The sequence below is a fragment of the Tinamus guttatus genome, unplaced genomic scaffold (genome assembly GCF_059628265.1).
Source record: "Tinamus guttatus ecotype Peru unplaced genomic scaffold, ASM5962826v1 Tinamus_guttatus_pri_ptg000125l, whole genome shotgun sequence".
In the NCBI taxonomy this organism is placed as follows: domain Eukaryota; kingdom Metazoa; phylum Chordata; class Aves; order Tinamiformes; family Tinamidae; genus Tinamus; species Tinamus guttatus.
Window position 1 is genome coordinate 5,932,160 of NW_028288659.1, and position 479,567 is coordinate 6,411,726.

Consider the following 479,567-nt stretch of genomic DNA (forward strand, 5'->3'; position numbering starts at 1 on the left):
TGCTCTCCCCCACTTCAGAACACTTCCCTTCTCGTCTATGAAGTCAGAAAACTCCTTCAATTCCCTATCAGCTTTAAAGGGTAACACCCTCATTTGGATGGGGATAAATTGTTGAAACTTCTCCCCAAAGCTGGTGACCTAATCAGTACTATTGCAGTTTCTCTAAAACAAAGCAACTACTTACACTTACCCTCACCACTGCTTGCTTTCCTGGCTCTAAAAGAGCCTCCTTTAAGGCTCTATTTGCATGGCACTGCACCATGCAAACAAGAAGAGAGAGCTAGACAATGTCCATTAGAAAATGGCATAGATTTCTTTCCAATTTTGTTGTAAGCAGCCTATACTGTCCAAGAAATCTTTCTCTAACCAGGAATGCCCTACAAGGCACTGCAACTCTGAATTAACTTCAATCAACTTCAGAACATTTTCCATCTGAAGTTCTGTAAATTGTGCATGTTTTATTCTGGAATCCAATTTTCCTAATTCATTAGAAATAAAGTAAATACTAAACTTTTTTTCTTCTTTTTTTCCTAAGCAGTAACTCGTGTTACAGAAGTGTGTTAAACCCTTGGGAGCTTAAAAGATCACTTCATCTAATTCTCTCCTTCCCCCACTCCCCCAAGATGTAATCATGACACAGTATTGCACTGCAACAGCTGTGTGGGTGATACATGAAAATGTAATCCCTGCGACTGTTGGAAAACTAAGTAGTTCTCCTTCACAGCCTCCCTCTTCATTATAGTTCAAACAAAAGTGGGGGAGAGGGAAAACTGTTTTCTAAGGTCTTAAATCTTGAGATCCATCTCTCATTCCCCTCCATTTGCTTGCTACTCCTCCATATGGGCACCCACAGATTACTAAAAACTCAGGCTAGCTGAGATCCGCTCAATGGTATGTTCAGCTAAATGTCTAACAGTGCTACATTTCTCCATCTGCAAGGGCTCATCAGCTTTAGGACATGAGGATAAGTGTGACTTTTATCCTTTTATTAAGAGTACTTTTATTATGCTACCCTTAAGCTCATAAAGTGCTTCCAGAAGAGTCTTGCAACAAACTGAAAAAAAAAAAAAGGGCAAAAGAAAGCTTATCACAGTTAATAACATCAGAAGTATTATATAACTACAAAATTATTAAATTAAAATAATGTATCTAATTAAAATTAGATGCGGTTTTCTCTTACATAATAGATAACCTATTTCAAATTAAAGATTCTTTATATTAACTCTGTTTGAAAGACAGAAACACCTGACCAGACAGACACTTGGCTTGTCCCCACTGTATGAAAGCAGCAATGGTCTCACAAAAGATCCAGTTATGAGTCAAAAAGATGCAGTCAAAAATCTCCAGTTATGAGTGGTTCAGAGGTGGAGCAAGTACCACTGTATTTCTGGAAAATGTGCTAATTACTGCCTAGAGTGTGAACACATTTCCTTAGGAGCTCACCAAGGGAAAACTGTCTGCTTTTCTCTCCCACACAAATATTTCATGATTGCACAGTAATATTTTGATATTCACAGAGAACTTTGCTTCCACAGAGGGTCTTAATCTGAAGTTCCTGCCAGGTTCACTGTCCTGGCATGCTCCAAGCTCTTCTACGTCTGTGAAGAACTGGAGACCTCACAATGGGGATAAGGAATTGAGGAGTCTCTCCATACTGAAAACCAACAGAGGGAAAAAGAACACCACACTGAGAACTCACAAGAAGCATAGTCTATCTAATGTATTTCAGAACATGTTTTAGAGAAAAAGAATGATAAACCTGATGCTCTATTTAAATTCTACATGTAAAGTTTTTCATTTTTAAGGAGGAGTCTTTCAGTACATTAAATTTGCTTTCATCCTTTCCCCTTCATCAGCAAGGCTTTGCATAACCAGATGTTCTTAAACACTGCAGTTTACAGCTGCCCCATATGGAACTTCAACAATAAATACGTCTAACTATGGAAACCAAAGCAAAGGTCAGAAAAAAAGTCAGCAGTTAAGTAAGCTGATACCACAGCATTTTAATAGTTACTGAACCTACATCTTTCTCAAATGAACCTGATTATAAAGTGCCAAATATATTTTATACCCAAATGTTTCTCTCTACTCAATAGCTCAAGAATACTCACTTCTTACTTTGAGAAAAACTCATTTGTGTTAAGATATAATTTCTTCCTGGAAGCTGCTAACCACTGCCAACCAGAAACAAAGCGCATTAAACATCCCCTGAGCTCAGCGAGGCATCCGTGCATACCTCAAAACAGAGACTTTAGAAATTACTCCCAGTCGTATTGAGCTACTTCTTTATTATCCCACCTGTCTTCCATGATTAAACATTACCTGCATATTCTTTTTCAAACCATCTCCCCTCGGTTACAGGGTAACAATGGACATAAGTTCTAGCACTTCAGTAACTTCAGTAACCATAAGCTCTCTTACATTTAAATCATGAGGAGTATTCAACAGAATATTTATGCATGTCACTGGATTATCTTAGTGATAAAACAAAAGCAAAACAGGCCTGCCAATGGATGTTCTGCTAGCTGGAAGATTTACTACGTCCTCGAAAGTAGCCATCCATCCTAAACAAAAGCAGACCTAATTTGGATACCTAGAAATACGTACAAACTCTTTCTTGTTTCTAGCAGAAAACAAGATGACGTCAAGAGCAATTGACATGAAAATGTGTGTTATATTTGCTTCCATTCCTGCTTCCATGACCAGAAAAGGCAGTTTTAATGATTCCATTTCCTTCTCACCCCTAAATTAAGTATTCTGTTCTCCAAAATAAAATGTTTTTTTACTTGCTTTCAGGTAAGTACTCCAGCAGATGCGGCTCAAGACTTCAGAAGAACTGTCAAATATTGTATAGCTTGACATTGTGAATGATTTAGCAAAACTTAGCTGACCCAGCTCTGGTGCGCACTGTATTTTTGAACAGACAGATACTTGAGTAAGGTTTTTTATCCACAAACCTACACAGTAAGTAAAATATTTAACATAAAATACAAGTAATTCCTGAAAGATCCTGTCCTAAATAAATGACAAGCTTTCATACTGTGGAGTTGTTCTTATTACAGTAATGTTGGGACAGAACGAAGTTTTAATATTTAATTTAGAATGGGCTGCAAGTCATTAATTTTTTATTGATGTAAATCTGCAATTCAGTTAGAGCTAGGCAAATCCAGCCCATCCTGGTTGAAAACAGGGTACATTTCTCCAACAGAGAAAGGGATACAGCCCCCTTTCCACCAACATAGTTGCCAGGCTTGTGCAGAGGTTTTCAGGCCACAGCAGTGTCAGAACAACATCTGGACCTGGAAAAAGGTGCATCAGCAGCCCATGACTTTGCTCACTACTCATGAAAGACAGACTTTCCCCCATATGTGGGATATACAATTACAACGGCAAATTAAACAAACCTCCCACTCTTAAGAACTCACTGTGTTTTGAAAACGTGAGAGGCAGAGGCAGTCAGAATCTATTTCGTGTTTATTCCTTGTCAAGGGTACTGCTCATCCAAAGCCAACACACTGGGGAAGTAAAGACACTAACACTGGAGAGAAAAAAAAAAAAAAAAAAAAAGAAAACACGGAACATATCTGCACTTCTATATTCAGAAGAAGATGGCTCATCTAAGGCTGGAAGCAGCTTACCTAAAGTAGCGCAGGTTCCTTTAACCAAACACACGTGCCAAAGAGGGAAAACTCTAACCTCTTCCAAGACTAGTCAGCATTGCAGGCAAATTAATAACTTTTTTATGCTCGTATTTCCCAACTTAAATTTTAAATACACACTCACGGCAGACTGTTTAAGTCAGTCTTGCTGCAAAGCACTAGTGATTTCTGGCATTATGCACTCTCCTTCAAATTCACTTCTGCTTTTCAGGAAGTAAGAGAAAATGAGATGCATGATAACCCAAGGCTTTGTTCCAAGTTTGAAAGCTCAAAACTTTGTCAAGTTCAAGCTTCTCAAAATTTTAAGTGGAACTGGTGTGCCACTTGGTAGTGGAAAATCTGCACTGATGACATATGCTAAGCTATTGTGGTCTTTAAGACTACATACAAGCAAAATAGAATATTTTGTGACCTCATTTTGCTGTCACACAGCTGTACATAGTTAGTTTAGGACAGCACTCAAAAATATGGGGTGTTTCCAGAAAAACACAGAAGCAACAGGCTGCTACCAGAAGTCTCAAAACAGAACCGCTTCCCAGCACACATCCATTTTGGTTGCATGCCTAACTGCCCTCCTCTCCAGCTTCCTGCTCCTCACACTGTGCACATCAAGTGACACGAGTTGAGTGAGGAGCTCTACAGTGAGGGGAGGTCCTGAGTGCCTGGCACACTCAGCAGAGGCCTCCTCCATACACCTGCTCTGAGGTGGAGCGGGAGGGATTCATGCAGGACACCTCCGACCTGCGCCTGCAGCCAGGGAAGCACTCCAGCCTTCCCATCAGCAGGGCAGGAGGTCCTCGGGCTTGGTGAGGGGCAGCAGGACTGGCCACCGACTGCCCAAGGCATCGCGCTGGGGAGGCTGGAGGGCCTGCAGCTGGACAGGCCGGCCGGGGCAGTCCCGCTCACACAACAGGCCCCATCTCCCTCCTCCACAGGAGCAGCGGCCATTAGAAAGGCTTCCCCAACACTTCTCATTTTGGAGGTGCAATGAAGCTCCTCCCCAATAAAACCAGAGACCTCCTCACAGAAAAATACATGAGGATAACTAAATGATTTGAGCAGATAATATTAACAAGGGGGCTGGGGGTGTTAAGGACAATACAGGTCACCATAAGACAAGGAACTGGAGGGACAATCAAGCAGAGCAGCACCAAGAGCATACCCTGTTCCCCAAAAGGGCTCCAACCTAGCGAGGCCACTCAAACAGTTGAACAAGAGTGACAGCATCAGGGAAATCAAGTCGTCCAAGTCCCCAGAGCAAATTCCAAACTGGAATTAGCTTTAGAAACCTGCCTGCACCACTACCGATTGCTAAGATAGAAAGTGCAGACACCCTGCTGACAGCTCACTGCGCACGGCTGCAACTTGGACCCCGTTTAAACATCTGCAAAGGAAGACCAGGCAGCAGCGTTTGAAAACAGCTTCTACTGAATCATTAACTGTAAGTAAACTGACTATTAGTCAGAGTGACTTCCTGTAACACCGGTCTTCAATGAGATTTCTTTCAGTAAAGTTCAAAATCCCTGCCAAAGTTATAGCTGACAGACAGAACACTGCAAGGAGACATTCACCACGCTGCAAAATGCCACGAAACGCATCACTCCACAAAACGGCCTGTTTCTCTAGATCCTGAATTACTCTTGTTACTCTTGTCCTTACTGGACTGAGAAGTAATGTCTGGACTATGAAAGCAACAGAAAAGAGGAGGATAAATCAACACTGACATCTAAGTGATCTAGACCTAATTTAGTGAAGGTTATTTGGAAGCATTTGCTGGTATAATGGAGTTAATACAATAAATACCAGGTTTCTGACTTCTTAGGGGGAAAAGGGTAAGAGAGAGGGAGGAACAACACTGCAGAAGTGCCAAATGATACAGAGTTTAAAAAAAAAGCCCTAGCTGTAATACTTCTACACTTTTAATGCCAAAGAAAACACAGAAGTGAAGAACTTGAGCTTGGAGATTTCATCTTACAAATGTCATGTTTGGAGGCCAAGTCAGTAGATGACACTTGCTTGCAACGTTTCAGTTTTATTTATGAATGAGGAAATACAAGCGCCTATCTGGAGCATGGTACTGAGATATAGGTGACCTGATTTGTTGTCTGCTGAATGTGGGCCTGCCACCTACTGAAAGCAGGAGAAATAGGGCAGCTTTTTGAAGTTCATCTGGGTAAGCATGAACTTTCCACCTTGCAACTAGAAGCTTTACAGCTGCAATGATTTCATTCCTATATGTTTTTTAAACATGACTTTAGAAGAGCTACTTTGCCACCAAAGAACAGCAAGATTCCAAGACACCAGATTGTGAAGACTCTAAGCTTCTTTAATGTTAAAAATCATGTGGAGACATTCAAAAAAGAACAATGAATGAAAAATGATTCAGCAGCGTTTACGCCAAGAATGCCAACCATTTTCTAATCTCTTCCTGCTTACTTTCAAAGCGGAAGTTAGAGACCTCCATCATTCCCATTTATGATTTGGTGAAAGAGAAAAATTCTGAGTTTGCCACCATCAGCAGGACAACTGTCAGCCACTGAAAGCAGATACAATCATCCTTCACACACAGTTAGGGTCAGGTGGCAGGTCAGATTTTACACTATCTTTTTATAATGGCTTATAAGTACTATACAAGGATCATGACATTTTCAGTAGCTGAACCCATCACAGCATTCCCCTGCAGTGTCTTCCCATAAGACTTAAAAATCTTCTTCAAAAGAGTTCAAACAGTTGCTGTTCTTTTCTTTTATTAAGCTGAAATCAAACTTTAAGATCCAACTCATGTCACATTCATACACACATATATAAATATACATGTATGTAGCTATATACAATGGAGCTATAACTATACCTATGATGTGACAGTAACCCTTTCTGTATAAACCACAACTTTGCATGTCAGTTGACTTGGCTACAGCCTCTATTAGATGAATGATTAAAAACAATCAGCAGCTATGCAAGACTGTAGTTTGAATCTTTCAACCCTGCCCACTGAAAAAGCAAAGAAACTTCAAAAGAACAAAACTGAAATCCTCGGACACCCTAGTATGTGGTGCTAGCATTCCACAAAAGGATGGATCTCATATATGTACACTGAAAAATAAGGAAATTAATGAGCTGGGTAGTGCACCACAGTTGACTTTCAACGTTAGCCACTCAGCTTGCTCTCCAGTGTCAATGAACCCATGCACCAAGGCGATGGGAGCACGACAGCAGCAGATGCCTTGAGCTGCACTGTCCACGATACCAAGTGCTTTGGGGGAGAGAAAGGGAAAAGAGGGACAAGGCTCAGAAGGGGAGGATTAGCCTTGTCTGCTCAAGCACAGTAACATGTATTTTGTCTGCAATGGTGAAAGCCTTGCACTCCTTTTTGTCTGTTTTCAAATTGGGACACTGCTGGCTGCTGTGTCTTAGGACTTCCCAGTTTCTTGAGTGATCACTGAAGCAATCTCTGGCTTTTTTCATCTTAACTAGTTCATTATGGCATAAACCCAGATCTCATCATGGTAAATGGTCACATCAAAAAGAAAGAGGGGAAAAAAAAAAGAGCCACAAGCACTGGGAAGCTACGTACAAGGCAATCCTCTTTTCCATCAAGGCTTTAAGAAAGCTATTTTTGCCTTTAGTTTAGGGGTTTTTTTTTTTGTTTTTTTTTTCCCCTTGTGTAAGTAAAATGTATTTCCAAGCATTTAGCTCCCAACACAAGTGAACTGGCTGACAAGCAAAGATACCCAAGTGCTGCCTGCTGGCTACTAAAGCCATCCTGCCTCGTGCAGCCAGAGCTCTGGCCACGGAGCCGTCAGACACTCTGTTAACGGGGTGCTTATCTGGCCCCCTTCTCACTACCCTCACAGCACTAGCATGAACTAATAACACCAGGCATGCCCAAGGCTGCTTCTTGCAGAGCCATCTCAGCCAGAACCAGTTCCCTAAAGCACCATTAAACACAGATCTGTTGCTGAATTGAGGATATCACAGAAAGGAAGAAGTAAATAACCATAACAGGAAGACGGCAGGCATAGCCCTGGCCTCACTCTCCAAGTACTAATTCAAAGCTTGAGAAAATGGCTTGTAAAATAATTAATAGGATTGGCCTTGGAGCAAAAGGTAAATAGTATAGAGGCTGTTTCTTTCTAGTGCATTTAAAAAGTGAGAAAACATTGTGTAAACCCCTCACACTAGGCTCAAATTATACAAAAACACAACGGTATTAAAAGCTTGCATGCGCTCCCTTCTCCCTAGACTCATTCAGAGAGGTCTTTCAGTTGAATTGCTAATGGAATAATGATGAAAATAAAAAGCCTTTTTGAACAATCAATCTGCAAAAGCCATTTCTGCCTTGTTTATTAAAAGGGTGAAAGGATTTTTTTTCTCTCCTCCCTTGCTAGTACATCAAGTATCTTTTTTCATTACAGTTATTATTTATTCAACAGTTTCATCTCAGTAGATATTTTGGGAAGATCTGACTATTGATTAGAGTAATAGATATAAATCACAAGAGTACCTAGAGAGATCTGCAAAGAGAGTCTCTGTGAAGTTACTTTCAGGATCGTATGCCTGGCAAGGCATATTAATTCAGACACGTTGCTACAAAAACTTGACTATTTTTCCTCCTGACCTTCTTGTTGTAGTTGACTTGGTCACAGGCACATAGTTGTTGGCTCTAAGACAGCCCAACAGACACTATGTCAAGTGATTTTTGAAGCGTTCTTGGCCACGTTTCCTACCCTAAACCAAGCAGCTTGTCATTACCAAGCATTTACTTACATAAAGGCCTTAGCTATAACACTATCTCAGTGTATTTTTAGCACCAGCATCAGATCTACTATTTCACACGTCACTTTTGATAAAGGAAAACTCATTAGTCTACATAAATTCTCCTTCTCCCTCAGGACCTTGCAGAATTTCACTGTCCACCAGCCAGAGCTCTGAGTTACTGCCTGTGCTGCGAGAACCCTCCTCTCTATCCAAAACCGATTTTTATTCCAAACCTTACTTAAGTCTGAAAATTTTCCAAATAAATATTTTTCAGTGGGAAAATACCCATCCATAAAAATCAAAACCTTTTAATTTCAGCAGAGCAGAGAGGGGAAGAAGGGAGAGGTAATTGCAGTCAACCTGTTCTCCTATCTTCTTTGTTCCTCTGCAGCCTAGCCGAGAGCTCTGCAGAGTTCAGAGCCTCAAAAGCAGAGCAGATCCATCTCCAATGTATTCTGGACTTCCAAATAGCTCACAAAGATTTCTGCAATGATGCCTGAGCCCCTGGCACTGCTGATAATGCTCTAGTGTTTCCCATTAAAATAACTCCTTGGCGTTCAGCAATAAATATACTTACAGGCCTTTGGGGAGAAAGCCTCTCATTTTATACATAAAAAGGCATATTTATAACATTACGAATAGTTTCATACCTTAAAGTCCAATCTTCATTACCAACACGAGTGAGCCAACACTGCTGGGAACACAACAAGCCAATGTAAAACCTGGACCAATTGCCCCCTCCTCGCCGGGTTCCCCCAAGCTAGGACAGTGGCAAAACGCCCCGCTCTTCGCCGTGGTCCCTCGCGACCCCTCGCGCTTTGCAGCCGCTCCTAGCTGGGGCACATCTGCACTCTTTACTGGCAGAGGAACGGCAGGATAGCGGTGCTGGCGCTGGGCCAGCCGTCTTTGAAGACACATAGCACAGCAAACCTGCAGTGCTGCAAGGAAATGGTCTTGCCTGGAAGTCAGGGAACAATCTAAGAGATGTGGGAAGAGGAAGCTTCCCCAAGTCTCTGGCATTTGTAAACAGATGCCCTTATTAAAATCCTTGTCATTATGTGGCCCACATAACTGCGTTGCAACTTTTCGGAAAAGTGACACTTCCTGCACACAGAATAAGAGGTTTCACGAAAAGAGAAAAGGGAACCTATTTTCAAGCCTGTATAGGACCAGCTCAGTCCTTGCAGAAACTCTGGAATGAACTCCCTAAGCACTAATGAACTGACATTATAGCAATTTTTTTGTATTATGTGATTAGAAAGCCCCTCAAAAATGTTTAAAAACTCTTAGGCATCATGCCCTTGTAAAGTACAGACAGGTCCTAAATACCTGAAATAAAGTGCAAAGTTAAAAATTATCCTCTTTCCTCCCACATTTCAAAGAAAAGTTTGCAAACCTGGAGCTTTCCTAATATCTGCTGAAAAGTAAGTGTATACTGGAGAGGAGACGGCAAAGATATAAATTTAAATCAATAACTAACTAAAACACCGAAGAAGTCCAAAAGGTATAAGGTGCCTGTGCCAAGGCTGGCTGTAAAATTAAGAAAGGGACAGCCAGCAAAGAACATGCTTTTAGCACCATGTAGCTTTCAGACTTCTCACATATGGAAGTATTTGTATTTCTTTTAAGGATTTTAGCAAGTTACGGAGATATACAAGCAAAATAAGCTACCGAGACATTCATGTATCAGTTGTAACATCTGTAATATATTTCTGCATTTAAAATGTTCATAAAGGTGGTAAGGAACCCTGAACTAACAGAAGAAAGAATTAAAGAATGGGTATTTTACTGGTTTGTGTTTACCTATACAGCTGAACCAAACTTATGTAGGTTTGCTATATACTACCTTACTATACTTCAGCTGAAGTAGTTTCAGAAGCCTGCAAACAATTCCCAGCTCTTGAAATAACAAGACTAAGGATTTCCTGAAACAAATAGGCTTACCTAGTTATAACAAAAAGCCCCCAAGAGCTCTGCACAGCCACCACACTGGAAGGTGCAGAGATAAGATGTGGCTGGAATAAAAAAGGATGAGGGCAGAGAAGGAAAAACAATCAAACAGCAGGAGGAGAATCAGGTGTTTTCCCCATCCACAACTTGCATCAGGAGCCTGGACACCACAGAATGTGCTTCCCACACTCTATTTAGGAAGGAGGGAAGAAAAGCATGTGTATTTTCTGGAGGTTTCCTTAATTTAGGGAGTATAGAAATGTCCAGGGAACTAATTCCATAGCAAATAGAGGTCAAATCCACACACTATTCCCTATCTAGCTGATAGGAACCAGCTCACTGAGACAATCTGAACCCAATTTCATCAGCAACGTTATCACCGACTGCCCAAGTTTAAATGAAGAAAATCAGTCTTATGGTCTCAGAATAGACTATCGGCTCTTACAACATCCAGGGTATATGGGCAGACAACATCCACAAGAGCAAAATAACAGCTGGCTGCAACTTTTAACTGCCCGGGAGCCTTAAATCTGCAGCTGGCCTCGTTCTGCCAGAACACATCTCAAGGATACAGCACCAGCCCCTCTGCAGGAAAAGCAACAGGCATCCGAGAGGAGCTAGTCTGCCTGGAAGAAGAGCAGCCACAGCTTGGGCACACAGGGAAATTTCCTTCATAAGATGGGCATGGAAGCTTTCCCCAGAGCAGCTTGCCCTGAATCTTGATATAAATGCTCTCGGTGCTGCACAGCTAGCACTACAGGCACTACATTCTTCCAGCTAAGTGTAAGAATCTGATTTGGTGCTAAAAATTTATTTCTTCATTTTGAATTGAGCTTTTGAAGTCTTCTTGTTGATCCAGAGAAAAAAAAAAAAAAAAGCTGCCTGTTTACCACCTGAAGCACCAGGCTGTGGCTCAAGATCTTGGAAGAGCAACCGGTGAACTAGCTGTATGACAGGTAAAATGGTCCCCTAGGCAGTAGCCGCTGTTCTCAGACACTGAGCGGTCTGAGTTCAGAAGCTCTTGAAGCAGCAAGAACTTGCTGCAATTTAGGACTGCAGAGTATTTGAATTCATTTCACCTCTCAGCAGCTCTAAATAACAGCTACACATTTCACCTGGGAGGCCATCCCAGGCAAGGACCTCGGAGCCTCACACCTCCTGGCCGCTGCTCAGGATGGACAACGCTGGCCGGGGAGGGCAGAGAGCAATAGAAAAGAACAAAGACGCTACATCGGTCTCACACCTGAGACACCCCCCACAAAAAAAACACGGGAGGACTAAAGCAGTTCTTGACTCAGAAAAAAACGTATCGTAGGACACAGCTGACATTTTCTTACTCAAAAGAAAAAAAAAAAAAAAAACACATTCATGAGAGAGGGCTCTCTTCGAAGGAAGGATTCAGCGTATCTGGCTATGTGTAGAGAGGCATTTACTCATGTTAGTGATAAACATCACAGTTGTCTGATTTCCACTTGCTGACACTCTCCACTCAGCTGAAAGAAAGAAGCAGAATCAATCGCAGCTACAGGAAGCTGCAGGTCTCCAACCTGCAGGCTCCGGGAAATTCACAGGAGAACTCTACACTCAGTCCAGGGGATACAGATGAAGCCAAGGTCTAAGAGATGGACATCTGAAGGACACCTCTTGAGAAGAAACTGAAGTTATCCATGTTAGACAACTAACTACACATGAAAACTCAACAAATAAGAATGTTTTTAGCATAAAAGTGATGACACATGCTAGAGATTTACTTTAGTAAATTTACTATTGCAGATTCTTCTTTGGAGAAGGGTAGAATTTTTATTTTTAATGAGGAGCAAGCTGGTTTAACAGGACAACATTTATGAGCATCTTTAAAACACTGAAACATTTACAAAATTAACTGCTGGGCCTTACACATCATTCAAGCCTTACTCATGTAACAGTAGCATTTTTCCTCCTCACTGTTCGAGTTACCACAAATTATGAACGTGTGGTACAATTGTAAAGAGAAACTTGGGCATTACTAAATAAATAAAATAAAAAAGGACTTGATGTATTTGAGAGGTTTTAAACAACAAATTTGATCAATTTACAAAACTAAGGGTTCAAATGTAACCATATATGTATGTAGATAGCCACAAGAATGCACAGGCACGAATGCGAACTGCGGCTAAACAGAGCGCAACAGGAATCTCCTGTTTACATCTGAAATACTTGGGGTATCTCCAGCAGGATCTCAATTGCCATCTCCAGCAATAACCAGAACAGTAGCAAGTTACAGCTCCACAGTGATGGCTGCCATATAAAGCCACAAGACAATCTGCTTTCCCTTCATGTTATCATAAACTGCAATAGCCCTGCAACACCAAGAAGCTGGGAGCAAAAAGACCGTGATACATCTGGAGATAAAGCTTCCTAAATTCACATTTTACCCCATTTTAACAATCATGTCAGCTTCCAGAATGGATCCTTAGCCTCAAAATTGTTTTCTACAGCACTTTTTAAAAGGGGATGGATTCATAACCATTTTATTGTCCCCATGCTGCTACTGGAAAAGCCTTTGGCAATTGTTGCTTATAGAGGCAGGTGACAGGGCCAAAACGTGGCAAATCTCTCCACGGGGTGATAGGGTACGGCCCCCTTCAGGCATGATCTGCCAGTTGTATCTTCCAAGCTCACTCTTCACTGGACTCTATTCATGCTAAAAACAGTTTCTCTTTATTAAACTCCACTTCCTAAGTGACTAGAGCTCACTACAACTCAGGTTTCTAAATATTTCTAGGCTGCCAAGGAAATTTATTAAGAGAAAAGACAGAACAAGAGGACACAAAGATGCCAAAGCTTTTAGACGCTAGATCAAGTCAAAAGATGCTTAAGCCCTTTTCTCTTTCTCGAGCTTCCATGGCATAAGAAAGTTTAAAGAAAAAACAAACAAAAACTCTCACATGGCAAATCATTCATCGCAGCATCATAAAACCCAACATGCAGTGCTGGAGGCGCTTTGCTCACTGTTCTCCAGAGAGGTTAATTCAAAATTACTCTGATCAGATTGAAGAAAAAAAATAGTTTAAAAAAGAGAGCAGCCACATACCATGAACCGTTTCCCACTTCTAAACAAAAATGCTGTGGAAAAAAGGACACTTTCAAAAACCAAGGACTACCAGACATCTTAACGTTTCAGGACACTCTTAACTGACACGCTCCTTTGCCCGCTTACCCTGCTCCCCACAGAGGCGTCAGCCCAGCACTTGCCCCCTTCATTCACAAGTTCCAGAGGAGCAGCAGAGCCCACACATACATGCAGCATTTTGCGTATTCAAAACTCACCTGTTTTGCTTTGCCTGCTTTAGTATTCTCAGACCATGAGCTGCATGACTTTCTGTGCTGAAACCACATATTAAAAGATAGACTCTTGTTTTTAAAAAAGAAGGAACATCATTTCATGTGGCTTAGATTAGACCACATAAGGTCATTTCAAGCTTTTTAGCTTTGTTTTTAATAAGAGAGGGTACAAAGTAGAAGGATGACTCCTTGCCCCTCCTTGGGGAAGTACTACTTCAGGCTGGGCTTTTCTCCTTGGCAGCAAACATGACGAGTGCAGTGATGAGCTCTCCTCTTGGAAAGGCTCCATTTAACTGGCAGCAAACGCTCCCCTGTCCTTGTGACGGCAGAGATCTCAAAGGAGGTACCAGCCTCTGCTTTCTCTCTTTGAACAATTGAAAAATATAGTGATAAAGAGCTCAGACTGAACAAAAAACATGCGCAGTTTTAGCTTTCGTTAAATCCTAGCTTTAAAATCCTAGCGTCGTTAAATCCTAGTGAGAAAAGCTGTACCAGCACACTGGGACATCTTCCTGCACACCTACACAACATGGCATGCAGATGCTCAGTTACACAAGAAAGGGGAAGACAAGGCTAGTCACTTTTTCTGTTAACAAAATCCATGCTGTACGTACTGAACTCTTTGTGAAAGAGAAATGATTTCTAACAGATGACCTCGAAGTTACCTCTCAGCAGTCACACTGCAGTGGATCTTTATGAAAAAACATGAAGAAATAGCACAGTGTTTACCCCGAAGTAATCTTTTCCTATTGGGAAAAAGAGGAAAACGAGAACACCCTTTTGACAGATACTTTCTCAAACTCAAGTTTTCCATTAACCACATTTAACAAACCCCGGCACAAACAAGAATAAATGCTTTAAGTCTCTAGGATTCAGAGAAAGATGCCTTGTCCTATGCACACCACCAGCTCGCAGACTGTGTTTCTCCCTAGGTTACAACGAAGCTTTTATCCCCACACTTCTTATTGCTTGTTTCTTCATTGTAATTTTCTAAGCAGACTGCAGTACCACGATTAGCTCCCTCAAGGTAACTCACAGCCTAAGAGCAGCTCCCCTGCCCTCGTCCCCCCGTTCCAGCAGGCCACCAGTAGCCACACACCAAGGAAACCGTCCACAGTTTGGGGTCTGAAACTTCGCAGGACCTGCAAGTTCTTGGGTGTCGTTTAGCCAAGCCATATATGTGGGGCACTTGATCATTTTATTAAAGACAGATTAATCCCTGCAAGTCCTACAAGGAAATTATTTTTATATAGCACTCTTACGGAAGGAGTAATAGAAGCAACAAAAGCTCAAGTTCAAGAGCAACTTAGTGCTCATCTGTGACAGTTGAAGCTCTAATGGCAATTCTTACTGCAGCCAGGTCCTGAGAACAGAGCTGCTGGCACTGGAGGTGCTACCCACAGGGACCCAGGTTTCTGCACCTCAACTCCTTTCTCTGCTGCTTCCATACAAACTCACTGCAAAAGAAGAAACAGTGCAGGAACAGGATGATGCAGTGGCAGTCTTATCTGCAGAATAATCAAACATGTAAGAAAAGCCCAGGAAAACTACTTCTGTTTATAATTTGCCCAAAACTGACATATTTAATACCCTGCAGAATTACCTGTTACATAACATGTCGCTCAGTCAAATTTTCCAGAGCAGCATAATGTCTTCTTCTGAACTGCTAAATAATTTGCTTTTTGTGTACATCTCCTGTCACATTCAGTAAATCTACTTAAGGTTTCTCTCCGTGCAACAGGAAATTGCCTTTACTGACGCATTCCATTAGAGCAGACAGCCAGAGCCCAGCCCTCAATCGTGCCTTTGTAAAAAAAAAAAAAAAAAAAAAAAAAAAAAAAAAAAATTCTATGAACCTCTAAAATGAAAACTCCTACTGTATCAACAAGACCTCTGCAGACTAAAGCAAGCCAGATTTAGGCAGATGACTCACGTTAAAGTGACATAATATCAAGTTTGCACAATAAAGAAAAATGCAGTTTAATGCATTTTAATTAGGTTTTTTTTTTGTTTTTGTTTTTTTTTTTAAAAAAAAAGGGCAGGTGTTGAAGTCTTTAAGATCTTCACAGCAAGCCTATTATTCTGGTACCCATTTCTGCTCATTTTTCCCACTCAGGGACCTTAGGGACCCCAGGAAGCCGTTTTCAAAGAATAGATGGCCACAGAGTTTCTAAAGGCTTCCCCTGCACATGGAGATAATTGCTATGTGCAAAATATTCTTGTATTTAATCGGAGTGCATCTCAATTTCGCACTGTGAAATTAAAACCATACACTCTTCCTGACCATGAGAACAGCAACTTGGACATTTACACTGTTCTACCATAGTCCGGCTGCCCTTTGCATCTTTTAAACTTCTTAGCCTGGAAAGGCAGGTAGGAGAAAGTTTTAATAACTCTAATTTTCTATGCATTTAAAAGCCTTGGATTTTTTGTCCCAGATTTTGCATCACACATATCTATTTTACAGTCTACTAATGCGAAAGGTTTATTGCCTTCCCTCATCCGTGATACTTATATTTTCTCATCAGCCCAATTTGATAAATGTTGGTTTTGCAGCATAACATTTCAGCACGTCAGGCAAACCACATTTTGCCTAGAGCACAGCTTTTGTGGTTGACAAAATGTTACAAACCGAGATAACGGCACTGATCAAGATGGGCACAGGTCTATCAGCGGGCTGTACTGAATACTTCAACAAAATGGCGAGCTCCATAGCAAATATACACATTCTTTTTGAAGTTTCCCAACAGGAATATATTTCACTGCACAAAACAATAACCATCCTTAGGATTTTCCTGACCTTTCCTTGAAAAAATCAGAATATTTTGTTTCCTCAGTAAGTCTGTCAAATATTAAAAAAACAAATCTAATACAACCACTGATTTGAGGACTTACGTAGTACCATGAGAGACCACATGTGATGAGGCCAGTAACAGTCCTTAGGTTTTGGCTTAAATGCAAAGAGAGTGTTATGAAAACAGACTAAAATTATGTGGTTCACCATAAATAATTTAAGTAAATGTCAGTAAAAGAAGGATGATATATTTCACATGAATTTATGCATGCTTCCTATTTTCAAAAGCTTCAAGATAGGCCAAAAGCAAAACCGTTTCATCCCCTCTCAGTACATCTAGTTGTCATCTCTTCTGTTTTGTTTTTGGCCACACACTGTCCCCTTCTTCCTCCAAGAGTCAGAAAGCACCTTTCCAGGGGCCACAGTATGTCCCCAAGCTGATGGACTTGAAATTGCATATGCTAAGTGGCCACTCAGATAAACAGAGCACCGATCTATGCAAGAAATCAGAGTGAGCGAGTGGCCTGGCATGCTTTCAAACAGGAATGTATCGACAGCAAAATATTTTCCGGTTGAAACATCAAAGTCTTGGACTCATAACCGAGTTAGGAGCTCTTCCCGAGTTACCAAATATCTGCTGTTTTGCATAATCTCTGGGCAGACAGTTCACACCAGCTCTATACTGCATGACACACTATTGCTGCAGCTCCACTGGCACAGGGTGGCTCACTAAGCCACTGCACTTTGAAAGCTCAGCACTCCGAGACAGGATCAACCTATTGACCGCAATCCTTTAAGCTCCCATAGAAAACAGATGCATTAGAGGAAAGTAAACTCCTTGCAACATCATCTTAAACGATGGTAAGCCCAGACTGTCCCGTGTATGCCTCTGATACAAGTGGGGTAGCTATCAGGAACACTCTTGGGCAACAGGCTGCAACTTGTGCATCACCTCCAGCTGAGCCCTCACTAACACAGCCTTGGGTCCTTCAGGATTCCCATATCACGGAACCACGATAAGCTGCTCTTGCTCTGCTATTCAGCAAGTAAACCTGCAGTAGAACTTTTTCCAATTAGCATCTTGGTTCAATTCTTTAAAGAATGTAGAAATTGGTGTTCCTGATTGCACAGGCAAACAATACAGTGCACTGTCCAGTCTCTCAGAGCATCAACATCAGGTAGTTTGCCAAAAGATGAAAGAAACGGCACGCTGTAGGCAACAGTCGGGCAATCAGCCTGCAGGAGAGAGATTTTTTAGTTAGTTACAGCAGTGCAATTTAATTTTTACTGAAAGGTGGTAATTTATAATCCCAGTCTGCTCTGGAAGGGCATCTTTGTGAGCCAGGACTTATGCACAGCCTCCAGAGCTGCAAACCCCAGCAGCATCCTGCACATGCTCCCCGCAAGACCGAACCATCAACAAGGGAGCATCTGATGCCTGGGACCTGGGAGAAGCCTGTGCAGCTGCTACTTGTGATGCTAAGACAAAGGCCACTTAAGAAGCCAAGCGCACACCCTGGAACACTTTGAGCTTATGCCTTTGCTCAAGCTGACCAACGACAGCAGCTCTTGGCACTCGCAGCATTGTTATAAAGCTCATGCAACTCAAACTCAGTCTGCGGAGCTCTAACGCTGAAACATCTTCTAGGATTTCCCTCTATTTCCACGCAGGTCTCAGGTAGACCCTAGTGAAGCCAAGCAGCGCACTGCTTAGCAGCTGACTTGACCTTATCTTTCGCAGAGTCAAGTTAATTACACATCTAGACATAGTTATTGTTTCCAAAAGCAGGGAATGAGGGAAGCGTATCCCTAAGTTGCTAGTTGGGTAAAGTTTTCAGAGAATTTACAGAAGAGTACAATAAAGATCACTCATTTCAGTAGTGCATCTGCATATTAGTTTTACAAAGTAAATGAAGACAATCTGGAATGTAAGGAAAGAAAATAGGAAAAAAAAAATTCTTCAGTGACATTCCATGAGCTAACAAGGAAGCTAAGGAAACAGATTTCCATCACAAACACATAACAATTTTTTCTCACAATTTTGCAGTCTTTACATCCAGCAAATAATCCTGTCAGCCCTAATAGACGTTACTTGGCATGAGAGAGGGGGAGGTGCTGGGCAACTTCAGCACTGTTCTCAGTTACATATCTGCTATATGAGGGATAAACACAGGTATAGATACCGGTATGCAGTCTGGGAGTCTGTCTGTTGTCTTGGCTCAGAGGTTACAACAGAAAAGTGCATCAGCTCTAATGCAACGGAACATATTACGCACCCAGGGGTGGTCAGAGAGATCCAGCACATTATCTTTTTACTGGTGTGTCTTTTCAACACATGTGTATGCATGTGTGTGCGTATATATAAAAAAAAAAAAACCACACACACATTATATATGGCACTGCTTGGCTATTACCTTACTAAAGTTCATCAGACTCAAAACAAATGTTTCAATACCCATTCAAAATGAACATTTGACAAGTTTATTTTTAAACCTAATGGATGTAGCCCCAAAGTTAACTGTGGAGGAAGGAAAGGGGAAGAAAGGGGGAAGGAGGGAGAAAAATGTTCAGTTCCTTAGGAACTTAAGGTCTTCAAAAAATACAGAAGTAAAAATATCTAACAAGTATATAGATGGAAGTTTGATGGATGTTATCTGTACATTTTTATTTCTCATAAAAAAATCATATGTTGTCTGCTAACCTTGACAACTATAGCATTTGGTTTCACCTCAAGAGGGCAGGGTCAATACAGTCTTTGATTTTTTTTTCTCTCCAGAGAAATGCACATAAAACTTCTCAAAACACACCCCATTCATATCTTAAAGTATAGCAGTGCAGTTCTACACACTTTTAATATGTTGACTTTACCACTGATAACACTGCAATAATTCTGTTCTCCTTTTTATTCCTGAATCATCAGGCTGCAAGAATTCAAGACAGGCACGACATTTTTCAGTATCTACTGCTTGTGCTAACCACCTATGAAATCTTTCACTCTGCGCAAGATTTCACTTTCCAATTCAAAGAGTTCAGATATGTGGTTTAAATAGGTGCTCTACTCCAAAGCCCCTCTTACTTCAAGGAACCAGTGAGAACACACCTGAAAAACATTTTTAGGTACTGCCTTCTCACGACAGAATATGAAGGCTTCATTTGACTGCTCTGTGGTAAAAACAATGATGATGACAAGCTGTACTGCTCAATTAGTCTTTTTTCTAGTAAAAGGATGATACTCTCTGACACAATTCTCGGCTCTCTGAACAAGGTCTTGAAGACAGAACAACAGAATAGTCTTGAAAGTTTGAGGACGGTTTGTCTGGGTGATTCTGCTTTCTTTGTGAATTATGTTAAGCTCTCAGAAAAAGGAAACTTGAGCTTCATACTGACAGCTTATTTTAAACACTCAATACAAAGACACTGGAAGAAAACAAACTTATCAAAAATTGCTATAAAAACATATTCCATACACAAATTGTTTCTAAAAAAGTAAGGCAAATCAAGATTTTGAATGAAGTAAACAGGTTAAGCATTCCCCACATCATATCATCTTCTCAGCTATCTCTTAGTAGAAATAGGCAAAAAAGCATAACAGTATCACATATTTTCATGTATGTTGTATCCCTACCTAAAGCTTTGTACACCATGTTAAATTCTAAAGAAGCTGTTGGAAAAGACAAATCTTCCCACTGTCAAGGACTGAAGGGTCTGGAATCATCTTGTATTCTGAACAGTCATTTTTTTCTATAGGATTTTCACAGTTGCTCATCTTAAATCAGGAGCCTCAGATAAACTGTCATGCTTTGCAGATGTACATTATCCCATTACTGCTATCACTAAAGACCCAAACAGCATACGTGCTGCTAATACACAAACATTAAACTGTTTTTTTTGTTTTTTTTTTGGTTTGTGAAATATTTCATACTGCTAGCTGCAACAGAAACAGCAGGGAAGCCTATACATTTAAGCAGGAAGTCTCACTTGGAGACTCCCTCGAGGGGCAATGCCCAGTGAGTTAGTGCCTCTGGGCACAGAGCTATGAAGAAGTCTCCCCAGGAGGCCTCCCCTCCAGTTCAGAGGTACTTGCAGCTCTGGATTCCAAAGCACAAATTTGTAACTACCTTTGACAACCACATCTTAGTAATATGAATAAGCCAAAAAGAAGGTAAAACAAGTCATAGGAAAAGCCCATGTCTAGCATCATGAAAAAAAAAAAGGAAATCTCAGCACATGTGGCAAGAAAAACAGAAATCTCAGGAGATAGTTTCATATTTCATCAAGTCCTCCCGAAGGAAATAGCAATGCCTGTTTTCAGCTCACAATATGATATCAACCTTTTCAGCTCACAATATGATAACAACCACAAATTACACAGTCAGGCAATTTAAAAGCCCTGACTACAAATCTCTCTTAGCCAGTTACCTGGCTTAGCGGCCTCCTGTCATCTGCAAATACTGTACACACGGGTTGAGATGTAGGGCATGAAATTATACGTCCCTGTGCACAGCCTCCCTCTGGGGATTTTAAGTGAGGGGAGAGCTCTCTCAAGCTCATCCTGATCTCCCAAGCTTTCTCTTAGCAAGAGAAGGTAACCACTGTCATACACAGCCCTGTTAATGGCAACAAATGTAGTCAATCTTTCAGTCAACCAATCTGGTCCCCTAAAACAGGTTGGTTTAGAACAAGTTGGAACAGGCTGCCCAGAGAGGTTGTGGAGTCTCCTTCCCTGGAGATCTTCAAAACCCGCTTGGACACAGTCCTGTGCCACGTGCTCTAGGTGACCCTGCGTGTGCAGGGAGCTTAGACTAGATGACCTCTAAAGGTCCCTTCCAACCTTAAGCACTCTATGATTCTATGAAAAAAAAAAAGATGTTTATAAGGAATTCCACAGTTGAAAAATATTTTGCGCGCTGCCTTAATATCTGACACATTCTATAGCTTCTTGAATGCAGTTTGATGCACCCACTGTCATTCCTGTCCCTAACCTTAGGTACTTATCTTCTCTGGACTCCCATCAGCTATGCAGGAATAAACAAGCCTGCAATGCAGGGGGAGGAACCACACACAGCCAAAAGTGTTTATTGCAGTTCTGAGACAAAAAGGAGCATGTAGCTCATTCTAGAATAGACCATAAGTCACGGAGTGATCCCTTTCAGATATTTCCCCAAAAGATTTCCTCCGCAGCATTGCTCAGCAAAATTTGGATGTTACGTATGAGACTATTCTGCATATCTGAGATAAACAGATTTCCCAGATCAAGAGCACACTCAAAAGCTGCAGAAGATTACGAAAAACATTTAGAAGAATCTCAAGCTAATATCCACCATTTAGGGCAATCTGAAGAACCAGACTAGTCAACAGCTTAAGGAAACGGCAGAGAACAGTTAAAGAGTAACATGCCGTGAGCTGGATTTTAAGCTGTAATGCCAAGATTTGTTTAAAAAGATGTTAAGTAGATGTTCAGCAGATACTGCTTCTCATTTTGTGGGAACTTAAATTCAAGGGTCTCAAAACATGTTTCTAACTAACAAATTTCTTACTTACCTGGTTTTTACTGTCACACATCAGGAAACCTACATACACATATAGAATACATACACATATTCTCAGCATGAGAAATGTGACATGCCTTAGCATACTACTCTGCAATTCTTAAGTTCAGTGATACACTTATTTATATTAGAGAAACATGAGAAAACCAGCTGCAGAACACAGTGAGCACAGAAATATGCCATACCTTAAGACACAAATATCACCTTTTAAGCATTTTCATCTCGATTCCACTCAGCCTACTGTGAACTGGTGCATTACCACTGCCTCCTTACTTCCCCTTTGCTTCAAGGATGTGTACACAGAACGAGAAATCCAAATAATAATTCCAGATTGCTTAAAAACCAGAGGTGAATAGCTATAGCATAAAGCAACTCTAGGAATATAACATCTGTACACAACAGCTAATTCCTAACAAAGCCAAAATAGCAAGTAAGGCTGTACTCTACTCTCCACTGAAAGCAGCCAAAAACCTTAAAGGATTTCTATAGGTAAATCTCACAGAGCATTTGTTATAAATGTTGTTACGGCTCTCTCCTGCACACTAGGTACATATCAGATATAGCTTCTTCCTGGAGTTCTGTTTTACCAGAGACAGATCAAAACATAAATTTCCATCACAGGCCTATCCTGAAAAAACCTCCGGGGAAAAAAAAAAAAAAAAAAAAAAAAAAAAAAAAAAACCTCCTTTTCAGACACATTACTCACTTCACTTACAATATTGATGACATTCACTTATTTAAGCTTTATAGGAGAGTAGCTTCCTGAGCATACTATTTTTGAAAAGCTGAAACCACTCCCAGCTGTAGATATTAATAATCCAATATCAGTCCTGCAGCAGAATTCCCTTTGCTTTCATGCAGTCTGCTCTAGGTGCAGCTTTATCTGCACTGCCCTTTGTCACTCTGACTTCTCAGGACATAACACCGTTCAATCAAATCATCAAACATTTTTCCCAGCAACACAGCAGATCCTTACCTATTGGTCTTCACATTTAGTGTCAAGGATGAAGAAAATACAGGAGGGGAAAAAAAAAAAAAAAAAAAGAGCACAACTCTTAATTTCTCTTTGAGGAATAAATCAAATACATCTTTAAAATGTCTGAAGAGCAGCTTCAGAAACAAGCCATGAAATAACCATCTTATCTCCATTAAAGTGGTCTTTTTCCCAACCATTGTTTTTCTCAGTGAAGCACCATGCCAAGTTTGAAATGAGCTGTATGACCCTGTGCCACGTGCTCTAGGTGCCCCTGCTTGAGCAGGGAGGGTGGACTAGATGATCTCTAGAGGTCCCTTCCAACCTCAACCATTCTGTGCTTCTGTGTTGTGAACTGAGGAACATTCGAACTTCATTATAGCAAGTTTTCTTCAATCTTGGCTTCCCGTTTTCCTGAACTTAAATACTATTTGCAAATTATCTCCAAAAAAGGTAACTCTTAAGACTTAGCATCACTGCACCACCAGCTCCTAGGCTCCTAGGAGTCTATCGATTTAAAAAAAGAGAAGAATTCAGGAGCTCTGTATAGCATGTAGCTTGTAAAGCAAGGAAACCAGTAAGCATTTATGAACATGGCAGCAATACAGGAGAAAACATCTGAACCAACAGAACACTTCTCCCACACTAAACAGAAAATGGGTTCAGCCCAAAGGCTCCAGTTCGGATGACACCATCTTAACCACAGCAAGTACAAGATCTGAAGGATCTCTGGTAAGAAAGTTACTGACAAAAAACCCTATGCTGACATTTCACTCAGCAGAGATGAGACCTCAAGGGGTACAGGTGAAATTCATACAAATAGAACCACAGGGTTCTGCCCTCTCCCCCTTTCCCATTGCAGTTTTCAAAAGAACAAATAACTCCAGGTAAATGGCTGGCATAGCAAGGAAGAGAGAGGGGAACATTAAAATAATTAATACTGGTAACCACAGATACCAGTTGCTACAGTACTGTATTGAATTATTTATTATAAAGTCTGCATTGCTATAGAAGTCTCAGTTTAACCCACACCAGCTGCTCCCTCCTGTGCACATTAACAACATGCAAAGGAGGCTTGAAGGAAACCCCACCACAAGGAATGGTGGCCAGCAGCATTTCAGCTTTGGCACAACGCCCATGACAAAAGCAGTATCCAAAACACTATCCAATATTCCAAGCAAGTTAAGCCTTTGGTGTAACGGGCCCCAGGCAGAGGGAAGGGGAGACGTGGTCTCTACCACTTGTTCTCTGGGCCTTTCACTGCTTTCTCTCTAGAGCTTCCTCCTTTGCTTGCAACAGCACATGCCTCTGGGGGACCTGACAGCTGGTAAAGGACATGTGGATTTGATCACTTCTTTCCTCCGGCCTCTTTATGAAAACTTAGAATATCACCTGTGCAGAACCACGCACTTCTGAACCAAAAGACCAGTTCCTGGTATGGGCGCACAACAGGCTGCTCAACATCTATGCCCTCTGGTCCCAGGAAAAGAGAGAGACATAGGCAGCCAAGGTGCCACAGCATCAGCAGTACCAACACGGCACCCTTCCACTCCCCAGAACCAAAATCTGATTTATTAGATTGCAAGTTATGCTTTTGGTGCCATATTTTACACAGTTTACTGCAAATCATGACCATCTTCACATCCTGGTTTATATCTTGGTACAGAAGCTGTTCTTTAATAAAACTTTAGATCAATCTTCTCTATACTCCAGTCAACAGAGAAAAGTTCAAGCAGTACTGCTTCCTCTTTCTCAGAGGATATTTTACTGTTTACTCCAACAGAAGGTGAATGGAGTCCCAGAAGAGAGAACTGAATTCCATTTTAGATTCTTAGACTCCATATTATAGTACTTGAACTACATAATAATAACTTACTTTCATCATTCTTAGCTTTAAGGTTTCTTGCACAGTTGCCCCTTGGTTAATTACTGCTCACTGTTGCAAAATGACTGCATAGTTTGTAATCTGATTTTGTTCATGCTTCAACTTTCACTTACTGAAATTCGTTCCTGTTTGATGCAAGGGGCCCTTCTACCTATGTTACCTATGTGTGCAGGGAGTTGGACTAGATGATCTCTAAAGGTACCTTCCAACCTTAAGGATTCTATGATTCTATCACCAAATTTAAATTGTCCAGACAAATGGCAATCAAAACAAATCTCAATTGTTTCTTGAACATGATAAAAGACTATTTATAACATTTTCAGCTGAAAACATATTGCCCAAATTTTAACAAGAATCTTCTCTGAACACTCATCAATTAGTTTCTTTCTCAAAACACTGAAACCAGTTGCTATCATACAACCATTTAGAAAACTCCAGCTGTCACTTACATAACTGAAGATTATTCCTGGCCATTCATTGCACAGTGAGCTCTACTTCAATCACTTACCAAACTCTTCCTCACGATATATTCCCTGCTCAAAGTTACTGCTTTTCAGAATAGTTTTTGCCATCATATCAACAAAATCTCTGATGATTAAGCCTAGAAAAATCAGCTTGACCTCTACATGCTATTTATTAAAAAAAAAAAAAGCTTTGCACAAAATTTTATGTGAATAAATTAGATAAAAACTTAAGATGAGAATTGTATTATATCCCTTCAGTATGTCAGCTTCATGCAACTTCAGAAATTTGAAGCACAAAATAGATAAGCTGCTCTTTTCTGAAGTGAGCATTCCTTTAATAACCATCCAAAAGTCACCTAAGTCTGTTGCTTTATTTACTACTGAAGAGAAACCAATACATATTGGTCAACGGCATTTTCAAACAAAAGGGTTTAATTACCTTTTCAATTTAAAGCTAATACCCAATAAAAAAGATACTTTCCTGAAGTACACTCCAATGACTCCAACATTTCTCCCAATTCCCAACCCCATCCTTGTGCTTCAGAGAGCAATTTCCTCTTTCGCATTGTCAGTCAAAGCAACATCGCTGACACATTTAATACACCCTTCATCAACATGTTTCTCATGTTCTCAAAGTAGTAGCCTACTTTTAGCAGACACTGAGTTGGTATATTATGTGATAACTTATAATAGCTGTTGACAGAACTATAATATTGCCATTTAAATGACAAGTGCCTTCACAGAACAGAACCTGCAAGGTGCCTCCTGACAAGGAGCAGGGAAGCCAAGCGCCTATGCAGTATCTGATGCAGCTGCCACACTAGGTCTCCCCAGGACCACTAAACAAGAGCTTGCAGTCTCAATATTAAACCTCCGGTTTATAAATCTTCTCAAAAGCAGCTTTAATAAAAATGTAAAAGTCATTATATTTTTAAAACTGAGTATCTTCCCATACACCTAACCCCAAGGTAGAAGAGAAAAAAAAGCGGGGGGAGAACCAAACCAAATAACAGTCTCCAAAAGTATCCTTTATTTCATCAGAAATCTAGTTTTGATAAAAGTATTTAAGGAGTGTTTCATTAAAAGCACTTGCACTTTTCCCTCATGGCAAATGTGAAACACGGATAATGCCAGTATCCCAACAGCTGCACTTTTTTTTTTTTTCACCTCCCCCCACTTTCTCTTCTAGCAAAATCTGTTAAAGAAACCAATTATATGAGGATTAAAAAAAAAAACCCTTCACTTGTTATTAGAGATGTAAAATCCCCCAAACCACCACTAAATATGCTTAGTGTTCTTCACCCAACTGCAATGCCAAGACTTGATCATGGTCCACTTATTCTCTAGTATGTTAAGCCAATTGACTAAGTCTCATTTCCTCTGTTCTCCCTCCCCTCTTATCCAATGCATTTCAGACAGGTTCAAAGCCAGAATATTTTAGCAAGATTTTTCTCCTTTCGTTTCTCAATAGGCAAATTATGATATTATTTAAAAAAAAATAAAAAATTCAAGCTCATGGGAAGACAGAAGAAATTTCCAAAGGGTTTTTAAGGTGGGCAAAAGTGAAACTCAGAAGATTATGTCATTTTTAACACTTAAGAGATAAATGCGTTTGAGTGTGGCCAGACTTTTTCACTTAAAGAAGCACAAATTTGGCAATCCCAAATACTAAGAGTTTCTAAAATGTGCCACTAGTTATCAAGTGCCAGGCACGTGCCACATCTGTCCTTAGAGGTGCCATAAACTGATGGTATCAACACTGGAAACTTCTCTGCCTGCAAGACCCAACACCCAGGGATCTGCTAGAGGAACAACACAGCCAGACACAAACAAAGCAGGAGGTTCAGGAGAGCAATGACGACAGCTGACACAGGTGATAGAGGAGACGAGCAGACCTTGCTCAGCCTCGTACTAGCAAACAAAGAAAGGCTGGTTGGAGATCACAAGACTGAGGGTAGCCTTGGCTGCAGTGACCATCAGATGGTGGAGTTGAGGATCCTGCAAGAAGGAAGCAGGACAAAAAGTAGAACCACAACCCTGCACTAAGGAAAGCTAGGGAAAATGTGGTTCTGCTACCAAATGGGGAAGGGGCCCTGGTGATGATGGTACAGAGAAGGCAGAGATCCTGAAGGCCTCCCTTGCTTTGGTCTCCACTGCTACGATCAGCCCTCACACACCCTGGAGACCAGGGAGAAAGTCTAGAGAAAGGAAGATCCTTTCTTGGTGGAAGGGGATCAGGTTTGAAGATGATCATTTAAGAAAAGATGACATCCACAACTCTGTGGGACCCAATGGGATGCACTCACCAGTGCTGAGGCAGATGGTGGATGTCACTGCAAGGCCAACCTCAGTCACCTTGGAAAGGGCATGGAGAACAGGAGAGGTACCTGAGCAGTGCAAGAAAAATAATGTCCCTCCAGTCTTCAAAAATGGCAAGAAGGAGGACCCAGGGAAATACAAGCTAGTCAGCCTCACCTCCAACCCTGGAAACCTGATGGAACAGCTTGTCCTGAATGACAGTTCTAGGCATGTGAAACAGAATGTGATCCAGAGGAGCCAGCAGGGATCCACAAAGGGGAAAGCAGGATAGCATTCTATGACAGGATGACTGGTTGAGTACAGGAGGGGAGAGAATCTGCCTTGACATCACTAGGGCTTTCAACACAGTCTCCCATCACATAGGCAAGCTCAGGCAGCGCAGACTACATGAGTGCACAGTGGGGTGGATTGAGAACAGCCCCAATGGCAGAGCTCAGAGGCCTGCACTCAGTGGTGAAAAGTCTGTGGCAGCTGTGTCCCCAAGGGGTCTCAATACTAGGCTCAGCCCTGTTCAACTTGGTCATCAAGGATGAAGGGACGGAGGCACCCTCAGCAAGATACAGGACTGTGAAGAGTGGCTTATACACCAGAGGGCTGTGCTGCATTCAGCAGACTTAGACTAGAAAGATAGCCAAAGAGGAGCCCCATGCGGTTTAACTCAGGGAAGTGCCGGGCCCTGCACCTAGGAAGGAATAACCCCAGGCACCAGGACAGGATGGGAGGGACCTTCTGGAGAGCAGCTCTGCAGAGAAGCACCTAGTCTGTCTGTTGAACTGACAGACCATGAGCCAGCAATGTGCCCTGTGGCTGAGAAGGCCAAGAATGTCTTGGAGTGCATTAGGAAAAGCAGTGCCAGAAGGTGGAGGGAGGTGATCCTCCTCCTCCTCTACATAGACCTGCAGAGGCCACATCTGAAGCACTGTGGCCAGGTCTGGGCTCCAAGGGACAAGAGAGATATGGAGCTACTGGACCAAGGCCAGTAAAGGGCTACTAAGATAATTAAGAGTGTATCATCTGCCCTAAGGGGAAAGACTGAGGGAGCTCGGACTCTTCAGCTTGGAGAAGGGTAAGGGGCAATCTTATCAGTGTGTACAAGTATCTTAAGGGAGGGGATGAAGACAGTGGGTGCAGACTCTTTTCAGTGGTGCCCAGAGACACGACAGAGAGCAAAAAGGCACAAACTGAAGCAGAGGAAGTTCCTGAACATGAAGAAACACTTATTTACTGTGAGCATGAGTGACCACAGAAAGGTACTGCCCAAGGAGGTGGTGGAATCTTCTCCCTTGGAAGATATCCAAAAGCCTTCTGGACACAATCCTATGTAACATGCTCTAGGTGACTTTACTTAGCCAGGACTAGACAATATCCAGAGGTCCCTTCCAACCTCAAAGATTTTGTGATACTACATTAAACAAACACATGACTCAAGTTTGATACGGGAAGAAGAAAACACAGATCAGAGGATAAAAAGCTAATCCAGATATTAAGCCTTTCTACCACAGGGATCTATTTTCCGGTTGGAAAATCTGAAAACACCTTCATTTTCATTCCTGCTCCATTGAACTCAGAGTGACCAATGAAAAGCCCGTCACCACATGAAGTTTGTGGCCATAATTTCTGTTCAGAAAGGGAGCCAGATTCTCTATTAAGTCTTTACATCTTCCTCAAATGCAAGTCACACCAACATTCTCGCAACAAACATATGGGAACATGCAGGAGAAAAAAAAAAAAAAAAAAAAAAAAAAAAAAAAGCTGTGAAAATCTGAATGTTCAATACATCATCACTTCACAGCAAAGACTCACACTGGTATTTCCAATCAGAAAGTCTGTTCCAGCAAATACACACCTTCTTACTGATCTTTCTAGCTACAAAACCTGTTTTCAGTACTTGCAGTTTTCTTTAAAAAGCCAGTGAGTTCAGATTTGTATTGAGCTCTATTTAAAGGTTTGAGCCTCCTAAGCCTTTCTGCCCTTCTTCATCACTCCCAAAGATTAGCAAATTGAGAATTTGACAGTTCCAGACTGTTTTACATAAACCAGCCCTAATCTCAGCCTAAGTCGCAGGAAAGATCTTCACATGACCATTTCTCACTGCATCCATCTCAAAGGCCACAATGAACAGAAATGGATAAACACCTATTATTAATCTTCAAATATTTATTTTGAATATATTAAATTCTCAGTATGAAGGAAGCAATATATGACAAAGGTCATGCATTACTAACGCACATACTTGCTGCAGTATTTCCTGCATCAGTTCTTAGAGGCAATGCAAAACCTTATTATCAAAGCTGACAAAGAAAAGCAGAGCAAAAGGTCTAAAGCTTTTACTCCATTATGGAGGGACACAGCAGAAAGTCTGCTTTTCAGTGAAAATCTATTCTGCCAAAAATCTCTTCTCCATTTTAAATACTATCAAAAATTACACTACTAATTAGCTGTATTCAATTTTTTGTTTGTTTTATTTTAGTCCCAGAGATGCTTTAGAATTTTTGATACTCCCTGTCCATAATTTAGGAAGTCATAAGGGTGATTATTCTTACTCCATATAATACTGAAAAAAAAGTCTCTCAGAACTGACCTACCATATACACAGCCTCAAATGACTCACTCCTACTAGGGCTTCCATTCCTCAAATCACTGTCCCATCACTAAAACAAGAGGCTAAAAAAGGAAAGAAAAAAATAATTCATTTGTCTTTAAAGGGACATCAAGATAAAATAAATGTTTGCTTCACAATAATGTTTGCTTCCTGTTTTGCCTTTATGTTTCTCCAAAACATTTCAGTGTTTTCATCTACTCCTGGTCCCCCCAGTACCACAACACTGAGGCAGTCCTGGGTTTTCTAGCACCTGGTGCCTCTTGTTGCTCTCTTGATGAGTTTCCCCCAGTCAGCCTGAGTGAAATTGACCTCTTGTCAATTTCCGTGCTGAAAAGGCAACAAACTAGAGGCCACCTTGTTCATCCGGCTGAGCTCCTCGCAGGAAAACCGCCAGCAGCAGCACTCAAAGGATTCACCAGAACTCTATGCATTTGATGGATGTGCTTGCTACAAAACATTTTTTGTCTCTGGTGCTGACAAACACCATTTTCAAGGCCTGTCTCACACATGGCAGTGTTCAATCATGCACGGAAATACACATTTTCAGCAGCTAGTTAGTGCTAACACATACTGATTGGGATCCTGATCTCTCTCGGATTGCCACAGAAAAATATCTAAAGCAGCAGTAATTCATCAACAGGTAAATTGCATGATGTATCGCAAGATGCTTCATAACCTGACTGCAGTTAGGGGCCTGCTAAGTCACAAATTCAAACTTTAACATTTTCTCAGATAGCAGCCAGGCTTTTCACACTGTCCTGGACACTCAGCTAGTCCAGTTAAAGCCGCCGAGGGCTTTTACTTACGTTTGTGTCCTTGCTTTAGCATGCTGAAGGATGCATTTGCTGCCCCCCAGACAAACACAGACTGTTATACTGGAACCTAGTAAGAGCCTGATTTATACACTGAGAGAGACATACCTGCAAGGTGGTGGCCTATTTGATGTAAGGCACAGAAAAGCAAGGGAGGCAAAACTGCAGCACATTTGACAGAAGTATGGCCAGTGCTCTAACTAGTCCTCTGGCACTGCGAGGCACAACCAGGGAGCAGCAGCTGTCACACAAGAAGGAAGGCAGATGGAAGGGAGCCTAGTGTGTCAGCAGCACTCGGGATCTGCGGGGCAATGCGGGCAGAGAGCATGCAAAAGGTGTGTAAAGAAACAAACTGAAGTACCTGTGTAGAGGCTGAAAAGCAAGGAATTTTGAAGAAAACTTTGAAACTGATTCTAAAACAAAAAGCATTTTTTTAAAAAAAGAGTGTAATGCCCTGATGAAACTTATTAGCCAGATTACTAGTTCTCTAAACCTGTCAGAGAGGAAAAATTCTTCATCTGGAGAAACACTGGAGCGTTCTGTATCAAATGCAAAGTGACTGATATGAGTATTTCCCTACACTCTGAATTAACTCAACTACCTACAAAAGCAACAGTCTCCTTTCAGGAGATAAAACTCCCCAAAGGAGCAACACAGACATATAAAAATTACTCACAAGTAACCTACTCCAAATGGAGACAAAGTCATTGTTTAAATGAAGGCTGCTCAATACAGTTGCTTCCTAAATCAATGTCAGCAGGGTAGAAGAGAGCCGTGATGCCATTCTGTCAAGGGCAGATGTGCTTTAAAAGGTTCTCGCCCCACCCTCGTATCCCCAGGTGCTCAAAAGGAACCAATTCCATTGCCTGCATGTCTCTGCTCCAAGTAGGATTTCAAAACCTATTTAAAGCAAGGAACACAAAATAAAAGGAGGGAAAAAAAAAAGATTGTTTTGCAAATAGCAAATACAGCATATAACACAGCTTTCCAGAAAGCTGAAATGACAAGTTAAGATAAAAGTACGAGCGGCATCTTATACTGGATTTGCCCCTGCATGGAACAATAACGTGGAAACAGAAAATCATGTCTGCCAAGAGGCTGCGCTCCGGCTTTTTTCCTCCTTTTTCCTATTCCAAGTCTTCCTCTCCCCCAAAAGAAACCTCAGCCATTCCTAACGAGTTCTGCTCTCCCCCTTAAAAGCTTGGAAGAAACACACAGAGTGCAAAACCAGCCAAGTTGGAATCATGTCTTTCTCTCCTTGTCTTCAGTAGGAAGCAAGTGGGAACTTCGCTCCAGGAGAGCGACTGAGACAAAGAGAGCACAGAATATAGGAAAATAAATAAAAGGGGAAAGATGATAGAATCTTTCCCCATCTCCCCCCTCAAAAAAAAAAACTTTTAAATTTGGACAAAAGATTATGAAAGAAACCACATTACCACATCTGTGAAATTGTCTGAGTCTCCTGTCTCTACTTGAAAAGGTAAGTATGATAAGTCAACATTTAAGACACACAACAACATAAAACATTGATACAGAATGAGGCTGAGCTCCAAAGGCTCTCTCTAACTCTATCATTGTGTGGGGGTGTGTGGGTGTGTGTGTGGCAAGCGGGTGTTTAGCTCTTTGTTGCTGTTTTTGGTTTTTAAAAAGATATTGTCCCTTTCTATGATGCACAGAAACAGAAGAAAATGTGGTGTTTTTACGTGCTATTTGCTTAATGGCCCATTTATCCAAACACTTTTTATATATAGGAATACATCATTTTCCATACCCACCAACAAGGAATGCTAGATATTCTGAAATATCTTTTGAGCGGAAAACAGGCTTTTCACCCGACTGTCAGAATTAAGTTGTTAGTGACCACAGGGTAGCCTGACTTGCAAAGAGCTGTTGAAAGAGTTACAAAAAACAAACCAACCCTGATACGTACCATGATTCATTTCAACTCCTTAAACACACCGATGAAGAAAAGACATTAAAGTTCTTCCTTTCTCTCACGTACAAGAAGGTGCACTACTTACCTTGTACCAATGAGGGCTACATACCTGAGTCTGTAAGTATACTCCACAAATACCTGTTCTGCTGGGTGACTGCTTTGATTGCTTATGAAAAACTATATTTACTATACACTAATTCACTAATTAGTGCACTAATTTATTAGAAATATAACTTCTCCTTATCTACAAGAAAAGGAAGTAGGAGCTTGAAGCATTCACTCAAATTGATATACTCCTCTTTCTAAAGCAGATAATCTCTTGCTCAGGCATTGGGAAGATAATAAATTTATACATTTTTCTACCTTTTAAAACTACAGAGCTATTTAAGACTACATTCAAACAGAACAAGTTTTAAATATGACCTTTGAGGTTGATACTATTTAGGAATGAGGGAAAGCAATCTGTTACCATAGAACATTTCTGAAGTGTCATATCTGAATGATAAGGATGTTTGCACTAAATACATGACACAGGATAAAGTAAAAATGTTATTCCATTCTTCTGGGATGTATTTTATTTCCAAGTATACTGTAAACTAATACAGCCATTCTAAACTGCCAACACAGCCTCATTTGCAAATAGCATTTGTTTGGATGATGTTTTGGCTCATTCAAGAAGGAAAAACAAGTAACTGAGTGCAAGCTTGGTAAACCTGAAAGAAACTCCTTAAAATAAGACTTTTAGAACCCTCTTCATGTTAACTCAGTTTTTACATAAAATAAACAGCAGTGGTAAACACACTGCATAAGAATTCATGCTTCAGTACAGAAATGTTGAGTTCTGCTACTCTAGAAGTATGTGATGCTTGCAAGCTCTTTAAGAAGATTATACTTCCAAGTGGCACTGTCTACTAGGAATCCCATTCTAAGAGAAGCAAAATGGACTTGCATTCACTTCACATTCCTCAGTTATCCTAATCCTTCTGACAATTTTTATAGTTTAAGAAAGTAGCTGCTGTATACGCAGGAAAGTAACTACTTACAGAAGAATACAAAGTAAAACAGAAAAAAAAAACATTTTATTTAAAATTTCTCAGTTGAACTAACCCTGGATAAAGTATTTTATGACAGAAAATCTGTCGTTATATTGATAAGCATTTGTATGATTTTTTTTAAACCAAGTGACTAAGGAAAGCACATGCTCTCTGGAAAGACAAAAGAAAAACTACTCAGTTCTTTCAGAGTGGAACAAATTATGTCTTTTCAAAACTGAATGTCAATGGCTAGAAGCCCAAATCTCTTTCATCTTTCAGCATAAGGACAGGAAGTAAGGTCACTGTCAGCTCCTAATTGAAACCATCTTCAAACCAGATTTCTGATCCAGATCAGGATTTCTGTGTCTTTATGACATGTGATTTCTAATCCAATATAGCACACAAGTTTGTCCCGTTAGCATTAGTTCCAGTTTTAAGTGCAGACAGGCACTAGAGAAGTTACTTAAGCAGAATACTGTGCAGCTGAGACACAACCTTCTTCTTTCTGTCCAAAATGTAACCTGATATGAGCCCAGAGGGACCTTCTACATAAATGTTTGGAGTTTTATTTCCAAGTGATGCCAAGTTATGCTGAATTAAATCACGCAGCATGGCTTTGTGGTCGAGAGCAGTTCTTGCTAAAATGTGCATATATGATCTGGAGTCTATTTACTAGAGAATTATGAGCCCCAGACAGAAAGGTAAGATATGCTCAGCATCAAATCTAGCTCATACCAAACAAATGAGGAGCAAATAGTATCAGACAACGGCCACTAAATGAGATGTTTTACTTACAAAATATCTACAGACATCTCTATCACTTTTGACAGAAAACCAAAAAAATAATCTTCTCAGGTAAGAATACAGGTAAAAGGTTTGATTTTCTTATTTGGAAAGGAAACATGCAATAGGAAATGCAGTTGAAAACAGTAATTGCAGAAACACTGAATACGGAAAAGTATCTTTACCAGTACTGTCTACCTTTCTGAGACAACTAATTGCTTTCACATGGACCTCTTCTGCCCATCATCTCCATTCCTTACATACAAGGGCTAATCCCAATTTTTGTACTAAGGCAAACAAGTTTCCAATTTGCTTAACTGGGAATTTCATAGAAATATTAATGTGTTTGAACATTAATACTGCCTCTCTTTCCTTTCTACTTGTTACATATATAAGTAATAGTCTATTAATGAATAAAACTCACACATGTAGAATCATAATCACACCATTTACTTGTAGCTCTCCCCTCACGGATAATGTATGTAGCATTGCAAAAAGATTGGGAGACAGATTTTAACAGTCCTTCAACATACTACCTAGAATTCACTTAACCATATTATGTTGATATTGTTTCTTGTTAAATAGATTATTTTACTGCTGCTTTCATAGGAAACACACAGCACACAATATAAGCAGCACACTGAGGGTTTACTTTAGGGATTTTTTTTCTTTAGTACAAATAATAAGAGCACTGTAGCAGAGATGACAAAATAGTCTTTGTGGTACCTTCTTGAAAAGCATCCAGATATTCAGGCCCCTCTCATTATTTCTCAAGCAATCCCACCCCACCTTACTTGCTGGTAATGATTAATGGTCAGTTTTAGGCTCTTCCCTTTACTTCAGACCAGGAGACACACTTGTCTTGACCAGGTATCTGACACTGATTCAAAATTATAATCAGGGGCGCATCAAGGAAGAGAAGCCTCCCAAAATCAGAGTGGGAATATGGAAGGAGACAAAAGAGGTTAGCAGTTTATGTGCGATAGCAGACCAGTAGGGCACGTAGGCTGACACTGATAAAAAACGAAAGCGAGCAACAAACACCAGTGATCATAAAAATAAGTTGTTTTTCTGAACATACCATTAAAGACAAAAATCCCCAAACATTTGGATACAGCATAGCTACCCCCACTCCCAAGGCTTGTTAATTCAACCTAAAAGAAAGCTTATTCCTTGTTATCAATGAATGCACACTGTTATATCACCACCTGTTAGTTTCCATTTCTTTGGAAATATTATCTTTCTTCCAATATTTTTTAAGGATTCAGGTCAAGGTGGACTGATCTATCATCCATTGGATTTTACTGTTCTAAACACAAGACTTTGGTTTCCTACTGAACTTTTCTTTTGTGATCAGTTATTGCAGCTGAACATTTCAATTTTTTGTTGTTTGATATTTCAAAATACCTCTAAGAATGCAAACCTTACGGATGTGAAACTAAGAAATAAGCTTAGATTTTGTGTCCCTGATTCAAAGCATAACAAATTTTTAAAATTACACACACACACTTCTATTCAAGGATAGCTCCCTTTGCCTTCAGTTGCAGCTGTAAGCACTCAGCATTTCTGCAAAGTAGATCCCAGAGGTCTCACGTCCAGTAAATGAGGAACACACAGCTAGTGACCACCTGTGGGACGCTTGGTATAAGCAACTTGCTCACAACACACTGGAACTCTGCAACAGCAACAGAATTCAATCAGCTAGGAGAGCATTTAACTACATTAACAGTGAAACCTTAAAAAAAAAAATCCTCCTCTTGCCTCTGCCTCATTCATTTCACACCTTCAACCACCTGCCACAAAAGCAGTATAAGGCCTACAGATAATTGCTCCATTCACTATCCACCATTGATTTCTCCCCAGAGCAGAATCAATTCTGTATATTGAACGTGATGGTGGTCCTGTCTGCATGTGGGTGTGCGCATGTATACGTATTTATGTGGACATATAACTATTAATACACAACTAACATGCATGTAGATATAGACTTATGTTTGTAAATATACATAGACAAACACAAAACCACTTTGTGATCATGTTAGTACAGGCAGTAACAAAACCTAGACACACAAGAGGAAAGATCTAAAGTTGCACAGATTTTAATTTCAGTATTTACCACTTTTTGCTTTTTGTCTTTGCAATCTTTATGCTGCTACAGTTCTGTGGACAAAATTTTCTGTTTTTTAAAACAAACCATGAAAAGCAATTCTGTCACATGGCTGAATCACACACATTCACCAAAAGTCCGAGAAGCAGCCAATTGTCATGCTCCTGGCTAAGAGGAGGAAAGTAACAATATCCCAAAACTTTGGGTTCCACACCAAATTCTGGAGAAAATGTCCCAAAGCAACAGGTACAAGCTTCCCTGTTCCTAAACCTGAAACTTTATTCCTTCAATCAGATCTCTTCCAACCTTGTGCTAGTTCCACATGTTTCTTATTTCTAGCTTCTCCTTTCATCACATTCACCTCCTTTACCAAGTCAGTGTTGCCCAAGCTGCTCATCCCTTTAACAAGCTGCCCTGATTTTCCTCTGGGATGAACATCCACAGTGCAGTCTCCCTCATCCCAGACCTATTTCCCATTCTAGCCCTAATGGAGGCAGTTCCACACTGACTCCTTTTAAGAGCCATCTCTCCTTCTCTTCCCCCTCTTCCCACCCAGTGAAACTCAGCAACATCACACAACTTTGTACCACAATATAGATGCCCAAGTTTCCCCAAAGACATGAAAACCTTCCTTCGCACAACACAGATACATCCTCAAACACAAGCCAGAGGTGTGTCAGCGCTAAGTGCTGGAACAGCCTGAGTCAACTTTTACACAGCAGTCAGATTTCACATATCATTGTGGCCTGGGGGAAGCAGGTTTAGTAGTTCCGTCAAGGTACACATACACCCCAGTCAGGGGTGCATGAGAGATAAGAAGGAGGTTTTGCAAGGATAAAATACACTTAAATTTTAGAAGATTAAAAAAAAAAAGTCCCTACCAAGGGTACATACGACCATGTGCCTAAATACAGTTGTATTTTTTAAAAAAAGGAAAAAGTCACTTTCAAAGCAGCAGCAAAGAAAACATCCCTTTCATAGCAGTCACAATCTGCCAGATTTTAATTGCATGCTCCACAGCATAAGGGTATTAAAGCTGTTCAGAAGGGAAACTGAAGAACTCAAAACAAAAACTATTGTTTACTTCTTAGCCTCAACAATACAAGTAGCCGAATTTTCAAATGACTTTTTCCCCAAAACATATATCCCTTCAGCCTATAGCAAAACACATAGTATAGAAAACTGCAACTGAAACAGATGAGTTTTTTTCCCTCCCCTGCCCCTCCAAACTATGCTGCAAAGTACTACTATTTCTTAAAAGTACCTATAACATCTTAAAGCTTTAAAAGCTAGGTCTATTAGCCTAGTCTAGCTTTTTCCAGCATTTATTCTGTGCATTTTACATAAAATTAAACACACTGATGTAATCAATGATGTGATTACTAACGGTCAGTTATGTTTTCTTCTTCTCTCACAGACGAAGAAGAAAATACCACTAATCCCTTGTTCTCATGAAAGGTTTTCCTTTAGCCTTCCCAAGTAGCTGACTCAAATAACATCAACAGCTGAAAACATAGCATATATAGGGGGTGGGAATACGTATGTCAATCAAATTTGTTATTGCTCATATGTTTGGAAACTACTGAAAAAGCACAAAGATATATGACTCTTAAAGCAATAAAAATACATCAAATCATACTTCTCAGGAATACAAAAGCCACTACACTGGTAAGGACTCAGAGAAAATGTAATTCTTAGTTTCTTTTAACTCCAGCTTGTGTATAATTTTGCATGTTCACTTATTGCTACTAGGTGACAGTTTGGAGGTTTTAAGACAATTTAAAAGACTTCTTGCGCCATTTCCATATGGCTACCCCTAATTTCCCATGATACAGTCTTAGTTAATACAACCCTTATGCAGTTAGTGTTATCTGTACGGTATACCACATAAAGCTGGAGACGCACTAGTAGTCACAGCCGTAAGCATGTTTATTTTGAAAGGAAGGAAAGCCACGTCTCCCACAGCTGAAGTGAGGGTGTAGAGGAGTCTATTTCTGCTTCACTTTGCCTCTCCCAGGGAACTCTCCCTGACACACACACACACACACACACACACACTCCGAATTAAGGAATGAGAACAAGGTTGTCTGAATCTGCTACTCGCCACAATCACCTTCTCAAGAGCTCTAAATTTTGTGCTGCAGCAAGAATTATTGCTCTTTGGTATGCCTCGTTCTTGAAGTCTATTACACAAGGTAGGACAAAGCTATTACAAGCTACTTTGTTCATGGCTTTCTTTTTTAAGTAAAGTCCCATGCACGTTCGAGAAATTTAAGACTTAGCTCTGCACAGCACAAATGTTACCCTCAAAACAGACAACTGAACAAAAAGCTGCACTATCCACTTGCTTGTTTAGCATTCTAACTTCTTGAAAGAACACGCAAACAAAACCACATTTCATCTGGCAAGGCTAAGTGTAGCTTGTAGACACAAAGCTGACAAAGCGAGCATAGAAAGCAGCCTTAATGGGAGGCTTCCAACCATATGGGTCTTCTGTGAAAATTAACTGGAAGTCAGCTTGACAAGCTGAACTGGTCACAGGAGACACAATACCAGCTAAAGTGCCTTGCAACACCTTCCTGTAATTAGGCTGAATAAACAACATCCTGCCACTGTCCCATAAGGCAGTTGCATCTGATCTTCTCTCCTGACCTCAACATCTCATCTTTAGTCCTGGAGTGTCTGAGGAAACTCCGGAGAGAGTTTCTGGCCTGGCGCATAGCACTCCTCTCTCCCTTCAAAGCAGCGTAACAAGATAAATTCTCCTGCTTGTCACTGCAGGACTTGCATAGACTGTGCAACAAAACAAAATCAAAAACATAACCCTGGCCAAGCAGCAAGACATTCACAGAGCCCGACTAAAGCTCTCATTCACCAAGGTGCTCAAACACCAAATTTAGCACCAGCCGTCCATTCACATTCTGAGAGTTCAGTATTTGCTTAACTGTGGAAGTTGAAGGCCTGATTCAGCAACATGTGACTTCAGTGGGAGCTGGATCAAACATTCCAAAATCCACACTGATTTATTACTTAATTTTCTTAAGTACTGATGTTCATTTCACAGTTTCAACTGCAAGCAAATAGCTACAATAGCCATTCCCCAGTCTGTCTTACTATATGCTTCTTTTGCATAGCTTTAAGCTGTTGGAGATCACTCTAGAAATTTGCCTACCGTTAAAGACCAAACGGCATCAAAAAGCAAGTGAACAGCACCAAGGGCGCTGTTAGGGAGTCTGAAGCCTGCTGCAAAAGCTTGATTGCTCCTCAAGCAATTGAGCAAACATCAGCCAAGATTACTGCATAAGACCAGTCCACATCATTTCTTCTGTTTGGTATCACCAGCATAACATTAAAGCACTTCAAGGCTAAAGAAGAGGTCAGGATAAAGTTCTGTCCTACCTTGTTAAAAATTATGGGCCCAAAAGAGAGAAATCAGATTCCTGGTGTGCTTTTTAATAAAGCATTTCACCTTAATGAAAAGGGAACAACAACAACAACAAAGTTCTGTGCAACCTGCTTTCTTTAAAGCTCTCTAGATCAATGGACAATTTCTAAGGTGTCTCTGCAAAATATCCTGTCAAAAGCAAATCTGCCAAAGCTCAGTATACATGATTCACATGTCCAGTGCAAAAAAAGACCAAAGAGAGGGCTCACAAATCGAAAGAGTTTGAAGGCTCCTGCCCTAGTCTGAACAATCTTAAACAGGAAAGCATTGTGCCGGGTGAGATCTATTGTCTCCAAATGTTCTCTCCAAACAGCCCGAAAACTCGTTAAGTTACATAATATTTTTACTGCTGTTTGCAAGCTATACAAGAACGCACAGCATTAACACAAAAGTTTACAGAGCTGCCCAGCAACTTCAACTAAAAGCTATTAAGTAATACGCAAACAACGAAACAAAAGCTTCTGTTGACTTACCATGAAAATCTACAAAAAGACACTCAACCATGTTCCATTAACTTCGGAGGAAAAGCAAACCAAATTCCTCCAAAACTAAGTTGTCCCCTTGCCTCCTCCTTTTTGTTGCTACAACCTAGGAAAATATCTCTGAAGCTTACTAGAAATTATGAATTCTCATTGTGCCATACAATTGTTAAAAATAAACCGGAACATCTCTCATTGGCTACAAAGTGAGCTGGATCAGAGCCTAACAACTAAAAAGCTAACAGGCAGCTCCAAAACAAACTAATTTCTGGGCTGCAGATAAACTATTACTATGACTGCACAACATATAGCACATCTCAAGGCTTCCTACATTTAAGTAGGCAACAATAAACATCACAGTCCTCACAGCCGTTTCAGTTTAAAGCGAAAGGCTGACACCGGTTGGTCTACTTTGTGAAACAGGTTAACACATGATTTTACCACATCTTATCCCAACAGAGATGTTGATAAAAATGTATTACTTTATACACGGCATCTACCAGGAGAACCTATAATTGGAGAAAAAAAAAAAAAAAAACTCTTTCTTTGAAACATCAGTGGCTTTATTTAATAAAGAAAGGCAATATTAAAAACCAAGCTAGCGCCATGGGAGCAGAACCAAATGAGACATCTTTGTGATTAAACTGCATGCTTAACTACAGACTAATTTTAATATGCAGGGCTCTCAGAGAAAGGGTGAGGGGGAGAAGGATCACAGATGCCTGTGAATTTTGGACTATGTGAAGAACACGTCCACCCTCTGAAGCGCTGGCAGTTTTCTGCGCGCAGCCGGTGATCGGTTTGTGTGCGAGCAGAGCAGCACTTTGTCTTTCAAGGGGCTCCGCTGCCGCCTCATCCCAGACGCTTGATTTCTATGTTAGAAACCGCCGAAAATAAATTATATATAAATGTATTTAAGAAAGGGCAAGGCAGCGCACCCCGCAGCCGCAGGTGTTACTACCGCCTGACGCGGGGCATCACCCCCGCCAAGCCGCACACGCAGGAGGGCGCGGGGGGGGGCCTCCCGCACCGCCCTCCCCCGCGGGGAAGGGGCTCGCAGATGACATCATGCCGCCAAAGCTCACCTCCCCACACGCATATGCTACATACATTAATATACGTGTTATGTGTGCACGGCCACGGAGGAGAAGCCGTTACGCGCCCCCCCCCCCCCACCGCCCCGCGCACACACACACACCGCGCAGCGCTCGGCGGAGGCGCCCCCCCGCCCCCAACGGCCGTTACTAACGGCTGCCGCGGGCCGTTGCGCGGCCCCGCACACCTGGGGCGGGCGGCGCGGCGCCTTTGTTCGCTTACCTGGTGCGGGCGCGCCGCGCAGCGCGGGCACGGCCAGCAGCAGCGGCAGCAGCGCGGGCAGCGCCGCCCGCCAGCGCGCCGCCGAGGCGGCCCCGCAGCGGGCCATGCCCTCCCTGGCGCGGCGCGGCGCGGCCTCACGCCATCGCGGCGCCCCGCAGCCGCGGCCGAGCGGCAGGCGCTGCGCGGGCTCGCGCATCCACGCCCGGCCGCGCCGAGGCTCCCGCGGCGCGCAGGGAGGGAGCGGGGAGGCGCCGCTCCTTCTGCCGGCCCTTCACGTGGGAGGCGGCGCCGAGGCCGCCCGCCCGCCCGAGGCGGCGAGCACAGCGGGGCCGCCCGCCACCTGCGCGCGCCCCGCCGGCCGCGTCTGCGCGGGGCCGCGGCGGGCCGGGAGGAGCCGAGGCCTCGCCCCGCGCCCCGCGGAGGAGGCGCCAGCGGAGCCCGCCCCGCCTGTTGCTCGCGGGGCGGCGGCGACGCCTCCTACCGCCCAGCCGCCCTCCGTCATTCCCTTCCCCGCCTTCCTTCTCGCTCTCTTTCCCGCGCCCGCCCCCTTTTCTGTCACGGCAGAGCTCGCAGCGCCAGGAGCCCGGCAGGGCTGCGGGAGGGGGGCCCAACGGCCGCTCCCTTCGGCGTCCCCGCGTAACGGCCGCGGCGCCCGCGGGTAACGGCCGCGGCGCCCCCGCGTAACGGCCGCGGCGCCTCCGCGTAACGGCCGCGGCGACGTGGCCCGGGCTCCCCCTTCTCTTCCTTTGTCCCTCCGCACGGGAGGGACAGCCGAAGATCTAACCCAGTACGAACACAGCGAATAAGGGAAGGCCGTGAAATCTGGCGAAGAAATTAAAATTAAAAAACACCACCACTGCATTTAGATTAGGCACTTTCAGGGTCAAAAAGTCCGAGGCCAGCCTCTCTTTGGCAAGATATCAAAGGCAATCACTATGATGAGTACTTCAGAGCTCCTAGCGCCAGACCTATACTTTTATTCTGAAAATCCCCGTCGTATGATACAATTTTGTTTCTACCCTCAAGGGACGTTTCACTGAAAGTTTCATGGGTGATTACAGCCTATATCTTTAAATGAAAGTCTAGGCTATAGCATATGCAAAGATGTTAGATGTTGCAAAAATAATAATCACAGACGGACAAAAGTTTTTTGAAGCATTTAACAAAAATAATTTAAAAAGGCACTTTTTTTTTTTACCTGAACAAATCATCAAAATTTCGGAGTCTGTGAATTTTCTGTTATATTAAATTGATGATAGAATTATTTCTTTGATATTCCTTTTAATATACTAAAAAAGGGAGATTTCTGTGTTTCCCATTAGGAATCAAACAGCAGAAGCACTGTAGCCTTTTTTTGTTGTTTTTGCTGGACATAGCTCACCTCACTCTTTAGCTAAGTTTCACTGTTTGTACAGTCCATTGCCATCGTTTTGGTTTCTCTTGTCTTTTCCACCCAACTTTTGCAGGTTTACAGTGCAGTCTAAACACTAGTCACCACAAACTAGAGAATTCTCTGAATTCCCGCATGCCCTCGCCGTGAGCAGAAGTTCATACCCCTGTTCGGCATAGAGCATGCTCTTACATACTCCGTTTCCAAAATGTGCTTTTCCTTTCCACTTAATAAGCTACCTCTCAGGATACTTGGCAAGGGAACAGGAATCCATCTCTGCCTCAGATTTTGTAACAGCTTAGGCAGTTACGAGTCCTGAAATACTTAACTTCAAAACATAGTTCAGACACTGTCCATCATCTTTGCTGAAAGATATCTCATCATATGGCTGTCCTAATAGTGTCTCTAGTAGCAGAACACGTATGACTGCCCGTTGCGCGTTTCAGATTGCCTGTGGATCATGTGTTTCACTGAGGCCGAATCACGAAAGGCAGCTTCCCAGGCAGCAAAAGCATAAGATAACTTTTCTCACATCTCTGATATGTCACCCATAATTAAATCCACAGCAACCACTAACTCCACTATCTCAGCTGGCAAGTTTTCTTTCTGTAGTTCCTGAAAAACACAACGCACAAAACCGATGTTTTTACTGCGCGGTTAGGTTCACGTTTCCCTGTTCCTGTGTCCATTGAGACCAAACTTGTGCTTATGTTGTTTCTCAGCTTCCTAGGCTAATTTAAGAACTGTCACATTCAGTTGCATGTTCACTATTCCCTTGCCATTTCACACATTCTATCAGACACCTCCAAATTAAATTTCTACTGTTAAATACCCATATCCAAGCAAGAATTGTGAGGCAGCTACTGGCTACATTACATTATGCCCTTTTATTCTTGTGCCTGCTGTTTCCCAGCACATACGAAGGGCTTTCATTAGTCATACATGACAATCTTTCCTGCTTAGCCTTCTATTTACAACAAACTTTCACTGGAGCCATACTCCGCAGGGTTGTTTTTCCAATAGTTGCCTTTTACTGTTGTTTACTTTAATTTTTGTTGCAGTTTCCCTGGTCTCCCCAATGCCCTGGAAAGCCTTGTAGCATGTGGCAGGCTGACTGACTTCCTCCATTTGTCTTGGTGAACCAGGCCAGGAGTTTCATAGCCAGGTATTCATATTTATTTGTCATCTCTCAGCAACCAGCTCCAAAACATTCTGTCATTGACTGCAGGACATTTTTCCAGCCCTCCTTCATTGCCATCTTCTCTCTCCGGTCCCTCTCCACTACCTGCAGGTGCACAAAAAGGCAGTGCTGCAGGATGCCTGAAAACGCCCCCATGCAGATCTTCCTCGAAGAGGTGACGTGCTGTGCTCCATGGTGGATGTTACTATTTTCCTTTCCTTTTCATACAAAAACAACAAAACAAGTTACCTGCTTTTAACGTTCTTGCTCCATTTCTCCACAGAAATGCTGTCCTCTCACTTCTTACTGTTTTCTAGGTTTTGCTGGAAAGGAAGCTTAGAGATGTTATTACAAAAGTAAAAGTACTTTCTAACCATCTTTCTTTTTGTCATAAATAATACCTAAATCCAGACACCTTCTCTTTCTCAGAACTGCATATCAAAATGCCAGTTCAGAAACACCGGAGTGAATCACAGACTTCCAACATTATTTCTCTTGGAATCAGACAACTACTCAGTTATTTAACTTGCAGCTATTATTAATTTAGTCCTCAGTGACCCACACTACTGAAAATATTTTTCCTTTAGTGGACAGTGTTTACGTTAAAAACAATTATTTCTCCTTAGTTGCTATTGCTAAAATGTGTGAAGAAATGTGAATGTTTCCAATTTGTTGAACAACCTTTTGGGAAAAAAAAATGATGAAAGATACAACTTAGCTTTGTGAAGATCTCCAAGCACGAGTTCATAAAGACATTCGCAATGCTCTCAGACAAATGTTTCCTCATCAACATTCATGTCTAAGGGGGCAGAGGGAGTTTTCTGTCATGATAGTTCTTCTCTTACTGTCCATGAAACTGTGGGCTACGGATCATGCTAAGTGTGGACAAGTTAAGTGACATAAAACCATTCAAGCAATTCACAAACCAGTAGAACAATACAAGTTTTCTTGTGCATTTCCATGCTTGCCTTGCTGGATCCAAAGTTGCGCTCCAGGCTACTTGTGCCCTGCCCCTTTTAACTAGCTGGTGAAGTACTGCAGTAACAGCTGCTGGCCCTAGAAAAGAGCCATCCTCAGAAAACCAGCCTGACAAAACAAATTGGCTTTGCTCTGGGCAAAGAAGGTGCTGGAAAGTGCCACTTCTAGGTTACGAAATGAAAGAAAGAAAAAAAAATCATTAGGATATAGATTTTTGTACCTGCATAACTCATCAAAGCAGTCTTGGATGGTCTTATGTTGCAACTGTATAAAACTGAGATGCTGCAAACTGGCATTGTTCTTCTGAGGTAAAGGAATAAGGCAAGTGATTCACATATGCTGTGTTTTTAATCCTGTGTTTCTGCGCTGGAAAAATATGTGGAATACATACCTTGGGAAAAGCAGCCTGAGGTTATGCCTGTATGCAGAGGTATCTTAACACCTCGCAGACGTTACAACTACTACAGCATTGAGCATAGCAGCACTTAGGTCAATCTTCTGTCTCATGGAACAAGAGGCAAAGCTAGGAGAGCAAAATTTTGTCTGTAGTAACCATGGAATTTAACAGAAGTTTCAAGTACAGGAAATTTAATATAAAATATCTGCAGTAATTCTATACTAAATAGAGCGCTCACTAAAAGGGCCTCCTAGTCACTTACACATTCATTCACACTCATCCCACAAAACAGAATCACAAAACTCTCCTGCCACTCTATGCAATGTCAATAAATACTTTCAAAAACATAATGACCTTGCAAAATCCTTCCCCTCATTGGTTTCCAAAGTTTACTTCATAATTCAGGATACATCCACCACGCCGATAACCATCTGAATGCCACATAGGAAGATAAGCCTTCCACCTATCAGGCCCAGCCTGAAGTTACACTAAAGATTAATCCAGTGCTCTCTTAATTTGCATAATGGGCAAGTTGGATCAATAGGTTTTGTGTATTCAAGGATCACTGTTTTTGTAGTAATTAAACCACACTGTCAATCAGTACCAGATTTTAGCATGAGCAGCTGGAATGAACACTTTTAAAATCCAGCCCATAATGTTCACTTCTGCTGACAGACGACAGAAATACTTTTACAGCCTTCTTCCCTTTTTCCTGCTCCTTCTAGAAGTTTCAGTCCCACTCTCCCTCCCATTAATTATCTTTCACAAAATATCTGAATATCTGTTGTCTACACTTTTCTTCATTTACATTCTTTAAGAAAGAATTTCTGCCTGTATGTTGCCATGCAGACCTTCCTCCCTACACTGCTTCCCCATCTCTCAGTGAAATGTCCCAGCATAGACCTCTGTGAAGCAAAGAACTTATTTAGTATTACCGAATTTCAAGTCCCAATCACACACACTGCACAATGTTTTCTTCAATCTCCTCCGCCCCAACACGAACTACAGCGATGTGGAGCTTCCAGTTACCTTCATCACTTTTTCTTCTCCTTTTCCTTTTCTGCAAGCAGTTCTTGCAAGCCCTGCTCACAAACCAGGATCCCTTTGTATTGAACTGAACAGGCTGCGAACAAAGAAAGCCAGAAAAGACGGTCCTTGCCTCTCTGCACTAAATAGCCCAAGCACAAATTCCAGTTTTGGAGCCAGCTCATTCAGCTCTGCCTCGGGGGTATTTGTGCCATGGTGTGTCACGGTGCAGCTGTCCCCTGTGTAAACTTTAAAAGACCATTGTACAGACTTGTGACGGGCAGACATAATAAAGGGACATAAAGCACTCAAAAAGCCTTAACTGACAAGAAAAAGAGGAGCTTGTTAAGGGTAATGCTTGAAACAGAAATTAGTTAATCCCAAAAAGAAAAAAAAATGTGAATCAGAATCTTGGGGTAAAGCTTCTGGCAGTGGGATATACCAGCATGGGAATGGCCCTTTCAAGGAAAGGAACAAAAAAAAAAATCTCATCTCTCTGTATTTTAAGACTAGTGTAGACTGGGCACAAAACAGAGTGTAGGGAACAAGATGAGATACCAGGCATATTCCACTACTAAATGGAGTTCCTAAGGCACCTCCTACTTACTCAACTGTGCTTTACATTTACATTCAGTACATGATGCTCACAAGGTCTCTTCTTCTGTCCTCTGATATGGATGCTAACTTGAAAAATGCTAGTAAATGGGTTGAACTACTGAGCACAGATACATGGAATGGTTATTTGATATAATGATATTCTAAGTTCAACATAAATACAATCCAAATATTTCCCTTCCTTCAGAAATGGGAAAAAAACAGGCAAATCGGGCATTGACTGAACCCTATAGACAGCGTCCTCAACAGTCCATCTAGCCATGTGGCTGGCACGTGCTCCTAAGCATGCAAGTGTTCAGTAAGGATGAAAGCGAAACAAATTGCAGTAGTTCTTTCCAGGGGCCACAGCAGGAGACTTGGAGCATTAGAATAATTGGCCCAAGTCAGTGGTGGGCCTAAGGAAGGCACCCGTCTGCCTTGATGGCTTCAATGGGCTGAGGCTGCACGGCCAGAAGCCACTTTAATACTGTCCTTGACAGCTTCACTTTACAAATACTGAGGATGAGTCACAGGGGTGAATCCAGGGTGAGAAACAAAGAGGAAGAAATTAAGGCAAAGGGGGTCCTGGGAGATCTCTCCTGAAAACCATTCTGCTTAGCTAGGGGAAAGCTGCACAACAGAGTAATTCCATCTCATGGAGGGAGCTAGAAAGGCACCAGTTGCCACTGCTGGTCTGTTCAGCCAGGACAACTACTGGAGCAAGCAGCAGCAATTTGAGCCAAAAGTCTCTCCTTCTTCTGTTCTTTTCACTGATATTTTATGCAACATTAAATTAAGGTCAGATAAAGGACATGTTAATAATGTTCCTGCCAGTGAAAACCACAAGTTAACTATTAAATTATATTTATTTACTTACTATTTTATAAAAAAAAAAAAAAGTTTCCCTTTGAAAGTCCATTTGAGTCACTGGTGAGATTCAAATCAGTATTTGGACACAGCTCTGAATAGTTAATGAAAGTGCGCTGTGCTCTGTCTGAAACCAGTTGTGGCTCCCTTTTAGCACATTAGTTGAATATATACACTGGGAATTTTTCACGTTGTTTTATGTTATTACAATTTGCAAAAAAATTACACTAATGGTCCAATTTCATGCAATTATCTGAATGCAAAACATTGTTCAGTTGAATTCCCATAGCTTAACTCCACTAGTTTTCTTGGCTGTCTCACTTTCAATTATGCTCCAATGTCTTTAAGTCAGATGAAATGTTGCTATTTTAAAAATGGACCCCTTCTTTAAAATTATCTGCAGTGATCTTTTAACACACTTTTTTTTATTATTATTATTGTCTGCAACCAAAGGCACTTTAAGCAAACCTAGTTTATTATCATAGGCCTCCAATACATACATTTTCACTGGAGTGCTTTATTTTTACTATCATGGCAAAGACTCAGCTATAGTTGCACCATAACTGTATCTCTAAATGTCTCTCAAGATGCACACATGGGGCAAACTGGTTTTACGGGTACATGGGGGAAGTGGAAGAAGAGAGGAGTGCTGTACGGAGAACTGCCTCCTTCTTTTGCTTCCACATGCAACACAGGCAACAGTTTTGGATCAGAAGCAATGTGTGATGTTACTACTATGTTTATACCTGCTCGGTGGTTAAGTCCGAGTATTCAGAAATCATCAGCATGGTTAACAGATCAGAAATCTCTACTTTTGCAGTTGCTCCTTCTTACTTTGAGTCCTTAAAATTCACCTCTTCCAGCTTTATTTAACAATCTAGAAAAACTTTCTTTGTTTGAAGTAAAATCTGAGTTCTTAAATCGCACTACTCCAGGATCTGGGACTGAAAAATGCCAATGCTTTTGAGACTTACAAGATTTGGTGACAACGTGTTAATCTCCCCAAATCAAGCTAATGTACTAGCCTTGCCAAATGGCCTGTCTTTCTGGAAGGAAGCACATTTTGTACTGTTTGAAAAAGCTGGATAAATTCCACCCCATGAAGTATACTTCCTTGAAGCTCTGGAAGGTTGCACTCCTGCTATGGTACCTTCCTTGCTCTTTCTATTCCTCTGAAATACCTATCCTGTGTTTCCTTGTTTGGGCTTCATGTACTGCATCCTTTGCCGGCTCTAATTTTTGGCAGGATGAAACCACTCCTACTTCCACTTCAGAATAGGAAACTTGCATTCCTTACTTCAACCAGGACTTGCGTGATAGATCTTTTCTTTTTAGCTAAAGTTATATGCATTGATTTCTTTGAAATTCAGTTTCCAAACTATGTTAGTTTGTTGTGAATGGAAAGAAATAATATGCATTTCATGATAAGATAGGTCAGACAGGTCAGCCTCTGGTTCGTCTATCTCTACCCTTTGCCTATAGAGGAAGGCTTCAATAACTAGACCCTCCCTTTTAGAGGGATAAAGTTGGATGAAATGAATCCCAACCTTGCTATTTTATTTTAGTTTCTTATGAATCAAAGTAATAAAATTTTATTTCTTTTTCATTTCCTCTTCCTTAAATATCTTTCATCTTTTTTTCTTTTTTTTTTTCGCCCTACAGGAATAGCTGTCTCTCTAAGTAGTGAAATTACTGTTCCTTATAAAATGACACATTTTACTGAAGTCGTTATTCAGATCTTTCAGATCTCCAAATGTTCTTCAACAAAGGAACTGAAGATGTGCTATTTGGACATTGACAAGGTGAAAATAAGCAGAAGAGGGAAAAACCAAGTAAATCTTTAAACAGAAGAACAATAATAAAAAAAAACTTGCTCATTTTAGCTTTACTTTTTACCTTTACATCCTAATCGCACACCCAAATACATACATTTATGTATCCTGGTGCTAATTGCCTTGAGGGATTACTTCCAGCAGCCAGGCAGGATTCTCCCGTTCTGAGAACAGGATCACACTGATATTTCACTTACGTAGTATTTTACTCATGAACTTACTGCTAGCCCAGAAGAAGGCTCTCAGGGAGCATAAATATCATTTTTCATTTTTTCACTGTATTTTTCAAAATATCTTGTTTTGTGACATTCAGAAAGCCAACCTTATATCACTGACACGGTCACTAGCTCCTTGCAGAGGATCAGAAGGACACGTGAAACTGCTCTACTCACTTGTACAGGGAATCACCGCGCATAACTGGTTATCTATCATTAATCTAAGCTGAGAGGTAACTGATGATGACAGGGGTGTTGGCAACTCTTTAGTATCGTGGTCAGACAGAAATAAGTGAATTGGCTGCCCTAATGGTGCAGTGTGACTTTTCTCACATGACTACTACCAATTTTGCTACCCCAACTCTGCAGTTTCTAGGGGCCGTATAGGAATGCAAAGCAGTTTGCTTGGGGATGCCTTTCACAAGCGTGGCAAGTCTCCAACACTTCCATGCTATATGCACTAGAGTCACAAAAGTTTAACTTGAAAGTGACAAGGTCATTAATTACAATTCTGATTTCACCTTCATCTGTCTTTTATACCATGCAGGCACATACACAGTTATAAATACACAAACCATTTGATGCTCTATTTTTGGAGTGGAAATCAATACTAGCTGCCCAGTGGCACACCAGAATTCATGGTGATGAAATTTAGCATTAACAAAGACTGGTACATGAGACATAATAGGGACAAAAAAGGAAAATGTTCAAATGAAGGCATATTTCCACCTCAAACTTGCAAAGCACTGCATAAATGGAAGACTAAAATCAAAATCCACTTAGTTCCCTTAAAGTTAGATATCAAATGTTATATTTAATTATGCATTTTTAAAAAGACCCTGCCTACTCTTTGGGACTAGAAATCTTTTAATAGCATAAATTTAGTCAATCTTTCATTAATATTCATATACCTGCCCTAGTTCCTGCACATAACTATGCTCATGAAGATCTGCTGCAGTAGAGCGGTATGCAGGATTGGGACCTTTTTGTGCTGGCAACACCGTGGAGCACAGACCTACGCGCAAAGCCAAAGTGCATTCCCAAAACAGTGCCTGCTTCCCCTGCCTACCGCTTCCTTAGCGGGAAGCTGGAACATCTTCAGAGTGCCTCGGATGAGGGGGAACACGTTCCCCTTGCAGTGATGACAGTGAGAGCCTGGGACTTGCGTCTGCCCTCTGTGTTGCAAAATACATTTTAATAATCCTTGGCAAGTCATTCAATCCTTTTCATAAACTGCTCCCCATTTTATGAAAGGGCGAAAGTAGTGCTTCTCCTCTACCCAAGGGTTTCTTACTATGCAGCCATACAGAAGTTATACAGCTTCCAGGCCCCATTTAGCACTAACTCAGTCTCTTTATGCAGCATCATGCTGCCACATATGAACTTAGCCCGAGATCGAGAGCCTGAGGGCAGAAAAGACCCTAATGATCATCCAGGCTGCCTTCCTCTATCATTTCTCTTCAGTAATTTCTGCATGGAGCTCCAGAGTTTCAGTTGCCAAGGAAACAGTTATCAATCTTTCCTATCTCTCACCATCCCCATCCTTCCTTTCCCTTTGTCATCCAGTACAATAGAAAATTGTTTTCAAAGGTCCCAGTCCTCAGGTTGGAGCATCCTCATGTCTACCCTGAAGAAAGAGTGGAAAAGGGTGGAGAGATTTTTTTTTTTTTTTTGATGGGAGTTCGGGCTGGAGCTGAGCATACCTCTTAAACATGGACTTTGTGCTGCAGGTGGATGATCCTTTGAAAATGGTCCTCTCAGCTGCAGCTAATTTATCAAATGCTGCACATTGTTTGCCTAAAGCCAGACAGTAGTTTTTAAATTGCCCAACAGCGTGCCTCTTCATGTACTCTGGTATCTTTCCTCTCACCTCAGCCTTAGCTCTATTACAGGCTCATATACAAAGGCTCTGGAGTAGCACACTTCAGAGTAGCATGCAGCTCAAGAGCGAAAGCAATAATGAGAAAGGAAAATGCAAAGAAACGGGAAATGTGTAAAGGGAAGATAGAAGGCAAAAAAAATCCCAAAACCTACCAAGTAAATTAGTTGCAGAGCCAGAGATAAAATTTTGGAGTCTCAGGAGGTACCTTCGGGCAAGAAAGGAGAGACTTGCATGATTTTCTTAGGTCTAATGAGTCCTATCTTCCTAGTTCATAGCTTCTGACAACTGCGCTGACTTTATACCCTTAAATACAACTCGGATCAGGACAACCAACTGAAGGACTGAAGGTCGTTTAATCAATATAATTCCTAAATTAATCCTCTCAAAGTCAGTGTAATTAGTTAGTCGGCATATAGAGGACGGAGGAGAAGCTACAGGGGAAAGAAGCACCACACAGTCACACAAAGCTTTAGGGCAGGCTGGCTGCCACTCTGCGTGTTTTGAAAGCTCACCAGGTAGGGCCACTGTCCCATTTCAGAAGTAACTTAACACCATAGCTCACTCAAGGGTAAGTGGACCTAATGCCAACCTAAGGAACAGTAGGTGAGTGAGGAAACATCAGGGATAGATGGAAATCGAAACATTCCTCAGCGTAAGCCACCACAGACTGAGAAATGAGGTAGCCCACATTAATGAAGCACACACTGTTTAAAATCAGGGATCGATCCCTTGGATTGCCCTCCTTCAGATATGCCATTTTGGAGCTTACTGAGGTTTTGGTTGTGTGCATGTGCATGTATGACAAAACAGGATGGTTTTAAGAATGGTTGGATGATGCATATATGCACAGGAGGTCATATACATTACCTATACACCTCTGTGGGAATACTCCCGAAGGCCCGTGCCAGAGGACAAGGCTGTAGTTCACCTCAAGCACAGCAAAGTCTGGACCTTTTGACCATTGTGGTCTGTTATTTTTAAAATGCTGCACCCAGATATAATCTTGAAGTATCTTGGGACTTCTGGTAATTTTCCACAAAAATCACCTGCTGGCAGCTTGAGTTGGTTGTAAATAGTAGTAGGACAAACCTACTTTTTAAGAATGATGGGAGAACAAGTTCTTTCTTTCTTTTTTTTTTTTTTTTTTTTTTTTTAAACAAAGCTCATCAATATCTCAGTTTTCTTGTTGGCTATTTTCCCACTGGGCTGTACAGAAAGATGTTAGAGGGGAGAAAAATGGGAAGGAACAGTGACAACAGAGAAGATCCTAGCAGATTTTGAAATATCACAGAGAACATTAAAGAAGTACGTGAGGGAATACACACTCACATACCTTAGCACAAGTGTTAATTTCTCCTAAATCCAGTGAAAATCCAAAGGCACTGAACTGCAGGAAACCTCAGCTGCACAAAGCTGAGCAGCTGATTGACAGCAATGTTGGGATGAGTCCAAAAAAGCCAACCTTCTTGGAGTGATCTTGGCCAGAGCTGGTGCTCTGCACCTCCAGCAATGAGTTTATGTTAAATGGAGGTTATCCAAAACAACGGTGTTTTTTAGTAGGACACGTACAAATGCTCCTTTCTGCATTACCTCAATTTTTACCTGCTGACTTGCTTTACTCGCATTGAAAAAGCATCTTTTCTTTCAAAAACACTGTTCTTGAGTGTACTTGACTAGCTGCTGGCCAAAAGCTCGTAGGGTCAGCACCGTGTAGGGCAGGAGCTGCTGCTTTCTGAGGGCAGGAGGACAGAAAGAGAAATTTGTCACCAGGGAGCTGCTCACAAGGTTTAGTAAAAGGCACCTTGCCTCTAGGGCATACCATGCATTCAGGTCACTGGCTACAGGTAGCCTGGATGCTAGGAAAAATGATCCTTCTAATGGGGTGTTTTCACATGTTGAGTGCTTTTTCCTTTGCGACTGTCTCCAGAATCCTAGGGAAAATTGCATGGAGGAGAAACTAAAAGCCCTGGTTAGACTTTTAGACCAGGTGATGGTCTAAAAGACCAGGTGATGTGCTGGACCTGCAGCCTCGCAGGCCTGTGCTTCCTCCCATCCACTGCTCCACACAAGCGCGAGGCCTCATCATTCCCAGGGAAGAAAAGCAGTGACACCAAGAGCCATAGCAACAGCAGTGAAACCTCAGTAAACCTGAGAGCGAAGCTGTCACTTGACCCTGCTCTGTCCCTCCTGAGGGTGCGCTGAGTGGTTCCCAAGCAACTGCCTCCCTGCAGCTGCCTGCATGCCCCAGGCTCGCACCGAGGAAGGGCTATCGGTTTGCAGAAGGAGAGCGATCCCGCTCTGTGCACAAACAGCTCCAGCTTTCCTTACAGCAGGTCTAAGAATATTAATCCAGAAAATGGCACCTGGAGACAGAATCAAAAGGTTATCTGCTCTGCTCTTCACCTGGGCTTTAACCCACCCGGCTCCTGTTCACATTGGCACTGATGGCAGCGGGTGCAGGCAGCTGAGTCCCCTCCGTGCCAGCAGCTGGAAAGGCTGCTCCGTGGCTTTCTTGTGGAGGAAAAGGCTCTCTGCTGCCTAGGAAGCCCAGAAGGGAATCAGGGAATGTGCTGGTCTTACAGGGCTTGTGTCCTGGACAGCCTCTGCTGCCTGCCCCTTGATCCGAGAAAGGCCCTCAGAATGAAAGGCAACCTCCTCAGAAGATACTGGATGCTTTGAACTTGCCAGTGTCATCCACTAAGCCCAAACTTCCAACTTACTCTTACCACTTCCAAGTGTCTTTCCGAGATGAGTGAGCCCTTTGCTGTCTTTACACATCACTCTGCATGACTCTCTTGTGTTCTGGTAATCGTCCCTAACCTCATTGTTATCAATAGTGCTTTTATACCCATTTTGATCACGGATTAAATGGTTAAGCAGCTTCAGAGGTAGTTCTCATCGCAACAAGCTGCACTGGTTTCCTGAGATCTGTCATGTGGCCGATCCTCACTGCAGTTCACAAAAGCTTTATTGATGCTACTTAGTATTAATTTTTAAAATCAAAATGCAGTACTGACTCATGTGTTTAACTGTCTTAGTACATTATCATTATGCAGTTACGTTTGTCATCCAAAAATACAGTCCTATCAAAGCACAAAATCAGGTTGGTTTGACAAATCTGCTTATAGTTACCTCAAAATTGTCAGTGGCATTAGTCATATTCTTTAATTTTCTCAAGTGAACGCCATACAAACATTTTCTTTATTTTCCCTGGAAATATATAGGCTAGCCAGCCTGCAATTACTTAGCTCATTCTTTTGGGCAAAATTAGTAATAATCTTTTGCTGTGCTCTGTACTGCCTTTGTTGCCTCCTGACCCTACTCCTCTCTCAGTGACTCTGCCCTATCTCCTCCTCAGAGCAGCGCAACCTCTTCTGCTTCTTCCAGAGACTCAGGAGAAGGGATGGGACAAGCTGCAGCCCCTTCTCTGCCTAGACGAGCTTCTTTCGCCGCCTTGCAGAGCACTGCAGAACTACCACATGTACCAACCTGGTTCCTGGGAGGGCAGAGGACCAGAGAGCGAGCTGTGAGAAGCTGTCAGCCCAGAGCGGCACTTTGGTATCTCCACTGCGTGTTACCCTGTCCCACAGAGACAGATCCCGGCCCCAGGAAAGACCAGACTGTCTGAGCAGTGAAGGAGACACAGAGGTAGACGGTTCTCTTGCCCCTACTTAAAGTTCTTTTAACCTTTGTCTAAACGGCTTAACAGCATTTCCATGGCTGGGGATACCACAGTATCTTCCTCTGTGGCTAGCAGCAGCCAGGTTCAAAGAGCATCATTTGTCCTTACCTGCTGGTATGCTCCAACATCTGCTGTAGTCTTTTCATTAGCATCAATTAGCATCAGGTCAGAGTTTATGACTGCATTTCCCCAGAGGTGTAGAAGTATCACGCTCATTCTCCTCACTTCTGGGAGGAGATGCTCAGTGTGATCACAGGGTCTCCTCTGCAGGAGAGCAACAGCAGTGCACTTGTGTCTTCAGAGCAGCCACAGGGCTCCTTACAGTGTGACGGGACCCTTGGGCATGGCCTGCCGCTCCGGAGCGTTACTCCTGTTATTCTCCTGCTGCACGATTCCCAGGGAGCTGAAACAGATTTTCCAGCAAGTCATGGAAGAAACCACCGCTTGTTCACCAGCAAACAGGCACATTCAACATCATAAGGCTGTCCTGCCAGGGAACCAACCGTACGAGCCCAAGCAGAGAGCGTTTGCCACAGGGAGAGAGGGGATGTGCATGCAGCGCTCCAGAGAAGGCAGCGGCAGCAGAAGTGGTTTCAGGAGATCGTAACTGCGTTCAGCAACGTGCCTCAAGTGCCCTTTGCTGGGAGGCCTGTTAATAAATGGAGACAGGGCCCATACCAAAGGAAAGGTAAGAATAGCTTCACAGTCCAGAGAGTTAATACAGTGTCCTGGGCAAACGAATTGGGTGGCTCACATAACGGAGAGCTCAGCACAGGCCAGTTAGGGCTCTGCTTAGTTATGATGAGGAAAGTGAGGATGAGGGGAACATGAGAAGGCAGTCACAGAAAGCTGAACTTCACAGCCAACGTGCACTTTGCTCCATGACCCTGCCTGCCTGCGATGAGAGGGCAGAGAAACACGTGTCCCCCTTGACATCCCTTAAAAAACAGTCCTCACTCTGGAAGCCCCACCCTAGAGAGGTAAGGTCACAAATGACAAGGCTGGTGACAGGAAAGTTCTCTCAATGACTTTATTAAACATAAGGGGTAATAAGACTATGAAAGGATCCAAGCATCAGTTATGTTGTAAGCAGCACACTATTTCTCAGAGATTACTTATGGGTTACTCTTTCTCTGTGCAGCAGATCACTGGCTCTTTCCATGTCACACATGACTCCAAACCTTGGCATGTTTCATAGCGGAAGCCCTGACACCTTTGAAAACTTGTGGTAAGGAGGAAAGGCAGAATGGAGACCCTTCCCCACCTTGGTTTCTTCTCAGAGTTGAGTATCAGGATGCCATTTTTGCAACTGAAGTGAAATACGTTGGGGGAAACAACCAAAACCATTCCTCACCTTCCTGAGAGATGATATTCTTCATGGGCAGCCAGGAATCTCTGGGAAGCAGTGGATTTCAGGAGTCAGATGATTCCTGATTTTGTTTAAAGAATAACCCAGATGGGTGAAGGGCCTCCAAGACGTTTCACCTCTAGATTTCGTGCACCAGCAGCACCATCGGCTTGGTGGGAAGCTTGCAGTGAATGGTTGTGTCGGACACGGGGTGCATCAGACCTGTTACCCATTTGGTATCCAGCCGAGCTATTATAAAAACCTCTGGCAGCGCCGGTCCCGGTGATCAAAGGCAAGCCCTGCGATCAAAGGCGGGTTATTTTGGCACCCTTGCTTCCTCACAGAGCAAAGCACCCGCAATACCCTTCACTTGAGCACTGAGTGAATATTCCGCTGGCGCTTCCTTGACCTCCGGTGCCCGCTCGTTTGTCCTAAAGGAGCCGTCACCGCGCTGCCCCCGTCCCGGCCCTCGCCCTCCCGTTCCGGGGCCGCCTCGCGGCCTGCGCGAACCCGGGAACGGCCCTCGGCGGGCGCGGGGCGCCCTCTGCCGGCCCCGCCGCGGGGCTGCGGCCCCGCTCCGCCCGCGCCCACAGGGGCTGCGCGTTAACCCGGGCTGCGCGTTACCCGGCGTGGCGCGGCAAGGGCCGGGCAGGCAAAGCTGGGGGGCGGTAAGGAGAAAGAAAGAAAAAAAGAAAAAAAAAAAAAAGTGTTGAGCACCCACCAGTCCTCTGCTCCTCCGTTCAGTGGGAACTCAATACTGCTGAAAAATCTTTTTTTTTTTTTTTCTCTCCTCCTTCTGTCTGTACCACACACTTCATTTACTCTTCTCAAGCCAGTACGTGGTTTCTGCTTAGTTCTCTTCTATTTTCTTTCTTGTCTTGTGCTGGAACATTTCCTCCCTTCTTTATACCTTTTTTTTCCAAGCAATACCAGGACCTCTCTCATCACATACAGCCCACCCTTTGCACCAACTTTTTGCCTTTGCTTTATCTGTCCAGAGTCTACTCCTCACTTCAGTATCACATCAAGCCTCTGGCAGGCAGGGGGTGGACAGGAGGACATAGGCTGGAGCAAGGGACACAGGTTTAGGGGTCACTGCATGGATGTGGGCAAAGTGCAGGTGCTTTGGTTCGTCTCACCCACATTTTATTGTCAGTGGGACTTGGGCTCACAGAGGTTTCAAACAAATGTGGGGCAAGATGTAACTATCACCACACAGAACAGTGAGCCAGTTCTTTCAGCGTCTCCAGGTCTCACCATAATATCGTAAATGACTGTGTTTAATTATTTAAAGCCTTAAAAAGAAAAGAAAAGAAAAAGAAAAACACAAGATGATAATGGGATTTGCTTTGAGGGCATGGGACAAGGGGCATTGAAGAAAGGAGCGGGGTGTGTACTGAGACAAGGAAAGGCGGGAAGAAAGAGATACGAATAGCAAAGGAGCTAGGACTCCCTGTCACAAAGCAGGGCTCTGCAGACTCATCCTCACAGACAGTTTTTAAGAATAGATTACATCTATATTATATCTGGCATATTAGACTTGAAGGATTGTTAAAGTTTCATTAGTGCCTGATGGGATTCTTTCCAGTCTTTTATTATTATTATTCCTATGGTTACCCAAGAAAGGGCCGTTTCCTGCTGCCTGAGTTGGAGAGGCAGCACAGGAGTGTCTCCTGGATGAACAGGCTCAGAGGTCTGAGGTGAGCATATCCACGGCAGCAAAGGAGCTCCATGGTGAAGCTGTGACCAAGTCAGTAATGCGCAGGGGAGCAGCACAGTCTAAAGCAACAGAGGAGGCATCACCACAGTGTTCTGGATAAGGAGGAGCAGGGCTAGCCTTGCCTTTCCCCCCTACCCCTTCTCGTGTGTGTGTGTACGCGCACATGTGTAAGTTATTCCTTGATTTCCATACTGTGCCTATCTGGAAAGGACCTGAATTTCCATCCCAGGTTTCAGTTGCAGCTTTTTGAAGTACAGTAAGTCTTTCCTTCCAATCACTGGGTTTTTTGTTCTGTTTTTCCCCCCTCACTTTTTTTGTGAAATATTACAAACTTTGAGCTACAAGACTTTTTGCATTTCAAGGGTTTTTTTGTTTGTTTTTGTTTTTTTGTTTGTTTTTGTTTGTTTGTTTTTGTTTGTTTGTTTCTCCTCCAGCTTGGAAATAAGAAAAAGGAATAAAGTGACTTCTGGGTGCCTGGCAAGTTCATACAGCCAAGGCAGCGCGCTTACCTGAATAACGACGAGAAGGGTTCTGGATGCCTGCTGGGCTCGGCCTCTCGTACCCCAGAACACACATTTTGGCCCTTGAGCACCGGCCGGCGCGTCGCCTTGCACAAGAGGCTCCGTGCATGCCGGGATCCGCATGCCGAGCCCTGCCCACGGCCGCTTCCCTTGGGGCAGAACTGCCCAAGGGCCCAGGCTTTGATACGCAGCGCGGTGCTGGGAATAACAGTCTCCGTTGCTCGCGCTTTACACAGCAGTATCGCAGTAGAAAGCATAAAGGAAAACTGCGTCACAGGAAACGCTAACGCAGGCACGTTCACCCTGGGTGGGCTGGAATAGTAACACGGAGTGGCTTGCAAAAATAAGAGAGCAAAGGACCAAGAATCAATGAGCTTTAGACTCATGGATTCAGCACGGGTTTCCTGGGAAGCACTAATGCGGGTACGGAGGTGACCGAAAAGCAACAGCCTGGGTTTCAAGGGGCAGGATTGCGCCCCCTCGTCTCCCTGATCCCTGCTGTGACTTCACTGGGAGGGAATAGGAACTAACAGTGCCAAGGAGCTTGGGAAGTCACCTCAGTTCTCTTCGTACATTTAAATATGAAAGCCAAGCCTCAGACATTCAAGTATTAGAACACAGCCTCTTCACGGAAAGCACCATACACTAGGACAGGAGATATGGGCACATGTATGTCCTGCTCACATGCCAGTGCCCCTATTCTCCCACTCCTACTTTTGGGTGACGGCAACTACCATCTTGAGCAAACAGGTTTTGTTCAGGCAAACATTTTCAGAGTGAGAGCAACAAAGATCCCTTTTAGCCTCTAGAAAGGGCTCAACTAATGCAAAGTGACCACGCTGCAGGGCAGCAGCTACCAGAGCCCCAGCCTGTCTGTGCTCCTGCAGTCACCCCCACATTTACTGGTTTGTGCTAGCACAGTCACATACCTGATTTCAGCTTTCCTGACACATTTGCAGTTCCTGAGCGAGGTCACAGCGATGCAGGATGGGTTGTGACTAGCAGCTCTCGAGAAATCACTGCACTCACACACTGGCCCTCAGTGCTGAGATGTCTATGGGCTAGACTTGGGTCCTTGATGGTATCTAATTCTTTAAGAACATTTTCACCCTTTTATCTGCTGCCTGAAAAATCCCACTGCTTCCTCCCGGGAGTCATCAAAGGTTCCATTAGAAACAGCCCTGCTTAAATTGAGAAACAATTTTCCTCACCTGGGAAAAAGTGGTAAGAAATCACATTCTTCAACTTCAATTTATTTTTAATCTGCCTCTTTCTTGGACAACAGAAGGATAAATATTTTTTACAGTTTTATAGCTCCATTTTCAAAAAAGAAAGAAAGAAAGATAGTGTAACACAATGCAGACGTGGGGAAACTCTAGTTAATCTCGCTCTTCAGGATTTACAGCTGTTTCTGAGATGAGATCATTCATTAAAGTCTCTTCCTTGTATCATGAACTAGTAAGCTCTCCCTTTCCAGTGAAGTACTTGAGCATACATTACCTGTTAGCCTGTGTTGCAAAAGCATCATGTTTAATAGGACGCATGATTTCAAATTAAACACAAATTTAATTGGTGGGCTGCATAGGCACAGGCATTAGAGCCTTAATTGCTTTTACTGAATTCAGGTCCCAGCCAGCGTGGGCCAACCAGGAGAATGGTGTCCTGACCTCTTGTTACCAGAAATGTCAACGTCTACCTAGAGATTCACAGCAGCAACAGCTGCAGCACTCATTAGATGTTCTAGAAATTCCTGAAACAACGTTGGCAACCAAGCCCAGGGCTGCCAGCCATGGAAATGAGGGTCTTTGCTTCACTACAGACAGTCTCTGTTAAAATACGCTTCCCGTTTTATCTCAAGGTTTCCTTACCAAAGCAAGCGCACCGCGCGGCGGTGTGGTGCAGTTCCATCATGCAGCTACCACGTTTGCGTGACCCCTTCATCAGCTGTATAATGTACAGTGTAGCCCCATACCGTAGTTACTACAGTATCAATCATTAGACATCCTCCAACCATCCAGGGGAATAGAGAGCCTGAATTAAACGCAACATGAATTGTGTAGTCCAGGAAACCCAGTAGCTGGAGGCACAGCATGGAGGAAAGTCAGCAACAAAAACAGGTAGGTCTCATTCCCCTTCCATTAAGAGCCACTTGTCTTCTCCAAGGTAGGATCGTGTAAGAAGACATCCTTTACAGACCTCTGCACCTTGCTCCTGAATACACTGAGCAGCAAAAACCAAGCACAGCCTAAAGGCTACCTATGGCCATCAGCAACAAGTGGTTGTTTCAGCATTTTCATGTCCAAACTTTCCAAAGGTCAGCTGGGATTCATCAAAGAAATGAAAGGCAGCAAATGGAGTAAGGGTTCTGGCATAATAAGAAGAAATAGGTTGATATTTGCGACGGATCCCCACGCTTCAGTCAGCACAACAGGCAGCCCCAAGGAACTCTAAAGGGATCTAAACTAAAATTGCAGCTCTGAGTACCCTTCTGTATCCTTGTGAAGCTCAGATCTGAACACAGATGCTCTTCTGTATTGGAAAAAAAATACCAGGCTCAGAAATCTAAAAATGTCACCTCAAAGGAAAGCGATTTATTTATTATTAATGACCCTATTACTGGTGTTTTCCAAATAGACTCAGGAGATTAAACAATAATAATTGAAAACCGACCAAACTTTAACTAGTTAGAAGACATACTGACACACAAGCTTTGCAGTGACTTAAAACAGTTTAATGTAATTCCAAGACAAAGTGTGATTACATTTCTACACATATACAATATGCATATGTGAGTTTACAAATTCTGATTAATAACTCGTTTCACCTCAGAGACCGAAAAAATGATCAAAAAGAAACTGTGAATAACAAGCTATAACATAGTTCACCACAACGGGACCTCCTTTCTCACCCTACAGTTAGTAATATTACAATTAAAATAACTATATTCTTCTATAATGTATTTTCTGTTAAAATCATCTCATAAATTTACAATGCTATTATTAGTTTCCAAGACTAATATAAATTCACTCCATTTTTCTACAACGAAAATGATTATTAATTAGAAGCACACAACGTCATGATGAAAAACACAAGCATTTTTTTTTTAGTAGCAAGAACTTGATTGGTTAAGAATTAGTTTTCTTGTAAAACATTCTAAAGCCAAGTAAAATATCCATTCTTATAACATACCTATAATATGAGACTAAGGAATAGGTTACATATAGGTCTACAACACATCAGTTTGTTTTGTTTTTCTTTTAAAAAGAAGAAAGACATATTTACCAAATGAAAAAAAAAGAAAGAGAAAAGGAAAAAGAAAAAAAAAAAACAAAAAAAGAAAGAAAAAGAAAGGGACAAGTCACATAGGAAAAAAGCAGTACACAAGAAAATACTGTTGCACACAATAATTTTCACAAGGATTAACATGGATTAACACTCTTATTACAGAAACCGCACAGTGAAGGAACACAACGGCTCAGGGCTTTCGTGGGGTCACTGGGCTGAGATGAAGCTGTAGAGAAAGATCCGTTCAAGATACAGAGCTGGGGCAGGGGCATCGTTTCCCTTGCACGTGCAATAGCAGTTCACAGCTTGTTTCCTCCCCCTCTTCCCCTTCAGGATTTTGGTGCAGTGTTTGTTAACTTCCACTTTCCGTCCAGAGTACCCTGGGGTCGTGGGCAGTCAAAAGGCATAAAACATTCCCTCCGTTCCCCCTCTTTTGTTTCTAAAAGGATTTTGCGACTCATAAAACAAAATAAAAAATAATAATAAAAAAAAAAGTTTCACCTGTTGGTTCGTTTTTAACTACCCCGAGTCTAGACCCTTCAACTTCCCGGATGCCCCTCTTCCTTCTCCCTTTCTCGCTCCCTCTCTGACTCTCTCTCTTTCACGCACTCCTTTAATAAAGCTATTAACTCCACTTCCTCTCCTTTCAGAAATCGGATTTGGTATAAAAGATACAGGCTACATTCTGGTTCTGCCCAAGTAGAATCCAGTGCCCCAAGTGCCTTGGCTGCGTTGTTGGTGAAGCTTGGGACGAGGAGATCCTTTTTACATCTGAAACAGCTGTGCCCTGGAATACCCATGGAAGTTTCATTGCAAGGAGGGTACAGAACGGAACGAAACAAAACCAACCCGAATGCACAGGAAATAAAGGCGGGTGGGGGAAATAAAGAAAAGCCAGAAGTGTTGTATGTAACCCCGTCACGCGGAAGCACTGCAGAAGCGCCCGCCTTCCCTTCTGTGGGCGGCCGGGCTCTGGGTGACCATTGGGACGCTACGGGACATGCGTCGTGGGGCTGGGAACCCCGGCTCGCTCGGCAAGGCCCAAGCCAAAGTGCTCAGAAAGAGTCTCGTGCTTCGTCCTTGCAGCGATGGGCTGAGCGGGCGCTACGGGAGGGCGGACGCTTTGCCGGCTGCCCCAGCGCTGCCCCGCTCTCCTGTGATAGTCATCGCTTTGGTACTGTGCCTTGCTGGGCACGTTGGGCAGCCGCCAAGGCAGGACCCGGCGCATCGCCCTGGCCCAACCCGCTGCGCCGGCCGCGCTGGGAGCAGCACGGGAGCCCACTGTGGAGCGGGGCCGCTGGCCGCGCTGGGAGCAGCGCGGGAGCCCACCACAGAGCGGCAGCGAGCGCCCGCTTCCCCTCGCGGTGCGCCCGAGCGCTCTCGTGTCACGCGCCAGGCGCCACAGGGGCGCGCGAGGAGCCTTCCTGAGAGCACCCACCTCCGCAACGGGCGCTCGGCTCTTCAGACTGGGTTTTGGTTTCTTCCCTTTTGAATGCCAATTCCCGCATTTTCGTGAGCTACCATTTCGCCCAGCAGACTTTTATATCTTGTTCATTGGTTAGCCAAGTGAAAGAAAGCGAAGACAAAACCAGATGGGTACTTATGGCTAAGCGAGACTGGAGAGGGGGATAATGTAATATATCAAAACGCAAAACACACGGTAACTTATAACAGCGAGGAAATAGCATTAATGGGAATTGACATTGGCTGAGAAAACAAAGTTGACAAGGAGATGGTCACTGAACTTTGTATTTCATTTACTGGTTCAAACCACTTCTGGGGTGGTAAGCGTTGTTTGTAACAAAAGGGTGAACAGATGAAAGCCAAATTACAGCATTGCCTCTGAGTGGCTGTCACACACACACACATACACACACACACACACAAATAAAATAAACCAGGCATTCACTATCTCAGGGATCAATCAGTCAACTAATGAGTTATCAACAGTACAACACATTCCTTCCTTTGAATATCCTTCATTCTCTTTAACGGGTCTCTTCATCTAGAGGATCCTACACAGAGCAGTGGATCTAGAGGTCCTGTGCTCCCTGCTTCAGCCCAAGGAGCTCCCATAGAGGACGTCACCCAAACAAGCAAGCAAACAGCTCATCTGATGGACTACATGTGCTAAAACTTCCAAGTGGGTGCGAGTGCTTTGTTTAAACCAGATTTTAGAATATAGCCGGTTACTTGATCTGGATTAACTTTCCAACACTATGTTATATCTCAGAACAGAATATACATATTAAAGACGCACTTGTACTTTTCCATTTTAAAGGACAAAATTAAAAAGAGGCAGCTGTATTGAGTTTTTGAAGGTGTCACTTACAAACACAAGATTTCCCTAAAAAAGTACCAGTTTAAATGTAAACTATAAAACACTGTAATAACTATAAAATGTAGCCAGAAAACTGTTTAAGTAGCCACAGTCTATTATTCAGTTCATAATGGTTTAAAATGTGACTCATTAAATATCTTCTAGAAGGCCAAAGCATTTTACAGTAGCTATAAACATATATACTTACATGTGCATTTTAACATCACAATTGATTAAAATACATAAAAGAGTAATCTATTCCTTGGTTTAATTTCTTTTTTTCTTTTTCAAGATTCACTGTCTCCAGAATTCACTCAAGCAACAATGACCGGGGTGGGCATTTATCATTATTCCGCCCGTGCAGGGTTTATAGTCTTTGAATCAAAGTTCAAGCTGGCTACATGTTTTCAGAAAGGCTAAAACCAGGATGAATGCCCACGTTTGAGGTAATTATTGCCATTAGGTCACAGTTTGTGTTAATATAAGTGTATCTAAATCCTTCTTTAAAAAAAACAGAAGGTATCCCACAATATTTGGGAATACCTTTTATAGCAATCAGAATCCAGAATCCTGATCAGGAGGGTTTGCTTCCAAAGGAGTCAGCGGTTCTAGAGCAGCAGGCGAGCTCAGAACACCTACGGACTAACCTAGAACTCAGGCAAGCGAGCCTAGAACAAGCCGATACTTAAAAGAAAACAAAACGAAATGAAAACAAAAACCAGAAGTGCCATATGTAGATGAGTAACATTGCTGATCAGAATTCCAGACCAAAGCTTTCCTAGCTTTCTTATTCCTTTCCAAACAATTTCCCGAAAAAAGAAAATCAAAACACATCTGCATTAAATATTAACTCTGCCAGCACTGCAAAAACTCCTTTGCTATGTTCTGAAAGTGGGATAAGCTTTTCTTTTGCTCTGAGCATTTTGCCCATTGCTTTTTGTTTCAGAGGAAACCTTGTTTTAGAGAAAGAAAAAGAAATCCCTGGCTGTCAGAAGCACGCACAAGTATTTACAAGGTTTGTGTGAATCTGCACACAATTCCCCTTACAGCTAAAGAGTTAAGAACAGAGATGTCACAATATTTATCAGTGCAGTAAAAATATCATTTTTTGGAAAAAAATATACCTTTAGTATTGCCTTTCTTAGATTAATTATGATAAGCAAAAAATTAAAAACAAAAACTTTATCTTCAAACATACATGAATAGTCTGTTATAGCAGCACTGCTAAAAGTGGAAGGACAAAGCTAACCCGTAAATGAGGAACAGGAGTTTCAAACTACAAATGCAGAAAGCAAAACCTCATAGTATGCTTCATAAGACTTCTGAAGAACCAAGCTAAATTACCATTCAAATTTCACTCTTGATTTGTGTGAAAGGTGCCTTTCCACCAAAAGCATTTGACACGTGCAGAGCTCAGCCTGGCTTACCTGGAGCCCCGTTCTGCAAAACGCCTGCATGCCCAGCAGCCTGGCACAGGGCTCTGTTCCACTGGGGGAGGTCACTCCTGGAATGGACTTTGTCATGGGCCAAAACATGTTCCATACAGAGCCCCTGGTCCTGATGTGAAGCAGCGACATTGCTGGACTGTGGGAAGGAGGTATCACCGGGACAGGGACCAGCACAGGGAACGCAGTTTTCAAAACTACTACTCCAGCAAGGAGCCCAGATGCTACTGGGTGGTACAGGGCTATCGCTCTGAAATATTGTACTTCGCTCCGTGTTTAGAGCCCAGGTCCATGACGGGCCAGGGCCGCCCTTCGGCGAGATGCTCGTGTCTCCAAAGGCAGCTTTGCTGGAGTCCAAAGAACCCGGGAACACAGACCCATCTCCTTGGTGAGTACAGAGGGAGTAAAATGATTTGTGTGCACAGCAGCAGGCCACAGGAAGCATGCGGGGGGCAGGCCACGCGTGCCGCCCTCACAGAAGCGCCTGGAACACCTGGGGACAGGGTGACGACACGAGAGAATGTCCAGGACTGCAGACCACTGCTCCAAAGCTCCCAGGAGAGATGGGATCCTGGCAGTCACAGCCATGTCAGCGGGAAGGAAGAAATAATTCCCTTCCCAACGTTTTCCCTTAAGCGCTGCCTGCCCTGAACAAAAATGGTTTACTCAGACCTTGCAAAGAGGTATCCGGAATTTGGCCCATAGGTAGCGCTGCCAATCTCTCTGTCGGGCTAATTACCAAGGCATGGGAAAAGATGTAAGCTGCCCACTGCAGCCCTGTTCTCTGTCTAACCACAGAACGAAACCAGCACCCTAAATCCAGACAGTGTCTACATGCGCTCCAGAAGCTTATCCCCACTATGCAGCTCACCATTTCAACACTGCATTGTTGCCACTGGCACATTTTAATCAACGTGAACAATAATGAGAAGAATGAAGTTTTTGACATCCCCTAAAGTTTAGAATAGCAGCAGTATTTAGTGTGAATTTCTCTGCTCATCAAACCAGCTACTCAAAACAATGATAGAAATGTGAGAGAAAAAAGAAAAAGAAGGCAAAAGAAGGAGGGAATTCCATAGCTTTGCACTATTGCCTGACTACTGCGAGCTGTGACTTTGCTCTATACCTGACATGGTTGGGGGTCTCTTTCTCTCTTAATTTTTTTTTTCTTTGGTTAAATAAAAACATAGGTTTATCTTCCCTTCAAGTTCACTAATGGAATTGCTTTCAAGCCAAATTGTGAGACATAATCCCTTGAAAGTATAAAAAAGAAAGAACGGCAGAGATAGAAGTGTCCCTTTCCTGGAATGTTTTCTGTATTACGACAAATTTACTAGAGAAAGAGAGAGAGAGAAACAAGACAATTCACTGGGCACAAGCAGGGGCAGCTCTGCTGAGGGGAACGGAATTGCATTTGCTTTCTGAGACAGCTGGATTTGACCCACACTCCAGTGAGAAATACTTCCATTCAGTTCTCCCATTCTACTTATTTTTTTCCACTCCCTTCTACATTCTGGTTTCACAGCAGTAGTTTGAACATCCACCCCTAAGGAGTGGTGATGTCCATACATCTTTCTGCTTCCCACATGAGAGGAATGCGAGAGAAGATGATGAGGAAAGGGACCACTTCTTCACTGAGCCAGCCAAAAGCCATCCAGAAAACTTCCAGCACCTGAACATTCACCTCTTCTTTCAGGTTTCCATGCAGGTTACTCCACGCACAGGAAGAACACAAACCCAGCCCAAACACACCTATCCCGTATCTTATCCAAAAGACTTGGCAAACATCAAGCTGGCAGGTATACAGGTGGCACCAAAAGCATGTTACACTTTTACTACTTCTGCCAATATGGTCCAGTTCCCCCTGTGGCTAACAGGATCGCACTTTTCCATACTATGCCTTCGTGCAGGTGAGGGAGGAGGCAGTGTTCACGTCCCCCATGCCCACCAGAAAACACTGCTCTCAGTATTGCAGCACCAAAGCAGCTCAGTGGCTGCCTTGGCCACCTCTTGCAGCTGCAGCACCCCATTGCCACAGCCACCTGCCTTGCCCAGAGCTACCGCTGGCCCATGAGTGACTCCAGCACAGACAACACCAGCAGCTGCCTCCTCTGAGCATCCTTTCACAGTGCCAGCGCCTGCCCTTCTCGCCGCTCCACTGGCAAGCCTGCCCCAAAATCAGAATGGAGCCTTAGTGGAAGAGCAGGTCAGAGGGATACATGGAGAAAACGCAGCAAATTCAACTCAAATATTACTGTAATTGAGATTACAACCTTCCATAGTTTGATGGTCCTAAGCCAGAGAAGCATACAAACAAGTAGTTAACTTGCAGGGTTTAAATCTATTCTTCTTTACCAAACTACTGAAGTGCATGATTAACACTAAGTCACTTCTGAAGTCCTGTCGTTTTTTTAGGGAGTTTAAATTTAGTCATTGCTCCCCTCATTCTAACAGAGCAGATGATAAAAATGAAAACATAAATACCTAAATTCTAGAAACTAGCATAATAAAATTCCACAACAAATAGTAACCAAGAAAGGGAGAATCTACATCAAGGACAAAAAGATGCAAGCCGAGAAATCCAGCCCTATGGACACACTAATCCCTAGTGAGAGTGGAAGAAGAGGTACCACGCTCTTCCTGGAGCTGTATTTTAACTAGCTAGTGCTTTCCTTATGTGTCAGTGCTGATAATCCAGTGACCAGACTGTGAGTCCTTCATTGGGTTCCTCAGATAGTCCTGTCTTTGGAGAACCATCTATTCGCTTTCACCTTTAGCAAAACGGAGCCTCTAGTATTTAGTGTGCTCTTGGGTTAATCAAAAGGGTCAAACGAGCACGGCCTGGAGCACACATAGGTCTTGATCTCATGGAAATGACCTGTCAAACAAAATGGTGGTGAGCTGTAGAGTGCCAGGGTTCTTACCTGCCTTTAATTCAGCTCTCCTGAGAGAGAACTATGTTATCAGATGTTTGGTTTTGACCTCTGAGTAAATATTTCTGAATTTGTCCTGAAATGCAGATGTGACATGGAGGGTAGCTTCTGACCCCTTTCAGCTGTGACTGCTCTCACATAACAGCCCCACTTCTCCTAGGTTGTTGGCAGAATTTTCATTTTCAGGACAGTCTTGTTTTCCCTTCCTCTTCCAGATTTCACAAACACAGCAACCCTTCTGATGCCACTGATGAAGAGTAATAAAATTAACAGTAACAACAATACTAAGCGAAAAAAAATAACACAAAGATTAAGGAATGCGTGTGCAATTAAAACCCAGAGTAAAATATTATAATAATAAAATAATAATAATCATAATCATAACAACCATACAATAAAATAACATTATCTTTCCTTTTCATGACACAAGCAGCATGATGCTCTCATTCCTGAACTGATGGGACAGGAGAGGAATGCAACAGAACTTCATCAAGAAAATGGGAAATTATTTTCCTGCCTTAGCTTAAAGGGGAAGTGTTGTCTTTCCAAAGGAAGGGAGTAAGGTGCATAGACTGCTGGGAGGTCACACCCTCATCTACAGTATATTGAGCTGGAATGAAGGGCAGGCAGGAAAAGAAAACTGTGCAATGATAGCCCAGGAATCAGAGCTGGCAACCAGAGAGGTGATTTGCCAGGAGACAATAATCTTGCTGAACCATCTATCCATAGCAGAATCCCTTCCTCTCCCAGACCAGCCAAGCACTCAGCACAAGGCCATGCACTTGTGCTTATCTTTTTGTCAGGTCTTCCCACCTGAGCAATTCCCACCCTCCTCCTTACTGCTACCAGGGAATGCATCCCTCGTCTCTCTGCCAATGAACCTGCTATTTTCCAGCATCTGATAAAATACTTAAATACTTCATGCTCTAGTTACAGAGAAACGTAAAGTGGAACTGAGTAGCCATGTAGACTTCAGTTTTCACAGAAAATTTCCATCAAACTCTTTTTCTCTATTTCCTTCCAAGCCCATCCACACACATGGGTACTCCAGAGATGCTACTGAATATTGATGCAGGGGTACAAACTGCTGTTGCCACCAGAACTTTCCTCCTAACCAAACCCAATTCTAGAAGAAGGCTCCTGTCAGAAACCTGTCGAAAGCCGGAGTTTGTAGCTTTCCTTTGCCGTGGAGGAGCCACAGTACCATGGCAGGAAATCTTCTGCAAAGTAGTTGAGAAGGGAAGAGGGGAAATTGCCACAACTATGTTACAGTGCGTATGACCCGAAGTCTTAAAATATTCTCATTTCACTTAAGAAACTTGAGTTTGACTCTCTCAAGTGGATTTTCTCAATTCATCTCCGTCTCTACCCACTCCCATTGATGGAAGCAGTGAGAGATGTTGGCAATGACTAGTGTTTTCCCCTTTCATGGGCTAAATTGTTGCTCCCATTTGGGACATACAACCAGGACTACTTGACAAGTTGGATATTTCTAAAGCAAAGATGGGAGGAATCTATCCTTCAACTGCATGAAGATGTTAGGAAACAGCAGAATGAGAATTCCATTTCCCAGAAGGAAACCTGGTATTTCAATAGGAAAGAAACAGACGGAGCTTCAAGCAGATCCTGAGACCCTATGGAAGTCATGCTGGGTCTCATAACCAGCCCAGTCACTTCCAGCCCATACAGTGCTAGACACAGACATATGCACTTCCAACCCCTACCAGCCTCCCCAACACCTTGCCAAGTGAGCTAAGATTGACAATATGGGGAAAAAAAAACACCACCAGAAGAAGAAAATCAGCAATAACAACCCCAAAAGAAAATGAGCTGAGATTAAACTCTGACTAGCCTCAATCAGTTTCTAGGAGTACCAGTGGAAGTAAACCCTTAAACTGCGTCTGTAGTTCGGTAAGGCACTACGAGGGAATGATGTAAAACTAAGACTGTGACAGTTGTAATGGCTGTGCTGAGGAACACACCACAGAGAGAAGGCAGCATCTGCACACACACACACACATACATACATACCTGGACAATCACATTTGTTACATGCCTATGTTATATCACTTTTCTTTGTGCAATCACATTGAGGAATAGTCTATTGGTATCGTTGAAGTTCAACATAAAATAGTAAAAAGGGTATATGACCTGTATAGTGCTACATTCTACCGGGGGGCAGCTAAAATGTCTCCTCCTACACTAAAACGGCTAGGGATTAAAAGGAAAATTCCCAAATAAAATAAAATGAAACTGAAATCCAACATACATTTTTAGAGATCTTGTTTAGGAATAGCATTTCTCAGGGATTTATCCAGTGTATTCAAGGAAAGGGAAAACAACCCCATTGCTTCTGATCTTGACCAGTGATGTATGTCCTGTTCTGCCCACGTATGTTTAGGCGTATTAACGTTAGATCAGAATTGAGAGAGCTTGGACAACATCTTCCTCTCCTCCACCGGCCTCCCTTACCCGTTTCCTATTTCCATAAAAGACCCATAATCTCATGTATGTTTTAAGATACAGCGACCACAGCAAAGATGGGGCATAAAACCTTTGAAATTCTGGATAAATCCCTAATCCACACACCTATTGAATTAAAAACCTAAGGGATTTCATTTTAGGTGTTCTGGACAACCAGCTTCTAAATGTAGCTCACTATTGGATGAAAATAACCTTTAAAAGTCTATTGGTGAAGTTCTTCAAAACACAAGACCCCACTGGAGGGTCCTTCTGCTTCTCTCTCTCTCTCTCTCTCTAGTTTGGTGCAGAATGGTTGTTTTTTTTTTGTGGTTTTGTTTTTTTTCTGTTCTTTTTTTCCATTTTCTTTTTTTTTTTAAATAAAAAGTGTAGAATTGGTTCTCCCCCTTCTCTCCTCTTTCTCGTCTCTTCCTTAAAGTCTCCTTCGTTCAAGTTTCGCGCAAGCCTCCCATTGCATTGTTAGTTTGTCACGTCCTTCAGTACAAAAGCAGCCGCCTCACTCCCTCGTGTCGGGTGTGTCTCTTGCTCCTTATTCCAGTGTTTAGATGTAAGGGTACTGGTTGACCTTGGTGGGGCTCAGTGGGTATCCAGTGTAGACTGTGGAGGCTGGAGAAGCACTGATATAGGTCTGATGGGCAAACTGAGCCTGGTATTGACTCGGGTGGATGGTGGGCGAGGGCAACACGCGCGGGCCCATGCTGACCGGGACCTGGTGGACGATGCTGGCGGGGTAGGTGGTGTGCTGCACAGCGTGCCGCGCGGACCCTTGCGAGGCCACCAGGTGAGCAACGGTGCCCGTGGAGCCCAGCGCGGCGGGGGCCGTGTATGTGTAGAGGTGGGGTTGGGTGGGCAGGTGAGCAGCGGCCGCCGCGGCCAAGTGAGGATGAACTGTACCGTGGCTGGGACTATTGTGCGGGAAAGAGTACGGGGCCTGAGCTATCGTTGGAGTGATGTAGGCTTGCTGTCTCCGGTGACTCCCTGTGCGATCGGTCGCGATGTGCTGCTGGGCCTGGATAAAGACAGCGACAGTCAAAGGCAGTTACAAGACAAGACCTGGGAGCCACCCTCCGAAACCAAGGTGGCGGCCTCAGGAAGGTTTCCCACACTCCTCCTGACTCCCTCAGCATCACCGCGATCTTGGTGATGTTTCCCCTTGGAAATGGGGCATGGCAGAGTGTCCCTCCCACGCTTAGGGTGGTCTCACGCATCCACCAAAATGGCCCCCGGGAGGAGAGTGGAGTCTCCCACATGGAACCGTGATCTGCTGACATCGCTACCACAAAGGACCCAACCGCAGATGCCCCGAGATCGTCTTCCACAAGTCCAGGCATCACAACAACGCATGGTTTTTGTTAGTGAGCTCACTGCTGAGGAAATCCGGGGAAGGAAGTCAACTAATTGCTCCTGGGACCGGCAAAGTATTATTGATCAGTTTTGGTCTTTGCTTGTATCACCTCCTCGGTTAATAAGGTAACTTTGTTATTTTCTAGAGAACAAAACCTCAATCTGATCAGATCCTGAAGGTGCCTGGTACTCTCATGTAATGAGATCTGATTACTTGAGCAAAGGCAACTTCTTGCAGCAGGACAGGAATAATGCTATTTTCAGAGATTTTCTAAGGTTGTGGATTTTTTTTTCTTTTTGCACTGCCCTATAGTGTCAAAGAGTTTTTCCCATCATTTGTAATTACAGTGATGTCAGCATATTAAATAATCGCTAAAACAGGAATTAGAAAACAAGAAGGACAACAGTCCGTTTTATTTCCTTCTATTTTTCCAAACCTTTTCATCCTCCTCCTGGGTCACTGCAGTCTAAACTGCAGGAACACCACTATTAAAAAGAACATCTCTCACCCACTTCCTCCATTTTCACTCACTGGTATGTCAAATTACTCTTTTTTTTTTCTGTTTCAACCAAATTTTGAGGAAGAAGGGGCATCCTTTCCCCTTCCCATCACACACCAGGATTTTTATTTTTTACGAGTTCTGCTTATGTTCAGCTCTGTATTCAAACCCACGTTGTTCTCTGAGCTTTCCAGACTTTCTCCTCCTGAAATGTTGGTCGCTCTGCTGTAACTTCCTTACTCCTGTTACCTCACCTCAGAGAGAGATGGGCCCCAGGTGCGGCGTACGAAAAGGACGTTATTTACTGAAGCTCTTAGGGAGCCCCCTGGGTGTTTCAATCATGGACTAGGAAACATCTTGAGAACTGCATGCTGTCAAGCAGTGGGATTTGCCTCCATCTCAGTGCAGATTTACCATGGAATAGATCAAACTCATTACTTGACAACAGGTCATGTATATGTATGGAGACTCAGCTTCTCCTTGTCACATCTGACTGGGGACCTTTCCCTGGCTTGCAGGCAGACTGACGCGCTCCCCTCATTTTGAAGATACTCTCCCCACAGTTACCCCTAACTAGGGAGAATTCAGAGCTTCCTGCGTGGTTCTCTTCCACTCCCTTGTATCCAAGCTGTGGCATCTTTTTCATTATTCCCACTCACGCTGTTGATCGCCTAACTTCCAAATACACTGTCAGTTCACTGCCAGCCCACTCAGGAGTGGGATCAGCCCTGCCTGAGCTAGAAGACCACGATTTGCAGTGAAGTTAGCTCAACATGGGGCCCAACTATTATTAGGCTGGGACAGGACAGCCCATGCTGGTGCAGCAGTGGGTTATGTCCTGATGATGCACTGCCAGAATCTATCTAGGTTTACTTACCTGGCTTAGATTAAGAGGCTGCTGCTGCTGGAAATGTGCTCCTGGTCGCTGCTGCCTATAGGCAACGGCTCCAGACGAGCTCCCTGAAGAGTGACCGCTGGTGGAGGTCACGGTGCTGGAGGACTTGGACTTGTAGGAGGATGAGTGGTGACTGGTGGTGACTGTGCCAGGAAAGGAAACACATTTGTAGCTTACATCATTTTCTTTAATTGATCACCCTACCTTCTCACTGAATCTCCTCAAGCATGTCTTTTGGGAGGAGACATACAACAGAAGTAGGATAAGCAAATGTTCTCTCTTAATTAGCAGAATACCACAACAGTGTCTCGTAAACATGGCCCAGCCTGTTATCCTAGAAGCAGCCACACAAGCCCTACATCTGGATCCCAAACTGGGCCTGGAGAAGGCTCTACAGATCCTTCAGAAGCGCCAGGAGCCGTTCTGCCAGGAGATCTGTCAGATACAGGCACAAATCCCAAAGAGAGGCAGGAAAGTATAGTGTGCACAGCCCAAAAAGGCCCTGGCTTAGCCAACCTCACTGCGATAGGCAGGGAGGGAGCTAGCGGGGAGCTCACCGCCGGAGCCTCTGCGCTCACCAAGACTGCGTCAAATGGCAGCACTGCCAAGCAGCTGAAAGCTTACTGCGCCAGGCAAACTTTACCAGGAGCCCCTTTTCAATACAGGATACTGCCTCTAATTGTAGAGGCTCCAGAGGAGCAAACCTCATTCGCCCAGTCAGGAAGATCCTGGGGAAGGGTTCTCCCCAGAAATGAAAAAAAAAGGCTTTGGATGAAAATGCACCTGTGTTTTCAATCTTCTACCCATATTAAAGTAAACCTACGGAAAGGCATGGCAGGAAAGGTTCACACTTGCATTTGGGAGCCTTTTATGTCATATGCTGAACTACAGGCTTCATTCTGTTCCTGGATTATTACAGAAGTGACTGGGAATGACACTTGCGCCCGTGACTCCTGCGTGTACCAGAGTACATTAATAACGCAATACAGCTCCCAAGAACAGATGTGTCACTTGAGAGGAGGGCAGGAGCACGGTTTCTTTGGAAAACAAAACAAACAAACAAACAAAATGAAACCGAACAATGAGATTCTTCCAAGATAAATCATTTATTTCTTACTAATTCTCTTGACGGAAGAGGTGCAATTTACCTGGCGCCAGGCTATCGCACTCTACCAACACCTCACTGGCCTGGGTTTTCAGTGGTGGCACGATGATCGTTCGGGGGTTCCCACTGCAGTGAGTCTCTGGAACCCCTTTGGTGTCGTAGGTGTTCCCGTTGTTCTGCCCTGCGCGATGCTGCACTGAGTAAGGGCTGTTGTTGCTGGAGGAATCGGAGTAGGGGGAATCATGCACAGTGACGCAGCTGATGACGTTCTTCCTTTGCTTGGACAAGGTGCTGAAACACAAGCACACAACAGGAAAGCGTGAATGGGCAATGACCATCACAGAAGCCACTAGAAGACTCTGTTCCCGACTGGCTAGCTTTGTAAAGCAGAGCATAACGTTCAGTTCTTGGCCAGATAAAGGCTGTTTAAGCCAAATCCTGGGTTTCAAAACTCACTTGCTGCTATTCCAGGAAAGCCTTCCTGGAGGTCAAGGAGTGAGTAAGACATTGTGGATAGATTTTACATTCGCACTGCTGAGAATAGCACTGAACCAGACTGCCAGATCTATTTTCAGTCTGCTTTTTATATATGTGTGCAGTAGGGGCCCAGCAGTTATACTATGCTTTGTTGCAAGTCTCACCACCCACATAAAAATGTGACGGTTTCTCCCAACCTTCCAGCAATGGTTTAATAATAGATGCCATGAATTTTCATGATTATATCCCATGAATTTACAAAATATACTCCATTCTATTTACTAATATAGTACAATGGGCATATATTGTCAATAAGCATTTGAAACTGAGGAATGAATGAAGTAAAAATGAGCAAAGTACATATTGCCAGACAGAATCTTTTGGGTTGCTCTCTTTCCTCTGAAGAAGCAATGGGTCTCCCAACTCTAATGCGAATTATCAAGGTCCTGCTGCAGCTAATCTATCTATGACATCAAAGAAGAGATTAAAAAGGAGCATCAACACTTCCAAGATTAGTGCTAGAAGTTCATTAGACTAGACTGCATGAGCACAATTGGGATTTGCTCCACTATTGTGTCTAATTATTCCTGATGGTTTCTCCTTCCTGTTATGAGCTTGTTTGGAGAGAAAAAGAGAGAGCAAAAAAGAGGAGGGAGGAAGGGGGATGGTGGAGATTTGCTTAAATGTCTCACATCCTTGACAGTGCACAGACCTTGACTACAGAAAATAGCTGCTATGTTTCACTGATTGCATTATGTTGTTATGGCAACTGAAGTTTTTAAAATGATGAAAAGAAATGGATAGCACATAAAAAGCTAAGTAATTAGGCTTAATGGTAGAAACAGCCCCAACAGGAGCAGAAACGCCATGGAGAGGAAGGAATTCATCTCTCAACTTCTCGAGCGCCGCTTCTGCAGGAGGGAGATCCCTTTCCCGGGGAGCCTCGTCTCCATCCCCACTCTCTGGCACGGTCAGCCCCGAGGGGAGCTGGCAGCTCCCTCCCTGGACTTGGGACGGGCAAGTTACCTTTTCCACTAAATAATGCATCGGGGGCAAGTTCCCAGACTTCTCCCGGGCTAAATAACAGGATGCTGGGTACCCCAAGGAAGACACAAGCCCTCGTGGTTCTGGGCACTGTGAAAAACACACACTGAGACAGAGAAGGACCTAAGAAGTTAGGGATGAAGTTACTGCACAGGGGCCTGGAGGTTGAACGCAACCCTCGCAGGAGCAGGGACCTTTCCCACGGGGATGTGGTGTAGAGCAGTATTGGGGCATTCCACAAGCAGTCAGGGAACGCTGGACTGCAACAACGAGAACAGCAGCAGCGTATCTTCAAAAGGACAATCTATTTGCTGAAAGGTATGGTGATAAAAAAAATGTAATATTGAACCAATAAAAATGACTAATATTGTGTCAGTGTTTCTCTCTCCTTCAATAGAAATGTCTGTAATCACCCATTTATGAATATCCACATTGCTTGCCCTTTGCAACTCCCCTTGGCTGCTGGTTGGGAGGAGTTATATATTCTCTACCTCTGACAGTTATTGCATTTTGTAAGGAAAATGCAAGTCACTGAACAGTTTTCTGACAACTGATAAGGTCTAGCTGTTTCTTTTACAGCCCCTTACATAAGGGACTTAGCTGCAGAACTGGAAATACTTGATCTTGCCTGATACTTGACACAGGAAAGGCTGGATGGTTGCTTTTCTGTGAGATCTAAGCTACTTATTATTGTTTTAGAATGGGTACATTTTTCACCAATTTGGTTGAAGGATTGTCAAAGCAGGGAGAGCTCATGCAGAGCCTTGTTCAAAATGTTAGAGCTCACTGGTTGCAAAAAGAAAATCAAACAAATTTGTTAGCTTAAACAAATAAATGACTCAAGCCCCAAACCCTTCAGGAGAGGGGGATACAGGCAGGATATTAAACTCATTTTATAGATGGGAAAGGGAGAAGGGCGAGAGCTGTCCTGCTAGGCCTTATGTAAGAGCTTAGCACTACTAACAAGTGTTGTTCCACTGAAGTCAGCTGGACTACACCCAGCAACAGAGCTAAAGCACGTGGGTAAATATTTGCAGGATTAGGGCCTAAGTGATTAGCCTCTTGATTCAGCAGGCTCCATCATTTCAAGCGCATGAGCAGTCCCATTGAAAGCAGATGGGTTTTTTTTCCCCCTTTAGGAAAGGTAACAACTGCAGTTAATGTTGGAGAACACAGAGAAGTCAATGGGGACTATTCACATGCTCAGAGCGAGGCACCTGCTGTACCACAGCCTGCCCGAGAGATTAAGGGTGGGGATTTCAAAAGCATCAAAGGCCCAACTCATGCTGAAAATCAGTTGATTCAGAGGCTTGAAGTGACATGTTGTGCCGAAACGGGGGCTTTTGAAAATGTGAGCCAGAGGGGCTAGCGTTCCCCCTTCTCCCTGCTTCCTAGCCAGGCAGCAACCGTCCTCCCTCCAGCTCCCTCCAAGGCCTCAGCCGCTCTCCCCACTTTGCAGGCAGCAGAGCTGTGTGTGTGGGGGGCGTCCAGCGCGGCCTATGGGCTTCCCTGCTCACAAAACACCAGGACTGAGAGACGCACGAGGTGCCTGAGAGCTTCACCCGTTGACGTCGTGCCTGCCTCCTCCACAGGCCTGCCGTGTTCCTGCAAGCCAGCCACGGCTCCAGGGATGTTTGCGCTTCCACAGAAAAACACTATTACGAAGCCTTGCCCCCGTCCTCCTAAGCCTTCTGCAGCCCTGGTAATGGCTGTGCCTCCTGCAGGCTCCGCAGGACTGACGCGGCTGTGGGGCGAGCGGCACGCACGGCCGGGTGCCACGCGTGGGCACGTGCATCTCAACTCCCCCGGGGAGGGAAGCGGGCACGCTGCCAAAGTGGCATCGAATTCATCTACGCAAACCAAAAAGCGCTGGGTCAGGAAGGCTTTTTAACCCGCAGCGGCTGGAGCTGCGGCCTCCCTTCCAGAACAGCAGCTGGACAAATAAGCGCCGCTTTGTAAGCGTGTGATTTATTTATGAGCTGCAGCCCATTCCCACCCTGTCCTGAAGAGCTTGTTCCCAAGCTCAGACCCCAAGCAATTCGTGCCATGGCTTTGAACAAGCAGCTCTCCAAGACAGTTTTATCGGCCGTGTGAGGACTGCAAGGGAAAGAGTGCCCGTGCCCCATGGCAAGGCAAGGTTTCCAAGGGAAATCTGCAGGAGGAAAGGCACGGGAGCAAGGTAGGAAACTGAGGCGGGCATCTGAGGTACTATTAAGGGGAAGGTGTGGAAGACAGGCATGGAGGAGCACAGCAAAGACACTAATGAAAAGAAGATGCTCAGAATTAGCTGTGGAAGCAACTTTGAAACCATCTCTACAACCAAGGACAAGGACAGGGATAACAGCACTTGCAAAACAAAGCATCTTCAGAGGAGATAACTTCTACTTGCTGAAGGCCCATCCCTCAAGCTTGCGGTACGATAGCATTTCACTAAAAGGATCTTTTTCCCCCTACATATCCTTAGCTCTACCAGAGGCCCATAAAAACAAATGGAGTCAAGTGGGCACAAATCTCAGTGCACTCTTCGCCCGCAGAAATACAGACCTTGTCCAGGTGGCCTGAGCCGCAGCAACACCAGCTTTCAATGCTCAAGGTCGCTACGCCAGTCTCCTCGCACGGAGCGGGAGAGCAGCTGCCCCACAAGCGTGCGTCCCAGCCGCGCGCCACGCGAGCGTCGCGGCGCACCCCGGCACTTGTGCGAGCCAGCCCTCTCAAAGCACAACACACGCACACCTTTGAGTCTGTGGCTTCGGAATAAGCCACCTATTCCGAGAAAGCACAGAGCCAGCCGACAGCCACAACCGCAATCCCTCTCTTCACACTGAAACTCATGAAAACTCCTCGAAGGCTACGCCAGGGCCGCTCTGTTTGGCTGTATAGCACATGCTGGTGGGGCCTGAGGTACTTACAGACACCCGCTTAGCAGGTGGTAAAGGTCCTGCTGCTGAAGCTTGCTGACAGAGCTGCCTCTGTTATTTTAAGCATTGGTGGCATGCTGGTGCGTCTTTGGGAGACACGGGATGGCAATCTTACCCCTGCTATCAGCTGACCGTGGTTACTCAATGCATTGCTATGCACGGGGAGTGCATTATGTGCAGCGTAACATTGCCACAATAGGCTGATGTCAAGGGAGAATTACAAACGGTATTTTTAGCCCCTTCCCCCAAACGCCCATCTGCAAACGGGCAGACCTCCAGCAAACACCGGGTCTGTGCGAGAGGAATGTCCTCTGACGTAGCCTCCACCACCACTGCACCACGACGTGGAGGAGGTGAATAACGACCTGCATCAGCTCATGCTTTAATAAGACTCACACAGCGACTTCACTGTATATTTTATCATCTTAAATAAAAAATAAGCAAGAATTTTGTGCCATGGGGCATGACCAATGAGGCAGTTGCTCAGTATGCCCAAACTGAGCTGTGGTCAGTTTTCTTGCCCACAAAGACACCTGGAAATATCCCCCTGCTGCCAGCACACGCGTCCTCTCCCTCCCTCCCTCTTATCCATAATTTAGTCATCCTGAGATGCACTTGTGCCTCTCCAGTCTATATTTAAGTTGCTGCTTTATTTTTCCCCACTTGTTAGCTTCAGAAATATTTAATCAAGGGAAGGTTTATATTTAAACCACTGCACCATGTGAAGGTGCAGGCTGGGGAGCACTTAACTAGGTGGCCAGTTGTGGATATTTGCTCTGGCTGTTGAGACTGCAGTTGCACTGTCAGTCAGTCTGTCTATCTGCTTGACCTTCTTGCTACAGCATTTGAGTGCAAATGCTTCCACCAAATACTTACAATATTTATAAGAAAAATGGAATATATTTATAAGAAAACTGTCAGGTCTGTGCTCTGTTTTTACCCCACTAAGACCTTCAGGGATAACATTTAGGCCCAAAGCCTGCTTTGGTGAATAGATACCACTCAGGATATTACTTCATAGCACAGCAGTGAACATCTCCTTGGCCTACAGGATCTCTTTGCAAAGGGACTTGAACTGAGAGTCAAATAACCCACTGCTGATAAGCAAACAGGGTCATGAAATGGCTTCCTGTCCATTTAATGCTTTGTATACGCACATTTTTTTCTACTTTCTATAGGACAAAAAGTCAAATGGAAAACTTTGCGGGCATCAGAACCAAAGTAAGAACGGCTTCATTCAGTCAAGATGGTCCCTTTTTTTATTTTGATATATTTATATTTACTTCCCTTTTATTTTATTTAAAATGCATGTTTCTATTTTTTTTTTCATTATGAAGGAAAAAAAAATCGGAAAATACTTAAAAATACTTTCCTCCCTGAAAACAAAGAGTCAAAACAGACCTGCTTGCAATCTTGAAACTTCTTGAGATTTCACCGTGTTGGAGCTGTTACTTTCAAACCTCCACATATCCTGCAAAAACGCTGGGTTTGGACAAGCCGATGGATCTAATGGAAAATCCGGGCCCGGGAAGCACCAACCCTTCCCAGAGACAGTCCTGGCGGCTGCTCCTGCCCCGGTCCCCAGCTTGGGGCCCAGCAGGTGGCCCCCTCGGACAAGGCTCCTGTGCCCAAGGCCACCTCGCTGGGGCTCCCCGGCAGAGCGGGACCTCGGTGGGTTTTAGACAGGGACCAATTTTAAGCAAGGCCCATCTAATCCCATCCCACAGCTGTGTTTGCCATTAACTGAAGGGAAACGGCCCGAATCACATGGGATTCTTCAGATTTTTATTTCAACTGTAAAAATGTTGCACTAGAAAAGCTCTCTCTGCTGCGCTGGTATTATACAAAAAAAAAGGCTTTTCTGTCAGAGTAAATCCAAACTGTAGGGCTCCTTCACTGCCCTAGAACTATCTCCTGTATCAGTGTTACCCGTCTTTTCCAAAGTGAGATTTATGAACTCCCACTCTACCGAAGGATCAACCTCTCCAGACACAGGTAGCTCTAATCTCTCTTACCTGAGCAATCAGTGCAACAAAAAAATCCCCTCTTGCAGGTCAGAGAGAGATGCCTAGCCCTGCCGAAAGTAACAGAAGGGAGTTTTGTACCAAATTCAGAGGTTGAGCCGACTTAAGGAAGCCAACGCAAAGACACCACCGGTATCAATTGGATGGGATGAGGCAGTATGTTTTAACTGATCTGTCACCAACAATATTATTTCAGCATCTGATGTCACCAGGAGGGAGTTTCAAGTTATTCTTTATTTTTCATCTCCACACCATAGCTATTGCCCAAGAGGGCAATTCTTGCATAAGTACGGGTGAGACTGCATTCTTTGCACAGCCTCATTTTTAACCTTGGTTGCAGATCCTGAACATATGGGTACTGGTTACATTAAGCGTATACTTTACTACACTCTCATTTTTCTTGGAGGCAAAAAAATCTATGAGTAAGAAAACTATGAGGTATTTTGCTAAATGCGACACGCTTTCAATTGAAAACCCCTCTTGTTTGACAGGGGCCAAGTTTGTGACTATTAAATGCTGCTATGGCCGTTTTGGGTGAAAGCTACACTCTCTTACACCAGCTGAGAATCTGGCCTTAAGTCTGTCCAGGTCAAAAGGCTCTGAACAAATTGATTTCACTCTCTCTGAGACTTCAACCAGAAATTCTCCTGTGGGACATGCTGTTTTCCATGTGTTTCTCTCTCTCTAATGCTCCCCTCTCTCTGGTTATAAACACACAGACAATTTAACTCATTCTGGAATTCCAAAATGTGGCTTCAAACAGGCTGCGTCCATGCAAAATGTCTCTGCATTGCTTAGAAATTAAATCTAGCACTTAAGCTTTGGCCTTCCAGGAATGCTGTAGTCCTGGCACTCCGTATAGATATGCCATATGGATATAAAAAGTAGCCAGGGATCTGATCCCAGGCAGGAACGTGTCCTGAATACACTTTAGTCATAGGAAAGACAGTTTGTTTATCTAAGTTGGGCTCCTGGGACTACTTTGCTAACCCCTCTGCAAACTTTGCCCAAACATCCAAATACCCCCAACTCCCAACTTCATTTCCAGACATTTTCCAGAACTTTGCTCTGTCTGTCTCCCTGGAGAGGTGCTAAGTGAAGAAACTGGTCAGATGGCAGCAAAGTTGACTGTCAGCTAAAGTGGTTGCGGGATCACAGCTCTTCTCCCCACCCCTCTGCAGGCCAAAATGATACGCAGGCAGCAAGCAAAAGCACTCGCACGTAATTTTCCTGAAGCCTGAACTTGGCACCAGGGGTGAGTAAACACGCTTGCAAATAGCTCTCCTTACCCTTGGGATACCTGCTGTCCTCACGCTGCCTGACCTCACAACCTTTGTTTTCAATGTCTCTTTGTCCTTCTTTTCTCATAAGAACCCTGATAGTTGGGACTCCTTATTTCTAATTCACCTGACTTCCACTTGACCTTTACCTAGCCCTTCCTGGAAATAAACTTTCTGCCTCTGGGGTCTGAGGTAACATATGCCTACCAAAGGAATACTATAACATATATATATATATATACACACACACACGCACGCACACACATGTATATATACAGTATGTTACGTTGTCCTGTGATCAATGCACCTTACAATGAATGATTCCTTCCAAGGCAAGCTTGACTCTGAGGGGCACTGAGCTCTTACCACCCCAAATTTGAGGTAGGCAAAAGGGGAAAGAAAAACTGAGGTCGCTAGCAGGAGGAATTCGGATATTACAGCCATAGACACCCGAATCGTATGGCTTCTCTTTACAGACTTGTAGTTCCTTGAGGCCAAATGCATCTCATCTGTTCTGTGCACATTTTCAGTGTTCCACTTACCATCATAGTGCAGAGATACAGAGAGATATTTCTAATGATTAAAGGAAAATCTACCGTGGAACTTGTCCTAAATAGACAAAAAAGAAGCCTATTTCGCTCTTGACAGTATTAGAAGTGTAAGGTTAGAAAATTCCCAGCTCAGTTACCAACTTAAAGGTGCCATAATTCCCCAGCTATTTGCAAGGCTGCTTCTCCGGCAACTTTTAAAAGGGAGTGGCATCTTGTGACTGACATCAGATGGGAAACCTAGAGCGCACGTTATGTGATGAAAGGTTCTGAAAAGACAGTCTTGGGGAAGGAAGTCCTCCCTCATCCACAGCACCCGATCAGCAAAGGCAGCTGCCCTGTGCCTCCTCGCTCTTCACTCTGGATTGAGTGAGTTATTGCTCTGAGGAGCAATCCCAGTGCCACAGTCTTTACATCCTTTTCCATCCTCTCTGCAGAGCCAGTCAAAAGCCATCAACTGAACCTCCCTCATGACAACAGTTGACGGATGTTTTGTCAATACAATCAGAACTGAACAACCCCCTTGCAATGTATTTACTGTTACTAGGTGTTTACTGCAACCATTAACACTTTTCAGGACCTTTTCATGGAAAATGCCATATACAGAAGGTGTCATTTAATGCTCTCTGTAGCTGTTTGGATCGCTTAGAAAGAGAAAAGGCCGTTTTGAGCTACCTTCCCTCCAAGCCTGTATTTGTGTCTTTGTTTTAAGCAGCTGAGTTAAAGAGGCTCATTACCATCATTACCGTCACATCTCCAAGTCTCCTTCCAGCAGAGGCAGGGAGAGCGGCCGTTCCCTGGGAGAGGCGGGGAAGGGCGCGGGGAGGCAGCGCGCAGGCGCGGCGCTGCGGCTCACCTGGTGGGCGCGTGCTTCTGCTCCTCCTCTTCGTCCGTGTCGCTGCTGATGGTGATGACGCTCACGGCGGGGCTCGGCGTGTCGGGGATGACGATGGTCTGGCGCTGCCGCTCGCGCGCGCCGCCGCCGCCCGCCGCATCGCCCCAGCCGCACGTGACGGCGCTGCTGCACGCGGGGCTGGTGTGCAGCATGGCGCAGCGCGGCGGCGTGTTCTCCTTGACCCGCTTCGAGCGCTGAGGGGAGCTGAGCGACTGCGAGGACGACACTTCGTAGGTGGACGCGTTTCTGGAAACGGGAAAGGCCGTTAGCTGGTTAAAACCTGGGCCCCGTTGCCACGGCCTCTGCTTCTCCCACGCTGATTTACGGGCTCTGGAAAAACTGCAGAACTGGCATGGTCACCCCTTCGAAGGACAGGATGCCTCATGTGACATTATCAGAATTGACTGAATAGCTTCTTTCACGAAAAATAAATCAAGACTTGTGTTTTTTTTTTTCCCCCCCCCAGAAATTGCCAAATCGGAAATGCTGCCTCTTGGGAGCTACTTGGGATGGCTTGTGCTGGGAGGCAGAGGCTACTCGCAGAGCCCAGGCACACCAGGGACACACAGGCTGGCACAGGAAGAAACAGTACTCCAGGGATAACCCCTTTCTCACACATTGGAGGAGTCGCATGATGCACCAAGACCAGATATTAGTCTAAATACCTACTTGTTTTCTTGGACAGAAAAAGTTAAACATAGGTTTAGAATTTGTTGTGGAAATCAACAAGCACTTATGATGAAAACTGTTGTGTCTATTTTGTTGTTGTTTTTAGTTGAAAATTCAATTTCATGTTTAAGATTTTTTTTTGCAACTAACAAGCCAATGCTTCTCACTCTAGGGCAGCGGTGTCCCATGGACTACAGCAGCCAGGCAGGAAGGTAGAAACCCGGTTCCAGTCCATTCCATTTCCATGAGAGGCAGCAGACATAAATCAGAAGGAAAACAACAATCCTTATCATGCAATGGAAAGAAAGCCTTGTTTTTTTTTCCAGTTTCCCTACTTCAGTTTCTCTGCATGAAATACAAGAGGGCTCACTTGGAGCAGAGGTCTAAGCACAGAATCTATGACCCAAAGAGTGCAGCACACGCAAGTCTGCAGTGCAAATATTTATCAAGGCACACTGACTAGTCCTCCTTTCACTAATTCTCCAAGATTTCTTTTTTTCGTTCTTTATTTCTTGTATTTATTCTTCCCATTGCAAAAATGCTAGAAAAAGTAAAGTTCTGGTTTTGTTCTACAGTGGGCCCTGGGCTGCATTTCCAGTTTGGCCTGAAAGCTAACAAAAAGAATAGGTGACATCTATCAAAAGGAAGTCATTGTGGACATATCACACTATTCCAACTTACATGGGGTCTTTTGCATAACAAAAGACTGCACAGTAGCATTTGCAGTGCTCTTTGAATACCAATGAGCAGCATGCCTCAAAAGGAGCACATTCCTCATTTGGATACAAGAGCGTCATCATTAATGAAAACGTAGAACTGCAGAAACCAGTTGCTCTGAAAGTACCTGATTCCTCCTTGACACAGACACCCTGCCTAGGAAGGGCAAAGCAAGGGAAGAGACCTTGCACAGGCCCATTCATGGCAACAGACAGCCCCTTTTACTTAGCTTGCTGGGGACATGGCTGCCTCTGTTCTGCATTATGAATGGACTAAGGCAGCTGGAGCCTACTCAAAGTAATGCAACATTAGAGAGCGGATAAACGGGAAGGATTTAAACAGTGGCCTCTTAACCAGAGTCAAATTTGTTGCAAACTCAGAGCTCCTCCGGCTTCTGTCCAGTGACCCAGGAAAACCACAAGGTCTTTTGTTTTCATCACTGCACAAGTGGTGGCCCATTCTGGATCCCTCCCCTGCTCTTTATTTATTTTTTTATTTAGGGCAGCTCAGCTGAAGGCCTAGTTTCACAATTGACAGGACTCCTGCCATGTGTGCTTCTTAAACACCTGTGACAGGCCCTGTAATCATCCTACAATTTTAGTAGCGGCTCCGCCACTCACCAGCGCTGCGGTCACCCCAAACCGACAGCACCAAAACCACCCGCCACCCGCACCACCGCGCACTCTTTATGCTGCTCATCGCCGTGCTAGCAGATCAAGCGAGCCCAAGGAAGGCTCCTCCGGGCGCAGGCCCGCGCGCGGCGCTGTCCCCAGAGGTCGCCCCGACAGGAACGGGCCTTCGCGCGCACTCACCGGGGCGCCGACTGGTGCTGCTTACTCTTCCTGGCGGAGGTGGCGGTGGCGGGCGGCTGGCGCATGACGTGCGCGACACCCACGTTCACGGGTTGGGCTGCGGGGAGAGTCACATGGCTAGCTAACAGCGCGGGCTGCTGCATGATGGGGTTATAGTGGCTGCCGTGAGCGTGCGTGTTTCTGCAAAGGCGGGAGACAGGCACACGTTGGAAATGCAACCGGCGGCTTTTGCTCAGCTCCCTGACACGCTCCCACCAGCTTCGCCAAGGCGCCTCCCTCCAGGAGCCTCTGGCATCTCATCTCCAGCCCCGCCACCATCTCATGCTGACAGGGTTTTTCCCAGGAAAGAACCTGCCCCTTGGAAGTGAGTTGAGGGAGCGCTTACAGCACTATGCTCTGTTACAAGGACAGTCAACCAAGAAGCTCTGGCCACAAGAGGTGCGTGCCGGGGGCTGCCACCTCCACCCTCTCTCCCCTTGCTCCACAGCATTGGCCATTGCGAGATGCTCGCCCTCGGCCCACTTTGCCCAAAGCCCCCTCCTCTTCTCCCGTCTTCCCCAGAGCTGGGGAGTACTTCAGGGAGCCCTCGGCCCACTTTGCCCAAAGCCCCCTCCTCTTCTCCCGTCTTCCCCAGAGCTGGGGAGTACTTCAGGGAGCCCTGAAATCCCACTCGGACAATGCTACAATTGAGAAGCTGCTCATCTTTTCTTTAGGGAGAAGATTTGGGTTTACAGCGCACCCTCCTATGCCCACACAGGATATCTGGAAGTGCTTCCTGAAAAACAGCAAGCTGCTAGATCTCCATGGCCACAACCATGCTCTTGGAACGACTTCTTATAGACAAAACCTATCAGAAACTGCCCCAGTTTGGAGGCCACCTCCGAAACACACATGGGCAGATGTCTCACAGACACATAGGCGCCTTCTGAGAGCTCCCCATTTACCTCCAGTCTGCCAGGGGCTGGGTCCCAGCCATGGACTCGGGGATGACGGTCGCGTGCTGGACAGACGTGTGGGTGGCGACTCCAGTGAGCTGCTGCCAGGCGGGAGGGAGCAGGATCTGCTGCGTGCCGCTGGGCCAGGCTTGCTGCGGAGCAGAGGAAAGACTGCAGCTCAACAAGAATCCTCACATGCCAAGCCTCAGAGGTGGCCACGCTCAGGTGGCATGGCTAGTAATGATCATGATGATGAGAGCAGGAATATCTAGCTCTCAGCTAACGCTTTTCATTCCTAGATCACTAAAACTTTAAGGAAATCATAGCAAATCCAGTAAAAGTTATCAGTATGGAGAGGATAAAGGTGGGTAAAAAGTCCCTGCCTACCAAAACAGCAGCCGTGTGTTTTCAGGGAATGGGAGGCATTGAAAACGAAAATGGTCTGCATTTCAACCCAAACAACAAACATATTTGCACCTTGTAATTGGATAACTTGGGTCATCCCGTGCTGGTGGCTCCATGGAGGAGTCCGATAATCTTTTGCAACCTGAAGACTTTCTGTTTTCTTCAGAAGAAAGCCCTGGCTCCTACCTGCTGCTTGAAGTAGCCCCAGCAGCTTCTCACTACCTGGGCCAGGGAACACAGGAACATCAGTGACAACCCTCCTTAGGTCCAGTTAGCCCCACTATACTGGGTCCTTAAAAAGTTGCATAATCCCTGTAAAGAGGCTAAGTTTTAAAGAAGACTCTCCTAGGCATGCATTTGTGCCCATTTGCATCACCACATAAATTCTGGAAACCACTTCCCTAACTTGTGGGCCCTCTGCAGTCCCCCAATTAAAAAATAAACTCTTCCCAGATGGGCTCCAAGTTTTGATTGCCTTGTAATTTTCTGCATTGCTGAGTTAGATGAAAAGGCTGCTCTGGTGAGGCCTCTCAGCAACACCTGCCAAAGGAAAGCTGCAAAGGATGGACAGCCACAGGGTCCCCGAGAGCTGTTCACATCAGGAGCTATAACCACAGGCTGCTGCTGGTCAAAGCAGTGAGAAGCAGGAGGCAAAGAGATGAAAGAAAGAAAAAAGACCTTTAAAAAATAAAAATAAAAAAAAAACAAAATCCAGTTTTGATTTAAAAGAGGCAAATAAATTATTGTTGCTCTCAGCCCCAGGAGACTATTTGGATTTACTTGTGCAGAAAACTGTTTCCTCCCTTTTCAGAAAGGGTACTGAACAAACCAAAGCTCCTTTCCCTACCATAAATCTTGATTCAGTGCCAGGGTCCAGGCACAAATTCCTCACTTATTAGGTAAGGACCACTGAATCATTTAATCTGCAGATAAGACTCATCTGAGCTGATCCACTAGTACCGGGCACAGTGCTTGCACACGGGAGGCTCGTGCCTGCAGTCTCCATCTGCTCCCAGTTATTGCATTAGTGGGGAATTGCGCCGCCACGGCCGAGCGCGGGTGCCCCTGCGCTCCGTCCCCGCTGCGACAGAGCTGCCACCCCGCTGCAAAGCAAGAACAACTAACGCAATAGGTGCCTTCGTTCTGAAAACTGGTGGAAGTATTGTGGGAAAGGAGCTACAGTGAGGGCAGTTTAGGGCATTATTTGAGAAGAGGGAGCTGTTCTCGACCATGCCATAGAAGCAGGCCAGAAAAATGTAGAACTTTGAACCTTTTGAGATCTGGAGCAGCGGAGGTTTTAGGAAAGAACGGTCTCCCTTCCCCTCTCTCTGTGCATGCAGTAGGTGGATATACTTGTTTGGGAGAGTGAAAACGGATCCAGAGAAATTATTTTTGTCACTTGTTTGCATCTTGCAGGCTGCTCATTTTGTCTAAATCTCCACATCCCAGTGTGCAATATGAAGGTGACAGAGATGCTCAAAACACAAGCACAGCCTTTGCCTTGGGTACATGCCACCTGCTACCTGGAACTCCTTCGCACTCCGTGGAAGTGGGAGACCCGTATAAAATACATATAAAATACACAGGGAGAGTCAGACTGGCATCCACCTGCTTTCCACACTGGGCTGCAGTAAGACTCTGCCAGCCACAAGAGCTGTCCTGATGTGGGCAAGCACAAGGACCCACGTCATGGACTGGCTGGGGGAGAGGAGACTGATGGCACCGTGCTGGGCTGGGAGCACCACGAGCAGCATCACACCTGCCCTGGTTTGGGGACGCAAGTAAGGTGGCTGGGAGGGCAGAAGCAGGCTCTGGAAGGGCTACCCTCCTCGTCAGGGACAGTCCCTCTTGCAGTTTAGGCAATGACATAGTCCAGGCTGAGCAGTGTTAGATAAGCAGCTGTGCATGAGAGGAATAGCTCTCTACTGAAAGAGAGACACAGAGCTGTTCAGAGATCGGATGAGACTACAATGCATTACAAAGGAGCTGTGTTTTTCCATTCAGGAAACTCGAATTGGGTGCAGATTTGTTTATCGGATCAGCTGCTCAGCCCTAACCGAGGGAGGCCTGTGGGCACCAGATGCCACCGGCATCAATCAGTGCGCATTACCACCAGAGCAGAAGTCAGCGCTCCTCACTGTGCGAGACAGACTGATATATCAGCAGACAGACTGCCCTCTCTTTTATTAAATCAAATATAAAAAACCTATTCAAGTGAGGAGCATTTCTCAGAAGCAACTTAAATTCCCTCATCTAAGTGGCAATAAATAAAATGTCAATAGGAAGTACTAGAGGAGTAGCCCAGGAAACTGGAGTCCAGGTAAGAGAGATATTCAGAAAATTACAGCAAAGCTTCTCTTGAACAGCCACTCCACCCAACTCGACCAGCCTGGATAAGGCCACCTTGAGAATAAAAAAATGAATTGTAGGTTCCAAGATCTTCCAAGATCTTGCTGTCTTCAAGATACTTCTGATCCAACTCTCATCCCTTTAACCCATGTTGCACAGCATGTCAAAAATGCAAAGGCCATATTTTTATGGGCCTCAGTAGGCCTGACTTTCAAAATGGTAGGTGCGCGTCAAGATACAACACTTACTTCACCCAGCCCTGGACTGGCTTTTTGCACAAGTAGGTCCTTGCAATTTTGCCTGCACAGAGAGTTCCTTACTTTTAAATTGTTTCTGTTTCCCTTGCCTCTTAGACTCTCTTTTCTTACCAAACAAGAGAGATGGCCCCTGTAACATGTCATGACAGGCTTCAACAGAGCCTGATTTGGTGCTGCAGCAGGCTGATGTCAAGCAACAGCCCTCTAACAAAGACTCCTATTAGGAATGGGCAGGGCACATTAGCTAATGGAAATCATGCGGGCTGCAAGTTGTGTTTTGCTCTGCCTTCACTGATAAGCTGGCACAGGAAAGCAATTGCACCAACTGCCAATGGTACCTCTTACCCTGGCAATATCTCACCCTAGCAATTCAACATACATCTCTGGCATTAATGAGAGCATGGTAGATGAAAACTAACCCTGAGTTGGAGGCATGCATTTCTGACTTCCACATCACCTCTTCCTGGCTGCGCAACTTAATATTGCTCAGTTTGCTGTCAGAGACATCCCTGATACTGGCAGAACTACTAAGGCGCCAACTGTTTAAAAAGAGAAACTAAAACCCAAGAGGGGCAGATTCATTGAAGCCAGCAAAGAGGAATAAACTACTCCTCCATTCTGAGAGGCTGGAAGTCCCCTTAAGGGAGATGAGCGATTGTATCTGTTTCCTTTTTTTTTTCTCCTGAGGAAGAATCATGTGCTTCCTGTTAGGATCTTTTGTGCAACTGTGCCAAGAAGTGTGACTGCCAAGGTGAGTTCCTTGGCTGTCCGGTCCTTGCCTCTGTCCCTTTGCACCTCTCTCTCTCTCTCTCTCATATCGTCTATCTCACAACTTGCATGAGAGATGTTTTTCAGCAGCATACAATTGACTACAGTTCCTGGAGAGAAACTGCTGCAGAGATCATGAGTTCATGACGATTCAGCAAGGTTCCTGCTGATTCCTCCTCTCCTGTCCACAGAGGCTTGACACAACTTCCTCTGAGGCTTCCCGCTGATTTCAATGGAGGAGCAGGAGGAAAGAATGGGTTTCTAGACACTTTTTGAGACACTTTTTCTACTCATCCATCTACCCATCCAGACCTTGAACTCAGTGTTGAACTGGGAGAGGGCTAGACATTTTACACAAAATTGGAGACATTTATACGGCTGCTCTAATCTCCAAACTGCACCTCAACAAATCCTCATCCTCCAGATAGATAATGAAAAGCACCTGCTCTGCTTGGTCTCTTCAGAGCTTGTTACCTGTGCGAGGAGTCCTGGCTGGATCTGGAGAGGCTGGGCCCCAGGAGCCTGAGTGACGATGGGAACGGCGTTCTCCATCCGAACCGAGTACCCAGCGTGCTTCGAAGGGGAGGCTTGTAACCCTGTTCCATGAGCACAGAAAACACAGAATTAGACATCAACAACTCCTTGAAGAAAGAGGGTCTGGTTTTCAGAGGCGTCTAAGGCACTAGCTGATGTTCACTGAAACTAGAGTGTTCAGGACCTCTGAAAAATCAGGCTCTCTGAGTCCCACATATACCATTCCAACCCAAGGACATCCATCAGATGCTGGAAAACATGATGCGTGCATAAGGGTGCATAAAATACATTTTTAAAGACATTAACAGATTAACTGAGTTCATGTTTTCACCTCAAACCTGATGGATACATTTCAATACAATGTGTACTGGGAGAAAAGGAAGTGGGAAAGGGAACAGTTTCTCTTCCTGGATGTTCTTGGTTCAACAACAGAAAATGTTTCTTGTTAGCTGAAAAACACTACCTTGTGGGAACACTCTCAAGATTGTGATGAAAGTGGGACAGGAATCCAGAACTGAGTATTCACTCAGCCTTGGCTTGGACAGGTAATTTGCTCTTGAACAGCTTCTCAAGAGTCATATTTAAAGGCTCTGATTAGAAAGTGTAAGCTAATGCACTCCAAACTTAGCCACACATTAGCCTAACTGTGCTGCAGAAAGGCTACCACTCCAGCACTCAGTGCATGGCAGAGGTACACACATCCCCAGCTTTAGAGCTTTCTCAAGACATAAAGTGGAAGATGTCAGCTTACATATTCTAATAAGCCATTTCTGAACTGTTTTCATGTTAACTGTGTACAAAAAGTCTACCTAAAACTCTCCTAGCTCAAAGGGGCTTTGACAGTCCTGGAGAACATTTAATAAGTGCCTGGAGACTGCTGCACAGACAGACTTGGAGAAATAAAGAGGAGAAGTTGCACCAGCGGAACCATGGTCTATTTACAGATTTCTATTCAGAAGTCTATTTACTTCTTACAGATACCTGGCTAGATTTTGAAAACTGCTCCAGCATGGAAAGTCAAGAGAAGGACAAGTGACTAAGACAGATCATTACAGATCCGGTTGCCAGACAGGGCATCCACACACTGTCAGTTACAGGCTCACCCCAGCTAAGTTAGCCAACACTAGTGGACTAGCACTCCCAAATCCAAAGCAGGAACTAGTCCTCAGAGCTGCTCCTGATGCAGTTGCTCCTGTGCAGTTATTGGGATCACTTGCAGTACACGTGCCCAGTCCAGACAGGCACATCTGCTCTGTGAGTCCATACACAGAACCTGGGAGCCATACTCCTGGGTCCATGCCTGGGAGCGTCCATACTTCCTGCTGGTATAAACAGGCAAAGCTGCTGATGCAACCGTTGTGATAAAAGGCCACAAGTGTCTGCCGGCAGGGTAAACTCATCCCCAACAGCACCATAATCCCTGCTGCACTAACTTTCTAATTCCCCCTTTAAACACCTGAGTCATGGAGAAGTGATTAACCACTTATTTACATACTGATGTGCGGCTGCTGGGGGATAGTGTTTTCATGTTTACCGTAATGAGGCAGAAGCTCCTCAAACAGCTCCATTCAGGAAAGAAAAAGGTAGGAATCACATTCCATGCCCAACATTTTAGACCAGTCACGTCCAACCCACAGCGCGAAGGCAACATATTGCCCATGAGCTCCATCACTCGCAACACTTTATCCTGCTGAGGCCTAAGTAATCTGCAAGGACTTCTTTGCTGATACTTATTAAGCCGTTTTTATAAGTTTGTTCCAAACCAGAGTTGCATGAAAGAGCAGTGGGGAGGAGGCTGGGGGCTGGCTGAGAGCTGGCGGAGCTCTCCCCTACCTTGGAAGCCTGGTGGGCAGACGATGAGAGCTTGCTGGAAGGGGTCGGGCCGGGCACAGATCTGCGCAGTTCCCGTCTGCAAGGGCATGCTCCGCTGGGCCACCGCAGCCATGGACGCCGCTGAGGGCTGGTAGAGTGCAGATTGGTAATTTAGTATGGAGACTTCGGGGTTGGCTAAGGAAATAGTGGCACTGGAGGAGGTGGGAGCCAGGTTGGTGGTCTAAAGGAATGATGGGAATTAAACAAAAACAAAACAACAACACAAAAATGAGGGAGATGGGTAGGTTGGAAGAAGCAAAACCCCTCCCGCCAAAAAGTAAAATTGTATTAAAAAATAATAATAATAAAAATCAGCAAACCAAAAATAAAGGAGGAGCTGAACAGGACACTAAGGAGCAGAACAGGACACTAAGGAGCAGGGAAGCAAGAAGCAGGGAAGGGAGCACGTCCTCGGTGGAGAACCGCAGCGGTACCTAGGGCAGTGCCTCTGGACAATGCCACGGGCACTACCCAGACATGTGGGGCATTCTCCAAAGCAGAACCATGTCCCCCGTTTGTCCCCACGCTGGCCTTCACTTGCAGAATATGGGAAACAGGTACAGGAAGTGCTACCATCCCCAGACCAAGTTGCTCTCCCCTTGTACACCCAGCTCTAGGAGAAACTCGCGTTGCAGCATCTCCTCTACCTTCACCTATGGCAGTTCATGCCTCTCGGAGTACGTTTTGAATTTGAGGAGTCAGAAGGCATAGTATTAGGTAGTAGTAATACTTATAAAGCCCAAATTTCACTCAGCTTAATGTTAAAATCACTCAGAGCAGAAATTCTGGCACAAATTTCCAAAAAGCCACAAAATTCAGCCAAGCTTTCTGCAAAACATTTAGAAATCTTAGGGTGACTTCTATTTTACTTGGACTGAGTCTGCAACATAGCCCCTGAACAGCATTGCTGCTGCTCTGTAGAAACACTCCCTGGTGTACATGTCTGAGAGATCAGGATCCAGCACACCGGAGCCCTGCTGCCCCATCCCTGCCAGCGCTCCCCTCCAAACGCAGCACCGGCCGTGCTGGCCACGCATCGGATGACGCTCATCCCACAGTCACTGCAGGAACAAGATGGAGAGGAGGCTGCAGGAGGCAGTGGGCTCCGCATCATTCGCTGCCCTCTTCACCAGCAGGCACGCGATGGGTACCGGGGCTGCGCCGGCACCTCAGGCTACGGTGGCAAACATCTCTGCCTCCCTACTCTCTCTGTGCAACGCACCAAGTAGCCACCTCACATACTGTTAGGCTCAGGAGTCCCAGCCAGAGAGAAAGGGCAAAGCCTTGAGATTTTGCACCAGCAGGGAGCATCCAGGAGCCAGACCAGATGGCAGGGGGAAGAGGATGGCGCAAGCTTTGGAGCTTGTTCAGATTGAAACTCTCTTCCCAGACGTGTTTCTACTGCTTCTTCGAGGAACGCTGGCGATACCCGTCCCGCTCGCAGCACACGCCCCGTGGGAGGGCTCGGGGAGTACTCCCTGACCTCCCTGTCACCGCTGCTCTGCGAGCAGAGAATCGCAACAGCGCGAGCTGCGAGGAAACGAGGGCAACCGCGGCGCTAAGGCTGCCCCAGCCCCGCCAGCTGGGGCTGGGGAGCGTGTACGTAGCTCCAACCTCTTCCTCAGTCAGCATCTCGGGAACAGTCACAAACAGACAGCAGAGCTCATAACCAGCGCTCTGGTGCATTACCCTGTGCACGACCCACCTCTGTACGTAACTGCTTAATGAATTGCTCCAAAGGACCTTACGCAACGCGTGCGCTGAAGGACTGAGTCACGAAGCCTGGATTTCTAAACGGCACTGGAACACTCTGTACATCTGTGCAGTTTTAGGGACTCTGCTTCCAAAATACCAGGCGCCAGCTCCGCAGTGCCACTGGCAACCTCTACAGCGAGTCTCCCGCAGCGTTCTCTAGGAAGGCTGAAAGGACGGGAGCTACTGCTTGCGCTTCAGCCTCCTGGAGCCCTCGCCCTGGAGGCTCTCCTGTCCCTGCTGCAATACAGCGCCCCTGTTAATGGTTTGGCCTGCTGCTCATACAAGGTTTGTCAACACAATAATCTCCCAAATTAAGACCTGTAAAACTATTACAGGAGTGCAAAGTACAACTACAAAGCCAGAGCCCACCAAGGCAGAGCACAATCTGTCCAGAGTGGACATGTGTGCACACCCCGGGTCGCTTGTGGCACCTGAAGTTAAACCAGCGACAGACACTGCCACTAAACTCATCTTTCCTGATGATTTGTTACAGTCCTCTGTCTGCTATAGAACAGTTTCAGTTATTTTTACCTTAGTACTAATTTGCAGAAGTGTTGTAAGATTGCAAATACCTCTGCCTGATCCACTGAGTGCAGTGCTGCTTGTTGCATTAAGGGACTAAGGAGCTTCTCCCCATAGCAACCTCCCAGGTAAGCAGGATTTATCACCTCCAGCGACAACATAAGCAATGAGGGCAGCACCTGACAATCACACACAGTGCCTCAAAATTACCGCTTGCCTGAGGAGAATGAAGAGGCGCTGACAGCAAGAAAGCACCATCATTTTTGCAGGCAGGTAAAATGGCCTTTGTGTTTCACACCTAGGACCCACTGACAGGACCATTTCAGGCACTGGATGCTTCCAATCATGCTCTCACCTGGTTGTGGACCGTGTTCAGCTGGTTGTTGAAGGTCATGGTCAAGTTGGTGGATGTGCTCGGGGCTACGTGGGTGATGAACGGCGTCTTGCTCTGGTTCACGGTGTCATACATATTCACCCGCCGCTTGCAAATCTCCATGTTCTGGAAGCAGGACTTGACACTGTGCAAGGAAAGGGGAAACTAACCCATCAACGGAGAAAGTTAACGGTTTATCACAGTGGCCCAACATGAGGCCTCAAAAGCAGGCTTGGCACATCCTAGGCTCATAAGCACTTTGCTATTTTATGTGCCACTAATACTAACCACTATTAGTTTCAGTTAACCCTACTTGGACTGAATAAGGCCAGGAGGGTGTCAAGGAGAAGACTGACTGATGTTTCCTCCTTTGGTGTATGTCTAATATGGTTTTAGAAGGCTTTTGCAAGTGAGGTCACTGTTTTTGACCTGAAAAATCCTGTTTAGCCCTTTTGAGAAGTAACTCACTGAGAAAGACCTTGATCATGCCAAGATGGTTAAAACATTGTTGGTGTTTGACTGCGCACGTCCACAGATGCTTATCTTAAAGCACGTGAGCCGTGAGCGTGAGCCGCCCTGCTGCAGGTAACAGGACAATTCACATGCCAAAAGGTCCTGCCAAATCAGAGCCATCACCTCCCTCTGGGAACCGGGTTCTGAGGTTATCTCAGACTGAGAATCAGCTCTTGGGAACAAAAGAATACAGCCTCTCCCTCTACACAAAATTGCCTTTAAATATTATTGATGTGGCAATGGTGATTTGGGGAAGTATCGTATTTTGTATTCTCAGTAAAGCAAACGCGGAACCGCTATCAGACTTAAGGTGTCTGGTAGGTGGAACTGTCAGTATTAAAGCAGTTTAGTGGCTTAAGAGATAATACCATAGTGACCTTGTGCAAAACCACATTTTTTTATGAAATCTCTGCTCTCCAAGCTCTGAAAACTTGTACAGATATTACAACAATTTTTCCACAATTTACAACTTGGTTGTGAATGACAACTCAGTATAAATTGATTTATTTTGCTTCAGCCTTTCAAACCAAGAAAAGAAAAGTAAAAATCTGGGGTACAGTTGTATACAGAATTTCCTTTGAAATGATGCAAGCTGCTAGAGGTAGGACAAATAAAGAAATCCTCATGTCGCATGACTTTTGAGAAAAAATGCCCTTTTGTTTTGTTAGTGCAGTAATCAACCTTATTTTGATTCTACGTAACAACATATAATTCATGTTAATAAAATACTGTGTTCTCACTGTAAAAATAATGATAAGAAAAGGTACAGAGCAAAACAGGATCAAAGGCCCGAGGAGTACAAAACAGTTGAAGATCCATGCAGTCGAAGACGTGCAAAGGAGAGTTAGACTCGCTTTGCTGTTTGACAGGAACCATGCAGAACAACTCCTCATGGGCTGCTTGAACTTACAGCCTCTCTGAAGCACAACCACAGCAGAAACTGCTTCCAGAAGCTCCATCTTCCATACATTTCCCCTTCCTCTGCTGCCTGATTTGCTTTTAAGAGAGACTACAACTCCCAGCATCTCTTGAGGCTTTGAAGTTTTCTACACTGAAAACCACAGGCAATCACGGACTAAATTTCTATCAATCCACCACACAGGCTGCAGCTTATTGCTCTCCACCTCCAACGTGGAGCAGCTTCTTGGAGTTACGCACGCACCTGGCACAGCACTTAGCATTCAGGGACCTGGTGCTGAGCTTTCTTTTCTAATTTGGGCAAAATCCTTGCCTCTTGCAGTGGCATTTTCCATCTTTCTGGGGCTTCGCCTGAGCAGCAACAAGTGATAGCTCCAGAAGTGAAGACCTGCTCCAATCCGCTTCATTAGTGGAAATATTCCTGACAGCAATGGATTATGCCACAAATCTCTCAAATCTCACACCATCAACTGCTGCACATTAAGAGGGGCTGTCACAAATTAAAAGCCTTTTGTATATAGTGCTAATACTGTTAGCAAACACTGTCATTTTTTATTTATGAACGGTTTCATATGAAACTTACTTTTTCTCCATTTAGCACAGCAATCCATCTCCCTTCTCATCTGCATTACTTTTATCGCTCAGTGTCTATTTATAGGTAACAACACTCAAAGATGTCCCTGCAGGGTAAGGTTGGATCTGAACAGATCAAGCACCCACTACCACCTAGTGAGCACCTGCTCTTATCCGGTGATAGAGCTTTCCCTTTCACAGAGGGAAAACTACCTCAACAGGACCCGACATACCGCAGGTAGCAGCGCCGACACGGGCAGGAGAGCTGATGCACCAAAACCTGCTGCCGAAGCCGAAAACTGAACTTGTTTCCCTGCTGTTTTCTCCTGCAAAGTGGGCTGCCGTGGAGAAAGCGCTTCCTTTAAAAGGCAAGCAGCCCCAAATTGACCCCTGCAAGATGGAAAGGCTCAGGGAGGCAGGGTCGGCTCCCCTAGCAGCTAGGGTTGATTACTGCACCAGCAATCAGGACTATATTACTTTGAGATATACTGATACACTCAGCACTAATTGCATAATTTCCTCTGCATTTTAATGCAAACATATGTAATTATTGAATATTTACATAATGAATGTAGCACATTCTGCACTGTTTTAAATGCCAAGCACCTACAATACAATTCTTGCTGCCTTGAAGCTGGCAATCATCGCTTCTTTTTTAAAGCAGAGAAAGATTAAAAGATTAAAATTTAGGGCTTAAACTTTTTAACAGTGCCCCTCAGATACATCTGCTAGCTCTCAAGCACAACCCTCCTCCCCTTCAACCCCTGATCCAAGACCCACGGGACAGGAAGGCCACATACTGTGTGCTGTGAGGGAAATCAAGCAAGTGTGTCATGGTGACAAAAGGATGGTTCAGAGTTTCGATGGGCGTTATTCTCTTATCGGCATCTATCGTCAACATCTTCTTTAACAGATCTATGAACTCCCGCCGGTCTGCCTTTTCCACCAACATATCGCTTCCTTCCAAATCCGTTGTCATATTCACCTAGAGGAGAGAGGACAAGGATGACAGCTAAAAGGGAAAAGCAGTTGGGCCGGTCTCTGGCAATCCGCGCGTACTCCTGGCTAGCTCACATGTCCTGCACGCTCCCGTATCGGGAAGGGAAGTTGCTGGAGTCACAGGGAGGATGCCGAGGCTGCCAGTCACCCTGTCCCCTGGCTTGTGCATGTCACATCTCCAGACAGACTGGAGCTTGCTTGGGTCAATGGCTAATGAAACACTCAGTCACCCTCCAGTGAGGATGAGCAGCTTCCATGTGGTTGCAGGCAAGCTCTGGCACTTGGTATATTTACCATATAAAGGCCTGTGCAACTGAATACTTAATTATGTGTCCCGCAAGCCAAAAAAAAATGTATAAACATAAATAAAAATTTTCAGTAAGATTATAGGAAACATCTCTATTTATGTATCAGCTGCCAGGAGGAAAAAACCCTCACGTTATTTCATCCACATGTTAAAATCTCTCCTGAGCTCAACCCTCCCTTTCTGCATGCCTGCTAACAAATGCTACAGTATCTGGACTTCCCTGGCAGTTGCAGGCGTTTCACAGCCGTGAGGAATTCACACCAGGAGATGGTACACTCCTAAATAGCCACATTTCACAGACACCATGCTCTTTTAACGGGGTGTATAATTTCAATATTATCATTTTATCAGTGGAGATACTAAAGCAGAGAGAAGTTAAGCACTACGATAGGATACACTGGGAAATCATGTAGTCCCCCTTTGCTGGTGTTGTCCCAAAGCATACGAAACACTCTTGGTTACTCACCAGGGCTCTTACCTGTGCCATATCATCCAAACAGTTGAAAATATACTTCCTCGCTTCCTTCGACTTGATCCCCGTCTCTGCCTCATGGTCATCTGGCGTCTGCTCGGAACAGGAAAGAGGCACTGAGCTGAACTGCCCTGTAACCAGCTACGGGTTATGGGCCAGCTCCAGCCCGTGAGCCACCCTCTTGCCCAAACAGGCAGCCTAAGTGTCATCTCCACCACTTTTATAGGACAGCTTTTGTGCCACTGGGTGTCCCAAAGTGATTTAACTCTTCTTTTTGACTTCAGAGCATCCTCCCAGCTACAGTGGGGACGTGTTTGAGACGCGGCACCTCGTCCTTGCAGCCGGAAGCCCCCTGGCCTCTCTCCACGGGGACGTGCTGCCGAACGCAGCCCCACACGCTGCTACAAGGGACTCGAGGCGCATTTGCATTACTGGCTCTTCCCACTGTTGGGAGTAAAATGCCTGTTTATTTTTGATTTTACGATGTGGTAGATACCACAGCAAATTCTGCCCAAGGCAGGTTTCATTTAAATTACCCATCACTTCACTGATTACTTAGGGGAGACTTTCGGGATATCTCTGGACTTACATCTCCCACAGGGCAGCATCACTGCGCTGATGGGTTGCAGACTTCTGTGGCAAGCTTAGGGTTGCAGACTTGTTATAGGAGTTTTACCTCAGGATCTACCCACTCCATGGCCTGCTCTGCATTGCAAGCAGCAGCATCCAAGCTCTGAGGCAAAGTGAGTGTCTCCTGCCACCTCCAACCAACCATTGCAAGGTAAAATGAACAAGGCAACGTCTTCCTACCTTCAGCCTCCACAAGGGATATGGTGAGTCTGTATCCCTGTTGAAAAACCTTGTAGTCTTCGTCCCTGCACTCAACAAATACTCTGCTGGTAAGCCCTGCGTCTGGGAAATATAGCGGATCTGTAAGAGAAGGGGGAGAAGTCACTGCTCATCCTGGGAAGATCTCTGGGCGTCTTCCTTGAAGGAGGGCAAGCAGGCATTTAAGGCAACAGAAAGTGCATTGCATGTTCAGATCACAAAACAAACAAACAGAAAAACAACCAAACAAAAAAACCCCAAAGCACTAAAAGGAAGGACAGGAAAAAAGAATTCCCCAATGACATTCTTTCGTTTACATCTACAGAAACTTACCCTTAGCATATTCTCCCACAAAGTCTATGACTGAAAGGAGGAAAGCCCCTCGATTTTGGAGGTCAAATGGGAAGACCAACCTAGAGACTGTAACCTATTTTTCACTTGCTTGCATCTTTTTGTGTCTCACACTCTCCTCCAGGAGGTAATTTCAATAATTTGATATTATTTGTGCCTAACTTCTGTTCTTTTTCTTTCCCAGCTGAGAGCACAGGCTCTCCTAGGGGCAGTTTGAAGTTCAAAACAGAAAACTGTGAAGTGGGTGTCTTTGAACTGAGTCGAAATATATATTCAAACAAATCGGTATCCTCACAGCGTGTGAAGTACCTCATCTCCATTGCTTATACGACTTCATTTGTCGTGGAGCTACTTCCATGGATTTGACCTGGCCTGCAGTTAACTAGCATGAAGATGCCACACAATTGTTTACAAGACCTCGGACTTAAATTAACTTATTCTAAGCAGAAAAGGTATGTGATTACATAATTAAAGGCTGACATGACACACGCCTGGGGTGGCACATGGAAACTTGACAGTGGCATTACTCTGTAAAACTTAATATTCCTTTTCTGCAGGAAGTTCTACAGAAGAATGCAAAGCATCTTTGAAAGAAAAGACAGAGAAGGGTTAAAAAAAAAAAAAAAAAAAAAAAAAAAGCTGAAAAAGCCTGTGGTTTCAAAGACTTCGAAACACAACCCTGGCTCACTCCGAGTGCCTTGCTCGGCTCTGCAGCTGCCCAGGCCTAGGTCCCTCCTCCTGCCTCACATGAGGGTTGCAAAGTGACCCTGGCTGTAGTGAAGGGCCGGGTTCAACCCCCGTCTGCCTCCCTGCTCCCCAGGAGCCCTCACTGTACTTCAGCAGAGGAAACTTTGCACCGTGCAGTCTAGCTGCCTAGTACCTACGGTGATTTCTTTTTCAGCTGTGTGCTTTATGATTTTTTTTTTTTGGAGGGAGGAGAAAAGAAATCTACTCTTCATGCTTGGTATGTGATTTTCAAAGGCATGCAAGTTTTTCAGCTATGTCTGATTTCCTTTGGAATTGCTAATGGCACTGCTCCTTACTGCAAGTTATTTCCCTGCCAAATTTCACTTTTTAAGTAGTATTTTTCAGTCAGAGCTTTAAAAAGAAGAGCCAAAACAATATTTTCGTATGTGAGAAACTTATTTATTTATTACTGTGCTCTTTTTTAAATTTTCTAATATAAAAAATATCCCTTTCAGGATACATTTGCAGATAGCTAAGGAGGCTTGTAAAGATATTATTAGACTGGAAACCGTTCTGCAGTCTTGACTCTAGAAGCCGCTGTATGATCTGTTTTAGAACTACAAGTGGGGCATAAAAGTCTATAGGGAGAGAACCATGACAGCTTATATTAACTAGAACACTACACCACTGTGAACATTTGTTTTCTTGTCATTGCTTTTAATATACACCCTCATAAAAGGGACAATGAAATGCAGCAGAGTTCACGCAATCTAACAAATAAACCTTTATTTAATACTTGCTGTTACAGTGGAGAAAGGATGTCTGCTCTGTGCAGTGATTAGAGATGCATACAGAGCTCTCTAGTCAACAGGAACATTTACTCTTGATGGAGGGCTCACTTAGGCGGTCAGTTCCTAAAAGTCATCATACTAAACAACTTATTGGTTACCTAGAATACGACAGGTGGATAACAAAAGAGTTGACATAAGAGGATAGAAATCATATGCAAATACATCCCGTTAGCAAAAGATAAGGTGTTAACATCTGTTCACTCTGACACAAGAAAGAAAATCTGTGCTCTTACCAATATCTAGGGTAACATCTGTACCAACCTGATCATACTCTGAAGCTCCTGGGTATAAAGGCCAGCCCAAGAAGAGTTCTGCAATGACGCATCCCAACGACCACATATCGATTGCTTCACAGAAGGGTAAACCGAGGATGATTTCAGGGGCTCTGCAAAGGAAGAGGTCAGAGCGCGTCAGCATCAGCAACCAGAACGGCCCTGCTCGGCCTGGGCCTCGCATAGAGCTACAGCCAAGAAGAACAAAAGTTATTGCTCCTGCAGAGCCTGGGGCTCCGCTGGCTGCCAGCAAGGTGTCTGTTAACCAAGTGTTAGTCAATCAGTCCTTATCTTTGTAGGAGACTCCTCAAGCACCCTTTAGTCAAAGGGCAGTCCTGCCAGGCCCACACTGCACAGCTCCGCACAGGCCAGAGAGCTTCTGCTTTCTTCATTTGACAGATGGAAAACTGAGGCACGAAAAAGCAAAAGCACAAAAAAAGCATGCCACACATTCAACATCACCCAACAAGCACGTCCCAGGGGGAGATTTGCCCCACTTGTTTTAGGGCAGTTTGAATCTTTCTCCGTTGCTGCTGAAGAGGCCTAGAAGACTAAGTTTGGCAAGCTGACCACACTGCCATGGCCGAGATGAGATGAGATAAATCCTGCCCTTAGTGCCCCAAATACTCTGTGCTTCAAAAGTAACTTTTATCTAGAAGAACTGGGAGTTGCATTTTACATACACTGAACACCCACTATTACAACCGAGCACTACATGTTCCTTCCTTTTCTCACACCAACCCAGACTTCCATGTGCCGTTAAGAACTATAATCCCCATTTTACAAAGGGAACCCTGAGGCTTCTCTCCTGCTGTTATTACAGGTCTTGCAAAACTTTCTTCTAAAGCTGCACCTTCTGCAGTCAGAAAGAAAGAAAAACTTACTTTCTCCAAACCTCTAAGTATAAAAATGAGGGGGAAAAAAAACACCCAGAAGAAAAACGAAAGAAAGAAAACCGAATTCCTTTAAAACTTGCACCATTTTAAAAAGAGCCTTATGACTTCTGGGATTCTGATGCGTATTTTGGAAATGCCTGGGGTTGACTATTGAGCAAAGCAAGTGCCGCTGTCCAGAGTCAGAAATAGGACTCGTGGCTCCCAATTTTCCATCTGCCATCAGGATAAGATCTGACACAAGTGAGATCATCCTAAGGATTACCAATCACAGTGGAAAATGTTACGTTTTAATCACACCATTACACAGTCATGTGAAGACAAGTCTTTAGCCAAGCAAAACGCACATTTCTTTCAAAAAAAAAAAGAAAAAAAAAACAAGTAAATGCCCTGTACCAAGAATCCATATGCATCTTCAGCTCATAAATTTCCCCAAATTTGGATGGACTTGTAATGATAAAAGCCAAAAACGACCTGTTCTCAAGCTAGTAACCCAGAATGTAAAAATTAAGGGAAATGCAGGGATTTTTAACCACAGGGTGCTTTGTGCCATTCCCACACAAAACATTCCAGAAACTTAAATTAAAAAGCAGCCTCCTTGCGCTCTTCTAGTTTCATCTGGGATTGCCACATTCCTACCCCACACTTCCTTTGCTCATCATCACACACTCCTCATTCCAAAACCAATCTCTGCTTAGAAACAAGGGGTTAATTTCCCTCCTCTCCTTCCCATTCTGTCATCCCTGTACACCAGTCGACACCTAGAAAAAGAAAAAACACGCAGAGAGAAAAAGACAGCGACGGTGACCTGAATCTCATTACTATGTAAATCCGGCAGGCGAAGCCATCTGCCTCCCCGTGCCAGCCCTCCGCGCAGCGAGCGACATGGCCCTGGTCACTAATGAGCGCTCAGCCCTGCGCCCGAGATCCCTCCCCCTGGCTCGGGCGGCGGGAGCGGGAGGGTGGACTATCCGTGGGATATTCCTGACGCGACGCTGTCTGCAAACCTCCCTCTTCATCAAACCCGCCGCTCCTGCCGTCATGTGCAGCAGGGATCTCCTCCCTCCGCTCCCCGCGCTGGTGCTGGCAACACCTCCAGACCCACGCAGGAAGGGCTGACTGAGAATCTGAGACTTCAGCATTTCTCGTCGTTTAATCATGAATCTTAGGCTGTCCAGTGGGGTTTCCCATCATAAAGTCCCATCTTCTAGAGCACAGCAATTACGAAAGAACTTCTATTTCATATAAAAAGAAGCTTTGCATCTCCACCGCTGCAAAGGAAAGCATATAACCAAAGTCCACACCACTCAGACACCTCTGAGACAAAGAAGGGAATGGCTTTCATGATTTTAAATTGGACCTATTGTTGCGGGAAGGGGGAAGAGAAGTATTTTTATTTTGCTCTTCAGAAAGTCGGTATCTCCCATGCTATATGTCAAGCTTAGACATTAGCTGCATCTTTGTTCAGCCAGCCCCAACATGAGGCAGCAGAAACCCTGCCTCCCCTCGCACCTCTCTGCTAAAGGGTAACACCACGTCCTGCACAGGAAGGTGCTACTAGTTCAGCATCGAAACAACTTGTCCACTGACAAAATGACTTCCTAACCTCCTTCAGGTAGAAGTTGTTTTATATGGTAATCTGTGGATGCATATTGGGATATCTTCTTCACAGGTATCTTTATCACACAGAATACTTTTCTTAATGCATATACACGTTAACTTTTAAGGACATGGTGAGATCATGACTTCAATCATATATTGTGGCATGGAGTTCCACAGACATCCTGTTGCTCTAAATAACCATGTAAGTCCGTTGTTTAAAACCTAATTTCCCCTTACTAAATTTAAATCCAGCACCCTTCAAATCACATTCCCATGGACAGGGCAAAGGGTGAAAAGTGAGGAACTAGAATCACCTTTCCTTTTAGGACAAGTTATTTTTATCTCTGTGCCATGCTCTCTCCTGGTGGTGAGCTTTCTGAATGAAACAGCTTCTGCCTTCTCCGCTTTCTGTCCCGTGGATGTTTCAAACCATTTTCTCTGCCTGATTCTAATGCTCCTATTCTTGACACGACTATGTAGAGACATGTTGAACAGAACGAGAAACAGTGTTATGTATGAAGATATTCCCCAGACTTATTTTATAGTATTTGCAGAATGATTTTGCATTCCAGTTCTCTCCGAACCTAATATTTTGTTTGCTTTCAGAGTGATACGAGGCATTCCAGCAGATGTTTTATCTGGGAGATCCTCTGAGACGAACACTTCTTTCTCCAGAGAAGCTGTAGTTAATTTAGAATATAGAATTACATAGAAATAGTCGGTTTTGCCTCTTCCAATGTTTACTGCTTTTCACTACTGCACTGACCTGGCATAATGTTGTCTATAATCTAAATTAAGTCCCTTACATATTCCTTGTTACTTTCTATAGCCTAACCTAAACAATTCTGTGGTGTCTGCACACTTAAGCACTTCACTGCTGGTCTGCCACTTTTTAACGAATAATTAATACATTAAGCATCTCTGGTCCTTGTGGATACAGGCCATTCCACAACTGACCCCTTTCATTCCTAAAAGCACTCAGATTTAGCTCAGCCACTTTACAAATGGTATAATTTTCTTTCTCCAAAGGGAAAGAAAACATTTTCATGTCTTTGCCAGTTCTTATGTGGGATTTCTCTGTTCTTAAGCTGGCAAGGCTATATAACAGGGTAAATTACTCTATTAAACTGTGCACGTCAGCGTATTGTAATGATAAATAAATCCAAAGGACAACTCACATGGCAACAGGTAATTTCTCCTGGAATGGCACTGTGTGGTTTATGCTGCTTTCAGTAAGTATCTTCAGGGCTGCCCAGGGAGGAGCTTTATTCTGATAATATTACTTGTTTTACCACAGAGGCACCAAGCCTTCCGATTTGGGTGGTGATCGAGATGGTTTCAAGCCACGCAATAGCAGCTCACTACCAGACACCTCCGTGCATGCAGGAACATTTACATTGACCCTTCTTGGCCAGATTTTGACGGTGCCTCAGAAACGCTCTCTGAACAGTAATTCCAGCTTCCAATATCAGACACATGGAGAGAAAACAGAAAACTTCAACCTCCCAACCTTGATCTCCCACAAGCTGTCTTAGATGTCTTTCAAAGAGAGGTAGAGCTGAGCTTGCAGCTCACACAGATCTCATCCCTGGGGACTGACGATTTCAAACCCACTCACCATTAAGCTGGGGGAGACCCAACGCCCCTGCCAAAAGGGCCCCAAAAGGGGATCTCCAGGAGAGATGCAGCCAGCTCATCCCCACTTCCCACATCTCCTGCCTCTTCTCCGAGCTGAATCACCACCCTGGGCAGCCAGGGGTGACCCATGCCTTGGCTCAGCACTAGCTCCTTCTGCAAACTCCCCATTGCGCTGGATCCAAAGCCAAAGAGCTGCTGGGGCAGGCAAGGGAGCGCTTACGGTGGCAGCAGAGGGTCCTCAGGCCGTCAGCGCCCAAAAGGCACAAGTGCCATCTCCTCATTTACGTGCACCTCACATCTGACCCCGTCCTGCCTTTAAGGCCTGCTGCTGGCGCAGTATTTACTTGAGCAACCCTGCTCGGTGGCAGGGTAATTTCATTGTCTGCTGTTTCTGTCAGGAAAATTAATTACCAGTCTAGCTCCCTGGCTTTTTCACCCACACATCACAGGGCATTAAAAACAAACGCCAAGAAAGAAAAAAAAACAAAGAATCATTTCCGCAGACTTTTTTGGAGAACGCATCTCTTGCTGAATAACAAAATTCCCTTGCTAGCTGCCGCCTCCGGGGTAGCGCGCGGCCTTTGGTCGGCTCCTACAGGTTAAGCATGACTGCCTCAGCATAGTTTCTCCTTGACACATATATGTCCCAGACAAAAATGTCATTCAAAGCTTGACCAATACTGTATCATACGGCATATACTCAGCCCTGAGTTCACGGAAAAGAAGAGTGCATAGCACGCTTTTTTTTGGCCCTCTGTACATCTCAGATCCAGAGTCATTTCTCAGCGCACAGCTGGGAATGGCAACAGGTCCACATTTTGGAAGCAAAGTGCTCTTCCTGCACTACCTCCACCACCGTGCCACGCTTTCTGAACACAAGGACACCTAGAAGGGGTGCCGTTCTCCAAAACTGATGACTCCCATGAGCAAAACCTTCCTTTGCTCCAGGGTTGCACTGCTTTGGATTTCCCATGTGTAAAAACACCAACTGTCAGGGCTAGAGATTATCATCTACAAGCAGCAGCTACTTGTTCTCACTCATTCATTCACCTTCTCCAAGTGATGGCCAGGAGAACTGCTACAGGTGCCCCCTGTGCAAATCGTTGGCCAGGGCAGTTGTGCTCACCCTGCACCTCAGTCCCACTGCCAGACCACAGCATCTCCCCCTGCTTTCCAACTGCTGAAGTCTTCTCTGTCAAGGAGCCCATACGGAAGCACAGCAGGAACCCACAAAACCCTACACTCATACGGCAGGAACCCCTATCGAGGTGGTGCAGAGCACTCATTATGGCCTCACTGAACAGCAGTGGTTCCTGGGCCACCCTGGGACGCCCCAAGGCTGCAGAATCAGTGTGTCCCGGTCACACTGTCACATCCGGACCAGCAGAAAAGCTCATGCCCAGCTGCTCAGTTATGGCCTGGAAATTGGAGTGCCATAAAACAATTCAGCTGCAATGCTGGAAATTTTAATTGACACAGTTGTATTAACAAGGGAGGGAACGACCTGTTTAGCAGCACTACGATATCTATCAGAGTATACTGAGTACCCCTCAAGTGTTTTTTTTTTTTTTTTTTTTTTCCTGGTAAAGAAGGGCAGTGCCCTAAAGGGTCTATCAGCATGGGCCCTGTCTCATGGGCCAAACCTCCCTACAGCCGGTTTCTAGCAGTGCCTGGGACCGTAGCAGAGAGCCTGTCCCCGGGCAGGGTCCACCCGCACAACCACCACTAGAGGGTAGCTCCAGCACTGCATTGCTCACGTTGCCCTCATCCATCCCCGGAGACGACTGGCCTGTAATACTCAAACAAAAAACGTGTATCAGCTCAGAGGACTGGAAGCTGTATCCACTCAGCCTTCAGCGCTGGTTTATATTTCAGGACACAAATATAAACGGGAAGCTGGTAACAAGTGAGGCACCACGGGGGGTTTATCCTGGGATCTGCCTTGTTTAATGTCTTTATCAATGACCTGCAGGAGGAGGTGGAGGTTTGCCAGTGACAACGTGCCGGGGGAACCTGTCGATATGTTCAAGGGCAGGGCTGCCACCCAGAGAGATGAAAAAGCCAGGCTGGAGACCGGGGAGTGATAAGTCCCCCTAGTCGGCATGCGGGACACAGGACCCAGATGCTGCGTCCACCTCTAGCCCTTCTTCTACATGGACAAACAGCCCTTCACTACATGGACTATGTGACAGGGACACGTTGGTGGCTGGAGCAGCTTCCTGCAAGGAGAGGCCTCGGGAGCTTCTGCACCTGCGAGTGGTTCAGAGGTGGGAGCACCTGAAGCAGCCCCAGTGCCTACGAGGGGCCCGGAAGAAGAGGGTGCTTGGCTCTGTATTGGGGTGGACAGTCGGAGAACACAACGACAGACATGAGGGGAGTGTCCAGCAAGGCAAACACCCGCACTGCGTAGCATAATTATCAAACAGGCTTCAGAAAACCATCGTTACTAAGGGTATTTCATAGCAAGTAAACCATAAAAGCAGACTAGACCACTTGTGTCCCTAAAGCTCTACCAGAGCGCTGACAACTACGGGTGAAAACACTCCAGAGAAGCGTATCAGACACTCACAGGGCTAGTATGGACTCCAGGAGGCCATTTGCTCCCTCCCTACCGGGCTAGAGGAGCAGCTATACGCCGCCTGTGCCACTCCTGGCAAGCCTTCATCCAGCTTGTTCTTGCAGACCTCCCGTGACGGAGAGCCCATCAACTTTGTGGTGCCCCAAAGGACCTCACCTCTTGTTTTAAGGAATAATACAGCTGCACATGCCTGACTTTATGCCGTACTTTTAATTAAAGCTTGTTGTCAATCTGACATCAATGTAATACATGTGGAAAAACACAACATCTAGCACAACTGTGTTTATATCCAGCTTTCTGCCAGGCTTCGCTTCCTCCCCTCCTCGCCCTCCCTCTGCTCTCCAATATATATTCAGTACCTATAACCTTGTTTACTTCCCTCTCTCCTGCTGCTGCTTTTTTCTGCCTCATCCTTCCTGCTCTCTGCATGCGCCGCTCACGGACGATGAGAGCGATGAATAACATGCACAGAGCCTGGGAAAGCTAAGGTGGGTGCCCACCCTGAGGCTGCAAACGCTCGGGGGCGAGCGGGCAAACGCGGGCCCAGCGCTCGCGGCTTCGCCAGCCCGGCGTCGTATGGACATGTCCACACCGGGCACCCAAGGGGGACCGCGATGCTCCGCTGCAGGGCTCTGGAGGGAAGGAATTTGCATGGCTTCATCCTGGACCGTTTTCAAGCTACCTGCAGCAGCGCGTCCCGTGCACATGCCATTGCCACACGCCAACCTTGGGGATAAAACACCTGGATTCAGCTACAAATCTAGGAGACTGGGTATAAACAGGAGGTGGGAGGAATAGATTACAGGTCTCGTGGGTCTCCTCCTCTCCCCCTGCCCCTTCCTTTCCCTGCTGCTTTCCCTGCTCTGCTCTCACCCAGCTTCAAACTGCACTGAAGCTGGACAGGACCTGAAAGAAACCCCTCTGTTCTCCTCAGGAAGGGTGGGCAAGCAAATTACTAAGGCCCTGAGCTGCAGGAAGGCAGCACAGCTGTTTGTGGAAACAAGACAAAAGATTTAGAAACAGTTGCTTTTTTTTCCCCCTCTCCCATGTCAGGCTGTTTACAGAAGCCAAGGGATGAAATTTTGCAGACAAAAACAGTGAGAGCAGCCTGTCAGTCTTGGAGGGAGGGAGGGAAGCAGGGGAGCGTGGGCTTCTTTCAGGATTATGGATCATTGCTAAATTGCTCTATCAATTATTAAACCTATCACTCAAAGCGCAGGAACCAAAATATAGCAAATAAAGCCTTTCTCATCCTCTCTCCACCAGCTGCTCTCCTCCTCCTAAAGCCAGAGGGGAATGAAAATTCCCATAGTTTATATTTTATAAACGTCATTTTCCCTGTGCCTGGAAAATAAAGGCCCTTTCGGACAAGGTACAATAGAGTGGAGCCTGGGGCAGGAAGATATTAAAGGAGGACTTGCCCTGTCTATTAGCAGACCCTAGGAATAAAACAAAATCATCCCAATCAATGTGACTTCCTAGTGCCCACAGGTTAAAGCATTTATCTGCAGATAAATCAAGAGGCGGGCAGCAGCCATAGGTAGCTGAGAGCTCCCGCTTGCCCTTGCCACAGGGGGGCACAGGCAGCGCGATCCCACCAACGCATGGGGCACAGGCAAGAACTCGGCCTCTGGTTCGGCTAGCAGCACTGCGGAGAGAAAAGCTGCCAAGAAACACGATGGATCCGAGAGGGCATGCTATGGTTGGCAGTGCTGATACGGACCAGAAAGAAGGAAGGAGGAACACGACCTGATATCCAGGGGAAAAAGGCTGCCACGTGGCTGCCAAACGTCTGAGTGGACATAGCCGTGTCTAATACACTAATATGCAATTTCTGGAGTCTCCAGTTCAGCAAAGCCCTTTAACATATGTGAATACTTACCTGAGTTCTGGTGAAGGAGGGGGAAATGGTTAAAGTTAAGTGCACATTTCAGTGCTTTGCTGAACCCGAATCCTCTGGTAAGCCCTTCTTGCACTTCATCTTGGAATCTTAAGAGGCAAGAGAAGCTATTAAGCCCCATAAGGGGAAAGAAAGCTGGGTTTTGGTTCAGCCAAGAGACACACTAAGCTCATCCCAGCCCAGAGAGCATCTTTGAATATCCCTGGAGGAAGCCCTACCAAGCAGATCACAGCCATGCTTGCCTATTTGGACTCAAAAAATGCAGAATCTGTCAAGTTCAGCAGAGGTGCTCAAGGCTGAGTGCCACTATCACCACCCGCGGCGCCTGCTAGCTCCATGCTAACACCCCACGTACACATGGGGTGATGCACATACAGCCACAATCGACACGAGTGTGACCTCTGGTTGTTCTCTGAAACAAAGGGCACTGCACAGGGGGCCAGACATGGGTTTTCCCAAGTTACGGAAGAAATCAGAGAACAGAAAAATCTTAATTTGAAAACAAAAGCCCTGTCCCTGCCAGGCAGTGAAGGGCTTAGCCACAATATATTGGGTGCAGAGATCCCCTGAAGGAGGCATCGGATCAAGAGGGGCACAATGCCAGTTATGGGCTTGCACTCACGCCGCTGCAACGAAAGCGTAATTCTCCCTCCACTTTCCCACCCGTCCTATGCAATTTATGCAAATCCAAACTGGTCTCGTTTCCCGCAGAGCCAAATGCCAACCAATGCCAAAGCTGGCTCCAGCTTTTCGTTTTCCTTTTCAAATCTATTGTTTTCTCTGTTGAATATTTAAGTTCTTTTTTTTGTTGTTGTTGCTGCTCTTATGTTTCTTTGGAAAAGAAAGAATAATTTCAAAAATCCCGAAGCACAGAGATGCAGTCAAGAGTCTTCTTGTCACATATGGCCTCCCATTCTTCCACACTCAGCTCCATCCCAATCCCTTACCATCACTATTCAGAGGCGGGTCACATACCTGCCAAGCGAACCTCCTTGGATTTGATTTGTAACATTCCCCAAGATCCCCGTTCAGAGCAAATACTGGAAGTTGCACCATGTTGTACGCCACGGTTTATGGCATTAGCCTGAATATCAAGCCAGCTGTCAATATAAGGCTCCGAATGCTTTCTAGCCTGGCAAACATGGATACGAACCAGACTCAAGCTGTGATCCCAAGGTTGGCTTCACAGAGCAGCTTGAAGGTCTCAGGCTAAAGTGTCAAGTTACTACAGTATGCCTACAGATTTTTCTTTAATCATGTCCATTAGCCGCTTTTTAATTAAACAAGAAAAGATGGACAAAGACAAAAATAAAATACTTATCCTGCCGGCTCCTCTGGGAAAGGAACACTGCCCTTTACTTATCTCTGAAGAGCCACAGATTTAATATTATTATTAGTTAGCAACCATTTGTATTGCCGTAGCATGCAGTCCCAGTGGATACTGGAGCCCCATAATGCTAGACATTATAACACGACGTGCTAAGAGACTGTGTCTATTCCAGGGAATTTATGATCTAAAAAGACCCGTGATGACACTGGAATGGATTGGTGGTTCAATCCGCCCAAGATGATACGGAGAGATAGCAGCAAAGCCAAGAAAAGAGACAGGGTCCTTCAGAAAGTGTCATCTCTCTCAGACCACAGCGCCTTCTGTTCATGACATTCAGGAATAATAATAATGAGGATGCACAAATTCAATTTTTTTTTTCAAGGCAGATAGTTACTACTGAGGCAAGGCAGATTTTGAGGTGAAATGACCTGTAAATATCATGCAGTAAGACAGTGGTTGTGTCAGGAACACAGTCTGTGAAATCCAAGGCCCAATTTAACGCCCTGCTCAGTGGCTCAGCGTCCTACCCAGGCCACAGAGACTGCTTGCTCTAACAAGAAGTTTTATATAAGCTCCTGCAGACCAAACAACTGGGAGGTACACAGGGCTAGGAACGAACCAAGTACCCCAGAGCACACTGAAGTTGTCTTTTTTTTCTGCTCTAGAGGGTTGAAATCTTCTGAATTTAAGTCAAGTCCTACTAGAATAAAGAGGCGACGCAGCAAAGGGTCGAGCATATGATAAAAGCTCCCTGTACAAATAGCAGGACACAGCACCGAGGGGAAAACATTCTCCTTTCACAAAATTACCAAAATACAAATTCATTCTGAATGTAGCTTCTTTTTATTGATTTTTTACTAGAGATAACATCTGGAAATTTTAATTGGGGCCCTATTATGCAAGCTGCTGTAGAAAAACAACAACAACAACAAAAAAAAAACACAAGAAAAACAGTCCCTGTCCTAAAAGAAAGTCTAAGTAGAGATCCCTGGAAATGCAAACTCTGGGACTTGTTGCTAACCATCTGCTCAGGTGGCATCTGCAGCCGGACGGCACCAAGGGCAATGGCAGCCCCGCGAGCAGCCCGTGCCGCATCCGCAGCGGGGCCGCCCAGCTCCCTGCCACGCTGCACCGTCCCCCTGGGCCACGTCCCCCACGCTCTGCCCTTCCGTTCTCCCCACTTGGCAGCCCCTCGCTCCAAACATCATCCGAAGGTCCCCTCCTCTTCCATCACTCCCCTGAGATTTTCATCATACCCCGAGCCTCCTCTTGCTGCATCTCATTTGCCCACTGTCTACAGCAAGGTGACAGGGCAAGCCACCTCTAGAATGACATTTGCCATAAATACCTTCTTCTGCCTCCCCATGGCAAAAAAAAAAATGGTGAGAAACAGTTTTTTGTTTTTTATTTTCCTCTGGATTTCCTAGTCCATGAAACCAAGTGAGTCATAACCGCTCTGCAGCTCAGAGTGGGTACAGACGAGCATAACAAGCAAAGAAAATAGCAGAGGACTCCCCAAACCTTGTAGTGCCAGCACAGCAAAAGACATTTTCAGACACAACTCCACCAAACACCCTGCTCGGAAGGCACCAGCCGTGGCGCAACCAGGGCACAACCGAGCACAGCCCTGAGCTGCACAGGTCCACGGTGCTCCCAACCAGACCTTACCCTACACACAGCTGGGGCTACAACAATCCAGGACAGAAGGTGACAGGTCCCCAGATGTCGACCACCCTTTGTCCGGGTGTAGAGGAGAACCCTTGAGGTTGTACCACGGGAACAACTCTGCTTTTAGCCTTTAATGGGAAGCTCTCGACAGAAGCCTGACAGAAAAACAAAATATGAGCAAGAATGCATCTGTGCTTCAAGTGTTTAGAAGGAACAGCAATGCCTGGAGAAAGCAACGCTTCAGAAAGACTTTACAATAAATTCTTTCACAAAGTGAGTTCATTCTTCACTTAAAATAATTACATGGAAAGTTCAGTTGTTCTCCAGCACATCGCTGCACCGGAGCAGGAGACTAAATTCAATCATTAAAGTGTGAAGCAGATGAATTTAAATCCATAGTAAGTGCAAATTTCAACACAATTTTAAAGTAAGGAGTCGCTCCCAACACCTTCATAATATGTCAACACATAGTCATATATTTGTTTCTGGGACTCTTCAAATGTCTCCTTTTACAGTTTCTTTTTTTTTTTCCTTGCCAAAACAAATTCTTAAAGTTACCCTGGTGTTCTGAAAAAATATAAACATTTTTTGCATGTTAAAATCTTAGGTGGCCATGGCATAGAAATTTTGGATATACAAAACTTGCGGGGGAAAAATGTCACACAAAATAAACTTTTCCTTCACTTAGCCACAGAAGAACGGAATTTGGAATGATTCCCATCTGATTAATTTTAACTTCTAATTTGTCCTTGAATCTCACTGCAGTACGGATGTCATTTCTTAATTTGACTGTTTTACAAGTAGCCAGTACTGTCCTTGCAAAGGGTGAAGAAATCCTCATATATCAGGAATGCTTTTGGCGAAGGGGAAGTTCAGCAATTACTCCAGAGAAATAAATACAACAATCAAAAGCATTTCCTAGGACATGAATGCAAAGATCCACCCTCTCTTAAAAGAAAGGGCTCCCTTATGTATACATCCATATCTTCAATTATCACAACTGCATGTAAACCATTTAGCCTTCTTATAAGTCAACCACACAGTTCAAGAGCACTTCCTGGCATTCTTCAAATTCTTTTACATGCTGCAGTTTTATCTGAAGCACATCATGTGCTGCCCTCTGAAAGGCCTGGACCAAACCAAGTATCTTCCTCCTTCCTGGCGGAGTTCAGGGTTTACAAACGTTGCTGCCGCCCTCGGGAATTTCATTGCCCAAGGGCTACCGTAGAAATTACTGATGCACTGAGGAAATTTGGGCTTGATACGTAAAAGCCATGGTGTATTCAAGCAGCAGGGGAGGTGAAGGGAGGAACATCTCCACTTACGGAGGCTTTTTCTAGTCCCATGCCATGGACCATAGGCATATAAACGTACCACACCAACATCCCAAACATCCCAGCCCAAGCAGCCTCCTTCCCGCTACCACAAATCTTCGTGTTTACCTCAGCATTCAGGTCCTATCGCCTGGCTCACTGCACTTGCCCTCATTTCTGTCCCCAAAGCTCCACCTCTTTCTTATTTTAGTTCTTGAGATTGCTCTGTTTAACTGGAAACTCAGGAAAAGTCAGTGCCATTTTTAGTGACTCTACTTCGCGTCACCCCGGTGGATAACCCATCTCTGATGGGGAAGGGGCAGGATGGAAGGGTCTCATCACCAGGTGTATCTAATTACCTCCAATATGACTTACCACCAACACGTGGCAATACTTAGGGTGCAATAATAAGGCCATACATGAGCGCTTTGCTAACAAACAAGATGGGAAAGGGACTAACTATATCTCCTCTGTTATTCTAAGGGGAGGTTCACAAGAAGGTTAGCGAGAAAACAATGTAGGCCATCGATCACAGAGACGGCTCCCCCCCAAAGGTTAGCGCACGCTCCAGCCTCATTTTTCACATCTACAATTACCCCGCAGCCTCTTCCCGACGCCTCTCCCGAGCTCCCACCCACTGCCAGGCACCAAATGCAAGCCAGCACCACTGCTGCTTATTAATTAGGCTTTTTGTTGAAACGTGTCGTTACTGCCCTGCAGCTCGCCACGGCAGCCGAAGGATTAAGCGGCCCAGTTTCGGTGATGCCCATAGAGACGCACGGCAAGGAAAGGGAGCTGGGCGGGTTCCCCACCTTCCGAGCGTGCTGTGTGAGAAGTTCTCACCCCTCCGCAGGGTCTGCAGAGGTAGCAGTGGGATGGAGGTAGGGTGAAAGCAGGTTTGGGAGGTTGCAATGCGATACAAGGTGGAGGTATTTTAGGGAAGACTGTTTCCATTCATGGAACGTCCAGTTTTGCTTTAGGATCTTTGTCTATGGGAAACAAAACGCCACTACTGCTGAACATGATTAGCACCTCTTAATTCTATTCCAAACAGTGCATCTCTAAAACCAGCATTGCTGGGCTCCATGTTTACTGCGTCTCCCCTGTGTTGGATCTGATTTGTTCAATTTAAAAGAAAAATTATGATGATTTCTAAGCGTCAATTCTGCAAAGCCAATCAGGCTTCAGGGGACACACTGGAATCATCTCTTTCACATTTGTGCATGAGGCAACCAAATTAGAGGTGGGCAGGCGAAACACAAGGCAATGATTTGAATACAATGAATTTGCAGGGAGCTCAGTGTGCTTCTATTCAAAGTACAGCATCATGTTTCTGATGTAGGGAAGCCTGAGTTTCTCTTATTTTTTTACACTATTTTCTTGCTTTGGGGAAACCTAAAATAGCCTCCTTTGAGAACCAGTGCTCTACAATCACTATTTCCTCCTTCTGCAGTATTTCTGGTTCCAGGATTTTCAGTTGTGGAAGAGTAGTAAACACGTATATAATAAAGAAACCTTCTACTGCAGCAACAACAGTGAGAAATACTGCAAGCCTGAGATCTGAGAAGTATGGTCCATTGTTCTTTTTTTCTATCCCATCAGAAATTATAATTAAGTCATGCTCTAACAATACTAAATCATTATTTTCTAATTGTAACCATATCTGCAGCACAGCTCGATGTTGACGCAGAGGGAAATTGAAAAAAAAAAAGTTGCTGACAAAAGTGAAAAGCCTGCATGACAAATGCCATGCTGAGATACAAAGTTGTATGAATTTCCTGTTATGGACCACAAAAGTTCATACCCAGTTGAGGTTCATGAAGAAAGAATCACATTGGAAAAGCAGTCCTAGGAGTCTCAAGAGGAAGCAAAACATATGATTTCTTTCACGAAAAAGAAACACAGAACAGTGAGAGCCCTGACCATTCCACAGAGTTTGCTAAGCCCTGAGGTACCCATCTCAGGATCCTGATGAAAACCTAGATACTGGTAGGATCCAGAAAAAAAACAAAGATCGCTTATACAGACAACAAAAACTGAAAGTGAGGATCTATTCCTCTCTAAGGATAAAACACTGGATCAGACATTACCATGTGCAACTGCACCAACACAGTCAAACATGCTTCCAGATACTTGTAAAGGGATCAAAATCAGAGCATCAGCCTATCTCGAAAGCTTTATTTCTGGGTTGATCCACAACGGACAACAGAGGACACTGGAAAAAATCCACAGTGAACTACAACAGGCAGAAGCTCCCATGTCTCTGCAATCCTGTCCTAAATCTTCCCTTCTCAAGCTGCTCAGGGATCCTGGCCTTTTCTCCAACACCATCCCTTGCTTCCCAAAGCCTTCGAGCACACTCTGCCTTCTCCCAAGATTATCCTTCATCAGACATCCAAGAAAGTAGCCTCCATGTCCAGCTGCTGCCAACAGTCAGAGCTCCTTGGAAGCCACCAGAGCAAAAGTTACCTACACGTGTGAGGGCTGCTCTGCATTTCCACCTGAATGGGAGATATTTAAAGCTTCTCTTCCTGAGGATGCCCTCAAAATCCTGAGGGACAAGAGGAGAACAGAAGAGCCCTTATTGTTTCCACGGTGATTTCTAAGAAAAAGTGAGGGTCACACACAAGCTGAGCAATGGGAATTTTCTTCCCTCCCATTTAAGTCAATTTACATTTTTTCACAGGTCTGTGATTTACCCCTGAATGTGTGTTAGGGGATCCCTCTTGGTTACTTTTAAAAATTTCTATTGTTTATTTATTTGCTGCAGAAACACAGAACAAACAACAGAGCCGTACAGAGCCATGCCGTCCCAAGTGGAGCAAAAGAGGCAAAGACTCTTCAGGATTCATACAGACCCCCTGAGAATCCCTTTCACTCTATTTGTTAGAAAAATCCCTGCTTTTCCACTCTTCCTTGAAGCAGGAAACTAGATGATTAATTAGCTGATGCTTGTAAAGCACTTTGAAGATGAAAAGTCTTATTTTTATTTTCAAGTCTCTCCAAAGTGAAAAAAAAACTAAATAAATAAATAAAAGGCCACTGAAGAACTTCTGCTTTAACCAAACAATTCTGTGAGCAGCAGAACCAAAGGGGTTTGGTCTCCTATGAGCTGCAGTTCTCAGCACTGAGCTCCTGTGCAGAGAGACTGCTTTTAGTTTTTGCCCCCCGCCGCCGTTTTTATTTTTCTTTTCTGCATCCTTGGCACCTCGTGGATGCAGGCAAAGCAAGAGGCACACGGTCCTGCAGGCCACAGTCTCCCCTGTGGCTGGAGGCTACGGACAAGCTTGCAGGTGGGGGTCCTGCTCTAGGGGACAAGAACAGCAGGACGACTGATGAGGATTGCAGTGCGTTAGCCGGGCTGTGCTTAACACCGACGAGAGGGATAACACGAGCTGTGACAGGTCAGGCTTGAGCTGAGCTGGGGGACAGAAGGGGACAGACCTTCCAGTGCTGTAGATCTTCAGCTCCGCACTCCCACCACCCCCTCACGACCACCAAAACCAAACTGGATCCTAGCTGTGGGTTATCCCGTTAGATAACATCTAAATATCCATGTGAATCATGATAAGCCATGTCCAGTGCCAGATATGTTCGTTTCCCTGCTGACCCGGAGCAGCAGGACCTGTCTGGAGCCTGCTCTGACCTACTGCTCCCTCTTCCTGCTCCCAGCCCAGCGAGGCACGAGGTCCTGGGTAAAAACAGCCATCTGGAGAAGGGGCAGGAAGAGCCGGGTAAAAACAGAGTAACTCCACCATATGGGGAAAAGAATGCAGTTGGGCAGTGTGGGAAGAAGCAAACCCTATTATGATAGTTGTGTTGCCAAGTGATGCTGCAGACTTGTTTTTTTCCCCCCTTGGCGGCTTGCGCGTTGATCCAGAACAGAGCTTCCCGCATACCGGCACCGTCCCCACAGCGGGATCAACCCGTGCCCTTCGGCGCTGCGGGATCACCAGGTTACCCCCTGGGTTCCCGAGCCTGAGCTGGCAGCAAGGCGGGAGCGCTGTCCTTCCCAGGCATTTCCAGGCCGCAGTGAGGAGGTACCAGGTGGGCAAGGCACAGAAGTGCTCCTCGCTGCCGTCACCCCGCTGGGCGAAGGCCGTCCCTCCGCGGAGGCCAGGCTGACACCACCCCTGTTCCTCGGGCCCTGTAAGCAGATTGTCCTCGCTAAGAGCTAACTACGTGCAAAAGGGTGAGCCCGGCATGGTCCCGTGCCAGCCCTCCCGCTCCCAGGCCCTCTCGCCCATCTCTAGGCCTCCAAGAAGGCCTCGCGGCGAGGGATCCATCGTCACCCCACTCGCTGCGCCATCAGGTTGCCACCGTATTAGACAGCCCCCCAGATCGTGGTGCAAAATCGTGCGCTACCAGCGCTACCTCCATCAGCACGGGCTGCTGCCGAGTTCTGCACATGACACAGAACAGATGCACGGGCCAGCCTAATTCCAGGGATGAGCAAGGATCTGAATTCCAAGCACAGCCGCCGCTGTGAATTACGGCAGGTAGCTGCCATCGCCCGCCTCGGAGGGGACACGCTCTTATCGAATCATTTGTTACAGATGTGCTCTGCCAGGTGGGAGCAGCTGAGGTCCAAGTTCAAGGCTCTGGGCATTTGTTGTTGTTTCATAATGAACTTGTTTTCTTGCCCTTTTTCCTTTGTTTTCTCCCTTCTTTCCTCCCGCCTGTTTTTCTGTGTCTCCCTCTAATCCATTCCTACGCTGTGACTTTCCGTAGGGCTGCATCTCTTTCCAGGCCTGAAGGAGCTCCCTGTACGAGCAGCCTTGCGGCTCCCTGCCGAAGGGGGCCCAGCCCCTCGCTACGTACGGGGCCAGCGGAGCGGGAAGCGCCGCCGCTGCTGCCAGCACCTCTCGGAGGCGCGCGGCTTCCCGGATAACTGGGGCCGGTTAACGTATTAGTCACTAATTCTGGATAAAAGGCAATTTATTTGCACAGTGCTGCTCAGACAAGACGAACATCTCGGCTCGCCCCTCCCCCTGCCCTCCTTTAATACCTTATTAATATTGTATGGCTGCGCAAGCCCGCATGCAAATGGGGCGCTATGCAAATATGGCTCAACGCAAAGACGGCTGCACTTATTTCGGTATGTTCGTGCAACTCCAGGGGAACAGCCAGGGGAAAAATACATCATAGAGATGATAGAGAAAGCATGTCTCAGCTTCCAAATTCCAGGGAGAAAGCCGTGTGTATGTGTCTGTCAGAGCAGAGTTTACCAAGTTTCATCAAGGAGATAAGGTAGTTAATACTCTGCTAAATTACAGGCTGCAATGTTTTCTTTCTGGCATGCCAAAGGGATTGCTGTCTTAAGTGTCTAAGGCTCCATTCCGCAAAACCTACTTTTGAAGTGGTCTTAAAAGCGCAACCCAGCTCTACAAAAGCAGTTTTGTCAACTCTCCTGTTCATTGTTTCTCCGTAATCCCACATCAGCTATGCTTAGTTTCTAGACAGAAACCTTCTAACAGGATTTCCCATCAGCGCAGTACTGCAAACAGCAGCCCTGGATTTCAAAGTCAATCACTTCCCCCCTTTCCCAAGAACTGCTACCTGCATAGTGTTAATCACCGCTCATGATCAACAAGTCACCAGGTAGGACCCTGCTGAGGGTCGAAGGAATTCTTCTACTGAGAGTTTCCAAGAGATTTATAGGAGGATGAAAAACCCGCCATGATGCACATTTGCTTTACAGCCCCTTGGAGCAGAGTTTGGGCAAGGATGATCACAAAAGCTGCTGATAACTACTATATTTGCCTGCAACCAGAAATAACTTTCATTTGATCATGAGAAAGACAACAGGCCAGCTCTTGGGCATCAGAATTTCTGACACCCCAGAAGAGGTACCAGAAAGACCCAAGTATTCCTGCAATTTCTATCGAGAAAGCTGTTGGCTTTCCACAAGTTTTGACAGAAACAAGCTTAACTTTTTATGTTAATGATAAGACTACCCCTAGATAAAGTCTGTTAGTAAGACATATTGCCGCAATTTCTGACCTTGCACTCATAAGTATTTAGCTGTAGGAAGACAGCTGAGAATGCATAAGGTCACATGGAATGCTTTCTGAGAACAAGCAGTCCATGGAATGTCATTTTTATTGAAGAACTATTTGGAAGCAAGGTTCCCATCTGGGAAGCTCATGTGCTGGAAGGGACAAAGGAACCGGGGCATCTGCCTTGGCCAGTAAATACAGAAACAGCATGTCCCTGCTGCTGGCATAGGGATCATGAGTTTCCAAGAAGCTGGAGTTTGGGAAAGATTTGAAGTCCAACACTGAGAAGAAGCACCTTGAACGACTCAATGGGCCTCTTCCAGCAAAGCCTGCTTCAGAAGCAGACCTGTGGGACAGGATATCAGCAAGGAGGCAAATATGGTATGGGATATGAATCTTTGATTCAAGCCCAAGATGCATAACTTTTCTTTAAACTTTACTCTGTCCTATTATTCAATGTGTTGTTCATTATTACAGAAAACACTACAGATCCCGGGCTGCTGCCTGACACTGTTTTCATTTGGAAATAACCATGGGCAGACACCTAGCATGTAGCAACACATCAGAAAGGACCCAAATGATTTTGTTTTGTTTTTGTTTTTGTTTTTTTTTTAAGCATGGCCACTCTTTTAGCACTCTTCCTTCTTTATGTAACTGGGAAAGGGCTGAGGTGAGAAGGATCCCACACAGAAAAAGAGCTGGCATCCAGAGCAGAAGAATGAACGAACTGCTAGGAAAATAAGGAGACAGCTGGCTTCCACAAAGGGTGCCAGACCTTATGTCTAAAATTAAAGAATCTTATGTTCTGAGGAAAACACCTAGTTTTGCCCCTGAGGAGAAAATTAAAAAACAGGAACTGGAACATGTCATGTGACTATTAACACCCTATGAAAACCTCACACAGGTTACAAGCTAGATTGAACCCTACACATGTTGGTAGCACCTGAGGGTTCTATTTTTCAGTGCTTTTTTGTTTGTTTTATTTTTTTCATTATCTGCATGAAAGGAGTTCAAGAACTGTTGCCAGGAGCGAGACCCACCTTACAAAAGCAGTTGCATTTGGTACTGCAGTTACTGGCAGCCCTAGAGAGCTCAAAGGCCACAAGGGTCAAGGGGCTGAATTAGCCCTTTACCTAGATACGACCTTCGCAGGCCACACAAAATGGGAAGGAAAAAGGAAAATGGGCATTTCACCCGTTCAGCACAGGTCCTGCGCCCCACTGCCCACCCGCGCTGCCCAGCTCCCCAGACTGCGCCAACCCATGTCAGACGGGCGAGCGGAGCAGACGAGCGCGCTGGGTTCCCACCAGGCAGCTCCTGAGCAGCTTTAGGCATGGGTAAATAATAGGCCCCAACTACAGACCACGCGTTCTAGCTCCATGGGAGGCAAAGGGAAGCCAAACCGGAGTTTTATGTCACTCTTCTAGGGGGCTGTAGCTGCCAGGTGCGTTTCTTCTTGGTGGCATTGCTGGTTGAACCAGTCTGGGTCTCAAAGCCTGGTTCCCACCCCGTGCTTTCTCCTAGAACAAGTTGGTAGAGATGCTCCCTGCAGAGACACACCAAGGGGGGAACGAGAGGACAGGCAGCACCTGCTTCAGCTGCTTCCCTCGTTACAGGATAAATACGTGAGCGTGCCCCAAGAAGGCAGCCTGCAGCAGCGAGCATGAGCCCAAGCTACCAAGCGCAGATATGTAAAAATGAAGCCAGAGCAACCAGCAAAGTGACTGAGATCAACACAGGGGCAACACTGCCAGCCCACAGCTCACTCCTCCTGCCCTCCCGGTGCTGGTTTGGACATTACTCACACACCAAGGGGATTTCACTCGCGTGGAAGCAGACCCCCCCACAACACCCACCATCCTTGCCAAGAGACCTTCTACCAGGATGAGCTTTGCTTTTCTTATCAACCCATCTTAATCTCTTCCTTTTAATGAGGAAGGGGAAAATTGCACCACCTCCCCAGCTTCTCAGTATTTGAATCCTGAGCAAATTTCCCACCAACACTATCAGCCAAGCATCTCAGATCAGGAAGGCAGTAGAGGACTGCCTGGGAAAGAAAATGGAGAACTTATGACTCCCTAGGAGACAATGAATATAGGGGAAAAAAACATCCCTGGCAAACAGTTGAGAGGACTTGGGATAATTTTCTGGTGTTTCACCATCATTTTCCCTCAAGTGCTTGTGTTTAGGAAAAAAAAAAAAAAAGTCTACTGTAATTGAAGCAATTTTGAAAAGAACCATTTTTTCCCACCAATTCATTCCACTTTTTTTTTTTTTTACTGCCTATGGAGACCACCACTCCACTTCAGCACTCCTGCATTTTCATAGACATCTCCTTGCTTTTTTATGGGCCAAGTCCTGCTGTTCTTTCTACTTGGAGAAAGTCCTCAGAGAGGTCTGCCAGTCATCTAGATTTTGGTCCTTGCCTGTAAAGATTTGTCTCCTCTCATCCCCAGCTAAAGCATGAAAATACACCCCGTTCTGGTGGTCGGGACTTTCATAGAGCCGCAGAATTTTCTGGGTGCTGAAACCTTGACTACAGCAGCCTATGGAAATAACCTTCACGCTTGACAGTCAAACTATGAGAAGCCACCTGAGAATTAATGCATGTTTTTTTTCTGTATATATTAATATGAGAGTTAACCTTATTTCCCATGCTCCTGCTTTCCTGGGAAGAAGCTCCCGGGCCAAGGGCCCAGGGAGCCTCCCGCACCGGTCTGGTGGCTCAGGGTGGGAAGGTGGATGCGTCCCCCCGCTCCCCGTGCCCCTGCCCAGCCACCCCCCAGTTCAAAGTCGCTCGAGGCCTTGGTTCTTATCGCGAAATGTTCTGCCAAATCAAATGTAAACAAATGACATGCACAGTTGACATGGCAACAAAGCAGCCCGGCACGCAACGGCGGCGGCCGCGTTTAACTCTGCCGAGCTGGGCACGAATTTGCAGGAGCGACCACGGTAGCCGGGAAAGCGAAGAGGTGAAAGACGCTCTCTCATCCCCCTTTGGCCACAAAAACACCCTGCTCCGTCTTTGTGGAGAGAAACAAACTTGTGGACAAACTCTTGCAAGGAGCTTCTCTCCTGAACCTTTCACATTTCTGCCCAATGTGGGCAGGCTCTAGGACACAGAGCCTTATACATAGCAGTTTACTGGCAGGGTCAGTGCGGGATTTGCCTCCTTTGCAAATATCCCATCAAAAAAACTGCTGCCCTAGACATTGTGATATTTAATAGGAGTCAGAATAAAAGTCACAGCTGCATTGTGGCTCATCTTGGATCGCGCGGTTTCGTCAGCTCCCACGTAGTAAGTCCGATTCAGCCAAAGCTCAGAGCAGAGGTGGACACTGAGCTGCGAGCACTTTGGGCCAGAGATCGTAACTGTGTGATTCGACACTGCTTGTCCCAACAGACCTCATCACCTTCTAATTTTAGATGCCCAAGATAGTTTTCACGCTTTGACCTAATAAAATACACTGTGCACTGTCAAGGAGCATCTCCCTTTTATACTGGTGGCAGCACTGGTTAAGGGACAGGGGAAGGGATTCCTGCAAAGGTCATATATAGCGTAAATTCTTTGGGAGACTCAGCACTGGGAAGCCCCATCTTGGAGCAGAATATTTTATTTTCATCTCCCCGAGGAACATGTGCAATCTCTAAGCACCCTTTCAAGAGCGTCGAGCAAGGAACATCAAGTCTGCAAGGCAAAGTCCCTTTAAATAAAAGCGGCTGCTGATGTTAAGATAAGCATCCAAGCAGTAAAAATAATGAAGCTGGCTCTTAAATAATGAGTGCTGATGGCCCCCTCTGCTTGCATTCCTAGCCTAATTACTTACATGGTTAGCTCGGCCCCTATATGCCTTTCAAATGCTGCCATTTAAAAATGAAAGTTAAATCCACTTGGAAGTAACAGGAACTAATGGGCACTACTGTGCACGCACGTTTCTGCCAGAGGTGAGGGTCCAGCCACGGGGGCCCTTCCATTCGCTCCGCACTGTCAGCAGAAAGACGGGATTTGAAAGGAAATCATGACTTAGAAATCACATAGCCGGCTGGCAAAAGGAGCCGAGAGCTCTTCAAGATGGAGGAGGACGCAGCGAGAGCCTGCGCCGTCCTTGTCCTCGCTGGCATCCAAGCGTGGAGCGGCCGGTCCTGGGCCGGGGTGAGGAGCATCAGGCAGGAGCGGATCGCAGCAAACGGCCGGGCTGCTGCCCCAGGCACGCAAAAAAAATGCAAAAAAAAAAAAAAAAAAAAAAAAAAAGAGATGGGAATGAACGTGCTGAATGGGGACAAGAAACGATAGGAAGGAAGCTGGACATGTTCTGGTGGACGTGACAAGGACCTGAGCACAGTGCCACCAGGAGAGGGGACCCCAGAAGAAAGGCTGCAATTGCAGCCCCGAGGGGTAGCTCCCTGATGCGTTTCTCAAATCCGCTCTTCCCATTCGGTTTGGCACCAACACTTTGGCTCCAGAAGCTATCCTGGCAACAAATTCTTTCCTGAAAATTTATCACATGCCTTTATACAAAGCTGCCAGAATCATTTATAGCCACTTATCTAACAATATCTGCTTTCGCTTCAGTCATTACGGAAATAAACAGAGGCTGGAAAAGAGTCAGTATGAAAAAGGGGCCTTTCCTTTGGAGAAACAGCAGCCTAGGACTATCAGAGATTAGCAAATGCTGCCCTGCCTTAGAAATATGCTGGCATGACAATAAATGATGGATTACAGAACGGAATTGTTTCTCAAAATGACATCCAATTACTCTCCGTGCCCAATCAAATTGGTTTTAACTTTAAGTTATCCTTCAAATGCAAGGAGCACTCCTGCCCTGCAAGGGAAGCAAGAGTTCTACACGTGCACAAATAAATAGAAATAATCATAGGCTGATGCTGCAATCTGTGAGTTGTAATAGATTGCTTTCTGTCTGAGATCTGTGAGGATTTTTCCAAGATCTATAATTCATGATAGATTGTTTTTACGAACCAGTAAACAATGATTTATAACATTAATAAGCAGTGATAGGTAAGCCTCCAAGTAAGACTCCCTTGTGTACTTATCTGCGATAGGGATGGAAAAGGTTTTCCTCTAGAATATCTTCAGCGAGCCTCAGCAAAACACTGGCAACATCCAAAAATTAAAAAAAAAAAAAAGGAAAATGTCATGTGCTTGCCAGGTATACGAGCCCTTGCTGCAGGCTGCCTTTGCTCCCGGGCGCCAGGGAGCTCAGGGCTCAGCCCAGCTACGTGTACGAGTTTGCAGGACGAGGGTGCCCACATTGCAGGGTGCTCGGGGAGACCCTCTGGCTTTCGTGAGCCAAGCACCAGCCGCACGCCTGCGTCCCAGCACAAGTACTGCATTTATCACAACTACTGCACATCTCCAGCTCTGTTTTTCCTTAACAGCTCCAGAATAATGCTGACCGTTTCAAGAGAGGACACCAAGGCTGACATTGGCCAGCTTGGGAATAAATGGCTTGCTGGAAACCAAAATAACTCTCCTAATCCTTTCTCACAAGCCCTAAAAAATTGCATACCTCAGAAGAAAAAAGAAAAAAACAACAAAAACAAAAAAACTTGTGATCAAATGGAAGCTCAGACATGAAGTGTAGTCATTAATGAAGATGTGCCTCTATTTTCAGAAAGCAATTCCTTAGGAGCGGAGTGAAGGGCCAGGCAAACAGGGGGAAATCAAACACAGCTCACATAATGTTCACAATTGCTCTGCGAATCAGGAGTCCGGTTCTAGGGAATACGAGCATTAAATTGCTGAGTGGCTTTCTAATCTAATTATTTCACTTGCAATTCAAATTATTTTCCAATTAAAAACCAAGCTAATACATTCTGAAATGTAAATCAGACTCCATTACCTTTTTTTAATTGCAATGCTTATACTATTCCCCTTTTCCCTTTAATTGATAAAAAGTCAGGGGGAGATTTCCATACATTGTTCTGCTGTCCTTTAGGGTTATTTCCTGCAGGCCTTGCCTGTCTCACCTTCCTTCACCTCCACCCTTGCTCCCATCGCAGCGGATTTGGAGGTTCTCTGCTTAACGAGAGCACCGAGAAGAGGAAGATGAACTGCCCCTTCCTCCTTGAGCAACAAGCAAAGCCTTAATGACTGCAGCAGCACAAGGCACAGGCAAGAGGAGCCTGTCATGCGCCAGCTCTTGCCCTAGAAACATCTCGTCTGTCCCCACACGGTACAGATCAGCTAACCTTGGCATGGCACAGGCAAGGAGTTCCAGGGGCTTTAGTGCTCCTGTGCTCAATAATTGTATTCTACCCAGGAAAAAAAAAAAAAAAGAGGAGGAAAAAAGTACAGAACATTTTGTCCACTGAGCCAGCCCAGGTCAGATACAAATACATAAAGAACGAGCAAGGAAGCCTCTTCCGCACAGGGAAGCTGTTCCAATTTAGGCAGGGCCCTTTCCAGACTGACTACTTCTGACGAAGCTCGCAATGTCTATATTACTTCCCTTCTGTTTCTGACTGACAAAGCTCAAGGGCAGGTTTAGTCTGCAGCATTAACTTGTCTCACATCCCAAGCTCTCTTTTCTTCCTGAGCTTCGATACTCATTTCTCCACTCATTCTCTGCCTGGCTGGAGAGGGCCGAGTTCCTCATCCTCTGCAAGCAAGCTGGGAGCAGAGCTTGGCCTCACGACAGCCCCCGCCTTCCCACGAGGTGACTTTTGCTGGAGGCGGGCCCCGCACAACCGTGTCATCCACACAGAGCAGCCTTCACGCCAGCTTGGTGCAAGGAGCTGCCCGAGCCACAGCAGACTACAGTTATCCCCCTCTTGAGTCAGAAACGTGAATTGAAAAAAAGGCACAAGAATAAATAGTGGGACATGTTCTGCCTGCTGGACTGTATCTGTACGGACACCAGTCAAATAAACTCACGTATGCCAGCAGATCTGAAAAGGCCTCTTCTGAATCCAGAAGGCTCCTAATTCAAATTCTGTGTGGATTTATACTACATGCAATCACTCTGACCCTCAATAGGGTTAACAGAGATAATAAATTAGAGCGGAACTGCACTCCTTGGTGCAAACGTGCTCTGCTCTGTTGTTTAACTTTCACCATTATCTGTAACACGCTCTGGGAATTTCCAAAATTCCTCTTTGCTTCTCTTCTAGTCAGCTCGTTTTCATTTGACAAATATTAATTCTCTATTCTAGCTGTGCTCTTCCTATAGCTTGAAGTACACATTTAGACTTCTTCGTATTTCACATCACTGCAACACACCCTTAACCATTTTGCGAATACAGATTAATAATGCCCTCACACACACACAAAAAACATTTTCATGTGAAGAACTAAAATTGTCTGAATATTTGAATTATTATATATATATTTATAAAATATTTAAACTATGTTTTATACATGCAGATTCTTAAGGCAGAGAGCTAGCCAGGAAGTTAGAAGCTGAGATGCGTTTTGAGTCTGAACTACTGACACCCTTTAAAAATTTTATGTGGCGGTATCTTGAAAACCTAGCCACAATGCATAGCTTTCTAAAAAACATCTCAAAAGGCTGCTGTTGATCTTTTATTCCTACAGATAGCTTCTCAGTGTTCTATTATATCTTATTTTATTGTTTAGGGAAGGTACAGACCAGAATCATATCTTAGACGTGGAAACCCCCATAGTTTTAGACTATTTGGAGAAAACAAAAGGCAAACATGCAACTTAAAAAAGCTTCTTGAAGTGTCAAGCCCAACATCATCTTTATGTACAGATTCATCTTATTTGCATACATTCATCTCCAGCAGAGCACTAAAAATTCAAGTCACCTGCCATTCTTTAGAGACTAGCATGATTTTTAACTTTTATTACACAAATGGCAATCTCTTAATGATTCAATTGATCATGCAGTGTTTCCTTTTTATCCTGCCAGAAGATTTTCAGGGGATAGCTGCAGCTGTCTATGCAGGAAAGATGGTCCTCGAAGCACTTATATTCTATTATGTTTTTCTTTTCTTGCTTTTAAATCATGTGTTGTTTGGCACTGACCAACCTGAAGGTGAACTAAGACTGTAGATTATGCAAGTACTTCCTTTTCAGCTGACCTGCAGCCTGGGGTGCTTTTGCAGTTGCTGTCCCTATCTGGTACTGCTGTGTTTACTGTTTTATAGCTTTGATCTCTTAAACACTCTTTTACTATAAGCAAATTTATAGAAAAAACAAACTGTGTGGGTTTGTTTGCAGAGGGTTGTTTTTTTGGTACTCTGCATTTGAAAAACAGAGTTGGAGAGAAAGAGCAAAAGAAGCATGACCCTAGGTTTCCTTCCTGATCCTGGGTTTCACTTTGCATCTCACCATCCATCATGAGGAGCTCCTGGCACAGGGGCCAGCAGGGAAGGGACCGGTCTGTTCCGCACAGTAGTGCACGGAGCAAGGCTGTCCTGAGCCCCCCGGGACAAGGGCTCACGTGTAAAGCCCCGTGGGTGCTATTCCCTTGCACAGGGCATGTCCTAGCTCAAAGGAAAAGATACAGAAAAAGCACTAGCCCCAGAGAGGGAAAAATAAAATAAAATCAGAGAAATGTGGGGGGATAAGGTAATACAATCCAGACTTGTTAGGCAGTTCCTAGTGAGAATCAGGGGAAGTTTTGGAAACAGATTTCCAAGAGCTGGACCACGAACCTCAGTGTCTGAAGGCACATGGCTTTCCTCAGCTTTTTGAGGAGTCCTCTAGCTTGTTCAAGGGATGGCTGGATGGGAGGAGAGACCTAAATCTTACTTGGTCACTGACAGCGACAACAGATAAAAGAAATTTTCATAACGGGCCATTATTTGAGCAGAGAGACAATGCGCAATTCCACAGAGAAGTCCCTCCAACACGACTAGACAGCATCGCTTTCCCCTCCCTGGGCCTGGAGCTCGGCAAGACGGATCGTCACTGCACTCATCTTAAATCACTAGCTCCCTCACAGCTGGTGCACTGAGGAGGCAATGATTTAAACCAAAAGAGAGCCAGTTCCTCTGACTTTGATATCAGAGACACAGAGGTATTTTGCTCCACCAGAACCCTTTCCTGCAGGTTTTCTCTCGGGAAAGAATAACCTAAAAAGTCACCTGCCAACCTCCGAAATCACTCAAGATTAAAAAAAAAAAAAAAAAAGAACGTATTCATTCTCTTCTAAATTTACATTGCTTTCAAGGTCTTTCTTGCAATAATATTGAGGTATAGCAATGCTCCGTCCTCTCCTTTTGAATTAAAGAGCAGACTCTCCCCAAACAACAAGATTTCAGTAGCTGGAGCTTTAAAATCTAAAATTATGAGAATTGATAAAGATGTAAGGAATTAGCAACAGTGGATGCAGCTAACACCGGTGTCTAGTTTGGGTCAGGTGCATGTTTTTGAGGCTGTCATTCCCCCTGGAGCTTCGGTTTACACCGCCGAGCGGTCTGAGTGTTGAGCCATTCATTCGACCCACTGAAGAAGTGACTCTGTGGTGCACATCTCTGGACCAGCTTCTGGAGGAGGCGAAGGTCCATGCACACCTTCAATGGAGAGGACAGAAGCACAGGCCAAATTCATCACACGCGATGACCATTCCTTAAGTTCTCCTGGTGAGAACGTTAACCGGAAGGGTTAACACACATCTGTAACGGGCTATCTATCTCGGTTATGACATTTACCATCACAGCCACAAGTGAGTTATCCAGTCTCTTCTCGGGAGTAAAGATAAATGTCAAAAGAGATCAACAATCAGGTGTTATAAATATACAACATATGATTTTTTTTCCCCCTACAGCCGTGAAATATTCAGAAACCATTGGAGGAGAGCATCCCGAACCCTCCTCAGCTTTTCATAACTTGCGGCGCAGCCCGTGCAGGAAGGCTCTGCTTTCCAGCAGCCGCGTGCGTGTGAGAGTGCCCATGTTTACCAGGCCACATTGATTTTCCTTTCAGCTATGTTTCCTTCGGCGCCCGCGTCTCTTCGCGTAGGAGTGCCTCATAAATCACCAAATATTCCTCCCACGCAGCGCGCAGCCGTTGGGACGTCCCCTGCCCAGGGACGGCGCAGGAAGCACCAAGCCCACAGCGAGCCCGTGACTTGCTCCCACCCGTCCCCCTGGTGTCAGCAGCGCACTTGGGACCCAAGCTGGGATCACCCGGCCCAGCGGCGCGCTTGCAACTCAGCCTTTCCCCACAGAGGGGCCTCCCAACGCACGGATCGCTTTGCTCCTCTCCCTCCCAGCCTCCCAAGCATCCAGGGCTGCAGAAAAGCCCTGTTTTCTTGGAAAGCGGCGGATTCTCGCTGACTGTAGCGATTCCTGTCAAGGAAGCTGCTCCCGGTCAAGCCCTTCCCCTCTGCTCCCACCCCCGCCCCCGTGGAGGAAATCCACCTTCCTGGAAATGCCTTGGCCATCATCGCAGACCTAAGGGCGGCCTGTGACGCGCTCCGGGTGCCGCACAAGCTTCCCGCTCTCCGGAATCACCCACGAGCATCCCGGCACGCACCGCGCGCCTTTGCAAGAGCCTCACGCAACCTATTCCCCCTGTGGGACCCCCTGCCCACCGCCCGCCCTCCCGGCTCTCCCGCCGCGCTCGCCTCCTCCGGCGAGCACTGGCTTAACCGGAGCCGCTCGGCAGGAGTTATTGGAGCTGCTTTGGTATGGGGAAAGCCTCATTAACGTCAGCAAGAGGAGGAAGAGCTCCGATGAGCTCCCAGCTAGTTTGCTTTTTTTTCATTTTCTTGCAGTTACAGCAAGCACCACACTTGCCCCACAAAGGGTCCGTAGCCGCTCTGAGGGGGCTGCTCCCTGAAATCAGTTCGTACCCCAACTCCTGACCCTAGGAGAGGCTGCCCGAGGGGCAAGGTGACGCTGCAGGGCTCCTTCCCCGAACTAAGGGATTTCAGCCGTTTCCAGTAATTTATCCACACGGTGGGAAATCCCTGTTTTGTCTTTAATTTTCACTTTGCAGCCATCACAACGATACCACGCCGGTGTTTCCCACATCCTTTAACTGAAAGAAATTCAGTTTCTCTTACAGCAAATGTGGGTCCGAAGCTATTTTTGTAAAGCTGCAATCCAGTTTTGTTTTTTTTTTCCCTTTCTGTAAAGAAGCTTAGTGTAGCATATCAAACACACTGGCCAATTTTTAAAATTCAGTAAGTAAGTAGCCTATTCTCCCCAACTGCTTTGGAAAGCTGAGGAGCAACAATTCCATTTCATATTTCAGCTTATTATTTTTATTTCACTGGAGGAAATAATAATAATAATAATAATAAAAAGAATGTTTAAGCAGGCTGACTGGGAGTTATTATAGGACCAGGCTTTCTTTTCTTTCTGGAAAAAGAAAATACACATAAAGTAAAACAGGCTTGATTTTTTCAGCCACCAAAAATGTAATGGCAAAGCCCAGCACAAAAACGTCACAGCAGCACGTTTTCTATTAGAAGGGGAAAAAGGTTTTTCTTTACTAGCACATTTGGAGCAGGGCAATTGTGGAGGCAAATCATGTCCCAGTTAGCCTTAGATAGATCCTTTAGATCACTTAACCACATCAAAACAAGCCGGGATAGTCCAATTATCATTATTATCTGATGGCTGTTTCAGTCATTGATTAAAAAAAAATCTCAGCTCTGGATTCATGTGATGATAGAAATTTTAAAAAGGAAGGAAAATTCTTAGACTAAGCCTCTAATTAATTAAATTAAATTTCTAGTCTTTAGAATCTTTAGAATCTTTAAGGCGTCAACCAAAATCTTTACAGTATAAACTGCAACACCCCCTTGCTCCCCCTGAAAAAAAGAATCTGTTATTATTTTTTATAAACAATCTCACTGTTATGTCCTCATGACTAACTGGGGAGGCAGGGAAGGGTCGGCCCACCTGGAGTTGGCAGTACTCGTATTTAGACACTGGGATCCCCATCGAACCTCACGCAGAGGTCGAGCAGAGCTCGCTGCAGCCGCAGCAAAGCCGCGCAAGAAGCTTCCTCCCTTCGGTGTTAAACAACATCTCCCCAAGAAATGACTTTCCCATCCCCGGGAGCCCCTAAAGCAAGAGGAAAAAGCCTATCCTGGGTAAACCTGTTTTTTTTTTTTTTTTTTTTTTTTCCCTCTCTGTCTCCTCAGAACTCTAATAATCACAGCAGCACATATGAAAACATGTATTGATTAAAAATTACAGTATGCATGAAAATTACGTGGTTACTAAATGGATGTTTGACTGGACTTTTTGCTGAACTCATTTTAGCCAACAGAAGCTTCTTACACTGATTTGCAAATTGCTGAAAAACCTAGCCGTGTCAAGACTTGAAAGGAATAGAGTGGGACCATTGTTATTTGTGGAAAGTAAAGAGCCAAAAAAAAAAAAAAACCATATTCAGCTTCTCTTACAGGATATTTGACGATCACAAGTTTTTTTGCATGGATAAAACTGTGCATCCACATTGTGAGGCCACCGGTGCTGCCACCCATACAGATACTGAGCAGTGTACTAAGAAATCATTCCTGTATCCTTCATAGCTACTGTCCATAAGTACATTTGAAACTACCAAATGCAGGACTCAGAAAACACCTCATTTGTCCAGACCACTTACAAGCACAAAACTAAAAGAGCAGCTCCTGTTTTCCTCTTGGCCACTGAGGCTTGAAACCATCATAAACACAACCATTTCTGTCCGCTCATTGGCATTCCATCTTTAGAGCAGACAACATGTTAAAATTCTCCCTGTTAGGCCATGAGAAGTGTAGGACACAGAAAAAGCATCTCTCCGGGTGCAGCAGTCCCTGGAGGAGAGCTCCCCATCCTGCCACCTCTTCCCTCAAAGGCCCCAGAGCTTCTCCGCCAACTGGAACAGCAGAAAGTCTCTGAAATTTCTGCTCCCATTCGAAATACTCAACTCACTGCATTCCTAACAGCTCCGTGTTCCAAGCAAGTGTTGGCATGTGCATTTATGTGAAATGACTGAATGGCCCTGCAGGTTGATAAGAGGTTCTGGAGTCTTTCATGTAAAACTGAAGTCACTGGTTTGAGGCTGACCCACATTAGTCGCGTCTGCAACTGGCTGCGCTCGGAAGGTTGCTGGTGCCCTGTCTAGCAGGACTGATAGCATTGCCTAATTCCTAGAGGACAAATGTACACGTTGCCTTTGTGTTTAATACTGCAAAAGTCACGACTCACAAGAAATGAACTCCGAACTTCCTTTTCGTGCATGGCGTGTCCTGCCAGCACGGTCTGTGGCAGTGGCAGGCAGGCTCTTGGGACCAGTAGGTTCAAGGTTACTCATGGGGCCCCATACATACGCCTCATCTAAATCTCAACTGAAAATATTCTGCATGTTATCTTTCCCACAGCCTCGTGGCCTGGGGCTTACGGCATGTCCCCGTACCGCAGAGAGCACCCATGCCACATCTGGTGAACCTAATTGGAGGATAAGCAGAAGGCAGTGCCCACCCAGGTCTTCCACCAGGGTAAAATCCACTGAATTCAAGCGTTCTCCACTGATGACGCCAAGAGAACGTGCTGAAGAAGTCCATTCCTCCCCCACATATAGCAAGATCCTGCTCATATTAAAACTGAATAATATCCCTGAATAAGTAAGAATAATAAATAAATAAATAAGCCATCCCTCCATAGTCTGTCCTTCTCTGCTTCTCCCAAGGCCATGGACAGTTCTGCCAGTAGAGCCTCCCATGACAGCTCAGCGTTAGTAAACTCACTCCTCCACAGAAGATAAACAGAGGCGTATAAAATTCCCCCAGCCCATTTGTTTGCCCGCAAACACTTAGCCTGAACAAAGTAAAACTCATCCCTGAAGCGATACCTGCCTCTGAAACTTCCTCCTCGAGACCAAAAGTCCCCGAGCAGGGCTCAGTGAGGATGAAGGTGGGATGCAAACAGCTTTGGAGTCGCATCAGACTGAAACAGGCTTCCATGGGATCCTCAGACCTCTTATCAACACTCAAACTCTGTTTTTAGCCTATTTTCAGACCACCAAGTCAACCAGCATTAAAAAAGTAAGGAAACAACCCACTAATAAAGAGTTTTCCCTAGACTCTACTCCCTAAAAAGTAACATGATGCTCATGCACCCTTACCAAAATTACAGAGAAACAGCGAATGAACCTCTCCATGTGAGTTACTCGCTTTGCCCCTTCCTCACGGCACCGGCAAACTCTGCCCGCTCGCTCCCGTTCACAGCGCTCTGCACATGCTCAATAACACCATTGATTTTGTCTGTGCAGGCAGAGAGAATCCAATTTTTAAAAGCCACATTGATTCCCACCCATTAAAAGCAGAGCAAACTGCAGTATTTGCTAAATGGATAGAAAAAGACTGAGGTCAGGGTGGAGGGGTGGGAATAATGTCATTACTCGGAGCTCGCCCTGAAGGACGGAGAGTTAAAAAGAATAAATAAATAAAAAGACAGCAACTGTTTGACTTCACATTATTCGACGTAGCTGCCAAATTATAAAAACAGTTGCTCGAGAGCGAGAGAGCGCCCCAGCAGAGAGGCGAGAGAAGCAAACGCGAAGGCATCCAAGAGCAGAGCGCAGTGACTCGCTGCATGTGGTGCAGCAAGAAGCGCGCGCACGCGCACCGGCGAGGGCACAAATACAGGAACCGAGAGAGAAGCGCCGCGAAACATCCGCAAGGGCCCCGTCTGCCTCTCAGTTCTTTGTTTTAGTGCGTTGAACAAACACTGCACAGCAGGTCACCGAGGACCTTCCTTCTGCAACTGAGGGCCCGGCTGCGCTGCACGCCAGATCTCTCCCTGCCCTCTGATGGCTGCACCTCCAGGACAGTGATTCAGTGGTTTTTCTTTTGCGTGGGGGCACTTCGCCTTTGGCTTCACTTTATGTTTGATCTGTATGCTCTTCACATCTTCACATAGTGACTAAAATTCATGAGGAGCCTTAAGTAGGAGCCGCCCAGTCCTCCCTCTTTTCTACCCATTGCGGGCAGCAGAGCGGGTCCTGGGCATGTGGCAGGGAGCCTGGGCTATGTGCAGCACCTTGCCCAGGAGATACATGCCAGAACCACACACGCTACACTTGGTTCAGCTGCTGCAAGTAGCTGCAAAAACTCCCACCAGTGCCCAGCCACATGGTCACCAAAAGCCTCGGCGGCTGCAACCGTGATAGTGCCACAAAGTGCAACCTCGAAGGCACACGGTGGGAGGCACACGATGGGATGCAAAGCAAACACACTGGGTGCCCAACAACTTGGTTCCTTCTCTGGAGGCAAACGAGGTACCAGCCAGGAGGCAAAAACATGGGGGAAAATATGACAGAAGTGGCTATTTTGCCAGGCATTTGATATACCAAGTGCTAAGTGAGCATTTGCTATCTTCCTGGCTCCAGTGGCTCTATCCTCAGTAACCATTTGACTTACCTGTGTAAGTGAGGCAGGAGAAAGAAAAAAAAGACATATTTTCTGTAAGAAAGCCAGCGGCACCCTCTTCTTTCTGCCCTGTCACTAGACAGCTGTGACATCCCCCTTGCAAAACTTAAGGGCCACAGCTATACTCTGTACGTAGGACTCTTGCACAACTTAAAATGCCATAGGGAGGGCAGTAAGCAAATGCCTTAGCCTGGGGCTAAGGCAAAAGCTATGAATATGTCTAGGAGCCAGCGCTGCAGGGCTGCTCAGAAGCACACACCCTGAACTGGAAACGACTCTCTCCAAAGCCCTGCTACAAGCAGGCACGCTGCAGAACCGGGCTGACAGTCTGTGCAGACGGAGCAGCTCTCCGGAGCGCCCAGGCTTTGCCGTCCGTGGCTTTCATCTGAAGTGACCTCTCATTTTCTGGGCTTCTTCTCTCACACCTGTGTTTTGGCTGCCCTTGAGAGCCTGAGCAATGCCTCAAACCTGCTAGGCTAGGCTCACTGCCGGGACAGGCACCGCAGCGCTGGCTGAGCTGGTGCGGAGAAGCGGCCGCAGAGACTCTTCCCTTCACTCTCGTGAGGGGAGTGAAGGCCTGGGCTCGTTTTTTTTTGCTAGATCATAGGTACTGGAAGGTAACTGTGACTCCAACAGAATGCTTAGTTTATTCCCAGTAGGTTTATATAGACACCAAAGCACACATTAAAATAAGTTAAACTGGTGGGTGTTTATGACCTTCCGAAGTAGCCACGCACATAGGTATTTTCTCCCTTTTGTACCTCCTTTCTTCCCATTGCACGCTTCAGAGATTCATAGGGATGAGAGGCGGAGTTCTGACTATGACTGACAATTTAATTAAAAAGAAAAAACAAAAGAGACCCACGACTGTGTTTTCATACATTCTCTGCTGCTCCTTTATTGCCATTTTCAAAATGAGGAACAGACCCTATCAAAGTGCCAAGGGCTGAAAACATAACTCTAAACCCGCCTCTAAATGACAGAGAAACCAAACTTTGTGCCAGTCCAGTTTTATCATTTCTTTGTGACCGCAACAAAATTGAGAACAAGAGCTAAACAAACAGAGGGAGAAAGAATATTTCCACAGTTCCAGCCTTTTTTCTTTTCCAAAAGTAACATCAGCGACAGCAACACGAACCCATTCAAAACGCAGGACATTATCTTCCAACCCAGTTAACCCGCCTTCCTTTCTCTCGCTCATTACATACATCTTGTGCATCAAGCTGCATTCAGGCCTTGCTTACAGCGGGGCCCATGTGGAGCCAACGCATCCCTTTACAACCATCAACATCAAGAAGTCAGATCCGGCCTTTACCTTCCTTGATCACGCATCTGTGGAGAGGAGATAGGTTATCGCAGGAGCCTCCAAAGGGCCTTGCGGGAACAGCTGCCCTACGCTTCACATTATACACAAACAGAAGCCAGTCCGCTAATTTAGGTTGTTACCAAGGGCAGGAAATATATTTTTGACAACTACAGGCTTGAGGTAAACCTTTATTTTTAATACAGGCCTTCACCGCTGCTCCCTTTTTGCTTGCTGAAATCGGCTGGCAGCATTTCATCAGTTACCAGGAAATTCAGCTAACCCCAGCTGAATCTGTTTACCTTTCAGATTTCATCTGTCCCTCTTAATCTTGTTGTGATAGTCGCTGAAATACTCCATTTTCCTTTAGGATGAGTACTCCATGTTTGCTGTCTCCTATTGCCAAGTAAAGCCAAAAAAGGCAGGGGGGGAGCTTCATTTATTTTGTCTAAGCCATCAAATGCTGCTTCTTCTTCCTCCTCCCTGGACCTTCTTCCAAGCCTGCAGTTTTGAATGGAAAAGGACACCTTTGAAGGCAGTGGACACCTATAGCTAGGCTGGAGAATACTGCTGGAAAAAGACAGCATTGCTCAGCAGCATTACTGTAAATAACCTAACAGTGTGATCTCAGTTAAAACATAAGGTACCCGCTGATCACCCCGCACTGCCGCTCCTGTGGCCTGAAGCACTACTGCCTGTCTCTATACAAACAGAGGAATTAACTGCTAGAACCGATAATTCTCTTAGTTTTCCAAATGCTTTGGCTAGTAGACTTCCTGAGTTTGGGATCTGAACAACTTAGCAAAGTCACCTGAAACTGCCCCAGGCCTTCTGTAAATACAGAAGTTCAGAGATGGCCCTATGAAATTTTCAGCGCTCTGTATGTGTCACTAAGCCACTGCCCTTGAGCTTTAGCATTTCTGCTTCGAAGCAGAGTCAGGAATTGCAGTGGTTGGCAAAAGGAAAAATAACAAGAAAGAGTTAAGCAAACTCTCTGAACCATAGAGGTTTTGATTCACACTCACTTCCGTCAGATTCAGGTCAAATCCCACGTATCTACCCTGCCTCCACCGTCTGAACGGGAGTCTTTTGAGACAGAGATTAGGGCTTCCAGGGGATAAAAGTTTGCTGCTCCCTGGCCAATGCAAATCAGTGGCTCCAAGGATCTCTTGTACCCATGCAGAAACCCAGCAGAGCTGCAGCAGAGGAGAAGCACAAACTGTCAGCACAGAGTAACTTGTGTGTGCACACGTAAAGCGATGACCGCGATCACCTCCGTCCTCGTGCAAGGCGCAGGCAGAGGTCGGGCTACCTGCCAGAGACTGCCCGTGTATTTCCCAGCCTGTCGCGGGAGGCGCTTGAAGCGCATGCTGCCCTGTTTGGAAATCTGCTATCTCTGTTTCTGAAGTCTCCAGATAGTACGAAGGGTGAAATCTCATCTTCTTTCCTCCCACATCTCTCCTTACTTGGGGAATGGTGACTTCCAGGTAACCACAGCCTGTAAGAGCATTTCTGCTCTGCCATGTCCCCTTTCTAGTTCCCTAGACACTTCCCTTTTATTTATTCCTCTAAGAACTGAAAGTTTCCCAGGGCATAAACATGCACACATCTCTTGTTTTTATTTTTCTTTTTTTTTTTCTTCATTGTAAGCACTGCAGAATAACCTGTCCTGAAAAGAAAAAGAGTTTTTCTTAACCTTCCTACTTATATGGGTAACAGCTGTGGCTCTAACTCAGCTTAAGCCTGGCCGCCAGATTAGTGTTTTTCCAGCGACGCATCAGCTCTCAGCTGATTGAGGGTTACCTGTTTTCCGTGCCTTGACCTGGAGAAGGCAGCAGCTATCCTGCTCTGGCTGCAGAACGGGCTGCTGCACTAGCTCTCGTTAACTTGAAGCATGGCAGGTTCAGCAACTGGCCAGGGAAGTTAAGGCAGAAACTCGAGGCACTGAAATCGCGGTGTTCGTGAGTGTGAAGCCGGGCAATCCGTATCAATCATAGTATCTTCGCGTCATTTCTCTCTTCTCATAATGACTCACTAGTTTACGAAGCAACGTCAGTCCCTCTCCTAGCAGCGCGCCACTGCCGATCAGCCGCAGAGTGGAAGTTCCTCCCAACCAGAAAACGCTCATCCATTTAACACGCTCATCCATTTAACACAGCTTTATGTCCCACTGCGCAGGGGCCGAGCGTTTGTGCACGCGATGAAGGCACAGATGGATGCAACCAGTTTCCACCGTGTTACGGTGAAATCTCCTGCAACCTGACAGGATTTAGACACTCGGTGCGTGCGCGAAGCACCCCTGAAATCCTCTGCAAACAGCAGTGCTACTGCTGGGTGCCCGGGTGCCCGTGGGTTACCGCGCTCCCCCTGCCGCGAGCCGCGGTGGCTGGACGGGAGCGCGCGCGAGAGAGCGCCCTTCGCCACCGCCGCTTCCTCCGCACGCGGGGAAAGGGATGTGAGCTCCGAGCCGCGGAAGTCGGAGCTCGGAGCAGCCACCAGACCCCGCGTCTCCCACGTAACGGCGGGAAAGTCGCTCCTCTTGCAGAGCGTCCTTGCTCTGCCTGCCCTGTCGCGCAGGGCCGCCCCTGCGGAAGCAACCGCCACAGGACGAGCTCGTCCCAGCCCCTGGTGTGGGCACGGGTGTCTTTACCCAAAGACGGGATGTGCCTCATCTGCTGCACAGAAGGTGTCTCGAGGGCCGCGGCCGAGAGCCGCAAGAGGAGGGGGTTGATTTCTCTCAGGTAAATAACTCCTTCTGAGTAAAGCCAGCTAGTCGTGGTAGCGGCCGCAGACCTGCCCCAGCACAGTAAACAGGAGGGTGACCTTGATTCCTCACATCACTTCTTTGGGCTGCAGCCTAAAAGGGACTTACTGTGCTTATAAAAGCTTGAAGGAAGAAAAATAGAAGGCAGGAAATCCTGTGGCAGGCTTGTTTGGGTGACACTAAGAGAGGCACTAGCAGGAAAAGAAAAAATGCCCGAAAGCCCAGAACACCTGTGTTGGCTAATTTCTATGTGGGGAGACAACCTCCCGGGCCTGGCCGTGCCGTCGCGGCGCCCTCGTGGCCTGCGGGGAGGCCCCGTCTCGCAGCGTGCGGGCCGCGCGCGGGCGCGAGGGCGGCAGGAGGAGCTGCCCATGCGGGAAGGGGCTGCCTGTCCTTTCCCTTCCCGCGGCGCAGGATCCCTGGCACACATAAACAGCCGCGGCAGCTCGGGGAAAACACTCCTTTTTTTAGAAGCGAATTTGCATTTACCTTCTTTTTTGTGTGTGTTTTGCTGCTTCTTTTGTACGAGTGCCGTTTTCATAAAAGAGGAATCTTTGTTTAGAAGTTCATCTGCTCCTGATGCTTATCCCCCCACCTGAAGCCATAATCCTCCACTTGTCGCCGTCGCACTGGCAATCCTACCCCCTTCCCTATCTGCTGCTAACGGGGGATTATAACTTCAGGCAGTGAAGATAAACAGCTGGAAATTAGGAACTCTTAAGAAACAAACATTCTTTTTAATGCAAATATCCCTAACAATGATGAATAAGGGAAAAAAATGCAGGGAAGACGGGGTATGGTTAACAGATGGCCTAAAGCCATCTGTTAGGGTTAGCTCTTAGGGTCTCTGATTGTTCCAACAATTAATGGTGAGCGTGGAGGCTAAAAATCTTTTCATGTGATTTATATTTAATTTTTATTTTTCTATCTTGTGCATAATGGGACTTTGCCAACCATTCCTCCCGTATCCGTGGGGTTTTATCTCACTGAAATATTGCAGAGGGCTTGAAAAGGGCAGATGCTCCAGAAGGAAGAGCCCCCTGTCCCATGCAGGGCAATGTCAGCTGTGAGCAAGCCTGGCCCTGAGCATCTCCTTTGCTCCTGGCTGCCTTGCGCGTGCTCGTCTCGGATCAACAGCATCCCCAATGGTTTTGGGCCCTCTCTACGGACACGCAGGTTCCTTCCGTTCCAGGCACCAAGGTAAAGCCAAGGTCTGCATGAGTAATTACTGTCAGTGCCTTGCCTTTGCTCTACAGGCCAGCACTGTGGAGAGGGGAGTGGGGGCAGAAGGAGCTGCAAATAAAACAGACAAATAACTCCCCTCTCCTGTGACAGCCTTTACAGAGAGAGGGGATCGTTGTTTTCTCTGATGGATACGGAAGGAGCTGGAGGGTCCCTGCTCAGTAAAACAAACTAGGAACTTGTGAATAAGCCTTAAGAAGGAAAAAAAAAAAAAAAAAAAAAAAAGCAGTGATACTTGGTTTTGAAGAATGAGTTAGGTTTTCCCATCTCAAATTAGAGCCCCAGAAAGGGAGGCATTTTACCACGCACACTGCATGTATCTTCTGTCCGATGCACTGTGGGCACATTACCCGTTTACTACGACTGCTCTGCGTGGTTTACACCTAGAGGAACTTGGGCAGGAGCTACCTATGCTACCTATGGTCTTGTAAACTAAAACCCAACCCGGCCCGACTGCCACAGAGATGGGATGAAGTCAAGAGCTTTCAGTCAAATGTCTATTCCATTCCGAAACTTGATGGTCTGGATACAACAAAACTGAGATTCAATTAATCCTGGTACTGGCTTTGCAAAGAAAAAAAAAAAATCTGATGAATTTTGGTTCTGGAAAACCAACTGTGAACTCCAGTGTCCTTTGGAAAGAAATGGAGAGCTGCTTAAAAAAGCAGTTGGAAACTACAGTTTGGAGACTGCTCTCCTCCGCAAAGCCTTCTACACTGCGCTGCCTGTTCTGCAAGGCTGAAGCCCTAACAGGCGTGATCACCGCTCAGTGAAACTACTGTGGAAAAAGCATGAGTCTCTACGGGCTGTCAGATGCTTCTAATGCACAGCCCTGTCATGCTTCAGTCATAAATCATTGAAACTGAGTAAGAAGCTAGGAGGAAGAAGGGAACTCTCTGTTCAAGCCCTTGTCTGAACACCAGCGGGCCTGGAGGTTGGCTGGGAGAGGTCAGTCGGCGGGACTGTGCAGATGCCTATCGCGGAGGAGCACGGCACAACCGCAACTCTGTGCCTGCAGCTGCAGTTTTTTTCTGAAGCCTGTGGAACACGTTGTTCAGCCGAGACAAGGAGAGGGCAACAAGGCGAGTGTCTGCACGCAGGGGTCCCAGCGTGAGCCCAGGCTTTGGGGATGAACTCGGTGGTTTCACACCAGTCTCAAGAGGGAAATTTCCTCCTAAACCATCCAGTTACCTGTGTCTCTAAGGAAAAAGCTGCAAACGCTGCTGACTGAGCTGAAAGGGACTGGCAGAGCAGTGGGGGTCCTGCAACTGCTAAAGCAGTTAAGTGTAAGATAGAGGTGTTTTTGCAAAGAATCATGGCAGCCCAGAATGGCAAAAGCTTTAGGAATTGAATTGCATTAACACTGCTATACAAGGAGCTTAACAGATGCCAATTTACTGAGTAGACTAAGAAGCCTATCCCTGTTCCCATTACTACCACCTAAATTAAAGGGCGCTTCTGGAAAGAATGACGTGTGCTCTGAGTCACGCGACGAGGAGGACGTCAGGGTGCTGCTCGGGCATCTACCTTGCTCTGGCTCCCTGGGAGCGCTACCAGAGGACAGACACTTGCCAAGACACGATGTCCGCGGGCAGCAAGATGACATCTCCAGCTCTGGCCCCTCTGTGCTTCAGCATCAGCACTGGCTTAGCACGTACAGCCAGTTTTAAAGGAGATCTGTGCACGGCCTCCCTACCTACTGTGGAAGGGATCCTGGACAGCTGACAACGTGGACAGCACTTTATGCCTGCTTATATTCTTGCAGTATTGGAAACTAGGCCAATAAAGATAAACACCTCCCCAAAGTGATGCTCAACTTCATTCTCTCTTATGCAAACATTTCAGCAAAGACCGCTTACCTACAAAGCAGACATCTTAACCCACGGTCAGGCACTGCACATACCCGGTATTTTTGAAAAGAAGGCATCAAACTATCTTTCAGTAGTCCAGAGGTGACAGACGTTATTTTATATTTGCAGTACTTTGAAAATTCTCAAAGACTTTGTCTCATTAATAGTGAAATGCAGACATCTCTGGAGGGAAACACAGCAGCTGCCTCAGCTGAGCCGCGAAGAGAAAACAAGGGGATTAAGGCCACATAGTTGCAGTGCCCCAAAGAGGACCTCTGCACCTCTGACCATGCCGGTGCTTCAGATGCATAATATGGAACCCGTGAGGTCCTCAGAAGTGGGGACTGTGGCTCTACACGGCATCCAGAAAACCCCATCTCCCATAGAGTCCAAGCCACTCTTCCACACCAGGGTGTGAATGCTGACTCTGACGGATGGGGGCACCTGTGGTAGCCGGGTCACTGCGTTTCTCAAGATGCAGGTTTTCCCTGGAAGATGTCCACACATGGATTATAATCCCAGAAGGGATTTTTGTGGTCATTCATATGTCTGACATCCTGCCCAAAGGAGGTCACGGAGCACACCTGAATCATCTCCTTTACAAACTGCAGCACATTTTAGGGGTGGAAAATCACTTCATGAAGATACCCTGTAATGCATTTTTTTTGATCTCTTGCACTGCTAACAGGGCTCCACTTCCAGCCTAAATGTCCCTGGTTAAAAACTCAGAGCCGCTGGCTCTTTCTGCGCTGCAGGCTGCGCACAGCAGCTCCTTTAGGAAAGCCTGTTCTCCAAACAGGTACCTACAGACTGTGACCGAGTCACCACTTAGCTCTCTGAAGGGTCACTGACCACGCTAAGCAGGTGATATGTGACAAGAAGATGCTCGGTGTTGGGAAGCAGGCAGGGAACACTGTCCCTTGCACCGAGGAATGCTACTAGCACCTGGCCAGGTTTCATACACACAAGGTGAGACCACGACACAACGCAGTCCTGACCAACAGGCCCGAAACAGGCAAGTTTCTCACCACAGCACGTTTACAGACTGCAGATGTGTGGGAGGAAGGAGGCCGATCCTCTTCACAATACGCCCACTTTTTTGATGACAACCCTGACCACAGCACTGACAAAATCTCTGACTTAGCTGGAGGGGAGATGCAAGAAGCTGAAGACGAAATTAGCAGCGAGTGGGATAGTCCCTGAGTGGTCCCCCCGCAACTGGCAGGGAGGAGGAGGAGGAGAGTTACACAGGAGCGGTTGCTTCTGAGCTACCCAGCCATCAGGTGTTGGGCGTGAGGATGCTCTGCTTGGGCTGGCAAGGTAAGCAACAGGATCCTCCTACCTGTTACCCGCGTTCTCCTGTCTCTTTGCAGATCTACTGGCTTGCAGATTGCCCTTCATTGGGATTTTCTTCCAGAAGGACCTGGGAACCTCTCACACTAAGGCCCTCTGGCCCCGGGGAAGCCCAGGATCGTCCTCCTGCTGCCTCCAGCCGCAGCAGGGCAAATTATCAGTCTGCGCATGGCTCTGGGGTCCTCTGTCCCCACTTGGGTCAGTACAGGGCCGCGGTGCAGCCGGCCCCAGCCCCTCAGACGCCCCTGTGGCAGCCCTGGCTGGCGCTCCTCTGCCGGGCTCCTGCCTGCCGAGAGGACAGCGCTGCGCTCTGAGCAGGGGCCCATTCCCATCGGGTGGCAGCTCACGTCAGCCTCACATGGCCTGGCTCTCTCGGGTCCTTCTGCAGTTGGGAGAGAGGGAGAGGAGCCTCCAGAGCATCAGTTAGGGCAGCAGATCTAGCCCGGGGGAGTGCATGTCCTCTGAGAGAGAAGGCAGACAAGTTTTGCTAGACTAAAGAAGTTTTGCCAACCTTTTCCAATACCTTGTCTTTTCCCCTGCCGCCTCAACAACACTGTGATCCTTCCAGAGAGGACTGGCTTGGCCCGATAGCAGCATTCCTCATATGGCGCAAATACTCCTGATGTTGGAGCACTCAGTGCTGGCACCTGAGCTGTTCCTGCACTGTAGGGACACTGCAAGGAGCAGTGCAAGTTCTCCCTCCCCTCTGCCTAACTTCAGAGCCTGTCTGCAATGGCAAGAAATCTGCAGCAATGGCAAGAAATCTGCAAGCAAGAGACACAACATCCCTGGGACTCTTCTAGCTTGTGCAGATTCTTGTCAAGAAACAACACAGAGTTGGTTTAAAGTCACCTCTGTCTTCCACTTCGGAGAGAAGAAAAGTATGTCTACCTCCTCCAGGAACAGTAAATGTCTTATATTGCTCTGAGAATTAACAGTAGCCCATAGAACCTTCCCCACTTGAAAGGATGTGGACACCACATTCTTGAGAGTAATGTTAATAAAATATAAAGCATGGAGAGGATCTGGGTGTTTGCCCCCAAAAGGCCATCACAAAGGACCTTCAGTTGAGGAATGACCTCTACATTATATTCCCTAGTGCTCTGTGTAGCCCTTCCTTAAATGCGCAGGGGACAGGCCTTCTGTCACTTCTTCAGATGGCTCTTAGGAAGCTTTTCCTTCACGTTCAGCACAAATGTGCCATTTCTTGGAATCATCCCCTTGTCTTTCATACTCTAGCAAGCAAAGTAAGTGTAAATTAAATGGAAGACATATGAAATCTTTATAAAGTCTATGTTTCCCCTAGCGTGAAAGTTCCTTCTCTTTGGAGCAGAATACATCTTTATTCTGTGCCATATTTTTCCCCATCAGAAAATGAAGAGGAATATAAATTTTCTTCATGACTTGAATTTAGCTTCATCAGCAGCCCCCTGCTGATGTAATTCACCCCGACAAGTTTTTTCTTTTCCTTCTCTTTTCTTTTCATATTTTTTTTTCTGGTGAATGACTGCCCCTCTTTCCATCCTCCCATCAGTTCAGGCATGGTAAACAAGAGAGGAATTAAGACAGGCAGAGCTTATTACCTAAGAAGTTGCAACTTCAGATTGGGCAGGAATAAAATTTAAAATATAAAAAGCAAATGTTATCAAGCCCTTTCCTCCCCAGAGACTGCCACAAAAATATTCCTTGTTTGTCACGGAGAATGAACCATTTTTCTCTTTCATTTCTGCTTTCTGTCACATATTCCATATTGGCTGCCCCTTCTGTCTTTCAGCTTGGGACCTAGGCTGCTAATGCAGAATCACAGATAACAACAAAATGCCTGTATTTTTTTTCTTCTAGTCTGCCAGGTAATTGCAACCCTAAAAGCTTTTGCATATTTACCGCAGAAACACGTCCCTCCTGGAGGATGGGACTGTCATCAGGTAGAATATTTCATTTAATAAGCCTCTTCCGAGGTACAAACTAGGGTGTTTTTTTTTTCCCTCTGGCCTCCTTCAGAGCTAAGGGCAAACAGATAAAAATCAGCTGCTGCAGTGCTACACTCTCAGAGTTCCTGTTCCTGTGCAAATTAACTCTTCTCCTGCCCAGAGCTCTGGTGGGCTTTGCCACCGCCGTCTCTGTGCAGCAGGAAAAGGGGCTGATATCAGCTCAGGCTGTTTTTCATCTCCCTAAGACAGCTTCTTTTCTATTTACAAACAGAGCAACTAGCCTGCTTTTCTGTAACTCAGCTGATGAGCTGTGTGCGCTGCCAAGACAGATTTTCATTAAATCAGACATCAAGAAGGATCACATTTTCTCTCTTTGCTCCCATTTCACAGAATTACAACAACAAAAACATGGCCTGAAAGTTTCTAAATTCAGCTCTCATCTAAAGACAAATTCCCCCCCTTTTTTAAAAAATTTCTTCTCCCACCCCTGAGCTAGCAGCAGGATTGCTTTTCCCCATCCTCAGGATATGGAGCCTCGCTGACTGGAGCCAGCAAGAGGGACTTAGGGGAACCTCTACAGAGAGTTTGTAGCCCAGACCTGAGACACTGGCAGAGGATGACACCGCAGGGCTTACCAAAGCTTGGAACTCCTTACGAGACCCAAGTGGAACACGGCTGGTTGAAACACTTGGCTTTGGGTGGACCTACGCAGAGGTCAGAACTTCACCCTAGCACATAATACTTAAAAATACTCCCAGTGGGAATCAAGAGTCCATGATAGGTCCTCACTCCCACCCCAAATTCCTGGCAATACTCACTCATCCCAAATGACCGCTGGCAATCCCAGCTCAGCCAGGCAGCCTGGCCACCTGGAGCAGAGCTGGCAAGAGCCAGGGGGAATCTTCCCATTGACTCTTACTAATTAGCTGCACAGCCTGTGTGAAAATTACTCTTCAACAAAGCATCTGCATCCATACAGTTGTTTTCCTGTGGCCCAACCTTGTTTTCGTAAAAATCCTAGTTTCACCTATTAAAGAAGAATGGAAGACGCAACTATCACATGGAATAACAGTTCAGATCACGGCTTTTCTGAGATCAAGACCCTGCTTCCATTGACTTGGAAGGGACATGTGGACTCTCCAGATCCAGCCCTTCTTCTGGAAACAGAGAGGAAAGGAAGTGAAGACAGAGGGACAGAGAGAAAAGTCTCTTCTGAATTATTCTGTCAATAGTGACAATGACAAATTTCTTTTTTTCTACAACAGTCAACATTTTACAGATATTTACAAGTATACAATGATTTTATATGCAAGCAAACCTCAAGAGGCTATGGTAACATTTTTTACTTTCAACAGAGGCCCTCTCATTTAGTACTAAGCTCTCATTAGTTTACAAAAATGAAGGAAAAATCCTATAGGTTAAAAACCTCTTCAAGTAATGTTACTTGAGCCCAGTTTCTTACCTGTAATATCTGGATTGAAGGTAGGTAGAACACACAGCTTTAGAGACGTGGCTAGCTGAACCAAAGTCTATGACCTTGACCCTATATGGCTGTCGAGATGGGTCTACCAACATGATGTTCTCTGGCTTGAGATCAGCATGAATCAGTCCTAGGCTTTTGAGCTTCATGAGGGCGGTTGCTACCTGCTGGAGAATTGGTCGAATGTACTTAAGGGGCAAGGGACTGAATTTGTTTTGTTTTAGGAAATCATAGAGGTTCTGCTCCAACATCTCAAAGACCAAGCACGTGTGATTCTTGTGCTGGAAGCACTCGTACGCGCGGACAAAGTTGTAGTCATCTGCGCTCTCCGTGCTGAGCCGAGCCAGGATGCTTACTTCGATCTGGCCTTGCCGGGCATAGGAAGGATGGTTCTTCAGGATCTTGATGGCCACAATTTCATTAGTGCCACGTTTCCAGCATTTGACGACTTGTCCGAAGGTTCCCCGGCCAAGAAACTCTAGCACTTCGTATGTGTTGGTCATGGAACAGAGCACCTCATGTTGCACCAGCTGGTAATCCCCTTCGCTGTTGGAGCCACTGTTTTTGGACGTGGCCGTGGAGGTGGTGGCAGTGGCTACGGTGGCCCCACTGGCATTGTTCTGAATCATTGGTGGGTGCTCTTCGATGATCTGCACGCTGCTCGTGTTCTCGATCTCCTCACTCTTCCGCTTAAGTCCACATTTTTGGTAGGTGTCCAGAAGGCTCACAGTGCTGCGACGCATCAGGTTGTGTGGCCCGCCCAGTGTTTGTCCAGACACTGCAACCACACCAGAGGTGCTGTTGGCGGATGTCACCACGATGTGCCCCGTGCTGGCTGGGAAGATGATGGTCTGCTCGTACGGGATGCTCGGGTTGGGGATCTGCAGGGAGGCGTTGACGGCGGCGGCGGCGGCGGCTTGGGAGGACTGCACGTTCTTGCTCTGGCTGTAGACTTTGCTGTGTGTGCCGTACCCAGTCATATCCCAGTTAGAGCTCGGCTCCACTTTCAGTTTCTTCACGCTACAGAAGGCACTTGACTGAAGGGTGTGAGGAGAGAAAACTTGCACATGCGAGGCCATACCTGCAACACAACATCAGAGCGAAACGACAGTGTCAGGATGTCTTCCCCAGCTTTTTTTTTATGTGCTCAGTGGCGGCAAGGGAAAGTGAGATACAGACTTCTAATACACACATGAGAGTCAAGTTCTTCCAGAAATGCGTATCCAACACAAATAACACACACACGCTGAAGTAAATCATTACTCCTGACCGACCTACCCTAACAACAGCCAGTATTTCTGCTCTCTTCCTTTCCCTCTTTCCATTTTTAATAATGTTAATGTAAACGTTATTTTTACCTTCTCTGCCTAAAGAGACTCCAATTCTCCTTGTCTCCAAGAGTATATCTAATTCTCAGAGAGACGTGTTTTAAAATACTGCAAAGTATCTGCCTTTGGAGGCCAAATCTCAAATCCTCATGCTCGTCCCATATTGAACAGTTTGGCATGAGGGTGACAGAGCCCTGGAACAGGCTGCCCACAGAGGCTGTGGAGTCTCCCACTCTGGAGATCTTCTAAATCTGCCTGGATGCCACCTTGTGCCACGTGCTCTAGTTGTCCCTGCTGGAGCAGGGGGTTGGACTAGGTGATCTCTAGAGGTCCCTTCCAAGCCCATCCATTCTGGGATTCTGTGATTGTTTCTGACTTAACCCTCTGTTTATTCCCACAGGACCTTGCAGCTCATAGTCTGCAAGGACAGGGATGGGAATGGGAGGTGATACAAGGGGACAAAACAGAGACATGCTGCCCAAAGGGAGGAGCTAGCACAGAAACAGCAGACGACGTTTCAGGTGGCCTGCCAAGGCTGTGGGGACAACGGTGCGCACCGTGCACCCGCGCTCAGGGGCAGGGAAGATGGTTGTTACACAACATGAGCTTTACCGCGTGCTCCCAGCGCTCTCAGATTTGGAAAACTGCGTTCATCTATTCTTATTTGCAGTGACAATACCGTAACTGGAAACAGATCCTCTGGAAATGAGCAGGATTGCTGATGAGGCAAGATGTAAACCAGCATGTGGTGGAATCAGGTGCTAATATACCTCATTTTTTTTTAAGAAAAGACAAAAAAACTATTGCAAGTTCTTTCATCTCTAAGAGGGCTAATGATCTTCTACACCTTTATTAAAAGAAAAAAGAAACCCACAACCTTACAACCAAAGTCAAAAATTATCATTGAAACAGACTTACTAAAGGTTCTGGGTAATATCTCACTGAAACCAAAAAAGTGGTCTCATTTCGAAAAGCAGAGATGGTCAGAGAAAAGGGGCCACCTAAGCTTAATCATCCCGGGATAGGGGTGGCACTGCTGGCACCCAGCTATTTGGGAACCATGCAAATCTATGGGGGTATCTACGGTACAAGCTAGTGGCCGGCTGGAGTTAAAGGCATGGCCGCCTTCAACCCTTCTATCTGTTGTCATTGTTTCTTTTTAATAAACTGGAATGACTAGGAAGGAAAAAGACAATGTGCTGAGTTGGCATCGTTGCTGAATTATTAAGTACAAACATAACCTTGACTTGTTTTCAACTCAGGAAAGTTAAAAGCTGAATGAATGCTCCAGTGACAAAAATGCAACAAACTCGGCAATGCACATGGATGACTATTCTGTGTGGAGACGTGAGAGGACGTTTAATACTCAGCTCCCTTTCCTAAGAGAAGTCCATTCTCCATGAATCCTTGCGCTGCTCTCTTCTAAAGATCCTCTGACGATCGTATGAACATATGCATACGTGCATGCATATACACATGCCTTCATACAAATAGGGAAGTTGCTCCAAAGCTGAGGAGCAGTTAAGCCAACACACATTTTCCAGGTAATTCCCAGCAGCCCAGAGCACAGGAACCGCACATCAGGGGGCTATGGTGAGCCAAAACTCACGGTACATACGTATACCCAACCAGCCTGGAAAGCCATGCTGCAGCTTGCTTCAGCACCCCCACCTTCATGTCTGCCACAGTGATAAAGAGAGGGAGGATGCAAAAACTAAGCCAAGGACAAGGGGGAAAATCCTGCCCGCTGCTGGCAGGGGCCCCGCAGACCCCCGCTAGCCCCAGCGCGCTGCAGCGTGCGCTCCTCTACGGACACCACCTCCTGCTCGAACGCCACCTCCGAGGCCGTTCGCTGCCTCTCCTGGGCGCTTCCCACCCGGCAGCAATTCCCACAGCCCCACAACTCGGTCCGCAGCCCTCCCTCCCTGCCCTCAGCTCTGCCCCTCTGTCCTTTCCACAGGGCCACGGCGTTGCCACGCGGGGCTCAGCCCGCGGCACGCTGCAACATGCAGCACTGCACCACTATCCCTCAACTTGTCAGCCCGGGCGCAAATACCATGTGTGAGTGAGCCCAAACTGTGTTTGTTTTTCCACTGATTAAGAAGAGTCACGGTGTTCTTTCTAGCACAGCCCCGACCTTTCTGGAGAGTGGGGCTGGTTTGATGTATGCTTTCCCCCTGGACGCGAATAATAAAGCAGATGTAATTGGTAACATATTGTGGACCTAGCAGAGGGGTAATTTATAGCTTTATGGCTTTCGTTCCACGGTGTGCTTGAGCAATATCTCTTCATACAAAATGAAAAGGGGAAAAAAAAAAAAAAGAAAAAAAGGATGGACGCAGGAAAAGGAGAGACGTTCTTCTCACCCGCTCCTCTGGAAATAACTCCAGGAGACCCAGTCGTCTCCCGAATTAAAGTTGCTGACGCAGAGCGCAGCAGCCGCAACCTTCTGAGCGCCGCCGTAAGAACCAGGAGAATCGTCACCATTGAGAGAGAGACTTTCAACTGGTGCAGACTGGCAGCGCTCCAGCCCGTATCAGCTGACGCTAGAAACAAGGTCAGCAGTCACTCAACAGCGTCCACGTCAGGCGGCTGCCTGTGCCCTTTGGTGAATCGAGTTGTTGTGAGGCACCGGTTCCACATCGACAACAAGCCCCTCGCTGTCCCCGCAACAGCGGCCGCGCGGGGACGGGGACAGAGCGCGAGAGCCGGGCCCCCCGGGCGCCCCAAAACTTCACAGATGCTGGGGCTCATCGTAAAAGATTTTTTTTTCTTTTTCCCCCTGAAAAACAAAGGAAGTATGAAATCGCTTTCCCTCCATCCAAGGCCATTTCCTCACAGCTGATGTTTTAGGGGTGAACGTCCTAAGGAGAACAGTTCGGCTAGCTGTTCAGCATAGTCCCATCCCAAGGAATTACCCTGATTGACAGCTTGGTGATGGAAAAAGAAGGCTTCTGCAGCAAAGTCATTTTTCCTGCAAATTTGTCTGTGCGGCCTTCATGAGAAAAAATGCAGCCCCACATTTCCTGAGGTCCTTATCAAACTGCACTGTTCTTCTCGTTACGAGTTCTTTATTCCATCGCAACAGTAAATGTTTGAATAAATGCGAATAAAACTTGGAAGGTTTGTTAGAGGGATCAAATTCCAAACTGCAGCCTGTAATATGATTTACAGCCTGAGCCTTTTGGCCACGCTGAGGAAAGTGGCCAAGCAGAGACAGGGCTTGTCGAACACACGCTGGCCAAACGCAGCTGGGCTAAAGCCGGGCGCTGCCTTCGCGTGGGTGCAGCGCAAGGTCCTCCAGCGCCCACCAGCTCATCGAGTTGCAGCCGGGACCTGGGAACAACTAAGTAAATTGGAGCCCTGAAAAGTGCACGTTGGATTTTATAGCCCCTCTGTGCATGTCGAGTCTCCGGGCTGGGAGGAGAACGGAGGTTGGGTAAGATGCGTTAAATAAAATTGATAGTTCCTTTCTTTAATAATGAGTTTTAGTGTAGCCCTTTAAAGCTCTGGCACAATTGATAGTAACTGGGTTTAATGGAGCCTTCCCTGTCCTTGATATGACTTATGTAACTCCCCGTAGCACGCACAGGAGTTTGCAGAGTGCATGGAGGGGACGATGCTAAAACAAACCCCATGACTTTTGTTAAAAGACTCCAATGCTTTAGTCCGCGAGCTCCTCCCACTCCAGCTTTCCCTTCATAATGATTTAGCAGGTGCTGTTTACACTTCGGCTTGCCCTCCTCTGCGGGCATAACCCAGATCACATCGCCGCCTCACTAGTACTTCCAGCGAGTTTCAGAAAAGCAAATGAGAGCAAGAGCTCTATCCACCCACCTCACCCCAAAGGGCAAAAAAGAAAACACTTTGGGGACTAAAGAAAGAACCATTTGAAAGTCACTGACGCTTTCTTCTGCTTCACTCTAGGCACTTAATGCTGATTTATAAATGTGGCCTTTGTGGTGGCAGGAGACCAAGCCCTTGCCCTGTATGAAGCAGGCAGAGACCTTGTGCAGTACCTGCAGGGCTGCCAGCGCGCTGTAACCAGAGGCCGCTCGCTGACTGCTGAGGGAACGGCAGGGCCTGCTTGAAAAATCCTGCAGAAAGCACATGGCGTGTGTTCAGCATATAAATGATGCACACAAGACGCTCCTGAAATAAATATCTTCCACTTTTCCCCCGAGAGGCACCGGCTTGAAAACGCACCCGGGTTAAGAAGGAAACGAAAAGGGGATCTGCCAGCGGGATCTAATGTCTTTCACCTTCAAACAGCCACGTCTAAAGCATGGGGCTCTGCCTCAAGGTGGCCTCTTGGGTGGTCCCTTTTGAGGCATGGCCAGTACCACAATCCTTGAGGAACCTCCTTAAAATTGCCGTCCCTGGAGACTACACAAATTCTTTCCCATGTGCTACTGAGCATTTGGAGACAGCCTCAAAGAAGAGTTCAGACCTCCACAGCCTCTGTCCTGTTCTTGGTCAGCAAAAGATGCCAAGGAAGTCTCCACTGCAGGTGAAAAACTCTTTGCTTTCCTGCTTTTCTTTTCCTGTCCCGCTATTAAAACTGCCTCGTGCTAATCAGCAGCTCCCTGAAAGCTCAGGCAGCGCTAGGTGGGTCTAAAAGGACCTGCACAGTCTGCCATCCGCACGGCTCCGCGTCGGGTCTCGCAGGTTCCAGGCTACCGTGCCTGACACACATCCCAAAGTCAGAGGAAAAAGAAAGACTTGCAAATGTCTGGAGTATCCATAAACAAGCAAACCAACCCAAGGAACCCCGGGAACGCGTGTCACAGGGGAGCTGGACGGCTGGGGAATTCTGATCCAAATCACTTCTGCACCCCCCATTCCCCAGGCACAACTGCCCTCCTACACATATTTCTCCTGCATTTAGAACACGAGCAGCATTCTGCTTACTGTCTCATACTGCACAGCAGAACTTGTAGGATACAAGCTAGCATCCGGGACTACTTTTATTGCTTTTGGGGATGGGGGGCACAGGCAGCTGCTCCCTATCATGGATCAAGCAAGTTATTTTGGCATGTGGCTCAGGAAACCGCGGATCCCCTCCTACCCCCAGCTTTCTCCCCATCTCCATTCTCCCAGATCCCGAAATCCAGGGCAGCTTGCCAGCTGGTTACTGCAACTTCCCTCAGACGAACAGGGAGAAGAGGATACAGCCAGGAAAATACCAGGGGGACCTTCCTTTGCGTGAGTCCCTCCTGCCACCCTCCCAGAGCCGCCAGCTCTCCCATGGGTGCAGGATGGGTATGGGTGCACAGTGCGTATGTAGCAGGCACTGTCTGAAATGTGGGGAGCTGGCGCACGCCCGTTTGCTCCCGCAGGACATGTCCATGTCCCGCTCCTGCAGGACACGTGGGAGCCCCGGCTCGGCGAGTCCCAGCACAGCGAGGCAGCAGCACCCGGGCCTGAGCCAAGGCCTGGAAACCTCCCGGCCTGGGGGCCACGCTCACCACGGCCGGCGGAGCAGCACGCAGTGCACCGGGAGCCGCATCCCGGCTGCGGGCAGTGGTTTAAATGAGCCTGCTGCACATCCGAAACACCAGGCCGTTGGGAATTGCTGAACACGAGCCACCGCCAACCACAGCTCTCCCTTTGAACCGTCTCCGCTGCCTTTTTACTCTGCTTTGCCTATGTAGACCAAAGTCAAGTCCCTGCAATATCAAGCACTTCCTTCAGTGCTCAAGTGACCACAATTTCACATCTTAGCCACTACAAAACCCCCCTCTTCCCTATCCACCCTAAGCCACAAAGCCCTAATATCAGGTATCTTCTGTAATCTAGAAACATCACGATTCTTACTCATCCTTCTGATGTGGGTTCAGGTGCCCATAAGCCCTAGTAACAGGCTGTGGGTTCTTCTGAAATCCTCCTGCCTTCTTAGACACATAAAGCAAAATCTCGGGGACAAATATTACACTTAATTTGAAACACTTAGCTGCACCTTACTGAAGGATTCTTTCAGTGCCACCTCCATCTCTTTAATGAAATGCAGTAACGACAACAGATATTTTAGATTTCCTCAGTATTTCCTAGTTATTCACATTACAGTTGCAACATTTGAGAATACAGCTTAAAATATTCCTCATCGAAGGCTTGACTACCTATTTCCCTACTGATGCTGCAGTCACTGGGCTCCAAGTCCTGGTGTGAAAAGGCCCAGCAGTCAGGTATGTCCTCCCCTGAACTCTGGGGAGCCCTGAGCTATCAGATACTCAAAAACCAGCACAATTCAAACAGTGGAAAACTTCCTGCCTCCGCAACCCCTACACAGCACTGTATGCAAAGCAAATGAGGGAAGCAAGTGAATAAATTTGATAGGTTACAACCTTGACAAAACAGAAGTAGACCCTGGTAAATAAACCCCCTTCAGCATATACCTGCCAAAGCTGACAGGAGGACTTCCACCTCTGTATAAATCATGAAATGAAGCTCCAAATGCTCCACCAAGACATCAAAGTGCTCTCCAGACAAATGCAAGAAACCTGGGAGACCACTGTGCCCGAGGCAGGTCTGAACAGCTTGAGAAAGAAGCTGAATAACCCTGCCACAAGCTCCTCACCAAGCAAACGTCCTCCTGAGCCGCACAGCGCAGCCTCCAGCTCCTGCGACGCCGTCTGGGAACCAAGGAGCAAAACACAGGTGAGGAACAGCAGGGACAGAGGTGGCAGTATCACCTGAAAGTCCTCAAGGTCCACTTGAGGGTCCAAAGAAATGTACTCGGGCTCTTCATGTAAGGATGTTTTAGAGAAGTGGGTGTCAATGAAGTCAGAAAGAAGTTTTACAACCAAACACGCAATCCTCCCAAGGGCCTCCGAGGAGAAGAAAGTCTGTTCCGGAGTCACAGATGAGACAAGCAAAAAGAACGGGGCCAACTCAGACGGGTGGCATTCACAGAGACCCTGTTTTGAGGGTTTATCTTTGGAAGACACCGAAGAATGTCTGAAAAAATGCGTTGCTGAAGAAATCCCTCTTTCAGCGTTCTCTCCGAAAGGCCGGGCAGAGCTCAGGAATGCACACTGTGCTCAGCTGGGGGCTGTGCTGCAGGTTGCTGGGAAAGCAATAAGCAGCAAAATATGCTTAAAGGGCAGGCCACGGCAGTAACACCCGCAGTACCGCTCAGAATGAAGCGCGACACTCCGAGACTTGTATAATCCGATGCTTAACCGAGCTCATGAAGTGCTGAGAACAGCCAGAGGAGACGTGGAAAGAAAGTTACCAAAGAATTTTTTTGTGGCTTCCCCATCCTGAAGGCAAAATGGAAGCAGATGAATTCAAAAATATTTGTTAGGACCAATGTGCCAGGTAGGATTGCTGGGCAACAGCATTTGTATCCTGGACACCTTTCTCCCTCACATCGTATGTTCCCTTCCACAGAGGGAAAATGGAACAAATGGTAACCATGACATTTCTGCACAACCCAAAGTTTCCTTTGACAAAACAGCCTGAGCTGTAAATGTGAAATTGGACGGGCCTTGCCTTGGACACCAGTTTAGTACCCACGCATTAAAGGTGAATTAGAGGACTTCCTACCTTCTGACCCACGTCCTACAGACTTCGCTAGCTGCCACGTCTGCCCCACAGAGTATCTCAGTTGCTGGCAGAGGGTGCTATGGGTCCTGGAACAGGGCTAAAATGAACCAGTCTTTCCTTCTGCTGCCCTGGCTGTGCCCCATCACCCACGGAGCACCGGCACTCTTGCGGCTTCCCTCAACTACTCCCCAGTGGAAAGACGTTTCGGCTCGTTCCACCACTGCTGCCTCCCCAGCCGGATGACTTCCCACCTGTAAATATTAGCTCTGTAATGTCAGTGAGTGCAAGTCGCTCGCAAGTGCAGGGGAACGGCAGGGAACGGCGGGCACCTCACACCCCGCGCGCGCCAGAAGCAGCTCTGCTTGGGAAGGCAGGACATGGGCAGGGTCTACTGGAGTCTCAGGCTGCGCCTCTCACTCCCACAGGATTTTGTTCTAAGTGTTTCATTTGCAAAGAGGCCACTGCGTGACATTCACCGCTTGCTTTTTGTTTATGAAATATGAGGCTCAGATCGAGGACTAGCTGGGCTGAAAAGGTCAGTGTGCCTGCTTGCAAAGTCCCTCCCTTCACTTCATTTCCATCAGGGTACAGACCTATTGGAGAGAAGCACGTTTGCAGTGAGGTCTGCACGACATGCAGAGGATCTGGGCTGCAAACGAAGACGAAGATGCAAGGAGAAAGGTGGGGAAGCCGAGCACAGCGCTCTGCCAGTTCAGAGAACACAGACGGATTGGGCTGATGACCTCCCAGCTAACCCAAAGCCAAAGTTAACTACATTACGTAGCAGCTGCAGCCACATCTCCCCTTTAAATAAGAATGACTGAAGACGTGATTTATCACAGCCTCATATACCGAGGGCTACGGCGTCGTCTGGGAAGTTAAAAAAAGGGCACTGCAGGTTAATGCAGGTCCTGCATTCCCGTAGTTAAATGGAACTCTGTAAAAACCCTGTCCACACACAGGTGCGCACACCCATCCACACGGGGAAGGGCCCTTCATTCCAGAAGGAAACACGTGTCTAGAGCACAGATCTTTCACCTGGCCTTCCAGCCTTCATCCCCTTCATTGCTCCGGGCCAAGAAAATTTCTTGGAAGTGAAAATGATGGCCAAGCAGACACTGCTGTTATCCATGGCTTTTGATTTGCATTCCCCTGTAAGACTGTAAAACTAAAAATGTCTGAAATGGAAAAGGCTGGAGCCTACAGTACTGCTCTGAACAAGTGCAAGGGCTGATCCAGATAGTGGAAATGATCTACCTAGCACCCAGCCCAGACTAAAGCCTGGTGGGAAGATGCAGAGTTTGGATGTGGAGTCATCTCTCCTCAAAAATCCCAATTCTATCATCTCTTTGTTTCACAGGTAGCAGCTGAAAAGAGCAACCCTGTAGGAAGATACTACTTACTATATCTCTCATCCCTTCCTCAGAGTGTGCTAAGAGTTTGCACCAGACCAAAGTGACACCGATCCACAACACTCCCATGAGAACATTAGGTGCTAACCAGTGTATCCTTGGGAACCCTTGTAATTGCAACTGTTAAGAAACCTCAGTAGTTTATTTTGCATTATATGAGGCTATATTTATCTCTGTCACACAAAACACACGATCACGTTCAGAAACACATGCATGTATATGCATTTGCACAGACACGGAATGACCCAGAGAGGCAACAACTCTCTTCTCTGGAAGAAAGGAGTGAAGCTGTTCAGCTACCCCACACAATCTTACCAAAGTGCTTCTGACACCTCCCTGCTTTGCTCTGCTTGCTCGATGGTACCATGTGGGTCTGGCATTACGTGCCTGGCCTCCCAGTGTCTCCACAGCAGCTCTCTTTTTCAGCAAGATCTAACAGAACAGGAGTCAGTTCAGTGTGCAGCAAACAAGCCTGTCTGTCTGCAGAAGGACAGCCAAGGTGAGGCGGGAAGCCCTCGTGAACACGAAAAGAAAATCCGAGTTGGGCCGAAGGATAAACTGCATGTAGGATTTCTGAGCCTTGAAGAGCAAACAACCAGGAGCCCAGGAAAGGATAACTGCCTTGAGAAGCAAGCATCTAAGACCCTGGTGTGTGATGAAGCAGCTCAGCTACACCCGCAACTACCTACTCCCACTCAAAGCCCTAAAGGAGCAGAAAGCAGAAGAAAGGAAGTCATTAGGAGAAGGAAAACAATACAAATCTCTACCTGGATCTGCAGAACTCCCTGGCTACTGTCAGTCTCTGCTCTGGGTTTGTTTTTCTGCAAGATGTGATTATTTATTGACATATTTATTTACTCAGCTCTACAGTGCTTAATGCCTTGGCTACTAGGCTTCTCACATTGGCAAAACTAGACCATGACAGAAGAGGAACAAAGCATATGCTGAAGGTCAAGTATGATACATAATAAATGCCATCTGCAGGGCAGCCTGAGGCAAGCTCCAGCTGTGATGGCCTAGGAAGGGGACCAAACTGCAAAGGCAGGGCTGTAGACTGAGCGATCCCCGCTATCAGACAGGGAGCACATGCTCTTGGACCAAGAAAGGGCAGACATCCTATTGCTTCCACACAATGTATGGCAAAAGACCAACTTTTGTGTAATTCTGCTCCAGATCATCCACGGGTGCATGATGGAGAGCTGAGCACGTGACTGTAACTCAAGCAATGTAAAACTGCATCTGCTCTTCACAGCCAGTTATTTCCATGCATTCATGAGTATGGCATAGCCAAACCTGTATAATCAAAAATCCTTACTGGAAAGGGTTAGTTAGAGATGACTGACTAGCTAAAGGTGTCGTCAGGCCTTCTCATCCATTCCCCTAAGTTTGTGAACTGACACATGGCTATGCACTTTCAGCAGAGATTGCACACACTTATCCCATCCCTTCCCTTTCCACAAACATCATTTCAGCACTGTTACAAGTTCCTTTGCACACATGTCCTTTTCATCTACGTCATCCAACTCCTTTTTTTTTCATTAAGCAATGAAATTAAAGATTTAAAACTAGATGCAACAGAACAAATTGCTCAGTCATCCACCCACTGATAAGATTGCAGCCAAGTCATCCACAACCTCACTTACTAGTTTTAATTACCAATGAACAGGAATCCTCACAAAACTGAGTCCCAGGAAAAGAGTTTCTGGGAGAGGAACCTGTTCCTTTGCACAGCTTTTCTGACAAAAAGTAAATATACTGTTATTTCAACAGGATGCGGAGAGACATGTTAGAAACACCTTGTGGTCAACTGCAAGAGCTCTTGATAGGTCTTTGGTAATCTTGGACATCTTAGCTTTGTCTGGCATAAGAATGACTTGAGAGGAAAACTGCCTCTGGTGGGCCTGAGGTCATTGCTTAAGTTATTGTGGGAATCTTAGTAAGGGACAAGAAGGGAAATTTAAAAAAAAAAAAAAAAAAAAAAGAAGAAGAAAAAAAAAGCTAAGGCATTTTAGTAGTAAAAGTCCTGTGAACTTTTGTCAGGCCTTATGTACTTAAAGCTCATGGACAGCTTTCCAAATCTTTCCCAAAACATATATTCATGTGGGTGAGGACTAGAAGTATAGAGGAAACTAGCTTCAGTAGAACTATAGTAACTGGGGATAGAATTACAGTGGGAATATACACTATACACTATTGTACACTATATAAATATGCAATTCATTCTATGCTTGCAGTACTCCTTTGTGGACATAGACCTTAGTTTTGGTCATTTTTCACATCTGAAAATAGCCACACTTCCCTCTTTAGTCTTTCCTGGGCTCATGAGAGACTGAAATTAGTCACCAGAGGACCAGCTGAGTCATCCAGCCAAAGCTTGGATGCAAAACTGGTCCTTGCATCCACGGCTAAAACATGGATGACGGCAGCCATCCTAGCAACCAGCCACGCGTTGAGCAGCAGGGGCTGGAGACCCGCGTCCCTCCTCTAGCCACCACTTTGCGCCAATCAGGGAAGGCCTTAAACGCAAAACGAGCACTCGCCGCTGGCTCTGCATCGGACAAAAAGCCCTCTTCTGTTCAGGTTCCCCATGCCGGTCATATTAGGGAAAAGGGAACTCCTGATCTTAGAAACGCCTTCTCCTTCATTGCACTGGCAATATCTAGCAGGTTTTTATACTTTTACAAGCCCAAGTCTCAATTCTTTCTATTTCTTAAGAGTACCATCAAATCTTAACAAAACCTGTTTCAATACACAATCTCCCTGCAGACCAAATAACTATGACCTTTTAAGAACACGGCTCTGTATTTCATTCTGATGTCTATTGTTTCCAGAACAAAAGGGAGCGGGGACAATTGCTTTTGTGCGCAGAAAATGTATTTATCTAACAGGCCTTTTTGTGGTGATTATAAAAGTTTGGCGAGTGAATTTCATGCTCGTGACAGCGGGTGACCACGTGTCACTCGGGCACCGCAATCCCGCGTTCCAAACAAACCGCGCTGCCCCTGCCCCGCAGCACCGGCCCTTCAGAGCGCGCTGTGTCCCATCGGCACGGGCCATCGGACGCGGCTCCGCTACACCCGGCCAGGCGCAAAGCGCCGGGGGGGCCTCAGTCCCACCAGGTCAGTCCTGATGTAAAGTTTCAAATGGACATGTTTATATCAGTGCCTGCAGCATCAGCCCCCCAGAACCCAGAACTTATCTCAATCTCTATTCACCTTTATGAAATTCTGGTAAAAACAGGAAAAAAAAAATGTAGCTGAGTGACAAAAATTACCGAGGGTTCTGAAAACCCCTAGTATAAACTATTATGGAAATATTTACTTCACAGAGGAGACAAATAAAAAGGAGAAGATGTAGCTCTACAGCAAAATGAATAATAGGTAGATCTCCAGGGAACATCTGTTCTCCCTGTGTTGTCATGGAAGAATAACATTGACTTGGAAGGACTAGCGCGCGTCTCACGGCTGCTCGGGGAAACGCGTCTCCGCTCGAGACACGAGCGCCTGTGCAACGCGCCGGCCGGGCCCGCACCAAGGCAGGGGCGCGGGGCACCGCGGGGCCGTGCGGGCGCCGCTGGCGTGGCAGGCAAGCGGTGCGCGTCCCTCCGTCGTGGCGTCTCACCTGGAAAGCCGACTGACGCGAGCCCCTCGATCGCACCCCCCTCACCTGCCGTAGGGAACCGCGCTGGGTCGCACTGCGCACGCGAGTCGGCGCACAAGAGTTTTTCATGGAACTGCTCTCAGCTATTGAAGTTGCTCTTGTTTTTAACCTCGGTGCTTTCCAGATCACGTCTGGTTTCAGCCAGGCTGCCGTGCATCAACTGTAGCGCTCCAATAAGAAGATCCTAGATGCAACACAGTGCACCCCCTGGTTCCCCGATGCCCTCACCGTCTCCTCTCCTCCTTTCTCCTTAAAGAAAAAAGAGCCCGCTAGTGGAAAACGGGCATCAAGGAGGGAAGGGCCCAACAAGTCAGTGTAACATCGAGCCCTTAGGGAAGACACATGCCAAGTGGCAGCAGGTCTACCTGGACAATGAGTCTGTTACAGGCTCAGCAGTAGAGACCCTGAGCTGATAAAATACAGTGGTAACATACCCTCAAACCATGCTGAGACCAAAGCCCCCAAACACTGCCAATGGGACCCTATGGGGAAACACAAACGAACCTGAAGCCCAGACCCTTTTAGTTTGTCTCTATCCGCAGTAAACCTCAAAGTGGATCCTGGTGGCACCTGTAGATCCCTACATGAACCCTCTCCCTTTCTGTTCTCCCTTCTCTAAGGAACCTGCTCTTCCCAGAAGACTTTTACAAACAAAAAGTCCAAGGAAGCATTCTGAGGTCCCTTCTGCCTCCCAAAGCCAGTGGCTCCCTTCTCCCACATGGGCCGTGGCACTCGCTCACAAGCCAAGAAGAGCTCGAGGGGCTGCACCGGTGCTGCCCATGAGCAGCGCAGCAAGCGCGGTGTGCGGCTCAGCACATGCGAGCTGCTTGTCAGACTGTGCAAGACGTGAATCATAGGGACTGCCGCAACAGCAACACAGCGTGTGCAGCCTCCAAAAAAACAAACAAACAGAAAAAAATAAGAATACAACTAACAGACATCCCAAAATGCAGATTTAGGTAAACGACCATTCTCCTGAGGCTGTGTTTCGGCTAGTGTAGTTATGCTGCAGGGCTTGCCTGAAAAATATGCACCCTCGAGACTTGTGACACTTCAGAAATGCTCCCGCATGGCTGCAGCGAGGAGCCAGTGGGAAAGCAGGAGTAGTTCCCGGGCTCTTCCCACGGGGAGCCTGGACAGCGACCAAGCAGATGCCTGGGATGCCCAGGAAGCTGAAGGCGAGAGACAGCGCTCGTCACGAGGGCTGCTCGTTGGTCACCCGGGGCCGTGGCCGCAGAGGGTGCTCGGCGTCTTTTGGAAGACCCATCTCCAAGTGCGTTTAGCTGGCTGCAGGCGCTGCCTTTCTCCTGCCCTTCCTGCCGCTGGGTTTGGGGGCAGACACTGAGGTGCCAGAAATGCCCCAGTGCACTGGAGCCGTTTGCACGTAGCTGGGCAGCCTTCGGAGCGGCTGTGAGACGACCTGCCCGTCTGTGCGTGCCCACCACCAGGAGATACTGCTCTTCAAGGCACCCAACAACTCAGCCAGACGCTAACAACCCTACTATTCACTGCACATGCATTTCTTAATTGGATCCCTCTTCTAAGGTCAATGTCACAGTCCATCTTACAGTCCTGTTTCCCCCCAGGCTTTGCAGCAATGCGTCTGTGTCACTTCCTAAGCCACAGCCTTTCCAACGCTCACAGACAGCCCTCACCTTCTCACCAGCCACTGCAAGACTGCGACCCAAACCCCAATGATTCAGCCTGATAAAACCGAAGGGGAAAGGTGTGAGGCTAGTTTGTTTGCTTTTCCTGGAAGATTCAGGCCAGAGATTTCAGCTTTTCCAGGTCAGGACAATGTCTGCATTCGAAAATATTCTATAAATTCTTCATTTAACTGTTCCCCTAGGGCAGTCGGCTAGACCCTCACGCTCCAAGCACGTGGGCCTGTGTCTGAGTCTAAGCACACAAATAGTCTAAACTGACTTCAGCGGGACAACTCACGCATTTAAAGCTAACCACATGTGCAAGCGTTACCAGGAGCTGGGCATTAGTCATCTTCCCCTGTTTTCTGCAGGGTTTTTGTGAAGAAAAAAAAATATTAATAAAAAGCAAAACCCCCACAACACTTGTAGATACCGTTGGGGTAATAGAGCCATACTCAAATCTAAATTAAACCCCTCTCTCCCACTCTCCCTTTTTATAAAGCCAAGTAATTTTCTAAGTTGTTTGGTGCACCAAAGCTGTTAATCGATTTAACAAAAAAATGTTGCGGAAGGTAAAGTCTAGAGAACAGATGCTGCATCTGCAAGTTACACATTCTCAGGACTCACATGAGTTCTGAGCAGGCTTTCTCACTCCCAATTTTCCTACATACTTTTCCTTCCTTTCCCCCCCCCCCTTTTCAGCTTTTGGCAGAGCCCTTTTGCCCCCACCATATTCTCCACCTGCAGTTAAAAATCTTCTTAGTGACCCAGTGCCTTCGCTGGGGCCAACTGTGGTGACACAGATCGAGTACTGTGTGTGCCTTCAGCCAGCGCGCGAGCAGCAGATATTGTTTGGATGCAAACAGCCTTCGCAGTTATAGTAAAAAAAATGAAGTGCAAATAAATATATGAAAGCGTTTTCTCTAAGCAAATCTTTCACAGTCACGGCTAAGCATTAAAAGGTCTTTTATTTTGTTTCTGCTCTTTTAAGAAATGGGGATCTTTACACTTTTGAAACAAACAATTCCTATCCCCCCCCTTTTTTTTTAATTTTGCTTTTAATACCTTTCTGCCTCATCATTGCCCCAGAATAAGCAAACATCATTGCTGTGTAAAGAAACAACTCACAGGAAATAATGTACTGCATGTTTCCATACGCTTCATAAATCCACAGGCAGCTTGCAAATGCTGCTTGGGTTCCTGTATGAGGGTTGTTGGTTTTCATATAAGTCACGTATTAATACCTTTTGAAAAATACTTAACCCCATTCAATCACATTCCCTTCCACCTTTACACCAAAAACCAGAGGTTATAATTACACCCAAGGGCAGGAATAAATTAAAACAAGTGCTGGTGCCACCTTGCAGTACTCTTTTTCTGAAAGCAAAAAAAGTGAAGCCGCTCGGCTAGGCCTTGTGTGCACCGGCCTCACTCGGAATGAGCCCCACTAGCAAGCCAAGGAGTAGATTTTCATGCAAGATTTTCACAGGTCAGAAACTGGATAACGCACAGACTAAATCCTAGCATGAAACATAAAACAGGTCTTTGGAGAGGGCTATATCTTCACTATTTCCCCTTCAGGCCCCCTCCAGGCACCCTAGGTTGGAGCATCTCTTCATGATCATCTACTCCATCCACCCCACCTTCATCCCCAGGATTTGATGCAGCTGAGAAGGCCTGAGAGGTCTCACCCTAACTTTTTCTGTCATCAACAAGTTTGGGGTGAAAAGGAGTCCCTCAGTAGAACAACAACCAGACAGCTGCTGAATCAACACTACAAAAGAAAATGATATTCTGGTATATCAGTGCTCTTTTTGTACCACCGTGCTGTACTGCCAACGGCTGCACAGACATCAAGCAGAAGCTCTGAAGGGTTAAGGAGGTTTCGTGTGCTACAGCTCCACACTTTCTCTAAATACACAAGCCTGTGTGAAGTTCCTTATATGCCGAGGAACTGCCAGGAGCCTCGGAAAAAATGGAGCACAGGACTTGTTATCCCATGAGTAAATGGGCCTCTTTTCTACCAGCAGGCTACCATTCATTTGTAAGTGATATTAAATGATCTTTAAGTAAGTAAGTTACACACTTAAAACTGTCAGGGCAAAAGGGTGCCTCCTTTTGGATGAGTTAATAGCAGGGAATGTGAAAGGGATTTGCTGTTAAAAGAAAAATAAAAAAAAAGTGCAGGAGAGAAAGAGGAACTGTGCTTGCATACACAACAGAAACACAGCTGCCTCGTGCTCATTCCACTCTAATAACAACCCATTGCTGGCAGACCCATGTCCATCTTAACAAACTCTTGTGAAAATCCACGTGCAGAAGAAGGGGAAATATTGATAGGGCTTCATTTATCAGCTTCTCAGGAGACGCCACAAATAATAAACAGACTTCTCTCCAAAGTATCCTAATGGTATGCTATCTTTAAAAAAAAAAAAAAAAAACTTAAATACTTTTTCTGAATAGAAACTTGCAACGTACAGTCAAAATTAAAAAGAAATATAAGGTATTTTTAAGAAAAGCTCCATGGGGAAAAACAACTGTGAAATAGCCAAACATCAATTATGAAAACCACATCAAGAGGAGGCTCTTTGTGCATGAGTTTTAGGGTTTGGGGATTTGAAGAAAACGTACATCCTGATTTGACTCATAATGTAGGCAGAGAATGAGCAAGTTTCCTTGACTTGTACGGCTCAGTGATCGTGCTCCCATGCCGAGCTGTAACCCTTTGAAGCCAGGGTATCTATACAACCCCCCTGCCCCATCTAGCAACTCCTGGCTCATGGCAACCTTTGCTCTTCCACTCCCACCTCCTCCACAGCATTAAACTGACCTGCTTATTCCCATCCCAGGTTAGTGCAGAAGCCGCAGCAAATATATTGTGGAGGTCAGGGTTACAGCAGTTTCCAGAAGTTAAGGATGATGGCCCCATGTGTGTATCATTTCCAATTTCCACAGGGCAGGACCGAGGCGAGAGAGAGACAGCAGACTTGGGAATACCCAGGATAAAACCAGGAAAAGCCTTCCCACAAGACCCACAGGAAAAAGCAATGGGATGGTCTTCTCTTTATTTAAAATAACGAGTCTGTCAACTTGTGGCATTACTGTTTAATGGCAAATGATGTCACTACAGAAAATGACAATAAACCAAATGGTTGTCTTAAGGGAAAAAAAAAAAAAAAAAAAAGGTATCTCATTCTGTCTGGTTTTAATCTACCCCTGACTTCTTTCCAATCTTGAGGATAACACATATTTCAGTAGGCAATGCCTACTGCAAGATTTCACCAGGAATATTCTTCTTCGGCGATCCATGGTGCAAGCGGTTCCATTCTTCTTGTCCACAAGCAACAGTCACTTCTAACTCCTCATGCCCACTCCACATGACAGACAATTAAAAAAATCAAAGCAAGATTATTTCAGGCTTCAAATCAGGAACACAAGGCTCAGGAAACTTCAATATCACAACCGCCAGGGTAACCTTCACTCGACCCCCTTTTGCCTGTGTGATCGAACGGTTAATTACACAACCACACGCTATTTTTTTCTATAGCAAGTCTGCCTCACCCAGCGCAGCAGGACACACGGCGCTCATACTTCGCCTTCTCCGCATTGCGCGAGGTGTGGCCCCAAGCCTTGTTTACTAGGGACTAGACCAAGTCTGCTCTCAAGACCAAATCAGTGATTTACTCATGGGCTTTTCCTCAGTGCACAGCATTAGAGTAACTCAATGTTTCGCAAACATGAAGGAACGTATTTTCACAATGCTCTCATAAAGTAAGACATTGTATTATCCATACGTCATGGGCAGAGAATCGAGGCACTGATAGATTAGCTGAAAAAGCTTCCAGTAATTTTAACTCTTAGGTCCCAGTTCTTCAAAGATTTGTTTCATCTCTTCAGGATGTGGCAACAGAAAAAAATAATAATAATAAGGCTTAAAATTTGGCCAAAGCTGGCCTGATTTTCTCTGAAACAGCATAAGTGGTGCCTCTGACATAAATATACTGGGAGTTTGGGTTGTTAAGGCAGAGATGTTCTCATTTATGTGAACATTTGTTATTTTTAACATTCATCGGAAATTTTGCGAGAGCTGTAAGAGACCTGTTTCCTAAAAGTTCTGCCTGAAGCAGGTACTGGGATGGAAAATCTTAGCCCAGAAAGCTTAAGTTTGGTAAAGTTGTAAACAACCAAAAAGAAGGTCTTACAACGGGGCAGCTGTTGGATGGCCTCAACAGCAGGCCAGTGCCCTTTACATATACTTCTCTTCTTCATGGATTATGTTACCAACTGTTGAAGAAACCACACAGGCTGATGCTACACTGACACAATGAAGCCCGACTTGAATGCAAACCATAATTAAAGCACTACTACTTACCCTCGTTCTAGTTCAGATAAACAAGATTTAGCCTTAATGCACAACAACAAGGTCTTGTTACTCAGCTTCGAATAGTAACTTAGAGCATTAGCCCCAGCTTTCCTTTGGCATTCTTTGAAAGTGAAAAGAAGAAAAATATCAGGCACTGCAGACAGCAGTGATTATTAACTGGATATGAGACCGATGGACAGACAGTACTGAGGGTAGTGATCCTTACGCTGCTCTAAACTGATCCAACCTCTGGTTATACAGAAGATTCACAAAATGCTACAGGAGATCCACCTGACAACTTCAGACAGTGATTTGTCGATGTTAACCTCAGCAAATAAAAAAAGGAAGGAAAGAAAGAAAGAAAGGAAAGAGAGAGAGAGAAAAAAAATCAATCAATGCACTTCAAGGTCCGCTTGGACGCAGTCCTGTGCCACGTGCTCTAGGTGACCCTGCGTGGGCAGGGGGGTTGGACTAGATGATCTCTAGAGGTCCCCTCCAACCTTAAGCATTCTGTGATTCTATGACTCCATAACTGTATCAGTCGTTTTCAGAACAATAAATTATTACTGAAGTCACTTTAGAGGAAGCATAAAAATCCAACCTTGCTACTGTCCATCATAGTGCACAGGACTCAGAAGGAAGGAGAGTGAGACAACGCGAGAAGTAGTTCCTCCATCACCTCCTTAATATGCAAGGACATCCCTGGGATAATTCCTGATGATTCTTATTGCCATCCAAGCTGTACTTCTGGTGAATACGGTCCCTCCCCCTAAACACGTACCACACACACACAGAGATGAACACAGACCTAGTTTCTCTGTCCTGCACTGTCAATTCTTGCCATACATCCCAGCTTTTCAGCTAGGAATGTCTCCTGACTGCGTTAACATTGACTAATTTAGTATTTTTAATTACAGAGGGATTTACAGCACTGCAATACAGTGCTTGCTTTTATTATACCCACTGTTTCTACTCGATCTGGATACACTCTACATACAAAGTTGCACATTAGACAAATTACACTGCACATTAAGTAAATCACTCTCTAGAAACAGGATTAGGCGAAGAGGCAAATCTTTATCATTCCTAGCGTATAAATTAGTGTCTCCAAAACCAATATGTAAGAGCTCTGCATCAATTCATGAAAAACAATACCAAAAAATAAACACTCTCCACAATGCAACAATTTATATAGGAGATGAATTCATTTTCTCCTATTTTGCTTAATAAATAAAACAGTTGGTCCGAGGAATCAGGTCAATCAGTGTCTGGAAAAAGCCCCATTAAAGCTGCTATATAACCTACTTTCTCAAGCTGTGTGAGGCATCCTAGTACTGGAGAGGCAGAAGTCCATGCAGAGGCAGCCTGCACGCCTCTGTTTGGGGCCCTGCAGGGTTATAGGGTGTGTTATCCCAAAAGACAGCAGTCGCTGAGGCATCTTGTGAACAGATAAGGAGCTGGGCTTGAAGGAGCACAACAAAGATAATATGATGCATTCAGACATGCATGTCAAACGTGGCTAGAGATCCCGAGGATCTCACTCTGAGGACACCTAGCATGAGGAAACTAGGAAGGACCTGATTCTCACACATGCTCAGCCTCCCTCCTAGCCAGCCCCAGTATCCTGCATCAGCCTCCTCCTCCGTCACTGCTCCGTTCTCGTCACGGAGGCTCTTTCTCAAGGGCCTTTCCAACATTCCCTGCAGGAGGGTGGCACCGGGATGAAGTCTTCTGGGAGCAGCTACTCGTTCCTCACAACCTGCACTCTCTCAAGGGGGCTGCAGGGCGTCAGGGTCGTGTGGCTGAACACTCGTGCCATGACAAGAAAATGGGGCTACCGAAGAGAAAGCTGCCTGTAAGTCTTAAAAACCAAGTCTAACAGCCCCAGAACTCTGCACTGGGTACCCTTCCTCAAAGAGTCCTCTGACTTAGGCAAATGTTCCCTCTCCTTTCTTCTATAGGTTTGGAAATGTTTTCGAAGGAAGGCAATTAGCATAATCCACAGCCTATAGACACAAAGATACCACTACATGAAAGTAAGGTGACTTGCCAAAGCTTCAACAGCAAGGCACAAGCGGAACTGCAAACTGAAACCTCCTGACCCACAATCGTAGGATTTAGTCTTTAAAATAAGGATTCTCTTTCCCCATTAAAAGAAGAAAAAAAAAAAAGATGGAAGGTGTGTGGAGAGGAGTATTATGTAGATGCAATGAAAAGGACTCTAAGAGGGCTAATGATGTGAAATATATTTTTCCCTGTCTCACCTCCATTTCTCCTTACAAAGTTATTGTAACTTCAAGGAGTATCCCTTTTTCATTGGTCTGTTTTAACCTAACATGTAGATTCATTTTCCCACCTTCTGAAGCTAGACGTAGCCTTTCCCGGAGCGGAAGTTACCTCCCCTAATTCAATATATGTGTCTGCCCTCCCAAAACCCTGGCCTGAGACCATGCCACATTTTGTCACACGCTACAGGACACCAAAGTGCTACCTGCTGGTCTCAGTCTGCAGTCAGTAGCAGTCAAGGAAGGTACCCTCGAGGTGAAACCTGGTTGTTCTCTATTAACTTTTAATTTCAATAATGGCTCCAGGGAAAGGAGGGAGATATAGGTCAGAGACTTTGGGGGCTGATTAGTAACCCTATACATCTTCCCTTCTTTCTTCTTTTCTCTTCCAAACATGAGAAACAGAGGGTTTTCCCTCCGTATTCCTCATTTACTGATGCAACATTATAGACATTAGTCAGAAAAATCCTGCTCTTTCCTCTGTGAGTCCGTGACACTTGCAGAGTGACTAAACCTTCTCTCTGCACACTTCAGCTCCAACAGTTACATCTGTTTTTCCCCATGAAAAATGGATCTCCATCTTCTGCTTGCAAAGCGTTCCCCTGTGGTCACTGCAACATGCCCTTCTGCGCTACGACAGCTGCCCAGACCTCGCGTTTTCACATGAGGGATGGAGAGCGGCGAGGTCACGGCAGGACCTGCACTCAGGTCACTTCTGAATCTACATTCCCAGCAGCAGCGGCCCCAAAACTGAGAAGCAGTTAGTTGCTGCCTAGACTGCACGTTTGGGGAGGATGTAATGAACGAAGACTCCAATGATCTGGGTTCTCATGATACAATAACCCCATATGTATCCACATGTATCAGCCTTTCCCTCCCGGGGCCCGGGCTCTCTGTCCTTGCTGGCACACACCAGCTCTCACACGGGCTTCTGAGGTACGAGCTCAGGGCAAGCCCAGCTCCTCGTGACATGCCAGAAGGCTCCCTCGGCCAGGTGGGCTCGCTCAAGATGTCCATCCACAGCCACACTCACGGGTCACGTAAGTATATCCATGGAGCTGCTCACGCTCTGCTCTTGCCTCTGTACCCAAGCACACAGGGAGTTTCCTAAATTTACCTTCCCGAAGTGCAGCCGAGTAATGCCGAGAAACCGCAGACCGATCTTCTCTACCTGAAGGACGCAAAGAGCCTCCCCTGCCCTCCGTGCCACCTCCCCCTCGCCGGGGCACTACCTCCCACCACCACTAGCAGGAACACACGTCCAGAAGAGATCCCATCGGTCCTGACCAGTCGGGAGGCCGCTCAGCAGGACCCAAGGGGACATGGGGCTGGAAAAGTCCGTTCCCCGTTTCATCTTGACACCCCCACCTCCGCCAACCGTTACCCCCACTTCCCCCACCGTTACCTCCGTGCCCATCCTAGGAGAGCCCCCGTCATCGCTGTGTAGGGAGGCATGAAAATAAATCACCAGTTCCAGTGCCACACTCCCTCCTGGCAGATCTGTTTCTCTCTTCTTAACTGTTTCCAAGTGCCTGGCTGTTTTATAATCCCCACTGAGCATTCCCTTAACTCTTTCCTTACTGAGTCCTTCCACCCTCCCTCGCTTCCTCTCTCTTGAAGACAGAAAAAGCCAAGCTAAGGCAGGGGGTAGAAAAAGCGAAGGAGGGGGCCTGGATCAAAGAACAAACAACTGAATCAAATTGCATGTATAAGAAAAACAGTAAATTAGTCACTTCCCCAGCCTTCTCTTACGCAGACAACTAAGTCTTCTATTAAGCTATTTCTTTTTTTTTTTCCTGAGGACATTTATGTACAGTAGAAGCTTACTTCTCTTTTGCTAATCTCCTCCTACTTATTCATACCATGAGGTCATATTCCTCTGCTGGTAACACAATATTAAATCACACAGCAGCGTGCCCTTTGAGGTCCGAATTGAAATCCCTTTCTTAGATCACCGGTGAATATGAGTTGCTGGCTTCACACCCAGTGTCTCCACCACCCCACATACACGTGTTGCAAAATCCTAGAAGGACCGAGCACAGGTGCCACTTGATGGTTCAGGGGACCTTTGGTATTACAGCGAGGGCTGCAGAGGGGAGCACGTCACTAGTGCCCAACGTTGTGTGTTGCATGGCTGGGGGTGTAGGGGTGCAATGGGGAGCAGGGGCAAGATAAAAAGGCCTTCACATACTCCTCCCAGGCGGGATCACTGCTGCCTTCCGCTCTTCCCTCACAGTGCCCGGCTGCCTCTTCCACGGAGTGCTGAGGTTACCCCAGACAGCTTACACTTTCACTCCAAAGTTTGCCAAGGTATCTCGTGCCCTAACGAAACGAGCTATTCTGTCACACAAGCCTGGGCTGCGGGGCTTTTAGAAACGGTTCTGCTGGTGTTCAAAGGGAGCAGCTTGCTGTGCAGAGGAGTGGTAGAGTTAATAGTAGTAGGATCAGTACAGGCTCCTACCCTGCCATCTGCCTTCAGCTCAACCAGGCCTTCTGCTGAACAGCCACCATGGGCCGGGGCCTCTGGAGCGAGAAGCGACTCAAGGACATGAAAGACTTCCTGGGTTAGTTGATTAAGAATCAGATTAAGAACACAGGGATTCTGTAAAGTGAGGATACTGACTCAGTCTGGGGATTCCATGGGGATATTTAAACTCAATTTTTCAGAAAAGGCCTTTCATTTTGAGCAGGCGAACGTGTGCCTGCTTAAACTGCCCCAAGAACTGGTGAACCCAGAAATAGGGGTCATTTTTGAAACTGCTGCTCTTTCTTCTTCAGCCACCCCCTGGTAGAAAGTAGTGATAAAAAAAAAAAAAAAAAAAAAAAACTCTTAACTACCTCATTCCCTTGCTATGATGAACTCCTCCATGTCTGAGAAGTGAACAGAAAATACAGTAAAGTCCACTGGAGACCACAGGGATCCCCCTCATGGCCGTGGGTTCTGTGCTTTCTGGACTGGTCCTTTTAAGCACCAAGCACTGCCAGCAGTCCCCAGCCTGGGCTGCTCAGCTCTGCTCCTGCACTTCCCGTCCCACCGTGGCCTCGAGAGCTTTCCCTCCTTTTTTTAGTAACTGAGGAGTCATTTAGGGCTTACAGACTGCCTCGCAGCACCGTATTGCAGACTCGTCCCCAAATTTTGTGCTTGCCAGTACAAGAGCGAGGAGCAGCGGAGGGACGGTGAGGGCAGGGGGGTTCTGTAGACCCATGACAACAGGCTGAAATCATCTCTGATATCACATCACACTGCAATGATTTTCTACAGCAATTTAAAGAACTGCCCTGGTTGGCCTCCAAATAGAGCCTCTTCCAGCCCCTGCTTCTTGCTGAAAAAGGGCAGGAGGAGCAGTGAAACTGTGCAGGTAGGGAGAGCAGAACTTGGAATGAGCGAGGGCAAAACCTCAGGCTCAGAAAGTGAAAGGAATGGAGAGGTCCCTCCTTCCACAGAAGGAAGAAGGGAAAAAGACAGAGGAGTGAAAAGCCTGGACTTAATCATGAAAAACAATAGCTCATCATTTATTTTCATATCCCCTCACTAATGCTTGAATAATGCTAACAGTGGAATTCTTATGGCATGCATGTCATGCCTGCAAATACCAAGTGAATTACTTCTTAGCTAGGCTATGGGCTATGGCACTGAACAGCACATTCGTTACAAGTGATTGGATGATGAACAACAGTTCCCAAATTCCTCCTTCACAATGCTACTTGCATTAGCTGTAATTTAATGAGCGAGAGAGAGACAGAGAAAGTTTTGGCTCATACTGCTGAAATAATCCTGCCTGCTGCTGCTTCCCACTGGGTCTTGTATTAACTCACACCACCACCTCCAGCTCCCCCTCCTCCTCCTGTCTTTTCTCACCCATCCTCAGGTGCTAAAAGCGGTGTCATGAAACCCATCGGCATGGCAAGGGAGTGAGGCAGGAGGCCTCAGAGCACAAGCCCACTGGATTGCTGCTGGATGAAGGGCAGGCGAAGGCACAAAAACCTCTCTTCTCCCTCACCCAACGCCAACTCATCTTTGCTTTTTCCTCCAAGTGAGTCGCACAGGTGAAAGGTACCTAACTGGGATCCCTAACTGGTTCCAGGGAGCCAACTGGCCACCACCACCAGCGGGTCCTGCGGCAACCTGCCCACACAGCCTGTCCCCCAGCACACGATGGGACATTTATCCACCGAATGACCCTACGTGTAGGTTCACCCCTGAAACACGAGCCGGCGTGCGGGGTCTCAGGTGCTGGGCCAGAAGAAAGATGAGAGGTCTGATACAAGCAGCAGACCTAGGGGCTAGGAGACTGCAAATGTCATCCCTGCCCTCCTGGTGTATCCAGTCTCCTCGGTGTTCGCACATAAGTGACAAAAGGACAAACATCCATGGATTCTTAGCTTTTGGAGCACTCAGTCTCCTCTTTATCCCCTCTGTGCCAAATACAACTTAACCCTCACCCCTCCCTCCAGCCACATTTTGTGGTGTTTTGAAGAAAGCAATCCAAACTAAATTTACATGTTGCTGAAACTAAAGTACAAGCAGGGGAAGGCAAAATGCCCTTAGGATTGGAACCAAACATACTTGTGCAAATGAGTCTCAGTATTTACAGCTACTTTCTAGCCTCCGGTATGCGCTATACTCTTAGCTTTGGTTCAGAAACCATCTGTTTCTTTTTTTTTTTTTTTTGTGATCCCTCCTTAAGCACACTGGGCAAAGTCACATGGACCTGCCGGGGGTAAGAGGGAGGCAGGAAGCTATAGGATGCTCCAGGTGCTCCAGGACAAGGGTAGGTGCTTGTGCCACATCAGAGCGATCACTGTGCAAAGAGCAAGGCCGGGGAGCAGAGGGGACGGGCACGACAGGGAGCAGGGGTCTCCCCCGACCGAAGCTGAAGGGCCAAAGGGCCTCCAGAAGATGGGCCTCTTCCCTGGGGTGTTATTTGCCATGAGCCACGAGCTGTGTCCACGGCTAGCAGAGAGAGGAAGTGACAGGGAGGGGATGATCACGAAGTGATCGATATAAGTGATCGATATATTTATTTAGATATATCTATCAATCAGATATATTTAGACCTGCCGGGTCAAGGGCAGTATAGGCCTGTTACTGCAGCGAAGCCCACAGAGGTCAAAACTGCTGGCCTCCATTAATCACACACAAAGCTGACCAAACCAACGCTTCTGCCGGGGCCAGGAAGGTCTGCAGGGGGCTCCTGGCCCGCCTGGGGAGGCAGAGGACGACCTGCCCGCCAGGGCCGGCCTCGCGGACACCCAGCTGCCTCCCCCACTGCCACTCGCAGCTCGCAAGGAAGAGGTGAAATTCAGCCCAGCGCAGAACGCAGAACGCGGCCAGCCCGCCCAAACGTCCCGAGCGTCCCCGCAGAGCAGCAGGAGAGGCTCCCGTCCCCTCGGCCTGGTCCGGCCCAGTAACTCCCAACAGCTGCCTCTGCAGCCAGCGCCTCGTGGTAACCGCGGAGCGTTTCGCCCACGCGCGTGTGCCCGTGCTCTCACACCCCCACGTGCCCATGGGGCTCACGTCCGGAGACACGGGGACACACGCACCCCCTCGCTCCATCAGCCCACGGGCTGGGGGTGCTGGAATCCCCTGCTCAGTTCTCCTGGAAAACCAGCAGGCTCTCGGCTCACCATGTCCTTAGCCACAAAAGCCTCAGGTGGGCTGGGAAGCTCCAGGTGAACATGAGAGCTGCGCCAGGGTGGAGGTGGGAGCAGGGAAGAGGAAGGGGCTGGGGCTGGTGAGGAAAGATCACCAAACCCAAAAAGCGGGGTAAAAGCTCAAGTCACTTTGCAAATCCTGCAGTGACAGACCGAGAGACAGACAGAAGTACCAACTCCAGCTGCAACACATTTGGGGAAACTTTCCATTTGTTGACGACTGCTGTGGAGAAATAATTAAAGCCAAATGAGAATCTACGACCTGCAACTTGTTCCAGTGATGCCAAATGACACAAGCACGTTTCCCAGTTTACCCCCAGCATGGTCACAAACATGTGTTTTATTGCTGCTGATATCAAAAGCAAGAGGCACCCCCTGCTCCGAGACCCCATCCTACCTCACCATTCACTCACATTTTTTTCTCCTCCTTCCCTCTCACTATAATTTTACAGGCAGGGCATTTTTGGCAGGAGACGCAGGGTCTGTTTGTGACAGGGCACGGCACGGCAAAGCAGACGTCTCCTTGCAAAGCATCCTCTTCCTGAAACCCCTTCAGCCCTTCCTGGCTGAGAGGAAATGTGGGAATTGATAATGAGTCAAGTGTTCCCCTGGGAAACAGCGACCATGTCGGGAGGAACACGAAAGACCTTTGAAACCAGGCTGGTTCAAAGGCCAGTCCCTGCCCTAAGAGAGAGGAACTGCTCAGCTGAAGAAGAACAAAACCAGGGCTCATATCCTACCTTCAGCTGAAAAAGATACAGGCACTTTACTGAGGTTGTCTTAGCTATACTAAGCACTTTGTGAGTGGTATGGTAGACACATCTACCTACATAAATGCAGGTTCCCTAAGAGACGCTGCCTTCTCATACAGATACCAGGTGCATCACAGGACCAGGTGAAGATGGAAATAGCTGAGGATGCAGCTGGATAGATCAGAGCCATATTAGCAGGGCTGTGGAGATGCTTGAGAAATGGTCCAGCAAGGCCACCAAATCCTGGCACTAGGAGAGGAGTGTAAAGCATGCCAGGCCTGCAGCTGCTCTGGGTCAGGATGGAGATGAGCTGGTAGCTGTCCATTACGAATCATGCCCAGTCTAAACGTCTTCGATGACATTTTCTGTAAGTTTGGATTTCTAGCAACCCTTTTGCTCAGCCTGAGAGAGTGACATTGCTACAAAACCTCTCCTTGCCTTTTACATGCAGGGTGGCAGTGTCCCCTCCCGAACACACCGCGATTTACAGCCCACCACCCTCATACAGGCTGCAGAAACTGCAGGCAGCTCTCCTGCCAACACACACACTGCCACAGCATCTCCCTGCATAAACACCCTGCATTCACCTTGTTTATATTTCCTCCTGTACAGTCTGAGACAGCTCACAAACACACACGCACAAGGCCTAATTTATATTTAATAATAAATCTCGCTTCTTCATTTCTGGCAGTGAAAAACAGCCCGGGTGTAAACGCAATTTGCCGAGCGAACGGTGTAACACCTCCAAGGCGCATCAGGCCCACGCTGCCTCCTGCAGACAGAGGTGATGGAGCCGCATTCGCACACCCTACGCGTGCCTGCACACACGAGAAGAGCCGGACGTCCACATGCTAACATGTACGTCCTCCCGCTCGTGCATTCGCGTGCACAGCTCTGTACCAGCAACTACGGGCCCTCACACGTGCTTTCAGACAGCACAGGCATTTAGAGGCTGCGCTTTCATCGGTAATCAATGAGAAAATGACACTGCAAGAAAAGGATTGTCACAGTCAATGAAATACACTCTGTCCGGGCTTCACGTGTCCTGGTCAGGCGATGCAGTTTTTTAAACGGGGTTTGCAAGGCGCTTCTTACCCCTAGTTGCTAAACACGTGCATGCTGAGATGTGGAGGCAATGCAGAGCAGGGAGCGGGAGAAAGGCAGGTTTCTGGTGGGGCCTGTGGAAGTGCTACAAGAGATGAAGGCATTTCGCAATTGCTCTCATGGCTAGACGTGATCCCCACTTGTCTCACAGGCACACGCCTTGGGGGAAGCTGGGAGGCCGTGGGTTTCTGCAGGGCGCCCACAAACTGGCTGTAGCTGCGAGTTGTCCTCCTTTCCCCGCGCGGGCTCACAGGAAGGGTTGTTGTGATCTCCCCTCCCTGGCAAAGGACCTTGTTCCAGCTCCACTGCCCCCACCACCCTGGGACTCGCCTGTGGAGCTGCTCTCCGTGCAGGATGCACGGCAGCCCGCTCACAAGCTGCGGCTCAAGTGCTGCGGCCTGTTATTCAGTGAGACTGCACGTGGGAAGCGCACTAAACCAGTCCTCTGTGGTCTCTACTGGCTCCCAACAAGCTCCCATGACGTTGACCTAGCCATCAATTCCTATGGAGACGTCCTGTGCTCATGTATGCTCTGGAGGCCTTTAACCCCTGCCTACACGGAGCTGGAGACACCTGGACAACTCCCGCTCCTCTCTCCACCTTCCCGAGCCCCAGACTCTCCATTCAACGTGGCCACGCGCGCTGCGGGAGGCCGCCCCCCGCTCGGAGCAGAAAGCCACCGCGCACTCCAACGCGGCGGGCGCAGGGCTGGCTGCCGGCCCACGAGCCAGGCCCTGTCTCTGCACCCCTCTGCAGACACACGCACATTTCGTATTCTCCCAACCCACTACACTGCAAACAAAATGAAACCCTATGCATTCAGATGACCGAACTGCTACACATTGCTAATATTTTTCTGCTGGTAGCTAACTAACAATCCTTTTAATAGGCTTGTGGGATGCCTGAAAAAAAAAATTCTATTTCAGAGTGGTCCTGTTTAGCTGCAAGACAGCGTTCCCGAAGGATGAGGAACCCACACTCTTCACTTCTCCCCATGGCCCCGGAGTCCCTCAACGAGGGTCCGAAACTCCATGTCACCAGTAGGATGCTCTAGAGCGTCACGTGAGATTTGCTGTGCGGGGCAGACCCCAGGCTGGATATTTTAACAGGCTGGTCACAGGGATTTACCTCCCCTGAAATTTTGCTGTGTGATTCAAGACTCCACACACTGGGAGTCAGGATGATAGCGGAAGAGTTTGCTTCAGAATTTTTCCCAACTTTGAAAAACAACCATCTCAATAGGAAAGTAACTACAACGGCTGGAGATTAGCTGTATTTAGAGGCAAAACAGAAGCCTGCTGAAAATAGAAACTCCTTGCCCAACTATCTGGTATTCATCAACACTAAAAGCTGCCCAGGAAAACAAAACAAAACCCTATGAATTTAGCTAATGTTCCTCAACTCCAGCCTCATGCTGTAGGCAAACAGATATCCTTTCTGCCACAGACAGCACAGAGATGGTAACTGTTGGTCCCATGGTTAGTTCCCCCTGTCCTCCCATCCCAGACGCGGTCACCTGTCGCGTCCTTTCCCAGGCACAGGGAGCGAATTCCCCGGGCGACGCCGCGTCCGTGCACCCTTCGGAACGCTTGCAGCGCGGACACGTTTGACTTGGGATCCCGGCAGTTACTGGATACGAATAATGCATAATTAAAAGAAATGTGAAGCTGCACCAGGGGATTATCGAGCTTCCAAGTTTTTTTTTCCAGGCTATGTTACTCTCTGGAGTCACTGAGATAAAAAAAAATAAATCTCAGTCTACGCGGTTTACATAGAGATGATCAAAATGTGCGCCTGTTTTGTTCTGACTGCTCCATTTCTTTTCTTATATCTTTTGCCTAGCCGTTAAAAGGCGTGTAAGATACACAGAGAAGGAACTAGGCAGACAACATCATTGGGATAGATGCGGGAATATAATCAAGCTCTCAGACACACGCACGCCAAGCCCGTAATTTATCTCTTCCTCCTCCCGTTTGATACTATCCTCTGTTCTGGTATCATAATCTGTTGCTACGGAAACACGTATGATGTCACGGCGAGAGGTTTATGGATGCCCCGAGCAGGAAGGAAGGTCCGTGGCGATGGGCGAGAGCAAAACCCACCTCCAGGCCGCTGCCGAGCAGGAGCCGCCCCTGCAACAACAAGTGTCAGAGAGGGAAAAATAAATGCACTGATGCTGCCGGTCCTGCGGGCAAAGGCAGAATGCAAACCATGTTCTGAAACGAAAAAGTGTTTTTAAAAATACTTCTAAATTTTGCCTGCAAGGAGGAATAATCTGTGAATATTAGGAGCTCCCTGAAAAACAGGACTTTCTCCGAAACGTTGTGCAGGCTTTTGGAGGATGGATTATCTTCTCAGTTTTGCCGGGACAGTGCGAGTGTACATCAATCCACTCCTGTGTCTGCTCCGAAACTGTCTCCCGAAGTGTGAGAGCAGGACCCGTTCCCCGCGCCGCAGCCAGGCAGCCTGCTGGCTCCCTGCCACCCCCTGTGCCTTTATGAACTTTGCTGAGAAAAAAGGCACGGCTTCAACCAAGAATAAACAGACACGCACTGAACCTACTGGATCACATCCAGTAGCAAATAAACACCCTAACCCCAAACTGTAAGCAAAAAAAAAAAAAAAAAAAAGGGAGCTTTTCTTAGTCTTTTCGCCCAAGAGGAAAACATACTCATTTTACAGACTCGCTGCTGCCCGCTATCAGAGGGAGGAAGGCGGCAGCCCCACACGATGCGAAGCCAGGCAGCCGCCGGGCTGCTGGTGTCCAGCACGTGCGACGCTCCCGCGGTGCCGCCGCGTTCGCCCCCGCTCCGTGACCCGGCCTGTCCCCGGAGCGGCCCCGCGGCCCTGAGCTGCCAGCCGGGCCGGCAGGGAAACGCAGCCGCCGGCTCCGCGCGGAGGGGCAGCGAGGCCAGCGGATCAAATTCTTCCTTGCAGCGCCGCTGCCTTCATCGCGGAAGGGGCAGCGGCAGGGAGGGAGGAAGCCACGAGCCTCCCGGATCAAGGGCAAGCGCTGATATTTCAGCTAAAGCCTGCCAGATCCGAACGTCCTAAGTGCGGAGAGCGTGAGCAGAGACCTCCTGGGAAGGCTGTAGCATCGTTTTCGCGTCCACTGTCGGCTCCAGCTGGGGAATCCCTAGGCAAAGGTGCTTTCCTGCCCGCAGGTGTTTCTTCAAGGTGGTTCTTCCCTCCTCGTTTGTCTCCACAAAAGGCAAATTCCTCAGGGTGGGAACTATCTGCCACCTCAAGTCACTGCCCTGCTTAGTGCAGTATGGACCTGCTTTTCACTGGCCCTGGTGCTACTGTAACAAATACAATCATTATTAGCAATACTTATAATGCACTGAAGAACAATAAAAATGGGAAATAGAAATAAATGAAATGGGGAAAATGCCAAGTGTGGTGTGCTTTTTTTTTTCCTTTTTTTGTTTTGGCGGCAAGGTGCTGCTCCTATTTTTCTGTTTTTTCAGTGCTTCAAATCCAGAAGCTCATAGTGGAAAACAAAGCTGATCTTGATGAAGAACCAGACTGTACTTCTTTCTTAAACTGGCAGGCGACATCAAGCAGGAAGGGACTGCAAGGTCCCTTAGATTAGAACTCAACATGATCCCAAGAAATCAAAAGATGTAGGATGAAATTCAAACAGGACAAACACAAACTCAGATGCTTTAGGTATGGGAGACTAGCTCCCGGATCTCAGGATAGGGCCTGGGAGCTACAGCACATCACGAGCTCATCACATGGAACAACGTTGGGGTGGAAAAGGTCAACCAAAGAGGGGCACTGTCTGCAAGACACATGGAGCAATACAAGGCCTCAGCTAAAGCATCGTGCTCCAGCACTGTCTCTGAGCGATGGGAACTAGCTGAAGGGGGAGAACTGTCAGAGATGGAGAAGACAGGACACAGGATTAAAAAAAAAATCTTTTTAATGACAAGATGATGAAGCAGAGTGATGACAGCTGTGAAACCTCCGTCCATGGGTGATATGTTGGACACGTGGGTTGGGGAGCACGCTGGACAAGCACAAGTTTGGTATAGTGCACCCCACTTTGAAACTGCAGGAAGAACTTCAAAGTCTTTCCTAGTCCAATTTTCTATGATCCCAGCAATTTCGGTGAGAGCTAAGTTTGTCTTTGACCTTTTGGCACGGCCCACGGAGTGAGATAAACCTGTCAGCCCTTTGAACTGAAGGAGACATTAGCCTGCAGGTTACCTCGCTGGCAGACTGTTGTTCCGGGTCTTGCTAATGCCTTTAAGGCTTAAAGGTTATAACAAACAAGGAGCACCACTGTCCTTCTGAGGTTCCCAACTATCTCTGACAAATATATTGCCTTGCACAATGACCTTTCCCACTTTTCAATGTAGGAAGCTTAAGTGATTCTTCTCACTTCATCCTCCCAGAGACAGTTTTGAGAGCAGGCACGGGAAGGCACGCAGGATGGAGAAGGAGGCACAACTGCAGGATGAGCTTCAGCTTGTCCAAGCACACATCCTGCTCGGCATCAAACAAACACCAATGACTTCTTCGTTCTCTCAGCTTTGGGCTCTCTGAGGTATTTCGTGATGGAGCAAGCAATACTGCAGAAAGGTTTGGGCTTCGCTGTGCAATTGCCCCAGGAAATCTTGGACAAATAAGGTACAAACTACCCAAGTGGTGAAGCTTCCCGAATTGAGGAGAGGCCCCAAACACTTGTCCTTGTGCCTCCAAAAGAAGGATCTCGCTTCACGGTCGGGCCAAGGGAAAGAAGAGCCAGCAGCGCTCCCTCCGCTGCAAGCAGCGCTGCATTGCAGGGGGCAATGGTACTCCTTGCTTTCCCCACAGCACAAATACACAAATCGCTAAATGCCTGGTCTGCAGTGAAATTAGCACCCAGGATCAGTCCAGAAACAACAGCTGAACTCTGCACCGCTAGCTGGGGGGAAGACCTTCAAGAGAGGAGGCCACATGTTAAACCCTAGCTCTGTATTAGGCTTTGTAAGTAGGTAAAGAGACAGGTTTTTTCTCTCGCACTTAATTCTTGCTTCTTTTTACCCACTATTTAACCTTCCAGCAGTAGGAAAAAAAAAGCCATATAAATAACATTTCACACTCAGAGGGCAGAGATTTCCAAGTATGGGTGAGGAAACAGCCTCGTTTTTATAAGTGGCCTGATTAAGCTATAGAGGCCATGAGTCAGAAAGGTACCCAGGCATGTGCCCGGCTTTAAAGACATAAACAATTTTAATGAAGTCAGCAGGACTGCCTGCGAGCTTAAATTTAGGCACAGACCTTAAAATACCTTCCTAAATCAGGATCCGAGAGGGAAAGGGTGGGACTCTGAAAACGCCCAGCGCCGCTCTCACACGGATGCAGGGATGAGGGACACGGGCACCGCGCTTCTCGTTGGCCAAAGCACCGCACGGAAGAGGGCAGGAGGCAGCGACCAGCGGGGAAACCGAGGCACGGAGCACGAGCGCGACGCTCGCGAAGCCCAAGGCCGCCTCCTGGCAGCCAGGGAAGCTCTTCCACACGTGGCCGCAAGCCCGCAAGCGCTCGGCTCTCCGCGGAGCCGCCGAGGGGTCCGCCGGGAGCTGGCAGGGATTCCCACACCTGTCCCAGCCGTGTGGAAGCGTGTGCTGGGCTGCGGCCAAGGGCTCGGCGCTGCGCCGGCGCTCCCCTGCCTCCGTCCGAGCGCGCTGCTCGTCCACTTGCCCCGGGCTCCGCCGCGCCGCTTCCGCTCCCGAAAATAAAGCCGCATTTTTCACCCGGTATGTCCAAAAAAAACGTTGAATCACTAGGCATTGCGGCCTGATAAGAACAATAATTATAACTGGAGGGGGCGTCCTGTTATCTTGGCTATAGCCATATCCGGAGCTAATAAAAACTTACACGTTTGGTCCCAGCATTGATTTAGCTTCACGTTATGGTTATTACTTCATAAACAGGAAGCGCCTTCCAGTTATCATCGCCGTGCACAAACTTTGGGGCAAAGACCTTTACTCAGTGTCACCGGTGCCGCCTCCCCATGAGAAAGTTTTCTGCGATTTAACGAGATTTTAAGCTGCTCAAAGGCAGCGCAGGCTCTGCCTGCCGTGCGAACATCCCGGTGCAAGGCGGGATCAGCCCTGGGACGTGCCCGGGGACGGGGTTTCGGGTGCCCCCAGCCCCGCGTGCCCAACGTGGGGAGGAAGCGGCATCGGGCGGCCCGCGCGCTGCTCCAGCGGTGGCACCGGTGGCGGGGTGCAGTTTACAAATATTACAGGTATTAATCCCGCGAGCCACCCACGTCTAAAAAACTACTGACGCTGCTGCTAAAAATAGGCTGCAAGTTGCAACAAAGTTGTCAGGAATAAGGAACAAGCAAAGCACCGGGGAACAAAAGCAAAACACAGGTAATCGGCATCGAGAAAATAAAGGCGAAAACACATCAACACCTCCTGAGCACTTGATCCTGAAGGCCCTCTGGAAACAGGCCACTCCACAGGAGAGGCTACACGGGCAGTGCTCGGAGCAGGGACTCCGGGTAGTTTGCCTTATACCTCAAGGCAGGGACCATGCAGGATTACACCCGAAGAGGCCTGCACCGGACCCCCGCGCATCTCCCTTTCTGGCTCGCAACTGCAACCAAAATCCAGGTCAAATATTGCGCAGCGCTGTTATTTCTGCTTTATTTTACTTGATAGTTTTTATTATGTCCTTCATCTTATCACTCAGCTCTAGAACATTTAGGAAAAAGAAAGAGGAGGATACTGACAGCAAAAATGCAAAATTCTTTTTAAAATTAACAGTAAAATCCTCCATATACACAGGGGAAGGAGAAGGAGGGGAGGAGGATTTCACATTTGGTATTTACTTATTTATCATGCCTCGCCTATGAATAACAGGTGAGGCACCATCCTCCTTCCCAGAACCGGTATCCGAGCCGCTCATCCAGCCCTCGCCTGCATGGCACCCACTAAATACCCAGGACCGTGCGCGACTTCATGCCCGCGCTCCACGTTATCACTCACTCAGACCTCTCCTGGAGTCCTTTTATAAGGCGCCACATTTCCTCCCGGGGCATGTTTTCTGCAAGAGGAGCCTACGTGTGGGCACGGCTGGGTGCGACAGGGCATCACACACCCTCCAGGTGTACCTGACGCTCCAGGGAGGGCTACACGGGGTTCACAGCGGAGGGCTGCAGCCCCTGCCTCCTTCTAGGGCGGAATCGCCTCCCGCGTGCCCTGAATTTTTATCAACGGCGGCGGCATTTCGGGGAACACTAAGGACCTCTCACGGTTGCACGGAGGCGGATGACATTGATCGAGCCGCCCTCCGGCTCCCCCCGGGGCTTCCCACATGCACCCTAACCAGCAGACCCACCGCCACCGCAGGCGGATAAGGGGATGTGGGACATTCACCCACTTCAAGGCTCAACGCAAGCGCAGGAGCGTGCCGGTGCCAAGGAGTTTATTCCCGCAGTTCATCGCTTGGCGAGAGGGGGATTTCTGTCCTCCGGCGTCTTTCCCTAGCAAAGCAAGGACACGGCTGAAGTTCGGGCACGGGGGAACTGCCGAACTTCCAGCAGCGGCTCCAGCGCGGCCGCCCGCCTCCCGCTCAGCCCGGGGGCTGCTGCCCAGGGCAGCGCGCCCGGCCCGGCCCGGAGGCGCCGGCCCCGCCGCAGGCCCCGCTGCCCGCGCATCCCCCGCGGCCGCCTCAGGGCGGCAGCGCCGCGGGCGGGCCCGGCGCGGGCCTAGCGCGCCCCGGCCGCGCAGGTGCGGGGCGGCCGCGGGCGGCGCGGAGCGGCGCGGCCGGCAGGGGGCGCCGAGCCGCGGCCGGGCCCGCCGCGCAGGGCCCCCGGCGCCGCGGAGCCCTCGCGGAGCGACGGGCCGCGGCCTCGCCGCCGCGCCGAAAACACACGCGAAAAGCGGGGAAAACCCCTCTCCGCTCCGCGCCGCGGGGCTGAGCGGGCACGGCGCCTCGCTCCGCGGCTGCCCGGCTTCTCGTAGCGCAGCCCGGGCCGTAACTTCGTAGCGCCCGGGCGAGCGGCTCCGCGGAGCGCGCCCCGTGCGGCCCCCGCTCGATTTTCCCCGCAGATAAGTTTTTATCCGCCGTGCGCCTAAAAGTATCGCTGCCCTCGCCTGCGCCAGGCGCGGAAACCTCCCACCGCCGGAAAGCGATCCGCGCAGGAACGTTTCTGGGCAAAATGAAATAAAATAAAATAAAAATAAAATAAAGCCGCCTGGATTTCTCCTCTAGTTTATGTAATGCTCCATAATCAGTTCCAAACCAGAAAGGGGTGACGGGAGGGAATAAATACATCGCTAGGTGATTTAAATCAAGCCAGATTTATTTATTTTTATTTCTTACCGGTCACCCGAGATGTTGCCCGTATGCATCCTACCCCCTCTATTTTCAACCAGGGGAAAAAAAAAATGAAAAAAGACAGAAAGAAAACCAACTTAAGTTTAGGGCACTTGGGCTTTTCCCCGCAACGCAGGGCTGGATCCAAGGAGAAACCGAAAGAGCTGACAGGCTGCTCCCCGCAGCCCCCGTGCCCCCTCCGCAGCGCCCAGTATTTCCTCACCCCGGAAAAAAAAAGGGGGGGGGGGGAATAGAGAGGGAGACGGAGAGAAAGAGAGAGAAATACGTGCAGCAAAAGCCCGGCGAGGGACAACTCTTTGGAAAATACGCGAAAAGCCCTGGGCAGGGTGCTGGGCGCCGGGGACCCGAGTGCGCGGCGCGCACACACAGACACGCGCGCCAGCCCCGTCCACCTCATTGTTCTGCTCGGCACCGGCTCGGACCTGGCCCCCTCCCCGCATCGCCCCCTCCCCGGGGCGCCGCCAGCCCCAGGGCACCGGGCCGGGGCAGCGGCGCGGGGCGGGGGGCGCCCCGGGTGCCCCCCGCGACGGGGGGCGAGCGGTGCCGGGGCGGGGGGGGGGGACACGCGTGGCGGGGACACGGGTGGGGGGGCGCCTTACCTTCGTACATGGGGGCCATCGGTGCAAGGACGCCTGTTATTCATGGCAACGCCGCCACGAACGGCGCGAGCTCGCGGTCCCCCCCCCCCGCGACACACACACGCCGAAGTCAGCACACATCTGCCATCTTGCGCGGGTGTCTCTCGGCGGAGGCGAAGCTGCCGCCCGCCTCCTGCATGGCCGCCCGGCGGAGCGCGGGGGGAGCCGCGCACATCCAGCCCCGCTGCCGGCCCTCCGGGGCGGGCGGGGGGCGGCGGCGCCGCGCCGGGCCCGGGGCCGGGCCGGGCCGGGGCGAGGCGCAGGGGGGCGGCGGGGCCCCCCCGGCTCGGGACGGCGGCGCTGGGGAGGGAGGAGAGAGGGAAGGAGAGAGGGAGGGAAGGAGGGAGAGAGGGAGGGAAGGAAGGAGGGAGGGAGGGAGGGAGGGGGGCTGGCGCCGTGCCCCCGCGCTCAGCGCGGCATCGCTGCGTGCGCCCCGCGAAAGTTGCACTGGGGGCGGCGGGGGGCGCGACGGAAAGGAGAGACGGAGGGAGAGACGGAGAGGAGGAAAGGCAAAAAAAAAAAAAAAAAAAGGCCAAAAAAAAAAAAAAAAAAAGCGAAGGGAGTTTGCAAATAATCAAGCGCCGATGGCACTGATCGCGGCTTCCCAGAAGGAGAGAGGGAGCGAGCGGGAGGAAGGCTCTGCTGAGATTATGTGGGATCTTGTTTAACAACACATTTCAATCAGGAGAAAAAAGGAACAGTCAACAGAAGTTGGTGAAACACACTTATGTCTCCTTCTCCCCCCACCACCCTTTATAGAAAAGAGAGGAGGGAAAAAAAAATTAAAAAGGCAGCTGATTGAAGCTTTGCGATTCACTGGCTGTGGGGATCATATAATTTGAGCTCGTCTTTTACAATAGCATGGAAAATTCCTACCTCTCCCCCTCTCCCCAAATAAGTCGTTTATTCCCTCAAGGCATTTCACAATCTGGTTTGCTGACAAAAGTTCCATTTTTTTCTCTTTTTTTTATTTAGCTTGCTTGCAGTGTAAATATTTAGAGGATGCATTTAAAATAAACATACAATGTTGCTTTTAGGATTTGTTTTTTTTTTTCTCTTTGTCAAACAGAACCACATCAAAGAAGTGTTTACTTGCTGAGACTGACAGCCGCTATCCCCTCTACCCCCCAAACACACAGTTCTATTTTGAAAGATCCCCCTCTCTCATTCAGCTATTGCTAGAAAGCCCACGAACCCGGCCAGCATCGCTTTTTGTCGGCGCATACGGGAAAGCTGGAGGTAAACCCACATTATCCAGAGCCTCTTTGGCTTCAAAGTGGCTTTGCAGAGGGGGTAAGTCACCAGGTACCCATTACGCAGGCAAGGCAGCTGAGACGCACACAAGACACGTGCCTCTGGCAAAGGTGGAAGCAAAACCCCGGGCTGTGATCCTGCAGTAACTCCCCTCTGGATCTGCCTGCCTGGAGCTCCTTACCGGCACGCGCTCTGGGACTGGACCGGTGCAAATGTACCCTCTTAGGGCACCTGCTGTTATATGGTCCTACCAGCGCTGCCTCTCGTTGCTGCTGGTGCCAGCCCACATCTCTTCCAGCGCTGGATCGGGTTCCAGCAAGGCTCAGCACCCAGGTGCCCATGGAGATGCCTTAAAGAGGAGGCGGCAGGAAACTTCCCTTTAGCGATTTCTCCAAGAGCCAAGCTCTCTTGAGAGCCCGTCCTCTAGACTGGGGGTACTCAGGGCATGCCTTGCTAGGAAAGAAAGAAAGAAAGGCCCGGGGACCAACCCTTGCTGAGCACCTGCTGGAGTGGGGTGGCCATGGCCACACAGTGGAGAATATGATCCTGGGCCCTGCTTTTTGCAGGACAGCTTTAGCAATTGTATGTTTTCCCGCACAACATACATTGAGAGCTACCCATTAGCATTATGGTTACAACATGAAACTTAAACTCACCACAGAATGGCAGGCAGGGGTGTTAGAGGGGGCAAAGTCTGCTGGGACGGCTCTGGAGCACTGCGTACAGCAGAGGGAGCAAAACCTGTTGCGGTTGCATCCCTTCTCCTTTTTGAGAGTGATCCCCAGACGGAACCACGCCAATTGTACCCTGTTGTCTTGAAAAGAAATGGAGCTTCATCCAGCTGGACCACTGGGGAACAGCAAGCCCGAGCCAGGCAGCAACCGGCATTCACGACAGCGGGTGCGGGCTGCAAGCTTCCTGCTTCTACTGCTTTTTTAGCTGTGCCAGATGTACCATTGGGGTTCAGCTCTAAGATGATAGCCTTATGCTTTCCCGAAGGATAATATTTCTGGTCACTGTAATTCTGCATTACTCTCTTCTTTTATGACTGAGGACATGATCTGTTTCTTGAGGCTATTGATGCTCATGATCCAGGCCTTTCTCCTTGCCCTCGATCAGAGCGGCAGCTGTGTGGAGTCCTGTATCAAAGAGAGAAGAGGTGGATAGCACTGGAGAATAAGACAGGATCAGAGGGGAAGGAGCAGGAGATTAAAGGACCTGGCCTCTTTCTCCAGCATTGTACTTTACTGCTGCGGGTGATTTTGGGTTAGCCACGTTAGCCCCACTTTCCTCATCTGCAAAATGGGGACAGCAGTAAGAGCCTCCGTTGCATGACTGGCAGCACTGATGGTTTCCTCTGCCTTTCCTCTGCCCCTCTGCATTTCACTTGGGGCTTATTCTACTGCCCTTGGTCCTCAGTTCAATCCACTCCCGTCAAGGTCAGCATGACACAGGAGCTTAAAACAAAAAACAAAGCAAACCCTGTCCCTGCTTTCCCTCCAAGAAAGTTGGCAGTTGGGAATGTTAGCAGAGGGCTTTCCAGAGAGCACATCACGTTGCCCGAGCATGGACAGAGCTGCCCCTCTCCGTGGTCAAGTAGAGTGTGGAGAGGGGGTGCTGGAACAGCCAGATGGAAAAGCCTCTGCATGATGAACTTACAATATGGGAAAACAAAGCAAAGCTTATTGTCAAAGCAAAGCTTATGACTCTTCTAGAGTCAGGGTGCTGAGCTTGGTGGGGCATATCGCTGGCCAGGACAATGATTCCTGATTGCCTTTCCGGTTTGGTAGGAAGGAATCTCCGATCCTCATTTGCTGATAATAGGCACAGTGATAAGAAAGTCAGCAAAGCTCTTTTCACCAGCTAGAGCAGTTCTAGTCTCACATATTTTTAAATGTTGCAGCAAAATGAGGTCATGTGGGTAAAAAAACCCCAGGCCCAACAGGTTCTGACCCTGGGCTAGATCTGCTCTTCAAGCCCGGTGCATGCGGCAAGATCAGAGCACGTGGGCACAAAGAAGGAGCAAAGGTTGGTCCTCCTGGATGCCGGCCTCCTGCTCCAGCACGAGGGTTGAGTCGTGCTGAAATCCCAGCAACTGGCAGTGGAACAACATGATTGTCCCCTTTAATCGGATACCTCTGTCCCTATGGATAGTTTCTCCATCATGCTGGAAGATGGAGGAGCGCTTGTCCCTGCAGTGCACCCTGAGCCCCCCAGGCAGTCGAGCTGATGTCCCGGCTCTAGCACAGCCACAGAGCATGGCAAGGCCATGAGGCAAAGCCTCTGAACCCAAAGAGGTTGTTGCCTGCTCTCCAAAAGCCTGAGACTGAAATCCTCCCTTTGGTCCAGGAGAAGATGGGTAGCTGGTGCTAAGAACATTTTGGTGTCCGGATAAGTTTTTTTCGTTTGTTCGTTTGCATACTTGAGTCTATCATATACACACCCATAGCCTGGATACAAGTACACGGCACACTCATAACACACACAGCCTCGTCAGGGAGCGTCATGCACCACCGAGACAGCAGCATCATCGGCTCCATCCACCCTGACTCACTGGCAGTGCTGGTGCCTACAAAGCCTGGGCAGGGAAGAATGCCTTTCTGCAGCACTGCTTGGGGTTCAGGAGGGCTGTGGTTTCCATTTCTGGTGCAGATACTCAAATTTTGGTGACCTTGGGCTCACTTTTCCAGGAGGACACACCGTGTATGACCAGCATGTCTCGGGTGGCCGCTGGTAGCAACCAGAGTCTCTGCACACAACTGCAATGTAGTGAATAGAGTTGTTGAGTTGCCAGGGCAAAAGGAGGACAGGGCACATGTACATGGAAAAAAAAAAAAAAAAAAGGTAAAAAAGCACAAGGGGAGCTTTCCAGGTGCACAGGGTCTGTGAGTCTCCCACAGTCAGAACCTTTTGTTTTGTACCCACTTGCCTTTGCAGAGGACCTGGAAGGTAGCATTTTATTAATGAGAATCAGGCCCCAAATCTTTACCATTAAGCAAAGCAATTTTTTTTTTTTGTAAACACCAGGGGAAGGTTTCCCAGTGAAATACACACAGATGTTTTCTTTTTAAATGTAAATCAGTGCAGGAATGGACACTTTAATTAAAAGCAAAATTATTAGGTAAGTGCTGAGGGAATCTACTTTATTTGCTGGGTACACTAGCATAATTTTTGCTGGTGAGTCAATTGCCATTTTTAATTTCTTCCCTCCTAATACAATCGGCTCAGAGAGTAGCCACTGTGAGGTGGAGGATTTGGGGGAAGATTTTTCCACGGATAACAGCAGGGAGACTGGCTCTACATGCAAGCCGTGGACTCTCAGGCAGGTACGTCCGTTCCCAGCGCTGTGGCCCCGTGAATCATTAGCAAGCCCTCAGCACAGACAGCCTCCGTGGTGCCAGCTGGAGAAAACTACGTCCTTATGTGGCTGAGATTTTGGGTCACTGCTAGTTGGGGAAAGTCTTATGCTTACTTCTATGTGGGATGCTCGAGGAAAGCAGCTACAGCATGAACTGACTCCTACGCATGTCGGAAAACAGTAAGGATCGGGACCGTGACTGCTACTTCTTTGCTGCACTGAGTAGAAGCCCTTATCTCTGGATGCATATGGAAAACACGGTGCACACTTAGGTGGAGTGGGGAACTGGTGGCCCAGCTACAGCTAAAGTTCAAAATAATACTGCAAAAAGGCACAGCAAAATTACCCCATGTGCCAGAGAGTGTGATTGCATAAAAACGTAGGCATTTTACTCAGGCTGAGCATCACCGCTTAATGCAAGTGCTTTTTAGGGGGCAGCAATTGGATTTATGGTTCAGACATCCAGCCCTAGCAGTAGAGGGGAAATAGGCTTAATTTCCACTGTAAAACCAGAATATCCAGTGCTTTTGATTGTTTTCACATTCATTTAACTTCAGTGGCTTCAGTGGATTTACCCCAGTGTAAGCAGCAGTGTGGCAGCAAGGAACAGGACAGATGTTAGCGAGATGTTGTAGGTGACATGGATGGAGGGAAGGTGCCATGAAAGCAACACAGACTGATTAATGCCCTGGGGAAAGCAGGGATCTGGGTCACCTCCTGCGTGCCTACAACCACATTTGATCACGTTTCTGAACCTTGCTTCCCCACCAGGAGTATCACTGAAATAAATGGCCTAAAAATGATGTGGCCTCTTTGTTTGAGGGGTTAAACACAATTTCCCATCATCTAGCTTTTGCAGTTGGCTCAGGTATTATTGGCAGGGTCTTGGCTTCTTTTCGTATTATTATTAAAAAAAAAAGAAACTTTGAAATAAAAAAAATGCTTATCAGATAATGAAATTCTAGCTGTGGTCAAGTCTTTCAAACAACCAGGGCCATGATTTAATTGGAAGTAATTATAGTCTTTTCTGAAGCATAATTTTTAGGGTATTTTTTCTCCTGACATTTACACTGCAGAAATTAAAAGATAAAACGATGTCAGAATCACAAGATTTCAATCTGCATTCAAACAATAATGTGGGCTAGTGTCAGAGATTTGTCCTTGGTTGCAAAGAGGAAAAATTCACTGAAGAAAATCCTCCTGGTGAAAATAGCCAATAGCACCCAGTTGTGCTTCTTTTGTTGGTGCTGTGTTCAGAAATTCCCGAGAGGCTGCTGATTCCCAGAGCTTTCCCGAAACCCTCGTGTCTGCGCTGCAGCGGGAAAGGGCACATCGGGCACTAGCTCCGGAGAAGACTGCGTTTACGATGCAGGCTACGTTAATTATTCCGTGGATAAGGCGGCGTTAACAGGCACGCTTAGAGCAAGGAAAAAAAAATCCCCGTTCTACACAATGAAGATTAAATGCAGCCCTTATATCCTGCTGATAACTCAGTGTTTAACAGAGTTCTTTCAACAAATTTCTTTTTTTCTGCTATTTTTTTTCCCCAATTGTCTTAGAAGATTTTTTTCAGATGATCCACTTGCAAATTTTGCCCTAATTTCCCTTCACATGTCCTTGGCTTCCTTTAGCTCAGTTGCCAGCGTGTCCCGTAAATGCCACTCTCTCCCACCCATTTGCAAGGGAGGGTGGATTCCCGGGAGCATAAACTCAACCTTGTTGGATATCCATAGGCATTGGCACTCGTATCTGCTGCAGAGCCTCTGTGGAGAACCATGGCCATGGCCCTAAATGCAGCTGCTTGCAAGTGCAGTTTGGCCCAGCACGTAAAATCAGCTTCTCCAGACTCGGAGCAATTTCCGTAGGGATGTGTGTGCAAAGAGGGAACCCCACTGGCCTCAGAAACCCATGCTTCTGGACTCCAGTATTTTAGATTTTACTCCCATCTTAAATCTGTTCCAAGCCAAATTGCCCCCGTGCAGCAGCTCCTGGCCCCTTTTCCCTACCCCACCTATATTTGCCATTCAGCTTTATTCACCTGTTCCCAGCTTTCCATGTGAAAAACGCTCCTTGTGTGGTGTCACCAGCTTGGAAGAACTCTGCTTGATCCCCGGACATGCCTTCACTTCACCAGCAAGGGAAGGGCCTTCTCCCTTCTCCAGCCCTTTCACAGAAGGCTATCAAGAGAGAAACATTAATTATTTCATTACGCTGGATGTTATCCCAAGGACTAAAAAAAATATATTATCCACATGGAGGTAAAATTTTGGTTAGGCCTGATGAGACAAACTCTGTGATGGATATTAAAACTTCACATGGCTCGTGGCAGAGCTGATCATGCGCGCTGCAGGGATAAGGACACACATGCTGGCTGGAACCTTGTGCCTTCCATGAGCCGTGAAGACCCTCTCGGGATGTTCTGTGAAGTAACAGCTTCTTCCAAAGTTACACATAATTTTTATCCATGTTCCCCAAGTGACTCCAAGACCAGCAGTGTTTCAAAGCTCAGCATACATGATTTCCTTCTCTGTGTTTCCAGCTGCTAACAGAAAATAATTGAAATTAAGGGTGAAGGTGCCTGGAGGTGGAGGTTTTCTTTGCTTAGATTAAACTTCCAGTGCCTGATTGCCGCCCTCTTCCTGCCCCTGTGCTGCTGCTCGGGGACATCCCCCTTGCTCACTGCTCTGGACTTTGTGCACTCAGGTACTTTGAAGCAGGGTTTACCCTTGCTGCAGCAAAGCCCTCATCTTGGCAGGAGCCTCTTGGCCAGTGGTGGGAAACCCTTGTAATATTTACACTTCCTTGGATACTTAATGGAGCTTATCTCCATTTCCAGCCCAAATCTATGCAAAAGCCCAGCCTGGCCACGATGTGACTACTTCACCACCACTGCTAATCCTGTACCAACATAAATAGCTCAGCTCTCACCGCGACGGGGTCACACAGCGGTGCTGGGCCCTGTGCAGCCTGGCGAGCGGCAGCCTGTGACTGCAGCTTTAAAAATTGTGCTGATGAGGTCTCACCTCAAGACCCTGCTGCCCACCCACCTCCATGCTGAGAGAACCGGATAAATATTTACTACCTCTCATAATAACACCCAGCCACACTCCTCCTTACCACTGCATAGTAGTTCACCTAATTGAAATAAGAATATAAGTAAACTGTTTGTCAAGGCAGTTTATTAGGAAAAGCATTGCTGTGTCAGGAGCTTCCTTACTGTGAGAGATGCTGTGTTGTGTCTCTTAATATTTAATGCCATTTTAATAATATTTCCCGGTTAGGGGCTCAGACAGATGCTAGAAACTGAGGGCCAACCCTGCCAAAGCAGGGATGAAAAAAATCTCATGGCTGGAGGTCAACTGAAGTCCCTTTAATTATTTACTTGCAGGTTGGGCAAGTAGCAATCCTACGGCTTCTTACAAGGGATTCAGCCCTCCCCTGACCCTTGTCTTGGCCACTTTATCTGCAGGTATTTCCTACCCCCACTCAAAAGGACACTCCAAATGTTTGTGGCTACATCCTGGGGTGGTGGCATTGAGATACCAACACTTTTCTTTCAGGAAACCCATTACTGGTTGTGATTTCACTCCTGTTGAGCTCATCAATCAAAGAGTTCCATCTCCCAGAGGGAGTTATGATGCCCCTACTTGCATTTGGGAACTCAGCGCAGAAACCTCAGAAGGACTGGGGTATCATGGTGGACACCAAGTTGACCATGAGGCAGCAGTGTGCCCTTGTGGTCAAGAAGGTTGATGGGATTCTGGGTTGCATTAAGAAGAGCGTCTCCAGCAGGTCGAGGGAGGTGATCCTGCCCCTTTACTCAGCCCTGGTGAGGCCACACCTGGAGTATTGTGTCCAGTTCTGGGCTCCACAGTACAAGAGGGATGTGGAGCTGCTGGAGAGAGTCCAGCGCAAGGCTACAAGGATGATCCAGGCCTGGAACATCTGCCCTATGAGGAGAGACTGAGGGAGCTGGGCCTGTTCAGCCTGGAGAAGAGAAGGCTGAGAGGGGACCTGATCAGTATCACTCAAGGGAGAGAGTGAGGAGGATTGAACCAGCCTCTTTTCAGTGATCGCCAGTGAGAGGACTAGAGGAAACGGCCACAAACTGAAGCACCAAAAATTCCACCAGAACTTAAGGAAAAATTTCTTGACAGTGAGGATGACAGAGCCCTGGAACAGGTTGCCAAGAGAGGTTGTGGAATCTCCTTCTCTGGAGATCTTCAAGATCCGCTTGGACGCAATCCTGTGGCACGTGCTCTATGTGACCCTGAGTGTGCAGGGGGACTAGATGATCTCTAGAGGTCCCTTCCAACCTTAACAATTCTATGATTCTATAATATATCCAGCCTCTGGATTAAAATATGTGGAATTCTAGCTCCAGGAGTTACAGCTCTACTATCCAAGTTCTCTGCTGGCCACCTAATCCACTTAGGTCACCTTTGTGTCCTGCTCCAGCCCTGATGGCCCTGCTTTGGCTACAATGCTTCTTAAGCTAGTATTTAGGCTCCAGTGTGCGAGCCATACCCCGGGATTCCTGCAGGCTGTGCCTTGTTATGAAAGGCTGCTGGCTGAAGGACCGGGGAGTCAGAGTCTTTTGAAGCTGCTGTATAATAAGCTGTACTTTTTTTCCAAGCATCACTATGCAGTTCAATGATAATTATGTGAACTTTATAATCAGCCAAACCAGCACAGGCATCCACCTGGCCCACACGTAGTATTTGTGAGTAATTTTACATAAGGGGCAGGTACATTTGAACTTGGCACACCAGACCTGTGCGCAAACAGCCATAGGATGAGGGCCTATTGCACATAAAATGTCCTTAGTTGTCATTTTGCTGTCTCTGTCTTCCCACACACTCAAATGGTGAGACTCACTTGTTTCATCTTAATCTAAACCAGCAAGCCACAGAGGCAGTTTCCTGACAGTTGCTTAAAAATATACATATATCTATCTATCTGAGCTCTCTTAAATTGTGCCTCCTTGTATTATATTTAGACATAGCGATTAGAGTATGTGCCATGATATGCTTTTACTTTAAGGGAGAAATTAAAGCTCCTGCCTGAACGCAAGCTCGAGCGCTAGTAGGAGCGAGACCGGCGCAAGCGCCTCGGAATTTCAGAGCCGAGCTCTCAAGCACTACTTGTACCGCCGGCTCCCCCAGTGCAGTCAGCGTTGTGAAACCTGAGTTTTCAAATAAGTGCAACATTATTTACAATAATGAGACTACTGGGAAGGGTGGAGGCAGCGAAAGACTTAGCGGCTGTTTCCATTCGATTTAGCAATATCAGCTAAGCAATTCTTACGGTCTCCCCTTCTTCCCTCTTCCTCCGTTCAAATGGGGATTTTTGTTGTTGAAGGCAGGGATGCAAAGTCTGGATGCTCTGGCCTCATGAGCAAGGCTTATATATGGTTGTGCCACTGCAAAGCAGCTGATAATGACTACACTCCATGCATTTTACCCTAATTAAGTCAGTGGAGGTTTCAACAAATAAGCGTTTCAACACAGATACAGACTCTACGTACAGCTCTGCCCTTGACAATTGCAGACCAAGGAGAATATCTGAAAGCTCTTGTTTTGCTAAATACGTTATTTAAGATTTTGCAATGCTCGGGTAAATGCAGTTGATGAGCACACAGTCTTCCACATCTCTATCTTGTTACGGAGGAGGTTATTAGAGTTGCACTGAGGCAGCTTTCCTAGTTATGTGCCTTGCTTTGCCAGAGGGTTTGTCAGATACTGAACCTGCTGACCAAGATTTATCATGAATAAGACCCCCAAATTCTGGCAGGCTCCCAGCCACTGGTCTGGCTACAGAAAGTACAAACTCACAGAGAAGTGAACATGGCAAAAAGGACAATAAGACCCTCTGAGCACCAAGTTATATGCAGAGAGAAGGTCTGTGTAGAGACTCTTTGCTAACCAGAAATAAATATTGCTGTAGAAGCTAAGGGGATTTAACACAAGCAATTGAAAGGTGAATTTCTGCCAAGTGCCATTTGCTAATTTCTAGGTTTGTGTAGGATGCATGTCTTCCTCCTCCAGCTGCTCTTCTGAGATCAGTACATTGATTATTGCTTCCAGATACAGCCATAGAAATCCCTGCTTTTCGTTTTCAAATGCAGAAAACTTGAGCTCATATACCCAGATCTTTTTGTTGGTCTAAATGCAATTACATTACTGTTCTTTCATGATCTGCTCTACAACTTTTCTCTGAGATAAAAATGTCATGCTACAAGATTTCCATCATCGCCATGTCTCTAGGAATAGTCAAAGAAATTCTTGGAGACTTGAAGGTGACTTTTCTATGAAATGGTCTCAGTGTAATTCCAAAAAGATTTCATAATTTGGAGTCTTCTCTTCAACCTCCAAGAAAGATCAAAAGCAAATATAAGCACCGCTCATTCCTAAGAGCTGAGCCTTTGGCTGTAGTGAATCCATCAACTACCCTTTTATCAGCCAGATATAAATCAGCTTGGAGCACTTTGGAGCCTAAGGCTAGTATATGACTGCTGTATTAGGCTGTATTTCCATTAAATTTTGACTCTGGAGGAAGACCTTTGTTTCCAAATGGTGTTTTTTCCATCTACTTGTTATTTTCACCTTCAAGCTTGCTTGGCCAGTTGAGTATGAAAAGCTTGTTATTACTTCCTAGTGGCAAGATTATCTGTTGATGGTATTTATGGGGTGCTAATTACTATCTGTCCCTGGTATTTATGAGGTTCCAATAGCTACAAGTACAGGTACAATATTGAGATAAGCATAAATGCTATGGAATATGGAGTCTGCTCTTCGATCATTGCGGTTGGCCCTGGTGACATGAATGCTTTTGCCTTCTCCCTCTCCACCTCCTTTTCATATTCATGAGGCATCAGAGAAAAGGTGAATTTTGTGTGCTTCTTGTACACAATCGTATAGAGCATGTGCTGTCAACTTGGGGTTTCCTATAGGATGTTTCTGAGAGTCAGCAAACCGCAGTGACTGGGACAGCTGGAATCCAACCGGGTGCTAAGTCCAAGCATTTGCACAGTCACGGAAGGTGTCCTGGTCACTGAGCAATGAAAACTTTGAGCAACGTGGGCCAGGACCTGCCCAGGAGCAAGCAGAGAACATCGGGATCCTGCCTGGCATTAACACAAAGCATTTCTCCTGGCTACTCCTACTCAACAGACAGTTTGCTGCTCATACAGACTAGAGCCTTAGACCAACTTGACCAACTGCTGTGGCCAGAGGCTGAGTTTCAGCCTGATGCTAAGAAAAACACATAGCTGAGACTTCTTTTCTACCACTACAGAGAAATTAAAATGCTCCCACAGGAAAGCTGAGATGAGATGCAAAAATGCAGATCACAGCGGTGGCTTGCTCCCGACTGCAGCAGGCATAAACCTCTTTCATGTGGGTATAGAAAGGGACATATGTTGTTTTTTCTTTATTTTTTTCTTTATTTTTTAAAATAATCTAATTACGGAAGAGGAGAGGAAGATTTACTCACAACCTTAAGAAAGAAGTGTTCACAGCACATTTCTAAAGCGTCTGAAATTTTAGAACTCAAAACAAAAGTGTCTATGAAGACACCGTAAAGACTTTTCCATGTTTTTTTCCATCAGCTCTGTTGATTGAAATTGCTATCCAAAGACAAAGTTGGAAACTACTTCAAAACACAGAGGAAGGGAATTATAACCCCTGTAAGGGGGCATATGCATGTGAGACAGCAACCCTGAAACACTGAAAATGTAGAAATATGGAGGGTGCCATGAGCTTAGATTTCTTTCCCTGCTTTCCCTTAAAGCTAATTCTTTATCCTCCCATTTTTTGGAAGGAAAAGCTTTGCATATCGGTAATGACGTGGAGACTTTTCCTTTCCGTGTCACCGGTCACAGTAGAATTTTGGCCAAAGGAAGCGAACGGCCGGAGTCGAGACACCCGGGGCCACGACAGGGTGGCCAGCAAGGCCAAGACCGAGCAAGTCCTGCCGCCCTCCACTTGACTGCTCAGGGCTCCAAGAGGGGCTGCACGGAGCGAGCCCGGCCAGGATCAGAACCGCTCTGGAGCACCAGGGAAGCAGCTTCCAAGGGAAAAGGCATGCCCACATATATAAAGAGAAAATATATATATATGTATATATATATACATATATAAAACAACTGATTAACTGAGCAGAAGTAAAAATGGAAAGCAGAAGCAAGACCAAAAGACAGAAGGAAAAGTGCCTGAGCTGTTCTGTAGATGCCGAGCTTGGCACGTTGCATCTAGAGAAATAAGGGAAGAAATTTATATCAGTGGCGGGGGGAGGGAGGGGAAAGACATAGAATGAAAAATGTAGAGGATCACGAGATTTTTACCGGGAAACCACTAAAGAGGGAGAGTTACGGGAGCACAATTCAAATATCAACACTTGTTCCTTCAACCAAAGGAAAAAAAAAAAAGAAAAAATAAAATAAACACAGAGTACAGAGTGAAAGTAAACTTTTCGGAAAGCACCTGAGGATAGTGCCGGGAATTGTTCACTCTGTTATTTTGCTCCAGTCCTTGGCCAGTATAGCTGAGGCACTTATTAGAAGCACTATTTATTCCAGCGAATGTTGCATTCCCCTCCTCTTGCCATGCCTCGCCTGTAGCTGGGTGTATGCAGCCCCACTAGCGTCCCAACACTCTCCGCTCAGCTGGAGAATCAAACAGCCCTGTCCAGGGAGATAACCTTCCCCTTCTCCCTTCTCTCCCTTCCTCTTATCAGGGAAAGCCTGGATAAAGGCTAGGCTTCATGGCACGTCCTAGAAGCCAACAGATGCCGATGACAGAACTCCCCCAGACTCAGTTATGGAAGATGCTTCAGAGGCCCCTGTTACCCCTGCACTGTCAAACAGCAGAGCAGGTAGCAGGGAAAACTGGGACAAGAAAGTAAATGGAAAGATGGCTTCGCAGGGGAGCTTGGTCTGACTTACTTGGTCTGAGCTGAAAATGAAGCCTTTGCCTTTCTTCCAGAAGGCTGCATACAAAACAACTCTGAATATACATTCTTTGCTCAGCATCACTCCATAAGGTACTTTTTGTAGTCTGTTCTCTCATGCTTCTTGATAGGAAAAAAAAAAAGTCACTATGGAGGGGTAAAATCACTAGGCAATGTATCATCAAATTAAAATTACTGCTATTAAAAGCAAAATACAAAAGATACAAAAGAGTATGGTGAATCTAATCCCACTTGTAGAAATGTGTTCGGACAATGAGAAGGAGCCTGGGCCAGCTACTCTTGTTTAGCTCTTCCACAGACCGGCAACACCTGCCCTGATTTCTGTGGGAGCCCTGCTGAGAAAGGACCACGTAGGGAAATGGCAATGCCCTGCGCTAGGCTGGACATCGAGGTGGTGGTGATGGGGGGGCAACCTGCACTTGTGGGTCACAGCAAGTTCCTCAGCAGGGCAAGCTCCAGGGGCCCTGGAAAAGTTGTGGCCAGCCTTATGCTACCTCTATTTCCAGCCCAGGTAGGAGATATGGGAGTGATGCTGTGAGGAAAAGATTTTTGCAATGTATTTTTTTTGCGGGGGCAGGGGGAGATTGAAGGAAGAAGAAAAAAGAAGGAAAAGTAAATATCTCTCTATGATTTTGCAGATGGTAGAGAGCATGGGGTGATGGATCCGGAAATGCTCGAGTACAGGACACAGAGAGACTTTATCAGTTTAATGAACTGAAACAGCTAGTATATTTAACACTCAATCACTGGAACTAGCATCTAGAGAGACAGGGTCTTGGGCTAGGGCTGTTTCTAATGAGCATGTTTGTGTCCTTATGCCTGCCCTGCCTTGGGGACACAAAGGCTCTTGGCCGTGTAACCCCCGCTTTCCCCTCGCTTTTTATACCCCGCTCACTCCCACATCTAACCCGCAGGCAATATTGCTCAGCGCCAGTCCCCTCCCCCAGACCTTCCCTGTTTAAACTGATGTGCCCCGCAAAGGAATAGATTATTACTGACACTGATCCCAATTTAATCCTCCCAATAATCTGATCTTTCCAAGCCTATTTATATCCTCGGGATGACAGCGGGGTTTGAAGCGGTACAAACACCTGCACCTAAGCCCCGGCGCTCCCCGCACGGGTCAGCATCGGTCCTGACCCCCCGAGCGCACTCTCCTCACAGTGACCACATGCCCAGTCCCCTTCCAATGTGCTGGGACAGTTAGAGTGGCTCCGGTCCCTCTTTTTCTGACAAGCAATACTTTCACAATTAATGCTTTCCATATTACGAGCTGACTCTTTGCATTACAGCAGTAACAAGCCAAGGTCCCGAAATAAGTTTTAAAGCTCATATAAACGTAGAATTTCTTTTTCCTTGGTGGATTTTTTAATAATCTTCTGGTGTCTGGAAATGATCAAGAGGCGAAGCTTTCATAGCAGTGTAAGAAGCATAAACCGATTCTGGTTTGTTATTTCATCCAGCAACTTGAGAACTTTTCCTATTTTCTTGGGCTTTAAGGTGATCAACCAATGTTTTCTCCCATCCCCAATCTCCTTAAGAAGCTTATTAATGTTTTACATTCAAAATAAAGGCAAACCAAGCTAAAACCTAAGCCATACTTAGGGCTGCATAGTCTAAATGCGCTTTCTGGACTATTTCCACTATTTGTAACCAATTCATTTTAATATTGCTCCTGCTTCTTGCTAGATCTGCAGAACCTCAGTTCACACATAGCCAAGACGCAGTTCAACCTGCAGTCAGCAGGTTTTCTTTCCTTCTTTCCCTCTTTCTCTTTCTCTCTCTCCTTCTCCTTCTCTTTCCTTCTCCCTCTCTCTCTTTCTCCCTCTCCCTCTCACTCTCTCCTTCTCCCTCTCTCTCCTTCTCTTTTCCTCCTTTTCTTCCTTTCCTTCTTTTTTTGTCACTTATATAATTCAACACAGTGACTTGTTTATATAACCGAATCCTTTTGTTTCTCCGAACGGGACTTGGATATTCCATTGAGCAACGACACCAGTGGTAGGTGATTGCCTGCTTTTTTCCAAAGCAAGACCTCAGTTTTTAGCAGGATTTACATTCCGTAATAAATATTTAAAAGAATTACAACGGAACTGAAACAAAGAACGTCTCTTTCTGAAACACACACACATGCACGTGCACACACACACTGTCAATTAGTCCAGGGTCACTCCTATGCAGATGCTGCTTCTGTTCAGACTCTTTAATATTTTACTTTTTCCATGAGAAAACTTGGTCACTTTGGATTTTTAATTTCCCATTAAAAAAGCCTATAAAATGCTATTCCTTATTGTCAAATGAGCAGATTAGTCAAACATATGTCAAAGGCACTTTTTGCAGCAGGACTCCTTTGCCCTGAAAGAGTGTAAGACAGAATATAAATCATTTTGATTTCTTACTGTTTTTTTTCTCAGATACAAGCTTTAGGATTTTTGATTTTTTTTTTACAACAGGCAAAATAAATAATATTAGTATGGCAGTTTTGGATCATACCAAGGCTATACAACTACATTTTGGCTTCGAGTGTGTAGACCATTATTAAGCAAATGAGACACCAATGTACTTTTCCATTTACAAAGCTTGTATTTGCCCCTGTGGGCATAACACTAGGTGATGCCTTAATTAATGGTGGTGAAGATTGTATGTACGACATAAACAAACAAACTGCTTTTTAAAAGTAAGAAGAAGAAAATATTCCCCACTCCCTTGGGGAAGAATGCACTGATTCCAAAAAAAGCAGAATGCTGAAAACCAACAGGGAAAACACTCCGTGGCATAGATTCTGGAGTTACCTGCACACATCTCTCCTCTGCAAAGGAGTCAGTGTGTACGCTGCACAGCGTATCGCATCCAGCACGGTGCCTCACATTATTCACAGCGCAGCCTGTCAGTCTCTGTATTTGCGCTCAACCGTGTGCACTTTGGTGGTGCTGCATCTGCACCATCCCCGCCTGCCCTCGGCTCCCGACGTCCCTCTGCGAGGGGCAGAGCCTCCCGTCTCTATCCGTGCCGTGCTCCGCTTGGCTCCAAGGGCAACGTCCCCGCTAAGAGGCAGGGAGTGACCTGGGAAGAGCTGACCCAGGAAGGCAGCACCATGTGCATGAGCGCCACGTGTCCACCCTTAAGGAGAGAGGTAGAAATACATCCGTCAGTATCCTCCTCACCTTAATCCTCCCTGCAGTTGGTGATGGCAGCCACACACCGACTGCTATCTGCTTATTAAGGGAAGATTGTATTATCCCTGGCTTGCAAAGCCTGCAGTACACAGGATGGGTGGGAGCTGCAAAAGGACCTGTGTCTCTCTGTCTCACGTAAAAGCATGTCAAAGGGATGCAGAAGTGGGTATCAGTGGGAATCACTCTTGAAGAGTGGCCCTAAGGCAAGAGGGGGAGGGCTCACATATTTTTTTTCCATCCATTCCTGAGTCCAACACAAAGCAGGTGAAGAATACTTTATCTCCATCCCTGCTCCTGTTTTTTTCACCTTGGGAATCTGGTCATTCTTAGCTCAGTAGCTTTTATTTGCTGAACTGACATGAACATACCCATCTTTCATGTCGATCATGACTTAATCTAAGCAGAAATAGAAATCAGAGTGGAAAATAACCAAGCTGGCCGCTACAGACGGTGGTGCTGAACCAGTTTTGGAAGAGTAGAAGGTCAGCAAAGGTACGTGGAAGGTCTCAATCTACTGGAGCTTGTCTACAGTCGAAGAGCAAAACGGTGGGTGCACATCCATGGGCATGTGAGCATGCATATGCCTGGGAGAAGAGCGCGTAGATGCCCACCATCCTGCCTCACCCTTGCTACGGAGAGGGCTGCTCTGCTTTCTGCAGGCACGAGCACAGTGAGAAGAACAGGAGAGGTTCACTGTCTTTCTGAGGGAACTTTGGGATCCTCCACCCCAGCCTTGGAGTCAGGGACAGGAAAGGCAAAGGGCCTCCGGGACAGGGGCCAGGTGGAGGGAAGCATTGGAGCCTCCCTGCTCCTGCAGCTCTTCCCATGCCAGCCCTGCTCCATCTACTGGCAAGAGCAATGCGGAGCCTCCTGAATTAGTCCGCCTGTATCCAGCTCCTGCTGGGGCTTTCCCAGCTTTGGTTCCCTTCCTGGCTTCATTTCACCTGTTCCCAAAAGCCAAGGGTGAGAAGAGCAGCTCTCCCCACCAGCTCTCCACTACCATTTCTAATATATAATTGAAGTTATAAGGGAGCAAATTAAGCACTGTATGCACTGCGTATTCACTATCTGACATACCGATTATGAACGTGACTTTGCCCCTCACTTGTGCTCAGTGGACTCCCACCAAGGGTTACACGGCAGAGTAGGATGCAGCTCTGGATGGGGTAAGATGGCAGCATCAGCTCCAACCTGAGCAAGATCCCAGGGCACAAGGTGTATATAGGAATAGCGTTCATAGACAACACGAGTGCTTTGGCTCTCCGGACTGCTGCTCAGCACTGTGTGAGGATTTTGTATTGTCTTTACCCGCCACTTCTCCTCGGTCTAATACGTGTTTAAGAGAACTTGCTGAGGAAGCTCTGGTCTTTCCAAAATACGGAGGCAATCCGGAACGCCTGTGCTATGAGTGCAGCTGGATGCTGACCCACGCCTGACTCACTCCATGCAGCGGGAGGCTCGGACTGCAAGGCCGCACCGCACCGTGCCAGGGTTTAAGCAGACTCTCCTGGGGAAGGCACTGTGATTTTTAGCTCTGGCAATGTTGGCCCCAAACCACTTTTCCTCTCGTCCTGCCTTCTGCTAGGGGGAAATTGTCTGCACCTGGGATTTCGCTTCTCTTTTCCATACGGGAAAAGCGTCATGTTCATCTTCCGGTAGCCCTTGCAGATGGCATCTCCCTCAGCGAGGAGGGCAAGGGGATCAGGCGAGCGGCATGGGCTGAGGTTCCCTCGCACCAGCCGCTCCCCCGGCAGGGGAGAAGGGATCCAGCGTGAGCCTGGTGTTTACACAGAGCTTAGGCTCCAATGACTTTCCCAACTCCAACCGAACAATAGGAGTGTCTGGTGCTATATTACCCGGGCTTCCTCTTTATTCAGATTTTATCTGTGAATTCTTGCAAATAATAGATGACTGTGGCCATTTTTGTTCTGGGAAATAGGAAGATGAGAACATAAAACAGGCCTTAGCCATTTCAACAGACTTATTCATGGTGTATTTGGTTATGCAAGTCTTTGCAAAGTAAGGGCCTAACACAATACCTGTTGGAAGGAGTGATAATCCAATGTGTTCTCGTAAAGCCCTTTTTTTTTCTCCTTCTTTTCTTTTTAAATAAGGGATATCGCCTCAGTCAACCCAATGCTACAGAAAACAAAAATAAACAGAACTCCACCTCTAGTGCCAAAAGATCTTAGGAAGCAATCCATTCCGGCTCTTCGAGGTCTCTGCTTTAATACAAGCATTTTCAATGTAAATGCATGCCGCTGATTAATAGGTTTTGCATCAGTTGAAGTTGAACTGAAATCAAAAGAACACATTCTTGCCCTCCCCCCCCCGCTTTTTTTTTCCCCTTTCTAAACCTGAATTAAAAAAGATTATTCAGAAATCTCCGAATGCAAAGTACTAGGTCAAGACTTACACTTTTTGAGCAAGGCTAAGAAAATTTGCTTTTAAGAGTCACATACTCAATTACCCTGGAAGGCTTATCCAGGTTATGGATTAAGTACACTGCTCACGTGGCCCCAGCATTTGTAAGCTGAGATGCAGAGCCTGGCAGAGCAGCTCGCCTGCTCCCTGCACCAGCCGGGGACATTTCACGTGAGCGGGGAAGTCTGGGGGCCTCCAGCAGCCCTGGGCAGAGCCGGGTTACACATCTCCGTGCCACGGAGCTGCCAGGGGCTGCTAGGGCCCTTTGTGGGTCTCTGCATCACTCCTTCTTGGGGAAAACTAATTAATTTAGGAGAACTGTCACGGAAAGGCACAAAGCCAGCTTCGGTTTGGCACCGTGCAGATGCAAAGAGGTCTGCACGGGTACTACCTGCCTGCACACCAAGATCCCCAACGTCCCTCAGGTGCTATTTCCCATTACCCGAGAACCCAGCCTTTTCCTCTCCTCCTCTTCACCTCCGCTAATGGAGAGCTGTTTGTATATCCATGAGCTTTAATAGCCAGCAGTCTTGGAAGAACAATTTCTGGCTGGTTGTACATTAACACTGTTCATGTTTCTGATGCATATGCAATTAATAAAACTTGGACAAAACTTTAAAGCTTTGACTGTACTCTGGACAGATTATAAGTTTTATATTCTCCTTGAAGTATCGTTAAAACTAGCTGCCCACAAGGACTAATTACTGAATGGAGATTGGACTCTGAAAGGACGGCATTCTCTTCTTTGCACAGCCTTCCTCTCTCTGCTAGAAAAGCAAACATTTTGATCCTAATTATGCAAAAAGGGCTGTGAACCCAAAGCTTTTTTGTGGGTCATGTGGCATTTAGTGTTCCCGTTGATGTCACTAATTCAGGACAGCAGAAATTGTGTGAGAAACTTCACTTCTGGTTTTCAAAAGGAATGTCCAGCGCTTGGGCAGAAATACCTAAATAAAGGCTTAAGTAGAACAAGAGGAAAAAAAAAAGACTATGCAATTTAGGCTCACCTTGCACAATTCAGTCAATTCAGGTGGAGGTAGCCTGTGAACTGAAAGCCCAAATGTTGCAAACTAATTCAGAATAAAGCAGTATTATTCTGCTATAAGTAGTGTTATACTTATATACTCTGCATTATTATAAAGCAGTGTGAAATGCATGTCCAGCTTAGGGGAGGGGAGTTACGCAAGTGAAGGAAGTTATTCTGAAGTAACTCCCAGTGTGGATAAGCCCTTAATTACTTCTAAAATCTCACCATTACTAAGCCATGCTTATAATTTCTAGAGACCTCGAGTTTCTGCAACAACTGGAGTATGAGATTCAATTGCATTCACTTCAGTGGAGGATACAGTTAAGTATGGGCACGTTTGTAGGCTCGAGGCCAGTCATTAACTAATTAGTGTATGGGATCATGTTTGTTTCTCCCATCTGATTTTGCAAAGTTATTTCGCAATACTCGCTTACAGTGCTGTTTTTGCGCTGTTTTTCCCTCCCCCTCTGCAAACAAAAGCCCCACAGACGTGAAGAAGAACCTTGCAACCACCCAACTTCCCCTTTCCCACTTACTGTCAATGAGGGCATTTCCCAAGCTGCTTTTCTTTCAGGTTTTATATGTGTATTTTAAATTTGATACTTCCCAGCGTGCTGTTTCCTTTCCCCAAGCAGCCACGGCGCCTCCCTCCCCCCAGCAACAGAACGGGGTGCGGTGCGGGGTGCGCCCAGAAGGAACTACAACCCCCAGGATGCATTGCGAGCAGCAGCCGGGGGAAGAGCCACGGGCAGCCCCGCGGGCTTCTGGGAGTTGTAGTGCCGAGGCCCCTTCCCGGCCGCTCGGCCAAGGGCAGCTTTCCAAGGACTTGGTTGCTTTGAGGGAGGCAGCGATGACTACGCTCTGCACCGCTCCCTTCAGGGTGTTACACGCAGCTCCTTGCAGGCAGGCCAACCAGGAACCCACACAGGAGGCGCGCAGGGAATCTAAAGGTGAGGCTCTCCCTGTGCATGCCGTGGAGTTGAGGGAGGTGGGTTGGAGATGCTTTTGCCCCACATCATGCCCACGCAGGGCGCTTTGGGCTTGGAGATGTTGCGCGTTGGCTTGTGGGAGCGTTTGCAGTGCTAGTGCATGTGAGCTGCCGTGCTGGGGTGTCCTCCTCGCTCACGGTTGTGGTTGGGAGTGTGGCTGCCAGCTCTGTTATCCAAGGTTAGCAGGAGTAAATATCATTGGCTCTTCAGATGGGGATGAAGGGGAAGACCCACAAGGACTGGAAATTTTCCTCTGCTGAGTTAGGATCTAATTCCATTTTTTTTTCTCCCTTGTCAGTAGACGTCCTAGGTCTCAGTGGGTAGAAGTATCTAAATACATATTTGTGTAAGCAGGCGCAACAGCTTCTGCCAGCACAAGTTTGCTTGTTCCAGTGTTTCTCCTACTTGCTCCACAATTGACAAACTGTTGTCTGCCGAAATTCTCAGGCTGTTCAGGTCACTATGGCCAGGAGGGCAAATCCCGGGAAGCGCGTCAGGCTCACGCTGCTGCTTAATATAGCAGGGCACTAGCCAGGCTAATGCAGGAAGGAGAAACAGCTCTGTGAACTTTATGGTTTAGGTAAAACCTTGGCTTTGATCCAGGCTGGGCAATTATTCCAGTCTTCTTGTTGGCCCTTAAACGTTTTAGGGAGCTTTGGTAAAGGATGCTTCCAGGGCCAAATGTACATTATGGGGTACATTTAAATGTGCTCAGGAATGGGCACTGGGTTCAGTGATGGTACAGCTGCATCTTGCTGGATTTTCTTGCAAATAGTTCACTGACTATACTGGAGAGTGCAGATCTGCTGTATGCACCCTTTCTATCCAGCGAGAATGATGCTCACTGCTGCTCCTGCTGTGGTACGGCACGCCATGGGCACACTGGCAGACTGTGGGAGCCTAATGGAAAGTTTTTGCTGTGGCTATGGGTGCAAGACCCTACTTAAATGAAAAAAAATTTTTTTTTAAGTTAAAGTCAAGTCAGGAGCTAGTGCTAGCGAAGGTCTCGCTCAGGAAAAGATGCCACAGGCAGTTCTCCATTCCACTGAGAACTGTGTTGCCTTTTTAACGGTAACAAAGTAGCTTCGCGATTAATCCAGGCACAAGCTGCTAAACGCAGGACAGGTCTTTACAGCCAGGCCGTCCCTCCCTGGGCAGGACCTGGTGCCTCCGGGTCCGCACGGGTCCGTACCGTTCCAGGGCTGCCTGCGCTCGTGCGTCCAGGGCTGCTGTCGCATGCAAAGGCAGAAACCACAAAGCCGACCAGGTGCCGTCCTGCACGAATCAAACAAATTCCAAAATGTAAGCTAGGGGCTCCCAAACTTTAAATTTATCACCCACCAGTGGACGATAAACATTTAAAATGAGGATGCCGTAGCCTAATGTCAGAGGTGTTGGTAAGCAGTGACAAACTTTCTGCCAACTGTTCCCTAATTCAAAAAACAGCTGCATCGGTGGTTAGGGCTCTTGTGTCGCTTTTCACATGAAGTTTTTTATATACCTCACGGACTTCTGGCGTACCTAATGCTCTCGCTGTTGACAGCATTAAGCACCATTAACGCACACGTAACAAAACAGAGCTTATGGGGGAAATGGAGTTGAATCTGAAAACATTTCCTGTGTGCTTGAGACATTTTCCCCAGTGTAAGCAGCCCTGTTAACAAGAGCCCAAGGACCCTATTTGCCTACATCCTGGCTGTGCCTTGAGCCACTTCCCTGTACGTGGTTGACACCAGCTCAGCCCACACAAGGAAAGTGGCTGTGAGGCCATCAGCGCTGTTTTGGGAGCAGTGGTGTAGCCCAGGACGCAGGTTTGCTGGGGGGCGAGGAGGAGGATGAGGGTGGTGGTGTGGCGATGGTCATGGTGGTGACAGTGGTGGTGGTGGTGGTAGTGATGTGGTGGTGACGGTGGTGGTGCTGGTGACAGTGGTGATGGCAGTGCTGGTGCAGCCTCCTATGGTCCCCTGCCTCAACTGTACATATACAGGGGTGAGGTGAGGGCTGGTGGGTGCTCCCCTTCCCTGTACCACTCCTGTAGTGAAAAGTTACTGAGAGAATTGCCCAGAAGTTTGCATTTACTAAATCTTTGCAGCCCCGTTCCCACAGCCTCTCAGGAGGTGCAAGGGAATGCGGATGCTGCCCAAAAGGCTCGTGTTGTGCACTTTTAAGGCATCAAAAGTGAAAGCCACTTTTTTTCCTCCAAAGACAAATACTGATAGTTTAGATTGGGTGGATTTGGGCTCTGTGGGGGGCCTCGCCACGTCCCCCTGACTCCTGAGGCAAGGATCTGCGCTGGCTGCAAGCACATCGCCTTCTCTGGGCCACCTTTGCCCTTTGCCTGCCTCCGCCATCCCTCGCGGAGCCTCGCAGCCGCCGTTGCTCCTGGTTTGCTTTCCCCACGCCTATCGGGAGGCAAACAGGGCGAGGTGGCTAATGGCCTTATGTTCACCCACCTCTGTGCCTTCCCTTAACATCAGAAGAAATGCTCAGACATCACGGGCCAAAGAGCAGCACCTGCTTTGCTCTCTCCTGCCGAGCTGTGCGGTGCTGCTTGCAGTAAGCGCCGTTTTACAAGTGGTGCTCCATGCTATGCCTTGCTCGGGTCCAGACAACATGTTTGCAAGAGGATGGATGTGTTTGCAATAGCTGCTGAGCTGCTTTGCAGTCTCATTTGAATGGCATTCAGATAGCCAGGCCCTGTTACAAAGGGAGGCTGTGGGTGTGTGTCCTTTCACCACCTGCCTTTAAAAAAAACGTGTGCACCCAGGATCTGGCCCTGGCGAATAGGCTGCTAAATTTCAGGCGTTGTTTTTATGTCATTATTGCAATTGCTGTAGCACTGCCAAAGACAAGACAAAAGGTCGCTCTTTTGACTTTGAGCTCTTTCCAGCCTTCACTTTTGCAGCAAAGGTTATCCTGAGCAATGTGTACATCTGTCTAAGTGTAGAAAATACGTATTATTCATACCTTGTCAGTATGGATGCTGGGAAACAGAAGCTGGATTTATAGCTGTATTTCCTTTCTGCTGGGGCTTTTAGAGTTGAGCATTTCAGTGTTTCCATTATAAACCCCTGTTTTCTGAGGTTTATAGCAGTCTCAAAGAGCATAGCGGTCTTGAACCATAATAGAAAACATGTAATGTTGCATTTACAATACGGCTGTAACTGCACATTAAGGAGTGTAATCTTCTTAGGGTACCCACAATGCTCCAATAAGGTTAATTGGAGGTACCTATACTAAGAGAAAAATGATATTTTACCCTTGGAGTTGGTGCTCTCCATCCAGAGAGCTGAGAGCATCACATGGGGACATGGTGCTTCTACTTGCACCAGACATATAAAAATGTCACTCCTCGATACACCATTAAAATGCCTGTATGCTGCTGAAAAGGTCCCGGTAAGTACCTGGTTCCCTCTCTTGATGCCTCACTCCTGTAAAAACTTGTCCGAAGGAAATATGTAAGTGTCACAGCAAGGTAAAGATGACTGGGAGAAACTATATTTTACTATTTATTTACTGCGCCTGGCCCGGCGTGGTGTCTCTGCTGTTTCTGCCCTTGGCTACCAGTCTTGCATAAACACGGGTCCCTCCTGCAACCTCAGGCTTTTCTCCGTTTCCAGCCAGCTTACTCCATCTGGCATCCTGCATCCATGTGTTGCTTTACTTACTAGCATTAAGTAAATACATTGAAGTCCATCATTACATCCCATTGCCCACGGGCTATCTAAATTAGCCCTAGCTCCGTTTCAACATCCCTGGGTAGCTGCTGCCTTTTCTAGTTAGCTAGAACTGTCACAGAGCAGCCTTGGAGCTCCTAAGGAAGCAATACCCTATATGTTGGGGTGTTTGCCCGGGATTTTACTTTATGAATCAGAGTGCAGCTCTGTGGGACCCATGTGGAGAAATTCCAGCATATCTGGGATAGGGCTCTTAGTGTGTGTGTCTGGCAGGTCTGACTGTGAGCTGCGTCTGTTCTAATACACCTAGTTTACATTTTAATTGATTTCTATGGGACTTTGTGCCAGCCTGGCGAACCCCTTATGCCAATTTGGGCAAGGGGAAAGTGTCTGCAAGTAGTAGCCTTCTGAGTTAAAGTGCGTATTTTAAAATGGATAGCCAGGAAGAAGAACAGAAGCTGTAAGTGGACAGTTGTCAGTGTTGCTGGTTGTCATCATGCTTCAGCTGATTTATCACTGCCGTTGCTCACCTGAGTTTGTTTGACTTAATTGGCTGAAGGTAAAGAAAGCAGCAGCATGTTCAGAGTAGAAAGACACTTCTAAGACGTGCTTAGAAGAAAGGCCGAGACCCTTAGAGACTGAAGACTTTGTTAGTCTGTGGTGAGCACAAAGTGGTCCTCTCAAATTGTCACAGGGCCATGGCTTTCCAGGCTCAACCTTATCTTTGATCAGCAGCCAGTAAAAAGACAAACTATGATGGAAAAAAAGTTTTGCTCATCAATAATAATAATAATAATTATTATTATTATTTTCAATGAAGCTGAGAAGGATACTTATATGCACTTCACATTAGCCCAGCCGCAGTTTCAAACTGTGCTTATTGGTGAGGTGGTAGGAGGCAGCAGAAGATAGGAGGCTGAACCTTAGCCTCTGATCCCGCCCGTGCTGCAGCCTGAGAGAGGGAGTTAAATGGAACATGAGTGTCAGCAGGGTTGAAACCCCATTGAGACTAAGTTCTTGCTGTTTCAACTCATGTGTCACCTTATTTAGTCTTCCATTTAACCTCTCCTCCCTTGGCTAACAGGTCAACTTTTACTGGGTTCATGTCCTTTTTGCTTTCAGAAATCACAAATTCAATTGCGGGTTCATTAGACTTCAGGAGAAAAACACATTTTTTTACTGAGTAATTAAAATAGCTTAATTAGTATTTTGGCCCCTGATCCTTTGAATTTCACAGCATTTGGACACTTTTTTCTTTCTACAAGGACTTGACCCTTTTTGCCCCCAGTAAAACCTGAATTTGTCAGAATTGCATGAGTGAAGAATTAGTGCTTTAGCAGAAACCCCAGTGAGGCAGAGTCTTGCAATGAGAATTTGAGATTTGGAAATGCTGGCTTTGTTATTGTGTAAGGATATTTTTTACTTTTTTATGATTATTATTTTTGTCCCCTCACCATTTATGCATGTGTGTGTTACAACATAGCTGCTGAGAATGAGTGGGAGGGATCCGAAGGGAATTCTGCTTTGGCGTGGTTAGTGTTAGCGTGCAAGGGGCCAGCAAGAAAGGACTGCAGCAAGAAAAGCAATGAATGGGAGAGCACAAAAGGCTGACCTAGACTAAAGCCATGCCTACTTTACATGTGCTCTTCTGCAGCCTTTAAGAAGTTGCAATTTGCATGTTAGTCATCTGGTGCTCCCTTTCATACAGTTAAGAAGGCCTTTGGGAATACTGGGCACGATCTAAAAAGAATTATTTATCATGTGATGAATACATTTAGGCAGTAAATATCCCCTGGATGAGGGCATGAGTGAAAACAAGGCTTTTCAATGTACATTACATTGTCTCTGCATTTGCCCCACAGTGTGAAGGTGTTACTTGTTTTCCTCTCCCAGCTCTGTGTGCCCCAGTGTATTTCTCATATCTTGAGATATTGACCCTGGGGAACATTTTGAGAGGCAAGAGAGGCAGCAAGTCACCAGTTTCCCCTTGCCTTTCTATAGGAGCTAGAATAGAATTAAAACAAACCAACAGCAAACAAACAAAAATCAAACAACAAAAAACCAGCCTTGCACATTGTGTTCTCTGGTCAGATTTTCTCTATCTAGTGAAAGGCTATTTTTGCAGAGTAGAAAGAGGTTACATGGACGCTGTTAAAGAATTGCTGAAGTACAGGGATGGGCCCTCAGTGATTACTTTGAATTGTCAGGTTAAATCTCTTTTCAGTAGTATATCCTTTCTATGTATGGATGAAGAGTAATAGAGTGCAGCTAGGCATCCTGAAGCTTAAAACCATTACTGTGGCAATAGTATTAGTCCGATGTACTTGATTTTGACTTTTCTTTTTCCTTTTTGCCAGTCAACCTCCTTTTCTGTTCTGACACTAGAGAGTGATAGCGCCTGAGTTATTATGTTTATCTTGTGGTGGGTATATTTGTTTTGTGTGATCCACGGTATATTCTTTTGCTCTTTCTTCTTTGCTTTCTTGCGTGTCTTGGAGAGAGGATTGCATCCAATCCCTCTGATTTTAAAAGGTAAAGCATATGGGCCAAGACAATATTGTTCTCAATTTTCATTTGGGACCCAAATCTTATTCACCCTGGTAGCTCTTACCCAAGGAGATGTGTCTTCAGTCACATTTGTCACATTTGTGGGACTCCTGCTGGGGGCAAGTACTGTTTAGAAAAAGAGTTGGTGGAGCTGGGATGAGGGATGCTTCTTTGCTCATGAGAAGTTCAAGATTCTTGAGTTTTTGGTGTCTCTATTTTGTCATTATGTGTTTCAACAGTGTATTCGTGCTGTGTTGAACTTAACTTTTCCAAGTACCCTGGTCCCTTCACACTTTCATAATATTAAGTATTGTCCAGGCCTTAAGGGCATCATTAGGCCTCAATTGCCCTGACCAGTCTCACCTGGGATGTCCCCCGCTCTGGTGGAGCCTGTTGGTGCTTGGGCCTGGCTGCCTGTTCCTGTAAGCTGCGTTTCAAGTGTGTTTCTCTTAAGCCCTGTTGCTGCCCTTTTCTGCTCGGTGGGCTGGAGGCCTTGGCAGAAGGTGCCTCATCTTTGGCTCTGTCTCTTGGGCAGTGTTTGGGTCCCCCTTTTAGTCCTATCTTTAACCTCACCATCTGCAGGTGCCCCTGGTCACCCCCAGTCCATGGCGGGGTGGTTAATGGAACTCTGTACTCAAGCTTAGCCTCCTGGGTGAAGGAAAAGGGCCTGATCCAGAGCTACTGAGAAGTACTGAGTATTTTGTTTGTCCAGTATTTAACATGTTTGTTTTTTTTTTACTCCCAGAAAAGAGCATGGCTGCTTGCAGCTGCCCAGCTATGCCAACCCTGGGACAGTATGTTGAGCTCTTCTGCTCAGCTCTTACTCTCCGTTGTCCTTTCTGCTTGATCCTTTGATGTCTTCAGTTTATCTTTTTATTGAGTTTTTTGTTTCTCTCTCTCTCCATTGGGGCAACTCGAGCTATGTAGGGACTAGGACTTGGCCAGCTGGCAATCCGGGAGCCATGGGCATTGCTCTGTGAAACACCAATTACTGGGGCTAATGGCCTCCTAGCCCCCTGGCCTGCTTTTGGGGAGGCTCCGTGTAAGCTTGCTCTGAAGAAATCTCTTTGTATCATATTTGAAAGGATCTCGCAATAAAATTATTGAATTACAAACTGGAGAGGCAAGGTGGAGAATGTTAGTAGCTCCAGCTAGCATGCTAGGCTCTCTGAATATTTCCATTAATTGGGGAAAAACAATGTGCTGGATCTTCCTGTTTACAGAGTGCAAAAAAAGGATCAGGCTTTATGTGTTGATGCTGATCGCGTGAACTAACGTGTGACAGTGAAGTTGTTAAGTGCAATTTAGTAAATTAAATTATGGAACAAGGTGCTTCTATTAAGATTTTCACTGTTCTTTTGTTCTGTGGTCTATCACTGAAACACAGATTGGTGAATTGGGACTTCGAGTTTGCTATTGGAAGTAGCTTTTCAATCAAAGCAAGCAAGCTAGGTATTTTTCATGTGTTTAAAATTGAACTTCATACAAAGAATTATAACCTATTAATTCTTATCACTTTATTGTTACAAAGGCAAAATTTTATATGGCTCTGTTCCCGCATAAGACTAGTCTAGGCAGGATTTTTTGTTTTTTATTATCAATGTGGAACTATTGATCCTTGAACATAAATCCTTACTTATCTCTAGTCAAGTTTATAGGACAATGAAATTATAGGCTTACTTGAATCAATCAGTGTTTCTAAAGCAAGCTATAGAAATATAAACAAGTTACTGATTATTTAATAATGTCAATTTGCTTCAAAAAGCTTGGCCATGAGTAGCAGATGTTACATTTATTTCTGCTTTCTCTGGAATTTCACAGGGGCTGGAAGATCTTAATGCCACTATTAGAAAAGGTAACTTTATTTTAGAAACTCATATTGAACTTTCACAGCCAGAGGAAGAAACTATTGTTCCTTTTGACCACAAAATCTGTGCTATTTCTAAGTGGAGTTCTTTGAAATAACTGGAATATCTCACAGCTTGTTGCTTTAGAGGAGACTTACTACAATGTCACTACATTTAGTTAACATAATGAGTTTTTTTAGCCCCTGTGATATTGGCTGAGTTTGAAGTATCATAACTTTTAGGTAGCTCAGATTTAATTTGCTAGCAAAGCACAGGGTTGCACAATATTTTAGCCTTCCTTGAATTTTAATCTGATTGCCTGTTTTCTGAGAAGCCTTTAGGTTAATGTAACTAACTTCTGGCTTGGGAAACAATTCCAGTATGAAAATCTACCTTGCTGTTTCTTAGTAGGAAGTGCCTTGAAAGCAGCTTCCCCAGCATGGTCTCGCAGTTATAGTGTTTGCTTTTTGGAGAAACAATTCCTTGGAGTGACTTTCTAAAAGGTGGTTCAAAAACCTGGCACAAGCGTCTCTGGTGTCCCTTTGGGGTGCTCCTACTCAGTTCGAATGCAGGGAGAACCCCTGCAAGGGGACTCTGATCTCTTGGTGGTCTGCCCTTTGCAGAGTTTGCCATAGCTTATCGTGCAGGGGTATAAAATCATCTGATTAATCTGCTTGGTCAATCCATAAACAGAGATAGCAATAATGAAGTCATATTAGACAGCTGTAAATCCCTCCATATTAACACATTATTATTCCCAGTACTTTGGTTATAAGGCTGTTTTAAATATACAAAATCTCTTTCTGAAATGTGCACTTGATCTTTTCAATTGGTCTACCTTAAAGATGTTTAAGATTTGTTTTGGCTTTGGAAAGGTTTTCTTCTTTAAGATAATGTTAGTACCATATATACTCATACACATTTGTACTTGGGCTTTGCCGAAGCTTATGCACAAACCACCCTCTGATTAATCTCACATTTTCTTTTTTCCTTAAGCTGTTCTGTAGCATTTTTTCCAATATTTTTTGTGGCCAGACTGTCTATACAACAGAATTTCCTTGATCTCAAGGCCATGCTACAAATTTCTATGGAGAAGAACTCCTATAAAATGAAAACTGAAACCTTAACACCTTTCTAGAATTTCTTTACCCATAGAAGATACCATACGTTCCAAATAGAATAGCATGAGAGGAGCTGAATTAGGTTTTTAGCAAGAGTTCATAGTTAGCCTAGCCAGTTAGTCCTTAGTTTATATTTCTGTGAAATTCGTGAGACTATTTTCCATTTGATATGCTTTGAAAACTTAGGTCAAAATCCTTAACAAGATATAGGCTACTTGATAGGCTGTAATAGTCAATTAAACAAAAAATTTTAAAAAGTAAGTTCTGTGTTTCATGTCCTAAAGACACTTGTCAAGCATTGCTGAGGCTCAGTGCTTTGCTTGCTTGCTTTGCTTTCAGCTTTCAGCTGAAATGTATTGTTTTGGAAGTGCATTTCTGTACAGTACTTTAAGGCTGCAGCAAACAAGGCTTTAAGGCATGACTGCTTCCTGAAGCACATGGATTGTGTGGATGATTTTTATTTTTATTTAAGGAACACTTCAACTTCTCATACTTAAAATGCAATAATGTACTTCCCTTTTTCGTGTTTACTGCTTCAAGCAGAGAAGCTCGATCCTCTGCAGTTGAGGACTGCACCGCTCTGTGCTGCGGGCCAGCCTTTTGCGGGGGAGCTGCAGGCTTCCGTCATGGCAATGCTGCGCAGTGAGAGGTGCCACGAGGCTCGAGATCCTCAGTGCTCACCCTTCCCACCTTGCAGTGGTTCCTTGTCCTTATTGCTAGCAGCCTGACCAGCAGGTCTTCACAAAGAATTAGGAGCTGGATGGAAAATCTCTCTACTATGAATTGGTTAATAGGGGTGATATTTCTCACTTGCATGAGAAATATCTATAGAGAGAGGGAACACTGAAGGTATGGCTGGTCAACATCCTATTTTTACTGCTGTCTCCTTCCTGGAACCCTGCCCACCCCTCACCCCAAATGTTTTTTTTCCCCCCTCTGAAAGTATCATACGGGTTTCTGAGATGGTGTCTCTTCAGGGAGCTGAAATACCTTATGATGATAAATACAAGCGCGTAGGCTTGCTGTGAGGCATGTTCCACCTGGGTTTTGGAATTAATGCTGCATGCCGCCCTTCTTCGTGGTTGAAGATGCCAAGTAAAAACCCTTTAGCAAAAAACAGATGCTGAGGTATAGAAAACAAAACAACATGAAAACCCCAACATCAACAACAAGAAAAGATTCTGTTGTCGTTGGGAACAGGCTTGATTATGTGCTTGCTTCCAAATTGGATGTGGATGTACAAGGCTCCTTCCCTTCGTAATGCATGTGTTTAAGACACCTACTTCCCAGTGTGCCTGGAAAAAGGCTTCAGAGTACTTCTGAAATTAAGTAAGGTCTAGTTGACTATTTGCTGAGGAGTTTAGTTAAGAGGAGTGTTTTGGAAGAGTTTTTAATGCACATGGGATACTTGCTTGTTGTTTTCCTTGAAGTCCCACAGGATCACTTGTTGCTTGGGACTAGCCTGTGCCCACGGTCCCTTCCATCGCTACTGTTGGATCTTAGCGTGCTTGTTCTTGGTGAGCTTGGTGGCAGCAGCAAACTGGCAGAGCTGTTGTTGACCCGGAACAGCAATAGTTATGCTAAATAGCTAATGCAATAAGCAAGGTTTTCTGGGAAGTGCTGCGCTTTTCTGTGCAGCCCGTGAGCTGGTTAACACCTCTTACTTATTCTGCAAGGACTGGGGCTGGAAGGGAATTAAGGCTGTTGTGAAGCACAGAGAACCAAAATAGCAGTGATTCAGTTAGAAGAGAGCCAAATCTTCTTAAAATTAAGCTCCATTGTGTTAGAGATTTTACTTTTTTTGATACCTATATTATTAACTTCTCTGATAAGAGCAGGAAATGTAATACAGCGATATTGGAGAAGCCTTGCACACTAAATCTAAGCTATTATCTTGGGGGCTTGTGTGAGAAGAAGCCACTCTTCATCTGGTGTATAATGGGAATCAGATGTACAGAATTTCTGTTTCTCAAGGTTACCATATATCTCACAAACTTTTTTTTCTGGGTAGTTTCGGTTTCCTTAACTTTCAAATAGGTTGTACAGAATACGTGGGAAGGGTGTGGTAGGTACGTGGGTGTTTCTAGTTTCAGTAATAACAAAAGATACTGGATGATTCCTGGGAATTTTATCATGAGGAAGGGTGTTTACTTGCAAGTAATCCTGCTCATGTTGTAATCCTGACGATTTTCCAATACTAGCATTTAATAATGTTATAAGCAACAGGTTGATGGTTTTCTGCAGCAGAAGTGCTCCACGTTTGTGTTCTGGGTGACCCCTCTAATTGGACTGCATCAGATGCTCAAAACAAGACTGAGGCTTGCAGGCAGAAAAATACAGAAGAAACAGAGGATTTGTATGCTACGGCCAGCCCGTTTCCTGAAGGGCAGGCAAAGCTTGGGTGTTCACGTGCAGATTGTTTGGAGAAGTGTAACAGCCTGACTATGCCGTTGTGCAGAAATAGTCCATGTGGCTATACTAATGCTATCCTTGATATTAGAAATACTTTGGCTAGCCCTACCTTGTTGTCTCCAGAGGGGGCACCACACTGGGACAGTAAATTTTGCTCAATGCTCCTGAACATGATGAAGTCAAAAAATCCTCTTTGTGTGGATTAAGAGTCGTAACTGATGTTGTCTTACAGATCTTGGTGAGACAGCCAGGTTTTATTGCCTTTTATTTTTTCTTGTATATGTATATGTTTTCTAGCAGTCACATTAGATGAGATTTCCCCTAATCCCGCATTTTAGTTGGTGTAATTTAAAATCGACATTGTCCTATTCTTTTACAGTAAAATCAATGTGGAAATTAACTGCTAATAAAGTTTTCTATTGCAGAAATGTTTTTGTTATTGCAAAGCATATCACTCACTGTTTGTACGCCAAGGCACAGAGGGTCTTTTGGTTTTCTTCCTCTATGATCTGTACTGTGGCCAGGCTCTTTTCCCCTCTTTTTTTTCCCCACATTTTCCCCCAGTCTCCCACACTTGCATCTCAAAACATATCAGACAGCACTGATGTCTCAAGCAATGGCTATGTAAATATTTACCGACATGATAGTCAACAACAGACGGGGAAAAACTGCTACATCCTACCACTCGGGAAGCCTTCAAGTTCTCTCTCCGAGCGTACAGTCGATGAGAACAGGAAAGGTTTGCAGTCTGTGCTTGACTTGATGTGTTTTTGCTCTCTTGGTTCCTGTTTCATTGCAGATGTCATTCATGTAGCTGTGGCAGGAAGGCTTTATCAGCTCTTGAGGAGACTTTCCCCTGCGCACACACTCAAACCACTCAAGGCTGGAGCTCTAGTAGAGGAAAATGGAGCTTGGAGACCTCCTGGCATTTGCTTCCACAGAGATGAACAGCACAACTGTCACCATGGCTTTGCTAGCCATCTTTCTGGTTCTGCTGTGCTGGTAAGTGTATTGATGATAATACAGGGTGTGTGTCGTGTGCAGCCTGCTGTAGTTCTCCCATCTATACAGTCCTTTTATTCTTAAAATAAAGCAGGAAAATATTTGGATAAAGGGGATATGGGAGGGAGTTGGTTTGAACACAGAGGTTGAAGTAAATACTACAAAGTCATGGGGTTGAAATAGATACTTACTAAAAAGCCATGTTGCTTTTTAGAGAATTCTCTCCTTGAAATTTTTTCTCTGAAGTGATTTAACAACCAACTATTAACAATTGTCTTCAAAATTGAAGAACTTACTAATGATGGCTTCTTACTAATTTCTATAGGCTACTGGAATATTTTCCACCCAGCTGGTGTTGGGTGGAAATAAACTAAGTGCTTCTTGCAGAGTCTTGCTGGACCTCCTTCCGTACCATGCCCTGCGTTTGTCTCTTGCCAGGTTCCTCATCTTAAGTTTACAGTCACTTTAGCTGTTGCTTGTGTTTCGTCTCTTGTTCGTGTTTTGTTTTCCAGTTCTTTTTGTTCCTGGGTACAAATCAGAATGGCAGTAGCCCTAATGGTAAACCATGACAGGCATTGCAATTGAGTGTACTGATATGGGAGAAAAAAAATCATTGTCCAGATAATTTATTTCAGAAATATAACCTAGCTGAACTGGGAATGCTTTTCTGAATGTGTTTTTACTTCAATAACTTTCAAATCCTGCCATGCAACCACTTTTTAATTTTATTTTATTTGTTTATGTACTCAAGCAAAGAAAAAGGAGAGTGGTAGAAAAAGCACCTGTGCAGATAGACCAAAGTTCAGCTATAAAAAAGTAGTGCTGGTTCTATGAGTTTCTCTGCCATTGTAGCAGTGTAAAAGAGGGGTTTTCTGCACGTGTTTCTTGATTGTTTAGGACTTCTTTCAATCTCCTTGTCAGGCTAGGGAGACTCTAGCAATGTTCAAGAATTAAGTCAAGGCCATACTGGATGCGCAATGCCATGTCAAGTAGGTTGCTGAGCCTCTTTTTAAAAATTAGATCTGCCTGAAACTCTGGCTGAAGTTATCACCAGGATGGAAGTCCGACGGACTGTCCTTGAAGAAAGACTGGCACCATTAGATGCGTAAATAAATCCATGTTGGCCTCTGGATCTCTTAAGCTTCAAGTGAGAGGGAAGGAAAGGCAGATCCACAGTGGGCTTGTGAGCTCCAGACAGCTGGGAGGCTGCTGGAAAAGCTTGATGCTTCCACTTAATAAAAGTCAAAGTGTACCCAGGTTTCTGAAGACACGGAGCTGCTGTGTAAGTGTACGCTATGTTCTAGTACCTGCTTTTCCAAAGTCTTAATTTCAGGTAAAACTAAAAGAAGGATGTCCCTCGCACTGTTGCGAAGAAGTCTTGACATAAACAGGCCTAATCTTAAAAGCAATATGAAGTCAAAGTCAGACTGGGTTAAGCTGGGACTTTCCTCTGAATAGCCAACTGCTGAACTGAGCGCCTGGCACGAAAGCTTCAAAAAGTGTGATTTAGGGTTTCTCAGCACCTTAGAAGTGAGGTAGAAAATTACCTTTCCGTGGAGAGAAACCATTCAGCATTTCTTATTCCCTAGCTAAAGCTGAGTGTTTTGTGAAGCTCTTGTGTAAAGGAAGTTGGAGTTTTACAAGTGAAACTGCTGATGTTGATATGCAGACACAGGCTGATTTTAGGATCACTTGGTAGAGACAGAGGTGCCTGTAGGCCGCTGTTCCGATGAGAGCCCATTGGTGTTTTTTAAACTTGCAATAAAACACATTGGACAACATCTCTGGGATGTTGGTAACATCTCTGGGATGTTGGTAGGTTTACTAAGCAGATTAAACTATTGAGATTCACTTATTTCAGTATAACGCAAAGAATAAATCTGTAAATCTGCATCTGTAAGGTTAATGGCTTGAAGCACATCACTACAAAAAGTGTGGTTGTAGCTTTTTTTTTTTTTTTTTAAGATTTTTGTGGCAAAGCTCCTTGTTTAAACAGATGAACAAAACCCAACACACATACACAGACAACCTCCTTCATTCATGGCTGAAACAGTGGGTGCCAGGAGTTATTTAAGTGCATGAAAGGCTGCTAATAGAAATGCAGGTCCCTAATTCGAGAGAATGTGTTTTGTTGCAATCGTGTTCCCTACCCCGCCGTGCACCTCTTCTAAGAGTTAGGAAACACAAGCATTATGTATGGCAGAAGTAATAATAAAGCAATAACTCTTCAAGGTTTTTGACTGCTACCGTGATAAGCCCTTTCCTCATTTTTAATAACTTCTGAACTCTTCGTAAGCTTTATTTCTGCCAGAGCATTGCATCTTCTCAGAAAGGCAGTTGTGGGGAAAGAGGGGGGGTGAATATTTGCCACTTAAAATTTAGGCATGGTAGTGGCGTGAGATTGATCAAGATTGGGGTTGTATTGTGTGAGCCTGTGTGAGTGCAGAGAATCGGCCGTTCGTTTTACAATCTGAAGTTCGCAATCCAAACAAAAAGCAAGCAGAGAGAAAAGTCAGGAGGTCTAACGTACACTAGAATAGTAACACGGTGGTGGCAACGGTCACGTTAGTTGGCCTCTTTTCGTAGTGGGGTCTTCGTGGATGGGGGTGCTCTGTGGTTTAAATGACCCCCCTTGAGCTTAGCCCATGGGCTAAGCCTCGGTGGCTGCCAGTGTGTGTATTGTGAGGGCAGCTGTGATTTATCACAGTTCAGCTGACAGGTGGTATCTTGCAAGGTTGTGATAAGACCAATCTCTTGGCATTTCTGGCTAAGGTAAGGTCATATGGAACAGGGAGAGAAGTGAGGGTTGATTGGGAGGGGAAGAAAGGCGAGGCTGTAGCTGTGTTAAAAAAGACTTCTTACAAAGTTACAGGTCTTAAGAGGAAACCTGAATGACTTGGTCACTCTTTAGGCTGTTGCTCATGGTGCAATGAAGTATTTTTTTTTCTTTATAACAAATCCTGTAATAGCACACCTCTCATTTCTCATGTGCTGTCATCAATGTAATATGAGGGTGTATTTGCAGTTTGTGTTAATTTTAAGTCAGGGGAAGATTTGGTGACTATAATCCCTTAATGTTTTTGTCCTTCACAAGCAACTCTCACGGCTTTGTCAGCTAGCTGTAGGGAGAGGCAATACCTTTGAAGTCAAATAATTTAGTGGAGGGGGGAGTAGAGAGAACAGGGAAGCTTTTAGGTTCATGGTTTCCTTCCATTTGAAGCATGAAAAGCACATCAGAAGTTGCCTTTTTTTTTTTTTTTCCCAGAAACTGTTAATTTAACTAATGTGCTTCAGCTGATGTTTGTTGTTCTCCAGGTCTAAGAAGGACTTGGTTGTCCTTTCTACTTGCTGTCAGTAGGTCAAAAAACAAAAAAAAGTCTCTTCCGCCAGTGTCATCTTGGGTCGTGTCATCGATGGTTGTTGCTTTACCATTACTATTGTGACAGACAATGAATAGGCAACTGCTTTACCCACAAAAAAGCATAATCTGGTTTAGTGGATGAATTTCAGGAATAACCACTGACACAACACTGAGCACTCTTGGAAAATATCTTGTCGTTGCTTTTCCCCGCTGTGTGTGGTTTCTGCTGGTCAAACGAATTATCACAGTATTTGTTCTCAAGAGAGAAGTCATTTTCTTCCTCAGTTCCAGGATGCTGTCACTGTTCACTTAAACACTGCAAATCTCATTTCTTTCAGGTGTGAAATAAAAACAAATACTATTTTTAAAGGAGGAATATGAGATTTAACAATTATAAAATCCAGTGCAAAAAATATAGTTGCATAGCTGTGCAAAGCAGTGCTCATTTTCATCTCTACATATGCTGACTTGGGTCTCCCATGCTTGGCTGTAGCTGAAAACACTGCTTTGTGCCTTTCTTTTTGCTGTCTGGGAAGATGTTTGATAAAATGAAAGCAGGAGTTTATCTTGCTTTAAAGTTTAATGTACCATAAGCTTAGCATTATGAAGAAGCTGTCACAGCATTCAGATATCTGTGTTCAAACTGGATTATCAACCTCTTGTCTAAACAAACCTGTTCTCTTTTTTTTCTTTTTTTTCCTTTTTAGATGCCCGGGGGCTGGATGGGAGGTGCTTGTTTATGTTTATAAGATGCGTGTCTAATTGCATGCTTTCAAACATAGTAAAATATATACTAGTAGCAGATAAAACGAATCAGAAAGATGCCATTTTTTTACACTAAAGCTTTTTTCTTGGCGATTGGTGTTGCAGAAGTGTATACAGACACTGAAAGATCCATCTCCTCCCGGATCTAGATACTGTTCATATGTTCTCTATGGGATCTATGTATGTATGGGCTGTAAGTATGTATGTAACAAGTTAGGGCTGACCCAAAGCATTTACAGTCTTTGACTGAGCACAGTGAAAATTAAAACATCTTCTTAAAAATGTTCCTCTGCTCTTAAGCCTAGATGTTTGCATACAGTTAGAAGATAGGCGCAGGGGACAATGTGTTACACCACATCTAGTACAAGACTACTTTAAATTATGAATTTTAGGACAGCTAGTATTGTATACAGATGATTTCAATGCTATTGCTTGCTTTGCATTACTCAAATATATGGAGAAGGGCTATGAAAGAAAAATCAAGTTCACAGATATTTGTTCCCAGATAGAATTTCATTCTGGTTTTGTAGAACTTGCTATTTGGGCCTCAGTGACGCAAAAGTGAGATCAAATACATCTCAGATCTTTTCTCCAGCTAGATGCCACCTAAATATAGAGCTTGGACCATTTCCTGCTTCTAAAAATGTTGGTGTTTACAAAAGTTGCTTGACCGCTGGGGCTGCAGCTCTTGAGCTGAACGCAGGTACGGGGTGAGCAGCAGCTTCTCCCCTGTGCATTCAGCTGATGCTTCCAGCCAGAGCCAACGTCAGGCAGTACCAAGCTGACATGGTTTCTTAAAGGAGCACCAGCCATGGGTGGGTGAGCGTGAGGTTTTCCAGCTCTCGCTGCTGCTTTCAAGGAAGGCTCCAGGCCACTGTGGCTGGAAATGGAGGCATGGGTATGGAGCGCCGGCAGTGATCCAGAAGGATACCTTGCTCCGCTCCCTTGCAAGGCTCAGAGAGTGAAGGGCTTCAGAAAGGCATCCTAATCTTCAGCTACTAAAGCAGCAGGCACAAAGTTCTTTCAAAGGTGCCCAGGGACAGCTGTTTGAGGGCTTCAGCTTGGCCCAAGCTGTCCTTTCACCGGGTCTCCTTGCTCTGTTTGTGCATCACTTCTCCGTGGTGGCTGACCTCAGATTTGAGTTCAAGATTATGGTTCCCAAAGAGTCTTTTCCTATAATAGTTTGGCAGTGTCTCAGTTTGCAGTGTGTCCCCTATTAGGTTTACTGGGGCAGGAGGCAGGGAAATGTGTGTGTGTTTTTTTTGTTTAGTATTCCGTTAACCCCTGTCTGTTTTTTCCTTTTTTTCCTTAAAAGGGCCATTACCTCAGTGGAAATGACCGTGTTCCCCTCCCCACATTCGAATAGCCCATTATGGAATTTAGAAGGATCTGACTCAACAGGAAATGTCAGCAAGCTGCTGCTGACGACAGAAAAAAACCCACCGGTCCCAAATTGTCACCCAGCTTTACATCAAGCAAATCTGGAATTCCCACTAACGTGCCAAACATAATTTGAGCCCACAGCTGAGCAATGTGTGGCCTCCTCTTTGAGCTAAATCAGGCATTTCTAGGTGAGCTAGATGAAGCCAAGCCTGAGAAGCAGCAGAGTAAGCTACCAAATTATAATTTGGAGAAGTGCCATACAGTGAATGTCTGAACACTTTTTTTTTTTTCTGAAAACAAGGTAATTTTGGTCAGAATGAAGTTCACTCAGTGCCCTGACTATGCTGCTTTTTGCTAAACAAGGTGCTCTGTTTTTGGGGAGTAGAGGCAAAGCTGAGTTTTCCAACTTTGATTTTGCACCTTTAGAGTAAAGTTATCTGGAATGTCTTCATAGGCTAAATTATGCAACCTTGCTTATGCTGATAAATGTAGCTCAACATTAAGAGCTGTGTAACTTTAGTTTCACTTGCTTCCACCTCTTAGTAAAATTCAGAGGCTAATGAATTTATGTTTAGGGTTTTTGAACTTGGAGATTACATGGCCAGTGGTGTTTATTTGAAGACCTTAAAATACTGGTTGTGTTTTCACTTTTGTTTTCTCTGGATAAAGAGATCAAGACTGAGCTTACTCATTCCTTGTCGACTTGTTTTTTCCTTAGCTCCTCTTCTTTATTCCCTCTCCCCCAATAAAAGCATGCAATTTGATTTTAGTGCAGGCAGATTATAGCATTAATAGTGTGTTAAGGTAAGCCTGCAGGGGTAGGTTGGCAGCCTTTCATGAAACACACACACTTCACACGTTCCCTGGCGTTGTCTCCAGATCCCGAATCCAATGGAGCATGACCCATGGGCACCACAGAGCTGGTTAGCGCTCGGAGATGCCACCAGGCAGGCAGGGGCAGAGCCCTGCAGCAATCCCCTTGTTGTTTTCTGCTCTTGTCAGACTTGCTAGGGCTGGCTCTGGCTGCAGGAGCAGCGTGGAGGAGCTAGCACGGAGGGAGCATGGCTCCAGCTTCTGCCTGGGAGGCTCCTTGGAGCTTCCCTTGCCTGTGCTGGGCCAGCACTGGGGCTTCCTCGCTGGCTCTGCTGCACATCCACTGTTCGGCTTGGGGCAGGTTTGTTTATTTATCTGGGGGATGTTCGGGCACCTCACCTAACACTGGGTGCTGAGAACTGCCTTCTAGGAGCTCCTGCCTCCAGCTGCTGTGTTAGAAACAGCCCTTGGTGCCTTAGATCACATTGAAGAGCAGCGCTGGTGGGAGGCAGTGCAAACCTCCTCCTTGGAGAGAGGGCTCTGCCTCCCCGAGCAGTGGGCTCTTTATCCCATTCCGCATGCATAGCATGTCCTGCTATGTCCATACATGTAATTGCTGGGCTCCAAAGGGCCTCTCGGGACAGCTGTAATTTCTCCAGACACTGCTACAGATCCCGCTCCCCGCTGAGCCCCAGGGGAGCGAATTGGCAGTTCCTGCAACTGCCCTGCATGGGGTGAGTCGTTCTGCATCCTTATGGGCTACAAAGGGCATGGACTTGTCACCGGAAATCTTTCACACAGTGGCCCAAGTTTCCTGCCAGCCTGTCTGTGCTGATTTTTATTTTTATTTTTTATTTTAATGGAAACTATATGAACAGGCAGGTTTGACAGGATAGACTTCCTCCATGCGCAGTGGCTTCCTCAGTAACCCTCAGTGTTGCCCCTTCTCTCCTTAAGCACAGCTCCCCTTATTAGAACAAAGTTGCCTATATTCTTCCTCACCCCTCTTCACCCTCGCATTGAGCTCCAAAATAAGTGTTGTGTGTGTTTTGCCCTGGTTGCTTAGTAAGTTGCAGCTAATGTATTTCACTGCCATGTCTTGATCTTCCATAGAAAGGTTTTCTGCAGTGTTTGATGGAACTGTCTGAAAACTTATTTTAAAATAATGCCATATTATGGAGAAATTATGTCTTATTTGCCTCTGCAGTGTCATTTCTCAGTTTTTCTTGACATACCTGAAACCTCTAGATGGAATTTTCGATCTGATACTTCCCGAAGGTTTTTTTTGGCTCTTTTCCCCATTGAAAATGGATTTTACTGTTCTCACTAGTGTATGCTAGCTGCTGTGAAACAGCCGGCAGAAAGAGCTCAAAGTATTTTCTGCTTCGGGTCTGCTGGAAATGCATTTGTTTCACTTTTACGGGAAGAGAGTGGATGAACTTGCACAAAGGGGATGTTTAAAGCCTGGCTCTTCACGTGCTTCCTTGTGTCTTTGTTCACTTGGGTGCCAGTTACTTTTCGGTTTACTTGCTTGTGTTGCCTGTGCTTCCTGCGGCTGGAATGACAGTGCAGGGCCATAGAGAACAGAGGGTTTTAATGCAAGGGTCACTTGGTGTGGGGGAGACGAGCAGAGGGGTAAGCTGGAAGTAGGAGAGCGTCGGGCAGTGTCTGTATGCTTACGCTCCCAGGGAGGTGTCTGCTCCCTGGGAAAGAATAGTTCCTTCTGGCTAATCCAAACCTGTGATGTTTGTTGGATGTTGCACGGGGAGTTAGGGAAGCATGAAAGGCAGCGGACTTCAGAGGAGACGGGTATTGGATTAACTGGTCAAGCTCATTCTGGGCAAATACTCTTGGATGAGACCTATTGGCAGAGCTTAGAACCTGTAACCTGAAGTGTTCTCTTAAGTTATTCAGTAGCAATAAATTTGATGTAATCTGTTCATGTGTGTTTGTGGCTTCTCATCCAAAATAGCTCCTAAGAGCTTTTGTGTAAACACTCTCTCAGTAGATCTATAACAAGATGGAGAGGTTGTGGAGACACGTGGTTTGAAATGTGGGAAAAACACGAAATGCAGCCACCCTGGGAGGGGAAGGAACAGCAGAAGGAACTTATGCACATTGCAAACGAGCATGAGGGCCAGAGGCTGAGAGAAGTGGTGATCAAGGCTGCGGGGACCTTGCTCTAGCTCTTAAAACATCCATGTGATTTGTTTGTTTGCTGAAGATTTTTAACAAACCTCTATTTTTCCTGAGAGATTCACTATGGGTTTAGATACAGCAAGCTTCTCCAAGAGATAAGCCTCAGCATAGGTTTTGTGACAGGAGAACTGAAAATCCATGCTGCCGACGTTAGGCAGATGCCAGTGAGGAAAGCACGGGTGTTCTGGCTGGTTCCCCATCTCTGTGGCACTCGGGTGCTTTGCAGGTGGGGAGGGAGCGTGGGCTGCCCCACGTTTCCTCAGGTGTCCGGTCAGCTCCGGCTGGGAGAGCGGAGCTTTGGGGAGAGCTCCCAGTGGTTCCAGGAAAAGCTGCAGGTCTAGTCTATAATTAATTAGGTGGAGCTGCTCTGGACTCATGTTCAGCAGCCTTTACTTCTAGATATGCTCTTTTTTGTATAGAAATAATTTCTGATTTATTTGTGAGGATAGTGACTCATGACTTTTGAGTAATATAAATAGAAGTGGTATGAAGTTGATGAGTACAACTGTCTGGTGGTCTTCTTGGAAACAGAGGCCTGCCATTAAAAGAAAGAGAAGACCCGTTTTTGGGTGTAAAACACGAAGGGGTGAGGAGGCCTCCTTGCAGCAGGGTTACAGAAGGATCTTGAATATTTCTGTATGTATGATATGTTCAAAGGCCCCCTAAGCATCTGTACCTGAATGGGCTGTAAATCTCATAGGCACTGGTATATTTACAATGGAAGGATGTTCATCCTGCCAGGACTCAGACTGGGATTTCAGATCTGGGATTTGAAGAGTGCGAGCACTGACCTGCCCCTCAGCTCCGAGAGAAGCAAACTGGTAAAAAGCATTGCAAGGAGGCCCTCACTTCCATCACGGCTGATGATTCAATTCCTCCTGCAAGTCTTGACTCTATCACCAATGGACATTTTCCTATTTAATTTTTGGCATTTGTAGGGATTACGTACAGTAAAGCCTTTTCTCCCTCCTCCTCTTCTTTTTTGCGTTCCTGACTGAGAGTGTATCCAAGCAGTGAACTCAGTGCCATGGAAGCGTTTTATATTTTGAGCAGAGATAAAAATCTCATTCCTTCTATAAACAAAACAAATCAACAGATGATGCCCAAGAGAACCATTCCTCTATAGCCATTTTCTTCCAGCTGCTTTCTATTCTGTGCAGCTCGCGATGCACCGTATGAAATACGTGTGTGCATTCCTGTGTGTAAAGAACAAGATTCCTCCAGATAGCGGCAGCTCCATCATAAAAAAAAAAAAAAAAGATTTTTTTTTTCTAACAATCCTGTAATAATAAGATTGCTAATAGAGTTGCGGTGTTTGGTATTTAATAGGATAGTTTAACGATGCAAGAGAGGACGTGCTGAAGGAACTCTGCAGTTGCAGACACTGGTGCCTTCGCTCTGAATGGTCTTTGGATTATTGTATGTGGGAGGACGAGGGGCAAAAATAACCTAAGTGAATTTGAGTACATCGTAAAAATGTGGGGAGCAGGGAACAGTGAGAGCAGCTGCTGGCTACGGGCTGCACGTGCAGGCTGCTTTGCTGCTGGGGAATTCTCCCCAGGGAGCGGGGCTGTGGGGGAGCAGCCCGTGTCTGCCATGGCCTTCAGGCCCTTGCCTGGTGGGAAGCAGCAGAAGTGCGAACAAGCAGGCGGTGCTGGATGAGGAGCCCGTGGAGATGGTGCCGATGAGCTCCCACGTGCCGTCCTGCTGCAGCTCAGCCCTGGGGACGCGGCCTTTGGCGGCATCCCTCGCCGTGGCAGCATCTTTCTGCTCACCCCGCTGCTGCAAGGGGCTCCCTGCGCAGGACGAGGCAGTCACACCTGACGTCTTGCACTGGGGCCCGTGCGAGCGGTGCAGGTCCTTGCTGGGGCTGGGCAAAGTCATAGAGGCTTGATCACTACTAGCCTAGAGGACTGATTTTTTTGCTATTTTTGTCAGTGGCCTTTGAAACCCAGAGGAACTTGGAACTAGTAGAAGAAGGGGGGAGAAGGCAAAAAAAATTGACGTTACCTCTTCTGGTTTTCTTGCTAGAACATGAAATATTTTCCACGCTGCAGTTGTTAGTGATATTTCTTCACATATATAAATGTGTAAGGCATTTGCTGGGAACAGAATGCTTCTACAAAAGAGGCAGAACGTCACTGCTCGATCCCCAGATCGCTCCAAAGTCCCCAGAGCAGCCCCCTTTCTCCCTCTGCAGCCAAATGACTCCAGGCAGCCAGGGAAATAAGCTTGGGTAAAACCAATACAACTTTTATAACAGACATGTTAGCCGTTGACCCTGTGCGTGTTTTATGGCACCGCCTTGCTCTGGACGTGTATATCTTCATTCTGTGGTTGATATGGTTTTGTGTTTCTAAAAAACTGCAGCCTGTGTACAGAAGTGCAACATCAGTTGCCATGAAGCCCAGGCTGTGGATTCACATTCACCAGCGCTGGATTTCTCCATTGCTGGGCTGTTCTGTAACATGGATCTGATCTGGACCAGGGTGGGCACACAAGGTGATTTTGTAAAAGACCTGGAGTGCCAGACAAGGAATTTTTCCCTATTTTTTGCCACTCTGTGAGACAACAAATTATACCTTTTCTGTTTTAAAGTTTGCTTTTCCATATTGTTTTAAAAAATTGAGTTAGTTGATATTGCTTATACTGGGTTGACACTTTGGGCAGTGTGGCTGAAGTGCTGCTTATATCCCTAAAACTGGACTTACTGTTGAGAGTCTTAAAAAGAGTCTCAAACTTGCTTGAGAATTGAGAACTCACAGTTTTGTTATTTTTTTGTGCAGTTGAGCTAGTAATGTCAGGGAGAAGCAACAAAGGGTGGATAGAAATTCCATTGCCTGCTAAATGCAAATGGATCACTTTCTTAAATCTTGTATTTTGAATGAGTTTCCCAAGATTGGTTTGTGGGTCCCAGCATTCAGGCCTGTAGCATCTCTGTGGTTTTGAATTCAGGTTTTCAAGGAGATGAAAAGTGCTAACAAAGCTGATTTCCAAAGACTTTTCTTTCAAGAAATGATTTTTTTTAAAAAAATGGCCTTAAATGCGGTGGTTAACACTTAGAAATATTGTCCCAGCTGTTGTTGGCAGTGGCAGATTGTTTTTCTTGGTGACTTTTATTCTGTAAGGTTATAGAGCTGACTGTAAAATTTAAAAATGTTTTAGTAAAGTTTAGGTGGAGAAACTTGCATCACTTCTCATCCAAGAAATCCTGGACTCTTAAACACTCGTCATAAACTGGTTTATCTGAAAAAAAATCGGAACCTCTGGGAACAAACTAATTCTCAGTATAATCCCTTTAAATTTATAGACCAAATTTGGCTTGTGCTGTTTAGATAGGTGGTAATGCAGATTTTTCTTTCCTTTTCTTTACTTACCTGAAAAAAAAATGTTAGAAAGCATTCTCTTCTCACCTCTCCTCTTTGACGTGGATCTTCTTCTGGCTAAAAGTGTTGTTAAACATAATATTGATACAGGGAAAGAGCAACCCACACAGAAACCCAAGCTGCACCATAAATCTTTCTCTGAAGTTGCTTGCACTGGTTATGTAAATAAAGGAAAATTGATGCTGTTTGCAGAATTGTGATGATACTGTTGAAATTGCTCTCAGGCGAGAGAAGTTGTGTATTTGTGCCCATCTCTCTGTCCACCCGCTCAACTCTTCCTCAGTTTGTTTGCTCCATAGGAAGCCCACATGCCATGGATCTGCTAATTTAAGCTTAAAAGCTCCATTCTCAAGGTTTCTGGCTGTATCATTTCAATGCCTACTTTGCCTTTTCCTTGATTGGCAAGGACCTTTTGATTGAAAAACATATTGCCCAGTTTGGATGCAATTACTGTATCTAATTAGGTATTAATGACTTTCAGTTGCACGTGGTTGTTTTTGGTTCCCCTTCTAAACAGCTTACAGGGATACGACGCGCTGGCTGAGGGAAGTTTCAGCCCCGATGATCATTGATCCCCAAGGATGCAGCCGATCATCTGTGTTCTGGGTTTGTAAACTGCATTGCATTTGTAAGTAGCTGGTGGCCAAAATCATTATCAATGTGTTAATTTAAAGATCAGTCAGCATTTCAAGGGCTGGGTGGTTTCGAGAGCTTTCTCTGAGCAAGTTGGAGGCTTTGTCTTATGGGCTGAGAGCAAATTGTTACAAAACACAAGAGAGTTGGTAGGAGTTTATGGAATCGTAATTAATTGACAATGGTTTTTTCAAAACCCACATTTTCCAATTTAAAATAAGCTCTTAAAATAATTTAGAACAGTGTTGTGATAGTCCCCTGACACACATGGGTAGCTTTGGGTTAAACACATAAATAAGGCTGAGGACTATATTTAGTTCCAGACTGATCCAAGGACAACTGAGAAATTGAAGGTCAAACGGAAAAAAAAACTAAAGAAAGAAAATTATAGCCCTCCTTCTTCTGTTCAGCAGCATGCTGCTTGGCAGCCATGAAGGTTTGATATGTAGGAATTTGTCACATGTGACTGTTTATGATTGGTACTTCAAATAAAGCAAGTAAGTACAAGCAAGTAAGTATATACAAGTAAGTGTGCATTTTTACTGACAAAAAGGAGGCGCTGAGTCCTTTCACACTAAACCTTGATGGGACGACCAAATATTTCAGAATTTCTGTGGTCCTTGATATTAAGACATCTTTGACAGACCAATGAATCTGGGAAGACTCTTCCACTTTCCTCTGTCTTGAACTCTGGGCTCTCCTAGGAACTAAGCTGAACAGACACTAAATCATGGACTAAGACCATTGCTTGATTTTGTACAAGCTATTAAAGCTGCTGTCGAACTCTAACACCTCAGACCACCGCTGATCTGGGAGAAATAGGACTTCTTGCAGGAATGGGAGCTTACATTCAATCAACACAAGCCTGCCTGCCTTTTAAACTAGTTTCACACTAGCCTTCCCATCTCCTTAACTGATGAGGAAAACCTTTCTTTTACTGGAAGCTGCAAGGCAGTGTCTCACGTAGTAGCAGTATTTTCAAATTGGGTAGTATACTTCATCTAAAACGTGTGTACCGTATGGACAAAGTCTGCTGTGAAAAAGCACTGGCTACCAGTTGGCTGGGAACTAGAGAAACAAAGATCAAATACGTCCTTAGTGGTCTTTCAAAAACAAATGGGAATACACTCGGTCCAATTTGGCAGTTCACTTGTCCCAAGATGGACACATTCAACTTTGGAAGAGTAATATTCAGCAAAACTGTCTTGCTTCTTTTAGAATGGAACTGTTTTTTTTTTTTTTTTTTTTTTATAATCTGTTTTTGTTGCAATTTCGCGTTAGATCTAGGATTTGCATGTCAGAGATAACAGGAAACAATGATGTTCTCCAATTATCAGCTGAATATCAGTTACGTTTCTTATGTAACTGATGTGCAGTTTTTAATTCCCCCTTTTTTTTCATCTTTTAGTGATGGCATACGTTGTAATCAAAATAGATAAATAAGTCCAATTAGAGATATAGTAATTAGGGTCAGTCCCTCAGCGTTGAGATCTCTTTGGGGAAGAGGAGATAAAATTGGGCTAGTCCTCAAGCAAAGTCCCAGCTGACACATTGTTTTTGGCTTGTTTGTTTGTCCAGCACTTGAACTCAGGGTATGTTTCATCCTGACTGTGTTTCAGTGTAAATCCTAAACTCAGTTATGGTTTAGAAGGTAGGTCAAAGTCTTATTCTGGCCAAAGCCCATGGAAAATGAATCTCAAAATTGGACCTGAGAAGTCCTGTGTAAAATACTTTCAAATATGTCTATTGACAAACATATTTTATCAAAAGGTCGCTTTCCACTCATTTTTGATTATGTAGTTGATTTTTAGCTTATTTTCATTTACCTCAGGCTTTTATAGGGACTAATACTGAGTTCCTAACTTAAATGTGTGAAAATATTTTGGTTTTGTTCTGCCCCCCCCGCCTTTTTTTTTTAACTGCTTGATAGTTGTGATCTGTGTCCCTGAGTAGAAGTTCCGTGATGCCACAGGTGCATGTGAGTATAGCTCTGTTTTTTGTCCTAGCAAAAAAGTGTGGCACTGTGTGTGCATGTACAAGAATGAGGAGGAGTGGATACATTCCTGAAACTTCTGTTTTCCTTACTGATGAGTGCAAAAAATGAGTTAAAAAGGAACTCCCAACCCACGCTATTTATGGAATGTCACCACAGCATGTTTTGGAGTCACTTATGAAGGACCATTAACCTCATTATCTGTAAGTAGGCAAGCAACCAGCATTGTTCCAGCTACTGAGTGCAAGTTAAATGGAAGTTTTAAAATTGGTTTTTATATATGAAGTGCATTTTGTTGCTGATGTTTGTTCTGTAAGTGTACTCAAAGGCCTTAGTTAAAGTAGAGTTGGTCAAATTGGTCAAAATAATCTTTTTGCAATGCTCTATCTAACTATGCATGCCTTTGAGATGAGGAATATACGTTTCCTAACAAAACCAAGTTAAGAAATATCTTAAGAGCATAGAAGGCTTGATTATGATCTTTATTACCTTGCTACAAAGCAACAACAACACTACTGAATTCCTTGGAGTTCCTCAGAATTGAAGTATGAGTTCTGAAATAGGGCAAAATAAATTAACTTTATGCATTTTATCTCAAAGAAGATGAGTCACATTAGCATTAGTCCAGATGGTTTACCAGCATTTGATCAATTTGGGGGTTCGTATATCCCAGCATCGCAGGTAGGCTTGGAAAGCTTGTTTTGCTGTAGGAATGTCGCTGCCCTTCCACAGAATGTTCCAGTGACAGCCAAACCTCCTAAAGAAGCCTCGTCCCAGCAGTTCAGCGTGCACAAATGCTAGGGACAGAGGTGTGGGGTGTCGCTTGGAGTCCTGGCAGAAAACACAACTCTCGGAGAATGAGAGGCTTTCCCGTGGTTCAGGTCCTCACTTTTGAGGTCTTTGCTAGCAGCGACAACCATCTGGCCCTCTCTCCAGGATGGCAGTTTATACAGTGTTAGTGTTAGGTGTGACTGTTATCTTTCCACAAGGTTAGGAAAGCCTCTTAGCACTTGTATTCCCTTGTCACGGGCAGAATACAAAATTGCAGAATTTTGAATGCTTAGGCTTCATTAGCCAAGCTCCAAAATATTATGAAATTGGCTTGAAAATCGTGTTAAGATTAAACTTTATTTATTTGTTCCCAGTTTTGTTATTTAAGTCCCGAGCATGGGGAGTCTCCTTGCTTGTAGGTTTGGGGACTTTGGGTTTGTTTTCCATTCTACTGAGCAACCAGAAACCTAGAAATAAGTTCTAGTTGGATCCCTTCATCCGTGCACAAACTCTCTCATTCTTTATGCAAACATGTGGCTGATAAAATTGATGCTTTCTGAAAAATTCAAATAATAAGGGGCTGATGATAATGCTGTGAGGTTTTTTTTTGCCAGGTTTATCCTTGTGAGGCAGAACTAATAAAACTTTAAAGAAGAAGCCTTAGCCAAGATTTTAAAAGCAGACTATTTTTAATGTGAAAAACAAAATAAATAAAAAAAAAAAACATGCATTGAAACTCAAGTTAATTGAATCCACGTGGCCAGTTCAGGCTTTTCTGGAGAGCTGGAAGGAGACAAAACAGGTGTCAGGTGCCTAGAAAACAAAGTACTATCAGTGTATTGGCTGTGAAGTGAGACCTGTTTCCTCCTCCTTGCATAAATAGTATTATGATGCAAGTTGGCAAAAGGAAATATGATGACATGTAATTAAAAGCTGATAGCAGAGGAGTTTGACTTTGCTGTTTACAGAGGTAAAAAAGATGAAGTGTGGGGAGTAAAACTTCCTATGGGTTTTTTGATGCTTTCTTTGGACATAGCTTTCTATGAGCTGGAGAAATGTAACAAGGACTGCAATAGCAATCTGATTAAAAGAAAAACTGTTTAAGATCTGCAAAATGTTATAATGAAAAAAATGTGCAAATGTAAATTACAAAGGAAAATGCCTGCTGCCCCTCACCCCCTTCCTCCCAGGTTTTACTGTATTCCAGGGCTTGGAACTTGGGAAACGCTTCCTAAGTGGAAAGTTGACAAGTTTTCTCCCATCCTGGACTTTTGATACGATTATTTAGCCAACTCTGAGAGAATTTCAGCATGCCCTGAAACTTCGGTCATTTCTGAAATATTGATCTGGAAAGGTCACCGAATTCCAGAGTTGGTGGGGTCAGGGTAATGAGATCGAGTGACAGGCCCAGTGGTATCCACTGATTTAGTTGTTTAGATACTGTAACCAAACCATGACCTTCTTGTTCTGCAGCCTCTTTGATCTAACTGTGAAAACACAGCTGCTTCGTGGATAGCGTGTTAGCATGCAAGTAGGCGTTGGGCTAAATTTTATGACATTTACTTTAATTATTCTGTTGTCAAGTTATAAAAATGAACCCTTGCCCACCTGACCAACCTTATCTGCTGCCTGGAGCCCCCTTTCGATGTTGGTCTAACTAGAGAAAAGAGACTACATAGAGTCTGCAGGATAGTCCCTAAAGAGACCCTCATCTGACCTAGGGCAGTGCAGGAGATGGACAAAATCCTTCTGAAAGGGACAGGGAGTGAGAGTTAATCTCCATGGTCTTCCAGAAGCAGGGATGTGCGTATGTATGTGTGCATGGTGGTGGGGTTACTGCTGTTGGCCATGCTGGCAGCTGCGCCCAAGGACTCGTCCTAGGTCAAAGCTCCTCCTGAGGGCCGGGCGGGTTCAGGTAGCTCTGACGTGTGGGCCCTGCCTGACTGCAGGGGCCTGCCAGGCTTACGGCCTTCTGGTGGAAACGCTCCAGTCTCCTGTTCTCGTGCCTGATGCTGACTCCTGGGTACCCCCTTCTCCTTCCTACCTGTGTGACACAGCCCAGGTACGTGGTGGGCACCCATGGGCAAGGTGCCACCTCCAGTACGGGACCTGTGTCTGCACTGGGCACGACTGCTGTGTGAAACTGCTTGTGAAGGGGCCTCTGCTTGGGGACAAGTCTGTGGTTTTACCATTCTTCAATCTTTGCATTGCTAATGCTATTGGGTGGCTGTCTGGTTTTCCACATCCCCACAACAGCACAGCAGTCCCCTCTGGAGATAACTCTGCCATCAACTCTCCACTGCCTGTGCCAGAGTCCACAGGGCATTTCCTTCCCCAGGCAGGAAAACACAGGCATGGAGCAGAAATTAAATCTGCAAAAAGCTACCATGGAAATATCTACCTGGATCTATATGAGATCATGCCCGAGAGTCCAGCTGCTTCCTGCCCCATGTTTAAACACCATGAGCAAATGGTAAAGTTTCCTGATGTATCGATGTGACCTGGAATCACTTAGAGCAGGGGAGCTGGACGCAGGGTTTATGCCTAGCCCCGGGCAGAGCACGTGGGCTCCTGGCTGTTGTGTGCTCTTGCCTCTCCAGTCGCACACGCGCTTATCAAAATGTTTTCGCAGGCTCGGTCCAGCTTCCCCGTGCAGCTTTTTAACTCTTGGTCTGGGGCCTCCTGCTTCCCTGCAGGAGCTGGGCTGAGGCGCGGGGCTGCCCGCGGGGGTGAGAGTAGGTGCATTTAAAAACAAGCAGGAAGGCAGCCTGGAGCCAGTGCGTGCAGCCGGGCAGCTTGGACGCGATGCGCCACGTGCACTGGCACCAGGAGCACCAAGCGTGTCCAGAGAGGCACTGCAAACGCCTCCAGACCTGAGCCAAAATAATCTCTGGATTTCTCCCCTGACAGGCGCACTTCAGCGGAGGCTGGTGTGGAGCACAGGAATCCAGCCCCACGGTGCCGAGTGCTGAGCAGGAGCTGAAAAGATGATGGTCACTGACCTGTGTGGGCTTTGCAGGCTGGTTGAGCTCATTGCCTCTTTCAGGAGGGGGCCTCAGTGATAAGGTCTGGTCCTCAAAGTAGGTCTTGTGGTTAGTAGGGACATGGTTTTCTTTTAGGGAAGATACAGAGTACTTTAAACATTCATCTACACAGAAGCTAAAAAAAAAAAAAAGAAATTTAGGTGGCTTTTTTATATTTGTATATTTTTTCTTTGTTTTGAAAAAAAAATTTCTCTAGCAGATTGTCTGTAATATTTGCCTGGTGCATGTGTGGAAGGTGAGGAGGAGCACACTCCTAGGCGCTGTGAGGAGCTTGCAGGGTGCACAAAGGCCTGGGAGCACCAGCAGTGGGAAGGTCTTCCCTGCTGTCACAAAATGCTCCGTCGCTGCAGAAAAAGTGATCACTCTGAGGTGGTTTTATTTTTGTCTAGGAGCCTCTCAGTGAAGATGTTTTATGACAAAATTAAGTAGTCGGAATGCTCTTGAATGCTCTTTCTTCTTCTTTTTTTTTTTTTTTCCTTGCTGTGGTTACCTACCAAGCACCAAATCAAAACCTGGCAAATGTAGTACAAATTCCTCATGAGACAACAAATATGAAAAAATCATGATTTCTTTCTTTCCTTTTTTTTATGGTGGATATCTGTGAGGATTCAGCTGCAAAATACCAGTCTGTGCTTTCATTCAGATTAACTTCTAATGTGGAATTATGTCAGAATTTGTGTAAGGAGTGAGTGCAGAGGGGTTATTTCTGCTGGCTAGCACTGTTTGTGTGAAATACTTATCTAGAATGAAAGAAAAAGGCTTTCCAAGTGTGCACTTTCAGTTCTACGTTAAAAGTATTATACAGAAGCTTAAATGGCTAGATGTATTCTTCCTTTTCATATAACATAGTATGGAAAGGTAACTTTTGTGTTTAATATCGTGCAGCAGTGAATTGGCTCTAAAGACAGGGATTGCTTATAGCCGTACAAGGGGACGTGCTGCAATTGCATCGTGTGCTGTAGAGATGGAAGAAATGTTGCTAGAAAACTCCACAGAGTGCTATAAAACTGTGTTGGCAGCGCGTTGCTGCAGGGATCAAATAACTAAACCTGCAAAAAGCTGTTGTTGTCTGCTCTTCTGATATGATGTGTGTAGATAATGGGCTACTCCTAAAATGAAATTCTGAAATGGTCGAGTTCGAAGAGGACCCTAAAGTCACCTTGCAAAGGGATGAGCCGTTTGTATTTCTTTGCCCTGTTGCTTGTATGCAAAGTGGAAACACACACACCCGCCGAGCAGGAAAAGTGTGGCCGGAGCATTTTCACATGTGGCTCGGGACGTGTTAAATCAGCCAGCACCTTCAATTTCTGAAACTCAGGAAATTGGAGTTGGGTCCTGATGCTATTCAGCGTGCGGCTCTTTGTGCCGGCGAGAGCTCTCCCCGGAGTCAATGGGAGCATTCATGGAGCGCGGCACCTTTGTCTGTAATGCACGGTATCATGGCCACGTACAAGGAGAGGAAACGGATTTCAGAAATGGCCTGGGCAAGGGATGAATGGGAGGACGGAGGCAGAAAGTCAGTCAATATGAAGGTGCATTAGCAAGTCACCGTGGAAAAAGCTGCTTCAGGAGACGGTGTCTGGTAACAAGGGGGAGCGATGGTCGTAGTTTGCGCTTTACTCAAGAGGGGAGAACTCAGTTGTTAAATTTAAAGCCTTCTCCAATTTCTAGCTATCTGGCTACTACGGCAACCCTGTGAGGAAGTGCATTTGTGGTGTTGAAGTGGAGCAGAAGGGTCGGGACGGCGCCTGGGAACGTAATTCACTTTCGTGCGGTGACCGCCGCGTGTGGGGCTGGCCTTATGCGCTGTGTTAAGCTGCACACGGGTGGGAGAAGGCCCCAACACCCCGACACAGCCTTGCTGCAGCGCCTGCCGCTGGGCACGTGTCCCCCGCGGGACAGCTGGTACAGGTTCTCTATTCTTGGGATCCTGCTCTTACAGTGCAAAACGGACAAGAGGAGCCTGGCAGGAGATGGGGGCTGCTCAGGAGGAGGGGATGCTGCCATGAGATGGCTGCGGCTTTGCGAGGTTTTCCGTCGGCTTTGCTGTTCTCCGGTTTACAAGCTTTGCTGGAGAGAAGGGCAGATGTACTCAGAGGTCAGACTGTGCCAGAGCAGAGCTGTGTTCGTACACAGTTCAATATTATGCTCTATCTGGGAAGAAAGCCTGAATTATTCAGTCACTTGCATAACTGTGTGTAAGAGTGTTTATAAGCAAGACCTTGGGTTCTGTCCATATTTATGAATGACCAGGGCTTAGTCCGGGCACGATTCCAGCGCTGATACTTAGTGCGACTTGCACAACTCTTGTGGATTCATGACATTGTTGCTCCCATGCAAGGCACGGGATGGATGGGACATCTGGCAGAGCTTGCGCGCTCCGCTTTGGAACAGCTCGCGCACAGCGAGGGCTGCTACTGTGCAAACAGCCCAGCCCAGCACACTTAGAAATCTTTCTACTTATTTAGCCACCATCTCTGGTTTTCATCTCTCTCCCTCAGATCATTTCTTGCGTTACAAGCCCCTCCCTCCTTGAATTTACCAGGAGGCAGCAGCCCCCTCTGCCCCCCAATTCAGATATTAATCTCCTCAAGTGCCGGTTGTTGACTTCTCCTTTTGCCTTCCATTAATGGCATATGGATACAGGGGCTGTAGTGTCCTTGATGAAATATTGGGCAAAGTGTTGTAATTAGTTCCACAGCTGCTTTGGTCACTGATGTTAAACACTCGTGCTTCTCTAGAGGCCACTTTAAATGGGAACCTGATCCTGGCCATTACCACTAACTCCTTTTGCTGTATTTAGCCTGCCTTCAGCTGGAGAAGTGGAAGCCCTGGTGTTCCTTGGAGGGGGAAAAAGTAGCAGAACTGCAGTGTCTGCAGTCACTAAGACTGCGCTCCATGCTGTGCTCGTACAGCTTTTCCTGGGCTCCACCACGTAGGGAATCAGGGCATTGCTTTCATCCCCTCGTTTTGTATGACCTAGTCGCAGGTGGTCTCTCTGTTATAATTTCTACTTCTTCCCTGGCCAGAAGGCTGGGTTGGAGCTCCTGCTCCAGGAGGAGATGGTCTTTAGTCCTGTGTGGAAGCAGTCAGAGTCCTCTCTGCCCTGTGTCACATCTTACATGGCACAAGGTAGAGGGGCCCTTGTGCTCTGAAGATGCTCCTGGCTAAAGCAGAGGACTGTGCTGCCATGTTCATTCAGTGCTGCTGTGTTTGTTACCAGCTAATACTTCTTGGCCACTGTCCAGGACAGAGCCTCTGCCGTACTGACATCCATCCAATCTGGGTAAGTACTGGAATGGGCAAGAGAGAGACAGTATGCAATTGTCCCACCAGTGTCCCCAAAACAGCCTGTGATGTGTGACTACTGTGCCTTGTCCTAAGTGGATCAACACTTGTAGAAGAAAATGGAGGGGAAAAAAAAAAAAAAAAAAAACCTCTATGCTTTCTACCTGGACATAATAAGAGGGAAAATTTTGCTTCCTGACCACATGTTGTCAAGTCAATAGATCCCTTTTGAAATGGGAATAGTATAGAGGATGTAGACTAATGTTCCTATGGTAGCACCAGATGATCTGATTTAAATTTCTTACCCAAAACAATCTGTCTTTCAAGGAATATAGTTCCATGTAAGCGATAAGTTGCCCTTTTTTTTTTCCTGGCAACTATAATTACATACAAAATAATTGGAGTTTGTTTTGAGGGAGAAGCACTGTTCCCGATTGCAGTGTTTTGTGGTTCAATTGGTTGCAGAAACCTATGCTGTTCTGGAGATACAGGGGAGTCCTCTGTGTGTGTGTTTTTTTTTTTTTTTTAATATACATTTGTAGGTGTGAGTACACAGTCCAGCCACAAATGGTTAACTTCACTGCCAATTCTTTTGCTACCAATTATCAGGAATGACACTTTTAGAGTAACTCTGGAAGGCTTGATGGTGGCTGCTGTTTTCCCTTTTATTCCTTTTTTTTTCCTCTTTTTTTTTCTTAAGAAAAAGCAATTACCTTTACCAAAAGAATGAAGCAATTCTAATAGGATTTTTTACTTTTTTCTCTTTTTTTAATAAGGCTATTTTTTAAGACTATTTGGGTAATTCAGTGATTATTACTGTACAGCTCTTTTTCCTTAGGGGACATTACACTGTTCCAAAAGTGCTTGTTAGTTTACTTAGACATTAAAGGGGTCCTTATGAATTCAGATTATGCTGAAGTACTTCAAAGTGTCCCTAGAGGTCCAGGCTGCTTTGAACTTAGTCTTTTCTGCCCAGTCTTGTCATATGTGTGAGCCCAAAGACTGCAGGAAAGAGGTCAGTGATTCTCAGATTTTTTAATACTTTGACCTGTGTTACCACAGGAAAAAATAAACAAACCAGGGTGCTCTCTGATGTAGACAAGAGGAAAGAGGGTGATTTCAGTGGGCCTCTTCATAACCCGCTTCTTAACCTGCTAGCAATCCTGATCCATGAAATAGGATGAGCAGGAAAAAGAAACAAAACAAAAAACAAAGAAACAAAAAAATCTTTAAATGCCCACTGATTTACTCCTAACTTGTTCTCTTTAAATGTACTTCAGGTCCTCAGGGCTCCTTGATATTGTAACCTTCTCCCCTTCCCCTGACAGTTTTTTTTAATGATGAAGCACATGAGAAACTTGTGGTTGGGAGACACTATGAGCTTTAATGAAGCTGCTCAGGCTGCTCGTGAGCTGCCTATCTCCCAAAACCTGTGTCTGGGTCCTCTGCTGGGGCTGATCAGAATAACTGCAGTGACTCCAGGAGCTCTGCTGCTTTAGGTGAGGTGTGAATCGGGCCTGCATCCCTCATCAACCTGCAGTGCAACTGTGCGGGGGTAACGCAGTCCTCTGCAGCTCGTTGGGTTCAGGGGCAAAATAAGTGCCCGTGGATATTTTTAGAGAAGCACGTCATCACAGGGATTCATACGACTCTGTCTCTCACGTATTTATTTTTTATTGCTGTTGACCCACCTGAGTTCTCTTGGTGTTCGGAGACTTTCACAAGAGTAATTCAATATTTTTCTCCATTGGAAGTTGCTAGATGGTTTGTTTTCCCCCCTGTCTATTGCTTCACAGTGTTGGAGGCTTTGCAGGCAAGACATTATTTTGTGCATGATGCAACACAACTCTTGATTTTCCTGAAAGGTGGGTCCAGCTGCACCTCTTGGCAGTTTTCAGGTGTCTCCACTCAGCCTGCATTCTGCTATACTCTTTAAGGTAGAAATAGGACTGCTTGAGAGTTTTGCAGGTCATGTACTTCTCATTTTCCCTTCTGAAATCTGAGCTCTCAGACCTTACAGTCGTCTTGGCTACAGATAATTGTGATGGTTGTTCCCCGTTGTGACCCTCCTTTTCAGTCGCTGGGCTGCAAAGGGAGCAAGAGGGCAATCGGAGTCCTTGGGATCAGGGTCTGGTACCAATCAAAAAGCCACTTGGATGTGTGTATCCTATTTATATACCTCACCTAATAGAATTTGGGATTATAAAATGGAGTGTGTTATTTTTGTAAGCAGAAAGTGTTCCTGATTTCCACTGCACGGTATGAGCAGCTTTTTAAGAATGTTTAAAAGCATGAAGCACCAAGGTACTATGGGCATTATCACCACCATTCTTCTTCAAACTATTTTTATTTGCTCGTGCTTTATCTCCAGCATTTCTTCGACCTGAGAAGATCAAGCAGACGCCACATGTACAGCATAGTCCAGACAGCCAGATGACACGGTACAGTTTTGTCTGACTTCTGCTCAACATCAAGGGGCAAACCTTTATCTATCTCTGCATGTAATGCTGAGGGGTGTAGGGAAGAATTCCCTCTCTCCCTTAGTGGAGCTGATGTAGGTGTTTCCACCACAGTCTTTAGCTGCGAGCCTACTGACTAGAGAGCTCTTGTCTCCAAAGAAGCTCCGGGAGCCCCTCACAAAGTTGGATCTATCAGTTCTGCACAGATTCCTCTCCTAAATCTCCTTCCCTAAAATTTGACCGCTACAAAAAAAGGGCAGAAGCCTCTGCTTGATGCTCCCATAAAAGTAAACAAGAAATCGTTGCGTTCTCTTTCTATCCCACTTCTTAACGAAGTGTAATTGCCACCTTGATCCTGTTGGAATGAAGATTGCCTGTGCCCCAAAGAGAGAAACTGGCTTACTCCCAGGGAATATGTAAACCATAAAGGTGGTTTTTGAAATTAAAGCCTTTGGAAGGGGAATTCATCATTGGATTGTAATGTACTGAGTCACTGGCTGAGATAGGTTCTGGGTTGCAGCTTGCTATTGAGGGCAAAGTCTTGTCCCTTATAATTTTTTTTTTTTTTTGCTTAAACATGAGGTCATCTTGTTCTGTGGAAAGTTTAGTGCATTCATCTTCCCTGCAGCAAGGTATGCATAAATCAGACTATGTTATGATAGAAGCGCTCGCTGAAACAAATTCCTAATAAAAGAATAAACAGGGAAGCAATCCATCTGTACCCTCGACATTCCTGAGTGACACCTTCCGAGATACACAGCTTAGAAGGGGTCTGCTTTAGTGGATGAGGATAGCACTTGCTAGCAAGTGCTGACAACGGGGGTGGGCGCTGAAGTCAATTCTTGTAGCCAAAAAGTAAATAGGGTTCCCACTGTACTTTTATTTTGCTAGTGAAGCTAATCCAAACCCAACCTTTTGCTTTCAAAAGCTGGAGTTCTAACGCAATGTCAAATGCTGCTGCTGTTACCCAAGGTGTGCTTGATCTGTGCTTGCTGGTTGCAGTGTTGTTCTGGATTTGGTTATGAAAGATGGCAAGCCTGTATATTAAATACCTTTATTAACTCCCTCCCATATGGTCCTTCCAAAAAAAATCATCCTTGTCAGAAATAAATCACCTTTCAACAGGTCCAAATCCAAACATGTCATTCTATCTATGTTGAATTTTGAATAGGCTTTGATTTGGGCTTGTAGTCTGTCTTGTCCTACCAGAGGGCTTTATAAGGGATGTCTGTGACAAAATGGTAAGTGCTTAAGAGGAGTATCCACAGAGGAAGTGTACAAGAGGCTTGAGCAGTTTCATCTGCAGTGGTTCCAAGCTGTTGGTGCTGGAAACTGAACTCACTGTTGTGTTTAGGTTAGCAAGTGTGGTCACTAGGCTCTCCTGCGTGGAGGAGGAGTTGCTCCAACACAACTTCTGCACAGAACTGCGCTTCTCATATTGGCTTCTCCAGCACTGTTTGCTTTAACAGGTCAACTGTTCAATAAAAGAATTGAGGACTCTTGCAAGATCCTGGTAGTGTTTTCCCCATGTAAAGGTGAGAGTTTCTGGACACTGAGAGGTGATTTGCGCCTGTTGCACATTTCTGTGTCAGAGCAAAGGGTGGACTTCAGGTTTTGGGTTTTCTGAGCAGTGCTCTTGTGCATTACAGTGTGTGTGATGTGTGCGTGCATGACAAATGAGTACCACGAACCTATCTCTTTTCCACAGCCCGTAGCTGCAGCATTTCCTGTGTATCGATAACAAAATGAAGTGTCTATAATAAATTCCAGGAACCTCATTTCAATTGCTCTGCAAACAAGGAGGAAGTTTTGGTAGTGCCACATGCCTTGTTGCTGTCTGAAAGCAGGCTGGGTTTGTACTCACCTTTCCTGCATCATAAGATCTGAGCCGAGCACCTTGTGAGTTTGGTATCCATGTGGTCTCCTGCATGAAGGGCTTGAGCTGTGAGGAGTGTGCAGCCTTCATCTCGACTTTGTGTCCAGCCTGGACCATTTTTGAAAAGCAATCTCTCGTATTAGATGTCTGTCCCTATTTTGTACCATTAGAGAAATGGTAGCTTCTCCTCATGTTGCATGGCCCTCACGTGGAATGACTGACACCACGGAGCTCTCCAGCTCCTTGCAGATGGAGGGAGCCACCCCAAAGAGCTGAGGTGGTCAGAACCCACAGAGGGACAATGGGGAGGCTGTGGCCTGAGGTTCACTGATACACTTGGCACTTCCTCGCTCATGCAAGTGTCCAGAGGAACCTCTGCAGACCTGCAGCTGGACCTCCGAGGCCTCCTGTGCCCATGGCCTTGCTGGCTCTCACAGCCCTGGCACCTGCACCTCTCTGGACTCCTCCTTCAGCCGGATGCCATTGCAGGAGTATCGGGACACTTTTAGTCATATCCTACAGTACTGAGACCTTTCAGAAGCAATACATATACTTTGAAAGGGGTGGTAGGAAAAGGAGATGTGGTTCTGAGCTCTTGGGTTATTTTCTTCCCCATCATCCCCCTTTTAAAAGAATACGGGGCTCTTGTTTAAGCTGTCTCCAAATAAAGATTTAATGGTGCTGTCTATGCTTTGTATTGATTTAACATATTTTTCTATAATTCAGTCAAGCTTTTATTCTGATCCAGCTGTGGGAGCTCTGGTTCGCAATAGCTTGTGCGATCGCTCCTTCTGTGCGCTTTTGTTCTGTGCATAGTGTCAGCTCTCACCTGGCACATCAAATGCTGGGAAAAACCCCACCTGCCTTGATTTCATTTGCTCTGTGTGTACGTATACCTCAGTGTACTTTTTAACAAACACATCTCTGAAAACAATGCTATGGTGTTAAGCTTGTATCGCTCTCTTCTTCCCCTCGTTCCCCACACCCTACATCCTCCCTAAAACCATTAAAGGCATATATAAAAGTTTGGCCTTCCTGGCTTGCTGCCTTATTTATTACATGAACAGAAACGCACAACAGCACCTGCGAGCTTTATAAAGGTCTTATTCATGTGATGGACTTGCATGGCACTCGGCATGGAGACTGAGAGTATGAACAAAGGGAAAGAGAGGGAGGACTGAATGTGGGTTATCTGGGGGACTACGAGAATCACAGACATCAGCACGAAGGGGGATTGTGAATTCAGGCCTTTTTGAGCACTTTTAGCTGGCTGATTCATGCAAGTATTTCTATGCATTTTATTCTTTATCTTCTGGCACATGTCATTTTTGTAGTGGATCACAGAAAGGGGTAAAATGGTTAATGGAAACTTTCTGTACCTGTATGCATACATGCAGGTATATAGCACAAGAATATATCTTTATCTTGAGTTACTAAAACTCTTGCAAGTTTTTGTCAGCATATAGATAGGTTTTGACTGATATAAAGTGTGTCTACGCTAGATTATCTGCAATGAGTTAAATCAGTGGAAGTATTATGTGAACGACAAGATCTAATGAACTCAATATCCTCCTACTGGCTCCTACTCTGCTCTCTCAATTTGCATGAAAGTTGCCCATATTTAAGATCAGCGAGATTTTCCTAGCTGCAGACAGCATGTTTAATCAAATTAACTAAGGGGTAGCAATTCTGCTGTCTGTAACCAAAACAGAGTTTTTGCAGCCCCAGTGAAACAGCTGGCTCGTGTATCCTCTGCAGCATCGTTGGCATTTCTCATTCCAAAAAGAGGTCCTGGCCTGGGGGGCCTGCTCATGCGTTCCTGAGGGGCAGCTGGGCTGGAGGCTGGCATTGCCTTTCCTGCCTGGAAGAAGGGAGTGAAGCCGGAGCTCTCTGGTGCTGTGTGTCCCTCCGGTGGGAGTTCAGACTTTGATGGAGGAGCAGTCTAATTTGAAGTGATTAAAAGAGCTGTGGATTTTTCCTCCCTTCTGCCAGAAGAGAAGCACCATCTGGCCAGTATGGGACCTGGCCCACCTTCTCGTAGCCCCTTGCACAGAGAGACTGTAGCTGCCTTGCTTCGTAGTTGTCTTTTACAGCGAGGTGTCATGCAGGGATGCCAAGAAACGTGGTCCTTGACTGACACAGTTGCTAGCAGAGCTCAGGGTGTGATTTCCCAGGTCTGCTCTGCTTAGACCTGCGCGCAGTGGCTTGGCTGTACCAGAAGAGCACAGCTATATGAGCGTAGGACTGGTACACTGGTAGTCCTGTAGCAACAGGGACCTTTCACTACCACCAGCGTTTTGCCATGTTTGTGCTGAAGGAAGAGATATTTTGGTTGCAATGATGCTCTGGGGCTCCCAGAGCACAGTTCTGGTAATCTCTCCCCTCTGCTGCCTCCCCTGATATCTTAAGCTCTGCCAGCTGCAGTTCTGGGTTAGACTTATTGCAGAAAAGGAAATGCTGGTCAGAACAGCAGGTTAGATAATATGAGGGTCATAGTTTTGCAAGAAGCTGTTATAGTCTTGCTTTACCCTTGAATACAAATTAGGTTTTTTTTTTTTTTTTTTTTTTTTTTTCATTGAAGTCAGTGGAACTGTGCTGGTATAAAACCATAGTAAAAAAAGATCATATTTGGGTATTGGCTTTAGTGGGGTTTTCTGGGCCTTTCTGAAACTTGTTTCCTTGTCGGTGCCAAAGGACTGACAGTGGAAGCTTGTGCAGTCTCAGTAGCTTAAAGGTATTTACCACTTGATAAGATCTATTTTTGAGAGCATAATGTGTTTATTATGGGTTGTGAGACCACATCACTTACAATTTGCTCAGAAAAAAAAATCTTTTTCTTAGAATAAAATGGTATTGGGGAAAAAAGTTTCAAGTGTTTCCTAATATAGTGCCCGTTAGCCTATCTATAGAAGAGGGTTTCTTTTTTCTTTCTAATTTCCATTTGTACAGTGCCTAAGTGCTGAAGTGCGTTTTCCCAGGGTTATGGTTTTGCATAACTTGGAAGAAGTGCAGTTCACCTTCCCCTAGGGCTTACTACGAGTGCTAAGCGCTGCGCAGGGTTTCATGCCAGGCCTGTTGCGATGGGCTGAAGTGGGACATGTGCTGGCTCTGGGCACAGCGATGAATTTCCCTTCTGCACTCTGATTAGCAATTGATGTTAATACGGGGATGACTTACAGGGAGAGCAGCCGTCGTGAAGACAAGCGGGGAGGCCCTGCCTCGGCCTGGGGCCTAGGTGCGCAGCCCCAAATCTGCCATGGCTCTTCCCTAACGTGCGGAGCGCAGGAGCGGGCAGGCCTGTCGATGCGGGCCCTGCTTTCTGCTCTCCCCTGCTCGCCGTGCAGCACAGCAATAACCCGCGATAAGCAAGGGAAAGGTGGGGAGCAGAGAGAGTGCGACAGGGTAGGTCGGCAAAGGGGGCTCGCAGGACACCGAGCCAGCCCCCTGCTAAAGCAGGCACCTGTCTTATCCCAGGAGGCCTCCCATAAACTGGTAAAGCTCCGCTTTAAGGCTCTATCTTATTAGGTGGTTTTGGCTCCCCTATGTGAATAAGCTCAGTAACACATGTCCCTGTCTTCATGTCTCAGAACTCATTAATTTGAGTGCTTCTATTTATTTAGTTAGTTAGTTTTTAAAAGAGCGATAACAGAGGTTGTTAGGAAAGATTTAAAGCAGGTAAAAAGTGCAACTCAGTGACCAGATTTGGGAGAACTTTTGCAGAGGGGTGGCTGTTTTTTTCTTATCTATGAAAATAAGAAATAGAAAAGATGGGAAGATCAATTTCTTTGGTAGGACAGAAAGGAGGAGAAGCATAAAAAGAGACTTAGTGAGAGATGTAGGAAAGCTGTGGGTGATTTGCAATCTGTAAGACAAAGATGAGAAGACTTAAATTTTGAATTCTGTTTGTAGACTATAAATACCACGTTAAAGTTTTTTTAATTCACTGATTGTAACTGGGGTTTTGGGGACAGCCTTACCAAAGCTAAGCCAGTTCAGCACCAGCAGTTCAGAGCAGTTCTCTGATAGAGCAGACATCTGCTTTGCCCCCCCAGCACTCACTGGCCAACTTCCTGATGGAAGACCAAGCCAGATCTACATGTATATGGTCTGAAATGGCATTGTGCAAGGGGAAAGGGTCACATCTGAGGCCCCTGTGGAGTCCTTAGAAACAGCAAATGAAGCAAACTAATTGATAAAGTACATGGTAAGAACAGGGCAGTGCATTATTTGATGTGGGTCTAGTGCATACCGTGCGCATGGCAGTGAAGATGCCCTCGTGGTGTTAAACATCTCTGGCTGAAGTGTGTGCAAAGGAGGGGGAGGCTGTTTAAATTTAAGAAGCAGGTTTAATCACCTACTTCATAGCTGAGACACAAATGAAATTTATATTGCCCAAATAATTTAAATGCTTCACCCTTAATTACATCATCTTCTCTACAGCAAGCGCAAAATCTTTATATTACCTTTATCATGCTCAAGCCATGCTGCTGCTTTCCGTAAGTCAGATTTTGTCAGCCTTTCTCATGCTCTGTAATACTTTTTATTCCAATTAAGAGAGCCATATCAAATGAGATTACTGTTAGCGTGGGGCTGATCCAGCACCCACTGAGGTCAGCTGAGGAACTCCCATCGTCGGCATCACACTTGGTGTAAGGCCCAGGATAAAGAGCTTGTTGAAACTGGGTGGCTGCATGGATCCCTAGGCTCTTTTCAATAGATTTGATTGAGCTGTGCTAACATTTTTTCCCAGTTGGAAAAAAACCCACAGATAACAGCCTGTTTGCATATGTGCTTGTGCTCTCTCCTCTCTCTCCCCCTCCTCTGTGCATGCTCATGTATTTAGCACAGAGGCAGATGCATAGTTGTGTCAACTAACTGACATGAAGCAGCATATCTCTGGTAAAACAGGGACTCTGTTTGATATAGCTGCAGTCAAATGTGCTTGATTTGAATAAGAGATTTTTGAAATCTATTTTAATGCAGATTTTAAAGCCTGTAACATAATGAGTCAATAAGACAGCTATTAACGCTTCAATCTTTCTGATACCCGGAATCGCAGAAAGAAATGGATGAGGTCTCGCTGGTGCAGATTTAGCCAGTTTCCTTCATGCTTGGGCTAAGTTAACCCTATTTTTTATGCTGAATTTGGTGTTTGAGTAGTTCCAGATTGCTGCAAATGTGAGGTTCGAGTACATTAAAGACTCTGTAGGTGCGCCGAGGTATGCATAACCCTGTTTTTCTACTGCATCCTTTCTCCACTTCAAAGTTATTATTTCTGTGCTACTGCCCATTTTTTTATGGTAATCATATAGTAACTTTCACTAAGCATAGTTGCAAGTGAGGCCTGCCTGCTCATGACGTTGTGGTCATATTTTCTCTATATTGATCACAGCAAGCTTGAATAATGAACTACGATTTTTGCCATTAGTGCAGGTCAGGATGTATCTAATCATTTAATAAAAAAGAACAACACAGAAACACTTGGTTATATATTTTAGAAAGGATTTTTCTGCTTTCATGTAAGGTCCTGGGATAAATGACTCATAAATTAAACCTTTTGTTTCCCTTCTGATGGTATGATCTTAGTCATACTTAGTAAGAGAGTTGCCTCCACACAGAGGATCCTATTGAATGTATGAAATGTGTGCCTAATGTTCATGAATTTACAATTATTGCATGCTCAGAAGGAGTAATTATACATGGTAGTGCAGATACTTAAGGGTTTGTGTAGGCACCCACTTGGTAAAATGGTACAGATAGTTGTGTGTCTCAACTGTGCAAGAATCGCGTGTTTACTCTTCCAATCACAGCTCGTGAGGACTACAGTGATTTTATACATCGAAGAGGTACACCAAGGCCAACAGCTTAGTCTTTGCCTTGCCACATGCGCTGCAGCCCTCATGCAGACCGCGACAAGCCCCAACTTCTCGATGGGTTGATGCTTCTAACGGCTGACTCAGCTGTTGGTGACATGGGGCATCATCTTCGCTCTGTCCTTCCATAGGCTTCACCTCCTTTCTGAAACAAACATCTCCCAGATCCATCATTGCTCATCCCGTCTGTCCTCTCTTCCATTCTCCATTCCTCCTATGTAATTTATATCTTCCTTGTTGAGTTACTATGATGGTGACAAACTCTGTCAGATGAGAGTTTCTCCCATCTTGACTGTTCTGACTAGGGTGATCAAAACCTCTCTCCCATGCCATCGTCAGGTGCTTGCATGTAAAGAGTGTGATTTTTTTTTCCTTAGAAATTGCTGAACACCTGCAAATCTGCAACAGCCCTTTGTTTCTGGAGAGTTTCTGTGCAACAGAGAGTTAAGATTGCGCCCCTTTATTTGAGGAGCTCACTACAGATTTAGGAGCTTTAACACCCAGGCCTGAAAAATGCATCTGCAGGCAGCAATGCGAACTACCTAATGTTTCTCCTTTATGAGAGAAACGCTGAAATACGTTTCTAATAAGTGAGGATAATGGGATGTGCAATATGCAGCCTCTGGGTTACTTCTTGTTGTTTTTTAATTAAAAGCAGGCAAGTTAGTTTTGCTTGAAAGTTTTGCAAACCGAGCGTTTGCCTGTCTTGGTTGCGAAGCCCCAGCGTAGTGCAGAAAGGCTGTTCCGCGCCTCGTGCGGAAACAAGAGGATGGCAATTCCCCGGCAAGGTGGAGGAGCCGGCGCCGTCTTTACGGCGCGTGCGGAGTGCCCCAGCTGCCCTGCCATCTTTCATAACCGCTTTTGCAAGCAGACAGACCGCCACACGCTCGCACCGTTTGGGGCGCGCGGCCTGTTCTGCCGCCAGCCGCAGCTCGCTCCTGGCGCAGCAGGAACGGCTTTCCGTGGCCTCGGACGGCTGCTCCGCGCCGCTTTCCGAAGGGCCCCTGAGTCATCCCTGCCACTCGCTGCACTGCTCCGCAAACCAGTGCAAGGAGGTGGGAGGCTCTGCTGCCCTTCGGCCAACACGGCAGCGGCTGTGCCTGGACCTCAGTCACAACCTCTGTGCCTGGACTCAGTCACAAACATTTAGGATGATCCAGGCCTCAAATTCCCTCCCAGAATTATGTGTTTCACTCAAACTTTATCCCCACCCCTCTCACTTTTTTTTTTCCCCTCAAATGCTGATTTCCCAGTTTGCTCCCTTCGCTCCCCTTGCTTTTCATCGTAGGAAGAAGAGCTACAATAGGGTGCATATGTAAGCCCATGCCAATGGTTAAAAAGCAGGAGCCAAAGTGTTTCTGCAGAAGAACACAGGGCTTTGCTCTGCTGGAAAATCCACCCTCATTCCAAATAGACTTGCTTTAGATTCAAACAGGTGACTGTTCTGGCTCTGCTCTCTCAGGAGAGATCACTAATGATATATGTTCAATTTTGAGGAGATTTAAGATCACATGTGGTCGGTCCATAGTGATAAGCCTCAGATTCATCCTGTGTTGCTAATGGAATAATTAATCCTCCCTTCCAATATGTCTTCTACAAAGCACTTTATTTGCAGGACAATGTGTTTGACTGCATTGACTGTGAAATGGGAGATTTTGTGCTTTTTTCCCCCTTGCTTTTTTCCGTCTTTCTTTAAAACATGCTCTAGGTTATTGGCAGTTGCTGTAAATTGCACACGCATACTCTTTTCTCTGTATGTTCACAGAGTTGCAGAAAATCCTCCTGTGATGTTGTGCAGTAGCTGTGAAGTCCCCAATGGTGACTATGTTGTGGTCTTGCATCTCTGCCTGTGCTCATACCCTTTAATAACAGACATTCCCCCTGTGCCATAGAAGAGATTTCTTCCTTTCCTTCAAAGAACTGCTATTCCCAATAGCTTCTTTGTAAAGTAAAGACTTTGGAGAATGATTGTTTTTCTAAATATGCTCAATTTGATGTGAGAAAGGGAGGCTTGTTTTTTCTCACAGAGGCCTTAATGATTTCTTTAGGTCCATGCTATACACATACTTAATGAAACTGAGTTGTAGGGTAAGGCACTTTTATTAAAGCGAGATTCTAATGAATCTTTCAATACAGAAGAAAAAAACAAAAAGCAAAACATGTCTGGAACTGTTTTGCTATTTGTTATCAGGCTCAGTATATATGCTTAGGCTCCCTTTTATAGATGCAATGTATATGTTTGCAGGTAAGCTGTGGGCAATCTCCAATGTGGGCAAGCTCATTTTACATGTGAATGTGACTGTATTGAGGTGAAATCAGCCAGGCCTGTGATTGTCACTAATCTGTAGTGGTGGTACAAGTGCTTTCCTGACAGAAGAAGAGTCCCTCTTCCAATGACAGCAAGCAACAATTAGAGCAATAGCTACTCACTTTCGCATTTATAGATCAGAATGAGCTATGCGTTCATCTAATCTGACCTCCTGTGCATATAGACTCTGCGTTTTCCCTCAGACTCATTTCTTCTTGGACTAATTATCTTCTAAAAGCTGAAAGCAACAGTGAGTCCACAGGCTCCCCTGGTAAACTGTGTTAATCTTTAAGTGCCCTTCGTCCCAGTACATGACTTCTTAATTCAAGGTTATGTTTCTGCAATGCCTGTGCGCAGTCCCTGGAGTCTGGCTGGGCTTCATGAGGAGGATGGATAGCTCCTCGCTGGCAGAGCTCTCTCCTGCAGGTAGTCTCTACCTGTTGTTTCCTCACTTCTGTTTGGTAGCCTCTTCTTATACATTCAGGGATGATATTAGCATTTATAGCCCCAGCAGCTCTGTTTAGAGCTCCAGTCAAAGCAGTGATCTTGGGTGTGTTTTGCAGCCTTTTATCCATTTCTGCTTTCTGAGCAGAGCCTGCCATTCTGGAGGTGTAATCTGTGCGTCTGCTTCCTAAGCATATCATCAGGTTGCCATTTTCCTTCCCTCCTTCTGTGGTGGCAGCCAGTCCTTTGTGCTCCATGCTGTCCTACCGACCTGTGTGTCAGTAGTTAACGTTGCCAGGAACGAGCTTCAGAATCACAGGGTTTAGGGAAATGTTTGGTGTAGCGAGTAAGCTGACCTAATATCATGCCACTGCTGAAAGGGAAGTTCTCCTTCCCACCACCCCACTTCTTGATTGACTTTGGCAGCATCTGTCTGGCTGAGCACATGGACACCCTTCCACTACCTCCTGAATACAAAACTGAGAGAAGTTCATTGCTGCTGGGATAGTCTGCTGTTTTAGTGGCTGCATCAGGCATCAGGTCAACCATATGGGAAGCAGCAAGGGTGAATATGTGGGGTGGATGGTAGGGGGAATGGGACCACTGTCTTTCTCAGGGGCCATGAGCACTTGGGTTGTCTCAGCTGCCTCCTACAGTCCTTCTCTAATAGGTTACCTGCTGACTGGATTGATTCCATGTAAATGTAGTTCCTAGGATGGAATTATTGTAGTTGAGATGACCTGGACCTTTGCCGGTAGCGTGTGAAGACCAGCAGCTACCAAATAGCTACTGGGACCAATTTTCTCATATCAAGTCCCATGAACCACTCCAGTGTCTGCACAGCAGCTGGATGGCCAGACCACTGTGGACATGTCCTTTAACAGAAAAACTGTGGGGTCAGATTTATAGTAACTCTAACTGATTATTCATTTTGTTGGTGGATGAGAAACTATTCCTATAAGTTTCTTCAATAATTATCCTGCTGATTAATTCCTCATGGTTATCAATCAGCTACATTTTGCAGTTGAGCATTGAGCCAATTTTTTGTTTGTTTAGCTTGGTTGTCTAGTTTGGACTCATTAGTCCTCTGTGTTGTGTAAGGTCTTAAGGCAAAATGTGTGGTCTGGTGGTTCTAGTGCTTTGGAATAACCCAAGTATGTGCCAATGGACAAGTTATATTTATCAGCGATACCTATACCCCCTGCCAAGAAAAAAAGGCTTGTTTGACAATACTGAATGGCATTAATTACATTTTTAGCCTCTCCTCTGCTTCTTTGTTGATGGCATCCCAAATTGATAGTTCCATTATTTTATGTTGGGATGACGTCAGGCTAATTGGCTCATCGTTACCTCTGCTTTTCTCTTGTCCTTTTGCATTTTGGAATTATGTTGGCAACACTTCAAACGCTCTGAGTTCTGCTAGCATTCCAGGGTTTGTTAAAAATCATTATTGTTGTTGCAAAGAGCATCTTAGCCCTTCTCTTAGGCATATGTTATGTGAGACTGCTTATTTCTGAAAATGAAGCGGCATCCAGCTGGATGCCTCTTTTTTTTTTTTTTTTCCCTGCAGTTACAGATTGTAATTTTTCTGTTGCCTCAGTTTAAAAAGTGGTGTTCTTTTTTCAAAATACTGTTTATTCAAATATTGATACCTATGTCTGAGAAAAATGAAACCAAAGTCATCTTAACCACTTACTGAAATACTTGCAGATCCAAATTAAAGTAGGCAGTCATCTGATTCCTTCCTCACATACTTCCATTTCTTCTTTCCTCTTCCAAAAGTTCTTAACGTTTGTTATCTTTCTCTGTTTTCTCATGAGGATAGAGAAGCTGGCACTTGGGGAGCCTTGAAATCTACTCGAATCCCTCAAACTTCACTTGAAAAGTCATTTTCAAGGGTGTAGTCATGGACAGTTCTGACCTTTTACATGGATTTGGAGTAAAAGGTGTTAAGAAGAGGTGGTTCTCCAACAGACAGTCCAAAGCATGCCAGGGAACAAACAATTACCTCTAATCAGTGCAACTGTAATGTATAAAATCTTCAGGCTTACACATTAGATTTTTCTCAGAATGTTGTTTAGCAGGACAACTTCCCAGGGAGCAAGAAAACAGCTCTTTCTGAAGGTGCTAGTGTGAATCCTCAGTAGCAGAATGTCGTCTTAACTCACCTCTACTGAAGATGCACCTTCAAGGGATAGATGCATATGAAAGATGAATGCTCAGCATGAATAAAAACATGACCTAAAGAAGCCCTTGTGGCAAACAAACAGCGACCAAAACACATAAGTTGTTAAATATTTATTTTGTTCTATCGAGAACTGAACAGATTTTGTGTGTGTGTGTATATATTTATATATATACACAGATACAGACCTATATATATATTTAAATGCAGTTTCATTAAACATTTGAAGGATTCAGAAGTGCCTTAGGTTGAGTTAGCTATTCCTAGCGTAGTGACTCGATAGGCAAATAAAACGGCTGTTACGCAGTGCGGGGTGTCATCGTGGGAATTTGTACCCTCCATGGGCTTTACATTGCAGCTGCTGTTTCACTTACCACTTGAGACAAACATTAACGCTTATTTTTGGAGCTCTGATGGTAGCCAGTGAGGGTTACCTCTCTACACTGCCATGTTTGGCACGTGGTATTTAGACTCGTGTACTACTACAGCTTACCTGGTTTCAGTGGGTTGTGCTGATGCTCTCTTGAGTCTTTAATTTGTACTCCTCCTGTTCAAAGCTTTTCATTCTTTGCTGTTTTTGACTGTTTTTTCTGGACCAGCTTTGCTCAGGATCAGCACTAAACTCAAACTCCCCAGCAGTAATTAAAGTGATTTGTTTCCAGGACTCTTGTTCTACGGTTAGCTCATTGGAGATCATTGGTGTAGCTGACACAAAAATGTATAAATCCAACTATAATAACTAATGAACCTGGAATCCAAATCTCCTTCTTTGTTGTTTAGCTGAGGACAGTGTTGAGGATTCCGTGTCCCATCTCCAGCCTGTGACTTCTGTAGGACTCAACTTGCTGAGCAACCAGTTCCCTCCTCTACTCTCTTCCTGCCAGGATTTCTGTAGTTTGTAACAAGCCTTGCTCTCATTCTCTTCTGCTATTGGTCCCAACTCTGTTGTCAGTCGTTTTATCAACTTCTTCATCTCTTTAAAGCCTCTGTATTTCAGCATCTAGCTACTTTTTTCTGCCTCTGGAAAATACGACTGATCCATGATGAGGTTCTTGCAGATTGGTTGAAGAAAACTGGCTTTACCAGGCTTCAGCTCTCCTTTTGCCTCCCTTTGAAGGTGAGTCATTTATGGTAATGAGTCACCATTCTCATCTCCCTATGGAATTTTGCTTCATTGTGCTAGTTAAAAAGTTATTGAATGATAGTATGCAGACCTCCCCCTCGGAGCCCCCTGTGATGTATGTATCATTTTCATTTTAGTAAGATTTAGGAGCCTCATCCAAGAAAGATGAGGGTCCCACTGTGCACGGTGCCATGCAATGGGAAGATGGTCACCGTCTTGGTGGATCTGCAGTTTAGATGTTGAAGCTTTTTGCTTTTGTGCGCCAGGAACGTTAAAGACTGCTTAACTGCAGGTGAGAGGGTGAGCTAGGACAGAAGTGCATCTGCGGGTCTTTGAGAAATACTATGAGGGGAGTCTTTAATGAATTTGTATGGTATGTTACTTGTATGACAGTATGTCGGATGTTAAAAGCCCTGGAATCCAAGGAAGAGGCAACTGCAATGGACTTTCTATTGTTAGCAGAGAGCAATGATTACAAATTGCATCCAGGAGCTTGCCAAATAAACAGTTTAAGAAAGAACATGACTGATATAAGAGCAAAGACACTTCATTAAAATTAGCTCTTCCTGTCATGAGTGCAACTGTTTCTCCAAAAAGAGGACTGTTGCTGTGTGGGTTATGTAGGATCCAGACAACCAGACTGCCGAGTAATCTGTCATGTGGCATGACACGGAGTAATGCAAAATCAGCCCTGTTCCAGGAAAGCCATTTCCATGTCAGCCTGTACATGAAAATTATCTGACTTGAACAAGGGTTTCTTTATAAAGAAGTTAAGAGAATTATTCTTAACGGTTGGAATTTGTCTGTGTCATGGAGGAATGGTCAGAGTGGACTTAAAAGTGCACTCACAAGATGAGATAATGTGAAAGAAGCATTTTTTTTTCTTTTATAACTAGCAGCCCCAGAAGGAACATGATACTTAAGAAGTATATTTTTGTCTCAACAGTCCAACCTGCTGTTTAACAAGTAAGGCACAATTTTAATGCATCTTCTAGTGACTAGAGAAGAAAAATGTATTTCAGTCCTTCCTGCTTTGGTTCATGTACCCAGTGTTGTTATTTCTGTGGTGATTCAGAGCACCAGGAAAGTCACTGGATGACACTGAGGAGCAATACTTGAGGATGTTTTCTGTGTGTTTGGTTGTTTTGTTTTGTTTTTGACTTTTTTTTCAAGCTTGGAATATCTCCTCGAAGTTTGCTTCCTGGGATCCTCTCACCCAGTCTATCTCAAATTCTGCTCATTTTTTTTTGTCTTTGTCTGGCATCTGTTCAACTGCCTTCTGTTTCGTAGTGGTTATCAGCCTTGGCTAGTGGCCCACAGTTGCGTACTCAGGCTTGTTCTGGTGACTTGGACTGTTCACATTTCCAGAAAGAAGACTAAAATAGCCTCAGTGGTCTTCCTGATTGTGCAATGAAGCCTATGGTTAGTGAAGGGTGTTCTGCTATCGCTGAAGTAGCAAACAAAGTTTTGTACCTTGCTCCTATTCATGTCATCTTATGACCTCAGTCCTTTTCAGAACATGAATTCATTTATTCCTCCTCCCAGACAGCTAAGCTTTGGTTAGCCCACAATTTGGGGTCTACCTTGTAAAGTCATGAAGATGGCTCAAAGAACAAGAGGCAGTTGAGTTTATTTTCCACTTTTTCAACAAACTTTGAATCCCACTTCTGACCTTCCTCTTACTGTTCCTGTATGCAGGAGCCTTGAGGATGGATGGGTCAGGTCATCTTTTCCCTCCTGCAAGAATTTATGAAGCTGCCCCATAGTGCCCACACTGCTGTGTTGTTTTTCACTCTGGGAGCTCTGGATCCCCTTCACTTAAATTCTAGTGGTATTCTAGTGGTGGCAGCAAAACACACTGCACTTCTTAGATATATGTGTGGTAGCTTATCTTGCTTAATTCTGGGCCTTTTTTTGACGGCTGAGTGCTATTTCATGATATAGAAGATTGTCACTTGAGCAGAGCATGTTCCCTGAAGCATTCTCACTTGCAGTGGGTCCTTCCACGCTGCTTAATGTGGTTGGTTCAGCCACCCACCAGGACATGGGATTATTCCTCCAAAGGTGTTTGTGCCTCCATTGTACTTGGATGGTGTGGAAATAAAGTGACGGAAAAGGTGCAATTTAATCATTTGCGATGGGGATTCTTTTTTTTTTGTATTACTTTGGGGTAATAATAGAAAAGAAATAGAAGGAAAATCTGAGCGAGAAAAGTTAAACAGACAACCTTTCTCCTTGCAGCATCAGGGTTTTCAAGTCAGGGGAGCATGTAGAATCTCTACTATTAATTTCAAGTTTATCATAGGCTGTCTGGTATGTGCAGTATTATGGCATCGTTCCTGTAATTAAGGGTCAGACAATGTTGTCATTGTCACCCCCTACAATAATGGATTATAACTTGCTTAAAATAACGAGCTATGAGCTGAAATTTTATGTCAGCCTTCAGACTGATAGCCAACTCTTATTTTTAATCTGGCATAGTCAATTATAGGTGGGTCTGGGAGCACCACAAATTAAGATTTTTGTGCTGCTCCCATTATACAGCTCCATTTTTCAATTGCTTATTGCTTTATCAAACTCTAACCAGCTGGGCTTCACATTTTGCAGGACTGGTGTCAGCCTCAGCCACAGTTATTGAAAAACATCAGTTAACATGAGCTCCATGGTTTCCCAGACAAAAGGCTAAAGAAAAATATTGCTTTACTTGTTTTATTTTGGGGGATCTCTCAGTGCCTTTTTTTTTTCCTTCAGTTATTACGTTTGATTTATGTTAGCTTTTCTGTGCTTTGACTCAGGGATTCAGTATTTGGTGGGAAGAGGTGGCTTTTTTTTTTGTCAGTGGATGTACCTTTTGCCTTTCTCAGGCAAATCCGGGCAAATTACAAGTACTGGAAAAATTGCAGTTAGCACATATTCATTGGAATCACTTTTATTTATATATAGCTTTAAGTAATATTTCAGATTCTGTCTTTGCTGAATGTCCTCTCTCTGTACTAAGCAAGTGCGAAGCAGAGACCAGGGCATCAGGGAATGGCCCCGTGACTGAGGATGAGGAAGGGAGGGGATGCGGCAGCGCTGCGGGTGCAGCGGGCTCACTGGTGCAAGCATCAGCATCCAGCAAGGAACTCGTCATTTTGAACTCATCGCTCTTGAATTCTGCTGTTCTTTTTGCTCTGAGCAAATATTGGTGAGACCCTGCGGCAGGCTGCGCCTCGCATGAGAGACAACCAGCTCCTTCTGTCAGCTCCGCCATTAGCTCACTTGGCAAAGGTTCCTGCTGTAGTTCTCGGGTCTTTTGGTGACCCGTGGGGATATAAAGTGATGCAATGTGATGGATTTTTAATGAGGTTTTTAAAAACCTGAGAACTTGCACAGAAAATTGCATTAAAGGCACATTATTAAGGTTGTAAAGTCAAGCACACAAAAGTTGGGGAATGCAGAACAAAGTTGGGTGGTGGGCCGTTAATTCAGACACTTTGTGCACTATGGAATGATCTTTAGCTCTCTGATCACATCTGTTTCTGTTCTGCAGGACCTCTGCTGTGTTCAGTCTGCAGAATGGATGGTGGCCCTGGCCCCTCGATGTTCACTTAAAAAAATAATAATGATGATGTCATGTGCAGTGTAATGATGAGGTCTGTCTGCATCTACCCCGAGCTGTTTCATGGGGGGTGAATTCTCACTGCAGTCGGTCACAGCAGCTCCTCTGAGTGTACAAGGGGGGAAGGGGCTTGTTCCAGCAGTGCTTTTTGTCTCTGTTGTGGTGCCTGCCACGCTGCAGTACGTGCACACTGAGACTAGCCCTAAAAGAGGAGGAAGGATAACGTTTCAGGAATGCAGGCACCATAGCTTTGCAAACCCTTCCTGGGCCTCTCCAGTATCGGGCCATGGGCCCAGTGAGCACCTCCTTTGTGGTGGGGAAAAGCTAGGATGGTTGGGCTCCTAGGCAGATTTTCCCTTCTCCATGTGAACATGAAACTGCATCCTCACCCATAACATTATTCGCAATATGTAGAAATGGCTGAGATGCCCAAGGAAACACGCACTGTTGCATCACGAGGATATGAACCTGCATAGCAATTAGGGAGACTAATTAGACTGAAACTTCATGTCCTTTTAATTATGCAATTAAGACATCTAATTACAAAATTAAGATATATAATTATGTGGGGAGGGAAGAAAAAAAAAGCTTTATGAAATTTTGCTCCAGTTTTATGAAAATGCCTGTGTTTATGCACACTTCAGTCTTCTTGGCTCAAGGTGGAAATGTTTTCTGCTGCATGCCGCGTAGCGTATGCAATGTAGGAGCAACACGGTGTTTATATGGGCTCCAGCACAGGCTTCCCGGGAAGCTCGTGTCCAGCTCCGTGTGCGGAGGCTTCTTCTCAAGAGAGTTTTGCAGGAAGGAGGTCTCGCCTGTTTCTTAGGGTGCCACGTGCATATGAGGAGGCAACAAAATTGGCAGCTATGGGCCAGCAGCGTTTTGTTTAAGAGTGCAGGGCCAGGGCTCCAAGGCTCGTGAGCAACCACTCATGTTAGGGATTTACGAGACTCTCTGCTTGCAAGAGCTGCTGCTCTGGGTGAAGTGGCTGCACTTGGAGAGGGGTGATGAAATACTGTCATTGGCCTGTTGTACAGACCATCTGCCTCTCCCAGGGCTGCTCTGGAGAAGCGTGGTGATTTTCTGTAATTTTGTTCAACTTCCCCCTTCCCCCCCTCAAATTGTCCTAATTTACTGTTGTATCAAAAAAAAAAAAAAAGAGCAATCCCCAAAACTTTAAACACACATTGAAAACCTTCAGCCCTGTTGCAACCAGCCCCTCAAGCCTATGAGTTCTCCTGTGATAAGAGACACTAAGAGATTTGCTCAGCAGACCAGAACAGTATGGATTAAAAAATGATTGTTAGCAGATAGATGAGGTATAAATGTTATCGGGCATATAATTTGGCCTTTCCTGCACATTATTTTATTAAAAGATTAGCTAATGCACCAGGAATAATAATCGTGTGGTCATTTAGGTTTTGCAGCTGGTAAACATCTGCCCCGGTGGAGGCAGACGGTGCAAGTGTGTGTAATGTCTATCGTATTCTCATGCAATTATGTCAAAATTCAAGCCCTGAGAATGCATGCAAGTCATTTAGCAGAACGCAGGCTGTATGGTTGCTCTCATTATCTCCAAATCTGGCAATCCAGCCTCACAAATTCCTAGTTAAAAGGTATAAATTCATTACATTTTGAAAATGATGTTACTGTACTCAAATAACCTTTCCCAAACTGGATACACTCTATTTTGAAACTTGCTGCTGCGCTGTGCTGAAATTATCCTTTTTTTTTTTTTTTAATCCTTAGTCCTTCCCTCATCTTAACTCACTGCTCTGTCTGACTGAGTGTATTTTCTTTCAGTGGAAACCTTGATTTCCACTAGAGATGCCTCAATAATGGGCATTTTGTTAGCCTTCAGGGCCCTACCTAGGTAGCATGATTGTGAGAGTTTTACTTTCCCCATCTTTCTCTCTTCCACTTTGGGAGAAAATTATTGCAAACTTGTGTGTTTTGGCGGGGCTGGATTGCTGATTCCTTTTTTATCTTCAAATTAATGTAGTTCCTGGAGGTAATAAATGGGTGATTGCATCCATCTTATGTGGTCTCTACTTTGGCCTTAATACTTGCCCCATTGTAAGATCTGGGTTCCTCATTTGCAATGGCGTCATTGTAATTTTTTATCTTGCATGTCTGGAACATCAGACTGGAGGAGAGAGCACGGTGATGGCAGCTCTCCACTAATGCGGTTGCATCATGATGCAAGTGCACGTGATTTCTAGTACGTGCTAACAGCAGAAAGACTAACTCTGTAGCCAGCTCAGTGAGAGTATCAATATTTTGTGGAGACTGTGCTTCCTCAAGCACACAGATGTTTATGCATTTCATATGAAGCAATCTCTGCAATGCTGGAGATGCTTTTGTTATTTTGTGTATTATCCCTGCTTTAGGAGCAAAATGCATCTTGGTATTCATTTTGGGTCTAGCATGGGTATACATACATAAATACTGGCAAATAAGAGATAAACATCATGCGTTTCCACCTGTTTGGCAGGAGTGATTTCCATTATTTTAGCAAAATGCTTTGTTTTCCCACTCAGTCTTTCAAAATAGTGCATCCCCCAGCTCTCAGAAATGAGATTAAAACATCACGTTTTCCCTCTGAGTGTTCTAGTTTACAGCTTTCAGATATTACTAGGTATATGTTACCTAGGTGTAAAAGAAATGATGCAGTTTCTGTTGAGGGAAAAACTTGGGGTGATTTCCACAGTAGTGGAACTCTGTGAAACAGAGTTATTGACTCTTGAGTGTTACCTGCTATAGAAATTGCTTGCACTTAGTGTAGGCCACGTAGTGCTCTTGCAGTTCCAGTTAGTACTGCCCTGTGGAGCATAGCTAGCTCTGTCACTTATATGTCTATTGCAACTTAAGCTGATTATCTTTGGGTTTGATTGTTTTCCCTTGTTTTTGCATGGTGGTTTTGGGAGGGAAGCTCATTTTTTTCAGAGAGCTTAAATCAGCCTTGCTGGCCTGTAGGAATGTATTTGGTACGTTTGGTACTTTCTTTTAACAGTCATGGGGACCGTGTAGCTCTGAGAGGCCATTTGAATGTCTTCAAAGAATTATTGAGTTGTTTATTGATCTGCTTCATTACTCTTGTTCCTCTGGTTCCTTTTGATGTCTTGTCACCTTGTACCAAATACAATAGTAAGGCTTTAAATTAATAGCTGTGCAGGAAGCCCTGCGTGTGTAAATATTAGGGTATGTTTCTCCTTAAGAGTGAGAAGGTGCTGCAAGTTTTTCCTTGTCCCTTCTATCTTGCCGCCATTGCAGTTTCATCCTTTTTCGTGCCGTACCCTTTCCACGAAGACTCCTTCTGACTTCATTTTAACAACACTGAAGCATCTGAGGTTTTGTCTTTTAGGTTTTGTAATGGTCTGATCTCTTGTTTTGCTATGGGAAGCTCGCAGAGTGGTGCCCTGTCTAAGGATAATGAAAGCAAATTAGAAGGATTAGATTTATTTTCACCCTTTTCCTTTTATCTTTGCCCTGTGTATCTTCTACATCTGTCAAATTAATGAATTAAAGGTGCCGGCTGATTGATAGCTCATTCAGCCATTACTCAGGTGTCCCTCAGTCCAGGATGCACGCCATGACAAAAATACAGCCTTTTAAGTATTTTAGCATAAGAATACATTTCAGAGAGACTGTATATGTCCCCAAACCTGAGTCAGAAATACAAGTCATTTGGGTTATAGGATTCATTCGGAGGAGGGAACCCAAACATTCAAGCAAGTATGAAGATAAGAGGAGTGGATGTACTCAGACCAAAGAATATATCTACACTCTTTATCTGACAGTGGTATCAGGTGCTCACAGAAAAAGCAGAAAAATGAGGCAAATATACAACAATATATACATTACATTTTTGCACTTCATATTCTTGGTGAGTTTTCCGGCCATTAACTTTTTAAATTTCTGGTATACACAACCTCTTCTGACAAGGAGTTCCGAAGTTAGACTAATTATTATGTGAAAAAGTGCTTCATTTTCTCTCACACCACCTGCATATTTACTAGTGTCCTTTTTAGATGTAGTTACTACTCTTGAAATATCTTCTTTATGCCGTGCAGGATCTTAAATATATCTATCCTTTGCCTCTGCAGCCACTTCTTTCTCCAAGTTTAAAGTTTTAGTTTGTTTGCTTCTTCCTTGTACAGAAGTTGTTCCATATCTTTGCTCATCTTGGCCACCACTGCAGCATCTCCTCGATTTCTAAATCTTTTGAGATGCAGCACCAGATCTGCATGTGGTATTTAAGAAGAAAAATGTAATTGCAAGTTTTTGAGCAATACTCAAAGCTGTGTGTAACATTTTCCCCCCTTTGCTTTTCCCCAGTAAATACTCTTCAGCCTAGGAAAAGGCCAGCAGTTTTTTGCATTTGACTCATCTCTTCTATTCGTTAGGCTCTTGGCTGAGCTTCAACTGTCAGGAAACGTAGACAGGCCCAGCACTGCATATCTGGAAGGTCTGGAATTCTGATACGGACTAATTTTGGTGATAATTTAAGAGAGAAGTGTGGTAGGAGGAAAAAAACCTCTTCCTGCCACTAATGAGGCAGCCTGGAAGCTGTTTCATTTAGAAGCGCAGCTTTCCCAGATGGGTGTGCACAAGCCGTGCCGGTGCTCACTCCGCTAGGTAAAGAGGATGACCTGAAACACTGTGGAAGAAGAGAGGGAAAGGGGGTGATTAGAACCCAAACCTTTTAGACTCTGTTTAAGATTGCAAAACATAAGCTGTTACATTAATAACGGTGCAAGTTGCATCTTGTCTCCATTTCTGCCGAACTGCAGATGTTTCAACAATAGCGGAAATCTTGCGGATCACAGAACGAAGCTATATGAGTGTGCTGATGAGATTGCCTTCTTTTCCTGCTGGCCCTGCCCTTTAGTTGTCATATTTGAGCATGCAGCTTGACTAGGCTGCTTCTCTGTTTCCCATCTCATTGTAAACCATGTTTCCCTGCCTTTTGAAAACCTCCTTCAAATGTAACTGAATAAAAAGCATCAGAGAACTGTGCGTTAAGAGGAAAAAGAAAAGCAAATTCTCAGTTGTATGGAGCTGCCATGAATGTTCAGCAGCTGACAGAGATGAGCTACTCATCTAAGGACCAATAGTTTTCAGAGCCTGGATATGGTTCTGGTCTAATGAATCTGGGTGCTGAGCTTCAAGCACTGGTCTAATGAATCTGGGTGCTGAGCTTCAAGCACTGCACTCAGTTTTGTTGTCCTTTTTAAATATTTGGTCATCATCATTTACGTTGAGTGGCATGGTAGTCTCTTACATTTGCGTTTCCATTTTCAATATATGAAGATCAGGAGTCTGCAGAGTGTCCAGTCCATAGTGAAATTCAGAGTTAACTGCAGCTCAGTCTGGTGTTTTGCAATCTCTCCTTTTTTTTTTTTTTTTTTTTCCAAACAGTAAAAACATCAAGGATAAAATGTGGCAAAATTGACTGTTTTTCACTGAGAGAAGAACAGTCATCTTTTCCTCTGTTTACATACAGGAGATGGGGACTTTGCTATGACACAAAGACACTTCAGGCAGGTTTCAAACAGCAGCAAAAGAACCTCCCTGTCTTTGGAGGAAGAAAATGGATCGTGTAGGCTGTTTGTTGTTTTCAAGTTAAAACATATTTTTCCCTAGAGTATTAACTGTTTCAATAAAAATCTCATATTTTTAAAAGCAGTTAAATAACCAAAAAGTCAGCAATATATATAAAATTTATAGTAAATGGTGACTTATGTACCTTTTTTCACAACACCTTGTCAATGTTAAACAGTACTCTTGCATATACCAGAAGACGCATAGTTTTTATTCAGACTTTGTGCTTCCGAAGGTTTGTATTGTCACACAGAGAGAACATTGTTGCTATTTAAAAAATGATCAAATCTGTATCTTTTGACTGTAATTTTTGTAAAGTACCTTCACAAAAGAAAACCCATTAATAGGTACTGTGTTGCAGGAAATTTTCTCAGGAAACCAAAGTGCCCAAAGCTATTAACTAGATACTTAAGCCCCATTCTGTTTTGCTGGTCATGTGAGATTTAATTCTTGCTATTTCATATGTTTCGTTTGCCAGCATCCTTTTTTTTTTTCTTTTTTTTTTCCCTCACAGATAGAAGAAAGGACCATTTTCTCTTAACAAGCGTTCTTTTCTCTCCCCCATCTTCCCTGCTCCAAAAGACTTGGGTGCTGTTTCTCTGTTAGGATAAGCCACAATATTCCTGCCTGCATCAAGGAGGGTGTTTTAAATAAGGCGCATGCAGGTCATTGGACCTGGGGGAGGAGAGTGCCCAAGTCATTGCAGTGGGTGAGTTGAGGCCCTTGGAGTCGGCAGGACGGCTCTTGGGGTTAAGGGGAGTCAGCTCCTCGGGACCTGAGCACACTGATTCTGGCTGGGACTGAATGATCACGTAACGCAGGCAGCAGGTGGGACGCAAGGGACTGAGGCAGCTGGTGCTGTGCCCCCTGCATTTACACTCTGCACTTCAGGCTTTTTATCTGGGGTTTGATTTAATTTCATCCCTGGAACCAAATGAGTCCAATCCGTGCTTCCAAGTGCAGCTCCTTTTGCGTTTGGGAGGGATGGCTGGATAGTTTGCAATGGTGTTGCCTCAGTAAGAGCTGGGGGGTCAGAGCACAGCTGCAAGTTTAATTCTCTCTCAAAGGGGATCTGTGGCATTTTGGTGGTACCAAAATGCCCCAAGAATGGAACCATTGCCCAAAAAGTCGGGGATGCCTGGGAGGATGCTTTAAAACTAGTGTTAATACAGATGTAGCCTTTATTAATCTTAACAACCTTTTGCTCCACACCTTACAGTAACGGTATGCGGCAAGACAGTATTTAGTATTATTGTGTCCCTTGCTGAATGCAACTGTACCTGTTCAATCTTGCCACTATCATAAATCAATTCTTCATGTGAAGAAAGAGGGGATTAAAAAAAAAAAAAGCTTTTGTGATTATTTTGTAACTTTTTCGGCATTGTCCCTGTCAACATGCCTCAGTTTCATCTGCAGTAAAGGATGCATGAAGCTTTTCAGCCTGGGTTTTGTTTCTCTGTATTTTTATCCTTGTTTAATTTGCTGACTGGCAGCTGGAAAATCACTTAATCAGCATATCTGGCCCCAAATACTAGGCTTGACTTGAAAATACTGACAGTGTCTTGGCTCATATGCAACTGAAACTGGTTTGAATTCTTGTTGTGTGATCTGTATAGGTAGTGGTGATGGAAGAAGAAGGAAATAATAGAGTCTGAGGATCTGCATTGTTCCTTCCCCAGCTGCGCCACAATAGGCAAAACCCAAATGCATGTGTTGATCTCACTGTAACTTGGTGTAGCTATAGGGAGTTGCTTTTGCTTTTTACACAAGCCTCTGTGGATCTCTGATTCCACTGCCCAAGTTTGCAGGTCTGTGTTGGAGTCTCTCTGTTCTGCTGTCCCTCTGAAGCACCACTGTTATATTTATTTCTGTGACCTAGTAGCTGCTGAAAGCAATGCCACCACACTAGCTGTATCATCTGTCCAATTCAGAGAGCATCTTTTCCCACCCTGAATTCAGGGAGTCCATCTAAAGAAATGGAGAAGTCCAAGAAGTCATATCACGACAAGAACCAGATTTAGCTTACAGCCCTATTTTTATTGTTATTATTTATTCATTTATTTTCAGGTATTCCACCTCTGCATTCTCCAGACTAGCCAAAGTAGGGATCCGACATCCTCCACCTCTTCCTTTCATTGGAAACCTGCTCTTTTTTCAAGAGGTAAGACACACTTTTGTTTGTACCCATCCAAAATAATGGGAAGAGAAGATAAGACATAGGAGGAATTCAAATCTACTCTTTCATGGTATCCTCTCAATAAGGGCCTGCCTGTGGAAAGAGCACTCACCTTTTTGAGTTAATCAGTAGAAATAGTTTTGTACAAGAAGCACTAATTATGGGAGGAAATCAACTCGAGAGAAAGAAAATGTGTAAGCCTCTGCAGTTAATTACCTGAGCTTTTCCAGGAAAGTTCATGCCCTTGTTGAAGCAAACTTAGTTATGCGAACAGAGCTGATTATGTTGACTAGCCCCAACTGGTTTGTGCTGAGTGGTTTTGGTTCATAGTACCTTTTTGTTTGTGTTTTTGCTGATCACACACATTTATTATATAAACTTGTAAAGTTGCTTGTCCCTCCCCAGTAACTGGAATTAGATAGCACTGAAAGCTATTGCTCTGTGCCACAAGTGTTACTGCCTTAGGTGGGGGACAGGGAGAGAGGGGGGATCCTGCACGAGATTTCCTTTCCTTACTCTTCTGCCCCTCTCCCTGTCATTAAGTATATTAATGCTTTGCTTTTCTTGTTAATTACTCAGTTTTAATAATTTTTCTGTGAGTCCAAGCTCTGTTAATAATGAGGACCTGCCAGTTTTCTGGATGGACTCTTAAAGTAAAATGAAATTCCCTCTTTTAAGTGCATAGTCATCAACATATCCACCCTGAGATTTAAATTATTAATGAAAATATAGTGCCTCTTATGTTTGTCTTCATGGTGATTGTTCAGTCAATATGTGACTCATTATTTGATAAAACCCATTTAAATACCATTTTTACATGTGCATTTGAGTTCATTCAGGGGATAGCATAAAAGGTAGACTTGAGCTGCAAATGGAGGGTGACTTTAACACACACACACAATGTGGTTATGTGGCGTTACAGACCTGTTCACCTTCACTGTTCAGGTTTAAATTCAGCTGAATGCCATGAAGTCACTTGTTCTGTGGCTCTTTGACAAAATCCAATTATAATTAGTCACCTGCTAACACTTGCTTTAGTAAAAACTGCCTGGACACTAAGTTATTCCAACACACTATAGATGGGTTTACCTCATACTACTATGTAAGGGGAAAGTTTCTATAAGCCATTTTCTGAGATCTGTTAGTCAAATTTCACTACCAAAGTTCTGTTCCACAAAGAGAATCAGTTTAATTAAATTCACTTAAAGCAGGATGAGGAAGAAATTTAAATTTTACTATACTTTAGTAAAAATAAAAGTAGTTGTGATGTTATATCTTGGAATATCAAGATATGAGAACTCAACAGGATTTTTAAATGGTGTTAAGTGATTTAAAAACATGAGCTCCACCAGGTTGTATTTCTAGCACTGTAGCATTTTGCCATCTATCTCCTCTCTTGTTCTGCCACTGTGGCAGTGGGGAGGATCAGCCCAGGCTCTTCTTGATTCTTCTTTCTCCCCTTACACATTTTGTTGTGTTTTTGGGATCTGCTCTCATGGTTGCCCTCTTAGCAATGCACTTGTAGTTGGAGGGCTGCTTTTATGATCATGGCTTGCAACCGATGAACCATGTGTTTCACAGGAGTCAGTGAATTCTGGCTAAAAAGAATGAAGTAATTTGTACTGTACAGCAATCTATGTTCATGTAATTTGTACATTCCCAGGATAGTATTTGGTCTGTGAATCAACACAGGTCAAAAACTCCTGCACTAGAATAAGACTGAGAAGAGGAAGGGAAGTCAAGACACTACAACACACCTTGCAGTCCAAGGAGTGTCCTCAGGTCATGTTTTTAAGTTTTCCTCCCAGAGTATGAATTTTAGAAAAACAGAGAAAAATGGAGGAGGAGGGAAGTCCCTCTGATGTAATCAAGTAAATCCAGGATCAGGGGATTTAAGTATCAAAAGCTCTGTACAAAATTGTGGGAAGAAACAGTGTTTTCAGCTCTTCATGGCACACATTCAAGGATTTTGTTGCCTTCTCCCCTACTTACATGGGAGTAGATCAGTCCTAGTGAAGTTAAGGAAGGTTCTAGCTTTACCTTATATACGAATAGAATAACAGGCCTTATCGTCCTTCTGTCCTGTATGATGGTGATGATGTAAGTGTGCCTGAAAGTGAATGAACAGTGCAAGCAGGAGTGCTAGTGTTTTTTTAAAAAAATAAACTTTCAAATATGTTTAAAATGAGAAAATTCATGCTTTCTCCATTTTTTTCTTTATGTTTTTTTTTCTTTATCTTGAAAGAAAAGTTATTTATATTGATAGAGGAAATGGAGTGACTGAGAAATCCCTGAAACAAGAGTTGCTGTAATACAGTGTCTTGCAGGAAGAGACAGTGAAAGGTAAGGGGTGAGGGAAATGAAAGGCAAAAGGAAAGACCTATCTCTGTCACAGAGAAGTAGATTTTTAAGAGCTGACTTGCGAAAAACAAAGTTGTTTTACTGTAAGTTGCCCATGTTCTCTCAAGAACAATAAAAGCAGCTAATCGCACCCTGAAACTGAAGCATATCCATGTTAATCGGTTTATCTTGAAAATGGGAAGATACCAAATTGTTGCAGTTCTGCAGCTGGGAAATTATCTGAGTCCAAGACATTAGATTAAAAATTCTGCCATTGCATGAGAGCAATTTGAGGTGGGTGCATCTGTAGGAGAAAATATGATTATGCTTAAAAAAATTAAAAAGAGGCATCAGCTTTGTTCAGTTTTTCCAGTAACTGAGTGGATTTGCATCAGGCAGACCACTATTTTGCTAGGAACTCCTGACCGTTTTCCCACTGCTCCGTATAGTTCCTATTTCCTAGAAAGCTGTGGAAAAGCAAGGGGTCTGTTTGCACTGCAGCACGGCAGGACGCGCGCGGGTGTGCGCAGTGGGGCCTTCCACACGCACGGCCGCTGGGGGCTTTGGGGCTGCCGGCGGTTGGGAAAAAAAATAAGTACAAAAGTAAATCAAAGCCTCCTATGAATTGCCTATGATGGTTTGATGACGTGGGGAGTGCACCCGAGGTGTGCGCCCCGCGATGCCTTTCTCCCCCGTGGACCCTGCTGTGAGGCGCAGGCCGCGCGTTGCTTCCCTCCCGGTGCTCCAGGGACGCTCCCGAGCGCTTGGGCCGCTGCCCTGCATTTCAATGCAAGGCCCTGCTCTCCTTTGCCCCTCTCAGCCGGGACAGGATACGCTTTGTGTATTCTCTTTATTCCTGCCTGGCCTCGCTGTAGTTCCTGGGCTAGCCTGAAGCGGCCTGGTGCTGCTGCATGGTGGTGGGGCTCTACGGGCGCTTTGTGCTGCTTTCAGTTTGGGATCTGGCTGACTGCGTCCTTCTGGACAAGGGCGGGGGGAGAAAACATGAAGTTTTTTTTTTTTTTTTCCCCCACTATGCATCTGCCAAAAGCATCCTTTGACTTGGAGGTAAAGGAAAAACAAAGCGCAGAGTCCTGGGAGGAACCACATTAACCCCACGTCTAATTTTTCAGCTTAGAAAACAGCAGGTTGGTGCACGGAGAGAGGGGAGCTTCGTGTTGTGGAATTTAATGACGCAGCATGGAAACCCAAACAAGGTTGCAGAGGCGAGTGGCGAGGGGGCCAAAGGGGAAGGGGAGTTGCTCGCAGATAAGCTGCGGACCTGCATTTAATTACAAGAATAACGCTGCTTGCACTGACACTGAAAGCCTGCATATGGTTTTGGGTTGCTTTCCACAGATAAGCGAGGGAGAACAGGGTTAGGGAGCGTGTGCTCGGCCGCTTGATAGCTCTGTGCTGTGGCACTGCGAGTCAGCCTGGCTCTTCCTGCCTCAGTGGGCTGTGCTGCAGACTGCCCTGTGCCTCTGCAAGCCTCACGGGGTGCTTCAGGTCTTCTACCAAGCCCCAGGAAAATCCCTTTTGAGCCGGAGGTATGTCCGTATATTCACGTTAAATGAAATGCATGCAGGAGTACCTCTAACCTGGCTGTGTTACAGTATGCAAGATGACAGGAAACCTGGGATTAGCCATGTGTTTTGTCTATAAACCCAATCTTTTATGAAAACATGCAACTTTCTAGTTTCAGACAATACCCGGTCCCACCTTCTTTAACCAGATGGTCAGGTTCCCTGGCGACGTCAGTGCAGTGCTGTTTGCAGCAGCCTAACGCAGGACATCCAGGCAGTGCATTTGCTTGGCTCCCACTTTGCTAAGTGCTAAGTTGCAGGCCCTGGCCTGGACTGCGGTCCTTCAGAGGAGTTGGGCTCATGCCAGCTCCTCCCTGAGTACTCCCCGGAGTACCCGGAGTACTATCCCCTAGAGCCAGCCTCTGGGCAAGGGGTGTGCGTGCTGCAGGCTCCTGCAAAGCTGTCCGTAAAGACACAATGTCCTCAGCTGTTCACACGCAGTATTTCTGTTCGCAGTGTTCACAAGGTATCCCTGGATGTGGTTTTAATGGGTTTGCTTGAAATAGCCTTTATGGAAGCTAGAGACAGTATTACAGTATACGAAGCAACAGACAGGTCTTATGTGACAGAAAAGAGGCAAATGATCAGGCTTCTTTGCTGGTAGTTAATGGTGACTCGATCTATGATGGTGGTAATGCTTGTGGCAGATGTTTTTGCTATTTTGACATATGATGTTTTCCTGTGAGAGAAGAAACAAGTCTCTGCTGTCTCTTTTATACTCAGAGGAATAGCTCATTGCCTGCGTGCCTTCTGTCTTTGAAATTTTTATACCATATTTTTTCTGTATATTTCTGAAAAGAGCTGGATGGGTGTTTCCAATAGACCAGGGCAGTTGCCTCTAGAAGAAGTCTTCATGAGCAGCATTTTTGGCATTCTTTAAGCCAAGCTTTGGCAGTTCCTTTTGCCATACTTAATGCTTGCTTTATTAAACTGGGTGAGGGTAGGAGTCAAAGGTTGAGGCAATTGCTAACTGTCTGTGAAGGGCATTTACCTGTTAAGAGGAAAGGGGATGTTTTCCACAGCAGCTCAGCAAGTGAGAACATACTCTCTCTGATGATGCTCTCAGCTTTCCATAGACTCCCAGTGTGACTTTGTGGAAGCCTAACTAGAGCAAAGGCTTCTTATTTTGGGGGTAAACAAATCCTCCTCTTTGCTTCCCCTGGGCTTCTTTTTACCCTGCTGCAAAATGGTTAGCAAAGACACAGTTCTCAAATAAGTAACTCTCACAGAGTAGCATGAAAAACTGAGCTAGGGCTAGTGTTTCTCTGGGCCTTTTCTCCTGTAGATTAGGAGAGGTCGGTGTCGCTATGGTAATGAAGCCAAATGGCTTTTACACCAGGGCTCAAAAAAGTAAGAATATTTCTTAGAATTCATCGTCTTCTGTTAATTTTGGGCTGTATTCACATCAGCATGACACTGGCCTGGAAAAAATGACACTGAACTACATACAATCTTCTAGTCCATAGAGTTCAGAAAGAAAGCAATAGACAGACCCAGGGCTGCAATGGATTACAGAAGTTTCTATGTTTCTAATGAGGTTGTAACTTGTTCAAACTACCTGTAAACCCGGAGTTTAGCAATATCATATGCTACTCCCCTTCTTATTGCAATGTGCAGAAATCCACATTCAGAAAAACAGTTCTTCTGTATCAGCTGTATCAATACTTATAATAATTGCCAGGTAGTAGTTGTAATACTAAAATGATAGCCAGCTCAGATTGGTTGTTGAGAAAAGTCGTTATCCATGAGCCAACAAATTTAGCTGAGTCTTAACTTCATTAGCAGTGTCTAAATGCATTAGCCATATGCTCTTCAGCATATGGGTAAATACATACCAATTTATTTTCATTAGGGTTTTCTTACAAGTGCTGCTAACCCAAGCTCCACTAGAAATGTTTACAGCATGACATATCTCTTCAAATAAAAAACTGGCCTTTTGTACAGCAAGTCATCCTGAAAGGGTGGCAAACAAGATACTTCCCCCTGCCCTCTCCCAAAGCAGGAGAAGTGCAGCTGCTCTATAGCTCTAATCCACTGCAGTTGGTTGATCTCAGTTTTTGCGAAGCTTTATATTAAAATGAATAATAGAGGGCTTTGGAGACTTGCCCGTTCAAACACGTGCCATCAAAGCCTTTGTATTTGTTGCCTGTTGTCTGCAATGCATTTGTGTGGCATTACCTCCTGGTGCTTTTATCTGAAAAAAACATGCTCAGGGCCCACTTGGTTCTTCGCCCTTCGCATCCTGAGCAGGAACTAGAGCTGAAATACAACTTTCCCCAAGAGAAACTGAGTGTGAAATTGAATCTATTGAATTTTAGTCATGGTCCTTAGCCTAGTGGAGAGTGCATTGGGGAGAGTGTTTTGAGTTTGCAGAACAGGTCCTGGGATGGAACTGAATGGAGCTGCACAAGCCTTAGGAGCTCTGTACAGGATGTAGATGTGAAGCAGCTGCTGCAAGCTCAGGCTCCCCTGGTTTTGTGAGAAATAAGTCAAAAGTGTTATTTTTTTCTAGAGTGCTCTTTTTTGGGGGGTAGTATGCAATTTGATGTGAAAGTATTGGTTTCCCTCAGTCTTGTCTGAGGGATGCAAAACCGAAAAGTAATTCTATATGTCTCTACATGTGCTCTAAAACTGATGGACTGTTTAAAAGTTTCAAAATGGAAGCATAAAAAGAAAGATTAATAACAGTGAAATAACTTTAGAGAATTGTACTGTCACCGTTTCAAATGTTCGGGTAGGAAAAAAAAACCCTACTCACTGAACATTGGTCTTTTTAGTTTGCTAAACATAGACAAGCATGAAAACTACCAGAAAGAAAATAATAATGAACGATGATTTCATCTTCTGTAGTTTTTGTGCATTATATCCCTTTTTTCAATTCTTGGAGTACCCTAAGCTGTTAATTTCCTCATAGCAGTATGAAGCCAGAGTCGATTTGTGTACAAATACTGAAGGATGAACTACAGTGAGAAGTCACATATGTTGATGAGTTTAGAAACATAGGTATTCTCTTGGAAGGCTAGTGCAGACCTCATGATTAGTTTCTACTTGAGGAAAGGGAAAAAGAAGATCTGCAGCAAAGAGGCAGGTGCCTTTTGGACAAGCAGAACAAAAGACAGGGAATCCCACTTTTTTTTTTGTGAGTGGAGGCTCTACTTGTTTTTATGCCTGTAGATTGAGAGGAAATAGCAGGTGATTAAGTCCAGGATAGGACATGACATCTTTTGGCTCAACGGGGTAGTTTAGGAAATAAAGTTCAAAGAAACAAGAACAAGAAGCTAGTGATGAGTGATTTTCATCAGGGATACAACTTGCAAAGGGATGAACAAGTCTATTTTGATCAGGTAGTTATGCCAGAACAAGTAAAATGTTGTAAAAAGCACATGACAAGGAAGCCCAAGGGCGGCATTTGAGTTATCCTTCCTTGTGTTGCAGATTTGAGGATACATCAGGAGCCAGGAACACCTTGGAGCCAAGGCGTGTTGGAAAAGGTTCTTTTATCACACAGAAGCAAGAAATTGGAATGCTCTGGGGAAAGAGATGGGTGACCTTAAACCGAGGTCTCCATTTTAATAAAAAGTCACGTATAATTCATGACGGATAGAATTAGGAACTGTGCAAGTATCTTGTAGTTATATTTGTGTTTATATTTTTCCCTATTTTTTCCCCCAGTGCCCCAGGGAGCCATCTGAGAGACCTCATAAATGTGAGATTTCATTTTCTAATGCTATTTCATTTCCTGGATGGAGGACCTGCCATGAGAAGACCAGACCTCAAATTATAATAGCCCTATAAATAACTCCCTAAGGCAAAAGGAAAAAGAAAGCCTTTGAAAGACAACCACAAATACAAACATGGAGGTGTTTGGGTTCTTGCAGAGCCAGACTAAGCAGCTCTAATTAAGACATCATTTATTTAGTGTAAAGTTGTTTTTTGGTTTCCCCATTGTTTATGTCTTCACTCTATTTACTCAAAGTCCCATATCACTGAAGTCCTCTGAGGTCTTTTGCTTCAGTTTAATGTTCAATAGCATTTGGTGCCTTGTGGCCTGTCTTTAGAGCCTGCTAGAAAATGGAGTTTCCAGGTCAAATTGAAAACAATGAGACAAACTGACTAAAACAAATACAATCATGAAACAAATAAGAATAGTCTGAAAACACACTTTTTTTTTTCTTTCTGGAGGCAATCATGTTGCTTCAGGATACCCAGGCCGTGTACCTTGTTTCCATTGGAATTCTATACAGAATTGCCATGTTGACTAGAGTAAAACGGTCCCTGAGGAATGGGCCTGTTGTGCCCAGACCCCAGAGCAGCTCCCATCTCCCCGCACACCCCACTGTTACGGAGGCAGCAAAGGGAGCCCCAAGCCTGCAGGGTGGCACGGCTGGTCGTGCATCCACCTGCTGCTTTGGATCCACCTTCCTTCACAGCCATAAGCAAAGTGCCCCAGGGGAAGTTGTATTTAGGGATCATGGCAGGAGAATTTGCAAGAGCCTTTTGCATCCTGGAGTTGACCTGGGGAAGGGCTGAAGATGACGGTGGTCTTCCCCATCTCCTAACCCTGCTTCACACATACAGTCTTGCATTCCCAACGTTTCTTTGTGTGGCCCTGATACTTTCCTGTAGATTCCTGGGTCAACACAGTGGTGAAGTAAAGGAACGTGGGCAGAGCTGAGCTCCAAGAGCAGTCCTGCTGCATGGAGGCAGGATCCCCCTGCAGCTGCATCCCTCTGCTACCTTAACCTCGAGCAGCAAAGTCATTCTCTGTGTTGCAGGGATAATACTTTGTCCCTCAATTCATTAAAAAAAAATAAATAAAAAGTGGGGAGGACAAAAAGAGTTGTGATCTTTGACAACTTTTTGATATACTGCAGCTACAGAGGGTATCTCAGCAAAGCATGGTGAGCCTCAGCCTCTGCAGCAGGACACTGGTTGCTAGTGTCTTTCTGTAGCACTGAAATGAAGAGAGTCTCACTGATATTATGCTCTTCTCACCATAAGTAAGAGTAGGTAAAAACAGACCTGTAGCCAATTTACTGGAGGTGCTGCCTACCTGTTATTGAGACAAATTGCTTAGGAAGATAATTATATCATTCTGCTTCCAAAAATTGGTATGCCCTGACTGACCACAGCTAAATGAGTTTTTATTTCTGCAGAGTTTCCTGGTTGTTGCATGGTAATGCATTGTGGTGGGCAGCGTGCAGTCAGCGGTTTGAAACAAATAAGTTTTATATTGGAAACTGTGTGCTAAGCAATACTCTGCTGCACTGATCAACTAACAGATGGTGTCCTTTAAGGCTGTACATGTGACAGTGGCCTTTCTGAATGAGCCTCTTGCCTACTTGTCTAACCCCCATCCGGCCAAAATACCCTTTAAAAAGCAAACTAGGCGGAAGGCACATGCATGTGACTGTCTAACACGCTGCAGTGCCTGCACAGATAGCAATCCAGAGCCATTTTGATAAACGTGGCATCATGCAGAAGTCTGATGGGAGAGACTGCCCTGTGCAAAAGTGCAAAGGTGACTTAGAAAGCATCCCTCTCCCTATTAGTAGCAGTGCAGCAGTCTCACAGGGGTGGGATGTGAGATGTGAATTCCTAACTCTGTTGCTTATCCCCTGGGCCAGAAGGGCCAGATGTGTTGCATAGGCAACATATTTAATCTGTGAATGATCATTCTTGATGGATTCCCTCCAGCCAGTCCAGAATTACAGTACTGCACTCCAGCCTATTTCAAGTGGAAAGACAAGCCCACCCAATGCAGTGCCTGTAGGAAAAGAAGGAGGAGGAATTATTACTATTAATCATCTTATATTTTATTCAAGGTGAGGTACACAGTGTGGCTGAAACACTTAGATGCCAGGCCCTAACCCAAGGCAGCTAAAACAACACTTTGGACCCTAAAAGTGCAACCCTGTGATTCTCACAGAAGTCTAATAGGGCTTTGTGGCTTTCACATAGTGCTCTGACCCTTTTCTCCTGCTTAGATACAGTCTACCATGCCGTGCTTGTAAACGTCTGTCAGAAACTGGGCTGACAAAACATGGTCAGCTCTGGGACTGGGAGGAAGGCAGCTAACCACAGCACAGCCACATAGGAGACCTTGAGACCTTGCACAATAAAGGACCCTGCTCTTCCTAGGACAGGTAACTGTCTGAAACAAGGCTGTCAAAATTAAAGCCTTTTAACCTACTGTATTGTTGCCTGCAAAGATCTGGATGAGAGTCTTGATTCTTGTACACTGACCAGTGGTCAAAATCAGGAGCAATTGCTTCCTTCTCACTGTCTGCAGAGACAGACTGGAGGCATGGGAAGAAAGGATGTGGAAGAAAAAATCCATGTTTATGGATTAGGAAACTGAGGGCTGTAGCTGTAAGGGTTGTCCTTTCCAGCCGCTTGATACCAATGGCCAAGTGCCCACTGTCTTTGCTGGACATGGGCACAGCTGGTGATGGACTTGCCCAAGCTGCAGCAAGGCGGAGCGCCGCCGTCGCATCCAACCGCCTCGGGCCCAGGGCTGGATCACTGCGGCAAAAACTTCATCTTGCATGGGGGAGGATAATGCCTCCAAACATCCCCCTGAATGAATAAGCATCATAATTTGGGAGTTCAAGGACAATTTGCTTCTCTGCTGCTTCTGTAGTCAGCTTGGCTATTTTTGTTTGGCTTAGGAGAAATATTAATAAGTGCTAAATTCACGTCAAAAAGATTGCCCTTCTTCAGAGAAATTTGTTATCCTTTTGCTCATTTTCAACAAGGAAAACTTGCTTTTGCAGCAGAGATTTTGGCATTAAGTGTCTTGATAGAATAATAGGCATGAGATGGATTGCGATCTATTGCCTCAAGACTTTGCCAATCATAAACTAAAATCAGTTAATGCATTGAGTTAAATCTTGCTATATTGTGAAATGTTCTGGTAGTATTAAAAAAATCAATCCAGAAAATATATTGATTATATTATCTCCATAGCAACAAACAATAATGGGATAATATTAGCTTAATAATTGTGCTTTGTGCAAACCTTTCAGAATAATTACTGCATTGTGGTCTTTTCACAATGTGGAATGTAATAATGTTTCTTCCTTGACTGCAGTCACCATCAGCACTGCGTCAAGAGATGCTGTTTTTGTGTGCATGCATATGTATCCATGGGTAATTTTGCTCCAGGTGAAACAATTTAGCAGACTATTTTGGGATCCATTTTTAAATGGTCAAGACCACAAATTGGCAATTGTTTTCTAGGTGGTTTATTCACCCCCACCTCCTCTGACAACACTACTGTAAAAAGAGACCGTAAACATTCTTTCTCCTGCCTCTTTCTTTACAAGGCACAAAGAGATTTTGGCGTGTCCAGCTAATATGTTAAAGATTTGGGGGAGAGAGGAGCTCTGCTCTAAAGAGAATGCTTCAGAGTTGTTGCTTTAAATGAACCAAATTTACCTTCCTATAGAAATAACCTGCTTCACAGAAGCTGAGATAGCTGTGTGTATTTTGGAGGATCTGATTCCTTTTGGGATCCTGTGTTGCCATATAATTAACCTGAGGTTGTGTGAATAAATATGTATGTATACTTGCATGCAAGTATAATATTTTTAGCTTGAAATTTTAGCAAGAGTCAGAGACCGATATGTACAGGGCCTTGCTTTTTCTTCCACATCAACTCTACAGTTTCGCTCTTGAACCAGAAAGAGGTGTTGATCTAAGTCTATGATGGAGAGTATAAAAGAGGCTTTTATATCAACCTTTTTACATGTATTCTTTGGCGTGGGCAAAGAACCAATTTAACACGTCAAGTTAAAGCAGCCCCCAAGCTGTCCTGTCTGTGTGAAAGCCTTGAGAGCCTAGCCATGGATCCAGAGCTCATGGCACATTTTCCTGATACACCTTTTGTTCAAGGCCTAGGTTTAGAGAGCAGCCAGCAGAGCTGGCTGCTGCCAGGTCTTGCATGAGCAGAGCATTCCCGTGAGCTTTGGTCAGATCCCCCAGTATTCCCAGCCCAGTCTCGGAATGTCTCAGGGCATGAGCAGATGCCCTCCTGTGTTCACTCCTCCAGTTCTTTTTCGCTGCCATTCTTCACAGCACATCATATTTGGATTCTGTGCTTCTAGCCAGAATTTGTCATTCAGAGGGCCCATACGTTGGATCTTTTATTATTTTTTTAAGGAAAATCAGAGCATTGTCTGAAAACTCCCGAGAGAAAGCCCCTACCTTGGAAACACTGTTTAACACTACAGGATCATCGTGGAGCCAGCGATGTCCAAACTCAACTCAGTAGGCGTTGCACTTTGCTGCCATGTGTCGGGAATGCAGTACAGTACAAGCTTGTGGCAGTCCAAGTCTTGATGATCTAGACACAGAAATGAATGACTGATGGGAGCCAGTTCAATCTCCACCCCCAAACCCAAGCTGTTCCCTCTATGCAGTTGTCACAGCTGAAGCTGCCACTGTGCAAAAGCACAGTGCCACTTTCTGTGCTCATTTTGGGTGCTGTCCAGTGGCTTTGCAAATCCCTAGTGAGGTCCCAGACTCCTGTTTCCCTTTAGCCTCCCTTTCAATTTCCTTGTGCTATCTCAGCTTCTTCTGCTCAGCGTGCTCCTCTCTCTAGTCTATGCTGGGCTTAGTGTTGTGCATTTCCGTCATTCTTCTTCCTGTTCCCTTGGTTGAGGGAGACCTGCCATGGTCTATCCAGTATGTCTGTTCTGTGCTTGTATCACAGCAGCTAACCTGGGGTCGTAGTCCTTAAACACTGTGTTTGTCTTCCAAACAGAACCTGAGGAGTAACTTAACTAGTGAAAACCCTGAGATTTTGTTGGTGTGTGTATACATATATTTGCATATATCTCTCTCTATATATCTATATATATATATATTTTAAGCTAGGTGAAGAGTCAACTGCCTGGTGGAACTTGGATGTTGGGGCTGGAACTTGCCTTATTCCAGAAGACAGCAAACTGTTCTGTTCTGCAGGGCATCTTCTAGCACATTTCTTCATGCGATGATTTAGTTGAGGCCTGTACTGTTTGGTGGATTGCAGGTCTGGGAGCAGGATGAAGCGCATCAAGCGTTTGTTAGTGCTGCTAGCATGAAGATGCTTATATCCCAGCAGTCCTGTCATGCCCTGCTGAATGATGACCCACCCTCTGGCTTGTGCGTGTTGAGCTGGCTTGTCTGCCCTTAGCTTTGTGGCTTTTCCAGGGGTGTTGCATCATAACATGGTAGCAAAAAGGCCCGGTCGTGCTTGGGCAAAATAGGCATGTCTGGTTCTGCATCAGAGGGCAGCACAGTCTATAGGGGTTTTGTTTTGTTTCCTACTGTCATGCCATGGAGTTTGCATCCATACAGGTGGGAATTAGATGAGTGGAAGTTAGGCTTGTCTGGCTATGTTAAGACAAAGAACTAGTCATAGCATCTTCCAGTAGTGCATTATGTGGACTGATTAACATCTATCACATGCAATACTCTTGCCAGGTGTCTTTTGTTGATGGAGTGCCCTACACAGAGTATGATATTGGGATTTGGGAACTGTCCTGTGTGTTAGTGTCATCAAGATAGAAGCTCAGAATATGGGAGTTGAACATAGGTGGAGTTTGTAACAATCTTCAATTCTTTCAGGTTCTTGTTTCATACTTTCAAACTTGGCGGTCACAGACAATTAAGGAACATCCATTATTGCTGCTTTATAAGCCATCAGAGAGACTGCCAGGACTACACAAGGGAAATGGCTCTGAGGAGGCCAAGTAATGTTGCCTCTTAGGTCTGCGGTTTTCTTGCAATTCTCCTAAGCAACAACCTGCATTGGTGCTAGTGAGTTTATAAGGTAATATGAGCTAGGCCTGAGTCTGCATGATGAAAGGAAGGATGAACATTGCCACTCTAATTCTGCTGATGAAGCTGGAAGATTTGCATATGGAAATATAACTTTTCCACAGTGGTTATTTCAAAGTCCCTTTGCACGCTGTGCTGCCTGAGAGAGACTGTTGCACAATAGGACTGTTTGGTATCTTTTATCCTGAAAAATAGTATTGTAACCTAAAGGAATCTGCTGTTGATGGCTCTGAAGAGGAGGGGTACCATTCAAAAGCCAAACTCCTACCTGAGAGGAAGGAGAGTCTCTTCCTTTCTTGGTTGGGAAAGGAATCAATTTTCATTTCCCCAATGCAAAATTATTGCAGCTTAGGACAGCACTGTGCTGTCAGAGTACTCCTGGAATGTTTGTTTTCCTTAGGTTTCGCCATGATGTCTGTCTGTCTGTCTGTCCTGCTGATGAGAAGTTTCCATTTATTTAGATTATGCAATTGCTGCTCTGCTTCTCTTAAGGGAGAGCAGTGAAGAAAACTAATAAAATTCATTCACCATTAGTAAGATGTGCTGAATGCTTATGCTAATCCATCTGAGAGACATTGAGCACACAGTGAAAATACACATTGCAATGGTCTTCTATTGCACAGTGTGTTCCCTCCTATAGAGAGCACTGTAATTCACTGTTTCCTGTTGCAATTCGAAGATGTAGTAATACTGAGAAGGACAACAAGGATGGCTCGTGATCCAGTGGAATTTCACAGAATCGTTGAGGTTGGAAGGGGCCTCTAGAGATCATCTAGTCCAACCCCCCTGCTCCAGCAGGGACACCTAGAGCACGTGGCACAGGGTGGCATCCAGGTTAATTTGGAAAATCTCCAGAGGAGACTCCACAGCCTCTCTGGGCAGCCTGTTCCAGGGCTCTGTCACCCTCACAGGAAAGAAGTTCTTCCTCATATGGAGATGGAACTTCCTGTGTTTCAATTTACACCCATTACCCCTCATCCTGTCACTGGCCACCACAGAGAAGAGCCTGGCCCCATCCTCCCTACATTCGCCCCTCGGCTATCTTTGTGGCTGTAAGCTGCATCCTCTCTAGAAGCTCCATGTCCCTCTCGTACTGGGGAGCCCAGAACTGCCCCCAATACTCCAGCTGCGGCTTCACCAGAGCTGAGCAGAGGGGCAGGATCCCCTCCCTCGACCTGCTGGCAACGCTTCTCCTGATGCAGGCCAGGATCCCACTGGCCTTCTTGGCCACGAGGGCACATTGCTGCCTCATGGTTAACCTGTTGTCAAGCAGGGCTCCCAAATCCCTTTCTGCAGAGCTGCTTTCCAGCAGGTCAACCCCTAATCTGTCCTGGTGCCTGGGGTTATTCCTCCCCAGGTGCAGGACCCTGCACTTGTCCTTGTTGAACCTCATGAGGTTCCTCTCTGCCCAACTCTCCATCCTGTCTAGATCTCTCTGAATGAGAAGAGTTTGTGTAGAAGAGAATTGTGCTCAGTTTGGAAAGAAAATCACTTAGAAGAGATTCAGTAAATTTGTATATAGAGTCTAGTAAAAAAAGAGCAGTCATTTTTCTCTTCTTTTCCAGTCTCTCGAATTTTTATAAATATATGTTTATCACAGGATCAGAAATTGCAGTGAGTTTGTAAGATCCCATATGCAGCCTTTCATGAACATGTTGCAGAAATTGTATTTCTCATTGTACGTGTCTCCATAATAATATGTTTTCTGTTTTTGATAGAGGTTCCTAGAACCTTGGATAGGTGTCTTCTGTGGCATTTACTGTTAACTAAAATAAGGGCCCAGCAGGTTTAAGTGTTATCTAGACAACAGTCCTAATAAAAATATTAAGGCTGCAATTATAGCAGCCTACATATATAGCTCTACAGTAGTTATAAACAAGGTCTAAGATAATGGCAGGCAACTTCGAAGTAGGTAAAAAGAAATATTACTTTAGTCAGTGTAATCAGTTTGGAAGATTCATCATTGCAAGAGTCAGGGAGTCAAATACAGCAGCTGGAATAATTTGACGGTCTGGATAATTTTATGACTAATTGCATTTGTAACTATGCACGTTACATTGAGAGTAATTGAATCTTAAGCTAATGGTTGGTTGTGGAAGAAACCTCCCTCTGTTTAAAGCATTTTAGAGTTAACTGGCTATGTGAGTATTTTTTTTTTTTTCTTCTTGCCTTTCTCTGAAGCCTCGGGCACGACGTATGACAGAAAGTTCAGAAATATGTCAGATTTGTTGATATTCCCATCTCATATAATGTGTGTGTTTCTGTAAAGGAGAATGAAATGGGTTTCTAAAATGCCAGCAAGGAGGATTGAGAAACCTGCAACTAGTCTCTAGCTTTGCCATTGACTTCTTGCGTGGCATTTGGCAAATTGCTTACTCTTGGGTGCTTCCAATTCCCACCACAAATAGAAACTATCTCAGAAATGTTGAGGAAATTTGGTTTCTAAAGTGAAATGACAAATGAAAGACAAAAAGAAGATGGGGCTGCAGTATACCAAATTAATGGAGAAGGCTGTATCTGCATGGATATGCTTTGGAAAGTTGAGGTGAATCAGCTAAAAGTGTGAGGGCTAGTGTGCACATATGAAAGTGTACTAAATCGTTTTCACCAAATAAGACTGTCTGTCATTCTGGAAGTGGCCCTGTGTCATCTTAAGGAGAACAGGACTCACATAAATGGCCTAGGATATTGATCCTATGCTCCTTTTTTTTTTTTTTTTTTTTTTTTTTTGGAGTATCCACATCTTATGTCCTCTGGCTCATTTGACTCCATTATTCTGACTGGGAGGCTTTTCTGAAACCTCACTACTTTGATGGTCTTCATCCTTCACCTCATTTCTGGTAACATTTATCTATGGCCAGTTTATACTTGTTTGATCTTTTAGTCATGTAGGTCTTTATATTAAATAGGTATTTTCCCTCCCTGATGATTATTCCCAAGGCATGTACAGATAGCAAGCATATCTCCTTCCTTTGGTCTACTAAAATGAACCTTTGGTTTGCTAAAACGAACTCTCCTAATTACTACTTGTTAGACAGGCCTCCTGCTCCCTGAGGATCACTGTAACCCCTCTCTTCGCTTGTTCCATTTTTAATTCATTCCTTTTGAACGTGGCTCATCAGATTTGCATGCGGCATTCCAGAATAACCGTGTACCAGACATTGTATATTTGTAGTTCTCTACATTTGTTGTTCAGCATTATTGTGTGGTTGATGCATCCATGCAAGTTTTTCCTTTTTCTGTCATTTTCAGCTTACAAACTCATCTGCTATTGCAGGAGTTCTTTTAGTTAACACAATCCCTCTGAGGGCATGCTGTTTCCCTTTTTAACTGAAGTCTCTTATCTACTGCAGTTATTCAAGTTATTAAGGTCCTCCTCTAGTTCTGACATGACATCTCAATTTTTCTCCTTGCTTAGAATACCTCCAACTTAGAACCGTAAATGCACTTCATTAATGCTGGAATACTTTTTAAGGCAAATTCAGCCCTTGAACAATAAACAAGATCTATCCCAGGACTGACGCTTGAAAAAAATCTATGGGTTCCTGCCTTGCATACCAGTACTTTTCCTTTCAACACAGTCTGTACTCATGACTTCCCACAACTTGTGTATTTGCTTGCACTTCATCTTGTTCCTCATCCTTTTGGATATGATGACTCTTCAAGTGCCAGCTGAAGTCTATATAGATCTGTCATAGTTCCCTTACCTAGAAAATAAATGATCTTTCCAAAGAAAGGTACACTGGGTGCATCCCATTTCTCATTCTTCTCCCTGGCACTCTTTCCTTTGGGTAGTTCTTCTAAAGCAGTAGTGCCAAGTTTTTATCAGCAGGCCAGTAGTGGTGCTTGGGGGAATGTTAAATGACTGCAGCTGCTGCATGTGCCTGTGCCACTTAAACCACAGACTGCTGTTGGTTTCAATTTGGATTTTCAAACATTAGGTGGAGTTTGTGAGAAAATGTGAGGACTGTGTGGGCTCTGGGCACTGAGCAATCTCACATGTATTGAGGTCAGGTGCACAACGTGGCATTTGCTTGCTTGGCTTCCCCTGCCTCCCACCATCTCTTAAGTTACCAACTATCAGGATCAGCCATTAACCTGGTTAATGGGGAGAGACAGCAAATACCAGAAAGGGTGATGTGCTTTTCTTCATTCCCTATTGGAGACATGACTGTTTTAAACTATAAATGTCTTGAGTAAAGGCTGAAAAAGGTCCAAAACATGTCTTGCATAATACAGGCACTCCCAAATAGGAGAAAATGACTTAATCTCATTCTAGCATAATGGCTTTACTGAGAAATGTGCTTAAACACTTTGGGCATGGAGGAGTGGTGTTGGCCCTGTTCAGGGTTTTGGGGAGAATTTGAATTTTATTATGTTGTGTGATCCTTTGGGTGACGTGACCTTATCTCCAAAGTCTCTGGAGACTCTTAACTCTGGAGAAGGTAACAAGGAATGAGAAGAGGAAGATGAAGGTGTGGGATGAGGACAGAGTAAGGAAAGGCTCATGCAAGGGGGAAGATTGCCTTCCTTCAGTGAAGGACTCGAGCAGTATCTCAGAACGGAGAAATGACACCGCCGTGTGCAAGACAGCAAGGGCTAATATAGCAATAGAAGAGAACTTTCCTCCTCATTTTTCTTGAAGATCTGTAAACATAAAGGATTTTTTTTTAATAATTTGTTTGGTATTTAGTTCAGGTAATTTTTGTGATTGTATAACGAGAACACATTGTCCAAATGTTCATATGCAGATTCAATTAGCATTTAGTTAATTAGCCTTTACAGATGAGGATTAACTTAATTACATAACACTAACCTTTCTTAATAACTATAAAGGGTAGGAAGGCTGCTTTTAATAAATTTGGAAGGTCTATATGTGTTTTTTAAAATCTGAAGTGGTGTACACATAAATTAAACCAAATTGCACACAAAGGACAGCTATTGGGGATAACGATCAAAGGAAACAAACTGTGTACATGACTTGGAATCAGGCTGGTTAGTAGTTCATGCTGTTTTCCCTCTCTTGTCTGCTGGCATCCTAGTGTTTTTGCTAGGATTATTAGTGGTGATGATGTACCGTCTAGGGGTCATTCTTTCAAAGTAGGCTATAGTCTGATACAAGTTTGCGTTAATTAAATGTTATTTTATATATATATATATATATTTACGTATTGATTGGGGTGCTAGGTTATTAGTGGTTGGGCTTATCCAAGTGGCATAAGGAAAAAAGAGACTTGAAGCCTTCCGAATAGACTTCCACAAGACTTTCCAAAGACTTCCACAAATGTTGCTGTTTGCTGTCATTAGCAAATATAATAACTCATAAATAACTGCATAGATTTTTGTCTCTGGATGCGAGATGTGTGCTCAAAGAGGGAAGCTTCCTTTTCCTAGTGTCATAGTGAAGCGGAGTGTAACATCTGCCGGCAGGGAGGGGAGAGGGAGGATGGAGCCTATATTAGAAGGGAAGTGGGATATGGAGTCTTTGGCCTCTGAGTCACAAGTCTGAATCCCGGCTGTAAGGGACTTTTCCAGGAATGGAAGTGACATGAACTGGTGCTGTCATTGCAGTCCCCTATGAACAGGAGCTGCTACCAGATGCCATCACTGCTCCCCTTCCTGGCTAAGATGTGTTTGGACATTAGCACCCCTTGCTCCCACTCCTAGAGCTGCTCTTTTCAAGTCAGGGTTGACTTGAAAGCAGACAAAGAGAAAAAGCTTACCTTATTTTTGCCCATATCTCAACCTCATTTTTGCCCGTATCTCATGTATTCAGTGGTCAGGAAATGTTGGGGTCCTGTCAGTAAGGTGCTTCCAAGAAAGTGGTACGAGAAGAAGGCTTCCTCTCCTGTTTGTTCATGTATGTGTAATGATTATTAATTGCAGTGGGTTTTGAGGCGCGTGTCAAGCCAGTTCTCATGCAGCTTTGTAGCATCCAGTACACCACCAAGAGCAGGGGCAACCCTCGCTGCGATCTGGAAATAATTTTTTGAAGTCCCAAGTTTGGAGTTACCTCTGCTGGATCCCATCCATGTGTTCCCCTTAGCATTTTTTAACTAGTGACTCTTAAGGACTAGCTTCATAAACCACATGATTTGTTTTCTGGCTGCAGGAAGCTGAAATGTTGCAAATCATGCTCTGCAGTGTGGGTCATGTTAAACTTACACTTTTCGATGCAGCCTGCATTTGCAGTCCATGAAATCAGTGGACATGTGGCATCTAACGAGAATAGGTCTGATGTGCCTAATGTAGACATCCCCAAAACTGAAAGGCTCAATACTACTGGCTGTTTCTGAAAAGTTTGGCTTACTGCCTACAGCCATTTTCAGCAAGTAGGAATGATGACATTGCTGCAGATTTTTGAGACTGTGAAGAACTAGCAAGGTGAACCTACAGCAAGGATGAATTTGCTAAAGGATCCATCTCGGAGTGGCAGAATCTCTTTGAAAAAAAGAAACAGGGATGCTCGAACCTTCCTGAAGCCTTTTGATTTACGTTCTGTGCGGCTAAAGTCTCAATGCTCAATATCTCAGCATAGTTGGCAGCAGCCAGATTTTGCTCTGGCTGCTGTAGCCCCAAATGCCGTTCCGTTCAGCAGGGCTCGCACCTGTGTCCCTGAGAGCAGGATGCGGCCCTGCGAGCGGGTTTGCACACAGATACATCCGATGATCTGCGCTCAAAGGAAGGGGAAAATGCAAATTCCCTGTAGGGAGGCAACCGCCAGCCATGTAAACAAAGACGCCTTCTGGGTGTGCAGCAGTCAGCCCACTTGAGCTGCTGTTTCCATGGTGTACCAGATGCTGCATAATATGCTTTCTTCGGGGAGCGGGTCCTTGCATCCTCCCGCATTATCTTGTCTGATAATGGGCTCTCATCAGGCCGGTACCTCGCTGTCGGGGCCCGAGCGCAGCAGCTCCCCCTGCCCCAGCCCTTTTCGGAGGAGTTTGTGGCTATTCACGTGCTTCCAGACAAAGAAAAGGGCTAAGTTGTTTATTTATTTATTTATTTATTATAACTTGGAACGGCATTGCTGACCATGCTTTTACACTTCATTGTTAGGAGCGACTGCTTAATGTGTTCTTCCTGACGTGCTTTGTGTCTGCTCACAATGCCTTGCATCGTTTTGCTTTTTGGCTTCCTTCTGTTTTCCTTAAATAAATAAGTACATAAATAAAAGGCCTACTTCTGTTTCCATTTTTCTCCATTCCCTCCTTCCTCACACACATGTTGCATCATTGTGGGGCCTGATTTGTGGCTGTGTAAACTGCTAGGTGCATGGCTAAGAGGCATGGTTTCTGAGTTTGCTTGCTCCTCTTTTTATTCCCCTGCTGTGTGGTCTCCAGGAGTTGAGGAGAGGCCTCTGTCTCTGTTTTCATGAAAAAACAGTTGCTGGTGGTGGGCAAGTGACTCAGTTGTCCTGTGTGTATTGCCTACAACTGCAGATACAAAACCAGGAAGACCTGCAGTAATGTGCCTTGGACCAGCTTGACCTCAGCTAATGTGAAGTTACTTACGAGGCTTGCTGTGTTTCAAACATGACTCACTGACGGAGGAGGCTGTTTTAAAGGTATCTCTTTCCTGGGAGCTGTGTTAGGGATGAGGCTGCAATATTGACAGGGCTACGTGTCTCCTTAGTGTGTGTTTGGGAGAGCTGTGAGGAAGGCCAATGAATTGGTGACCATCTCGGGGAGATGCAAGCTCCTTCATGCTTGGATAAAAGTTGAGGCTGTCCCTTGGGTCATACCCATGAAAGTCTTGCAGGTATTTGGGATAATGTCGTTAATTTGATGTGCGATTGAAAATGATAATTGTAGAGAAGAAAAACATCAAATCTGACAGTTTCCTCAAGGATAGCATACAGCAGTTCCTGGTGTGCCATGGGTGGCCTGGTGCTCCTTGTGCCATGTCCTGCAGTGTGAGGGGGTTGGGGAGCCCGTGGGTCCCTGAGGCAGGCGGTGGAGGCAGAACCAGGCTGCACTGTGTGAGCGAGAGCAAGCGGGATGTGGGAGGGCGTCCCGGGACATGGAGAATAAGGACTGTTTTTTACACCCCAGGACGCTTTCTCACAGGTTCCCAAGTCCTTCCCTGCCCCCATCCTGGAGGTGAGCGCTTCTTGCTTTGACGAGCAACAAGAAAAAGAAAAAAAGAAAAAAGGAAAAGAAAGGAAAAATGTGTGTAGTTAATTTTAAGCTGGTGTAATCATTTAGGAGACCTGGAGGCGGAAAACCAGTTATTGGTTAACAGACCTGATTTGAAATGTGTTCTGCCTGACCCCTCTATTGCAGCAAGCCAGGGGAAGGGCTTCCAAGAAGCCGACTTTCTGGAAGGCTTTTTTACTGAATCATTTAGAGCATCGGCTTCTTGTAAATGTTAATATCCTGCTGGCTCACTGGAATGCAGCTGGTGGAGACAGCAAGTGCAGCATCTATGTGCGTGCTTGCAATCCCAAGCAAAATTGAACGGGTGACGCTTAGGCTGCGGTTTGGGATATCCCCTTTGGATGTTTGGGCAAGGAGGGCCGGATTGCAGACTTGATTCTGCCTTGTCTCAAAGTCTCTCTGCCCCACACGACTGATGCTGCTCCCGTACAGGGGTGTTTTCAACCCCAGGTAGGCTCCGGGCTTGCTCTGGTGCCTCGAAGTGGCTGTAAATCTTTAACTGGAGCTGCTCGAACAGGCCAGGTGGCCGGCGTCGGCCTGAGACCAGCTGGTGTCGGGGCAGAGCAGGCAGGCAGGCCTCGGCCTAGGCCTTCCCCTCGTGGCCCACCGGGACAGCCAACAGCAGCCTCGTAAAGCTGCGATGGTGCCAATCCAGCTGAAATCCAACTCTTGTGGAAGTTCTGCTATAGCAAAAGGCAGGAGAGTGTGTGTATATATGTACACACACACACACACATATATATTCTTTTTAAGAAAAAAAAAAGTGCTGTATAAGAGAGTTATAGGTTGTGGTGAGTTCCTTGCTAACTTGGGTGATAAATTAGACTACTATTGATCACCAGATTTTCTTTCCTTTGGTGGGGGAAAATGCTCCCAAAGCACCCGCATGTTATACTGTACCTTGTTCATTTATGTCTGTGGTTTGTCTATTTATGACATTTCGTGTTGTTCTAGTTAATATTCTACAGTATGCCATAAAAAATAAGAAAAGTTTCAATACGAGATCTAAGTACTTTATCTTGTTAGTGATTTTTCTCTGAAGAATGAAGATAGATCACAATACCGTCTTTCTTGAATTAATACAAATGCAGATTAATGCAACCAAAGGTGTTATTTTTCCACAGACAAGTTCAAACACAATACTGTATGATTCTCAAGTGTTGCAGATTTGTTGAAACAAATCTTTTTTCATATTCTCTTTTGGGGATACATTTTACACACCTTTCAGAATAATCAATTTGAATTAATTTAGGACACTAACAGCTTAGAATAGCAGCAGATTTATTTATATAAATGGATACCAATTTTCATCAGTTATGAGGATGAAACACAGTAGAAATTCTAGAAGTTTGTTAAAATAAATCTGCTTACTATTCTGCAGAATCTCCCAGGTGACTACCTCATGCAATACTCCAACTTTGCAGGGTTTTTTTTAAGTAACTAAAAAATAAGCCTTTTGTGTTCTTCGATGTATTTCTCTTTCGTATAATAAGTCATATAACTCATTCTGTTGTTAATTTCTGTTCCCAAATCAAGAAATTGGGCAAAAAAATATCATGGAATAGTAGCATATTTTGGAGTGAAATTCATGAGAGGAGGGAGATTTTGTTTTTCAGGTCTCTAAGGAAAACATCTTTCATGGGTTTCTGTGTCTTTTTGTTTTTAGTCTCCCTCCCAGTCATAATTTCTCAACTTTATTTTAACCTATTGACAAGGAAAAAAAGAGATTTGGGGTTAATAGCTCTTCAAGTTGAGTTTCAAAACTGGAGTGAGTGATAGCAGTGCAGTATGATAGGCTTTGTGTCAAATACTTTTCTAAAATACAGTGATATTTTTCTTTCCTTTTATCCAGGGCTTTTGGGAAAGCCACACAAAACTCATAAGGGAGTATGGACCTGTTTGTGGGTAAGTCCAGCTGCACCACCAACTTTTTGCTTTTGTGACTGTGGCCTTTTGCTTTGGGTTCCTTTGAGAGAGGGGAGAAAATACCAAGACCACTGCACCAGAGTGCAGTATTTCAGCTCTTAGAGGTGGAGATGCTTTGGTCACACACAGGAAAATGCCTTGGGTTATGCATTGGTGTTGGGCTTCATTTTCCTCTTTCTAATGTTAAGCATCTTGAGGTTAATCTTTCTCAGCACCATAAAGTGCTGCCAGCCTTCAAAGTTCTTCTTTCATTTGCATACTCCTTATCCTTGAGATCATAATTTAATGTCTTAAAAATAGTTTATGGAATAGTGTGAATTTTGTGCAGCTTTTGCAATCTATATTTATGCAGAAATCCTAAACTTAAAATATAATGAACAGCTTAGAAGTAAGGCATTCCTCTCTGTATAACTCAGCTATGCTATCTTAACAGTTTATTAGAAGTAGAGAGGGTTTAAGTGATATATTCTCTCATACCAGCGCTTTCACATTTCTGTGAAAGACTTTTCTATTCTGAGAACTACCTTACAGATGTCAATATTTTAAGTGGAGATGAGGTTATTTCACGGTAACTTCTGTTGTTATGGTGAGCTGGTGTTTCTAATGTGCTTATTATTTTAATCTATAAGCATTCAGCAATGTCAACAAAGTACAGACAATGTCAAAAGGTTTCCTGCTGTTGTCTTCAGAGGTTTTAAGACACAAGTAAGAATGCATATATGAACGCGTATGTGTATGCACAAATTTGCTCATAAATGATATAAATAGGCTTTGGATGCTCTTCCAGCTAACAAAGCTCTATTGGAAAGAAATCAGGCTCATCATACGAAGCATTTGATGCTCCAGTTGCAGCCTTTTTGTGGCATTTATGTTCAGCCCTAAGGACAAAGTGCTACAAGAAGAGATGGAAATAATGAATTGTGTTGGTTAAGTTCTTGTCTAAGAAGAGACAATACAGTGCGTCGTCCAGGCAGAAATGGATAGAGTTATTCATTAAGAGTGTGGCAATTTGTATTTGTGTAACAAATGCAGAATGACTGAGGCTTATTATCTCCATGACCTTTGGTGTGATGCCTTTAAATGACAATAATATAAGAACGCTGGCATTCATTCATTCCTCAGTGTATTTCCCTCCTTATTAATATCATGCCTATTTCTTCTAAGACGAGTTAAAGGCAAGTTGCTATTTAGTCGTTTGCCCCCTCACTTGGCCAGGCGGAGGCTATGCCATTGGAGAAAGGGGTAGATAATTGCAGTGTGTGAGTGGATGAGGAGAAATCTTCATTTTTCCCCTCTGCTCATAGCTATTAGAGAATGACATTGTATTGACTACGGAGCTGGGTGACAGTGGTGGTCTGCAAGGACGACTCTGCCTCCTTGGGATGCCTTCATGGGCAGGAGGAGCGAGCGTGACTGTGTCCCCTTAATCGTGTGCCTGTCAGACACGATTTGTGAGGGGTCTGGGAGGCTGGCAGAGAATAAATACCGCTTCTGACATCTCTCAGGAAAACAAAGCTGGGCTCAAACATCGCTGTGCTTGGGGTGAGCTTTGTTTGTGGCTGAAGAAAGAGGTTTTAATACCTGCCTTTTGCTAAGTAGTTGTGGCATGTGTAGGGGGTATTTATCATGGTCCAGCCACCTGGCGAAATTCCTTCTCCTTCCCAGGGCATCTTCTATAGGACTCTGTGGATTTCTTTTGAAATAGGGAATGAATGGTAGGTATATTTATGTGTACAGTCCCAGTAAAGCGTTGGATCTGGCAGGCTGGGAGAAGATGTGGCATTTTGCCTTTTTCAGATCGAAAACTGCTTTCCAATAAGCATAAAGAGCAATGATCTTTATTTCTACAGTGGTGAAGTGAGTTGAATACAAATCTTTGGAACTGAAGCCTTTTTTTTTTCTTTCTAAGGTCACTTGAATAGTCTGAATGATACCATCACAACTGTTTTCTTTTGTGTGTGAATTGGTCTCCTTGACAACAGGATGTCAAATCAACTTTTCAGCTTTAATCAAGTCAAAACAATATATCCCTTCCATTCCAAAAGGCCTCAAGTCGTAGAGAATTATTTCAAGTAAGGCTTTTGTAGGTCACAAAACCATTTTTTCCCTCGCGCCAGTGTGCGAATCCAAAAGAGAGGTGATAGTGTTACTCTTCTATAGAGACAGACAATGCAAATAGTCTTCAGTTGTGAGTATGTGCTGTGAAAACTGCTGTCTGTTTTCATACAGAGGAGGCCCATGATGGAGAGGAGGGGGGTAGGAAGCAACTTGGTGGTTCAGTGCAAAAGCAGAGCTAGACCGACGCGAGAAGTTCATGTTCCAGACATCGTGATGGAAGTGATTATGCAATAGAAAGATAGATTTTGGTTAACTTATATTTTGAAGTACTTTTGATAAAAATTTTTCCTATGAAATATATGTGCGGATGCTCCACACCAAATGTAAAATGCAGAATAACCTGTTTGGAAAGCAATGTATGGATGAGCATTAACATTTGTGATGAATATTTATCTTTTTCATGGTAAGAGTTTCTCAGGAAAGTAGTCTTGGTTTCTTTGGAGATTAGTGGCATATGTCACGTGTTTGGAGTGAACTTTTATGTTTTGACATTTCATTCTCAATTGTTCCATTTCAGCTGTAGGCAATGGCTGCTCATGGGAAGTGGGTGGTAAGAGGTGGTAAGAGTCAGAAAAGCAATTGCTAGAACATCGCAGAACTGCAGGGGCAGTGAGATCATTTTGACTTTATCTACACACCTTATATGGCTTGGATTGGTTATTTTGGTTACGTCATTAGGACTTTATGGCCCTGGAAGTGTGCAGGGGTGATGTGGAACAGGAGAAGAGTGCCAAAATAAGTATTCTTGGCCTAGAGAAGACACCAAGTACAGAAAATACTTGAAAGCCTCTAGTGGGCAGGTGGTAACTGCCTCTGGGATGAATGAATCTATCCTGCTGCCATCCATAGCTGTGAATTTGGGTGCTAGGGAGAGTGCACGAGTTTATAACATGTTCCTTACTGGCCGTAAAAAAGGAGTCATAATGTAACATTAAAAATCAATGAAATTTGGGGGGGTTGGATATTGTTTCTTCACACACTTTTGCATACGAAACAGCTTGCAGTAGGTCAAAGCCTGTTCTTACTCTTCCTTGACTGGAGCTGTCAACATCAACCTGTTACGAGAAGACTTGCCAAATATGCATTGTTCTCTGGGCTCACTGCTGCTGTATATTTATCCAATGTTTTTCGTGTTTTTCTTGAGGAAAGTGGAGGAGGCCACAATGTAGTTTTTTAAAATGCAGTCACATATCTTTGCGAAATTTACAAAAAAAGAAGTAGCACTGGAGTTGTTTTTCATTCCACTCTTTTGCTATTGTTCTAAATGGATTTTGAATGTGTCTAATCATGACTTTAAAATAATTAATTCTATTTTATTGTGGAAAATTGAAGTAAAAAATGGGATGAAGAGATAAAATTGCAGAAGTTTGTGGAGTATTTTGAAGTACCTGATGCTTTCCTGACAGCTTATTAAGGAGATCACAGAATCACAGGATGATTGAGGTGGGAAGGGACCTCTAGAGATCATCTAGTCCAACCCCGCTGCTTAAGCAGGGACACCTAGATCAGGAATAACTACTCACTGACAGTCAATCACAGCTATTCAGTGTATCTAAGATGTGATTAAAACAAGGACTTTGCTGTCCTAGGCATGTACAAACAAAGAATAGAGAATGATCCTCTGAGCTTACAATCTAGACAAAAGGAAGAAAGGCAAAGAAAGCAATATAAGTGTTGATCTGTAGACTGAGCTCTGTCATGCCACCAACAGTTATCTCACTTGCATGCATTTGTGGGTAGGGAAAAAGAAAATTTGAGAGCTACTCAGGAGAAAATCTGTGGAGTAGAAACTAGTTCAATAAGTACTAAAGAGAAGAAAAAGTAAGGTAGAGACAAAGAGATTGGATCCAGGAGGAGCAGGAAGAGGGAATAAGGAACAAATCGATTGTAGAAAACAGAAGAGGACTGGGGAGTTTGGATCCAGGGTTGTCACGATGTGAGTCGGCAAAGGGAATCAACAGGTTCAAAATCAGCATTTTCTGATGGAGGTAGAAATTAATCAGAACGTTTCTGGCAAAATCCAGTTGCAAGTCATATGTGGTTCCTAAAGTTCCTAAAACCCAGTTGCAAGTCATAGTTGGTTCCTAAAGCCATCACCTGCTGCATACTATAGCGATGCCTTCTCTCACAAAAAAACACCATTGCAGACAGTGCTAGTTAGTGTTTTGGCAAATGTACCCACAGTCAGAGAGATGTGGGCAAGAAACAAGGTTTCCTCCCCACTATTCCTAGCCTTTGTGTAGGGCTGAGGCATACTGCTTATTCCTTGTCGAGGTTTGGAGCTTTCCCCTCTTGTGTATAAAAGAGGGATGTGAATTTCTGGGATTTAGGAATCCCAGAATCACAAAGCATCACCCTTCCTTATACCCTCCTTAAAACACCTAGATGAGAACCTAAGCTGAATAGGGAACAGAGTCTCATCCTACAGGGAACAGCTGAAATGTTCATCATACAGTTAATTCAGTCTGAAGAACCTGTTATTTTAATGACCCAAACTCGTTTTTGTACCTCTCAGTTTCTAGCAACTTTCTAATCTTATTCTGCTTAATGTGGAAAGAATAATCCTGGGACAGATATTTTCATTTTTGTTTCTGAAGGCATATGTGAAGAAGTTTTGTGACATCATGAAACAACATTATCCTGTTTGATTTAATCCTTTACACTGCAGGTCTGATGGACTTGCTACATTTCCTGTGGTTCTTTATTTTTATATTTTAAACAATTTACTACATCATATTTCAGTTAGAGGAAATCATGCCTAGACTAAAACTGGGAGAGGGTAGTAAAGCAGGCGTCCTGTTTCTGATCTGTATGTCCTTATAATCTGTATTTTTTTTAATTAAGGCGATATGATAAGGTCTTTTGACTCCATGGGATTGTTAATCTGCCCCAGAACTACTACTGGGAGTTAGTTATCTGTTTTTATCTTTAAATAGCTGCTAACTGTGGTCCCAGTACAGGAAAATCCTTAAGCATGTGCCTAGCTTTGAACACCTGACTAATCCCATTAAAGTCAATGGTGTTACTCAACATGCTTCAAGTTAGGCAGAAGTTTATCTACCTTGCTGAATCAGGGCCATAAAAGAAACGATTGTGTTTGTGCCTGAAAAATATTTAAACTGCTGTTGGTACACATAAACACCTAGGTTTATTGTAGCTGGAAGAAGTTAATGGGGAGAAAAATATTTTCCCCCTCCCCATACTCTCTTTTGACAGCACTGTGCATGTAGACAATTTTACCATTCCCTTGTGTAAGGTGTCAGCCATTCTTTCTGAAATGGGAGACTATTTCAAATATTTATTGAGCAATAGGAGAAACTTTTTTAGTTAAAAAGTTAAATTTTCAGAACTCTTTTTTTTCCCTCAAAGAGTCCTATCAGGAACTGGAATACTGATATTTAAACAGTTATTTTTGCATTTCAGTAAGGGTTTTTTTCTTTTTATGTCATGGTACAGTGCTACACCTCCATTTGACTCCTCAGACTTGCCATAATTAAGTATTGATTGTAGTTAGTTATAATGGTTAAATCAAGCTGTCTAGAACAACTCTTGTGAGCTATTTGGGGATATCTCATCACTAGTTTTTCTTCTCTCTAGAGGTAATTGCTCTTAAAAACATAGTCTTTTAAGGGACTGATGCCTAGAAATTTACCCAGAAGGTTGTATATCACACTTTTTTGGGAATCTGGAATCTACTATTACTGTTATAGTTCCCATAGCTTTTGTGGGCTGCCTGATCATTATGGAGTGTTTTACACTTGCAGGGTATGGAGACCGGTGGGATGTGGCTTATATACAGAATTTATGGTAAATTAGTTGACTAGCTTCATTCTGGTATGTCTCAAAAGTGCTTGGGTCTCTGGGACATGTGTTGCTTGGCGTACACTGGTAGGGCTGAAGGCGTTCGTTACTGAGCTCTTCTAGGTGTGCCCGAACTCTTGCACATCTGGCTATGACCCTTCAGGACAAGTGTACATCTTGAGCTTGGCTACTCCGAGGAGGCTGCTGTTAATTTTTATTGCACTTGGAGTCTGTCGGGTCTGGGGACAGGCTAGACTTCTAGGGACTGACAAAGCAAGCACCTAGAGACCTACTGAAAGGGTGAAGTCCTTGCCTTTAGCATAGATAAGGTCATTTAGATGGAGAAGTTTGATGCAAATGGTGAACCCTCCCGAACACAAAACCGAACTTCTCCTTCTCTGTGATTGCCGTCGTCACCCTGAGCTGGCTGCAGTTCCGGCTTGTGTTCTTTTCTGCATTTTTTTTCTTTAAGTTTCCTTCCTCCGTCTGTGACTGCTCTGTGACTCCTCTGTGGCTGTTGAAGCCAACGTGAGTCAAAAGACCTGATGCAATCTTTGAAACGTCTGGAAAGGGAGTGTGAAACCCTACCGAATTAGGCAGGCAATGTTTTATGCACTTGCTTAGCAAGGCAGCAAAGGACAGTGCCTGTCATCTGCAGCATGTTCGTGATGCTCATTTCTGCGCTCGTGTGATGTGCCGTGGCCATCGCTTCAGTGAGATGATAGTGCTTGTGCAGGGGGAGCCCCCCAGGTCAGAGGAGGTGGCGTTGGCAGGTTGCAGAAAGGCTCTGAATGAATAGCAACAACTATGTCAATTCCTACGACGGGGAGGTGAAGCCACAGTGCGGGCTTTAGGAACCTGATTAAACCTGGGGCTGCTTCTGGGTGTGCTGGTACCAGCTTGAGCTGAGAGGAGGCCTTGTTTCCAAGAGGTGTTCCTCAGTTCCCACGTTTCCTTGCTTTTCCTTAGTGCGACACTCAGCTATTAAAGCTTTGTCTTTGTGAGCTCCGGGTTAAGACTGTGTGAAAACTGAAGTTTCTTTTTGAAAACATGCTTCCTGAGCAGCATTTTACACCTAATATATGGTATGGGTGATTTTTGATCAGTGCTTTTTTGCTGCTTAGCTTACTAATACTTAAAATCATCATTTTAAAGGTTGGGATGGGACTACCTAACAGATTGTCTCTTCTTCTTGTGTAAGTGTTATGATCAGCACCTGTGTGCCAGACTGTGGCCTCCTAATTTAAGGGAAGGTGAAGGAATACTTTGAGTAAGACCTATGTTTATAAAAAACAGTTTCATAGACTTAATTACACCTTGGTCTGCCAGAGTCTGATTTGTTAATCTCATCAGGCTGCAAAGTCTAGCATTGTAATTTTTTTTGTCCTTTCCACCATTTTGAAAGAAGTAGGCAGAAGGCTTTTAAAAAATTTAAATCTGGGACATTAATTTAGTATATCAATCATGTTTAAAAATATAGGAAAATTTCAGTATTATAGATTTTGCTATGAGTATTATATGCTTTAATTAGAATTTCCTACAGCACCTAAAAATATTGATGCAAACTTTATTGTGAATTGAGTATGTACAGTATGTAACATCCAGTAATTATTAGTGGTATCTGACTTCACCAGATATATATTTGATAATGAATTTAAGTAGTGTTCCCAGAGCCATGCATGGCAATTTTTAAGTGCAGTTCCTGAATCATTTCCCCACCCTCTGCACGGAGGGAGGAAAATGCATCATCCTGCGTGCCCAATGTGTTTCCCCTTCCTTTCCTTGGCAGCCCTTGACACACATCAGGTTTGAACTTAAGCTGTAACTCGGGAGTTCCTCCTGCTCTCCTTAGGTGACCAGCACATCACAGGCGAGGGGGATCACTGCCTCTTCAAATCTCCCTATTGCCAGTTTGCCCTTCTTTGTGGCAGCCCAAAGAAATCAGAAAATCTGTTTTTTCCTCATGCCTCTGCTAGGAGCTGCTGGAGGATGTGCGGAGATGGCTAGACCTGCCCTCCCCATGTTGGGAAGTCCTCAGGGAAGGGAAGGATGTTTGGGTCTCTGGGCCTGGGCACATGGCAATGTTGGGAAGAGAGTGGACTGGAGATGCCTCTTGGTTAATTTCCTAGAAATAGGCATGTTTTCATCTTTGAGGATGATCTTTCAGAACCACATCCCCAGTGTCTTGTATATAAATATGGAAGAGGCCTTTCCCTCCATTGCTGCCAGTCATTCTTCAATGTGTCATTGCTTTGGTGACTTGGGGGCTTTTCTTTCCTTCTTTCCTTCTTTCCCTCTCTCTTTCCCTCTCTCCTTCTCTCTCTCTTTCCCTCTCTCTTTCCCTCTCTCTCTCTCTCTCTCTCTCTCTTTCTCTCTTTCTCTCTCTTTCTCTCTCTCTCTCTCTCTCTCTTTCTCTCTTTCTCTCTCTCTCTCTCTCTCTCCCTCTTTCTTTCTTTCTACCCTTTTTTCTTAGATTGTGACAATCTTATCTTCTGGACTTCGTTTTTTCACTGTGAATTTTTTTCCCTTACATCTGTCCTGGTTTTGTCTTCTTTCTCTTACTCCTTTTCCCCCTACCCCCGTGCCTTATCTTCCTTCCCTGCTCTAATTTTTATTTCTCCCTTATTTTCTTATCCATGTTGAGCTGAAAACAGTAACCTGGCAATTTTTACGTCATTCCAAGATTTTTATGTACCTCCATAAATCTCTTCATTACTTTTTTATTGTTTTGTCATATACAAGTTTTAGTTTTTTCCTCTACCTTATTAGTCTGGGGATCAATTTGAGTCTACTATGTTTTATTAGTAGTAAGGAGAACAAAATATCTCCTTTTTCTTTGTTGCTTTGGCACCATCTTTGAAGTACCCCTTTTCTCTTTTTGACTACCTCTGTTCCTTCCCTGGAGAGTCTGCTTTATGTCAGACCCTCTGCGGGTAGTGAACTAGGTATGGTTTCATCAGGTAATAGGCAAAAGTGTACTCCACTGCAGCAAGAGAAGATGTTTTCAGTTGGTATCCTGTTTTTTTTCTCACTTTTGGGAAGTGTGGAACGAGCTGAGCCACCATTACTCTGGGAACTGTGAGTCTTTCTTTCCTTCCATCAAATTTGGTGGCTAAACCTGAAGCCTTGTCTTGAAGGCAGATTTATTTTAGTCAACCTGATAAAATTATACTGATATAATTAAACAGCTATGCTAATGTCGGAAAAACCTCCCATGTACACACACGAACTTGGGAACAACACAAGCTAAATCAGGGGAAAAAAACGTGAACAACTCCTCCAGCACTTATTATATTGAAATGAGTGTTTTTCCATAGGAGTTTTTACTAGTCTAATTTTACTAAGATTCAAAGCATATCTTGTTCTTGAAAGTCTTCCCATATGAACAACTGTGAAAATACTAGCTAGGACCCTCAAGCTGATGCTTTCTTCAGCACAATGCCATTAAGAATCTAGAGCTACGGCTATTTGATAAGCGTGGTCCAATGGTTATAGCTCTATCTCATATAACTTTTTGTTGTTTTTCTTTCTTTTTTTTTATGATGGTACCTATAGAACATAATTAGGTTTTGTACAGCAATCTTTAAGATGAATCCAGACATCTTAAAGTAGTTTACAAAAATAGGAGTGAGTTGGGAGCAATGTTCCACCCCTGTAAGGGCTAGCAGTAGATGTTTTATCACTCAGCAATAATCCAAGCTTTTCTGTCAATGTCTGGATCTATCTTATTGAAAAAGAATTTTGGCAAGGACATTGGGAACTGCTGCAGGCTCTTTCTGAACTGACATCATGAGAGGGTCTTGGTTCTTTGGCTTTTATCACACGGAATATCTTATGCGGCACTCTATGTGAATGGCCAAAATAAAATATTATCAAAGCAACCTAGCGGTTTTAAACAGCCACTGTCTGTCCATTTGACATGGTAGGAATTAAGCTATGCATGGGGTAGGAGAATAAAAAAGAATTAAAAAAAAGAGATCTGCTAGTGCATTGCAGAGAGAAGTGTTAGTACAGGTCAGGTGGTAATGTAATAACGTATGGTAAGGCATTAGACTTTAAATATTGAATTATTTTCTTATTAAGATAATTTGGACCAGAGAAACATATTGCAAAACTGGATGATTTAATATCTGCGCTGCCAAAATTTATTCTTAGTAGAGAACTAACTTTTCTCCTCAGTCAGTAGCATTTCATTTTCTTTTATCATGTAACTAACACCTGAGTTTCCATCAATACTGTAAAAGATATTGAACTTTTGAAACTACTATTTTTCCTCATGCTCATTTCCTCAGGAAAGCATTTAAAGTACATATTACTGTAAGTAAGCTTTCAAGTATCCCCGTATACCCCTTTGATGCACAATTGTGTGTGTATATATATGTATATTTATATATACACAGGCGACTTCTATGGCCACTGCATTCCATGTGTTTCCACATGCCGTGCTACTTTTGAGCTTACCATTTTGAACATGAGCTCTTGTGGGGAGCTGTTTAAACGGCTTGCGCTGACTGGCACCCCCAGAACGTGCAGGCTGCCTCCCGCCAGAGCAGGAAAAGCCAAACTAACGGTTGGTGCTGCGGTCGGTGGAAAGGATGATGCTGCTGGCAGCACCAACACTACCCAGGGCTTAGTGCTCCCTATTCAACTGTATGGTCTCTGTTGCATTAAATATACTCCAGTTGAGGTGAACATGGTTGATAATTTAGAAACAGTAAAGGTTTCCTCTTGCCTTCCTATCCTTCTCCCCTTTGTTCTTCACCTACAGGTCCCAAAGTTTCTGAATCCCCAGACCCTCGTTGCATTTACGTTTTCATTTTCTTGGTTTATAGCAAGGTTCTTCCAGCTTTTGGAGGGGCGGCTAGCAAAGATGCGCAGGTGCTGCCGTTGTGTTTTATTGTTCCAGACCGTTCTTCCCTCTGAATGCAGGTGGGAGTTTTTCAGTGAGTTGGTTTTGTGTTTTTGCTTTCTCTTTCTTCTAAGCGTTTATAGCGCTTTTATTGTCAGCCTTCAATCATTTTTGATAGATCAATATATTTACCTCAGTGGTGGTTCATCCTACAGTTATGCCTATATTTTTTTCTTTGTTATAGGGGTTATGGATAGATGCAGTGCGTCGTATCTCTGCTATAGCTTTGTTGTTGTGTGCAGAGCCGAGTCACTTAATAGCCTCACCCCAATACCTGTATATTTTAAAGGAATACAAAATGTTTTCACGGTGTGTTTTCAAATTTACTTGTTTTCTCTTGTTTCTAGGTGGACTTTGAGTAGTTAAAAGTGCAATTTTTGCTTCAGAAAATTTCATTTCAAAAAGTCAAAGTAGGACTGCTGGGGTTTCATGTGTGTTCTGCTATTGCAAAAGAAAGGCTCCTTGAGGTAGCTCCGTCAGACACCGTAGAACCAATAGGTTTTAACCACAGTGAGGTGGTACCGGGTGATAACATTTACCTGGGCCCCTCGGAAATGAGGTGGGTCCCCTGTGAGTCCTGAGACTTGTAGCCAGGTAAGAGAAGGAATTTTTGAGACAAAATCCCACCTCATGCCCTAGGGCAGCCGAAATCAGGCCCAGGACAGCTGTCTCACACGGCCAGGAGCAGATCCTGAGTATGTGCAGCCTGTGGAGGGAATCAAATCCCAGCGTCAGTACAATACGCTCCACCGTTGCCTGTCCCTCCTAGTGGGAAGAGCGAGTGAATGGGACCTGTTGCTCCAAGATGAAAGGACTGGTCCACGGCAGAGCAGAGGGCTGAACAAATCCCACCATGTTCTGGGATTCGGGTTGTTTCAGGTCAAGGTAATGTGTTATGTCAGCTGTTATAAAACTGTCAAAAAAAAGAAAAAAAAAAAGGGCAAATAAGTGTTTTTTTGTTACAGCAGAAGATAGGTACAATGTGGTAAACAAGAAAGTAGGTCAACCAGGCAATACTACTGTGTAAAACATGATCTGTGTCTTCTCATGGCGGCGAATTAAATTATGGGGACGATTCCTTGGGCTTGCATGGGTTTCAGCAAGGCTTACTAATTTAAACGAGGCGAGCCCGCAATTACCTGTTCGTAGGATGCTGTCCCCGCGCGTGCCTCAGCGGGGCTTTGCGCGTCCTGGAGCTCGGCTCCTGCGCGCTCCCGTTTCCAGGCCAAGGGAGCTCGCTGCGTTAGGAAAGCAGCAGCTCTGCTGCCTCTGCGCAGCTCGGGGCCCACGGCTAAGGGCGGATATTCCTGGAAGTGGCTGCCCGGGTGGGCTCGTGGCTGCCGGGCGCATCGCTCCCGTTTCCACCGGGCTTTGTGTCACCGCGGGATTTGCCCCTTGTTGTTAGCAAGGATGTTACCGCCAATGTGCAATCTACGGCTTCTTTCTTTCTTCCTTTTTCCCCATTCTTTTCTATCTCCTTTGCATTTCAGTTTCCTTTGTCTTCTCTGCAGTGCACCGAAAGAGGTTAGGAAATTTATCACAGCTCTTTTTAATGGGTTTTTAAAGTCCAGCGCGACACAGATTGAATTGATTCCTGGAGCTGCAGCTTTTTCAGTATTAAAAATATTTTATCTTTACATTTTTTTTTTCTATGAGAAAACATATATTTCTTTCTACTCCTATAACAAAGCCCTGCTTTCTAGTGTTTCCATATGGTCAGATATTAGGCCCTTCCCGAGATAATTTAGTTTGGTCATGTGCATGGCTAGGATTTTTATGCTAAAGAATTCTGCTAGTGGTTTCATGATAAATGCTTAAAGCACTGGGAAATGACTTTTATTGGGCTTAGTGTGCATTTAGCAATGCATTTACAAAATTAAATGGTTTTGTGTGTTTATGTGTATAGATCTTAAAAATGTACAGAAAAAGGATACACTACCTTAGGTATGCAAAGAGTAAAAAAACCCAATTGTTTTACCTTCATTCTGTGTCCTGTAGCATAAAAAAAAACCCCGAAGAACATTTCAAGGAACTCACTAAGTTTTTACTGTTCTTTTTCCTTTGTTTCAACATAGTTTTAATGGGAATCGGTAAAGAAAAGTGAGTCCCAATGACCAGCCCCCTCGTGGCCGGCCGAGCAAACCTTTACATCGTTGAACAAGACCAGCCAGTGTGTCCCAGGGCTGTGGGTTTAGTGCAGATGAACTAGTTGTATGACTTCCCCACTGCTTCCCACTCTAAAACCCTGCTTCAATTTGCTTAAACTTTGTATATCTTCAGGCTGGTAGCTATGAATAAGTCGTATTGTCAGTGTATTGTTTCTCGTTTAACAAAGCAATGTGTTTGTATGTGTAGTTGGTTATGCAAAACCCATTTCGGTTCACTCGTTTTATCATGTCGTGTTTATGATACTGGAAATGGAGTCTTTTGTATTGTTGAGGAATTAAAACATTTTAATATCAAGACTGTCACTGTGGAAGCGCACGTATCTGTTTTGACATTAACAAAGGAGTAAAAATATGGTGCGCAACACATATTCATTGATTTATGATCAGTGTGCATCAAAATGCCAGTAAGACATAGACGAAAAGAAATTTATATATATACATATATACATATGTTTATTTTGAACACATGCAAAATAAAACATAGTATTGTCCACCACCGCTGATGGTATTTACAGGAGCCGGATGAGCTGTCTTACCAGGAAATCAAAGCTAAAGCGTAGAACGAAAACAGAAGCAGCCTACTGATTTTGAATGTGTCTGTTTTGAAAATATGTATGAGGACATGACTTTTTCAGAAGGTAGATATTCAGTGTTTTCCTTTTGGAGCTAAAATGGCTCACCAAAACCAGAGACACAAAAAACTTTAGTCACGCTTGTGAGTCTTGTCCCTGATAGTGTGCACGTAATGAAGCTTGCAGAAGTGTCGACATAGGCATGGTTTTTATTTGTTACCTGGCGCCAGGTTGGTAAATTTTCTCAATTGCATCCTGGTCAGAAATGCTTTATGAGGGCAAAGACAGGTAACGTAGGCTTCGTTTTAGTCATCTGGAAGCGTATTTGCTCATATGAAGCTTATTGATGGGTGTGTAACTAGAAATCCTATTGCGCTTGTGGTTCCATTAGAGGCACCCTGTTTTATAGACAACTGGGTGTTGCCAGGCCAAAGTAGCACCAAATGTTATTGAAATCTGCCCAATTTTATTATCTCCCCGTGTTCTACATTCATGTTCTGCTCTTCTTGTTCCCCGCCTCCCAACTTTCATTGGAGCCTGGAGTACAGCACGGACACCCTGTCCTGCCGCCCAGAATGCTGAGCACCACCACCAGCGCTCCCCCTGCTCATCCGGGTTGATCCCACGGCCTCTGCTAGGACCAAGTGCACTGCCACCCCTCTGCCATATGGTCACCTGGTCGTGTTTTTCTGCGTAGTGTCTTGGTCATCTCCCCCCTCTTCACGTACCTTGCTCCTTCTCCATTGACCTTGTAGGAAATGGCTGTAGCCCTGACACTGTGACGAGTCCTAGTGTTTCCTAGGAATTGCTTACCTGTCTGTCAGGTGAACCCGCTTGTAGCTTCTGACTAGAAATCAGATAAACTCCGAACGTGCCTTTTCCGCTGTTATTTTTAAAGAAGAAAAAATAAAGAAAAATGAGAAAAGGCTGCTTGTGTATTGTGAGTATGGCTGTCAGCTTCTCCTCCTCATCCTCCTCACCTGTCTTGTAGCCTTTTTTTTTAAACTGCATGAAAATATGCAACACTGTTGAATATAAAAAATAGACTTCTCCAAATTCATACAAATGAATGTATGAATTTGTATGAATTCATGTGGTGAGATGAATGTGGTGAGATGGTAGCAAATAAAGTTGGGAAGAACAGGACGTTTGCTCTCTGCCAGCTGTAGCCCCCTTTTCTTGCAGCATATGGGAAAGGGATGCTTTGCTGTCGGATTAGGTGCAAAGAGCCCGAGTTGAGGCTGCCCTCACCCTGTGCCTTGCAAGCCCCCAGAGGCCAGGCACAGAAATATGCTGAAAGGCACAGGAAACATCATGGGAGGCTGGTCAGGCATTCTGCGCTGTAACGCACGCAGACAAAACAGGCTTTGGTGGAAATGTCACAGTCCAAACATGGGCACAAAAAAAAAAAAAAAAAAAAAAAAGGCAAAAAAAGCAGACTGATACAGGCCAAGCTTGGTGGGAAACATGATGGGAAAAGATTTGGAAACCTTCTTCCGGCAGCCTTGCCAAGCAAAGGCTGATGAGCATTTTCAGCTTCGCCCCATTGAAATAGAACGGTGCTGCCAGGCCGGAGGAGTGACTGGTTCCTCTATTAATATCACAGCACTTCTCATTTTCACTAGTATCCCACAAAATCCTTCTGCCTTAATGCAATGCAATACTGATGCGGCTAATCAGCGCTGGTGATAGGATGCAAACACGCGGTGGTGCTGGTGGCAGTCGTGCCAGTCCCCTTGCTGGGATAAGAGTAACCAGAGCAGCAGGAGCGCCATGCAGCTCGGCATTGCCCTCGCCTTGGGTTTCTCCTGCAGCCCCCCGGCATGGGAACGGAGAGGGTCTGGTTACCCGTTTCTGTCCCCTTGGCTGCATCTCGTCCCAGGCTGTTGGTGTGGGCATGAGTTTTTGTGGTTTGCCGTGCCTAAACTCTGCACTCAGGTCCAGGCTCAGATTTCCATGGAAAACCAAATGGACACAGATTGCCAAATAAGCTTGTATAATTTAGTGGTATTTTTTTTTCTTCGTGGCACTTTGTGGGCTTAATTTAATCCCTGTCATTCCTCATATGTGGGTAAATGTCATCTACTTCATTTCATGAATGAATTAACACAGCCAGGCAGAGTCTGCGCCTCCTGCACCATTCACTTGGAAGGGGGAAGGGATTAAGGAAAGAGCTAGGAAATTAGCTCTTAGATTAGGAAATTAGCGTGCCCCAAGTTGCTAAACCCCAGCCTGGGTTAGAGATATCGGGGTGCAGATCTTGTGTGCACCGCGGGTGTAAAGCGTTTTTGGGAGACCCTGACTGCTCTGTGCAAGGCCCCAATCAGTCCTTCTCTTCCTTAACCCTAGAAATACCACTTTTGTAGTGTGAGTCTTTCACTGGCCCCAGTGACAGTGGAGCTCCTTTAAAAAGAGCTGTGCTTTTAACAGTCGGAAGAATATAAATAATCCCAGAATTTTCTCCCTTTTTTCGGTATTTCCTTAAGCACGTCAGGAAGCAGAGGTCTCCTGGCAAGGTGCAAGTGCGCGATAGCATGGAGGTTTTTGGCATGCAGAAGATAGCATTTTTAATCCGGGGTGTGTGGACAAAGAGGTGGATGCGCAGCAATGCCGAGCAGCACTGAATGTATGCGCGAGCCTCCGTGCGCCGTGTTACATGATATTTGTAATACAGAGAGGAATTAAATTTAATAGTTCTGTGTGCTTATTTTTAAGGCTTTCATGACTTGAAAAGAAGCATAGTTCATCGAAAAAGGAAATGAGAAACAATTTATTCTTAAATAGAAATCACTGTGGCCATGCCGTCTTTTTTATGAATTTGCACAATGGGCCGGATTATTCTTAGGCTAAGGCATGTCTGCACTGGCAGAGCTGCGCCTCAAAACTTTTCCTCTGCGCCTGAGACTGCTCAGGGCTGTCGCTGCCTCTTTTTCTTGTGCCGTAGGTTCACCTGTTTCTAATTTTTCTTCTTTATTATTATTGATTTTTATTTTTATTTTTTTCCTGAAGAGGCGGCCTGAGTTTCTTCGCTCCCTGATCCGGAGCGCTCCGCTTGGCGTGCCCTTCCACACGCTTCCCGCTCCCTGCTGTGTAGCAGAGGGTGCCCTTTGCTCCCTGCACCGTGGTTATTTACACCGCGGGCACCCCGGCCCTTTCGTGGGCCTCCTCCTGGTGCAGAGCTCCTACCAACTAGGGGACCTGGGGGCCTCCAGGCGCTGCTGTGACCCCAGTACAAATTGGGCTCCCTGGCACCTGACAGTTTTTCCTTGCTCCACGCGGGCCAGGAACGCCGTTTCTGGGGAGATGGATGGGCTGTGCAGCCATTAGTTACGTCCTAGTTAGTCCAGCAGGCCTACTGCTGGCCTACAAGGAGCTGGAGGCCGCAGCAAATCACTTTGCTGACCTCCAGAATAATTAAGCAGTTTGAAGCCCTCTTTTAAACGAGCGGCGTGCGGCTCATTCGTGCCCTTCTCTGCCTGCTGAGTGGATGTCTCTAAATAACAGAGGTGGTGTGAATGAGGAACTTGTTTTTCTTTGGAAGCGTCTCCTAAGAAAATGAGAGTTTTTTACTCTCGTATTCCTGTATGTTTGCATACTTCTCTTTTTCTTTTCTTTGTGTTTTCTTCATGGTGTTCTCTGTTCTTTGTTCTTCCCTGAGGAAGAAGGAGATAATAAAATTTCCTTTTTTTTCTTTTTTTTTTTTTCCATTTAGCTTTCCAGATGATCTTTGTGTACTTTACCAGACTGCAGCATGGTAAACAAAGCCTTGTTTATTGCCTGGCAGCACGTATATGCTTTATGATTAATGTGATGTTTGAAATACACAGGGCTGGTAATAGATAGGGAGATCAAAGTCTTCTCTGAATTGGCAGCAGTGCTATAAGCAGGTGAGGGGGGTTACAGGTGCTTCTCGTGATGGTGTTGGACAAAACTACCTGGGCCAGTTGCCCTGCTGTGCACTACAGACGTCTGCTGCAAACGCAACTGCAGCAACTGCCCCTGAAGTTTAAGCATAAATTTAAATGGAAATTTAAAGGAAATTCCCCCAGCAGTGTAACTTAGCTTACACCCGTCTACACTTGAAAATTGTGCTTATGAGTGAGTGATGAATTTTTATTTCTATCCGTATGGCAGTATTAGAGCAGGTTCTGGAGTGTACAGAGTTGTATCACTAGGAAGACTGCACACTGCATTCACACATGCTTGTGTTTTTACAGGAGTGAGCTAGATTAAGAGTGTTTTTATTTCACTCCTAACATCCTGCATGAAAATATACTAAAGGATAGGGTCAAGCAGTTTATGTGTACTGTATTGCTATAGTTAAAGGCAGAACTTTTGTGTGTGGACAGGCCCTAAGAAAAGATTAACCTGGAGAAAGTTAATAAAAAGTGCCATCCTAAATTATTCATGAATCCATTTGTAATATGCTTGCTGGGAGGCTTTTGTTTTCCTGAAACTCTTATTTATTAAAATCTGACAAGAATATCGTTTTTTATTCAATAATAAATCTAAGCCTATGCAAGCCAGGCGATATCCTCATGTAGTTATACAGAATAAAAATGAAGTTACATGGCAGGGTTGTTTGGAAAGAATAGATTATTGTTTAGGAGGATTTTATCTTTTACTTGCCATTTCAACACAAGTAAACAAATCCTAATCAGGAGATATCCGCCTGGATGGAAAAGGCGGCCTTAATTCTGCAAAGGATTTAAAGTTTTTTTAAAACTCAGGTGTTCAAAGTTAAACATATTTCCAGTATTTTTGCAGATTCTGGTCCTGTGCTTGCTAAGTGAAATAGCTCAGTCTTATTATTATTATTCCATACTTAAGTCTTCTAATATTTTTTGCCTTTTTTTTTTCTTTTTTGCTTAACTTCAGCCAGAAGAACATGGAAGTCATGCTCCTAGCTTGTAGATTTTGAATTTTCCAAAGCATGTCCATACATGCCCACTTCATTTTGTGCCTTAGAAAAGGTTAGAAAGATTATGTACAGTGAGTAGGAGAATGGAAAGAAGCCAGGAAGAGAGCTTTTTCTGTTTGGGGTGTGATAAAAGATGATCGTCTGAAAGTCCTTTACACTAAGTCATTTCTTAAAAGCTGGTTGAACTCTGCTTAAAAAGCAATTTAAGATATTGTTTCGATATTTTCAATATATTAATTTTAATGGATTTTTTCCCTTCTATTCTTTCTCTTTCCCTGCCCTTACTTGCAACTGGATTCAGTATTAGGAAAGGAAAAGTAGTGTTCATAAATAGAAAGACAAAGAAGAGTAAATCTGGAAGAATGAGTTTAGCTGCGGAAGCAAAAATGGGAGCTCTGGCGGCTGGATTGAGTTGAAGGTTGAGATGTAGAGTTGTTTGCATAAGCCTGATGTGAAAGTAACTGTCTCATAAAAGCAGCTTGAGTGGAAGATGCTCCATTCTCACGTTCTAGCTGTGAGGTGGAAGAAGTTTGATTTCCATGCTGGGAAGGTAAGGATACATATCTGCTGTATGAGATGCAAGTGGAGCCCGTGGGTTGGATTCGGGAGCTAGCAGTTCCCTCTGGAAACTCACCAAAGGACACAAGATGCCTTCATCCTTCCTGAAGATTTCTCGTCTGCTCTTTGCTGCCAGCTTTGGTACAGGTGTCGAAGTAGGCTGAGAAACCCTGCTTTCCAGCCGGGATATTTGCCTGACTTGCTAGCCCCCAGTGGAATCAGTGCTGCTGCAGCTCATTGCCATGGGAACCTTCAGTTACTAAATTTAATCCAGCCCAGGGTGTGCTTGGCTGTTCTGCTGCTGCAGTGTAGACAGGTGATAAGCCATACATCGATACCGTGCTATATCGCGCCAAGACGACTGGGCGACGGTGACACTGCAGCTTGGCAGCCGCTCTGGTTGTGCTCTGCTCTGGGCCAACGGGCCTCCCTGCGCCCGCCGCCACCTCCTCTTCCTCTCAGCATGGTCGTTCTGGTCCAGCTGCAGGGGCACTTCCAAAAATGCTCGTGGTAGACAGGGTTTTACCACTGAAAGCCCTTTCGTGTCTCTGGAACTTGAGGATGGAGGATCATGAAGTTCTCCCACTGAAGTTCTCGTTTGGGTTGTTGGTAACTCATGTTTTCCCTTGTGTAGTTTAATTTAGTGATGCCATGTTGCTTCATAGAGAATCCAGCAGTGAGCATGGAGTGCATTGAGGATTATGCTGAAATGATGGCCGATTACTGATTAATCAGTTAAAGGTTTTAAACTGTGTCCTCTAAGTTATGGAGTCATGCATCCTAATTTTAAAAACCAATAATTGAGAGGGATGTATAAAGATGTGGATATACCCACCATAACATATTTTATGAAATATCCGAGGATGACAAGTATTTTCAAGGCAGCAGAGGCATTTTAGGACAGGTGATGATTCTCTGATTGAAGTTACCAGCTAAGAGTGACTCTCCACTTTCTTTCCTTGCAGGTACTACATTGGTCGCCAGATGTTTGTGGTGGTCTCCACTCCAGAGATGATCAGGCACATCTTAGTGACAGACTTCCATAACTTCACCAACCGAACGGTATGTGGGTGGAACGGGTGTTTTTGTGGACAGAAGTTGGGAGAAGACTGCTAGGAGAAGACTGCTGGGCTGCGTTCAGGCCCAAAGACACTGCGAGAGAGCTCGATAGGGAGGGGAAGATGCACTACATGGTTCTGCGAAACTTAGAGATATATAGCTATATATATGTACATATATATATAATGCCATTAAAAGAGGTGTGATGTGCTTGTGATTGAGGTGTGGGGTGGACGCTGAATAGAGAGTTTTGCTACTGGCCTCCTGTGAAATCCTAGGGCAGTCCCTCACTAGCTCTCTGCCTTGGTTCCCAGACTGTGTTATGGGGACAGTATTTCCCTTTTTTTCTCCTGGCCACAGTCTTTTCTGTATTTTTAGGCTTGCTGTGGCAGGAACGTGCTGCCTGGAACAGGGGCATGCCTCCTGCAGCTAACATATGTTGCTTTATCTTATTTATTCCTGTGAAAATTACAAATGGTAGAGAATACGGTTGGGGTCAGCAAGGACTTATACATATTCCATTGATTACTTATCTATGTATAGATATATATTGAAAAGATGTATAGATATATATTGAAAAGCTCCTTTCAAGGGCTGTTTGGAACAAATAATGAGGGGGGGAAATGCTAGAGGGACAGGAATGATTTACAGCAGTTCCTCTGTATTTTACAAAGTAATTCTGTCACTGTGACCACACGTGGCCTCAGTGTCATCCGTTCTGCTCTTCCTCCTGGCACCTTCGTTTGCTCCAACCTGCTGATATAAAACCACAGGTACTCGGAAGGGCCGTGGGTGCCCTCAGAGGAAGTGTCATCCCTGATGAGCTCCCTGAGCCGCCACCGCTGTCCCTGTCCCTGTCCCTCTGCCCAGCCCGTCAGGCTGCTCACGGACTGTATATCCTCTGTGTTTGCTTGTGCTGGTGCTTAGGGCCCATCTTGGGAATACCTGTATCTTGTAACTACCCATACCAGCATCCCTTCATTCTGCTTGTAACTCCCATCTGAAAGGAGGAATCCCGGTATGTAGGTTTCTTGGGCTGAAGATCTTGTGTCATGTGTCTCATCCCCATTTATCTGTATTTGAAGAAACTTCCTGTCCCTTTTCTTCGTCCCAAGCACAGATTCCTGTCTCCTTGTGACTATACCTTTCCCATGCCTTTCTCCTGAACGTCTGACAGGAGCAGATTCTCCGCATTATTCATCATGTTAGCTGGTGTCCAAACAACAGCTCTCTGAAATCGGAGAGCAATCCTTTGAGGATACATTGAGATACTCATTCTGCTCTCAATTTTAGTCAATCTTGTCATTTGAACACATCTGTCTGTGCATTGCCACCTTTCTTATGTTGGCAGAATTATTCTTTCTCTTAGGGTTTCTATGGTTTATTTCTCTCCCTGTACATCTGTCTTTCATGTTCTGTAGCACTTCTGTTCCTCTGTTAAATTCACGGAATTCAGATTACTCTATCCAGTCTCTCCCTTCCTTTTTTTCTTCACCAGAGACCTTTTAGATGAAGCTCTCTGTGTAGGTTCATATTTTACCCTTATCACTTGGCTGTCCACTAAGCCACTGGTGGGTTTTCTGCACAACACCCTGTTTTATGTGCGAGGAAGTGAGATACAGATAGAGCGATATCCCCAAAACTAACGAGAAAGCTTCGGCAAATGAGAAATTTAATTCCCATCCCTCACTCCAGCAATGGGTACTCTTTTCCCCATATGCCCTATTGCTATTTCTGGCTTAGTTCATATGCATTTACCTTATTTAAATGAACTTGCTTTGTTGTATATGCTTTTATTCTGTGGTCTTCTCACACAGAAGAAATCTTCAGGTGTTTTTGTCTCATCTTCCACTTTGTTCCCTCTCTTCCATCCATTGCCCTCTCTTTCCAGAGAAAGAGCAGCCTTCTTTTTTAGTGACCAGCCACATGCGACTCTGGAATCTTTTTTCATGTTTGAATTTTTGCCCTGAAAATTGCCTCTCCTCTTGAATTCACAGTCAAGTCTCCGTGAAGTGTTTTGTTATGGTATATATTAAGGCTTCTGTACAAAAATAAATAATGTTGGATGGTATGTAATGAAGGCCAGTTGAATGTATTCATATGTAATTTTGGCTGCATGTGAATAATGGTTGTAAGGTGAGGGCAAGAAAAGCACTTTCCAAGTAATAGAATTCTTTCTTTTCATATTGACTGAATACATGTCATCTCAGGTCTTTTAATGGAATTGCTACTGTTTATATCTTTTAAGATTACTGAAAGCACAAACTGCTTTAAGTAAGAGTTTCTATGTGCTGTAGGTGAACTTAATATACAAATTATATCCCTCTTCCTTACTTTACCTCTTCCTTCTCAAATGCTCTGCTGATGAGTGGTTATGGGATTCATTTTGGAGGTAGTGCTGTGCACCAAGCCAGGCTAATGCATTTTAGTCCAGACATGGCATTCTTGTGCTATTTCAGTCCCCAGCCTTTTTTGGCTTGACAGGGTTAGGCTTTCAGGGTGGGAACAGGCCTTGGGAAAAACCACAGCACTCTCTTTAATTATTATTATTAGTCTCTCCAAAAAGCATTTCCAAACCCAGGATTGGTACCTCGTGCACCAAAGGGGCCATGTCTGTGTATTAACCCAGAGTGCCATGAACAACACTGTAGCAGTTGGAGCAGCCCATATGTTGATGGAGTGTCACGAAACTGCATGACGTATAGCACTAATTCTCAATGCTAAGTAAGTGTATCATAGAGGGGAAGAAGGTGATATTCCACGTGTATTCTGTTGCTGTTCCAATTATTGTTTATATATAAATATATATACAAACTATTACTTTAATGCGTATGTGTATATATACATATAATTTAGAGTAAGAGACAATGAGAAATTGTATTTGGGAAGTTTTGTAAACATGAATGATGGAGCTGATAAGATGATGGTTCGGTGAACCTGGAGCTTTTGTTAAAGCTGTCTATAATGTGATGCCATACCTTCGATTACTGGTAAGAAGAATGACCTTAATCCATGGTTGTGGGCTTGCTGGCTACTTACTGAGAGTATTCAAAAGGTCTGTAGAAATCAGAGTGGCTTTTGTCTGCTGAGAGGACTCCTGGAAGAGTTTGTTTAGTTTAATATCTAGGCAAGAGACCACATAGTTCAGTGAAATCAACAGGTAAAGGGCCATGTTATCTGTGGTTTTGGGGGCAGGAAATCAAAGTTGGTGAAGACATTGTCTAGTTGTGTTACTGTAATTGCAAATCGCTTCTTCCCTCGTGCCAGGTTACTGCATTTAGGGATTTCTGATCCTGAGCAGTTCTTATGGAGGTCCGAGGGGACACCTTTGCCTGATTTCTTTCTGGAGGAATAGAGGGGGCTTGCCATCACTGTTGAAATTATGAATGTTTTACCTTTTTGTGCTAGAAGGAAGCTGGCATGGCATTCTTTCGGCCTTCGAGGGACATTATTATGGCTGTACTGGTACTGGCAGTGATTTTGAGTAGATTAACGTGATTTTTTTCCAGTAATATCAAGGCAATATCACCAGATGCTGGATTAATTGGTTATGTTCATGCTGAATAGGGATGTCTATACTGGAATGACAGCTGTGGAAATAGCAGCATCTTGTCCTCTGCCTCCACATCCAGAGGGACCTAGTCCACTTAGGAATGTTTTCCCCATTGGGCCTACCTGCTCGCTCGTTATAATGACAGACTAGATTTTGCATGTGAACAGAAGCCAAGCTATTGTTTATTTTATACATTTATATTTCCCCGTGATATTATACATCTCACATCTCCACTAAGAATATCCTTTGAATGTAAAGAACTGTCCTGTAAAGAACTATTTAAGTTCCCTTGCAGCCTTCTATTGTTTTTGAGTTAGTGATCAGTAATTCTTATGACAGAAGTATTTGGTGGCTGCAGATGAAGTCTGCATTAAGGTTCACTTCATTATTTTAATAAGCAACTAAGTCTAGCATGGAGGCTGTTATTTCCCTGTAAGCATGGGGTATATTTTAGCATTAGCCGTATAATCACAGGAAGGCAATAACGACCTCTTATTTTTCCACTTAATTTTTTACTTGATTAAGGTGAGCATTGTAACCATTTAAAAACAAAAATGTCTAGTGTAATGTACCCTCATACTTGAGGGGTATGAAGGCTTTCCTCTATGTTTTTAATTATAGTCTGAGAAGAAAAGATGAAAATTAGTTTATATACCTTCTGCCAAAAGAAAATATGGAATTCATTTTAATTTATGTTAACCATGGAAACCTCAGCCAGAACTCTAGGCAGAGCTCTGCTGCAGTAAATGATACCTTCTTCTCATATGCACGGTAAATTGTCTCTTGAATAGAAGATTTCTTTTAAGAGCACTAACACTGTTTCTTAACCTTTTTAGTTGCATTGCAGTGTTGTGCGAGACAAGTTTACGACGTTTGTTGTATTCTGCCAGGCAAGATAATGATACATAATGCGTTTTCAGATTGGTTTTAATTTCTGCATTGAAAATTTATTTTTGAATTGGTGCTTGGGAATCGTTAAAGTGTACGTTTAAAAACGTAAGAGAAGAATGTCCCGACGTAGCAATTTGAAGGGAGATAGTGCAGTTACCCAGGTGGTCTGTCACTTAAATGACAAATTGTTTCAGAAGCTGCAGGCCAAGCTCTTTGCAAGAAAGTGGATCAGTGAGCCCTACGGCAGAGGTAGATACTGGCTAGTCAAGGTTTGTCTGACTCCGGAGTCAGAGCTGTACTGGTGTGGTTACAGCTAACGCACGTGGAAACTAGTAGTTCAGTGAGAAGCAGCTCTTGTTCAGCGATGGGCCGTGATGGCTGGCCTACCTACCACTGCGTCAGCTGCTCTTTCTCATCTCTGGTTTGAGGATAGAGCAGCGGCGTGAAACGTGCGTGTGCATATTGCACGCTCAAAAGCTGCACCCACATTTTGGGTCAGGTCTGTAGCTAACGTAAATCAGTGGAGCTGCATCAACTTCAGGTGCCCCTGTGGTGACTGACATTGATGGTGCCTCCCGGAGCGGGGCCGCAATGCACGACGGCACGAAAACACATCTGCTCTGTCCCTGTGTGCACGCGCTGGGCCTTTTGCACGTGTCTTGCAGGGGGTTTTACTTGACACGTTCTGCCTTAGTTTTCACAGTATGCACAATGCCGGCGTGCAGCTGCCAAGCTGCTGCGCTGTAATTCAGTGAACACAAAAATTCAATTGTGTATCCAAACCCATATGCAAGCCCTGGCTTACGGCATGGGCTTTTCTTCAGTCCCTCTCTCACAACATGGTTTTTGTTTTGAAAAATAAAACCACTAAAATATTCATTTGGAGACATGTCATTTAAAAATAGTTAAGGAACAAATGTTGTTTACTGTTGCCAAAGACACACATACACGCTGTCTTGACCTCGAACCCTTGCTTATTTAGCTTATAAATGTTTTCTTCAAATTAAATGTCATAGGATTATTTCCTGTTGTGGCAATGGCATCATCATTGTCTCATGGGGAATTCTTAGTTTATTTCCAAACTGTTGTTGCAAAATGCCATAAGCTCAGTTTGTAACAGCTGCCTGGTGTGCTTTCTTAGAGGCTCACCTGTGCCTGGGGGCATGGTTTGGAGCAGCAGTGATGCACAGAATGGCAATGGGTAAGTCAATATTTGGGAAACGATTCAAGAAATTTAAGCAAGAGGGAAAAATAATGTAATACATCACAACATCCTTTTTTTCCCCCCATCCTTTAATCTGATTGTACACAAGTGATGTTCCACCATGAGTTAATAATTTCATTTTAATCTTTAGCTTTAAAAACAAGCTGTTTTTCTGAGCCAATAGAGTGAAGGGTGGTGGTTTAAGTTTTAGTGCCTTCTGTCTTTTTAAGATATTATTCTTCATTTTCCCTTTTTTTCATCTTGTTTTCTGTTGGTTAAGACTGCGTATGCAAGTCGACTTAGCTAAGGCTTCTGGACCCAACTTGTTTCAGAATGAGTCATTTACACCTGCATGTGTGCACACATGTATACTTGTATTTACTTATGGATGCATATAGATGCGTGTTTGAGTTTGGTTCTCTTCTTGGCTTGAGGAAATGCTAAAACTTCTGGACATCTTCATTAGACCCTTGCAGGCAACAACTGTGCCTCGTCTTAGGGGAATTTTACAAAATGTGCGTTTTTATACATACCACAGTGATAGTGGTGTTTCCCTTTGGGGTGCAAAAAAGTATTTGCATCTGCTGTCAGGCAGTGCCTTGCATGTGCAGTCCTCTGTCCTTCTGAACTGCCCTGTTTTACCTCCTCTCTTTGTAGGACAAAACCAAGCGAGCACCGATCCTACCACGTGTACAGCAAGGCTCAGTCTCATTGAGCTGAGAATATTCAGTGCTTCCAAAGATCATTCTGTGCCTTACAAGGATAAGTGAAAAGGTGTCCAAGCAGTGAATTTATTAAGATTCACTTTTTTTTTTTTTTTTTTTGCCTAGCAGTTTCTTGCAGCTGCTCAATCATAGCTGGTTTGAAATCTTGGCCGGTATGGCATCTTTATGTAAAGGGAATTATGGTAGCGGAGAATGTGCTTGGCTGTACATCACTTAACTGTTTAATATTAATTTGTTTGACTCCATATTTCTGGGTGCTTTTGTACAATCGTGCTCACATGATTGTACAAACCTGCAGGTCTGAGAGATTTTCCAGTGCCAGCCCCTGCCTGCCAGGGAGCGGAGCAGGGGCCCTTCAGCCTTTCACTTGTCCCCATGGCCCTGGGCTGTGCAGGTGACATTGCTTTCCCCAAAGTGCCTTTGTGGCACTTTGTGGTAGTAAAATACATTCATAGCATAAAATACATTCATAGTCAATGTAAATGTATACATTTTGCCCCCTCTGCCACCTTTTAAAATACCTTTTTAATTCAGGGTTTCTTCTTTTCTTTCCTCGTCTTGCTTTCAGAGCTTGACGGTTAACATTTCTGAGTGATTATACGCAGTTTTGTTTAAATGTTTTAAAGTAGTAGTGCATATGTTTGCAATAGACACTTTAAAAATTAATATAATAAATATTGAGAGGGTCATTTCTTTCAGGCTATGTATGCCTTTTTATGCATGCACAACAAATTGCCCCTTATTCCCCATCTGCTGCAGCTAATAGCACAAAACTAATGTTGTCAAATGATCACAGCTATTGACTGTAAAATTAATCAGACTTTGGCTTCAGTTAGCCTAAAGAAAGGCTTAACATATAAGTAGAATATGTTCTTGGGACTACCTGATTATCTGAATCCCAGTGAACTGAAGTCTGTTTTTGTGATTAGGGCTCTCGTTCTGAGCTCAGTTTTTGGCTTTGCTACAGAATTCCTGTGCTCACAAGAGCAAATCGTTTAGGAAGTGCTTTGTCACCTTAACAAATGTTGAAGAGTATGTTGGGAATTTCCATCTGAACATTATCATTAGAGAGAATGTAAGTACTTTAGAACTGATGGCAAAAGGTTGTGTTTTGATATATTTGCTGATTCAAATAGTTGGAAATAAAAGAAAAAAGAAGCTACAGAATTGAAGAGGAAAAAATTTTATTGAAAAACGTGGTTCTTTTCATTTGAAGTAATTTTCTCTTTTGAAATATTTGTTAATATTAATTTTACTATTTTTGGGTGTTAGCAGATTCAAATGACTTGTCTGTATTTTGTGGATTATCTTCTCTTCTGTTTTTTGTCATTTTGCTTTTGTAAGGCTGACTCAGAAGGGGAAATCTCAGTCCCGTAATGTGAGAAAGCTCATTTGTACTTAACTTGGACATCTGACTTCTCTATGCTGATTACTACTCACAGGAAAGATGTTAGCATTTGCTTAGTTCTTATCTCTTATTTAATTCAGTTGGGTCGTCTGTGTATATTTACCTTGGTATGTTTATTAATAGTCTGTTCAGAAGGGAAACATTTCCTTAATTTGGAGCCTTGTCTTTCTACACCCTACTTGGTAAAGTGGCTTAACAGCGGTTCTTGTCATGCATTTAGGCATTTGATAAAGACAAATTCCTGAAGGTTTAAGAAGATACTGATAGGGATAGTTCTGAGTGCCACAGAACAGCTTACAAGCAAGCAATTAAAAAATGCTGACTCTACTTAAGTATGTCTTTTAGAGCATGAAAGGATAGTGCAGTTGACTGACTTGGAAAGACCTCCTGTTGAAGGGGAGCACCTCTCGCTGGTGTTTCGTTTTCTTGGAGGGGTTGCTTGGGTGGCCTGTTGTTCTAGAAAGGTTTGTTATCAGGTTGCCCCCTTGCCTGGGGCTGTGTGCTTGTGGGGCAGCTGTATCTGCTGCTGGGCTGTGTTGCAGTGGGGGAGCCCTCGTCGCAGGGGTCAGCGTGCCCCACAGCATCGCGGGGCTTGGAGCAAGCCATGCGTCTTGGCATGATGCCGTTTGAACAGCCTGATATATTATTGTCCAGACCACACTAATTTGCTTGCCTATGATGTACGAATTTCTACTCGAGGAAGAGAAAAACAGTATTTTTCCCATCTCCGGGTAGGACAGCAAATAAAAAGAGCTGATTCCTTCTGTGTGATGGACGAGCAGTGACAGCAGAAGCAGATGGGTTGTATGCAGATGGGACACACCAATAAAAACTTCTCGTTTTTGCATATCATAGCTCTTCTCTGGAATTACAAAGGGCAGGGGCTATCTGTTTTCAGCTGTTACGGGACATCACCCTCAGCAATATAAAAAGCACTGTGTTTGACTGCAAGGAGGTGGGCAGGCTCGAAAACAACTCCCCTCTTTTCTCTTGTTTCCCCTAAGAAGACGTGATGAATCGGTGGGTCGAGACGGTGCCTCACGTTGAGATGCAGAGTCATGTCACCGTTACAGGATGTGTGCGGTGTGAGTTATCTTTCAGCATGGATCCAAGTATCTGAATCCATCCCTAAGTCTTTCTTTGAGTTACTAATGGGCTGCTGCCATCACCATGGTACCCAGAGACTTCTTCTGTGAGGAAGGCTGCAAAGCGGCGCGGAGGGGAAATTTACATTTTTAATTCTCCCCTCTCTGTGCCTGTAAATATGAGAAGTGCTTTGCAGAACCGCAAGGGCAATATGGCATCGAGAAAGGTCTCGGGTTGCTGCGTTGTTTCATTTGTCTTTAATGATCTTTCCTTATGCTATTATAGTGCAGCCAGTGTTGGTTCAATACCTGCTCTTAGGTAGACATGAGAACACCAGATGGATTACGTACTTTACAGCACTAATGATAGTGACTGATAATGTGTGCAAATCTCCCTTTCACTGATTGTTCAAGGCAGTTAAGAAATACGGAATACAGCTGTACATAATTATGCCTCCTTTGAAACTAAAGCAGGCTGTGAAATTTCTGATCCTGGAAAATGGTCAAAATTAGTCAATAACAGAAACAAAACAAAACAAACAACAAAAACCCAAGCCCTTTGCATGTACTTAGTTAATGGTGTATTGTGACATGCTGTTTCTTAGATGCAAGGCTTCCCTGCCAAGTCTATTGAGATTTAAAGAAAATAAAAGAAGGCCTCCAAAATACTGCATAATGAAACTACAAAAAGGTGCTTTTGCTGCAGGTGTAGGAAGATGCTGATTTGGCAACACTCTGTGCCTGTGCGCTTGTTTTTGTCAGAACACTGGGTGTGTAGGGAGCAGGATGCATGTCTCAGTGTGCTGCAGATATGTGTGAGGGTAGAGTCACTCTTTCTGCCCACTCACTATTTCTTTCTTATGTTTCTTGGAGTTGCTGTAGGATCAACTTTTGGAATCATCCTTGTCTGCTTCTATACCCCGGCCTTTTTTTCCCTTGTCGTTCTGCAAAATTTTCTAAATGACTGAGGAAAACAAGAACAGAGTTTTACGAGTTTTTTCCTTTCCTTTCCCCTCCCCCAGCAGAATCTTGTTGAAACTTGCCAATCACTTTTAAAGCCTACGCTGGGCTTTTCTGCAGCACAGGAGATATCATTAAGGCTTTATACCCACTAATGAGGGAAATGTGCGCTGCTTGAAGGCTGCTGCAATATTAACTACATCCAATTATGTTAGGTAAACGTATGAGCATAGTCAAAACAGGATGAAAGCATATCTTTCTATTCAGGCCAAAAGCAGTCTTTGGAGCCAATGTTTCATCTGACTTATACTGGCTATTTATTTACCGTTTCTGTTGCATCTTTTCTTCAGCTCTAAAGAAAAACAACACGTACAGACAGGAAGGGACTCTCCATTCCCAGGACTCTCATCCTTATTTAAAGAATCTGTTTTAATGGTGGATGGTGTGTGTGAAATTTTAAGAGTGATAAATATTTTTTTCCTGTTTAAGTTCAGTATTGCTTCCTTATCTAATCCTGTCCTCAGCTGGCCGTGCTATGTGAGGAGCTGTGATCCGTGTGGTGCAGCAGTGGGGATGCAGTTTGTGCTAGCCTTGCTGGTCCTGACCTTTGATTTCTGTTGTTCTGCTGCTTTCCAAAAGGAAGTTGAACTTCTATGTATTCAGCAATATGCAGAGTTATTTTTTCTGAAGCCTATTCATCCTAATAACAGCACGTTTAGATAACCCCCTATTTATGACCTATGAAACACTCATTTTCAGTAGCAAATTGGCTTTGTTTCTTTTCCCTGTTCCTGCTACAGAGTGTCATGCCCTCTGGTTCCTGCTTTTCCCAGCCTGGTTTTGTGGAGAGGAGAGGAGTAATTACTTTGCTTCATTTTCCAGAATTGGTAGATGCTCAGACCTTCGTCGATCAGAGCATTCAGAGTTGAGGCTTTGTTTTGTTTCTGTGTCTTGATCCTTTTGGAGGTTGCTTGCCCACTTGTGAACAAAATTGTCCGTTTGAAACCTCTGGTGAGAGAGTAACCCATTGTGGCCTTTGCCAGTGGCATTTCATAACGTGTCCCGTGTCATTACCTAAGATCTGGGTAGCCCCGATGGCTACTCACTTCACCAAGCTGGCCAGTAGCAGAGGCTGGAGAGTGGAGTCATAGCAAGATGGACAAAGTCTGTCTTCCCTCAGGCCTATCCAGTAACCCGCTGCTGTGATGACTCCCAGAGCCAGGGGTTGCATCTAGGCATCATTTTTCCTCATGGCTATTTTGGGTATAAATCTGTTTCCCCCTGCATCTGTTACATACTAGATATACAGGTGACTTAATGGACAACATTTTTGTTTCTAATGTGATACAAGTAGGTTTTGGAACTGGCACATGTGAGATTCTTTCTTGTTCAGTGAGACTTAAGTGGTATAAATGGGCATTGCTGTATTAAACTTTGGAAGCTTTTACTTTTAAGTAGAAGTGGCTTTAAAAAGCATAACATTCCATACCAAGATTAATGGAAATAAAGTTGAAAGCCTCTCTCTAGCCACTCCTTCTGATAGCTTAATCCATTTACCTGCCTTTACATTTATATTTAGAATTTAAATAACGGGTTTCTTTTTCCCTCTTTAAGATATCAGGATAATGTTCTTACCTAGCGCACTGCACAGATCATCCCCAGTAGAGCCAAACCAGCTCAGACTGGGACTCCCTCTAGGATGACCTTCTGCATTGCCGTGATACTGGCTATATACACTGAGTGCCATGAGCCACTGCTATCCTGAATGTAGTTGTGCAAAGAGCAAATCACCACGGAAAGAAGTTGATGTATCGATATAATTCAAACTAAAAACCAGTCCAGAACGAAGGGCCTAAAGTGCCAAGTACTGATCTGAAACTGAAGGCAAGTATGTGGCTTTTCTATACCTTTATTGAGAGCAGGTAAGCATGCAGGTGTTTAATACCTGTTTTAAAGCTACTAGCATGCTGGAAAGTACAAACTCGGGCTGACGGTGCTGAGGCAAGCTCTCTGTTTGGGATCAAAATAAAAAATGAGTTGTTTGTGTTCTTGAGGGATTCCAGTGCCTCTGCTTCCAATTCTTTGTTTATTTAGCATAGCATAAAACTATACATACTTCACGCTATCCTCATTAAAGTTCATAACAATGTGTTAAGCAATGTAAAATGGTTGTGAACAAGTTTCGGGCAAAGACTCTGCTCATTTCCTATTTGAGTCGATCTGTTTAACTCAGAGCTTCTCAGTCTCAAGAGTGCAGCCTGGCTTTGCCCTGACACAGATGACCAGCACTCACAGGGCCTTTCTGCCATTGCAACGGCAGTGTGGCATAGCGTGGGGGGCGAGGATCAGTGGATGGGGTAAGTGGCATCTCCAATTGCTGCAGCTGTTTTTTTCAGCAGTTATCAGACCGTAGACTGGAACACTCTTGTCTAGTCTTTGCAAAAAAATTACCTCATGTCTGATAGCTTTTGCGTGGGTAAAAATTTCATGCCACTCTCTGCTAGTTGTGGTCCTACTGTACGAAACGTTCATCCTGCAAGAGTAGGAACTCCATGAGAAGGGGCATTTATAGACTGCACGCTCCTTAGCACTAAGTCGTGGCTATAAATCTTACGGCTCATAACTGAAAAATGACCCGGTTGGTCTCGTTTGAGTCTCCAGTGAGAATTTGTCTTTGTTTATGTAGCAACCGCCTATCTTGGCACCATTTGTTATAAACAGTTGAGAGCTCATAGTTGGGTGGTCCAACGCTGTGGGGGAGATGGAAGAGCTGCCGGGTGTCTCGCAGGTGCAGGACTGAGCCACCTGCAAGCGAAATCTTGCTTCAAGCTTCACAGCACCTTCTTATTACTCTTTGGGCTCATTTGCACTTGTGGCCTTGTCCCATGCTCTCCAGTTTAACAAGAGCTCCCAGCTCTGAGCAGTCCCGGCCGCTGCTCATTTTCATGGGCTTCATTTAGGTACACGGGCACGTATTCAGCAATATATATGTACACGGATCAGGAAACAGCTATCCTGGAGCAAGGAAAGAAAAAAAAAAAAAGAAATTGTTGATCAATGTTAATTATTTACTCCTGCCAGTCTCCTCTCTACTACTAAGCAATAGGCACTAAAAAAGCTGCATTCTTTACTGAAATAATATCCTGCTTCCTCCTTTTCCTCTCATATTGGGCCTTGCAGAAAGGATTTGGGGAAATAAGTCATAAAAACAAGAACTATCTTGCACTGCTCTGCTCTACTAGATTAATTTAAAGTTTAAAATACACAAGACATTCCTTTTCCCCTTTTCAAGGCAATTGCAAAGGACATTTTCATCACTTCCTTTTCCATTCTCAGTATGCGCATTTAGATGAAGCTAAAACTGCACTCTTGCACTTTTGTTATGCTGCTTTCCTAAAATAATTCTGAATAATTTAACAATAGCTCAGGAACATCCCAGTTTAACCAGTCACTGACCTTCAATCCTGTTTTTTTGCAAGCAGGACTATACTAGTATTTCCTCAATTGTGGAGGAGCTCTACAGTAGCAGAGGTAATGGTGCAGTCTGTAATGAGAGCTGCCCAATGCTTTCCATTACAATATTTAGCTTTTGGTGGTTTATCAAACTTCAACTGCTTCAGTTAATGTTTTCCATGTAGATTTTTTTTCAGTCAACATGGTCTAGCCATTTCTGAGGAGAAGCATAAGGAAGAAGATTATTTTTCCATTGTAGAAAAAAAAAAAAAAAGAACCCAAAAACCCAAATGTCCTTTTCTTTGACTTTGTTTCCTCTGGTGTAAGGGCTGGATATAGAAAACACTTTGACAGTCTCACCAAACTGCTTAAGTTTATAAGCCTCTGAAGAATCTCAGCTAGCACCAACTCAGTAAGAAGTTATTAAAGACCATGGAAGCTCACTGAAAAAGCATTGCTCTGGTGACAGTCCTCTGCAGATCACTAGCTTCTGCAGGCAGTTACGTTAAGAAACCTGCTGGAGATTGTAGAACCCTGAGTTTGTGACAGAGGCAATTGCAAGATGTGGTGAGGTGCTTTCAGCCTCACGGTCTGCCCTGCTTGCTATTGCTATTGCAAGCCTTGGAGGTTTGAGAAAGCGAAAATAGCTGGTGGTGTTATTTTGAGCAAGGTACTTGCTGGTACTCACTGGAGTATTTTATCTGCTCTCTTTGAAGGAATTGAAAAGAATGATATTAAGGACGGTCTGGTCACAGCTTTTTATGTATTCAAATGAATTTGTATGAGAGTCAAGTGAATAAATGCTCTTTTGTATAGGTATATTTTGACATGCTTTGTTAAATTAGAAGTCTTTTCTTTTGGTTTGGTTTTACCTGCTTCAAGCAAACAAAAAATCACAAATGTGAAATCTTGGAAGGTAAAAAGCCCGAAGTGTGCAATGCAGCTACTCAAAAGGTTTAGATCCCAGCTCTTCTGGAGGGACAAATAAATGAGTAACTAAAGCAGCTATCAGGGGATCAGGGAAGTGTGTTAGTGTTTTCACAAATAGATGTGGAGACCTTAAAATACAAAGTTTGATTTTCCTGATGCCTAAATATACACATAATGCATTAAAACAAATGTGAGGTAGCAGGACAGGAATTCAAATTGTTCAGTTAACACTATAGTGTAAATGTGATTTGTTGACAGCTTGTTATGGTGCCATTATGGCTGAACTGGAGTTTTCTCTCTGAACAACTTTCCAAAAGAAAACTAAAATTAGTCAACTAAACAAAATAAAATAAAATGGTCGTATTTGGCCACGCAGTGCCCTGTCTGTGACAGGGGCCAGCAGCAGATGCTCAGAGAAAGAACTTGGCTAGTGCAGAGTAGGGTTGCCTTTGATAGAGCCTCCTAACTTCTTACTGGCAATGGCTTTTGGACTTCCTGAACTGGAAGCGATATCCACATATTTAATTTTTAACAGCGCTTTCCTTTCATTAGTTTGGTTTAATAGAATTTTAGCCCATATATATTTTTGAAAGATTTGAAGAGTCTTTACAAGCTGAAGTTTATTTGCTTTACTGAAGTTGTCTTCGGGGGAGAAAAGGTAAAATACTTAGTTTGGGATTTATGGCACATGCACTGGAGTTCTTTGGTCTGATGAACTAACTGCAAACATTCTGTTTCGAATCAGCTAAATGACACTTCACGGTGTAATTTGTGTATCAGGATGTTGTCCTATGGGGAATGTGAAGCTGGAGAATGACTTTCAGGTGCTATATAGAAATTTAGAAGAAAGGAAGAAACCCTTTGAAAAGGAGCCTCAGCTTTTAGTCAGTTTACTGCTTACTCAGGTGTTTTCTTTTAGTGTTTCTCACTATTTTGACATTTTAAGCTAGCCTTGTCTTTGTAATTTTAGTTCTGCATTATGTTTGAGTGAAAGAGTTCAAACTGAAGTTGTCAATAAAATTTGAAATACATGAAAAATACTGGTGTGTGTATATGTATATATACACATATATATACAATCCCCAGTGCCAAGAGAATCTGTCGAGTGTGCAAGGGAGATTTTTGTGCTCTTTGCTGGAAGTGGTTTCAAAGCACATAACTCTTCACTCTGGGAAGTGCCCTACCCAAAAGCCTAAATATGATTATTGAGGAAGATGTGCTTTTAGCCTTTTCTGTTGAAGCTATTCTGCTCTGTATGTAAGTCCTCAAGCATTCCTGGTAGAGAAAAAGTGTATTTCTGTAGCCTAGTAGTTAGAGTACTCAACTGGAGTAGGGAGGAGAAGGTTTCAGGTACTACTACAAAATAATGCTTGTGCATCTTTATCTAACGATAGTTTTATATGAACAGGTATTGGAGAGGAACTGGAAGGCAAGCTCTTTTCACATGTAGAATGCTCTAATTTTGGTCTCAATTTAGTGCTAAATTTACCCTGAGGACAGAGGGTTTAGGAACATCCTTCTTCCCAGCCTTGACTAGCCTGTGCTCCAGCCATGATCGTTCTTTCCTTCTTCGTTATTCTTACCTCATTCTTCTTCCCATCCTCCTCCACAGGAAGGGACTGCAACTTCTTTCCCCGTGTGTGAGCTGAGTTCCCTCCATGCCAGTATGAAAGGGCATCACCACCATGCCTTTCTTCACTCTTCTGTTAGAAGTAAGGGAATAATCCCTGATCACAGCTTTAACATCTCTTCCCCCAGCGTGACCTCCATGAGGAAGGAGGTGGCAAGGCCCTAGGGACGTGCGGGGCTCTTCCTGCATGGTGGTTGTGGCAGTTCAGACAACTCAGTGCTCAGGGTACTGGCCACTGTGAGTCCTGGCATACTGCAGACCGAGGCATTTGGGTCAAGATTATGACAGACAGCAGCCTTGAGGATAGGCAGCTGGATAAAACTTCAAATCTCTCGGCATTATCCAGAATTTCCAGAGGTGTTGCAAATTTGTCCTTGAATGAGCAGACTAATAGTAAATGAAATTTCTATGTAACCAAAAGATCAAGCTTTCCATTCTACACCAAGTTCATATGTGCATCCCCTGCTGGTCCCATATATTGACTATAGATTGAAAACATAGGAATGTATCTGCAGAACCAAAAATGTTCAGAAACTTTTTCTCCCAGTTCTCCTAACAATCCTTAAAAGCAATATTCCAGTTCTCAACCTTTCCTCTACCAAAAGTATACATAAACAGAGGCACTTTTAATAGTGTTACGACTTTATGCAACACTAAGTAGGCAAATTACATCATCTGGAAACTAGATTAAAACATTAGGCTTAAAAACTGCTTCTCAGCAGAGCAGAAACTGGGTATGCAGTACAGGTTTACAGTATTGGTGAATTAGTTTGTAATATCAGTACTCCTAATTAATTTGTTAATTAATTTGTTGATTTATTTTGCTCTGTTTATGTAAATTGATGGAGGGGAGACTTAATTTTGATCTCATTTACACCAACAAATAAGATGATGCATGAATTGCATCAGTCCAGGTCAGACTGCAGGAGGCCATATGTGTTTATTTTAGCGTTTACGGATTTCTATATTTACCTCATAGCAATGACTCGCTTTGGTTTCTATTGACAAAACCATGACTTAAGAAAATGTTTGCAAAGACAAGAACAGATGTTTCCAGGCAGCTTGCCACAGCGCGGGGGAAAGCCAGTATTTAGTTGTAAGCTGGTGTTGGCTGTGTCATTTATGCAATGAGTAATGATGAGCAGTAGCCATTAGTCAGTCATTGAAAACCCTGACTTGACAACAAAGGGTTGAGCTTGGAGATACCCTTTTCTATAGTCCGATCTATACAGTAGGCTGGAAGTAGGCTGTTCTAATGGCTGCAACCAGTTCCCCCTTGGAACACTTTCTGAAGTCACTTAATGACCAGAAAAAAACTAAAAGCTTAGAAAAATATATAATGCATGGAGAATTTCTCCCTTCCTACTCAAGCTCAATGGTTTCAATTTAGCTAAAAGTTTTACCGGACACTTCTATGGAATTGCCAGGCCACGTGAGCTTTTGGAGTTAAGTAGGCTTAATGATGATCTGTGAGGGCCTTTTAGAAAAGGCATGTGAAGAAAAGTGTTCAGTTTTAGCAGACAGCAGGGTCTGATTTCAGTAACTCTGTCAAACTTGGGAGAGGAGGTGAGTCTGGCTGCTGAGAAGCTGCACGTGGAGTTTTTGAAAACTGGTTTGGGGGAAACTGCACCTGCATTTACAGTTGTCACCAGCAATGACGTCTGCTGTTACCAGGTGAGAAGCAGGTGGTGGGTTCAAAGGACCCACTGGTCTCCCTCACCGTAGGCCATGGGGCTTAGTGGACTTTGCCTGACTTTTACCCTGGTGTGACAACCAGCATTTGTGGGCAAGGAGTCAAATCTTGCTTTGACTTTGAGAAGATCTCATGCTTTGTTTAAAGAAAAGCCATAAGCATTTTAGAGATGAGGCTGTAACATCTGTGTAAGCAAGAACCTGCTGGATGGAAGTGGTAATGAGCTACAAAAAATCTGGTTTAAAACAACTGTTTTGTTTTCGTTAATAATATACACTGCTGTCCTCATTATCCAGAAGCCACTACGCAAACTATTTTGAATGTCGTGAAAACATTGAGAACTAAACATATTTTTTCTCTTACCCGATACCAAGAAAGATTGAAGCAATATACTTCATGAGTTCACCAAACTTCTTTCAAGTTGAAATCATGGGCACATCTTCCACATTCCCACTTTTGTGATCCGCTTACTGCAGGCTTGCTGAGATGAATACTTGGAGATCGCTCAGATTTGTTCTTGTTGTCATTACTTTTTTTGAAGAGGAGATGGTGTGTGGATGTGTAAGTGTCATGACACTGCTACTGGTACCATCTAAGCAGTTCACGTGCTTATTGGTTCCTCCTGGCATGGAGATGTTTGTTAGGTATGGCTAATGCTATGGGTAGTGGTGGAGTTACTGTGAGGATCTGGGCTTCTGGGAACTGTAGAGTTTGATTCTTTCTTTTTTAAAATTCTATCAGGCTTTCAGTGTTGAGGGTTGCCTCCAAAAAATGTATGCCGTTTTTGGTTGTTTTTGAACCTGGTAGCACCACACTGTGATGAAGGTTAACTCTCTAAGATAAAATTTCTGGGACCATATTTCAATTTCATGCTGTGATATGCAAAGCATGTGGATTAGTTTAGCAGCTGGCTCTCTGGAGACAAGTGGCTTATATAGTAATTTTTGGAGCTGATGGGCTAAGAGGAGGCTTTATGGGTGACTGTATGTCTTGTTCAGGACATTCTTAAAATTTCTTGCTGCATTAAAGCTGGTTGCAAGGTTTCATCTCTCATCTTTCTGATGAAGCAAGATGAGGACGTTTGTGAGAAGACCAGTATGGGCATTACATTGCTCCTGCTCTGGACAGTTGTTGCTGGCTGCCAGTAGCTCATCCAAGCCCGTTGGTGACAAATGCCAAGAAAGGTGCAAATGATTCTAGTACCATGCCAGACTACAGCTATTCTCCTGGATAAAACAGGTCTGGGACATGAATGCATGGATAGGTCCTGCAGATGCTTCTATTGATACATTATTTAACATGATTTTGTCCTGTGTCAAGACACTGGGCACAGATCAAGATAACATGCACTGCTACCACTAAACAGTGGACATGGCCATCCTCTTTGGGGAAAGTGATTTAACCTTGTGGGCAGGAGGTGTGCTCTCCTGCTTGTCCTGGGAGCCAGGGAGGAGTCACGGGCCTGATTTATGTAGCCAACAAGCCAAATGACTGAGGACAAACAAGCTCATCATTGTGTCTGAAGGGTCAGGCTAAGGAACAGCTTAATGGGGAGGGAGTTCTTGCATCCGCTCCAAAGATGCTGCTCATCTGCAAATGCTGTTTTGTCTTCTGTCTTTAAAGCACTGGTGCTTAAAATATCTGTTTGGAAGCAAATATTTCTGTGATTTTCTTTGTTGTTTCTGATGGCAGGTTTGTGATTGTGGAAGCTCGGGAGCTCCGCGTAGGCGTGCGGCAGCGGATTGCTGTGCTGCTGGTAGTTTTCATTCAGAATTACAGTAGTGCAGTCGGAGACGGATGATTACACCGAAGAAGGAGGTGCAGAGCAGTTATTGGGTATTTAGGTAGTGCCAGATGGAAGATGAGTCTGGTTGCATTTGTCTTAAAAGCCACCTCCTTCGCTGCCTAAAATCTCAAATCCCACCCTAGAAAATATTACAGCATCCATACATGGTAATTTTTTATGATTTTTATTGGATCAAAAATTCTCAGATGCAGCTAGTAGTTTGCCCATTCTGAGAGGGGTGACACTTCATCTTTCACTAAGATACCTCAGGCTCGTTCTCATACCAAATTCATTTTCATTCTTGCTATATGAACCTGTAACATAGGTTATGCAATTAGGAGGAAAGTGTTTGCAGAAATGATGAGGAAAACCTGATAAATGAAATCCGCAATACACGTCAGTCACACCGAGGCTGTTCAAACAAGCACAAACATGTTTTTGTGTACCTTGTTTAAAGAGACAGAATAAAATAATTTATAGGCAAAACAGTCTTTCCTTTCTTGCAGTATTTAAACGTATATAATACTATATATTCCAAAATATGCTAAGGGAGCATTACTGATGTAAAGTGGAGTGCTAAAAAGGCAGTGTTATGCTTAGTGTCGTAGTTATAGCATTACAGTTAACAGGCTCAGACTGCCTGTGAAGTAACTGGGTCTCTCTCTGTGAATGCAATATATAAAATTATGTATTTATAATTAGGAGCATTATGTAATTAGGAGCATTTTTAGGGTGAATGTTTGTGTTTTAGGAAAGGAGTTTGCTTTCAAGTCAAATGCAGTCAGAGTTATATCCTATTTGTTATTATTTAAGTGGAGCTTTGTCTTACAGAGGGTGTTGGTCTTATAGAGGGGCACAGATTGGGCAGCCATCGGTTTAGGAGAGGATTTCAAATACTTTTCCAAGTGTCGCCCTATAATTCCCTTTTTTTTTTTTTTTCCCTTCCCCCTGCACTCTGTTAAACCTTGCTTGGAAGACAAAATTGGTCATTTCCTTGTTAGCCTCTTCTTTCACTGTAGTTTCTGAATGCTTCAGAAATGTTAATGTATCATTAGCAATTCTGAGGAGCTGATGTGTTATCTCTGCTTTTTAAATCAGGAGTGAGGGCAGGGGTTTAAAACACAGATCCAAAAGACCATACTAATTTTGGGGGAGCCAATTCAAGGACTGATTTGCCTACACGAGTTCAGTCTGCATGATTAGAGCATGCTTCCTATTTCAGTGGCATCTCTGCCTCTGGGTTTGAAACTGGGGACCAAAGAAATAAGGAATACGCACTTGGTGATGAGCTGAGCCAAGGTTTAGTGGGAAAGGCTTCCCTAGCATCACACAGGAACAGTGGGGCAAAGTTTAGGATGGAGTACTGTCTTCAAGAGTGATGCACATTTACTGTAATCCAGAGCCTCTTTCTTCCAACTCTACCTTTGAGTTATCTCCAGTAAGCGCTGGTCTCCCTTTCTGATCCCCAAAACAGACACCTTCTGATGGATTCGAAAACAGATCATTTATTTACAGAGGATACACAGAGAAAAAGATCTATCTGCCTGCGCTTTAACAGCATGTCCTAAATTTTCCTTATTATCGCATGAAATAGGATTGTCTATGTATACATGAAAAATGTGCCTGTGTATAAAAATGTGTCTTATGATAGTCACCTGACAAGAATATCTTACTCAAGTCTCCTCTTTCAGTGTAACATCCCATCACATACACTTCTACCTGAGATCAGCTCGTTTTTGCCCAGAGCTGGTCTGGTGTGTCAGCTCAGTTTAATACGCTGGGTGATGTTGCTAACTGTATTAAACGATCCCATTAGCCTGTTTGCAATACAAAAGAGGCTTCTCCATCTTACAGGCCTTATGCACTGTAGCAAAATTCCTGGCAAGCGTAAGGGAAAGAGGTGCTAAGGAGAGCTGGCAGCTCCTTAAAGGAAAGATATTATGTGCTAACTCCTCCAAAAAGAAGGAGAGTTAGGAAGTGCAATGGAAGACCTGTATAGCTCAGTTACGAGCTCTGAATTCCTTGACTCCGAGGAGAAGGTGTTAATACAGAATGGGAAGCAGGTCAGATTTCTAAGGACAAAGATGGCAGAGTAGCACATAAGGACAATAAAATCAGAAGTCTCAAGCCACAAAATCAGGTAAAGGTATCCAGGGGTATAACAGCTGCCAAGGACTCATTCTCTATGTACATTAGTAATTTAAAAAACAAAACCGAACAAAAAGAGGCAAGGAAATGTTGCGTGGTGAAAGTGATTAATGGATGACTGGGAAGGCCAGAGTGTCTTCATTGGTTTGTTTGGGTCTTCCTGAGAGAAGTGAGAGGACTCTGCACTGCCACAGCCTGTCCTGGGCTGTAGGGCAGGTAGGCCAATAGGTCTCCTGCACACAAGTGAATGTTTCTGTACAGCCTGGTATTGGTACAGAGGTGGACTCCCAGCATTAAAAGGTGGCTGGCCTGAAGATGTCCGCACAACACTTGTAATATTGATGGAGAAATGATTTGGAGAGTAGTCAGGGGCAATCCACTGTCCAAGTGAAAGCATAGACCTTGCAGGTTTCTGCAGGTGACTTCTTTTCAAGCATTCAATGGTATTTTTGCTGGTGGTTTAGAGGATAACCTGCAGAGTGCAATAACTGAGTGTGAATAAGGTGCTGCGCTGGGAGTGGTGAGAGATGCTCTTAAAGAAGGAGCTAGAATTCAAAGTAACCTTCATCAATCAGAGAAGTAATCATAAAAAGAATGGTTGCTGTTCAATAAGCATGTGTCCTGTACACCAGTCTTAGGATCTTCACAGGTAAAGGTTGGGAAATAACTTCCTAGGGAGCAGTTATTGAGTCCGAGAGTTGCAGTGAGCCACAAGCAGGATATGAGTCAACATTGTCATGCCGTGGTATGTTGTATTCAGGGACAAATAGAGAGGAACATAGCCTGCAAGATGTGTGGAGAGAAATACTTCCTTGACTGCGGTGCCACATCAAGTTATAGGGACTATGCCTTGGGAAAGATGTCAATCAATAACAGTCCCAGGGGAGAGCAATGGGGTTGAATAACATGACCTGTGAGCACACCTTGAACGAATTGGTGTTAATTGGGGTAGATGATAGTAATATGATCAGTGGCTATAATAGTCTGTGATATATGTGGGTTATTGCAGAAAGGAAGTCTACAGTAGTCCAGCCCTGGAATAGTGTGTCTGGAAAGTAGGGAATTTCCATTTTTGGAGGTCTTTAAAAACATTACGGAAAATGTCAGCTGGCAATAACATGGCTATGCTATGGGGCTCAACATCTGAGGCCTCCTCCAGATGTACAGTCTGGTGTTTTCAGACATGCTTCTTCTTCCGTCTTTCTTTCTCTCTTTACTCTTGGGTGAACATCACTATTTTCTGTAACAGGATTTCTTAGCTGATTGGGGGGAATTAAAAATTGGCAAATCCCTAGAGAAATTTGGGAACAGAACTTCATGAGCAGAGTCTGGACTGGCACTCTGGGGCAGTGCTTCAAACCAGCGATACTGAGGTTGTAGGAGTCCCAAGCCAGAACCTCTTACCTGGGCAAAAACGCTGTGAGGGTGCTCATTACACACAGGGTAAGGACTTGGACTTGCTCTCTAATCAACATATTTTCCAAAGATTTTTAAAATGCATGTAACAGTCTGACGTACCAGCTGTCACCAGAAATCGTGTCCCCCACCGACACCCGCATGCAGTACATTGGCACTCATGCCGCACGGGGAGGGAGTGTTGACAGGTCCTATCACTAGTTACCTTAGAAAGGGAGAAAAGAAGCCAGGGTTCAGCAAGGGAGTACCAGCAATCACAGGGCAACGTCAGAAATCACAGAACCAAAACAGACCAAGAAGGGAGTCACTAGACTGACCCGGGTCTTTTAGAAGAACCGGTCAATGGAGAAATGCAGGCAGCAAAAGAGAAATTTTCTCCTGCCTCATCCATGTTGAAGTTGGTGTGCAGGACTGGTTGTAATCGTCCTTGCCATGGGGCAGCAGTGCAACACTGTTCATGGCTGATCTTTTGGAGATGCAGAGTTCAGAGCACTTCTAGTCATGCATGTGTTAACCCTGAATCACAATTTTTTTTTTTGCCTTAGAAGCCGAACCTGATTTCGAAGCCAATGCTCGACAGCATCCTTTGTCTTCGCGATGATAGATGGAAGTACGTCCGGAGCCTGCTGACCCCAGCCTTTGGCGAGAGCAAACTGAGAGAGGTAAGGTGTAGAAAGTGTTGCTGTCCTATTTACCGGAGGTAATTGTTTCCTTTTGTGTAAGCATCTATTTTATATCGCTCCGCATTAAGGGTACATAAAAAAACCCCTGTTACTCTGTGCCAATTTATTTAGATCCTAATAGCACATGCAAGAAGAGTGTGCCTGCAGCATGGTCCTGGTTGTGGATTATTGTAACTCAGAATAGCTCATGTGAGGATTTGATCCTCCTGCATCTTTCTCTCTGTAAGTCAGCTTGTCCATAAAGGTATCGCAAACTCAGGGAAGAGCCTCCCCCAGCCCCTCACTTTTAGGAGTAAGCTGAAGTACAGGAAAGGTTATTGCTCCCCATTGGCACATAGCTTTTCATTATTTGCAGAGTCAGCAGCTCTCATGTTAACACAGGAACTGCTGTCAGTCTATTTTCATTTCTCCATCTCCTTCCCCCCCCCCGCCTCCTTTTATTCTTTAATCCTTTCATATAATAAAATAAGTCACTGGAACAGAATGTCATTGCCAGATAAATACCTCGAACTGAAAATAAATGTCTCTGGGCTGACCTGCTGCTAATTTCCTACAGAAGTCTCTGCATTTACTTAGCCACAGGAACCCATCACCCTGTAACAAAAGTTCTCGTCCAGTGACACGGTATCTCTTAATTAAATGCAGAATAATGATTGACTGATTGAACTCCTCTTTCAGGGGAGGAAAAAGAAGAACCAAAAAACCCCTCTATGTATTTTATTCAGAAAAGGCAGCGCTCCTCACTGGAGTGCCCAGTCCTCAGTTGTAAAAATTTTCCACTGGGCAGACGCCCGCGTTGTTTTGACATGCCGCTGTCGAAATCCACAGTAACATCTAAATGTGTCTGGCTCTTTTAGCTCTATAGACAGCAGTTGCTTAGCAACACCAGCTGTCACCTCCTTATTATGGTAAATTCTAATTGGCCATAAGCCTGGCAAAGATCGCTGATTAATCAGAGCTGACAATATCATTGGTTATGCGCCTGGGCATTTACTCTGTCACGGGCTTGATCGCGAAATTTTGGAGACGCCAGGACTTTTAAATATGCAAGCGATTGCTTGCTAATAGGGTGGCAGGAGAAGAGACTTTTTTTTTTTTTTTTTTTGCATTTCCTTAGCTAAAATTAATCTGTCTTACTGCAGGTCACCGGTGTAGCATGCAGCTCCAGGTTTCGGCATTTTGCTGCTAAACTAACAAAAAATAAAGCCGCTCTCCCCTCAATTTGCACAGAGCAACCTCTGCCAGCACCAGGCAGGCATCCTTTAGCAAGGAGAGAGGTCAGAGGGTGTTGGGCTTGATGGCAGGGCAGACCCACATTTGCAGTTTACTTAATTAAGCAAGAATTCACCCTGTTGCATTTTTATGCTGCTCGGTGGCGAAGCAGCAGCACGGGAGGAGATTAGTGGTAGGAGGCAAGAGGGAGCGCTGCCTGGTGCCCGGGAGCCAGCTTACATGTGAAAATTGCAATGCTTATTTTTAGCCTGGTAATCAGCTTTTCCTCTGCTGCCTGTCCAAAACTCAGGGGAAGGGGTGGAATTGTTCGTAGGCTCTTAGTTTCCAGGAAATGGTGGCTTTTGCCTCCTTGTCTACCAAAAGAGAGGAAAGGAGGGGGAAGGTCTTGCTGTGAGGCTCAACTTTGTTCCCCTTTCACGTGTCACCAGAAGACAATCCATCCCTGCATTATCTCTTGCTTGCAGGATCCCCACAAGTAACTTTAATCTCTTGCGTCAGCGACCTCGTGCCTATCTGGTGGGTACCTGCTGCGCCTGTGCTTCCCCCTTTCCCGCACACCATGATGCGCCTGTGACCTGTGCTTTTCTGGGAAGCCTCTGCTTAACTGTCTGCAGTGAGTCCACATGAAATTAAGAACCTTCTCTGAGTGGACATGCTCCTCAGCCTCATGCATCATTTTGACCCAAAGAAATGAGCAGTCTTGGGTCTTGAAGTTAATGCAGCTCAGCTTCTCCCTCACATGCAGTTGTTTGGTTTAGAAACTGCATCAACATTTCTCAAAGGAAGTCAATGCTCATTGATTATAATGCCACCTTCTAATTCTTCCATATTTAGTACTCTGTCAGAAACTCTGACAGTAGTATAGAAATGAAAATACTAGGATTTAGGATTGGTCCCTAAGCAAAAGACCCCTTTTCTCCTCCTCAAAGGAAGGGCAAATAAGGTTTTTTTTTGATATGGAATATTTTGTATAAAAGCAAAGATAATTTTTGTTTTATATATATATATTATGTGTGTATATATACATATATATATAGTGTATATTTGTATATATATATAAATACTTGCTAGGCACATTCCTCATTTCCTCTCCTAGCACAGTGGTTCTTTTCCAGGGAGATCTGAGCTTTCAGAAAAGTCTCTCTATCCTTTCTGTTCATCCTGGATGTCCGCCTTGACTTTAGTTCCCTGTGCAAACTCTCCAGCATCACTGGAGAGGCTGCACAAGTCACTGCACAAGTGACTTTTCCTCTTGAACGCTGCAGACTCACAGTCCTCTCTGAACAGAGATGGGTTTAGCTGGGTGCTCTGAAAGATGCCTGCAACAGGGCAGTAAATGTTACAGTTACAGTTGTGCAGTTTCACTGTTGTTTTTGTAGAGTTTTGTATGCTGTGTTCCCCTTTCTCAATTTCCTTTTAATAATGAGTGTGAAAAGGCCAGTAAAGCAGTTCAACTGAAGGAGAGTGTGACTCTGGATAACATTAAACTCAGTTACTACAATGGTGAGCCCAGTATAAAACAAAGGGTTTTTTTTAGGCTTAGTGCTGCAGAGAGATATGTTAGCGTCCCACATGAGATCTGACTGAGGTCGGTAGCAGATCTGATAATACGCTCTCAAGCTGTGTCTTACTTTTTCTGGAAAACATTTTTTCCAGTGAGAGCTCGAAACAGTCTCCCAGCACCATTGCCATAGGATGCTAATAATGAGAAACAGGAAGCAGGAGAACCGTATTTCACCTCCAGCTCTGCCACTGACTTGCTTGTGTATGATTTGGTAGAAGATACTGAAATTCATTGCCTCAACTTTTATTTGTCACATAGGAATATTACCAAATGCATAGTCCAAGGTGTGATTTATGAGGAATTAATGAAATCAAATGCTTAGGGATTCTTAAGTAAAAGATGCAGTACCCAGTGTTCCTGTCATGCCCTTCACAGCTATCGTGTAAAAAGGCAAGCAAATATATTAGTGATCTTGCTGTACTGTTCTTGATTCCCTATTTAGTATTTCTTATTTAGCTTTTCTTCTCTTTCATGTGGTACCTGTGATGATCCTGCAGTTCTGGACCCCTTGTCAGGTTTGATAAATAGCTTTGCTCTCTTTTACAGCCAACACCAGCAGAAAACCTATTGATTTTTATTTATTCTGATGGTGCTGCAATACTCTTGTCATCTCCTATCAGCATGCCCAGGATCCCCACCTCCATTATCAACCATTAAAACAAAGCAGAACACAAAAATTAGAGAAGAGAGTGCAGCATAATGCAGTCACAAGTCTTAAAAAACTTGTGAAATGGAATTTATGTTGAGGCATTCGCTTTTGTGACAAGAGAGGCACAAAGCAGAACTTGTGATAACGTCACAGAAAACTGCAAGAAACTCCTCTAGTGTTGTCTTGGACACAGATATTCCAGATTCCACCAGGATGTGGGAGCTGATGGTGCAACTGTTGAGGTTTCCTTGACTTGCTCGGTCTTCTCTCGGACATACGTCAAAGGCATTTTGGAAGGTGCTCTAGAAATTGCTGCTGTTATTTAGCAAAGTGGACACACTGACCTGAGACAAGGCAAATCTCTAACGTAAAAGCAGATGTCTGAAACGTGCATGTCCTTGAGCCACAGGCCTGTGTCTGGCTGAGTTGCTCACTCTGATAAGCTATGAGTAGCGAGAGGAGGGAGACGGGTCCTCCCACGATCAACCTTTTGCTCTCTTGCTCTCTGCTTCTTTCCTGCTTTCAATCAAGGACTTGAAATTTGGTACAAAAGTGGTTCTCGTGCTGGGGACATATCTTTTTTTTTTCCCTTCTTCCTCTGTGTTTTGGAGACTATACTGTGACAAACATGCAGGTAGCAACAGGAATTGGCAGTAACTGGGAGAGTTGGCTTGGACTTGGAAGGCTGTGGGGCAGAGGGACCAGAGATGTGCAAGGTGTGAGAGGTGTTGCCGGATACCTTCCCCTTGTCTAACCTTTCTAAAGAAGGGGAATATTTCCGTATGCAGCAAGACAGGAGTTGGCAACAGATCAATCCATTTTAACCTGTGTTCACCTATCCTTGTCCCAGTAAGGGAGGGGTCATCTCTTCCACTCTCATAAGTCTCCATGGGTGGGGGAGAGTATGAACAGCGGGATGTGTCTGTGGAATAAGAGAGAGGTGACACCAGCACTCAGGCCAGCCTGCAGAGGACCTCTCCTTGTTCCTTTGACATGGGCATCATTTAGCTAAGATCCTTCCTGTTTCTGATCACAGCTCTCTGGAGTAGTCAGGTTACAGGAAAGAAGGAGGAGGAAGAAGCTGAAAAACTCCAGTTAGGAAAGTGGATAGGGAGAGATTATTTGTCAACGGAAGTTTAGGGAAAGTGACAATTCTTTTTTTTTCATTTTTTTTCTTTTTTACTTTTTTATTAGTGCTAGGGCACAGAGCTACATCTCCATAAATACCTTGGCTGTATGTTGAGAACTGCTTTTAATGTGACCTTTTGTGTGAGGGATTGTGAATTTCTGCTTCATCGTTGGGGCATTAATTATAAAGGAAATAATAGTAAATAGTGAGGACTGCTGCTAACTACAGCAATGTGACTCTGGATGCCTGTGAACAGTGCAAACATCCCCATGCACTGTGCATACACAGAATCAGAAACTAATTGTTGTTATATGCCAAATAGCATATTGGCAGGATTTATGCAGCAAAGCCCCTGGCATCAAGAAAACCCTAACCCCAAATGCTCCTCTTTGGCAGAAAGAATGAAACTTGGACTCTAGGCTACTCTTGCTATTAGATAACTGGCAGATCAAATATTTACGAGAACCATATTGTTTAGATTTTTCTTCATTCTGTTACTCTCAGCCAATGTGAACACAGAGCAGCTGGGATGTGTTTACCCACCAAGAACTGCATCTCAGGCAGGTTATGCAGCCTGTATGTTCTGTCTGGCAAATGGTAAACGTATAGGAAGTTGGTGACAGCCAAGGCAATGCAGATCAGTGTGTCTATTGCTGTGCTGGTTTTCAAAGTTTCAAAGTGTAGTTCTCTTCTCCCAATACTACTTTATTTTTCTCAACAAATGAGCAAAGATTTTAAAGCATTGAGGGAGTCAAGAATGTTTCAGCCTGTGGTCTTTGTAGTTAACAATCTTGGAGTAATTTATGTTACCCAGGGGAAAAAAAAATAAAACCCCAACTCAAGCCAGGATTCCTAAGCAGATATTCCCTGTAGTTTTCATATGCAAATAATTGTCTCATTGATATGACTCTGTTCTGTAATGCTAGCAATAAATCAAATCCATGTGCCCCCCTCCCTATTTTCCTGGTTAGATTTGCTAATAAAAATACCTTATTGCTAGGAATGAACTGCAACAGTGTTTTGAAAGGCTGGAATGTGGAAAGTTCAGAGGTGCTGTGAGATGCTCTGGCCAGCATGCATGCCCCTGCATCCCTGCCAGCTGTTGGGAAGCAGTAACGACCAGCTGGGGTGGTTTCAGGTCTGGTGAGGTGGTGAAGAATAAAAGAGAAAGTGAGGCAATAAAGGGAAAATCTGAAATGATCGCCATCTGTTTAGATAACATCATACCTGTTAAAATATGGATTTTCATTTTGTTCTTCTTGACTGCTTCAGTTCATTGGAAGAGCTGGACCCAGAGATTACAAAGCATTTCACCCTGGTTCAGTCTGTAGAGCAGAGACGTGTTAATTTTGTTGAACTATTTGAGAAGAAGCTCTCTGCAGGGGCTCTCCTTTAGAAAGCCAAAAAGGGAAGAAAACCACCGCATGCCATGGCGTGCACCTCCCGTACACACACCAGCTACTTTTACAGAATACTAATCTGGCCTCAAAACTGTCTTGTGAAAATCCTAGAGCGAAGCTCAAATCAATGTGGCTTTGAATTGAAGTGGGCGCCCCCTGCTCTGTCCCGCATAGGAATGGCTCCTCGCGGGACACGTTCTTGACTCTGGCTCCCACCTTTGGGCAGCATGTTGGCTGCTCCTCCGGTGCCCCTTTGACTGTGCATCGCCTTGCCCATGTGTTGGGATGGCAGCGTGCCTGCGCACAAAGTGTTATGCCAGCTTCGCAGGGGTAGGAGTGCCAAGCAAAATGGACTTGGCCGGGCAGCCCCCGTAGCTCTCCTGGTGTGCTGAGAGGACGCGGCGAGTGTTTTTGGTTAACAAGACTGTCGGAGCAGTAGCACGAGTCTGTTGGCCCCTCTCGTGTTTGTGGATGTCCGTTTGCCGAAGGAGATTGCTCAGGAAAGAAAGGCAGGTTTCTGCACGTCCCTGTGATGGTTGGCATAGCCGTTGAGGAAAGACTGTGGTATCAAACTGTAGGTTATGTGGATCGCTCAGCAGTTTGCAGGAAAAGAGCCATAGGGAACACCGTAGCTCAAAGCAACAGCCAGCCCATCCTCTGCCCTGCACCAGAAGGTGCAGTCAAGGCAAGTGTTCTGATGCCCTGTCATATGGAAAGAGCTATGGAGAGAGACTTTAAGGAGGTCTCCATTGTCAGCTAGGCCTTGGTTTGAGGGAAGTGCAGAAGAGGAGATGATGTCGCTGTTAGCTGCAGCCTGGCTGTGGCTTGAGCTGCCTGACCATCATGTGTCAGTGACTGGGAAGAACCATCAGCTGAATAAATTAGTGTGAATGTCCACATAAGGGCAGCTATCACTCCAGGCAGCCTTTCCTCAGGCACAAATAGCGCTGTTCCCTGGCATGCTGTAGTGATATTCCTAGTGCTTTTCCTAATGTACGTCTCAAATCCCTCCAAATGAGGTGCAGCAGGATGGCAAAAATGGGTCTCTGGTGCTGGTAACTTTACAGTATTTTGAGACTATTTTACCCCTACCCTGGATGGCATATCGCCTAAATGTAAGGTACAGTAAATGTGGATCCTGATAAATCATCTCCTGGAGTAGGGAATGATTAAAAAGACAGGGAAATGTCTTCTCTTGACATCTTGCCACAAGCAGGCAAGAACCAAAGTTTAGCTAAGCAACTAGGTGCAGTAGCCTGCTGGAGAACTGGCATCCCTATAATGAGACATGAGAGCTAAGCTGCTTGGGCTTGCTTGCTTATAGCAGACAGGTCCAACCTTTCGTCATAACCTGCACAAAAGGGCCTGACTGCACCTACGGAGGATCCCGAAAGCTGGGACTCATCTACTATATAGAACTAATCTAGAAGAATTTATTTTAAATATTTTAACAATTCAGTGTGTGTTCCTTTCTAGATGATGCCACTAATAAACCAGGCCTGTGATGTTCTGCTGAATAACTTGAAAGTCTATGCAGATTCTGGCAAAGCTTTTGATATCCAGAGGTATGTTTCACATATGAGAAGTCAGTAGCAACTTAAAAAAATGTAAATGGCAGCAGTTATTCTAAATATACAATTACTTCATAAAATGACTTCTTTTTTTTTGTAAGTGGAGATTATAGTTTAATAGAGGATATGTCTGATAGATGCCTTTTCTTCCTGGGGGTAGCCATTGCATACTTGAAAAGTAATTTTGGGAAAGCATCTAATGTATTTTGGGCTGTTGTTTAATGAAGTATTAGCAGCTGGAAGCAGAAAGGAAAACGGCATCAGTCCATGTCCAGGCTGCTCTCTACATTCTGCCAATAGTGTACAAATATAGGAATTGATCTAGTATCAAATCACCCTTTTGCTTTTTGTATGAGGCTTTTTGAGAACTTAATCATTCTTACCACATTCCTCATAACCTCTAATGGCACTTTCGCCTTTTGTGAAACAATGAGATTGATGCTCCAGATGAGGAGGCACTATTGATTTATAAAATGACACTTTAATATTTTCCATACTATCCTTTCTCTCATTTGTTATGCATTTAATATCCTGTTATCATTTTTGTTGCCCTTACAGCAGAGGTCTTCACTGAGCTCAACTCTGTACTGTCTAATGCCTTCTCTGAGCAGATGCACTTTTAGGATCTTGTTAGATGCATGAATAGTTCAGGTGCATTCTTTTGTAATACATGTTAACTTAAATACTCAGATTGCTATGTTGCTTAGGGCCCTTTGAAGTTCCTCATGTTTTTTCCCAAACTGGAATGACCCAGGTAATTTTGTTTCATCTAAAGAAACAGATATTTATCCACAATTAAATCACCTCTTTTCCAATATGTGCATGTACATGTGTGCAAGTTTGTGCACAAAGACCTCTCTATATTAAACACGTGAAGAGATGAAAATTGGCCTTTTATATCCTTCTGAGTTTTCCCTTTTTCCCTTTGTCCTTTTTCTCTGGAAAAAAGACTTTCTCTCTGGAGAAGACTTTTTGAAAGTCTGGATAAATGACTTTGATCATCTCATACTATGATCTTCCAGTTATTTTATTGTGCTGCCATTTCAACAAGCTTAACATATGTAAATTTTATGCTTACTGTAGTTTCCCAGAATTACCCTGAGAGTTATTTTTTGGACACAAATACTCTGACTGCAATGTCTAGTCTTCTTTGTCTGGTTGTCTTTAACAGTTACTTATTTTTGCCAACAACTCCACAACTTATTTTTTTATTTATTTTTTTTCCCAAAAACTCTTGGAGGTTAAAGATTCAGGGCTTATAAAATTACCATTTTATTGCGGTGTTTGCTCTTTTAGCATGTAAGTCTCCAATAATACTTTTTTATTTCGTGCAAGAGCTGAAAACCCAAAGAAGATTTTACTCTTTCAGTGTTGTCCGTATCTTACAGGTCTGCTTTGGTAGTCGGCAGAATGACTGTGGATCAAAGAATGACGGAAAAATGTTGATTCTTGATGAACCCAGACAATATATGAGTCTGAGGCCTGTCATTCTGTCATACTTAGGTTAAAATACTAGAGAATTTGGTATTATCCTTTCATAAATAAGCATGGAAAAACAGTCATTGAAGCCTTGATCACAGATCAGAACCACCAAATTTCAAAGACATTTCAAATTCTCAATCCATTCTTACAAAACTAAATATAGTTGCTAATGTGTAGTAGAAAGGAAGAGCATGAGGTGACTGGATAGATGCTCATCTTCATGAGGAGTGCATTCAGTCACTTTGGAATTTTCTAAGTCGTGATCCACAGAACATTTGTAGTTACCAAAGTATTTGCTGCTGATTTGCAAGATAGGGATTTCAAGTGGTGTCAGTTCCTCTTGCTTCTGACCAGGATTTTACATTACAAAGAAGACAAGCACACTAAGCCTGTCCGTAATAGGCAATTTTATGTAAAGAAGTCCTGTCAATGAGAATTTAGACTGGAGATGTGGAGATGTGGTTTCTGCGCTTTGAAATGAAAGGGGAATGATCTGTTTATTAAGATGCATGCTAAGAAAATGCTTATGGATTTCTGACCTGGTGCATTTGATTTCTAGATGATAATCTTCTTTATATATTTTTTTATATTTTTCAGTTAGAATTCTAAAACTAGAAGAAAAAGAGGTTTTTATTATTAAGCACCATCATTTTTCAGAATGGCAGAAACAGCTCTTGTTGACAAAGCTCAAATCTAAAAGAAAAAAAAATTAGAAGCAAAGATTAGCACTGTTATATGGTGGCCATAAAGCAAGGTATTCCTGGCTATGCAAGTTGATGAGTTATCATTCTTCACTCAATGCAGGTGTTACAAGTGCTTTACCTTGGATGTTGTCGGTAGCGTGGCTTTTGGTGCTCAAGTGGACTCTCAGAAGAATCCTGATGATCCCTTTGTTAAGAACTGCAGAACGTTCTTTGAAATGTCTTTGTTTAAGCCTCTCCTAATTCTAATCCGTAAGTACAGCCTGCCTTTGCTACTTATTTATAGTAGCTTTCTAAAAGCCGTTCTCAAGTTGCAAATCATCCTCAAGCAGGAGCAGGAAGGTGCATTGCAGACTTTATTTCGGAGGTTCCTAGAATGTAACCAACAGGCCAAATATACCCTCCGGATTTCCACGATAAACTCTGCAGCTCCTGACACCTTTAACACAATTTCCTGTGGAAACGATGATGAGTTCCAGGAGGCAATGCTTCAACTTGAGCTGGGTGCAAGGTTTTGGGGACCTGTAATCTCTGTGGACTCTAGATTTATGTATTAAAACTGAGTAAATGCAATCTTATTCATGTTTTGTACATTAGGCACAACCCTTGGGAGCCTGAGTGCAAGGTTTTTGTGCCCTTGGCTAACTTGGTAGAGATAGAAATCCCACCCAAAAACAAGAGAGGGCTAATAACTCAAAGAGAAGTGGAGGAGCATAAGCACATAGCGTAAGCCCTCCAAATTCTTATTTAAATAGCAGCAGCAGTTGCCTGGCTGATGCCTTAAAGGATGAAGATGGTAAGTGCCAGCACAGGCTGTCAGTAAGAGAATGCATTTATTTTCAGGTGGAGAGACAGGGGATGCAAGAGTGGGATACACAGACATGTAGTTACAGGTCGCGGATCCCACTCCAGTCACTCCCAAGGCTCTGTGCTGGTGAGGGCAATTAGGAAGCATGGCTGGGGAAACTGCAGCAGAAGCAGAGTTCAGGCGCTTTTAACATGTTGTTATCTAGACCGGCTCACAGGTGGTGAAGTGGCAAAGTTCCTGTGCCCATCTGATCCTGCTGGTGCTGCAGATTGCACCTGTGCTAGCAGCACACAAACTGCGTCCTTCTGGAGCCGTGTATCCAAAATGTCCTGGGGTTAATGTCTAACCTGATTGCAAAGTGAGATTTGTCACTAGCTTCTGAAATTTCCTTTTCATATGAGTAGATAAGTCCTTTCCTAAAGAGAAATTCTGAAGAGTTCGGGGTCGGGTTGTCTGAAAGTTGTTGATCCAATTCTGCTGGTACATTACATAGCCTGATTTTCAATACTGGGTTGCCCTGTTGGCAGTACAGGGGTCTTCTGGTGGCAGAATTGTTAAACTGTTTATGAGCTACCTATGGCTTATTAAGATGCAAGATTTCAATCAGGTTTTTAGCCCTCAACTTTAAATGCAACAAATTGGTAACCAACCCTTACGTAATATCCCACCTCAAGAGTCTTTTCTTTGGCCTGACTAGAGAAGCAAAATAAAATAGTAAATCAATATCCTGATATTGAAATGCTGTAAACAGGAATCAGATGACCATTACCAGTGTCATGAAACAATGCCATAACCTGCTGGGCTGGGTCAGGATTTTTTCTCCCCTTTATATGTAATTATTTGAGTAGGCAGGGAAAAAATCTTCCACTTTTTGTAGTAGCTTGTTTGTTGTGGCATCAAATAGTAAACTGAAATTCTGTACCATTTTGGAAGGGTTGCATGTCAGTGCAATGCTTGCAAGGCATGTGTCCTACAGGGAAATCCCAGCCAAAAGGATTTTCTTAAAGTCCTTTACCAGCCTATATGGGAGGGAGAAAAAGGGAGAGAAAGAGGAAAACTAGGTTTAATAACAATAATGCATCCCTCTTGATAAATGTTATGTTATTAATGAAAGGAGGGGGATATTATATGCTTTTACACCCTGCTTCAATGTTTTCTACTTTAAAATCTCTTATAGTTTCTTTCCCATTTATAATGATCCCATTGCTCCGCATTCTGCCAAACAAGAAACAAAAGGAACTGAATGGATTTTTTATACAAATCATAAAGGATGCAATTGTCTTCAGAGACCAGCAAGATGCAGCTGAGGTAAGGACATTTCTGTGATAAATATAAGGATATGCAACAGTTTTGAGGAAAGACTGGAAGTGGCATGAGCTTCAGTTGAAAAAGCAAAATCAGTCTGTCTAAACATCCAAAGCAATTTATATTTTATTCATTTTTACCTCTGTCAACCATGTTTGGCATTGATGCGGAACTGTTAACATATTACAAGAAAGACTGCTTCTCTTTGTACTTCTGTTCAAATAAAGATACATAAATGTCACATTTCATAACTTTCCAACCTGGTTTCTAGACCCAGAAGGAAAAATTCATCTTGCAGAATTTTTTTCTCATCTTAAAGTGTATTTTCTACATAAGTTTTCTTTAATGGCAAGAGAGAGGGAAGCCCCCATAGAATGATTTGTCCCAGTCATTAATTAGGAGCTCGTAGGTTTCATGTTGTCCTATGACAGTTAGGACTTCTTTTTGGAAATGAAAAGAGAGAACCTGAATCTCTGGTTAAAAACAGCTGCATAGTATTGAGATGGCTAAAGATAAAAGAAGTGAATTCCACCCAAAGCGCGCAATACATCATGTGCGTGTTAGTAGCAAATCAAGAAATGTTACCCATTTGCTTTTCCTTCTCTTGGATATAAGACTGTCCTAATATGAGTCCTAATCTGTTACTTAATTTTAGTTGTTGCTGTTCTATGAAATACCTGAGGATATCGGCATTTTTTATGAAGTTGTCTGTATTTTTGGCATATGGAGCATTTGGAACATAGGTGTGCACGTCAGTCCTGTGATATAAAAAGCTCCTTAGGCCTACTTTTGCTTTTGGACTTATTTTTTTTTCTGCAGACTGTACATACTAGTCCTAAAAATAAGTTTGCCACTTAATTAAGGATGTGTAGCCAGAAACAAAGCATATCAACTCAAATTCAATTTTAAAGGTAGCTAGCACCTGCTTTGCAGACAATTTGACATGAAATATGCCATAACATGCAAAATAAGCAGCTGTCAATATTGAAATGCAGGAGCTGTTCCTTACCACTGTGAAATGAACAGCCATTTCAACGGTGTAACTGCAGAGGTGAGAACGGATCCTCCCAACACAGCTTTTTCTCACAGCTTAGCCCCACAGCTCCCACCTTTTAGGAAGAAAACGGATTTTAGTTTACCCTATGTTATATCTACAGCACATTTAGAAACCAAATCGATTTTTTAAAAGATACTGTTCCTCTTTTTTTTTACATGTTTTACCCTTTTTTCTTTGACACTCTCTCTGTAGTTCAATCTCACTTCTGTATTTGTTGTGCTTTATCTCTCCGTGCTTTCTGTCTTTCTTCCAACCCATCTTTATGCATCTTTACTGCAAGCTTTTAGCTCTTTTTCTGCCTTCTTTACATCCAGGCATTTATAAGCACTGATGATTGGCCATGTGAAATTCCTGAATCAGAAACAGGGTTCCTGGCCCAGGTCAAATACTGAAAAAGTATTTGCTAACAGAAGCAGTGTATCTAAGTTGCTTGCAGACACCTCATTTCTAGCGCACAGATTCAGTGTGAACTTTTAATTGCATCCTGATGTGATTTAATGTATGGAGAGGTTCAGTTCAAGATTTATGCTGAATAGGTCTGCATCGAAAGTGTATTTGCTCCGCGTGTTAGTTTTAAAAGAACGAAAGGATCAGTCTAATGTCGATTCATGGTAGTTGTACCAATCTTTTTTGTATGGCAGTAGCACCAGCATATTGGTCATGGCCTAAATCCTTTACTATACTAGGTGGACACTCCTGCTAGCTGCAGTCTTAACACAAGGGACATATGGCTGGGGAAAACATAAAGAAATTGTGCTGACGGGAGCTCTGTGAGGGACTCCGGCTCCAGCTTTGAGTAGGTGACAGAGCAGAGATTTCGGCTTCTGTGGGTGCAAGGCTGGGAGGTGCTCGAAGAGATAACACGGAGCAGGAGCTCCCCAGTGTCAGGGCACTGTGGAGAAGAGTACAAGGTCCATGTTTGCCTACCTCCGTATGCACAGGTCGTGGCTGGCTGCGGTCCCATCTGCTCCTGGACTTTTGCCTAGGTTGCAAAATTGTTGTATGGGAACTAGTTCAAATATAGGGAGTTAGGCACTTAGGACCAGATTTTGAAGGGCGTATTATGTCCCTTTGTGGTTCAGGATCATTAGCAAGGCTTTCAAAAGTGATTGGGAAGTGTTGAGCTGCCATTTTTTCCCTCCTCGCTGCCTGTCTCATTAGCCACACTCAGAATTTTGACTATGTAATGGCAGCGGCAAGCAGGTTTTGTCACAAGCATAGGCAATTTACTAATTTGCCAGGAATGAAGAAAACTGTATGTGAAATGGAACAAAATGAAACGGATCAGAATGCAGCATCTGTTGAATTTAATGCAGAATGGTATTCGTAGGGACTGGGTGTCCTGGATAGCTTTGTGGTTGAAGAAAAGTGATGTCCTGTGCTCTAGGTCTAGTATGATGAAATGTATCCACTGAAGTCAGTGGGAACTTCCGCACATTTTAGCAAGGCCAAGATATAACCAGTAGTTACTGGATCTCTGTGCTAGTAATGGGAGCCATGAACAAGGTCCTTTAGCCTCCCTGTGCTGCATGAGGCCAACAGGTACCCCTTGGATTGCCACGTTCCTAGATGTTGCATTATGTGCATCTTTTACTCTTTGCTGGTGTTTTCACCATTACTTATTATCTGGGAAAAACAAAGAAAAAACATCTGAACAAACTGTAAAACATTGAGAAACCCCATGAAAGTGATTCAGCTGGAGCTCATCTTTCTCTCATCTGCAACTAATGCACACAAAAAATAAAGAAAGGCCAAAAAAAAAAAAAAAAGAAAAGAAAAAAAGTGACAAGCAAAGTCAGCCTGTTATCATCCCTGTTCTATCGGTAAATGAAACAATGCTTCTGAATGCCTAAAGATAATCCCACGGGCAGATAGTAATTTTACAGCCAGGTTTAGATCTAATAATACGCTTGCAGCTTATATGAGATCCGTGATGTCACTTTCTCTCATCCCGGCGGTTAGTGCTGCAGATGTCATTTTAATTATGTATTAGCTTTCTGTGGTCAGTCAGATGATTTCAGTCCTGGATAGTCTCCTCATTTGGCTTATGTACAAAAACATTTAGTGCTTGTACTTTAGAAATGTTAATATGTTACATTTATTCATGGATTCAAATTATTGTAAAATGCTTTTCCCAGTATTTACAGAAAAAGCAAAGTATCCCTTGCTCAGAAATAGCACAAATTTAATGCATCACTTACTTAGCCTCTACTTTGAAGACTTTAGTAGGATTTAGGTGTTCAAACACCTTATCCTGATTATCTGCACACACTTAAATTTTCCCCTTAAGGCAAAACATTTCCAAAACAGGGTATACCATTTATTTCGGTACATGATAATGTAACATATTTTCATTTAATAATCTGATATGCAAATCATCAGATTCATCATTATTCTTGCAACAGTTTTTTTATCAAGTTATAGTTCTTGGATATTTGGATGCTTACCAGTCTGTTTCAAATGGATGATCTCTAAAAGAAAGTCTTTCATGTTGCTCAAAGTTGAGGCTCCTTTTTAAGAGTATGCCAGGTAAAATGGAGTCCCCTTCACATAAGGGAGGCCAAAATCTCATTTTTAATGTGTAGCAATAAAAGCAATCAGGATGTAGCATTTTAAGATGTTGCAAAAGAGTAACTAATCTTTGCAAGTCATGAGAGAGATGTCTGAAAGGTTCACGGTTTTCAAAATATGTGGCCTTTCATAATGGAGAGTTTGTAGAGCCAACGGGCTCTTCTGGCATCTCCTGATTTTTCCAGTTGCACTGTTTGCTGTGAATGCATAATTCAAGGTCATCGATCTGTGCTGGGGAGGCAGTGACCTGGTCATGTTCTTGATGATGATCAGCAGTTTCTTGGTGGTCCCAAGGCAATTTGAAATGAGGGGGTAGCAAATCCCAGATACATCCGCTGGCACCTCAGTTGGTGATTGTGTCAGTGGGGCTAATGAGCAGGAGACTTAGACTACTGTGGCAGCTCCAGAAGAAGCAGAAGGCAGAGTGGGAGAAGAGGGAGGAGGCTGCACTGCCATTAACCATGAAGGAGGCTCTATGGTGATGCTGGAGATGGCACAGCTATCCATTTTTCCTCACTTCTGGCCTCATCCCCTGCTCCTGACAGATCACTTTGCCGGGCGCCGATAGGTAGCATAGTTGGCACTGCTGTCTCCGTGTTGCCAACAAGCTCAGGCACAAGGAATTCCTGGTGGATGGAGATCCATGAGTTTTCCATTGTCAGCTATGGGCATAGCAAAAAACAAAACAAAACAAAACAAAAAAACAAAAAAAACAAACCACAAACTAAAAAGAATGAGTGGGGCAGGAAACAATTTTGAGAAAATCTGATACTATTTAAATGCTTGCAAAGGAGAGATAACTGCCCTTTCACTGCCAGATAGGAATGGTAACATGCTCTAAAGAAGTGATATTTTTTAATATCTTTCTGGAAAATGATGGCATGGTTACAGCCTTAATCTCAAAACCACTGAGTCCCAGGGAGTAACGTGCAATGAGCTTCCCTAAATGGTTTACCTAAGGGGAAGAGGGACATGAGTGTGTGTACCTGCATTCAGGAGGATAAGGGACAATATGAAAACCTAATTACTGTGGCACTCTGTTCTTTTTGCTTCCGACCTTACCAGTTCCCTGGAGTTTTTCCTTTCCATGAACTAATGAACTATTTTATTCAAGAGCAGCTCGAAATGAGTTGAGCAGAGGTAATCCTTCGGAAAAAGTCTGATCCTGTCCTTGTCAGGGGAAAACTATACAATTACTAAGAAAACTTAGTTAGAAATTTGCTAAATTCTGTGTACATTCCAGGAGCTGTGTGTGTTTTTGAACTGTGGAAAATGCAGTACAGATGTTGAAAAGTAAATATTTTTCTAAGGAAACAGCAGATGGGAGGATTAGACACCTTCTAATAGTGTGCAGTTTTCCTGCCTTTGTAGAAATCTAAGCACAACTTGTTTATATTTGAAAGAAGATGGTGTCCATTTAAGGATAGACACTGTATGGCAGCATTAAATAATCCATTTTTATTGATTAATAAAGTCAGTAAAACAAAGGATCATCCTGATCCTTTTGTTTTTCTTAGCCTGTAGGAGGGACGTGTTGATTCAGTTCCACTGGGTTGTTCTCATGAACTGATCATGTCATTTATGCACAGTCTTGGTGATGAAGAAACGTGAAGTGGCCTCACAAGGGAGGTAAAGGGGTAAATGTGTGTCTTAAACATACAGAGGGGATTTGTGCTAAATCTGGGGTTGCAACCTAAATGTCAAACCTGTGCAAGTGTATTTTTTCTCTGGAAAAAATGTTGAAAATCTTTTACACATTAAATGGTTCTAAGAGGATAAGAAGTGGCACAGCGTTAAAAAGAGTTTTATTTATTCAGATCCTTTTAAAAATCCAGCCCCTACTACTTGCTTGTAGAAATCTGTTCCTTCCTTCTCTAACTGTAAGAAAAATCTCTTTGCGGGGGACAATGAGGGGGAAAAATATACTGAATTTTATAGCTTGCCTCAGATTTCGTAAGTAGACTTCTAAACTGCAATCCCTCAAAACCTCAGAGAGAGAGATGAGCTTGAAATCCCTATCATTTTTGGGTCACTAGTTGAAATTTCTCAGTCAGCCTGCTGTTATCCTTCCCGAGTTTAATTACTGGCCTAGGAAACGTGATCCTTTGGTTCACGGCATCAACTGCGGTGCCTTCATCGTGAAATGCAGTCCTGCAGTCGCTCTTCTCAGGAGAGATGAAGACTGGAATAAGTGAGGATGGTCTTTCTCGCCTCCCCAAGGTGCGTTGGCAGGGAAGCAGGCAGAGTTTTGCGTTCCTGGCCCAGCACACCTGTCACTTCAATACTTTAGGAGCATTGGCATTGCAAGAAGATAGCAAATCTCCACTGGGTCACCTGCTGCCTGCCAACATGCGCGGATCTGCTTGCTATTGCTGCCCATTTGCTGCCTTTCTGCTGCCTTGCCTGCTATGGATCAGAGTGTTTTACTGACCCTGGGAAGGAAACAGACAGGCAGGGGATATAATGTATATATCACACAGAATCACACATAATGGTTAAGGTTAATGGTTAAGGTTGGAAGGGACCTCTAGAGATCATCTAGTCCAACCCACCTGCTCCAGCGGGGACACATAGAGCACGTGGCACAAGGTGGCATCCAGGCAGGTTTTGAAGATCTTCAGAGAAGGAGACTCCACAGCCTCTCTGGGCAGCCTGTTCCAGGGCTCTGTCACCCTCCCAGTAAAGAAGTTCTTCCTCATATGGAGATGGAACTTACTGGGTTTTAATTTGTAAGCATTACCCCTTGTTCTGTCACTGGCCACCACTGAGAAGAGTTTGGCCCCATCCTCCCTACATTCATCCCTCAGGTACTTGTATGTGTTGATCAGATCTCCTCTCAAACTTCTCTAGGCTAAACAGGCTGAACTCAATTAGTCTTTCCTTATAAATTGTCTGCCCCAGTCCTCATATATTTTCCTTATATATTGTCTGCCCTCGTATATTGTTTGCCCCAGTCCAGGAAGTCTTCTAGGCAGAACCAGAGCTAAAAAATCTGACATCTTGGGAGGCTCGTCCCCTGTCTCCATCTCACCACACTTCCTTTTGCTCTTTCCCAGCTACTGCTGTGTCTCCTCAGTTCTTTTTCAAGGTACAGTAGGAGTAATGTCCCTATTTGATATTTCACATATTCCCCAGCCATCTGTATGGGCTTGGGACTGCCATCATGCACCTGAGCAATCTCATTGGTTTCTTGGAGCCCTGCTCACATGCTTCAGATAGATTGCAAAAACATAGACTTGTGCCAAGGGTCTGAGGTAAATGTGAAAGCCCAGGGTGTCCATACTGTCTAGGGTGTTGAAACTTTGGGTTATCCAAGTTGCTGGGAATGATCTTGCAGAAAGTACTGCAAAAACGTGAATATCGATGCAGAAGAAGTTAACCTCACTTTGTAAGAGGTGGATGGCACTCGGGGAAGCTGGAGCTATTCCAGAGGGCTTTTTAAAAAATGGTATCTTAACCCCTTTCGTGGGCAGAAGGAGGGAAGTTCAGGTGCACCCCATGGCAGCTTTAATCCACAGGAGGTCATTGGGTGATCCGAGTACCTCCAGGGTTGTGGAGAGGAAGGACTTCTGTCAATAGGTTTTGCAGGGATCTTCCTCCTGTTCTCACCAGCCAGTGCTGGAACTGCATATGGACATAGGACTTCTCCAGTATGAGAAAAACGAAGATGTAATCGAGAAAGCTTTTTAGTGTTGAAAAAAGGCTTTTTCATTCAGAGTAAAATAAATAAATCCACATGCTCAATTGTTGGCAATACCAAGGGCTTTAATGATCAATTGTAATTGCATTGATGCAGTACAGTTGGTTACTTAAAATATAGTTTATCAAAAATGCAAGCTGAAAGGTGAAAACTTTAGGACTTTACTAGCATTTTCAATAAAATTTATCTGAAAAAAGTGTAGGAGAAAAAAGTTAAATGCTAGAATTGTCTTTTTTCAAACAAGTTGTCTTGTGGGAGAGAGCAAAAGTCCTCCTTTTCTTCTGGCCAACTCTGCCTACATCTTCTTGTAGGTGTTGGTTGCTGTGGTTGTACTGGTACTGTCTTTTTCCTAGTCTTAATATTGGAGGGTATGCCTTGGTCACGGCTCTGTTTGTTGTTGTTGTTTTGGGGATATTTTTGTGTGTGTGTGTGTCTATAAAAATGAAGAGACCAAGAGCTCATTATTCTTGAGGGTGAATCCAGCAACCGTTGGTCTGTGTCACTGAGCTTTGTGGTGGCTTGGCCAGTGCAAGCAGAACAGGGAGGAAGGAGAAGCCATAAAGATGGTGCTTTTTCCTTATGAAGCCCTGTGTTTCTTGCCTCTCATCTTCATACTACCCTTGGCTGCCGCCTCACAAATGTTTGCTTCGCCCTGCCAGGCTTCCCAGAGTCCCTGCACGAGGGGACTCTGTGCTTGTTACCCAGAGAGAAGTTCAAATGTTGAAAATCCTGTTTATGCCTGTGGTAATTCCCTGTAGGCAATAACGTCAGTGCTGGCCACTTGTCCCAGCCTGATCCTGTGCTAGTAATGAGTATTCGCAGCATGCATTTCAATGTCTGATTAAATCTTTCTGAAAGGCCATCTGTTTGAGGAGGATGAGGCATAGGGTTTTATACTTTTTATACCTAGTTCTCAGTGCTGCTGTTTCATGACCTTAGACATAAAGTTTGTTCCTTGATTAGTAAGTGTCTCTCCTGATATTGCAATCAGAGAAAATAATTGGATCAAGGCTGTCGCAACCTGTTGGTTCATTGTACGTGTTTGGGGAAGTGTTCCTGGGTATTGAGTTACAAAAGTTAAACATACCTGATGTGACTTCACTATGTCCATGGCTGAGAAAAAGGTACATCTTTTCTGGGAAGGGAATAAAGCATCTCCAGCTGATTTTTATTTCTAGCACTTGGGGCAGAATCTGAAGTAGTCATATGTCTGTTGATGCATGCCAAGTGAGAAAGTGATCTGGTCCTTCTGTTGAATGTTCTCACCTGTGCACAATATCCAGCCCAAGCAGTGGTACGACATTCTTCCGGAGTCGTTTTCCCACAGCTTGGAAGCAGTGTTTCCCTTTGTGATTCCTTCAGCATAAAGGAAATCATCTTCAACATATCTTTTCCAATTTTCTTTCTTTTGCTTTCCTTCATGTTATGGTACCAGTACTCATCCCTTTGCCTGAAAGGAACATTTCTCACTCTAAATCTGCCTCCATTTCTTCCAGCTCCCTTTTCTTTTCTAACTTCTCTTCCTTGGAAGTCCTCATCTCTTCTGTATATTACCCCCTGGGTTTTCTTCCTCGTAAGTTTTTTCAGAATATCCTACTTTACATCTTTACATCACTGAAGGCTATCCCTTCTTCCTGCTTAGTCTGTGGTCTGGTCTTCATCCAGACTGTGGGTTTTTCAAACAGTGAAGACGGGAAATATTGCCATAAAGCAAAATCACCTTTGTTAAGATTAGTTGACTGCATAGGAGGGTGATGACCTTTGATGCTAAGCTGCAATGTAGCCTCTAATCTTATTTTACATAACTTTTTTTTTTTTTTGTAGTTTGCTCGTGATCTAAGTCTAAGGAATCTGTTGATTAGGAGCTGAGAGTTTTAAGTATGTAATAGCGAATGTGTTTTACATTGTTCTTCAGAGGCATGTTTGGGTATTTTCCCTCTAAAGATAGACTTTCTCTCTGATATAAGTAGAACAAGAGAGTAGCATATAAATTCTAAAAAAAAAAAAAAAAGAAAAAAGAAAAAGATTTACTGACCTAGCTGCAATAACAGAGCTTTCCCTTTCTCTGCTGATTTTACCATTTTGCAGTTTTGTCTTTCATATTTCATATTTTATTCTTTTATCTATCATTAGTTCACCTTTCTTCATCCCTGACTTGGTCCCAGAACCATGAGGGGAACTGCAGCACCTATGGTCTTACTGGATTGATCTTCAAACTTGTCTCTGTTAGTGTCCCCGTGTTTCTATTTGCTTATAGTAACCTCTCTCAGACATGCATTCTGCCTTCTTTTTGCAATAGAGCGTGACCTTTTCTGAAGCGGTTATAAAAAAAAACTGTTGCATGACATTTCATTCTAGTTGAACCACCCTGGTCATTTGTTGGAATATTTTGTTCTCTGGAGATCTTTTTTACCTTGATCTATTTCAACTGCTGGTATCTACTAACACTCCTTTGATGTTTCACCCTTTTCTGCCCAGTTACCTTAGCAGATCCATACTTCTACAGCCCATCCTGCCAACAAGAAAACAGTTTATGTGGTCAGTGTTTTGATGCCGAGTGCATGGCGTTGCTTTCCTTTTGATTCTGGTGGCAGGTTACTCTCATCATCTGCGTACATGGAGAAGACCGACTTTGCCACCATGCCCTTACTGCCCTGAGGGCCTCCTCTCCTTCCCCCAGGAGCAAGCAGGGCTGCAGGTCCTTGGAAGGCCCCAGCTCTTCATGCTCGTGCCTGGATTGTGAGGATAATTTGGTATTAGAGTTGCCTGTTATGGGATATGACAGGTTCCGTGTCCCTGCAAGCCGTAAGGAGAGGCTTTCAAAAAAGTGCCCTCAAGGCCGGGTGGCTGCTGGGGGCAGGATGCACTGCTGCTCTGCCTGTGATGTGCTCGAGATCTGCCTGAGGGATGGTGCCATTGCTCTTCCTCCCCCAGAGATGCCTAGAAATTCGGGACCTGCACCAGCCACCCTTTCCCATCTTCATGCCCTGTGACTGTGCAGGGCAGTGGTGAACCCATGCTGGCCTCCACTTTCCTCAGAGTAGCCACCCTTCAATGTTTCCTTCTCCCTCTAGGATAATCAAGAGGTAGCTAAAATCTAGAGAGACGGAGACTAGAGGGGAGCTGAGTGCCTCCTTTCTCGCTTCTGCTGAAATATACACTTTTTAATAATGTACTCTCAATTAAAAACGTACCAATTAAAACGGGCTTTTTAGCGGGTCTCTGGGGAGAGGGAGCCATAATTCACATTAAAATGTAAAGCTTCAGAAGCAGGGAGAGCTAGGTGCATTGCAAGTGCCCAAATATTCCGTGATTTTAATTACAATGGAAACTTGATAAATTGCTTTGTGCCACAATCTATTATTAACAGCTTAATGAATATCACTGCTGCCTGTTTTAAATGGCTCCACAGTGAAAACTGTTGTCAGTATTTCAGTTTCAACGCTGTTTTTTAGCATGTGTGCAGCTCGGCCCTTTAGAAAGGGGAAGAGGGTGAGTGTCTGTGGCTCAGCTTAGGGTCTGGTGCTGCAGGACTCTCTGGGGTGTATGCTCAGGAGCAAAGGGAAGTCCCAGCCCATGATCAAGCACACTGGGGAGCTTGCTTTGGGTGAGCAAAGTGTGTGTTGGTTCAAATATTCTCTTTTTAGTTAACCAAAAAAGCTGATTTGAAGTGTATTGAGGAATTTGGTAAGTCCTTTTGGAGCCCTGAAATGCAAACTGTGAGTTTGCAGAGCTTAGAGCAGGGTCAAAGCATTTATCTTTTTTTTTTTTTTTTTTCATATTTGATTATTCCTCATTGTGCTAACTTGGGATGATCTGTGAAATATCTATTTATATGTTACATATTTTGTTATATTGCATATATGATATACACTTGTAGACAGGTACATTTTTATCTGTTTCCAAGCAGTTTAATATTTCAAGGAACAATGTTGTTCTTATAATTGTTCCTTACACTTATAACACTATAACACTTAAACTTATAAGTGTACTTGTAACTGTTGTTCTTATTTTTGATGCTACGAGCAGGTATAGTGGGTTATAGCGGTGGTGGCTCTTCCAGCACCCCGCTGAAGTGCTAAGCAGGAGGGATTTAAACAGTCATGGTCACTCAAGGAGAGTTATACGATATGGTGAATGTCCTGTTTTCACTTGTTCGTGTGGTCTGGGCTGAGGGTCATGAGGGTCACTCACAGGTGTTTGGCAAGACCTTAGGGAGATGAAAGGTGGGTCTCCAGGCTCAGAACCACCCCTCTGATCAGGAGAAATCACAATTGCACAGGTGAGATGAGCACCATTTGTCTGAGCGTAATTCACGTCTCTGGTTTTGCTGTTGTTATTATTATTCCTGTTATGTTTTTCTGAAAAAAAAAAGAGCCTACTCACTTTTCCGCATCTCAGAAATGTCAGGGTTGTTCATAACAAGATTAACTTGCACCATGCTACGTTTTACCAGTTACACGGATCTTGATACCAATAATTACATGTAGGATTTTTTTAATTCCTTGTTTAAAAAAAGTTAACAGAGAAGGCAATGATGCTGCAAGGTGCTTAAGTTTTGCTCAGCCAGGAACCTCCGAGAAGTGGGAGATGCCCCCACATCCAAGGGGAGGAAGACGGCTGTTAAGGATCTTGTATTTCTGCAGTTGTGTTTTTAGAGCTGGACTTCAGGAAGGATTTGAGACCACAGTGCGGGCTGTTGCTTTTCACGCATCTCTGTAGCAGCGGAGGACAACATGACATAAAAATATAAAATGTCTTTGGGTTTTTCTTCCTTTTGTTCTTTCATTCTTGCACGTGTGCTGCTTCTGCATGTTTACCAGTGTGCGCAAAATGCCTGTATTTGCAAGGTAATGGATGTGTAAATATTAGAAAGTCGTCCTGAAACTCTCGAAAGGAGAGAAGAGGAAGAAAAGCTCCCTGCTACCAAGGAGCCATCTATTGGATAAACCTCATAACTGAGCCGAGCGTCCCTGCGCTGCAGCGCAGAGCACCGTTTGTCACCGGTCACTGCGGAGGTGCAAATCATCTCCTTCCCAACGCCGCTTCCACCCCCTGCCTTAGAAGCCGGGTCTCCTTCCTGCATGGAAGTGGGGATTCCCGTCGAGAGGTGGTTTATGTGCTGCGGGAAAAATCCCGTTGAACACAGCCGGCGTGTCAGAGCGAATCTCCCCGGAGAGCGCGGGCGCTGGCGGGCGGCTCGGCCAGCAGCGGCACTGCCCGCCGCGGCTGAGAGCGGCTCTCGGAGAGGTGACAGTCAGGACAAGGGCTGCTTTCCTGTTAGTAATGGAGAACATTGATGACATTGCTAGCGCTGTACTTTTTCATGACAACAAATATACTTGGTTAGTTAAAAGATGAGGATTTTTTAGTTGCTCAGACTTACTTAGGGCCCACACAATCCGGTGGGGTACTCCTTTCCCCAGAATATGTGCAATATGTGTGTAACAGTGCAAAAAGAGAGGCTCTTCAGCCATGGGAAGAGACAACAGAGGTGACCTCCCAGGATGGGCCCCAAACATCTCTGTGGCTCCCTGGCTGAGTAGTGGGGCTTTGCAAGCATGTTGAGGAGAGCAAGGGAGCGGGAAGAGCAAAGAATAAAGAAGTGATCGTTAGATTCCTCTGCATTTCTTGCATGTCAAGTGATCGCTAGATGTTAATTGGATATTAAAATTAAGCTAATACAACTATAATCTGTGGGAAATAAACAGGGGACAGCAAGCTGCTTGCAACAGCAGCCTTTAGTCAGCAGTTTGGATCAGCAGAGGGTCAAGCTCCTGGTCGTCAGGCTCTTATCCTCAAACCCTCCCTTCCTGCATCCTCCCTTCCTCCTGCAGAATGATGAGGAGCGGGCAGAGGGTCAGCTGGCTTCCTGGGAGGCCCGATAAGCCCTGGGAGAGGACGTGCACAGGGGTTGCAGCAGGGTGGCCAGCCCTGCATTGACGTGGGAGCGGGTGCCCGGCGCGGGAGCGTGTGGGGAGCCCAGGCTGGAGCTGCCCCCCATCCCCACTGGCCGGTTACTTCTTCTCTTGCCGCATTCGTGTGCTGTCTGTTCTGACAACCTCCCTCCTGTGCTTCCAAGCAGGAAATGGCACCTTCGTTTAGGGCGCCAAAGCTTGTGTGCGCATGGCAGGAGAGGTTGTGCTATTGCACACACCAAATGCAGTTTATATCTTCGTGCTATGATACAGCTAGGAGGTCTCAGTCACGCTCAAAGTGTTATTAGGCTAAATGTTTCGCAAATATAAAACAGTGGGCTCCAGTTTGCCATTGTTTGCTTACGTGCATCTTGCTCACTGAGATGCAGGGCTGGGGAAAGCTGGAGGAGGCTTCCCAGGCCCGGTATTTTTCGGAGGGAGCCGTGCAGGTTGCGCTGTGGTGCCGCGTGCCGTGGAGCTGCCCGCCGGCTGCCACGCGGTGCCGGGCGCTTCCCTGCCCTTCAGCCAGGTCTCCTGGAGGAATTTACGGCTTCTGCTGGATGCCCAGCCAACTCCCTATTGAAAGGAACCTTCCCTGTTCCCTGGAAAGGACTCTGAGTTCCTTTGGGGCTGTCTTCTGCCATTGCCTGGCAATCTTCTGACTTTATACTGAAGTTGAATGACTGCCGGTTCTCCAGGCACACCGCAGCTTTCTCTCTGGATATGCAAAATTAAACATTAAGAATAGGCGTGCAGCATGCTTTCTGTCTTCCAAGTTATCCACCACCACCCATTTACTACCGAAGTACATCCAAGAGGATAGCTTTACAAAAGGCAAGTGGTACCGTCTGCTCTTTCCCTCCCTCCCTTCCTTCCTAGCCATAAAGACCTATGTAAAAGTTGCCTCAAGTAGAAAATATCTCTTTGTTCTCTTTCCACTGATTAACAATTAGATATGAAATTCAAATCTGTTTTCATCCTTGAACTATGTGAGAACACCTTGAGGAGGAGGCAGTTGTTCTTCAAGATGTGGGCCCTTCAGTGCCGCTTGCAGCAATTCAGGTTGGGGGCAGGTGGGTCCCTAACAAAAAAAATATTTTTAATAAGTCCACAACTGCCCTAGTTTAAGGTCAAATCAGACTTGTCCATGTAAGTATAGATTATCAGCACTGTTGCATTTACTGTGCTTTGTGGAGACCAAGTGCAAGTTTGAGAAACAGCATGAAGATGTAAACCAAATTAGAAATTTGGTGTGCCCAAAACCCAGGTGAGGCCACAGAGCCTTGAGCACCAGGGTTTGTTCTAGCGTCTCAAAGCTTCGGCTTTGTATAACATGAGCAAAGCTGATTTTGCAGTCTGCACTCCTGTTGGTGATGGTGGTGGCGATGGGCTAGTCTGCTTGGGGAGGCTGTGGGAACCTTGACTTTGGGTGGGTTGTTAACAGCGGGTTGGGTGAACGGCTGCCGTGGAGCTTTGGTTGATCCTGCCTTGTGGCAGGGGGGTGGAGAAGGTAACGAGCCAAGTGCCTCCCGGGCCTCACCTTCCCTGATGTGGTGCGTTCTGCCTTAAACTCTTTGAGTCTGTGTAAATCTATTTTCATCCTAGGTCTTAAAGGGCTTTCTGAGATCATCATTAGCTTTTCCTCATGGGGGTTTGTGAGATTTGATGCGCGTTGTACTGATCTTACAGATGGAGAGGCTCAGGCAGTTATAACTGGATTTCAAAGGCAAAAGATGGTAGCACAACTCTTAAGCATCCTGGCTCTCATGGAGGTCAGTGTTTAAACCACGAAGTCATTCAGCCGCTCTGTGGATTTAGTGAGTGACAAACTTGGCCAATAAAATCCAGGTTATATTTGGATTTACACTTATTCTCAATTGGTTTGCCTTCTCTCTTCTCTCTCATTTATTTCCTTTATTTTTTCTGTTCCTCTTTGTTTGTTTAGGGCATTGCTCACACCTAGAAGCTAAATTTTGTGTATAATCATGTCCACTCTTCGGGCAATTTCAACCATTTGCTTACCTACCTGCCCCTTCTGGACTCGGCTCAGCATTTCATGTGACAGTTTTGCTGCACTGTTGTAGGGGCACTTTTTTGTGTTTTTATTCTTTTTTTTTTTCTTCAGTACTCCGTCACTTCACTGAAATGGAATGAAAACCTCACATAGGAGTTTAGTAATGTATTTGAAAATCTCAGTTCAAGACAAAAGTTTTACAAAACCTTCCCAGGCAAGTCTCACTACTAACATTAAGATCAGACTTTCCAAGTGGCCTTCATTTGTTTTTTAAATTAAAAAGCAACTTTTCCAAGTTGCTTCAAATTCACTCAGGTTTTTAATGCATGTTATACTGCTTAGTAAGGCATGCTTGCCCTCAGATGTTCAGCTCATTTACAATAAAAACATTACAGCAGTTCGACCAGCTGATGTTAATAAATGCAAACAAAACATTTTCTTTTTCCCTGCCAGACTACAAGCCTCTAAGCTACTCTAAAGCAATGGCTGTCAGTTCATCACACTCTGGGTCTTTGCAGAGTTGAGAGTCCTCCGCTGCGAGCACCATGCCCTCAACCTTCAGACACACAAATTTGTGGGCTGTCAGCCCTGGCCTCCCACTTAAGTCCAATTTCTGAGTTCACACACAAGGCAAAGGAGAGGTGTCTCTGAAATACTCAGGGGTTGGATATCCTTGCAGAAAGGCTGCCTTTATTGTGATTTCATTGAGAAACCAAATGAAACGTGCTAGTGTTAATGGGAGGTTGGATTTGACCATTTCCTGACCATTTGGCAAAATGACAGTTTTAGTAGGACTGCATTTTGTGCTTCTTTTTAGAAGGAGCTGGGTAGCTATCGTAGTGCTTTGGTGATAACTTTGGGGTGACTTAAGCTGGTCCCAACGTGGGTACTAAATCCAACTTACAAAAAGTGACCTGGATATAAACTAATATAGCAATTCTGTTATGAGATTATAGGAAATTGAAATGATATTTCAGCGAGGGAGGGAACTTTAATCTAGTTAGATACAGATTCTGAAGCTTAGCTTCCACCTTTCTGAATTATTGTCCAAGCATTTAAGAAAGGCTAGGAGGATGTGTACAGCTTTCTGTGTGTGATACTACAGCCTCATGTGTGTGTGACTTCCAGACCTCATCAAATACCTACAGAATATCAGCAAATTGTGTTTTCCAGTTTGTCTCATTGCTCCATCTGTGAGTTTCTGTCATAGTTCTGGGCTCTCTTGAGCCCAAAATGAAGACTCAACTACCAAATTGATAGAAAATTTAAGTTAATTTTGTAGAAATGCCTTGCACATCAAATCACAGCCTTAGGAACAGAAATTCCAATGGCTGTGAATTTGGTAGTTTTCCCTAAGTAATTTTTCACTTCATTTTGCAGCAAATTTGCATGACTCAGTCTCCAGTTTCAAAATATGACCCCAGTGTCCCCTGTATCCTGAAACCAGTAGCGAATTTATCAAAAAGTCATCCGGCACGTTTTATTTAGCTACAAAAATGCAGCTCGCCTTTTGGGATGGAAAGAGCTGGAGACAACCCTCATCCCCCCAAGACCCTTGCCCCCTGTGCGAAGAGTCGTGGTACATCAGGCATGTGAGCTGCATGTCTCTATTCTTTTGACAGTCGCAAAACTTAAAGGCAATGATTTAAGAAGGGGTGATGGATACCGCTGGGTTGGCCTTCCCCAGGATAGCACGCAGCTATTCTTCCAGTACGAAGCACAGAGCTTGTTACAGTTCGGTGCAGAATGATTTCTCTGTGTGGCCAGGTGATGTTTAAGGAGACTAATGAGAGAAATGATACAGCCCAGAACCCGGGTGTCAGGAAATATATTGCAAGGTGTCTATCTCGGGGAAGCTGAAAGCGGGACTTGTCCTATTAAATATTTCAAAGGGAGTGTCTGTCTCGCTAGCAAGTTAGACATGTGCCCTGTCCCACACTCCATTCAAATTACCATTTTTCCAATAGCAGCTTTCCATTCAACTTTCAGGGGCCTAATGATAGGCTCTGCGTTGGACAGGGGCAAAACAAGAGTCCATCTCTTTGGCTCGCTGCTCTTTTGAAGAGGGAGCTTGTTTCTGAGGCCATTGTAAGATAACTGTGCAAGTGTCAGAGGACAGGATGGAGGCTATTATGGGCTTCTACTTTTCGTAAGGAAAATCAAACACGTCCCTGGTGGAAAAAGAAAGCCATCCAGCAGCTGTATGTGCTGACCAGTGAAGGTTTTTGTGCAGTGACACCCTCTGTACCTGGTCTGTTGTCAAACTAGAAGAGCTGATTTTTTTTTCTACTGTCAACCTAGGGAAAGAAAAACCCTGTGAATTTTCGTGAGGTACCTTTTCCTCATTTCCAGCACTTAAGAATCCAATTATATTTGGTTTTATGCCGGTGTTTGCCTCTGTTGTCACTGTTAGTTTTCTGAGTTGGAGTTATTTTTCTATCCTGATGGTGCGGAAGAAAAATATGTTTCATTATGACTGGTTATAACCCTGGAAATCTTTTCTCTTGCTTGGGTTGATGACATTTTTTTATGTTGCATTCTATACTGATGCCTAAAGTGAAGTAGATGAACCATAAGGAGGAAAAACTTTGCTAAAATATAACTCCCAGCACTGTGTAAAATTATCTTGAACGAAGCTTGTATCGTTCTAATTTTATGCTTTTATTTTTACCCCCTTTCAAGTAGATTTTACAAATGGATGTTGTTTTTATAAGCATTGTTTATGGAACTATTGCTTTTAGCAACCTCTGCTCACCTGTGAACAAACTGCCTAGAGCAGATAAGTTGTTTTTAGTTAGGGTGACCTTATAAACAGATTCTGTAACAAGAAAAGCTTTTAAATTCCTAACCAAATATATTACGTGAGTAATAAAAAGAGCTCCTTAAAATGGCCACAGAGGCATTTCGGAGCACATTCTTGGGAATATTCACTTGTGTGAGTATTCATTCAGTTTGCTATCATCAAAAAATTCTCATGAATGAAATTTTCTTTATTAGTCATTGTGATTATTACTATGCTATCATAGGAATAATCAGATGCTTTGTATGAGGCCAGGACCTGATTTTGCTTAGAGCTGAGGAAACATCGTAAAGGGTCTCCAGAGAACGTATTGCCCCAATATAGGACCAGACTCAGATCACAACTGGGGACTGCAGACCCTCGGAGAGCAATGTGTTTGCTTGCAAGAGCATTCCCAACTAGAGAAGGATGAATTCAGAATACTGTACTGTAGTGCTGCAGTGCTCAGCCATTTGAACTATTCCAAATGTTATACTGTTTGAACTATACTGTATTACAGCAGTACAACTGCACTGAATATGAATGCAATTACAGTGTTATAAAGGTAATTTATATCATGATGAGTAATCTTACAGATAAAAGGGAACAGCTCTGCAGATGCAGTTCATTACAATACTGGCATAGTGCATCTACACAATAATGGACACAATAGAGCTGGGCTGCTTTTTAAAAAATAAAACCAAATATCTCTATCAGGAAGGTCCCTCAATTGTGGGACATGCCTAAGAGCTGGATTCCCAGTTACGTAATACATAGACTCCCAGACTGTATGTTCAATTAGCCTGTGAATAAAGCCCTTCCTGGAAATGGTAATTTTTTTTTTTTAGCCCTGCACAGTTAACTATGCAAAAAGTCTTGTTTCCTCTGCTCTGAAGGAAAATAAAAGAGCCAAGATATCCTGTTGAAGTGGAGGAGAATGACTGTGGCGAGGCACCTGAGATTTTTGCCTTGCTCTGTCTATTAGAAGTGAGAGACCAAGGAAGTATGGCCTATTTTGGCTGTGGAAATCGTTCCTAAGTTTAGGCTCAAGGACGTGTATGCAGAGCTGGGACTCAATCCCTGAGCAGTGTCTTTGCTGCTGGGGACGTGAGCACCTATCCCGTGCCTTGGGGGAGTTGCGTGGGGACCGGGCAGTCTGCAGCGTCCTTCGGGGAGCGTCGGCAGCGCTGGCTGCTCTGTGGAGCGCTGGTTCCTCAGGGGTGCCAGGGCACAGGATGCACTGTGTGCACGGATACACGGTGCACAACGTACGTGTGGGAAATGCCAAGCTCCTGTGGGGCAGCGGGAGGGCGGGAGGAGTGCCGACGTCCTGGAGCTGCTACAGAGGCAAGGAGCTAATCCCGGGTGTTACTCGAGCCTCGAGATTACTGTGGCTTTCTGGTTTTAGCTGGGTAAGAACTGTTTGTTGCAGCAGAGCTAAGCACGGGGCATTCAATAGTTCTCTCTTTTTTCTCCTTTTCTCACTGCTCTCTTTCTCCATGTCACATGGAAAACATTATCTGATAAAGTCCTTTGACATTTGCAATTAATTACTTCTTCCTCACCTTATCCTTTTTTTCTGTCTTTTCCTTTTTCTTCTTTATCTCTCTATCATCAGATCCAAGAAATCATTCAAATATTTTCCTTTTAAGAGACAAACGCAGTTTTGCAGCATTAGGTTCTTTTGAAGAAAGACTTGATCCCTTCTTTTGTCCATCCCAGTGCAGCAGTTGTCATGTTCTTGCACTGCAGTCACTTGTAAGTCCTTGAGCTATCATGCATTCTGTTGGTATTTGAGGAATTGAAAATCAATCACATAGTCTTATGGCTTAGGTTCAGCAAAATTCTATTATGCCCACTCCCAAAGTCAATTCAAACCTTTGGGGTCATATTTCAAAGCCTAATCAAGCTTGCTGTCCAGACTGGTTTTGAGTCAACTCACTCTTGTCCATAGGTCTGTTTTTAAGGTTTTTTTTTTTTTTTTTTTTCCAGAAACTAGCACAAAAGAAAGCAACTTTCATAACAGTAGAACTATTTAGTGGGCATTTTGCAAAGAAAAGCCATCCAAACAGGTCATATCATAAAGGAAAATACTTATTGTTGCAATGTGTTTCTGCAAATATGTTAATAAAAGCTGTCTTTACAGGAGAATATCTTTAACTATACTTCCCAGTAAATGAGCCCCAATTTGATGAGGTCACTTTCTAGGCCTGTCTCATTAACCTGATACAAAAGTTATTGTTGATGCAAACATAAACCTAGGTGGCAAGTATTATACCTGGGAGCAGACAGAAATGGTGCCTCCAGATAGCAGATATGCCAAAAATGGTGGAAAAAATGAGCTAAGGAAGAGTTTTAGCACCTCTGTTAGTTGTATACATGTGGAATACACCCCAATCCAGTCACTTCCAGCAGGTGCCAAGTACTGACCCTCAGGATGAAAGAGGCTCTGTATGGAGCTGACCATCAGCAAGCCTCAGTGAAAATAGAGTTATGCAATGGAGGTAGCTTAACCCCATTCCTCTGGGAAGCAAGTAGTGTGGGGCAGTTCTTACTAATAACATTTCCAGCTGATTTAGGGGGACAGCGCTGAGAGCCCTTGTTGTTCATTGGGAGGCTGGTGGCCATTCTGTGGTAGCAGGCAGACAGTGTAAATAGGAGACATCTCTCTCTCCCCTTCCTGCCATGGGAAAAGGCACTGCTGTGTTCCTGTTCCTCATGCTTCTCCTCATCCCCTGTTCTGCAGAGGCGCAGGGATTTTCTCCAGTGCATGCTGGACTCCCGCAACGCTGCCGCTTCCCTGGAAGCCGAGTGTTTGGATGTGATGAGCCCAGCTGCCGCTTCCAGCCGCCACGGGGCACCTCTTGTGGGCAAGGCCTCATCTGAGAAGATTCAAAAGATGATAACGGAGGACGAGATCGCAGGCCAAGCTTTTCTCTTCCTGATTGCTGGCTACGAGACCACCACTAGCACACTGTCATTCGCCACTTACTTGCTAGCCACCAACCCAGAGTGCCAGGAGAAGGTGCTTCGGGAGGTTGATGACTTCTCGGCCAAGCACGTGAGTATGGTGCACTGGTGCAAAGCTTCATGCGTGGAGCAAAGCAATGTGAATATTATCTGCTGCGCCCTACTTGTCTCAGTTGTGCATGCACAGTGTATGAATATTTTACTAATATTTTTCACATCATTACCCTAGCTCTCCCTTTTTTAAGGGCAACTTTCCTCATGCCTGCACTTAATTTTGATCAAGAGTCAGGCTGGGCCCGATGTGGCTTTGAAGAGAATCACATTCCATCTTTGCTGATGGCTTTCTTCATTCTAATATGTTATTCTGTCAAACTGGATTATGCAACAGAACACCTGATTAAAATGGGGATTTTTTTTTTTCAGTCAAAAATTCAAAATCGATCATTATTGTCCAGTTTTATTGGAAACTTAAATGATATCACTTTACAGCATCTGAAGAGGTGGCCCGGAAACTTGATTATAGCGAAACTTTAATCTTTACAAAATACTTTACATTATTGAAACAAAGCAAATGTGGCCAGGCTCTAAAACTGCACATTTCTGTTTTTCTCTCTTGTACAGTTACTTTTGTTGCTGTTGTAGCCAATTTTATTTTCTGATCTTTGTAAGCACGTGAGCAGAGTCGTTATTAAACATAAATTACATAGTTTTGCTTAAAATATTCATATTTTATTTTTCCTTCAGGAACAGAATGTATACTTAAAATCACAGATACCTAATTCTCTTATACTCTTTTCAAATGACTCCTCCTTCACTCTCTATTTATCAAAGCCAGTCTTATATTTATGTTTCTTGGAAAACTATTGACTTATATACCTAGCACACAGCACAGCAGCCATTCTTCTACTCCCACATTCTCTGCACAAGTTGTTAGCTACGAGAGTTCAGCTGTAGTGTCTTTATCTTTTTCTTCTTTCTGAATTTCTTATAACGGATCACGAGGCTAATAGGAGAAAAATCTCACAAGGGATGGCTGCCTTGCAAGATTTTAGCTGCTGGACTTGCATGCTGAAATCTTTGGCTGTATAGTTTTGGAGGTTTCATACATTTTATGCATTCCATGCTCTGTGTTGTACTTACAGAACAAGAAAAGAGTAGCTTAATTACCTGTTTTGCTGGTGAGATCAAATTCTTAACTATGCAAAAGAGTGCACATTTAAAATCTCCCAATTTCTTCCCTTGTGTTTTGGCAAATGTAAAGCCTAGGATTTGTGTATGCAGAAAATGTGTCATCTTTTGTCTTATATGAAGATGTTTTGAGTGGTCGTTCTCCTTCAATGATTCCTCTTGCTCTGAGGGTGTAGATAGGCAATAGTGCTGGAGCTTATGCCTGGAGCAATCTGATCCACAGAGCTTTTTTGCAGCGCATGCTTCATACCTCTGGTGTGAGTTAACTCAGTACAATGAAGCCATTGATGCCTTATTCTCTAATTTATAAGGTTTGGGTTATAATCCTAGGTAACTGTTAGCACTGCAACGCTCCAGCTGCAGTGCATTTACTTGTTTCACTCAAGTACAGCAGACCTAATTCTGCCCCCCTGTCCGGTTAATTTGGTTGACGTTCTCAGGAATTGCAAAACTGTGAAAGTGCAGCTTGGCCAGAAGTATGTGCAATTTACTAGTTAGCACTAGTGGCAATTACACGTAGAAATCCCAGTTCTGCAGCCCTTAGGAAAGCGTGTTTCGTGTCCCTTCCACGTACTGAAAACTGGCAGCTTCAGAAGGTAAAATGAAATTGTTGGGAGAGGAATCGAATACGACGGGAATACAATGTTATTCATATACATGGTCTGTCGATAAATAAATGAAATAAATAGTATATTTTTCCATATAAGTGGTTAGAAAGCAGACGAGCTCCGTCTGCCCTGAAAGCTGTTATTAGCTGACTGATTATTTATAGACATTTCATATAGGGAGATCATCTATCTGGCAATGACCACATTAACAAGTGGTGTCGTCCCGTGGGTGCGAACTAGCAAATCTGGAGCAGCTGGTACTGAGGACTAGTGGGTCCGTGTTGTGCACGTTTTAGGAGAGTTTACTTTGGCTCCTGGGCTGCTCCTGTGGGCCAACTTCTCCTTAACTGGAATATACCCACTGATCTAGTCTTGCTTAAAGGAGACCTGGCTGGGCACTCCAAGACCATGACCTGCTTTGTCAGCATACTCCTGGTCAGGGCTAGGGCGCTATGCTGTATACGGTCTGAGCTATCACTCACTATTAGCAGTATTTCAGTAACAATCTGATGCAAATGGGCAATGCTTGGCTGTGCTGGTTTTCAAATAGGGTTATTTTTCTAATAATTTTGGCCTTCTCAGTGTCTGGAAGAGGTTGTAGACGTAGAAACACTTGTGACAGAGCACCAAAATGAGTGATTTTTTTTCCAGCTTGGCTTCATACACATTCATAAACAGGATTGGCCCAGAGACGTCATCCCAAACCATCCTGTCCTGTGCAATATGGATTGGAATCACCTTTCAGAGCAGTTCCCCATACTTGTAGCAGTTTTGTGGTTTAGCTGAGGATGATACGCATATGGCCAGGGAGAAGAGGGAGAAAAGGATAACTGACTATCATCTACTCTCTTTGATAACAGTAAATCTGTGTTTCCAACATGCACCTCCCCTCCTCCAAAGATTTCTTGTTATAAGCAGTTTATGATTTGGAGCCCACTCCAGAATCAGGAAAAGGACGCAGCAGCTCAGTCCCCTAAGTGACTGTAATTAACTACATTTAGCCCAGAAATTAAGATCTATGTGAATGGTTTGCAAGTTACAGGAGCAGAAGCTATTTTAAAACAGGGAATATATAGATGCGATGTTCATTTGTCATGCAAGGGAGAGGAAGGGAGGGCGGTCTAGCAGCTACAGGCTCACAGTTAGTTACTGAGTCAGTTGCTGAGAAATTTGATTAGGTTAGAGCTTATGCTCAGCACATCAGTTTTGCTCTTATCAAGGTGCTTTTGAATTTTCAGGAAATGCTTTAGAAGGCCAAAATATGGAGAATGGAACAGTTGGATTGTTTTGACAAGTGGTGGAAGACTGCTTTGATTTGCAGATATGCAAGGGTTAAACACTATACCATTTCCAGCCAAATTCATACTCAGGTAATTATAACTACTAATGCTCTCCACCACCTCCTCCTTCCTTCCCCCAGCGATTTCAGTTGCCTCACGCTGCATGTTTTATTGCCCTAATCTGTGGTGCAGAGCTGTGGTCTGATCTTACAGCAGCTGCTGTGTTTCATCCCGGAGACTGCTGTACTTTGGACAGAGTGATTTATGTGGAGATAGATCTAGTTTATACACTCATTTACTAAAGTTTATAAAGACATGTGGGAGCCATCTGAGCAAAAGGTGCTGTAAATGACAGGGCCGGTCTTTCTGGCACACAAGTCCAAAACTCAAAGCACAGTGACCTTGTGATGACAGCAAGGAGAGCAAGGTTGGTATAACTGGGCACAGAAGAGCGTTTTGGTGGCTCTAGGCTTCCTACCTGAGGATGCCCCTGAGTTTGCTCTTATCTTCATCAGTCTTGCTTACACAGTGATGACCGTAGCAGTGGGAAGAAGGAGAAGGAGTCACGCACTGCCGTGGTGGAGATTCCTGAGCTCTTTTCATACCAGCGGCTGAGAAAATACCAGGTGTATTGAGTTTGGAGATGATCTAGGTGGCCCAATCTCTGAGGGCTGTAAGGGCCTTGGGGAGGGTCTCTAGTGTGAGCAGTGATGAATCATCCTTGCAGATGTGTAAAGGTGAGTGTGGCAGCATGGTTCAGGGGGTAGCACACTGATCTGAGATACTAGGAGCTCTGTTACTACTTCTCTGTTGGACTCTGGCTGACTTTGGGCAATTTGTTTCAGCTCTCCATAAAATGAACACAGTGTTTCTAGACACCTGAAAAAAGTACTAATGAAAGGTAGATACTACTCTTTTACATGTGGAATAGTAATGATACTTTAGCTCTTTATATGGCACTTTCCATGCATATTATGGCTGGTTCTGACTAGTAAGGGATGATAGTAGTAGTAGTAATTTCTACGTGTGAGTCCCAGTTCCTGCTGCAGCTGCAGTGAGAAAGACAGGCTTGCGCATAATTCCTCCAAAGGAGGGACTGAGGTTAAATTCATAGATCCTGTGATGAGACCCTCTTTGTGAGTCCTTCATGGGGGTGTAATATATGTACGCTATGGAAGACCATCCACCAGCAATAAGTTGTTGACATTTGCTGCAAGCTTGTTGCTGGCTGCTTTGATACAGTGAAGGTGAAGGCAAAATAAACAGGATTGAAAGAGGAGCTAGTGATGCCTACATGTGTGTGTGCATTTTTTTTTTTTAAGAAGTATTGCTTTCTGCAGGGGCCACCAATCTGGGCCTAGGACAGGGAGAAGGGTCAAATCTCAGTGGGGTGTGCGTTGCCACAACATGTTTGGTGTTAGCAGAGGTATGATGATTTACATTAGTTGAGAAACTGGCCTTGAATTTATATAAACCAGTAAAAGAGGACAAGAAAAAAAAAGAGTTGCTGTTCCAAGGGCCAGATTATTTTATAGTGCTTGTGACTAACCATCCCAAAGCTCCTAGAGACTGTACCGTTGTGAAAAGAGATGTCTTTATCCACACTAACCACATGATAAGGATACACATCCGTGGTCTTCATCCTGCGCCAGGTTGCTACAAGGAACTTTTAGAGATCTATTTCACAAGTAGTTTGTGCACTTCTGACTTGGTTGAAAATCGGGGGTGTTGTGGCTTGTTTTGTCCTTAGCAAAAGCATAGCGAGCCCGCAGCTTATGCTGCATCCGAACAGATGGACTCTTCCTTCAGAGCCCTGCGGCGCTCTGGGCTGCTCTCTGTGGTTTGTCCTGAGCCACTTACAGAAGTGTTGTCAAGCATATGGGAATGAAAAATTGCTGCATCTTCCATGCTGGGGATTCCCTTGGTAAGAAATCTGTCTGTCTTGCCCCTCTTCTCACTTCAGCATTTAAATGTCTCCCAGCCTCCCTTTCACTTCCGTCCTCTTAAGTATGAGTCACAATTATAAATGATTTTGTTGTTTTTGTTGTTGTTTTACTGAACTATTCAATTTTAGGCAGGAAGCACAGTGGCACAAAATAGATTGCAAAACCATGGGTGACCAGCAATCTAACTTCTCATAAGAAATTATTTGTTTCCTTAGATGAAATGTTGTAAGTGGCTATGTATGTGCTGCTAACCTGTTATAAAGTGATCTGACCAGATTAAACCACTGAAATGAAGTTGTTATTTTCTCGAGGGAGAGAAAGCAAGAATACTTCAGGGCAGCTAAGAAGTGCAAAATGTGCCTCCCTGTAATGAAGAAATGCATGCTTGAAGGTGCCAAGCATGGAGATATCTGGAGCAAAGAACATCCTGAATTCTAATCTCAACTTCAAAAATAATTTACTGCTTATCCTTGGCGAAAGACATCTGTGTCTTGCATTAACATATGGGAAGACTCGATACTTGCAAGTTTTGTTTATTAGCTCATATCTAGATAAACCTTTTATTGCTAACAGAGCTAGGTGCAACAGGTCTGTGAAAGGCTTAATGCTACTTACAGATTTGCTCAAACTCTTGAGAAACATATTGCCTCACAAATAGGCCAGGCTGCACAGTGCTAGGCAGGAGAGGTCTGGAGAAGCTCAGGCAGAGGAGCAGCTCACTCATTCCTGCTGCCAGTGCCTACAAACGCTTCCAGGACCGCAAGCAAAGGTGGAGGAGAGTGCAGGAGTCAGGAGGAGTAAAAAGTGAATGCCGAAGCACTTCTGAAGTAAACAGATGAAAGGGCAGCTATTACTGTAAAATATTAATTGAAGACTTCAAGATCAGCTGGGTTTTCCATTCTAGTTTTTAAATGCCACGTGCAGCCTTTGTTTCTCCATTAAGCAGGAGTAGCAGAGGTCGTCTCTGGGGTTGGGTGGCAGGGTCGTGGGGCCACAAGTCACAAAAATACTCAAGAAAAGTCAAAGGCAAGAGGGAGCTGTAGCAGGCCCCGGCTTTTGCTGTGACACTGCTTGAAGGCCAACAGTGTGAGGAGGATTTGCCACACATCCAGTTGTGCTGGATGTTCATAGAGAAATATAACAGCTCCAGAATGCTTTATTGCACATGTAATGGATAGGGAAAGGAAATATACCCCCTTTGCAGATAAGGATAGGGAAACATGGTTTGCCCAAACTGCATACCAGAGTCATAGATTTAACTCCGATCTTTCCCTAGAAGATTTTCCTTGTTTCCTGAGATAACCATGTGTTGATATGGGCCTTAGGAACATTGAGGTGTAGAAGAATGAAGAGTCCCAGTAAGTCTCTGCTCCATCCAATTTCCTCTTGGCAAAAAACGCTAGTGCGACTATTCAGTGCTGCTGCAGCTTACCAATATTGTCACCGCTGGCTGTAGCCCATAAATGGGATGTAAAGGAACAACAAAGTCCTGAGATAAGAGCTTGCTTTTTAAATGGAAGTTTGGAGGACTTTCTCTAATGGAAAGAAATCTTCCCATTGCCATAAGTATTTGCTCTTCTGTTGCTCCAAAGTCTAGGCGTATTTTTAATATGCTTAACTGAACATGTTGGCCAGGTAGTGGTTAAACTGCTTGCCGGCGGTCTTGAACGATGCCCACCCAAAGTCGTGCCATGCCACTGTTCCATCTGTGAAGAGGTTCAGCTCCGCGCCGTCGCAACGGCTGCGTGTGGCCAGGCGGAACCGCACGGTGCACAGGCCCCTCTTTTGTGATTTACGGCCTTGGTGCTGTAATTTATCAAATATCCTGGGTGTGGCTAGTTGCTCTTCTGGGATAAAGTGACTTCAGTGGAGCCACGCTAGTTTGCGCTGGCTTATGAACCTGTCCTTCCTGTTGACAAACTCCTTTACTAATAATAATTCTGCAGTCTAACGGGAAGATGTCTTGTTGCAAGGTCATATTTGGCCTTTCCAAAGGTTTTGCTTCTCATAAGATATGCAGAGAGCAGTGAGAGGAAGAGTCATTTTTATGGTGTCATTTTGCCTAATCAAATTTTTTTTTATAAGCTGTTTAAGCAGAGAATCTCCTTGATAGCACAGAATGCTTTCTCTGAGCATTAGTGAAAATGAGAGGTGAAAGTCAGAGCGATGACACTGTCAGGGAATTACCCACAACAATTTGCATGAATTTGGTGCCTTTCATGCGGTATCTCAAGGCGCTGTGCTCTTAGAAGCTTGCAACTACAGAGACTAAGCTTCACTAAGCAAATATTGCTGGTGGTAGGGGCTTGCATTTATCAAGGGAGCCTGAATTGTAAATAGACTTTGGAGGAGGAAAGAAAAAAAAAAGATTTCCATAGATGAGAGCTATTGCACATGTATATACATGCACAAAACATACAAAAACTGTAAGCACAAGCAACTTTGTATCACATAACTGTTTACTGTGTTAAAGGAAACAGCTCTCTTTGATTTCTTTATTTGTGCAAGGAAATGATGTTGCAGAGCCTCACATCATTCACAAGTGTCATTTGTCAGCACTCAGCTTTATTGTTTAAAAAAAAAAAGGAAAGAAAAGAAGAAGCTTTTAAGCATGTAGAGACTGGCTGCTGTTGGGTTATATTTCTGTATTTCTTCATACAATTGCTGTATGTTTGAAATCAGATAATTGTCTTTTGTCTCATGATACTTTCTGTGCATGACTGTCGGATCAAATGAAGAGAATAAGGCCTTCCCTACATTTCCCTCCTTCTCTTAGTGTATGGAATCTAGGATTTGAGTGCTACCTTTGGACTCGAGGAAACCAGAGTCACTTTTTTGGGCAAGGGTTATTTTGGTCCCTGATGCTTCCTAACATCCAGCCATTTGAAGGGACGCTGGGGCTCTGGCCTTTGGCCTCTCTCGTGGCTGCAGCTCTGCTGCATAAGAAGATCCAGCCCCATGAAGTGCTTGCCTTGTGTTCCCCGGCTTGGACACAAGCTTGTTCGCAGACCTAAATACTGAGGAAGAAGCACCCAGGGAGGAGAAACTTGGGCTCAGCTTGCTCGCCATACCAGCGCGTAGCTCTGTACGTGGGTGGTGCAAGAGTGTCCAGGCTCCTTCATGGTGCCAGGCGGAGGAGCCGTCTGAGAGGCTTTTCCAAAAGATTCCCATTGCCACTCAGACCTTAGGGAAGCTGTGACTCAGAGGCAGCCACAGGCACCTGTTGGCAGAAGTACGGGCTAGTGGATACTGTGCCAGGAGCCACGTGGGGCAATTGCTTTTTCTTAGCAGGTTTAAGTAGCTCTCTCGCTGTATCTAGAGGTCTCTGGTCTCAATGGGCATATATTGAAAATAAATACTTTCCAAAGATTCAGGCTATTTATCACATGGAAGGAGTTGCATCAGTCAGCTGCATCTCCAGGAGATTCCTGGAGAAGAATCTTTCAGAAAGGAATCTTTTAGAAATGTTTTGGCCTTATTTTTTTCAAAAAAAAAAAGCCCGTGACATTTGGTCTTGTCCACTTTCCTTGACTTTTCCAAGAACTCAACCAAATAGGCAATCTGGATATGGAAAAATGAAAAAAAAAAAAAAATCTGAGGACATCCCTTTGACATCTGACAACTGGTGATTATGTGAGGTTTGAAAGGATGAGTTATTGAGATGGTTAATGTACCCACATTTCAAGCGGAGATTTCTAGCAATATATTTTCTGACATTACTGGGGTTTTTGGTACCTCTTCGCCAAAGACAGACAGACTTCTATTTTTTTTTTTATTTGTTCAGTTCAAGCTTATCAGTTTTTGGCCCATGAAGTCTAATTTATCTTTTGCTTGCAATGTCACGTGTTGCTCAGTAACTCTATCTTATTGCTATTCCTGAGCAAAACTCAGTCTCAGATAATGTATACTAGGCACATATTCATTTTCACCTATGAATTTTCTTGGTATTTTGCCATCATCATAATTGACCTACTATCGTTGCTACAAGGTTCATGCTAAAGATTTTTTTTTTTCTAGTGACATGGAACATTTAATGATGAACATCATAACAATACAGTACTTTAGATGTGATTAGACAGATTTGTAAAGAGACAGTAAGGGAGGGATGCATCTTCCCCATCTTTCTGTTTTCTTCTGCCCTTTCATTCAAGGCTTTTCTGGGAGGAAAGATCATATTTGCTTTTAAACTAGGGAAACATATCACAGCTGATTAAAGAACCGATTACAGTTTTCATCAGGATCTGTATCCCAGTTGCTCTTACGTACCATTCTGGACATTACAGGACAATCTACATGCTGCTGCCAGGGACACAGAACCAGTTCCTGCCAGTACCGATGTTAATCAATGCTAATTAGCAGTCCCAGTGCAGTGCTCCTTGAACACATGTAGGTAACATTATTGACAAAGTAGAGGACAATTCCTGGCAGCGGAGGTAGATCAAATTTTGCACTGGGCAATTGGGCCTTGCAGAAGCAAGGAGATAAGATCAAGACAGAATAAATAATCTCCTCCTCGTTGACTTTGCTCTTGCCGAGCTTACAAGCATACGAGAGGTACAGCAAGAAGAACGGTGTGTGCTGTGTGACCACATAGGAAGAGTGGGGCGCCCTTCCTGGGCATTGGTGCCTGATCTTTGGATACAAGTCTGTCTAGTATCAGGGAGTCTGTGCAGGAAGTAGAAAGTCCAGAAAGGTAATTAGACACTTAGCTAGATTGGTTTTAATGGGAGTTAGGCACCAAAAGGTTTTCTGTAAGGCAGGTACTGCTGAACAGTAAATTCTTAGGAATGAAAGGCAGGACAGGCAGCCAGAGGCACAGCCTGGGTGTAAGAAAAGGGAGAAACCAAGACATCTGGTTCTACTGAATTTGAGAAGAATGAGAGAGGGCGGCTTTGGACATAGGTGTCAGCATCCCACTGTATCTCAGTGTTAAGTGACAATAGGTTCGTCAGGCAGTAACTCGTCTCCTGGGGAATCCTAAAAACCAAAGTAAACAAAGAAGTTGTGTTAATTAACATCTAGTTGGAATAAGATCCCTCCCCGTGCCCAGGTTAGTGGGCAGATTCATCAGGGGATGAATAGGTTGCCCCAGCTCTAGTGTCCTTGTCTGCTACAAGGGTCACCACTGACTTCCCCAATTCTGAGAAGCCTTCGAGACTCAGGGATGACATCTTGCCTCAACAGCACTTTCCCTGTTCAACAGTGACTCTTGAGATTTGGGAAAACAAGTGCCACTCTTGATAGGGACTGTTCATGGGCAGCAGAAGAGAGGAGAGTTATTGGGGAGGAACTCATGAAATAGAAGTGACTGACAAATCTGTGTGTGCACATGCAGGCATGCACATGAGAGAGAAAGGCAGAAGATGAATCGTGACTGAAGAAATGAAGCTTTTTCTTCTGAAAGTTCAACACAGATTCCTGAACTGCTCATATTGTATGTGCAAGGTGTGAACGCTAAGTTGAAGAGAAAGCATGCCTAGTTTGTTAAAGAACAGCAAAGCTCCAGCAGCAACCGTGATGAAATTAAACCTGTATTCAGCATATTTATAGCTCAGAAATGATCTTAGCTCATATGAATGTAAGGCCAAAATGGAATTTTTCCTCCAGGTATGTACATAAATTAGGTAGCATTAATAGGAAGTAACCAGTCCATTTATTTGTCAATAAGCATTCAAAGTGAAGGCGGAATGAGCCTGTGCCAGAAGGAATGGAAAGTACTTTGCATTTCATGACTATGTAAAGCAGTTCTTGGTGGAATGAACTTCTTGTGACCTCCTCCCCTTTTTTTTTCTCCCTCTCCTACCACCCTGACAGCACATAAATATTCAAATAATTTCCATTCTTAATGGTGTGTTTGTGTATTACTTTTAATCAGCAAGAGATGCCTTTTGCATTGTTTGTCTTGTTTCATCTTATACTTCCTTTTTAATGTGGGCTAAAAGAAATAGTGGTCTTTCTGGGTTTTTCCTTTCTCTAGAAGTGCAGTGATCTTCCAGCGATGTGGGTTCCCTACTTACCCGTTTCCCTGCTACAGTAGTAAAACTAGTACTGAGGGAGTAGGTAGGAAAATGCAAAGAAGTAGAAAAAATCATGCTATTGAAGGACTGTTCAATTTCATAACAATTAATGTTTATTCATTTTTATGGAGCATTGAAATACACCTTGCTTTTTACTAGTATCACCAAATAACTTGAGGCCAGATTTTCAGAGAGTAGGATGGAAGTCTTTTTGAAAATTAAAGTCTTTAAAGCATCTCACTACAGCATCATGAATGTTTTGGTCAGTGCCCCAAAATGCTTTCTGGGCCTCTGGGCTGTTCAGAAGCGGAGTTTTCTTTCACCTCTGTAGTATCAGCTGAGATACCAGGGTTGGGTCAGCGAATGGTTGGGTCACTGATAAATTCTGTACTCTGGAAACCTGGATGGTTTCCAGTAAGGACTGGACTGTGGGTTTCTGTCAACATTTAGAGAATCAAGAGGTGCTTGAACGAAGACTCATTTAATAACTGGCCCCAGATTCTGCAGTTTACTAAAGTCTCAGATGTAATGACACTAAAAAACAAATTGCTTTTTCACGCGTAGGATCCATCTCTCCCAGCTGCCACTGAGGCGTAGTGTGTTCGGGATGTGTTACACAAACAGAATAATTCATTCCTCACTTCTGTTGACCTAACACTTTCTACCTGCCTGAAATCAGTGCTTTGAAAATCCAGCAAAATAATTATGTTGTTTTGTATGTAAACATTCTGGTTTTACATGCATCTGAAACAAAGCATTAAATTTCAAAAATGTTTCTGTTAATAAGTGGGGGGAGGTTTTTTTTTTTTTTTTTTTTAATTCTTAACATGCCCTCAGGTCAAAAAGAATAAACAAGTTAAAATGATTTTGACCTTCTGGTGGCAATGGAAAATCTGAATATGCTTTATCACCGGTCTGGTTACTTAGTGTTATATCGCAAGCCTAAAGGACAAAATACTTTGGACAATTATCTGTAGACCCTTAGTGCAACTGCCGACCTAACTAAAAGGAGGAGGAAGTAAAATCATGTTGGAAAGTCCGTATATCACAAGCTGGAACAAAGCGCTTCTCAGACAGCTTGCTTTGGGGCGATTTGTTTTCAAGATGCATCAAATTCATATGTGCCGAGGCTATAACATGAGGAAGGTTTTGTGCAGTCAAGAATGAAGATTTAATAGCCTGATAAGTAAAGAACCTTATAGATAATTTCAAGGTGTTAATCTAACCTTGCTGTGCCTTTAATCTTTGGGCTTTCTAGAGCATGTAAAAAAACAAAAGCTGACTGTTTTAATATCATAGAGTAGTCAAGGAGAAAAATTTCTTCCAGCAGAGCAGCTTTTAAATAAATTATTACTTTTTTTTTTTCCATGGTGGGGGAAAAATAACTGTAAGATGGATTTAAAAGAAAGTGAATTTACCGAGTGTCCTGCATCTTCCCCTCTCACTAATTAGTAACAGTCAAATGCTCTTGTTCTGCAGACAGTGACTACAAAGAAAAGGATAAAGAACTTGGGAAAAGACTCTAGAGCTGAAATAATTAGGCAATTTATCATTTAGGGTAATTGGACTTGTGCAAAGCAGCATTATTTACCACAGGTTTCCATTTTTTTTTCTAACCGTGTGTGAAAATACAGCTGCAGTGACTGGGGAATGCTCTGAGTGCTTTTTCCAACGCGCATTGTGCTGGAGACCTTCAGTTCAAAGTGCACTGTTCCTCCCAGTGATTCCTTTTTCCCTTCAGTGATCTTCAGAAGCGGCATTTCAGCTTCTAAAACCTCAAACCCAAATTAGATTAAAGTGCCCAATGTGGGGTCAGAAGTGGGAGGGGAAGAGAGAGGGGTTTCCACCAGGGAATTTTCACTTAACAAATGAAAGCCTTTGCTTTGTTTCAAAGGAAAAATTGCCAAGTAGAGGCACATCTTAATCACATTGGTAGCCAGCTGAGTTGTTTATGCTAATTTCCAGAGGTATGTGAGTGTAGGAATCAGGGGGTCCAAAACTCCTGCCTCTGCTATGTGAAAAACACGAGCATTTAAGCACCACCAGCAGATAGCTCTGATGTTGTTTTGGTTTAAGGGGGAGGGAGTCGTGAAGGGTTTATTTGAACTTCCCTGAAGGATGGACAGTAGGGTTGCCTCCTCCATGGTGATATTTGGTGAACTGCTGGCGTTTGCAGGGCCACCAAGCTCAGCTGTGCCCAAGGAGAGTCCTCTCTTCATTTATCAACGATGTCGGTCAAGTTATGGCCTTCTCCCGTGTATAGACCTTTACCCTTCCTTCTGGAAGGCTGAGTCAACCCAATGTCGCTCGCAGTGGGTGCACCCCAACACCAAATTCCCTGAATGTCACCCACAAAAGGCTCTGATACAGGGTAAATCCAGCACCTCAGGGTGTTGCATCTAGCTTGACACATGCAGCCATGCCCAGGGCATGTGTTGTGGTCCTGGGATCCACACTTGGAGATTGTCGTCCCCAAGCTGGGCACAGAAGTCAGAGAAATTGCTAGTTAAAGCTGATTTCAGTGTGCCCGCCTGGTAGAAATCAGCCAGCAGAGACCCCCGCTAGGAACAGAAGTGGAGGGAGGAAGGTGACGCTTAAAAGCATTTCACTCCCTGCCTGAGAGAAATGTCCAAGTGTCCTCTGCCAGGCTCTCATAGGTGCGCCTAAAAGCGCTTGACGCCAGTTGCGTGCCTGTCTTCAGGTAGTGTCACTCACTCTATTTTTCTCCCAACAGCTTGTTATTTTACAACATTTGTTCATGTTTGACATGTTTAACAAGAACGTCGTGACTACCAGTGATTTCCTATGGAGACAGAAGGAGCAAGAAATCATAGATTGTCACCTGAAATAATGCCTGTTGCCTGAGCAAGTTTATTGTGTGATAAAATGCAAATTTTGTAAATTCTGGAGTGCTTGATCCCTTGCCAGCAGACTGTGTCAGCTCCGTTACTGAAAAGCAAACCTCTGCAGAGGTGGCCCAAGAGTCAACCAAGAAAGATTTTGAGATTTGTTAGATTTAGTGCCACACCATAATTCGTTGGCTGTTTACACTGATTACCTTTGTTGAACAGAGCACTTAGCCAAAATTCCCGGGCCTTGAGGTTGTTTGGCTTAAGGCTAGGAGCCAAATATCTTTGAAGTGACCCTCCTTATTTGCAAGGAATGTGCAAACTCTCTTTTTTGCCCAGCGCAGCGGGACCGGAGCAGCAGGACGTGGCTCCTGCGCCGGCAGCTCCGCGAAAGGCTGGGGATGGTGGCAGTATTTCTCCAGGTTCTTTCTCCAGCCTGTACAAGCCATATCTCTGCTCTCTTTTTCTGATCCTTTTGCTGCTTTTGCTGTTGCTGTACCTACTACTTTGAGCAATGTTTAACTCAAAAGGTGATTCTCCACCAAGAAGAGATTTTTTTTTTTTTTTTTTAAGGTTAGGTACTCTGCAACTCCAGCAATGCAAACTCCTGCTGCTGAGTGTATGATCATGAGATCATGTGCCTTTTTAAAATACTTCATATTATTTTAGCACTTTTCATCCAATAACACCCAACTGATATAAAAATATTCACCTCAAAACCTCTCTACAAGACTTTTTTTTTTTTCCTAAGGATTTGTTTAAGGAGACACAGAGAATTTAAAAGTTTTGTTGGGGGGGGGATAAAGACTTCGTCATGCAAATTTATGTGTTCTGGTTCACTGAAATCACACAAGAAATCCTTTGCAAAATAATTTGGTGTTGCCCCTGTAGGCTTCCGTGAAAACACATTGATTTTCATTACATAGAGATCTGAATCATTGAGCTCAGTAGGTCTACTGGTATGCTGAAATTAAACTACATGCATCACCTTACGCGGGGCCAGAAACTCAAGGTTTTTACTCACAGTAGTTGCCACAAAGCTCCTTTCCATTTTGCAGGGGGGAGAAAATAAAAAAAAGAGGTATCATGTATGAAATTAATGAAGCCATGAATTTTAAGTTTAGAGGTTTGTGTAGCCTCATCTTGTGTACAAACAAGGGCATGGGACTTCCCTGAATTAATTCTGTTTAAATTGGTACATTTTTTAAAGAAAGCTCCCAGTTATTCTAATTAAATGGCATGAAGTGTCTTTCCTGACTCTGAAAATGAGAGAATCCAAGGAAAAAAAGTGCAACAAAATACATTGTTATCTTCTTAATTATCACTGTTTCACTGTTACAAGTTTTGCTTTTCTAGAAGTGTTGGACAAAAGTGTCTTTAACATGTTGCCTTTAAAGATTATAGGATTGTGCAACTGTCTCCACATTTTGCATTAATTCAATGTATAAATCCTACAAACCGTGTTCAGAGTAACTGCAAACAAAGAGCCTGATTCTCTGTTGTTTTTCATGCCTCTCCCACCCCTCCTGTTGGGAATGGACTGTCTAGGTGTGTGTGTGTCATCCTTACGCTTTGTCTGCAGCAATATTATCATCACCTTATTGCTTGGCGATATGATCTTGTTCACATATAAACATGCACTTGTGGCTATGCTAAGGCTTCCTTACGCTGCTGTAGCAGGGGCTCGGTGTAATTGAGAATCAGTTTCTATAGATGTACCTCTTGTTGGAAAGCAGCACTACTCATCTTGCTGGCAAGGAGCACAAAGGGAACCAGCAATTCAGAAAATAAGGATAAGAGAGAGAAAAGACAAAACATGACACACTCCAGTAGGTTTTCTTTCTTTGTAGGTGGGAAGAACACAAATGTTTTTGTCATGCTGCTACTGGCTTTGATATAAGGAGCATAACCCATGCAAAATAAGGTGTTTTCTTACAAAAGTTAAAAATAGAATGGGAGCAATAGATTTATTCTTTTCTGTTCACGCTGCCTTCTTTTATATCCTGTGTTAGTCTGAAGTCAAAATCCTGATACAGGAATGCAGATGATCTGATTAAAAATTGGCGTCTTAGTGGAGGGAAGTTCTTGCAGAGTGACCCAGGGATTCCTGTAACGTAGGAAGTCTGCAAAGAGCTGACCCCAGGCCCTGAGAGGGTGTCGCTTTGGTTCGGATCCTAAGCAGGGTCAGCGCTGTGTGCCAGTACGTGGGAAACTGCTGCAGTTTGTGCTCACGGATCGTGCTCGGCCCCCAAGGACCAGCTGCTCCGCAGTGAAGTTGGGGATGGTGCTGAGGGGGAGTGAGGGGCGTAGTAAACATGCAGAGCAGTGGCCAACGACAAGAGGATATGATGTGTAACACTAACCAGGCGCAGCGTTTGCTTAGGTTGTAGAAAGGTCCTTTAAATCAATCTTTTACTATCAGTGGCGTCTTAGCAGTGCGCTTTAACGGAGAGCAGCGCCAGCGCACGGAGCCGTGGTGCTGAGCGAACCTCCTGCATTCCTCCCAGCTCTGGTGTTATGGGACAACTGTGCTTAGATCCAGGCCGTAACGCTCCGATGGGAACTTTTCCCGTGCCTGGCAGGGTTTGGAACCGGGGTCTGATCTCATCCCCGTTCCTTGTATAAGGATTCATCCCAGTCACCAGTGCTGCCATAAGGCATAAATGCGGACAGGGATGCCGTGCAAGGAATCTCCCTGCTTCTGCCTTTCTGGTTCTTTAAGAAATATGACCAATTCTGATTTAAGGACTACCCAGCAATAGTGTATTTACCACATACTTGGTCAGTGTGCTCCAATAGTAAATTAATCCCGCAGTTAAAATAAACAAAGGCTATCCTTGTTTCCAGCTTGACTTTATTGCTCTCAGATTCTCCTGAACTTGTGTCATTCTTTGGCTGAGGTATTAGAGACCCTTTGCCTGTGAAAGGGGTTTTTTCCCTCTTGCGCAGACTGTAATTGCAAACTATAATGATATCACCTATTAATCTTTTCTTATATTAAAATTATAAGAAGGTTCCTAAAATTTCTCTTTCTTCAATATGAGTTTTTTTAGAAGCTGAAGTATGTGGGTGCCTGGTTTAAGAGGTTGATCTAGTTCTTTTTCTACATCCTTCTGAAAATACAGATATCAGAATCGGATGAAATATTTTAAAAGCAGTCTCTGCCAGTGTGAATTATTACCAGGTTCATCTCACCTACGGTTTTCGCTCAGCGCTCCCTTGTTACAAGTGTTGCAGTTAGTGTAGTTAAGTGTTTCTAAGTGTTGCCATATCATTTTGTTAATGTATTATTTTCCTGTTACTATAGCTCTATAAATAGCCTAAGAGAACTTAGCTGAGAAGTGTTGACACAAGTCGGGGGTTTGCATTTTGATTTTACGGGAAAACTGTGTTTCCAGGTCTCCTCATTCTCACCAAGTCAAAGTTAATTGCTGGAATGATTTCTTGAAACTGAGTAAAAACTTGAACACTGTCTCTTTTATTATTATTATTTTTAGAATTTCAGATTAAAGTAGTAAGTTAAATCCCACTAACACTCAGACTTTATAGAAAAATGTGGTAGTTGCGAGATGTTTGCTGTGCATATGCGGATATACGAACGCTAAGCAAACTCTGCCAGGCACTTGTATGCGTCTTTGTGCATCTAAATACATGTGCGCTTAAATATGCTCCAGCACTGGGCTGTGCTATGGAAGGGCAGATATTGATCAGGACATTCTTGAGGTTAGATTAAAAAATAAAAAATAAAACAATAATTTTTTAAAAAAGTGTTTTGAGAGAGCTTTCTCGAGGGAGCAATGGGGAGAAGGGTTTTAATTCCGGTGCCTTGTCCGAAGGGTGGAGCTCTCTCCCCGGGCTCCGTGGCGCCCGCGGTGCTCTCAGTGCTGCACCGTAACCAGAGCAAGTGACGGGCTCTTAACCTCCTCGCTGCTGGGCTGCAGGAGGTGAGAAGGGTGTCGGAGGAGCCCGCCTTGCCAGCTGCAGCGTTAAGAGATCGCAGACGAGGTACCGGTTCATCCAGTGAGCACTGAGGTTTTCCCTGGAGCCGCTTGGTTTTGCCGGAGGAGATAAATTTGTGTTGTCCTTCAGAGCAATGTAGGAAACGCACGTTTCTGGAGTTAAAAATCCAGCGTTGCTCCTGGGTCTGGCTAGATTCAGAGCCGTCAGGGAAGCAAATCTTTAAAAGGAATGGACAGAGCTGTAACACACAGTTAAATCTGTGGCATGGGAAGGGCTGGACAGTTAGTAGTTAAAACTAGTTAATTATTTAAGCTAAAAAATTATGAAATATAAAATATTCAAACTGCCTGTGCCTGATGTGCACTGTTGCCACAAAGGCACGCACACACCTGGATTTTAAATTCTTGCCTGTTTAATTCTCCCTTTTATTTTTAAAAGATATGTTAATATCAAAGGTGTTGGGTTTTTTTGTTTGTTTGTTTGTTTTAATGTGTTAATAATACACAAAAAGAGGAGGGGGAAAGAAGCCAACTTCCTAAACGGTGCGATAGCTGTGCCGAGCAGGCGCTGCGGTAACGCCGTGTAGCTACAAACTGACGGGGAAATTGGTGCCTTGAGCCTGAAATTGCACGTTGCAGTTACCAGGCGTCACTGCGGAGCAGCTGTGCCTGTCCCCGGGCAGCCGCCTCCTGCGAGGCTCGGGATCGGGATCGGGATCGGAGCGAGCCTCGGGATCGGAACAAAGGTTCGGGCACGGAGCGAGCCCTGGGCACGGAGCGAGGCTCGGGATCGGAGCGCTCGGCTCCCCGGTGCCGCCTGCGCTCCCGGGCGACATCTGGGCACCTGCTCTGAGCAGGCAGCAGGCCACGCTTCTCCTGCCATATCTAAAAGCGGCGCTTTTCACCAAGAAAAAGTAAAAAGGCTGTTAGTGGCAGGCGCTTTGCCCAACTCCATTTACATGCTGGCTGCTGAGCATCCCATCTGCAGTGTCGCTGGCGTGACATCGATTCACTGCCTGTCCTAAATCGCTGCAAAAACTCCCGTGCATGAAACGTTGCCTCCGGGAATGCGACCTTTTCCCTGCCCGGGCCAGCCTCGTGTGCCCTCAGCTCCTTGTTCCCACAGACGGCCCTGTTGGCACCGAACGGTCAATGGCCCCATGGTCAGAGCCTGCTGATAGCCAACACAAGCGCAGCTTGGTTGGGTCGGGCCTTAGGGCTGGCCTGGGCTAGCGTGGGCACCACGCGATGCCATATCCATGTGCTTTTCCAAACACCAACCCTAAACCAGGAGCTGGAGCCCGGTGGGACTGCATGGAGGTGGCTCGGATGGCGACGTTGAGTGGAGCCAAGTGTCCGTGGAAGCGCTTGCCGTGGGCATCCTCTTTGAGGACCCGCGTCGTGCGAGCGGCAGATGTTACGAATCACGGCTGCCCGACGGCGGGTGCTGGAGTGGAACATTTTGTCATCAGTGCTCGTTATCTCAAGATTCCTAATTAGTTCCATTGGTAATTTTGTCGCACTTGAGCGTTGCAGAGGATTAAACATTTTGGTGCTTGTGGAGTGGAAGGGCTCTCCGTTGTGCACAGCGGGATGCAGCACCCAGCTCGGGATAACGCGTGGTGCCCTGGGGGCCTCATGGGAACTGCTCTCTCGTGTCTGTGCAAAAGATCAAAGATTTAGGGGTGATTTAGGAGCACCCAAAGGGAAGTGGTGGAAAGGCCTAGTTTTGCCTCTCTGCTTCGAACCAGGTGTTGCCTGGTTGGCCATGCAGCTCCCAGATGAACACCCAGGGGTGGTTTGAAGCAGCCCACAGCCTCGAGAGAGGTGCTTCCCAGGACGGGTTTTCCAGGCTTGCAGCATGATACCCGGAGGAGGCCGCGGGATGTTCTTTCCTGTCCTTCACATTGCTATGGGCAGGGGGTTCCCGTGCCGGAAATGGAGGGATCTGCAAGTCTCCCTTTTTTCACCCAGCGTTCCTGCTCGTGTGCCGTGCACACACGTGTCGCAGCCAGTGGGAAGCAGGGCCCCCTTTAAACCTCTCTAGCACTATCTGAATTTGCGTTCATGTTGAAACCAAGTTGCAGGGATTTTCACCCTCGAAAATGTCTACTGCCTAGCTTATAAAAACAGCAGCAAAAACAAAAATAAAAGAGAAACCCTTTAAAAATGCCACTTCTCATCACTGGTTACTTAAACTGTAGCCCTGAATGCTGAATGTCGGGTGTAAATTGATGGCATAAATTCCCAGTTTGCTTCTTTGCTTCTTCAAAGAGCTTGGCTCTGTGCCTTGAGACTTGTAGGAAACATTTTCAACCTACAGTTAGGAGACACAGCACATTCATATCATTGCTTTAATCAGATTTTTTTTTTTTCCAGAACCCTGTTCCTTGAATGTTCCCTATAGGTGGAATGTAATTAAACTCCACTGGCATCTCCCCCTGCTGGGATTTAGACTAGGGACAGATCTTTAGGAAGCATAAAACAAATACTGTGAAAAGAAGGAAACCTTGTTAGAAGTTAAAAGAAGCCAGAGAATCAACTCCATTTACAAACTGATAGTTTTGAAAATCTACCCTCTCTCCTTTTGTGAGCTGGTTTCCCAAAATTATTAAGTAATTATTTAAACACTTGAGGCCAAGGGGAACCCACCAATCTCCCGCCGTGCTCCCAGGCTGAGAGTTCACATGTCAAAAGCCTTTTTTTCCTTTTCTCTTTTTTTTTTTTTCACCTCAAACCCCAACTTTTGCTTAAAAGTAATTCAGCGGGGCCAGCAGGGCTGCACTCGTGCTGCTGAGCAGTGAGGGCTGCAGGAGGGTGCTGCGTGTTGCGACCCTCGGCGTGTTGCTGTGGTGGTGGCCTGGGCCCCCGCGCGGGGCCGGCGGGACGTGGAGCTCCGGGCCCCGCTCCTGCTGCTGCCGCTGCTCCCCACGAGCTCCTGGAGACCTTTCCCGTTCCACCTCTGCTGCTGCGCAGAGCAAGGCGTGAGATCTGCCTCTCCCTTGTGGGACGTGGTCACCGGGTAACCCTGCCAGCCTGGGGGGCACTGCGCTGCAGCCAAGCAGGGAGTCTGCCCCAGGTGTTGCTTGATGAGCCGCTATCAATGGCAAAAGAGAAGCTTGGCATCAGCTCTGAGCGTGCAAGTCCATATTGCAAAGCAAACCGCTTTTGGTGGTCCTCCTACCTCCGGGTTTAAGACGTTCTCTCTGGACTGGGGAAAAAGACCTGACATTGCGAGTGGTGGATGTCTCACCTATCCGGTAGAAGATTTCTCCCACTTTTATGCAGATTAATGGCTTAGACGGGTCGTTGATCACATTGCGTGCGATAATGTCTGGGTAAGGTGCAGTGAGCAAAGTAAATCAGGTCATGGAAAGTGAACCACTTTCCAGCTCTGCCGTGGTTGAGAGCGGGCTTTAGGCTGGCGGATCGTGATCGCCACTGCCTTTGTGGCTGGATTATCACCAGGCTGCCGGGTAAAGCTAATTCCTGAGACTTTCTGGTGGGATTTTAGAGACAGTGTCATGGAAAATCACTCAGTCTCATGCTCCTAGCTGCTGTTGTAACAGTAGTTATATCCCACAGAAGACCCCTGCCAGGCCTCTGAGAGCTTCTATGCACTTTTGAAATTTTTATTTATTTTATTTTGCCATGCTTTGGCAGCAGTGAAGCGAGATGGTTTATTCCCTAGCTGACACAATCTGTAATTGTGAGTTGTGGGGCAGAGCACTCAGCCCGGTCGGGAGGCAGCGCATCGTGTTACTTTTTGAGCAATTGCCTTTTCTTCTCTGGGCAATGGTTGGCGTTGCTGAGACCCAACCTGGGTGCAACCCTGCTTCAGGATGGGAAGTTTCTCTTGTAAAAGCCCTTTATGGGGTGGTGGCAGGAGAAACATTGAGAAGGGATGTTCAGAAGCAATTAGGGAAAAATGTAAAATGGCTAGGAGCATTTACAGCTTGTAGGCCAGCCAGATGCAGCTTTTAGTAGTGCGTGCGGTAACCCTGTTAATTTAGCTTTTCTACACCATCTTTTTTATCTATGCCAATTGCCTTAGCGTCTAGGTGACAGATATGCAAGGCAATTACCACACTGCCATGGTGTAAAGAGGCTACAGCTCACTGTGAAATCTTTGCTTCCTCATCTCCCCTCATCCATCCCCAATTCCATACCCTTTTTCTTCCTTCCATCCATCCATCCATCCATTGTGGCAAAGTCCTCACCGTGATCCATTATGTATAAGGGTGCTGGCCTTCTGAGATGCTTTATGAGTTTTATGCTTTCTTTTTGTATTTGGTCACCTTTGCCATCAATACATAGAAAGAGGATGTTCTTGTAAAGGCGTTCTGAAACTCTGCTTCTCGCAGAGGTCAAAAAATAATGTAAAAAAATAAGTACGCAAGTTCACGGTGGAAAGAAACGAACCCATCTGTGCATCTGTTCACTACTATTAGCAGTATTAGTGTTCAAGAGCAATCCATTTCTCTGTGAAGTGCCTTGTTTTGTTAGACAAACAAGAAAATCTGCACTTCTGATCTCCTGAAGCTTTTAACGGCATCACAGGGTGCAGCTCCTCGATACGCCGATACCTGCAGCAGGGGGATGAAGTGGCCTCAGCAGCTCCTTTCCGCTGATGCCAAAGAGAACCAGAGCCGGGCAGTTTCAAGAGGGCTTTGGCAGTGTGAGCGTTACGTGTTTGTGAGCAGGTGAGGTGAGGAGCCGCGGGCTAGAGGGATGCGCTCGGCCGCGGCCCGCTCGCCTCGTGGGGCCGGCACGCGGGTGCCCAGACACGCCGCTGCAGCAGCGACGCAGGCAGCGCCTTGCACAGAGAGCAGAGGAGGGGGATTGTGCAGGTGCCTGGAGCTGGGCAAATTCGGTATGTTCTGATAGGTTCCATTCTGCAAGAAAAGCAAGCACTGGGGGAAAGAGAGTCACCCCCGCTCAGACGCAGTATGTTCTAATTAGACTATAGTTAATGCTTTATGAGTAGTTTGCCTCTTCGTGGACCTATGTTTTATGTGGTGTGCATGGTGTGGGGGTGTTTAACCCCAGGCACCAGTACAGATCAGGGGTTGACCTGCTGGAAAGCAGCTCTGTGGAGTCCTGGTTGACAACAGGTTAACCATGAGGGAGCAGTGTGCCCTCGTGGCCAAGAAGGCCAATGGGATCCTGGCCTGCATGAGGAGGAGCGTTGCCAGCAGGGCCAGGGAGGGGATCCTGCCCCTCTCCTCAGCTCTGGCGAGGCTGCAGCTGGAGTACTGGGTGCAGTTCTGGTCTCCCCAATACTAGAGGGACATGGAGCTTCTAGAGAGGGTCCAGCGCAGAGCCACGAAGATGATTAAGGGACTGGAGCATCTATCGTGTGAGGAAAGACTAAGCGAGTTGGGCCTGTTTAGCCTGGAGAAGGGAAGACTGAGAGGAGATTTGATCAATATGTACAAATACCTGAGGGGAGAATGTGAAGAGGATGGGGCCAAACTCTTCTCTGTAGTGGCCGACAGGACAGGACTAGGGGTAATGGGCACAAACTGAAACACAGGCAGTTCCATCTCCATTTGAGGAAGAACTTCTTTACTGTGAGGGTGACAGTGCCCTAGAACAGGCTGCCCAGAGAGGTTGTGGAGTCTCCTTTTCTGGAGATTTTCCAAATTAACCTGAATGCCACCTTGTGCCCCGTGCTCTGGGTGTCCCTGCTGGAGCAGGGGGGTTGGACTAGGTGATCTCTAGAGACCCCTTCCAACCTCAACCAGTCTGTGATTCCGTTTCTGAGAGCACGAAGTGTTGAAGCTGGCATATGCTGCCACACTTCTACATCTTCTCTAATGATCGTTGTAAATTTGCCTCTTTTCTTTTGAACTATGCTGCCAGCACCATAATAAAATGCTCTTTGTGAAGAGAATATTGAAGAGAGGAGGGGAAAGGAAGAGGGCATGGGTGTGCTTAATAAAACAGATACTCTGCACCATCGCAGGTGCAGTGTGATGCTGTTTAGAGCAGTCACTCATCTCTCTCCAAATAAATAGTAATGACTGTTTCCTGTGACTGTGCTGTGAATCATATTCAGTCTGTGCAGGGGAGTAGAAAATAAAGCTGCGTGCAAACCACACGAGATGGTGGCTCTTGTAATATTCAGCAGTTGGGCCTGGTTAGAAGCGTTTCATTATCTCAGAATTAACAGAGAGCTTCCTGCTGTCACAAAAGCTTGTTTATGCCTTTGCCTTCCATCCCCCTCCCTCCGTTCTTTCTTTAACATATATCCCCCTTCCCTCTCTCTTGTCTCTCAAGTGTTGGCCTAATGCTTTTGAGCAGAAATACAAGGTCAAATTAGGGACGCTGGCCCTGAAAGTGCTCTCATTATTAGTTTACTGCATGGTTTTTGATTTAATAGAACGGTGCCTGAATTCTCTTTTTTCTTCTGCCTTCTGCCTCTTCTCTTGGCTTATTATCAAAATTTATTAGAATAAGCTGAAGAAACAGGCCTTCTTCCCTGTTTCTTAATGAACTTCAGAGTTTTTCTTCTTGCCTTTGGCTTGTCCCGAAGTGCAATCAAGTATTTTGGTTCATGCCAGTTACAGTTGCCACCTTATATGAAGCACCCAGCCACCTCCACCCTCCACCCTCTGCTGGGTGCATGCAGAACAGTTTTTGCAAAATCTGGATATTAGGTGGCAGCTAGCAAATTCAGAGTAAAAACAGCCAGATTATGCCCTTGCCTGGGCGGGCCGAGCCAGAACTTCTTGCCTGTGTCCTTCAAGTGGGAGGGCAGGAGCCAGAGCTGCCCCTGAGGCTTCACCATCTCTGCGGAGCTGCAGCAGGAGGTGAGTGAGCCCACGTGAGTCTCATATCAACCCCCATTGTGGCTCCCTTTGTTGTTGATAGAGATGATCTTTCTTAGGATGTGGACATTCTTAGGATGCGAATGATCTCCTGAGGATTTTTCATTCCTGATTGGGCATAAAGGGGGCCTAAGGCATCTCTAACATAGATGCCTTAGTTAAGTGTCTCAGATAAGCTGCACACACCCTCTTGCTTGTGAGTCTGTGGAAGGTGAGACGCCAAACAAGTTCTCCAACTCACTGTGTGTCCTATTTGGAGCAAGCGCAGATGGCATCTGTGTGCTCCATGCCTCCTCGCTGGGGTTGGAATAGATGGGAAGTCCCACGTGCGTATCAGTCATGGGCAGCAGAAGCACACAGGTGGTAGCCTGGAGCACAGTCCCAAGCCAGGCGTGATTCAGGAAACATCTTGCCTCCAAAAGAGCTCTTGTTCAGGTTTCCATAATTGAGGGGGGGCTTCGTTACAGCTGGAGGAAGACAAGTGGGGGTGTGCATCCCTCAAACACAGTCTATGTTATGTCTTGCTGTGTTTCCTAGCCAGCACTTTTGGCACTAGCCTCGTGCTGGCAGGACCTTTGTGGAGTGTCAGGTTTCAGCCCGTAGCTGGAGTGATGGAGGGACCTGTGCGACCCATCCTGGCTCCTTTCCAGCAAGTCATGAAACGAAAGGAAACAACGTACTGCCCTAAGGACGCTGGCTTGCATGGACGGTGCCCTCCTGGAGGGTGAATCTGTGAATAGTAATGAATTCATTAAACCTCCTAAAGCATCTCTGCTTAAGTAGTGTTTGCCTCAGCAGCAGTCAAGATGGTTAAAAGGCAATTGCAGCCACTGAAATATGTAGCAAAACTATTATCAGAAGATGTCATTTTTTGTAAATGTCAGTACGTAGATTTTTTATGTGGATATGGTGACAGGTAGTGAATAATTTAACATAAATTTACATAATATAGTGCAGCTGTTAATTTATGGCCATATTAGACTACAAGGTTATGTATCTAATAGCTTTTGGTCTCTCTCTCTTTCTGTCTTTTTTTTAACTTAAAACTTTCCCTAAATTCTCCCACTTTACTCGTAATTCATGAGACACCTGTCTTCCTTCCCTTGTGCCATGCAGAAAGCTCTGCATGTCATACCCTTTTTGTAGCCTTTTTGTAGCCATGTAATTCAGAATGAATTCATTTCCATCTCCAACCTCAAACATTTCATCTCAGTTTATTCTTTTTTTTTTTTTTTTTTAAACAGGCCTAGTAGGGCAAGAAGTGCTGTTATGGATGATTGGCTTGTGTTTCTTCTCCTTTGTTTGAAAAGATGGAGCCATGTGGTGGATGTTAACTGCTCAGTAATTCAAGGTGGCTTATGGTTAGCTTCTCCAAAATAATCAATGTTAATAGCTTCAATTCTGTGCTTGGCACCTGCAGTTGAAGACAGGTTTTTCAAAACTTTTGGTCGGAGATTTCTGTGGTACCAATAATGCTTACGTGTCAAAGAGGTGGCCCTGAAGAGAAGGCTGCAAGATGATAGTATGGAGATGAGGTTTGACTCAAGAGGGGCCCATCTGAGGACTCCTTGTGCCAGGGCTCCTTGGTGGGCCATGGGATACAGACTGTGGACCATGCTGCTGCTCACAGGTTTTCCCAAAATACCCTCTGACATCTTCTAACTCAAAAGATACTCAGCTCTCCTGGCAAGCTTCTGAGGAGGGTTTTGCTGCTTTCAGACCTCAGTGTACAACTTGGGGTTCAGTAGTGAAATACTGTGAGTAGGAAACATGATTCATGTCCAGCAGCAGTTGTGTTTGCACCAAAGTATGTTTGAACAAGCTTAAACTGTATGCAGCTTTACCTGGTAAAAGTTAGTTGGAGTCAAGGGTGAAAACTTATCTATACAGGAATTGTTAACAGCTTTTTTCAGCTTGCAGTTGCAGTGATTTTTACCCACTCAGCTTTCTAGCACTGGGAGGCCCCAGTTCATCCCTTCAAGTATCAACATGTGAGCAGTGCCTATGGTGTCCTGTGGCACTCCCCTCGGAGAGGGCCATGCTCTCTTTTTATTTTCAGACCCATATAAACTGGAGGTGGAGTGTGAAGGAAAGAGTGGTTGCTTCGTTTCACTCTTGTCCTTGTCTTGGTCACTGTGTCCCTCTCAAGGCTTTTGGGAACAAGAAAATCCTATGTGCCTTTCCCTTTGGAGACTATGTTCATTCTCTATGGAGATACAAAGCAGTCTCCTCTGCAAAGGCAGATAAAGCTTTGAGCAGACTATGGTCACTGTTTGTTTTTATGGCACTGTCAAAAATTATGGGTATTTTAAAGAGCAGGTGCAAAGAGTGTGATTGTACTCCTCACTGGCCCTTTGTGGGAACTCACAGCAGCTAGGAGAAGGGGACCTAATGCCCGTCTGCCTCTCTAGGGAAAGGGCAGTATTAAATACCCTGTGTTCCTCACTTGCTGCTCCACCTCCAGTTAAAGCTGCTCATCAGAGCCAGAGAGTAGGAAAAGCTGCTGCGAAACAGGAAGATTCCCTCCCCATGCCTTTTTTGTTTATCAAACTCCTGATTCAACAACATATTAGGTTAATTGATAGAAAAATAGTGGGTCAGATGCCTACATCTCATGTTTCTCTGCAAGGCTTCCAGGAATAAAAAGAATTAGCAGACAGACATGCTATTTCTCCGTAATAGCACAGAGCTGCATTCAGTGTGGCTTCAAACCTAGCCTGCATTCCCACTGGACATGGTATAAATGTTTAATAATTAATAATCTCTTTTTTAAAAAATAACAAAGAGAATGAAAAGAGGTTGATCTATCCCAGCAGTTCTTAACTGAGAGCTAGTAATGGACTGAAGAAGCCTAAATTCTTACTACTCTTGTATTTCTTGTAAGGAACAGTGAGCAAGCCCCATGTTTTGAGGACTGTTGAGCTTAGCATTCTTGGAGCACTAATTGGTATATTAAGCACAAGACAATTATGAGTCAGTGTGGTTCTTATTCAAGTCAAAAGCATAAATAGCACTTCTCATATATCCACAGTGTGTCAGTCAAAGATACTGCATTTCCTTTCCCCTCTGCCTCTAATAAACATCCGCCGACCTTAAGCTGCTATATACAGGAAACAGCCTGTTGGTTATTGTGTAAAACTGATAAGGTCCCCTGGGATGCTTTATCTGTCTCTGTTGTGCATATAAATTTAGCTTCAGTCATTGTAGTTTTTGTTCTTTTACCCTTTTCCTCTCCTCCTGTTTTAATGCCTGCTAAGTAAACATGGCATTATGGAAAGGGGGATAAAGTAATTTTTCAGCATAGTAGGATCAAAGTCTAGAAACTGGTGGATCTATCTGTACACCTTTACTTCAGTTCTTCGGCCTGAGTCCTTCTTCCAAATAGTGTGTTTTTCTGTTTTTGAAATCTCTACCTGTTATTTGTTGCTGTACCCTCCCCACACCCCTATTTCATGCAGTGGTAAACTGCAGCACACCGGCTCGCCTGTCACTGTGATTTTGCTCTGAGACATGTTGGTATTTACAGCACCCCTGTATTCTTTTTGATTTTTATGGCAGGTTTTGAAGCTCTCCTGCCCAGAACAGTGCTGGGAGAGCCAGGAAGATCTTACAATAGGGCCCTTTATTAAGGTTGAGTTTGTGTGGCTTTAGAGCAATTAATGCACTTAATATTTCCAACATTGCTTAATGGTTTGGTCTTGGGAGGGTGGAACCGGGGTCCAGTTTTGTTGTTTCTTATAAGAGCTCCTCTCTTTCTTTGTTAATTACATGGGCCAAAAATGTGGGCAGTGGCATCTCAAGGGTGTCTTCGGCTTCTGAGTGGGAGGCACGTGGTGCAATGCCCTCCGGTGCCCAATGTCTCCTGCCTGTGGTGCACCCCATCCTGGAGGCAGGATGCAGAGATGAAGCTTGTACCTGGATGTGGTAATCAATCAGGATCATCTGGAGGCGACTCAAGTCTTTTTAAGGTTTGCTTTGTGCCTTCTGCCATAGCTCTTCCAGCCTGGACGTAGGGAGCTGACACCCGTGTGGCCTGTCACCTTTGAAAATGCCCCACGATGCCCTAGCCAGGCTCTTGCTGTTCCTGAGTGGAAACTTGGCACCTCAGCATTGATTTGCTTTTGAAAATGCCCTCTTTGGCTTCTCTCCCTCTCTGTTTGAAGACACCTGAGCAACTTTCTTTACTGCTGAGCAAGCCAATGGGGTCTTGTGGCTGCTCCTGTAAATATTGCCACAACTGGACACCGAGTGTGGTGAGGGACAGCAGTATCACTCTTGGCTTCATGGAGGATCATCCGACCTCTGCTCTGAGAAGCCTGCAGTCTGCAGGACAAGCACAATCAGTAAGGAGTTGTCCAAGGGCCGTGCATTTGCAAACCCTAGACATAAAATAAGATGCTGGGTTGTGTCTGCCCTGCATTCAGGGGCATGGCTGCTGCGTATGGAGGCACAACCAAGCCAGTGAACTCGTTTGGCTTTGCTTCGCTCAGTAACCTTGGCAGCAAGAAGACAGGATGAGTTCAATACCTCAGCATTAACCTCGTTACTCGGGTGAGTTTCTCTCCGCTCTCCCAGAGCTTTTTGCTGCTGGTGCCTGTGCTGCTCTTAGCCGGGCTGAAGCTCGCTGAGCAGTTGTACATGCATTAGCAGCCTTACCTGCAGTACAGGCTTTCTCTATGAAGCTCAGTACAGTTAGACAGAATCAAAAAGCCTAAAAATCTTCTAAAGTGAAAAAGCCAGGAAAAGTCCTTTCGGCTCCTTGTCCTTTTCTCAACTTCTCCGGGGCAAGGGTTGCACCTCCTCTAACAAGCAGGATCTCCAGGAAATGTCAGCAGCAGCAGCTAAAGTCCTCACAGCACTGACGCTTCCCAAAAATTCCAGGCTGGAGTTAGCTCCTTCCTATGGGCTTTTAAGACAGTTTTTGGAGATCTTCCACCTTATCTGAATGAGAGATTTCTCCAAGCCAGCCAGGGGTGAGGGTCTCACTCTGGTTTCGTCGAAGGTGATTTTATCAGAGTGGTTCATAAAACTGCATTAGTGCTTTTTTGTCAGTAATGAAGTTCTTTGTTCATTAGGTTGACATTGGCTGCTGTCACTCGTAAGTACATTTTAATGAGGAAGAGAGCATTCTGAAACTGCGGAAACCTGGCACCCTCGGATCTCATTCACAGCCCACTGAAGTCAGTGAACAGATAGACTCCCACTGAATCCAGGTCCCATTCAGAGCTAAGGCAATTCACCCTGGTTAAGGACCTTCCCTGGGTTTCCCCGTGTGGCTACTCAAGTGTAAAGTGCAGCTGCCACTGGCAGGCTTTTTTCTTTCATTTAGAGCTCTGAATCCATCCGGTTTTATTTTCAGGGCAACAACACAGCAATTGAAGTTTTGTTCTACCTCCTCAAATTAAACATAATTCTCCTGCGGAATTTACTTCCACTTTCTGGTTTGCTTTCATTTAACCTGCTAACCGTGTCACACAGCATTAGCTTTGTAAATGCTGTCATGAACTTAGTCTGAAGGTTTGTGCCAGGTCAGTTGTAATTCCCTGTTTTTCTCTTGCATGCCAGAACAAGCAAGAGAAATGTATATCATGGGTGTGAGCCCAAATCTGCAAAGTTTTATTAGAAGTAAAATAAAATCGTGAAATAATCAAAGAGGTTCTAAGTTACTATCATGTTTTAAATCTGTCCTTTCAACTTGGAAATCCCTTCAACTGCTTTGTATCTCTGGGTGTTCCTGCTTGAAAATATAGTTTTTTTTAAAAAAAAAAAAAGCCAGACTTCCACAGTGAATAGTTTTGCATGCAAATCCCACTTGTTGGTTTGTGAAATAATTACGTGTGTGTTTTTAAATGATTCTTCTTCATTATTTCTTTTTTTTCCTATTTAGCAGTCATACTTGTTTCCATCTGAGCCCTTTTTTTTGTGCATGGTACATTTGTATTATTTACACATCCCTGCTGCATCGGAACCAGAGAGTGAAGCAGACTTTCCTGAGGGAATGTTGCTGCAATCCTTATTCCCGTGCTTGTTGTTACAATAGCGCTGAGATTTCCACTCTCCATCTGGGCTTTATTGGAGTGTAAGAAAGATGTTCAGAAAGCTTAATAGGAGATGGATTTCTAAAAGCTTGCAGTGTTATGCTTAAACTGACAAGACAGCATGGATTAAAGGTTGTATTTTCATGTTAGAGACATCAGCTCCTTTCCTACTATGGAGAGCATGGAGTAGAGGGGTGGACCACTGCTCCTCAGTGTTACTCTGATGAACTGTGTAGGACACTGAACAAGTACCCAGGGTCCCAGTGACCTCTCTGTGGGACTGGCACCCCAGTGCTTCCCAAGGTCACCTTCAAAGTCTGTGACCGTGATCATGGAGTCCTGTGGATGCACCTGAGCTGGACAAGGAACAGTAACGGTTGGTCAACCACCTGTGGTTGGTGTACCTGCACCACAGATTGCCTTTCTTCAAAATCAAGCCTCAGGGGTTGAACCCGTGAGTCAAAATAACCCCATTTAGCTTGGAAACTTTTGGCAGTTGGGTTTTGGGGCTAAATGAATGGCAGGGGTGGTTACCTGCACAGTTCTGCTGTCAAGACCTCCAGGGTTGGTAATCTGGTGTTGGTGGTTGGTAATGGTAGGCAACGGGAGCAGTAACCTGCTCTGGCTCGGATGCATGCTCAGTGTGTAGTGTGCCTTTGGCACAGCTGGGTGCAGGACAGGAACCTGCCCAGCGTGCTGCGTTAGGACAGCACTGTCACGTAAGAGTGTTTCCAGTGGCTTTGTGGAGCACCCGTGTGACCGTGTGAGCTGCATCCGCTGTCCATTCTGAGCAAAATTCAGAAAGTTAAAATGAATAGTGTGAAGAGGGAAATGCAAACTAGATTTTTACACTCTTTTCTTAAGAAGCAAGAGACCAGATGGGTCATCACAGCCCTTGCATTCGCAGGAAAACAGATGCTTGGTGTCTCATTTGGAAGGGCCCGCAAAACTCCTTCTCCACACACCACCGACACATGGTGGGTCATGGAACGCATCCCAGGCCTTTGTAGCCAACTTGAAACCTCTAGTAAAATGTTGCTATCTGAAATTATAATGTACCATAGGAAGAAAGGAAGAGAGATCAAGATCTTAAGTCCTGGCAGTAGCAGGGCATTTGTTAAATAAAACTCATCTTTAATGATCAAAGCTGCTATTGGTACATGGGTGAGCACAGATGTCTTTTTGATGGTTTTCATTTCCATATTAACCTCCTGGTAGTAAGCGAAATCTTTCTGAGCTGTAGGAAGAGGGGCTATTTCTGCAGCTTACTATGTTAGAGAAAGAAATAAAAAAGAGGCCTTTTCCAAGTGCTAATTATTTTGAAAATTGAATTTCTCAGGACGCCCCCAATAGATAATAGCTGAATCTGCTACCGCACAACCCTGGGTCCCTTCGCCAAGGCCGTCGGTTTATGTCAGGTTTCCCTTGGGCTCCCATCGCTGGCCGCTGGGAAGGGAGCTTGTTGGCCTGGCTGTTGTGTCGTCTTAGCAGTTGGGTCACTCCTTCAGCACGAGGTCTTCAGACAGGAGGAACGCACACCACCCCGGGACGTGTTTCCCTTAAGGGGATTATATTGTGGCCCTTTCATATGAGTGTATTGAACTTGGTTTAGGGGGAGCGGTAGAATAAAGGAGACGCTTCATTTTTCCTGCGGGGAAACGAAGTGAAGTGTATAATCTCAACTGTTAGCTTTAACTCTTGCTGCAGTCTCTGGCTTTCTCTAAAGTCCTTTGTCTGCTGGCAGTGACTGTGGAGTGCTTTATAGCATCCCAGGCTTTAGCTCTGCATAGGAAGAGAAGTGGTGTGTATAGGCAGTGCTGTAGGCAAAGCCTTTTATGTTTTAGTGGAGTGTGTTTTCTCCTTTAAAAACGTCAACATTAATACTGCAATGCAAAGGAGCAGGGCCTCCATTAACCCTCCCCAGCAAGGAATGATCCCAAGACCCTACTAGCTCTTTATTAGAGCAATGGGGTTTCCCCATAAGGCATCATTTGTTATATTACTTCCACCTTGTAAATTACATTTTCTTTTCTTTTTTTTTCTTTCTTAAATTATGCTCTTGGGACAGAAGGGGAAGGTATGTCTGTGAATTCAGGCTTTGTTGGGGGCGTTGGGGGAGGAGAGGAACTAGTGGAATCCTCTCTGTGCGAATTCAGGGAATAGAGCAGATGCCCCAAGGAGAAGGTGCCCTGCCGAGGCCTGCAGAACAAAAGAGGAGGGGTCTTGGATTGGCCACATCGGGGTTATTTCTGTATGGTAAGTTAAGTGCTTTTGCAAACCTACAGTGTTTGCAGCATCGTTTTTCATCTAGTTGCTCCTCTCATATTTTTGGGAGGGATCCCATTGCCTATCGCATGCTTGAGTACAGCTGGAAAAGCAGCGGTGCTCTGTGCTAAAATGATTTGCTCCACCTCGGAACGGCTTCGCTGTCAGTGGTGAAGTCTGCGTGGTGATGAATCTGTCATTCCTCCTCCCTTCTCATGAAAACCTGCTGAGGCCTGAGCTGATCAAAGGCTGGGACCAGGGACCCTGATTTTCAAGCTGAAGTGAAGAAATGAATGCCATAAGAAAGAAAGCACAGCCAACATCTGTAAGCCGGAAAAACATTTCTTAATAACTTCTCTATGTGCCACTGGAGTCCCTTCATACTTTTATTTGTGAGCAGGAATGAAAGCAACAAGACTAAAACCCAGTCTGTGTTTTAGCAATGTCTGCCCTTGTTAGACATTTGCTTGCATAAACATACTCCGTTCCTTATACACTTCCTGGGTACTCTTAACATAGCTGTGATGCTGTGATGTGATGTGATATAAATAAATCCTTCTGCATCCATGCTGATCAATTACACCACGAATGCCAAATAGTTATCTTTTTTTTTTTTTTAAATGGATCTCACCATGTAGGCATCCAAATTCCTTACAAGTGAAAACAATCTAGCTGACCTATACAAAAACCTGATTGGTTTGACTTTATTACAGTTTGCGTCACTGCCTTCAAAGGAGTTGTGCTGATTTACACTAGTTGACACCCGGCCCCGGAGCTTCCGACTCCAATCCAAAGGGTTTGCAATGGAGGGGGACGGGTAGCCCAGGGGCAGAGGGCAGCGTCCTCTGCTGAGGCCAGTTAATGCGTTGGTCTTAGCGTAGCAGAAATGTTTTTCAGATCTTTTAACTATCTTTAATAATCATACTGTTGAAATAGTGAGATTAAACAGTTACAATTTCTACTTATGTATTTTTTATTGTCATGGAAAAAAATTAATATTGAATCTTTTAAAACCCTGCTAAGGCAGGTAAGTTGTAATTAATCATGAGCCCTTCATCAATAACTAATTATTCAATTACATTAAAGATAATCTTGTTTTCAGCAAATATCCATCATTAAACGAACTATTGTTTATTTCTAATACCTAACATCAACACTATTAATTCTGTAATTGCAAGTGTCATGAAACAGCCAGGGCATAATAAAATATACATGCCCTATAGCCTCCGTATTAAATCAGAATGTCATATTGACAGATACTGTAATGTTGCAGATAAGTCACCCTCTTTGCAGCCACCTCTCCCACTGAAACAGCAGAGATTAAATGGGAAATAAATACTGCCTGTGTCATAGTTAAGCCCCTTTGGAAAGGTCTGAAGAAGCAAACTGCTACTTCGCACACTAGTAATTATGTACATTTAAAAATAGATATGTGGCTATTTATGCTGCCTAGAGTATTAATAACTTTATTTACAATGGGGCAAAGCTCAGCTGGGAGAGCCAAACCCTATGTGATACTTTGGCATTTCATGTGGGAGCAGCGGTGACTCTGATGCTTTTTAGCAAGTGGAGATTTACCCAGGAAATTTTGGAGCAGACATTTTCGTGTGCAAGTGCAAAAAACGTTGAGGTTTGAGAGAGCAGTATGTACAGCATAAAAGCAGCATAGGCTATTCGTGATCAAAATAATGCAAGCAAGAGGGGGATATTTTGGTTGTTGCATGTTGGAAAACGGGAGAGGAACATCCTTTGCCTTCTGAAGGACCTGGCAACCTCTTCCTCTGCGCTGTGTTCACACGTGGCCCGTGCTGCTCTCTGTGAGCTTGGAAGTAGCCGTGGAAATGCCTGCCAAGGGCTACAGTGCCGCTGCAGCATCCTTCGCTCTCCAGCACGTCGTGGGGCCTGGTGCTGCCCGGGGCATTAAGGCCAAGGAAGGTTTTAGTGAGGGCTACAAAGGCCGGTGGTCGTCTTAGCTTCTGGCTTACTCTAAGCCCACAGCCTTGTGTGTGGTAAATGGAGCATGCTTGTATTTCTGTTAATGCGTGTTTGTAATTGGAGTTTGAGATGGTCAGCTGAAGGGCATTAGGGAAGAGAACATGTTATTATGGTTTTATTATATCTCCTACTTTTTCAGGACATTGTGGAAAGTTCTGAGTAGTTTTTCAGCATCAGCCTGAGCTGACAGCAAGTAAGGGTGGTATTTTCAGACTTGGGTGCCTAATGTTAGACCCTAACTCTGTATTTAAGTACCTAAAGAGATGCCCGAGTTCATTAAAGACTCTAAGCACTGACAGCCTCCACCAATAGGAATGACAGCCTGGGATGATCAGTGCCCTTTAACATCAGAACACGTGTTTATGAGGGTTGTCCTAGTTTGACATCTCATTTCAAAGATCAAAGTTTGAATATAGTGTGTCATCACTGATTTTGGTCTACCTGGTTTTGCAATTAGCCTCTCCCTGCAAAGAAACAATAACTAAGTGTCAATGCAGTTTGTGCAGTTGTTAAAGACAGTTGGTGCCTCCTTGGGACCTACACTTAAATCATGCGGTCTGTGAAAAGGCAGTTCACATTTTCTGGCAGTATTGATGTAGAAATTACTGCATACTTTTGAATTGAACTAAGGCCTGAAGTGTTTTCTGGATCTAGCATCACTTACAATCCCCATCGAGGTGCATAGCAGGGAGTGCAGCCAGGCCTGCTCCTGCTACATCCTAACGGCACATGCACAAACTCACATGTCTGTATCCTCCAAATCTGGCAAAGGTATTTGCTGCTGTCTCTGGGAAGAAGTAACACGCTCCTACAATGGGCATTTTATAGGCACTAGTTTTTGCTGCTTTTATTATAAAAACAATTCATCTTACTGCAGAATGTGTGCTTAATTATAATTTGCTAATGTCCGTGGTTTTTTTAAAGAGTAATTTATTGCTCTGTCGTACAGTAGCCAATATTATCTAGTGACAAAGTAAGGGAATTAGCACACGGAGCTCTGATTCCTCTAGCACTGAAATTGTGATCTGTGACCTAATGCAAAACACCTCCCCTTTTCCATGAGCCAGCTTCCCTGTTCAAAAAAAATAAAAAATGTCTGGAGATTAGCAGATGAAAGGTGCTGTATTTTTATTTCTTCAAGTGTCAGAACATTGGAAGCGTTCAGCACATTATTTATAATGCAAAACTGCAATGCGTCTGAATACCTCATCATATTTATATTTTTAATTCGTATTTCTATTTTTTAAATTTGGCCTCACTTCTGCTATTGTTGCTAAACAGAAACCATCCGCAGACTAAGGATGTTGGTGTTATCACAGGCGAGTCAGCCAAAGCTTAGTGGCCATGTCGGTCAATATTGCCGGAGATTCTAGGGCTTGATTACAATGAAAAAGAAGCAATTTTCTGCTGGCACCTGGTTCAGAACAGCCTGACAGCAGGTGACCTGTGCCCGGTTGGGGTGTGGGGGCTGAGTCATTTCATGTGTGCTGGTTTCCAGCCCCAGAGCCCCTGTATGGGCCGCGGGCGCTATAAGGAGGAGCAAAGACCAGCGTGCTGGGTGTGATGGGAAGGAGAGAGATGAGCATTTTCCTCCAAAGACATCAACTTTCTCTGGTTTGTGGCGACTTCAAGTAGCCTGCTGACAGATCTGGGCTGTTGCTGCGGGCATTGGGTGTCATGTCAGAGGTGGCCCTCGGAGCAGCCCCAGGGGTGTCTGTGTGAGCGCTGCCTCCGGCTGCTGACAGCCTGGTGGCCTCAGAAAACTGGGCCCCTGTGGCTCATAATGGGATGTTGGCTGGATGGGATGAAACGCAGTGTTTAAACCACTGGTGGTTTTTGGTTGTTGCTCACATTCTTGCTTAACCATGTATGTATCATATCACATAATGCCCTTGCATCCCGTGAAGTGCATGTAGTTGATATGTACAGGGGAGAAAAAAAAAAAAAAACACCTCCAATAGGGATACACAAAGAAATTTAGCTGTTTTTTTTAAGCAAAGCTGCTCTAGAGTCTTTGCCTTATTGCTGACAGTGCTAAGATGTTTCATTTTACAGTTACAGCACGAGTTCCATTTGGGAAACACTGTGTGCCCCGGGGGTCACACGGACTCCTGACTCCCCTGGAACCCTGTGGCCCACAGCGCTGGGCACGTGTCAACAACACTCGTGTGCTGAGCACTGCTGCACCAAACCGCGTCTTCAAGCACGTCCCTGATACCCCGCCGTTCGTGGTGTGGCTCCAGCCATAATGCTGCAATCACCAGGCCTGATCACTTCCTGCCAAGGAACAAATGCAGCCAGTCCCCTCTAAAAATAGAGTTTTCTTACTGAGCAGTAATCCCAGTGCCAGCCCTGCAACCATACCTCTCTGCAGTATGCTTCCAGGCTTAAAATATTTTTCTTCCACATTCGTTCTGGCACAAAACACGATTTGGGAAACCTATTAGAGTTGTTCATTTTGTGCTGGGGAGCGTAGGGTACTGGTGGCTTATTAACACAGGAGCTCTGCTCAATGGCAATATCTGTCTTTTGGTGAGGTATTTTCTTTTTGCTCTATTTTCCAGCTGTGTTGACTCAAGTCAGAAGGCAATGAGCCACTTGTAAGAGTGAAACCTCCAAACACTTAAAGAGCTGATATATTCTTTGAAACTTCTGATTCTGGAAAAATTAGGGCACAATCTGACAATACCAGTTTTTCCTCATGAGGCTTCCAGCACTCACAGCTCTGGTCCTGGCCAGAATCAGGAGATTAAAAATCACTCAGAAACTTGTGCAGAACTCTCAGGGTGGTTGCAGGTTAGATCTGCACGTAGGCAGAAAGCGCAGGAGGGAGGCTTGGTTTTCCCAGCTCGTTTGTATCGTGTTGGTAATGCACCCTGAAAGCGCTGATGATTTACCCTCCTCGAGAAAATGCAGCAAGTCAAAATAATAAAATCTGCTGTCTGGAGCAAAGAATTAAAATGCAGATTTAGTGTCAAGACGGTAACAATTCATCTTGCTTACCTGGTTCCCACCAGCGGGGCCAGCCAGAAGGCAGCTATTCTTATCGCTAGGACGTGCTGCATTTCTGAGGTGGGTTATAAACTCCCCTGGGGCCCCTGTGCTAGCCAGGTGTGGGTCTGCGCCTGCGTTCGAGCTCCACCAGCGCAGGGAGCACCTGGTGGGAATGACCCATAAATCGTTGTGCTCCTGGGGCCCAGCTCCCCAGCTCCGTGCCCCCATCCCGGTGCTCGTGGCATCTCCGGGCTTGTAGCGGTCCTGGTGCGTCGCAGGGAAGGGCTGCTCTACCCGAGCGGCTCCAAACGCTGAAGGCAAATGCGTGTCCTCACTTTTGATGGTGCTTCTTGTGCCCGCTTGTCTGCCGTGGCTTCTGTCCGTGCTAACAGTGAGGGTGACAGAGCCCTGGAACAGGCTGCCCAGAGAGGTTGTGGAGTCTCCTTCTCTGGAGATCTTCAAAACCCCCTTGGACGCAGTCCTGTGCCACGTGCTCTAGGTGACCCTGCGTGTGCAGGGGGGTTGGACTAGATGACCTCTAGAGGTCCCTTCCAACCTTAAGCATTCTATGATTCTATGAACCTAGGAAAATCAGTCTGCAGAACAAGAACTCTTGAGCTGTTTTAGGGTTAAGTCACAACTGTTTTTTTTTTCCACGCCTATTTTTTTACTTTCCCATACTGCTTGAGCCCTAAATTCCCCCGTAAATCTGCTTTCTGTACCATCAGTTCTCAGAACAATGAACCACTTGATATACCTGATAAGAGTTAACATGAAAAATGAATAAATCATTTGCTACTCCCTTTTCTTTTTTTTGCTGTAACTGGGTGTTGGTCTATAAAATGAAGGAAGTTACATTGAGCAGGAAGTTTAAAAATGCTTAGACAGATGTCATTAAAAAAATCAAAATTGGCTTCCTGCCAAGTGACTGTAATTAAAATTATTCTTCATAGTGAGAAAAAAGCAGATGCAAAGGGGGGTTTCCTGTCTCTAGAAGTAGGAAACATAAATAACTGTTAGTCTTTCCTTTGTGTGCGCATGTGTGCATGCCTGTGTGTTTGTGAATGATTTAATGTAGGGCTTTTTTGCTTATTTCTAGAGTGGCTTGTGATTGAAAACTTTAGTCAATGCTGTGTGGATGGGTGCTTTTTTAATCTAGCCTTGTTTTGGTCTTGTTCTTAAGTTAGATCTTATTAAAAAATCATGCATATAAATTGCAGCCATCCTTCCTAAATTACAGGATATTCAAATGGTTGTTTTTACAGAAAAGAATAGTAAATTTGGGTGTACAGTTTGGTGGTAGAACAGAGTATGGGTATATATGCATATGTATGTATAGTGATCCACATCTTATAGCTATAGCTAATAGATGCATTAATGTAGAAATCAATGTGGTTAATACCATGCAACTTCCTAGCATGCAAGAAAGCATACATGTATAAAACTGCTTCTATCACCATAACTTCTTGTTTTCCCGTGCAGTCATCTTCAGTTTGATATAATGCTTTTACATTATACTCTCTGCATTTAAATTATGGAAGTTGCTCATCTGATAATACTTACACAAATTCAAAAACAGTGTATTAGTCAAATTAGACCAGTCTGCCATTATGGGATGTGCTGCATGGCTCCTTTCTGTAACTGCTGTTAGGAAGGGGGCTGATTCCTTTTCTCTCATTTGTATTGATGGGACGCTGACTCATATAGGTTGAAGAAATTCTACTAGTCCGTTCGCTAGGCTCTTAGATGTTGTACTGAAGACTACAGTTTTGCTTCTGCTTTAAAGAGCAAGCCCCTTGGAGGAAATGCACACAAACCAGGGCAATGTGATTCAGTGTTGAGGCATGTGAATGGATAAGCTTTGGTGGAGCTCTGCCCCTTGATAGTTGCTAAGGCCCCTACCTAGAGTATGTGTACTATGTGCTCCATGTACATATCTGGAAGGGAAATGGGTTGCTGTCTTTAGGGGACTCGGATCAGAGACAGACTGTGGTTGTCCTCTCAGAGCTTGTTCATGACTGGTTTAACTTATTGCTTATGTGCACTGAGATGTGTCTTAGCATAGGTGCAGTTCCCCAGCAAAAACGGCCTGCTGATAATGTTTCTTTTGATTTTGGGAAAGATGGTTCCAGTGGAAGAAGTCCTTTAACTGCATTTGTTCCGAGTTGTCTTTTCCTGAATTGTTATGCCACCTAATCTTTTCTTTATAGACTACGCTTGAATTTACCTTCACTGGTGAAGGTAAGCCTCAGCACCAGTGTCGTTCTGGCATATCAGTATGTAGCATTCTAACATATCATCAAATAGCAGATCTATAGAAATATGATTTATGCTATACAAACACAGACAGGCTTGTCTTTCCTATGCTGTGGGTGCGCTACAATACGGACAATAGCTTAACTTTATTACTGCGTTTTTCAGGCCTCCACAACCAGTTAACTTCTGTCCTGTTTGTTGAACAACCAGCCTCAGTGCAATGACAAATCTGCAGCATTAACCACTGATTATACCATACCTTAACCACTCCAGCCTAACTGACCTCAGGTCAAATTAGATTAAAGATATCAGGAGTTGGATGGCATACTGATACAGAGTGTACTAATCTTTATGAGAGACAGCTCCACAATTTTGGCATCTTTGAATGATTCTGGAAGAACTTTTTTTGGAACAGATAGAAAAAATCTCTCCTTTTTTTTTTCGTTTTGTCAGATTATCTGGCAAGCGACCTGTTCAAAAAGAGGTTATGAGAACAGCTGAAAAAAGAGCAGCCGTCAAACACATGCCTAATGCAATCAATAGAGTAATTGGCACCCGGTGAGTGGGAGTAGGGGTGGTCTGGAAAACCCTTAAGAGGAATATGGACGTGTATGTCCTGTGGGTGTTTCAGGGCTGTGAGAGCCAAAGAGAGTTCTTAATTGCTCTGAGAAATAAAGAGAAACTAGTCTAATTGGAGCAGTAATCTAGGCTGTGGAGATGAGATCAGGTTACAGAAACTATCTCCAAGAACGCTGTGGGAAACTTTAGCATCATCTAAGCTTACAGCTCTTTCAGAAAGTGAAACAGAAACACTTTAAACTCACAACCCGCTTTACAGCGCAGCCCAAGGCCATAGTTAACCTGTATCTGGCAACCCTAGGATGTCTCCAGAAAGTACACTTTTAGGAACCGCATTGGAACAAACCTTCCTGTGACCTGACAAAGATTCCTTCACCATCTCTCCGTTGAAATCCAAAACCAAAAAATTCTTGTGAAAAGGTGGGGAAGGCCAAATGTGTACCGCAAAGTCATGAGAAATCCCTTGCCACTCCTCCTGTCCTGACTCCATGCTCTACTGGGAGGCAGTTTGCCTCAACTGCATCCAGTTGGCTTTACAGTTGTGTCCAGTGCTGCTAGGAGTGTTTCGGAGAGACCCCAGGCAATATGTCGGAGAGATTTTACTCTTCTGATGACAATTATGTCTTTCCCACAAGCTTTTCCCAACAGTGCGTTTGTGTGTATGGACTTGGGAAGATGGGGGAAGGTGAGCAGTTTTATCTGCAGGGTTGGGGAAGACTGATCAAAACCCACCTGGACACGATCCTATGCGAAGTGCTGTAGGTGACACTGCTTGAGCAGGGGGGTTGGACTAGGTGGTCTCCAGAGGTTGTTTCCAACTTCCATTCTGAGAGTCTCTGATCTTTTATTAATAGTGTCAGAAAATCAGCCCCTATTCTTCTCTGATGCATTACTCTTGCAGACGCTCTTCCGTGAGCAGAAAAGGAAAGCAATGTGCTTTTTGTGGGCATTTTGACAGAACCTTTTTATGAGAAGGCTGCCCACTGAAGACATCTGTCCTGGGATAGCAACCAGCTCAGGGCAAACATCAGAGGTTGCATTCCTGCAGCTTACACTATATGCACATGAGTCTAGGAGCGAGTACGAGATGCCCAGGGCAGGTCTGGCTCATGCCTGTAGCTGGACGCATGTGCGATGTCCAACACATGGGAGGAGATCCCATTCCCGAGGAGCTCTTCTGAGGAGCCCTAAGCAAACAGTAAATCTCTCCGCAGTTGGAATTTACTCCGGGAGAATTACCCGGGGTTAAAAAAATATTCCATGGCTTGCAGCTCTTATCTTTGTTTACCATATCGCCAGGGACGGTGACCTGCGCTCGTGCCCTGATGCTGAACTGTCAGCAAGAGAGACAGGAAATGCCGCCTTCCCCATGGGCTTGGGGCATGGGCTCAACGAGAAGAAAAACATCATATAGCAGCAATTGATGCTTTCCCTCCACTTGGTGTATTCTCCTCTGTTGTTTTCCTCCAGGAAACCCAGATGGTCTCAGAGAAAGGCCCTTGTATCAAATCTGACCCCCAACGTGAGTCCTCCTCCAGGCTGAGTGAGCGGCAAGCGCATTGGCCCTGTGAAATAATAATAATTATTATTATAAACATAATAAGCCAAGAAGAAAGCATTGTCTGGGCTGGAGCTGTGGTGACAGCAGCACTGCCACCAGCATAGCATGATTTGCTGTGGCCTGCGGTTCCCCTCTGGTTTTGGGGAGCCCGGGATGAGTCATACCCGTTCTCTGGAGGAGGGAGTGTGATCTTGCACCAAAGGTGCTGCAGCAGTGGCAGCGCTTTCCCCTCGTCAACCCCTCTTTGCACCTATGGACAGCAGAGGCCTGGGGAGCCAGGAGGAGCCCCGTGCTCATCCCAGCCACCACTTGCCACCAAAGAGCATAGTGGTGAAGTGAACCTAGAAGCAGGTCCTTTAAACCTCAAATTACAATTATTTTTTTTCACACACATGAGGGAAATCTCTTCGCCTTCACTGTTTTGTGTGTGCGTGTCCATGCTGCACCAATTACAGCTTTTTCATCCAGCAATTGCTCAACACAAAGCAAAGCTTTCATGATGGGTGTAAGTTCACTTCTCTATCTATAAAGAAGAAATATGTAACAATTCTGTCCCGATTGCATGTTCACAATTTTGTTATCCATTCAGAAACTACTCTTCTTGGGCTATAACATCAGTACAAACTTCTTCATTGCTTCACAGGCTGCTTTTCTTATTTTTTTTTTCCCTTAGTTTAAAGCAGATGCAGCGGTGATACGGCACTGAGGAAGGGCTCCTTCCCCCGTGACTTGCACACAGTTTCTGTCCACACGGGATTTGCAATATCCTGGTTGAAGTGCCTCTTGTGGCAGAGAGGAGACAAGCCTCCATTGTAAGGAACGCAAAAAGGGGGTTTCTACCAAGTGGCCTGGAAACACAGGATCTCTGCTCTTCCCGGGCTCTGCGGCTCGCAGCACAAGTGGCAACGCGCGCGCGCAGAGCACAGGAATGCCTCGCTACGTCCTGTCCTAGATAAACAGGACCTGGGATAAATTTTTGGACTTTGCAGCACCAGCACTTTGAATCTTAAGAGATTTAGAGGTCTTTTTTTTTTTTTTTTCCAGTTCATATCATTTCAAATTGGTGAACGTGTTACAGGAAATATATGAGTGAGTGTACACATGAAGAGCAGCCGGATGCACTAATACCAACCTGTTTTACTGCCCCGTAACATGACAGGTTTTGGAGGAGAATGTGTTAGGAGAAGCAGTGGGTATGGATAAAAGTGCAGGACTCGAGACCTCCTGCATCACAGGTGCTTTGGGAACTAAAGAGGAGAAACCCTGAGGTTGCTCCAAGTTACGCTGAGACGAAGCTGGCTTCAGCAAGCGAGAGCCGGAAAAGGGGAATCGCATCCACTGGCCCTGTCTGCCCAACACCTTTCCTGCAAGAGACATTACTGAGGCTGTGTGCAGGTCCAGGTACCCTCCTTTCCAAATTCTCATACCCCCAGATTCCTTGGTTAATATATATGTATATGTGTATGCATATACACACATCTATACGTATATATGTATGTATGTATATATGTGTTATACCTGTGTTTGTTTTTCTTGGAGCACTGCAGGTTTTACATGATTGGAAGTACCAAGATGCTGTGTGATGTCATTTGGACTAGGGAGCAGCAAATTTTGAATAGCATCAATGTGCCATTGGCTTTGTGAATATCCTCCTTGTTCACCAGGAAGAATTGTAGGTTTCTTTGCACACATGGAAGGCAGAGAAATAATAAGCACCCTTCATCAGCCAGATAGTCTCTATTTATACACCAGGCTAGGTGGGGGAGGTGTGTGGTCCTGTTTTTTCTCTCCTTTTCCTTGCAGATTTTCGTTTCTGACTTTTTAATTAAATTTCTTCATTTACAGTCACACAGCTGTCTGGGCTTCAGCCATAGATAAGTGGATCTGTGTATGATAGCAGCAACCCAAATTTCAGTTTTTTTTTTCTCTCTCCCTCCCCCCTCACTTCCTCCCTCCCCCCACTTTCCAGTACCCAACAGAAACAAATGCTTATATAGAGACTCTGCACAGTTTCACCCCAATTACTTTGTCTGTAGGTTTCAATCTGGTTCTGTGTCAGGCCTGACCAAGGTACCAAGCTGGGCTTCACCAGGGGAGGCTGCATCCTCGCTCCCCAAGGATCATTTCTCGGTGTCCCCTCAGCCTACCCGAGATGGGTGCCACAAACCCATGTGCAATGCAGGGGCCGGCGGCGCCTGCCTTGTGCTTGCACCGTGTTTATTCGCCTGAAGTTCCTGCTCTTGAAGGCTTTTTAAAAGGTCTGCGTGAGCCTAGCTGAGTGCTGGCAGCAGATGGCCAAAGGGCGGCCGGGGATGGCCCGTGGTGCTCTGCAAATGGAATATTACCGGCATCCTGCGATCGCGCTGCGAGTCTCTGGGTATTTGTTCTGTATTCTCTCAAATCACTGGGCACGGAAGGCAGGTGGAGAACCAGCATCTCATCTTTCATTATTAAAAACAAAACCAAAGGAAAAAAAAAAAAAAAGGGAAAAAAGGCTTCTAACCTTCACAGTTGAGAAGATGAGACTGGAAACGCGAATCCGAGTTCAAAAGCCAGAAGGCAAATGAAGTTCAAAATATTATTTGTTGCAGTAAATCTCTTGTGTTTTCCGACCAATTTCTATGTATGTTGGGGCCTAGCTTGTAATTTCTGAGCAATCAGGGTTGGTAATATTCTGCAGCTTTAAAAGTGCTTTTTCATGCTGAAGACTGGTGCGAAACAAAAACAAAAACAGACAAGAGAAAAAAGAGCAGCACTTTGTGGGTGCCCCCTCAGCAGTGTCTGGGATCAAGTGGACTCTCTTCCCGGACAGGTTCAAACCCTGATGGGTCCTGCTGTGTTGGCCTGGTGCTTTCATGCTTCTACACCACGTCTTCAAGACTTGGTGCAGGGCAGAGCTTCAAAACAAAAGACAAAAATATAAGTAAGGTGGTCTTAAAGCAGCATGACCACAGGTGGAAGGATAGCGTAGAGGTGAGGTGCAGGCTGCTATAAAACAGGCCTCTCCTTGGAAAGATGGAGAGAGAAAGGAGTGAGGTGGCTGGGACTGAGGGATAAAAGGGTCGGGCTCAAGAAGCAAAAGTATCAGTGAGTAGGAGAGAGAGAGACACAGCTCAGTCTTCTCACCCAAATTGTTATGGGGCTGTGAAGTAATAAATAAATAAAGGGCAAAGCAGCTTACTCATAAAGCAGAAGAAATTGTGAGCAGTGCTTTCCATTTGCCTTCTGCATAATGCCTTCTATCATCCTAAAGTGTGCCAGAAATGACCTTGTTCAGATGACAGATGAATTCTGTGTTTTCCCACTGCTGGTCCTGTGATTTCATCCTGCAGCCTTTTGTGTTGTTTTATTTTTTGCCTCGGTCCCATGTGTTCACGACGGCCGGTGATTCTGTTCCCTCAGCAGGCTTCTTCCCAGGAGCAGTACTCCCTCCCTGCAAAAGCTGCCTTTTCTAGGCTCAGTCCTACAAACCAGCACAGTCCCACTGACTGCAATTCCTTATTGTGCTATGGGAGACCATGAGATGTGCCCTTCTGAGTATGTGTTTTTTTTTTTTTAATCCCTTTTCCTATATGCCTATATTCCTCTTCAGAGGGAGGCAGGTCTTGGTTATTCTTCTTGCCTTCTCTGCACTTTTTATGGACTGGTTAGACACTGATGATTGCAGCAAAATTCCAGATAAAAACTGAGACTTTTGCTTTTACTTCCTGGGATTAAAGAGAGGAAAGCTCTCTTGGGAGAATTTCCCACCGGCCTTTTTTGGCTGGAAATGTTCCCATGGTTTGGGTACAGTTTCGTGTCATTACAGAGATCCAGTTGGCCCTCAAGTAACCTACTGTGTCTATCAGTGTAATCAGGACCAAGTCATTGTGCAAAGTAAATCATAAACAGATGGACAGCCATGCCATGCTGCTCTGCAAAGGGTAGAGGGAAGCAAAGACACAAAACTGCGCCAGAACATGACACCACGATGGCTTCACTAAATCCAAGCATGAACAGGCTTAGGGAAATTTCTGCAGTCCCAGATGGCGAAGAGAGAGAGCAAGAGGAGAAAGGGAAATAAATCCTCCAAAAGCCATGATTCTTGGTGGACAACTTTATGTCAATACCTAGAGGGTTTTTCCATAAAATAGTGTCATGGTAGCCATGGCCATAGTGCCCTAGTGCTCACAGCACTGTGCTTGGGGTGATAAGTTTTGGATTGGTACCCAGTTCCTTAAGAGAGTTTCTGTGTGCATTGGAGGGTGGGCACAAAAATCATGTTTAGTGCAATCAGGTTTTTTTCCTGTGTAAATTGCAATTTGCTTTGTTGGACCAATAGTAGTTGGCACTCTCCCAAGACAGGAGAAGGAGAAAAGACACTGAGCACTGAGTACCATTGGTCAGACTGCCCAGATTATGTAGTAGAGCCAAAGAAGGGAAATATTTTTCTTATCCTTTGCTATCCTTTGTTCATCCTTTGGGGAAAATGAGAGAAGGACTAAGATGTTGCTTGCATTAGGTGGGAGGTAAGGGTGTCTACAGCAAGGAACTGGAGATTTGCTTTCCTTTTGTAGGATCATGAGTTTCTCCAGGACAGGCTGGGCCCTGAATTATGATGTTGGCAGCTAAAAACAAAAAAAAGGTCCTTTTTGTTTCAGCTGTATTTACATGCCATGCAACAGATTTCTTTCTTTTTTGGTAATTTTAAGTCTAGGCATTCAGAAGAGTACATGCCTGCTTACTCACAGGAGTCATTATGTTGAGTTTGAAAAGAAAAAAAGATAAAATCAGGCTACTTTAATGCAGGCTGGAGTTGGTGGGTCCTAGACCCCAAGGTTGGAAAGTGTTGACCTCAGTCTTTGGCACCTCTGCTGGTTCCTTGTGTGCACGGAGGGAGTATTTACCAGGAGCACCTCACACATGCGTTTGGAAGATGACCAACTAATTAATGTTTGCTAAACGCTTCGTGAGCCTCGGGGGAAAAGCAGTGGTGGAAAGGCAAAGTTTCATTAGTATTGTTGTACTGCACTTAATGTACGTAAAAATGTTTTCAAGGCATCAGGCACTACATAAACGTTGAATGGTATTAAAACTGACCTGCCCTTGTCAAAGCAAATAATAATTACAGTGAGCAATGGGAGAATTTTGCAGTTTCTTTGCTGCAAATGTTTGCCTGTTTACTAATTCAGAGAAGGTCTGATCCAGGAGCCACTGAAGCCAATGCCTTAAGCAGGGGCTGGTTCAAGCCCGTATTTAAGTATCTGCAGAAGGGCGAATTACCAAAGTGAATTATTTTGTGTAAAGCTCTGCTCTCCTCATAGGTTGGGTTGTGCTCTCTAGGGCCTGTTTCCCCAAAGTGGGTTCCTGGGGCTGAGTCACTGCCCAGTCCATGAGGCGGCCGAGCATGGAAAGCCGTGGAGATGAAGAACGACCGATGAGGACCTCGGCACACAGCCCATGCGATGGCCTCTCTTTGCAGCCTCAAAATTCATCCCGGTGCCTTTTAATATAAACACAACGTGAGGAAATGAACATTTGATTAAACTAAACACACAGGCCTTTTATATGCAAGGCCCTAATTTAAAGCACTGTCACCTCCATACAGAAAATAGCAGCTGGAGCAGGGATGATTAAATTAAATCATCTGGCTCTTATGTGATACCGTGAATGTCTGCTGAGAGGGGAAAAAATCCCTCCTCTATTCCTGTAGATCTGCAGCAACTACCAAGGGACACTTCTATAGCAGGAAGGATTAAGTCTTGCAGGAACTTCAGTGCTTAATGTGCTTTGGACTGGTGACATGCCCTTCGGACAGACCTACCCCAGTTTTATAATTCTCTTCCTCAGCCCGTTGGGCCTCTGGCAGTCCTTTCTCCTGTTTAATTTCCTTTTTGCCTCCCTCCCACTGGGAGGCTTCGCCATTCAGATTTTCTGCCACCCAAGTAGAAATTTTGCTTGTGTCAGACAAGTGCGGAGAGGGAGACTCGCGGATCTCAGTGGGCCAAGACAAGTCGAGGGAGAGAACTGGAGAGATTTCCTGAGGGCCGAGTATTTCTTAAGGAGGTGAGAAGTGGGCGATCTCAGTGCTTCTGGTGAGCTCCAATGGGGCAGCCACAGGTTATGAGACATCTGCAAACAGCTGGAACTTGGCAGTTGTTGCAGGCAGGTAGGGAACTGCTGCTGGAGACTCCTCCCTACCAAATCTAAGTGGAAAAAAAAAAAAAAAAAAAAAAGACTAGTCTATATACCTGCATATCTATTTGCCTATGCTTGTGTATTAAAAGCTTCCTGACTGGGCACTCTGAGCAGAGCCTTCCCCTCCCTCATGAAAACAGAGCTTCAGATACCTTTGCTTGTTCCCGGCTATTTATTTGCTTTCAGTGTAGGTGCAACCTCTTCTCTTGGCACAGGAGGCTGGGGCTAGATGAAGCCCACAATTGTACAAAGCCAAGACTGATGCACAGAATTTCCCCTCTTCTCTCTTGGTTTGTAGCTTGTCTCATGAAGGATTTTCTTAATGATTTTCTCCTCTTTCCTGTTTTCTTTTTTTTCCTGTTTCCTTTTTTTTCTTCCAGATCTTCTACCTGATGGTAGTCATTCTGTTCTTGCTGATCACCGTGTGTCAGCAGTGATGTAGGTGGAAGCAAATTTTTAACTGTTTTGGTTGCCGAGTTATGTTTATCATCTGTTTGGTTTTGGGGTGATGTTCAGTTTCAGGAAATATTTTTATCTCGCAAAAGTTTCCTTGATGTTACGAAGACCTTGTTTTAGCACCACAAAAGCTACTGGAGGTAGCAGAGGTCTGTCTTCTGTCAGGAGCTGAAGTCTTTGATTCAGAAAGCAAAGCAACATTAAAGAGAGTCAGCATCAGTGTAACCTTATACTTTCTGGCTCTTTCCGCGGCAGTATCGGGTGCACACTTAGCACCACGTTCTCCTTTCCCTTACAGTGCCGCAGCCCCAGGGAGCTGAGTGGGTTTGCACCAAGGCAGCTGGGCTTGGCTGCAGGGTCTGCTCGCACACGGGTAGCAGCGTGTCCCCGACGCGCCGGCTTTTCCCACTGCTGCTGCGCGCGGCTGGCCGAACCGCTGCCCGTCTCCGCTGGTGCTCCGCAGCTTGGGAGGCCACGGAGCAGAGGAGAGGGCAGGAAGGAAAACTCAGAGAGGAGCATGCGCAGGTGGAGAAGATGGGGAGCGGGCCGGTGATTTGGGTGAAAAGCTTTAATGCTGCCTTCTGAGGCTGAGCATGGCACAGAGGCTGCAGTTTGGTGAGGGCTCCTAGCAGCGACCAAAGACAGGTCAAAAGCTCAGGAAAATTCTTGGATCTATCAGCTGCTTTTGATCTATTTGATCAAGAAACATTGCTGACCCATTTGTGGATGTTGGCTTCAGTGGAGAGCTAGCTCTTTTGGCAATTTAGGGCACCGGTGGGCTTGAGAACAGTCACCAGTGGCAACGTTGACTTGGTGTCATGTCAGTTCCTTGTATCCTGTTGCTCTCGTAAGTCTGTGTTTCGGGGAGTGCTGACCTGGGCAGCGGAGCTCTGCCTGCACAGGGCTCTACATCTGTGCTCCTGCATGTGTGTGCTGTCCGCACCTCATCTCCTGTGAGGTGCCCCGTGAGGTGTTTGGTTGGGATCGCCCCGTCTCGGCGCGCGCAGCCGGTGCAGTCCCAGGAGGAGGAACGTGGCCTCTGCAGCCCGCGCCGCTTCCAAATCGATTTCAGGTGCGCGTCACACTCTGTCGGTTACATAAAATTCGCTCTGATTTTTTTCCTTCCTGGCTGCTGAGCACCACCAGACCATGACCAGTGGGATAAGTGGAAATTTTTTTATTCACTGATGTGTGCTCAGGCTACTGTTCCCAAAACAGAGGTGGTAGGAGAGGATCTGTGCTGCACTCGACAGCTGCTTTAGAGAAGAGTTTGCCTCTTGCCTCGAGCTGCCGCTGAGGAAGGGCTTGTGCAGGACGCCGTGTGGAAGCGGCTGAGGTGCGGGCGTGTGTTCCCTGCTGCCGACTTGGCTGCGGAGACGGCAGCCACCGCCAGCAAAGAGGAGCCAGCAACTGGGAGCAGTGACGGCCCAAACCCCAGCAGAAAGATGCGCCAGACCTCTCCGCTTGGCACTTGGGTTCCCTTCATGTTCATTGAGGAACTAGAAGTTAACTGAGGAGAGAGGCAGGTTTGCCTGCCTAGAGGAAGCTAATGCCAGTCCTGGAAAGCCAAGGAGGATGTGGAGGCAGTTGCTGGCTGCGTTGCAGAGCTGCAGGCTGCTCTGCGTGCCCGCACCTCGCTGAGGACACACAGTGGGCAATGGGGCTCCTTGCAGGTGAGGAGAGGCCCTCAGCTTTGGCTCCGTGTGTGTATCCAGCAAACCAGTTGCATGGCCTGGGCAGGCGGGGAGCGTTGCACCGCCGGGGAGCCAGCTGGCAAATATCGCGCGTGGAGAAATGCCACAAGAGCTGCATGGCCATGGCCTTCCACTTCCACATCAACAAGAAAAAGGTCTTAAACAGCTGCGTGAAGTGTCAGAGTAACAACGGCTGTGTGAAGGACTGGTGGTCCCTCGTGGTGTGGTGTGTTTTATTATGTATAATGTGGTGCCTCCTGTCTCCCCCACACATCTACCTGTTAAAGAAAAGAACCTGTTTCTGAATGAAAATACACCCAACCCTTAGCAAAAGCCGATGTGCAAATGCTTTTTGCAGGGGCTTAAAGTGGCAGTCTTTGCACAACAACACTCCCCATCTCAGCATACCTGCCAAAACTTGGAAGATATAAATAGGGATATTTTGGGAGACAAGCACATTTGCACTCCTTTGAAATGTGCTTGGCTAATGGAATATTTTGAAGAGAGGGAGTGGAAAAACAAATGGAAAGTGTTTTCTTTGAAAAGAAAATTAAAAAAAAAAAAAAAAAAAGCTGTAGCAAACTGTCTTTCCTAAACAGGGATACTTGGCTGATATGCACTTTACGCAGCCCTGGGTCAGACCTTGCAAACAACCACCAAATTAGGTCCAACTGCTTTGATGTTAGAAGCACGGAAGTGCCAATAATTAAGTTGCATCAGATTTAGGAAACGACTGATGTGTCTGCATGCCCACGACAGCAGAGTTCACTCTGCTGCCATCCAGCTGACCCCTTTTTTCTTTCTGTAAGCAAAAGGACTTTTCATCCAGGAAAATCAGCTGGTTTTGCACCTTTGTTTTGTTTTCTAAACTGCTAATTCCTTGAAGGTATAGAAGGTATTTGAAGGAGCAAATCAAAGCTCTCATAATGTAGTGTTGTATTATTTGTTGATGTAGGGCTTGATTTAGTGGCTACTTATTATATCAGATTACCATATAATTATCTTAATTATTGACTCCAGAAGTAAGCAGAGGGATTATGAGAGAGATAGGAAGGCCCAGTGGAGTGAGCGTGGCTCAAGGAATCAGACATATCCCAGGGTAATCTTGGCTTCACCACTCATTTGCTCTGAGCTGGACTTCTTCCTCAGCTGCCCCTCCTGGGAGTCGACAAGGAGTGCGGGGACAGGACTGAGGTGGTGACCCACGATTCAGAGAAATACAGGAGATCGGAATTAAAAGCACAGAGTGAGAGATGGAAAATTAGAAAAAAATACAGTATGCATGGCAGCATGAGTTTGTATTAAAGCCTGCAGAGCCTATGCAGTCTCAAAGGAGATAGCTTTGTGTTGAAGGCCTGAAATTTGAGTCTGATTGTGGTTCTTTTCCAGTCTCTGATTCCCTGTGTGACACTGGCTGTGGCAGGCAGCCTCTGAACCTTGGGTCCCCTTCTGAAAAACAAGGATGATGATTGATAAAAGTTGTTTCCTTCTGTCTTCAGTGTTAACTGTTAGGATTATTGGGGCAGAGCTCCTAGCCTTCAGCCATGGATCTCCTGACATTGCTGCCATTTGCATTTTCAGTTTCGGAGTCCTTTGTTTGAAAACCACTGACCTAAGTCAAAGGCTTGAGCTCGTGGGCACTGCTGCAGTACAAAAACAACGTTAGAAGGTTGCCAGTGTAGTTTTCTCTACCTCCTGTATCGATAACGTACAGCATTTCCTGACAAAATAATTTCTGTATTGACAAACTGAGTTGTCTCTGTCCCTCGAAGAGAAGAGCAAGCACGCTGGTTCTGCTCAGCGTGTGCAAATTACTTTCTCTGTTTTTGCTTTTCTCTCCAGAGCCAAAGAAAATGAGGATAATAGAATGTATCTGTTTCCTTCCTAGAAAAGATCAGTTAATGTGAAATGGTGCATGGTGGCTTAGTTCTGAATAAGTGGGATACCCTAATCCAGCAAGGTATCCTCGTTCTATTGTATGCCTTTTCTGCATGCCATCTGGAGTTGTTCTCTGCTTAGTATTTTCAGTATGTACCATATGTTTTTGCATGAAAATTCAATAAAATATGCATTATACATGAAAAGTGCTGTAGTAAATAAAGGAAGGATGGAATCCAGTCCCCTTTGTGCATGGCAGGGGCCCCAGATCTTCATAAAAGGTTTAGTCTAGTCTGACGTCTGTGCTCTTCTCCTATTTACTCCGTGTCAGTCTTTAGGAGATGCTCTAATTTAAAACAAACTCCGCTGTCCTGGGGAAGCGATTGGACGTGCTTTGGCTGCCCTCTGCTGAGAGCACTGAAAAAAGGCAGGGAAAAACGTGCATTTTCCAGGGCAGATAGCAGTGGGAGAAAGGGGCTGGCCGCGTCGTGGGTCCCCACCGCCACTTGTCCCTCTGGGTGTTTCCTCCCTTGCTGCCCCTTGGCTGCCTGTCAGAAGCCAAGCTCTTCTCAGCTGGTCTTTTGGGCTGTGCCGTGTCCTTTCCTCAGAAGGATCAAGGGGTTCTGGGCGGATTTCGGTGTATGGATAATATATCACTGCTGTAGCTGTTAATGCACTTTCTTAATGCCCTATTTTTAACGCTTTCTAGCAAGTTGATTTATTATTATATCTTCAGCTGTGCGGCACACCAAAGTGTTTTGATGATGAAAGGAGTATTGTACATGTATTTAATTACTGCCCACATTTTTGTATAATTTTATCTTTTACTGTTTTAGATGAGACATTGAGTTCTTCTACAGAAAAAAAAAAGCCCAGTAAAAATAGATGATTTAAAAGCTAATCTGAGAAGAATTTGCTACTTAAATGTGAGAAAATGTAACCAGTTCATTCTTCCTGCCTTTTCAGATCATCCCTGACTATGAAAATGTACAAGAACTCCCTTACCTGGACATGGTGGTCGCAGAGACGTTGCGCATGTATCCACCTGCTTTCAGGTACCTATTTTTTCCCCACTTCTGATTCCTCAGAGCAGATCGCTGGCTACATAAAATGGAAATCTGCTGTGGGGAAACCAATACGCACTTGGTTTCTGTGCCAACATCAATACTGCTTGTGCATTTGAAATCATAATGTGTGAACGAAAACTGGCTAATACTGGTATTCCTAAAGCAGCTTTTTTTTTTTTTTTTAACATCTAACCAGACAAGATGATAGCATCCAAAACAGCATCCAAGACAGCCAAGACAGTGAGTTCTTCCAATCCCCCAAGGTTACAGGATCGAGCCTTTTCGAGGATGGACTGCCTTGGAAAGCCAGATGCTCCTTCTTCGTTACACCTCAGGCTTTAGGGGTATAGAGCAAGAGCTGCCTGAGCTTGTTGGCTGGTGGAAGAGCTATCCTGCTAATCACTAAGGCCCTGATCTTCAGAGAGTCTGCACACTGAGAACGCTGAAGGGTTTTTGACATGTGCAATTAACTCAGACTATGCAGTTTTGCATTACTGCTGTGTTATAATAATATATCTAAAACAATGCTACATCCATTAAGTATTGAAAGTTTTCCCTCGACGTACACAAGAATAGTTCGCCACATTATTGATGAATTGAAAAGAAGGGGGAAAGGAATTAGAAAACTGCTTGATTGTCACATCTCAGAGTTATCACAAGCATAAATTTAAATTTTAAGAATTGAATTTTAAAGAGCAGTGAGCCTGCTCCACTGCTTTTCCTGACGCTAATGGGAAAATTTCACATAATTTAAAAGAAACGAAAGTTGATTTTGCTGTGAGAGCCTTTGAAAAATTTGTCCTCCAACTGCAAACAGCTTGAAATAAAACAGCTTAAAATCATACCCTCTTTTATATGTTCACAAAGATTGGAATCGAGCATGGACTTTGGTAGGACTGCACAGAGAGGAAATGTTAAAGACACCTGCTAATAGATGACCTAATGTTTTACTATGTTATATCTGGTATGCAAATGGAAATTGTTTTGCCAGTTAAACCATCAGGGATATTTGAATTTCAGCTGAAATGCAGAGACACAATCAATGTTTGTCAGATGGGAAACAGAACAGAGCAAAGTTGTTCTGAAGTTTCCACTGGTGTTATCTGTGGTGTTTATTGATCTGGCTTTTACTCTGATAGATAGGGAATAGACAGAACAGCCCAGTGCATCCAAAAGATCCTAATTGCTTATGGCAAGCATAATGCTGCATTCTGGGAAAAAAAAAATCAGTAGCAACCAAGCTTGTTATAAACAGGAAAGCTTTATTTTCAGCTAATTTACTGACCAGAGGACTTTCTTTCACAACACGGATGTTTCCACAGTCACCAATTCAGGTTAAAATGAGCAAGGTGGCTGGCCAATGCACTTTTTAATGTGCTGTGAGGAAGAGAGAAGGCGGGTGGCCGCAGAGAAAGAACGTGTTGCTGCAGTGATACCAGGGCCACAGCCCTGACACTGAAACATTCATTCCACAGCATGGGAAAAGGGATGGGAGCTCCTGCCCCGTGTCTTGCCCCTGGGAAGAGCTCCTGGGCTGTGACAGCCGGTCAACATCCCATGTGGTTTTGGGGACCACCACAAACACACACACACACAAACATACATATACACCCAGAGCGTTTTCACAGGTTTACACATCCATTCTCTTGTCCCAGCAGGGTGGTCACAGTGAGGTTCCTAAGGGAAGTTCTCCACCACTGGATGGAGGGAGCCTCTAGGGAAAGATGACGGTAACCTGCGAAGACACTAGCATCAGCAAGGGTTGCTGTATTTATCTACTGGGAAAGTGTTACTCCCTAAACTGCAGGGTCAGTCCAGCTGAAGAGATTGAGTGTTATGGTTGCTTCCCTCCCACTGTCTTTTTACTTTTATTAATCGTCTGAGATATGTGACTCTGACTGTTGCAGGTTCACTCGGGAAGCGGCTAAAGACTGTGTAGTTCTGGGGCAGCGAATCCCAGCTCGGGCTGTCATTGAAGTTGCAGTGGGACATCTGCACTATAACCCTGACTTCTGGCCAGAACCTGAGAAGTTCATTCCTGAGAGGTATGTGGGCTTAGTGCTTTCTCCTTCTTAGGCTGAAGTCCCTATTTAGACCTGATTAGATCAATGGCCTTCCTTAAATGCTATTTCTCTGCTTGGCTGCTCAGGAGGAACCCAGTATGGGCCCAGGAGTCCTGCCTGGCCATCAGAGACGCCAAACACTGCTGTCCCTTCACAGCTACCAACTCTCCACCTGAAGTAGCACTCCCCCCAGAAGGAGCACAGCTCAGTTTAGATGATAAAATGCATTCTTTCCACCAAATTACACAACTGGTAACAACAGCATGCCCTACAGAAGGTGCAAAGTCTGGTTAATGGTTGAAACGTGGCTCAGACTTTCAGCCTCCTTCCAAATCCAGTGCTACAAATAGTGTCACTTCCAGAAGTCCTGAAGTGAAATGGAGTTCTCTCTTGCATGGAACTCCCCATAATTTTCTTCCAGCCCCTGAGTTTCAGAGCAGCCAAACACACATGGCCAGGGAGCAGCTGGGCTACACCATGACTGGCGAAGCAGCCTGGGCCATCTCCTGCTCTCTGCGAGTGCAACAGTCCTGGCTTCTTGGCTCTGCCTGGCAAGGCATATTTTACATGGAGTATTTCTTATCATCTTCTAAATGGCGTATTTCTTATCTTCAGCTGTGGGGCCACTGTCAGGCTGTGTTTGTGTAACTGTGTGTGCCCTGTGCTATCTCGTAGCTGCTGAGGTTAGCTGAAGGGGAGAGCCCACAGGACTTTAGCGGGGGAGATGCTCTGGGGAAGCTCAGTTTTGTTCTGTGGGCAGCTCTATGTCAAGCTACCACCGTGCTGGAAAGTCTAGCAAGAAAGAAGCGTGCGCTCTACGAACGACCAGGCGCGATGCGGGCAGCCTGAAACGGCCTGTGCTAGCGGGACAGCAAACATCTGCTGTATCCATCAGGTTTGCCTGGTGGATTCCTTCTGGGATAAATCTCAACATATGCTGTATTGAGCAACTTTCACCACAGAGAGGAGCGAGGCCGGGAGGGAAGAGCTTCCAGCTTTCGCTGGGGAGGAGCCTTAGCAATAACTAGAAGTCTTTTTTATCAGCAGAGTTTGTCTAGAAAAGTTGTTTTGTTTGTTCACCACCTTAATGGGGATGAGAATGTGGAGTATGGAGTGAAAAATGGGGGCTACAAAATAGTTGACTCATACACTGATGTGTCTAGAAAACCTGGGATGATTTTCCTTTTGATATTTTCCTGAGAAATGAAGCATAATTATTACTGCTCTCACCATCTTGTATCACTTGCCAATCTTAGTAAGAATTGTAAAATAAGAACTTAAACAAAATAAACTAACTCAGCTATATCCTTCTTTTACTGATATTTCCTCAGTAACAATGTAAGGCAGGCTTTAAATTTGCCAAAATGATGTATGGGGTTGAAGAAAGAAGGAATCATGTTAATCCATTTACATAGGATATGTAACAGTGTTCAATACATGTTTTATGGCTCTGCATCTTGAATTACAGGCTTGTACAGTGCTTTGTACAGTATTTTCCCAATCTTTTTCAGGGTATCTAAGTGTGGGGATGGGGTGAGCACAAACACACCATGTTATTTTCTTTGCAATCCTCAAAATAGTCTGTACTCTTTGTCACCAGTTTAAATCCTGTACCAGTTCCCTACACTTAGAAGTCTAGTGAAGGAGAGGTTTCCAGGGATGCCACCCTGCCTGGCTGCCAGAGTCATTAGCTGATTAGAGAACATGAAAAATGGTTCTGTGCTCCAAGAGCAGCTCCAAATACCTTAAGACATGGGAGGGCTATGCAGATTTTTAGGGCAATGCCACTTTTGCAAGGATTTGTTTTAAGTGACCACACATTTAAGTGACCATCACATTAGTGATGTAGTTTTAGCTGCAGGTAGACTCTTATCTTCCTGATTTCTCACTGATCCTAATAACTTGTACCGGCTCAAACATACTGTACACAGAATGCATCCATTCTTGCAAACACTGGAAAACATGTTTTACTTTTTTCCTTTGCATTGCTCTTCAAATAGGAATTTCATTTCCTGCCTTGTCAAAACCAAATGCCTTATTTCTAATGGGTTGATTAAGTATTACAGACCCAGGCAGTTGATGCACATCTGCATCCAGACTGCCACTGTAATCTGTCTCGCCAGGTGGACTGAAGTCCTTTGGCTCTAAGAACAGATCTGCAGTGTTAGTTTTTCCCAACTTGGAAGCTGATTTCTTTGGGTCAAGAGTAGAAGGAAGGGCTGTGCTGAATTGTAACAACTTTCTTTCATAGCCAGTCCAATCCCATGAGATTATTTTATCTCCCTTAGCAAGTTTCAGAGAGAAATTAGGAAGGCTAAAACCAGCTCCTGGGGATCTGCTCCAGCAATGCAGAGTGGGGAAGCACTGCTGCTAGTTCTAGTGTGTTTGCAGCATTCTCATCTGTTGGTTTCATCCTAGCCATGATCTCACCCCAGTACATGCATAGCATGCCCTGTCTGTTTCATCAAGTTGCCATTTTTCTGAACATGGACATGAATAAAGGCAATTTGTTAGAGATAGATTACAAGTAATAACAACATGTGTCTGTCTGCTGCAAGAATCACCATCTGATAAAGAATGATGCCCATAGGCAGTTATCAGTTCATGTATGGTCATCGTCCATCATTATATAATCTGCCAATAGTCCCCATGGTCAGTCTCTTAAAACCAAATGAAATCACCTCCTACCGAGAAGCAAATAAAAAGCACTGAATCAGCATGAAAAAGTGTATCTTAAACTGTTTTCCATCTCTTTGCCATCTAGGTTTACAGAGGAGGCCAAGAAGGAACGGCATCCCTTTGCATACCTACCTTTCGGGGCAGGACCCCGGGGCTGCATTGGCATGCGGATGGGTTTGCTGGAGACAAAAATGACTCTGCTGAGGATTCTGCAGAAGTTTCGATTTAAGACCTGCCCAGACACTGAGGTTTGTACATGCAGAGGCTTAAAGGCTTCTCATGTCAACTTCTCTGCGTTGACATGTTTGTCCTAGAGAAGACAACCAACTTGCCTTTGTGACTTCGCTTCTTGAGGGAAAAATACTACAGCCACTTAATAGGGAGGGACAGAAAGCCTGGACTACATGTTTTAATCGAAATGTGATTTATCCTTTATGATTTTTCCTATAAAACAAACTTATAGATCCCTTCCTGGTGGACAGCAGCATGGGAATGCTAAAATCAAAATACACTGATTCGTGCAGGCTGAGAGGGGGTGTGCATCTTTCTTGGGATCTCAGCATTTGAGGATAGGCCTTTTACTATCTATCTGTATCTATTTATCTATATCATCTATATCTATCTATAGATATATATATTCCCCTTGCCATTTACTCAGCAGCTTTAGAGTTTATGGAGTTAATTTCTTTCTGTTCAGATCTATAATATACTTGGGCAACCACTGCCTCAGCCTCTGGCTGTAAACTCTATCTAATATTTTACTACCATAGCTGACTGTAAAACAAGCACTTTACAGCTTCCACAGTAACCCTTGTATGAATTGGTCCCCCAGCAAAAATGTCTGTCTGTACGTGGAGGTATTAAACACACATAAACTAGTACCTACAACTGTGCCTAATTTTTCCTTGCTTTCAGATTCCGTTGCAGCTGAAATCAAAAGCTACGCTTGGACCAAAAAATGGAGTCTACATTCAGCTGGAACCTCGCTAAAAGAAGATGCACTTTCTGAAACTCCCCAGGAGAAGACTTCCTCTATCAGTGACTCAATGGGTGTAATATTTTCCAACACCCCAAAGATGGGTAGGAGCCTAAGTCCCATTGACAGTCAGTAGGTGTTGTCCCCCTGGCCTCCTGTGGGACTGAGACCTCAAGTGACTTTTGTAAATGGGATGTGGGCTCCCAAGTCTTTTGGTGGTTTTTGAATTGCTCTGAATATCTGCAAAGGAGCATCCCACTTTTCATATGCTTTTCTAGATTGCAATTCTTTTCACTCATCCTTGAGAACACTTTCTGCAGGCTCCAGTTCAACAAATGGAGCAGGTGGTTAAGTGTACACTAGATTTATAATAGGTTTTAATTACAGTTCATTATGTGGCATGTCCTGGTGATGTACCTATGATCCCTCGCTAGATAAAAGCCCAAGAAGTAGAACAGTTACAGCAGAAGACCTGGAACCCAGGATACTTTTTTCACTCTTGAACTCTGTTAAAAAATAAAGCCAAGTCTCTTGCACCATGCTTGACCTCTTCCTCTGTCTGTGAACTGCAAAAGCTGCACTTGCTCATGCTTTTGAAGTGCCTTGAAATTCACTTTTAGATTAACAATCTGCACTTGGCCTGTTAGATTGACTGAGGAGGAAGGGTGAGTTCACCTGTTTAGCAGTCAGGTTCCAGTAACACAGACCAAAGAAAGGAGGTGGCAGCCATTTTGCTGCTTACTGAACTGCTGCTGGAAAGGAGAAAATAGGAATTGAAAGAGAGCAGGAGAACAGGGGGAAAATTAAGGGTGATTAGAAGATGTTGCTACAACATCTGCATGACTGCTTTGAGGCCTTTCCTGTCCCTCACTGCAGCTGGCACCATGTCTGCTAGGCTGGAGGAAGTCAAGAGGGCTGCAGGCCTTAATGCCACTGGTGAGGGTGTGGGGGTCGGGAGCGTTGGCTGCAGCACTTGATTCTCTCAGCGGCCCCAGAGCCGGTCACAGCACAAACGCCGGCCTCGCTCACCACAGCGGGGAAGGAGCTTGCTTAACTGCCACCAGCAGCCGCGAAGTTCAGGCCGAACGGTCATGCGCATGCACCTTCACAGCCAAAGCAGCAGAACTTTGCTCTTTGCGGTCCCTCCGTGTTCTTCCCTACCTCTACCAGGGCCTTTGGTCACTGCTCAGCAGTGGAATGTCGCACACTGGTGATGATTACCTGAGAAGCCTTCTCCTTCAGCGGGCACTGCAAAGTGTTTGACTGTAAAACAGAACCTTGACAGTAGATGGTCTCAGCCTCAGGGCCCTTTTGTTCTTCAGTTTTTATTAAAAGCAAAAATTTTCAGGGAAATGTAGGTATATAGAAGCACTTTTCTGCTCTTTGTGAGTGCTGAGCTTCTGCCTGGTGACACACTCTGCATGTTTCCTTAGGCACAGCACCTGTCTGGATGGTATGTGTGAAGAACTGCACCCGTAGAAAGAAATGCTTTGATCAGGGATCAGCGTCATTGCAAGATCTGGTCTGATGCCTACCTGTAGTTTCTTTCGTTTCTTTCAAGGAAGCACCTTTAACTGCCTTCTTCCCACATGCTGCCTTGCCGCTGGCCAAAATACTTCCTTGCTTCTGGAAAGTCATTTCTTCCTGTCATGAGATCTTTTTATTTTTTTTCCTAAACCATAACGGTACAGGTAGTAGTGGTGAAGCACTAACCCATCGGTCATGGAACTAGTCCTGCTTCCACTGAGCATCTCTGAAATGCTAAACACAAGTGCCTCGTTACAAACACACCTATTACATGAATTACTGATGGAGCAAAAGTTATTTGAAAAGCAACATGCTGTATATATCCTGCTTTCTACACACACCTTCTCCATCATTTTTTCCTTCTCAAAAATACCACAGTAGCAGCTGATTTACTGATTGTATATGCAACTGCAGTAAAGCTGGGTGGTCCTTGCCTAAAACCATCTCACATTCCTGATATAAGCAGAAAGCAGCAGTACTTACTTATTCTTGTCTTTCGTTTCACAGTACAGAGGCAGCCATCAACGGGTTGTTTGTCCCCTCCAAATTTTTTGCTCTAGTATTTCCTGATTTGACTTATTAGTTCTCTGTGAACAAATACTTCAAGTATCGGCAGTAGCACTCCAAAACAAAAACTAGTAATACTGTGTTAGTGCGTGTATATAACACAGTCCCAGCCTGATCCTGAGCAGAGTTGGCTTTAGAATTTGTTAAAGCTACAAAGTGAGCTCTGTTTATAGTTACAATGCAAAAATGTAACATTTTATCTTTAAGTACCAGTAGCATTTTCAGTACAGCGTGCCTATTTTAAAGAATAGCAGCTGATTCCAGGGAAGAACAAGGAAGCTGGTTTAAAATAATTTTTCTCCCCAGAAACAGAAAGTGTGTTGTCTTGCATTGCTGAGCTGTGGGTTTGTTTTAAGATTAAGCACGTCTGCGTTACAAAGGGGTCCTAGTCATTCTCCGACAGATGATATGAAGGCTGTTTGATAAAGGAAAGTTTCTATTAAAAACATCTTCTGCGAATTTGCAATGATTACTGAAAGTTGTCAGTATAAAATGGTATTTTTAATGAGGCTGCTGAGATAAAAAACCTTTACAGTTTTGTACTTTATAAATAGCATTCCTGGGAAAATTGAGTTGAATCATTAAGCTTGGTGGCAAATTTGGCATTAAACTGCAAAATTTCCTCTGCATATGATATTTTGTGAAATGACCAACTTCTCATTTCCCTTTGTTAAATGATATTTCACCCTTGGACACAGCTTTGACCAATAGCAGACTCTTCTGTGCATTTACAGTAGTAAATACATTAAAAGGATCTACAGCCGCATATGTCACTGCTTCTTTCACGCTGGCCCTGCTCTTTTTCCTCAGTTTGTAAAGGCTGATCAGGCTCCAAGATGTTTGCTCCCTGCACCGGGACGTGCTGTCGTTGTGCTGATAGAGGCAGGAGAATTTCTGCTACTTCTTTGCGAGTGGAGTTGGGTCTGTAGCCAGGCCTGGAACACTTAAGTGCAGGGAGCTGCGAGAAGCCTGTCCACTTGTAAAATGGGTAAGCGGCTAGGATGCATCTGGCCCTTTTCCTGTCATCCCTCCTGGATTTTGTTCACAAGGAAGAAATCCCAGTCAGTAGCATCTCTGTAACATCCAGCTCTCCATCAGCTCAAAGGCAGGGAAGAACAAGGAAGCTGGTTTAAAATAATTTTTCTCCCCAGAAACAGAAAGTGTGTTGTCTTGCATTGCTGAGCTGTGGGTTTGTTTTAAGATTAGGCACGTCTGTGTTACAAAGGGGTCCTAGTCATTCTCTGACAGATGATATGAAGGCTGTTTGATAAAGGAAAGGGTCTGAACAAAGCAGACGCAGCTACAAGTCCTCTCAAAGCCAGGGAGCACTAAGCACCCTATGTAGGTGGATCACATAAACGAGCTAAGTTCTTCCCTAGCAGAGTCTTAGTGTTAAATGGACTTTAGTTCACTTTTTAGCTTAAGTGTTGGTTCAAATAAACAGAGATATGGTATCAGAATTCTCATTTCCCATGAAGTGCAGATGAACATGTAGAGTTCAGCCAAAACAGAATCTCTTATTCTGGAGGAGTAGTTCAACCTTTTATAAAATAATGTTGTCCTGTCCTGTTCAATGTATTAAAAATAAAATAGATGATAGTGTATCCTACTACAAATGTTTCAAAAGAAAGAATATAGTCAACTTGCTTTTCCATGTGCTGTATTTTACTGGGTACAAACGTGAGTATTTAATTTAGATATTACAGTGCTACTTTTACAGTTCATGGAAAAGGAGTTCTGCACAGTCTCATTTCAGCTACTTATGGCTAAGCTTGTGGTTCACAGTGTGGATCTGTCAATCACCATTCATGTGATTAAAAAGAAGTGCTTCTAGAGTACAGATGGAAATGAGCTTCTTTTGGACTACACAAGGTATTCTTACCACAAAAGTGGTAAAATATAAGGTAAGTTATAGCTTACAAGCATTCATTTAGGAGCATTAAAGCGATAATACAAGGATGCATTCCCAGTTAAGCACTTTTTCCCTGCAAGAAGTCCAAAGACAACCTTGATTACACAGGTAACCCGTATGTCTCATGCAATCAAAGGGGTTTTGGCAGTACATGAAATGAGATTTTTTAAAAGACATGGTTGGTACATGAGAAAAATAACGATACTGCTGGGAAAGAGGGCATTGCTAATCAAGAAGTGCAAGCACTATTTTCACTTGCATCTTCTTCTCCTCACCACTCCCCCAAAAGTGCACTCATTTGTAGGCACAGTGAAAGTCATAAAAACCTCATGTTTTCACAGACCTGAAGTACAGCATTTACCTGGTAGAGTAAATCAACTGTTTGAATACAACACCACCAAGCAATCCTTGTTCTGCTTCATGGCTTCAGAACCCATTTTAAATGAGAAAACAAACAAGTAAAAGTAAGTCTCCAGTCTTTTTCAATAATCTAGGATTAATTTTTTGCGGCTCTGTTGGTGAAAAACAAGGATAGATCACAGCATCATGAAGAATCTACGCAACTAATTGAGTACAATGAAAGAGACTCTACAGTCTCATTTGTAATTAACCTATATTGTCTACTATTACTATAGACACTGATTATTAAAAATGTTTTATCAAACTTTGAGTTAAAATATAAATATGTAGAAGGCAACAGCCTCTAAACAGTCATTACATGTTAAGAACTATTCTGAAACAATTGTAACTAAATATTGTTTAAAAGGCAATCTTAGCAGTTATAGTAAATCCATGTTACAACAAACCCACTAGTAAATGTATAAAAGCTTCAAAACTCTAAAACTGGAGGGAAACATAGACTTTATTCCTCCTAAAGAATAACAGACACATTTTAAGAAATCTAAAAAAAAAAAAATCGTTTTGTCTTTCTACCTCATTTACTATTGCACAGAAAGGCTAGAAAATAAATGCCTGAACACTCACTCTTCTACCCAAGCACCCTTCTAAAATTCACTCCTTTCAGTTAAGCCAGCATTAACACAGTTTTATACCTAATAATTTTAATGTTTGCATGTGTGCTGATGATAGCATTTTTTCCAAAGCCTGGTCAGTGTATTCTATGAGATACTCTGGGTAAACCTGATGCTTCTCAAAGATGACAAAAATGGAAGGGTTTAAAATGTTATTCACACAGCTGTCGTAGAAGCTGTTCTGGTTGTCCTTCATTGGAGGGCGAACATAAGAACTGTTACCAAGAGTGAACTCCCCTACCAGTACCCGTGCCAGAAACATGGTCTTGGTGTGTGAGTCTTCCTTGCAGTAGTTGTGAGAGTAAGATGCATCTCTTGCAAAATAGCTTCCTGTAAAGGAAAGACAGGGTTGGCAAGAAACCAAATTGCAAAGAAGGAAGAGATATAGCATAAAATCAAATTCATTATTGAAAGCCATGAAGCAATTCAGGAACAGTCTTTACCAAGCCTTCCATTGTGCTGCACATCCTTCCTGATGAAAATTACCATTAGGTATTACCTACACTTTCATTTTTCACAGGACCCAGGTAAAAAGACATAGAGGTGATGTTTCTAGTTCTACCATGTTCCTTGAGAGATTACCTCCAGACCCCAGATTCCCATCCTCCTCAGTATCACCCAACTGACTCTCATGAGAGAAGCTATCAATGTCCATCAAGACACTTGTGAGATTTACTAGGTATTCATTTGGATGGGTGAAGAGTCACTCAGTCAGTCAGTCTCACGTCTGTTCTGTTTGGTATATTGATCCTTTCCTGTACACAGGAAAGTGGGATGGAATATAATTTACTATCAAAAAAAATATATCTTTAAACAGGATAGCATTTGTGCTCATAGTAAAAAAAAAAAAAAAAAAAAAAAAAAAACAACAACAAAATACACACACACACACACAATAATGCCATTATTTCCCCCTGTTGGAGCTGGGAAAAATTAGAAGAGAATAATCCCTGCACTCTAGGGGAAATGCTCCTTAGAACTGACCTCTCATAAGCTTATGGGTTTTTTGGATAGGAGTGGAACACAGAGGCCAAGGCCATAACCATGCCTTACTCCAAATTAACTGCCAAAGGCAGATACATTGTCCATATCATTGTACAAGTCCCAGGCTCAGTGCCTTCTTTCCAGCTTTATATCACAGGGAGGAATTTTGGTAAGTTTAAAAGCTTCAAAAGTAACCTTTGCCATAGACTGTCCCATGAAGGCCACAGATCCTCCAGTCAAAGTTTTGGTGGCAGATGGCATCAATGTGCTTTCGACTGGTCCCATGAAATAAAGATCTCTCGTCTACCGCTCTCCCACCATTGCTCTTCTGCATTTGCTCCTTTTGCCTGAAACGAAAGGGATGATCACCACGGTTCCACAGTGGCTACACCAGACAAGTTTCAGGGATACTATCAGCACTCAGAGGCAATTTTACCCAAAGGGTGCATTTGAAAAATCCTTGACTTGAGGCCTAAGCCTTGTGCATACAGGTAGGCACATACATGCTTACATTATATACAAATGTTTTCCGTTATTTAATAGTAAAAATGTTCCTTTCACTGCCTGGGGGGAGGGAGGAGAAGAGCTTACTTTCAATTTGTCCCTAAACAGAGGAACTCACACTGATGTTTTCCTTCAGTTAGCTCTGACAGCTGTTTCATTTTGACCAGCTGCTACCATCTGGTGTGACTGATTCCCAGCTTCATGGCTTCTGCAGAAGGCCGGGATCCTGGACACAGGCCTGGCACAGGTCAGAGGCACTTGCTAAGGAGCAGGGATTCCTCCCACAGAATCTGAGTCTGTCTGTCTGTCTGATATTCTAAGGTATCTGTCTTAGCACTGAGTCTGTTTTAGCCGCCTCACATGCTGAACTGGGCTAGGTACTTCAGAGGGAGGAGAGGAAGCAGATTCTGAAATACAGAGGCACTTCAGGAATGTGTGTCGCTATGTTTAGCATACAGAAAATTTCAGAAATGAAGTTCCTGATCACATACCAGAGCAGGACTTTATACATACCACTGATACAATTCCCAGAGAGATGGGTTCTGAATTCTACAAATCCCTTTAATGATTGTTTTGGCCATTGTGCGCTGAAACTCTACCTGGACTTTCTTGTATTCATCAGAAGAGCTATCAAGCGCAATCAGCTGTAAGGAAGAGGATTAAAAAAACACTCATCTTTTACCCAGTCATAACAAAACTACCCTATCAAGCATACTATTCAGACCATCAATGTTTTTTCTGTGAAGCAGAGATACAAGGAGCAAAAATACTCTTGGAAAGAAGCAGATTATAGGTCCCTGCTCTCTTGAATATGAACCCTTAGGTAGGGAACATGAACTTCTGATAGCTCAGACACGCAGGTTGGCCTTGCACAGAATGTTAAAGGAGCTGAATGCTTTTCCACAGCCAACCCTTTTTACTGCTTGAAAAAATACATTTGCACATGCATCTTTGGAACAGCATTTAAATACACAGAAGGAATCAGCCCAGAAATAACTTTAAAACAATAAGAATTTTCATTGCAGAAATTCAGAGAGTACCTCTTTATCCATAGTCTTTAAATCCTTATATTTTGTGCCCCCTAGAGCCAACAAACATGTTTAAACTGCACTGATGTTCTTTTGAAGTAAGGCAGAAAGATTTATTTGATCAAGCCAACAGGGAAAGGCAGGGGCACACTGCAGAAGATCAGATCCTTAGACGACAGTCCTGAAAGCAAGCAGAGCTTGCTACCTTGCATACTTCCCCTAGAAACATGAAGAATAGCAACATTTTCCTTTTCTAATTTTAGTGACAATTTTTTCAGGCCTTACACTAAGTTTTCAGATTGGTTGTTTTCCAGATTATACATGAACACCTTTTCTGTAGGTAGAATTAGTTGTAGCTGATAGCAACGCTGGTTGAGGCAGGCCAGCAAAGGCAAACCGTGCAGAAATAGCTGGGTGTATGACTGAGGTGAACAGGCTCACTGCTTTGGATTTAATGCTGACATCCTGATCCCAGCCTGAGCTCTACTCCTTTCAGCCACGACATACAAAAGTTTGCTTACACACGGCTCAGGGACTTCTACCCTGCAATTTAAAAGGTAGTACTTCTCTCTGATGCTTTAGAAGAGGTTGCACTTTAAAGCTAGTATGTTGGGCATCAGCAGTAGTCCTGCTCATACAGCAAAAGTTACAGGCACATCTGCCAAGGGCTGACATAAACACCTGGCAGGGGAAGCCAATACTGCCCTGGTGGGAATTACATCATTTGTTAGCTTAAATTTGGTTCCAGTATCTCCTCCAGACCTTCCAAGTGCAGTATCAGGCTCAAATTTATCAGATTAGTACCTCTGCATTATATTACATATGAAACAGTCATGTACAAAGACACAAAAACTACTGAACTTGGAATTGCACATGATGCAACAGATGGAGAGGAAAAAAAAAAATACCACCAAACCTTGAATCCCAGTTCAGGCAGAGCAGATTTGTCCCAGTGAGCTGGAACTTTGGTCCTTTCTTCTTCTGAATGTTTAAAGCCCCTATGACAAGACATTACACATAGGTCATTAAAACAAACCAAAACAAACTCCTTAAATTTTACAGTATATATAATGCAATTTTTTTGACGAGTTTTGGGAGACTACAGACTGCTGGGCTTATTCAAAAATATTTTAGAATTATCTTTCTGTTCAGTACAGAAAAATATTTCTAAATCATTATGACAAGACATGGTGGCAAGTGAGATGTCAGACAAGCAAAGAAAAAAAATAGTTATACACTGAATTAATCATAAAACTAGTTCTCTTGTTGCAGAAAATCAAATGTTTATGTAAAAGTCCTGCTACACAGGTACTTGTGCATCATCACTATAGGAGTATTAGGAGTATGTCACATACAGATTTCCTCCCTACTTCCACACCAACTGCAGTCATTGCTTTTATTTGCCATTTTCAGTGTGTTGTTCAAACATTGTGCTGCAAGAGAATACATTAAAAATGTCTTTTATGTGCAATTTTATAAAACTTTTTCCCTTCCGAACACTGACCTTTTGCTCTACCTGTACCAACAACTTATCTCCCATTGTCCAGATATTCTCAAAAGAATTGTTTCTAAATTTGTACTTAGTTTTGGAAATTGCTACTCTCAGATGTCAAAAAGGATAGTGTGCATAAACTCTACTGTTTCCATCTCTATCAGCCGTTCTTGTATGATATAGCAACTCCCTATAGCAATGCCACACATTACATTATTTCCATGCTTCCAAACTTTCTGTGGCTAAGGCCAAACTTCCTTCCCTCTCCATGCTCTTACTCTGCTTCAGGACTGTTTGCCATTTTGCAGTGCTGCCCTGACTAAACATTGTTGCAGGAAAGGTACATCTCTTCCCCCTTCCAATTTCTTTTATGATTGCCTTAATAGCTGTGTTTTCACTTTAGTAACATTTTTTTTGCAAGCCAGTGAGTCCATACATTCACAATGTGCTAGATCTATCACCAAACGATGAGCAGTTGCAGTTTACCTCTTTTTTGTCTTTTCTACCTCTGCCTGGGAGACAAATTTAGGTCTTCTGCGAACTTCTCTCTCAGTTGTATAGTACAGGTTTTTCTGAATCATGTCTGGGGGAGTGGGGAGAGGCAGAAAGAGCAAAAGAGAAATCAATCAGCAAGAAGTTTTAGAAAGCCTTTACACAGCAGGGAAATTTGCCAGTAAGATGCTTTGCCAACACTGCCAAAGACAAAAAAAAAACCAATTCCTTCTCGCTACACACAGGGAAGCCTGAGCAGAATGAGGATCCCAGGGTCCTCAGTATAGATCACTGAGAAAAATTCCAATTCAGTTTTATACTTAACTTTATAAAGAATGATGGACAGTGGTAGCTTTGGAATTTTTTTCTTTCATTGTTCATTAATCCACCCTCAACCAAGAAGGATGATTGTAAAATAAACACCTACTTTGGTCCTTCGATTGCATCCCTACTTCTCAGTGTGCAGTCATTACCAAGATAGATACTACCTGCTTGATTTATCTGTAGACTGTAAGTCATATAAACACAACCTAAGAGCCATCACAGGTTATTCAATTTCATTGACCAGCAAAAAAAACATTTTGGCAACCTCAATTTTAGAGGCATCATGTTGTAGATCTTGGATCCTCTGTAGCTACCACCACATCGTATTAACAACTGAGAGTCAGTAGCAGCCAGTAAAATGAGACCTGTCCTCAGAGATAAGCACACAAGAGCAGAGCTCTTGGTAACACCAATCCTGGAGAGCAAGTTTTGGAAGAAATCTACAATGTGTGTTTTTACATAAGCAATAACAACAACAAAACCCTCAAATCTCAAGAAATTATTAATTTACACCAGATTTTTCCTTCTAAATCCAATAAATTTTCCCAGCTTGTAGAGAAAATTCCAAAATTGCTTTCAATTGAATTACAAACAACATATCCCATGCTCTTTATGCTCAGACTTTGTATGCAGAATGAGACATGGGCTACCCTAAAATGACAGCCTAGGTAGGTTGACTCCCAGTCACCATTTCCTGTGGTCTCCAAAGAGAATACCTGAAAGGGTAGCAGTGCTAGACACTCCTAACACATGGTTTGAATATCCTGAGCTCTTGGGGAAGTCACCTTCATATTTTGAGACAGTCAAGGTATTTCCACAGCCCTTCCAGATAGGCTGAGCTGCACAAAGCAACCAGCTGTGGAAATCTTGCAACATGAATCAGCGGATGATCTTGATTGTCTTTTGCCTAAGGTTTTGTTTTGCTGCTAGCTAGTGATTAAACCAGCAGCAGCTGGTTTGCCAAGACTTCAGAAGATGAAATTTTTGGAGGAATAGGTAGGCCACCTTCCCTGTATGAACATCCCCTACCCTGTGACCTTTGGCAGGAATTCTGTCTCTGTAAGTATCTAAGATGAGAGTTCAGTTTTATCTCGTTTCTCCTCTGGAAATATAGCTTGAAAATACAAAAGACTGACTGGGACCCAGGAAGGGGGACAAGGACAAAAGGAGTATGAAAAAGGTCACGAAAAACAAAGCAGTGTAACATACCTCCAAAATTGAGTACATATTCCTGTTTTCCAGCTTTAAAGTTCATCTTTGGAGAGCCTTTGGCTATATAAGCTTTCTCCAGATCTTCACTGGAGACAGTGGCAGATGCATGAGCCTTATTCTGTCGGGTCAAAACCAGAGGAGAAATACTCTCAGCCTGTTACACACAAGCAAATTTAAGAACAACTGTCCTAAGTATTTTCAGCCAGCATTTGCCTTTGTGTGTGACTGTGGCTCTGATACAAAGGCAACCTACTAGGCAGATGAGAACTAGGAAGCTTTCTGAGAGTTTTATGAAGCCTAAACTTATGCTGCAAAGTCCATGCTGCGAACACTGCATTAGAGGGCACGTGTATTCACCAACTAGACCTCAGCACAAAAGGCACAGAGTACTATTTAAACCTTGAAAAGGAAGTTTGAGTTAAGAGCGGTGAAGAAAAAAAAAAAAAGCATTTGTGTGATCCTACCTAATATGACTCACTGAAGAACTGTCTGTCAATAATGACTATGACTCACCAGGGAGCACTCCCCTATCTGAACCAGTCGAATTCACAGGGAAAACATCTGCCTAAGGCTCTAAAGTTCATCTACACACTATGTGTGGGAGAAGGGGTAGGACAGAGGGACAAAAGAGGGGAGCACAGAAACAAGCACTGTGCAGTGAAAGCTGGTTTTGCAGTTATAACACACTGAGTTGAGGGACTTTTCATTTCTCCATACTTACCATTTTTCCATACTCCTGCCACAGACCATATTCATCTTTCCAGTACCAGATCCATTCTGTTGTAAGAACGAAGTGAGGAGGTCTGGTCACAGCAGAGGGTGTGGAAAGACGTCTCACCTTTCCAAGCCCAGAGCACATACTCTGAAAACAGATGTATGGCAAGACAGAGCCACTTTCAGTAACACCATTTCTAAATCTATTAAAAAAATATAAAAAAAAGTTAGCTCCAAGGCCCCATGCAAATCTTCAAATCAAATCAACATCACTCGAGCAAAATACAAACTGTTTCCACAACAATCCCAGTTCTGACTCTTTTCTCTTTGTACATACTTTATCTTATGTCTCACTTTGGTTCCACATGCAGTATTGAATATCAATTTATAATTTATGGAATTATGCAAGATGAACAAAGACAATTTAAAATTTACTCACACTTCTCACTGACCAGTTGTCTCCTGAATGGAGCACTGTTGCAATTTAAGCATGGCTTCAAAAAGCTTCTAACATAATATAAAGTAATTAAAAGGTGTAGCGCAAAACCTGCACCTCCTTTTGGTTTTGCAGTTTTTAGTGCTTGCTCCACACACACAACTAAAGGAAACATGATGAATTGAACTAATTCTGAAAACCGCTCTCCAAAAAGCTTCATAGCTTTTATTTCTGTCTTCCTTTTAGCCAGTCAATCACCACTGGCAGACACTTCGACCAGCCTCATATTCAATTCAGTAAAAGAGGACTAAGCAAATTTCTCAGCATCAGGCCCTCCAATACCCTCTTTGTGCTGCAATGCCAAAACCCTTCAAGGCATCCTCATTCTTCTCCATGGCTCTCTTCACTCAGGAATATTTCTCTTTTCAGGTACACAAGATATTCTATCAGTTCCACCACACAGATTGGAAGGGAGGAATGGGAGGTGTTTGGAAATCCCATGCTACCCTAGAATCATAGAATCATAGAATGCTTAGGGTTGGAAGGGGCCTCTAGAGATCATCTAGTCCAACCCCCCTGCATACGCAGGGTCACCTAGAGCACGTGGCACAGGACTGCATCCAAGCGGGTTTTGAAGATCTCCAGAGAAGGAGACTCCACAACCTCTCTGGGCAGCCTGTTCCAGGGCTCTGTCACCCTCACTGTTAAGAAATTTTTCCTTAAGTTCCTGTGGAACTTTTGGTGCTTCAGTTTGTGGCCTTTACCTCTAGTTCTGTCAGTGGCCACCAGTGAAAAGAGGCCAGCACCATCCTCCTCACTGCCTCCCTTGAGGTACTTATAGACACTGATGAAGTCCCCTCTCAGCCTTCTCTTCTCCAGACTGAACAGGCCCAGCTCCCTCAGCCTCTCCTCATAGGGCAGATGTTCCAGGCCCCTGATCATCCTTGTAGCCCTGCGCTGGACTCTCTCCAGCAGCTCCACATCCCTCTTATACAAGATATACCTTCACATCCTCCACATCAAAGGTGAAAGTGACTTCTAATGATACGGACAAATTGTGTACAGACAGTTTTAACCAAAAACAGATTCTTACAAGTATCTGTGACAAAATCCTCATTCATTTATAGTTTTCCTTAGTGAGCATTCAAATTTCCTTTGGTAGCAGCAGGAAGATTATTCACACAATTTTTCAGAGCAAGGAACACTAGGAGTGGACAGATCAGCCCCTTAAATTAACCCAAGAGGGCCCAATACAGACTCCAGGCATGAATAGTTCACACGAATCTGATCTACAGCGAGAGTAATTAAGCAAAGTGAGGGCAGTAGAATATAGAATGAAATTACTTATGTAAAAACTAAAATAGAGCCATAGCAATTTATGGCAGCTAAGAACCTGAACCAATATCGCTTGTCCAGAGGCAAACTTCAAACATTATTAAGATTTGTAACAGTTTATACCTGGTTTTACTGGGATCACAGTATGCTTCTTCTATTTCTTCCATATTCTTCAAGTCTTTCCAGGTATCACCCTCAGCGATTTGCCATCTATACGGCAAGTGAAAATGAACTCTGACACACTTGTCTATAAAAGTAGGAGAAAATTAGAGATGTATTATTTTTTCAGTCTATGGGGAAAAAAAAGAAAAAAAAAAAACATTTCAGGGAAGAACATCCAGCTGGTGAAAGCATAAAATGCAAACAGTAGTTTAGGTTTTCTGAGCTTAGGGAAAAGTTTGATTTCTTTACCTACTAGATCATCTTTGTGCATCAAAATTGCTATCAAGAGCTCAATTGAGAGAGACCTTTTTATTAAGCTTGATTTAAAAGACAAAAAAAATACAATCGATCAAGACTGCAAGCTCATACAAGGCTTTTCATGAAAGGAACAGAGCAGACTCAAGTTAAATTTCTAAGCTTAATCACTTAGCTCTCCAAGTGGTATCACTTAAGAAAGCAGTGCTCAATTTTTAGGGCAGAAGACAGATCATTTAAAGACTTCAAAAAGCCAAGAGGCTTAAGGGCCTAAGACTCAAAAGTAACAACAGCAGTACCAGCAGTAGCTCCGGTATTGCAGGTGTCACTCAGGAATCACTCCAAGTGGCAGAATGCAGAGCTGCTGAACCGACAGGAGTGAAGAAGCTGGTTTTCATCAGAGAGCAACAGGCGACACAACAACAGGGAAAGTCAAGCAGTTCATACAAGACTTGTAGTTCTCCAGGTCAGGTCAAGAACATGAAGAAGAAAAGGATGACAAAAGAAGCCCCAAAGAACAAAGTTGGCATGGCAGCACTCAAGGTAAGTATAAACTGAAATTTCCACTTTCTGTGAGAAGTGTCTGTCATTTTTTCTTTCTAAGAAAAGGAAAAATGGACATGCTATGATCACAACCTACCTTTAAAGACACAACTTTTGTATAGATGATATAAGCAGATCTGTTCCAATTCATCGTCATTCGCAATTGAGGACTCTTTACTAGAGCTGTGTTTTCTCTCTAGAGGGAGAATTATAAAACTTGTTAATATGCACTGCTTCAACAAGTTCCTCTAGATAGATAGGCACCTATGGCTAGGAAAGATGCTTAAGAACAGTTTGTAACTATATAAGCAAACTCAGCTCAGGAAAGACAATGAAATCTTTGATAACTTTATAGACACCTAAGTCCTATGCCTTTATCTTTCTGAATATGACTTTCACATAAGTTCTAAAATTCCTAGCACTATATTTCTGAGAAGTAACTAGAATTCTGCTCTCTGTGACTTCTTGTGCTAGACAATGGCTAGATTAAAAAAAAAAATGCCAGGAGAAAAAGTAGTTTATAAACAATACAAATAAATACCATGTCAGTTCTTAAACACTTCACCTCTTTACATGTTTTCACCATAAAAAAACCCCACAAACCTCTTTACTTCCAGTGATGCTGTTCTAACTCAAGCTTTATGGCTTTTATGAACACTAAGCGCATTATGCCTGAGACACCCACAATGCCTTAAAAAGCACTTCACCTGAACTTTTTAGATACAGCCTCTGTCAACGACTTGGGTACTAGGTCTACCCTAGAATACACTTCGGGTAGAAAATTCACTTTTTTGACATCTGTGTTAATATCACAGTTAATACAAATGTGCTTAAATGCTAAGGTCACTATATTGACTCCTCCTCTGATGTTTTCAAAAGATGATGTGATTTACCTTTGCATGGTAAAGATTTGTCATCTTTTGTGTCGTATGTCTTCTTGGCACGATTTTTTATGTCATACATGTTCATGTAAGTGGTGGGTAGTTTCTCAATAGTTTCTGAGCTCATTCCCTGTCTCTCCAGTTTCTCATAACACTCTGAATTTAAGAAGTCATGGGATCGCTTGCAGCTGCTGCCAAATCTGCACTGTCCCTGCAAGAAGTACTGGCAAATATGGAGTTTGGTGCAGATCTTTCCATAGGTACAAGATCCATAAGGTCCATCACCTTTGTTATAATACAAGCAAACCTTGGGCAGAGGGAAAAAAAAAATTAAAAGACTGAAGTATAATGTTATCAAAATATTTAATATTTATTTGAGGTAAATTTAAGAGAGTTTATCGTTTTACAGTTGGAAGTTTACATTGCAATTTCACATATGCCTGTGCAAACCATAGAAACAAGAAACATTTTGACTCCATAACACAAAGATATTTTCACTTTAAGTGGCAATAAACCCAATGCCTATCAATTCATGATGATTCTCTATGCTTTCACTGTAATACAATCTGCAAAACTCTTACTCCAAAACAACGCTGGAACAGCAAGTGCAACACAACCCAAGGTCCATATACAAGGACTGATAGTGTAAGAGGGTTCAAATTCACTATTTTTGTCTGCAAGCACAGTAGCACTTTACCCATTTTGTTCAATTAAACTGCTCACAGAAGTGAGATGAACCCAAACCAAAGTCTGCAAACTGATGGCCTGTGACCAGGGACATTCCTCAGCGTAGCATTTGTCAACACTGTGGACGTATCTCCAGCTAGCATCAAGCCCCTTCCCCTTCATGATGCTCACAGAAATACAGGGATAAGGAAGTGCTGCAGTGCTGCTCACCTCTGGTAAGAGCGAGGGGTCATTCTGAAGAAGCAGCTGGCGAAGTTCATCACTGCTAAAATTCTCAAGCCCATATCGTCTTAGCACGCAGAGATTGTGCTCTGAGTGGAAGTTGTGAACAAACTTGCATTCCTTCCTACAAGTGAAGATAGCCAAGTTCAAATTTAATATGATAGACTGGCACAGAGTTGTTATCCTATCTACAGTACACTAAACAGTTTCAAAAGCACACCAAATTTGCCTGCTTTGGGGAAAAAAAAAACTTTAGTGTTTCCTTATCAAGTAACTATATGTGATTTGCCTTGCAGATTAGATAATTACCACGCGATTTCTAATTTATACTCGTCACAGCATTAGCGCAGTCTGGCCGTATTGCCATTTTTGACCTGCAGCTCCGGGCCAAGTTATGAGAAACCCCACGGAAACGCCGGAATCCCCCGCAGCAGAGCCCGTACCCAAACCTCGGTCCCCAAACCCAGCACAGCCCCCGGAGGCGCTGGGCCTGGGCGCGGGGCTCTCGCCGCGGCGGGGCCGGAGGGAAGTGAAACGGGCTGCGGCGTGCGGAGGGAGAAAGGAAATGTCGCAAGCAAAACAAGACTGGGGAAGGCAAACCTCTAGCATCTCCCTTCCTTGAAAGGGGGGGGGGGGGGAGGAATGTATAAAGAAGGACAAAAAGGATATAAAATGACTTCAGAGGTGGCAGGGAGGCGTGGACACACGTCCCCACAGCCCGGCCCCTCCGCGCGCCAACGGCGGGAGCGGGGCGAGGGCCCCCCCTCCCAGGCACCGGCCGGCCCGCGCGACCGTTTAACGGCCGCGGCCCCTGCGGCGGCGCTGCCGGCGGCAGCCCCGGGGCGCTGCGGGGCGCAGGCAGCGCCGGGGGGCCGCTCGCTCGCTCACCTGGCGCGCTGGTTGCGGCAGACGCCCTTCAGGTGGTACTTGCAGAGGTGCAGCCGGCCGCAGCCGCCCGCGCAGCCGGCGCCGTGCTCCGGGCACAGGCGCACGGCGCTCGTGGCCACCACCACGGCGCGGTCGCTCGCCGCCGCGCCGCGCGGCTCCGGCCGCCGCGCCAGCGTGAAGCGCTCCGCGTCGCGCAGCGCCAGCGCCAGCTCCTGCCCGCCCGGCAGCCGCCGCTGCAGCTCGCCCTGCTCCAGGCAGCCGCCGCTGGAGCAGAGCAGCCGCAGCGCCTCGCGCGACAGCGACATGGCCGCGGAGCTGCTGGCCCGGCACTGCCCGGCCCGGCCCGGCTCGGCTCGGCACGGAGCCCGGCACCTCCGCGGCGGGGAAATGAAAGCGAAAGCGGCGGAGAAGGCGGCGCCCGGGGCCGGCCGGCCCCCGTGCCGGCCGCAGCCCCGTCCCGGAACGCTCAGGGGCCCTGCTCCTCGGGGAGGGGTTGGCCAGCTTCAACCCGTTTGGGCTGCGGAGGTGCCAGCTGCAAGCTCTCCTATCTGTGGTGTTTGTTTTGTTTTGTTTTGTTTGTTTCTAAATATAAGTGCCCCAGAGGAAAGGAGGGACCAGAGGCGGGTCTCCTCGGGAAGGGAGCTGAATTCAGCCATCCTTACGCCCTGGAAGATCCACTTTTTTCAGGTTTCCGAGCTGGGGGCTTTTCTGATCACCCATGAAGAAGGGTCGTGAGGAATGACATGAATCCCTATCTTCTTTTCCTTGGAATATCCTCCGATGTCAATCCTGGGCACGCATCCGCTGGTAATGCCTCCTGCGCTGCAGCTGCATGGCCAGTGCATGGGCAAGTACTGCCGTCCTGCCCTACAGGAGCTAATAAACTCTGTAGCATGGGAACCACCTTTTTGCCTTTTTCATTACCTCAGCCGAGGCATGCTTTAAATCGTGATTAAAGTAATGACAGAAAATGTTGTCCTTTGTGGTGAGTGGCCAGCAGCAGGCATGGGAGCTGTTAAAGTTGCCCGTGTTTGGTGCTGAAGGAGCACCCGTGTGTGCTTTCTCCTTTGCCAGCCGGCTTCTGCCGCGCCCTGGCTCCACGGGCTGCCTTTCCCCTTGTCCTTCCCATTTCCTCCTTCCCCTGCTCGGCTGGGAAGGGAGCAGTGAAAGGAGAAGCAGGACGAGCCCATTCAGCACAAGAGCAGCTGTATGAGGGTGGTTAGACGTCCACGTAGGCCTGCAATCTTTAGCAAAGGCCACCAGCCGATGCCTGGAAGAAAGCGAAAAAGCCTGTCGAGTTACCCCCCAAGATCACCACCTTTCCAGTGTCCATTAACTTGATGTCCTGAACCAGAGGAAATGCCCTAATTTTATTAGGATTCCTTATTGTTCGCTTTCTGGATTCATTTCATGGTTTTATAGGCATTTATACCCCTTTCATTGTCTCTTCACCGTGTGAAGCATTGGGGCCTATTTTAGCCATTCTTTGTGCATAAGTTATTCTGTAGCTTGAGCTATCCTTATTCTCCTTCACTATGTAGTAGAATCATTTCATTTCACCATGCAGATTTTGTGCAGGGTGTGAGCACCTCAAAGGTGAGCACCTCAAAAGCACAGTACAGCTTTTTGATTTATGTTCTACCGCTTTCTTAATAACCCCTACCATATGGTTTTATTGATTGCTTCTGAGCCTGGTGCTCGTGTTTTCATAGAATTATCTCATCATTATTCCTAGATCTCATTCCTGACTGGTAGTAATTCAGAAGCTGTCACTGTTTGTGTGAAAATAGGATAGTTTCTGCCTTTTTGTGTTGCTCTTCACCGAATTTGAGCTACCGTTTTATCATTCGCTGTATCTCAGGGTCTTTCAGCAGTTCTTCATGATTCACCCCAAAAAAACACATTTAATTAATTTCCTGAATAACGCAGTGCTCTCAGCAAACTTTTTCACTTTGTTATTAGTCCTCTTTTCCTGACCATTTAGGAATATGTTGAATAGCACAGGCCTGAAGACACCTGCACTGCGGGACTTCCCTCAACTGTGAAAATCTTCTGGAATCTTAAGTCAACAGACTTGACTTTTGACATACTCAAATCACAACTCGACTCTCCCTTGCCTACATACTTGTTGACACCCTTGAATAATTTCGAGGTGTGTCAGAGGTACGCATGGTATACACGTGGTACACATTGTCTTTACACAGGCCTTGCTGGATTTTCCTCATTTTTTTTTCTGTTTATGACTCCTTCCATTCCTTAGTATAGTTTTTATATATTTGGCTTCCCAGTCTGTAGATATCTGAATCTCTCCTAAGATCCAGGTGACACACTTGCTACTTTTAAGTTTTCTATTACCAAAGGAATTTTAAGTGCGGGATCACACACCGCAGATAATGATTCTGCTATTTCCCCCTGGAGCTGTTCAGAGCACAGCTGAAAGTGTCCTGGTATTGATAAGCTGTCAAATGGCAAACCGTTGGATAACTGGTTATACTGGCACTTCAGTGGGAGATACCTTGACTGAATACTCAGATCTTCATATTTATAAAAGGCTTGGAAAACAGTATGATGTTAAACAACTCCCACTTGCTCCACTAGGCCCCCATTTACTTTTTCTGCCCTGTGCCCTAAACCCATCTATGTAAGTCATTCCCATCTTCTCATGTGTTAAACAGTTGCCCCAGCATCACTGTGCTGTCAAGGCTGCTGCTTCAGCTACACCTCTTGCATATCTTTTTCCCTCTTGCGCCTGAAAAGCAGCACCCATTTGGCAGAAATGAGGCATTTTCTTCATCCTAAATTTTGTAGGATTGACTATGCCAATATAGAGAGCAACATTATAAAGACAGAGGGAGAAGTACGAAGAAGAGCAGAATGAGGTATGCGGGGTGTTGTTTGTAGGTGGATTTATGCTAATTGCAATTTATCCTGCTCTGTTGTCTATTTTTGTCTACTCTGCTACTATCTTTCACCGGGAAGTTCACATTGCTGTTCCTGCTTTGCAGCTATATTGAATTTTTCAAGGTTCTGGAGCAGAGCTATCACTTCACAAGATCAAAAGTTAAACTGGAAGAACAGTCAGTGATTGATGCAGTGACAAGATTTACAGAGCTGCCTTTGACCATTAAACACCTTCCCATCCCCAAACACATACCCAAAGTAAATCATAGCTTATTCCTTCTCACACAAGTTTCTTGTAGCTAGTTTGGTGACATGTTCCTCAGGAAGAAAAAAGTACCTCTTTGATTTGATACAACTTCCCCAGCTATGAATTGTATATAAGCAAAAATTGTATTTTCTCCTTCTTTAGAAGAATTTTCTGCTAATGGAAAGGTAGCTTTTCATTTAGAAAATCAAATATCTCCAATGTAAGAAAGGGTTACCTGAGACCTCAGGGCACATAAAGCAACTGGCTCCTCTTCAGCTCCCAAATACACTAATTAAAGGTAAGGCTAGAGCTCGGTTTTGTTAAATGTCATTGTAACCTAATAGCATGTGAACTATTCCACCTACAATTTATGGCTGCTTTGTGCACTGGACCTGTAATAAGCTCCCTTTAAAGCAGTTCCTATGATGTCCGAACACCTGCAGGGTTTTAGAGCACATGGATATATGACAGTCGTGGGGCTTTAGATACAGCAGTACCAGTGAGTTGCCTTTATGAACATGTGATGTGTTGTGCCGTGGAAAATTTAGACTTTGAAATTTTAGGGATCATTCAATTCTTTTTTTTTTTTTTTTTAGTAAAAAATGATGTCCTTCGACTGTGTCAATTTGGATTGCAATATCATTTTGTAATCTGGCATGTCTAGACCTTCAGAGTTTAGTAACCTAATGATTTCCCAATGGATTTGTGGTTCATTTCCTTTAAAACATCCATTCTTGGATGTTGGATCCATAGACTGTAGTGCCCTACATCGCTTCCCACCCCATCTACGTGTTTTAGCCCTTCTAGCCAGCGTGGTGGAGCTCCTGCCTTGGAGCTGCTTGCAATGGAAACGGATGCCATGCTGAGCCTCCCCTGCAGTTTGGTGGCATTTTTACTTAGGTAAGGAAAATGGAAAGAAGGTAAATCCTGGATGTAGTTGTGAGCTTGAATGTGCTGTGATGAAATGTTACCTTCTGATTGGCATAATTTTATTGCTGGCCATCAAGGGATTAGCTTGGTGAGATACCAACAACATTTCCTTGAAGATGTTTTTGATTGATTGCCTCTCAACCTACACTTAAGCACACATTCAGAATATCCCTCACACTATCTATGAGACTCAAAATAGAAATATCTAGAACAGGGCTAGTTGTTTCCTCTGTGGTGGCTTCGCAATATGGTTACTTTTTGCATACTTGGCTAAACTTAAAGTAATTTGTCTGCAGCTTGTCCATTCCATGGGAAATATATTTGCTGGTGTTGGCTGTATAGTATTTCTGTATATTATACTATCTATCTTCTTCATTTATTACATGTAATTCTGACATGTAGACTGACATATGTCAACACCCTAACTGACGTCAAGCTTACAGTTTTTAAAGGTTTCATGGGGACACGCTAAACTAAAAATGAGCCAAGCAGCAAAAGTCCCACAGCTTGAAAGCAAGAAGCTGAAAACCTCAGCTCTGGTGCAGTACCTGAAAAACACCAGACTGTGGGGCTGTTGGCTGTCCCAAAGATATTTCAACCTCTCCAGAAAGTAGGATAATCCCCTTTTTCTATAGTTGCCTCAGCACTGAGCTCATTATGGAAGCTAACTGTAAAGCCTGGATGTGACTTAGGACACCCATTTTTTTTTTTTATCAAACTGTCAGCCTAATAGTATATGTGAGAATTTTTATTGCTTACAGTTCTCACTATTCCTTGAATACAAGTGGCCTTGCTCCTCAAAATCAAAATATTTTTAGCTTGAAATTCACCGAACAGTTAGTGCTACTGTTATTTGTCTACTTGTCTATTCTGGTGCGGTTTAGTTACGTGGTGCAGATATAAATGTGTGGTGCAAGCCAGAGGCTTTTATTCTTCTCGGCTTTATACACCCAAAAAGTTGTTTTTCAGACACTGGCTTCTTCCATGCTACAGAAACCACCAGTTCCCAAGGACATCCTGTCTAGAATATTCTTCCCTCTGTGCATCAGGGCTGCCTGTCTTGTTTTCCTTACCTTATTCCTGCAAGGACTGTCATACACTCCTTTCCTAGGCCTAATCCCAAATTCTTTGGAGTTAATGTGGAAAGGAATCTTTCCCTCCCCTTTGAGGGGCTTTGGCTGCAGTTCTCATTCCTGATGGCTCTTTCCCTAATCCTGCAATTCAAGAGACTCATCTCTTGCTGAAAGAGCAACACAGATCCCTGTCAACTCACATGTAGACATGCCCCTAAAACTTGGTTTGTATTTGTTGGAATTAAATCTCTGAAGCACATCCCTCTCCCAGGACCTAACTGTGTTAATGCCTTCTTTAATACTACAGTGATCCTCAAATGAGCACTAAGGGCTCGGATTGAATTTTGATTCAACCATGAAAGGGCTGTGTGAACTGTGGTGTGTATGCGCTGGCTATACACAATTTACTTAGCAAGTAGCTTTGGTCTGGTGCTTTCCAAGTTTATTGCCACAGCATTTTTTTATACCTCTGAAAACACCTGAGCCAACAAATTCACTCCTTTTAGGGTCAGAGAAGGTGTCATGATTACAGTGGGAAAAAAAATAATAAAAAAGAGTTTTTATGCTTCTGTTACTATTCATTTAGAATAGAAAACTGAGATGAAATTTATGCAAGGTGGAAAAACAAACAACAAAAAAACCCCATGGGAACGAACCAGAACAAAAAGTTTATTGAAACAGTTGCAAATAGAGAGTCTCAAAGTTTAGAAGGCTTTTCTTGGCTTAGAATAGTTTTGCCTTCATTTGTCATCCATTATCCATCAATAGTAACTGTTCTCCTAATATACTAAATATGAATATGTTTGTTAATGCCTCCACTAAGCCTTGCACTTTGAACGGGAGCGGTCTGCCTTTTTGACAGCTGGTGAATAGCAATTCTGTTTTCATTAATGTATGAGTTGCCACCAAGCCACTCCTCTTCTATATGTCATGGTTATTTGTTTTACACGCTTGAATTTAGGTGAGAAATTACAGCAGTTGAAGCAGCTCTCATTGCTTTATTAGAGTTCTTTATAATTAAAAAATGCAATTTGTCAGGAGCCAGGACTACTGAGTCCTGTCAGCTGAGCTCTCTGTCACTGTTCATTTTGCACTGCAGTCAGCAGCAGTGCAGAAATTGGCCTGCTCATGTGGTGTTTCATCCAGACTAGACAAAATATGGGATTCCATTGATAAGGACTTACTGCTAGTATCTCCAGTGACAGTGTGAAGAGACTTAGGAAAACATGTAATCCTTATGAATATAAATTCTGTGTCTACACACATTAGCCGAGGAAACTATGCTGTTTTATGTTTTGCTTATTGGGATCTCTATACAGTTGTGCTGCATGTTCGCCAAACCATTTTCGAACATAGGCCAGAAGCAATCACTTGGGTCATCAAGTTGAGTCCCTCTGAATCACAAGCAACTCATTTATTAGAGATATCCAGTTCGGAAATGTCCATGGCTGAATCAACAGGCCCCCTGAGCCACAAAAACAGGCATCATCTAAGCCACCTTCAGCTCCTTACTTGTAGTTAAAGGAAAGAGAAAGCCACCACATTCATAAAAGAAGTCATCACTAATGTCCTAGATCCTAGAAACAACATGGAATTTGTTAATTAGAGCTTTCAGTGATACTAGGAAGTAGACCTTGGTAATACTACAGAGGACAGCAAATAAATAAACTTGTATCACCAATCTAACCTTGAAAAAGTTCCCTGCGGATTCTAAATCTGGTCACCATTTTAAATCCTGCCGTGTTAGTAGGGCACATTCACTAGATGCCTAAGAAATGTAATGTTTCTAGCTTAATGTGGTAAAAAAGCTAGTCCCACCCTTTCCTGTGGCTTCTCTTAAAGAAAAAATAATGTTTAGCGCTTTTTCAGAGGCCCTGTAAAATCTCATGATTTCTACTCAAGGATAAATCAAAAGACTGTGAATAGCATGAAAGCAAATAGTTCTCATCACTGCTGGCCAGTAGTCTGAATGCCAGCATACAACACTGGCATTTCTCTTTGTAGCACATTCTCCTAAGCAAACTGGAGCGGGCGCAATAAAGGATACGAGAGGATCTGGAATTTCTGGCTGCTCCCAAACCTGCAAACAGATAGTAAAGAAAACATTGATCAGTTTCTGAGTGATGGATGTGTCTACACACAAAATGAGTCTTGAGGCTGCTTTCTGAAAATATCACAGAGCAGTCAGATTTTCTAAAGCCTTCTCAATTTTAACAAGGCAGTCTAATGAGTGGTGCTTTTTTGGAAGTGATAGAGGGAGAACAAAAAACAACAAACCTTCTGAAGTTTCCCTTGCCTTTTTTCTTTTTAGGTGTTTCTCACTTAAATTCACAGAAGTTCATTTAGTGTGTCACACAGGACTTGCAATGTCATGAGAGATGATTCGGAGATCAGTAGCAGCCTAAGGTGAGACAGAATAAGCAGAAGGAGCAAAGGGCCTTGCCTAAAGCAAGCAACATTTTGTGCTTTCAGATGCTTCTTGCAATAGAAGGTTATAACTAACATGCTCATCCTATCTTCAATGGCTATCCAGAATATCAGCTGATATCAGTATATGCTTGGTAAAGGGAGTCCTAAATTACACATAATGTTTAAGCTTGTATAGTTTAAGTGGGACTAAAGCAGCTAAATGTGAGCATGTTCAGAGATATTTTTTGGGTACACGGCATATTGCAGAAAAAATGCTTCCAAAGGCAATATGTTTCATAATACGGTCTTATTCCTGGGGCAGAAATGAAGTATCATTTCAGAGAGGCCTGTTGTATTTTCTCTTCTTGGAGAGTACCTCTTGGAGAGTTGTCCTGGAGAGTTCCTTTGGCCAGGGCCCCATTCCAGCTGGCAAAACAGGCTAGCTAATCCAGATTGCCTCCTGCTGATCTGTGCAAGGCAAATTCTGTACCTTGGCATAAAGCAAAATGTGTTTATCAGCTGAACTGCTGTTAGCCTTGCACTCCCTCCTGCCACACAAAATAACCTCCAGTTATGTGGAACTATTCATTGGGCTATCTAGTTTAGAAAAAAAGATTCCTTAGTTCAGGATCCTGTGTATTTTTTGTATGAAGATTACACTTATGTCTGCTTCAAAACAGTCTTAAAATAAAGGAAAGATGTCTGCTGAAATGTAGGATGTGGAAATAATTGCTTTTGTCCTGTGAAAATGGGGCTACCAGTAAGTTTCAAGTTCTATTTAAAAAAGAGCAACTTCTTTACTAATAAACATTATGCTGAGTCATATAAGTCTTCTAAAGGAGATTTACATCTGTTTCCTCACATTCCTCATGGGAATGCAGAGCTGATTTTAATCAAGGTTGATGACATTTGTTTTAGTTCATTTTCCTTCCATAGGGAACCTTGACAATTCCAAAGATCTTCCTGGTCAACAGCATTTTCACAAGCGAATGATTTTTCATGAGTCTTTGTACTGTGAAAGAAAGCAAAAAAGAAAACTCTTCAAAGGAGCACTGATGGGGTTTATTATCACAAATGCTTAACATTTAACTATAGGCAAATAGTATTGAATAAGAGACAATCGAATTATTTTGAAATGATGCTCGAGGAGAAAAATATAGCTGTGTGAGTTACATATCTCTTACCTCATTGACATGTAGTTGTATTACTTTTGCACTACAGCTATGGAGATTTTCACACCGTGTTTGTGTTGATGCTGGACAACTAAAAATTATTGAAACTATAAAATAAGGAGAGCAGATGTGCTAAAGCTGTAGCTTCTTAGATACCAGCAATTCTCAATTTCTAACTGCAACTCATATGCAACTCATAGCTGAAGTGTGTGAAAAACAGAGATTGTTTAGTAATCCGAATTCCTCATTTGGTGCTGTTGAAGCTGACATGCTCAGCCCAGTCACTGGAGCACAGGGCAGTCAAGCACTGGGCACATACTGTTGTGATCTCTGACCCATAAAAACTCCCAGATATTTCCCTTCCTACAGCTTTTGGAAGTACATTGCATGGCTTTGTGCCTGTAATCCAGCTAAGAGTTTGTTATCTTGATCATTTTAAAAATAGAGATGAATACTGAGAGTCTGAGGATTGAGGGAAATTTTGTTAATGTTACTTTATATGAATACGTCTATCTGAGTCAAACCTCTTAAAAACATCTGAGTAAATTTTATTATTGTTGTTAAAGATTTACATGCTTGAATCTTGTATTAAGGATCAAGAACTCCCTTTAGGAGTCCATCAGTTAAAAAAAAACTTTGTTAGTTTGTTCTAAACTAACAAATCAGTAGAAGCACAGCCCTCCTCTCTAACTACTGTAAAAGGTCATTATGATTCCAATGAATCACTCAAACATTAGTTACGACATGACAAAATTAAGGTGACTGGTAAACTTTAACTTGCCCTCACTGCATACACGTATTAGGACAGTATTTTCACATGATCAACAGCAGTTTTTCCTACAAGATCTTTGCCTTGTTCAGTGCATTTATGAGCGAATGTTCCTTTAGTGACTAACGATCCCGTGGGATTTCATTATTTATTGCATCCCTGCAGGTTATTTACTGCACCCTGTCAGATATTCAGATACTGCTTTCAAGAGAGAAGTGCTAACCTCCCTATGGACTTTTCTGTGCAGGCCCATATGAATGCTGTGTATGCATTAACACATATTCATAAGAGCCTTGTGATGTGAGGACGATTATATTGTTCCTGCTTTACAGATGAGAAAAGAAGGCCCAAAGAAGTTATGTTAGAAAACACCTGATAATTTTGAAAAATACTGAAGAACTCATATTTTAGAGAGTTCAGCATTTGTGGGCACTTTGGCTCAGGACAATGTTTAGTGACCTCAGCTGCAGCTGCTACTGCAGAGCATTTCTGCAAATCAGACACTAGGGTCTCACCGAGAAAATGAGGAACACTTAGTAAGTGACCACCTGCGAAAGTTTGTTCAAAGGGACTTGCCTCGCATCATTTGGGAACTCTGTGGTAGAGACAGGGTCACAACCCACTTCTCCAGGGTAGCATTCAGCTGCTTAAACTTTGCGAGCATCCTTTCTCTTCCTTATTTACTGGGTAGTTCGTAACTTCTGCAACAGATGAGGCAGCGTTCCTGCAGATGACAAGCCTTCTTACAGGGCAAGTCCTGCTTTGCCCCAGCAGTACTTGGTCACAGCATGTGCTGATGGAAGAGTGTGCTTACAGAAGTGGGAAGGATCAAAGCTCATTCCCCCTGCTCCAGGTCCTCCAGCTTTGGGTGATGAAGTCTAAGAATTTTTTGAGCATGAATGAATTGAGGAATTTCAGTGGCTGGCAACTTATCTAAATTTGGATCAGTTTTTATGGGATAGAACAGAAGCCTGTCCTCAACACAGCTTATGCTTCAGCTAAGCATAAGGCAGTTATTTCTGTTGTGATTTGCATTGATGGACCTGTCTTAACATATATTTAAAATTGACCTTGAAAGCAGGCAAGAATTACAGGATCTCCTCCAGGCTGTTATAACTTCTTGACATGGGATGGAGTAAACCTTGATCTCTAAGGGTGTGCATATGAATTGTGTAATGGCATTGTTGTGCTTAATTTAATTGAGCATTTCCAAATTCCTTGAATCTAAAAGTTACTTAAATCTCCAACATACATTTTGCATTGAAAATAAGATTGTGGCCTAAAATGAGAAAAGTGAGAGAAACATAGATCTAAAGTGTGATTTGGTTTGAAGATGGATGTGGCAGTGTTCCTCATTTCCCTTGTTGCAGCATATTAGTAATTTAATTTGCAAGCCTATTTATATTTATTTCTGTGAGGTGTCTGACATCTTTCTGAGGCACTATTAGAATAAGACTACTTCTTAACCATGCAGTAAGGAACCAGGAGCTCAACTTGTTTGATAAACACATGCTTAGTTTTAAGTTAAAATATGCTTCTGATTAGGCATGAATGAAAGACCACATCTGAGTGTTTTCTGGAATTGGATCCCTAGCTCTGAATACTCCTAAGTGAACTTTAAATAAGTTACTTTATATTAGATCTCTCACATCTTTCATTTAGATTCTTGTATATGATGAAATTAAGTAGTTAGCTGGCCCACAGCTTAATAGCAATTTCATTTAATGTTGGAAGGCAATTTGAAACCTTAATTTTTAAACCCATTATTTCATTTCTCAGTCCAATTCATGTTTTTATATACTTGTACTAGAATAGCTAAATAGCTAAAAATACATCCTAGAAAACTTAAATGAGCTAGACTCACTGAGCTCCCATTGTAGGTGTGGATTGGGGGAATTCTATAGAAGACATTTATATGATGATATATGTAAGGCTAAGGTGTGGTGTAACTGTCAGCTTTCTTGCTTTTTAGTTAATTTTAGTAATAAAAACACAACATACTAGCATTTAGCTGTCTTTTTTTGCAAGTTTCCTTTTTTTTTATTTGATTCTGTGAGCATGTGTGACTGATGAGCGGAGAGGGATTAACAATGTGGCCGACTCAGCCATTCCTATTCTTTATCTTAACTGATCTTCTTCTCCTCTTACATTTAATTTCTCTGTTTTCTAACCATTGACCCAGAGAAACGTAGGAAAAAAAAACTTCTGAGAAAATTAGCTTTTTGTTTTTACCATTTCTTTTACCTCAAAAAAAAATGGAAAGGAGTAGAATGCAATTGTGCAATTGTGCAATAGCCAAACCATTGCACAATTTCATTTTAAACTTAAAATCATAAACTACTCAGTTTCAGAAAATTCTATTTCAAAGTTTCCAAGCCAGGAAATAATGTTATTAACATGCCTCCTACCCTACCATCAAGATACAGGATTTCTTTAACACCAGTTTGTAAAAATCCCCAAGGCCTAAATGCTTTTTCAGTACTTCCCTGATAATAATAGGAAGCATTTATTTGCTAGTCATAGCACTTTATGCCCACACAACTGTGTGTATCACCAAAGCATAAAACTCCATTATTTTTTTTTTAGTTGCCTTCAGAGCAAAGTAGTCAGATAAATTGTATTAAAAACAAATTCTTATACTGCTCTGCAAGGCCTTAATATGTATTTCTCTTACAAAAAATTCAACAGAAATCTGATCTCATTCTGCTTCCTCAATAAAGATAAAATGTGTTGATTAATTTGTAATAGGACAGTTGTAACACCAGTAACAGCAAACTGTCTTTGGCTTTAAGTAGTTTTTGCCTTTTAATTACTTTTATTCAGAGCATTTGACTGTAAGGTCAGACATGTCTCCAGCTCAACCAGATCAATAGGTTACCTCTCCCAGCTATGTATGACCATCCTCCTCCCAACACCACAGCTTCCTGCTTTCCACATATCTATTTTCAAACCTACTACTCTTCCTTCTCAGCCCTGTGTAGGAAACACCTGTCTACCTCCTAGGGAGAGTAGACTTAATCTAGAGTTAATCTAGACTTAATCCAGATTTCTCACCCTGAAAATGGAAATCTAGTTAGCAACTCAAAAACTGTCATGCTTTTGGTGGTTACGTACTCTAAGCATTTTCCTAACTTTGTGGGACCACTGATGGTTACCTGCATGAGAAAGGTGTCAAGATCAGATCTCATTTTGTAAATTCCTTCAGAAAAAACAGAGGACATATTCACTTTGTAATCAATCTGGTCTATTGCACATTGCAGAATTTGGGCAAGGCCCAGATTTCCTTATTTTTAGTTAAGACAAATATATCTGCAGCAGGAATAATTGGAGAAAAATCCCTATGGAACCTTTCAATATTTAGTTGAAAGTCCAAACTGATTTCTTGTTTCATTTCTTTGGGAGGTGAATTCCAACATACATTTTGCTTTTCTGATTCCTGGCCCTCTGAAGAAATTGCATGTTTTCCATGAAAGTTTGAGTGCAGTAAAAAAACTCAGATTTGTATTAAAAAAAAATCCTCCCTTTTTAATTAGACAAATATTCCTTATACAGTGTTTCCACACCATTTCTGATTATTTGAAGTTATAAGTGAAATATATACACTTCTTAGGCCTCATACTGCTGTCCTGTGGGGTGTTGAAGTTCATTCAAAGAAAAGTTCAATTTGTATTCCTTTGATGGCCATACAATTTTAATTGATATTTTCATTAATATGGCACTCATTACTCCTATTCCCTAGCTCTGCAGACTTACGAATACCAGGCTGGTTCCATGATTTGCCACTGTCATAGGCATATTTTTCCATTATGGTAGTTTAGAGAGCGCTTAAAGAGAATTTAGAGCTTGCTTAATAACATATGTCTTTTTTTTTTTCTTGTTCAACTACAGAAGTGGCCTATCAAGAGATGCTTAAGCGGTCTGTCTGCCTAAAGCTGGTATATACTCTGTCCACTAAAACTGTTAGGATTATGTTTCATTCATACTGCTTGCTTCTGTATAGATCTGTTATAAATCTCTTAAGCTTTTCTTCTTCTTCTTCTTCTGCTATGAGCATTTCTTCTTTTTCCTTAACGGCTCCTCTGTCTTTAAATCTCCATCCTCCCTTTGTACCAAATATTCTGTCTGTTTTGTTACAACTATATCACCATCATATCAGAAACTTTGGTGCAGATCATTTAAGATGATCCTTAAATGCTGTTCCCCATTCCCATATCTCACAATTTAAATAGATTTTTTTTTTTGTTAATTTCCCTATATACTCTGGTATTTCAACTACAAAGAGATTCCCACCAGAAATCCCATATTCCTGCACTGGAACCCAGCAGCCGTGCTGTTACATGCTCTTATGGAATTTCTTTGAAAGCACGTATTTATTCTGATAATATTTCTTTTTCTCAAACAGTCACCAACTGGGTTTTATCACCCATACTGCAATGCTATTGCAGTGTTATGATTGTTCAAAGCTTGGACTATTAAAAAAAAAAAAAAACTTTTCAGCATGTACCTAACTCTGTAGGCATTTAATCTAATCGGCACCTCACCACTTGCCCTTAAAGTTGTCTAGATAGAGATGGTTACAACAGATGATGTAATACAAAAATACCATACTGGGCCATCACCTGTACATCCAGAGCTTTCTGGCTTAAGGAATTTGATGGTCTCTCCATATTTAATAGCCCTCAATAGATTTTTCTCCAGTTGCTTTTTCAAAAGGTAGTATTTCGTAGTTTCTACAACTTCCTGTAGATAACTGATATCTTCTGTAAATCAACCATGTGTTGTGTGAAGCAGTGTATCCTTTGCTGGTTTTGTACTTATCTCCTGTGGTTTCCTCTGGTGTCCCTTAATGCCTTTTCTAATACATGAACTGTATTAGCACCATAATACTTCTTTATTCTCTTTCTCCACATTAGTACTGATTTTATAGATTCCTGTCAGATCACCCTTCCCTCTCTGCTTTTTTTCTTTTTTTGTTTGTTTGTTTTTCAGGGTAAAAAAACAGTGAAGCTTTTATGAATACCTAGAAATAGCCCGGTGTGACTGACTCACCCAGTGTCTTCCTTCTTCCTCATGTTGACCAGCATCCAGATACTAGGTGTCCCTGAGGTCCTCTACGTGGTTCAAAACTGGTGTCTGTTTCCGAGTCATTTCCTCCACTTACGAACATGACTTTCATCTCATGCAATTTCAGACATTTTATTTTAAAATATGGATGAAAATTGTCTATTTTTCACCTTTGGTTCCATGGTGAGACTGCTTGCCTTGGAAGTAAGGGATATATGAAACAGTCTTTTCAATGGCTAACAGAGATTCAAATTTGTGTCTCCCACTGAGGCAAAGGCACAAGGTGAGGAAGTGCCATGGCCCAGGTTTAACCTATAGTGGCTCTGCTTTCTAGGATGCTCTGAGTAGTGGGGAGCATGAGGTTAAACTTGCTGGTGCTGAGGAGGGAACTGTGCCCAGATCACCACTGATCCCGGCAGGCAGCTAATCCCTAAAGGTTGACATGAATGCACTACTGCTGTAGTCCCAGGGGGAGCTTTAAAAGGAAGGAAGGGGGTGCAATTTCAGCCATCTTTTATGTAATGTTTCTTACTATCTAGATAAAATGCTTTTATTCCCCGCACACCGCCTCTGGTTGCTGATTCTAGTCTGAAATATAAAACTCCCTCCAAATGTTTCAGAGGCAGCCTAGGGAAAGCAACGTGCTGTGATGTGGTGACACAGCAGATCGAAGATCTGGATTTCAGTGCCTAATTTGTGAAACCTACTTTTTATTGCTCTAGCCTTCAATCTGTGCAGTGTAATGGAAGGGTCTGTAAGATGCAATATGCATGGAGATGCTACAGTATTTCCTACATGCCTTTCTTTTCAGCTTTTTCAAAATATCCATGATTGCCTCCATCCTTTGGAAAATGTTCAAAACTCTTTATGACCTTATCCCAGCATTTGCCAAATTGCAGTTTTAGAATTTATGGGGAATGGTGTTGAATTAATCCTGCAAGATCTAAATGCCTCTTGAATCTTAAAAGGTGTTTCTTTCACAAATATCACATCCACCTGGAAAATTATTAGCTCTTACTGGTTTCCCAAATATCATCCCTTAAAAAGGTTATTAAAATACTTTGTTCTTGTTTGCACAAATTCTTTCTAAAAGAAAAGATTCTATTTTTACCATTCATCAGATTAACCTCCTAATGACGGTCTTCCCTTTAACACTTGTTGCTATTATAAAATACCGTAAAATTTTGTAAAATATTTTTGTCTTATTCTGCTAGTTTCCCACGGCAGTATTATTGGCCATAGATGTTTTAGCTATCCAAATATTTAACGGAATACTCATTAAACTTATACGTTATTCAGAGTAACTACATATCTATGTTTCACTTTAAAATCCTCTTTTAGTCTTTTTTCTTTTTTTCTATGCACTTGTCATTATTAGTTCCCTGTGCTTCTGTTGTGGTTGAAAGCAATTTTCATCCATCTGTTGTGGTTTTCTCTCTTCCCCGGACTTCCCAGCAGAAAGTCACTTCCTTTGGTTATATGGAGCCAAAGAAGAAGCTTCCTGAGAAGTCCTGCTGACATGAGCAACTGGACCAGTAGATTGGGCCTTGCTGTAAAGCAGAGACTTTAGATGTGGGTTTTCCTTTGAAGAGTCTATCTGCCTTCTCGCACAGCTACAGCCTCCTTCCGACACTTCTCTTTTTAGACCACAGAGGAGGGAATTAAATTTTTAGACCTAAGCTCTGCAATGATTTATCTAAATACGAGATTTTTTTATTGCAATTCCTTGATTGATTGAAGTGGAATGTGCTACACATGAAAAAAATAACTAAGTCCAGTCTTCTGGAATTAGATCATAGGTTCTGAATTCAGAAAAACATTAAAATTCAGCATATAAGTTATCTCAAATGTACATTGAGATAAGCAAATTTAATTTTGAAATAGCCTAAAAATAGTAGATTTGTAAGAAATAGCTAGATGTTTTCTCTTTAAACTTATACAGTTCATAAAATTATCAACTCTAAAAAACAATAAAACAATATTTTAAAAGCAATATTAAAATAAAGAAGCCATCTGAGACACAAATCCAAGGGTAATATGCAAAGGTTTCAATCTCCATATAAAGGTAGGGAAATGAACCTGGGAGAGATAATTGCTTATAATAGACTTAAAATTTGATTTGTAAAAAATATTCAACGTCTTTAGTTTTCCTTAAGAAAAGATAAAGATGTATAATGGCAGAAAGGTTGGATGAAGCTCTTAAAAAATGTTGCTCTGGAAATAACTGTGAAGAGTTCTGAGAAGGGTTAAAATGCAGCAATGCCTTTCTGTTTAATCAATGGCTTTATAAGGTAGCCAAAGAAACATAAATCGCCAACGCAAATCAGGAAGTCGGGGAAGAATATGCAACATTAATGCTAGTGCAGCAAATTTCCCCTTACCGTCCTGCAAATAACAGCAGAGTGTGGACTGCATGAGCCAGAATCTCTATACGATTCAGCAGGGATCCTTTTGCTTTGGTGCCTCTGCACCAGTTTCTGACAGTTAAGGAACTGATACTGTAACTCCACCTATTACAATAAGCCAGGATATTTTTTGCATTACAGTTTCATTGCCATTTATAGAACAATTCATGAGGCAAGTGAAGAGTTATAGTCTATGCTATATTCTCATATTTGAATAAATCGTAATTGTTGAAATGCATGAACTAAAATCTTCCAGCACAAATAGAATTTTTAGACTCATTTTCAGTATCTGATTGACTTATCTGATATGGTGCCAGAACTGGAATTTTGACTTTTATGTTCCCGTTTAGGGTTTTCATCTCTATTCAGCGCTAAATTATCTGACCAACATAATAGGTAAACAATATCACATAGGTTGCTAGTTAAATGTGTTTACTTCTGTTTGCTTTTGATTTTCTTTAAAGGAGAGGTTTCATTGCAGTCCGGAGCTGGGAATATGAATTCAGGTATTTTCTGAGCTCTCTGATTTGATGCTCAGATTTCAAATTGATTTTCTGTCACTTATGCTGGGATGGTCGCTCTACTCTACACGTAAAAGAGATTGCTCCGCATGCAGACCTGTGCTCTTGCTTAGAGAAAAGGTTGCATCCTTGCTGCAAGAAACTTCCCAGTTTCTTTTGAACCCTAAATGCAGTGGACATGACCCAGCATAACGGCGGAGGTTTGAAGCTCTATCGATCAAGAGGGTCAGGCTAAGGAGAAGAGGACAGGCATGTAATCTCTCAATGTTTCGAATTCCATGGAGACAACATCTGGTCTTAATTTCTATGAATCCAAAGTCATGGGGATTCAGGTCAGAATGTTTCTGCAGAGCTGCACAGCCAGCACAGGGGTGTTATAGGGGTCTGCTGAGGCCAGGACAGAAGCTTTCCACAGCTGTCCCGCTCACCAGTTGATTTCTAAATGCTACTTAGGTGGGAAGCAGCCTCTCCTGTGCTGAGCAAGTGACTCTGCATGGCTGAATCATTTCTACAGACTTTTTTTTTTCTCTGTGAAATCCCTTCTATCTTAAGTGATCTGTCTGTGTTATGTGGGCAGTTACAAATTGACTTTGAAAAACTTCTGAAAAAGCCTCAAAGGGCTGGTGAGGAAACCTGCTTTTACCAATTCTACATTCCTTTAGAAAGGGGGAATGTTTTTTACGCAATGCTTGGACAATGCTCCATGCAAGAGTCTTCAGGCTTTGTAGAGCCCTCTGAGACAAGTGCTGTGACACATTATTTAATTCTGTGTCTCTTATACAAAAACAGGTGAAATGCTTCTTTTCTACTATTATTTTGAATTAACGTTTGGTGCAAAGCAAAGGTGAAAGAAAGTTCTGAAATTTGATCATTCTGTTGCTGCAGGTTTGTTTTTTTAAATATGGAGGAAGACAGAGGGCTTGATATTGTCCCTCATTGATACTCAGATTTCAATGCTATGTACAGTTGTTTGAGACACAGGAATCTGAATAATAAGTTCTCCTTATTGCTGCAATCTGCCTTTCCATCAAATGAAAGATCAAGGCAGACTTGGTAAGCATGGTTCTTGGCATAGGCAACAGGATTTGCTGAGGAGCTGGCTCGCTCCCTGTCTTGAGATGGACCTTCCGCGGCCCGTTCAGAGCTCCCTTTCCTCCACAGGGATGCAGAATAAGCCCTTGGTCTGGGCTTACAACTGAGCAAAGCTGAACTGCGCAAATGCCATAGGGAGTCTAAATCCACCCTAGGAGACAGAGATTGCTTTCATTTTGATGCTGCGTGTTTGTACCTTCCCATTTCTAGATTCAGATGGGTGTTACAGTACTGAGATGTGCTTCAATTGTGTTTTCCTGAACCGGGTTTGCTATGACTCCGGATACAAGGTAGTCACTCGTGCTGAGAATCAACGCTGTGCAAAATACAAAGGTAGCGGTTTCTTTTCAGAAAAGTCTTAAAGCTCATTCGTTATTTAAAATCCACTAAATATGCCTGATATAGAAAGGAAGTGAACACTGAAATCTGTGATTTTTCACATTAAAGAGAAAAGTTAACTGCATCAAATTGTAGCTTAGCACATGGAGAGGAATTTAACTGTGTGATCAAATTAGGCCTATAAACCTGTGCTGCTTTAAGAGCACTTTTCCCGGTCATTTTCCTTTAAGAACCCAAGTCATAGCAGAGAAATGCCACAAAATGAAATATAGTTCAAGAAGAGCATATACAAGTATTAATGGACTTTGTCAGAAAAGCATAGCAGATATTTTGAAAGTTTATGGTTTGAATTTTCAAAAGGCAGCTCATATCTGAAACCAGAAAATGATAGCTGATGTTAACACTGGCTTCGTATTACCTGCACTCAGCATTCATAGGCAGGTGGAGGCTAGTTCTTGCCTATGGTTGTTGGTTGAGGGAGTGTACCTAAACAGCATTAGAGGTGATTGCACAGCAACCTGGACAGCAATTTTATGGCATGCAATGAGGAAATTTTGTAAATGTGCCTATGAATTGCCTCTAAACATCTAAGGCACAGGCTGGGATATGCCAGCAGTAAGAAGTTTTGTGCCAAAAAAAACCCAGATTTCTCATCCTATAGCATGGATGAGCCAATAGCATGACTTGCAGCTGCTCCAAGCATGTGTGGCAAGTCTCCAACTAGCTCCAGGACTAGCTCCATACTGAAGACTGAAAACAGTGTTAGTCTGCTGGAGCAGAGCTGGGCCTGTGCTACAAATCTGAACTTTGAAGCAGACATCTGAAGTAGACTTGCCCCAAATATGCAGGGCTCATATTTGGGGTCTAGTTCTCTCCATTTACACTGCCCTAACCAAGAAGGTCAGATAAAACCTTAAGATCCTCTACAAGCTGTATGGACAGATGAAGGATGAAGGATTTTTTGCCATTGCTTGGTAACATACCAGGGACAGCACTGTTAGAACATTCAAAAGCCAAACAGAATCTGTCCTAGTCCATGGTATCTGCAGGTTTTGGACAATAGCTAACAACACTGTACTTTATTCCCATATAAATCACCCTTGTCTTCTGCAGAATGAAGGGCCATGCTAGCAGTGTACTCTATACCTTTACTCTAAAAAAAAAAATCCCTAGTCGAAGCACTTCCTTAAAATCAGCTATTTAATGCAGCCCCTTTGCCAGCCCATTGCTCTGGGAACTCAGGCTTTCGTTTATTTATGAAACCAGACTGATTCGTGTGTTACATGTGGAGCTGAATTCTAGGTAAGTGTTCAGATTTTTTTTTAAAACTTATCTAAGGTGTAGCTTTTTTAAATTATGATTTCAATTGTACAAATGATATGACCATTCAACAGTACCTTGCTGATAGTCTTTTTTTAGGCTTTGAAAAGCATCAGCCGTAACTACAGATGATCAGCCAAGGTTACCACATATCAGTTTAGAGTTTTAGACAGGAAATGTAGACATTTTAAGGAAAGTGGAGTAGTTAAAATCAGGGGAACACCAGCTTGGGACCCTTACAAAGGAAATTCATGACTTTGATTTCTACAGCTCTATATTCATGAATCTGTGGCCACAGATAGCTAAAGGATTGATTTGGTCCCTCTTCATTTTAGAATAAAAAGTTCAGTCTCGTGACATACTTGCTGCACTGAAGTCAAGGAGAAAACTCCCATTGATTTCACCAAAGTCTGTTACCCGCCAAGATTTCTTATGGCAAGATCCCTCAAACATGTATGTTTAGTCAAAAGGGCTTAAAAAGCTTCTAGAAGTTTTGACAGCACTTTATGTTAAAAATGTGCATGTTATCTGTAACATAATTAACAGGTTATAACATTCATGGTGGGTGTTGGATAAAATTCTTTCCCACTTCAGTATTTAGTCACTTCTTTGTATTTTAACACTTCAGACAGGAACCAATTTCGCATCTATTGGAACTACCAACAGATCTTCCAGGGTTGTCAATGCACTACAATCAACTCTTTGAAGAATAAAATATTGATGTATTGATTATTATTTTTACAATTTGGAAATGGTAACTATAAATGAGAGCAAAAAAACACTGCAATGTAACAAATCCCAGTATTATACTCTGTAACAAGGTGTATAATGCCAAAAGGAGGTACTAGGGGATCATTTCTGAGTAATGTTGTATATAATGTATATTCCATGTTAATCTCTCTGAAATTTTGTCTATTTTCACTGATGATTAAACACCGAATTTCCTTATGGAACACACAGTTGCTCTGAGAATTTACGTATTTTCATATACAAACATATTCTAAACTGCCTTCAGGGAAGAAAAAAATGACCTTTTTTCAGTTACATCTGAAAAACAGACTTAAAGAGTTCAGGTCAGTATTTTCTTTGTGAATTGAGCATTAAGACTGAATGTCAGAAAAAAAAAATTTACTTCATACTGTCTTTAAAGCATGCTTATCATGATGTGGATGGTAATCTAAAAGTTACTGTATTAATGAAGCTGGAAGCCTTAGTAATGAAAAAGAATGATTTTTTTTTAAAAAAACTTTTTTAAAAACAAAAAACAATATCCAATGTTACAAGTTATTTAATTTATTAGAAATGTCACATTTTAATTCTAAATTACTTTTCTCTGTATTGTTAAATATCTTTTATGTCATCCCTGGAAATCATTCAATTAATTTATTTGCAGTGACAGAAATGCTGTTTATTTTGAAGTATACAATTTTAAAATATTGTTTATTTTAAACAGGATTCCAGCTTGGGTATCTAAATAATGGTAAGTCTACAATAGTTTTATTCTCTTACTGAATTACTGAAAGTTTCAAATTAGCCACAGAAAACTTCTAGGTAAACCTCTCCATACTTCTTCAGAGATCCAGTCCAAGCTTAACCCTTCTGTGATTATGCAAACGTGGATATTTTTCATTTAGCTTTTATTTAAATACAAGACATCCTAAATCAGCATTAAACAGTTTTCTGAAACTCCACCATGTGTTTCCTCTACTGGCATAGTACAGCATTTTCACTGCATAATCAATTTCCAATGCTTGTATTATTCAGTGTGGTTGCAGTACAATTTTGGCTTCATAACTCATACTATACAAGTGATATATATTTCTATATGGAATACTGCAGAGCAAACTAATTAGCACCCTTTCAGTAAACTTCTCCTGCAGATTTAGGGAAATGAACCTTGAAACATTTTCACAAGTAACTAATTTTACCCACACGAGTTGTCCCATTGACCTCAAAGAGACTTCTCAAAGGACTGAGAACTTTCTCATAGTAATAAAGATTATGGGAAGGCCTAAGTGCCTGAAAAATGTACATTCCAACAGGATGGTGTGATATATGTATATACAACATAATTACTATATTTATTTGGGGTTTTCCACCTGATTGACTACTGAAGCAACAAGCCTGGTCTTTGCTGACCCTTGAAAGAATAATGTTGTTCCTACAGAGTTATCCTGATCAAGACATACTGGGCCAGGCTTTTGAAGATGCATTAGAGGTACTGCAGCAGCACTCTGATGCTGAAATGCAATATTCACCAGGTAAAATCAAAACTTTTACTTCATTTCATATACCCATATATTATATTTTTATGGAAAAGTACATCTTTCCTGTACAAGAAAGTACATCTCCTGGGTGGGAGAATAATTTCCCAGAGGTGGATCAATGAACAGTAGAGGAAGTAGAACAGTACTCAATGATCAATGAACACTAGAGGAACATTGGGAGGAAGAAAAGAAGCAAGAATAGCTGAAGGGTTGCGGTCTCTCGATTAACACTGCCCAGTGTGGCATGCATCCTCCGAGTCACAAGACAGGGAAAATGTTGGACAATCCCCATCTCCCTTTCCCCCACCACTAACCTAACCGAGAACTCGACAGGTGAAATTCATTTCCACAACTACTTTCTTTTACATTTAAATACTTTTTTTTTTATGTAGAAGTGCTAGTTTGAGTCTGGATAATTCTTATATATGTGTTTTCCTTGGAGCATTGCTTCTCAAAGTATAAATATAGGCAAACTGTAAATTGTTCCCATTGAGGCAAGGCTTTGGGAATTATAATACCATAGAATTAAAAATCTCTTCCTGCTTGATGATTTAACAAATAGAAATGGAAAGAAGGGAATAAAAGAGGCTATATCACATCTTTGAAGCCCAGAACAAAAGTTCAACAGGCATGATTTTCATACAAGGACAATTATTTACATATTTATTTACTATATGCTGAAATGCAAATAGGATTGAGACAGAAATTCAGATGTTATTGAAAGGTTTTTGTCTCCATTGCTATGGCAATTTATACATGCTGAAGGATCTACTATATAGATTTTTTTTTTTGCAAATGGTCTTGCCTGTATCTTGCCTATTAATAGAGCCCATATAGAGAGATTTTAAGCACTTTCAACTAAATGTTTAGATTTCCTACAACTGCACCCAAGTTGCCAATCACAGTAGATCTACCTCTCCAAGGTCATCTTCTGGTCTCCTAAAGAATATGTGATTTTGTCCAATTCATTTTTTAGAAGCTCTTTAGAAGCTCTTAAGCTCCTTCCACGTTGCTCTTTTTGGCACTGCAGATTTCTGGCTCTTTTTTTCTTGTAGTTGATTTGGCATAACATTATTAGACAGCTGATATGGTATTGCCCAGGTTCATGTTTGCCAGTTTCTCTTCTCCACTTCACACAACATCCTAGATACTTACTTGTATTGCTAACAGCCTGTATAAGAACTGTGCGATGTTCTCTTTTTCTTTCTCATTCATATTATCATCATGATTCATTACGTTTGGCGATCTGCTTGGCCCTCCTTTTTCTATTAACCAAACTGTTAACCATCATGTTAACTGGCATTTTAATAAATACTGTATTTCATCATGAAGGCAAACAAATCCAGCCCTGAGACATCATTAGCAGTCACGGTGTACCTAACAATGTACAGACTGTGGTGAATAACCCAATGATAGAGAACATCCTGGCCCTCGTCATAAGAAAAATGCATTTTGATGGACTCAGGATCATGTTAGGTTGTTTGCCACTGGAGATTTTCTGTCCTGTCTCCTTTCTACTCACTCTGTTTTTGCTCCTTCCTCTTAATTCTCAGGTTATAGGAATTGCCTGACTGTGATCAACCATCACCCTCACTTCCGAGCAAGTCCCAGCTACTCTGCAGCACCATCTGCAGAGGACTCAGGATATAGCTGGAGAAATGTAATAGTAAGTGAACTGACTCTTAATAACACTGTCATAAAATGGAAGCTGGCCTGCTCATAATTTCTAATACAAATCAATATGTTAATTCCAGCATAAAACCAGTCTGTCCAGAATGAAACTGCCTGGGGAAATATTTGCAAAACATGTTTAGTAGTCTCTCTTTAGGATTCATCTTAACTGTTTGACTATGATGCTCTTCTGTGGTTCATCAAGTAACAGGATGCACAAACCTACTGGTACTGTAAGGAAAAGACCTGGGAATGGGTAGAGCACAACAAATTCCAGCCTCCACCCAGCTTCTGTCCCTATGAGAAAGTTTCGTGGCCTTGATTTCTCCTCTTCCAGTCTGCCTTGAGATTGCTGGAGAGACCAGCATTAGCTGAACTCCGGGTTCAACTTCAGTCTGAATAATCTGTATTCATTCTTAAGGAACCTGAAAGCATGGCCTCCGGGAACTGGTGGAAAATAGGGTGTGTTGGTCGGGGGGGATAATTTCAGGCACCGGGATTCAAAAAAAAGAGGCCTACTTTCCGCAAGCAGATGAGCAGAGCAGGACACACGAACAGGAGTCTGTGTAGAAATACTGTTCAGATGAGACTTGTCCTTTATTAACTCTGCAAGAAGAAACAATAGTTCCTTTTTTTTGCCTCCAGCAGAGGAGTTCAAGGTGCACAGTGAGGCAATTACTATGTTTTTCCCCTTAAGCTCTCCCACAGTGGGCTCGTCATTCCCACTGGACTTAAGTTGGTGTTGCTCTTTACTGATACTGTTCACTGCCTGTGTCTGTGGTTGTGAAAAATCTTGTGTGTCAACTGAAGAAAGGTTCTTTAAGGCTTCAGGCAAGCCTTAAGCAAGCCTTAAGCAAGACTTTTCAGGCAGTTAAAATTTCTTTTTCCTTGGAGCATGTACTCTAATAGTAACTCTTTGTCTTAATTCTTAAAGAACAGTGCAGCAGATTTTTGTGCAGATGAAGCGGTCTACCACACTCTACAGAATATGCCAGAAAACCAAGTGATGCATGCTGCTGCTGGCCAGCCAAAAGCAGGGAAAGGTGTGTGGAAAGAACATAACTCGATATGGATGTTGTATTACTTTTAAAATTCCTTGGCAAGTCATGTTTTCTCTATTTCCTATTTTTGTTATTTTTAACAGGAAAAAAAATGTTAACATTTAATAGTTAAGGAATAAAAGTGCTAAGAATCAGTTCCTATCTGCTAAATCTCATAAGGTGAGATAAATTTGTTAGCATCGCATTCTCTTCTCTTGTTTGTTATGTGCAAATGTAGAACACAGAGTGTATCAGTTCAAATCACTTGGGATGAAGTCTAATGCAAGGAATTAAATCTATCAGTAATGTCCTTACCCACTTTAATAACATCTTCTATTTTACCAGTGAACAGTGCTTTTCTCGAAGGTTCTTCACTCATTTAAAATTTCTTGTACCTGATTTTATGTCTTTCTCTGCTTGCTCTTAGTTTTTGCAACTTCCAGTGCACATTTTAACATTCTCATAGTTACAGTTTATGCTCTTTTTTCATGACCTTATTTGGGTGGATTTCTGTTTTCTGAAGAATAAGTATGGGGACATTCATTATTGCAGCACTTTTGTTGTTTATTGAATTCATTCCTTTGTCTTCATTTGGGATTTAGAATTCTATCTACAGCTCTTAGATGGGAATTTCACAGCTTCCATTCCAAGATTATGTACTCACTTTTCCCCATGGGGTCTTTTCAAGTAGGTTCCTGTTTTTGTTGCTTTTTGAAATGCCCTTCTCTCAATTTTAATCATATGGTGTCAGTTTTTTACATCATCCCTTCCCATTGATGTTGAACACGATGGTTTCTGTTGCTTAGTAGTTCTACTACTACTATTACTACCACATTTTCCATGGGACTTAGGAAAAAGTAGCCTCTCCTTTTAAGTCCTGTTCTTCTGTAGTTAGAATTGATTATTTCAACAGCAAGTATGCCATTCCAGATACATTGTTTTTTCAAACCTTATCCAGTGTTGCACTGGGAATTTTACATGTTGTTAGCTGAAGGTGACTCCAAGACTGCTCCATTAAACTTCACGTCCTGTTTAGTCTTTCTTTACCATTAGGCATTCCGTTTTCTTATCCTTTTCCAGAAGGCTATACTGCATGAACTTTTAGAATTACTGACTTTTCTTCTGTCTCCTCTGTCCATGGCAATATTCCTGTCAGAAATTTTCATTTAAGGGGCTATTTGAACTGCATGCTGAAAAAAACTAGTCTTCTTGGCCTTCCATTCAGCCATGAGAGGTCATGTCTACACTAGCATTCCTAGCAGCTCACTAGTAATGGGCTTGTAGTGGAAATATTACTACTGAGGAGCCAATATATGTGTTAAAAATATTTCAGAGAGTTTACTTAGGATTATCTCAAGGCTGGCACTAAGTTCTAAAGCTAGATATGCATTTTGAGTGTATTTTCTCTGTTCGGTTTTCTCTGAAAGGAGTCCAATTCTTGCACTTCAACATCATTCGTATGAGAGATGGTCCAGTTTCTTCATCATCTTTGTGGCCTTTTGCTGGACTCATCACATGAATCGGTTTTTCTTGTCCTGCGGAGACCAAATGCAGATACTCTGAAACATCTTCTGGAGGAGTCCACTGCCTTCCATTGACCATATAATAAACCTGCAAATCCTAACCTGTTAACTTAGAGTGAGGTTGTACAGCGGCTTAGGGACAAGTAAGGAACCCTACTAGCTTGTGCAGTGGAGTGCAAGTAAAGATCCCTGAACTAGAACTCCAGCTCAAACTGGTGCATTCAAATGGTGAGTTACTGGGCTCTAGAAACATGGGTGCATTAGCACGTATGAGCTAATAAGCCCTCTCAAACAAAGACACCAGCTGAAGATGAAATTAAAACTTACATAGAAGTGATAGCTGAATTAAGGGGAAGGACAGCACGAGGTCTAAGATGCTATTACAGACATGGCTACACTATCATTTTCCAACAAAGGTTCAGTCAGCAGAAGCTAGAGACTCTGTTGACCTGTATAGACATTCAGATGTTTTATTGTTCTTTTTCATCCTACCATAGTTTCTCAGGATTACCAGATAATTGAGGCTGGTGGGGTCCTAAGAAGGTCATCTCCCATAATTCAGAAGTGCTTTCCGTGACCAGGCAATCTCCTTCACCTCTTTGCTTTTAAGCTTCTCATTTTCATACTTACTTACATAGTCATATTTCTAGTAGAATATGTATTTCTAGCCACAGAACAATTTTTATTTAGCTTCTGACACTTTATTACTTTTTTGGAAAGTACCTCCGATTTCAGGCCCTTCTTCTTCCTAGTTTGGCTGTCACTTCTCCCCTATTTCCTTATCACCAGATGCAGGGTTGCCATCACCCCAGCAGATGTCTTGGCTCAACCTCAGTGCTCCTAGTCTAAAATAGCCATGCAAGACAAGACCTTATGGTCTTTAGGTGCAGCTGCTTGTTTCCACTTTGATTAAAGTGGAAGATATTTTTCTGCATACACTCTGCGTTCTCCAAAATGTTCCTCCGTCTCATAATTTTCAGTTCTTCCTCCATATGGCAGCTGCTTGTTCAACCCTAGCTTTATGAAAGAAACTTGAAGAACTTCAGAGAGATGGATCCACTAAACCTAAGTGAAACTAAGTAAGCCCTGCTGGTAAACTTAAGTTTGAGATCTGAAGATGTGGGGAGGAGAATATTTCAGTTAATTGACAAATGTAGTACTGAAGCTTGCTTTTATTCCACACTGGACTGAAAAGTCACAGTTCTGTTTTTTTTTTTTTTTTTTTAATAAAATGTAGCATGCCAGAAGATCAGTTTCCTTATTGACTTGATAAGGTTTATAATTCAAAACTATCTTGCTCTTCCTGTTGATTCACCCTCTCCCTCTTACACTGAACCAAGAGTACCTTGCACTCCAGACATTTTCTTGAAATAAATATGTGCAAAATCAACTCATCTCCAAAATATTTAAGTTTTGATTAAGCAAGAGAGAACATTTCAGCTAGCTCTCCAGAACCTCTTTACTGCGCTGCCTGAAACTGTAATTTCCTGTAATAGCTTCTTTGACCATGTACCTGCCCAACACACATCTGAAGATTCTGAAAGTGGCTTCTGAGAGCTACCAGACAGTGAAGTCATCAAATATATGTCATGTTCCCCACATAGCTTGCTCCTGAAAATCTAATTGCTGGATCCCTTTCTGTCAATTGGGACATAATCTCAAAACTGTCATCCCATTAAGCCTGTTGCTGGTCTTTTGTTGAGTTGTTTATACTGAAACAAGGCATTAGGTTTACCTATCCTTTTGTCTTTAAGGTCTTTTTCAGGAAAAGGGCAACTGTTTATCTTTCAAAACAAGTATGATTTCTGCTCTGACCATTTGTGCTTTATTTCTTAATAGGTAGAAAAAAACTTCGACTGTTTGAGTACCTCCATGAGTCTCTGTATGATCCAGCTATGGCAAACTGCATACAGTGGGTGGATAAGCCTAATGGTGTCTTCCAGTTCGTCTCCAAAAACAAGGAGAAACTTGCAGAGCTGTGGGGAGAAAGGAAGGGAAACCGCAAGATCATGACGTATCAGAAAATGGCCAGAGCACTGAGAAATTATGGAAGAACAGGTGAAATCATTAAAATTCGAAGGAAGCTGACATATCAATTCAGTGCAGTTGTTTTACAGAGACTTTCTCCATCCTACTTCTTGGGAAAAGAAACAGTTTATCATCCATACATTCAGTCTAATCAAGAATATCAGTGTGCAGATGACTGGATCAATTACAATAATTACATGTATAATAGTGGTTATGCATTACAGCATGCTAACAGCTAGACACCTTTTTTCACCCAAACAGGTTTCCAGCACAGGAATTCTTCTCTATTTACCTTTAAAATATCTTGTCAACACACACTGAGGAGGGTTTTTAAATGACCTTGGCCTGGTTTTTGTTCATTTTTTAAGTTAATGACTAGTCAAGAAAAACACCAGCTCTAGGACAGGTTCTGTTCACTGTTATATTAATCACAGCAATTTTTCTTCAGATTAAGTGAGTCTGCCCAAGATCAGGAACAAAGTGTTGCCTGTTAGTGGACCCAAAAGATCCCATCCTGACAACAACCGTCTCACAACAACAGTCATTGTCTTCAGTGGAAGTTTTGCATTTATGATCAGAATTTAGATGCTATTGTGCTCTGTCATACACATTCCGTATCAGTTGAATACATGTGAATTAGAAAGGGAAGAGATCTGCCAGCTGTGTGGAGCTACTATCTGCTTTTTTAATCAATGCTTCGCATAACTGTCAGTTTGTGAGTCAATGTTTGACTGAAGTGTAGAGTCCACATGAAGGTGCACCTGTTGGCAAAGTTGTTAATCCTTAATCGCTTAAATTAACATATCTTAGCACAGATCCTGACATCGGGTATTAGGATGGGCAGCTGCACATTTCACTGTTGGGAGTGGATTTACTGGGAGAGTGGCTGTATCGTGACTGAGTTAGTAAAGGATTAGGCTTTTTATGAATTTATTTACAGTTCTTCCCCCACTAATAGGAGAAGCTGCACTTTTGTCCAGCAGTTCTATATTCAGCTGACAAACACAGCTTTGTTATTTATAATCTCTTTTGTAGTTATAACTTTAAATACATGCATACAACTTCACTTCTACAGCTCTTTTTCCTACACAGCAGGGTAGCCAAAAGACCCAGTGGTCTTGCACTCTCTTCAGGCGTAAGGAGAACTAAATTTAGGTGAGGAGAGAGAACTAGCCATTTATGCCAAGGTGATACCTGTAAGCCTACATTTTCTCACACTTCTGCTTCCTGGCACCCTTACATCATCATTATCTGTTTTGCCGAAATATTTCCACTCAATTGCATTCAATTCCATGTTCTGCATTTTGCTCCAGGTATCTGCAAGCCACATATTAATAAAGATAAAATTGATTTGTGCAGAGAGATATATATGGTGGTCTAATATTTTTGATGAAATTCAATGTTTGCTCTAAGCAGGAGCTTGCTTCTACGGGTAAAACATTTTATGTAATAGAAACAATACAACACTCCGTACTCAAGCAAATATCAGTGCTTTCAGAAGATGTGTACTCCTATAAATCTGAGTTTATGTTAAATAGTGCTAAAAACAGAACCAGATTTTCAGTCACTGAACATGTGCCAGAATAAGAAGGTCATGACCGTGTTGTTAATATTCTGTTTTCAGTGTAGTTTCCTGAAATATATATAAACCTAACAACAAAATAACACAAGAATGCCTCTGCTCCCATAGAACTAAATCAGGATCCTGTTATAATATTGTATATAGTGGGACTTTTACAAAGGACTGAGGTATTTGGGATGCCTTCATTATATGAGCACATATGTAAATACGTTTCAAATGCACAC

General features: G+C 44.3%; 4 protein-coding genes across 7 annotated transcripts; 2 read left to right on the plus strand and 2 right to left on the minus strand.

Moving 5' to 3' along the window:
* Window positions 1-71,246: 71,246 nt before the first annotated feature.
* Window positions 71,247-189,092, minus strand: HIPK2 (homeodomain interacting protein kinase 2). Of its 4 annotated transcripts, none has more exons than XM_088521597.1 (15): window positions 188,957-189,092; window positions 150,241-151,339; window positions 104,045-104,168; window positions 101,877-101,996; window positions 101,073-101,159; window positions 100,089-100,273; window positions 97,267-97,429; window positions 94,596-94,722; window positions 92,703-92,824; window positions 88,459-88,601; window positions 87,515-87,694; window positions 85,278-85,562; window positions 76,174-76,421; window positions 75,008-75,168; window positions 71,247-73,295 (listed from the first exon to the last, which is right to left on the minus strand). In XM_088521597.1, exons 1-15 carry the CDS (start codon window positions 188,973-188,975, stop codon window positions 72,828-72,830), a joined length of 3,531 nt encoding a protein of 1,176 aa, XP_088377723.1. In that variant the 5' UTR covers window positions 188,976-189,092; the 3' UTR covers window positions 71,247-72,827. The 4 variants fall into 4 exon arrangements, with proteins under 4 accessions (XP_088377723.1, XP_088377721.1, XP_088377722.1 ...); XM_088521595.1 differs by having other exon boundaries at window positions 94,596-94,815; XM_088521596.1 differs by having other exon boundaries at window positions 101,061-101,159.
* Window positions 189,093-222,598: 33,506 nt separating this feature from the next.
* TBXAS1 (thromboxane A synthase 1) lies at window positions 222,599-432,335 on the plus strand. Its single transcript, XM_088521625.1, has 13 exons — window positions 222,599-222,796; window positions 271,973-272,066; window positions 295,841-295,893; window positions 315,927-316,023; window positions 339,448-339,564; window positions 347,037-347,125; window positions 349,418-349,566; window positions 351,300-351,430; window positions 372,213-372,527; window positions 425,976-426,064; window positions 427,984-428,121; window positions 430,904-431,066; window positions 431,734-432,335. The coding sequence occupies exons 1-13, from the start codon at window positions 222,699-222,701 to the stop codon at window positions 431,806-431,808; spliced, it is 1,608 nt and encodes a 535-aa protein (XP_088377751.1). The 5' UTR covers window positions 222,599-222,698; the 3' UTR covers window positions 431,809-432,335.
* A 4,374-nt stretch (window positions 432,336-436,709) lies between these two features.
* Window positions 436,710-449,295, minus strand: LOC104578360 (protein mono-ADP-ribosyltransferase PARP12). The gene is made up of 12 exons (XM_088521584.1): window positions 448,991-449,295; window positions 448,091-448,226; window positions 447,206-447,500; window positions 446,410-446,508; window positions 445,476-445,599; window positions 443,589-443,784; window positions 442,865-442,985; window positions 441,326-441,422; window positions 440,264-440,345; window positions 438,833-438,963; window positions 438,011-438,162; window positions 436,710-437,161 (listed from the first exon to the last, which is right to left on the minus strand). The coding sequence occupies exons 1-12, from the start codon at window positions 449,293-449,295 to the stop codon at window positions 436,836-436,838; spliced, it is 2,064 nt and encodes a 687-aa protein (XP_088377710.1). The 3' UTR covers window positions 436,710-436,835.
* Window positions 449,296-471,384: 22,089 nt separating this feature from the next.
* On the plus strand, window positions 471,385-478,000 carry SPIC (Spi-C transcription factor). Its single transcript, XM_010225915.2, has 4 exons — window positions 471,385-471,493; window positions 473,053-473,165; window positions 474,105-474,213; window positions 477,573-478,000. The coding sequence occupies exons 1-4, from the start codon at window positions 471,385-471,387 to the stop codon at window positions 477,998-478,000; spliced, it is 759 nt and encodes a 252-aa protein (XP_010224217.2).
* Window positions 478,001-479,567: the final 1,567 nt, after the last annotated feature.

Coding starts and splice junctions, on each gene's coding strand:
- HIPK2 (XM_088521594.1), bottom strand. Junction 92,825..94,595: donor CTGCCCACCAGGCTTCCAAG/GTAGGGGAGAGC, acceptor CTCATGGAACAG/GGTTACAAGCCTCCCCTTCG. Junction 87,695..88,458: donor CAGCCCCTGGCAGACTGGAG/GTAAATGGGGAG, acceptor CCGCCTTTGCAG/AAACACGCACGCTCACGGCA.
- TBXAS1 (XM_088521625.1), top strand. CDS start 222,699: ATGGAGCTTGGAGACCTCCTGGCATTTGCTTCCACAGAGATGAACAGC. Junction 351,431..372,212: donor ACCAGCAAGATGCAGCTGAG/GTAAGGACATTT, acceptor CCTGTTCTGCAG/AGGCGCAGGGATTTTCTCCA. Junction 431,067..431,733: donor AGACCTGCCCAGACACTGAG/GTTTGTACATGC, acceptor CCTTGCTTTCAG/ATTCCGTTGCAGCTGAAATC.
- LOC104578360 (XM_088521584.1), bottom strand. CDS start 449,295: ATGTCGCTGTCGCGCGAGGCGCTGCGGCTGCTCTGCTCCAGCGGCGGC. Junction 445,600..446,409: donor CAAAAGTTGTGTCTTTAAAG/GTAGGTTGTGAT, acceptor CTACTTTTATAG/ACAAGTGTGTCAGAGTTCAT. Junction 438,163..438,832: donor CTCTGGGAATTGTATCAGTG/GTATGTATAAAG, acceptor CTTTCGTTTCAG/GCAAAAGGAGCAAATGCAGA.
- SPIC (XM_010225915.2), top strand. CDS start 471,385: ATGTTGTTCCTACAGAGTTATCCTGATCAAGACATACTGGGCCAGGCT. Junction 471,494..473,052: donor TGAAATGCAATATTCACCAG/GTAAAATCAAAA, acceptor CTTAATTCTCAG/GTTATAGGAATTGCCTGACT. Junction 473,166..474,104: donor ATAGCTGGAGAAATGTAATA/GTAAGTGAACTG, acceptor TAATTCTTAAAG/AACAGTGCAGCAGATTTTTG.